General features: G+C 36.1%; 3 protein-coding genes across 4 annotated transcripts; 2 read left to right on the top strand and 1 right to left on the bottom strand.

Moving 5' to 3' along the window:
* The first annotated feature begins 127415 nt into the window (after positions 1 to 127415).
* On the top strand, positions 127416 to 130368 carry LOC145668105 (uncharacterized). The gene is made up of 2 exons (XM_081735632.1): positions 127416 to 128121; positions 128155 to 130368. Exons 1-2 carry the CDS (start codon positions 127672 to 127674, stop codon positions 130168 to 130170), a joined length of 2466 nt encoding a protein of 821 aa, XP_081591758.1. The 5' UTR covers positions 127416 to 127671; the 3' UTR covers positions 130171 to 130368.
* Positions 130369 to 154827: 24459 nt separating this feature from the next.
* Positions 154828 to 215894, top strand: LOC145668103 (carnosine N-methyltransferase). Of its 2 annotated transcripts, none has more exons than XM_081735631.1 (8): positions 154828 to 154969; positions 170894 to 171071; positions 180384 to 180544; positions 192506 to 192646; positions 200498 to 200660; positions 202710 to 202818; positions 205804 to 205928; positions 211100 to 215894. In XM_081735631.1, the coding sequence occupies exons 1-8, from the start codon at positions 154896 to 154898 to the stop codon at positions 211244 to 211246; spliced, it is 1098 nt and encodes a 365-aa protein (XP_081591757.1). In that variant the 5' UTR covers positions 154828 to 154895; the 3' UTR covers positions 211247 to 215894. The 2 variants fall into 2 exon arrangements, with proteins under 2 accessions (XP_081591757.1, XP_081591756.1); XM_081735630.1 differs by having other exon boundaries at positions 170894 to 171092.
* Positions 215895 to 219253: 3359 nt separating this feature from the next.
* LOC145668102 (synaptic vesicle glycoprotein 2C-like) lies at positions 219254 to 501197 on the bottom strand. Its single transcript, XM_081735629.1, has 11 exons — positions 501040 to 501197; positions 291080 to 291305; positions 265390 to 265537; positions 257774 to 257954; positions 252303 to 252454; positions 248802 to 248971; positions 245756 to 245908; positions 239071 to 239159; positions 235015 to 235517; positions 230093 to 230252; positions 219254 to 223057 (listed from the first exon to the last, which is right to left on the bottom strand). The coding sequence occupies exons 2-11, from the start codon at positions 291290 to 291292 to the stop codon at positions 222877 to 222879; spliced, it is 1950 nt and encodes a 649-aa protein (XP_081591755.1). The 5' UTR covers positions 291293 to 291305; positions 501040 to 501197; the 3' UTR covers positions 219254 to 222876.
* Between the last annotated feature and the right edge of the window lie 75519 nt (positions 501198 to 576716).

Below are 576716 nucleotides of genomic sequence, written 5' to 3'. Positions count from 1 at the left end.
TGGTGAATTGGCAATGGCTTTCATGTTCTTGACGCTAATCCTTACATTTCCGACGCTTTGAACTCACGTTTACTGATTATGAGTGCATTTCTGGATATTTTTCGTGAAGTGTTTCAACACATGTGAATCACACTGTTTCATCTGTTGTGCTCTACCGACATTTCAGAAGTCTTTCTAGAGCATTTGAGTACAAATTCGCTATACTTAATACTCAGAACGTCACTGTTGGCCAGCATCCGTACCTGGTGATTATGCAACCACACACAACGGGCATGAAGGTGTCCGCCATTTTGCATTTGTTCCAGATATCGACTTAATACAAACGAATTATTGTTACCTGGTAGAAACCCTATCAATTCATATTCATTTAGACCAATTTTCATTTGACAGATTACCCGGGACTCCCTACGTTCCTTTGGGGAATCTCTTGCGCGTGCATGGTAGGATTGTGAAACATGCAAAATTCAATACAGCAGGTATCACTTCTTCAGTGAATTTTTACCCGCCCTTTTTACGTTGGATAGTTTCCGAATTATTGGCGTCCGAAAGTTATTTTCCCACGCTTTCGGCACCTTGTAGATACGAAACTATGTCCGATAGCCGAAAGTTCAAGAGAACTTTTTTTCTTGTCTCAGTGGCAGGAGTCACCTCCCAAGAGTTGTAACACTTATTTTGCAACACCCTATATATATATATATATATAGATAGATAGATAGATAGATAGATAGATAGATAGATAGATATAGATATAGATAAATAAATAAATAAATAAATAAATAGATAGATAGATAGATAGATAGATAGATAGATAGATAGATAGATAGATAGATAGATAGATAGATAGATAGATAGATAGATAGATAGATAGATAGATAGATAGATAGATAGATATAGATATGGATATATCATAATATTGTTCAAAGAAAGACACGTATAAATCGATAGGCCACGTTACGTTCAAGAAAATTACGTGTGCGATTCAGAAATTAATGCCTCCATGACCACTACTTGGTCAGTACTGATGTTTAAACCATAGAATGTCCCTAGTTTCATCTTCCTGTCTCTTCTCGTTCCAGAGTAATGAAGCATTCCATGGCATCCAGTAGTGACGTCAGATTAAAACAGCTTGCTTCATTGAATTTCTGACTGTGGAAGATTGTGGGCCGAGGAAATTTCATCGCCGGCGACGAATCGTGGATATACCACTACGATCCGGAAACGAAGCGTCAGTGGATGGAGTACCGCCACACGTCCTCTTCTCTTTCAAAAAAATTAAGTTATCCCATCTGCTGCTGGAAAAGTGTTGTTGATATTCTGCATCGTTCTGCTAGTCCAGATCTTGCTCCATGCGACTTTTGGCTCTTAACCAAATTTAAGGATTCAGGATCAACGCTACAGTTGTTACGCGGAGGTGGAAGCAGCAGTTCTTCTATGGTGTCCCCAGGAGCCTCCATAATTCTTCGCCGACGGCATTAAAAACCTTGTTTGGCGTTGGCGCAAGTGTGTTGCCCGTAATGGGGACTATGATGGAAATGATGCCACCATTTGTAGGTGACATAGGAAGCTTTGCACTGATACCTCTGCCGGTGTTATCTGACAAACACAAATAAAGGTATCACTTTACAGGCATTACTTTCTGTATCATCCTCGTACATGCATGAGCACAAATTCGCATGCGTAGTTTTTGAGAAAATTAACAATACAATATTTTTATGGTGTTAAAATATGTGCCGTTTGTTGTCAATAATAATTCATAATTTACATTTTTCTGGATATAGACCGTTTATTTATTTATGTATTTATAATCGCCAAGTCGTGTCGCTGTTCGGGCTGCCATTTATTTGTAATCGCCTGGTCGTGGTTCGTGGTTCTGTCCTCCGTTGCCCTACCAATGAGTATTTTCCGTAGGCCTGGACTTACCTGGGTAAGACGTTGAAGGACATTTCCAAAAGGATTATAGAATTGTTCCCAAATTGCTCGTCGGTTTCAATGATAAGATGAGCATTAGACGCGGAAAAGTTCGAATGTCTCGTCTCGAAAACCTCACGGACAATCACACGGTCGTCCAGACCACAACGCACTAAACATCACTCACACACACAACGAAAACACACTAGGTTAAACGACACTGTACTTATTTATTAGAATACTATTAAAAAGAAAAATAAACAAGAGAAACGATCACAACACTTAACACTGATATGTATAATTATTTCCATTATTAAAATCACACTTCTTCACTATACGGTAGCCCTTTATCACTTTGATATATATAATATCCCACGTAGTAATATGGTTGCTGCTCCAAACAGTCCTGAAGAGTCGACACGAGTCTTCAACAAAATTACATAGTCTCCAAAGTGGAATGCTAATGTTGGAGGGCGCGTCTATAACTTTACGCACAAGGTATATGAACCTGGGACTTATTGATTGGGGCTAGCCGCAAGAAAACGTCCTTCACCGGCTAATAGTTTGTGCCCCTTAGCACAAATATTATACTTGATGCTCGACACAACATGCGTGGTTGCTGCTTCGAAACGTGGAGTAACACTCTCCGAACTTAAAGGTTAGAGATACGAGCTGCATTGGTGCATTAATCAATGTTGACAGTTCATTCTTAAAAACACTCAGGTTAAATCACCTGTATGTACATGCAAATAGAACATAAAAAAGAGTTGACGTTAATATTAGTCCAGTAACCACGACGCACAAGACATTGCGATAACTTGATTGTGGGAACACTCAGATAACGAGCTGCTAAAGCGATGTGGCTGGTGCCATTCAGTCGCTTCTGCACCTGGTCTACTCTGATCTGCTTTAATCTACTGCAATATTTCCATAAACGATTAAAGAAAGCACTTAATTCAGTTCTAAATAACTGTAGAATATATACTGTGCATATATATTAATAAGTCAGGGAGAAACACTGAGAAGGTTCGTCGCTTACTGAAATGTTCTCACCACAAAGCAATATATATATGAAAAAATGATGAATATTTCTTTGTTCGATTGCGCGGGAAAGAAGCAATTCCCACCGAAGAAAGAACTTATTTGCGTCGCAGAATAAAGTATAAATCGAAAAATAATCACAGTCTTTACAAAATATACAGAGCGTCCACAAAAATACTTCTATAACCTGGTGACGGTTATATACTATACATATAAAAGTACACATTGTTGATGTCTTCTAACGGCAACACACATACCCCTAATAGTAACGCATATACAAATAATAGTAGCCCCTAAAACTCGACACTCGATAACCTAGCAGTTCGGATAACTCAGCACGTCCCGGCAGGGCGAAAAATACCGCTTGCAGACACGTTCAAGGACATTGTCCGCGTGCGTGTGTTCCCTTTTCTCGCGTCACACTTCCATTCTGCCAGCACGTGTCTTGCGCCCGCGCGCTCTCAACCGTTCAGTCTACTTGCAATAGTCTGTGTGATGAAGCAGCAAAACGCAGAGTGCAATGCGGAAAACAACAGGAGATTACACATTTCATTTCTTTAAAGTAGCTAGTTAATGCAGTCAGCTAGTTAATTTTCATTATACATAGGTTTATGGCTTCATAAAATATTTTTCTGATGTCTGTCGTATCCACTGTACAGTGTGTATTCATTAATTTTCATTTTCATGTCTAGTAAAGGCCCTATGTTTTCATAAAGTACGTACTTTTCGTTTGTTTAAGGGTAATTGGACAGTTTATTCTCTGTTGTATTCTGAAGCAATCAATACATACAAGTACAGTGCTGTATTTTCTGAGGAAACACTCGTATTTATTTGTTTAAACCACATTCGCAATAACTCGGCATTTTCACAAACTTGGCCACCCTTCGGTCTACATTAGATCGAGTTTTCTGGACTCTATTGTACAGAGTTTGTCCGAAAACTAATTAGAGTGGGTCAAGGTAACAAAATTTATTAATTCGATTGGTACAACTTGTTAAAATTCTTCGAAGTAGTCTCCCTGGCTATAGACACATCGCTGCCAGCTCGAGTACGCTTCCTGGAAATCAGCTTCCGACAACCACTTCACAACACCCGTTCTCGCTGCTTTGATGACCAACACATCGTCAAAACGACAATCTTTCAAGCTTCTTTGAGCTTGGTAAATAGAAAAAAGTGGCATGGGCACATGTCGGGACTGTACTGTAGCTGTGGTAACATTCTAATAAATGCCGATTCCAGCCAGTAATAACGTCACAACAGACGCGGCGTATCTCGGAGCATTATCGAGATGGAATTTCCTTCATTTGGAAGTTTCTGGTCGAAGTCTGATTCACTGTCTCATAGGCGTTTGAGGACTTCCACGTAGTAAATCGGGTTAACACTCTTCCCTTGACACAGGAATTCTTTGTACTACCCCTTTCTTGTTAAAGAAGGCAGTGGCCATTGTCTTGAATCTGGACTTGAATCCTGGCCTTTTTGGGACGTGGGAACTCCTTGATGTGCCACTTTGAACTTTTACACTTGCTTTCCAATTAAGGGGTGATGTTATAAATTTTAAAATAATTTATTCTAATATTGAAATTGGACTCCCCCGAAAGTCTTTGGAGCCCAGAAATAAATTCCTACGTACGTCCATGGTTGAGATAATTGGTAAAGTTGTAATGAAATTTACAATCTTCATTGTAGTGATAAATAGAGGTACTTATAATTTTCCTTATAAGTCTTCAGATTCCATGAAGGAATGAACCAATTTGAAATATGTTGGGGGTCACCCCCAACGAAGAAGAAAACTCAACTCTTAACAGAAGGTGTTGCAATATATTTTAGAACATATTCTCAACCTACGATGATATACGGTGGTGTACACTGGTAGGTCGTGAAAGTATGACACTAAGAGGAAATACACGATATAGATAACCAAATGTTTGACATATTCAAAATTGAAGAATGTTTTGGTTGTTTCATTAATAAAATTGCTTTCATTTCTTTTTTCTTCAAGTATTTTTCTATGCGGTTGTAATAATTATGGAAATTTATTAAAATAATCGAAAGTCCGGTAAACTGAGAGCACACGTATTTGCAGATATTTAGATGACAAATGAACTAAGTCAGATTAATATTGGCAAAGAAATTTCCGGTCTGAATCCAGTATCCAGATTACATAATTTGGTCGCCATTTTTTCGAACCTAAACAAAACCAAGCCCAAATTCAAAGTAAAATATGTGGTCACCAATGGCGACCTCGCGACCGGAATTTCCGCGCACTTCTGTTATTGGACGTGTGTGCCATACTGCATATATGGGCAACTCCAAAAGTGAATTACCACTTGCAATTCTACTTTTCCTGCAATAGTAGGCAACCCAAACAACTTGGACATTGTTTTGGTTGAGAATTACAAAGGCGTTGGACCAAACCTCAATTTTATTACAAAAATATCAGTGTGGTAAACTGCAAATAAGAGAAAATAAATTGTTAAGAATAATGGTTTTCTTATCGTGAGGGCAATGGATGACATAAAAAGTTACCAAATGATCGTACTTCAGTAGTTTAAACAAGACGAATGGTAAGAAATAGGCATAAGAGAAAAGCACTTTCTCTCCTCTCCGCCAAAAAAATAACCTCGCAAGAGCAGAAAAAGGCTACGTAAAGTAAAGGTTTAATAAAAAGAGCCTAACAGCACAAAAACAAACATCCGCATGAAACGGAAAGAGAGGTAAACACAGAATAAGGGACACCAGTGGTGTAGCACACTTGAGGGCCTCCCATGCAAGATAAAGAGAGGGAACCCTAGTTGTAAACTTAATTGTTACAATAATAATAATAATAATAATAATAATAATTATTATTATTATTATTATTATTATTATTATTATTATTATTATTATTATTATTATTATTATTATTAAAAACTCTTTTTCTTTTCAAAATCTCTGACTCTGCCTAAGAGCATGTGTGCATATAGCGGTCATGTGTGCAGTTTTTATCAGTGAGTGATACCAAAGGTCAAAAAGGATGGAAATCTCTGAGAAACAGGATCAAAAACTTCCCTATGATAAATTATAGGTCAAAGTTCGAAACACTTGCTTTTGACATGTGCTTTTTTGTTTCTTTTGTTTCGGGAACTGAAAAGTTCTGGCGGCTAAGAAAGTACAGTATATAAATATTGCAAATTTTCAAGTCAATTTATTTACATTGCAATTGTGGTAATAAAGAAGTTGTCATTAGAAGACATTATTGTGAAAATTAAGTTTTATTTCGTGATATTGTAAAAATTAAGTTTTATTCCTTCATTCATCGCAATTCTTATGGACTCCCTATATCTCGTTCCCCCGAATATCGATATCGAAAATTTAGAATGCTGATATATTGATGTCGATATATTTCCGATATCTAATTTTGATATATGTCAATATCAATATCAACGATATCGATATGTCGACATATCGCACAGGCCTTGATCCGAGAACATACTACAATAAGCAGTCAAAATCTAAATATGTTCTTCCATTTCTGTACCCAAGATTGAGGGGAAATGGGGTGAACCGGAACAACAATTGTAACACCAACAAATTTGTTAAAATAAAAGTTGTTATACTTCCTTACACACCCATATATACCCTGCGGGTATCCTATTTTCATTCCTCACAGCCTTTGTTCATCCCGGTATGAGGACTATCCTATCATGGACATTAGGATATCCCTTGCTTGTGTTGGTCACTGTTAGTTTAGGAAGCGGAATATCTGAAAAGCAAACTAGAGTCTTTTCGTAACAAGTTATAAATTATATAATTTAGTCAAAAACATTATCTTGTTAATAGAAAAGTATTACTGTAATTTATCTTTTACTTTTGTTTCTGATGTTATAACAAATTAGCGACAGTACACATACTGTACATAGTGTAGCAATAGAAAAAATACCCTATAATTTTTTTACAACTAAGCTAACCGGAAGATGAAATTCCTGTGATATTAAAATGGATGTTCTACAAAATAATCATAATCCATCGTCCTTATTTCAATCAGTACTTTTGCCACACTCTGAGCTACAAGACTAATAGAACTAGAAATTAGAGATTCCATTCCTATTTTCTCTCACACTAAAAGACTTCTACATTTTGCTGAGATTGACATATTTTTTAAATATAAATTCCCTATCCCGGACTAAAATTCTAGGTACGGGGGTTTCGAGGTAATCGGTACTCGAAAGTGTAACTCTCAAATCTCAGTAGTTTGTTAAAAGAGGTTTTACATTTCATGTTGTTATTTCTCTGTTACAAAAACACTTCTTGTAGCCTCTATTCATGGTGAATTACTGAATTTATACATTTAAAATTATTGAAAAATGAATAATTATTTTTAAACATAAAAATTCATAACAGTTAAGAAGAACGCGTTATACATACACAAAATATAGGAAGGTAATGAAAATCTTGTTTATTTGTTGTCACGTACAAACTGAATGTAAGTAATAAATGTTTATTCACTCATATTCTTGTGCAGTATTACTGATACTGCTTTCTGGAGATGGGCATAGGCAAGTTGGAGCGAGTTTTATTTGAAATGTGACTCGAATCGAAAAATTTTCTCCAACTGAAGTCGAGTCCACTGAAAACGAAGCAAATTCTGTGTGTAAGTATTCTGGAAGAATGTGAGGCACAAGAGTACGAAGGATCATACAGGACGTTAATGCTAACTGCACTTCAATTATGATTTCTATACCATTAATAATAATAATAATAATATGAAGAACAAGAACAATAAGAGAATTGAGAATTTTTCCTTTCTTTCAGTTGTTTTAAACTTCGTTGCTGTCTCTTTCATATATCGGGCCGCGGTGGCTCAGTGGTAAAACATTCACCTCTAAAATATGTAGTCCCTGGTTCGATCCCAGCTCGAACCAAGTTAATTTTGTGGTGGACAAACACCGTGTGCTTGGGTTTTCTCGGTGTTCTCCCGTTTCCTCCCACTTTCTTCATTCCACCCTTTCATTCATTTCTCATAATCACCATTTCCTTTAACCTAACCAGCATAACCATGGGACGTAAAACTCAAAGATTTCATTTCATTTTCTTTCATATATCCTCCTTTATTTTTTCTTTGCTGGGGGGCCGCGGTGGCTCAGTGGTAGAGCGTTCACCTCTGGTGCTAGGGGTCTCGGGTTCAAACCCTGCTCCCGCCAAGTGAACTTTGTGGTGGACAAACACCATGTGCGTGGGTTTTCTCGGGGTTCTCCCGTTTCCTCCCACTTTCTTCATTCCACCATTTCATTCATTACTCATTATCACCGTCTCCTTTAGCCTAACCGGCATAACCGTGGGACGTAAAACTCAAAATTTCATTTCATTTTTTTTCTTTGCTATTATAACACCGCGTATAAAGATGAAAAATAGGCTGCTTTTTTCTACGAATACTAAAAAGTGCAGTATTTGTTTACTGGTTGGCTGGTGAACTCGGTGGTAGAAAAGTTTAGGAGACAAAGATATCATTTATGAGGTTCCTGGCTTGAGTTCCGGAGAAGCACGTTTTCCGGCTTGAGCCAAAAATGGTTAAAACTTATCGTGCGCCGACCAAACACGTCCAAAATTTATCGGCCCGGGTTGGACTTCGGCTTGGGCTGAAACATTTGACCATGACCGTCTCTACCTTGATAGTAAGTAAATACTAATATTCATGCACACAAGACAATTTTTGACGAGGCTGTCTTCTCATAAAAAAAATGTTATCCTCTCGTTATCGAAACAAGTTGAAATGCTAAAATTGTCTCCTCTTGTGAACATTAAAGCTGTTCAACATTACTGCTTACGTTTCTCATAGCTTTCGTTTTCCAAATAATCAGGCGATTACTAATTTCAAAATCAGTGAAAACGAGCTGCACGGATGAGTTAAATATCAAACTCGATTCGACTCCAAACTTAACCTAAAAAACAATGAATTGGCTCGCAACTCGAATCGGGTAAATTACCTCTAACTCGACTCGTGCTGATCCTTACTGGATTATCCTTTTGGCTCGAGGACGCAGTCCAGCAACAAAACAGCCGTCTTTAAAGAGCGACATCCTAATCTTGAGCCGGTGACAGACAGTGCTGTACGAAAACTAATCCGCAAATTCAGTGCAACGGGAAATGACAATTTACCTCGGTCAGGACGACCACGAAATGCAACTGATCCAGACACATCAGCAGCTGTGTTGAGTGTATTGGTGAAAAGTCCTATGAAGAGTGTGCGATGTTTATCAAGTGATCATAATGTTAGAGTCAAAAGTGTTCAAAGAATAGACCTTTTAAAAAGAAAAAAGTGGCACCCTTAAAATTACAGTTGAATCAAAAACTGTCACAGGATGATTCTGATATATCAGAGAGTTTTGTGAGTAGGCGTTGGCCCAGATAGCTCTTGACTTTAGTCTTCATAACGTTGTTTTTGTGATGAGGCAAATTTCTATGTAACAGGTCAGGTTAACAACTAAAATGTCCGGTACTGGGCTAATACAAATCTTAATTGGATAGATGCATCAGAGATGCAAGGTGCAGTTAAGGTAATGGTGTGGTGTGGAATATGGCACGAAAAACTTATTTGACCTGTTTTCATTGATGGAACCTTGAATGCTGCACAATATGGAGATATGCTTGAAAACACTCCTATGCCACTTTTGTTGAACGAGGAAGGGTGATTTCATCAATATTGGCAATAAGATGGGGCACCGACGCATTGTGGTAATAACGTAATCGACGGCTGAATGAACATTTTCCCGTTTGCTGGATAGATCGGCAAGATCCCCCGACCTAACTCAGTTGGATTTCTATCTTTGGGGGCACTTTAAAGCTATTGTATACCAGTGTAAAATTAATGACATTGGCTACCTGAAAAGGAGAAACGTTACGGCCTGTGAACAAATATCACCAACTATTCTTCGTAGAGTGCACAAGCACTGGTCTCAGGGTTAAGGATATACATAGAACAGAACGGTCGACATGCTGAACATGTCATGTGATTGTATTTGTCTTTTGTGTGTTAGCTCCTTCCTTTCCTGGTTATTAAGGAATACTAATGTGAAATATTACAAAGCTTGTTTTTAACTTTATCCTTTCGAAACTTCACACAGCACATTTCACAGCATTTCTCACTTAACATATCCTAAATCTATTCACAATTTCAAAGCTGTTCCAAGTTTTGGAAAAATAGCCTTACCGTTAAGTTTCTCTTTAAACGAGGATGTTGTTTAATATGTCACACAACTATGTTGTTATTTAAAATAAACAAATTGATTCCAGGATGGCGGCCTACAAAGATGGCGGACGACAATCTTAAACATGTCATGCTTCGCCCCTCCCACCAGCATTGATCGACTTCGGACTTCATTGACAGTTTCTCAAATATTTAGCCCAGTCCAGATGTTGTATTTCACTTAACAAAATATTATCTTTCGATTACTTCGGACATTTTGACGTTTTCCAATATGGCGAACGAAGAAGTTGTAGGATTTTAGTATGTTATTTATATAATTTTTACCAACATCTATGTCAAATTTTAACTTGTTAATAATTACTTCCTAAGTTGAATAAAATTGTAAATAAGTTTGACGGCAAATTTCGGAATTTTAGAATTTAGAGCTAAATATTTCTAAAAGTATGCGTTTATGAAAAGTTGTTCCTGTGAAAAAAAATGTGCTATCTATGTTCTATAAAACGACACTAAGTTTATCTCTTTGTATTCAACCATAGTGAAGATATTTCTATTTTTGTCTGGGTATTGTTCATTTGGCACTTTCCGGCGACCATTTTCTAATATGGCGGCGAAGGTCACGTGGGATTTCAGGGGACTTTTAGTATGTTGTTTAGAATATCATTCCCAACATCTGTGTCAATTTTCAGCTTGTTACTAATTTGTTTCTTTCTTCATTAAAATTTGAGCTTCATTTACTGCACTAAATAAGTCAATGATAAAAAATGTCATGAGCGATCAGTACGAGACTGTATATCTACTTTTGGGTCACCCTCTAGTTCCTAGAGTGATTCGAAATCCACTTAAGTGGCGGGTTGCGCTGTTCATACGATCAAGTTTCCGACGGAGATAAAGCGACGTAATCAATCACTATTACAGTGGTAGAGTGGTAGACCACTAGCCTCTGGTAAAAAGGATCCCTGGTTCGATCCCAGGACATGCAAATTGGTTGTAGATAACATCGTGTTCGTGAGTTCTTCCTTTCGTTTCATATTCTCATTCAACCAATTATTTCGGGCAGCGGTGGCTCAATGAGCGGTGTTCAGCTCTGGTGCATGCGGGCTCTAGTTCGATCCCAGATCGCGCCAAGTGAACTTTGTGGTGGACAAACATCGTGCGCGTGCGTTTTCTGGGTTCCCACTTTTTTCATTCAACTATTTCATTCAATTATCATCATCAACGTCTCCTTTAGCCTAGCTGGCATAAACGTGGGACGTAAAACTTAAATACTTCAATTTCATTTTCAACCTTCTTTTTCTTACTCATTTCCTTTCATCAATCATCCGTGTCCTTAGTCTACAGGGCACAAACGTGGGACCTTCAACTAAAAATTTAATTTTCTTTTCCTTTCATGAACATTTTCTATGCGAACTCCACATATTATTATTTATTTACAGAGTTGTTAAAAGCTATCGATAAATGAAAGCGAATTTAAAGTAAAAACGTTGACAATACAAGGTTGTTAATTATACATCCAACATTTTTCTTTCATCTTATAAAACGAACACTTTGATTATATACCAACTTATACATAGTCCAACAGAAAGTATACATTAGAGGAAGCACCAGATACCAGTTTTAGCGAAATAGCTGGCAAACTAAATAACCAAATACTTTAATTGGAAACACGTTTATAGCCAATATCACATGAGACTATGGTGTCAATAATTAAGAAAATGAGTAACTCTGCAAATGAAACAGACTTAAGATGTACAAAAATTCGAAAAGAAAAATACTTGGAAGCCCTGACCGCCCCAATCTCCATGCAATGTGGGAAGAACTGATCCTCTAAACAAAGTTGAGGTTTGAATTCAGGATATGTTCTTGCCTAGGGTTTTATATTTAAGGCGGCCAGCTCCTTCCCTAGGTTACCCACAATGCACTTCCGACTGTTGTATCCCAGAGGTTATGAGAGCTTTTGCCGGGCTTATCGTTTCTGTTGAATACCCCTAAGATAAGGTGTTAAAAGGGGAACGAAGGTCACTGCTAATATTGACTGATTCATTCCTCAGCCAAATGAGGATAATGATCAACTGTTAATTATTCAAATATATTTCTCTTTGCATATAAGTCCCTAGACTAAAACTGAAAGTATTAAAGACAAGGATGTAAATTCAAATAATATATACCTACTTTTCACCAAGTTTTCTTCTGGTTGTAGGTCTACATCCTGTAAAATTACTTAAACGCATAATCTTCCATTCCATATTCTAATTGGCTTCAGCAGGAGTTAGAAATTCCTCATTCTCTGTAGATACTCAAACTTAAGCAAATCGGAACATGAAATTCCTGTGATGTTAAAGTGGAATGTTACACAAAATAATCATAATTCATTGTTCTTATTTCTATCAGTAATTTTCGCATAGACTCAGAACTACAAGACTAATAGAACTAGAAATGAGATATTTAATTCCTTTTTTCTCTTACTTGTTAGACTAAAAGACTTCTGCATTTTGCTGAGATTGTCATTTTTAAAAAAATATAATTCCTATATCCCGGGCAACTTCTGGCTACCAGGATTTCGAGGTAATCAGTATCCGAAAATGTAAAGTTTGTCGGCTCTCAAATCTCGACAGTTTGTTAAAAGAGATTTCACATTTCATGTTATTTCTTCGCTACAAAAACACTTCTGATTTACTCTATTCATGGTGAATTACCAAACTTCTACACTCCGCATAAAAAAACGACAGCTAACACATTGCAGCTATGCTATCCAATATACACCTTATTATCCCATAATCGTGTTTGGTAGAGAGACCTCCTGTCTCTTTTTCTTTCCTTTCTCCCACATTAAAATCAGTAACAACATGAGCACAATTGTAATTTCAAACTATACCTGTATTACTGTCAATAAAGTGAAAAGATAAAAATGAGACAAAACGAGGTTCATAACTTGATGTAGAGAGAAACTTAAACATATCTTAATGAAAAATTTTAAAAAAATAAATGTGTTAGAGGTACGGAAGTGAGACAGAGAGAGAAAAGGTGATAGAAGAAGAAAAAGAAAAGGGAGCACAGATAAAAACATTGGATTTAAACGTAATAAGAAAAGAACCTAACATTATAAACTTCCGTTTTCAGAAATCCAACACTAATATAGAAATAATGTTTATTTCTTTTATATATTTTTCAGAACTATTCGAATATGTAGAGAATGCTTGAAAAATTCATTAAGGTACTTTCAAAATGAATACCGAACTTGGTGATCAAATTAAATGCTCACTTTTCAGTGAAACTGTAGAGTTCCGAGACACATCTATGACCATGCCGAAAGTTTAGCACACACCCTGTCTTTCCGCGTGATTCGGTTACAAATTCGGTAGTGTTGATTAAACGTACTGATAACACAGGCCTACAGAAAAAAAATTTCTTGGTGCCTAAAATTTTAGAGCTGATTTTAACTATGTGTGGGGCGCTGAATCCAATAATGTAAGCAGTTTTTTTCTATCAGCTCTACTTTGGTAGATACAGGCTACTGTACCAGTAGTGTTATTTACGTTACAATGTATGTGGAAGAAATATTACAATCCAAAATAAATATGTAAATTATAAATGATGTAACCACTATTTCTGCATGCTTCTTGCAATAGTATACAAAATAAGCAAAAGAAATACAAATATTCTCGTAATAACAAGTTTGAATATGATCTTATAAACTCTGCAACTCAAATAAATCCTACTGTGCTCTATAGAGATTTCTATTTGGAAGAACGGCGCTCTTTTCTCATTAGTGCTGCTATCTGTCGGTACTAAACGGAAACTAGTCATATAGTAGTTCCAGGAACGTCCACTAGATTGCATTGGTATTCTACTTGGCTAGTGGATCGTAGTTGTTGTCTTGCAGGTGGAGTGACATGTTGGAACATGTGAGTTTTGTTCTGAAATCATAACTTGTATCGCGTATACTAAGGCTTTATATTTAACATCCGTGTTAGTGGCCTGAACATAAAATGAGTTCAAGTCGAAGAAGTTGTGTTAACCATCCTGATGTGTTTTGCTACATATGTGGTGAGTACACATTTAAAGACAATAGAAAACATATCAGTGACTTTGTAAAAAAAAGCATATCATGCATATTTTGGTGTACGCCTAGGGGACCAAGATAAAACGTGGGCTCCACATATTGTGTGTAAAATGTGTACTGAACACTTGCGACAGTGGACAACTGGAAAAAGAAAAAGTCTTAAGTTTGGTGTTCCAATGGTTTGGAGGGAACCCACAAACCATGTTGATGACTGTTATTTCTGCCTGGTAAATGTTACGGGTATGAATAGAAATAACCGGAACAAGTGGACATATCCTGATCTGCCTTCAGCAAGACGTCCAGTTGTTCATTCCGATGAAATACCAATCCCAACGTTTCACCACTTGCCAGAGCTTTGTGAGACTGAAAACGAACGTAGTGAACATTCTTGTGACATGGATGATGGAAGTGACAGTGATTATGAGGGAATGTCAACAATTCCTCAACAGTTTAATCAAGATGAGCTAAATGATCTAGTTAGGGACCTTAATCTTTCAAAAGAATCGTCTGAATTACTTGCTTCCAGATTGAAGGAGAAAAACGTACTAGAACAAGGAACTAAAATCACATTCTACCGAACAAGGGAAAAGGAGTTTTTACCATTTTTCACTGAAGACACAAATCTCGTATTCTGTCACGATGTTAGAGGTCTCCTAGAACACATGGGTCTTCCAGAATACAATCCAGATGATTGGCGCCTGTTTATTGATAGCTTCAAGCGAAGTTTAAAATGCGTCCTTCTACACAATGGCAATAAATATGGCTCAATTCCAATCGCTCATTCAACACGACTGAAAGAAGAATATGAAGCAATTGCTTTGGTTATGGAAAAAATTAAATATCAGGACCATCAGTGGGTGATTTGTGTGGATTTAAAGATGGTGAACTTTCTTCTTGGACAGCAAAGTGGCTACACAAAATATCCTTGTTTTCTATGTCTGTGGGATAGCAGAGACAAAGCAAACCATTGGTCAAAAAAAGAGTGGCCGCAGAGAGATGACATGGTTGTTGGTAAGAAAAATATTATTAACATGCCTATTGTTGAGTGTGACAAAATCATTTTGCCACCTCTACATCTCAAGCTCGGTTTGATGAAGCAGTTTGTAAAGGCGCTAAATAAGGACGGGCCATGCTTTGCTTACATGGGAAACAAGCTACCTCAGATCAGCACAGAAAAATTAAAAGCTGGAATATTTGATGGTCCCCAAATATGACAACTCATGAAAGATCCGGCTTTCGTGGAGTCCATGAATGAGACTGAACGTAGAGCTTGGACCTCATTTGTAGAAGTTATCAAGAATTTCCTTGGCAATAATAAAGCTGATAACTATGTTGAGCTAGTGAACCAGATGCTTAATGCATTCCAAAAACTTGGATGTAATATGAGTATCAAAATTCATTACCTGCACAGCCATTTGGACCGTTTCCCAGACAACGTAGGCAGTCTGAGTGAAGAACAAGGTGAAAGATTTCACCAAGATATTAAAACAATGGAGGACCGCTACCAAGGAAGATGGGATGCCCATATGATGGCAGATTACTGCTGGAACCTAAAAAGAGACTGTGCAAAGAAACATTCAAGGATGTCACGAAAACGAAGCTTCCGAAGTGTTGAATAGATCGTTTTGAACAAATTATTTGATTTTTTATTCATAAAAACTATTATAAAATGTAGTTACAGAGTTATTATGTACTTGATGTTTGTGTTTATATGGTTTTCATTATTTTCAAACTGTTCCAAATAACAGATTTAAATGTCATAGTTTTCTTTTCACTTACAGTAAAACAGCACCTATGCAATTTTCAACGTTGTAGCAGGTCAGTCTTGCAATTCCTATATCTCAAAAACTAAAGCTGTTAGGGGAAAACTAACGCCATATTTGGATTCAGCGTCCCAATTCTACTCCAAATCAGCTAAGAAACACCCGGCACCAAAACCACTGTAAGCCAGTGTAATAAACGCCCTAAAATACATTATAATAAACCTAGTAGGTAGCGTCTAAGTGTAAAAAAGGTACTTGTTCAGAAAGATTCACAAAAGCCTCGGACAAGGACTGATAACTGGCACAACCTCAGCAAAAGAAAATGGACATGAGAATTGTAACATGGAATATCAGAAGTCTATAAGGCAGGCACATTAAAATCCGTAACGAGTGAGTTAGAGAAATACAGGATGGACCTAGTAGGAGTTCTGGAAGTTAGGTGGAAAGAAAATGGCACTGTGAATTTCGGAAATTTTATATTCTTTTACGGGGAAGGAAATAAAAATTACAAATTTGGAACAGGGTTTTTCGATCACAGAAGAATATTACCAGCAATTAAGAGAGTTGAATTTGTTACTGAGAGACTATCTTTTATTACTCTTAAGGGTGGTGGTGTGATATTATTGTTTTAAATGTACATGCCCCAACAGAAGATAAGAATGACGATATAAAAGACAGGTTTTACGAAGAAGTGGAACGGATATTTGACCAACTCCCCGGATACCATATGAAAATTCTATTGGGAGATTTCAATACGAAGGTAGGACGAGAGGATATTTTCAAACCGATTATAGGGAACGAAAGTCTCCATAAGGAAAGTAATGACAACGGTGTTAGACTCGTGAACTTTGCAACATCCAAAAACCTAATCGTGAAGAGTACAACATTCCCACATCGCGACATTCATAAATACACTTGGACATCACCAGACGAGAAAACACAATCAAATTGATCATGTTGTAGTAGATAGAAGAAAGCAATCTAGCATAATTGATGTCCGGTCGTTCAGAGGGGCTGATTGTGACACTGATCACTGTGAATTCAAGATTCGCCTACACTTTCTCCTGAGTTAACTCTGTAAATTCCATTGCCTGAGGTTATTAGGCGAATCTTGAATAGGGGAAAGTTGAAGTCACCATAAAATCATCGAAAATGACCGATATCAGAGAGCGCTTTAGTAGTAGTAAAAAGTCACTGACTAACGGAACATATTAATATTTTGTCTTAATTTAACTCAGTGAAGCGGGTGATTGTGCTAGTATATAGCCCTATTATAAGCATCAAATATCATCGAAATTATATATATAGTAAAAGTGGGGCAAACGGACACGTCCTAACATTTCGGTGTATTATCGGAATACGAAAGTAGCAACACTGAAGTGAGTGTAGTTGGCGATTGGGGTTTGTGTTGATAGTTTGTGTCCACAAATCCATTTGAAGTCAGAACAGTTGCAGATAGGGAAACATCAAGTGTCCATCTATTATATCAGGTACGACACATGAATCACTATTTATAATAATTGTGAGATCTACCGTAAGCCTCTAAGGTATTACAAGTACGCGTAGAACCGTTAGAATCAGGTATAGTGTGCCATGGAACACGCCACGCTGCAACCTAGTCGCAGGATAGCATACGCCATCTTTGGATAAAAATTGGTGTTTCATTGGAAATCTGTATGTTGGGGCAGACGGACAGTGTCGTGGGGGCAAACGGATAATGATATTTACAGTTATTTTGAGAGACTGTGATAAGCAATTAAGTCCAGAAAAATAGCAAAACAAACCCATCGGTAATTGACACAGACTTTCATTTTCCTTTTAGTCATGGTTCGGCACCGGTAAAGGACAACAAACAGATGCCAGTGGAACGTCGAGTCTATATCATCTGCAGTTAACGCTGTTAAGGAAAGTGCAATGCCACTGTCAACAGCAGCAAGCAAGGCCAGCTTTAAGCCGATTGGACCGATTGCTCCCTCGAGTGCCGTTTATTCTACTGTCCAGTCTAATCTGCTCTCCAGTGCCGTTTTAACAGCATATTAGGCCGCAGAGCAAACAAGTGTGTTGTGGTCCCTATGACTAAATTTTGCTCCTACTACATGTAATTAATACATGCCATTCTGCTTGCGGGGCCTCCGCCCAAGTAACTGTGGTACCATTAAGATGGCTCTGCTACTCTAGGTTGTCAAGTACACACAACCACATATTGCAGTACAGGTACATCCATGGACTCCACCAGGGAGGGTATGGACTCTCCCTAACAAGTAAATGAATAGTTTGTATGAAGTTTCTGGATGATTCGCTCTTTGTTGTATCGTTTTGCTATGGCAAATAATTGCAGGCATCGTTCAGCAACAACACACAAATGGCTGATGCTGACTGGATTAGAGGTGTTCTGCCACGTCATAGACGTCTGAGTGTACGAGCGGCTGAAGGCTTGTGATATGCTAGGGGAAAACTTAACCAGAGAGAAGGCTCAAAAATTTTGCTCAAACAGGCACCAACAGGTCGTGCCGCGGGGGGACGGGCGGGGCGACGGCCCCGGGCGACGAAGTAAGGGGGCGAAAAATTCGGGAGACAAAAAAGATAGGAAAAATTGCTTGGAATATATGTATGGGGGCGCCGTCGTATACTCTCGTCCCGGGCGCTGACTTTCCACGGCACGGCCCTGGGCACCAACCAATGAAAAGCATGTGGAGTCTGATGCAAATGGGTCTCATTGGATGGAGAAAAGCTACAGAGCAAGATGAAGGTGATGTACACTCATGTCCAAAATTATTGTCGCATATCTATAACTGTCTTCTTTTAAGCATATAATTGGATAATGACTTTGCAGGGTACTTTTAATACTGATACTATGTGCATAATCGGGAAATGTATATTTGTGGTAAATTTCATAGAAAAAGAATTATAAATACGAAAATTATGACGAGTAAAATAAAATGTTGCAAAATGTACAAGAAAATTTTGTTTTCGTTGTACTGTTCTTATTTACTGCTCTTTGGACTTGAAATATGCCACCTGTATGTCTTTGCCGATTATACACATACTACCGTCATAAGAAATACCTGGAGAATTCGTTATCAAATTATATTCGTAAGACAATATATTTATAGATATGCGACAATAATTTTGGACATGAGTGTACATCTACCAAGAGGAGAAGCAAGTTGCAGTTCCGCTTCACCAGAAAGCATAAGCTTTTCGCGCCTAAGTCCATCGACTACTACAACGTCATTAGGAGAGCACAGCAACAGGAAAAATGCTGGATCAAGAATACTTCCCAGTCCTGGTGTCATGGATGAGCTTCGACATAAACTTGCAAATAAATCCTCCAATTCAATAGCTAAGAATAATTTGCTACCAACGGTATCTAAAAAGAGTGGAGTATCCAACCCACCAACAAAACGACAATTCGATCTGCGAATTGTTTGTTTGAATGTAGCAAGGTATACAGGAGAGGAAAAATTGAGTTCAGCGTTTGAGATGTCATTTTTGGTTTCAGATTTCATGTGTTTCAAATAGAGATGAGCAGTACTTTGTGTGTGTGCGTTGTGATGATGATTCTGATGAAAGATGTGCACAGTGTCTGTTTGCCTCTTTGTAGTGTCCTTATGCCCCACTGTCGGGGGCATATGGACATTTTGGTATTGTTTTTTCTTTCGACTTTTTCGTGAATTAAATGTAACTACTGCTTTTCGTTTACAACTTTTCCTATTATGTAACAACTTTTCCTATTATGTAAAACGTCTGTAGTTTCCAATTCCATATGTATCTATCTTCCAAATATAAGATGTATAAAAATCTACAGCCATATTTCATGAGCATGTCCGTTTGCCCCACTTTTCCCCTATATATACAATCGGTATTTTTTTCTTCCGAACTCCGTGAAGATCGTTCCCATGTAGTTCCCTCCTCGTTCCACTTTTGCATTCAATGATTGTTATGCCATACATTCAAAGCTTTAACGTAAAAAATCGTTCTTCAACAAGATTCGTACAATGAACATTATTTTTCGCGCCGGACTTCGCCTTCCCGGGTACTGTGAACCGGGAAGACTCCAACGTTCGCTGTTCGCGGACACTACCGTATGGACCCGGAGATTTCATTCACACATCACGCACACACATAGGTTCCAATTCCCGCAAAACATTAATGGCAATGTTTAACCTTACCGCATAACACTCGTCAAACATCATCATCTGTTTCACGGGATATCACTTCACTTCATAAACGCGCGAAGATGCCATATAACAACATGTTCCCGCCAATCTCACAATTCCTCGCAACGATCAACTCGTCTTACAAGGGAAGAAATGCAAGTCAGACTTTATATAGCGTGTCGGCTTCAAATAAATTTCAAAGGTAACTAATTTAAATATTAATTTTGATTGCATAGCATTCTAAGAGAAAGCCATGGTTTCAAATCGTTCAATAAATTATTTTTTCTCATTGTATTTCTCCTATTAGTAATAGTTGTAGTGTTAATGTGTTGTGTCGATCATGAACATTCGATCATTATGAACGAATCATAGCGTGAATCAAATGAATTATGATTCTTTTCACAAATGAATCGATTCTCCCAATGAATCATTTGTACTTCACTGAATTGTTTGATGTGATCGAAATGAATTGAGAATCACAAACTGCCAGCTTGTGTGAGACAATTGGTGAGGTTGCTTCTGCAAATGCGCTTGCAGTTCACGGGGAGTAAAAAAGAAAGAAAACCATACGCGCACCTTTTCTTCCTGCTTTTGTAGATGCGTGCGTTTTTTCTTTCTGCGTGGTACGGTTGTTTCCTAGGAAGAAAAGAAGCCGCGTTGTTAGATTACTTTCAGAATAAACTTTCTTGTTGCTTCTTTCTTGTCGTGAAGTACTGGCAGTGTTGCTTAATTAGATGTAATACGATTTCGTAATTAATATCAACGTACTCTTGATGACCATTTATCCATTTTATTAAGATTCTGGATAAAATTATTTTCATCACTTTCAACTACAGTAGCCAAAAAGGTCAATTTTAATGTTTTATAGTTAACTCAAAGTACTATATTATATTCAATGTAAATACAGTACTTACACAGAAAAAGTGCACTGTAAATTATTTGTACTGTATATAATTGATTTTAAAAATGTATATGTAGAAAGACGAATAAAGGTTCTTTCTGGGGAAACAGTGTATAGCATCTTTCACTAAAAACACTTGTCCACATGGGACGAAGCTTAGTGGTACCTACTTTTCTTTTTACTTCTATTGAAACATACATGAAGACAAAAATAGTTTTTTGAGCTTCCATGTGAGCAAGATGTGGGAGACCCGGGATCGATTCCCGGCGGAAGCTCATGTTCGGATTTCATGTTAATCAGTAGGTCCACGCCTCATGTAGCCTCGCTGCTAAACCGGACATTAAACTGAAAATCAACTCAACTGAAATTTAACTAACGGTTTTCTGTTAAGAATGTAGACAAACACTGATGATTCCAGGGGTGGCTGGGGAGAAAATCTTCCGGGCTAAGAAGCTTCCCCCGGGGCATTTCTCAGATTGGGTTCAACTGGGGTTGCCAGTATTTTTACAAATATATGTTCATCTCTTGTTTATTGATGTGGCGGTTCAGTGGTAAAACATTCACTTTTTTGGATGGGGTCCCTGGCTTTCTCCTATTTTCGCCAAATGGAATTTATGGTGGACAAACACCATATGTGTGCGTTTTCTCGGGGTTTTCTTGTTTTCGCTCACTTCATTTCACCATTTCATTCATTCTCATCATTATCGTTTCCTTTAGTCTACACGATGATAATCATGAAACGTAAAACTTTAAAATTTCATTTCATTTTGCGTTTATTCAATGTCTCCCCGAGCTAAATCTTTTAAAATTATCACAATAGTATTAAATATATGTTCATGTGTAAACTCCCTCTTTTTCTCTACCTCGAAGATCAGTATCTTTTCCAGTCAAGAATAAAATAGAACATATTTTAGAATATAATAGAATAAAATAGAAATATTTCAGTTCCATGTTTATGTTCATTAGCCTAAGGAAAACAAATGATTAAGGCAAGTAAATGACGATGGAAGAATAGTTGGAATGAGAGTGTGGAAGGAAAGGAGAGTACCCGATAAAATTCACGGACATGATGATGTACACCACTTAGCAATGGATCAAACTTACTTAGCAATGGATCAAACCAGGGACCCTGCGCAAAGGAGGCAAGAGTTTTATCAGTGAGCCACGGTGATCCCTAGGATAGAATAGAATGGACTGCGAGATAACAATTTACTTTAATTAATCACCCACATCTTATTTACCCTACAGGGTATAACTCTGACTTACAGCAACAAAAGAAATCCATTAACATGATGTGTACTTTACAAAGTTTATGACCTGGGCAAATAATACCCATTAGAAATGAAAATAACACTACAGACTCATTGTCAGTGGCGTATTTACGATTTTGTTTCGGGAGGGGCTTTGCTAACTTTCGGGGGGGGGCTTTGCCTGGAAATGTGAAAATTCTGCAAGATATTTCATTTACTTTACTATATTAAGTAAGATTTCGGGGGGGCTTAAGCCCGGAAGGCATCCCCCTAAATACGCCACTGCTCATTGTATAATGCTTTCTGTATTGAAAACCAAAAGCATGAATGGCGCCTATACAGAGCTCTATATTTTTCTTCATATTAATATGTACGACAATAAGAAGTTGAAAATAAATTGTGATAACTGCTCATATCCCGCGAAAATCTTACGGAGTATATTTCAACAAAATATTTCCTCGAAAAACTGAAGTTGGCAGAAAAACGTGGAGATTGCAGCACTTTTAGTGTTTGTCTCAAGCTCTAATATGAAAGCAGGATGCAAAAATAACAATGGGAATAGAGCAACAGCATATTATTGAAACTTCATAATTGCACTGAAGATTATGAGTTCCCGAGCCACTCCACTCACCCCAATGCAACGCTGTTCGTGTCATGTGGCAAAGATGATTTACGAGATTGCATTTTCTCACAAGGAATTTATGAAGTTGCGCAGAAAAGATGTACAGTAGCCCAAGCGATTCATATGATCGAATAGTTCCCACTCAATTCATATGATCGAATAATTCATTTGCGCGGAAACTTAACTGATTCAATGAACGAATCATCCCAACCAATTCACTTGCGCAAAAGGAATGCGCGGACGACCAATTCATATGAACGAATTAAATGATCGAATCATTTTAGTGAATCAAAGTAAATGAATCGATTCTCCGAAATGAATCGTTTTGCCCATCACTAAATAGTTGTATTCTTCTTCTTCTTCTTCTATTTCCCATTAGATACTCTTAATACATAGGCCGTCCACATATTACGTAACGCTATTTGTGACCAATTTTTACCCCCTCTCTCCCTTCTCACATTAAGTAACGCAAGGCCGAATCCCTCCCTCTTTTGTTATGTAACACTTTTTGATTTTCTTTTCTCGCCGGTTTCCTTATTTTTGGGATTTATTACAACAAAAAGCTATTTTTAATGGTAATACTCTTTATTGCATAATGCCTGTATTCTGAATATATTTGTAGTGTTTTTTCCCAACAAATCAAAGTAATAGAAAATGGTACTACCGTAATAATATTTTAACTCCATAAGGTTGTTTCTTAAACAGTCTAAATTCTTCGAAACTGCATACTGTCTAGTGATGAGCAAATGGAAGACCAAGACCAAGACTCGGGTTGTCTTGGTCTTGCACATCCAGTCTTGGTCTTGGTCTTGCACGCCTTGCTTTTAAGAAATCTTATGCTTTTTTACTCTGTATATAAAAGATAATAAATTCTACAATGCGCCAATGGTAACGGAAATACAATGTATGTTTCTAAATGTAATATGGTTTACCTTCGTGTAAATATGATGATAGTGTAGAACATAGGCGATGATTTTTATTCAATGGGTGCCCACACACTACTTGTGAGATAAATCACAATGTTACGTAATCTTTTTTTTAACAGATCCAATACTCCACTTGTTCCCAAACTTGGGAGGCTTCCCTATGAGACGCATGAAAGAAAATCATGATGACAGAGAATACTGAAATAACATGAATTGCAAAATTATTTTTTACACTCTAAAGGTGTCAGTTTTTTCTTTTCAACCATGATTAGCTTATCTTTGTATTGAACAAACTTCCAAGTAAATATTGAGATTTTGGTTTATTGATTCCAATATGTACTCTATGGGGCACAAAACATGGACACTACGCAAACGCGATGAAAAAAATTGGAGGTTTTCGAAATGTAGGAATGGAGAAATAAAGGAAAGAATTAGCTGGATTAAACGGAAAAGAATGAGAAGGTGTTAGAAATAGTAGCAGTAGGGAAAAAAGTTTTAGATGTAATTAAGAGGTTGATTGATTGATTTTGAGTTTTACGTCCCGTTCAGCAGCGAGGCTATATGAGACGTGGACTTACTGATTAACGTGGAATCCGAACCACAGGAGCTCACGCCGGGAATCAAACCCGGGTCTCCCGCGCCAAAGACGCGTACGCTAACCGCTTAGCAACAGAGGAACTCGTAATTAAGAGGAGGGAAAGGAACTGGTTGGGACGTTGAGTGAGCAGAAACCGTATTATGAGGGATGTGCAGAGGGTACAGTGGAAGAAAAGAGAGCTAGGGGCGAAGGAGACTGTAGTTGAAGAAAGGTATCAACCCTTTCACTACCAGTGTCCCCTGGAGGTGGCACAATATTAACGCTCATCTATATGGTTGTGCCTTCAGGTGGATATATAAGAAATATTTTAACACGATACAAGCATCTTAGAGACCATCACAATCTGGTAGCGTTGTGTTGAACTCAAAATATCTCAGAAGTGTAGAATAGTGAAAGGGTTAAAACAAAATCGCTACGTCAAGACGAAGAGACTAGCTGACAAGTAAACCTTACGTTTGGGTGAATCGAGTTGCTGACTGAGACACATATGAAAAAGTAGTACTAAATGTGGTTAGTATTTCAGTGAAGTTGTAGGTGCGAAGCTCCAGGGGTTTAGGAGATACAGCTACCAGAACATCACATGGAAGTACAGAATAGTCTTCATACAGTTGGAGGTAAAAGCTCTGTAAGACCTATCGCAACGACAAAAGGTGAATAACAAATATATGGGTATATATTAGGACTAGGGGAAGTCATATAGTAAGGGTATACCTGACGGCGGCCATCTTCAAATCCGCCATTTTGAATTAAAGTTAAGTTTTTAAAATAGGAATAGGGTCATGTGATACATGATTTAAGGCGCAAATTTAATCAGAAGAACAATGGTCACGTTAATTTTGAGTTACGCACAATTGGTAAAATGTTACAGGGAAATTAAATATTGTTGCAGCATATCGTCGGCGGCAATTCAAAACCTGCTATGTGCATTTTGCAGGAGAAGCGAAAAACAGTATCCTGGTTAGCTTTTTGGCTTTATAAAAGTGATGTTATAAGTAATATTTGATGCTGCACGTAACTTGATACCTTTTCAAGTAACTTGAGAAGGTACCAGTTACGTGCAGCATCAAATATTACTTATAACATCACTTTTATAAAGCCAAAAAGCTAACCAGGATACTGTTTTTCGCTTCTCCTGCAAAATGCACATAGCAGGTTTTGAATTGCCGCCGACGATATGTATTAGTCCTTTACCCCACCTTGTAAATTTTGTTTTAATAATAATAATTAAATAAAAAGCAGGTGTATATATATTAGGTCTATGGTAAGAGTTGCCTTGATGGTGGCCATGTTCAAATCCGACATTTTGAAGCAGACAAAATTTTTAAACAAAACGCATAACAGTGATACCTTATTAATAGCAAATTTTACCATAACTCCAACGGTATAACCATTTTTGCTTTATCATTAACCAGCACAAAATTAAATGGATCGCTTCTTACGACTACTGACGGAATTGTTAACGACAGATGTGTCAAGTGTAACTCGATTGCCTTTGTCAAGTGTGCTCACTATGAGCAGAGCATTTGTGCAAGTGATGCACTCTTTTCTGAACTACATATTGATTGTACTAATTGAGGACTTTACTGGAAGAAAGACCCAAGTTCAATTATGAATCAATTCCTCTTTGGTCATTTTTCCTTAAATTAGCAACCTGTGAATGCGATAACAAATGCTGGTTCATGATAAAGCAAAAATGGTTATACCGTTGGAGTTATGGTAAAATTTGCTATTAATAAGGTGTCAATGTTATGCGTTTTGTTTAAAACTTTTGTCTGCTTCAAAATGGCGGATTTGAACATGGCCGCCATCAAGGCAACTCTTACCATAGACCTAATATTTATCCATCTGCTTTTTATTTAATTATTATTATTAAAACAAAATTTACAAGGTGGGGTAAAGGACAAATACATATGCTGCAACAATATTTAATTTCCCTGTAACTTTTTACCAATTGTGCGTAACTCAAAATTAACGTGACCATTGTTCTTCTGATTAAATTTGCGCCTTAAATCATGTATCACATGACCCTGTTCCTATTTTAAAAACTTAACCTTAATTCAAAATGACGGATTTCAAGATGGCCGCCATCAGGTATACCCTCACTATATGACTTCCTCCTAGTCCTAATATGTACCCATATATTTGTTATTTACCTTTTTTCGTTACAAGAGGTCTTACAGAGCTTTTACCTCCAACTGTATGAAGACTATTCTGTACTTCCATGTGATGTTCTGGTAGCTGTATCTCCTAAACCCCTGGAGCTTCGCACCTATAACTTCACTGAAATACTGACCACATTTAGTACTACATTTTCATATGTGTCTCAGTCAGCAACTCGATTCACCCAAACGTAAGGTTTACTTGTGAGAACCACCCTATATTGAAGCTTCTCAGTTGCAGCAAGCGACCTGCCAATAATAGCAGAATAGCTACAATGATGATGATGATATATTTAGCAATATTGGGCGAAAAAGAGAGAGAAAAATGAAAATAATAATGATTGTAATCAAGCCTCTTAATATTTTAGAATAATTTGAGTGAAAACTGAAAACGACTCAACTGTCTATGTCTTTTGTGTAAACTCAATTTATGCAAATACTTTTGACCTATATTAGAAATACAAAATAACGACATTAAGCTCCAAGTTATTTGAAATAACTATACAAAATCACTTTCACTTGTGAATATGGTAATGGTGATAATGAACGAACGAAACGGGAAAACTCCGAGAGAACCCACGCACACGGCGTTTGTTCACAGAGAAAGCTGACGTGGCGCAAGCTGGGATCGAACCAGGAACACCATGCACCAGAGGTGAACGCTCTACCACTGAGCCACCGCGGCCATAGCATGTTTTAGTTCACTTTTCGCTTATCCGCTTCTTATGGACACAATTAGTCTTCGTATTTTTGCATAGTTTGCACAACCCATAGGGATGCTCTCCACTTTCCGCAACAACTTCGAAGTACGCATGAAATTTACTATTTGCACTCGTCACTTGCGTTTTTGAATTTGCAAATTTCGTCTTACGCTTTACGAAAGTTTCATGTATAGTACTATCATTGCTACTATCATCTACTATCACTTATTGACACATCTGTTAAGTCATTGTCACTCATTATTTTAGAACACAATCTTGGAATCCAAGATGTTAATTAAAAAATCAATGCACTTGTTTCGAATCTAAAGAGGATTCAATACTGAATGAGAAAGCTTGTTCAAATTTACATTCAGTTCCTTACTGGACATTTGTGGCGTTTTGTCAGCAGACTGCCTGAAGCAACTAAAGGGTGAAAAACAAACCCCTATTTTGCTATATTTGTCCCAGGAAGTGCCGACAAACTTTACCAGCTCGAAGGTCGAAGGTTTAAGTTTTCTCCAGGTAACACACCTGTAGAATAGTGTCTGATTTTCCGATAAATAATCCTCAGTGTTTAAAAACGCAGCAATGCATCGTAATCTAACATCAATGACACATTTCTTAGATTAGAATGACACATGTGTGGCTTGAAAACCGCAAACAACCGATTCAGAAAACGACATACTGTAGCTATACGGATCGCATAATCTACTGGGAACACATTCACTACAGGGCATTTTTACTGAAGCCAAAAAATTCGAATGAAAGATGTAATGATTTTTCTCCTTTTTTACATTCTATAACAAAAATTTCTAGTAGTTCATATACTTGTGCAAGACTCTTGCGCAAGAGTCTTGGTCTTGGTTTTGCATCGGAATTCCTGGTCTTGGTCTTGGCCTTGCATGCAAGACTGTTGCAAAAACTGCCAGACCAAGACGATTACGCTCATTACTAAAACTATCGTTTTCCCAAGGAGATCGCACCCATTCTTTTAGGTCACCGATGATTTGCAAGGAGGAAGTACTGCAGGTGAAACAGGATCCAAAGAACTGACATCAAGATCTACTTCCGACATCCAAATGCTTCTTGTATTTGAAGTGCACCAGGGTCGATGATGCACAGAAATTCTCTTCCTTTTTGATCAGAGATTCGAAGTGGCTGCACATGTGAACGAACAGGGACATATCATTTGTGAACAAGCTTTCAAGCATTTTCTCTAGATTTCGGACTTCAGTTTAGCCTTTTAAAAATTCTTCTTGTCCTAAATCAGTGCCAGAATGCGAATGAAATAGATTTCTACAGAAATATTCAAATCGAAAATGGAAAAAAAATCAGTGCGAGATGAATATCCGATGAATTAGGATTTCAATATCTTATTTTGCTCTACAAATCGTGGATCATTCCGTCGCGGAAAATATTATTTCACAAAACAAGTTTCTTCTGTTTCACACACAAAACCCTTTAGAAGAATATTGTAGGTAAAGATTCAAATCTAAAGTTTTCAATAATATTTTAAGAAATATCGATACGAGTGGGAATGTAAGAGCATTTTCAAGTGGTAGTTACGATCACTAACACCTAACTCCATAAAAAGCGTGTGACCTAAATGCAACGCTGCGATAGCCACAAAACGAAGTTTTAGTGCACGGTTCGTCACTAGTTATGCTGGTGTTGGTGTCTAGTAGCATCTTCGAAACCCTTCTGCATGATTCAGTTCATACAGGCAATATGTTCGCAATTTCTCAAAACAATAGAAATGTTTATTTATTTATAAGAAAGAAAAGAACAGAATGAAATTTTTTATTTAAAAGTTTACATACAAACTTAAGAATAAAAATAAAAATGACAGCAAAACAACTTACGTTTCGTAACGAAGACGTAAATACCCTCCTCCTTCTTGTGACACTTAGTAACGCAAGACCGAATCCCCTCCCCTCTTTGACGTAATATGTGAACGACCCCATATTTAATTCCTTGAATTAATTTATAAATAATATTGGCATATTATTCTTGCACACAGGTTACTACTTATTTCTACTAATATTACACTCTTCTTGCATTCAGGCAATCCTTCCAGCTTTTTGCTATTCCTCCCAAAAATTGAAATGAAAGTACGCTATACTGCCGGCATCCTTTTGTTCTTATTGTTTACATACATACATGTCATACAACGCTTTCAATGGTCTAGACACAATACTAAAACCCTACCCTACTTAAATAAAGAAGTAATAAAACGGGTTGGTGGTACTCTTTGCAGACATTTTGGAAAGTTACTACTGAAGTTGGAAATTATTGTGGCTTAACAGGTGAACATTTATTTTACAGATCGTTTTGCCTTAAGTTCTTGCACATTCATATTCAAAAGCTGAGGTAGAGAGTGTATTAAGGCAAGTGCACATTGCAAATTAAACCTGCGTAACAGAGTGCAAATTCGTATATTAAATGGCATCTTCTGTTCTAAGACTTCTAGGTACAAATTGCCTTTCATACGAACTACCCAAATGTGTTATTAGTGTTATTGGTACAAGCACTTGTTACAATAGAAGCGGAATTATGAAAGAGGAAGCCTTCTGTAGTGTTGCTGCTAATAGATAAACAGAGATATTGGAAATTTTAGATGACAACTGGCTGGTAAGTAAAACTAGTTGTAGGTATTTTTGTAAATTCATTTTTAACTCAGTAAAATGAAATTATCACGAAATTTAAATAAAAACGTATACAGGTATTGTCTAATAACGAAAAGATAGTTAATGTAATATAAGTAACATGTGAATCTATCGATTACGGTTTTAGTTATACCTTTCTCTAGCGTAGATAGGGCTATCAAGCTGATCCCAGGTCTGCTATACATACACTATACCAGGGCAGTCAAAAAGTTCCCGGAATTTTGTTGCAGCTCTCTAATGCTCACAATGTAAATACGCATTTACTAATTCGCCTTCAAAGGAGACCTTCGGAACACACACGACTTATTCCAGCGATCCTGCGATTGCTGGAAACGCCGACAAAAGTCATCTGTTGGTATCTTCGAAGTACAGGCGTCGCATTGCTTTTGATCTCTTCTACGATGGCGAAACAGAAAAGTCTCATTCTTAGCTTTGGGAAGAGACATGCAGCCGATGGTGCTCAACCAGGCTATCGAAGTCTCTAAAGCAGATTTTCCCCAATTTGCACATGCATCTTATGTTTGCGCCAGAGATGGAGTGGGTCAAGTTTTCTGGGTGGGTCAGTGGGTCGTGGGTCAACAGCATGTGACCCACTGTGACCCACCACCCACCGTGAACCACTGCGACCCACCGCCCACCGTGACCCACTGTGACCCACCACCCACCGTGACCCACTGCGACCCACCACCCACCATGACCCACTGCCACCCACCACCCACCATGACCCACTGCGATCCACCAAATCAGTATAATCTACCGACCCTTTCTGCTCACTGCATTGTAGACAGTATCTTCTGAGGACTGGTAAATTTGTCTCCGTTTTACTTTCAAGACCTTCACTTCCCTTTCTTTTCCACTTGTTTCTGTCTGAGGTGAGTATATCTAACCAAGTGAAAAAAGAACTTCACGCACTTTTGGATATTGATATCTTTAATAGTAATAATAGCAATACGACTTACACTACTACTTGGCTTTCGAGACCTGTGAGTTTTTAGAGCTAACTACTGGAAAAAATACATTTTTGAATCACTGTAATATATAAATTATTATATTAAAAAAATGAATGTAACTATGTGTGCCTGATCATCACGGTCCAATTGCAAAGTCAAATGAAATTACTTTTGGTATATAGTTAGGCCTTATTGCTTTTATTATAATGCATAATATCCTAAGGAGGTAGTGAGGATCCGAATTTTTGAGAAAAAAAAATGAGTATCTCGCAAGCCGTTAAACTAACGGAGATGAAATTCAGTGTATTAACTCTTTATTGAAAATAAACAGTGTGTGTCCTAGCATTTTTTTAAATTCTCCTTTATGGGGGGGGGGACACTTTCTATACATGGAAAATTTGTAGTGAGTTGGTTTGTAAAAATGATCGAAAACGATCGATGTTATTTAAGAAAAAAATTAGAAACAAAAAAACAGTGCTTGGCTTCATATATTCATTGCTTTCTGCTATAATAATTGCTGAAGCTAATGCTTATTATATGGAGCGCTTACAGCACAGTGCAATCAACCCATAAAGTTGTGAGAAAAATAGGCATAAAATTTGTACTGTAATCTTAATTACATGGAAATTTGAAGTTTGGATTGTACGCATAATTGTGTGGAAAATTTTATACTTTTTCTCCCTTTACGTTGGTCTACTTACTTTGATTTGTAACTTTGAAATTTCATCCTTTTTCCCATTGAGAAGTATTGATACTTCAACAAGGAAATAATTATACTATGATAATTTAACTGAAATTCATCGTAATTTGGCACATGGCAAACAGTAGTGTGGTAATTGAAGTTGTAGAAGGAGGGAAATTCCCATTCAACTCTGAACACTTTCCAGAAACCTCGTTCCCTTTCGCTTTCTAGACGGGGGAGGGAACTTGGTAATGGTATCAAACCTTCATGTGTAATTACAAAAATTAAATTTATAAACAAATAAGAAATCATCAGTTTATCAGGCTTTAATTGATAATTTATTCACAAGATTCCCTATCAAAGGCGTGGTAGATGAAGTTTCTGTTCTACATGGGTCGACATTGCCAACTAACATAGTTGATATGGAAAAGATGTTGTATGGTGATAGAGAGATGATACTTCTTGCTGAGTATTTCAAACCTGACCAAGAAAAATCGTTATCAGACTTAAGTCTAACAAGTAGATTGTCGATGAGAAGTTGCAGAAATCGGGTAGAAATATTATTAATTTCCACGACAGAATGCGAACGGGGATTTCCCCTTATGAATTTACAGATGACTAATATTAGAAATAGATTAAGTGCTCAAAGATTGTCTAACTTGTTGCTCATCAATGTTAATGGCCCACCGCTAGACAAGCTCAAAGTAGACGAGCTAGTTATTTCTTGGCTGAAGGATGGACATCATTCCACTGCGGATGATTTACCGCCAAAAAGTTACCAACAGGAAATAAATCCGATTTCAGATTTGTTTTAGGGTGGAAAATTACGAGTTACGAAAAATGTATACTTGTATTACTAATGGCTTATTTGTTATTCAACTTTGTACCTAATTTTTAGTAAGTCTCTTCTTTGCTTTAGGTAAACTACTTTGAATAAATATTCATAATAATTGCAATTATGCATATCTGTAACTTAAATTTAACGTGGTGTTTTAGTGATTACACAAATTACAATCATGAGCATACTTTATGGAGATGCTCTCACAGATGGTACCCGAGCACCTTTATACCCTATGAACAACTGATTTTTCAAGTCTTTTGTGAGAAAAATACTGTGAATTGAGAAACCATAACCTTTTCCATATTGTACATGGGTATTTTCCTGCGAATAGGAGTTTCTTGTGGAACGCGCTCAGAAATTAACACTTGGAAGAATACTCTCTCAGTACAGGTATATTTTAGGCACACACTAATTTCCCCCCACCTCGAACTGTTTCAATTTCCTCACTGACAAACACTTTACCATTTTATATCGTAAAGGTCAGATCCACTGTTATTGTAACAGAGTGGTGCTTGAGCGATTGACTAGAAATTCAAACTCCGATTAGTGACAATTTCACAGTCTTGTTTTATTACATGTGTAAACTCTTTAGTCAGTTCAGGAAAGGCCGTGGATCGTGTTCAGAGTTGATGACGATGGATTTTGGTGAGTCAGAGTAGATCAAAGTGGATGAGAGTGGTTCATGGTGGGTCAGAGTGGTTCACCGTGGGTGGTGGGTCATGGTGGGTCACGGTGGTCGTGGGTCAGAGTGGGTCATGGTGGGTGGTGGGTCAGTGGGTCGTGGGTCACGGTGGTTGGTGGGTCAAGTTTTCATTGACCCACGCCAACTCTGGTTTGCGCATCGTTCGATTTGTGAAATTGCACTAACTGATCACCACAGACCGCACACTCTTCCGTTCAGCCACACTATTCGTGCGCTGCCTATTATGACGTGTTGACAAAAGTCAAATCCATAATTAGGCAACATAAGATTGCACAAGATTCATTCTGGTTACATCGCAAATGCCAAAACTATAACAACATTCCCGGAGGTTTTTGACTTCCCCTCGTATATATATATATATGGGCGTAAATAAGGCCCCCCCAGAGCCCGCATTGCAGGGGGGCTCAAGCCATAAGGGGGCCCAAATCGTGAAGTGAGACGTAGAGAAGGGGCCCCACTCCATGCTGTCTGCGGGTAGGCCCCCAAGCCTTTATTTACACCACTATATATATATATATATATATATATATATATATATATATATATATATATATATATATATATATATGTGTGTGTGTGTGTGTGTGTGTGTGTGTGTGTGTGCAATAGTAGTAAACCTGACCTAGTTGAAAAACATGTTAAGTCTTATAAATTACAACTTCAACTTTATAACAATGTTCATAGACAACGTACTTCATGAAAAATTCAGGAATAATTCTTCCGCCAGTTTTCACTCAAAATTGGAGTAAAACCTCTCGTTTAGCGACTTTTTGTATCAACTTTTTGGGAACACTGACAAACCAGCTTCAGCTAATTGCTTTCCCACCAAGTAGATCGAGTTAAAATACTATAGAACTTCTGTCGGTGTTCATCTTTGTCCTTTAGCCCATTGATTTATATAGGTAATGTGGTTTGGGGTGGGGAGAGGCGTACCCACAGGTGGTCTACCGGGTCCAGACCCCACAAAACTTCCAAACTCAACATATATTTGTACACTTTCTCCATACTTTTTTTTAACAGAGAAATGATTGCTGTAACGTGAACATTTCATCTTACACTTCATCTGTACTCTTCCTCTTATAAAAACAATCTAGTTCTATCATTTTGTTTGAAAATATAGATGAAAGTATTTTACAATTTCTTATCATGTTTTCGGGTGCAGAATAATACCCGTTAAATACTATTTAGACGTAGTGGCTTGCAGTGTTGGACCCTTCATTCTAAAGCGTGGACTCCTCCCAACAAAAATTTCTGAGCACAATTTAAAATAACTCCTTTTATAATTATTATAACTGGTATAATAATTATATATATAAACGTTATTGATAGGTTCGAAGTGCTCCCTTGGAATGTCCTGTAACCTAAAATAACTTGGATTCCTAGGGTTAATTACAGAGCTGGATTCAGGGGCGGATCCAGGACGGACTTCTGGGGGGAGCGGTTGGTTGTAATACTGCTACTTAGAGCTATTTTTAAGAGCTCCAAACTCTGGGATGGGTTTTATTTATATATAAAATTTAAAAAGTTTCCTGTTCTGGGGGGCGATCGCCCCGATCGACCCCCCCCTGGATCCGCCCCTGGCTTGATTAACCCATCCGGAGGCCCGGGGCTAGGAAAAAAATGTGGTCCCTGCTCACTTCGCATAATACATTTCTGTGAAAGTGCAATAGCAAAGTTAAGTGACTATGTTTCACATTTTTGGTCATATTTTATCTTATGATGAATAGATATTGTATTTTGTATGATTCTTTTTAGACAGCTAGTTGAGATTTTGATCAGAGTGGAGGCCCGGGGCTACAGCCCCCTATGCTCCCCTCTTAATCCGGCCCTTGTTAATTAACAGTATCACTAGTTTTTCTTTCGAAAAATTATTGCGTTATACAAAACGGAAGCTATCCTATGACGACATGACTCATACCAATGCTTGAAATTCATCTTTAATGACTTTTTCACATTCATTAGTTTATGATTTCTCAAATGTTGGAAAATAATTGCTTTAGTATGGGAGGGAGAGAAATAGTATGAAGGCCATCTGCTTGCTCTGTTTCGCTTAAAAGACGGAAATGTCGTGAGGATCTGCCGTTTAGGAATATCCTTGATGTAATTACTTTCTCATTCCATTATTACGTAACAAAGAAATGTGTGATGAATTTAAAAAGCCTACTTAAGGAAAAGAACGTTTCTCTTAATCGTATAAAAGCGACAAAAAATGAGCATCCTTCCCTAATGATAACGCACTGTGAAAATAAAATCAAGGAAACAACAGAATAACTTTGGTAACTAGCAACCGTGACTTCCATTCACGGAAGAAATATATTTTTGCTTTTATCATATGTTCCTAGTTACAATTATTATTATTCTTCCTTTTGTAAAGCATAACGTGCTACTATTATGACACAGCCAGTAATCGAACCCAAGATCACATTTTCCGTAAGTCAGTGTGTGTAGTTTAGATTACTAAGAATTTGTATTACGTGATGATAAATCTTAGATAATTCTCAATTTCTTCGTCCAATTCCCAAAAGATTAGTAATATTTAAGTGTCACAATCTACAAAACCTTCTAAGCTAGCGTTTCTCAAACCGTGGTCCGCGGACAAATGATAAAGAATAGTGCGATAAAGATTATACAAACTCTAATATGTTACAGAAGTGTATTATTATAAAACACTATTGATAGCTTTCCACTATTAAAATAATACAGTAGGACCGCGATAACTCGAAGCTGAGGGGAATAGATAAAAATTCGAGGTTTTCGAGTAATCAAGGTTCGAGTTATCAAGATGGCCACAACAAGAATTCGAGATACCGAGGTTTCACTTTCCTCATGAAAAGTGAATATACAAGGTGTGTTCACAGAGTTTCAAGACCGGTCTCAGAATAACAAATGTATTACACATTTTTGTACAGCGAACTAAAAGTCTTCGTAATATCACCCTTGGGCATCAACACATCGCTGCCAGCGTGTTTCCAATCACGCATAGGCTCCCTGAAGGTCTTCGCGCACAAGGCTATGAAGGAACCTCGTCGAAGCCGCTTGGACGGCTGGAATCGTGCCGAATCGCTTCCCTTTCAGGTCTTTCTTAATTTGATGAAACAAAAAGAGTCGCTGGGAGCGAGATCGGGGCTATAGGGTAGATGCAGCAGTGTTGCCATATTGAACTGCTACAGAACTTCGGCAGCGGCGAGCGACGTGTGAGGGCGCATTATCGTGCTGAAGAACCCAATCGGCTTTGATGTCTGGGCGGACTTGTGGACGCGATCCTTCAAGCGGCGGAGCACTCCAGCGTAAAACGGACCAGTGACACTCTATCCAGCAGAAACAAACTCTTTGTATATCAATCCTTTAGCATCGAAGAAACCAATGAAAATACTTTTCATGTGTAACTTGCTCATGCGAGTTTTCTTGGGCTTGAAAATGAGGAGGGTGTCACTCCGCACTTTGTCGTTTCGTTTCTGGATCGTACTCGTAGACCTAGGTCTCACCACCAGTAACAACTTTATCAAAAAAAAAAAAAAAAAAATGGGGATTGTATTGAGAACGTTCAAGCATTTCTCGCAAACAGCCAGTCGCTGTGCCTTCTCTTCATCCGTCAGAACTGTGGGAACAAGTTTGATACACACTTTTCTCATTTTGAAATTTTCTGTCACTAACTTGAACACCGTAGTCGGACCCGATCCCAGTTCATTGGCAATCTAACACTAAGACGACGATCAGTATTTAGGAGTTCACGCGCTTCCACAAGATTTTCCTCAGTTCGGCTTGTTGCAGGTCTCCCGGGACGGTCATCGTCTTCAACGTTCTCGTAGCCCTATTTGAACCTCTTGTGCCACATTAAAACCATTGCACGTTGACATGACGTCTTCTTTGTAGGCCTCTTGAATCATACGAAAAGTCTCTGTAGCTGGTTTGTTCAGTTTCGCACAGAATTTTGCAGCATAAGACTGCTCCAAATGCCGCTGCAGTTTCCACTCAGTCAGGTTTCGACGGGAATCAGTAACATGCACTCACACCACTAGCGATATACTCACTTTCGCGTCTCGGAGGCAACTGACGCTCGTGCGGTCTGTTAGCTGACACACCCACTACCGCACCCTGTCGACAAAACGGGTCTGCGCGCTCGCCCCTACTCAGGTAACACTCAGTCTTGAAACTGTGAACGCACCCTGCATAACCTCTATAACTCGAAGTTTTAATCATTCAATCTCTGTAACTTGAAGTTGTGAAAGTTCTTTAAATTAAATAAGATAACTAGTAAAAATAAAATTCTAGATACGAGTAAATACAATTACAATAAACATTAGCAACAATAACAGGATTAGCAACAACGACAATTACATAAAAGTATAGAGTTACAGCTTCGAGTTATCGAGATAACATCAAGAGAAGTTCGTCTTATAAGGTAAACTTCAACTCGCGACTTACCGAAGATTTTAAAAATATGATTATGAAACCCTTAAAATTCGACTTACCGAGGTTGTAATTATCACACATTCGAGTTACAGAGGTTATTTTAACATTGAGTGTTATGTAGAGTTCAAGGGAATGTGAAAAAATTCAAGCTATCAAGGAATTCGAGTTATCGAGGTCCAATTGTAATAATAATATTTATTTCCTTTTATCAATATCCATGTAAAATTATGGGAATTAAGTAACATATAGGTATACTGAAAAAATGATGTATGCTCAAAACACTTTTTTTTTAGGTGATGAATTTATTTTCGAAGATACAAGAATAGGGTGTTTCGTATGACATTCCGACCAATAAAAGTGATCCCCATTTGAAAAACGTTTGACAAACATGCTTTAACCTATGATCTGATTGCAAACTACAAATTCTTCCGCCTGGCTCACGAAATGATGGAGCATACAAATAAATCTTCCATGTCCTGGATTATTTTACCAACAGCAACACTAGTAAGGAAGTGGCATAAACAGAGAATCTTTGGAGCATTTGGAGTTTATTTACAATTATTAATACAACAAACATAATTTAAGTACTATGTAGATGAGGCATTTCTAACTGGTCGGTCTATGACGTACGATCGGAAAAGAACAGAACAAATGAGGGCAAGGGAATGGAATTAAACGACTATTGGGCAGTGTATGAGTACACGTGAATGTACGAATATCGTATTTTAAGAACCATCGACTATGCAAGTAATGTTCTTCTTTGCTTGTCAACACTATATTTTAGTAACGCCAAGTTTCTTGTCTGTGCCTTATTGTGGTTTTTGTGTATGGTTTTCTGAGAATGGGAGTAGCAAATTTTGACCCCTCAGAGCATCCAGTTAAAATTGACTATTGTAGGTTCATAAATTTGGCCCATATCATCGGAACCAGCGAATACGAATCCAATGTATTCAGGATTACTTATAACAGAATGTGAATAGAAAAGGATGTATTTGCTACTCTCAACCCACCTTTTAAAATCTTAATATATATAAAGGTAACCAAGAAAGTTCTGCCGCATTTCCTGGAGGTCTGTGTTCAATTGGCCATCACACCGTGAGTTGAATGCGAATGGAGATAAGGCGAAGGTCAGTTGTTGGTGTGAGTATGTCCAACAAACTACCTGGTTGTGGTAGTTCACCGTGAACTTGCATAAGGACACAGTGAACATGGAACCTCCACAGAGCGTCATAAGGTCGTGTATGCTGTACGAGTTCAAACTGGGATCTAATGCCGCTGCAATGGGACGGAAGATATGACAGGCCTTTGATTAGAGTGTCGTGACTACGCGGACAGTGCAGCGGTGGTTTAACAAGTTTAAGGACGGTGACGAAACAATCCAGGACACACCACCTGCCAGAAGACCAACACATGTCCAAAATGAAGATATTCAGGCAGCAATTGAGGTGAACAGTGGTCAGACATATAAGGAACTGGAACTACGATTCAGTGTGTGTGAAGAAACCATTCGGCAGCACCTCCACCAACTTGGGAAGCACTACAAGTTGGGGAGATGGGTCCCACATGGTTTGACTCTGGGCCAGAAGGCAACGCGAGCAGACACCTATGTTTCTTTGCTGCCTCGTCTGAGGAAAGAGCCATTTCTGGACAGAGTGTTGATATGTGATGAGAAGTTCGTCCTGTACAAAGCTGGTCCGGCGCCGTCATCATTGGTTAGCTGCCCATAAACCGGTTCTCAAACAGCCGAAACCAGCACTGCACCAGAAGTTCCTCCTGTGTGTTTGGTGGACTGCTCGCGGCATCGTGTATCGGGAACTGCTACCAGCTGGTCAGAGCATCAATGCAACTGTGTACTGTCAGCAGTTGAGCCGTGTTCAAGAAAAACTCAAAACCCTGGAGCCAGCACTTCTGAAGCGCAAAGGGGTCCTTCTGTTACAGGACAACGCTAAACCCCACGTAGCTAGGACGACCCGGGACACCATTCTATACCTTGGATGGGAAACTATTGCACCCATCATACTCCCCGGACATTGAACCGTCTGATTATCATGTGTTCCATTCCTTGGACTATCACCTTAGAGGACGCCAGCTCAAATCCCTAGTAGAGGTGCAAAAGGGTCTTGAAACCTTCTTCGCTTCAAGGCCCACCAAATTCTACCGCGATGGAATCCATGGCCTTCCAAAACGTTGGCAGAAGGTCGTCGATGCTGGTGGGGACTATTTGATCTTCCAAGTACGTCTTAGGTGACATATCAATGTTCGGTGGTGGTGCGTGAAAAAACGACAGAACTTTCTTGGTTACCTTTATAATTTACAGACAATGAAGAATATTAAAAATTTTAGAAACTGATCCTGATAGTATCTGTAAAATGTAACCACGCTACGGGATGATAGGCTTGTTGCTCGCATTACTCAGTAAAGTATTACACCATCAGCCATGATGTTAGACCTTCTAAAATTCAGCGTTTACAGTTGTTCCTCTTGGAACGAACTCTGATCGCAATATGCTGTCACTATCGGAAAAAAAAACAATGAGCCTGACTTTGATATTCGATTTTGACTGATGTGCCTTTTTAGTTCAAGGAAATTCGATGGTTTTTCATTGGGAACTTTGAATTTTCGTCCCAGTGTCTGCCCATAGACTCAACTTTCATCTCAAGTTGCAATTTTGGACATGAAGTCCGGACCTGAATAAATACAATCATTCAACTCCGTGCAAAATGACACAATTTTTCTTCTCTTCACTCAAAAGTGTGGGAACAGATTTTGCACTCACTCGTCTCATTTGCAAAGTACCGGTTAAAACGCTTTCCATGGATAAGTACAAGATGTTAAGTTCTTCGGTAAGCTCTCGAATAGTTATTCGCCTGTTGAACAAACAATTTTTGCCACTTTTTGCACGTTTTCTTCTGTTTTTCATGTTAATGTACATCCCGAACGTTGCTCGTCTCCTACCGACTCATTTCCGCTTTTAAATCGTTCATACCACTTGCAAACAGAGTTACAGCATTATCGCCATACACCAATTTCAACATTTCATGAGTTTCTTAGTTTTTTTAGTTTGTTTTTTTCAACTTGAAAGAAGTTAATGTTTACACGTTGCTCGAAATTCATGATGCGCAATAGACACGGTAAACACAACCTTACTCTAGCGGCTCTAGACGCTTACTGACAAGTCAGAACATGCTCCACGGTCTTCAGATAAATTGTTCGTCTTCACATAGGATTTTTCTGCTTTGATATCATTCTACAATTGTAGCCTCCTTCTCTTTTCAGTCACCGTGTTCTCTAGTACGGTTCTCGACCCAGCTAATTCTCTCCATTCTTCTCCAGATCAACATTTCAAAAGCTTCCAGTCGTTTTCCATCATTCATAATTCTAGTCGTTTTCCATAATGTTTGTGTTTCTCCCCCGTACAGTTCAATACTCCGGGTCTGGTTTTATTTTCGAATCAGTGGGTAAAACTGGAACAGATAAGGATAAATACGAGACAGTGAAAGGTCTATCATATCCTAGTCTGTCATTTCCAGATACTGTTTCCTAAGTATTACAATATTGGCCAAATATTTAAGACAAGTAAAATCAGAAAATTTGAATTTCTGTGACAATAATTGTAGGACAATAGGATAATTGATTGAATCTGTTATTTTGTAAAGATATATCAGTAAGTGTACACAATTTTATATTGCAGTGCTTAAGGGATCCGGGGTTTTGGGGGTATTTTTTAGACTTTCAGTCAAGCAGCTACTGCATCGTCACTATTTATCCTAGGATCATGGTTCATACCTCATTCTCTTCAGAATGGAGCTAGCTTTCAAATGGTACCACTTTCATGCTCATACCATATACCAGGAGAGGGAAAATTGATGTCAAAGGGAAAATTTCGAGGGAATTTTTTTCACACTTTGGGCCCCTCTGGAACGGCCCTGTGTGAACGTAGAGATCTCAAAAAAAAACTGATAAATAGTACTTGGTATACTGAATGCGTGTGCCAAATTTCAAGTTTCTATCTTGAATACTAAGGGCAGGAGAAATTTTATCAAGAATCCCCACAATGCCCCAAATTACCACAAAACACCATGATCTCAGGTAAAAAAAAAAAAAATAAAAAAATCCTGAGACATCTCTATTTACCCTAGGACTATAATCCGCCAATCATTCTCTTCAGAATAGCCCTTTCAGGCGGTACCATTCACGTGTTTCTATCGTGTATCTAAGGCGGGAAAATCCTGAAAAAAGGGATTTTTTGGTCTAAATATCCCTTTTTTCAACTTTTAGCCCCCCTGGAACCCCCCTGTTTTAACGCAGAGATCTGAAAAATCTGATAAATACTACTAGGTGGGCTGAATGATTATGCACAATTCCAATTTTCCAGGTGCAAAAGTAAGCCCGCCAAAAAAATATATACCGACAATGTCCCATATTCCCGTATAAAGAGGGGTATTTTGTAAACATTCCCTGAGACATCCCTAATTACCCTAGGATCATGGTTTGCACATCATTCTCTTCAGAATAGAACTACCTTTCAGGCGTTATCTCTTACATGTCTCCATCATGTATCTAAGGCGGGAAAATCCCGTGAAAGGAATTTTTTGGTAAAAATATCCCTTTTTTCAACTTTTAGCCTTTCTGTACCCCCTTGTTTTAACACAGAAATATGAAAAACATCTGTTAAATACTACTCGGTGGACTGAATGTTTGTGCACAATTTCAATCTTCTAGGTGCAAAAATAAGCCCGCAAAAAATATATATATACCGACAATGTCCAAAATTCCCCTATACAGAAGTATATTTTGATAAAAATTCCCTGACACTTCCCTAACTACCCTAGGGTCATGTTTCGCCCATCATTCTCTTCAGAATAGAACTGCCTTTCAGGCGGTACCATTCACATGTCTCCATCACGTATCTAAGGCGGGAAATCCTGAAGAAAGGGATTTTTTGGTAAAAATATCCCTTTTTTCAACTTTTTGTCCCTCTGGATCCCCCCTGTTTTAACGCAGAAATCTGAAAAGAAAAATCTGGTAAATAGTACTCGGTGGACTGAATGTTTGTGCAAAATTTCAATCTTCTATGTGCAAAAATAAGCCCGCCAAAAATAATGAACATAGGCGAAAAAGAAAACACATAAATGAAAATATATATTTTAGAATTATGACGTCATCACCTCCTATGTCTCGACGCAGGAAGATGTGAAACCATACGTAAGGTCTTCTACAATGCCTCTGGACTTGAAATACCAACAAACAAACAAACAAAAAAAACGGACGAAAAAGCTCAAATAGGAGAGTTATAACGCAATGTACCATGAAACACCCTTATGGTACAAATTGTACCATAAGTACCCCAAAGGGTTAATGTTGCACCCAGCTAGCTCCATGGTTAATTGTGAAGCAGATGTAGACAACCTTTAATCTAGTGGCTCCCAACCTTTTTGGACTGAGAACATACTTTACTGAACAAGCACGACATAGCGACACACTTGTTTGATTTTTTATTAAACAATAATATAAGTTACAATAGTGTGTAAGACTAAGTTTCTATGAAGCAGTGACCATTGTTGCTGCCGCTAGAGACGTTGACTGGTACACTTTGTCTCAAAATTGATTTTAACTAATTACTAGAGCAAAAAGCATAACAGCAATTTACACATATGGTTGGTACTTTGAACATGGTTGTGGTTGTCTAAGGGTCCAGAAGAAACTAATTTTAAAAGCATAATTTTAGAAAATAAAGCATAATTTAAAATATATACAGCACAATTCTTTAAAAAAAAATCCCTTTAACTACAAGTTTAACATACTGTATTAATATTTTTTTAAAAAAACAATATTTACAATGCAAAATGATTGAGAACATAACAATGCAACAATGAAAAGTTTATTTTTATTTCTGGAAACTTTTTTGGTGTAATCCTTTGATGTGGAAAAAAGAAAAAAGAAGAAAATTTCCGCCAACAATGAATAGTACACAAGAACTCCACACTGTATTGTTAAGTGTAGCTCTTGAACTTAAGCAATTTCTGTACTTTTTGGTGACATCTTTTACTTTCCCTTTCTGTATATATGCGCCTCTAAGGCGCACACAAAGGATAAAAAAAAAAAAAAAACTGTCTCGAGTAAAGCATCTCTTTACAGTGCATTAAGTAAAAAGTTCATTAAATATGAAAGGAACTGGTTGTACAAAATATTAATAAATAGGTCAAGATATTTAGAATATTTAATGTATAATAAATATTATACATTATACATGATTAATGTAAAACAATGATTGAAATTAATAATAAAGCATAATTTGGAAAAAAATAAAGCATAATTAAACAAAAAATAAAGCATAATGTGGGTTGCTCTACTAATTACTAAATGTTTCATGATTTTTACGTATTTTGCGACAGAATTTATGAGGCTGCGAGGGACACATCAATTGGGAATCACTGGCTTAGTCAATCGTAGACAAGTCAATCACTGGCTTAGTCAAGGTGGGTAACAGATATGAATTGTGCTCTGTCTTATCAATCTAATCAAGTACTTAAGCTATGAAGTGTTCTAGGGTCAAACTCGGCACTAAATTTGCAATTGCATAATCACTATATGTTACTTCACATGTGTAAGATGTCGTTGGAGTTTTTCGTAGTGTAGTAAACTGTTTTGTATATTTGATCCATGTAAAGAGATAGTTCTACGTCAGTTGTTAAGTTCCATATAACAGGAAAAAAAAATATATATTTCTTCGACAAAACTAGCACAAATTGAGAATCTTTTACAAACTTTCAGCGTGATCCAAGTCCTAATTACCAGCAAACTAAACATTACAAAATCTGTTTCCCTGATTAGGAACAAGCTTTAGAAAAGCCGTTCTCAGAAACGACTCAGACGAACTTATTTATATTTCATAAATAATTATTTTATTAACCACTTTACAATATAGCATAACTTATTTGTCTTGAAAAAATCCACAAGGGGTAGTTTATTCTTGGGAATGAGTTCTGCGGACGATTTTCTTTCTTTCTTTTTTTTTTTTTTTAAATGCAATTTTGCTCATATTTCATTAAAAACGTGAGAATGTGGCATAGCTTATTTGCTGTGAAAAAATTTTTAAAAGGTATTTTATTTTGGGGGAGAGTTTTTTCGGAGGATTTTCTCAAAACTCTTCCGACGATTTTGTTCCTATTTCGTAATTAAATCTTTTATTAATATCTTGACAATATGGCATAACTCTTGTCCTGAAAATAGTCACACAAGGTAGTTTATTCTAAAAGCTTTTCTTTCTTTCTTTTTTTTTAAAAAAAATGCAGAAACATAACTTGGTTCGTATTTCATAAATAAACGCTGCAACATAACAAGATTTAATTTAAAAATTGGAGCGAGAAAGTTTAGTGTGGTAGTCCGAATCTTTTATTATTTTTAATTTCATGTTGTTATCCACCTTCTTGCTCTGAAAATTAGGAACAGTATCCAGTCAACATCGCTATTATCTCAACTATCTTATTTTTAATTGCTAATGGAACGTAGAAATCACATATTAATTTATATCACAATACTTACCTCAAAGTATTCCTATGGCCACCAAAATTCTTCATATCATCAATTCGGGGTGCACATCCTCAGGATGGTTTTAAAGCTTGTCACGTTACGTAGCTGATGGATCAAATGCAATGATGTACTTTAGCCTATCTAAGATGTCAGGGTCATCTTGAAGGATCACTATTGCCAATGTATACTTGTGTCCAGATCAGAGAATTCTGTGATTATTTGAATCGACAAATTTTGTACAGACGCACATGATGTATTTTCATAGCAATAAAAATATTTTTTAAAATGTGTTTAGTAATTTATCTGTGCTACTAAAGCGTTTAACAGTCTTATCCCAGTCTTTGTCGAGATTTCCTTTATCAATGTTACGAGTCGGAGATCTTTAACTATAATGTAATAAGCCTCGAATACATTTCTTTCAATTTGAGAAGTTAAGGAGTTGTCCTGAACAGTGATGTTTTGATTTTTGAAGAATTGGATAGTCTTGTAATAGCTTCTTTATCCTTCATAGATTCCTTAACTCTGATATTAATATGTCTATTTGTTATGCCTAAATACGATTCTTAACATATCGTGGAACGTTAACTTAAAAAAAAAAAAAAAAAAAAAAAATCCTTTACATGCACGGAATAAGCAATATATCTCTTGTACTGATTCTGGCTTCTTTCCAAATTTAACGATGGTTTTAGACATATTTTCAAATTGTATTTTTAAGCAGTTCTTTTTACCAATCTAGAAGTCAAATTTTAAGGTGTACTTCCGTAAGAATCAAAAAGAACACCTAAACAACATGTTTTTGTTACATTATATTCTACGTATACAGCTGAATGTTTGTCGGCTTCCATGTTTGTACCGTACTCAAATCCATATTGTTTATTCGCATAGTTCTAGTGATAAATTTTTCGCGAAATCAGGCTTTCAAATCATTAGTGTAAAAGTCAACGCATGGTGTGCGTGCTTGAAATATTGGTGATCATTTGAAAAATTTTGGTCGACACAGGAACGCTCAGTTTAATATTATGACGTAGTAGCCTCATGAATACTTTCAGGTTAGTATTGTGGCATAGCTTATTTTTCTTGTTAGTGGTCTCTTTGCTGAAGTTCTTTAATAAAAGATACCACATTTTATACTGATTTTCGTAATCTAAATTCAATTTAAAATTCTTCAGTTAATATAAGAATTGTTTTAAAAGACATCCCTTTCCATTGATATTCCTTGATCTGTGTAAAAGTTTCAACTGCTCAATGCTATATTTCTCTTTTGTTCATGGGCCTCTCTGGCAGGTAAGAATTAGGGGGAACGACTAATCAAAGAATGTTTATAGATCACACTAGATTAACGTCAGAATTCTGGGTTAAATGGGAAGCTACTTGAGCTAGCGGGATCGGATTTTTACCTGTACCAGTACAATTAATCACAATATATTCTTCCATCACTGGTATGTCACTTACTACATATTCCTCTTTAGTAGTGTGAATGTAGTATGATCCTTGGGGAATTTCGTCTTGATATAGGAATTGTACTATGAATATTGTCCAATAATTTTATATTTCTCTACCATCCTTTTTTCACCTTTCATCTTATCTTCTACTACGTTACTCAAAGTACAATTTTTTTCTCCAATAATGTCCCAACATTTTATCATTATTATTTCGTATTATATATTTATTTTTACCCCTATTATTCCTAATGTCCCTTATTAGCAAGATAGCCAAACAAAAGATTACCGTGCCAATAACATATAAATTTCGGAGAATTGAAGTATAATATTTTTTTTCTCGTCTTTTCGTATTTTCCACGTTCCTGCTCCGTACAATGCAAAACCCAGCATTCAACTCCCCTTCGTAATTCTTCATTCAATGACTTATGTAGAGTGCTTCTCATCATTATCACCACATTCTTCATTATCATATTTCATCACTTTTCACATTGCTTTTTATTTTCCGTTTACATTTAGTAGCTTCGTTAATAATATGAGATATGAAATGAACCCGTTATTATTAAAGTCTCTTGAACTCCCTAATATTGAAAAATAGGAACCTATTCTACTTTCTCTGCTGAGACTTATATAATTGTCACAGCCTCAATCATCCCAGCCAATAATGCTTTAACCCTTTTCGTATTTATCTTCATCTGAAAGCAGTTTCACAGTTTATCTTTTCTGATGTTAACGTTAATTTTCGATTCGAATTCCGCAACAGCAGCCTTATTATCTGAAAAGCAAATATACATGTATTTATTCCTTCTAATTTCTATCAAATCAACTTGTTCCCCAATCAAATTCTTCTTCGCTAGTCTTCTGAATAGTATATAATGAAAAGCAAATTTATTTTTCGAATACGTCTTTCTACTTCGTTATCCTATATCATTTCTTGTATCCCAACTTTGTATGATTGGTTCAAATGTAAGTTTCTTCCCAGTCTCATCTTTCATTCCATCCCAAGCACCTTTCAGATTACCCAATTCAAGCAGCTAAAAGCATTTTATAAATTAATAATGTTTACACTTCCTTCTTTCTATCTAAAAATCTTTCACCTACTTTATTTAATGGAAACTAATTATATATTTTTGCTGTCTCCTCGAAATCAAAATCGTTCAGCTTTTTTAATTCTTCATCCATATAATCTTTAATATTCCAAATTGAATTTTTGCAGCGTGCGATGTAATACTAAGACACTTTTGTAACAACATTTTAGATCTGTTAGTATACAGTACATCATCCGATTTGGACCACATACTGTATGTGTAGTGCAGTGGTGTATCCTGAAAATTTATTCATGTTTAGAGCAGCATGTATAATATCCTTACATTATTTCTCACTATATTCCATATTTCTGAGCATCTTAACTGAATTCTTACACAAGAACTGTATTCACAGTGTATACGCTAATTATAACTTAGTTTATGTTAGGCCCGGTCATAAATAGACAAACGGTCGCGATGGCTTAGTGGTAAAGTACTCCTCTTGTTTGAGGGTGGCTGGTTCGATCTCGCCCACCGAGTGGGCTTTGTGCTGGACCAGCACTGTGTGTGTGTGGAGGGGGGAGGGGTTCAGAGTTTTCCTGTTTACTTTCACTTTTTTCATTCCATCATTTAGTTTATCATCAGCTTCACCGTCTCCTTTAGCCTTGATGCATAGTCGTTGAACTTTGAACATAAAAATAAAAAAATAAAATGGAATACTGTTTGTTTACTGGTATACACAATAAAATAGTAATTAACTTACCATAAACTGTGAAGTCAGTTTCCTCTTCCTCTTTCATAAATCACTTGTAATTATTTGAGCACGAACTCCACTCTCCTGGTCTTTTTTTTTTTTTTTTTTTTTCGTAAATTGCGTAATGACACGATCATAAAATTCGAAGCGTATATCTTGCCTCAATTTATACAGTGTTTGTTTTTCGATGGAGATCAAACCTAAAGAGTTGAGTCTTCCCTGTCCTTGTGTGGATCGACAATAAGTCTTGATTCTTTTTACGGAGAAGAAGAAACGCTCTTCCGAAGCTGTCGTGGATGGTATAGTTGTTATTAATGTCACTAATTTGTATATTTCTGGCATAGCCCAAACTAAGTCTCTTTCATTCATTATCTTCACCAGTTCGTGGCAAGATTTGCCCTCAAAAATAGAATCATGGGATAAATAGAAGACAGTTAATTCGTTCTTCAAGTCCACTGGATCAAAAAAAAAAAAAATAAATAAATAAATAAATAAAATAAAATAAAATAAAATAAAATAAAAAAAATAAAAAAAAAATGCTCCATAGCTTTGAAGTAAGCTGGTGTGAAGTTTGTCACGAAAGGCTTATTTTGTATTCATGAAATTTAGCATTGTCAAGAAGAGAGAAGAAAAGGAAGTCTTCAAAATTGGAAAATCTCTCATTAATTTGAGTAGTGACATTATCCAAAACTTCACAGAAGAGAATTTTGTAACTTGTTTCAATTGAATCATATTTTGATCGCTTGTTCAGAAAAACTCGTCATCAGAATCACGATATATCCATAGATTTTCCTACCCCCCGATTACGAGGAACATAGATAATTTCAGTTAACACCCTCCTAATACACCTCAAAACTATCACTACAATACTGTCAAAGATAATTCACTGTTCCAGTCAGATGCACTGTATAGAATTTGTATTACTAAGGAAAAGCGTAAGGTGCATATCAACGCAGCGAGTGGCTCCTTCTAGGTGCGCCGTTGAGCAAGGGAGGCAATGCCTGCGAAGCAACCTGAGGCAACATCAGCTTCCTCCTAACTTACATTGCCTTGCTTCGCTTTCTCAACCACGTCCACGCTCCAAGAAGGACCCAAGCACGGCAAGCTGCTTTGTTCTGCCGATGCACAGCTTTATGGTTACAGAATTAGCGACACTCGCAAGATATTTCCGCTCTTATTACTGTCCTTATTTCTGTTTCTATTATATATATATATATTCTGATTTAGCGTAGATAATGGAGAGTATTCTTTTGTCTGTGTTATTTAGCAAGGAACATTATTAAAACTTATTTAACATTGGCGTGTTTTGACTGATTTAACATTTATCGTAATTCGGTGCTGATGTTGCCGATCTTAGTGACTAGTCGCTAAATCTAGTGGATTCCGAGAGGCAGATAGCGACAAAATTGGTGAATTCTTCCAGTGCTTTGCTTTTTAAAAATGTCATACTACTGAGCGATTGTCAAAAAATCGATGAATGAAACGAACGCGAATCATTATGTGAATGTCACTTTGCATAATTCGGATATAATCTGTGTTGTTCATGACGTCATCACTTGGCCGTACCACGTGAGGCAAACTAGGGCTTCCCTTGTGGTGCGGGTGATTATTACAGATTCGTTTCCCAAACAGAAGAACGAACTAGCATAGTGACGGGTGAACTTTCTTAGAAGAGGACCAACGAGAAAGAGAAAAGAATCTTAATCGGCCCAATATAATTTTCTAAAATAAGAATGGCACATTTGACAATTCTTGTAATACTAAGCTGTATTAGCAAATGAAGTTTTTGTAATCTGGTTCGCACTGGGATGCAGTGATTCTCTGAAGTGAAGTTAAATATTCATGTATCGATTTGTTCTAATGCAATTTTATCGAAGAAACCCCATTCTTTTTTTCATTCGTAAGATTAGACATCATGTCGTGGAACGAAGAGAACTTTTCAGGAAGTCTCATCTCGCCCGGAAGCCTAGTTTATCCATCACTGAATTAGGCATTTCGAATTTTCACTATGTCTAAAAGTAGATGATATTTTCAATCTGACAGCAAAAGTGATCAAGTCTGAACAAGAAACTGGTGTTGTTTCCGTCAGTGATGTTGACAAAGCTGAAATTCTGCGTGTTTCTGAGAAATACAGAGACAGTTGTGGAAAATGTTAGAGTGAGATTTAACGACGATTCTCAGGTTTTGGACACGTTTCAGAAAAGTTTGAAAGAGAAAAAGAGAAGCCAGACTTCAAGAAACTGTCTTCTCTACTGAAAGTGTCGGAAGAACTTTCTTTTGAGTGTACCTAGGTAGAATGGAAAAGAGGTTGCCAGACGATATTTCTAGTGGCGATTTTTGTGTAGTTTAACTTATAATGACTCAAGTGTTGCGAGGAAGATACTCTTTCTGCCCATTGGAACAGCTTCTGTGGAGAGATCTTTCTCGACAACGAACAAAATGTTCTGCTCTTGAAAGAGCTAGACTCTCCCCTGAACATGTGTGTGCTCTTATGAAAGTGTCCATCGAGGGTTCCAAGATTCCAGATGCAAGGGAAAATGATGAAGAAAGTGTTCGCCTATTTAACGATTTCATTGAGAGAACTCACAACTGCTGACTTTAGAAACCAAGGAGAAATCACTAGATGTACATGGTGACACATACTACAAGTGTGGTAACTTATGTGAAATGAAAAGTCGTTTATTTCAACCTCAAATTATGTATGATTAAACTGCAAGCGAACAGGGAGATTAGTGTTTGGATTGCTAGCTGCCTTTTGCAAATAAAGTGGAGTTCCTTGTATATTTGGTATTAATATGTGTTTTATAGACTTATGTGTGCATATGAGGGGTAGCTGAAAACCTAATTCTGCTTTCAGAAGTCGTGAGCAAGGGCACCCGAAGAAAATTCTCTAGAGGGGGGCTCAAACACCTGGTTGCTATATTACGTTTGGTATATTTTATTTGTATTAAGAAAATTTTACGAAATTTAATACATTTTCGCGTGAGCTAGGGTGTCCTCGGGCCCGACCCTGTCCTCCCCTTCGGGCGCCCGTAATCGTGAGTGCTAGTTTTTTTTTTTTTTTTAATTTAATAGTTGCAATAGTTTAACGGTGAGTAAACATATTATTAATATGGCTCGAGAAGTAAGCTACGCAAGTAGCGAGCAGGTTTTAGGTTACATTCATTTAACTTTGTGTATTAGCTCTTTAATACATTTTAACATTAAATAAGTATAAATATTAAGTGTATATATGGTAAAAGATATATAGTAGAAGCCTGATATACAGAAATCGGGACATTCCCTGAAATCAAAATCCTGGGAAAATCCCTGGATGTACCACAGTCCAAACTTTCTCAAAATCATACTGTCTAGACTTCAATAAAGTATCTTTGATATCTTTCACTTTAGAAAAACAGTACGCTATATCTATATTCTTGTTTTGTAAATTGTTAAAAATAACATCAGTTTGAGAAAAGATACTAGCAAAACTTCAAAAAGAAAAATTGTTTTAAGTTTTTTTCAGAAATACAAGAAACCCTTAAGCCTGTACCAAAGTGTCAGGACCCCATTCAGTGCTATGATCAGGATCAACGATATGCTCAAAGGAAAGAAGAAGAGTTTCTTTGTTCTCGAACGGTATTAACAAGTCTTGAAGTAAAATTCCATCGTGTGGGAGCAACTTTGGGCAATTTTCTTTGAAGGAAAGAGAGCAAAAGTTCTGTTCTTTATGCATAATTGAACATCTGTGAAACCTAAAAATTTCTCCTTGACGTGTCCTGAATTATTTACGTAGCGCAGTACAGTTGAAAGTTGTGATTTGTTTATAATATCTGAACACTCATTAAGAAGAATAGCTACGTAGGGAGCACTAGTAACTTCCTCTTTGACAGCACAAATCATGACATCTGTTACAGCATCAATCAGATCATTTTGAATAGATGGAGAAGTGCCACGAAAAGTCGTAGAATGATTTAGATGTTCGTCCAGTGAGTGGCCATATTTTTTTAAAAAAATTAACACTTCGATATAATTCCCTTTATTCACGGAATTGTCTGACTCATCATACCCACAGAAAGCAAGCTCTTGTTTACCCAAATAGCACACATCATCAATCAATGTCTAAAGAATTTCGCTTTTTTTTTTTTTTTTTTTTTTTTTAATTTCGTTGTATTTTATAACCTGAAAAGATTTTTAAGAATCTAAAGATAATTCGATTCGGGTATCACCAAAAGTGCACAACGTAAAGCTACATGCTATATGATATTTTTTATTTTTCGTGTTTATTTAGAAAATGAGTCAACGCACTCATACTACTAAAACATTCTATAGATCAAATTCAATACTGACAAGAAGGCATGGCCAGCAAAAGCGTTTGTTTAATTTAGGACAGCCTATTAACCATTTGTGTTTATCATAATTAGAAACACTAAAGTGTCTCGTGTACTCACGGTTACGATCTTTGCACAACATATATAAACCAGGCAACTCAGGAATTGGCCTTCCACGTTCCTTGATAGTTAGCTTTTCTGGGAAAGAAAATGGACTACACGACTTTATCAGCAAATGCTCTACGACACAATCACAATCCACGATACACTTTGAAGATTCACACTTTTCTTCAGGACAAACAGGCCTACTTGAATTCAACATTATTGATTGTACAAAAAAATTAAATAAATAAATAAAAATAAAAAACGCTCACTATCCTACTGCGCAATCAACACTAAAGCTTATAAACGCTACTCTACTGTAGTTTGTTGTTGTTTTTTCTTCGTTTAGCGCCTTGACTCTTCCGCCCCCACCTATTCTATTTTGGAAGAAGCAAATGTCCAAGAGGGAACCCAGAGTAGTACGTATAAGCCTAGTAACAATACACGAGTGAGTGATTTGTCGTACGAAAAACAATTTGGTTCTCGTAGTTTTCTTATTTCTTTCTTTCATTTATTTTATAGTTTAATTGTGTATTTCGCAGCTTTCAAGATAGGTATTACAAAAACCTAAGCTTAATAAATACAATAAAATGTGCTAAATACTTACAATTATTTACTCTGCATAGAGGGAAATAGCAGATTTTTCGTCATCTGCTGGTGACTACAAATGTGTTCATGAGATGTAGTGACTAACTACTAAAACCGCTTCCCCCCTTCGCAAGGATTATAGCAGAAGACTTAGTTGGTCGCAAGATTCAGCGGTAACCTTCGCCACTGATTTCAGGCGTAGCCATATGTGTGTGGGTGTTGTTTCCCATGTTGCTTAGTCAGATGCATGTTGGGCTTTACAAGTAGATCGTTGCTCGCTCCTTCCTCCGGTAAACTAAACAGATTCTTGTATTCACTAGGAGCTGCTGGTGTTTCAATCTCGTACTGTGCGCAGTGAAGAAAGCCACGAGACATTTTTATTTGTCTCGTACTTGGAGTGAGCAAAAATTAAAACAATAACTTTTGCTTCGATTGTTTGTTTACCGCCAGTAAACGCGGTAACACCAAGAAAACGCCACGGGTATAGTGGGCATGGTGACCTTAGTTTGAAAGTCTAGCACACTCGTAATCGTAATGAAAGCTGATCATGGTGTCTGTAGAGGATATGCTGCTGATGGTATGAAGTCTGTCGGACAACAAGACAAATGTAGTTAAGTGTGAATCGTTCCCTGGACGAAATCAGCGAACGTCTATTGTATAAATAAGTGTCTTCGAGCGTAGCTATATACTGAGGTAGCGAGAGGTCGGATGGTCGTGAATTGCTAGTCTCACGTCAGTGGTCCATCGGTAGTGTACACGATGGGAGTCAAAGGATTCCCATAGCCAACATGCCCTCTTCAGTATCTCCATGGCGTATCGAAGTGTTCGTGGAAAGTGCAATCATTTGGGCTTACCTAACGGGCAGAACGGCGATAGCCAGTGCAATCAGAGCCATGGTTCTCCACAGGTTCTCCACATACTAAACCACAGTAAGAGCACGGACGATAAACAATTGATTGTTTGAAGATTGATCTTCCAACCTGTGTTACTTTCGCACGATTCCACATCTGATACCTGACCATCGCCATGAATGTTTTCCATGGTACCGAGTGGCAAGATGAATGGAGGGTGATTGCATTCAGCAACGGGAGATAGCATTTGAGAGTAAAACTTTGTAGCGACTTTGCACGTGAGAGTACAAATCCAACGTGTTCTCATTAGTCATATAGAACCCACACTTCACTTTCTGGTATTTGATAAGATAGGGGGAAATAAGGTACATATTCCGGTCATCTCTGATCTCCATTCAGTGAATATTTAATTTGTGTCATGCCTTCGTGATGTCAACCCTTTCCTCCGATCTTGTTCGGACACCTTCTGGGACCCTATCTTCCAGCAGCGTATAGCGTGTTCTCATACCGCCAGGTGAATCATGCATGCTCTCCCAGCATACACATTCTACTCTAGCCTGCTAGGTCTTCGCAATTACGCGTTATTGAGCACGTGTGAGGCATGATGCGACAGCATCTGATCACCAGTTGGCTATGGAAACGACGATCTCCTAAGGCAGAGAGGCATCTGATCTGTTATGCGTCCGAAATATTGTATGGTCATTTGGAGTTAAACATTCTATTAAGACGAGCACTGTAACATTTTGGGATCAGCAATTGGAAGCAATACAACCTACTATCCACTTATTGTGTTGCTACTTTAGGCCAGATCCATGAATTTTTACTGTGTGCTCTTAAATGTGATTGCGCCAGTATAGTTATTTAGTCTTCATATATTTTTATTTGATTACTTAACTAATGAAGTCTTAAAGAAGTCTCATGATGGCTCTCGTCATTTGATTACGAATTACGAATATTGCTTCAGCTATATTCTTAAAAGAAAGAAAGGAACACAATACATATATTATCTACTTTTCATTCTTCACAGCTCCTTCATGGCTAAGCGGTTAGCGTAGGCGCTTTCGGCGTGGGAGACCCGGGTTCGATTCCTGGCGGGAGCTCATGTGGTTCGGATTCCACGTTAATCGGTAGGCCCCCATCTTATATAGCGTCGCTTCTGAAAGGGACGTTAAACTCAAAATCAATTCAACTTTTCATTCTTCAGTTCGCTAATATCACTCAATTTGTCTCTCAGTATCGCAAGTTCTTTGAGATTTTCGATTACTAAGTTCCCGTTTTGAAAGCCCAAAATTCAGTTTATTCTTTTTGTCATACAACTCAATGTATTCTTTCCATTATCTCAAGACACATTTCGCGTGTTAAAAATTTATTTCCATCCTTAGTTCATATATTGTAGTAATTTTTTCCTGCTACCTTTCTATTTTCATTGAATATGCCTCTGTATACATTATTCAAATTTCTCTATCTTTCTTTCTTGTCACCTTTACGACTATTATATTTTTCCATCTTTGTCTATTTCCTTTCTTAATTCGCATTTAACTTCTACATATTATTTTACATTTTTCAGTATAGCTTTTTTCCATACTTTTCTTTCAGTAGTTTTCCAAAGCTTTTTCTATAATCTATGTTTCTTAGCTGTGTTAGCTTCTTTATACTGTACCTTAACTCGCACAATTCAAAATGCTCCTACAATCAAGTAGTCCCTATATTTATTTACTCTCAGCTCTGTCCCGTATACTTCTCTTCGAAATTTCAAACAAAACTAATTACTTTAACACTTGGACTTTTCAATATCTAGCTTATTGACTCCTACTTTCCTTCCTAGACAGATTTTTCAGTGCGATTCCACCTATCAAAACAAGATTGTGATCTCACAACATTTGCTTTTTCTCTCTATTTCCTCAGCATTGGCGTTCAACATCTTTATCTTGACACAATTATATGCTTTAATACTATCCATTAATTGTAGTCTTTCTCTGCCTCTCTTGTTTTTCTTCCATGATGCCACGACACTCAGAAGATAATTCCTTCTCAGAAGACAAGCTTCATATGAGTATGTAGGCCTATTCAATGTGTTACGTACTTCTACTTTATAGTACATATAACATTTATGTGTACCTCCTATTTCTTTAGTTCTTTCATATAAGGATTCAGCCTTAATTCACTTCCTCATGTACACAATATTTTTTTGGAGGTCGTGTTCCCCATATCCTCCCCGCCAGAGACGCCAAAGCTTCTGTTCAATGCTATTAATGAAAGCGAGTAAATTGTGGAAGTAGAATGTCGGAGGGAATAGAACAACTTCGAGAAAATTAAGTGAGCATTCAACCACTGAACCATCATGGGCCCATACTTTCTCTGCTTCAAAATGTTTCGAGATTCCAGATATGTTATTGTTGTTTTCTCAAGCTTCAAACATGTTTTATTTCTCTTCTCTCAATATAAATTTTGTCTTGTCGTAACTTATCGCACTCTCACACAACTTCATAGACTCCTGAGAATGTGGTAGACTCCGTACATAATAGCTTCTACATTTCTGTTATATTTTTCCATATTTCTTGCAGATTAGGAGGAGGAGAAGAGAAATCAAAGTTATGTTACTGTTAGATCCAAGATTTCTTCCAGAAACTTTTGTCCCGGGGTCAAAATCTAAATGCAAGGGTGTTGTACTGAGACACTATTTGCTAAAGGACGTGCTCTGGACGAGTGACATGTAGTCGCAATTTATCTTAAATAGAGAAGGGAGAACGGGAAAGTATGAGAGGAAGAGACATTACATCTGCGAAAGATGAGTCTTAACTTGTTCGTTTCCAAGAACATGCTGACAGTTCTACTCAGTTATTTGTTTCAAGTCGGATTCCTAACGTAAGTTCTTATAATAGATCCTAATTGTTTTACCTAGTCACTGTCAAAAGTCTCAGCACGCTACTGATTTTTCAGATTTTTCCAGACAAAATACACTGTACGCATACAAACCCCCTGCTTGTTGGATCTGATTTGCGAAATAAACATCACTGTTCACATAATGAAACGAAAATACACTGTTCTGTTCCCATTGAGTAAATTTATTGTGGACGTTTACTTTTATCGAAGTGTCAGTTCTCAGCCTTGACAAGAGCTTAATAATGCCAAGTATTTGTTTCATACATTTATCCAACTTTTGTGACTTCAACAGCTTTGATGAGCTTTTCAGTGACATTCAGTATTCACTGGCATGTGTTCACCGACTGTCATGTGAAGTTAATCCCACAAGAGCTCGATAGGTGACAAATTCTGAGACTGTAGCGGCTATTTCACTGAGTGACCACTTTTGTCATTATGTGAGCCTCTTCTTTGCTTTGCATATAATTACTGCATAACTTGGAAGAATGTTTGGAATTGTTATCCTGTTGTAGTGCAAAGTTATGGTCCAAAATCCGCGATACTAATGCAATTGTATGTCTTACTCAAATGTTGTGATACACATATCTGTCAATTATTCTGTTGATCTGATTTAAATCGCCAACTGGATTGCCTATAAAACATCCCCACATAATGACATTACTCTTTCCATGTTTTACTGTAGGAATTGCACAGTCGGGATGAAATCACTTTTCTTTTGAAGGGCTACGCACAAACATCTGTCGCTGGGAACCGAAAAGTTGAAATTTAAATTATTCGTCGGTGCAGAGTATCCTCTTCCATTGTTCATCAGTCCAGTTTTTAGCCTAAGAGTATAATTTTGCAATATTTCCTGCTCGAAGGAGTGGTTTCTTTGCTGCAACCACCTTCCAAGACCATAAATCTGCAGGCTTCGGACCACCGTCCCATTTAATATTGATTAGAACGGCTCTTTTGTAGTTCTGTAGCTACTTCCGGAGAGGTTAGTCGTCTTTTCCGTTTGTTTGTAGTTCTAATTAACGTGCCCTTACGAGAAATTATTTCTGGATGACTAGTTTATTTCTGTGCAATATTTACACCAGTTTCTGTCTGTCTTTCAAGTCAGATGCATTGCCCGACTGATATCTGCAACCATTGAGTGATTTTCCGCAGAGAATACTCTTTTCTTTCAAAACAACTGCTTGAGTACGTGATTCGACACTTAGTTCATAGGTTTTCTTCCGCTTTTTATAGTACTTTCATGTTCTTCATACTAATTTACTAATTCATGCGAATGAAAGCAGCACGATAGCATGGCACACATTTGCACCCAACTTTAGCTCGACTCGATTGAATAGCACATACACAAATGTTGTAACAAACAGACAACTAGTGATAAGGATTCGTACAAACACCACCAGAAGTTGGTGGAACGATGCATCACTAAACAAGACGTGATGTTAGATGTCTGTTTGCTACTTATTTACTTACTGCAAAACGGTTTTCTTCAAAAAATGTCTCATTTCCTATACTTACATGAACAACTTGTTTGTTTTACAAAACAATACCAATAAACAGGAATTTGTATAAACACAATGTTTTCTAATTGGAAAATACTGAAAAATAAGAAGTGTGCTCAGCTTTTTTGACAATGACTGTACGTCTAAGTAACACACTTTTAATAAATTATTTTTATAACTTTTTCCCCCCTAACCTTACACGAGCTATTGAATTTCAATTGCTGGTCTCTACTGATAAAATTAAGTTTCCGGAAGGAGCTCAGGTGGGTTGGATTCCACTTAAGCTGTACGTTGAACTTGTAAATTTGGAGTTTCTCACTACTCAAATAATCTAATAATACATTATAGCAAACAAGCAAATTGTCTGTATATAGGTAATATTTTGTATATGACTGCAGGAAAGTAATACAGCAATTTTCAATTGCGACGGAATCACACTTGTGTCAGGAGAAAAATTACTATAATAATTCATAGAAAAGCAGAGTTTATTACACTTTTTTCCAATGATAAGTTTATTATAGCACGCTTTACAGAAAAGTTTAATATTTATATCTTTCAAAAAAGTAACAATAACTATCTTTTGTTATTTGAATCTTGCAGTTGACGTTTCATAAGCAATATAACTTAATAATAAAAAATATAAAGTAACTTAGCATTAGCTACGGAAAAACAAGTTAGTGTGCCAAAAGTTCAAAATTGCTAAAATAAAGTATAACTAGAGAACTTTCTTTGTTGTGACAGTAAATTTTTGATGGGACTATGTTCAATCGATTTGTTTTACCAGTAGCGTAAGCAAGGAGGCGATATTTCAGGGATTTAACTTCCCCATAGAAGAAGATATTGTGCAACAATAAACATTTATCGTATTAAGATGTGTACACAATCACCAAAAAGTATATTAACTTGGGAACATGAATCCCCCTTTGACGAACTTCTGCATACGCCACTGTGTCTTACTATGAAAGTCTTTTGAAAGAAGTACTTTCAATCTATGCAGGTACGGATCTACTAAGGACAGGGTTAACTCTAATTCCTTTATGAGTACGTATGAGTGTGTTTATATATATATATATATATATATATATATATATATATATATATATATATATATATATATAGTGTTTTTATCTTATAAGACACCAGAATTCAGACAGAAACAATCTGTCGCACGGACGACAAATAAAAGTAAATAATAAGCGCTTTAGTTGGCGCTTCATAAAACATGATGAGAAAAAAAAAAGTCATGTCCATCACCACACTGACTTTCAGGCTCTTGGAAACCAACGTGGCACTGGGTGTCATTTACCCACCACTTTGTCCTTCCCCCTCCTGTCTGATGAAGAGTTAGCGAAAGAACTTTATGTGTATCCGTATCATGAGTTTGTCTGATTTCTGTTAACAGTTAATCTATTTAAAAGTAACCTACTCCTTGAAAATTAACTTCTGTTCTGTATAATCTTAATTTAAGTAATAGTAAATATGTACATAAGAAAAAAGTCAGGAACATTTCACTGGACTTGAAGAAGAAATCAGTGACATCACATCATTAAAATTCCATTTCATTTCAAACAAATAGAAAAATAATATCCCCTATAAATCAGTTGTAGGAAAATGTTTCGGCTATCACGTTGGTCTTAGTAAGCTTGCTGAAACCTGTTACAAGTCTTTCATTTTTTATTATTTTTTTTTAAGTGTCGGTCAGCATGTTCTGCTTAAAACTTATTTTGGATTTTTTTTTTTCATTCGAAATTCAAATACGGCATTATTTTTTGGGAATCTACTGCACTACTAAACTTCATATTCGCTTTACAAGAGAGTTTTAAGATACGAGGGAAATAAACCTCGAACTTCTTATAAGCCTATACGGTGGCTCAGTGGTAGAACACTCATCTGTGGTGCGTGGGGTCTCTGATTCGATCCCCGGCTAAGTAAGTTTGTGGTGGACAACATCGTGTCCGTGTGTTTTCTCGAGATACTTCGCTTCCTCACACATTCTCATTCTAACAATTCTTCCATCATCATTTACTTGCCTAAATCATTGTCTCCCTTAACCTGAAGGACATAATTGTGGGACGTTAAAGACTTCATTTCATTCTTGTAAGCTTATATTTAAATTTTATATATATTAAATTAAAAATTATTAAGCCTATAAGCCTATATTAAAAATTTAAAAACAGGCAGTAATTTACACTTTTTTTTTTCGAAAATTCTGCACTTGATCGACCCTAAGCCTTTACTTTATAGCCAAAAATTTAAAATAAACTAGTTCTTCATTCACGAATTTTGTAACCGAAAAAGCAATAAGTGGCCACTCATGGTAGTACTGCACTTTAGTGCATCAATCTTTCAACTAGGTTCGTTCAGAGTAAACTAGCAAATGCCTCCACGTGTTATTATGGGCAATATTAGGCGTTCTTCCTCCTGCACTTTTATATAGAATACGTCGCAACACGAAATTCGAAGACCTAATATGGCCATCTTAGTAAATCACCCCAATCCCTTTCAAAATTCTAGAAACACTGAATCACGTGTCTAATTAATTTAAATGAGTATTAGAAATACCAAAAATCATATCTCCAACCTCAAGAGATTCCGAGATATGGACATCACATTATAATAATTGTAATCTCTAGGGGCACGAGATTTTCGCACTAAGAATTTGAAAATTTCGTGTTTTGTCGCATTTTCTAAATGAAGTTTCGGATTTTGTACCTCTTGTGGAAAATATATTCCCTGAAATTTTTACAATTATTCCTTTTATTCATAAATCACTACAGAAATAAACCATTAATTTCTTAAAAGAAATACACTGAATATAACACTTGACATTGTAAATTTCACTTATAGATAGATTTTTTTTTTTAAATCAAACTAAAGGAATCCCAGGTACTAAACTTACTATAAGCAGGAAACTTTTGCTGTCTTCTGAAAACAATAGGCACAAGTTACATTTACGCATTAAACATAAGCATGTTACATGTTTCCATACTTTCCTCCTTTATTGTTGTACGTTTTTTACTTATCACCACGCTCCTCCCCATCCAGCTGCGATGGGGATAGCTAACGCGCAACACGTTCTCTATAGCCGTATCAGAATCACCCAAAATGCACCGTTCATGCTACGTTGTGTCAGCGGAAAATCGAAGTTTACAAATTAATGAAAACATATATTTTTTAAATTTCGCGTATTGTTAGAAATTTCGCGCAAAACTGTCTATTTCGCGTTTTATCGCTCAACGAAAACCAATGAAAATACACATAGAATATTAGAAAACGTCAAGAAACCGAAAATTACTTAATAGTGAGGCATTTCGTTTTATCGCGCATTGCAAAAAAACTTGTGCCTCTAGTAATCTCTCCTCTTTCTCTTCCTACCTCAATTTCTCCCTCCTGCTCACCGTTGGTACGAGCGGTCCCGGGTTCGATTCGCGGTGAGGACACTCGGTCGAAAAGTGTAACAGCTTTTTCAGGCAAGCCATCTTGAGTGAGGTTTTCCCTGGATTTTCCTCATTCGCACCAGGCAAATGCCGGGATGACATCCTAACATACAGGACTCAGACCGCTTTACCCTCCCCGGATAATGTGCTCGCTGAGGGACGCCATCTCTCATATGCGACAGGATTAAGACCATAGATGGTGGTAATACACAGAAATATGATTAAATAAAACTAAATCTTTCCTTCTAGGTCAAATATATATTTAAAAAACGCTTAAATATGTGTCTATTTTAAATGAGAAATCCAAATACCAAATTTCACATCTTTAACCTTAAGAAATTCCGAGATATTATAATAGTTGTAATTCCAACGTATTTCCTTCCCTTCTAAGTAGATGCCAAAAACCGCTGAAACACGTCTTATTTTATATGATAAATCCATATGCCAAATTTAATATTTCTAAAACTTAACAGATTCAGAGATATGGACATTTTAATATAATAATTGCTATTCTATTCTCTCCTGCCTCATCAAATTTCCAAAAATCGTTCCCTAGTGGTTACAAATTATATGCACTATCCAAATTTGAAGTTTCTAGCTTAAGCAGTTAGGCCCCGGGATTCATCACTTAGATACTCACTTAGAATTTATTTTATACATACTCGTATACAGAGATTCAAGATAGTATTTGGTGTCCACGACTTATAAGTACGGTTTTCTACAGATAAGAGTGATACCGGTAAAATGAGCCCACGAATCAACGTAAATATTCGTTAACATCACGTACCGAGGAAGACAAAAATTCCTTGAAACGTATGCTTTTCTTTTATTTATTTTATTAAATCATTGGGTACGCATTCTCTCAGTTTCTGGTTATTTCTTGCCTTCTACTTTTCTTCTGGCTATATTATCCAGTTTGCATAGCAGAAAGTTATGATGTAAGAGAATGTCCGCCCGGGAAAATACTTTCGCATTTCTTAAACTATTCCAAACACTTTCTGGATTATAACATAATCTATTTAACATTTTCGATCATCTACTGGGAATTATCATGTATTTTCTTGCGCTTTAAGACCAAGTTTCTCGAAATAAAGAGTGTATTCTGTCTGGGAAAGTGATTAATCCGTCTTTTTCTTTGTCATTTCTTTCCTTTAAATCACATTTCCCTACAGCACTACCTCCTTTCCTTTCCCATTCCCCATTACAATTATGCATTCACTCTTCTTCTCTCTGTTACTTTCTTCTTTATCCAATTCATGCAGTGTATATAGGTACTTCACGGATATCCATATCAGTAGCAGATACTCTTTCTTTTCCTGAAGCCCTATAAGGACATGGGCTTAGAAGTAAATGCAGAGAAAACTAAATACATGGAAGTTCGTCGGGATCTAATACCGCAAATTATGGATGCGTTAAAATATCAAGTAATACTTTTGATAAAGCGGATACTTTTAAATATCTAGAATCAATACTAACAGATGAAAACTATATTCAAGAAGAAATTAAATGTCGACTAAAAGCAGGGAATTCGTGTCATTATTCAAAATCTCTTGTTGTTGCGAATTCTGTCGAGGTATCTGAAGCTTAAAATATATAAAAAAGATAATCATGCCTGTTGTTCTGCATGGTTGCGAAACATGGTCGCTTACTCTGAGGGAAGAACAAAGACTGAAAGTATTTAAGAATAAAATCCTGAGACATTAGGAACGGGAATGGCGGAAACTTCATAACGAGGAACTCCATAATTTATACGGTTTACCAATATTGTTAGGGTCATTAAATCTAGGAGGCTCAGGTGGGCAGATCATGTAGCAAGGATGGAAGAAAGTAGGAACGCTTTCGAAGTCTTAACTGGAAAACGACCATTAGGAAATCCTATGCGTAGATGGGAGGACAGTATTAAGATGGATCTCTTAGAAATAGAAATACAAAGTAGAAAATGGATCCAGTTGGCTAAGGACAGAAGTCAATAGAGATCATTTGTGAACGCGGTATTGAACCTTCGGATTCCATAGGCCATAGAGTTAGTTAGCTAGTTTTCCTGAAGCCCTATCAACAAACAAGTAGTAGTATCATAGTGTATAATACGTGAAGGAGTTTAGCTTGTTACAAGTGTACACAACGTAAAAAATTGAAGTTTGACTTTTGCATTATTCTTTACCCTCCATTCCTCACTACAAACTTTAATAAGATGAATTAATTAATAAAAAATTGGTTACTTACCAATATATCCTCCCGTGGGGAAAATCAAATATTCTCCAGACGTATCAGAACAAGCTAGTTCCGTGTTCAGTGGTATAGTAACAAGGTCAAAACAGATAAGAAAAATAAGGTATGGGAACAGGAATACATACCACCAAATGAACGTAAGGGGGAAAATGGTTTCTAAAAAGAATGAGCGGGGCACAATGAAAAAAAGGAAGAGTTGAGCTTGAAACAAGTGTAGTGTCTATGCTAAGTCGCTGTTGTCAGAACCAAAATACACACAAAAGGTATATTGCCAGATTTTATCAATGTTACCAGAATCCAGATTTAAGGCTGGTTTATATTTTTGAATAAAGAATGATTCTTTAATTTTTTTTTTTTTTTTTTTTTTTTTCATTACATTAACCTGTTTTATATTGCTTTAGGTGAAGTAACAATCCCGATATATCCTCTTCTTGTGACTTTTTTTTTGATTGTATAAAGCGTTCATAAATTTGTGTGTTAATATTGTGCTTGGCTTGACCTATATATGAAGTCACATTCATAATGAGTACGATAACGGTGGATCAACAAAATAACTTTTAAAACCGCTGAGACGCTTTTCTAAACTTTTTGGAGGGATCCTGGCAGTAGATATATCATACTTTGCAAGAATACGTTGTTGAATTTTTGTCGATAATTGTGGAAAGCAAGGAATTCCTAACCAAGTTTTTATTTGTTTTGCAAGTTTTTTTTTTTTTTTTTTTTTTAAGGAACTTCATCTATCTCCGTTTTGATTAAACCATTTTGATGTAAAACCTATATTTCATCATTGAGATCATTTGGACAATCACAAAGTAATACAAAAGAAATTCTTCCGAATTTGGCATCGTACAGTGGTGGATAGGCTGACTGTTATGTATTTAGCCTAAGTAGGGCCCGAAGTGGGTTTTCGACATACTTTTGTTATAAAATTATTGTGCGATCGGGTAATCAGTAAGTCTATAAAAGGCAGGGCAGACAGTTATCCTATTCCCGCAGAAGAGTAAACTTCAACCTAGGATGCTGGTTATTGAACCGTTCAAATATTTGATTCAGGAATTAGATTTCTGGTCTGCCGGCATTTAAGGCCATTTAGCCCGTCATATATATGAGGGATGACGTTTCTCTGCGAGCACACTATCCGATGAAAGGGAAGGAAGAAAGGATTGGAGAACGCAGGAAGCGCCCTGGGACCATTATGTTAGGTACCATCCCGGCATTTGCCTGGTTGGAATGAGGGAAACCCAGGAAAAACCTCACTCAAGATGGCTGGCCTGAAAAGCCTTTACATTTTATCGACCGAGTATCCCCACCGGGAATCGAATCCGGGACCGCTCACACCGAAGACGAGAGCGTTTTGAAATATTTGAATCATCCCCTCATGCGCCTACATAATTTTAATGGTATAGGTTAATCAAAGTGGCGCTACATATTGCAAAAATACTATAGTTATCGAATGTGTAGTGAATTGTCAGAAGTTATCCCCTGCTCAGACGAAGACTAGCGCACTATATCTTGTGGATGTGGGTGAGAGAACGCGTCAGAAATACGTATTAAAATTTAAATGTCACTTCAAGAAACAACCATACCGTGACAAAATCACTGATGAAATTTTTTTTAGTACATTCCTTATAATTTGGAGGTGTCACAGTCCGGAACAAATACTACCGAAAATCACTTCACACCCTTTCGATAAAATGAAAGAGGTCTTCAAAATATGAAAACAAAAGTATACATTACCAGAATGCTGGACGCAGCTCCACAGATGAATATATATATATACAGCTCTGGTTCTTCTAACAAACTCATGCATCAATCAAAAATCCTTCTACTGGAAGTTGGATTACTGGGAACTTCAGACGGTGCATCCGGATGACAACAAATCCACTTTCAAGTTTGTACAGCCGATCTTGACAATATACATGTGTTTCGGCATCATACCAACTTATAGAGAAACCGCTCCAGTTAATGAAGATTTGATCCCATACCTCAGGTGTGCTTACTAGTCATAACAAATATATATATATATATATATATATATATATATATATATATATATATATATATATATATATATATATATATATATATATATATATATATATATATATACAAAAAAAAAAAAAAAACTAAACAAGCTTGCAGATCCTTAAAAGACATCGAACTGCTACTACCACAATGGCGGCAATTATCCCGTAATACTAGATGTATGAAATGTCAAATCAAGGTCCGTTTTTGGCCCCCTTTAGCATCGTCTGACTCTACGACTGCAGAATAATTTAGGAAATTTGGTATGTAGGGAAAATGTAATAACCTGCACTGACTTATATAGTTCACTTCTACCAATTAGACTTATTTCACGTTGATGCTGTGAAATGCTTTGCATTATATTACTTGATTGTATATTCACTAACTATACTATGGAAATGAAATAAAGTGAGTTTTACGACCCACGGTTATGCCGGCTAGACTAAAGGAGACGCTGATGAGAAATGAATGAAATGATGGAATGAAGAAAGTGGGAAGAAACGGGAAAACCCACATACATGGTGTTTGTCCACCATAAAGTAACCATACTATGAACATATAAGGTATTACTCCATATGAAGGTGTATAATTTCAGTGGCTTGACTTTTCGACGAACAATTTTCACAACTGGCACTTCCAAGCCAGCAGGCAATGAACTAATTTCACAACCTGCCGAAAGTAATGAGTCTGGAAGTTGAAAATTGGTCAGGAAATATGAATACAAAAATTTAATAATGAATTTGAATACAAAGTAGATTAAATATTAATCAAGTCAATAAAAAAAGAAAATTTTGAAATGCTATCAATATAAATAATTGAATTTATGTTGTTTTTTTTAAAATTACATATTTTATGCAAAATAAAATTATTGAAACGAATTTTGGAAATTTGGATATTTAACATACAAAATTATTCAAATTAGAAAACATGATTAAAGCTTAACAAAAGATATATAGGACGTCCCAAAATATTGATACCTCGAGGAATGAGAAAATGAATTACTTTGATTGATTTGAAAACCTATGTATTCTTTTGCTTGACTGGCCCATGAATTGAATTGGTTGACAGCAGTTGAAAATGATAGTGAATAACCTTTTATCTCCAAATTAAATGTAAGTTTCCTTCTTGTTTTCTTCTTTGGTCAATTTCACTAACATTCACAGATAATACACGGGATAAAAATAATAGTAACCTTATTGTATTCGTAGAAGCTAAAATAGTCTCCAATATTTATGATACATAGGCGAGAATTCATTTTCAAGGATCACAGAGACTTAAAACAATACACAAGAAGATATTCACATGCTTTTAGCTTCAATATTAGTGGACATTTTAATTTTCTATGGAAAATAAGTATTTTTACGTCGTAGTTCTTCTCTGAACAACTATTATGTGAGGACCTCACAATATATTCGTTGCCCCGTAATATTATGTAATGTATAAAACAATGCACTTAACACAACTATTGACCGAACACAAATAAGTTATCTTACAGATATACGTATTTGTAGGTATTAGTATCTACTGACATAACTCTTGACTTGGTCTTGTGCCTAAATGAAATTTATGAGGTTGAGGTTGACTCATATATTTGGAGTGAACTTGTAATCATAAAAAAGAAAAACACATTTTAAAATAAGTAAACCCAAAATAAAAATCTCATAGTTCTGATCGATAAAAGTAACAAATTAGTAGCCAGATAAGAATATGCGATGTCCTACAAAATATAACAGGTAAAGAATAAAGTCACAGTTACGCCATACTGTTATGAGGTGCCTGGAAATTTGTCCTGTTGACGTATCTGACCATTTTCACAGCTCTTTCCTACGTGAACAAGATAAATGCTTTTTCTTTTATATCAGAATATCAGCCTAACGTCAATTAAACAGAGTCCAGATCAAATCTAGAGCTGGTATTTCATCTACAGCCTGTCTCGAACCCATCTCAATGAAGTCCAACTTCTACTTTTTATATTGAAAAACAAAGTTATCAAAATATGCCTCCTTTGGTTCATTATTGCGTTGAAATCTTCCTTCTGGAAATGGTCGTAATAACACTAATAATAATTCCATTTGTAAAAAGAGTCAACGCTTGGATAAATTTCTCATTGTGTTTCTTATACCAATTTGTCGATACTGAGTACAATGAAGCTATTTCAAAACATATCTGTTCATGTAGTAGAAAACTGACGTCAAAGCTGGGATCTCTGAAGTACCGCTTGTACCAATAGGAAAAGCACTCACAATTGGATTACATTTGTAACTACACTTTATTACACTAATTTCAGGACCCTGAATCAGTAATACTGATTTTACATTTATTCGTCCAGGGACACGAGAAAAATTACTTCAAAGTTCAGATCTTAGAAGTACCGCTTATGCCAATAATAAACTGCCCATGCCTGAATACATTTCTAATTGCATTTTTTTTATTATAATAAACTGAGAATGCTGAATCCAATGGAAGTATTTTCATACACACGCGTCATTAGGTACTTAGAAAAGTGATCTCAAATTTGGGATACAAACAAACTTATTTCTATTATAAAATATTACAATATTAACAAATATAAACTTTGAGGCTATTATTCTCGTAATCGCATGGACAGATACGTTTAAAAATAATTAAACCGGATTGAAAAGCCCCAGTTTAAGCGTACATATACTTCTAATTCCGTCCAATTCTGGACCTATTCTTCCGTCTACGTTTGAAATTGTTTTCAGTATGCAACTTATTTTTCAAAAAATATAAAAATTCAATAAAAGAACATTACAGAGGAAATTTCTTGTCTTATACAAACGAACGATAAACGATAAATTGGTATAGGTTTCAAAATGAAATAAAATGGTATATGTAATTTTAGATCTTACCATCAGGAGTCGTTCACATATTATGTAACGCGGCAACTGAGTAGGGGTTCGGCCTTATGTTACGAAGTGTGACAAGGGGGATTTTTTTTCTATCGCCGCATTGCATTTACGGCACATGAAGCTTTTATGGAGTTAGTTGTTAGGGATTGCAAGATTGCAACTGCTTAAAAACGCCTTCGCATTCCCGCTCGTATCGCTATTTGAGAATAAGATTCAAAACTTTTGATTTGAATCATCACTTACTCTATTATTTTATGGAGCTTCGCATGTGAAATAGAAGAAACTCTTTTTCGTGAAACATTTCCGCGATGGAACGATCCACGGTTTGCAGAGCAAATAAGATATTAAACACCGAATTTATCGGATATTCATCTTGTACTGAATTTTGTACTTCTTGGATTTGAATTTTTCTGGAGAAATCGAGTTTAATCGCATTGTGACACTAATTCAGGACAAGAAGGATTTGAAAACGAGATGCACTTGATCCTTCACGTGTACAGCCACGTCAAAATCTGTAGTCAACGACGAAGAGGACTTCTTTGTATCGTCGACACTGGCGAACTTCAAATACCAGAAACATTTAGATCGATGACAGTTCTTTAGATCTTGTTTCACCTGTACCTTCCAGCACTACTTCATCGGTAACCTAAAAGAATGGTTGCGATCTCCTCGGGAAAACGACAATACGAATATCGAAGAATTAAGACTGATTAATTAAACTACCTCATGAGATTAAAGTATTATTACGGTAATACCATTTTCTAATATTTTGATTTGTTGACGAAAAACACAACAAATTTATATAAAAAGTTATGCCATTAAAATTAGTTTTTTATTGTAACAGCCATAAAACAAGCAAAATTTATATATATATATATATATATATATATATATATATATATATATATATATATATATATATATATATATATATATATATATATATATATATATATATATAAGCGTTACGTGACAAGAGGGTCGTGGAAGGTGTTCGGCCTGGGAGGGGGTAAAATTGGTCAAAAATAACCTTACGTAATATGAGAACGGCCCCTTATGATCAACAAGCTAAAATAGATAGATGATCAATGAAAACGAATTATTGTGAAAGAGCTGATATAATGAGGATATAGGAAGAAACTGAGGACTTGAGACCACAAATTCAGATGGTGTGGGAACGAACTTGGGACCTCTACCATCAAAAGAACTCCACAACTGAATCATTGTGTCTCCTGGGTACACATTTCACATTTACATGTTCATTAATAAAATATATGATTCAGAATGATGCATCCTTTTATGCGACCTTGATTCTAAATTTTGTTCTCGTGCTCACACACTTTTTGTACCATTTCGACAAATTTTCGATTGGCTATAGTTCCGGAATGACGTAGTTGTGCCTCACTTGGTAAATAACCTTTTTTTTTTTTTTTCATGTTCTCCTATGAGGAATCAATTCACCAAGATTGTGGATGTTGCTTACGGTTGTGTATATATAAGGTTGAAGTAAGATAAACAAATTACAAAGAAAAGTATATTCATGTACTAAAACTACAGATATGCTTGTTACATCATTACAGAACAAAAAAGTACCATATAAAAATATTTTTATCACTGGAAAGATTATTCTGTGCTTTATCACAGATGCATTATGAAAGATGTATTAAACAATACATATCACAAATATATCACTGCCTTTTTTAAGTATTCAAATAGTCAACAAAAGCGAATTAAACATACAAGAGCATACAATGTCATAGAGAGAAATACAATAGGTAAACATCATATAAAATTAAACATCCATTACAATTAAAAAGAGAGAAAAATAACTGTCATTCACAACTTTGTCTTTGATGTTCTATATTCACTGGCTCATTTCTTTTATGGTTAAAGATTCATAAAGAATCCAACACTAAACTCATTATATGGTTTTTCAAAATATACATTTCTCAAATTCTACGAAAATCAGACCGTCGTCCTGTTCTCTCTTTTCCATTACCTCTCACCAGCGGCACTTATTTCTTCATTTACAATCATATCATAGTAACTATCTTATACGAGACTTGACCTAAAATCCAAGATGTGAAACAAGAGCTTCGTAATGCTATATTACACGCCTGATAATATTTGTGCAGAATGCAGGATTGCTAAATACAGGGTGATTCTTTTAAAAGTCACGCATTTCATTTGGGTCTAGAATTTCTAACTGAAGCCCGATTTTCATGCGGTTTGTGGCAGATGATCACGGAAGCATGTGAGATTTATGGGACCATGTTTACTGGTTTAAATTCATCCGGGGTAATATCAATTATGCCTCAAGAAAAACAGCAAATTTGCGCCAGTGTACCTTACAACTGGAATGAAGTGCGGTGTGGTGTGGAAATTTGAGTTTTCTTCGTTAGAGGGCAACCTCGCGAGGGCCAATAAGAAACAGAAAACTGAGTCGTCGTATTGGGAACTGTGCTGTACAATTCTGTGCTACTGTGTGGGTATGATCATTGCACAGTGAGAATAGTGTACTCTTTAGAACAACATAAATTTATCGTTAAAACTTCGGAGAACGGAATCTGTTGTTGCTATGCAAAGGGCATTCCGAAACAAATTTGCCTCACATTCTTCCCCAGACAGGAACAAATGTGGTAGCTAGTGAATAAATTGGAAGAAACAGAATCGTTCCTGAGTGAGACAGGAAAGCATCGGATCCCGCAGGCAGGTGGCGAAAGATGTCAGTTGTCGACTCCTGAGGTCACCCAAGAAATCTCTCCGTCGTTTGTGGCAAGAAACCAGCTATAGCTATTCAACATGTGATTTATGGGCGTTACCACGAACACTTAATTTGTATTCTCACTAATACTTAATTTGTTTTCAGCAGTTTCGCTTCGAAAATCCAAAACCTCATTCTAATTCAAGGGCTCGGGGCAACAAGTGGACAAGACACACTTTTGTGAAAATCCTTTTATTAGTTTAAATGGTGTGTTGTAAGTATATCTACATTTTTAAAAATATATTTCGTCAGATTCCGACACGATAGTGCTGCCATCGTGTCGGAATCTGACAAAATATATTTTTTTAAAATGTAGATATACTTACAACACACCATTTAAACTAATAAAAGGATTTTCACAAAAGCGTGGCTTGTCCACTTGTTGCCCCGAGCCCTTGAATTGTAAGGTACGCCGGCGAAAATTTGCTGTTTTACTTGAGGCGTGGTCGATATTATCCCGGATGAATTTAAACAAGTAAACATAGTCCCATAAATCTCCCATCCTTCCTTAATCATTTGCCACAAACCGCATAAAAATCGGACTTCACTTAGAAATTCTAAACCCAAATGAAATCCGTGAGTTTTAAAAAATCACCCTGTAATTTCATTGTTTACATGTGATGTCAAAAATTAAATCTTCATGTTCTATGGTTATGCCGGCTAGGCTAAAGGAGACTGTGATGAGAAATGAATGAAGAAATTGAGAGAAGCCCGAGAAAACCCATACACACGGTGTTTGTCCATCACAAAACTCACTTGGCACGAGCTGGAATCGAACCAAGGATCCCTTGCACCAGAGGTGAACACTCTACCACTGAAAATATGTGATATCAGAAACATGGCAGTATTGAAGGAGGCACTGCACTGTTTTTTAGTAAAATTTTTCTTGCATATGGGAAAGTTTTTCTCAAGAAATCAAAAAAAGGATCCGTAGAATCCAATCAAATTCATGTGAGAGCACTCGTGTACCTACTTTAAGTGATTCTGTATTGAATCTGTAAAATTAATTAACACTGGATCAAACGTTAAACTAGATTGCTGGTAACTTAATTGTCCTGTTTAAAAAAAAAAAAAAGAAAGAAAAAAGAATATCCAAAACACAATAACGTATACGGAGTTTTCCTTCAGTACAGAATTTCAATGCTTTATATAAGTTTTTAAGTGTCGAACTAAATTACTTTGAGTAACAACTTTTCTGGCATTTCAAGGTTTCTTTTCAAATCACAACAATCGTATACAATGACAAATCAAAACAAAGAACGAGGCTCAGTGGTAGAGCGTTCACCTCCGGTGCTTGGGGTCACTGGTTCGATCCCAGCTCGCGCCGTGTGGACTTTGTGGTGGACAAACACCGTGCTCGTGGGTTTTCTCGGGGTTCTCCCGTTTCCTCCCACTTTCTTCATTCCACCATTTCATTCATTTCTCATAATCACCGTCTCCTTTAGCCTAACCGGCATAACTGTGGGACGTAAAACTCAAAGATTTCATTTTATTTTTTTCAAAGCAAGGAACGGGACTGCCGAGAAACCTACTGGTTTTTACTGTTCTTATATGCTGGTAACCATGTAATATCAAAAAAGCGGTTTTCTACCCTCCCAGCACCACCTTCCCCCAATAACACCACATATCCACAACAGCAGTGACACTATGGAACAAATTGGTTAATTTATCAGATACGTAGTACGTAGATATAAACTCTCTAATGAATTTTGGGTAGTTTTTGAAGGTCATTGATCCATATTGACATATAGCGCTAACCCCCAAGGATTTGCCGGAGCTTCTTGAAGACATTCAGTCATTTTACCTATTCAATTAGGCCATGAGTGGAGATTTAATAATCTACAGGGTGTCTCAAATCAATATATACACTCTTTAAAACATTATCTCACTAACCGAAACAGATAGGTATAAAAGTTTTGTGATGTTGTGTACCTTAAAGATGAAATTTTCTTTTCAATGAAGATTACCTTCCCAAGCATGGGGTGCCAGCTCATCTTTATCTCGATATGAAGAATTTTCTGGATTCTGCTACATAGAGAGGACGAAAAAGAAATGCTGTAGAGTAGGTGGAGTTCTAGAACACTGGTCCCCTTCTCCATTGAGTTGTAAAAAGATAGAAAACAACGTTCCCCGCGGGGCTTCTAACCCGTCTTCACTTGGTATCTTTCGTTCGGCAATACTGTGTGAATTAAGTACACTAACTGAACTGTGGTACAGACAGATACCAACCTGGCTACTAACCTATATGGGGGACCTGCGATCTAGAACCTTTCCTGCAGAGCACCCACCTTCACCTTTGGATTTCACCCGTTTAGACTGCTTTCTTTAAGAAACAGTGTACACTGAAAAACCGGAATCACTGAAAGATTTGAGAATAAACTGAGAAGACATCTGATGATATGACATTACAAACAATACTAAAAAAGTGCTTTAGTTTCCACTACTTTGTTTCTGTTAAGCACTTCTCTTAACCTTTGTCTATTTGATCTCTTGTAGTACGTAGGCCCAAAGTGCTGTTGTGGATTTTAACTATAATGCGTTTTTTTTTCTTTTTAAAGGAGCAGTTCGTCTTAGAAATGCATTTTTTACAATTTATTTCCATTTGTAGAGTTTAAAATTCTAAAAGGAATGGTGTTTGTTTGATCGCGATACGTTCAGTCGTTAGTGAGTAACAGAGGAAGAAAGATTTTGTGATGACGTCATTGGTGGTCAAGGAGCGAGAGCAGGCTTACATACTACACAGTGTCAAGCATTTCGTTTGTGAGAGGTGGCACGTTGTAAGTGTGGTATCCTTTTCCAGAACTGATTGCAAAGACTTACAAATATCATCTGCATGTAGAAAATGATATCTGATGGTGGGCTGTACAAACGTTTTTATAATATTATAAAACGTATCCTATAAGGCATAAGTTCAGCGTTTCAAAAAAAAAAAAAAAAAAAAAAAAAAAAAAAAAGTAAATAGATGGTGGACAAAATTGCTGCAACACCTAAGTACCTTTTCTTTAATCATTCCTCCGATTCCCAAACATAAGTATGTTCATTTTCACGTTTTGTTGCAATTTTTAACGCTGACCCTATAATTTTGTGCTTCAAGGTATGTACAGGAGCGCAACATATGAGGCAAAAATGAAATAACATCTGTAAAGTTTGCTAGAATACGAAAAACACTTCACCGGTTAAATCTGTTTTATTCGCATAGCTGTCCGCGGAACAACTCTAATCACCCGTTTCATCATCATTGTCACATGATACAGAGAAATTAAACGATGAATCAATGTCTTGAGGAACAGTCATCGTCACTAAGTCCTTCTACAAGCCGGTATATTTCACTCCCTAATTCACATTGTATAGCTTATTTCTAAAGCAGTATCTTCAAAATTATGAGTGATACCGTCTCTATTACCCTTTAATGCCTCGTCTTGACTACAACCGTCAATTGCGTCTTGTACGACATTTGTACGTTGGTAACTGGACATAGATCGGTGCTTGTTCAATGGCTCGGATTTTAAACCTTTCAATAATATACTTGGAACAGCATTCTTTCTTCAGTTTGCGTGTAAATAATTCTCCTGGCATTAGCCAGAAGTGGATCTAGACGGTAAAACGCAGGGGGGGGGGGGGGACAGTCAGAACCCAGACTATGATAGGTATATCATGTTTACTAAAACCTTTCAAAAATACCTAAATAATAGCTTAAATCAATTTTGTCACTCAAAAACTGGGGGCCTCGGCCCCCGGCCCCAGCATAGATCCGCCGCTGGCATTAACTTTTCTTTCAGTAAACTTGACTTCTCGAAGACAGGCTCTTCAAGATGTTTGGAACACGAGTGATTTTATTTGGTACATTTTTTTTTTCATTGATTTTCTTGAGCCATAATTTATATCGATCTGGTGATTTCTCACGACTTGGAAACGTGTATAAAAAAAAAAAAAAAAACTTTATGTCCTCAGCTTTAATTGCATAAGAATTACAACCGAAAATACAGTAGGTGTTAGGCATTTCTACTTCTCTTCACAGACACAGCACGCGCTGTACTAACACGTGTTTTCTACTTCAGACTAGTGTTTCTTTCAGAAAAAAATTCCGGGGGGGGGACGTATTCGAAGAGGCATATTATTTTTACACAGTACTATTATATTTATTATAGACGTATTATTTTAGTCTCCTCCGGGGGAATCTCTCAGAGCTCCGGGAGACAGTGCCACCCTAAAAACATGTCTGGAAGAAGCACTGTTTCGCACAACAAACGCAATTACTGCTCTCTCTCTACTCTTTTTTATACTAATGCTGTAGGAAAAACAACTAATTAAAACGTCCCTCAAGAATTCAACACAGAGCAAGACTGCTAACAAATCCAAAACACAATCTATTAAGTCCAATGCACTATTAAAAGTTTATCAGCTGCGTACAAGGGAGTGGTTGCTGACTCACATTGAGTTTCTCGCGTATCCCACCTATGACGTCAGCATTTACGATTCATCAAAAACAAATGCCTGTAGAAGCTGAACGAGACGGCCTATCAAGATATAAAAAAATACGGGTCTCTTATTTTTTGTTACTCTTTCTATTGCACCAAACTTGTTTTTAACTCGAACTGCTCCTTTAATTTTATTTTTACCTACGCACAGAAATGCCAACTATTCTTCTATCATAAAAGTATCATTCTGAAAACTATTTATTCTAATGTTTGCATTGTCTACTTTCGACTAAAAAGACGGATAAGAAACCTAAGTTACTACCCTCTGGAGAATCTAATAGAAATTATCCCATGATGCCTATACATTCCAAGGAACATATCGACGGTGTTAAGGTAAAAGATCGTAACCCTCAAAAAATTGAAAATGTGGATTTTTCTTAATCAGCTCACTACAGGTCAGGCCATAGGTAAGAAAAATATTATAAGCTTGTGTGTATTATTAAGGCAAATAAACCACTTTTTATACTTGTGTCTTGCAAGGATGTAAATGGAAGTTAGAGGTTGGTTTTTTGTTCTCCTGAAAAAAGGGTTACGACGTTTTACCTTAACACCGTGGATATTATTTTCTCTTACTACCGTAGTTGCTGAGGTTTTTCTGAACTAACTGAAAATTGAGTAATTGAGTTGAGTTGATTCTCAGTTTAACGTCCCTTTCAGCAGCGAGGCTACATGAGACGGGACCTACTGATTAACGTGGAATCCGAACCCCATGAGCTCCCGCTGGGAATCGAACCCAGGCCTCCCATGCCAAAGGCGCGTACGCTAACTGCTTCGCCACGGAGGAGCTCTAAAACTGAGTAATTATCAATAACTAATTAATTTTGGATATATTTACGTAGACAGTTGAAAATGACACAAATTTTACTCCCATAACATCCACTCCAATAGAATAGCCCGCAAATACGATACTGAATGACCCATATATTAATGAAGTTAAGAATATCATTCATAAATATGAAACAAACAAAACATCTCAACGTTTGCATACTTTAACATACAATCCTTAAAAACGAGAAACTGGAACATCTAAATTTTTACAAGCCTTAACATACAATCACTAAAACAAAGAAACTGGAACATCTAAATGTTTACGAGTCGTAATATACAATCATTAAAACATAAACTGGAACATTTAAATGTTAGCGAATTTCAATATACAGGCATTAAAAGAAGAAAGAAAAATCTGAAACATAAAAACGTTTGCGAACGTTTACATATACCAATTAGAAAACTACAATGCAACATCTAAATGTACGCGAACTTTCAGAAACGCTACTTAAAAAACGTACTAGAACATGTAAATGAGAACACAGTTACTAAAAAAATGAACATCTGAATCTTTACGAACTTCCATACACAGTCATTAAGATAAAAAGCTCTAACATCTAAATGATTAACTTACAGGAATTAAAAAAGCTGGAACATTTAGTTTATTTCAGATGCTCTATATCACTTTTCATACATGTCAGCAAAGAAAGACACTAATTTTTGTCTTTCAAATTTTCCTTGTAAGACAATCATATAATATTACTTTATAGGTTAAAGTAGAGAACTCCTAAATGAAAGATGGGTGCAATTTCTTTCAACATGATTGTATCCATACTTATATATTTGTACGCAGATTATTCATCCATCTCTTTATACTCATTATCTCAGCCAATTACTATAGTAAACGGCAAGAAAATACTCGCTGAAAACTTTGGTCCCTTTTACCTTTTGCTCCAAATTCAGCTGGCATTGTTGCCACCTACACTCTCCAGGATTATAACATTTTCCTTTGCTGCTCAGTAACAACTGTATAGGCAAGCTACTGCTGTCCTACAAGTCTTACATTGTATTGTCACCGACTATAAAAATACCGTATAGATACAATTCATATGAAAGTATATGTAAATTTGGATCTAACAACCCATATTTTATGTATTATTAGTACAAAAAAGGCAAAATATATATACAACACTAAAGAATATAGGTTCAGTCAAATGAAGAGGTCCAATTGTAAATATACAGACAACGTGAAGAGGGAGAGGTTAGTCCTGTTTGTTGTTTATATCCACATATGTATAGGATGCACAAGCACGGGCGTAATGTGGCACGTTTGCAGAGGTTGGTTACTTATCAATGTTCCCTTCTCTCCCCCAGGTAAGAAGTGGCACCGTATGACACAGCAATGAAGGTGCCAGTGTTCAACGTTACCAAGGAAGAACAGTAGAGTTTGATACGCTTTCTTTGTGCGGAAGTTATCCATCCAGTGAACATAAGCAGGAGAATGCAGGGTGTGTTTCAGACAAAACAGTGCGAAAGTGGTTTCAGGGAGACACTGATGATGCGTGACCCGGTCAGATGACAAATCGTATTCCTCATAAGACACTTACTGCTATTGATAATTGCATTCAAACTGATAGACGGCTCTCTTTGGATGCCATTACTCTTCAAGTACAGGTGTCTCATGCCAGTGTGCATGACAATGTGCGCAATAGACTTGGTTACCGGAAGGTTTGTGCTCAATGATCCTCAAGTGTTTTTCGAAGGAACAATGACACTACAGAATGGGAATATCACTGATGCGATATCAGAACGAGGACGACGATTTCTTTGGAAGGATCATTGCCGGAGATGAATCCATATGCCGCTTTTTCAACCGGAATCCAAACGCAAGGGTATGCAGTGGAAGCATACTGGGTCGCCTAAACCAAAGAAAATCTGTTCCACATCATCAGCTGCTAAGGTCATGGTGACTGTGTTCATCGACGAGCAGGGGCTTCTGTTACTGAAGTTCCTTCCCAAAGGAGAGACAATACACGCCAACAAATACTGCGATATTGTCCGTCGGTTGCGGCTAGCAACCAAGAACAAACGAAAGGGTAACCTCACAAAGGATATTATTTTATTGCACAACAATGCCCGGCCTCATGTTGCCAAACAAACACAGGATCTTTTGGCATCGCGAAAGTGCTAGACCACCCCGTGTATAGTTCTGACTTGAGTCCCTGTGATTTCCATGTTTTTGGGCCACTCAAGAAACACCTCAAGGGGCACCACTATGAATCGGATGAAGAGGTGCAGCAAGCTGTGACACAGTTGGTTCCCTACTGAATCCAACGAGTTCTTCCAGGGCATTCATAATGTCGTGTCAAGTTTGGGTAAGTTCCTCAACAGCAATGGTCATTATATAAAGCTCTATCTAATAATAAAGTCTGTACATGCAAATGGATCTTTCATTTGACTGCACCTCATATATCATATCTATAGAATGTTGTAACATGTTGAACCTGTCGTTAATGAGAAGTTCAGTAATTATGAACGATATTCATAATATTTTGTACATGTACTCTTGTACCTACTTCGTCTAATATTTCATGTGCTATTCACTGTACTGTTTCGGTGTCCTCTGACACCTTCGTCAGCACATACGGCAAGTCACTGGCAATCCATTTAGCTTCTCAGAATTTTCCCCCATTGCATATTTTTTCAACTTGATAACGTAAATTCCTTGCACAAGATCCCTCAAGAAGAAATTTGAAAAAGCGACAAGGATTGCTTGTAAGTTACAAGATCTGTTCAGGAAGATGTCAGAGAACACCGAAACAGTACAGTTATAGTGCATTAAATATCAGAATGTCAGGAAATATAGTGAATGAAGCATTCAAAATGTCATATTTCATCCTTTAGGGACTACTTTCACCCTATGAAATCACTATAATTGTTAAGGAAATTTATTTTCCTTTACATTAAGAGCATCTCGAAATATGAATACACCTACGAGGGCATATAGAAAACGCCATAGGCTAGGTAACGCTTAAAGAAAACATGGAAAAAGAACAAGACCAGCGTTCTGCACAAGTTTAATATAACTAAGAGCATATATTTCAAAGGAGAAAATTAAATGACTATTCCAGAGGGTGATGTTCTATTGTACTCGGACAAATCTAATATAATCTAATCTAACCTAACCTAATTTAGCACATTTCAGTACTCTTTTTGTATGGCATTTAGTATCTCCACAAAAGGTGTGCAACACACATACCATGCATTTTATGACATATAAAGTGGTTTTCCACTATCCTCGTTTACGCGTATACCCACGGCCACTGACGCGCCTGCTCTCTACGGATGCATTCTCTCGCTTACGCTCGAGCCCCTTCCCTACAAGAAAGGAAAGTAATGCAAAATAGCATACAGGCTTAATTTTGGCGCACCAGTCCAAATAGTTGTTGAAAAAATACAATCCTTTTACTAATTTCCTTTCTATTGTCTCTTAAAAAATTTGCGGTAGGCGACATGAGAATATCTCACTTGACGTAAATAGATTTCAAGGACGCTACCACAAGTATTTGTTGAAAAATTACAATTCTCTTACGATTTGCATACAAATATAGCTTCTGAGTGCGTGATATAAAAACTACACTGCAAGAAACACAAATCTGTGCAAGATGATGACTAAAAGCACTAACGCTACCAAACCGGGTCAGGGCAGGGCGCGTCAGCGACGGTGGTCATACTTACACGCACGGGTAGTGAAAAGAAGTGGGTTTTGGCAATGGCACGGATTTCAATAGCACTTGTAAACAAAATACAGCTCCTGTACACTGTTCAGAAATACACTGCCGGTGGAAATATAACATCTAATGAATTATCTTTTGCATGCACTCACTTATTTTATCCGTCGTAAAACACTTATAATGATTTTACACTAGTAACCCTAAAATACAGCTGCATTACTTTGTATTTAATTCTGTCGTCTGCAGAAAATTATTCCTTATAAATCTGCCTTTTCATGCAAATTATTTAATTTTACCTGTAAATCTTCCAAAATATGGTGCGCCAGAACTACACCAGCCCTAAAATAGTTCTCTAAAGATTAAGTTCCGTAGTGGTTAGTGCACCTGAACGAAGCCATGGACGTATGTTGAATTCCTGAATTTAGTCACTCATTTCGACTCTCTGAAACCTTATATAATTTCATCTACCGATTGTCATGCGTTTATCTAAGAGCCATTTTCCTTTTACTTACTACATTGTTAAAACACAAGAATATCAAGAAATAGATTATTCTCATAAACAAAATTTTGTAACATTTTATATGGCAGCTCGACATAACCAAACGGATCATAACTATCATCTTGCACAGGTCTATCACATAGTACACTGAACTCCTGAGAACGATTCGTGTTCTTGCTCTGCTTAGCAATAACTTTCACTTTTACTCGCTTATTAAATGGCCACTCGAGAAGAACATCAAATTCTCCCTGCATTATACGAATACTCACAGCTAATCCTTCATATACTTTCTCCCGTGTAAGAGAGACCAGTTTTGGAAAACCAGAAAGAACTACTTGCAATTTATACCCATACTCGGTGGTATAAAATTCCGGACTTACCATTTCCTCTCCACGACCAATAAGTGCTTTTAATTCTGTATAGTCTGCTATTCTCCACCTGTATGGGCAAACTAACTTGCGTAGGTTATGATTAGCATCTGTTCTTAGTTTGTGAACTTCACATTGTAATACGTTGTTAGTGTCAATTAACTCATTAAGTTTGATTTGAAACTCGTCCAAATGAGTTTCCACTTCCTGCACGTTTTTCACGATATCATCTATTTTACACTTATCTTTACTGGTCATATCTAAAATGTTACTAATTGTGTCCCTCATCAAATCCATATGTCCACTGATATCCTTTTTCAAATGATTGCGTAAATCGGAAGGGAAACCTTCGAACTTGCACAATACTTTACTATAACTGCAACCACCAAATAATTTAGAGCACTGCTCATCTTCATGTTTTGTTATATCTTGGCGAAGAATCTTAACACCACATCCTTTCATGCAATCTACTGGAAATTTTACGCACTCCGTGTGATGTTGATCCAACTCCTGGACATGAAATTCTTCCGAACAGTAGTCACAATTAACTATTCTTTTCGGGCATTCTTTGTCTACATGTTTCTGTAACTCTCTTCTTGGCATTTCTTTGCCACAACTGAGCCCACATGATACTGAGACTGCATCACAAATATCTAAATGCAAATCCTCTCCATCCGCTGTGATATTACAATTACAGTGTTTACACTGTATAACGCGCTTCCAACAAGTCTTTTTCAAATGGTAGTGTAAATAAAGCCTTTGAACTTTTGTCTCACATTTTTCACAACTAACCAAACTAAAATCACAGTCCTGTTCATGCAATCCTTTTTCTTCTTCTGGCACCGTTCGACTACAATAAAAACAAATATCTGTCTCAACTTTAATTTCTGGCAGTAAAATTCTACTTACTTTTGAGTTGCTTTTTTCGCACTCATGTTTGCGTTTTCTCCCTGATGGATGCAGGGCTGGATTTACCTTGGTCTTAATAGTTGTGGAACATGCACTCAGATTTTCGATGTTACACTCGAACTCTGTGTGATAATCTATCATGTAACGTGGAACCTTCTCGCCGCAACCCTTTGGACATATTATCAAGGCATTCTGGCAAGTATTTTCAATGGCAGTGTCAAGCGATGAGTTTTGAGCGCTCGTTTCAGGTGACGCACTACACTCTGCAATAGAATCCGAAGTTTCCATACTATCTATTTCTGATTTACCGCCACTTTGTTCGTTCTACGTGTCGTAACGCACAGCAAATTACGTCTAATACACCAACTTTACAAACACTGGTATCAATAGATGTGGTACTTCTTATAAAAGTTTCCTTTAATATACTTAAGAATACCACACACAGCACACAGTTCCTAAATGCTGACAAACCTCGTCTTCATTCAGAACTTAACACGTAAGACCTGCCTTTTAATAAATTAACATAAGCGAATAAACTTATAGCCTTGCAGTAAAACTACATTATCAAACCATGGTATAAAAATTCATACCATCCCGGTATAGCATACCATCTGTAAAACAAGTGAGCATGAGCAAGGTATATAATTCTCAATGTTGCCAGGCTCTCACTGGCAAAAATCCTACCAATGAATGTCAAATATTGCTCATATGTGAAAAATATCCCTATAGTTAGTATCGAAAAAAGTGTCCTAGGCAAGGCCCAACTACGTTTGAGGACAAGCTTGGGGCACACCAGGTCTGGACCTTATCCCCCAAAATTTCCTGATTATCTTTAAACAATATACTTGTTTTGTCTGCACCAGGAATGCACTCACGTGTGGTGAACACGGTGCGTGCATTCATAAGATGTGTTCAATCCAATTGATTTTCCCATGAAGCGACCTCTTCTCTTCTACTTGTTTTAAGACATCTTAGTTTGTTACTCTCTCGGTTCATTTTAACTTCTCCATCTCTCTCCAACACCTCATTCCGAAACTAAATATTTGTTCTCTCACTTCAGCAATGTCCAACTCTCTCAACCATACAGTCTAATACACCATATATAGAGCTTGACTAGCTTTTTCCTTAGTCCAATATTAAGCCTCCTAGTTAAGAGCGATCTTTCCTTGTTGAATGATTTTTTTAGCTATTGAAATACTTGACCTTATTTCTCTGGTTTAGTAAGCGTCTCTCGTCTAAATAATTACAAGATATTTCAAATGATGTACCGCTTTGTTCTACCCTGACACGTAAGTACGCGTACCAACAAGATTTTCTCATGACTTTCTACTCTAGACATTGATTACCATTCCATGATTCCAATTATCGTAAACGAAATCGCAACTTCAGGTAATTTCCTAAACTAATCTCCATTATTTTTGAATTTTATTGAATAACTTGAAGAGAACGAAGAATATAAAATGAAGAAAGAGGACCAAGTAGATCTACAAAACAATATTATATGAACTAACAATTGTTTACAAGACCTTTCGTATAATGTATAAATTCTGGTGTGCAACAATTATGACGTCATAAACTAAGAACCCAATTTATGGTCTATTGGAAACGGTTACTACTTTATTTAGTACTAATACACAATAACACACTGAGCAAGGCTATGTGATAATATGTAAAAAAAAAAAAAAAAAAAAAAACAGTATCACGCAACAGTTTAAACACAATAACTGTGTCTTCATCAGACTTCCACTCCTTCTGGCTGCTTGGGAGTTGGTCATCACTTATATAATCTCCGGAGATCAACTTTTAATTAGGCTCCGCCCCTTCATTAAAAAGTAACACTTGTGTAGCTTTCACTTTCACTTTTTAGCTGCACACGTGTCCAATTAAAAGTGATACTGTTTTTTTTTTTTTTTTTTTTTTTTTTTTTTTTTTTTTTTTTTTTTTTTTTTTACATATTATCACATAGCCTTGCTCAGTGTGCTATTGTGTATTAGTACAAAATGGAAACAAGGCCTGATAGAATAGTTACTTTATTTACTAGCAGTGGATGAGGAATGGGATTTCTCAACCACCCCATTTTAAAGTTATATATATATAAATTGCATAAAAATATTTTACAAAAAATTGCACCAAAATTTCTATTATTAATAAGATTGTTTAAATTTTGAATGATTATAAGATTTTCTGATTATTTTTCTATATAAAAATCTTCAATGTGTTATTTTGAACAAATGACGATATATTGCTCTCGATGTAAGAGCAACGATTGTATTCATAAGTGCATGGAACTTTATGACATATCTATATATTAAAATGCTAGTTTTACATGTTTGTCTCCAATCCTTGCGACAACGAGCTCTCGAAAACCACAAGTACTAGATACCTCCCGTTTTCATTGGTCGATTCCAAATTTTGTGCAGATTGTCCAGTTCTAATCGAATATTTAAAAACATGGCCGTTATTTCTTTATTACATTTTTAGAGGTACACTGGAAGTGTTGAAATTGTAAAAAAAAAAAAAATCCTATCCTGCGAGTATTACATACAGGGGTTGCATGTCTCTCAGGCGTTTGTTTTGAGGGGATATGATAATAAAAAACGAAGGATAACCATTCTCTAGTCTAAGATGAATCTTTATTATTTTGGGGCCGCGGTGGCTCAGTGGTAGAGCGTTCACCTCTGGTGCTTGGGGTCCCGGGTTCGATTCCAGCCCCCGCCAAGTGAACCTTGTGGTGGACAAACACCGTATGTATGGGGTTTCCTCGGGATTCTCTCCTTTTCTTCCACTTTCTTCATTCCACCATTTCATTTATTACTCATCGTCACCGTCTCCTTTAGCCTAACCGGCATAACCGTGGGACGTAAAACTCAAAGATTTAATTTCATTTTTCATTTCTTTATTACTTGGAGTGTTTTAACCAATGAGTACCACATATCACTGATATTATAATTAATTGTGTATGTAATATATTTGCTTATTACATACTGCATGCAAGAAGAAAGAAAATACTGATCATACATGTATTAGAAACTCCAACAGGAAGTGGGCTCAAATCCTGCAAACGGTGCGAGATATAGAAAAAAATAATGAAAAAATCTCCCCTATATGTGGTACCCCTTGCCGACTTTTATCAAGATGGCACTTGTGTTTGTAAAGCGACATGCACAGATGTTGTGAGAAATGACAAGGAGATTGCTCATATGTGAATGGTGGGCTGTGTGGAGATCGCAGGTTCAGCTAATAATCCAGGGGCGGCTTTAGGATTTCAATTTTGGGTAGGCCCGCTCCCTCGCTTATGGGTACATATACAATTTGATTGATTAATGACAGTAGGAAATTACTTTTACAACAGCGGTTGATGCTATTTAAGAAATAATTATGTACCATTGATACAAATAGTGGAAAATATATTTAATCTTTATTGTATCTTCTAGCGTTTATATATTTTTCAAAAATTGTGGGTAGGCCCATGCCTACCCAGCCTACCCGGCAAAGCCGCCACTGTAATAATCATAAAAAAATTACATCTGCAACTACATTACTACTTTCCACTATTTACATTCATTCATAAATATAGTCATACTAGTACCGAAACAGAAATCACTGTAACGTTCTCTTTTAGTTCGCGTTACAAATTATTTACAAGTTTTGCAATAATATGATGAGGCAGGGACGTACGCAGGGGGGGACCTGGGGTCCGCCCCCCCCCCTCCCGAAATTTCGACTTTTTAAAATTTAGCCTAATTTTAGGGGCAAATTCCTGGGTACGCTAGTGTGATGAGGGTTTATTTTTACTATATTTTGTTTATTTATTTACTAAAAAGTGTATCATAATATATTTTATTTCATTTTAATTCCTACTTATTTATCTTATAGTGAACCCATGATAATGTATTTATGCCATCTTCTAACATACATCGTTTACATCTACATAGGCTAGTGCTAATTTATAACTCCAAACTTTATGCTTATAACTTCTACTTAAACACGTTTGTTGTAATATTCTTTCTGATTAAACAAACAACCTTTATATTCCTCAAAAGTTAAATCAATATTTATAACATTCTTCTTAATTTCTTTTGTTTTTTTTATAATATCCTTCTTTGTGAAATTTGCTTTTTAAAGTTCGGATCACTCAAATCAACCTGTGGCGCATTTACAGACTACATTTTTATAAACTATTTCTTCTAATATAGTTTTTCTTTTAATTCATCTTTCATTTTATCGAGAACCTTGTTACTAATCTTTGGTATATTGTATTTGTTCTTTCCACTTTATCACTTGCATCGAAATAATTCATAAAAATTCGTACTTTCATAAAAGATTTTCATTTGAATATGATTGGGAAGTCCATCCGTGTCTGTATAACATATTTCTGCATTGTATTTATATATCGCTTTCATTATATTGTAATGGAAGTCGTACATTAAACTTTTTGATAGATCTAATATAGACATTCTCATAGATTGGTTTGTTGAACAATGCCTGTATTTGTTCATTTGCATAGGTACTAAGTTTTCTGTGTGCAATTTTGTTTTATAGTTTGATTTCATTACAAGCTTTTCATATTTCCTTTCATCACTTACTAGTTTAATTTTAATTATTTTTATAATACTTTCCAGTGTCTTTCCAAACGCTGAGTTATTCATTAACTTATAAGAATCTTTCTCAAAATCATTTGTTGTTTTTGTTCTCATCTGTGTGTCTAGGTCGATATAATTCTTTAACCAATCTGATTATTTAAATTCTATTATTGGTGTATCCTCTTTAATTTAAATCCAAGTGAAAGACACTGTTTCAAGTTTGATAGTGAATCAAATATTTCTCTTTATCATTATCATATAGAGTTGTTAAAATTTTTAAGTATTTTGATTCAGGCAGTTGCACGCTTAGTAGTGCTAATGAAAAGTCTTTATGTTGACCATGTAATTCTTTCAGATACTCTAAATCAACATCTAATAAATATTCTGTTTTTAAATTATCAGAATTCTATTAACATCTAATTTGAATTTTCTTTATTTAACTATTTAAATTATATAAGGTAAGTATTCACTCATGATCCATCCATATGAGTAGATTATTCGCATTAAAATATATTAGATATTAGTCCTAATTTTTTCATAATTTTCCATTTATACATTGTTTGCTCTAACATACGTCTTCGTACATTATATAATTCCTTCTCTTATTTCTTTTCCAACCATTAACACCGCATCATAATCATTTAACACTTCTAATTCTATATCTGTCAATTTTTACATTGCATCCCAAGCTAAACCTAGAGCGGTCATATATAAGGCTGGATCAAGCTAAAAGATTTAATATATATTTCTGTATAGTTTTCGAATACATCTGTTAATAACACATCCGATTACAAATATAAGGCATGATGTTCACCAAGATACTTAAGAATGAACTTTCAAATGGTTTTAACATGTTATAGCACTAATTTCAGTGTTATTAAGCTTGTTGAAGAATGCTTCTTTTGGTGGTAATTCTAAACTTATCCCAATAATTACATAGAATCGTATGGATAAACACATTTTCTTATTTATTGTTTAAATTGCTTTTGATCAGGATAGAAGTGTTACGTATCAATCAATTGTCCTGTTGTTAAGTGTGATGATAATTTGTGTAAACTACACTCCATAAATTGAAATACACCGGTGTAGTTCTATAAATTATCATTTCATAGTTTCTACATTTTCATTGGATGATATATATATTGTTCTTTGCTATTATATATTCGATGTATATTTTTCTTTGTTACAGACATGATCTTTTAAAAGCTAGTCTGAATCATATTCTGTCACGTTATGTACTATGACTGATTCAACTTCGAAACTTTTAAATTTAGATTACTACAAAGAGGAGCAATAAACTCTTCTGTTATATGACCATGATGTTTAACTATATGATTTTTCAATTTGATTTTCTTTACAATAAGAACAGCATTTAGATTTGCTGGTCTGTTCTTATTCTTGTATTAAAGGTAATTCATTATTTTCTCTATACTGATATTTGTTTGGCTTTTTTTCTTCACCATTTTTATGAATTTATTAGCTGCATGTTACCTTTATATATGAAAGGATTTGTTTCAGTTCCATTGCTTTTACAATATAACAACAGACTCTGTATGCTGTTTATATTTTGTCTATATGACTCTTCTGTATAACACTCTCTGCAACTCATAATCTTGTGTCATAAACATTGAAAATCAGCATAAATTGCAAGGCTGTGTGGAGTTTTAATCATATTGATAATTCTTAAATTTAACGTATGTATCTTTTGCCATTGCAATTTTTACTGACTCATTTAATAAATAATCTTGCTCATGTATTTCTAATTCATTTTATGAGAAAGTATGAAAAACATCTAGTACGGGTATTTTTTTCATGTTTGTTTAATTGAGAAAACACTAATGTATTTAATTTTTTATTCAACAATAATGTATTTTAACTCCTTTCTATTTCTGTGTCTTATGAATAACAAACTAACATATTTTCTCTTCTGTTTTGCGTATGATATAAATGCAATACTCTTTATATATATACAGTGTGCGAATTAGATAATTTTTATTGGGGGGGGGATAAAATTAGCCCAACAGGGCGTAAAGTCTGAAGCTGCAAAAATTCAAAATGAAACAATAATGCCTTACCCCCTACACACCACATAAATATGATATGACTCTGTAAAGGGATTTATTAATTCAATAAATCTACTGACAATAACTATGTATGCACACACTACACCTAACCTTTCTGAACGTGTTTAAATGTTATACTCACTCTTCTGCCCGAAGCTCTGTAACGTTTATTTACTTAATAATTCGGCCCGACCGATAAACATGATCACAAGCATAATGTTAATTTTCCCGCTCGTATTGAAATTTTCCACTTTGCGTTATTACACACAGCTTTGCGAAAAAAACCTACTTCAGTATTATGTAAACCACTAAAATTATCAATTAAACTGGACTTACTAAAAAATACGTATTATCCTATCATACGAGAAATGGATTGTTGCTGATCCCGATTTCTGACGTCAAGGTGAAATCGGAGACCAAATATTTAAAAACTCAATTCAAATTTCCAGCTTACGCTTCTACTTTCCGCTAATGCTGAGCTCTCCATTTTTTTTCAAATATCGTTACGTGACGGAGCTCAGGAAGCCGACACAGAGAATTCCTGAGCCTCACAGAGACACAGAGGAAGCAGACACCTTATTGTTAAGTTACAGTTGAGTTGATTCACTATGTATTACGTTGTCAAATGAAGTATAAACATTACATTGAAATTTTCCAGACAGCATTATTAGTGTGGACAGCAAACTGTACAGCGAAAAGAAAGGTGGAAAGTGAAGGGTTAACTTTAAAGTAGTAGTTCGATTTATAAACAAGTTTGGTGCAATAGGAAGAGTTTAAAAAAATAATAATAATAACACACACGCATTTTCAAAAAATATCTTGATAGGCCGTCTGCTTCAGCTTCTACAGCCATTTGTTTTGATGAATCACAAATGCTGACGTCACCCTTGTACAAGCGAGGAGCTCAATGTGAGTCAGCAAGCAGCTGATAAACCTTGAATAGTGCAGTGGATTTAATAGATTGTTTCGGATTCGTTAGCAGTCTTAATTAATTTGTGTTGAATTCTTGAGGGACGTTTTTGTTAGTTGTTTTTTTTCTACAGCATTAGTATAAAAATAGAGAGTGTGTTGTGCGAAGCAGTGTTTCTTCCAGACATGTTTTTCTGGGGGTTACTGCTTCCCAGACCTCTGAGAGTACCCCCCGGAAAACCAAAATAATACGTCTATAATATAATCTATATTATAAAATTGGAAAGTGACTATGTTTGTGACTCTTAATCTCTTGAACCACCCGACAGATCTCGATCAAATTTTCAACGTAGATGAGGTTCTGGGCTGGAAGTGTTTTTAGCTATTTACTTTGACGATAGAACTTAGGGGAGGGGGAGGAGGGGGCATAGAAATAAACAAATAAATAAATAAAACTTAATAACTCTTGAACCAAAAGACCGACTTTGATCAAAATTTCAATGTAGGTGAGGTTTGGGACTGGGATGATTTTTCTCATTTGTCTTTGAGGTGGAGGGGGAAATATACAAAAATCAAATTAATATAAAAATAAAAGTGACTGTTTGTGAATTAATAACTCTTGAACCACCTGATCGATCTCAATCAAATTTTCAACATATATGAAGTTCAAACCTGGGAAGTTTTTATCATTTCATTTTGACAGTAGATCTTAGGGGAGGGGGAGAAGGGGAAATATGTCAAAATGAATAAAACTTAATAACTCTTGAACCACTCAACCGATCTCGATCAAACTTTCAACATGGATAAGGTTCGGGCCTGGGATGTTTTCTTCATTTCACTTTTACAGTGCAATGAAGGGGAGGGGGAGAGATATATATGTCAAAAAAGTAAAAATAAAAGTTACTGTTTTTCTAACTTCACGCTTAAACCACCCGACAGATCTTAACCAAATTTTCAACGTAGATGAGGTTCAGATATGAGGTGGGGGAGGGGGAAGGGACAGATATATAAAATTAATAAAACATAATAACTCTTGAACCACCCGACCGATCTTGATCAAACTTTCAACATAGATAAAGGTCTGGCGTAGGATGTTCTATTCATTTCACTTTTACAGTGCAACGAAGGGGAGGGGGAGAGATATATGTAAGAATAAGTAAAAATAAAAGTAACTGTCTGTGATTTCATCACGCTTAAACCACCCGACCAATCTTTTTAAAAAATCAACATAGATGAGGTTCGGACCTGAGGTGTTTTTTATCATATCACTTTAACGGTAGAACTTAGGGGAGGGGAGGGGAGAAATCTATAAAAATAAATTAAACTTTTAAACCACTAGATCGATCTTGATCAAACTTTCAACATAGGTAGGGTTTAGGCCTGGCATGTTTTCGTTATTTCACTTTTACAGTGCAATCTAGGGGAGGGGAAGGGAGGAGATGTATAAAAATCAATTTATATAAGACTGAAAGTGTCTATTTTTGTAACTTAATAACTCTTGAACTACCCAACCGATCTCAATCAAAGTTTTAAGATACATAACATGACGTTCGGATCTGAAAACATGTTTGCAATTTCACTTTAACGGTAGATCCTAGGGGAGGGGAGAGAAGGGGGACGTATAAATAAAAACTAATAAAACCTAATAACTTTTGAACCACCCAACCAATCTCGATCAAATTTTCAACATATATGAGGGTCGGGCCTTGGAAGTTTTTTATCGTTTCACTTTGACGAGCCTACGTAGAGGGGAAGGAGGACATATAGTAAAAAATAAAATAAAAATGACTTTAGGCTATTCAGTTTGACGATGTAACGTAGGAGAGGGGGAGGGGGAGAGAAATTTCAAGATGATCAAAAATGACCGACATTAGTGTTTAATCCATAGTTTTCGGGGTCTATGAGAGAAATAGTGACACTTCTGATGCTGTTTTGAATCCAAGTTCAGCCCTGATAGTTGGGGAGATGGAGGATACAACGTAGGGGAGGGGCATAAACATTTAAAAATGATAGAAAATGACTAATATTGGTGTCGAATCCATAGTTTTAGGAGTAGCTGAGAATGACAGTGACGATTCTGATGCCGTGTGTCGCAGCAAGGAGGGGGAAGGGGAGCTATATATAATAATGATCAAAAATGACCAATATTAGTGTCTAATCCATAGTTTTCGGGATCATTCAGATAAATAGTGACATTTACGATTCGGCTTAAATCTAAAATCAGCCCCGCCACTTGGGGGAGGGAAAGGAAGAGATTTATAAAAATGATTGAATATGGCCAATATCAGTTTCAAATTTATAGTTTTCTGGGTCCCTTAGATGAACAGTGGTACTTTCGATCCCGTTTAAATCCAAATTCAAACCCACACTTTGGGGGAGGGAGAGGAAAAGATATTTAAAAATCATCGAAAATCAGCCTAATATTAGTGCTGAATCCACATTTTTTGAGGTCGCTGAGATGAACGGTGACACTTCCGATGCCATGGCCCGCAACATGGAGGTAGGGGAAATATATATGTGTATATATAAATGGTCAAAAATGAGAGATACTACTATTGAATCTATAGTTCTTCCGGTCGCCGAAATGAACAGATGTGAACACTTCTGATGCTGTTTAAGTCCATTTTCAGCCCTGACACTTGGGGGATGAGGAGGGATGACATTCATTAAAATGATCCGAAATGAGCAACATCAGTGTGCATTTAAATTATTTATTTCAACCCAGCGAAGGGGGTAATATACGCTAGCCCTCCGAATACTAAGTGTGCCCCCCCCGGAACATTTTTTTTCTGAAAGAAACATTGGTGTGAAGTAGAAACCACGTGTCAGTACAGCGCGTGCTGTCTGTGAAGTGAGGTAGAAATGCCTAACATGTGTTGTGTTGTCCGTTGTAAACTTAATTCTCGAGCGATTGAAACTAAGGGGCATAAAGTATCTTTTTTTTTTTTTTTTAACGTTTCCAAGTCGTGAGAAATCACCAGATCGATATAAATTGTGGCTCAAGAAAATCAATAAGAAAAAAGTGTGCCAAATAAAAACACTCGTGTTTGTTCCTAACATCTTGAAGAGTCCGACTTCGAGCACTCACTCATGTTTACTGAATGTAAAGCTAATGCCAGGAGAATCATTTACACGCAAACTGAGAAAGATTGCTGTTCCAAGTATATTATTGAAAGCTTTAGAATTCAAGCCGTTGAAGAAGCGCCGATGTATGTCCAATTACCAACGTAAAAAAATCGTACAAGGTGCGATTGACCATTGTAGTCAAGACGAGGCTTTAGGTAATAGCGATGGTCTCACTCATAATTCTAAAGGTACAGGTTTAGAAATAAATGTAAATACAACTGCTATACAACGTGAATTGGGGAGTGAAATATACAGCTTATAGAAGGAATCAGTGACCATGACAGTGCTCCTCAGAACATTGATTCATCGTTTAATTTATCTGTATCAAGCGACAATGATGATGAAACGGGGGACGAGAGTTGTTCCGCGGAGAGCGATGCGAATAAAACAAATTTAACCGGTATTTTTTGAATTCTGGCAAACTTTGCAGTGACCCTTCTGATGTTAATCCATAGTTTTCGGGGTCTATGAGAAAAACAGTGACACTTCTGATGCTGTTTTGAAACAAATTTCAGCCCTGATAGTTGGGGAGGGGGAGGGTACAACGTAGGGGAGGGGATAAACATTTAAAAATGATAGAAAATGACTAATATTAGTGTCGAATTATTTCATTTCTGCCACGTATGACGTGCTCCTGTACATATCTTGAAGCACAAAAGTATAGGGTCATCATTAAAAATTGCAACAAAACGTGAAAATGAACATACTATGTGTGGGAACCGGAACCATGATTAAAGAAATACTTACGTGTTGGTATTGGTTGGTGGTGGTATTGGTGGTTGGTATCTCATTTAAATGGTATTGGTTTCGAAATTTTAGTACCTTTTGTAAAACGATTAACTTAAGCTTTGTGGGAAAAACTACGTTTTATAATATATATAAAAAAAAAAAAAAAAAAACTTTTGTGCAGCCCACCATCAGATATTATTATTTTCTACATGCATATGACATTTCTAAGTCTTTACAATCAGTCTTGGAAAAGGAAATCGCACTTTAGAACGTGCCACCGTACCATTCACAAAGGAAGTGCTTGGCACTATGTGTATGGAGGATTGCTCTCTCAGCTTGACCACGGATGACGTAATCACAAAGTCATTTTACCTCTGTTACTCGTTAACGGCTGTACGTATCGCGATCAAACACCATTTCTTTTAGAATTTTCAACTTTACTAATGGAAATGATTTGTAAAAAATGCATTTCTAAGTCGAAGTGCTCCTTTAAGAAGCCGCTTTAGTTGAAGTGCTTATAGAGACGCAGACAGTGAATGATACAGAGAATCAGTCGTAGTAGCAACTGCTGAAACAAATCTTATGCGCTTACTCACCTTCACTAAAGTTTCTGCTCACTACGGACGCATCCTCAGCATATACGTTAACATCTAACCAGGAGAGAATATATAACTCAGATTTTGAGTACAGTTTCAAAAAGTTCATTTCCGTAAACTCCAAAATGCAGTGATGTTCAGGCAATAATAGTCCGCTTAAGTTCTAAGTTCACTTATTTTATTTATTGGATATTATGAATCATACCCGTATCCACGGGGGTTTTAGGGGACCGGCCTTCCTTCAATTTTTTGCTGCCCTAAAAATTTCACGATAGGCTTGCAAATGAACTAGATATATAATATGGTTGGATCGGGGCCCCCTAACTTCTACCGCCCCACCTACATTTTTGGGCTGGCTACCGCTCTGTTATGAATACTGTGCAAACTTGCAAATAAAAATGAAATATAACAAAAATTAAAACAAGATGATAATCGATACAAATGTAGAGGATGAATATGACATGTCCGACTTTCGCCAAGTATGGTGGAAGAACTATTTGTTTACTTCTTCTTGACCAACCGCTAAGAGCACTTATAAATCCATATGTGACTTTTTTATGCGCAATTAGTACATTCAAATTCATGAACGATGACGAATTGAAGGGTACGAGGATACGGCTGCAAGTAAGAACTGTAGTCATAATAATATAGTTCAACTAAATAACAGTGAAAATAGTGGGGAAATTAGTAACTAGGAATGCAATGGATATACCCGATTGCAATGAAATGAGCTGAGCGAGCTTAAACTACGTAATCAGGAAGCGTTTTTCGGTGATTTTTCCTCGATGGTACATCGGATTTTTGATTTCGACCTATGTTGTCACTCAGCACGACATACTCTATCAGCGTGCTAAGTTTGGTTGAGATCGGCCAAACGGTCTAGGAGGAAGCGTTTTTCGGTGATTATTTCTCGATGGTACATCGGATTTTTGATTTCGACCTATGTTGTCACTCAGCACGACATACTCTATCAGCGTTCTAAGTTTGGTTGAGATCGGCCAAACGGTCTAGGAGGAAGCGTTTTTCGGTGATTATTTCTCGATGGTACATCGGATTTTTGATTTCGACCTATGTTGTCACTCAGCACGACATACTCTATCAGCGTGCTAAGTTTGGTTGAGATCGGCCAAACGGTCTAGGAGGAGTTCGCGGACAACCAAACGGCTAACCCGAGTATAAGAGCTTCGCTTCGCTCAGCTCAATGACCAAAACTGATTAGTGTACATCGTTCATTTCGAAATACCGATTGCAGATTAATACAAGAAATGACAAAAATCAGGGAAATTTAGCGTTATACTAAGCATGGTGGGGGGGAACCGAGCATCCCCGGTGGGAATACTTCAGTTGATTTCTTTGGGGGAACAAAATGTGATTGAGGGGAAAAATCCATCCCCTCATCCTCCCGGTAATTCGCACCCGATATATATATATATATATCAAGTCTTTCTCATTTTCTGTAATGTCATTCAATAGTAAAGGAAAATCAATGTTTTATTTTTAATTCTAAATTTAATAGATGTTCAGCGTTTGTTAGTACTCGTTTGGAATGGGATTTTACAGGATATAATGCCCTAAATATAATATAAAGATAAGATAAGATAAGATATGCTGTCATTAAACAACATTTGTTGCAATAGACATTGTCAAAGATAACACACACACACACACACACACACACACACATATATATATATATATATATATATATATATATATATATATATATATAAAAGTTTTATCACACTATCAGGCAAGTTTTTTCTATGTATCATTGTTCTTGATAACAGATTTTTCAAATTCAGAGATACTATATACAGAATTGTTTATAAGGAAGGATTTACAAGAGTTTTTGAAGTTGTCGTGAGGCATTGTGCGTACATTTTGTGGTAATACATTAAATAATTTCATACTTGTATACTTATAACTCTTTTGAGTAGTGGTTAACGTAACTTATTAAGACCGTCTTTATGTCTATTATTGTAGGAATGAACATCACTTCGGTGATTAAAATTATCCAAATTTTCTTTAATATACATGAGACATCGATAAATAAAAAAGGCACTGTCATAATTTGAAATTCCTTAAACACTTCCTTGCATGATGCTGTTTTAGGCAATCCCCTAATTATTCTTACTGCTTTTTTGCCTTTTGAAGACATTCTGTGCACCAGAAGAATTACCCCAGATTCCATACTCCAAATGTGAATGAAAAAAAGCATTGTACGATGTTATAAGAGATTTCTTACTAATTACAGTTTTTAATTTACGCAATAAAAACAATACTCTGGATAATTTTGTACATAAATTTTCTGTATGTTCATTCCAGTTTAACTTTGAATCGACGTACATTCCTAAGTTTTACAGATTTGCGTGTATCTGAATGACTCGTAGAATTACTAAGATTAATGTACATAGTTTCTGTTTTATCCTGATTTACTGTAAATCCGTTACATTTAAACCATATAGAAGACAACTCTAACATTTCGCTATTCCTACTTTGAACATCAATTATATTTTTGTCTGAATTTACAACAGTAATATCGTCAGCATATAAAACACAACTGTTGGGCAAAAAACTTGGAAAATCATTTATATATACAAGAAAAAGAAATTGGCCCAATACACTACCTTGTGGAACACCATTTGTTACACACATGAAATTTGACTTTTCGTTTCCAATGCGAACAGCTTATTTTCTATTACTAAGATACGATGCAATTAAAGATAATTGCAAGCCAGTAATACCATAATAGTGTAACTTCGCAATTAATATATTATGTGACACGGTATCGAACGCCTTTCTCAAATCTAATTATGTAACCCCAACATGAAGATTGTTCTCCAAATTATCTAACACTTCTGATACTATATTTTCCACGGCTTTAGTCATGGAACACCCAGGTCTAAATCCAAATTGCATATTATGAAATAATTTATTTTCCTCAAAATATCTTGACAATTGATGCTTAATACATTGCTCAAAAACCTTATATATTATTGGTACCAAAGATATTGGGCGATAGTTATTAAGCTCAAGTTTTATCATTTTTCTTGTAAATCGGTACTGTAACAGTTAATTTAAGGCACTCCGGAAATTCACCTTCGAGAAGTACGCAATTGAATAAATAGGTCAAAGGTTCAACTATTATGTCTCTTCTTAAGCATGTTGTTAGAAAAACCATATATATTTGGTCTAGGAATTAATTCGTGCGGTTGGTACGCACACATTGAAGCTGTAGTACAAACACAAAATACATAAATACCTTAAGAAAAATATTGTCCATCGCTAGCCACCACTTTCGCCCATCTGTCAGGCAATGTACGGATTCCGTGGCGAAAGAAGTCCTCATCCTTGGAAGCGATCCAGTCAGAGACCCATGTTTCGATATCTTCTGAAGAAGTAAACCGCTGTCCAATCAAATCGTTGTTCATGCAATCGAACAAGTAGTAGTCCGAAGGAGCAACGTCTGGTGAATACGGCGGGTGGGGTAAAACTTACCATCCGACATTTTCTAAATAGGTTTTGACCGGTTTTGCGACATGTGGGCGAGCGTTATCATGTTGAACAATAAGTTTATCATGTCTGTTCTCCCATTCTGGCCAGAGCTTGCTTCAAACGCATTAATTGTCGTCGATAACGTTCTCCATTCATAGTTTCACCCGGTTGCAGCAGCTCATAGTACACCACACCTTTCATATCCCACCATATGCACAGCATAACCTTTGCACAGTGAATATCTCGTTTTGGTTGTGATGGACCTGGTTCACCTGGTTTCACCCAGGCCTTTTTTCGTTTAGGGTTCTCGTAATGGATTCACTTCTCATCACCCGTAATAATTCGATGCAGAAACCCCTTTCTGCTCTGTCGTTGTAGCAGCAATTCGCAAATGGTTTTTCGTCTTTCAACGTCTCTGTCTTTCAATTCATGTGGAACCCAATTTGACATCTTTTGAATCATTCCCATGGCTTTCAAGCGTTTGGAGACTGTTGTTTGATCAACGCCTAATGCTGCTGCAAGTTGTTCCTGCGTTTGACACGAATCCTGCTCGAGCAATGCTGTCAATTCTTCGTCTTGAAATTTTTTTGGCTGTCCAGCTCGCTCTTGGTCTGCCAAGCCGAAATCACCACTTCTAAACCGTGCAAACCACTTCTGACACGTTCGCTCAGCTAGAGCATGGTCACCATACACTTCCACCAAAATACGATGACTTTCAGTCGCACTTTTCTGCATGTTAAAGTAATGCAGCAGGACACCCCGCAAAAACACTTTATCAGGCACAAATTGCGCCATGTTCACTTAACTACAAACTGGTGTTGTTGACGCTTTAATTAACTGCCCTATACTACGAACGATACGCGATGACAGGGGTTTACAACACATGTGTGGATACACGGAACTGTGGGACGCTCCGTTCGTTGCGCCATCTCTTGTCCACCCGCACGAATTAATTCCTAGACCAAATATATATATATATATATATATATATATATATATATATATATATATATATATATATATATATATATATATATATATATATATATATATATATATATGTATTTTCACTATTCGAACCTTTTAATTTGTTGACCACTGACAGTACAGTTCCAATATTTATAGGGGTCCATAGAAAATGAGTACTAGGTTGCTTAATATTTGTCTGTGTCAATAAGCAAGCGAAATCTACTTGTGAACTAATGTCATTTTGTACCTACCAGTTAGTTGTTTGCATTATTTACAAAATATTCATTGAATTTATTTGGGGATATCTTTATCGAGTCTTCAACAACCTGTTTCCCTAGCTCTTAATAATAGACCAGGCCGCAGAGCATTTATTTTTTGAATTATTTATGAAATTCTCATTCGCAGCAGTTTTCGCCAGCTTAATTTCTTTTCTGTACAATTTTCTTGATATTTTATATTTCTCTTTGTCACTGGCTGACCTTGTCGCATTAGCTATGTTATAAAGAGCCATTACTTTATTCCGGAGCAGTTGAAGGCGAGGTGTAAACCATTTGGGATTTCCTCTGGTCAATTTGTTAACGCGCTTGTAGGAAGTAGTTCTTTCTTTTACAGGACAACATTTATCTAGATATTTAGTCAAAGTCCACATGAAATTATGAAAGATTTCAAAAATATTTGTACCGTTTAAAACTACGTTTTCTCAGTTAGTTCCCCTTAGATTACTTCGTAATGTTTGTATGTTAGCTTCCCCCATTATTCTAAACTTTTTAGTTCTAACATAGTTAGAATCCATGCATACTGTCACAGGAATCAGAAGCCACAAATCTTCATGATCAGATAGCAAAGGCTGTATGATACCACACGTCATTCTGGTCCAAGGTATATAAAATAACAGGTAGCCGCAGTTCGCGATTAGCGTTCTGATTGGCTCCCTGTCCGTGACGTCATGTGGAGGTATCGGTGAAGATTTTTTTCGCTTGCCTGCTTGTTACACTTCGCGCTTTATTCGTAAAACTGGATTCAAAACATAATTATGATATTCCTTGTCTTTCCAAATACAAATAATGAGTTATTTCTACTCACAGATGAGACAATATAATGTAATAAATATATAAATACCGTCAATAATGATTAATTATCTATACAAATAAAAATGAATATAATGTTTACTCGCTAATTCATTCTAGAGCTTTGGATCGATTTTTATAATTTTTAGCACCGTACGTGAGTTGACCTGGCCCTTATTACGTTGATTAAAGGGCGAATCCTAAAGGGAAAAAGGGGTTCAAAATTTGTACCTAAAATTCAGTATCTCACGAACCTATCAAGTTAGAAAGATGAAACTCGGTATATAAACTCCTCATTAAGCTTAAAGAAAAACATGTCCCATTGTTTTTGAAAATTTCCGCTTTAAGGGGTTGAGGGGGCATTTTCTATTCATTGTAACAATGTTTGATTGCTAACTTCTCCTCGATCAACTTTAACGATTTTTGGTACTTTAATGCAGCCAAGCCTAACTTAGGATCTTATCATTTTTTCGCTCGGGATGAGAGGAGATAGGCGGGATGTGACAAATAATCAAAAAAAGCCGAAATTGGTGTCTAGTCCATAATTTTCAGGGTCACTGAAATGAATAGTGACCATTCCGATACCGTTTAAAACCAAATTCATACTCTTTGGGCGTGGAGAAGGGGTGGCATTATGGATTTTTGTCGTTGCACTTTCATTGAAACGTGAATTCTAAGGGTGGAAGGAGTTCAAATACTTTCCATAAAACAATACTCTCAATAAGAACATTTGAGGTAGTAAAATACATAAAGCAAACATTATTAAAAATTTCAGAGATTCCGGATATGTAATAACAAATTAGGTTAGGTTGTGTTATGATAGGTTAGGTTACGTTAGACATCTAATCTACCCTAGCCTAATATAATCGAATCTAATCTAACCTAATTTGATTAGGTTATGTTAAGTTAGGTCAGGTTAGAAATCTAACCTAACCCGTTGTATTTAGTGTGTATTAACCAAATTGTCAGAAATCATGACTGCAAACTACTTCCTTTACATTACTAATATGTGTTTATTACTCAATATAACATATTTTACATTATGTATTACAGGTTATAAATTGCACAGATATCTATAGAGTGGTATACATACAAAAGACAACCACCTTCACAGGGGAAAATTTGCAGTTATTTGTCCTACACTTTGCCCTTCGATTTATCGAATGTAGTTTTTGTGGCTTAGTCCCCCTCTCTCGGCCAGCCCTTCAATTATAAGAATATGGTAAGAGTGCACTTTGATCAGAACAAATGATTTTGTCACACGATGTAGCATTCGAGATGGAATAAAATCAATGTGATTTGTACGTGACAGGTACGGGTCGGGTAAACAAGATTAGATTAGGTTAGATTAGGTAAAGTTAGGTTAGGTTCGGTTCGTAATAGGTTCCTACGAATGTTCTGCTCAAAGTGCACTTTGCTAGAATAATGTTTCAGATACTTAACAAAACTTACGAATATCATTTAAACTAAAGAATATATGAGAGATACATTTATATTCTCGTTGGTACCCCCTTCCACTTCGCTTTACGTACATAAACTCCTTAAACTTCAGGCCCTCAGAAACAAATGTCATAAAAGTAAAATTAATTATTGTTGTTACACACCTGTTTTTCAACTTGACTAGTGTCTAATTTATTTTTCCCCATGCCAGTTTGGTATCAATAATGAAGAAACAGCGTTAGATCTTAAACACTACTTTTGCAGGAGACTTAGAAGTTCGTTTTTTCAAACTCTTTGATAATCCTCTGGTGAAAAGTGAGCAGAACATATTCATGTTTTATCCACATTAAAAGTGTTCTTTCGCTTACAGCGGGAAATCAATCTTCTTCGAAGTTCACCATTTTTAGGGAATCGATGGAACATTATTTCATTTGCATTGCTTCCTATGTTATAAGAATGAGCTACTGCACAAGTAAAATGACTTTTCCCCATCTTGAAACAGTAGTGTTATTGTTTATGCAGAATTTTACTTATTTTGAAGAATACCGCGATACCTCCACGTGACGTCATCGACTGCAAAGTATCCTGGGAAAAATGAGGGCAGAAAAGCTATCCCGAGAGTCCCCTGATTCTGGTCTTATCTTCGTTAGTAAGTACATTATCTAAGCATGCAGATTTTCTAGTTGGTTGATCATTAACGTAATAATAGTTGTGAGATCTGAGGATATCACAGAATAGACTTCGTACCGGCGAATTAGTTAGAACGTCAATGTTCACGTCACCAATAAAGAATACTTTGTAGTTTTTGTATTTAAGATAAATGTTTAACTCTTCCCAATTAGCAATGAAAATATTGATATCTGAGTTTGGGGTTCGGTATATGGAAACAATTAATACTTTTATGATTTTTAGTAATAACCCAACTACTTCAAAACTTAATTCAATACAAAAACATTCTAAATTCAAAAAATGTGTATTCAATATTAAACGTATTTTTCAAATATACAGGGTGGTTCAGTAATGTTGGACAGCCCTGAATAAATCGAAAACCAGAAAAGATATTAGCAAGAGTTTGGTGGATCCAGATACTTGTGGAAGGGGACGTCTTTTGAGGTACCAGACAATGTTACCAGGTCAACAGTGTTGCCAGCTCAGTACAAAGTTGTATTTTTTTAAATGGAACATATAGAAGTTTATGCAATCAAAAGAATTAGTACAGAATGTGAAAACCAACAAGCGAAACCGCACCTGTCAGTGTTGCCAAATAACGAAGTTATAAAGCTTCAAAGATCAAGAAATTAAAGTGTCCGTAGAGCAAAATTAGCAAAAAGGCAAGAAAAATAATACTACGGAATGAAAAGGAGTAACCGAAAGAGTAAACCAAAGAACGCACAGCATCCAGTGAGTAACAGGGTTGCCACAGCAAAGGGGGAAAAATTGAAAATTTTGCCGTTGCTATAGGAGGAAAAGTGCCCATATGACATAATGCTGGAAACACCATACAAAGTTCATGTAAGATTCAGGAATCCTAATAGCGTTTGTTCGAAATCAATATCTCTAACCGTTTCCGAGATACACCAAAGGTGTGCGGAGTTTGCAACACTGCATAATAATTCCCTCGCTTTCCAAACTACAGGAACGAGTAATGAAAATGATACGCCCAACAAAATGTAAGAACTACACGGATCTAATCGTCAAATCAATTATGCAGTGTTGCAAACCCCGCACACCTTTGGTGTATCTCGAAAACGGTTAGAGATATCGCTTTCGAACAAACGCTATTAGGATTCCTGAATCTTACATAGACTTTCTGTGGTGTTTCCAACATTATGTCATATGGGCACTTTTCCTCCTATAGAAACTGCAAAATTTTCAATTTTTTCCCCCTTTACTGTGGCAACCCTGTTACTTACTGGATGCTGTGCGTTCTTTGGTTTACTCTTTCGGTTACTCCTTTTCATTCCGTAGTATTATTTTTCTTGCCTTTTTGCTAGTTTTGCTCTACGGACACTTTAATTTCTTGATCTTTGAAGCTTTATAACTTCGTTATTTGGCAACACTGACAGGTGCGGTTTCGCTTGTTGGTATTCACATTCTGTACTAATTATTTTGATGGCATAAACTTCTATATGTTCCATTTAAAAAATACAACTTTGTACTGAGCTGGCAACACTGTTGACCTGGTAACATTGTGTGGTACCTCACAAGACGTCCCCCTTCCACAAGTATATGGATCCACCACACTCTTGCCAATATCTATTCTGGTTTCCGATTTATTCAGGGCTGTCCAACATTACTGAACCACCCTGTATATACATACACCACCATGGAGTATTGAATCTCTACAGAATATAGTGAGTAACCTATATCCTGTTGGAACATACAAATGTATTTCTTCATTTGCAGGCCAGTGTTCATTGATGCATAAGATATCACAGGGAAATAAATGTATCTAAGAAAATTTCAAGTTCAACCAACTTGTTTCTTATTGATTGTAAATTTAGGTGGTATTAGTATATTCTGCACAGCTGTGTTAGTATCATAGTTCTTAGAAAAGCTATTATTATTATTTCTTGCCTCTATTATACCACTTATATCACTAAAATGAAGAGAAGTCATTAGACTTGAAGTTTTCACCCGGCCCCATGCAATTTTATTCATGGAGTCGGGTGAATTTGGTTTTCCTTTGCTTCCCATGGCATTGCTATTGCTTTCTTACTTTCAAATTTACTAGCTACGTCCTTATCAACTATTTCGCAGATCTTGGTACTTAATTCATTCTTACCCTTTTGATTGAGATGCATACCGTGCTGAGTGTACATTTCTGTACCTAACTTACTGATATCCACCATTACAACATTCTTAAAGTGATTGCACATTGTTTTTAATTTTAAGTTAGTGCTTTGTACAGCTTAATTAACATACGAGTCTTCAGTAAGATCATGGCGATAAGGGATATTTACCACAATTATTTTACAGTTATTCAACATAGAGAGTTGTTTTGCAATTCTACTAACAGCCTCACTACCTTCATTCTTGGCCACATCATTTGTTCCACTTAATATTACTACATAATCACCTTCCTTATTTACAATGTTGGGATTAATACCAGACAACTCATCAACGCTTTTAGCTCCAGGCTTGATATTTCCTTGCACTGCCAACTTATGTTTAGAATTACTATTCACTTTTTCGGACAGTCCACGACCGTGACTATCACCATATATGTACACTTGCGCGTCTGTCTTAGGTTTTCTTCTTGTATTAGTTTTATTGTTTGTAACTTTTGGCACGTTTGGTTGCATAAAGTTTTTCCCTTGTGCATGAGTATCCTTGCACTATTCTTCTTTTGTGAGTTTCCTACCGGTTTTTCATTTGAATTCACGTCTTCTTCACTTCCGATGTTTTTGAACACACTGTATCTGTTTTTGCATACAACTGTTTTACCTGATACCACATTAGAATATTTGGGTCTGGGCCTACTGTGATTTATTTTTATCCACTGGTTGGAGATGTTTTGAGTTTCAACAAATGATTATACTGACTTCTCTTTTTGTTGCAATACTTCATTTTCTGATTTTAGTGTTCTCATGTCCTCCTGTAACACATTTATTATTTGTAAAACGCTGTCAATGTTTTCATTAACATCACAATGGTTTATGCTTACCATGTTTGACTGCATGTTTTCCCCTTGCACTTGCACTTCATTGCTATTAATCACGTTGCCTTGTTGCTGTTTTTTAAGATCATCAACCATACTGCTTAGTGACTTCACATCACTAAACAAATTATGTATGTATTCTTTTAGGGACGAAACTTCTTGTTCTTTCTCGTTGCAGCTAGAACACTTTTCTTTTACTATTTCATCTTCCACTATGGCGAGGTCATTAACCATGATATTTTGTTTCTTTGTTTTGGGTCTGTTCTGACGTATTTCTAACTCTCACAACACACGATTCACATAACTCACGTATATTTTCATTGTTCTTACAACTTTTTTTTTTACATAAAGTTGTAGCTTTATTTACTATTTCCGCACTAACTGGAACACCGATACTACCGTGATACGCCATATTGGAACGAACAATAAATAAAATAAAAAGTTTATTTGTGTGTCTCAATATCTGTGTGCGGTTAAGATAAGACGAGCGGACAGAGAGTTACCAAATTTTCCGGGAACATGTAAAAGTAGCAGAAAATTGCACATATTAGTGTCTAATTAATAGTTTTCGCGGTCGCTGTGATCAATGGCTGATACTCCGATCGCATTAACTTCCAAATTCACTCCATTCGGCTGCGGGCCGGGGATCACTGGCGGAAACAGAAACGTAAAAATAATACAAAATGATCAATATTAGTGTCAAATTCATAGTTTTTGCGGTTGCTGAGATCAATGGTGACACTACCATTAGCGGTGACTTTCAAATTCAGCTGCCATTATATGTGGGTTGGAGGTAACTTGCGGGGGGTTACCGAGACATGTAATACTAATCGAAAATGACTGATATTAATGTCAAATCCATAGTTTTGGAGGTAGCTGAGGTGAATGGTGATATTCTCATAGGCGTTGACTTCCAAATACTGCTCCATCGGCTGAAGGCTAATTTTATTTATATTAGATGAACCATGTTCACTATTAAAGTCATCACAATGAAAACACATCTATGATGTCGGATATACATTCACAAATAGATCCAATTTCAGAAATGTTTCTTAATTGTTATTTCGTTGTTCAGTTTGTTTATATATATATATATATATATATATATATATATATATATATATATATATATATATATATATATATATATATATATATATATATATATATATATATTATCTGAGCCGTGTGAAGAACGGGCATAACAGCTAGTATTGAATATAAGAAACATTTTTCATCTTTGTTTTGTATATTGATAACAGCTTTTTTGTTTATAATTTTATTTGATGTTTCTAAATATGGTTATCCTCCTATAGCTGTATATTTGTTAAATGCTAACTCTAAGAAGTGAATATTTAAGAATCCATCCAGATTTTCTAGCTTGAGACTCATCCATTTTAGTTCGTAAGCTCACGTTTGCTATTGTTTGTGAGTGTAACTTTATTTAAATATGTTGATTCAAGAATTTTTCATTATGTGTGGTAAAGTAGAAATATTGAATATATCTGTTTTTCTTATATTTACAATTGTTGTAATAATAACTTTGAGTTAATTGTGTTTCTTTTAGCTTATTTGCGTTCTGCTTATTATTGCTTTGCAAGTTGCTTTTGTAAAAATCTTCTAGAGGATCAGATAATACATGTCTTGATATGTGCTATATGTAAATCTCCATGTTTCTAGCCTTCATTTAAATGCATTAACGCGAATTCGCACATTTATTGGTCATGTTTCAGTTTGTGTTTTAGGTTCATCAAAATTTTCTTTTGTAAATGTGATTAACTTTTTCCTATGTTTTGTCTGGTTTTGGTAATTCTTGTGCTGTCTTACGTTTGGAGAATACATCTTGTTTAAATGGAAATAATTGTCTAAGTTTTAATCTGTCTGTTCGTTTTCATGTTGTTTAAGAGGTCAATCATTTCAGCTATTCTTAGTCGGGAATAACCTTTTAGCCCCTTTTCTTTATATACTTTTTAATTCAACTACAATATGTTTACTTAAACTTCTGATAACCTTGTTTTCTACTTTGATTATTTGATCTGATTTTATTTTTACCCCTTTCTTAACATTATTACTAAATACATTGGGCCTTATGCAGAGTCGTTCTGACGCGTGATTAGTGCAATACTAAAAAGTTCGACTAACATATGTCGAATGCAGCAGTCAGGCCTTTAGTATGACGCTAATCATACGTCAAAACGACTCTGCATAAAGCCCATTATCTCTTATTTATTATATAGAAAATCTTCGAACAAGTCATGCATTTCATTTTCTACTATAATAGTTAATATCCGCAAGGCTTCGAAAATCGTTAACACGTTCTACGTTCTATTAGCAACACAGCTTTAATGTGATTAACCCATCGAAGTCACAAATTTGTCATTAAAAACTATTCATATTTTCCTTATATATAAAAGTCTACAACAGCGTTTCCCAACCTTTTTCAACTTGCGGCACACTACAGTGTAACTTGAATTCTCGCGGCACATTCATATATATATATATATATATATATATATATATATATATATATATATATATATATATATATATATATATATATATTATAATTTAATAATTTTAAAATAGTAAACAATTGCGATGAAATATAAAACTCGGGTTTTTTAAAAATCCACTTTCTCTTTTGAAAACTGTATCCAACCTTTCACTAACAAGGAAGATCACTAAATAACGAACGAATAAACAAGTCTCTTGTACTTTTAAAGACAAATGTAGGTAATTTTTAAGCATGTTTGCTTTGTCAAAAGGATTGAATGTTATTTTAAAATTTCAAGTTACGAAATAAACTGCAACAACAATGAAGCAATAATGGTCATGACAATGATAACAAATACTTTTCTCAACATTAAAAATGTACAGAAAAGTAACACAGTATGAAACTTTTCTAGATTCATAGTAGAAGTTCATAGTAATGTGAAATACAAATATACATTTTTCCCTATGTCTTGCAATTTGATTGATATAGAATTAATAATTTTGTTTCAATTTCGCCGCGGCACACCGGTTGGGAAACGCTGGTCTACAACATCATAACTATTATATATTCACTTTCAGCATCCCAATTTAACTGTGGTTAAAAATTTTCCACTTAATTCTTGTTCTTTTTCTATTAATTCTATCTCTTTTAACAGTACTTAAACAGTAACAGTAACAGTACAGTATCATTTCGTTTTCTTTTAACAGTACTTTTCTCTCTTTCAATTCTGCTAAGTAGTAAAAGACCTTCATGAATTAGTTTAAGTCGATCATGTATTAAATCACAATGTCTATACATATTTATTATATAAAAAATCGTCGTCTGCAAATTTTAATTTTACAATAATTTTTTTTTAAGAATTTCAATTTTATAGAATAATCAAACGTATTAAATAAACTAACTAACGGTCTGCACAAAATAACTTACTCGTTTCTTATTTTTCCTTCTGTAACGCGCGCTCATCCAAGAAGTTACCACTGATTTCAAGTTCATTATTACTTTCGTTATTGCCTTCATCATCAGACAGATTTATTTTAATTATACTCTATTCCCTACTCTTATATATATATATATATATATATATATATATATATATATATATATATATATATATATATATATATATATATATATATATATATCAATTATCATTTCTCCTTAACCATCTAACCAAACATCATTTACAAAGTACATAATCACATATTGTTTTAACTTTCTTGTTTATTCCATTCCCTTACAAAGAGAACACTTTGAGTTGTTTAGTTGTTCTTTATAAAATCCTCTTCTTAGTTTACGTTTAAATTCTAAAGACATATTTTGATTCTTAAAAATATTCGTTGCCAATATACTTTATACTAGATCTGGGGGCGCGCTATGTCCGTGGTAGAGCGTTCACTTCCAGTGCTTGGGGTCCTTGGAGCGATCCCAGCTCGCGCCGTGTAGACGTTGTAGTGAACAAACACCGTGCTCCGGGGTTTTCTCGGGATTCTCCCGTTTCCTCCCACTTTCTTCATTCCACCATTTCATTAATTTCTCATCATCACCGTCTCCTATAGCCTAACCGGCATAACCGTTGGACGTAAAACTGAAATATTTCATTTTTATCATAGATCTCAAAAATAAATTCCTCTGAAGATTTGCTTGTGAGATATACAAAACGAATATGTATATCTATATAAATGAAAGTGACCGTATTTGTGACTTAATAACTCTTGAATCAACCGACCAATCTCGATCAAATTTTCAACGTAGGTGAGATTCGAGACAGGGATGATTTTTATCTCTTCATTTTGAAGGTGCAACTTAGGAAGAGGAGGGGACACACACACACACACACACACACACACACACATATATATATATATATATATATATATATATATATATATATATATATATATATATATATATATATATTGTATATATATGTCCACGAGCTTTCACGTCGAAAATGGCCTGAAACAAGGAGATGCGTTGTCGCCATTATTATTTAACTTCGTTCTGGAATATGCTATAAGAAAAATCAAAGATAGCAACCAGGGCCTAGAGTTGAACGGTATTCGCCAGGTTATGGCATATGCTGATTATGTAAATGTAATAGGTGATGATAGGAGAACAATAGAAAGAAATGCAGAGATCTTATTAAACGCTTGCTGGGACATGTGTTTAGAAGTAAATGCAGAGAAAACTAAATACATGGAAGTGCGTTGGGACCGGAATACGGCAAATTATGAATTCGTTAAAATATTAAATAATAATTTTGATAAAGTGGATAGTTTCAAATATCTAGGATCAATATTAACAGAGGAAAATCATATTCACGGAGAAATTAAATGTCGACTAAAAGCAGGGAATTCGTGTTACTATTCGGTTCAAAATCTCTTGTCGTCGCGAATTCTGTCGAGGAATTTGAACCTTAAAATATACAAAACGGTAATCATGCCTGTTGTTTTGTATGGTTGCGAAACATGGTCACTTACTCTGAGGGAAGAACATAGACTGAAAGTATTTGAGAACAAGATCCTGAGACGAATATTCGGACCCAAGAGGAACGGGAATGGGGAATGGCGGAAACTTCATAACGAGGAACTACATAACTTATATGGTTTACCCAACATTGTTAGGGTCGTGAAGTCTAGGAGGCTTAGGTGGGCGGGTCATGTAGCTAGAATGGAAGAAAGTAGAAACGCTTTCAAAGTCTTGACTGGAAGACCAATCGGAAAACGGCCATTAGGAAGACCTAGGCGCAGATGGGAGGACAATATTAAAATGGATCTCGCAGAGATTGGAATACAAAGTAGAAACTGAATACGCTATAAGGAAAATCAAAGATAGCAACCAGGGTGGTACGTAACTCCACCGACAAACTTTGGAAGATGATTCCTTATATGAAATGAAAAAAAAAAGTTCTAATAAACATGGGACGAAAAACGTCTCCTTTCAGAGTTATGAGCCGCCGAAAATTCGAAAATTCACGTTTCGAAACGCTCTGCCTTAGAAACTACAGGACTGATCCCAGGCGGTTTAAGGAATTACAAAGGAACTAGTATGCGCTCTACCTAAATATCCATGTTCTACCGTGGTCCGTTATCGGCGAAACGAACTGTAAAAAGGAAGTTGCGGTATAGGGATACTCCTTTAAGTACTAATGGCGCGTTTGTTTCGCCGATAACGGAGGATGTTAAAACATGGATATTTAGATAGATCGCATACTAGTTCCTGTGTAATTCCTTAAACTGCTTGGGATAAGTCCTATAGTTTCTAAGGCAGGGCGTTTCGAAACATGATTTTTCGAATTTTCGGCGGTTCATAACTCTGAAAGGAGACGTTTTTCGACCTATGTTTATCAGAACTTTTTCTTTCATTTCATATAAGGAATCACCTCCCAAAGTTTGTCGGTGGAGTTACCTACCACCACCCTGTATATGGCCGATATTAGTGTTGAATCCATAGTTTTCGGGGTCGCCGAGGTGAACAGTGACACTTCCGATGCAGTTTAAATCCAAATTTAACCAACAATGGTAACATCTAAAGCTTTTATTTTCACCGAGCGAAGCAGATAACCGTTGCTAGCTCCCTTATGAAGTTCTCTGAAAGTTTTTGACAAACTAAATACAACTTTCTTACAAGGCTGTCTATATTCTTTATTATAAATTGACTAGAAATGTTACAGTTTCGGAAGTATATTACTTCCTTCTTCAGACTACTACTCCAACTGAAATCATAAATAACATTACATCATTTATCTCTACCAATCATTAATTACTTTTCATTAAAATTCAATATATATGTCCATTGTTGTGACAATTTTAAATTCTTAACAGACATAATACATTGTTAACAAATCTTTATATTTTTATAACATATATTAACTAAAGTAAATACTAATTAACTACCTAAATATTGAAATTTTCTACCTGAAGATTATAGACAGCTTTGTAAGAAAGTTGTATTTAGTTTGTGTTTAAGATGGACACAAGGCCTTTTTATCATAAGTTTTTGACGTAATGAAAGATCTCTCCATTTCGCTTTGTCTTTGAATTTCCTTTTAAAATTTTCTGAAACTGTTTGATTTATTGAAATATTTCTCCATTCTACTTTGCTTTCGGACTCCCTTATAAAGTCATAAGAAATTCGGTGACTCGGTGGTAGAGCACTTTTGGTGCGTGAGATTGTTGGTTTGATCCCCGGCAAGTAAGGTTGTGGCTGGTAGACAACATCGTGTCCGTGAAGTCTCTCGATGTACTTGCGTTTCCTCCCACACTTCATCCCACGAATTCTTCAGGCCGCGGTGGCTCAGTGGTAGAGCGTTCACCTCTGGTGCATGGGATTCTTGATTCGATCTCAGTTCGCGCCAAGTGAGCTTCGTGGGTTTTCTCGGGGTTCTCCCGTTTCCTTCCACCTTCTCCATTCCACTATTTTATCCATTACTTATCATTACCGTCTCCTATAGCCTAGCCGGCATTAACGTGGGACGTAAAACTTTAAGATTTCATTTTCATTTTTTCCCACGAATTCTTTCATCATTCACTGTCCTTAATAGCCTAACGAGCATAATCGTGGACGTTAAACTGGAAGATTTCATTTCAAAAGTATTTTGAAAGTGTTATTTTGCTCTTACCATGCGCACCGACTACGGTGCTTCGGGGCTCCAGCACCCACATAAATAATCTTGTGAATGCGCCGCACGCACAAGATTTTTAGTTTGGAGCCGGGTTTGAACCCGTTTCTCTTGAGTTTAAGTGAGCCGTATTATCGACTGTTATCCCAAGTTATCCTTATAGTACCGGTATATTTTACTTTATCACAGTACAGCACTTGATGACAGTTTTCATAAAAGATTTTAACTAAAAATAAATGAATCAAATATCGAGACACGTCCCGGCATTAATATGCACTCACATAAATTTTGGAAAGTCGGCGCAGTTGGCTCTTACCACAGAAGTTTGGTAAGGGATGTCTGTACGGATGAAATTCAATTTAAGTAAAATCTCTCGTAAATTAAGTTAAGCCCCTGTTAGAATTTTAATACAATAATTGGAAACCACCTACAGCTGCATTACGACTGAATTTCGTTTTGTTCCGTTGCTATAAGGATTTTTGTTTGAATGATGGTTACTAATGCCTATGGTAAATGTTCAATAAGACCTATATTAAAACACCTAAGTTTCATGGCTATTGAACATGAAATATTGAAAAATATAAACTTAGATGCTGTAATACATAACTTAATCACATCAATGTAACAATGCTCTTGCTATCGGGAAGCATGCGTCTAAGAAAGAGTGAATTTTTATTGTATTCATTTTGAGTATCGTCTTCACATTCACATATAGAAATACTTAAGACAATAAACATCTGGTAGGGTCAGTGATGCCAATTTAGCCTATTTTTGGCTAAATCTAGCCTATTTGAAGAGGTATTTAGCCATAGATACAAATCTACGAAATGTTTATGGCCTTAAATATAGCTTAACTAATGGAAGAGAGTTTCATAAAATAGCTTACTTTATGAAACTCTCTTCCATTTCTTGCATTTTTATTAACCGTTAAATTAATTCTGAAAATACTTTTTATTTAAAAATAAAGTGTAATTTTTAAAAATTAACCTGTCATATAAACGTATTAACTGATTTCTCTATAGTCAGTTTCTAAGTGGTCACTTTCTTCATCCCGTCTGCAATTTAATAGTAGAGTATTGTGGATGGTATCATTTTGTTCACTATAAGGTAGGGGATAAGAAAAGTGATGGTGGACATGTCAGATCCGCGACTGAAATGGGGTGGGGGAAATGATGAGTCATAGTAGTAATGGCCCCACTTGATCGCGTTTTGCCGCCCCTGGATTCTGGCGCCCGGGCGCCCAGGTCAATAACCTAGTGGTACTTAGGACCACCCCCTCTAGATTTTGGCAGCGGTACCTTGGCCCACCCCCTTAATTTTGGTAGGGGTACATAGGACCACCCCATTATTACCTTATATGATTATATGGACATGTATAGGGGTCCATCTATTTCTTAACATGTAGATACATTGGTGCATCTGTTGAAAAATTTGAAGGAGTACATTGACCCCCACCTTAAATTTTGGAAATTGTCAAATGTAAACATTTAATATAGTACTAGTATAAATTTGGGTGGTCCATTTTTGTTCCCTTTTAGGGATAAAAAATGTTAAAAATTCAAATTTCGGAGGTTATTGACCCCTTTGATGTGGTTTAATTACCTTATATGAGCATATGAATGTGTTCAGGGGTTTATTTTCTTTTATAAGGAGTGAGAATATCGATGCTTTCATCTTAAAATTTGGTAGAGGTACATTGGCTCACCCTTAAAGTTAGGAAATTGCCCAATTTGGTATAATAATATAGGTTCTTAATATATACCATTATAAATTTCGTTTCCTTTCATGGGTAAAAATTACCAGAAATTAGTATGACCACGTGTTCGATTATTGACTCAATTTATTCCCTTTGATAAGGATTTAGCACGTTATATGGGTATGTATAGAGGTTTATTACCTTTATATTTTATGTTCCCTTTTAAATTTTGTTGGGGTACATAGAACCATTCCTTAAATTTAGGAATTATCAAATAACAAAATTCGGTAAACATTTTCTAGGACCCTTTGAAAAATGTTGGTGTCCCTCTTATCGCCAAATATTCAAATTTCGAAGGTAATTGACCGGCTTTATCATTGAATGAGTACAGGATTTACACTTTTTTCATAAGACACAGGTGTATTTGTGTACCAATCTTAAATTTTAGGGGCGGTACATTTCTTATTGTCATATCAATAATTGGTAGTTGTTCTTAGAATTGGGTGGTATCTCATTCTTTGGGTAAATCATTGTCAAATATTAGTATGATCACGTGGTCAGTTATTGACCTATGATGGGATTAGGAGACCATGACTTTGGTACATTGAAACTTTGTAGGATAATTTGAGAATTGTCAAAATGAAATTACGTCATTAGTTTTGATTATTCCCGCATATGGACCAAACATAAACGTAAGCAATACGATGTACCACGTGATTGACCATGATGAGGTAGTGTACAGGGATTCATTTCCTTTGTTGTGGTACTTCTTAAGTTTGAGTACACACTTCTAAAAACAGTTGATTCTGCTAAAGTAAAAAATTGACGGACATTATTGACCTTATTGAACATATAATGATATGGTCAATTTTAAGACAGATATATCGAGAGAGGTATTCTTTAAATTTGGGAATTGTGATAAACAGAATTTTAACATAAGGCGCGAAATATCAAACAATACTTTGAACTTTAGTCACAGCTCATAGTCTAAGATCATTGGTGGTAGTTGATTTGCCCTTGAGCTTTAGAAATCTAATAGCTAACCTTATTGAATCTTATTACTCATAGTCTAAAGGCAATACATGCTACAACACTGAAATTTAGTCACAAGGTGATGTAATCTGACACTGGCAAAGTTATTGTTGATGCAATTTGATTGAATGATTACTATCTTTCGAGCAATCTGATTGGTTGATCACTATCTTTCACGCAATCTGATTGGTTGATGATTTTCAAATCTTTGCTGCATTCAGTTTTAAGTTTTGTTTAACATTTATCGATTACTGTTTAAAAATTTTGGTTTCGTTCAACATTGTGCACTCACTGATAAATATGATCAAAACCGTTTATTTGTTAATCGAATAGTTAAAAACCGGATAAATTTTGACGGTTAACCGTGAAACGTAAAATTATTTGTTTGAAAATTTTTTGTTTGAAATTTTTATGAAAGTTTTTTCATTTCAAAATTTTTGTTTGAAATTTTTTTGTTAAATTTTTTCGTTTCGAAATTTTGTTTGAAATTTTTTTGTTTCAAACTTTTTCATTCCAAAATTTTGTTTGAAAAAATTTTGTTCGCATTTTTTATTTAAAATTTTTGTTTGAAATTTTTGTTTGGAAAATTTTGGTTTCAAACTTCTAAGTTTGTGCACTCATTGGTAAAGAAACGTTTCGCAACTGTTTAGAACAAAAACCTCTGACAACATTGTTTATCATGATGCAATAGTACACGTCAGAACATGGGGTTGTACTTGAAGTAAAAAAAACACAAATCATTGAAATGGATCATTTTATTACACTGCACTGATTAATCACATACATCCATACCAGATAAAGGATCTGGATATTGTCGATACAATGTATTTTGAACTTCTTGTACTAGTTTGTCTTTAGCGTACAATTTTAATTCCAACTGAAGTCTTCTAAGGTCTATTGCAATGTCAATTGGTGGAAACCTAATGTCCATTTGATTACAAATAAACTGTTTGTCAATACAGGTATGCACCCACGAACGATGTTGACAACCATCACAACATCTAGATATATGTTGTACAATATGCATGACACATTTCTCAAAATAGTACTTTTTCAGGAATATACTTTTTTTTTGCACACTTCCACTGCATGCTTAACACACTGAAATATATTGATGAATTTGTTCCATTCGTTTGCGTTAGATGCACCATGTTGCGGGCTTCATGCAATGTACTCTTTTTACGTAACAGCACCATCTTCTTCTCGAGGACTGTACGTAGCACAACTTCATGATTTGAGCCTAATGATTTGACTATGGTCACATTTAGCTCATCATGAAAATGATCATTCATTTGGTCGATTCGTGAACATAATATTTTCCAGTCTTCAAAGTTCAGTTGCACACCAAATTGTTCTGCTGTTCTGCTTTGTCCAATCGAATCACAGGTTCAAACGTTGTAGCACAGATACCAACCATGACATGTTTTGTTTTAAATATATTTATCGGATAATAGCTTGCGAAGAGGAATTCTTTATCGTTAGAAGTACACATCTTTCCTGCTGAAACTCACTTGCTCGAATGATTTCATGGGCTGACACGGTATTTGCTGATTTCATAGAGTTATTGCTGACGTCATTGGAAAGAAATGTGCTAACCAAACCAAATTCATAGATGGCATTCTATGATTAAAGATTTCAGCATACAGCTACGGCTGACGTCATTGAAAAGGAATGTGCTGACGTTTGAATTCACAATTTCATCACAATTGCTGACGAAAGCAAATTCACAGATTCGGCTGTGTACTAAACTCAAATTGATGACTCCGTCCAACGAACCTTTAATAGCATAAGGATACAGATCCAGTGTTTAAGAAACGTAATAGTTCTTCTTGTTTTGAAGCTTCCATGGGTAAATATCTTGCCGGTAAAATAATACCCATATTATTTTCAAGCTTCACTACGATTCTTAATCCCAACTTTGTAGGGATCATTTGGATAGCTAAGATTCTATATGGTATATTCTGTTGTAAATCAGTAATCTTGGTAAATGATTTCATCACATCACGTGAGTTTAGAAACTGCAGACAAGTAACCATGATGACGTTATGAAGAATACTATCTCGAACGATGATGCAAAACTGATGGCGTTGCATTACCATGTTCTGACGTGTACTATTGCATCATGATAAACAATGTTGCCAGAGGATTTTGTTCTAAACAGTTACAAAAGGGTTCTCTACCAATGAGTGCACAAACTTAAAAATTTAAAACCAAAATCTTCTAAACAAAAATTTCAAACAAAAAATTTTCAAACAAAAATTTTTAAACAAAAAAATTCGAACAAAATTTTTTAAGCTAAAAATTTGGAAACGAAAAATTTCAAACAAAAAATTTTTCAAACAAAATTTTGAAACGAAAAAAATTCATAAAAATTTCAAACAAAAAAATTTCAAACAAATAATTTTACGTTTCACGGTTAACAGTCAAACTTTATCCGGTTTCTAACTATTCGATTAACAAATAAACGGTTTTGATCATATTTATCAGTGAGTGCAAAACGTTGAACGAAACCAAAATTTTTAAACAGTAATCGATAAATGTTAAACAAAACTTAAAACTGAATGCAGCAAAGATTTGAAAATCATCAACCAATCAGATTACGTGAAAGATAGTGATCAACCGATCAGATTGCTCGAAAGATAGTGATCATCCAATCAAATTGCATCAACAATAACTTTGCCAGTGTCAGATTACATCACCTTGTGACCAGGGACGTAGTGTCCATTAAGGCTATAAGGCTTAGCCTATCTATTTATTTATACATTAGCCTGAAATGTTGCTTTTGGACATTGATACAATTAATTTTATTAAAATGGATTTATTTTATGATATACTATTTAAACATCACGCCAGAATAAATTGAAGCTTCTGCAAGAACGCATTGCAGGCTATGGGCTGCTGGCCTTCCTCCTTTCTCATGTAATCTTGAGAATGGGGCAGTGCCAATCGCTTTCCCGTCAACCTCAGCAGACGAAAACCATGAGCAATACACAAATTCAACACGAAACAACGAAAGTGGACGAATGCTGACGAAGGGCTAGCCTTTCGGGTGTTTGGGGAAACAAAAGAGACAGGACGCGGTCTTGTAAGAAAGTATAAAACAGAGAGACTATGAAAAATTTAGAGGCTCGCATTCAGTCACAAGTTCTGATAAAGAAAAAAAGAGAAAGAGAATAAAAATCATATTGTGAATAGTACTAATACATCAGGGGGCTTATTACGTTATCGCAGCGTAAAATTTGCATTTTAGTTGGCCATAATTGACATAGCAGGTATAATTGTTGTATTTTTTGCGTTCGTTGCGACCAGCAAGTTTTGCGAAGATTGATATTGAATGAGGCCTCAGATGAGGTATAGTTTCTTTTTTTTGTACTTTCAATCTAAAAAAGAGTTTTTTCTGTAAAAAAAAAAATCAATTGACTGTGAGCTGCAGCACTACTGTTTTCCATTAGTGTTGTTGTGGGTGATGAGCTTATGTTTGTGTTTATGGTTTGGGGAATTTAAAATGAAGATAGCCCTATATCCGTTTTTATTTGTTTCTTTGAAATAGTAATACAGTGTGTGTGTGATATGCGAGTATCGCATATGTGAGGAAACCGTATGTGTAAAGGAAATATGAAGCAGAACCGGTGTTATATATTTTTGCATTATATGAACAATATATTGAATGAATTAGCATTTTTCTATCAAGCATTACAGCCAGGTCCGTGGTCAGAACACTAAGACGTGATCGTTTAAATACGGGCGTGATAGTTTTTTTGGGGGAGCAACTTGAATTCATTATACTCATATATACATACAACAAACATTTGCAAGTTTCAGCGGAATGGGCCGTTTCTAGCCACCCTCTAACTACGAATCTAATTTCAGCCTACCCATTTCAAAACTTCACGCTACGTTATTACTTGAGACTAAATTTCAATGTTGTAGCATGTATTGCCTTCAGACTATGAGTCATAAGATTCAATAAGGTTAGCTATTAGATTTCTAAAGCTCAAGGGCAAATCAACTACCACCAATGATCTTAAACTATGAGCTGTGACTAAAGTTCAAAGTATTGTTTCATATTTCGCACCTTATGTTAAAATTCTGTTTATCACAATTCCCAAATTTAAAGAATGCCTCTCTCGATATACCTGTCTGAAAATTGACCATATCATTATATGTTCAATAAGGTCAATAATGTCCGTCAATTTTTTACCTTAGCAGAATCAACTGTTTTCTAGAAGAGTGTACTCAAACTTAAGAAGTACCACAACAAAGGAAATGAATCCCTGTACACTACCTCATCATGGTCAATCACGTGGTACATCGTATTGCTTACGTTTATATTTGGTCCATATGCGGGAATAATCAAACCTAATGACGTAATTTCATTTTGACAATTCTCAAATTATCCTACAAAGTTTCAATGTACCAAAGTCATGGTCTCCTAATCCCATCATAGGTCAATAACTGACCACGTGATCATACTAATATTTGACAATGATTTACCCAAAGAATGAGATACCACCCAATTCTAAGAACAACTACCAATTATTGATATGACAATAAGAAATGTACCGCCCCTAAAATTTAAGATTGGTACACAAATACACCTGTGTCTTATGAAAAAAGTGTAAATCCTGTACTCATTCAATGATAAAGCCGGTCAATTACCTTCGAAATTTGAATATTTGGCGATAAGAGGGACACCAACATTTTTCAAAGGGTCCTAGAAAATGTTTACCGAATTTTGTTATTTGATAATTCCTAAATTTAAGGAATGGTTCTATGTACCCCAACAAAATTTAAAAGGGAACATAAAATATACAGGTAATAAACCTCTATACATACCCATATAACGTGCTAAATCCTTATCAAAGGGGATAAATTAAGTCAATAACCGAACACGTGGTCATACTGTAACGTTCCTCTTTGAGCGTTACATTTTCTCAAAGAGAATATTTGCGGAAATGTTCAAGCAGCTCTCAGCTAATATTATTTCTTTTTATTTTCTCAATTCTCGACTCTCATGAAGGATTCAAGATGGTCGACAATTGGACTAGTGCGTGTAGATGTAGTATGCTACTTTCCTTTATACGTCTATGGTTTGCGTTGAGCGGCTTTTGAGAGTAGCTCGGATCGTTTGAAATAATTTAAATTTTTGTGTTTCATGTAAAACGGGAGGATTATTATGAATCTGCATATATAAATGCCCGTTTATATAATTTTTATTCTCCTTTAGTTATATTTGTTTTATTATAAAATCTGTTATTTCCATTCTACGCTCTGATGCGTAGTATGGAATGACCAATCCGGAAGTGAGAGGGCTGCGGAGAGCCCCCTCTGGTTCACCTTTTCTTTGTACTACGAACTGCGAACATGGCCGTGGTGAGGTGAAAAGCACGATTGTCCATATTTTCGGATATTAATTTACAGTGAATTATGCAGTGAGTGGCCGTTCTTTAATATAAATATTTAAAGAAGCTGTTTAGTCGAACGGTATGCTAGGCTAGCGGGTATAAACAAGAATCACAAGAGAACTTACTCAAATATTCGACCTGTGCGTTTTGGAATATGGCTGGGATTGGTTAGATATTTCCTAACTGTTAATGTGATGAAAGCTGAAGTTCAGAAATCCCTTTTGTGCTGTCTCCGAGACTGAACTCGATTGATGTATGGCCTCCTTCTCTTGACGTTGTAAATTTCCGTCCACCCTTACTGCGTTTTCTTGGCAAGGGACTTCGTCCTATATTACTTGTTGTCAGCTCAGCCTGCCTCTCCGGAATTTAATGTGTCTAACTGTGGTCGCTGTTGTGAGGATGAACATTGCAGCAGCTTTGCAGTGATTGTTTGTCTACCTGGTGGAGATAGCAGTGGAACGTATGCTTTGCTGTTAACCAAGGAGGGGTCGTCGTGTGATCAATCCACGCCGAGGTTATGGCTGTACACATGGTGAGATGTTGGAGGAGTCGTCAGGACCGGTCGCCACCCTGGAGTGCTGTTTCACAGTGTTTCCTCAGTGTCCCTATTCGTAAAGTGAAACCACGGTCGGGTGAGCTTTGGTAACTGTCTACTAGGTAAATATGTCTATTTCTTTTATTCCGTCTTGTGAAGAAACTGGTATCATCCGGGAAGTTGCGGAAGAAATTGTCCACCGTTTATAGTTGTCCAAATTATTTAAAATATAACATCTAACGTCGTATTAATGTCTTCGTGTGTTCATTATCTTACTACAGGGCATTTATTCCGAAGTTGGGCGTCCGCTTTCACCACGTTTTATCGCTGTTATCTCCTTTCCACATTTTCTGCAATTCGTTCTTAGGTTCATTAGTCCGTGCTCTTCACAAACTTTTAAAAGATTTTGCTAATTATCGACGTATTGCTTCACAAATGTTAAAACTGTTAGTTCATTGCCCTTGTACATTCGCCATGTTGATAACATAAATGCTCGTTACTTTCCCACAATGCAACTGTTGGGTTACCTTGCGCCAAGTAGTTCCCTCCGCTCGCCGTATAGTCCCATGTTTATAACTCCTTATATATAACAAATAAACAGATTTTTCGAGACCCTTTTGTATTATCAAGCACACAAACGACTAAATTATCCATATCTTTCCTGTAAATTTTAAAAACTTTCATGGAAACGGACGCCCAACTTTGGAACTTAACCCTACTACAGATTACTTATGAACAAACAATAATATACGTTCAATAATTCTCAGTTTTCTTGGTGTATATATATATATATATATATATATATATATATATATATATATATATATATATATATATATTATCCGAGTCAGTTTATAATGTCCATAATATTGTCCGAAATGAGTTTTGTCCGTAACATGTCCGAGTAAACGAGAGTGAGTCTCTATCCAGTAAGTTGAATCATACGCCAGCGGGGTAGTCTGATATCAAAGCCGTTTCTCTCTTGCTCTGAATAAAAATCATCTCTTAGAGTTGTCTAGATGTATAATATATTACTCGCTGCCATCTAGCACATGTATGTGAGCAACAGGTATTCCGTATTGTCTATTCTCTCAGGTATTCTATTTGATAAATTAAGGATTGATTAGCGATGGCTAGTTTACGTCTGTCTAGCAGCGGGCATTCCGTATTGTTCATCAATAACTATATACGTAAGTATATCTATATAATTTACAATCTAAGCATTAAGTCGCCGCACCCCAAGTTTGCATTCTCGAGTTGTCCTGTTACATTTGATTGTGATGTTGCTCACTAGATCAGTGAGGCACGTTAAGACGGTGGGTGTACGATACCACTCGTACTTCAATGCGGGAGTGTCAGAAGTCGAGTCTAATTTCATTGGCTGGTTTTGTGTTCCCCATAATGTGCTACAGAGTTTAATGTTATTACCGCCGCTGCTAATAGTAAATGTCGAGGGAAATGCCCTCTTAGCAGTTGGATGCGGGTGAAGTGGAGAAGTTATGTACTAAAAGGGGGAAGGTTAATCGACGCAGCCGTAGGTCTCTCTCTTTGCAAGGAGATGGTTACGAGTGGTAATGTAATTGGTAAATTTCCTTTGGTGAAGTAGCCTACCAAGGACTTTGTGCTATTGTCTAGAAATGTAAACAACTCTCTTACTGTTAGTACAGTGTGGCTTAATTTATATTGTTATTTACCCTTGAGTTGTGTTGGCGTTAAAGGTTTGAGAAACTTAAACGGAATACAAAGATTTTTTTTCCTGAATCTAGCTATCCACGATCATAAATGTCAATGAGAGTCTTTTGTTATGCGTTTATTACAAGGAAAGTTAAATAAACAGAGATGCAAGATATATGGTGTTATCTTAAATGATTTTTTTCTTTTTTCTTTCTTTTCCTCGTCTTTTCCTTAGCATTGACAACGCAAGTAGTGTACAAGAATCTGGAGTAAGTAGCGTTGTGTTTACTGGTCTATAAATTATAGTGTAAGAAGGAATAACGGCGACCCAATGTTTTTTTTTCTTTTTCTTCCTTCGTTTCCTTAATGTCAGCTACGGATACAAATTCAAGGTAATATAAGACACAAGGTAGCGCTTTTCAGGTTTGGTTCCCATAGCCAAAATTCTAATTATTGGAAAAGGTGACGCCGCAAGTTTGGCTATCCAGCCATGGAATCCAACTAGCGTAACCAGCGCTCTTCAATACTAATTTCTGGTAATTTTTACCCATGAAAGGAAACGAAATTTATAATGGTATATATTAAGAACCTATAATATTATACCAAATTGGGCAATTTCCTAACTTTAAGGGTGAGCCAATGTACCTCTACCAAATTTTAAGATGAAAGCATCGATATTCTCACTCCTTATAAAAGAAAATAAACCCCTGAACACATTCATATGCTTATATAAGGTAATTAAACCACATCAAAGGGGTCAATAACCTCCGAAATTTGAACTTTTAACATTTTTTATCCGTAAAAGGGAACAAAAATGGACCACCCAAATTTATACTAGTACTATATTAAATGTTTACATTTGGCAATTTCCAAAATTTAAGGTGGGGGCCAATGTACTCCTTCAAATTTTTCAACAGATGCACCAATGTATCTATATCTTAAGAAAGAGGTGGACTCCTATACATGCCCATATAATCATATAAGATAAGAAGACCTCATCAAATGAAATATAATGGGTCAATAACCTCCGAAATTTGATTTTTGGTAGTTCTTTATCCATGAAAGGGAACGAGGTGGACCATCCAAATTTATAGTGATACATATTGATATTCTATACTATAATACCAAATGCTTATATTAAACAATTTCCAAAATTTAATGGGTGGGCCAAGGTAGCCCTCCCAAATTTTAAAAGGGTGCATTAATATACCTATGTCTTATGTAAGATAATTGACCCTTATACACAGTGGCGGCGATTGGACGTTAAAAGTGGAGGGGCAAGACATTATCTGAAAATTTGTGTATCAGTCTTAGTTTTCCTGGTTGTTTCTAACACTTTGATGGAAGAAATGTTGCATAACTAATAGGATACTATCTTTTTCAGTTGAAATACTGTATATTGTATTTCATGTTTTATTAACCCTTAAAATGATAAGCCTTTTTTTGTAACACAAAATGATGAGGTGAGTCCTTTGGACTCAACTTGTTTTTCTTCACTATTTTGAATTTTAGGCATATTTTTACCTAATAAACCTTCCACATGCATCAGGGCTGCTCGTTTATTCGTCGATGATAGTAAACAAGGGGATCATATATTGAAGGCGGCATCTATAATGCTTTATAGTAAACTACTGAAATTGATTTATTTAACGAGATGAGTCCAATGGACCCACCTTATCATTTTAAGGGAGAGCAACAAAAAAAGGTATTAGCTCTTCCTACTCAAACAACGAAATGTAAGAAGAAATTTGATTTCTTGTTCATGGACATCTTAAAACTCTGTCTGGAAAATTGTGTGATCAGATTATTAAATAACAAATTTGCAAAACAAATAAATAGAAAGGTTAATATTAATCATAGTAATGAATAACGAGGCTTGTTTTGTAGAAGTTACATTGAAACTGGGGTTAATGAACAACTTAATTTTTAATTCCACACATGCTATTAAATGTGTGTTATTACTCTTAGAGAATAAAAGACAGTGAATACTACAAGCATATGCTACATTTAAAGAAATATTTACTTTTGCAAATTCCCGAAACATGTTCGTTGCCATTAGTAGCAGTTTTCACTTTTTGGGACCACATCAAAGCACAATACTTAGAATCACTCCACAGTCAACACCCTCTATAATGAAAGCCTACGAACTGATTTTGTGACGTCACTAATCGAAGTCATAGATTTTCAATGTTGTGCTATTTGAAACAAGGGCAGGATACTGAAATGTACTGCACTTATTTTGATTAAACGTGATAAAATCGGATATGAACAACAAAAATTTGTTGGATACATATATGTGTGAAACTCTATATTAAAGTTTCTTCAAGTTATTTTCGTAAAAATATAATTTTAAGAAGAAAAATCTGAAGTAAGTATTTGGTATTAAAAGGTAACGATTTATTGTTTACAAAGTGGTGTTACGATTATATTTCTAAGATTGTGTAATGATTAAATATACATTTGAAGGGAATTAGTGAATGATGGAAATGAGTACCCTTTATTTAAGTATATAAGAAAAATGTTTACTTAGAAAGGCCTGATTAATGTTGAACAAAGTTGTTCATGAAGGCGGAGATCGTGTTCCCAATTATTTTATTTATGACATTGAAGATTTACGTATATTTTTAGCATATATAAATAGGTGCAGTGTTTATTGCATATAACTATTTTTCTCACCTTTAAAGCAAACACAACAAATATTAAAATGGAATATGTTATCTACCCTTGCACTAATAAGCGGTCATTGTGTAATAAATGGTATTTATGTCTTGTTTTTTAATATGCCGTGAAGTAAAGGATTTCACTTTCCTTTTCTTAATTTAATTGAATGTCTAAAGTATAATGCACTCGTATATTCTTAGCACATTTCCAAATAATATCGTCAGATTTGCGTGCAACATAATGTACCATAGAAACGATCGTAGGTATTTCTACAGATCATACGTCCTAGCATCCAGTGAAAAAAATTAAGGCTTATGGCATTACTGCTGTATCTCTGAACCACACGAAAATCGAAAGAAGAAAGTGAATATTATGTTTCCTCCAAAATAGTAGGTAGTCACAGTTGCTTAGTAGTGATGATTGTTTGAAATACAGTGTGGATGTATGGCATAAAACACCAATTTGTGCTAGGTGGTCACTAAAGCCAAACGAATACTATTTAACCGAGTCAGGGCAGGAGCGCAGCAGGGCCCAGGCGGTAGCGGGGGGTTCGTCCGTAGAGAGCAGGCGCGTTATCGGCGGTGGGTATAAGTATAAACGAGAATACTGAAAAGTACTTTATATGTCATAGAATGCATAGCTTATGTGTTTCACAACTTTGGGGGAGATATTAAATGCCACCCAAAAAGTACAAAAATATACTAAATTAGGTTTGGTTACATGTTTCTCTTTTCACTAGTTTCAATTCGTTAGGAAAGATTGTTCACCTGCTTAATAGGCCATGCCTTCCAGACAATTTCAACGACTGGCACTCCTTATTTTTGTACAACTCGATAAAAATCAAACATAATAAGTGAAAATCTTGTCATGTACGCACCATTGCCACACTACCTTTCCCATAAATCATAGCAAGTGTACCTCTCCGCCAAATAGTCCCTTCTACCTCCACTTATAAAGACAACTAACAACAACAAGTATTTTGTGACCTTCAACTATTCCCCTCGCTTGACTTTCACTCACTCCTCATCACAAACCAAAATAAATTCTCCAATACATCTGGTAAACTTTCTAAAATTCGTCCGGTGATTCGGCATTTAACCAAACCCTATTTTCAAGTAGTAAGAACAGTAGTAATAGTAGCTTAGGTTAGATTGGATTCAGCGTAGTCACATTTTATGGGTGCATACTGACATTCGTGAAAAATAAGCCTTCAGTACCAAACATTTCTTATTGGTATAGTCTCAGCAACTGTTCCTGAGAGGCTGTACCGTACAGCATTTTACGGGGTGCAGACTGACATTCATATAATAAAGAACATTACACAGACTTTAACAAACCTACACGAGGTTTACGTTCATCTTGAAAGGACCATCCACTGGGTCAACTTTTAGTTAAATAATCGCAGCGGGTATTGACCCTCAAAAGTTGTGCGATTGGGGAAGAGTGGAGCAGACTATTTGTAGGTGACCCATGATCACTTGTGACATGCATCGAACTTTGTTTTTCTTGTTTATTCGCTTCTTTAAGACATTATCGTGCAGTATGGCCATATAAATACTTAACGTCCAAGTAATGTACCATAAAAAAGATCGGGTTAAGTGTTACAGAGGGGTCCAGAAATAGATAAAAATTTACAGGAGAAACTTCAGAGCTCAAGTAGTATTCTTGAAGCTGCGATGAACAAGAATACTATATAAGCTACTTTTTTACAAAAAAAAAAAAAAGTCATATAAAATAAATAAATAAAATAAAAATGTAAAAATAAAAAAAATAAAATAATGATGATGATACTGATATTGTGTTTCTGTATGACGTTCACTTTCCTTAAGACTATGATTGCGTGAATGTGTCACTGATTGCTGAACGCGAACCCACCGGGCCCAGACGGGCAAGCTGTCAACACTCACTGACCCATCCACTACACCAATCATCTCCGGAAAGTAGAACTCAAATCGTCCCAAAATGTGAAGATTTCTAAGCCTCCCTCATTCTCACTCGCAGTCCAGCATCCCGATCCGCAGGTCATAGCCTTAAGGAAAGTGAACGTCATACAGAAACACAATATCAGTATCATCATCATTATTTTATTTTTTTTATTTTTACATTTTTATTTTATTTATTTATTTTATATGACTTTTTTTTTTTTTGTAAAATTGGCGTTCCACAGCCAGGATCTGTTATTTCAATCTTTCGCGAGTGCTAAGTGAATCGTATTGAAAGAGCAGTGTAATGTAATGGGGACTGTTGTGACAAACGACTCCTTGAACGATGTGTAGTCACTCTTGAGTTTGTATATGTGTAACTTGGGGAAAACAATTTATATGAAATGGAGATGTCTGCTGGTAGCAGGTCAAGTACTGAATCCCGTAGCCCGGATGAATATGTGTGTTGTAGTGAGGAAATACAGGGCTTCAGTGTGTATTGTGACGGTTGTTCTGGATGGGTGCATGCACAGTGCTATGATATAACCGACGAGCAGGTAGAAGAATTGAATAAGTGTAGTGAGCCCTGGTTTTGTAAAACGTGTGTGGCCAAACAGCTGACTGTGCAATCGCTTTCCAAGTCACAGGAAAGTGGAAGTGAACGGAACACCGCGACGCACGACACGGGAGAGAAACTCTTACACAACGGTGGAGAGAGTGTCGGAACTGCAGGTTCCCCTGCATCCGTGACAGACCTTGCGAAAATGTTAGAACGTTTTAGTCAAACTTTAACTTTAACTTTGGACCAAAAATTTGAAAAGGTTGACAGTATTATGGACCAAAAATTTGAAAAGGTTGACAGTATTATGGACCAAAAATTTGAAAAGGTTGACAGTATTATGAACCAAAGATTTGAAAAGGTAGATAATAATTTGTACGCGATGAATCAAAAATTTGATATGTTAAAGTCGGAAATGGAGCAAATTGTAAATGAAAGAGTCGAAAATGTAAACAAGGACGTATCGGACCTCCGTAACGAAGTTCGCGATTTATACACTTCGGTGGGGGAATTTCATGATACGATAACAACGCGGGTGGACACCGTTGAGGAGAATCTCCGGTTGTCAGTAGAAAAGCAAAATCGCAGATGTGATCAGCTCGCTAAAGAACTATCGCATCTCGAGTCGAGCACCCGGAAATCTTATGACGTACTCGAGGCTAAGATCCAAACTTTGGTGAAGGATCAGGAGCAAAGTAAACCAGGTCGTGCCGGTCGCAAGCGGTCACGTGACTTTGTTGGTTGTGACGGGGTTGACTCTGACGGAACAGACTCTGACACCCGAGTGGATGTACCAGTCTCTTCGGTTGGGGAGACTCGTACTGTCCCAACGGTGACAGTCTCTGTCTGTCAGCCGACCAGAGTTCACACTAAGAATGTCTGGCCGTTTGACTTAAATTCACATTCGTTGGTTACGAACAATTCCAGTCCCGCCTGTGGGGATATCGTGAGTGGTCAGGTTGCCTCTAGGGCTTTAAATCCTTTATTGACGTGGTCTCAGGCTTCGGTCTCGACTTCCAATGTATGTAGCTTAAGTCATGTAGTGTCCAGTACTGTTGCAGATAGGACTCCTTCGTTTGTTGGAATTCCGGAGGGAGTATGTAGTCACGCAGTGGTATCGATGCCAAGCAACTTACCTTTTGGACCAAATTATACTTCTTATTCGAATTTTGGACAAAATCATAATAATGCAAAGAGCCCTGTGATTGGCTGCAACTCTCCCCTGAATTCCAGCAGATATGAGGGATGTTCTGGAAATAGGGCGTTAAATTTAAGGCTGTCGGAGCTAAATCACTTACCAAACTTCACTGGAGAATATGGTTTGGCCAGGTCTTTTCTTGAAAGTTTAGAACAGGCGTTTAAGATAATCTCTGCGTCGGAATACGAACGCATGGTTTTGGTACCGTGTTGTTTGTCGGCTGGGGCCAAGACTTGGTACCAAACGGTCTGCAAAGACATCAGCAGTTATGCGGACTTTGTGCGTCTATTTAAGGAACACTACTTCTCGGCCAGGATGGAACGCCTGCAGAAGAAATTCATACAAGGAATGAAATTTGACCGGTCCAAGTATAACCGGCTAACTGACTTTGCCTGGAAGGTCATAGCCGAATACTATGCGGTGGCACAACATCCAGATGAGACAGAACTCATTGAAATAGTCCTAGATTGTCTGCCAGCTGGAGATGCTAGATTGTTGCGAGCCGTGGAGCCCAAGAATATCCAGCATCTGATTGTTAAGATAGCCGAAATAGAAGGTCATCCGGAACCTATGGAACCAGTAACAGATAAGAAATTTAAGCGTCTGCACATTCGGCAGGCCAAGATTGGGAAAAAGACCGAAAAGAACGGAAAGGCGCAACAGACTAAAGACACTTCGTCGCAGACGGAGGAGGACGAAGTAAAGAAGAATGGTGATGCCAAGAAAAATGGAAATGGCAATCAATTCTTGGGGAACCGAGGTCGAAGAAGAAATTTTCAGGCTAGAAGACCCTGGCACAACAACAACCGAAGGCAAAACTGGGGGAACGGAAACCAGAATGTTCCATATGTTTCCAATCCTAACTACCAATCGGGAGCAATGAACTTTGGATGTCATCGAGGTGCATCCCAACAGTGCGCGCCGAGTTCGAACCACATACCGGGAGCACAAGCCTATCCGGGATACATGCCGAATTTGCCTCCTGGAGGAGGAGTGGCAACTCCCACATCCACTCCTTCCCCAGCGGTGAACATGGCTATGTCCACTGGTTGGCCTTCACCGTATACGACGTTCATGCCGCCGATGGCGCAGTCATCTGAAGCGAATGGGAATAGTTCGGGAAATGCATGTCGCAGCCCTCATTAGGGGAGAGTGTGGACTGCGATATGAATTCCTCAACTCCCCAAAAAGAAGAAAGTCCGATAACGGAACATCAAAATTTTTGTTTGGCATCAACCTGTCCAGTAGTCAATTTCGAACCTCAAAATTCAAAATTAGATGTTTTGGTAACTTCCGGAATTCGGGGAAACAAATCGGGCACGCCTCTGTTCTCGGTTCGTTTCGTGATAGACAAGAGGGAGTGTGACTCCAGTGCGGAAAGGAGTGTTCTCTTATCCTATCCCTCACCCACTCTAACTTGTTCGGTAGGAGAGTTATCTTTGGTCTGTATCCTAGATTCTGGAGCGGATACGAATTTGCTCTCGGGAGATGCTTGGAGGCGAATAAAAGAGATCTATCCCTCTGCCAAACTTCGACCGAAAACTAATATCTCTTTAAAAGGTTTTGCAGGAGACGAATCATTCCAAGTTAAAGGTTTCCAGATCTTAAACTTCACTATCCAAGGTTGTGTGTTTGAAGTCCCAGTCTATGTTGTCCAGAAATTAAAAGCACACTGTATTTTAGGATTTCCGTTTTTCGTTCGGTATAACCTTTCTTTAAATTGTAAGTCTAAAGAAATTTTGCTTCAGTCAGACTCGGGACAGACCATCTCTATTGACATGGAACAGCAGCATTGTTGCCAGGTTACTGTCGCCGAATTAACTTCAGATAAAGAGGACGACTCTTTGTTTCAGCCATCGGTCACGAAGGAGGAACTTCGGAACTTTGTTTCTCAGAGAACCGATCTCGATTCGGATTCTCAGGAGAGGTTATTTTCTTTATTAGTTCGATTCAGGTGTCTCTTCACAGAGAATCCCCGTATCATAAAGGTCGAGCCGTATAGAATACAGCTTTCCGACGACCTCCCGGTGGTAGGAAAGTTGTATCCTGTACCCATTCATCTTCAAAAAGAGTTTGAGGAGGTCTTAGATAAGTGGGTAAAACTTGGGATTATCGTGGAAGGTCCTTCACCATACAGATGCCCTGTACATATTGTGCGTAAGGCGTCTGGAGAGCTAAGGCCCGTGATTGATTTGCGTGGTATCAATGAGCGTGTGATTGCACCAAAGATTCAGGTCGAGCCGATCTCCGATCTAATCGCGCGAGTCAGTGGTGCAACCATTTTCACCTCGTTGGACTGTACGCAATCATATCATAGTGTCCCGATCCATCCAGACTCTTACAAATATGTTAGTTTTGTTTACAAAGGACGTCAGTATCAAATGACTCGTTTAACAATGGGTTTGAAATCATCACCAGCGGTTTTCCAGTCTGTCATGCACACCTTTTTTGGATTAGAAACCTTCAAAAATTTTCTTATAGTTTACCTGGACGACGTACTTTGTTTTTCATCTTCCATAGACGAACATTTCCAGCATTTAGAAAAGGTCTTCAACACTCTTCGTTCGGCTAACCTTTCTCTCAATTTTCGAAAATGCAACTTCTTCAAATTCGAAATTCCTTTTCTTGGTCATCTTGTTTCAGGATCTTCTGTAAAAATAAATCCTAAAAGTAATGAGGCCATCCGTCACTTTCCCCTTCCACGAACTAAGAAGGCTCTACGGAGATTTCTTGGTCTCGTGGGATGGCGAAAGCGACATTTTCAAAACTTCGCAGGTTTAACTGCTCCATTTTACGATCTTCTTAAGAAGGACCGGAAGATAGAATACTCTTCGGAGTTGTTAGAAAAGTTCAATCACCTAAAAGAACTTCTAAGTAGTCCTCCTGCTCTTGCTCAACCGGATTTCAATTTGGATTTTCATCTGTTCAGTGATGCCTCTGCGGAGTCATTGGCTGGCTACGTGGCTCAATTTCCCCCGGGACAGGATGACCCGGAGGTTATTGCGTACGCGAGTCGGCGAATAAAACCGCATGAGGCCTCCTTGTCAGTTTTCCAGTTAGAATTGGCAGCTGTTCTTTTCCTCTGCGAGAAGTTCTCCTACTTCATTTTGGGTCGACGGACTACGGTCCACTGTGACAATGCTGCAGTCACATATGCTTTTAGTTTGAGAAATCTCGATGCTCGAACTACTCGTCTTCTGCTCAAACTGCAACGTTTCGATCTGCAGTTTGTTCACATCAAAGGCTCTGACAATGAAATCGCTGATCTATTGAGCCGTTATCCTCCAGAAATTCCTGAGGCAGAAGAGGATCATTTTATAAATTTTTTGACCGCGGAGGACGCTGACCTCTTGGATGTCGCGGAACTGAGACGCGAACAGCGGAAAGATCCGTATTGTAGAAAGCTACACGCCATTTGGAAGGATTCTCGAGACAATGACAGGATACGTGTGGAGAATCATTTAGTTTATATTAGAAATTCTCAAAATTCTGTTTGGCTGCTGGTCATTCCTGCCAGCTTGGTGGAAAATATTGTTTCGGCGATTCACAACAAAGGCCATTTTGGTGTGAAGCGATGTTTGTCGTTCGCTAAGGCCATGTTTCACTGGAAAAGTATGCGTGCGACTTTTACTAAGTATATTCAAGAATGCCTTCCTTGTGCACGAACTAAGTACTCGTACAGGGTGATCAGAAAGGAACCCTGCCATGTTGAGGCCTCTGCTTCCTTCGAGAAACAATGCCTCGACCTGGTCGGGCCCCTTCCTAGGAGTCAGGGTTATAAGTATATCTTGTCTATCCTGGACGTCTACAGTCGCTTCGTGTGTTTCTTCCCCCTTAGGACGGCTCACACGAGGGAGATTGTGGCTGTCCTCGAGAAGAGATATTACTATCAACTACCTTATCCTAAGTATTTGGTGAGTGACCAAGGTCCGCAATTCTTGTCGCGCGTCTGGCGAGAATTTTGTCAAAAACATCGAATCAAGCACATACTTACCACGCCATACCATCCTTCCTCCCATGGCATTATCGAACGCAGACATCGTGACCTCCACCGCATTCTCCGCCTCTATTGTAGCGAGAATCAATCCAAATGGAGTACCTTTCTAAAAGCCGCCCAAGATTTGTGTAACCATTCCTGGTGTGATGCACTTGGATGCACACCGGCAGAGCGTTTCCTATGCTACTCTGCGTCCAAGAGCTTCAAGGAGAATTTTATCTGGCCAAAAGAGTCACTTCCTGTCAGTGAAGACAAGAAACTCGTCATATCTAGTCCAGCGACGGTGCCCAAGAAAGAACGTAAACAGCAGAAACATCAGGATACCATTACTGAAGGCTCATTGGTAATGGTTAAAACACATCACGTGTCATCGATACCAAAGAAAATATTTGCCAAGTTTATGGATACCTATGTGGGACCATACATTGTTTCCGCTATAACTAGAAATTCAGCGAGATTACAAAGTTTAAAAGGAGAAAATATTGGCACGCAGAGTTTCGATAATCTCAAATTATTTCGATGCTCTGAAGAAAAGAAGAGAGAGCTGTTGGGAGGTTGAACAGAAACAAAACATAGTCGAGAAAAAAAAGGAAAGAGAATCGTAGGTTAAATTTTGATTAAGGTAATTTTTGTTTGTTTTGAGTCTATTTTTGTGTCCAATTTTCTTTTCGTTCGTTTAGTGTAGTTATAAATTCTTTGTTAGGATTAAGGTCTCTGAAAAATTTTCCAAACATTTCCTATATTGATTGCATTGCATTAGTGTATTTTATGAATAAAATGTTAGGTTAGAGAAAAAAAAAGGAGCTTAACTTAGGACTTCTAAGTTAGTTTTTTTTTTTCCGAAGCTCCCGGAGGATGTTACCTTATACATCGTATAATGTAACATGGCCCGGAAGTTTTGGGCAACCAGTGTATATATGAATTTAATATTTATTAAAATTTTATTTTTAATATATAATTAATCAATGACTTGATTTGAAGTAGACCGCAAAAATTTGCGTTAAGTTCCTTGAACTAATGATTTTAGTATATTTAGAGGGAAATATATAGTAATATCTTTACATTGAATAATTATTCGTATATTTAGCTAAAATATAATATTATTTTAGGAAATAAGGTAATTTCTGGTCGTATTTAGTCCTTTCCAGTCAATTTTCTTTCATATTTTTGGCTTTGGGGATCTTCGAAAGAATTCAAAATTTTTATTTCAAAAATCTTCTTTAAAATTTTTCATTTGTAAAGTCAGCCATAGTAGCTTCTTGGAGCATCCCTTTGTTTAATCTAAATTATCTGTGATTGGATCTTCCGCAATCACAGGTGTGGTTGAGATTTTTCGGCTTCTTTGATCTTGATAGATACACCTATCATCGTATAGTTACGTCACAATGAACCTCCAATTAGGGATCTTCTTCCCATTGTCATTGTCTTTACCGGAAGCAGTGTTAAGTTATGGACGTACGATAATCTCCGTCCATAGGAAAAACGTGAAAGAGAATTAGTTAAAGGTTTCGACACAAAATAATTGATACCTTTGATATCTGTGGACATAATATGGAAGGCAGTGAGTAGGTTGCTGTGCTCAACGGACATAGGATTTTCTGCAGTGAGAGCAAATCTTTCACGTCAGAACCGAAAGTGGTTTGGGGGAAAAGCCATCTTCACTGTCGACTCATGGATGTCAGATCCGATGATTTGATTTTTTGTGCACCGAGGTAGGCTCTCCATCCTCGAGAGCTGGTGTAAAATAACAACAACCTTCAGACGTGGGAGAGAAGTATTCTATATTTTTCCCATGGAATCCAAGTAAGTTATAGAAGATAGCATCAAAATTTTCTGTTGTTTTGGCCACGTGAGAACATGCTAAATTTCTAACCTTTTTCGGATTGGAGTAAGTGTTATGTTATTGGCGTGGTGATGTCCACCAATATGATGTGCTAAACGCTGCGTAGTTTTCCCTAAGTTATACAATGTACAAAATCTACGATGTGACATAAAATACTCGTTCAATGGAGGGGGGGTAATTTTTTTTTTTTTTTGGAGTTTCAGTGTGGATGTTTGTTACCAACAGTCCAAGAAATGTGTGTACTCTCGAGAACATACATTTCACCCCCAAAATTATATTTTGAATATGTAATCTCATATATTCTTTTTTTTTTAATTTATTATTTTTCCGTACTGCTATATTACCTAATTAAATCCATTCTCTGGTTTGTGCTCACCTTCACTGTAGTTTGAATATGATGAGACAAAATGTATACAAAGTTTCGGCTCACATTGATAATAAGGGTGCTTGCAACTATCGGCAATGGGAGATGCTCGTCAGCAATAACACGTTCGTTGTGTATTTTGAATTCCTTTTACCAGAAACCAGAAATTCGAATTTTTAAGCACATAGTTTAAGACTTTTTTTTTTAATTTTAACAATATACTAAAGTAGAGCTGAATGGTCGACGTCCCATACGTCCTCGGTAAGAGGCAGGGTGTGTGCTATATTATTAATCTGTTGAATAAAGTGATTTTATATGTTTAGTTTAAGTTAGTTAGATAGTTAGGCTAGGGACTACGTTAAGTGTACTTTCTTTTCAGGTAGATGTATCTAGTGTATGTATTATCTCAAAGGAAAATGTTTTGTTGTGGGAATCAAAGTGGATGAGGTCTGAGCTCATACAAGGGAGGTCACCTTGTCGGTATAAATCCTCCGCGCTGACCCCACCTCCACAACGGTATCTGAAGAGAGAATACTAAGAAAAGAAAGTAAAGCATGTAGCACACAGCCGTAATAAGTGATACCTGTGTAGTACAAGGCTCATGTGGTGATGGTAGTAAATGTCCTTATTTTCAAAATGTTTTTTTTTTTGACTAAACCAATCGTATGTAGAATTGTTCATGATATGTGAAGAGAGTATGTAATGCAATGATGGACTTACCCATTCAGCTATGTCAAGAATTTTCCTCAATTTCCAACCTTTGCGATTTTTTTTTTTTTAAATGTATTCTCCTGTTATTTCTTATCATACAGAAAGTTAGTGTAATAAAGTGTGCGAGTCGAAACAAAATCTTTCATTGTCCAGTGCAAAGCTAATTATTTTAAAACTATGTCGTAAAGTAACTTCAATAGTATTGTTGGTACTCAGAAAGTAAAGTGTTTAAAGCAGTACGTAACGAAAGTAAATATAGCGTCTTGAAAACTCACAGAATCGATTTCACTTAGTGTGACCGGGGTTGGAATCACAGACCTGCCAGGAAATTTCACTTCGTTAATAAGATCAACTAAATTCACTTTGGCATTCATTTTTTTTTCCGAAATTCCATCCCGTTGCGCGATTTAGATTTGATTCGAGAATTTTTTTTTTTTTATCTGGGTTAGTAAACACAAACATTTAGATTTTCGAAGCATTCACCGTCAGTTTCACTCTTGGGTCAGTGTCTTGTTCTGTCGGGTTGTGGTTTGTAACCTTATCTCTTGATGGGATGCAGGCTATGACCTGCGGATCGGGATGCTGGACTGCGAGTGAGAATGAGGGAGGCTTAGAAATCTTCACATTTTGGGACGATTTGAGTTCTACTTTCCGGAGATGATTGGTGTAGTGGATGGGTCAGTGAGTGTTGACAGCTTGCCCGTCTGGGCCCGGTGGGTTCGCGTTCAGCAATCAGTGACACATTCACGCAATCATAGTCTTAAGGAAAGTGAACGTCATACAGAAACACAATATCAGTATCATCATCATTATTTTATTTTTTTTATTTTTACATTTTTATTTTATTTATTTATTTTATATGACTTTTTTTTTTTTTGTAAAAACTTAATATTTTAAAACGTGATGTTAATGAGATCATTTCCACATTACGGATGGATACATTAGTATTCATTATGTACTGGGGCAAATAGTTCAGATTGGTGGGTACTTGTTACGGGTGTGAATTGTGGATTAGGTAAAGGAGACAATGTTTGTAGCACGACGTGGATTACTGAAGCAAGGAAAAACGTGTGGAAGTTGTAGGAGAGACCTGGAGATAAAGAAAGTCCGAAAATCGTGTAAACGGTTAGGCAAGTGAAATATGTTCCACTTCGCTTTATTTCACATACAGTCCTTAGAACCGTCTTTGGTGGAGAAGCCATAGTTATTGTACAAAGAGTCAGTGCCTTTGTGATGTCACTGTCGTTCTGTTGCTGGTCTAATACGTATAATGAAATATCCTTAAAATTGTCATAGTGGGTGCGCCAGTTAACAATGAACGTACACCTCGTAGAGATCTGTTATAGAGAATGTAAGCGTGCTATCATAAAATTGGATATTATGCTACTAATACTTCGTTCTGCAATATATTAGCCCTGGTGTACCATACGGAAAGTTCTTAAAAAGAAGACGAAGTAGACTCTTTTGGGTTTCCACTAGAAGCATGGATTGAATGTATTTCGCCCTGGGACTAGGCGAAGCTTGTGGGTACTCGCAGGGGTTCCTTCATACAGAGCAGGCACAAACTGACGGTGGGTATACGCAAAAACTCTTGTTTTTGCGGAAAACACGATTCAACCTGTCCTAACTGGTCACTATAGGCAAGAATTGAGGGCAATTAGAATTGGATTAGGCAGGGCAAAATCGGTGTGCAACGGGCTGGGAGGTTGGCCATGTAGCAGCTACGTGCAAAGTTCAAGTTACTTGGAGAAATGTTTTTCTTGGTTGTAGGAATAACATGACAGTTTAAGATAAGGAATATTTAAAAAAAAAATCTTAGTGCAGGTCAAAATGTATTAAAAATGTCATAATAACCTACCTGGGGAGCGAGGACTTAGTGCTAAGTAAAACTTTTTCATATAGAAATTTATACTTCGTCAGTTACACTTTTTAGACTTTTGTAAGTTACTATTAATGTAGTTTAATAATGTACGTACTTAATCTACAGAATGTTTAGTATGCGTTTCATTCTTCTTCCAGGAAAACATCACACCAACTATCAGTTACCGGGATGACTTACGAAAGACGTGACTTAATAAATGAGAATGTAACAAATTTGAAGAAAGCAGGGACGATAACAGCTGTTTTGGACTAAAATAAAATGTGATAGAAGTTCATGAAAATTGACATAATACTACATGACAATATGTATACTGTATAGTAGTTACTGATTTTTAACGTATAATTATAGGTACTTTATATTGGTGTATGTTTTTCTATCTAAATTACAGCAAGCCATTTCATATGTACGTGCACAATACTTAATAAACTATGCCTCAATTTAGAAAGTTGTGATTAAAACAAATGCCTTAGTTTTCCACATATTCCTTTCTTTTAGTTTACTTGCTTTAATGTAGTGTTCCATAAGTTTCCGTACTTACGAGAAATAAATATTTTTCGCTGAGAAACTATTTTTATATGTTAAATATGCTCTACATAACTAAAACATTTCCAAACACATTTCGATGTATGTTCTCCAGTACTGGAGAACACGTATAACCACAACTAGAATTATGCTTGTAAGGTCGTTGGTAATGCATTCATAGAGATAACTTATGTTTTGTATCTTTTCCTGACACAGATTGCCTTCAAATGTTCTCAAAGATAAAAATCATGTGTGGTGGAATATGGAAGGTTAAATTTACAGAACCTCGCCAATCTATCCAAGCAGCTGTAGAAATAACATGACAGTTTAAGATCAGGAATATTTCTGGAGACTGCTGATCATACGAAAGAAAAATTATTAACAAATATTTTCCATAAATGTGGAAATTTACGGAACACCATCTGAATTTCTTGCACCGTTGTAACAAACATCTTCGAATACCAATTATAATCACCATCACCTGAATTGGTGGATGACGTCAGTCGGAAATATCACAGTTCTCTGTTGCTATATCTTCACAAAAAATGTAATCATTCGTAATTGATGATGTTCATATTTATGGACAATTCATCAGTGATTCATCAGTCACGAACGATTCATCAGTGACTTGGCAACACGCTCTGCAAGCTTATTGGCTGACGCCGCCTGCCAGTTCGGCTGACACGGACTATAGGTACTATATCGGGTGAAAATTTACCTAGGAACCATTTTTTTTTTTAGTTTTTTATTTCTCCGAACATTTGTGAAAAGCTGGTTTTCCAATTCGGTCGCAATGGTTTAGGAGAAAATTGCAGGAGAGAACTGGATGACTTTTTTTTAATCATTTTTGTATATAATTGTGATTTCAAGTTATTCGCAGTTATAAAATCACTAGTCTGTGCTCAACTGTTCTCTTGCTATAGCTTTTCCTAAACCCTCCAGAGATTAAATTTCATTGTGCTAGAAACTTTCGATGAATCTGTTTCATTATTAATATTTCGCACATGCCGGTGGGCTTTAGAATCATCTCGTTTCAAAAACTCATTGTTGTCCTATCTAAGTTGTTTGTCAGATTAAGCCCTGTAAAAGAAATACTCTTTTCCCCCAAAATATCTGTGGATGAAACTCTTCTATTCTTCTTTCTGTCATTAGAAATAGTACTTTTCGCAGTCACTCTTTCTTTGTAAGGGACATTTCATGCTTTTCCTTACGTACTTTGGCACTGGGCACTTTGGAAGTTCCTAGCAGTTTCTCCTTTTACAATATCTACGTACATTCTTCTAATTAAGTATTATTTTATTCACTAGTGGGTTTCCTTATTATGGAAAATTCGTCGTTCTTGGAATTTTTTTTTTGAAAGCAAATTCTACAGCATAGCTAATTAACAGTCTCATCGTTTGCCTTTTTATGTCTCAAGTTAACGTTTAATATAAGGTACGTTCCGTATGTACCTGTTCTAACAAGCAATTGGATTTATTTTTTCTTGAAGCTTGACTAAGTCCAAATACAAATTTTAATGATCCATAACTGGGTTGTTGGCAAGGAAGGGAATGTCAGCGACATAAAAAAAACTTAAGATAACATAAATTTTTCACTTGCAACCAGTGATGTAGTGGTAACATAAGTAGTACAGGGCTATCCCATTACTTTAGTGTTTCGTCATAATAGGTATATCCGTGTCCCTAACGCGCCTGTTTGAAGCCGTATTCATTGCACGGTATTTCATAAATTGAATAAACTTCATCGTTGAACATATGCAATACGTCAAGAATGTTTTTTTTAATTACACATGCAACACAAGTTCATTCTTTATTGATCTATCCGAAAAGTTTCCGTATTTTCCTCTTCTTCTCGTCCTTGCTTCACACGTATAGTTCATTCTTGACACAATGCAGCCAGCAGATTGATTATTTCTCTGAAATAGTGCCAGCCTTATCTTGATAAGAGATGCCACCAGCAGAGGTAGAGGAAGGCTTAAGCGCCGACGCAATTGAAATATTGGGGGGAGGGGGCTCAACTACTATAAATAGATTATATAGGGAATTGTTGATTAGCCGACATTATTAAGCAGGCTGCAGGGGTGAGCTCCCAGGTTCCGGCACCTATGAAGGGAGATAGAATACGTGGTAGAGAGAATCTGTAGTGCATTGTCTCTAGCATATTATCGAGTGAATAGACGGTACGAGGCTTTGTTGCATTACTCGCAATACTGAACCTTGACTGTGCCACCGTGTTCTCTGGTCAAGGCATGGATGATCTACTTGCCAGTTGTAATCATAACAGATATATTTTTTTTATTGGTCAATGACTTTTAGGTATGTGCTTAAAGAAGACTTCTAAAGGAATCAATAGTCGTAACAAAAATAACCATGACATTCCCGTGGGTTGCAAAAATGTACCGTGGTGGCGCCCTAGCACAACTACACCACGGCTTGCGACTCATTCCTTCTCTCATATCTGCTTTGCAAATTTAACTGGCTTTCTAGACGTACTGGGTGTTCTAAGACAGGGTTTCTCAACCTGAGGGTCGTGAAGGAAGACGAAAGATGTAAGTAATTAGTATCTAAAAGCGGAAAATATTTTAGAGGATATTTTGATAACACATACTCCTACTTGCATGCTTATTGTCGAATACTGCCAGGAATATTAAGAAAAGTTCCTCTTACAAACACAAACTGGAAATAAATTACCGAGGTCAGTGGCAATCTGTGGTAAGAGAGGATGATCGTGATATAAAATAGGTTGAGAGCCTGCTCTAGGGATGCGATTCTCTACCTTGGGATGCATGAGCCTGCTTTTCTACTCACCTGGCGACCCCTGTGTATTGACTGTACACAATAAGAAAACTCGTATATTTTTCTCTACAAAATTTAGTCACATTTCACTGTTAATATAGACACTTCTAGTGTTAGGTAGAATGACCTTCAATTTGGTAGACCATGAAGATTTTTTTTATTATTACGGAGATCATCCTTGATTTACAGGATAGCTAAGCAACTGCCTCATCACTTGCTTTTTTATGATTTACATTTACGGTTAGTAACAGGCTTGTTCCATATGTGTTTCTTCTAAAATGTTTTTTTAATTTGCAAGTCCAAATACCAAGTTTAATGGCCCATTATTTTTTTTTAAAAAAAGACTGTACATCAAACTATTTTATACCTGCACCAAATATATCAAGGTTTACACCATGCCACATTTAATCCACATCGGTTGAACTAGTGCGACATATGGGCGGGTTAAAATTAGTGGTGTATCATACACACATACAGAAATCATATCCAAATAAATCAATCTGTTAACAGAAAACGTGAAGTAAGCCAGAGCTTTATTCAACTATGACAGTGGAGTTTCCAGTGATGAAGGGATACAACTGTTATATTATTTCTAGAAGGCAAAGAAAATTAAACCCACCACTAAATTTAACCCGTTCATATAATGTCATTTGTGTTTGATTTCTCTTAGAAAAATTATTATTATTATTATTATTTACAAAAATCGTCACCGACTTCAAAACGCACTGAAAAACAGAAAATAATAATGAAGAAATAGTAGTATATTAAAAGTTTTGAAGCCTGTTCCAAGCCAAGCACAATAGGGTCTAATACAAAATTATGGGAATATGATGAAGCTCTATTTGCGTGGCTTGGCACAGACTTCAAAACTTCTAATATAGTACTATTTCTGTTTCATCATCATTATTTTCTGCTTCTCAGTGCATTTTGAAGTCATGAAGATTTTTTGTGAAAAAGTTACTACTTTTTATTTTCAGTGCTTTCTGCCATTGAAGAGTTTCATGGTCTTACTCCAAAGATTACCATTTAGTCCCAGCGACTTTACACCAGACTATCAAGAAAGCATACTTATTTTTAACCAAAAAAAATCATTAAAATCGGTGCATACCGTCCCTCTCGAGACAAAAGGGCGTATCTCATTTCCTTAACTTTTCCAGGAGTTTAAACTTTTCTAATTATTTATTCTATCGTCTTCTTTTAAAATTTCGTTGGATATCATTCGTGTCAGATATGTAACTTACGAGATCAAAAAAATTAAATTTTGACAGAACAAGATAAAATTAAGTTATGATAACATCTTTAAACTTGTATTCTGGAAAAGTTGAAAAATGAGATACGCCCCTTTGTCTCGAGAGGGACGATATATACCAAAGTTATGCCTGACGATAAGCACAGTGAAGTCGATTAATCAGAATATTAACACGCACCCGTTGAGATATTTCATCGTCAAGCTCGGAAGACTTTCATCAGACAGCAATGCAAATTCTAGGGACCTTCCAGAAAGTAGAGATTTATAGGGGGCAAACGGGAAACTACACTCTTAAAATCATCAGAATCGGTGCACGTATGTCGAACTTATGCGTGAACATATCCACATTATATATGTAAGCAACATATCGAAATTTCAGATATTCAATAGTCTAATTGTTAGTACACAACTAACCAGAATTGAAAATGTTTATGAACAGAGCTGAATATTCTTATCAGTTTCCTCGGTGTTAGCGCGCTCACTTCTGGTGCATGGGTCACTGGTTAGATCACAGTTCATTTTGTGGTAATCTACCTATTTACCATTTCCCTTAGCTTTCGAGCATAATTGTGAAACTTAACGAACAAGCAAACAAAAAAATCCTCCAACTGTACAGACAAATGTTAATTTTTTAGCGAAAATGGTATAAAAAGTTTTCATTAGAAGTCACAATTTTGGAAATTACGGTTTAATTTTGAAGTGGGTACAATAAGGTTGAAGGGGGGGCGCGGTGGCTCAGTGGTAGAGCGTTCACCTCTGGTGCTTGGGGTCCCGGGTTCGATCCCAGCCCCCGCCAAGTGAACTTTGTGGTGGACAAACACCGTGCTCGTGGGTTTTCTCGGGGTTCTCCCGTTTCCTCCCACTTTCTTCATTCCACCATTTCACTCATCTCTCATAATCACCGTCTCCTTTAGCCTAACCGGCATAACCGTGGGACGTAAAACTCAAAGGTTTCATTTCATTTTTTTTCAATAAGGTTGAAGGACATACATAGTTGTCGGTAACAATCTTCTATACAGACTGCATATAAAAATAACGCGGAATAAGATGCAATATTATCAAGTGTATTAAAGCACCTGGGATTTGCCGGTATTACCTAGATGAATGGTAACTACAGAAAATAATTTTTAACAAGAAATTTCAATAATACTGACTCAAGGGAACATTTTTGTACAACTGGAGAGATTGGAGAGTACCGATAAAAGTAACGAGTTATACAAGCAGCACAGTTTCCAAAACATGATGGTGACGGCACGAGATCGTTGAAACAGAGTCGTTATACAATCTTAAAATTTGAATACTTCAGTGGATACACTATTGTTTCATTCAGTCGGAATAAAGTCCACTGTAAGTAGGAAAGTCACGTCTTATTAACAATTAGATGCCATACATGGAAAAGAAAGTTTACATTTGTAAATTATGAAACCTTGAAATGACATAACTATTGCTATTAATAAAATAAGTTATCTTTTTATAATTACAATTTATTCAGGCAAACAAAACTAGATGCATCGAAATATTTACAATAATAGTAAAAACAACATAGCATTCTTAAATTTGAAAATATTAAGGTAAAAAGTCGTAAGCCTCACTTCCAACTTTTTTTTCAGGAGAGCAAAAAATAACCTCTAAATTCCATTTAAATCTTTCCAAGACACAATTCAAAATTCAAAATTATGAATAGATGTGCTTAAAATTCGGCAAGTAAATCACAAGCACGTAATTTCAGAAGTTATCATTTGTACATGTGCATGTAAAAAATGCAATGAAAACTTTATTTACGCTGGTGTAGTACTCTCACTTTATATTTATTTGGATTGTATTTTTTCAGAACATGCCTGATGGAGGTGATATTACACTGCAAAAACTGTTATACATGGTTATTAATATAGGATGTCCTTTGATCATATTTTATTACATAATTATTTCATATAATATGTATATACAAGATAAAAATACTTTGTTGTTCTCTGAGGGTGTGAATTCTTTTCGTTGAATTAGGGATAACCATTTCCCTTTAGATTCTTCGTCAGGTGGAAATGAATAAACGTTCACTTTTGGACCACCTGGGAAGTTCCCCTTGCAAAGGAGTACGCAACATCTATTTGGCATAGTTAACACCTGAAAAAAGTAATAACGAACACTTTATAAACATTAAAGATGCCTCATGCTTTTTACACATAGTTTGATCTGATAATATAATAACTTAAAAGTGGATACTCTTCAAATTTAAAAGTATTCATAGGTTTACTACCAGGGAAATATCCACTCGTCCATCCATCTTTTCCAAAGACACGAACGTAAACAAACGCTTAGAATTGCTATTAAATTCTGGATAACAAAAACAATGGTGGGAACATCTAATCGTGCGGAAGATTGGAAATCTTTAATAACCAAACTTTCACTGAGCATGGGAGAAAAGTTAAATCATTTATGTGTTGATGTTGACTATTAGCATTCCTTTTCAACACGGAAACTATTTGAAACGCGAGACTACAATTTCAGGTAGACCCCGAATCACTGTGATGTGTTCCAATATCATAGCTCTCCTACCGGGAATTCAACCCAGACTAAGGCGCGCGTATGTGCACCGGGGCCAGCCGGGAGCACATCCTTGATATATGGAATAAACCCCACCAATAAATATATTATAACCTTAAGATTCACCTGGTATCCAAATTGGCAAAAAGTATAACGAAAGTTAAAGACTAAGGGGCACCGATACTAAGGAGCGTCAAGTTATACGAGTGAGGGTTAATTTATAGTAACACTATACAGAAACAACCACATGCATTACATATACAAAGGAGAGCCCATTTTACCTTCAAACAGCAACAGCGTCAGCTATTATTAATGTAATGCTCAAGAATGAAATTAAGGATTCTGAGACGACGCTAGAACATCAAATCTGAATTCCGTTATATATTTAAAACGACAATAACCTAACAATTTGTTTCATTAAGTCACTATCATAAGAAGACTGCTGTACTAACTGCATGCTTTCACTTCATATCTTCTTAACGTGCTAACAAGTTATAGGCTCCACCTTGCAGTATGGTAGAAAAACTTTTTCGTATCAATGATATTAAAAAGCACTTTGTTCTAATAATTATTTCAGTTTCTCTGACCTATTTCAGGATAGATAGTTAATGCAGAACTCTTCACTTTCACTCTGTACAATACTCTTCGTTCCAGTCGTAATATTCTCATCCATAAATCTAATATTAAACGGTGTCAAATAAAGAAATTGCAGTTCTCTATTAATAATGAAACTATAGTTAGTGTCCTTAATATTTTGTTTTCAGTTGTTTGTATAAAGACATTTCGGCAATATCAGGCAGTAGTAGTAAATTGGGTTTGCTTAGGTTAGGCTAAGTTCTGTTCTGTTATATAATCGTGGTCACTAATGCATCGCCGAAGGCACTGCAGTAGGTATGCCATCTACGGAACTTTATTCCATATACTTTAAGATTTGTAGATATCCATTAAAAACTTCAATAATCTATGTCGTTTTAAAATTATTCACATTTCGCTTTAAACTTATGAATAACTGATAACAATACATTCTCTTTCATATCAATTGCATGAAAACTTGTTAAATTAGTAAGTTTCTCCAGTAAAGTTTGCTAATTTTGCCGCCTTTCTGCAACAGTTAGCCGCTGGAATATAAGTGTATAGCACTAAAATACGGTATCCAACGTTAACTTAACCTACTACTATTTGCAAGAAGGTACTACTCTTGTAGCGGAGGCTGAGCAACCGGAGTGCTATCTGTGTGAAACCATGACAATTGTCATTGAAACTCATATTACTGCCAAAATATATTTGGTTTCACAACCCTCACTTACGTGTATACCCACCGTCACTGACGCGCCTGCCACCTTCGGACGCAGCCCGTCGTTACATCTTGGGTCCTAGTTGCGCTCTGCCGTGACGGTTATATAGCATTCGTGTTTTTGTGGCCACCTAGCACATGATGGTTCGTGTTTCCTTGCATATAATTTTTATGTACTGTATCCGGACGCCATTTATATGCAAATCGTAAAAGAATTGTAATTTTTCAACAATGGCTCCCTTGAATTCCAACTACGCCAAGTGAGATATTTTCATGTCACCCAGTACAATTCATTTAGGAGACAATAAAAAGCAAATCTGAGAAGGAATTATAATTTTTCAGCAATTATTTCGAGTGATGCGCCAAAAGTAAACCTGCACGGTATTGTTTATTAGTATGATTAACTCTTGTCACATGGGGAAAGAGCATGTCACCCGCTTCAATGTGTATTAAACACAAGAACATGGAGGAAATGTCTGTTTAAATGAAATGTGCAAAATTCCACACAAATTAATGTGTACTATTATCGAAAAAAATAGTGCAAGGCTGGACATGTGTTCCCTGGAGCGCCTAGCGCTACAAGAACTGGGACTCACAGTTTTCTTACATTAAATTAGATTATAGGCCTACTAAGAACATTCTTTGTGGTTTTCTGCACTCTTAAACATAAATGAATATGTGTAAGACTAATTATTTCAAACATTTTCACTCAATGAACTTCACCTCGGTGTTATGGAGAGGAAGATAAGTTCCTATTTCCCTCCAATCTTTTAATACACATAGGGGTTTACTAGAAAATAGTCTTATAATCAACAAGAAGCTACACATTTATTCTGATTATTTTAAGCAAGCACGGTACGAAAACCGTGAATTTTAATAGTTTACGCTGTACTTCTTAATCCACACTTAAGTAACATTGATAAGTCTCATTTTGAGGTAAAATTTATAGTGAATTTATTGTTGATTCGATTGTTTTCAACTGAAAACTCTTAAATAACGTGTGAAGTACATTTATACATTGCTTTAAAGTCTCTGGACATTAAATGAACTATCTTACGAATAAAAACGTGTCTTACCTTCAGCTCCTTTGTATCCTTCTTCTTTCTAACATCGAAGACATTATGACTTCGATTAGTGACGTCACAAAATCAGTTCGTAGGCTTTCATTATAAGAGGGTGTTGCCACAGTCTAGTTATACAAAATAATCCTAAAACCTAGAATTATGTTGAATTCGCTAAATTAATTGTATATATACGTGCACTCGTACACCCCTTAAACACACCAGTTCACTCGTATATTACACTGCAAAACAATGGAAAAGTAGAAAGTTGTTTCATATTACTCGCTTTTTAATCAATATTCCTTACTATTAGAAAGAAGAAAATACATTTTAGGAACTGTTAATTTTTGTGCAATTGAGGAATAACTTGTGAAAAACTTTTTTTTTTTTTTTTTTTTTTTTTGCTTGCAAAATGTTCTCTCAATTAGTTTCAAAGCGGCTGACTAACATATCGAGCCTTTGAAAGAAGAAGTGAAAGTATGCTGGAATTGTTATGCTCCAATAGGTTAATTTTTGAGTTATTTTCGGTGGCAATTAAAATCCAATTCCTGTATAGCTTTCTCAATTCCATGGGAAGACAACTAATACGTACTCACGCAACAGTAAATATTATATGGCACCATTTTTTTTTCCATGAACCAGTAATACATAGAAAACTTTACATTTCCAAATGAAACTATATACCTTAATGGGTTACTTCAAAAAAGTGGGGGGGCAACTGCCCCCCCCTAATCGCCGCCTATGCTTATACATACCCATATAATCATACAAGGTAATAGGATCTCATCAAAGGGGATAACTTAGGTCAAAACCAAACACGTGGTCGTACTAATTTTCGACAATCTTTCACCCATGAAAGGGAACGAGGTGGACCATCCGAATTTATCATGATACATATTGAGGTCCTGTACTATAATACCAAATGCTTAAATCGGAGAATTTCCAAAATTTAAGGGATGGGCCAATGTACCCCTCCCAAAAATTTAAAGGGGTGCATCAATATATCCATATCTTATGAAAACGAATGGACCCCTATATACGCCCATATAACTATATAAGGTAAATAAACCTCATCAAAGGGCATAAATTAGGTCAAAATCCCCCGAAAATTGAATTTTTGGCAATTTTTTACTCATGAAAGGGAAAGAGATGGACCACCTAAATTTATAATAATCTATGTTATGGTCCTATATAATAATACTAAGTGTTTAAATTGGGCAATTTCTAAAATTTAAGGGGTGAGCCAATGTACCAATCCAAATAATTAAAGGGGTGCTTCAATGTAATCATGTCTTATGAAAGGGAATGGACCCCTGTATACGCCCATATAACTATATAAGGTAATAAGACCTCATCAAAGGGGATAAATTAGGTCAAATCCTCCGAAATTTAAATGTTTGGCAATTTTTTACCCATAAAAGGGAACGAGATGGACACCCAATACTGATAGAGGTACATACCGTGGTCCTAGGCTACCGTACAAAATTTTTAAATTTGGCAATTTCCGAAATTTAAGGGGGGTGGTTCTATGTACCCCTGCCAAAATTAAGAGGGTGAGCCAAGGTACCGCTGCCAAAATCTAGAGGGGATGGTCCTAAGTACCCCTAGGTCATTGACCTGGACGCCTGGGCGCCAGAATCCGGGGGCGGAAAAACGCGATCAAATGGGGCCTTTACTACTGTCATCGTTCGTTTAACCCCTTATAACTTCGCTCCTAATCATTCGATTCTAATTTTATTTTTTAAAGAAAGGCCTAAGTACGTTCTACACACTGTGTTATTAGCATGTTTTACGTAAATATAGCCGTTTTTTTAAAGGGGGATTTTTTATAAGAAATAATTTCATTTGACAAATAATCAGTTTTGCATTATTTATTTATACCAAATAGCTAAATTTATAAAAGGAGAATGAAATACGAATAAATTTTAATTTTCAAAATCGTTGTTATATAAAAAAAGTAAGGAAAAGAATAATACACAAAATCTAGTATTTCACCCAGTAGAAACAATTAAAATTGTTTAATTATCATTACACCTTTCCTATAATTTATTATATTATGTGATCTATATTAAAATTAATTCTGTAGATGTTCAAAAGTATTTTAGAAATATGTTTTAATTATCATGGAATAAGTACTCCAGTCATGTTTTTCTTACTATATTTATTTACTGAAAAATAAAGGATACTCTTCTTCTGGTATGAATCTATACGTTGGTCATCGGGACACTTCCAGAATCCGAAGTTGTCCTTCTTACTTCAATCTTCATAACATCAATTCTTCTTAATATTTTAATATACACTACCCTACACTATGACAGCACATTCAGAACGCATCAAGAAAAAGAAAAAAACAAGGAATGGTTAAAAGGGGGGACAAAGGAAACACGCAAACACTTCCTGATTTCCGTTCCTGTGGCATATATCCGGATGCGCATTTGTACCTTACGGGGAAGTCCTCGTAAAATTAACCTGCACGCATGAAAGCAACTTAAGCAACTTCTACCTTAAGAAGTAACTCCTGAAATATTACGTGTGTATTCCGTAATAAATAATTGCATATTTTATAATAGGATAACATGTAATCATTTCCAGGGTACTTCAGTTTTCGAGCATATTATCATTCTGTACACAATTATTTTCTTATTATCACAGATTAATAACAGTACAAAACGTTTTATTAAAGCAAGAAAAATCATATATATATAATTTAATGGACTCTTCTTTCTTAATCTACACCCGATATTCTTGTATATTAAATTCTCAAATTAATCCTTATACCTATCATTGTCTCAAAATTTAACAATGTCTTCAAAGTCGTGTTTATTATCAACAAAAATACTAACAATATCTTCCAGCCCAGATATTTGTTTATTATTATAAGCACACCTTGAACCACAGACAAAGGATATATCCTTTGTCTGTGCTTTGAACATCAGATAATTATGGAAAAGAGTAATAAAAAGATATTCATTCAACAACTGCCGCTCTGTCTCACGACACCATCATAGTTGTTTTGTATTTTCCTGCACTCATTTCTAGCGCTGATTGGCTATTGAAAGCTCTTGAATTGGATTGTTTAGAACAGGACCGAAACGAAATCTTTTGAACGAAACTATTGAATTCAAGAGAAAAATGACGTCAGTGCTGACGTCTTTCTCATCAAATTGTCTTGAATGGTCTTGGATCAACAAGCTTTCTTGGATCGTGTACAAGCAGTCACCCTTCCTCTGGCAGTGGCAGAGCAATTCTTGTGCAAGTGTATAGCGATGCTATTACTGCACGCCGTTGATTTTATGTGGTATCCAACGCGCTGCTTTTTGTGAAATCCAAGAATGTCGTACGGAATATGTAGCACTGTTTTGCGGTACACACCTACCTTCGTGGCTAACTCTCACGCAGTTCATTGTCGTTCTGCATGCAGCAGGGAGGCAAGAAGCTAAATTGTGTTCCCGTTCGTCGGAGATCGTGTAGAACGGGTGTGACCTTGAACGGCGTCCCTGCCTTCACGAAACACTTTCACCATCGTATCATGAACTCTGCATTACCACGTGCTTCCTAAAGTTCTTGTAAACACGTGTAGTGTGTCCACATGCCACTTCAATCTTGATCCACGCACGCTGTTTTTTTTTTTTTTTTTGAAACATATAGCGCTTGCACTTTCCTCCTCTACTTTACGGCACAGCTGTTTTTAATGAATAATACCCAGCCCTGAAACACACCCCTCTAAAATGAGAAGGATCGCCAGTACTTTCTATCCCACCTATATAATTGCGGTGTTTACCCGGTATGTGAGGTAATTGATGACGTACTTGAATTTAAGACGAAGCGAATTCAAATATAGAAAGCCAGAAATAATGGGTTATGAACCAATGCGCTGACCATTCACAGTACCAGTTGAATGTTAGATATCAGTTTGTAGTGGCAATTTGTTTCAAGTATTCTTCAAATTAAGCTTCTTAAAACGGACAAAAAAGGTAGCTGCTTCTTAGTAGCTATATATTTCTTAATTTAACTTAACCTGTATGGTTTGTCACTTCTAAAGAAAGTATCATGGAGGCCACGGTAGCTCAGTGGTAGAATTCTTACCTCTGATGCTAGGAGTTACCCGATGGTTCATTTTCAGACAATCTAAGTTTGCAGTGGAAAACATCGTGTCTGTGGAAAGTATTTCAAACCACTCTTTGCAAAGTTTTGCAGGCTGCAATGCAACACAAAAGCTGGAACAAACAATGGCAGAGTACTATATCGATCGTTGCAAACTAAATCCGTATTTTGCGTTGCGTTTACGCGAATCTGTACAAAATATAATAATGTAGGTTCTCTCGAGTTGACGGGTGAACTACGATACAAATAGTCTACAATGGAAAAATGAGTCTGCACGTACAGTGTTTCTTTCACAAAAAAATGTTCCGTAGGCACACTTAGTATTCGGAGAGGCATATATTATTTTCAAACGGTACTATTCTATTTATTATAATATTATAGACGTATTGGGCCTTATACAATGTCGTTCTGACGCGTGATTAGTGACATATTAAAGAGTTCCACTAACATATATTTCCTACAGTAGTCATGCTTTCAGTATGACGCTAATCATACGTCAAAACGACACTGCAAAAGGCGTATTATGTTGATGTTATCCGGGGGAGGGCACACTCAGAGTTCCGAGGGCAATATCCCCCAAAAATATGTCTGGAAGAAATACTGTGTACATAGTTATTAATTTATGCCGCCTTATGCAGAGTCATTTTGACGTATGATTAGCGCAATGCTAAAGACCTGACTAATGCAGCAAACATATGTTAGTCGAACTCTTTAGTATGGCACTAATAACCCTTCAAAACGTCTCTGCATAAGGCCCATGGTTATTAGTATTATGCCGGTTTATGCAGAGTCGTTTTGACGTATGATTAGAGTCATACTAAAGGACTGACTACTGCAGGAAACATACGTTAGTCGAGCTCCTTAGTAGGGCTCTAATCATGCGTCAAAACGACTCTGCATAAGGCCCATGATTTCTTATTAGGCTAACTCTTCTGTGAGCAATGATCGATTACAGCAATATATTACCCACGTCACACTGCTGATAGCAAGATATATTGTCCAATTATGGTAGTTGCCCGAGTGTTCTGTTTTCTAATTTTCTAAATCTGATCTCTTAATGTTAATTACCGGTGTATACCCGAGTACATATTGCATTTCAAATATTGATGGAAAATATTCAAGCTTTGTGGAAATCCCAATTTTACCTTTTGTTCTAATACTGCTTGTAGACGATCCAAGAAAGCTTGAACAAGAGTCTTGTTCAAGACTATTCAAGACTATTTGATGAAAAAGACGTCAGCACTGACGTCATTTTTGTCTTGAATTCAATAGTTTCGTTCAAGTAATTTCGTTGCGGTCCTGTTCTAAACAATCCAATTCAAGAACGTTCAATAGCCAATCAGCGCTCGAGTTGAGTGCAGGAAAAAACGAAAGAACTATAATGGCGTCGTGACAAAACCATTTGTCTTTTCATTACTCTCTTCCATATCTGATGTTCAAAGTGTGCTTATAATAATAAACGGAGTCTAATATCTGCGCTGGAAGATATTGTTAGTATTTTTGTTGATAATATACATGATTTATGTAGTTACAGTGCTTGCATGCCCATAACAATTGTTAAATTTTGTGGCAATGGTATAAGTATTAATTTGAGAATTTAATATACAAGAATGTCGGGTGTAAATTAAGAAAGAAGAGTCCATCAAATAAAAAACATATATCTGACTTTTCTTGCTTTAGTCAGACGTTTAATACTGTTATTAATCTGGGATAATTAAAAAAAAATAATTACGTACAGATTGTTTATATGCTCGGAAACTGAAGTACAGTGGAAATGATTACATGTTATCCTATTATAAGATTGCAGTTATTTTATTGCGGAATTCACACGTAGCATTTCAGAAGTTGTTTCTTAAGATAGGATTTGATTTCATGCGTGCAGGTTAATTTTACGGGGACTTTCCCGTGAGGTACAAATGCGCATCCAGACATATGCTACATATACGAAAGGGAAAAAAAAACAAAACACACACACACTAAAATCGAGAATGCTATTTAACAGAACCAGCGCAGGAACACAGAAAGGGGCCCCGCGGGAGTACGACCGTAGGGAGCAGGCACGTCATTGACGGAGGTTATGTATACTACAGGAAACATAAGAATAAGAATTGTGCAACAAACCCTTCACATCCTATTAACTCATTTGAACTTAACTATAGCCATTGTAATGATTTAATACTGGTAACATTAAACTTCTAAACATAAAATACTTGTTTCCTATATTATACAGACATGTTCCGACAGTGGAAATTATGGTATTATCTCAAACAGTCCTCTTTCATTCGCACTCACACATTTTAACAGTAAAATTACTATTTGTTTGACGGGCTAATTTGCGTCTAAATTGATCTCAACGCATATCTTGCGTTATATTACGATCCGCCCAAATTTTGCCTTGATTCATATGAAATGACATTCATGGATTATTATTATTATTATTATTATTATTATTATTATTATTATTAGACCTATTATTATTATTCCCATGAAATAAATGTTCATTTTAGTTTAAACACAAAATGGAGTCCCATTCCGGATTCTCTTTGCTGTTTTGGTTTCTTGTTGGTAATTTCGAACATGCTGCCATCTGGTGAAACCTGTCAAAAGGCGCAAAATAAATAGTTGATCTGTGACAGTGTTGCCAATTTGGGGGAAAAGTAGCTAAATCTGGGGGATTCGCCTTCCAGGATAGCGACAAAAAATAATTTTTCCGATTAGCGACTTTTTTGGTGATTTTAGAATGACGATTTGGCGACTTACCTACAAATCTAGCAACTTTTGTGCTGCGAACAACTTGTCCTAAAATAAGCACTATTAGCTCGAATCAGTTCAGATATGTTTATTCCTTTTGCTTATTTGAATCAGTGCAGGTGTTGACGAGCTGGGAAAGTGCATAACATTTATCTCTATATTCCCATTTTGATTGCTGTTATCTTTAACCTACTCATGGGGACCAATCCCAGAGTTTAATGTCCTTTAGTTTACAGAGCTTTCTTTAGAGGCACAAATAATACATTGCCGATAGCAAACAGATTATATGTAGAAGCGAGGGTAGAAGTGAAGTGTGTAAGATTTTTTCCTAGACCTTTAATTTTGTTCGTTTTTCTAAACTCATTTTTGATTTCGCTGAAGGAAAATTGATCATAAAGTTAAAAATGTATAAAAGTGAAATAATTATTAGTTATACATATCTTTCATATATGTTCTTGTAGCGTAGATAGTACTATGGTTTGAATTGATCACATATCTTATATATATATATATATATATATATATATATATATATATATATATATATATATATATATATATATATATATATATATATATTAAAGAGGCAAAATTCCACGAAAATTTTTTTAGCGACTTTTCACCCAAAATTGGAGTCATTTCATCTCCTATTTAGCGACTTTTTGTATTAACTTGTTGGCAACACTGATCTGTGAGTTGATGGCGGAGTTGTAGTAGTCGGAGCAGTTTGAGTAGAATTGAAATATTTTTTTGGAAAATGGGTAATCCAACTGACGATGAAGAAGAGAGACAGCATTTTTTTAGAATTGTTAGAGCGTTCAAATACTACAGGTATTCACTAGAACTTTCCGTATTGTACGCAGAAAATTATCTGACTAGGTTTAATATGTATTACAGAAAATGATGAAACAAAGCGAAAAATCAACAGTAATATTCATTTTCCTAGTGAACAAATCTGTTAATAACTTATAAGGATAAAATTATGTACTCTAGAAAACTTTCCCAATGTAATATCATACTTGTAATTCTGGAACCTTTTAATAAGCTATTATATGATTAAAGTAGCCTTGATGTAAGTTAATTTGAAGTTTTATGACTAAACGATAACAGCACACTCCGCTCCGCTTTATAAACCCTTCCGTTTACTTTAGGTCGGGTAAGATATTGAATTACAGTGAAAATAAACTTAAAAAGAAATTATCTGGTTATAAATATGATTTACCGTAGATGACTAAAACAAACAAGACATAGCACAAACTCAGCGGAATTATTACGTAATCCACCATATACATGTGTAAATTTAACGTCCTACTTTCATTCTCCGAGGCTAAACGGGATATCTCCGAGAAAACCTGTGCACACACTGTTTGTCCATCCACCATAATTGAAGTACTGCCCTCAACTACATACCGTAACGAGACCTGTAAACTTTGATGTAAATTCCCTTAGCCTCCGCCAGTTTATGAAACAAAGGCTAATTTGTGCTTTTTGTGACATATACACGTGGGTATACGTTCCGTTTCGGGTTGGGGGATGGTAAATTACGCTAATTTCAGGTTACCTTCGGGTTAAGTTGCGTTTAACCAATACTTAACATTATTATTGATACACCCTTACCTACGTTGCCGGTAATCACCAATAGTCGCTACAGCCTTTCGCATATTAGCATAGTAATAGTATACATGAGAACCCCCTGATCTGCGTTTCTTCTTTCATTTCCATACAGTGTATTTTTATTCCATTGATCTCATAAGTTACACAGGAATCAGTTACCTTTATGTCAGGGTTTATCGCCAAACCACCAAAGCATATTGTTAATACTACCAAAGTCGCACGTACCATCAGTGTACTCGCGTATCAGGTTGAGAAACCAACTCAGGAGAGCTCCATTACAGGGTGCAGATTCACTTTAGTTAGGCTTACCCAAGCTTTACCATATAGTATACATGAAGTGAAGCTGCATCAGTTCCCGAAGGAGCAGGACGCTCATACTTTTAGGGATTATTCATTGAGTATGTACGAACTTACAAAGGGGGTAACAAAGCGACTTTTATTTACTTATCGACTGATACGAAAATAAAAAAGAACGTAGCTGTACTAGTGCCCTTGTACTTTATCTACGACTATTTGTATGTGTGTGTGTGTGGGGGGGGGGGGATTTAACGCTTATCGCATGTCTTGTGCACATGGATACTACTTACTATTGCACTACGTAGGAAAATTTATGGTATTTCTTGTAGAAGTGGTAATAGAATACAGAAGAAACGCAGATCAGGGGGTTCTCATGTATACTATTACCCTTATTTAATCGAGACTCGGCAGGGTCTGCCCGGAAATGCGTCCGTAGGTGGCAGAGACGTTCGAAGACGATGGGTATACGCAAGCTAAGTGGAGAAACACTTCATATGGCATCTCCTATTTAGGATGTCTTTTGTTCATACTTTTTTAGTAACATGGTATTTTACTGTTGTAGTCCTCTGTAGTTTCATTTGCTGTATTGTACTGTTAAAGCTGAAAGAAATATATGCCATTGCCCTGTATTTGGACATAATTGTATACGCAGCTTTCCGACGTTACAGTTTGTATAGCTACCTTCCATTTAACGTAAGTTTCAGACTTTTGCTCGTTCTCACCAGAGATATTAAAGTGTAAACATTGGCAAATTTCCGTTTGTTACTATATTTGATGCTTTATAAAATCATCACTATTCGTTTGTACGATGTCCTATTTCGTCTAACTGCACCTGCTTGCTTATGACTTTTTGACATTAATTGAGGCATATGAAGTTTTAATACTGCATTAAAAGTCACTTCATAACCTTTCCACTGGTGTTTGAATCATATCTGAACCCCTTTTCATTTCTGAGATATTGTATTTGACGTTAATTTCGATTTTGTTAAGATGTGCCACACGCCGTGTTGTAAAAATGGTCGCCATGGGCACAGGAATAAAATTCAATATTTGTAATCGTACCGTTGTGCTTAAGAAACATGTACCAATATACATGCAAGTTATTAGAATTTTCAAAAGGGATCACCGTGGAGTGACTCTGGGCTAAGTCCGTTAAGGACCGCCGCGATTACTTCTGACATGTTAAGCCGAACAGAATCTAAAGTAACCGGTGCGGTCCTATCTTATGAACACGCATATTTTTAAAATTTACGAATAAAATGTGTTTTGTTATTTCAGGACACTATTGTGTATGTATAAAAATATATCGGGTTCTTACATGTAACATCCAGAGAGTGATTCCATTTCAAATCGTCTATGGTGGTCCACACGACTGTGTCAGATTCAGTTTATTTTTTAAAATGAGAAACTACATATAAAATTATTAGACCCGTATTTTTTCTTTTTGCTGAAAAAAAAAATTCCTTGTATATACAGTCTTCTAAAGTGGCTGCGCTCCTCTCGGATTCCTTGAAAAACATGTCAAAAGTTTTATTGTAGAGAAACGAATGTACTTAGTAACATAATCGCAATAGTAGGAAGAGTATAAAGTAGTGTGTTTCAGTAGAAGGAAAAAAATTCGTCTATTGGTCCAATAGGAATCGGGTAATTCACTCGCAATGTTGCCAACTTCGAACATTTTTATTTCTGTCCTTATGAGCCATATCAGCTGTCTGCTTCGAGCATCGAAATGCACTCGATAAGGTCTCTCAAAAATATGATTATTACATCCTACGTTATAGTATGATGAAAAACTGTAAATTTCGTTAAGTTTTCTCAAAAACCCCAGCATTTAAATTTTTTTTTTTTTTTTTTTTTTTTTTTTTTTTTTTTTTTTTTTTTTTTACAAGTATTGGAGAAGTACCTAAGGATTTAATATCCTTAACCGTTCATGCGGCTGCAGCCCCTAACATTCGCAATTAATTACTGAAATTTCGATTTTTGTACTTGGAATGTAAATATTTCCTATGGGCATTTAGGTCCTATATACAAAGCGATTTGAAAGGCAGTACGAAAATTTTGAGAGTTGAATCCTGACATCAAATCAAGTAGAAAAGTTCCTATAAACATGAGTCGAATTCCGCTTCGTTTTCGAGTTAGAGGGTTTCCAACTTGGGACCCAAAATTGGCTCGCAACAATGGAAAATAAAACATATTTCGCGCTAAATCAGAAATTGTACGTTAAAGTTACGATGAAATTCAGAAAGTTGATTTGTATCAAAATGATGATTTTTACATGCTTAAGGGCGATGTAGTTCGGGTGGCAGTGTTGCCAACTTGGTAGAACTTTTGTTTCCAAATGACATTGCGTGGTTTTTATTTGATATTTGTTATTCATTAATGGTTGTAAACATCACATGAAGCACAATTTTCCCCACATCATCATAGTTTTTGAAAACTTACACGTATTTCATTAAAACGTTTTTATCTCGTGGGTTATTGATACTTTGCAACATTGAATGTGAATTTCACTTGGTTTACCATCATTAGTAAAACGAAAATGTCGAATAAAAACTATGTCTGTAAGTTGTCACAATAATAATAGTAAAATTTCTTTTTTAAATTATTGCAGAACCTCTTCCAACTCTATGCATCAAGTTCGAACTTGCTCAAGAAGCCAAGTGATATCTGCTCGGCTAGTTGTAACGTGTTCAGGAAGTTCTGCTGCAACCACGAAGCAGTTTGTTTGTGATTCGGTGTCGTGTACATCGTCCTAGTGTTCTCTGGAAGCATGAAAATTGTTTTCACTGGTAACATGACAGTGTAGTGCACGAATTACACTGTTTGTGTGAATAATAGTGGAGAAGTCCTATTATATTAAGGACCGTATTAAATGTGTTGATTATGCTAAAAGGTATAAGAGAATTGTGTACAGAAGGAATTCTCGACAAAAATTTTATCTTGCGGTAAAATATATGGATTGCGTACAGCGTGTCTGCCCAAACGTAGTATTAGGGGAGGATTATTTGTGTAAAGACTGTGAAGAACGTGAATATGTGTGTGATATTGATGACCACGGATGAAAGTGTAAAGATGAAATTATGCACTAGCAAGATGAAGAATTCTTTTCTCTGAATGTAGATTTGGAAACTTAACCAGACAGTTAACGTACTAAACATGAATATGTCGCCATTAAAAAGGCCGTCATCTGTGAAACCTAGACTTCGGCGAAGAATTCATATCTCAAAATTTTTCATATTACCTTTCAAATCGCCTTGTGTACAGGACACAATCATCCTCCCCTAATAATACGTTTGGACAGACATGCTGTACGCAATCCATATATTTTACAGCATAATTAAATTTTTTTTCGGGAATTCTTTCTGTACACATACCTCTTATGCCTATTAACATTATCAACACATCTAATACGGTCCTTACTGAGGACTTCTTCATTGTTATTCACACAAACACTGCAATTAGTGCACTACGATGTCATGTTACCAGTGATAACAATTTTCATGCTTCCAGAGAAGACTAGGACGATGTTCACGACTGCGAATGACGTAACAAACTGTTTCGTGGTTGGAGAAGAACGTTCTTGAGCAAATTCGAACTTGATGCTTAGAGTTACGAGAGGTTCTGCAATAATAAAAAAAAAGAAATTTTCTTCTGCTATTATTATTATTATTATTATTATTATTATTATTATTATTATTATTATATATTATTATTATTATTATTATTATTATTATTATTATTATTATTATTATTATTATTATTATTACAACTTACGCAGACGTAATTTTTATTCGAAATTTTGGTTTTACTAATGATGATAAACATCAAGTGAAATTCACACTCAATGTTGCAAACTATCAATAACCTTAGTGTCATAACGAGATAAAACCTTAGTGTCATTTGGAAACAAAAATTCTACTACCAAGTTGATAACACTGCCAACCGAATTGCACCGCTCTTACGCACGTAAAAATCATCATATTGATACAAATCAACTTTCTGAATTTCATCATAACTTTAACGTATATGAGGGTGGGTCAATTAAGTCTTCGGCCTGATGCCCTTAGAAATAAGATCCAGCCTCGGAAATTTAATATGTTGTGTTGTAATCTTTAGTAGGCTTACACGTAAAATCTCAAGTATCTTAACTCACTTTCCTTTCTAATTACAAGTGTGTGAGTGAACCGTTTTGTGCCATTTGCTGAAAATGGAGCCTTGGAGTACCGTGCAGTGATAAAGTTACTACTGAAAAAACAACTTAACACAAAGCAAATCCATGAAGAATTGGCGAGTACGTTCCATGATTCTCCTCCATCATATTAAACTGTAAACAGATGGTGTCACTAATTCAAACTTGGCAGAGACTCATGTATGGACGCGCCACGTACTGGTCGCCCATGCCCAGTGACGAATGAAGAAAACGTAAACAAGATAAATGATATTGTTATGGCTGATCGAAGAGTGACTATACGCCAAATCGTAGAGGACACTAAGATATCATATGATACAGTGCAGCCAATATTGGTCGATGTTCTACACATGAAAAAAAATACCTTCTCGATGGGTGCCAAGAATGTTGTTCATAGATCAGAAAGAGGCAGCCAGTGGTTTGTTCCCAAGAACTTTTGGCCAGATAAAGCGTAATCTGGAAAAGTTTTACAAGCAATTTGTAACCATGGATAAGATTTGGGTGCATCATTTCGATCCGGAGACGAAACGGCAATCTGTGGAGTGGAAACCCATGGTTCCCCATGCACCCGTAAATTCAGCGTCGTACCCAGCGCCGGGAAGATAATGGCATCAGTATTCTGGGATGCTGAAGGAATTTTATTCATTGACTATTTGGCACATGGACAGATCATCACAGATGACTATTACGTCAACTTAATCCGAAGTTTGCGTGAAACCATCAAGCAGAAACGAAGAGGAAAGTTGTCAGGCAAAGTGCTCTTCCATCAGGACAATGCTGCGGTCCACAAGTCAACAGTTGCAATGGTAGCCATTCATGATGCTGGCTTCAAATTGATCGAGCACCCACCCTATTCACCAGACCTGGCCCAAATGATTTTTTTTACTTATTTCTGAATTTGAAGGAGCAACTACGGGGAAAGAGATTTGACAGTGCTAACGATGTTATATGTGCGGTAGAGGAGTATTTTGACAACCTCGACGAAAGTTTCTTTTTGAAGGGTATGCAAATATTGGAACATCGATTGGCCAAGCGTATTGAGGTCCAGGAAGACTACATTGAGGGAAAAAAAAAAGTGAAGATCTTATATTTTTTCTTTCTACTCTAGGCCGAAAACTTATTATTGATCCTCCCTCGTAGTTTCTGATTTAACGCGAAAATATATATTTTATTTTCCATTGTAGGGAGCCGATTTTGGGCTCCGAGTTGGAAAGCCTGTAACTCGAAAACGAAGCGGAATTCGACTTATGTTTATAGGAACTTTCCTACTTGATTTGATGTTAGGATTCAACTTTCAAAATTTTCATACTGCCTTTCAAATCGCCTTGTGTACAGGACCTAAATGCCCATAGGAAATATTTACATTCCAAATACAAAAATCGAAATTTCAGTAATTAATTGCGAACGTTAGGGGCTGCAGCCTCATGAACGGTTAAGGATATTAAACACTTAGGTACTTCTCCAATAGTTGTTAAAAAAAAAAAAATCAGATTTTTAAATGATGGGGTTTTTGAGAAAATGGCAGCCAAACATGGCGTCTTAATGAAATTTTCAATTTTTCTTCATACTATAGCGTAGGATGTAATAATCACAAACATAAGTCCTTTACATTTTTGAGGGACCTTATCGAGTAGATTTCGATGCTAGAAGCTGACATTTTATAAGGTTCATGAGGACAGAAATAAAAATGTTTGAAGTTGGCAACATTGCGAGTGAATTACACGATTCCTATTTGACCAACAGACGAATTTTTCCCTTCCACCGAAACACACTACTTTATATTCTTCCTATTATTGCGATTATGTTACTAAATACATTTGTTTCTCTACAATGAAACTTTTAATTTGATATGTTTTTCAGTTTTACGAGCAATCCGAGAGGAGGGCAGCCATTCCAGAAGGCTGTACATCGAAGGAATTTTTTTTTTTTTTTTTGGTAACAAAAAGAAAAAAATACGGATCTAATAATATTGTATGTAGATCCCATATAAAGCAAATGAATGAAATCTGAGACTGATGGGGACCAATTTTCTTTTGCCTGGACAATTTGGAATGGAATCGGCCCATAATAAGGTAGAAACGAAATTCAAAGTGTATGCTCTTTGCCACGTAGTGCTCCATAAGGAAGCCATGATCAAATCCTGGATATAAATATCAGAAAAGTGGAATTCCGTGGCTATAAATGTTATCTGTACATCTTCATGTTCACTTGAATTCGGTATTCTGTAACATCGGAATGTACGTGTGGTAAACGGTACAAATCAGTCTTGTCCTAATGTGAGATACGGATTTGATTCTGAAAACTTTCGCTCTTGGATAGGTGCATTAGTTTGTACAGCTTCCGTGAACACTTGATTCATGTGATATTTTTTTTCACGAAAGTCATAACAAATCTTGAATGTTCATAATCTGGTTTGTGTATGCTCTTTGAAGACTATTTTTTGACGTTTCTTGTTTGGTTGTGCCCCGTACACCGTCGCACAGGCCTTTGTCGTGAGCAGACGCAAAACAAAACAAAACAAAAAAAAAAAAAAAAAAAAGAAAAGAAAAAAAAGAAAAGATAAGAAAAAACCCGAAGTCACTTTCGTGATGACAGATTTTTAGTAGATTCTTTTAGTTCTCGTACTGGATACCTGCCACTTCACTGAAACAAATCATTTTTTTACCGATGGCGAAATCTTCTTCAGATAATTTATCATTTGCATCTGAAATGTATACACAGCAATAGTATCGTGTTGTAAATAATATACAAAAGGATTTAAGTCGCTTGAAAATTTACCCAATAATAACTTTGTATCCCATCTTGAATTACGAGCATGTAATTTTTTTTAGAACTACCCAATACGTGCAATAAGTATCATCGAGGTTGGCTTTATATTCTTTTAAATACGCAGACCAAGCTTTTGATATATAGTGATGCTGTTTGAGTATTAGTATGTAGATATCAGTCAATAAAATTAAAACTGAAAGTCCAGTCCAAGCAAATGTTGGAAGCTACGTAGGTAGTTGATAAATTTTGCCAATTTCTATCAATATATTTAAACAACCCTGGCTTCTTTATAAAACAACATTCAGGCAAGTAGAAATATACATTTGGTTTCATTTCGTATGTTTAGGCTAAACATGCTTATGTAATATCAAGGTTATCAAAAAAGACTTTCGCTTAAAGTAACATCTGAACCGCTACTTTGTTTACACTTGAAAGAAGGATTGTGGTTCGGCCGAGAATTGAACATAGGAGCCTTGATTAAAAGGAGATAAAACTAATGCAGATGGTTTGATATGTGGAAACGTCACCATGCAGTTCTCACGATTTAAAGCTGTTTTTTTAACCAACCAACTGTGCTTTCAGTAAATTCACTAAAACTCAAAACTATGTTTATTAAGCTGGACCTGTCTGTAGTCACCCACTGTTTAACATTGAGGGTTTAATCCATTTCAGTATTAAGATGATATCAATAATTTCTACCCCAGAGCAGCTAGAACACATCTATTATACACTTGTACCTACGTAGATCACATGTTGTCGGTTCTAACAAGCCTTGGAAGTCAACATTTAGTTCTTCTAACTTAAGCTTGACATTGTGATGGTAAACACACACACAGAAACTGTGTGGATATCCACAGACCCAGCAAGGACACACCATTTATGTCTCAAGGCACTGGAGAAGAAACTTATTTGTATTGTTGAGCACATAGTCTTGAAATGAATGTACAGTTCTTTTAAGTTATACAAAGTTCAGTCGTTTATGTCTGCTTTCCTTCACTCCATTCACTTTCGCTGTTTTTTTGAAAGCAAAAATTTATGCTATTCTCATCGAACTGGTAGAAATCTTGAGCGGCTTTTTTAATTTCCGTATTTAACTGCTTTTGTCCTTTCTTCTTAAAAACTGGAAGAACACTGTATCTTAGTTAGCTTCCTACCGAATCACACAAGATATTTCGAAATCTGCAGTTCCTCGCCGGCAAGCTTTCCAGCATTAAACTAATAATTTTAACTTCATTGGTAGCACGCGGATGTTTAATCTTCAGTTTTTCAGTAAGGGCATCATATTTTTTGTACAAAGGATTAGCACAGTTCTGTTTTCCATCATGATTTCATTTTCTGAATATGACTACTACAATTTTCTTTGCAGTGTGTTTGTTATTCTCTTACACTTTTTACGTAATGCACCCTGTTATTTTACAGCACTGAGTCTTTTTCTTTTTAATACTTCTGACATACTTACTATAGAACACACCTCATCTACTACTTATAGGTTAGGTTGTGCAGGTACATACCCTTGGTCACTTCCTGTTCCATATTTACATCAGAACCAACAAATTAGGCTTTGTAGCAGGTTGAACAAGTGACGTGCTAAGAATAAGTTCCACCAGTTGGTTTTTCTTACTTTTAAGATGATCACGCGTTATTTCCACACAACTTTTTTTTTTTTTTTTCAATTCTTCCGATCTTTGTCGTATTGAAAAGGATCGCCGACACTTTTGTCCAAAATGACGATATTTGGCAAGAAACTTCTTTTCGTGATACGTACAAAGTTTTTTCCTATTCTTAATTGTAAAAGCTGTTGACCAGCCTTTCTTAATTCACTCATTAGAGTTAAACGTCTGCTCACTTTCCCATAAGTTTTCTTATGACAGTCCTCTTGAATACACTGTCCAACACAGCACAACTCTGAACTGACGTCTTGCTGCGAGCTGGTTTCAGCGTTAGCGAGCTGGTTCAAACTTGCCTGATAGTGTTGCTTCATGAAAATGCGTGCAGTGCGATGTCATGATCAGAGTTGCAATGTCATGCACGTTATTAGACTAATTATACGTGGTTATTAGTACTTGTTTTTCATCCATGCTTTGTTAGTAATGGGTGTATATATATATATATATATATATATAGTATATTTTAGTTCCATTTATATGTACTGTACGTGTTACAGCTGAAAGAAATTCATGGCATTGCCCTGTATCTTGATATAATTTTATACTTTCCGACGTTGCAGTTTGTATCAAGGTAGAAAAAAATCATTTTTTTAAAAAAAAAAATCATTTTTGTTGATTTTTTTATTTAAATCTATTTTTTTTTATTTAAATCAAATCTTTCTCCTCGTAAATTACAAGTCGCGAACTGAAGAAAAAGCATTAGGAATTAGTATTAAATGCTAATTATGCCATTTAAGTGAAAGTATTAGGGTTGAATTTTGAATTAATCCCCAATTGTTAACCTATATCAATTCCAAAATAATGTTTCTTAACCCTTTTAAATTATGGCATTTTTTTAAAGGTAAATTATAGACTTTTAGTCAAGCAGCTATATCATCATCCCTGTTTATCCTAGGATCATGGTTCATACCTCATTCTCTTCAGAATAGAACAACCTTTGAAACGGTAACATTCACATTTCCCTGTGATGTCCCTGAAGCAGGCAATTTTGAGAGAAAATGGGATTTTTTTTTTTTTATTTATTTATTTTGATCCCCTCTGGACTCCCTTGTGTTAATACACATATCTCAAAATCAACTGGAAAATACTAAGGGATGTACTAAATGTGTGTATAAAATTTCAAGCTGTCTTGAATAGTAAGGGCGGGGAAAATATTTAACAATGAGCTAAGAACATCCCCACAATGCCCCAGATAACCCGCATGTAATGTAAACATTTCCTCAGACATCCCTATTTATCCTAGGGTCGTGATTTGTACATTATTCTCTTCATATAAAAAAAGATTTTCAATCGTACCGTTCAAATCTCCATCGTGTATCTGGGGCGGAAAAATCACGGAAAAAGGGATTTTCTGTTAAAAATATCCTCTTTTACTTTGTACCCCTCTGGACCAACCCCCTGTTTTAAGGTAGAGATCTGAAACAGTGAAAAATACTAAGGGGTGCATTGAATAAATGTGCAAAATTTCAATCTTCTAGGTGCAAAAGTAAGCCCGCGAAAAATAATATCCTCCAAATACCCCAGATTACCGTGTAAAACAGGATCTCAGGTAACAGTTTCCTGAAACATCCCTATTTATCCTAGGATCATGGTTTGTACATCATTTTCTTCAGAATAGAACAGCCTTTCAAACGGTACAATTCATATATCTCCATCTGAATCTCGAAAAACGCTGTTTTGTTAAAAATATATATATATATTTATTTTTACATTTTCCCCTCTGTACCCCCTGTTTTCACGCAGAGATCTGAAAACATCTAAAAATACTAAGGGGTGCACTGAAGGAGTGTGCAAAATTTCAGTCTTTTGAATGCAAAATGTAAGCCCGCCAAAAAATAAGAATAATAGGCATAACAAAAAATATCTTTTTAAATTTATGATGTTATCACACACTGTGTCTCGACGCAGAAAGGCGTGAAAGCATATGTAACATGTTCTAGAATGCCTCCAGTCTTGAAAAAAAAAAACGTAATAAAAAGGTTTATTGATACTTTTTTAATCGAATGATGAAGATTCGATTTTTAATAGAATAAAAATAGGTAATATAATTTAAAAGGTTAAGTATTAAGGAAAAAGTATAGCAACGTTTATCAAAATGACACTTTTTTTCATAAAAGTTACTGATATTTGGTATGGGCGTATTTTTTAAAAAAATTGGAACTGCTTGAGGCACGGAATACATAAATTTCGCCTAAAGTTATATATATATATATATATATATATATATATATATATATATATATATATATATATATATATATATATATTAAAATCGGCTGGAGGATAGGATCCCTCTAAATACGCCCTATTATATGGAAACAAACAAGCAGACGCGCACACGAAAGAATTTTCGTCTTAAATGTCGATGGTGGAATAGTTAACAATTTAAAGACGCAAACCAATTGTTACGAAGAGAAGAAAGCAGGATTGCTCCGTTACCCGTTCAAAACGGGATTTTCCGTATTCATCCTCTGCATGACACTTGTTTTCATACTATGCTGTACATTTGAGTCTCATTGTATTATGATTATTAACTTCCGTAACCGAAATAACAGAACAGAAACGGGATTTTACTTATTTTCACCCCGTTTATGACCATATTTGTTGTCTTATAAGATCATCATTATTCATTCTACTATCTCCTATTTCATCCAGTTGTAGATTGTGTGGAGACAAATAGAATTGGACATTTTTGGCTCGACTCCTTCCTAGAATTTTCGAGGCCTGAAAATGGTGATTTGGCTAATACTCACTTATGACTGTGTTATTCTATTAATTTTTCAAAGTTTTACTTGGCTACGAGATGTGATTGAAACAGCTTTGTGTGTGTGCGTGCGTCAATAAATATACCGCTGACGAAGGTGGAGTTTGCTATTAAAAAAAAAGTATTAAAAATATTTAAACACATTCTTGAGTTTGTTTTTTCTTTTCTTTTCTTTTCTTTTATTTGTTTAACAATCACCAGATACAGCTCAGAGGCCATTTTATACTGGATATCTAACAACAAGAACAATGGAAAAGATTTGGGAAGGTGTCGGCCAGAGCCTATTTAGTAAGTACCATCCCGGCATTTGCCTGGTATGAGGGAGGAAAACCCCAGTCAGAATTATCGGCAGCGGGAATCGAACCACGACCTCCCGAATGCGAAGCCAACGCTCTACCACTTGAACTACTTCGCTTTAACTTAATAGTTAAAATTTGCACAAGTTCATTCGCTTCTGTACTTTGGACACGATATTATTTTGAACTACCATTTCCAGTTTGGTTGCTCAGAAGTGGTATAAAATGAAAATTTCAAATAAAACTTAATTTTCAAGTGTGAATAGTTATGTTACTGATAGATGCGATTATTAAAATTAAAATCTTACTTTTGTATGCAATCCAGTGTTTTTATTTAGTGATTGCTATCCGTGAAGCGCACTTCATAACTGTGTATCAGCTTTGCTTAGTAATTTCCGAATAGAAGTCCAAGTAGGATTATTTTGCATTCGAAAAAAGAAAAAAAAGTTTTCAATATTACAGCAAGCAAGACAATAAAAACTAACACCGAGAAGACCACAAAACGCTCAACATGTCCTGGAAATTTGCACTATATATACAGTCTGTTACAAAATAACTGCACCACCTACGAAAAATCTATACATTTTGTGAATGTTTATATATATTATGAAAGATATTAATAGGAATGGTTTCAAATTATTTCTCATACATCGTTTGGTGTTTTGTCTACTGCATATATAGAGACAAAAAATTCAAATACAATATATTACATAATACTATGCTACAAATTGTCATTATTACAAAAAATGTGAATATAATTGTTTTCATGTACTTTGTATGAACGCATGTTAACATCTCATTAATGAACAAGAATTGAATGCGAGCTTTTTTGAACAGTTTTGTTAAGTATATAAAAGCCATAACTGTGTATATACCTCATTCAGTGCTTTGTATGTTTCCCATATGCAGCTTTCAATGATGCCAACCTACTTGGCATGCTGTATACAAGAGATTGGCACAAGGATTCGTCTAACTCATGGAACCACACTTGCACCAGAGCTTCAATAAGCTCCTTCCTTGTTTGAAAGCACTTCCCTGAAAGCTTGCGGGACATGATATGCCATAAATTTTCAATAGGATTCATGTCTGGAGAGTTACGTGGCCACCACAACCTTTGGATATGCATGTCTGCAAACCACTTCTTAACCACAGCAGCTCTGTGACACGGCGCATTATCATCTTGAAATATGAAGTAATCTAAGTTTTTGCCTGAGAAATGATCCCTTGCTGTTGATAGAAGTTTACGGTTTAAAATGTCCATGTAATACTGTGCGTTAACTGACCTGTTGCAAATTTCTAATCTTCCGACACCTTTCGACGTGAAACAGCCCCACACCATTACACTCTCACCAAACTTCTTTGTCGGTGATATACAGTCGCTATTAAGTTCTTCACCACTTCTCATCCATAGGCGGACGCCACTGTCATTCCCAAGCACCCTAAACTTTTTCTCATCGGAGAAAATCACATGTTCCCATTCTTCAACACCCCACGCTTCGTACATGGTAAGAAAGTGTTTCCTGGCTCTTACGTGATTTCTGTTAAGTATCGGCTTCTTTCTAGGTGTTTTCTTCCTAACTCCTTGTTCTTTTAGCCGTCTGACAACTGTCACGTAGCTTACGCTAACACCTGTATCATCGGACACAGTTTGAGCAATTTGTCGTGAAGATGATGCTCTGTTTGTCAGAGCTAGGCTCTTTATTTTTCTGTCTACACGAGGACTTGTTTTTCGCCTTCGACCACATTTGTCTCTCAAAGAGGACTTGTTATACATTGTTTGCTTTTTAATAACTCTACCAACCGTTGTATGATGCAGTTCAAGTTGTTTTGCAATTTGACGTTGCGAAATGCCACGATAGTTCAACGCCAATATCTTCCCTTGTTTACGAGGGGATGTGTCATTCAGTATTTTACCCATTTTTAGTATGTAATCACACTAACTATTGAGGAACAATCACAAAGCACTAAATATCATATACAAATTATAAACAACAATCCACAAGCCCAAAAGGTCAGGTATGGAAGAAATTTTCATTAACAACGATCAGCGGATTACCATTCACTTGCGCATACATGAGGCAGCCATTTGCATAGTGAATGCACTGCCACCTGTTGAGCAAAGATCACACAAAATCCATGAGTAGTAATAAACAAAAACACATCAAAATGCAATGGCTAACAAGTGTATGATACGTTAAGCCCCTTTAGAGATAAAATTAATTAACAATTTTCTAAGGAAAATTAAAACCTTGAAATTTTAGCAGGTGGTGCAGTTATTTTGTAACAGACTGTATATATGTTTTAGATACAGACATATGTCCGTTTTACACTGAAACCAGGTAACAAATATGTTGGCTGCTACTACCCACTGCATAAGATAAACTTCATGGAAGCTTTGCCACCCACACGCTTTGACATGCGAAAATTACGTTTAAGTAGAATGTCATCGGTGAGGAAGAATTCTATTAAAGAAACTGTTTTAAATTATTTTAAAAGTAGAACGCAGCAAATATTCATCAATACATACAATCCTAGGTGATGAGTGGTATACAAAACACCAGTACTCACAAATAAACTTAATAGCTGTTAGAAATATAATGCAGTGGTCACATTTTAATAAGTACCCTTATAGAGAAATTAGAATATAATTATTATTTCAAAAATCCTTTTACTGGTGAGTGAAGTATACTTTGAGGTTTCTTTTTGTTCTAAAACATCATGCAATAATCATAGATGTCCTACTAGAAATGAAACCGAAAAAAAAAAAAAAATGAACTTCATAAAATAGTGGACAATAGTAAGAAGGGGAAATGTATGTATTCCAGTCTGCAGTTTTACGTGCGTATTGATAAGATTATAGTTAAAAACAGTAGAACATATTATTTTCTCGACCAGTAGATTGAACTTCATGAATAACTTTCTTCATGAAGGTACTTATAAGGGGTTGGTATCCGTTTTTAATTTTTGAATGTTATTTGTGTATTTCTGTATAATGGATTAAATGTTTAGCTAGCTGATAGTTGTCTGTGAGAGAGAATGTGGGTATTATTTAACATGTTGCTAGATTTGTTGATGTGTGGGCTATATTTCGTAAGGCATCCCATACATATCGCTGTATAAAATCCCACTGTATTCATCTTACGCATTTTGTTCTTTTAGGTCTCATTCTTTGCAACGATTGTCGAACACGGAAATGTTCCTGTGCACCCTGCCTCCACATCACCAGAAACTGCTAGAGAAGTATAAAGAGCACCTGGCACAGATAAAGGCGTGTATTAACAATAACGATGAAATTATCAAACTTATCACGAAAGATGTAACTTTTCTTTTTGAGAACGTACGTCATAGTCCAGAATCTGTAAGTAGTCGTTGTCTAAGATTTTACTAACCATTAGATGAGAAACCGTCAGACACGATCCTCGTCCTGAACCCGTCAGATTTATTTTCACTTAATAACATTTTCCTTTGGATTTCACTATCGCTCTTGTCATTTGTTTGTAGCAAGATTCCTTCGTATTGCACGGCTCGTGACATAAACATCTTTACCGCCTTGCAGCCATTGCTTTTCCTAACATTGTCCCATGTATTTTGTAAATGTTTTGTTATTGTACGTGGTAGAGTAGTTAAAGTAATGTTCAGCACTAGATATATGTTTTTAGTTTGAATCACACTAAATGTTAGAAGGAGTAAATCAAAGTACATAATTTGCTTCTAACAGCCGTGTGCACCAACGAAGTTCAACTGTTGAACGAGTTCAACTGTTGTCATAACCAACCTCGGTGAAAATGTCCGTTGCACCAACAATGTTCAAGGTTAAGTCTCGGTCAAATGGTGGATAAACTTGGTTTTAGCTTGAACGGCCGAATTTGGGGTTTTGAACTTGGTTGATCCAAGTCAGTCTGTTTACATTCAATAATGTCTTCGTATTTTTGTACTGATGAATACTTTTCTCGTAATCGGAAAAATTTTTTTGCTCGTGGTTTCATTGTTTTTTTTCCGTCACAATTACGATCACTGAAATTAGACTATTTACAACTCTATGTACACGATCTCGAAAGTCGAAAAGACTGGCACGCGGTATGCTTTCTTCATTTGTTATTTTGTTAAACGAAGATTAGAGACAATGACAACCAATCAGAGTCGATTTTACAAATTGACCGAAGTGTACTTAAACGAGATATACTGAACTTGGACTTTCAGTGGTGCAACAAGAGACCTGGAACCACGTTTAAACTTGAAAGTGTAATGTTGAATGCGTTTGAGTGAACGTTGTTTAAACTTCGTTGGTGCACACGGCTATAAATGTATCTCTATAGTATGGGTAACATCATTCACTGCTGATAATGTTGTTTTTGTTTCTCTTGTAAAAATCGCGTAAGTTCTGTTTCTTCTTTTGGGATTTTGTAAGAAATTAGTTCACATGTCTAATCTAATTGACTCGAGCCCTTTTTTTTTTTTTTTTTTTTTCGCGTTTCTTATTATGTTGTTTCTCGATTTGTTATTTACACATGGTACAGTGAAACCTCTTTGCAAATGATCTATTCTTGTGTTATCACCTGTAACCTGGCCTGATGTTAATTCTACCGTTCTTAATTCTTTGTATTTAATCTCTCAGCAAAAGATAAATACCAGTAGATTCTAAACTGCATTTTAGATGAGAAATACTTTCGGACACTTTTAAACAGAAAGTCATACAAACAATGCTCACTATTTTTGGATCAAAAGATCTAATGTATTTCAATCAAACATTTTCTTGTAGACCTTATATCTGGAGAGCTACATATAGTGTAGCCAAACCCAAACTATCACTTAACTCAGTGTAATATGTTTATTTCGTAGAAAATACAAAAACTGGATTTAGGGACCTTTAAAAATTTTGTAGCCCCTGATCCAAAAACTAATTATTGACCAAGATTCGCAATCTTTATTTATTTATTTATTTATTTATTTATTTATTATCATTCCTAAAATTCTTGTTATATTCGATAATTGTCGTCTAGGAAGCTACTGATGCATGTAGCAATACCGACCACAGATTTGTTGAATTTGCCAACACCGCTAAGCGTAGATAACATTATTTCTTTCCCTCGTTTAAGAAGTATATGGAGGTTTCTTGAATAAAGTTTTTCTTGGAAAATCTAAGTGCAGTCTAATTTTCAAAACGCACTCCTCATACAATTACGTGTTATAATTGTAGTAGTGTCTCGTAATTTACTAATGGAGCATATATAGCACATTCTAAAATTATAATCAAACTAAGTAACCTGCGTATTCCTATGGCGACTAAATTTCTCCAAATGTCAATATTTCGAGTAGATTCCTCTGCTACCCTTCATCAGAATTGCAAAAACAGGCTTGCATCATTCTGTGTAATAAGTTGATCACATGCCTGATGCTGTATGTCCAGTAGAAATATTGGAATATGTTAAACTGATAGAAATCAGTACGTAGTTACAATACCGAAACCGAGATGCACTTCTTCAACACTAAGATATCTATTTAATACTGTGAAATGAACTTCCTAATCTTTCATTAGCTAATTACAGGTATTCCTTAAACATAATTCGTTCTTTATAATGATTCTACAACATTTGAAAGTCAAAACCTACAAAGTATAGTTACCGTTACGGAGTTGCTTTAACAAACTCAAGCACAGTTGAAGTCTTAGAAATGCTGTTCGACACTGAAATTATATCTACTTATACACTAAAATGCACTTTCCTAGTCTCGCTATTTGCAGATATTTCTAAATCGAATTTTTCTCATTAAGAGGTTCTCTTCAAAACTAGTCTTTCCATAGTACAGTCGCCAACAAAACTTGGTATCCATGTACATAATTTCATTCTTCAGTATATTCGGAATGTAAGTCATTTTGTTCAATGTATGATGTATTAAAAAAAAAAGAAAAAGAAGTAAAATAAAGTGTTAAGAACACTGAGAAGATAACACAGATTAATAATCAATTGTGTCATTCTTTCCGTTTAGTTTCAAGACTATGGAAGTTGTATGTAATGTATGTAGAAACTTGATTTGTATTTTTGCTAAGATCAGTAGTCTTTACATAACTGTCAATCAATAAAACTACTGCATACTATAGTATTTTACATATAACATGCTTCGCTTTTGTGTGTGTTCTTGTATGTAATAATGTAGTGCACTAGTTCTCGTAGGGGTTTCACAGCTAAACTATGCACTGTAATTTTCTTCCGGTTTTTCCACCTTGGACATCCTAGCAAGATTGAGATCATCGAATACCAATTATAACTCGAATTGTATAATCTCAGTAAAGGTGAAACATTGATCATTTTATTGCGTAATATTTGAATGTGATATTATATTTGTTTAAACTGTTACATTTTGCTGTTGGTTGGTTACATTTAAAGTTTAGCGTCGTATTCAGCACCAAAGCTATATGAGACGTAGACCTACAGTTTAAGATAAAATGTGAACCACTGTAATCAATTGTCGAAGTGAGGCGGTATGCGGTGGTATGCCATACCGCCTCTGGTTTTTCAGTGATCAAGACATACCGTCACTGGAAAGTGGATGCTAATACACCATTAATAAATCCATTTTTATATACAGTAATTAACGAATAGCTTTACATGTCAAAGATTTTATTTATTATGTAGAAATAATTTCTAAGTTGTCAATACCAACATTTTGTTTTCTTTTCCCTACTTTTTGTTTTTAAAATGGTGTCTACAACGAAATCTGTCTTGCTCCTACACAAGGTCTCGTGTTAGTTGTTGCATGCAGCTGCTACCTAAGAGTCTGTGTAGGAAGAAATCACGTGTAGGGATTTTTAGAACAGTACATGATTTAGCCAAACTTGATAGACCTTTTCAGACTTGTCTTCGTGGATAGATACTCAGAAAGCTAATAGTGTCGCGGAAAACCATTTACAAATTGTTAATATACCGGTAAAAAACTCGATTTTAGAGCATTTTCGTGTATAATTCTCTATTTTTACTTTTTATTTCTAAGAAAGTTGTGGCGGGGAGAAATCCTCCTGTGCTCCCCCACCCGTGACTACGGAAAAGTTCTCCCATGATTTTGAGTCATTGTGTAAATAGAAATGCGATTTTTTAGGCAACATACCCTCACTGTATTTCAACCCGGTATGTCGAGTCAAAATCGTAATAAAACATACCACCTCTGCTTTTTTTTTCCCACTTCGAACACTGACTGTTATGCATTCATATTTCAAGGTTCTCCCACCGAATATCGAACCTTGGGACCCAGTGTACCGAAACTACGCGCACAGGCTATTACACCATCGAGGAGTGTTCTTGTTTGCTGTTGTGTAGGATATTTTTTTCGTTTCTCTATTATGTCGTCTTTAGGTTCAATGTGATCAGTGAACTCAGGATATCTCTGTTTCAACATTTAGTGGGAACCATATAGGGAGAGAATGCATACAGTATACTTCCAGTCATCCGGACTCCATTCATTCGGATCGATATATAGGGGGGAAAAACCTACATTTAAAAAAAAAAAAAAAATACCAACTGTGTGTGTTCGTTCCTAAAATAATTATTTCCTTGAAATTTTTATCTAAACTAACGTCAAAATTTGTGTATTATTGAAATTTTCGAAATCTATATTGGGATATTATATCAAGTCGGTATTTCACCAATTTCTAGTAGGCGCTTTTTAATCTGGTACCGATCGAGCTGCTTGTGTGTAGATTCGGGCATTTGTTGAAGACTGCCAGGTTGCGGCAGTGTGCTGCCTGCCTTTTTAAATAGCTCAGTATTTATCATGACTGTCACTTTCCGTTTCAGAACAGTGTTCCCTGTTTTCTAGCGGGTTACATATTACGTTTGCACATGTTTTAATAATTTGTGTTTTTATTTAGTGTTTTTTTTTTTTTTTTTTTTTTTTTTTGTATTCCTGCCGGGGAAATCGCTAATTCAGTACGGCCCAAATGTGCCTGATTAAATAGCATCTACTGTACTATTTTTCTGTAATCACATTCGAAAACATATCCGAAGAAATCTTTTGCATTTTAGAAATTGTAACTTTACGTTTAAGTGAAAGCAATAGTGTTGAATATTGAACTTTTTTTTTTTTTTTTTAAATTAAACCAAAGCGATTTTATGGAAATTTTTATTTCAGAACATAATCTGTTCTTATTATTATTATCATCGTCCCAGTTATCCGTGTTGCGTCCAGAACTCATCAGTTCGGATAATTGGAATTCTATTGTAGTTCTAGATCCTTCGCAGTCGGTATTATTTGCATGTAATTAAAGAAACTTCAAAGAAGAAATAAAGAATACAAAACTAGAGCAACAATTTGTGTCGATCTTAAGACACATTAGAAAATAATTTCAAAATCTTCTTTTAACATTTTGAACGCCTTGTAGTTTTGAGTGATAAATTCCTGTGGTGAATGTTGTTAATTCTGTATGATTTACAGATTTCTTTTATGAAGGACAGAGATCCGTATTCTTCATATTTGGCTGAGAGAAAAAGGCATGTACTTGATTTGTAGTGGGGCCCCTGACCCTCACGTTTTCTCGGCCTACGACCTCGCACCTCTTAAATCCACAATTCTACCAAATTTCAAGTTTTTTTTTCTTTTTCTATTTCAACTATCTAAAAGATAAGATTTTGTATCCCAAGAAAACGCCATTTAAATAACATGGGAATTTCTTCATCCCCCTTTAGACCCCTAAAAATTTAAAAATACTCACTTTTGGCAATTTTCCTGTAGGTTAGTCCCGGAAGTCTACAATCATGCGAAATTTCATCATTCTAATCCTGCCGGAAGTGACTAAACATTTTGGGGTGTAGAAGATGTCCCGTATAAATAACATGGGAAAGATTTTTCAGTTTCCCATAAAACCATTCTATATTCGGAAATTTTTATTTTTAGAGATTTACTTAGTTAACGAAAACGTATAAGCATACAGAATTTCAACTTTTTATTCCAATTCCAAGTACGTAAAATATGATATTATAGGTTTAAAAAAAAAAATAAATAACATGGGGAATTTCTTCATCTCCCCTTTATACTCCCTAAAAATTAAAAATATTCACTTTTGGCAATTTTTCTGTCGGTTAGTTTCAAAAGGCTACAATTATGTTAAATTTAATCATTGTAACCCTACAGGAAGGGCCCAATAATTTGGGGGTGTAAAAGATGTCCTGTATAAATAACGGGAAAGATTTTTCAGTTCTCCATAAAACCACTCTACAGTTGGAAATTTTTACTTTTACTTATTTACTTAGTTAACGCTACCGATTTGAACAAAACAGCGAACAGTGGAAAAAGTGGTTCTTTCGTGGACAACGTATCTCTATACTAAACATTGGACTAAGAGTATTAATGCTGACTCTGGAAAAGCTGTGGCTAAGCGGATAGCGTACGCGCCTTTGGCGTGGGAGACCCGGGTTCGATTCCCGGCGGGAGCTCATGTGGTTCGGATTCCACGTTAATCAGTAGGTCCACGTCTCATATAGCCTCGCTGCTGAAAGGGACGCTAAACTAAAAAAATCAATCAAAAATCAATCTGGAAAAGCTATGGGCAGAGAACGCAAAAAATTTCAGCTCAAACTGAATGTAAAAATCAAATTGTTACACCTCTTTTCTCTAGAATTGTAAATAATTTGAAACTCACTATTCATATACGTGATGTTAGTAGAAATGAAGTTGTTTGCTGGGACGGTATAAGGCAAGACTTACAGTCCAAGGTTAGAATTACCATTAGGGGTCATTCCATGTCAAGTGGACCAATTTTGGAAAAAGTTTTCACTCCTCCATCTCGGATTTGTTTCAAATTTTGCACAAATGTTACCTGACACCAACAATGAAGAATGGTCAAATATGAGTTGATAATCTATATTGGTTGTGGTAGTGGGGTGTTTTCAAAATAGCTCCTGTCTCAGCAACAACGAGTAGCAAACGTCTTCTCCCATTTTGAAGTGCTTGTCATTTTGAACTGGAAGCTCTGACACCTTCAAAATTTGTTTCCTAGGAAACCTTTTAGAGTAGATGAAGGTCAGTTGCTTACAAATTCCCTTGGGGATTCAGAATTTGTTCAATAAATTAACAAAATTGACTAAAATGTTTAATGTATGCCATGTTTAGACCCCCATAAAGTTGTATGAAGTCAAGTCAGTAGGTTGGTATTTGAAAGAGAGAAACCATAACATACGTACTTTAGAATATATAACACATTTAGCCTTTAGTGCATATGATTTAAGGGATATGTGGCCTTAGAAATGGGAAAAAATGAAAGTAGCCAAAAATGGGCCTTTTTGGTACCTAAAAATGGCCATGTTACCAACCTTGCACCAACTTGTAACCATAACCAGTGCAAAGAGCATGTCTCGATACAATTAGGATTGAATTTTGGTGTTCGTGCTTTGCTGGGTGCTTGGTTTACAGCCAGTTTTACTAGTATGTGTTTGAAATATATTTTATTCATTAGCCTGCGTTGGTCCATGGTGGCAAAGTCACTACCAATCTCCCAAAAGTACTGATATATGTTAATCTAGATATTACCAAACTTCCTTAGATACCGCATTTGTAGTGTGATGGCCCTGCAGATGGGTGAATGGGGTTGAATAGTAGTCTGTTGACTCCCTCCTGTGGAGCTGTTTTATTATTATCACAGCCGTTGAATGTGATCTTTGATGAAACAATTGCCAGAAATACCTCGTGACCCGCTGCTGTGAAAATGGAATAAGGAAAATTGTCATTGTCGGTCACTATACATGAGAAAGACACGACATCCCTGGCTGAGAGTGGTGAGGCAGCTCGCTATGTGACATTCGGTTTGGAAAGTCAACACTCAATAAAGGATTTAAAAATTAACGATTTGGTTCATACAATGGAGAAATTAGTAACCCCATCGCCAAGTGATTACGTCTAATGGCTGTGCAGGTGCAGCCACAGGCCCACTCTCACCCGCCAATAATGTCATGTTAACTGTCTCTATGAGTGTAGCACACTATTCAACTCATGTTGAAAAATGTGGAACATGTTTTCTATCTTAGATATGGTTTCTGCTGGTAAGCAAAAATATCTTCCCATAGCACTTGGTATTGGAGCAGACACAGTCATCCTTCTGCTCTGGAACCGAACAAATGTCTGTCTGTAAGGGCCAATGAAACTCTTTCATTGGTCCATGAGGATGCATAAAGTTAATTTGTGCATCATATTCTTCCTCACTGACTACACTTATGTTCCCAGTCCACCAGTGGTTATCATAGATACACACCACGTATTGACTTGGCTTTAGTTTCAACTTACGTTTGTCAATCGAACTGTAGAATCCAATATTTGCTATAAATGAATTTGTATCTCTGGCAACTCTAGAAACTTACTGGAACAAAGTGATGGTTATCTCTAGTTTCAGCATCGGTGTGATCTTGTACAAATCTCTGTATCTGGTTCTCTCTTTCAGCTTCTACTTCATCAAGAGAAACAAAAAAGAAATTTATTCCATGAATTTCTTTCTGGCAAAATGCAAACAGATCAGTGGGTGTCAAAATTTGGTTGTTAATTGGTCTTTTTCGAACAGGCACGAGTTGCTAATCTCTTAACTGTACCTCCGATACCATTACACACTGATTTGCCATGGCTTGTTGCACAGAAATTCCATTCTGCTGTTATTCTACCAAAATCTTCCTTGTGGTGACCGCGTCCCTCAGTTTTGCCGAGTCGGCGAGCACACTATTCACGGAAAGTATTTTCTAAAATATAAAATTGCATTTTTTTCTTCAAGTAGACTATAAGCATAATCCATACATTAATTTGTTACGTAATTATCTAAAGCTAAGGAAAGTTTTTTATTCATTCAGTGCATTCAGAACTTTATAAAGGTTTTATGGTGAATGTTGTTGTATATCTTAGCGTGAAAGCATTCAATTCGCCCAAGGAAAGTCCAAAATCTGATAAAAATCACTTTCAATCTGATCATCTTGGTTGTCTTGTACTGATAATATATTAACAAAAAGCTCAAAAACCCAGGTGGGTTTTAAGTTTTTTTCCTTCTTTCTTCAGGTGGCTCCAAGCAGAAAAAACCGGTGGTTTTTTTTTCGGGCTGGGCCCACTTGGGCAAACCCTGGAGAAAACGTTTGCTACTCGTTGTTACTGAGACAGGAGCCATTTTGAAAACGCCCTACTATCACAACCAATGCAGATCATCAACTCATATTTGACCATTCTTCATTGTTGGTGTCGGGCAACCTTTGTGCAAAATTTGAAACAAATCCGAGATGATGAAGTGGAGACCATTGGTCCACTTGACATGGAATGACCCTTAAAGGATTGTCAGTTAGGTTACATTCCAGTTGGAAAGGAAGTTTTATATATCATTTACAGATACGTGGTACATTGCCAGACAGAAATATAAATTGATCACGTACGAGTAACAGATTATGCACTAATTGAATAGTTTTCAAGGTTGTGTATTGACTCATAAAACCAATTTCAGATTATTATTTATTTATTTTTCACCTATCCACGATTTAGTGTATACACATGAATTTGCGGCTGATTAGTTTGTACTACTTCAAATTCATTGATCTCAATATTTGAAACAGGATGATCAGGGTGTAAACTGCCGTTCTTTCTAACGTTGTTACTCATGTAATGTATATTAACAAGTAAGTATTGAATATTTTCTTTTCAGAATAAGAATAATACTCGTCCGAACGCAGCTGATATGGAGAAAGTACAAGCTACTTTGAAACAGTTCGTTCGAGATTGGAGTGAAGAAGGTGCAGAGGAGAGACAAACATGTTATCAACCAATCATAAAAGAAATTGAAGCTCATTTCTCTCCTGATATGTGGTAAGTGCATTAGAACATCTGTGCATCAAATGGTTTATTAAGAAGTTTGGTTCTCAAATTTTACTGAAAAAAAAAAGTCATGTGCAAGATTAATTTTTATCGATATAGTAACTAGGTTTGTCGATTCGATAGTTTAGCTTTGGAATATACTCAACAATGGTTAAAGATAACTATTTAATGTTTAGAAAATTTATGAAATACTCAAGATTTTGGGAACATGTTTACAGACTAATTATTTATCTTCAAATACTACATGTATAAGCCCCACTGCTTCCGTTATAAACTGATGTAATCATGAACCATTTTGACAGTAAAGTTTTGAAAAAGAACATTTTATGAAAAACTGATGACACTTTATATTATACAGGTCGGTTGAACAATTGCTGGTACTTTTACAAGAAGTTAATCAGATTCACTCAAAAATTAAATTTACAGTTAGGTATGAAAAATATAGTAATTTGGTCTTCATTGCTTTGACGTTCAGCTGATTTAATAGTAAATTTGTTGCTAAAATTCCCGATGGGAGAGCACAAAAATTTAATTTCACAGTTTTTCATTTTCATCAGACATCTGTCCTTTAGCCTAAAGGTCTTATAATGGGAAAAAGAAAAAAGTTTTATTTTATTGCTAAACAGTGTAGGAAATCAACTACTTTCAATGTTTATGTACATAACAAATCTCCTTCCTGCTACAAAATTAAGTCGTAATTTCTGGTTTAGTTTCTTTGTAAGGATATTTAGATAAATATCAACCAAGAAGAATATAAATAATAAACTAGAGATTATATTTGAATTAGGAAAAGAAAAAGCGTGGATGCTCTAAGAACACTTTGGATAAATTAATAAGGAAGTGAGTTTTCGATTAACCATAACTCAACTAATAACATTGCAGTGAAGTGCAAAATTAAGTGGATCTTCTTTCCATATTGGCCTGAATTGTCACTTTGAATAAAGTTGCGAAGAAATTTTGGCTTCAGGCCAGTTGCAAGTCACCTATAAAAAATGAAAAGTATTATTCGGATTACAAAAATTATTTTGTTAACACTGTACAGGCTGGGTTCCTTCAGGCTATTTGTCTGTGTGACAGTTTTTACATTGAAATGGCTAAGAGGAATATAGGAACTAGAAATAAAGAATATATAGAAGATTCTTAACAAAACATCTTAACCAAACACAACTTCAAATTTGAGCAAAATTATTAGGAAAATGTCGGCACAGGTTAAAAAAAAAAAAAAAAAAATTCAAGTTACATTGCATAAGGAGCAAACATTGTAATGTTTGAAAGAACGCAACCATACAAGAATCGGGATAAAAAAAGTTTTAAACAGCTTCATTGAAAAGTACCAGTCTCAGTAATTTTAATTTGAATAAGTGACGCAGTTTTGTGGTTACGCCTAGAGGCTACAAGTAGAAGCAGTCTATTGCGGGGGGGGGGGGGGGGGGAGTGGCATCTGAAGTGAAATGAAACCTTTCAGATTTTAAATAATGTATGTAATTAGTTGTGTCTTATATCTAATTATCTAACGTCCATAAGCTTTGAGCTACTGTATATAGGTGGTGGTTTTAGTGTTCTTATGGAAAAAGAACTAAAGTAAATAACTTGTAAAAATTTTTAGAAACCAACGTTACTTAATTAGGGTCTGACAGATTCGTCGCTGAAATAATACCCGGAAAGTAGTCATCAGATTAGGAATACCAGGTCTCATAAAGAAATTAGTGGTTGTTAATGTACACCAGGTATGTCAAGTAGGCTAAATAATCATTAGTGTACAATTTCGGGTCATAAAAAAATTCATACTTTAATGATATATTTGAAAAGTAGAAGTAACAAAAGGAAATCGGGATAGTAGATAAATACCTATTCTGCCGTGGTAAGCGAAAAGGCCTTAACTCCATTTCACATACTTTCGAGAAAATAAGCAAAACGCGTTTTGGCTTAGGCTGTACGTTCACATTTGTTGTATTTCAGTAAAACTTTATTAAATATATTTTCACGATCTAAAATTTGTGTGGTAATACAGTTAAATATTTTTGCTTATGAATTGCCACTTAAGGTCTTTTTGCTTACTTTCAGTTACAGTTTTGAGTATAAGGTAAACACTCATAACGTCATTAACCCCAAACTATTGGTCAAACCACGTCCATTTCACTTTAGATAGATGCAGAATTGTACTACGAACATTCCCATACCAATATGTCGATTTTCGAAAAATGTGGTGTGAAGGTCCTTTCGCTTAGGACGGCAATATTGTTTCTCTCCCGACATATGGCACCTTTTTCCCACAATCTTTTTTCGGATTTCCGGAGACATCCTGGTTGCACTAATGGTTTTCAGAACAGAGGTTCAGATAAATGTCTTTCAACCTGAATCACACCGCATATTTGTTCTTTTTTCATTAAGTTGAGAGAAGTTGTTCACATTGATACGTACTGCTGAATATAGAAATCACGAACGAAGTAAATTTGTCGGTTTCTGGGAACGATACAGGAAAAAACTAATGTAGAAAATATATATATTGTTGCTATTTTTCGGGGGGTGAACCGAGGATCATATAAAAATAAGGCAAGGGCCACGAATATGACATATCTGTTGTACACTATATATTCGGACAACTTGAAGCGTACGTTGATATATTATGTTGTATGAAACATCTCGGAACAGCAGGTAAATAATATGTGCAGCAAATTTTTTATTTATTTATTTATTTATTTATTCAACTATTAGCTAAGTTTTACTACATTATATTGTGGTGTGTATTTGGTGCAGTAAGTATTAATTTGAGAATTAGTCTTTGAAAATCTTCTGGGAAGTGCTGAAAAACCACGGGAACCGTGTATTTAGTACTATTTAGCAAGGTCAAGAAACCCAGATCTTAAAGTGCAGTATTTTAAAATCATTATAACTGTAGAAGAATTAACTAATGTCAATCTTCTTTAGAGAGTATGTTAACACGTTCAGAATTTTAACAGTCATCTCACTTCCTTTAGATTCTAATTCATAAAACATCAGCATAAGTTGGCAACCTTCTCTTCCCAAGCAAAAGAACGTACAGCGTGTCCCTGCCATTTCGCAGCGTGCTGCACGGCCACTTGACGAGTGATAAGCATCAATTGATAAGTGTTATCTTCACTGCTCTTCCCCGGTGAGTCCATTCCTTTATATTTCCTTGATGTTTTAATTATTTTACTCTTCCTTTTTTTTATCCTCCTTAAACAAAGCTTCACGAAAAGGCCGAAAGCTCGGAAGGGCAAACATTATTTTGAGGAATCAGAATCTAAAATAGGTGAGATGTTAGTAACAGTCTATTTCCGAGGAGCGTCCAATAAGTTACCTACCTAGACAGGAAGGAATGCATATAGGCTCACCTGATCATTTTTCGATGTAGTCCCAATGGAGGTCTATGCACCGTCGCTACTTTGCACCGTGGGTAGCGAAGAAATCACAGAGAAAAAATAGTCTTTTTCATGGCCTGCATACCACTGGGAAATAGTGACCCCGTGTAGCGTACTTGCTAGAGCTCTCGCCTTCGGTGCGAGCGGTCCTGGGTTCGATTCCCAGTGGGGGCACTCGGTCGAAAAAGTGTAAAACGCTTTTTCAGGCCAGCCACTCTGAATGAGGTTTTCCTGGGTTTTCCTCATTCACACCAGGCAAATGCCAGGGTGGTACCTAACATATAAGTCCCAGGTCGCTTACTTCCTTCCCTTTCCCCGGGTAATGTGCTTGCCGAGGGGCGTTATCCCTGAAAATTTGACGGGCTAAATGACCATAGATGCCGAAAGCTCAGAAATCTAAATCCTAAAATCCTAAACCACTGGGAAACAGCCTGTTGTCCGACGTAAAACATTGTCCCCACAGGTGTTTCTTCAGGTCTCGGAAGAGGAAATAATCACTAGGGCCATGTCCAGGCTTTAGGGAGGAAGACTCAGCACTTGGAAACCACAGTCAGCAATGACAGCCTGAACCTTCCGGGTCGTGTGCACAAACATTCGCTACGCGGCGTAACACAAACACTGTTCACTGCCATTGCCACTGCGTTGCTCCGACTGACATCAAATTGCGAAGCGGGGTTCCCCACAGTGTCAAAAGTCATTATACCCCGCCTCTCCCTTCCTATTTAGGTAGATAACTTATTGGATACCCCTCGTATAAGATCTTACAGTAATCTATAATTCTGCAGTACAAAGCCTTGTAAAGCATCCACGATAATATTTTCAAGAATAAAGTTTTAGATTATTTACTAATCGCTTGAAAATCAAAGGAGACTGCGATTGTTCAATCCTATTAGTATCTGTGTTACTGTTAGAAATATGCCGCTTAACGTTTTTTTTCCACATCCAAAATACATAAATAACTTATGTCATCAGCAGGAAAAAACTATTACTGTTAATAACGAATGACATGCCTTTTAGCGTGTTTTTTGTCTATTTTTTTGGAAAACTACGGATTACAATTTACCCTGAAACATTTCATTTTGTTTAGTTTGATATGATCTTTTGATTGACGTGTCTTGTCTTTGGGCAGCATTTTAATTAAACAAATATTAAACTTTAAAGAGGTAATAATAATTTTGTGCTTTATCTTATTAACCACATTATGTACTGTCTATCGTGCTAGTGATCAGGAAATCTCACATATCGATTGTTGTCAATCTAGTTAGCATTACACTCAAAACTACGTACATGTGTATTACGACCGAAACGATATAACGAATTATTTTGGCTATGGACCATAATTAATCTAGGCGTTTTCGATCTCTTCAGAGACAGAATTTTTCTTAAAATCACGCGACCAATGAAGGAAAAGTAGGTACAAACGTAATTTAGATTTAATAGCAGAAAATGTTAATAAGTAAATTGTATGATCTATTATTTTATGAAGAAAATGTTCCCATTAGCATCCAAATTGTGTTCATACGTTAATCGCTGCGTAGGACCCTGGGACCTACATGTCTACCTGTGTTGTGTCGTATCACTTCCTTAGGAGACCATTGGTCGATCTTAGTGAGTCTTTTCCATTAGAATAGACTGACGTGGCCCCAAGAAGAGTTTTCGGCTTACGGTCCAGTAATATTGCATTTTTTTTAATTTGTAATTTCAGTTTTTTCTATTATTTTTTATTGTAATCGTCAATGGTCTTAGGGGAAAGACTACAAGATTCACCGCAGCATTAACGAATTAAAGCAACTTTATTCCTATTTCTAGATTACGGATTGGAGTGGGCAACACGTTGAGTGGCAAGTCATCATAGGTAGCCTGCGGTGGGCTATATCGATCATTGTTGTTGTTTCATTATTCTCTTTAGCGGGCTAGTGAACAGATGACTTTGTCTAAAACATTTCTAGTGGATTAATTAGTAGTTACATCCAGAGTGTGAGATCTATTTTATTCGCGAATCCTCTGGAACGGCTTTTAGATGTCAACATTGATAACACATCTTTAAAGTTCGAAGACGAAAGACTATGCTGTGGCTAGGCGAAAAGTCATACAGGTCAATTGTGCTACAAGCAATAGAGCTGATTTCGCTACAGTGTACAGATACGGTGTATTCCTTTGCTGCTAATGTTTTGGCAGCGAATTCGTCCTAGTTTTGTAGAGTGTCTTCATGGAGGCGTGAAGAAAAATCAAAGTCTTACCACTATCACAGTCAATAGGAAGAGGAATAATTATGATATTTAACATAGATAGTCAGAAGTATTTTTTTTTCTTACTTGAAATATGAGTAAAGTGAGCCAAATTTGCTTTCTCAGAGCGCCAAGAAACCATACCACTATAATATAGATTACTTACCTTAATAAATAGACTGCCAGTGATTTCTAAAATAAAAAAATGTCCTTCAAACTTAAAAAGATTGACCACTCCTGCAACACAGGGAACTGGTTTGACATCCACAATCAATAATCATCATTTATACGTCGGATTTGCGAATCAAGTCGCCGCTCTGATTTTATCCTGAAACACTAATTATGGGATGGTATGTTTAAGATGTTCACTACCAAATGCACTAATTAAAGAAAGCTAACGGAACCGGAAATTAATAGACTCCCAAATGAAAGTCAAATCAAACATATTAAAACAATCAAAAATTGGATTCTCTTGGAGCCGAAAAAGGGTCTAGATTCTTTTCCTTCAAGACAATAACTAAGGCAGAAAATAGCCTGTATAAACTAAAACATACTTAGGTTCGACCTCTGCGTCTTCTTTAGCTTCAAATTTAAATGCAAACAAAAATTGATGAGAATTGATTAATCAATACATGACTGAACGACGACGAATTTCATTCACACCTTCTTGAAAATTATAATCTTACCTCATGTAATTTTTGTACAAACACATCATTATTTTTACTAGGGATAGCCGGATCTGGCCGGATCCGAATCTCGGATCTGGGTTCGGATCTCGGATCTGGATCCGAAATCCGGATCTCAGATCTTGATTCTTATCCAAACCCACATCCCACCCAAATTGTGATAAACTTGAATATCAAAAATTCGCCGAAAGTAATTTCACTAAGTCCTGACAGTGAATAAGAAAACAGAAAATTAAGACGAATATTGACAAGTCTATTTGTCTCCTTCATTCTACACTAAAGATCAAATGCTTGCCTTACTAAAAAATAACCTGATTTGATCCGGATGAGAGTTTGAATGTCGAATCTAGGCCCACCTGGTTGCAGGACCGAGATGAAATACACACATATTTATATTTGAAACCGGAATACAAAACTCGAATATTTAAAATTCCTCAAGACACCTATTTCATTGACAGTTAAGAAAACATAAACAAACATAAACAGTTAAGACAAGTATTGACTAGTTTTTACGTATATTTATCTTGCTCAGTCTGCTCAAAATATCAAATATACCTTACAATTAGAATTAATAATTATTTAGTAAATCACAATATAAACACCGAGAATAAAAGATAAATATTTGAGATCTGGAAACCGAAACAAGTGCTAGTACCAAGATCGTAGCCGTTTATACCTAGGTAATGCGAGCGGAAGGCTTTGCACTAATTCCTCATGTACTTTGGGAACACGAGAAACTAAAAACAGATAAATATTCTTTTTCAGGGGCAAGTCGCACTTTAACATGACTTTTCATGAGTGTTGTGTTCAAATATGAAAACTAATGGCGACGTGTTTGAAATAAATGCCTTTTCTTTTTTAGCAATAAAGTTATGTACTTTCATATTGAATAAAAATTAGCAAAACACATTTCACTGATTAGAGTGCTGGTTCTTATGGAAGCTTTTACACTGAACCGAAGATTTCCTTATGTGGGCACCGGCTTGCTGAAAGACGTGGTTTATCAGGAGGTCGGCCAAGATTCTTTTGGACTTAGCCTGTAGACTGCATCTGGTCTCAATTATTTCCATATAACAAGACTAACCATATATAAAGTTGGTTCGAAATGATTTAAAATATCACTAATTGACCTTAAGGGATAATCGCGATTTAAATATTCGTAAATCAGAAGAGATGTAAAAGTCAAGCGTTAAAATAAATCCGATAATTCCTAATGCAACCTAATGATAGCAATAAAAGTCCTTATGTAACATTTTCAAAGCTAAGATTAACAGTTATGTTCTTGAAGAGGGCTTATGGCAACATAGAATATTAAAAATCCAATTATCATAAGTAGTACCTCTGACAGACCCGCATTTCACATCACCATCGCCCTTCATCCTGACAAGTGGGCAATTCACTTACCCACAGTGACTTTCCAGGCATTCCAGTGACATCAATATCTCAGTTTGGGTTTGGGATCATGCTTCGGTGAACCTTGACTATCACTATCAGCAGCTATTAGAGAATCAGAACTTATTTCTGTATTAGATAATGTGGGTAACTATAGCTTTTCGTCTATAGAAGACGGAGAGCGTGCCTTCGGTGCCCGTGGTCATGGGTTCAATTTCCGGAGAGGCACTCAACAATTTCGATGTTGACCCAGCATCGTGAGGACAATTGGGGAGTTATCTTAAGAAAGAGGTAGCGGACTCCAGTCTAGAAAGCCATCATTAGGGACTTCGGGTGTCGATGCGTTGACTACACATCCCCACTTTGAACGTAAGCCCGCTGGTAGGAACCAAAGGACTGTCGTGCCAAGAATTTAGTTTGTTTTAATTATTATACAGTAAATGCCTTCTTTATTATGAAATGTTATCCAACATTTTCTTTTCAACTAGTTTGCGAAACGCAGAGCTAGCTACTTGTTTTCTTTTTAATTCATATTCATAGTTAGCACAACTAATCACTAAGGAAAAACAATCTTTTCAATAAAATTCGCCTCGCGTCTTTCGTAGCTCTAAGTTTAGTTATATATATATATATTTTAAGTTGAAGGGCGGTTATCATTTTCCCCTTGCTTTCCTTATTTTTTTTTTCTAGTTTTACCTATGTTTTTTTGCACGGAAATTGCGCCTATACGCACGTGCTTAGTGTGTTCGTTTACAAAAGCGGTCCATTTTCCTGCCACTATAAAAAGTAAGAGTGCACTGTATCAGAGAAATATTAATTGACGTATGTAAGTGAATACGTCTGTGATGGTCATAATTACTGTTTTTGCATCGTACATAGTTTCCTCATCCTCATTAATCTCTTCACCCCCGCTTCCTGAATTCCAGTTCTAGTATTCTTTCTTGATGGGGGACTGATGTCTCATGTAGGCTTATTAACTATAACATCAGCGATAAAGTAAGTACGGTTTAATTTGCACTAATTTTAAAACATTACGTTAATTAAATAATAATAATAATAATACGGAGCGAGCTCAGGCTACTTGTTACGATTCTTGCTTCGCAATTGGATAATACCGGGTTCGAATTCGGAGACCAGCCATCCTGACTGAGGATTTTCCAGGGTTGTTCCTCTGTTATACTGGGCAAATGCTAGGTTAGTACCTTGATCTAAGGCTCTGGAGATCTTCCTTTCATTTCTTTTCCAATGTTTTCATCTGTTGATTACTACAGTGTAAAGTAGTGTATTATTACAGAGGATGTATCTGGTAGCTTATAGTAAAAAACAATAACGACGTAATATATCTTCACGAAACGTGTGAGTTAATTTAACTATAGCCTTACAGTCCCAATAGATAGCTAAAGTTTTAATATCAATTTCCTGACTTTTAAATACTATTTTCATATTGTTTCAGCTTTCAATTTTCTCATGTATGTTCCCACCGAGAATTGAACCTGAGATCACATGAACAAATGCGAATATGTTAAATATTTTTGAACACTTTAATATATAAAACACAAAACGCTTCAATGATACGATGCATGGATATGTTTTGGTTACGTCCTGCAATGTATGATTAAAGAAACCTGGAGGGTGAAGAAAAAATAACAGAAATCTCTTTCATATTTACTCCTTCAACAAACTCCCGACCTCAGAAGGGCAAGCCATAAGTTAGGTAATAAAGTCATATAACGAACACAACCATATCGCTCTCCTGAAATTCTCGTGTGTATGTTTAAAAATCTACTGTTGTTCCACGCCAACCAGTCTATATTTTTTGTTGTATATACCTTCGAAGTGAAAGATATTCATTATTACATTTGTTGATGATTGGACTCTAGTGGGTCAGAAACTACTATTAATAAAGAGTTTGTTTTGTCTAGTATTCCTGCGATTAGAAGGGCCTTATATAAAAGATATTTCATTTGTATATGAGAAAAGAAGAAAGTTTATTTTCTAAGAATAAAATAAATATTTTCAATGTGAAGCTAACATTAAGTTTCGAAGAGGAGCTAAACAGAAGAATTTGTTACCATTTACATCAGTTTTCAGACAGTTCACTATACTCTGAAATGGGAAGAAATCAAACTTGAAAACATTTTACTAAAGAGACTTCGACAGAAAGTGCAACATGTAAATATTGCAAGGTTAAAATAAAATAAAGGACAAAGGTAGCACAAACGTGTTATGGAAACATTTAAAAGCACAGCAACCTACTATATCAGTGAATCCGAAAAAAGTTTTAACGAATTTTAGATATTCAATTTTATCATCAGAATTTCAGATGTAGGTTTGGATACGAATCAAGATCTGAGATTCAAATTTCGGATCCAGATCCGAGATCCAAATTTCGGATCCAGATCCGGGATATTCGGATCCGAAAATTTTTGGCCATCCGTAATTTTTACCACGTATATAACAATAGATACTGTGGCCGGCTTTGAAGAAAACGTAACACTTTGCCCTGTCAGCTTTTATTAGGCAGCCTGAGAAACACATCTCATTAGTACTTCGGTTCTTTTCAAATAATAATATTTCACATAATACATATATGGTACGATATATATTATTGTATTGTCATTATAAAATTCTTCAATTTTAAAATTCACAGAAATCTACGTTGCTTTAACTCATAACTATGTTTCCCTTTTCGTTAGTTTAGCTGCGTAGTTCTTTGTGCGCTTTCTGTAATTTACGCTACTTCGTGTCTCCTTATTTGGGCATAAAAATAAATGATGATTTGTTAAAACAATGTTCTGTGACTCTACTGTTGGGTGAGAGTTGGAGAACAGCAACATTTCTACTTCTTACGAATTAGCAGCAGGACTAAACAAACAGGGATCACAATTCAGGAAAAGATCGGTTTACAATCCAATCTCGAACGCTGCTCACTTTAATTGTATTCATATAATCATTATAAACTAGTTGATCACATGACATACAAAGAGTGAAAAAAGTGAATGACTGGACCGAACTCGAACCCAGGAACTTCGGCGTGCCGTGCAGATGCTAACCACTACACCACCTAGTCCGCTTCCTGCAACAGTCATACACTCTCTCACTCGTGAAGTCGGTGCTCTTTACTTAGATCACATAGCTTGTACCACAACCTAGCTGTTGCGCTTCGACAATCCAGTGTCCATATTCAAAACATCTTTTTACGGTTGTATCATCATAATAATACAACCGGGAAATGTGTTCTAAATATGGACATTGATTGTTCAACAGGGTGTCTACTGATACTGAAAATATACTGATAATTTGTTAACAATACTTTTTTGTAATTATTTTAATATTTTTAGAAACAATTTTGTATTCATTGACATTGTAAATTTTTCCAAAGAAAGAGTTGTATACATTTTGTAATGAGACATTTAAAGCAATGGGTGGAGTGGAAAGCTGTGAGTTTAGTTGGGAGGCCCTTTAAAAAACGTTTAAAAAAATCATTTGTATTTCAAAAAAATCAAGGCTAAGTAAATTTATTAAAAATAAAATATTTTTTAGTGGTAAAACAATTACTGTACAAACTTGAAATCATCAAGAGAGTGGTTATTCCTAAAGATTTTTTTTTTTTTTTTTAAATCATTGTATTAGGTATTGGAATTTTGCTGATAGTTATACTGAATATACTGGAATTTTGAAAATGAAACTCAGCAAACACCCTGTTAAAGTACAACACTAGGTTGTGGTACAAGCCATGTGATCTAAGTAAAGAGCAGTGACTTCACGACTGAGAGAGTGTATGACTGTTGCAGGAAGCGGACTAGGTAGTGTAGTGGTTAGCATCTGCACGGTACGCCCAAGTTCCTGGATTCGAGTTCGGTGCAGTCATTCACTTTTTTCACTCTTTGTATGTGATTGAATTCACATTTACAGCGGGGTTTGTTAAAAAAGAAAAAATAAATAAATAAATAAATAAATCCAGTCGTCTCTTCTTTTCATTTATATATAATGAGTTTATCACATCTTCACATAGTCATTATAATGTTCCATTGATGAGAAAAAGAGTAAAGTATTCTGTTTTAATTTGATTGCCAGTAGTGCAGAATTCAGTTTGGAGTGAAGAAATACTCATTACTTCTTTCTACAATTTTTAAATGGGTGGATATTGATGTAGTTCAGAAGAAAGACATTTTCTTTTGTTAGTGATAGTTGTTAATATTCTGTTGATACATTGTAGCATAGAATTAAAGAATATTCTTTTCTTTTCTTTTGTTTACACAGTGTTCCACAGAATATTAAAGTCCTTGTACCTGGAGCTGGTCTTGGGAGGTTGGCTTACGAAATAGCGAAACGAGGCTACAGCTGCCAAGGCAATGAGTTCAGTTTATTCATGCTGTTCGCTTCCAATTTTGTCCTGAATAGGTAACTTTTTAAAAGAACTGTATTTAAATAACAAACAGAAATCCATTAGATTTTAAAGTATTAATGCATGATTCGTGTACAGGAATTCTTAGAATGTCTCTTCAATTTCGTTACTTTTTTATTATTTGGTATAATTTTGAGGTTTCGTTTGTGAAACTTACGAAATTAAATTGAAAAATAGACTGTATGCATTAAGTAATTGCCTGAACTGTACTGTAAGTAGCTCAAATTAGAGTATTATAAAATTTAATTAAGGCTACGAAGCTTTCTTCCCCATAGTGCTTTTCACATTAAATTATTGTGTGTTATTAGAATGTGAATATCGATTGAAACAGGTATCTTGAAAGTTTTTGTAAAACCAGTTATTGTCGTTTACGGACGAGTTCAGTTCTAATAATGTAATGTCTGAATATTAAGATGGACTAATTGTCGGTAAATATTTGAGAGTAGGCTATATCCTAAAAGGAAGAAGTGTGTTAATACTAATTAAACGTCAAAGAAGAATATCTGTTCAGGGTAATAAGTAATAGTCCAGCCATTATACGATCAACAATAGAAGGTTACAAAAAAAAAAAAAAAAAAAAAAAAAAAAAGAGAGATCGTAGAAACATTCTATATAGCTTTGTAATTCAAATTATATAAATTCCGAAAAAATAAAAGTTATGGTCAAGCTACCATCTTGGAAAGTTGCTGAACTCCGAGCGTTTTTGAAGGAAGTCTCAAGTGAAGCTAATCAGCAGCCTCTACAATTAAGAATAGGAAAAGAAGAGATCGAAAGTGTGCACACGAAAAGAAGTTTCTTGCCAAATATCATCTTTTTGGACAAGTGTGTTCCGATCCTCTTCAACACCACAAAAATAGGAAGAGAGAAGGCAAAAAGGCTTCAGAAAGGAGGAAATAACGCGTGATCATTTAAAAGGAAGAAAAACCAATTGGTGAAACTTATGGCTAACAAGTCTCTTTGTCCAACGTGCTACAAAGCAATATTTGTACAGATGTAGATAATATGGAACCAGAGAATGACCAAAATTTTGTATGTGCAGAATGTAACCTAAAGGAAGTAGATGAGGTGTGTTCTATATTAGGTATGTCACCAATACGAAAACTAAGAGGACTTGCTGGAAAACGGAAGGGTGCATTAAGTAAAAAGTGTAAAATAATAATAAATACATTGCAAAGAAACTTGAAACAATCGTCTTCAGAAAGTATGATTGTGGATGGAAGACATAATTGTTCTAACCCTTCATGCAAAGAATAGAATGTCCTTATTGAAAAACTGAAGAGTAAGTGCGTGCTACCAATGAAGAAAAAGTTAAAATTTTTAGTTTAATGGTGGAAAGTTGGCCGAAGTCTAAAGTTTGCCAGGAACTACACTAACCAAGAAACATGGTGTTCTTCCAGATCTTGAGAAGAAAGGACCAAGCAGTTAATTACCGAAGTGATGACCATTGAAGGTTTCTATCAGCTCGATGCAAATAACAATTTTTGTTGGAAAAATGACTGCATTTGAGTGAGGAAAAAAAAAAAAAAAAAGTAGACACGAAGACTGAATTTATATGATTAGGAAGAACTGTATATTTATTTCAAAACTATGTGCCCAACGATACAAATATGTTCCTCCAAATTCTTCGCCTTGAAACCTAAATGGTATGTCCTTTCTTGGTCCTCAGATATCCACACAGTTTGTGTGTGTGTGTTTACCTTCACAATGTCAAGCTTGTGTTAGAAGTACATCTAAACGTTGACTTCCAAGACTTGTTAGAATTGATGACATGTGATACACGTAGGTACGAGTATATAATAGATGTGTGTTCTAGCTGCTCTGGTGTAGAAATTATTGATATCATCTTAATACTGAAATGGATTAAACTCTCAATGTTAAACAGTGGGCGAGTACAGACAGGTCCACCTTAACAACCATAGATTTGAGCTCCAGTGAATTCACTGAAAGTCTCATACAGATATTGGTAGCTCTCAAACAGCAACACTATATATCAAAAGCTCAGTCTGCATATTTAAAGAAATGTAAAGCCAACCTCAATGATACTTATTGCATAAAGTGGCTGATTTTGCAGAAGATTCTATGTTCGTAATTCAATATGAGATACAAAGTTAACATTGGGTAAATTCTCAAGTAACTTTACATCCTTTTGTGCATTATTAGATGTTACATGGTACAGTATTCTGTCACAGTGTGTATATTATAAGTGATCATTTACAACAGGATACTATTGATGTGTGTACATTTCGGATGCAACTCATAAACTACTGAAAATTTTGCTATCCATCAAAATTTATTACAGTAATGAAGCAGCTGCCTAGTACAAAAACCAAAAGAATCTACTAAACCTCTGTCATTGCGAATGTGACTTTGTTGGCCGCGTTTAAATTCCGCAAACCAATTAAAAATGGTTGCGCGTGGAGGGGCAGAAATCCACGAAACATTTTTCTAAATGATCATGGCACTGCTCTTGCGTTAAACTGTACTTAAAATTGTAAAAGATCATTACACAAAATCATGTAGTTCAAGCTCTGTTGTTACCAAGTATCCTACACTTTCAGCCGTCTAATTTTCAAACAAACTTGCAGCTTTGCAGTTTTACTTTTCACCACTAGAGGGCATACGCTTTTAAACATGATACGTTTTAGTACGACAATGCTGTTTCAATGTTAGTATCTAAAAACTTTCAGCATATCCCTCGTATATACAAGTATAGCAGCTCCCTTTTCCAAAGGTGAAGTTCTTCAGAACTTTAGAAAACACTTCACTCCGGTCATACCCCAATTTAATTATATAAGTAATTGTTGAAAATCATATTTTTATAGTTGTTTTGAGAATAAATTTTAGTTACTAAGAACATTTTTTAAAAAAAATCAGAGCGTCAAGGAGAGTAAATTCTGCAAATTTGTTTTCATTTGGACAATTTTTATGGGGAATGCCCCAGTCTTAGTGTATATGTAAATAGATAGGTGTATTATTATTATTATTATTATTATTATTATTATTATTATTATTATTATTATTATTTGTAAGATAAAGAACTATTGATCCTGTAACTTTGATTCTAAACGTCCCAATCGACTCCTAGATCAAGGAGTCGAATCATGGCGTTACATGGGTGAGTATGGTCTCCCTGCTCTCTCAACTAACGAAACAAAAATTGAAAAATTATGTTATTTTTCAGAGCTTCGTGGAGAGTAAATTCTGCAAGTTTTGTTTCATTATAACAAATTTTACAGAGTATTGCCCGTGTGACTTTTTGTATATATAAATAGATAAGTTATTTTTTATTTTTACTTTTTTGCTTTTAATCATAGGCTAAAAGAGCTATGGATACTGCTAATTTGGCTCTAATCGCCGTAGTCCTTTTAGGCTAGACCAAAGAGCCGAGAACCTAACCAAAACCCATCATCACCAATCGGAAAGTGGTGTCCAAAAGAGATACGCCAGTCTCACACTCTCTTTTGTACACAAACGAGATGTTTGTTGCATAAACTGCACAACCGACACACTAACGATTGAGACCGTTTTGGCGCAAATCAGCGTTGGTGGGAAGGCTGCCACCTAAACTAAATATGCCAATATCTCACACTTCCTGTTGTGCATGAGTGAAACCACTTTGAGGCTAATTGGTGAGGTTGGGGATCTGCCGTTTAGACAACCCCCCAAAATCGATTTTTGAGTTCCTTAAAATTGATTTGTACACAAACGTCAGTTTTTAGTGCACAGACGTGCTCAAACTAGTCGATGTTTGAGACTATTTTTGTGAAATTGTGAAGTGGTGGGGCTATCTAAACTAACTAACTTTATTCAGGTGTTGGGGAAGAAAGCCACAGTTATTCGAAAAGCAATTGTATTCCGAGAAACTGAAGAAAGATGAAAATAGAAATCATCAGACAAGATATCGGCAAAATGCTATGACATATCAACTTATTCTACGAGAGCTAACCGGGCCAAGAGACAGAAGAAATTGGCTGCCATCATCGGCTTGTCACCCGAAATCGTTTCTGTCTCCTCTCCAAATAGAATTAGAGGGGGGAGGGGCACGGTGTCTCAGTGGTAGAGCGGTTACTTCTGGTTCGTGGGGTCCCTGGTAATATCCCCGCCAAAATTAAGTTTGTGATGGACAACACCGTGTCCGTGGGTTTTCTCGAGGTACTCCCGTTTTCTGTCACGATCTTATTCCAGCAGTTCTTCCATCATCATTCACTTCTCTTAATCATCAGTCTCCCTTAGGATAAAGGGCATAATCATGAAATGTTAAACTGAAAAATGTCATTTCAATTAATATTAACAGTGCATTTTCATTGAAGAGAAAGGTGGTCATTTTAAAAAAAATAAAGGACCCCGCAGAGAGCTTATGGAAATCCGGTTTCTGTTAAATTGGTTGGTATTGCAGTATGTTGTGTATTTTGGTTCCCTGATGAAAAGTCTCAATGGGCACAAAGCCCAGAAACCACGCGTTTTTGTGAGATATCTGCTGATTATTATCGTCACTTAATGGCATACGCTCCCTCGTAAACTGAAAATAATAATTAGATCGACATTTTATCTATGAAGTACGAACGAGTCTCACTAGGGTATATTAGGGTTTTTTGGGTCGCTGATTTCGAATTCGAGGTCGGTTAACCTCCTATCACGTCAGATTCAAGGTCATTTGAAGGTCACGTTACAAAACGGAAAGGAAACGTTACAAAAATCTGAACAAAAAGTACGTAAATGTTTTTTGAGTCGCTTGAGCTGGTTATGTCATTTTCTTGATCCTACAAGGTAATTTCAAGGTCAAACTTGAAAAACCGTCGAAGAAATCTAAAAACAAAATCATAGATAAGTGTTAAGGGTAGTTGATTCCGAATCCGAGGTCGATGCTAATCGATTTTACCATAAATATTGTCCATTTAGGTTTCCGGTTAGTCATTTGCAGTGTCTTCTATAATAAAAATTTGTTCTGCATCTCACATTCATCATTCTTAAACTTGAACCTCCAGTATTTCACCTTCATTTCCATCGTTGTTGTTCACATTACGATTACCACCATTTTGGTTGCATTTCAGTAGAGCTCGACTAGGGTATTTGATTTGTTGTTGATGTCGAGCCCATTCTAAAAACCATAGGACACTGGATAAATGTGCACAACAACCTAATGTCCTAACACCGGACTTACAAGTGAAATAATAGCCTAATGTCGGACTATCTTCTACTTCAATGGCCTGCAATTCGTCATTATTCACTGCAAAGTGTATCCAAAGCCAATATCGAGTAACGTTTCTAAATCTTGAAAAGATTCTTAAACGTAACAATCCTGTCTCAAATCTATTTCTATCAAATTGAAAATTTTTTAGTAATTTCATGGTCTAATACGAAGGTGCTAGCTAGTTCATTCTGATAAACAGTCAACGTAATTCGATTAAGAAAAGCAAAATTAAATTGAGGGAATTCTGGCATATCGGCTTGAGTGATTTCTTGCCATATAGCATTTCGCCTCGCCAATTTCACTGCTTCTATTCTAGCCTGCGTGGCATTAACATCATCGATACGATCTCGAATTTGCTGTGCTAATTGTACAGTCTTATCCAGCATCAATAAACGACCACCATATTTATTTATTAGGGCACCAACAATCAAATAAAATTACTTCAAATGTAAAACTTACTCCTGGGGTAATCGCATCCAGTAAGCGATATTTTTCAGTTATTATTTTCAGTTTATGAGGGATAGTGTGCCTTTAAGTGACGATAATAATCAGTGGATATCTCAAAAACGTGGGGTTTTCGGGCTTCGTGCCCATCTCAAAAACGTGGACCTTTCATCAGGGGACCAAAATACACAACATACTGCAATAACAGCCGATTTAACGGAAACCGGATTTCCATAAGCTCTGTGCGGGTCCTTTCCCCTGATGTGTATTAACTTGACAAAATTAACAAAATTTATTCAGTAACAGTTCTTTGATTAATTGCTTATCTTGGTATTAACCAACCTTTTATTTAGCTCTCACAACATTCTTCATTATGGGGCCGCGGTGGCTCAGTGGTAGAGCGTTCACCTCTGGTGCTAGGGGTCTCGGGTTCAAACCCTGCTCCCGCCAAGTGAACTTTGTGGTGGACAAACACCGTGTGCGTGGGTTTTCTCGGGGTTCTCCCGTTTCCTCCCACTTCCTTCATTCCACCATTTCATTCATTACTCATCATCACCGTCTCCTTTAGCCTAACCGGCATAACCGTGGGACGTAAAACTCAAAAATTTCATTTCATTTTTCAACATTCTTCATTAATGATCCTTTATCTTATTAAATGTCATGGGTCAGGGAAGAGAGAAAAGAAATCTCTATGAACCCTGTTTAAAATTTGTCCTGATGTCGATTGTAAGACTGCATATAAGTTAAACAGCACTCGAAAACATAACACAGGTGTGCAGCCAACCATGAAACAGTGAATAAGCCTGAATTTAGTTACTAAATCTTTGAAAATCGAGAAAAATTTTAAATTAATAATAATAATAATAATAATAATAATAATAAAAAAACTTACCAGAATCCGCGCCGGATGGTTTTAATTCTTGTTGTGTGTTCAGTAAAGGTTATTTTTATAAACTTTCTGACCGTGAAATTTAAAAATTTTGGACGGTAAAAACCGTGAAAAGACATGAGTTCAATTATTTAGTTTGAGAGGGAACCCTGTAACAGTTGTAGTACTGCTTCGTAATAAGGTAGCTAAATATTTAATACATAATTTAAATTTTCATACGTTTTGAGAATCGTCGGTAAGGTAAAGAAATGTGTAATCATCCAAGTTTAAGGTTTGTCAAACATCTTCAGAAAGTTCCTATTAGAAATAAGCAAAATTTTTCCAAAGTAGCATAAAGTTATTGTTAAGTATTCGTAAAAATCTTCTGCACAAGCTTTTCACAGAAATAAGACTTTCGAAAGATGATTTTAGTGCAGGATAGTTAAGCTATATTTATACTTTCGTTCCTAGATTTATATAACACATTCTAGCTTCCTGTCAAATTAATGCGTTTCAAAAAGATGTTTTGGGTAATAGAAAAACAATAGTCAAGCGAAATACATACAAATGAATCTGTAAATATTCAGTTTTAACATGAATACAACATTTATTAATATTGTTGGGTGAAATTGCTACAAAATTACCGTCCAAGACTCGATCCATCGTCTAGGGAGCACGGTGGCACAATGGTAGAGCGGTTAACTCTGGTGCGTGGGGTCCCTGGTTTGATCCCCGGCCAAGTAAGTTTGTGGTGGATAACATCGTGTTCATGGGTTTTCTCGTGGTATTCCCGTTTCCTCCCACATTCTTATCCCACCGATTCATCCCTCATCATTCGCTTGCCTTAACTGTTTTTCTCCCTTAACCTAAAGGGACGTTAAACTAAAAGATTTCATTTCATTTCACTTTTTCAGTCCATCGTCTGTTTCCATTAATAAGTAACCCCGAGTGTTGCTCGGGCTTAGGATCGAAAATGTTCACAAGTTTTCGTTCTCATTATTGTTTACCGTGCCCACGAAACAGTGCAAGACAAAATTCGAAGAAGGGAGATAAATTGCTCAGAACTGCTGAAGATGATGTCAGGAAACACCGAAATAAGAAGCGATGAATAAGAGAATAGTTTAAAAATTATTAGATGTATATTTGTAAATAAAAGCTTCAATACTTGCAGTTTCGTTAAAATTATAGTTTCGAATGCAGGTTTCTTTTTTTTTATAAACAAAGAGAAATTTGGATTAATGGTGCAATCAATTGAAATACTCTCTTTTTACTTTTGTTTTCCGTTACAGATATAGAAGTGCCAAAATGTAGCTACTTTACTTATTTGTGTATTTTTCATTACAGATGTAGAGGTGTCAAAATGTACCGAGTGCACCCGTGGGTGCATCAGTATGTAAACAACATGCACGCCGAGGACCAAACAAAAGCCATCTATTTTCCAGATGTTGATCCTTCGGTTCTTCCTACTAATACTCAGTTCTCAATGGCAGCTGGAGACTTCTTAGAGGTATAGTGCAAAGGAAAAATCTTGATATATTTTGTTTTCTTCAGAAAGAATTCAGTGGTTTAGTACCAATTTGGTTTTATCACATATGTATAAATACTAGGTGAAAACATCAGAAAATCAGTCTTAAAATTAGCTCTATACAAACTAGTACAGTTAATTATGAGCTATGCTTGATCATTAATAGTAACAACTAGTTAAGCTGAAACCAAATTTAATGAACTCATAGTGGAATCTAAAAGTTTGACGAACATCGTCCGTTGAGTTTCGTATTCGACTTATTACAGGTTACTTGGTCATATGAGTTTATACGTCAATATAGTAATCTAATCACGACACAGAGAAGTCCCGTGTTTCTTTAAGAATTATTGTAAAAGTTTTAAGTACTAGTACTCGTATTACTTCTATTAGTTAAGACAGAAATTCGTGGAAATCATGAAAACATCATTTTAAACAGAATTCGCTGATATAAAATGAAATTATTTTATCTTCAGTAGCATGTTTTATTCCTTTCCGGAATCATTGTAATATTAGCAATATTTCGTTCTGTAATTTTTTGCCAACTTCTGGGCAAATGCAGTTGCGAACAGCAGGCGAGTGCAAGATACCCTACATTTTATTATCCATCTCGTCGTAAATTTCTCACATCCAAACACACACACTAAGTAAAGACTGCAATACTAAGTCGTGTGTCCAATATAATTTCCCTATTGCCGGATATCATTTTCTTTTGCTTCTATAGTGCCATCACTAGTCTGTTCGTACTTTGGTCAACTTCACCAGTGATAAGTACATCGGGGAAGTTTTAGACGTCAAGCGAGGTAATAATCTTCGTCAGACAGCTCCCGATGCCATATTTCAGCAGGACATTACTAAGTTATATGTATTCTGGAATTTGCAAGTTTCCGTCGAGCGTACGCTGTTTTTCTGGCCTGCACGATTACCTGACATTGTAGCCCATCAAACATATATGGGATATTTTGGTCGGCACGTTTCTTCAGCAGGCATTGTCGATGTCTTGTGGACTCGCATACAAAGAATGTCGCAGCGATTCCTCAAGAACACATCCAATGCCTCTTTGATTCGATGTTATGAGATGTAGAGGCTTCACACAATATTAATTTATCAAAGTTAAAGATGTACAGTTCTGAGATAGTAATCATGTAACAAATCTATTATAATTTTCGGAAACAGCACTGTAATTTGAATCTGTAAAAACGTGAGCTTTTGGACATACGAGCATGAAGAAACTTCCAAGATTAATATTGACTGATACCAGCTCTTTAGCGTTAAACCTTATTATGGCTGTGTTAGATATATTTTATATATATATATGGTTCATACACTACCTGTAAAACCTGGAAATCTCAGGGAAATTGATTTTGGAAGAAAAAATCCTAGATAATTCAGGGAAATCGATCATATCTAGTGTTTTTTTTTAAACCTGGAAACATCAGGGAAATTGAGTTTATTATTTTTGTATATTTTGAATGTGTTCAAGTATAGAACAAAGTTTTGGATATTTTAAATTTTATTTATTTTAATTATTTATTTTCTTGTGACTCAATATTTAATTGCAATCGTTCATTGGGGAGAAGGGTGGCCATTCTTAATTCTTAAAATTTATGTGTTCTCTTACTGTTAGTTTATTCCACTATACCTGGAAAACCTGGAAAATTCAGGGAAATTGAGTTCAGTATTTTTCTATGAACCCTATATATATATATATATATATATAAAATTGCCAGAGTGAGTGTAATCTAAAATCTTAAGAAAACTTTACAGAAACATTAAAGGCGGGTGCATATATATTTTAAATAAGAAAATCGGACACTTAATAGTGTAGAATAAAAATGTTGATAGTGTTTTATGTAACAAATTTAATTTAGTATTAGTTGTGTTGATGTTTTTTTTTATTAGCTTAGTATTTTATTCTAATTTTAACTTGATAAATTTTTCGTCGGTCAGTGGGAGAAACTTAAATTTAGATTGTATATGTCACTTTCTGTAATTTATTTTGCGTTACGTTTCAGTTAGAATTTTGTGTTTCAGGTGTATACAGAATCTAATGAATGGGACTGTATTGCCACATGTTTTTTCATCGATTGTGCCAACAACATAGTTGCCTTTATTGAAACTATATATAATATCCTAAAGCCAGGTAAGATTTTTCGTATTGTAGTCTACTAAATTTCTGAAAACCAATGCGTACGCGAAATCCCAGATGTATGGTTAGAGGAATATATTTATTTATTTAAATTTAATGATGTGGAGAAAATAATCAAATATCAGTTTGTCGTCCATCCAATCAGAGATGTCAAAGAGAATTACACATGTACGACGGTAAGTCAAAAATTATTTATAATGTAGTTATAACTTTTCTTACATTGTTCATACTGACTTCTGTTCTTGTTTATTTTATTGTTATGCTGTTGTGGTCATGCTATAAAAGTTTGAACCCAATTCCTCCAGTTGTCTTCCTTTTGTTGCAGATAGATCATGGCCGCTCCATTAGAAGTTTGCACCGAAGAGGGAGAAGCAATGAATCAAAGACGATGTGCCACTTCATCAATAGTCACTCGTCTGTCTAACAGAACCATATCACGTGCACGCCATTTGTGTCCGTAGATGGTCGACCGGCTCCTTCCTCGTGCGTAACACTTGTGCGACCATTATTGACTTTTTCATCCATTCGTAGACACTCCGTTGCGGCAAGACACTGTTCCGCATGTATTGTGCTGGAAGTCTTTAATGGAGTGCGGCCCCTGATACACCTTCCGACCACTACTTGTTATTCCTCTTTGGTGCAAACTTCTAATGGACTAGCCATGATCTATCGGCAACAAAAGAAAGGCAAATGGAGGAATTGGGATAAAACTTTCTTAGCATGACCACAACAGCATAGCAATAAAATAAACGAGGACAGAGGTCAGTATGAACAATGTAAGAAAAGTTATAGCTACATTGTGGATATTTTTTGACTTACCCTCGTATATACTGTTTGCAGTATACATGGTTATTATAAATGATGGACCCATTTTTAAAGATGTGTATTTATTAAAGTATAAATCCAAAATGAACAATCTTTATACCAATGGTAAATGGAACTTTCAAAGTTTTTTTTGCAATACATTATAAATGTTCAGTGTGTTAATCGTCTGCTGCACGGCAAACATCTATGCGGTAGCTGAACTCGTCCCACATACAAGCAAAATTATCTACTGTTACTGAATGCACGGTAGCTGTGATACGGTCCCGCAGGATCGTCCAGAGTTATTGGTAGGGGTGGGACATAAACAGCTTCCTTAACATAACCCCATAAGAAGTAGTCACATGGGGTGAGATCAGGAGATTCGGTGGCCAGAAATATTGAGCCACGGTACCATCTCACTCACAACTGAGAGGGAAACGAATGGCGGCCTATTGCCGCGCGAACTCTACCGGCCGCTTCGGGAACCATCATTGCTCACCGAAACTTTAAACCTTTCTCTTTCCATTGTTATAAAGATCGTTCATTTTGCATTTGTACTTTAATTACTACTAATTTTTAAAAATGGGTCCATCATTTATAATAACCCTGTATTATTTTTTCACTTACATCGGATATAAGATTCGGTTACCTTGCTTATGAAAGCGTTTACTTCAAATTATATTAATGCATATGAATAATGGAATTATAAAAATGCATCGTAACTTTATATCGCAATATTAGCCACACACAGAGTAATAACACAATATTATATGATGATTGTAATGGTGTGGTTGGTAAGAAAAAAAAAGGGAAAAAACTCTGTCTCCATGTACAAGTAATTGGTCTTTCCTTTTGCTCTCAGCGCTGGTCTAGTGGCTAGCACGTGCAACTTTTCTGTGTGTGGTCCTTGGTTCGCTTCCTGCTGAGAGAGCATTAACAATTTGAATGCATTACGGAGCTTTGGACGTCTCATAGAGCTTCGGTTGCTGAAAGGGACGCTAAACTTAAACAAACGAAGACACAGTGCAAGTGAGCACGTGCATAAGCTGTTCGTTGCACTACTGATGCAGTGACAGTGAAAGATCTTGTAGAACATGTGTGTGTGAAATTTTGCTACAAACTTGACAAAACATTTACAGACATTTCAGTTGCTTTTCAATTCATTCAGTCTCCTCGTCCCCCCCCCCCCAAAAAAAAACGGTCAAAGTTCAAGGTGGTGATAGTTGTATATTCTGATTGGAAAGGGATTGTCCATCATGAATTTGTATCACGTAATCAGATGGTAAACAAACAATTGTACCAGGATATTCTAGCGCGGTTAAGGGATGTTGTGCACAGCAAGAGGCCTGAATTGTGGAAAAACCAGACTTAGATGATGCACCGTTCCAATGCGCCTACTCACGTTTCGCTCTTCATGCGTAGTTATCTGGGAAAATATCAAGACTTCCGTTGTGCTCCTTCCATCCTGTTCTCCGGACCTAGCCCCAGCACACTTTTTCCTGTTTCCCAAACTTAAGATCACTTTGGAATGACGTCGTTTACAAACCATAGAGAAGTTCCTGGACAATGCGACAAGAGACCTGTGCACAATCCCAAAACGTTCGTTTCAGAAAACTTTCCAGAAATGGAGGAAACGTTGGAAATGATGTGTTACCAGTACAAGGGACTACTTTGATTGGGACAGTGCTTAAAATGTAAAGTGAATAATACAGATTTTATAGGAAAAGTTCGGTCTTTTTTGAACTCGCCTCGTATGTGTATGTTCTTTACCAATATGTTTTAGAGAGATCACTGAGAAGATATGTTTAGTTAAATCAGGGCTTTCCTTCTTTACCCTTACATTCTTCAGAAAATACAAGAAAATAACAATAGCATAGTGTTGACGTAATAGTAACTAGTTTTCCTAAAATACTGTGAAATAGTGATCATTTTCGAACTATTGCTTATTGATGTGAAATTCTTTTCAAGTTATTATGCCTTTAGAAAATGGACAAATATAATTTTAACAGTGATGAGCAATATATCAAAAACACTGGTCATTCTATAATATTTTGTAATTACATTACATTATAAAACCATGAGTAATTTTCTGTCTTTTTGAAAAAAAAAATGAAGTAACCAACTAATATTTCTAAGGAGATTGGATCAATAAATACTATATGTATATATTTTCAGGTGGCCTTTGGATTAACTTGGGACCTTTGCTATATCACTATGCTGACATTCCAGGAGAACAGTCAATAGAACCGAGCTATGAAGTAGTTCGGGAAATTATCAAAGGAATGGGATTTCAAATGGAGGTAAACGAAGGAATTTTGTTGTAAAAATAAATAAATAATTAATTGACCACACTCTGTGAATGCACCTTGAATTTTGAGGTCGTGTCGGGTCAGAAAATATGCCTAGAAAGTGACATATGTATTTCTGTTTGTGCAGGGATTTGATAAAAATATCTTAGAAGTGTGTCAATATTTTCCTTTTCTTTCGTATTTATGTTGCATGTTGTATTTCAATCGAAGTTAGTTTCTTCTTCTTGAAGAACTAGTCCTGACTGACTAATTAACGCCTAGGCTAAATTACTTAAGCTAGAAACTTGAAATTTGGAGAGTTCATAGGTTTTTTGACGTAAGGTACCAATAAGGAAGGATTTTTGGAAATTCGATGCAGAAATGGGGGATGGAATTATTATAATCCGTTAATGTTAGAGACATGAAATTTGGCATTTGAATGTGTGTATTTCAGTGTTTTTTTGATTTTTGACCCTGAAGGGAATCAAAAGGAATGGTGGTTGCAAACGATATCCAAATCTTGAAATCCCTTAACACGCTGACCGCCATGTGCATTACCGGTGATTCACAGTGGGTGTAGTTTGCGGAGCCACGTGAATCATATGATTCACAGGCTTTGTATCCTTGTTTTTGAAGCCGTTTGAATCACCAGTGATGCGCAAGCACATACAGATGGTGATCAGAAAAATGGAAACACCTGTAGTTGGCAACACGTCAGATGTATGGGTTGGCAGTGGTGTCGTGGCGCCCGCAGCGCCGGACCGCTGGTGGTGGTGTGTTAGGTCGGTCTCCATACTACGTCAGGCGCATTGGAACAGCAGTGTCCAGTGGCTGGACCAGACGGAGGTAGTGTAAAATGAGAGACCTCTCAGATTTTTAAAGAGGGCAAATTGTTGGTGCGCGGTTATGTGGAGCGAGTGTGACGGCAGTGGCTACTGTGTTAGGTGTGTCGCGTGGGACAGTGTCGAAGGTGATGACGACCTACACAACACACGGGAAAACCACATTGGGGAAGCGGAACAGTGGGCGGAAGAAAATCATGAGTAACAGGTCACGCCGGGTATTAAAGCGCATTGTCACGCAGAACCGTCGTGCCACTGCGAAGCAAGTGACGGAGGAACTCAATCTGCACCTCCCCCACCCTGTTTCGACAATCAATGTCCGCCGCGAATTACATGACATGAATTTACGGGGTCGTGTTGCACGGGCCAAACCGCTCATAAGGGACCATAACGCTTTCGCACGCCGCAAATGGTGCCGCGACCATGCAACTTGAACCGTTGAGAACTGGAAACGTGTGATATGGTCGGATGAGTCATCCTTCACCCTATTCCCAACCACGGACCGTGTTTGTGTGTGGAGAACGCCCAAAGAAGCTTATGATCTGCAGTGTCTCCGCCCAACTGTGAAACATGGCGGCGGCTCGGTAATGCTGTGGGCCGCCATATCATGGTTTTCATTGGGTCCTGTGGTCACACTTAGCGAACGAATCACTGCCAACGATTATGTCGCAATTTTAGGAGGACCACTTACATCCTATGGTCCGGATGTTGTTCCCGGACAATGACGCCATCTTCCAGGATGATAATGCACCCATTCACACAGCTGGCGTTGTTGCAGCGTGGTTTGAGGAACATCGGAATGAAGTTCAACACCTTCCCTGGCCCGCCCAATCTCCAGATCTCAGCATAATTGAACATCAGTGGTCCGTCTTGGAAACACGACTCCGGCGACAATTTCCACCTCCATCCTCTCTCACAGAACTGGCCGATGCCCTGCACGAGGAATGGTGTAAAATTCCACTTGCTACCATTCACGACCTCTATGCCTCCATCCTACGTCGCATCAAGGTTGTTCTGAAGGCGAAAGGTGGCCCGACACCATATTAATCTGGTAAGTTGCAATTTCGTTCAGGTGTTTCTGATCACCATCTGTAAGTTTTAAATGGTGAAATAAATTCTCCGGCCTCAGAAAGATGCTTGGCATTCTTGATTTCCGACTTCTGATAGTTTTTTCCCAGAAATCATTTGATCATTTTGATATATATTTTCCTCCAATAAAAGTGGCCTCACGATGCACCTTATCCGATTTCGCTCTGGCAGTCAACGTGTTAAGTTTAGGGACATGGAATTCGGTATTTAGATTTTTAGTTTAAAGTAATTTAGCATTTGTTTTAGCAATTCTTGATGTTTGACGTAGAAGGGGAAAAAAAAGCGTTGGAAAGAGAAAGGGGTGGGGTTGCAGTTAATTTTAATAAGGTGTCCGGATCTCGAAATCCTTTAAGTTCCGAATCATGAAATTCGGTGTTTAGACTTTTCAATTGAAACATACGTGTAATCTAGAAGGGAAGAAGAAGGAATGGTAGTTGCAGTTATTATAATTGGATGTCCATATGTTGAGATCCTTAATGTTAGAGTCATGAAATTTGGCATTTGTACTTTTCATTTAAAATTACTAAGCATGTATTTCAGCGTTTTTTGATAACGTAGAATGTAAGAGAATTCACCAAGGTAATTCACCAAGATGCCCATACGAGGTGTTCGAATTTCTTGTGAAACTTCAAGTTCTAGACGAATTCTGTATGAAAGACGCAGCAGGAGGAACGCAGAAATATTGCCCGCAGTAACACTTGGGAGTATTTGTTAATTGTATTTATATGTCTGGAACCAGTGTGAATTTTTAATTTCAAAGATTGTAATTTTCGAGATTTCTATTAGGCTTAGAGACTTATTCATGAATAACCGTTGGTCAGCCTAACGTAGGTTGCTGTCGCCATTTTGCTTTGTACACCAGAGATTGATATCTCTTAACACCAGTAGCTCCTTGATCACTAAATAATACTAAATCAAACCGAAAATTTGTTTTACCATTGGGGATCGAATCTGGGATCAGGCGCTAATCATATAGTCCAACAGGATCACTATTTTATTTCCAGAATTCATTTAAATTTGTAAATTATTTTATAAAATAACTTGATATGTATCAATTTAATTTACTCACACTTTAGTTACTGGCAAAATTTATTAAAAGATCAGTAGTAAACGATATCGTTATTAGTACTGCATTATAAAATAACACAGGTCTACATTTATTATTATTATTATTATTTTTTGTTTGATTTCATGAAAGTGGCTTATCTATGATTTTGGGTGTGCTGAAACCGAAAATGAAGTCCGTTTTTCTCCATCACGTACATTTTAGTTACACAAGTTACACACAGCCCGTGGTAGAAAACGCTACCGGTAGAGAGCGCCTCTGTGTGCGGCCAGTGAAGCAAGCACTGATAGATACGAGGAGTCGACGCGAGATATGTGCAACTTTATTGTGCAAGAGTCGGTTGAAGTAGAAGCACTGTTACGGAGATTATTTGGTGTTTCTATTCCGAAATGGACACAATCGAAGCAGCCGAAGAAGGACAGAAGCAGAAGAGACACAAGAGAAAGCAAAATTGTGAACTCTGGCAAAGGATTTTTTGAAGGAGCCCTCACCTTGAGGGCCCTAAAATGGTGGGAAAACTGTGCGAAAAAACGTTTGTTTTCAGCTTTATTTCTTGTTGACAATGTTGCCATCACTTTCAGGCCCCGAAAAAAATATATGTTGTACCTAAGGGTGTAACAAATTTTTAACCAAAAATTCAGGGACGTCTCTCCCCCAAAAAATTTTTCTACAATTTTTTGAAATTTTCAACACGCAAGAAAATAAACAAAATACGCATCGATGGTTTTGAAAAAAAAATGCATATTTACATCCAGATACTATCTACAGTCTGTGAAACTTCCAAAATGTTTCTACCACCCCACCAAAATTTTAAAAAATATTCAATTTTGAGCATGTATGATACGATAATCCGGTAAGGGTAGGGGATATTTTTTTGAGGTAGTTTTCGGTTAAGGGTAACCTTTCGAGTCAATAGCAACCCAATTTGGATCAAGGGGCCGCAGTGGCTCAGTGGTAGAGCGTTCACCTCTGGTGCATGGGGCCCCGGGTTCAAACCCTGCTCCCGCCAAGTGAACTTTGTGGTGGACAAACACCGTGTGCGTGGGTTTTCTCGGGGTTCTCCCGTTTCCTCCCACTTTCTTCATTCCAGCATTTCACTCATTTCTCATAATCACTGTCTCCTTTAGCCTAACCGGCATAACCGTGGGACGTAAAACTCAAAGATTTCATTTCATGTCATTTCATTTCATTTCCAATTTGGATCAAGGGCCGATTTCACTATCTTACTAGGAAATACTTTTTGAGATCACTTTCCTAGGCACCCTATATATGTTTTTGACATTTTATGAATACAAAATAAAAAATAAATAAATAAAATAATATAGAAATTGCCCCTTTTACCTCTTAAAAGAGAATTTTCGAAACTATGTCCAACTATTTTGTAGTGGTTTGGCATAAATTTTAAATTCCTCCCCTCTCAGAATAATCATTTTAATCAAAGTGACAGATATCTTCCAAAATCTATTTCAAACGGTTCAACAGTAGTATTTTGCAGTGAAGTGATTTCAGAGCACAGATATACCTCTTATTGGCTTATAGTATTATAGATCACATACAAAAATAACGCAAAATAATGTCTTCTTATCTTGTGATTTAACACGACATATGTCTTTGTTAATTCGTTTCGAAATATGGTAAAAAGAGGACGCGAATAAAGAGGAGTGTTAATGATACTGGTACTGATTCTTGGTTAAAATTTAACAGGATAGATCTCATAATTGTGTTGGGACTTGTAAAAGTTGGCAATTGCAAATTTGCAAGCCATTTTTATTGTAGAGTGACGTGTTACAATAAGGTTCGAGCACAGATACTTCTTTTTGGCTCAGAGTCATATTCTATGTATAAAAATAACTCAGAATAAGAAGCAATATTATCAAGTGTGTTAATCCGACTTTGGCATTGGTCGGTATTTTCGGAGTTAACGGGAAAAAGTGGGACAAAAATTTTACTAACACCGGCTCAAGGGAACACTAGTTTTTTCTGTAGTTGAAGGAATACTTGTATGTAGCTCTACAAGCAGAATAATTCCTTCCTTAAAAAAGAAACACTCACGATGAAGATAACAAGGGGTCATTGAAACGTAGCGTCGATTAGCCGTTTAAACGTGCACGTTTCGGTGAGTACAATTTAAACTTAGATTAAACATACATCCAGCAGTATCGATATATTTTCTTTTTTCTTCACAGAAAGAAGAAACCCATGTGAAGACAACGTATGCTCAGAATCCGACGTCCATGTTGAAATATCAATACGACAGTGTGTTCTTTGTGTGCCGGAAGCCATGCTCCGAGGAGAATAGTGATGAGAGTCCTAGTCAGACGGGCGGGCGGTAATAGCACCAACAGTAGCGTCGATTTTAAAACGAGTGTACTGAAAACTGTGAATAGATAAAATATTTCTGAACTCTTATAGATTATGGCTCACTGTTACTCGTATTTAATATATCTTATATATGTATATTCCCTGCTAAGAAATTCAGTAATGCAGAGAAATTTATAATCAAGACCTTTACGTTACAAGTGTTGGGAACAGCGATAACGTTGTAGAATGGGAATTAATCATGGAAACAAAGATGAATGAATCTCATTAAATTATGAAGCAAATGAGTTTTGATAATTATCATATGAAGAATAGATGTTATACTCCTCTCTCTCTCTCTCGCTATGTATTTTTATTTTAAATCTTGTCTTATGTTGGTTCACTGTTCATGTAAAATGTTCATATACTGGCGTTTTTAATCAGAATTATGACTAATATTTAAGTTAGAGATGAAATAAATAAAAGTATTTAGTTTATAAGCAACTATAATCTAAATGAATACAAATTACTTTGTATACTGTTGAAAATTAGAGTTAATATAATTCCAATTGTGGGCGAAATCTTTGTCAATAACAGTTTTGTAAAATCATCTTAGAGTGAAGTAATCCTAGAAGATTGTGACACTCATAATTAAAATTCAATTTTTATGAACGGAAGTAAGTGAAAAACAGTGCTAAGTGTGGAAAGTAACAGGTGGTTATTAAATCCTTTCAAATCTGCTAGGATTACTTCACTCTAATATAATTTAGCAATGAAATTAATGTAACTAAGCGAATTGTTAGAGAGTCCAGCGAGGATTGAATTTATATTAACTCAAATTTTTAACAGGGTACAGAGGTAAAGTAATCAAGTTTTATTCATTCATGTAATATGTATCCGTATAGCTTCCATTAGTAACTATCCTGTAAGATCACAGAAGATTGTTAAAAGTTCTTTTATACTGCCTTAAAAAATTAAATAAAAGTCAGGATCCCTTCATTCTTTTTTAAAAGTTGAAAAGAAAAGTTGCTATTATGTATTGTCCTGTTCTCTTCCCTCTCATGCTTCGTCATTGTTAATTCACTCTTTTAATATTACCGAAATAGATAACCGCATGTTATCTTCATTCCAAAGATATTCTTATTGTGATAGGCTTAGTAATAAATTCGTAAACAAAGATTGATTACACATATAATATTCCGCACTTAAAACAGTTCGATGGTTCACATTAAGAACATTAGGAAATACTGTAATAATCAAATACCTTACTAATACTATAAACTAGTGTTGTAAAGTTTTTGCATTCTATTCTTCCGGGAACATTGTCATTATCCATTTAAAGGCAGTTTTCTTTTTAACAATTATTACAAAAAACAAATATTAAATGAAAACTATTTCTGAGATAAATAGACACACAAGTTTCAGTTTTTCATATATTTACTTTTTAATTCTTATTCATGTATTAATATTTTATTTTGCTTTTGGTTAAGATCCATTAACTTGTAAAGTTGGTATACACCCGCTTTAGAATTCTTTGTTCTAACTATACATTATATATATATACGATATGGATGAGCCCAATTATGGTAATGGCATTTAATTGATTTATTTTACATTGAGCCCACCTTCCCCCCTCCCCTCTTTTTTTTGTGTGTGATGAAATTTTGATCCATGCGAATTGAAAATCGAAAGACTGCAGTGATCTCGCTAGGTCATGCGTCAGTAGATGTAATACATACATTTTGAAGGTCTCAAATAAAATTTCATATGATGAATTTACATTTTTCATAACTATACATGCATAACAATATACTTTACATAGAATTACTTTCTGTTAACCCTCATGCAAGGAACTTTAAAAGTGGAACCATTTACATTTGTTTTAGAGGGTTTGTATAACTTCAAACTTAGTTCAAATCTATTACCTCATCTGCGAGTGGACTGAGAGACACGAAACAGAAACCGTTGGTCTTTGTTTTATTTTAGAAAAAAAAAATATTAAAAAAATGCGTTAAACATTTTCATGTAAACCCAATACGGTTAATTGCTTTTCAGAAAAATTTTCATCATGCTTGTTCAATGTTAGTACATACCTATGTTCCGTAAAACCAAAACTTTGAAATTACAATGAATGTTAATTCGTTTAAAAACAAAGTGCTAAAGACAAAACAAAACAACAAAAATCTTCACTAAAGCCATAGATTTGAATTGAGATAAAACGAAATTGATACACTAGAAATAAGAAGGTACATCCCTAAGTTAAAGGGGCCCAATTTTCGCCTTCCTAAAGATAATTTTACTTCTTTATTTATTACGTAAATTCTGCAAGCGGTGCATGGTTAATTTGCAGGAGATAATTTGTAAAGCTGTCTTGAATGTTTCTTCTGCATAGAATAAAAAAGATTATTTAATTGATTTCTCATATTGTGTAACACTTCTTTTTAAAGAAAGAAGGGGGATTCGACAAATAGGTCCGTTCTTCAAGATTGCATGTATTTGGTCTTAAAACATGCATAATAGTAAATACTTACTACTATTATAAACGATTTATCGATTATTTGTATTGATATAATAATAGTACTGCTGTTCCCTAGTTTGACTATTAACAACATCGATGCTAATCTTTACGACAGTATATGAAACCATTTAAAGTATAGTTCGACTAGTTGCTCATAAATGCTTAGGATGCATATTGATTAATTAAAATTGAAGAAATCTTAATCTTGGAATTAGATAACTAGTGTTGTTTCGGTATCCGATTGCACCTTTTTCAATGGCTTCTGTGCGCTGCTAGATCGACGATATGTGCGGGAATTCCTGTCTTTATAGTAGAACATAGTTTTGAGAACTAGATTTGTTTATTTACGCTTACTTTTGACTGCAGCAAAACGGCACATAAGCTTGATACGGACCTCGTATATGAGAGGTAGGGGCGATTCACTCATTAACATATCATAAATTAACGTTCTAACAGTATAATCGACAGGTATCACTCATGACAGATAGCTAACAAGTCGTGACTTCCATTTACTGTTTCCGTACTATAGTGTGTTTAGTAACAACCCATTGATATTCTTCATATGGCTTACAGTTTTATGAATAAGTTGGTTGCGAACTTGTGTGTCCGATGTATTTATTATGTATAAGGTTAATAAATGTACTTTTTTTTTTTTGCCTGACATTGAACTTTTACAGGTGCAGTAAAAATAGTCTTACCATTTATTTATGAATGGACACATGAAACTAGTTCTCTTCTTTACTGGATTTTTTTTCTTTAAAAGAGAGAGAGGAGTTAAAATACATAATTTAAAAAATGAAATGCGGGAAAGGTCGTCATCTTTGCTATTATTTATCCCGTTCTTTGAAAAGACTTCATTGTTGAAATATTTATAGTGCAGCCATCTATCTCATCTAGACATAACAGTACATTCAGTACGTGTGTACATTATTCAGAATAGTTATAGAATTCCGGAAGTTAAAATTTTAATATCCAATTATGTAATGTGCTCAAAATAATAAAGTAATCTGAAAAATGTCCCCCATCCTAATAAATTGCATTCTGTATTTGGTTGTATTTTAAGCGTTTTTTCATATAAAATCATGGGAAAACTTCGTAATGGCGAGTTGACAAATATATACCATATCTTACACACGTACTAATTCAGAAATATGTTACCATATGTAAATCTCAGAAATGCCAAAATAGTACAAAAGTACGTTGAAGTCGAGAGTCACATATTTTCCAAATTACTATCTTGTTTGTAAACAGCACTATGTTTTCGCTGTAAAAGATTTTTTTTTCTCGTAAGGACTAATGTAGTTGTACTTTTTTTTTTAAATGAGTTTTTCTACAATGACTGATAGCATTTAATAACCTGCCTTATGGAGAAACAAACTCATAATGTATTTCGTGTATAGGAAGTGGAAGCAATGTGAACCAGCTACTGTGACACGCTGCCACCCATTTCGCGTTCAAGTACTTGTTGTTGATGAGGAAACTGGAGAAGATTCATGCTGAGAAGCTGAGTAAATTATATAATTTTGGATACTATCAAAATTTGACATCGATAGCTGAAATTTTTAACAACTTCCAAAAAGGAAATTCATTTTTAAGTGACGTGAGGAATTCACCAAAGCCTTGGCGATGATGCATTTTTCCAACATTACGGGTTCTAAATATTAATGCAATCCAATCCAACCCGACGTTACAACCCCACGAACCATTCGTATAATTGGAAGTACTAAAATATGAATTGTAATTTTAAGAGTTACATAGAGTAGTTTCCAATTAGCTTGAACATGTTTCAACTTCCAGATGAAGTTCTTATGAACTTCTCGTAATATAACATTCGTGTAACCAAGTGTTGAGAAATCGCATAATTGTGAGTAATATATAGATAGCAGCCTTAGTGTGTGAGCTGCTTCCGTTGACCTGAGTAAGTAGTAGCGTTTCACAGCAGCAGAACTATTGATTCTACTTCGTTTGGGTTTTGAAATATGACACGAAATGTTTTTTTTTCTGAAATGTCAAGAATGATGTTGAAGACTGACTGAAGTCTTATTATTTTCCGTTCTTTGTGAAGAACGTTTACAAATTGAATTATGTTAAAGATTTTTTTAAGAATCCTAATCTGAAATAGGTGATGAATGAAAATAGTCAATAAATAAAATTATGCACAAATACTTAGATAATTCAAATATTTATTTTGTATTATTGGCTCCCTTCCCCTCCCTTGAGAGAAATTTACTTCTTCAGATTCGAAAGTAGGTTGCCTCAAACAAGTTTTCTTTTGCCAATAACTTCTGAATGAAAGAAGAAATAGTTTCCTAAGCAGTTTTCTGCCCTTGAACAGGTCTTTACAAATTCATGTTCGAAGTTGCAGAATCAAGCTGAGAGGCTTTCAAATAATAAACTGCACAAGTATTAGTGTGAAAAGTTACTCAGATGATGTCAACATTTCTGGAGGAGCCCGCACCTGGTGAGCTCATGTCATTAGTGAAAAGAGTTCTCTATGACTTCATTTTGTTATGTTGTAAGTATATATTTATATACATATGTACTCTTCCATTCTGAAAAATTATATTTCATCCGCCAAATTTGCGCTTGTTTTTGGCTATTGCGAAAGACCATGTCAATTCTCTTGTTTATTTTAAGTGCTACCCATTATGCCAGGAATTTTCAACTTGCATCCACTCGTCCGACCCAAATATTTACCATCGGGGTTCAACTCTTCAAAATATACTCTTTAGTTTTTCATATTTTTTTGTGAATTTGATGATGTAATGCAGACTTGAAAAATATAAATTTCATTCCTCACAAGCAACTCTCTGCTAGCCCTGTGGCTAGTAAGCTTTGATGCACGTAGTTCCAGGTTCGATTTCTGGTGGGAGAATATTGAACGCATTACAATGATATAAATTCCATTCCCTAAGCTGGTCTATGTCTGACATAGCCTCGGTGCTGAAGAGGGTAGGTAAACTACTTCTGCAAGGAATAACATTAACTGCAGAGGTAAGTTTTTAATATACTGCATTATATATCCCCCCATCAAAAAAATCAGACTAGTTTCCATATTGCTAATTTTAAATAGAATTACATAATTGTACCTACTTTGACTATATAAGCTTAGGCGTATTTGTATCAGTTGAAATCAAAGATGGATGTGCTGTGGCTCAGTGGTAAAGCCATCACGTCTGGCGTGAGCGGATCATAATTCTATCTCAATCCATGAGAGTTTGCGGTGGACAACTCACTATAAGACTTCGGACCACTTACCTGGCTAGGAAATTCATTCTACACCACTGATGATCGATGTGATGGGCTTGGGCCCGAACGATTGCCCAACAACATAGTTTCCACCGTATTAAACTCTTGTGCAAAATGGGAAGGTTTCGCCTTACCGCTTTGGCAACATTTTGACGGAGACTGTATCAAGCAAATGTCTATTTGAGTAGTTTATTGGTGAGGAGTTGGGATATTTCACAAGGGATGAACGAAAACGGGATCTCTCGAATTTCCATCTCTTCTGTCTTCCTTGTGTAGTAAGCCTGGAATGATAAGTGGTATAGCTGAAAGCCTTGTCCATGTGGAACCTTACATTTGTAGTCTCGTCAGCGTACAAGTGGAGAATGTGTACATCATGCAGAAAGTTTAACAATCTCCTGGAAGAAAGCTGCTTTCACTTTAGTGTTGGAAGGCGCTTCGACGAGTGGCTATAATACCCTGTCGCCACAGGAAATCCCCTGGAATATTTTTCCTTGTACTGCAGCACAAAATCAAAACGGCTCTTGTAGTCAATTTGACGGTAAAAAATGCATCGAACTCTGTGATTTCATCTACATAGAGCCATCTCTCATTCAGGATACCATTTTCATTTGGTTCGTGGATGGCATCTCATACAATTTTCTGGTGTTTGTAAACCTCTCGTGTATGTGGCGCTCAATGAGGCGATATCCGCGTGCTTTACAACGCGCTTCGAATAATCTTCCCACTGATGTTGGAAAGTCTGTTTTGTGGGACCTTGAACAAAGAGTTGAGAAAAAGACTCATAAAATGCTTCGTGTGTAGTGTTGTGCTGTATGGGGCGGAAACGTGGACATTGCGTAAGGGTGACGAAAATCGACTGGAAGCCTTCGAAATGTGGGTGTGGAGAAGAATGGAAACAGTTAGTTGGGTCGAGCGGAAAACGAATGAGAGAGTGTTAGAAATGGTGGGTGAGAAAAGAACACTTTTAGATATTGTTAGGAAGAGGAAGAGAAACTGGTTGGGACATTGCCTAAGAAGAGATTGCATCATGAGGGACGTCCTAGAGGGTATGGTGGCGGGAAAGAGAGGGAGGGGGCGAAGGAGACTACAATTAATGGATGATATTAAAACAGAAAGATCATACGCGAAGACGAAAAGGTTAGCGGAGGACCGTGGAGCATGGAAGCTTCTCAGCTGCGGCAAGTGACCTGCCAATAAAGGCAGAATACCTATGATGATGATGATGTTGGAAACTATACCTTTTCAGATACTGTGTCTATGGTCAAACTTCTCTGCGTTGAGGAGGTTGTTGTTTCTACTCTCCTAATAGTCCACACTGTATTGGATGTCCGAACGGGCTGAGGACTGTGTTCTCACGTTTTCCAGCCTACTACATACCGTACGAGCCTGTTTGGCACGTTGTTAGGTGATAAGACTCACACCAGCTTTGCTAAGGATTAAACGAGTAATGGTGACGTACTACAGTGGGCTGGAACATACCGAGTTGGTTTGGAAATCATCTTGTCTTGGTAGATGGATGTTTATTAATGGCGTGTCGTATGGCCTTAGATTCTATTATCCTACGGCGGCTTGACCTTGGCTAATGTCCGACATTTTTAAGACCTGCACGAACTTCTGGAACCAACGAGATGCTGTGCTGTGATTTACTGCACCTTCCACTCTCGCGTGACCAAGTATTTTGAGTTGTTAATGCCCGAGTTCGAACTCATACAGTAACAGTTCACATATCGGTCGTTGTTAAGCACTCATCGTCACCGCTACTAAAGCCTGACTGAAGACACTGACAGAGTGTTAAATAGTTTGGTTGCCACACTATCACGCTGACAAATTTGATCTTATACTTAGTGTCGATCACGGCGTTTCCACGTGCCTGCTGCTTGGATTGTGGAAATATTGCAATACTTTTGACTAACCTTTGTAGGAAACTTAACATGGTCGTATATAGAACAAGGAACTTTATTTTTAAAAAATACAACTGGTATTACTTTTTCTTTGCGGTGATTTTCGTTGTCATTATTGTTTGTGATATACAAAAAGATGTTAATTTTATTATTTCCTTTCCACATGAAACAAAATATTTTCTTACACTGTCAAAAATGCGATACATAAATTAAAAATTACCACACAAATTTGAATTTGTTTAGCAATTTGCTACGCAAGAGCCAAAATCTAAAATCATACTTGACCTAGTGCTTGAACCCATCCTGTTGATAAAATTCTGCGTACGCCACTGTATATTCCCACTTGAAATAAAACTCAAACATGTAAAATTCTTCCAGATCATTTTATTTCTTTATATCTTTAAAATATTTACATAAACAATTGTATGGCATACAAGATACAGCTAATAAATAGTCTTTTATATAAATTACGAATAATGGCATTTTTTTTACAGCTGCATACAATATTTATACAAGGTTTATTTCTTCCAGAAAAAAGCGACCAAAAGTCACAAATATATATTTATATATATATGTATAGTTTCAAAACCTTCAATGATATGCATATGATTGTTGTTAAATAAATATTCATATGTCTTGCTGAATGGCCTCTCGTAGGTAACAAAGCCAATGATAAACATACCGGTACCAAGTAATTGACTAGCATCTATTTAATAATTTACTTTATAGAAACACTCATGCCTATACAAAATCTCTTAACTGTTGTCACATAACCATCGTTGTGCTTTGATTCTTCAATTTTGGAACTGTTTGCATTTTCATCACAGGTTTTACTACCTATTGTGAGGACAGTATTTGTGAGCTTACTGTAAACTATTTCAGTTAAATGTTTACAAATTTATGATTATGATATAGTACACCATTATTAGTACTGTGAAATACAAAAATATATTGATTTTCCAAGCGATATGACTTAACAAATATAAAGCTTGCATGTTAATCAAGGATGTAGTGAAAGTGTATATTCCTAAGAAAAAAATTCATCTTCATCTCTTCGTGTTCTACTGACTTTAGCATATATTTAATTACTTTGGTCTTTGAAGTTCGAAATATTGTATTCCCTGCGAAGTTATCCTGTAGCCTCATTGCCAGTGCGCTTACTTTCGTATCGGTGACATTAATATCAAACCTGCTGGGAGTATAGCTTCTATTAGGATAAAAATCCGAGCAGTTGTTCTGACACCATTGTACTAAAATAAGTTTTTTTTTTTTTTTCACCTTGTCATTGGAAAAGGACTTGAAGTCACATTTTATCCACGCTTATTAAAATATGGTTTGCAATGCATTATCTAGAACAACACAGGATTGTTTTATCTAAAAAAAATAAATAAATAAAAAAGCTGTCAACGTACAGTTATGTCAGTTAAAATGTGACAATGAAAGGATGAATAAGCTTACTTTAAAATGAAGTTTAATGTAACTCACACTCAGAGTTAAAATGTGAGCTAAGTTTACGCTCAAACTCTCATTCTCTACTCATGCTCACCTTTTCTGAGGTACGTTCTCCTTAAATTCACTTATATCAAAAGTTAATACGTAGTTAGGAATTTATACATCTGTATCACACATGTTATCTGCGTGGTCCACATACGAGAAATAAAACAGCAATGATGAAAGAACAAAACGAATCAACAGAGATTGATAAAGCCACACAGTCATTTCTCAGATGTGAATTAGCTCACACGAGAACTCAATAAAAGTGAGTGCAGGGTAGAGGTCTGCACGGGCCGGAATTTTTAGCCCGGCCCGGCCTGTGAATTTATAATATGAGGACCAACCCGAGTCTGAAATATTTTTAGCATTTAGGCCCGAGCTTGTATGATAAATCAAATGAACCCGAATTACAAAATTGTATTTTTATTTACAGTAATTAGAGGTTTAATTTTGCAGTTGTGATTTAAAAGTTCTCCAGAAAGAACGGTCCAATAAAATCGTTTTACAGTATATTTACAAAGTTAGGACCGAAAAGGCCCGAGAAATTTGGTTGTATATTTAAAAATTTACGGGCCGGGCCCGAAGTGATATATGTTTTGTAGGCCCGAGTCCAGCTCGCGGGCTGGGTCGAGCTTAAGCCCTCGGGCTCGGCCCGAGCCCGCGCAGACCTCTAGCGCAGGTGTACCAAACTCAGATAATGTATGTGACAATATATATATATATATATATATATATATATATATATATATATATTAGGTTTTGTTTCTGCATATTCGTGGTACTTTTGTGAATATGTTTTCTTGGTCGTTATACATACACAATGATAATACAAAAACATGATTTCTGTACAAAATACAAGGTGTCTTATAATGCTTGATGCTACCGAGGAGTCTTGGATAATGCAGAAGCAATATTTGAATTAGGGACTGTTTAACTTGGTCTCACAATACAATTACTCATACTTTATACTTTGAACGAATTTATCATTATATATCCTCCGTCTTGAACAAAATTTGATACACTTTAAATTGCAGAACATTTGTGTTCTGACTGATCTACTAATTCCTACGCTGCACAAATACTTTTTTATTCCACAATATGAAGAACGCGGAATTAGTTTTCGTGTTTCAAATGTCATGTCAGTTAAGTAGTACCAATATGTATATCATTTTAAATTATTTTTGGGCATTAGACTAGAATGCAGTAAGGTTTATATTTCTTCGAAACATCACACTTACATTACACACAACCAAGCAGATTTACAGCTAATTTAAATTTTAATTTTTCTCTTTTCGATGAAACATCGGTATAATACATCCACACACATTCACACGTGTACATATATACACACAAACAACGATGACAAAAACAGTGTGGTCAATTAAAATATCACTGTCCGTGGTTTGGTGATGTGTATGATAAAGTTTCATCTTTCTTTGGAATGTTTTTCTGTTTTTTCTTAACCCGTTCCACTATCAGACTCTTGGTAGTCTTCGTTTAGAATATATTTTAGCAACTGAAGAAATCGTTTCGTATATGACATAATTATCGAACGATTCCTTGGTTTATTTTTGAATTTTACAATAACCTTGGATATTACTTATTTTCAACCTCCAAACTTATTAAATGGCTTCAGGTAGTCGCAAAAGCATACAAGAATAGCTATCCAAAATCATTTGAAAGGAAATAACCGAATCAAGTTAAGTATTAAAGTCGCTTTTGACATGTGCACATTTCGATTTTCATTTTACCATTTCTTTTCCAACGTAAAACAGTAGGTTTTACAAAAGTAGTCAAAAGATTTTGCTCTATTAGTAAGGGAGCAATGTTCGACTGTCTTACATGTAACATGTAAGTGAATTCTCGCAGTATTTTAGGGTGTATTTTTCAATACGATCTCTATCATGACTGTAATTAACATTATGTGAACATTTTCTATAACCTATTGGATTCAAATCAAGGATACATAAATTTGCAAATTATGGTCTGTGATACACGTTACAAATACTTTATCCTTAGTCATGGCACAGATCTCAGATATGTAAACAGATTCTTGAAAACAATTGCGTCTTATATCGTTTTAAATTAATCAGTTGTGATGGACATTTAACTTGAATCTAACTGGTGTTCATGTTATGTAATGTATATACAGAAAGATAGAAAATCGACAATACTGCGATCAAATAAGTTTTGTATTTAAAAAAAATAGAAAAAATGTGTCCTTAATTTTGTACTGATATGATATTCAATGTGTTCATTAGAGAAGCAAAGGAATTCCTTTTACATTAAAAAAAAAAAAAGTAATGATTAACGAAGGACTTAGATAATACTTATCATTGTGCACATAGCTTCCTCGGCTATTCCTTTGTTCATAATGGGTCATCATCAGATTGTGAAACTTGGACTGACCGACTGGATGCCATCCTTGTGCGAGACTAAGGATTGCTTGAGGGACAACCATCCCCGTTTCAGACGCTGAATCCTTAAGTAGTAACTTTTGTTTTCACACGAGAATATTCCGTGTTTCTGGTAACCTGACAGATACAATCCCTCCAATGAGGAGAACTGCAGCTGTTGTCAACATAGGGATGGCTCTGCTCACGCCTATAAAGCTGCCGAAAGATATGTTGCCGAGAATTCCTCCCAAGCGACACGTAGCACTGAGGAAACCATAGCCAGTGGTCCTTAAATGATAGAGAAGACAACTCAAAGGTTATATGTGTAACAAGACAATATTGTTATTTTCATTCATACATCAATTTACTTGTACTAGATTTCTAAAGTAGTAACTATAAACTCTTACCTCGCACTACGAACTTTATTCTTGTTTAACAATGAGCTCCTCTGTGGCTAAGCGGTTAGCGTACGCGCCTTTGGCGTGGGAGAGCCGGATTCGATTCCCGGCGGGAGCTCATGTGGTTTGGATTCCACGTTAATCAATAGGTCCCGTCTCATATAGCCTCGCTGCTGAAAGGGACGTTAAACTCAAAATCAACTCAACTCAACTTGTTTAACAATGGTTCCGTGTATAGTAACAATGGTAACTATGAGAATGGTTTCTGGAATATTCGGGGCCTGTTTTCTATTTACAGGACAAGAAACATTATTTTGAATAGAATTATAAAGGTAGTTTTAGCCTAGCACATACTATTAGACAAATAGAATCTTAAATAAGAACAGAGTTTGCTGTGTAAGCCAAGTTTATTTTAGAAAAATGTACCTTAGAGTATATTGTAGTAATTATATAATAATAATAACTATCTAACTTAAAAACTTATCTAATATTTTAATTCTTGCTATAAAAGAATTAGAACAATTATTTAAATTTTGGTTCGTTAGTTTGAAACGACAAAAGGTCTGTTTTACCGATATGACTTCCCCTAAAAGCCACTCGTGATAACCGGCTTTTGCGTGTTGGTTGATTATTCGTCTTAACCTTGGAGTAAGTATAGCTTGTTTACATCCTAAACGTTGAGTCAATAGTTTTGTCTTTGCAAGCATATCATTTATCTATATTAAGTATTTTAAAGATTATAATCACTACTTGCTTGAAATAATTTCATAAAGTATTTTATATCTATAATTATCCACATTATTAATAGTAATTTAGATTAGTTTTATATACTTTAAGTTCATATGTATAGGTTTACTTATAAGCTTCCAGAGCGGTAGCTCATAACAGAAATATGAATAATAGCTCAACAGCATGCTCCGAAATACCGGTTCTTACAAAGATATTACATATCAATTCGTACCACTGTTCTAATAGTGAACTGATGTGTAATCTTTCATGAAATTTGATAGAAAAATATAACTAAAAAAGCTTAGTACTCACCTCAGACCAAAATATTTCTCAAAGAAGCTCTTTCGAAAATTACGATTTCCATCAGCAGCTTAATAGTTTGAAAGTACTGTAAATTTAAATATGAAAAAAAAAAAAAACGGATGGGTAAAATTAAGCTTATCATGTTCACATGGATGGGTGAACAACATTGTATTAACTTCCGTTTGACGAGCTTTTTACTTCATATTTTTTATTCCTTTTTTAACGTTGTTTTCATCCATCCATGTTTAAATTTACTTTTCGAACTATTAAGCTGATTATGGAAATCTTAATTTCCGAAAGTGCTTCTTAGAGGAATACTTTTGTCTCCGGTGACTAATGAGCTTTTTTACTTGTATTTTTTTTTCTAAATATAATCACCGCTCGGAATACACTGATATACAAATTATTTGTTTCCTCTGGATGTTCTAAAACTTATTACCTGTATCGTATTATGATTACTAACAAGTGATAAATCCAAATTAATGTATTCGTTCGTTTTCTTACTCTCCTCTCTTCCAAGAAGTATTTTGAAAAATAATATTACATTACTTATTTCCGAGTAACTTTCGACTGAAGAAGTTACATATATGTTTCTTGTGTCGAGAAATTGCTTTTGTATATTTATATATACAGGGTGTTAATGAACTATACCGACAAACTGTAAGAGGTGATTCCTCACATCAATATAAGAGAAAAAGTTCATATGAACCTATGGCGAAAAGTGCATAGTTTCAGAGCTAGGGCTGTCCAAAATCGCGAAGAAAAAAAAAATCAACAGGATCTATTTCGAATTCCAGACACTGTAGATGGTGGTCCTTATCAGCGTAAAGGAAGTCACGCATACGCAATCCAAAACTGCATATTTCGTTAATTTTCAGTGGGTGTACAGAGTATTCCATACAGGGTGAAATTCCCAGACATGCTATCAACCGAATTTTGAGATATGCTCTGACTTTATGATTGGTCCAAAGTAGGCAAACGATAAGCCTTGATAGCAGGCACGATGTCGGAAGTGTTCAGGATCGTCACCAGCACGATTTCTCGTGCTCGGGAAAACGCATGCTGCAATATTTTCTTTCATGCTTATAAGTGAAGAAAATGTGAAATATTCCGTGACGAAATACATCGCATCACACATTATTCCGAACACACACAAAAAAAAGAAGAAGAAGAAGGAGGAAAAACATGGAGCTGCCGGTTCCAAACACTTCTGACTTTCCTCCGAAGCATTGGATGTCTATTGTTGTGAAGGCTTACCTTCTGCCTACTTTGGACATGGGCGGCGATTCGGGGGGGCAAAGGGGGGCAGTTGGCCCCCCACTTTTTTGAAATTACCCATTAATGTATATAGTTTCATTTGGAAATATAAAGTTTTGTAGGTATTATTGGTTCATTGAATAAAAATGGTGCCATAAAATATTTTGTCGTTCCATGAGTACGTATTGGTTGTCTTCCCGTGGAATTAAGAAAGCTACAGGAATTGCGTTTGAACTGACACTAAAAATGGCCCCAAATTTAACCTTTTGGAGCGCCACAATTCGAGTGTACTTTCATTTCTTCTTGCAAGGGCTCGATATGTTAGTCAGCCGCTCTGGAACTAATTGAGATAACATTTTACATGAAAAGAAGTCCTTCACAAGATATTCTTTAATTGTACAAAAATCGACAATTCCTAAAATGTATTTTCTTCTTTCTAATAATACGGAATATTTTGATTTGATTTTTTTCAGTTTAACATCCCGTTCAGCAGCGAAGTTATATGAGACGTGGAGTTAATGATCAACGTGGAGTCCAAACCACGTGAGCTCCCCCGAATCCCCGGAATCGAGTCCGGATCTCCCACGTCAAAGGCGTGTACGCTAACAGCTTAGCCACGAAGGAGCTCAGTGAGGAATATTAATTTTGCAGTGTAATATACGAGTTTAGGGGTGTACATATACAGTTTTGTATATACAATTAAATTTAGTGAATTCAGCATAATTTTAGGTTTTAGGATTATTTTGTATAACTGAAATGTGGAGTGACTAAGTATTGCTGAGTTTTGATATATTCCAAGAAAGTGAAAACTGTACTTAATGGCAGCGAACATGTTTCGGGAAGCTGCAGAAGTATTTCTTTAAATGTCGTAGCATATGCTTATAGTATTCACTGTCATTCTAAGAGTAATAACACATATAATAGCATTCGTGGAATTAAAAATATAAGTTGTTCATTAATTTCCAGTTTCAATATAACTTTTGCAAAACAAGCCTCATTATTCATTACTATGATTATTTGATTAATATTATCCTTTCTGTTTATTTGTTTTGCAAATTTGTTATTAAATAGGCCCCTAATCTGATCACACAATTTTCCAGACAGATATTTATGAGCAAGGAATCAATTTTCTTCTTACACCTTCGTTGTTTAAGAGTACAAAGGGCTAGTATCTACTTGCGTTGCTCTTGTCAATTTACTTAATAAAATATGAAACAAGATATATGGTATTTTAACTGAAAAAGGCAGTATCCTAATAGTTATACAACCTTTCGTCAAACAAAGTGTTACAAGCAACCAGGAAAACTAACACTGATATCAAATATTCAGATCATGTCTTGCCCCCCCACTTTTACCGTCCAACCGCCGCCACTGACTTTGGACCCTCCTTGAAATCATGGTGTATTTGAAAACTCTATTTACAGCATATCAGAGAATTACGCCCTGTAGGGAATACCATGTATACCTATTGAAAATTGACGACATATGCACTTTTGAATTGTGTATGCGTGGTTTCCTTTACGCTGATAAGAACTACCATCCAGAATTCGAAATAGGGCCTGTTGAAATTTGGCTTTTTCAAGATTTTGGACAGCCCTAGCTCTGAAATTATGCACTTTTCGCCATAGGTCCATATCAACTTTTTCTCTTATTTTGATGTGATGAATCACCTCTTACAGTTTGTCGGTATAGTTCATTAACACCCTATATATACCGTAAGACGGGGTTACTTTGCACATCAGGGGTTACTTTTAACAAAATACGAATAGAGTTTCACAGTCCTCTGTCGGTAAAACCATGAACTGTAAAGAGTAAGTTTGAACTGCCACCGTAAGATAGAACATCTAGCTGTATTTTGGCTATGATGTTGGCGGTTAACGTCAGTTCTAATTACCGGGAGGTTTAGTTGTTCTAGAGGTATGGAAAGCAATCATTGTAAAGGCCGACAAAATTTGAAAGATATCACGTACAAGAATTTCCGTCAAAGTTAAATCAGTTTCGTAGAATACTACTGTGTATAATCTTTGATGCAATAGTTGAAATTGAAATGTGAAACGTTTTAAAGTCATAAAAAATGTAAAACTGGGAGAAGACGGTTTCAGCCTCTACTCGGGGTTACTTTGCACAGGTTCAAAATATCACTTAGATAAAAAATTATTACTACTGGAACCTCCTGCATTCTAAATTTAGGTAAATTTCCTATTTAGGTAAATGCCGGAATGAATTTCTTGTTGGAAAATAAATTATGAACACTGGCGGATTCAGAAAAATAGTTTGAGAGGGGCTTCACTCACAAAGGCTTCGCTTTTTTAGAGATCACTAGACTTTTTTTTGGAGGGGGGGGGGGGACTTGAAGCTTATACGCATAGAGTTTTTAAAATAGAAATCATGCAATTTGGGTGGGCTTCAGCCTGAAAGTCCCAAACCCTGTAAATCTTCCACTGATTACGATTGGGATGATATTCTTGGACATAAGGAATAACCAAGGCAAATCAGTTCACGGGGATTTTTTTCTGTTCCTAAGTTGGCGTTTTTGTGGGACATATTTCAGAGCTATTATATGTTTAAAATACAGTGTTCTAAATCATTACGTTTGTGAGTTACTTGCCATTTTCTTTAAAAGTCCATAAGTCTTGTGCAAAGACCCCGTCTTACGGTATGTTTGATTTTAGATGAACTACTTTAAATTCGTTATCGACGCTACTGTTTTATTAATATTACGTGTATTTAAAACTTATAGACATAAGCCTATTAGTTCCATATTAGTAGGTTAATTATAATTAAAATAATAAACATTTACTTTCACCTTGAGCAGGGGTAAAAATGAGGGAGAACGCGGGCGGATGCCGTCTTCCCACTACCAGAAAATATATGTGGCGTCCCCCATTTCCTAAAAAATTACAATGGGCACGGAAACGGCGTGATGTCTTGCGTCCCCCTACCTTTTCAGATCCGCTTTTACCCTTGACCTTGAGATAGGGTTATATTAAAATCCCTATACCAATAAATAATTAAAAATATATATTAATATGGTGTTTGCAGAACACATTATGGGAATTAAGAGAATCTATTAATCACCTCTCCGCTGCACAGTGGTCTCAATTATCATAAACGTGGCCAAAAGTCGAAAATGTAATTTACATTTTCTAATATTCAGTATATAAGGGTGAATTTGCTATTGATTTAAAAAAAAAAAGAAAAAAAAGAAAAATGTTGGATCCAATAAGGCGAACTTAAAATGAAAATAAGAAATATAGTGTTGAAGTTTTCGAAGGTCACTGATTTTGAATTTTCAATAAATTAATAATTAAATAATTCCATTAGTATTTTCTATTTATTATTTTCATGTATTATTATTATTATTATTATTCATTTTCTCACATCAACCAAAAAAACCTCGCCTTAAGGAGAATTTATCGACCGTCGCACAAAATTTTGGATAAAACAAAATGGAGCAACTATTTTTTTGTTTTATATTGGTGAAAAACGGTTAAAACAGACTGACAAAATAGTTTGAGCGTTGAATCTCGTGAGATTTTTGACTTCTGCATATTTTAATGTTGGCCGCAAACAACGAAAAAATTGTAAATGCTCCAACGACCTAATAATAATTAAATGTTACTTATTAAATGGTGCACTTTACTATGGTTCTATTTTATTCTATTGAATGTTCTATTTTATTCTATTGAATGTTCTATTTGATTCTATTGACTATTAAATGTTGATTTTATTTGAAAAAAAAAAAAAAATAACTACAAACACAGGGAGATGAAAATTGCGTTCACTTGCGTTCTGAGCGAGAACCCAATGTGACGAGTTTGACGGTCAGATTGAAATAGATTTCGGGAGCCAGGCATGTGTATCTGGCCCTCAAAAACGGTTGTTTCTAACGGTAAAAGTATCAACCAAACAATTTAGGGTCTTAAAATATTCTAAATTGAATCTTCGATTGGGGTAAAGAGGGTGGGACGTTTTCGGTAGTCGGAGTCACTGTGCTTTGGAAAATAAAACTAACTTTCGATTATATTCGGTGAGCTCTCTCACCTTCTTTGAATGTTGAGAACGACTTCCTTTTCTTTTAGTTCGATGCCCTAATTTTTGTTTCAGAAGCAGAGCGTTTTTTTTTTCCTGAATATTTCTTTTCTGAAGCTCCATTAAAAATAGGAGACCCCCACTAAATGAGGAGAGAGACGCTATCAACTTTCAAATTTCCAGTCTGAGAGGTAATAGAGTTCTGCAGTGGAGAGTGAAGTAACAAATTCTCTTCTCATAACAATAATAGCTTGTTTTCCCGTGAATTAAAAAATAAGTATATGGTCTGCCTATATTAGACTAAAGAATACATACTTGACTCCCAAACAGACTGTTAGAAACTTTGCATATGTTTAATATTTAATCTGTATAATGTATGTAATTTGTACACTAGACATGACAAATGTACTTAATTTTATACTCAGGTAAACTGTGACATTTTTATACCTTCCTTATGCACCTGTATGATGCAATTGTTTGATGAACGCGAGTAATCGCGAGTAATGAATAAGTAAATACTCAACTGAGAAAGTAAGTTAATTGATTACAAGGAAAAGAAAATTACTAAAATATTTAATGTTAAATTAGCATTCATATTACAAACCTTAAATGCGTTGGATATGACTCAGTGGTAGCAATATCAATAGCGTTCCATCCGCAGATGAAGATAAAGTTGAAGACGGCTTCAAAAGCAATCACTGCAGTGTTCGTGTCCAGAAACCAGATAAAGAACGCTGCAAGACTAGATAGAAACATCGACATACCTGCAAAGAGATCAACACTTCAAATTTCAATCATAACACAAAATAACACATAGCACAAATATACAAATGTTCCATAAAATAGATGGCTACAAAGCACGGAACGATTTGGCGTTACCTCATTATATAGAAATCATACGTCACTAATTAGACGACGTAATTTCCTGACACTGGAGTGGAAGGGAGAGTGGGCACTATTGTTAAACTTACCTAAACCAGCCAAGATTTTTGTATATTAGAAATTTAGAGATGTATGTTCTGAAAATTCAAGATTTGAATCACCTGCACGAGTAAGAATCACAGCAAGACTAAAATGAGATTTCATACGCCCTCAAACATTGTTAAGAAGTCAAAGAAATATTTTGAAAGTTTGGGAAAGTGTTGAAAAATGGTGGCGTGCATGTGCATTACCCGTTGTATATTAAGGCAATTCGCTCATCAGTTTTCTCGTTGATACTAGCCTCTATAGCGATTCTGTGCAGATTTTTAAGTTCCTCACAACATAATATTACAGTGTATCAATAATCATCAATAATAATTATATACACGCATGTAAATAAAAGGTACAAAAATTTCAATGGGAATTTTTTAAAAAAAGCACAAAGCTTGGAAGCACGTAACTGTGTACGAACAAAGAAAATGACAGAGTGAGCGGGTCCATAATAATGAAATATGCACAAAGTGCCTTTTCGTCCTAATAGCAAACAGCGTACCATTCAAGTGCGCGTTGGTTGTATTACTCCGTACTAGTGATGCACGGTTGACGTTGTAGTGGCTCAAAGATACTGTAGTATTTAGATTTTTCTCTGAAATGGAGAACCATTGATCAAATGGAGACAGGTTAGACACAGGCAAAAGTATCAAGAATTCTAAAAATAGGGGAAAAATGTACCTCGCTTATGGAATTATTCCAACGGATAGGTAGTGTTTTGAAGATGCAAGTGCAGAAAACTACAAGAAGACCATCATGTAGTCCTAACTACCAGACACCACTCTCCTTTACATTATGTCAACTGATTTTTGAGTTCACTGCGGCCACAGGGTAAACTCTGTCAAAAACTACTTTATCTTGGAGAATTCACAAAATATTTTTCCTTGCAAGGTCTTCAGTCTGTGTGTTACAAACACCAGCGCAAAGACGACCGCGTCTGGAGCGGCATCGTCAATATCGTGACTGAACTCACGCTCACGCTAAGCTATGATTCGACTTACAAACAGATTTCCGACATGTACTCAATTGGAGAGAGACAAACGTAAGATAATATCGCCAAACATATAGGCAAGGAATTATTATTATGGTGGTGATGTAATTGTGTGTGGCGGAATGATAGTCGATGCTAGCACGACCTTAGACTGGTTTTGTGATCATTAAAGGTATCGGTAAAGATTCGGAAGCAATATGTTGTACATGTGGTGAAGGAGATGGATGCCTAATGAAAGTGGTTGATTATGAAGTAATTGGTGAAATGGACGAAAACGGGAAAATCTAGAACAAGATGTTGTACACAATAAACTCGCATGCTCTGGGATCCAACAAGGTACCATTCTCATTCTTGTATAAAGGTAACCAAGAATGTTCTGTCGCTTATTGTGGAGGTCTGTGTTCAATTGGCCCTCACACCGTCAACTTGCGTAAGGACAGAGTGTACATGGGACCCCCACAGAGCGTCATAGGGGAGTGTGTGCTGTACAAGTTCAAACTGGGATCAAACGGTGCTGTAGCGGGGCGAAAGATATTCCAGGTCTTTGGTGAGGGTGTCGTGACTACGCAGACAGTGCTGTGGTGGTTTAATAGGTTTAAAGATGGTGACGAAATACTCGAAGACGCACAACGTGCCGGAAGACCAACACATGTACAAAATGAAGATCTTCAGGCAGCAATTGAGGCGAACAGTGGCCAGACATGTGAGGAATTGGGACTACAATTCAGTGTGAGTAGAGAAACTATTCGGCAGCACCTTCATCAACTTGAGAAACACTACAAGTTGGGTCGATGGCTCCCACATGATTTGACTCCAGGCCAAAAGGCAACACGAGCGGACACCTGTGTTTCTTTGCTTTCTCGTCTGAGAAGGCGCTATTTCCGGACAGGATGTTGACATGTGATGAGAAGTGGGTCCTTTACGAAGCTTCACGGCACCGTCATCATTGGTTAGCATCCCACGAACCGGTTCCAAAACAGCTGAAATCAGTCTACACCAGAAGAAGGCCATCCTATCAAGGGCGCCGATTTCTCTAAATTTGGGGGGACATTCAGATGCAGAAGGTATATATATGAAGATTTTAAGACAAATTGCACTCAAATTATTCCAAATATTGTATATTCATAAATACAATAAGGGGCACATGAGCTTTGGGGGCAAGAATGGAAAGAATTAGTTGGGTCGAGCGGAAAACCTCGGCCCCCCAGGATCGGCGCCCTTGCCTCCTATGTATTTGGTGGACTGCTCGCGGCATCGTGCATCGGGAACTGCTACCAGCTGGTCAGAGCATCAATGCAATTGTGTACTGTCAGCAGTTGATCCGTGTTCAAGAAAAATTCAAAACCCTGGAGCCAGCACTTCTGAATCGCAAAGGAATCCTCCTGTTACAGAACAACGCTAAGCCCCACGTAACTAAGCCCCGCGGGGAGGATGACCTGTGACACCATTCTACGCCTTGGATGGGAAACACCATTCTACGCCTTGGATGGGAAACACCGTTCCATCCGCCATACTCCCCGGACATTGCACTGTCCGATTATCACCTGTTCCATTTCTTGGACAGTCACCTTAGAGGATGCCAGTCCAAATCCCTAGAAGAGGTGCAAAATGCACTTGATACCTTCTTCACTTCACGGCCCACCAAGTTCTATCGCGATGGAATCCATGGCCATCCAGAACGTTGGAAGGTCGTCGATGCTGATGGGGACTATATTTGATCTTCCAGGTACGTTTTAGGTGACATATCAATGTTCGAAGGTGGTGGGTGAAAATGCGACAGAACTTTCTTGGTTACCTTTATAATACAGTTAAAACAAACATCATTATGAAGTCCCTATATGGCGGATGTACGGTTTCTAAAATGGGTTCGTTGCAATTGATCACTACTAGGCAATGCTGTGATAATGAACTTGTTCAAAATATTTTTGGATTAATCATGTTCAGATTTCTTATAGGATACATTAATAGTGTACCGATAAAAAATGAGCAGAAATCTGTTGTTTTCCTTTTGTATTAAAATAAATTTAAATGCATTTACCAGTGTCCTCAATACGCATTACAAGAGCTTATCACCTATACTGTACGAATGTCTTAATGAATAGAGCAAGCACAAAATATAAGAACTATATAGTAATGCTATACATAAAGTTGCTATTATTTAAAAAGTACTTGAACGATAACAAATATGAATAAATGGACGGGCCACCGCACTGAACTTTCTCGCTCCCATTTCTTAAATACAGGGTGTATCAAAAGGAGCTTTACAACTTTGAATACTCATATTTATTTATTTATCTTACAGACATGGTTTGGTGTCATTTTGTAGCAAAATACGGGAGCCCGAAACATCCTTCTACCCGAGTGCTCAACACGTGTGTGTCACGTGGGGTTCGCTGTGGAAACATTCCGCTCCTCATAGTGCACACCATGACTCACACGAACGGCAATTTTGCGAAACGACCAGGCCTTTCTCAGTCTCACTATATGGCAAAGCTCGAAGTAACTTAAGCGTTCAATTGTGTCGTTCTGGCATTGCAGACAGACTGTGACCCACACACACAACGGATTCTCACATACAACTACACTTGTCGTGTTATCCAACAGTTTTCAAACTGCTTATCAACATCTCCTCTACAGACACTACAATTAGCCTGCCCTCTGCTGTGGCCGGTGTGCTCCAACCTTCAAACTAGGATTAGCAGGCCCTGTAGATGTGTACATATAGGCGCGAATCCAGAGTTTGGTGAAGAGGGCTAAACACATTCATATGCCAATTTATCCCTATAAATCGGCGTTTCAACGTGTATATACGCAGGCTGTTAATGAACTATACCGTCAAACTTTAAGACATGATTCCTCATCAAAGTGAGAAAAAAACGTGCATGTAGGGATATGGGAAAAGTGCATAGTTTCGGAACTAGAGCCGTCCGAAATGTGAAAAATTACATCACAAGCACATTGCTGTCAAGGCTCAATTTTTGTCTACGTTAAATCTGTGCATATCTGCGAATTCTATTGGGAACATGTATATGATTCATGTTCTGTGGGAAATCCCTTGGCCCCCATCGCACACTGCTAAGATATGCATTTTTTGGATGGTGTAAATTCCTTCACGTCGATATAGACTCCTATTCTATGGTTTCTCGTGTTCGAAATAACGGGTGTTCCAGTTTATTTTTTCCACTCTTTTTGGACGGTCTTTGCTTTGAAACTTTGCACATTTCTCTCCATAGGTCTATGTAAACATTTTTTTCTCTTTTTGATATGAGCAATCACTTTTTAAAGTTTGTTGGCATAATCCATTAACACTCTATATCTATAAGAATAGGTTAATATGTTATTAAATTATTAAATCGTTGTGCCTTTTAACTCACCTTTAGTATATTAAATACTGTGTTTGAAAAATAATGCTATACATGGTTTAATTTCAAAGCACTAATATAAAATTGTGTAGCTATGTTATTAGTACAGATAAGAAGGATAATAACGTGCACTTTATAACGTACATCATTTACAGAAGTAACACTAATGCTATTTTATAAAATGATATTTAATAATATTACCTATGATTTTGACTCGTCCTAGTCTGTCCATGATGAAAGCGGAAACAAAGGCACCTGGCAGAATGGCCAGTTGGCCAACCATATTTTCGTGGAATACTTCTTCCAGATGCACGTTAAAGTCAAAGTCTAATTGGCATGCTCCAGCCACACTTAAGAAAGTATTATTAACAAGATGGCACCTCTGGAATCTAAAGTCATACAGATCTGTGTCTATAAACTTGGTATCAGTCACTTCGGACTCGATGAAGTAAGTACGACTAGATTTTATATTTTCAAACATAGATCCTTGGATAGTGCAATTTTCAAAAGTAACGTGGTTGAGAATTATATGTTGGAAGTTACAGTCGATGAACTGAGTTTGGATATATCGAATGTTCTCGATGCTTTTATTAAATTCATGGCCCACATACTCTTTTCTTGTTATATTCTTGGCATCTCGTCTATACTCTTCGTCCTTTAACAGTTTGATGTATTCCGGAAACCAGATGGTCAGGCCGTAATACCTACAAAGATAAAAAAAAATTAACTTTTCTCTCTGTGATTGTAAATGAACAGCTAGGAAACAAGTTCTTGTTGTATTATGAATTACCTTGGATTTTTATTATTAATTGTTACCTCAATAAACAAAGTCTAAGAAATTTAAAAAAAGATTAATATTTATTTAGAGTGTAGTATTTTTTGTAATATTACGGCCTTGCGGGCTATAAAATGACCACTTCCACAGACAGGGTGGCTACAATGTCCCGTTACCCATTGATAAATGCTAATGTAAGATCTATTGTTTCAGATTGTGTAAACGATGGCTGATCGTCCTTCAAACGTTCGACACAATAACAAAACACGCAAAGCGATCTTTATCGACAAGTGTGCAATTTACAGGAGTTCTCGCGCACACAATGTGGTCTTTTGGTCCAAGAACAATCCATACTTTTATGAAGAGTTGGAACAGAATTCCCCCCATGTGATGATATGGGCAGGCATGGACAACAGATGCGTGTTTGGGCCGTTCGTTTTCGACGGCGATACTTTGACATGTTGCAGAACTGGTTTGTTCCTCTCTTGGAGAAGCACGGAATCAAAGAGACAAGTTGTTTTCAGTATGATGGGGCACCTGCCCATTATGCCCTTACCGTACGCGAATATCTTACGGAAGCCTTTCCTTGCCGTTGGATTGGTCGTGTTAGTCCAGATCGGCCCGCACCACGAAGCCCAGACCTCATCACTTGTGATAATGTACTATGGAGGTTCATAAAGAGCATCGTTGCACAAACCGTTACGATACCACTGCCGAACTGATAGAAGCTGTGAGACATACTTTTACTGAAGTTACACCTCCAATGCTCCACCAAATGTCGCACAGAACCTGGCAGCGTATTATCCTTAGTCATGAGAATGACGGTCGACAGACCGATCCTTTGGACATTTAAAGTTTTCTATCTCAATAAAACTTCTCAAAAAACCTTGTTGTTCATGTCATTCAGTTCTTTCCGTGTAGTTATTTACGTACGTTTAGTGTTTTATGTTACTTATTTTCAGAAGTAACGGGACTTTGTGGCCACCCTGTAGCATGATTTTCAATTTCATTAACTGCCGTCCGTCTTTTATACACAAGATAATATCAACATTGTTCTCTAAAAGAAACAAGATATGTAGATGTGTTGAAAGAAAGCAGAAAATAATTTTCCCAATCACGATATAAAGCCACTTTTGCAAGAATTACATTTGTTTTAATAGATTAGCAAGTACTAAAATATTGCATTGTATTGTATTGTATTTAAACTCAAGGACATAAGCAAGATTATATTCATGAAAGGAGAACCATATATTAAACTAGTTCGTGGATTCAGGCAAAATAATTATATTAATAACAAAAAGATAAACTATATAAAATACGGTTCATTCTTAGGACTAATCACATCGCATCATATTTTGGGGTAATAACAACAAAAGTAACTTTGTTATAACAAAACAAGTAGAATTTGCTGTCGATGGCTGTTTGAAGATCGTGGTACTTTACGATTATAAAATTTATATTTGTTTCATGTAATAGTATATACAAAACTGAACTTTGATTTCATATTAAGTAAAGATGTACATTCTTATAACACACGTAGAAGAGGTGATTTCCACATTGATCAACTTGAAGCAACATATATCAAAAAGGTATATAACATATACAGGTAAGAAATTATACAATATATTATTTGCTGAAAAAGAGGGAAATTTTTAAATTCCAGAAAAGCAGTTTTTACTTTTTTAAATACTCTTGATGAGCTTTGTAATTTTGACTGTAGTAACATGTAGTTATGCTTACAACTTGACAAATTCTCAAGATCACGTATTTGATCTAAGAAGCAATGAATTAATTATTATGTACTCTACATTTATTCCCTAATTTGCGCTAAGTGTATAGCCATAATATTTGAAACAACTGTCTCTGAAAGTATTTTATTTTCGTAACACGAACACGAAACATTTCCTTATATAGATAAAATAAACTTTCAATTGAATAGCATGAAATCTCGTACACTGGCTGGCTCAAGACACAGGCGGGAGATTTTTATGCTGATGGAATTTCTAAGCTAGTGCAAAGATATGATAAGTGCTTGAATGCTTATGAAAACCATGTTGAAAAATAGAGCAAAAAATAGTTTTCAGATATATATAACAAATTCTTCTTATTTACTTTGGTTTCTTTTTTTAACCTATCAGATGTTAACTTCCGAACGACCCTCGTATTTTTCGTAGCTTCATTATACAATTAAGTTACATGGGCAGATTTCAATGGAAAATTTCCAATTAATCTAGAATAAAACGTCCGCAAATAAAGACATAATTAAAACTTTGTGATTAATTTTGGTAGTTTTAATAATCTTGCTATTTCTTAATTAACTACAAATATATGAACCTATTAATTAATTAAAGGTATTTTATATTGCAAAAAACTCTATAAAATGTTAATCCACTGATTCAAACTATCTTTTGTTTTAGTAACTGGACTTTAGAATTAATAATTATGAATAAAATCATCGTATTACACCTTTCATTCGTATATTTCAAATATGCTCGTTTTGTGCTATCTTCTCGTGCAATAACAGTCTAAAAAGAATTCAAATTAATATTCGCAGGGAAGAAAAATAAGTCTAATCTACAAGAAAAAAATAAAACTAGAAATACATAAGAAATGTTATGTTATAATGAAATGTTATAATTAAAGAAATTAAGACTAACCTTGTGTTTCATTTGTTACTTTTCGTTTTTTGCCCCATATTTTTATTTTTATTTACTACTGAAAGCTTTTACCATGGATGAATTTCCTAATAAAATAATCTTGAATTTCCTCTTGTTTTACATTCCAGTTCTATTCGTCTTTATACCAGTAAACAACAGTTCAGATCATAATCCTACTTGTAGATATTGAGATATCGATAAGAGCAAACCGTGTGAAAGTAACACTTAAGAACAACTACCATCAGCCGCTGTCCGCTCATTTTGAATTCTGTAATTTCAATGTTGTCAAGTTCCGAATTTCAAATATTTCCAGGAAACGTTATCACATTCTTATGGAGGTATCTCATGGGATTTAAAAATATGTAGTGATTAAAACCTATAAATTAATAATAAAAAAGTACGTGCCTAATAAGCTTTATAAAATCACATATTTGAGTAATTTCTCTAGTAGTGGATCTTAAGTTACTTTTACACGGTTTGCTCGAGTCAATATCTTAATATTTACAAGTCTAGACATGTGAGTTGATTTCCTGCTTACTGGCATGAAGAAATAAACATAAAATGTATCACAAGAGGAAATTCAAGATTTTTTTCTTAGGAAATTCGCCCCTGCAAAAAGCTTTCAACAATAAACGAAAGCGTAATATGGGGCAAGAAAACGAGAAAAAAAGGATGGTCTTTATTTCTTTAATGATATAAGTGCGTAAAATATGAAATCTAGAACATACTAAGTTAGTTTGGTCTAAAAATGAAAAATCAGATCTAATAAATGTGTCCATACAAATAAGCAACAAGATTTACATACATTGGATGTTCCACACTTACCCAAAAGCAGCAGTAAACCAAAGAATAAGTAAAACCAAGGTAACCCTGAGGTATGGGGGAATGAAGAGTTGCAGAAATGAGTACCAGAACTAAAACAAAACGGAAGAGTATACACGATAAATACATGAAAGACAAGTACATTAAATGTTTACTATTTGTAATAATAATAATAATATTAATATTAATAATATTTTTTACAAACAAAAATATTATAAAATAAAAAGAAATATGATGATGATACCGATGTTTTTCTGTATGATGTTCCCTTTCCTTAAGACTATGGTTGCGTGAATGTGTCATCGACTGGTGACCGCGAACCCACCGGGCCCAGGTGGGCAAGCTATCAACACTCAGTGACCCATCCACTAAACCAATCATCCCCGGAAAATCGAACTCAAATTTGACCCAAAATGTGAAGATTTCCAAGCCTCCCTCATTCTCACTCACAGCCCGGTGTCCAGATCTGCAGCTCACCAGCCGCATCCCATCGCGAGATAGGTTGCGTACCATCAAACTACCGATACAACACATCGACCCAAGAGTGAAACTGACAATGAGTGCTTCGGAGATCTTAATGTTGGTATTTACTAACCCAGACAAAAGAAAGAAAAAAAAATCTTGAACTGGATTTTGAATAGCGCAACGGAATTGAATTTTGTACACTGAATGCCTAAACTGAATTTAGTTAGTTCTAACGAAATGAATTTCTGTCAGGTCTGCTATTTCAACCCCGGTCACACTAAGTGAAATCAATTTCGTAGGTTTTAAAGCGATAAATTTTTGATTTTTATACACTGTTTATGTACTGCTTTCAAAATTTTGTATACCACATACTAACAATACACAACTGGGTTTAATTTACTACTTAATACTAAATAATGAGCTTTGCACTTGAAAAGAAAAGATTTTGTTTCGGCTCGTACATTTTATTTGTACTAAATTTCTGTGTAACAAGAAGATAAATAAACACAAGAAAAAAAATGTTGCAATGTTTGGTAACTGGGAATGAAATTTTTAACCCATCTGAATGAGAAAATTGAAGTACAAAATTGAATTAAGTAACATTCTACCTTCTTCCCATCTCGTTTACTTTACACGCACTCAATTTCTATTGAACGTTAGGCAACTCTGCATATGACATCTACAAATTATTCACAATGAAGACAATCACACAATAAATACCCTATACTACATATATGCATATACATCACATTTCACTTTTGTGTGCTATATACTAACATTTTGAATTATTGTACTATTCTCGGTCGTACTAATGTTGTGCTCTCCAAGTGGGGCCAGCATAGAGGATTTATACACACCTCTTTACACAATCTTAGGCCTGTCCACATTTTTTCTTTCTACAACAACTCATAGCGACTCGGAGAAAATACGCACACAAGGAAAATATTCAATAAAATGTACTTAACCTAAAATCCCTAAACCTAACTATCTAACCTACCTAACACATATTAAAATCACTTACATAGATGAATTTTGTTTAGTATATAGCCTGCACAGCTTTTGTTAAGAACGTATTGAAACGAATCCAGTTAAGTTCATATTTTCTAATTAAAATAGCCAAAAGTTACCAAATATGCTCTCTGAAATCTAAACTTTTGTTTTCTCACGATGGGAATTCAGAATACAAAACGAATATTTCACCATTGACAAACATCTCCCATTACCAATATCCGTATATTGCACCCTTGTCATTAATGGGAGCCGAAAATTCATGTAAACATTAGTCTCATCATATCCAACCCAAAGTAAATCTGAGCCTAGAAAAACAGTGAATAGATTTTCCTTCTAATAGCGAGCAGTACGTGAAATTTAGAGGTTTATACATCTAACGTATATAATTTGGGGGAAAGGTATGTGCCCGGAAGGTACACACATTTTATGGTCGGTTATGACAATCATCAAAACACTGAAACTTAAGGAAAGGAAACCTCCCCATTGAACGAGCAGTGCTACTCACATCATGAATCTATATATGAAATAACTCAGAGAAAACGACACGGAGTTTAGCACATCATGTTAAGCATCACAACACTAATAGAGAAACACATCTTCAAGTCAGAACGATAAAATTTAGCAGGTTAGGTTTTTCCGAAATAGAAATTTGAATGCACCAATTAGCCACTTACTTGGTCAATTCCATGGCATAAAACTATACCTTAAGTTTTATTGATTGTCCAGTTGCAGACTTTACCAAATTTTCTTCATCCACTTGCCTGTCGACAAGTTCCTTGGATGTCTCAAAACAATCAAAACTGGGCCAGTACGGTTCCATGCTTTCTTCACGAAAAATCAATGTGCTAATCTGACGAAAGCAGTTTGCTCTCTCCGAACCACTGCACTGTGAGCAAGTCAAACTATTTCCTATTGCGCCGCAGTTTTCAGGAGTTCATACTCCTAAAATGGTCCACTGACAGCTAATTAAACTGAAATAAATTGCAGTTACTTTCTGTAGACAAGACGCACTGCACGTCTGCTCATGGCGGCTCCACTAACGAAAAGAACAAAGATAACTGGGAGAAGATTCTCAATTGGATTCTTTACAATGACGTAATGATAGGATGATCTAAGATCAAAAGGACCGAAACTCTTCACGACAGCAGAGATTGGAGATGCTCCAATCACAGACAATTTAGATTAAACAAAGAGATGCATCATGAAGCTATTATGGCTGACTTTACAATTGTGAAATTTTAAAGAAGATTTATGAAATAAAAATTTTGATGATCCCCTGAGCCAAAATATCCATGAAAATACACTGGAAAGGATTCAAAACGACCAGATATGACATTATTTTCTAAAATAACACTAGATTTTGGCTAAATATATGAATATTATACAATATAGATATATATAACCATATATTTTCATCTAAATACACTTAAAATCATTATTTAAGTAGAGTTTACGCAAAATTTGCGATCTACATGAAAATTGGGCAAACAACTAATTATATTTCCAAAAGTTCAATAAACATAAAATTCCTACATATATATATACTGGTTGCTCAAAACTTTCGGGCCATGTATAAGGTAACATAATAATAATAATAATAATAATAATAATAATAATAATAATAATAATAATAATAATAATAATAATAATAATAATAATAATAATAATAATAAACTAAAAAGGCTGTAAAGGGGATCAGGCAAAACGTATATTTATGAATGAATGAGTTACGTAAAGGATTAATAATATATCATCTGTATATTTATGCAACCCGTAACTCTTAAATGTTTTGACAGTTGCATAATTACGTTACGTGAAACGTAATTATTGAATGTATGTGATATCAATAGCCAGCGTTAAAGACAGCGTTACGCCGTGAAGATGTTAACCCATTGACTCCATTAACGAACTTGGCCGAAAATAATCCTTTTAGTTACTTAATTCAAAGAATTCATTTCAAAAATTCGCTTTCGTTCAAAAGTTGTGGAGTAACGGACGGACGGACGTACTAACATTACAATCTTATAAAGCCCAGCAATGTAATAATAATAATAATAATAATAATAATAATAATAATAATAATAATAATAATAATAATAATAATAATAATAATAATAATAATAATAATAAGTTGCGCGAAACGTAATTACTGTATATCATAATAACAGTAAATGAAATGAGACTATCTAACTGAGATAAAACTGCTATTTAAAATAATTATTACTGTATGTACATAAACCTATTGCTCTACTTATGTGACTTGTGAAAGACATGACTGTACCTCCATGATTTTAAAAGAAAAACTAATAAAATTATTTATTACCAGGAGAAATATAATACATTTTGTTTGTTTGAAGTTTAATGCGCCATATTTTAGAACCGAGGATATATGAGATATCGATTCACTCCTTCATGCAGGATCCAATCTGCATTTACTCTCACTAAGAATTATATCCTTGTCTCGAGAAAAGTAATTGAAATGATTTTTAGTTTGAAATTGGTAACTAGAATATTTGATAGATTATAAACAAGTTTTCTTCATTTTCCCCGTTAATTAGTTAAGATAAAAGTTTGCACTTCTGTATTTACTCCTGCAAACTAACTAAGATTTCTGTTGAACAAAATTTACATACTCTATTCATATTGTAAACAATATTAGAAACAAAAGAATGCCACTGGCTCTATCCTAAGACAAGCCAATCCAGTCGGGACTGGTGAAGGCTACTTCCCTAAGATCTTATTTTATGATATCTTATCAAATTATTTTAATCCTATTCAAAGCTTTTACAAATGTATTAATGTCTTTCCAAACAGAAAACATAATTAGACATTTTAAAAAAAAAGTACATTATAAGCACCTTCATAAAATAAATCATTGTCTCCTGTAGCCTAAAGCGGACAGCCAAATGGTTCTTGGGATGTTAAACTTATAAGAAATTTAAAAATAAAAAAATCATCAGACATCCTTTCGGAGAGGAAGGAAAGGAAAGAAAATAAAGAAGTAGGTGCAAATTGTTCAATTGGACAATTAAGTTGGAATGTATGGTCATTCATATGTGTTACCAGGTTGAAATTTTATAAAATTTCACAACCGTCTACTCTGTTTACAAACTATACTTACTTTCAGCATGGTAATACTATCACCTGATCCTACATTCCAATAAGGCACCCATCTGAACGTATAACAGACTACTCTGTCCTTAAGTTATTCCTTTCTCCTTTTTCTTTGCCTTCGTATGTGATGACATATTTAGCGAAAGAAATTATAGTGTACTCTTTTTAGAGTGTGACTATGTTTTTACTATTTTTTAGTAATTAATTTGCTTTCTATTTCTGCTCCAGGTTTTCTGTATTCTAACTTGATACAATATAGAGACTTCACAATGCATATAGTCACGGTGCAAAGAAACACCACTACCAAATTTTGAAAGGCAATTTCTAGCAACAAAAGAAAGTAAAAAAGATCTAGTACATACGGCCAAAAAGTGTATTTTTTGTGAAATATAAGCTACCGAAATTTCGAAAAATCAATTTTTAAAACACTCTAAATCCCAGTTTAAGCTATTCAAAACAATTACAATGAAACTTTAGTTTTATCTTAATATCCATACTTGCGAATCGTGATATATCTTACGGAACAGATTTGCGAAGAATATAAGCTGAGTAACTGCTGTAAATGCTTCCCATACTCTAAAATGCTTTATCTAGGTATGATATAGTTTGCATACATGGATATTTAGATAAAACTTAAACAAGATTTATTATAATTCCTCGAATTACTTGAACTAGTTTCCATAGTTTTCTAACTAAGATGTTTCAAACACTAAACCGAATTTTAGAATTTTTGGCAGAGATGCAATTGGATTATTAAGGGTGATCGGTGAAAGGTTTATAGAAAAAGGGAAACATATGTATAATGTATTTATTGATATAGAAAAGGTTTTTGACCGCGTGAATTGGGAATTGTTGTTGGGCGTTCTAAAGAAGATTTTGTTGGAATGGAAAGATCGAAGACTTATAAAGAACTTATATATGAACCAACAAGTAAGTGTTAGGATAGGGGAGGAACTGACAAAGGAAAATGCAATTGGAAGGGGAGTTTGACAAGGATGCTGCCTCTTGCTAACACTATTTAATGTCTATCTAGAAGAGATAGTGAAAAAGAGCCTACATGATGATGACGGCATTTCGGTAGGAGGTAGAATGATTAGATGTATAAGATTGCAGACGATATGGCGCTTGTTGCAGAATCTGAAAAGAAAATCAATAAAATGTTAGAAAACCTGAGGAAGGGCTTTGAAGAATATGGGATGAAAATAAATGTTAAAAAGCAAAAGCCATGGTGATTGGAACGAAGCGGTCTGTGTCAAATATAAAAGTGGGAGGGGAGAAAATAGAACAAGTGAATAGTTTTCGATATCTGGGTAGTATTCTTAGTGATATGAAGTGTGAGTGTGAAATACAAGGAAGAATAGGAATGGCGAAAGAAGCCTTTAGGAGGAAGAAAAGTGGGGGATATTGAATAAAGAGCTGAGAAAAAGACTCATAAAATGCTTCGTGTGCAGTGTTGTTCTGTATGGGGCGGAAACATGGACATTACGTAAAAGTGATGAAAAACGACTGGAAGCCTTCGAAATGTGGGTGTGGAGAAGAATGAAAAGAATTAGTTGGGGCGAGCGGAAAACGAATGAGAGGGTGTTAGAAATGGTAGGGGAGGAAAGAACACTTTTAGATATCATTGAAAAGAGGAAGAGAAACTGGTTGGGACAATGCCTGAGAAGAAATTGTATCATGAGAGACGTGCTAGAGGGTATGGTGGCGGGAAAGAGAGGGAGGGGGCGAAGAAGACTACAATTAATAGACAATATAAAAACAGAAAGATCATACGTGAAGACGAAGGGTTAGCGGAAGACCGTGGAGCATGGAAACTTCTCAGCTGCGGCAAATGATCTGCCAATAAGGCCAGAATATCTATGATGATGAAGGCTTCTGTATAATTTCTTGAACCACTTAAGCTATGTCGCACAGATTTCAGCGCTTCAATAATTGAGTTCACAATTTTTTTAGCAAATTTGTAGCTTTGAAAGTGGCATTTCTTGAATTGGATTTATTTCAATTGTTTGTTTTATTTGGAATATGGAACCATCTCACAGTATTTGCTAGTGTAGCTACCTGCATCTTAGAAAAAAAAGTTCAAATAGTGTATACATACCGTTTCAAGGCTGTAGCTCATATCTGCTAGAATGGATTTTCCAGGGGACGGAGGGGGCAACCCCCTTGCTACTGGCCTCTTGCTCGGAAGCTCTAATTCTGATAACTGGTACTGCGCCGATGGGTTGTTTAAATTATTCACTTTATAAATACGCTGCAAAAGAAAACAAGTAGTTAACATTCACAAATTATAAATATTTTTTAACATGTAAATAAACTATTTTCCATCTTACTAGTTTTTTTTTTAAAAAATCGATTAATTATAATTTTATTGTTTATTACTGTTTGTATTTATTGTTATTGCAACATAAAAGTTATTTTTATTATACAAAATAAAGTCATCATCTTCTTACTCTCATTAATAATTTCTATTGAGCATATTTGTTTTTGATTATGTTACAAAAATTTTCTAAAATCATATTAAAAGTGCAATTAGCATCTGTTGTTATGATATCAATCAGTTGTTTATGTTGTACAAGAGAAGAAACACCTCCTCCAGTTCCCGGGCGGCAAGATGCCAAGAACTGACGAAACGTTACCACGTTAGACTGAAATAGATATACGCTGGATTAAGAAAGATGTTGAACGAACATCTTCAGAAACGGTAGAAACGCGTCTACCTATCTCTCTGATAAAATCCAGGCTTCTAGAACCCCATGCCCTACTGGTCTCGAAGACTATTGAAGCAAAAATAAATTACAAATGATATTTTGTCATTTTAGAAAAATAACCATGACAAAAGGTTTGCAAATTCTGATGAAGTGCCAGGATACAAGGACGTACAAGGGAGGGCCTTGGAGGTCCTCACACCCTCTTTCCACCTGCCCACCCGAAATCTCGACTTTTCTATAAGTTCAGTCAAATTTTAGGGGGATTTTACAAATTTTAATATAATTTATTCTCATATTGAATTTGGACTCCCAAAACTTTGAACCCCTCCCAAAATAAACTTCTGCAAACACATGCCTCCCACAATAAACTGATCGTCTACTCATATTCGTTGATCTGAATTGAGTTTTCGTATTTTGCATCCTTATACAATGACAGGTTATGGAAGGATCGAAGTTATCATTAACATGGGTTCTGAACCGAACCCAATGCATTTTGAGGGTGCACAGATCATTATGCAAGGTCAACTCTCACAGTATATGCTCTTCCTCATCATATTATATAGACTCCACGAGAGCTGTATTACAGGAGCACACCACTGGCTCCGGTTACTCACATTTTTTTCATGAAGTTTATTAAATGTAACTCAATAACAAGTTAGTGAAGAATAAGTAATTTGTTTTCCCAATAATTATGTAAAGCACTTATTTCTGGCTAAATTCCTGTAATTTGAGAATATTGGCATATTTCTGATTTTCTTTTCTTAACTGTTCAGATTTGGGCATAGTTTTGACTAGGGATGGACAAAATTTTTCGGAATCTGGATTTCGGAAAATGTATTTTCCGGAATCGAAAATTTCACTTTCCGGATTTAGGAAAAGTTCCGGAATTCAGAAAAAATCCAGATTTAGGAAAAATTCCCGAATTCGGAAAAATCCGGAATTTAGAAAATTCCGGGATTCAGAAAAAATCCGGATTTAGCCATCCCTAGTTTTGACTCTATTACTGAAATTTACCCAACTCCGAAAGCTAATGTTATCCACGTAGGAAATATTAAACTTAAGTTTAAAATATTTATTATACAACCAGGACGCCTCAGTTTGTCAGTCACATTCCTAACTTGTAGTTCACTGTTAACTTATTTTCCAAAATCCATATAATTTGAACCCAACTCAACTAATAAGAAAGCGAAGTATATACGTTTATGATATAGAAGAAATTCAATATACTCCTAATAATTTACCGAACTCTTTTAAATAAATAATAAATACACGGCAAGTTACAATTTGGGACATCCTAGACTTTTAAGAATAAAACAAAAACAATGGGGGCATTCTCAATCATATCTATATAAATGAAAATGAAACAATGTTCGTCCTCTAATACTCTCTATACCGGGAATAAAAGACTTTTTCTGCCTGAAAATCTGAAAATCTATCTCACTCAATTGTCAGACGTATGGAGCAACTTACATATAATACGAAATATAAAATACTTTTTTTTTTCTCTCGCCATCACCATCAACCCAAATGACATTGCGTGTTCATTGTACAGGCTCATTTTTCCAAATATCTAACAAAACCTTATCATAGATGTAAAAATAAATGGAGCATCTTACAAGCAATTTGAAGGATAAAAGGGTTATCAGTTGTTGAGGCAATCGTATTTTGTGCAATATACAGGGTGAACCTGAAAGATGTGCACAAACTCCAGGAGGTGATTCGTGACATAAAAAGACAAAAATCCTCTTGCATATTATAGAATTCCGCGTCGTATACGAGCGACAGTGGTGTCAACTTGGAATCGAAACTCGAATCCTGACAATTGAAACAAAACAGAAAGATGTGTACATACTTCGGGAGGTGAATCGTAACGTCAAAAGAAGGCAAAAAGTCCTTTTGCATGTTGTCAAATTCCGCATCATGTACGCTGTGCACATCTTTTTATTCCGTTCCATTTGTCAAGATTCAATTTTCGATTCCAAGTTGGCACCCCTGTAACTCTTATACGACGCGGAATTCGACAATATGCACGAGGACTTTTTTTTGTCTTCTTTTGATGTCAGGAATCACCTCCCGGTGTTTGTACACATATTTCACCCTGTATAATGTAAATCCCCCTCATCCCCGCAAGAAAGCTATTTTCTTATAAAAATGAGTTCAAACATACAATTCAAACAACAGCCGTGTAAGTATAAACAAATATTTAATATATTTTTGTTTGACTGGAAGTTGTGTCAATTTTGTCCCCTTCTCTTGCAACGCTTGAAGTAATTGCAATGTCGTCTATCATACGTACTCATGTTCATTTGATTTTCTTAGGAGAAAATAGAATAGTAATAGTATTTTTTCTAACGCTCCTATACTATGCAAATGTCCTCATAAATTCATTAACAAATATTAAAAAGTCACATTTATTACAGTAAATAACCTTTATACCTGGTAGACCATCATGGCTTCAACTTCCCTTCCCGACTCGAGGAGATATCTGGGCGACTCTGGCATAAAGACAAGCCCGACGACAGCGGCCAATGACGGCAGCGAACAGACCAACAGGAACTGGTGCCACGCGCTGAAGTGTTCTTTGTCCTCTTGAATAACACTCAAACCTTCGAACCACAATAAAGAGGTCAATTAATCTCGGGACACACATTTCATAAAAAGTAATAAAATAAAGAATAAGATTCTACTTTACATAGTGTACTTAAATTACGTAAATTTTTATCGTAAATTAGTGTTGTTAAATCTTCATAGCAGTAGTGTTTACTAGAACGCTGTTTGATCAGGAATGTAGGTATAGTAATAGTAAGTATTAGTAGTATTTTTATTTCGTCCACTTATCATGCTAGTGTGATAACGAACATGTCAAAATTTACAAAATCATGAAGCTTTGTAAATAAATAAATAAATGAGTGTAATTTTCGGCAATCTTGATTAATAATGTTTAATACTATTTTCTCATATATATATAATTTACAAGTATTTACAGTTTTAAGACTGCCAGATAAAATATATAAAAGGATAATCATCCTTGTCGTTCTGTATGGTTACAAAACATGGTTGCTTACTTTGAGAGAAGAACAGACTGAAAGTATTTTAGAACAAGATTCTAAGACCAATATTCGAACTCAAGGGGAACGGGAATGGGGAGTGTCGGAAACTTCATAACAAGGATTTACATAATTTATATCGTTAACCAAACATTGTTAGGTTCATCAAATCTAGAAGGCTAAGGTGGGCAGGTCATCTAGCCAGAATAGAAGAAAGTAGGAATTCTTTGAAAGTTTTAACTGGAAATCCAATCGGAAAACGACCTAGGTGCAGATGGGAGGACAATATTAAGTTGGATCTCGCAGAAATAGGAATATAAAGTAGAAACTGGATCCAAAAGATAGAATTCAATGGACAGCTTTTGTGGCATTGAACCTCCGGGTTCTATGGGTAGGGTGACAATAACATTTTCGGCTGAAAACGGGACAGGTTTCGGTTTTTAAAAATTACGAGAAATGAGAAACAGGTCAGTGCGTAAATTAGTTCCTGTTTATCTTAGCCATATCTAATACATTATACTGTAAGAAGATAATATTGGCGTTAACAGAAATTTGGCGTTAAAAAAATTCGCATTTAAATTTCCTCTACCTACATACAATTACTTATAATGACTATATTTTAGTGACGTAAGAATGGGCATGAAAATTGGCTATAAAATGTCTAGAAGTGAAAAAGAATGTGTCTAGGATTGCTACTGATGCTGAATTAGCAACCCTGGACTTTTAAGCATACTTTTTTTTTCATTTCTTCTTCTCTTGTTTTTAACACGTACTCCCTCTTGATGTAATAGAAGAAGAAATAAGAAAATAAGATTATAAGAAAAGGGAAAAAGGAGAAGGTGTTGAAGGTCCTGAAACTGATTTGGAAGAACAGTATGTACATGATTGGTGAAAAATTGGTGAGAATAAAAGAGGAGCTAAGCATAGGTTCGAGACTGAGTCCGGTACTAGCAGACATTGTAATGAACAGGTGGGGACAGAAAGTAAAAGAAGAAGGAGGAGAAAATCTTATAATGTTTTGTAGATATGTAGATGGTTGCCTTGGAATATGGAAAAGAACTAAAAGTTGGAAAAATTCGAAACGAGATGGTACAGAAAAGAATGCGATGACGGGATATACTGCCACAAAAGGAGTGACGTAGACAGGGGAACTAAGAAGAATTTTATACAGAACATGAAAAAGAGAATAGAAACGATAGATAGCAACGAAGAAAGAAGGTAAGAAGACAGAAATACTGTGCCAATTATTAAAGGGAAACGGGTACAGAAGAGAAGATTTAGAAGAAAGAAAGAGAGAAAGAAAAGAGGAAGAAACAGAGAAAGAAGGAAAAGGATGGTTTGGCATTGAAAGTTTAGGAGAGAAAACGGAGATTCTGAAGAACCTGTTAAGAAAGGAAGGGATTAAAAATTACAGGAAAGGAGGAAAGAGTTTAATAGACTTAGTGAGAGAGAAAAGAAAGAAGAAAGAAAAGGAAATAAGATCAGAAGAGGAAGGAGTAGTGTACCAGGTTAATTGTAAAGGGTGCGATATGAAGTACATAGGGGAAGCAGGAAAGAGATTAGAACAAAGAATAAAACATAAGAATGATGCTAGACTAAAAAGAGAGAACTACGCAATATGTAAACACATTAAAGAAACAGGACATGAGATAGTTGGGAAGGAATAAAAGGATTAGAAAGGGAGAAAAGGAGTATGATAAGAAAATGGAAAGAAGCCCAGTGGATTAAGAAATACGGGAAGGAGAAGTTGATGAATTGGTCTAGTGGACTTGTAATACATGAATTATGGGAAAAGATGATAGACAAAATGGAAAGAAAGAATTAAAAGGATTAACACGCGCTGTTGGAGCAGGTGTACTATGGAGAACAGCAGGTAGGCAATAGCGAATAGAAAGTGTAAGTGTCAAACACCTAATTGAGAGTTTCATAACAGGTGCGCAAGAAGAGAAAGTGACTACAGTAATTAAAAATTTACTTTTTGAGCCAATTAAAAGTTTACGTTTACAGTAATTAAAAATTTACTTTTTAGAGCCAATTAAAAGTTTATGTTTTAAGAGAAAGTGGGCGTGTCTTGCATCCATATTGTATATAAACCGTCAAAATTAGATATTTCTCTTATAATGTGTCTGAGCAAGGCTATGTTACATAGCCAAAACTGTAACACAAATATATAATTTTAAAATATATATACTGCTTTGGTCAGTTGGAGTTTTATTAGTAATCTCGAATTTTCCAAAGCTACAAGGAATAATTTACAAGTTAGTTTTCCTGTTAAAATTTTAATAATGCTATAAAAAGGGACATATGTTTTATCACTCAATTTGAATTTCGTTACCAATTGATGGTCATAATTTCATATTTGGTGCTTTCTAATTCACATTCTGTTACATTTAGTGGTCTGGTAATATTTAACAAACAAAGAACAGGAAGAAACATCAAGCAACTTAGCAAAGAAACTGCTCATCTTAATTTTAGTTTGTTAGAGGTTCTTCTACTGCTAGTAATTGTAACTTTTTCTTCTGTTATTAGGTATTAGCTCTTACCTTTTCCTTTTTGTATCCTAGTTAGGGTCCCGTAGAAGTTGACACGATAATTATCGAAACGTAAACCCAGGGTTCGAATCAACGAAGAGATGAGGAGGATTTCCTCCTCTCGTTAAAGAAGAATTCCTCCCCTGCCAGGAAATTTTTTTCCCATTTCATTATATATAAATATCTTACATCACTGTGTAAAAAATAAACTTTGATATATATATATATCTGGAAAAGTTTCCTCCCTTATAAAAAAGCTTGATTCGAACCCTGTGTACGCCTACAATATACTGTAGAACTGTGTTCAAATAAATTTCAATGTGAGATTCATCTTATATTTTAATTATGACACTACTAACCTGTTCGTGGGACGATGGCCCAAGCCATGAGAGCGACGAAGATTCCACCAATAGACCAAAAGATTAGTAACCAACTCATGTAGCGGCCTCTGTCAGACTTAGCCAGGAACTCACAGAAGTAGGCGAATACAATGGGCAACGAACCGCCAATTCTTGAATAATACACAAAGAAAGTGTTAAGAAAACCTTATTTCTTGCCATACTGAGCAGTTATAAGAACTGGAACTGGAAACCTTATCAAAATTAGAATATGAAAGGAATAGTATATATATATATATATATATATATATTCTTCCTCGTTTACATTTATTATTATTATTATTATATTTTAATTGACAATATCCTGTACTACTCAAACATGTACTTAAGAAATAAACTAATTATAAGAAACAATATAGGATTAGAAAATGGTGTTTATAAGAATAGCTTTCATTTTTGGAATATCTTTAAAAATTCTGAGGTTGAACACGTCTCACAACATATATACTACAATGTTACATTGAAATTGTTGAAGTATTTAAGAAAGTATTTTATGAAAGTAAGAACACAGATTCAAGTCAAGATGTAATGTGTCCGAATATTAGTAGTAATAATATCCCAATTGGTAATCCTACCATCACTGAATTAGATGTAATTGAAACCATTAAAAAAATTAAACCAAACACCATCTCACGTGCGGACAACATTCCATATTATATAATATAAGTATGTGCAAATGCACTAGCAGCTAGTTCAGCAAATATATTTATTACTTCATTACGTGATGGTATATTCCCTTTAATATGGAAGCAGGTATATGTTGTCCCAGTATATAAATCAGGCGGAAAACAAAATACAAGTTCAAGTCAATTGCTCTAGTCAGTGGATTTTCAAAGATATTCGAGATGATTATACATAAGCATTTATATTTTAATGTAAAAAGTATTTTAAGTGAATCACAACGTGGTTTCTATAAGGGCAGATCAATTGTAACTAATTTAATTTATTATACGTATTTTGCATACTACTCAATTAATAAGCTACAGGTCGATGTAATATACATAGACATTTCAAAAGCTTTTGATTCTATAAATCATAAGTAGTTTGTTAACAAGTTATCAAAAATTGGTCTGTCTCCCTTGTACATTCATTAGCTCGAAAGCTCTTTAACATGTAGAGTTAAAAATGGGGCTATACATTCTAGTGGAAAATGGGATACCACAAGGGTCACCCTTAGGACCGCTTTTACATTCTCTGTTTATAAATGTTCTTCCAGATAAAAGCAAGTATTCAAATATATTTTTGTACGCCGATGATATAAAATTGTTTAGAACAGTTAATAACGTATATGATAACTAGTTGCTAGATCAAGACTTGAATATAGTAAAAGCATGGTGTGGAAATAACTTGCTAAAAATAAATACTGAAAAAAAGTACACAAATAAAACATAGTACTTTGTTAGTAAATATGAGGTTAATCATGTGACAATTAAGAAAACAGAGATTACTAAGGATCTGGCAAACACATTCGACATACAGTTAAAATTTTATCAACGTGTAAGTTCTATTATACACGAAGCAAGAACAATAGGTTTTATTTTCAAACAGTAGTACATATGAGCATTGAAACAAATACTAGGGATTAGAAAGCCTAACTAGCAGAAAGAGCTTTTGATAAAGTTTTTAGAGGAAAAAGATAATATATATTGTAGTGAATACTGTTTACGTAACATTGGCTTCAAAGCGCCAAATCATAGTATTAGAGGTGGTGCAGTGCAACTTTAGTTCCTGTGCAATGGAAATGTAAACTTTTAAGAAGGTTGACTAATTCTTTTGATAGATAAATTTTATGCCAATTATATTAAATAAAGTTGTATAATTTACGAGATTTGATGGAACCTTTTAGTGTGAAAAATCTAGCTTCATTCTGCAATATGTAATTTTAATACGATAAGTTTAATTTTTTCTTTGTCTGTTAGCTTTTAATTAATCTGAATGTTTTAGCATAGTCATAGCAACAAGGAATTTATTTGACTCTCATTTTTTTAAACACCGTGTACGTAGGTTTCCTCGGGGTTCTCCAGTTTCCTCCCACTTTCTTCATTCCACCATTGTATTCATTATTCATCATCACCGTCTCCTTTAGCCTAACCAGCATAAGTGTGGGACGTAAAACTCAAAGATTTCATTTCATTTTTTTCCCATTTTTAAAATTTTATTTAAATTTGTGGAATTAGTTCTCTCTGTCTTTTCTTTTCGTATTGTTGTATGTTTTCTAGTGCCATACGAAGTGCTGTATTTTTGCTCGACGCTGTTCACGGCACTAAGGTTATTATTATTATTATTATTATTATTATTATTATTATTATTATTATTATTATTATTATTATTATTATTATTATTATTATTATTATTATTATTCCATCATAGAAAAATTGCTGTAGACTTACTAAATTTTTAATATTATTTCTTCACCAATAATTTCAACATATTTTAAGATATAAATCATCAAATTCCACATACCTTTCAAATATGAGATTTTTTTTCTCTTGCTTATAAAGAAAATTTTATCCTCCGCTTTCCATAATATTTCAAGGAATACAATAAGAAATCGAAGAAACTCTTTTTGCCACGTTTGCGCAAAGGATCAGCTTTGAAACGAAAGCCGTCCTTCTACAGTTAGAATTAATTAGTTTGCAGATTAAAGGTGCACTTGGCCGAAAAATAAAAGAATTTCCTGTCGACGGCTGTTTAAAAATATCTTGGTATTTTACCACTATATATATATATGTTTATATATAATATATATATAATATGCAACATTATGTGCACAACACTTAACTGTGTGAAACCTTTGAGTCAAATAAAGATACATATATTTATAATACGAGTAGAAGAAATTATTCTTACATTGCTCAACATAGGAGTAATATGTATCAAAAAGGTAAAACATATACGGGTAAGAAATTACACAACATGTTAATGAAAAGGGAGAATAATATGGTGAAATTCAAGAAATTACTTACAAGGTAACTCCTTAACAACTCTTGATGAGTTTTATAATTTTCACTATACGAACATGTAATTATACTTGCTAATTGGCAAATCCAATATCACGTATAATGCAATAAATTGAGTCGAATCAAATTAATTGTAAAAAGTTAAATTTACATATGCAATATTATGATCATTACAATAATAGATCTAATTATGTCCTGAAAGAAGTATGGCAATACCCCGATCGCAATAACTTGATGGCTGAGGCGTTAAAATAACTGAACTTTTAAGCTTATAACAAGTTGACACAACAGCTCTTTAAAAAATTATATCTTACAACCTTGAGCTAATGTGTATGTTGTGTTTATATTCCTGCTTTTCATTTATGTAGTATGTTCTTTACACCATACCTTTATTTATTTACTATTTCCGTTCACTGGATAGGCATCCCGTATCCAGACTTGTAATTCATCCGTTAAAAAAATAACTATTAATCAATTATTTTTTTTGTTAATTTTTAATTTAATCAATTAAAATTTTAGGGATTAATTTTAAATTGTTAATCGTTAAATAAATTAATAACAATTAAAACTTTAATCATTATATTTTCTTAGAAACATATGAAATGAGTTTTCTGCTACAGAATAACTTTCACAACTTTACAACAATTCTCGTTACACAATAGTGAAAATTTTAAATTTTAAATTTTAATGAATTCAATTTGAAGTCAAGTAATTCTAATCGTCATTTTACTTTTTAATTTAATAAATTATTTATAATAGCCTTAATTTTTATTTTAACCCGTTAAATTTGTAATTAAGTTTTCCAACTGTGCCAATTATATATAATCGGCAATATAAGGCTTACTAGTAAAACATAGAAAATTAAGTAATTAAAATAATTATATAGAATATTTTAAATAATGTATCAGATTCTTCATAAAAGTATTACGATAAACAAAGGAGATGGGTGTTAGCCTCTTACACTAAGCCTCTTTTTCATGTAAGTGAATGTTAATTTTGTAAGAAGGTAATTCCCTATCAAGTTAGTGTCAGAGCAAGTAAAATTCTAGGCGACCATAAAATAATATTTGAAAACTGATTCAAAACAGGAAACTCTATGTCAGTTGCAATTACAAGTAAAAGAAAGATCCAACTATTTTATTTCTAGAGATTTATATCAGGTTAGCAAGAAAGTTCGTAGAATTTCCGTTACTCATCAAACACGGCCCACAAAAGTCTTAAACACCCATTTTATTCTTCGAAATAATCACCATTGGCTTTAATGAGACCTTTTTTTTTTTTTTTTAATCCGTTTTTCTGTGGTAGTCTTTGTGATATCGTCGTGTTTTCGGAACTGCTGTTCCTGCAAGTGGTTATCCATGGACATTCTGTAAAAACAGGTAAAAGTCCGATGGGGCGACATCTGGGGAATAGCGTGGATGAGGTACAACTTCCCAGCTTAGTGTTTTGATCACCTCTGTGGTCGCTTTTACCGTATGAAGTTTGACAAGATCATGGAGGAGAAAAACTTCATTTCTGTTCACTAGTGCTGGCTGCTTCTGGAGCAGTGCAGCCGAAACTCTTTGCAATTGTGACGAGTAGACCTAGGCTGTTATGGTTTTTCCGTAGACTATGCCAGCGCTAGTTCACCAAACACATAGCATGCCTTCTTTTGGTGAATGTCCAGTTTAGAGGCCAATGAGACCGAACCAGAGGTCGACCAACGATGTTTCCTCTTCCTATTATCATACATAATCCACTTTCGTTACATGTCAAGATTTGGTCCAGTAACGAGGCTTTATTATGGCGCGACAGCAACAACAAGCAGATGCTCAACCGTTAGAGCTTGTTTCCCTCGGACAGAACATGAGGAACCCACTTGCTTAGATTCCATGTTATCCCAAGGTTATGAAGATGTGATGAAACGGTTTCGTCAGATACTCCAAACCTGTGTGCAAGCTTCTTGCAGGTTTGATGAGGATACTGCTTGAATTCCTCCTTCAGCTGGACTTTGTCGAGGGTGGATGGGCAATCGACACGAGGCGTGTCTTCAAGGCTCTCGTTTCCAGAAGAAAAGCGGCTGAACCACTTTTGAGCAGTCCGTACTCACTGACATCTTTCCAAACGCGGAGCATATTATTCTTTTTCCTTCCTAATTTGTACTCCTAAAGCAAAATAAGCCTCCCTTTCCAACGACATGTTCTTTCGCAGATTGCGCTTCCTACAACACCGGTAAGGAAACGTGCGATGCACTGACTACTCTCTACTGAATAAGGTTTGAAAGAAATGTAAACATCTGACGTCATCAGAATCACTTTGATCACACTAACTGTTCTCAAAAACCGCACGAACTCTCTTGGTTACCTGATACCTAAGATACTATATGAAACAGAAAGCGTTAACCTTAATCTATGTATTAACATATTTCATTGAATGAAATATTCTTCATATCAAGAACGAATAAATATCGTCAATGCAGAAGTGAATGCTTACCCTACACCACTGCAGAACCTGGCAGTCATAAAGGTGCCATACGTTGGCATAAATGCTGCGATTACACTGAACACAGCGTTGACACTTAGCGCAGAAAGAAGAGTTCTCCGTCTGCCCATGCGGTCAGCCAAGTTGCCCCACACAACGCCTCCTACCATCATGCCCATGAAGGTAATCGCACCTAAATGAAGAAAAAAAATATAGAAATCATTAAAACAGATGAAACTTGAATTTATAGAGGTGTTCCACAAAGCGATTAACAATTTTAATGATACAAAAGAAAAAGAAACTAAATCTTTAATATTAGACGATTATGCCTTTTACGCTAAAAGACATGGATGAATAATGAAAGTGAATGATTATGAAATAATTGGTGGAATGATAATGTAGAAGGCAACGGAAAAATTTCATGGAAACCCACGAACACAATGTCGTGCACCACAAAAACACATGGATTGGAATTGTACTACGGGCTTCTTGCAATAATAAATAGAATAGTACCGTTTAAAAATAATATGTGCCCCTCCGAATACTAAGTGTGCCCCCCAAAACATTTTATTTTTCTGAAAGTCACACTGGTCGTTATTACTGATTTCCTATGAAGGAGTCAATTATCAACACTCAAAATTCTACATCCTTACCAAGTATCGTACACGGGACCACAATGATCAAAGCCAAGACGTACTAACCATTCGTGACCACCATCTCTTGCTTTCTTTCTCTTTGAAATAAATTTTTAATCAAAACACTTCTTCATGAATGGAAAAATTCAATTTTTCTCCAAATCTAGGAAGAGAATACGGGAATAAGGGTATCAATAGAAAAAAGGACGAAGTGGGAGGAAGCAGGAATATGAAGATTGCAGATGCACTCTGCTTCACCTGAATAGAAGAATTGAAAATCAATTCTTAGTCGGTGGCGTTTCTATCACGCTATCTTCTGGGCGTGTCTCGCCTCTGAAACGACTGAGACTTTATTTACTGTTTGTCGCAGATGTAAAGTTATGTACTTATTCGCCGTTCAAAAGAAGGTCGAAAATGAACACCTAAATATTATGCAATCACGTGTAAATTGAAGTTACTCTAGTTACTTCTGAAGTCAGTCTACTGGTGAAGCAGAATTATAGGTTATACACATTAAGTTGCTTGCATAACTAAGCATGTAAACTTAATTCATTTCATGGTAGAGGAAAGTGGGTGAATGAATACCGCGCATCAAAGTTTCTCTATGATATCGCATATTTGTAATGGCGAGTGACAGGTAGCGAACAAGGAGTGAAACAATACAACATGTAACAGTTGGCTGTGCGCGCCATAATAACTGCGTAGTACATGTTAAAAGGCAAAGTGAGAAGGTGCTTATAATTTGAGCAGAGACATTAAAACGTTGTGTGTTGGATGTGTTTTGAAGAAGAACGAAATTATGTTGCTAACGTACGTAGGATACTATGTTCTTTTAAAATATAAAACAACTACACGACAATATTAGCATGTTCTAATTTTTTTTTTGAGGGGGGGAAGTGGATATGGGGTAATAGCGCGCAATGAATTTCGTTAGTGTACAGTTTTTCCCCTCACTGTTTTTTTTAGGGGACAAAATATATTCAACATTTTCTTCCCCTCTTATTTTCGCGGATGCTGAGAAAGTACTTAAAGAAAACTAAACATAACAGCTGAACAGAAGAAGCATTCTGCAAGTAGACTTGACAATAATTTGTTAATGTTTGCAGTAGACCCTATTTCAAGTTTTACTTCAACTATTTCATTTCAAGTATAGTATTTCAAGTTTATTGTTTCTGTTTTCAGTATTTCAAGTTTGTACTACGTAGTAGATTATTAAATACATAAACATATGTTTGGTTTTTATGTTACATTGGATTATTTAATAGTAGAAAATTATCTGCGCGCTATTACTCTTGGGGGTGCTGAATACCGCGCATTTGCTTCAATCACTCCCAAAATGTCTGCGTAATTCGCGATTAAACTTTAAGTGCGCGGTATTCACCCACTTTCCTCTAACAACGATTTTCTTATCAGTAGTAAAGATTTACTTTTTGTATGTGATATCTATAGCTTCTGAACACCAACAGTATGTCTTCAATCATACGAGTAGCGCCTATATGGATATAACCAGGTCTGTACTAGAGACCTGCACGGGCCGGGCCTGTCCCGAGGCCCGTGGGCCGGGCTTGGGAGGGCCGACTCTGTAATTTCTTTGGGCCGGGCCGGGCTTGGGCGGGCCGACACTGTTCTTTCTTTAGGCCGGGCCGGGCTTGGGCTGGCCGACACTGATTTCTCTTTAGGTCGGGTTGGGCTGGGGCCGATCAATTGCAATTCTTTAATAATTATTGACTTTCGTTAAACGATAATCGGTATAAAGCCAAACGTTGAAGAAGTGTCTCCGTGAAAAATGTTACAAAGAAGGCAATAGCTATTTACAGTTTGTGTCGCTTAGCGGCTCCACTTTCACTATAGAGGATTGCAGGCATTATGCGGTTAATTGAGCTCTGACCTTGACCTTCACTGAACTCAAAATATAACAAGAAGGGGTGGGAATGTTTTGCCTGTCGCTAAACAATATTGCCATCTTCACTTTATGCTAAAAATCAATTAAGTTGGATTTTTGTTACAGGGAATGGAGTTTTTGTTCTCTCGATGACAGGAGGCAATGGTACCATTCGGGAGGCAAGCGTCAGGTTGTGAACCAGAGTTTAGAAAATGCTTCTGAGGATAGGTCAAATTTAGTACTAAATTTTGAGAAAGATTGGGGCTCGAGCTATTTTTTAAAAAAATTTATCGGGCCGGGGTCGGGCCAAAAACTTTTAAAATTTATCGGGCTCGGGCCGGGCTTGGGCCAAGAATTTTAAAAAACTTATCGGGCCGGGCCGGGCTCGGGCCGAAAATCTCCAAAACTTTTCGTGCCCGGGCTGGGCCGGGCCTAGATACGTTCGGGCTGGATTGGGCTCGGGCCGAAAAATTCGGCCCGTGCAGGCCTCTAGTCTGTACCCTAGCAAAACAGTGTCCGACCTAATTTTTTTATCCCTCCTAAAACAGAACTTTGTACAAAATATTTCAATTGAAGCAATACTAGACATGACATTCTTTCAACTTTTATTTACCAATTTAAATTCAATTCAGGGCATTTTACTCATTTCTGCGTTAAATTATATAGGGCTATATACTTCTTGCTGGATGCACCAAACATCTCCCTTTCGCCTTCTCTCATTCTAAGAATGTCAAACGCAAATAACCTACAGTAATAAGCATCGAAGTCGTGGGTTCACATGTACTTAAACAAAGTAGCTGAATCGAGGCATACTCAACATTCACTATAAGCATAGGGACAGAAATTGCAGAACCTGGAACCATAGTACCCTTTGCGGTCACCTTCAACGACCCCTGAGACTTTCAATTCTTTTCAGTAGTGGACCTAGAATGTAAAAACTGGGAGGAGGGGTTGAAAGAACCCAGACTATGATAGGTATATCGTGATTTTACAATTCATAATGAGTCCTGCAAAAGTTTCCAAAATAACTCTCTACCGATTGATATTATGACTAGGTTGGACGAACATTGTGGATTTCAAGTATTATTTTACGACTTACACATTGCATAACAAAAAAAAAAAAAAAAAAAAACTGCAACTAAAACTGTTATCTAATGTTTCAAAAATTTTCCGATAAAGAATAAAAGGCAACTATAAACTTTCAAAAATATATAAATAATAGTTCCAATTATTTTTGTCGCTCAAAAACTGGAGGACCTAGGTCGCTATAACTTTGTTACACATTCCATAAATAATAACTAAATAGTTTTGTGATGTTCCTTGATGTCGGTCGTTGTTCCTTCACCATTAATGTCTGCCCCGTCTAGGAAATCGGGATAGCTTCGGGGCTGGATATCACAGCCCCGCATGAATATTCTGCTTTTACTAATACTAGCGATAGATCACTTCTGCATATCAGAGATTAAGGTGTCCTGTGGTTTCTCGCTAACGCCCTTTTCTCGATATAAACGTACGGTACCTTCTTTAATCCTATCTATCAAATACAATATTCTCTCGCTCTTTTTCATTTTACTGAATCTACCTTTTGCCACGTCAATCAAATAAATTTTCTTCTCACAGAGTACATCTAAACATTTATTACCATTGCAGACGGTCATGTCTTATTTTTCAATAGTACAACACTTTTCAATTATGTAAATATACAGCATGCACTGGGACAAAGTTATACACACATGCAGGCATGTACACATGAATTTATTTCGGAAGGGGTCCAAATTCGATATGAGGATAAATTATATTAAAATCTGTAAAAATCACCGAAAGAAAATCAGACTAAATTTATAGAAAAATCTTGATTTGGAAGGGGAGTTCGAATCCTAGGACCCACTCCCTGCGTACGTCCCTGCAGAGATGTTATATCTAAACATACCGTAAGACGGGGTTACTTTGCACCAGAATTAAGGAATTTTAAAGGAAATAGCTGTAACTTACAAACGTAATAATTTAGAATGCTGTATATTAAGCATATAATAGCTAGATATATAAGAAAACATTTGTGTAATTGCATTTAGTAAACATTTAGTATGACCATAGTTATTAAAATATAAACCTTGGTGCATAGTAACCCCATAGGTGGGAATACTTTGTACAACATACAAAAAAAGTATTGAACATACTAGTGATTTCAACATACGAACATAATGTTTGTGTGCAATGTTTTCCCTTCAGAATTTATACATTTCACTTCCTAAACAAAACTGTATGCAGTCTTCAAAAATTGATATTAGAATGATGGTACTGCTACCAGTACTTAGTATGAACTATCGATATTTGTAAATAAAATTATGTATTTTCTGGTACCGGCACAGGAACCACATTCTGATAGTTTAGCATATGCCCCACAAAAATGTCAACTCAGGAACAGAAAAAAAGAGTGAACTCATTTGCCTTCATGTCCTAGAATATCATCTAAAATGTAATCAATGGAATATTTACGGGGTTTGGGACTTGCAAATTGCCCAAATTGCATGATTTCTTTCCTTTTAAATGTTACTCATTCCTATGCGTTTAGACTTCAAGTCACCAAAAGTCTAGTGATTTCTTATTATTATTTTTTTTTTTAAACTAAGCTTTTCTGAGTGAAATCCCCCTCAAACTAATTTTCTGGATCCGCCATTGTTTGTAATTTATTTTCCAATAAGAAATCCATTCCGGAATCCACCTAAATAGGAAATTTACCTAAAAGTAGAAGGCAGGAGGTACCAGCAGTAGTAATTTCCTATCTAAGGGGTTACTTTGGATCGGTGCAAAGTAACCCCGATTAGAGGCTGAAACCGCCTTCTTCCAGTTTTATCCTTTTTATGATTTTAAAACGTTTTACACTACAATTTCAACTATTGTTTCAGAGTCCCATTACACACAAATTGTATGAAAATAATTAAAATAATATAGAAAAATCTTCCTTTTTCAAAAAAAAAAAAAAAAAAAAAAAGTGACATGCAAGTGAATGGGATATTTTGGAAAACAACAAGAAATGAAAAACTTTTAAGAAAAACTGGTTTGTATAAATCTTATTCGTATAAAAGGACTAGGAAGATCTTGGCTGAAAACGTTTCCCTACAACAGTAGGAAGACAGACAACAAGATGGATGATTAAATAGAATAAAGGAGTTTCTATTTAAGTGTATTTGTATGTGTAAACACATGTTAGTGGTTTTATTTAAATATTGCATGTTATTATTAAGAAGATGTTGGGTTTCGCCTAGAACTTATACAACCCGGGCAGATCCTTCCGAAACCAAAACTTGTGGGTGCGCAACTGTTGTTAAACACACGTTATACTTCGCCTGGAACTTATGTAACCAGTACAATGTTGTGCCTGGAACTTATGCAACCTGAGACAGTTTTTTAGGGGGCCTCGCTTTAGGGTCTCGCCTAAGGCCTCCCGAAACCTAACACCGCCTCTGCACACAATAAATTCTACGAAACTGACTTAACTTTGACAGAAATTCTTGTAGGTGATATTTTTCAAATTTTGTCGGCCTTTACAGTGACTGCTTTCCATATTTCTAAAACAACAAACCCTCCGGGTAATTAGAGCTGAAGTTAACCGCCAATATTATAGCCAAAATACAGTTAGATGTTCTATTTTACGGCTTCAATTTACAGTTCATGGTTTTACCGAAAGTGGACTGTGCAACTCTTTTCATATTTTGTGCAAAGTAACCCCTGATATCTTACGATATCTTTGGATTATCTTCAAAAAATTTATGAAAGTTTCATTAAATAGTGAAGGGTAATCTTGAATATCGCCAAATATTTACGTATACGCATACGTCAAGGAAAGAACTTACTTCTTCTTGAGTCGGATATCAAATTTGATGTTTAATAATTCGTAACATTGAACACGATGAACAATTTTTAAGTTGGGTTTTCCGTAAACGTTACAATACATATGTTTCGGAAATGTTTTTACATTACTTATGCTGAGATTTGCATGCCAATAGATAATTTTATCAAGCGGATGTGCATAATTTTATCAAGTTGAAACAGAAAGTGGTAAAGAGATAGTTTCATGTTCATAACTAATATATTTATACAATTTACTTTTTATAAGGATGTTGCAAAACGTCTAACATTATTATAAATATTAATTAAAACCATTCTTTCCAGCAGTGACGGAGAGAGTCACGACTCACGAAATTCATGACCCGGAAGACCCGAGCAGTTAGACCGATGACCCACCAGACTCGGTGACCCAGACAGATTCATGACACGGAGTGATCCGATAGCATTCAGATAGACCCGTGACCCGCTATGATTTAGACACCCATGACACGGGGTCATCCGATATGATTCAGACAGACCCATGATACGGAGTGATCCGATATGATCCAAACAGACCAGGTATGATTTAAACACCCGTGACTTGGACAGACCCATAGCCTGGGCAGGGCAGACCCATAACTCAGAATGACCTGGTATATCCAGGAGACGTCGAAACATCATTATACACATGGAAAGTATGTGTAAGACGCTATGTAATTCTAACAAATACGATTCTCTCCTCTCTGTCTGTCTTCTTACTAAATCAATGGTTTTCTTTGTCGATTGTTTGCGACTGTGCGTGTCAAATCATTGCACTGAAAGATTACCGCAAAAGTTTATCGGAGTATAAACGCGTAATAATTACAGAAAAGATGTGTTCCTCTTGGATCGTCAAAGGATGCCGACAGTGCAAATCTGCCGATGCCGATTAGCTCAATTAATGTCGACAGTGCAAATCTGCCGATGCCGATTAGCTCAATTAATGTCGACCGTGCAAATCTGCTGATGCCGATTACCTCAATTAATGTCGACCATGCAGATCTGCCGATGCCGATTAGCTCAATTAGTGTTTTGTTAAATATTTTTGTATGGTCTATGTTCAAGAACCACTGTATTATTTTTCAGTGTACGAATTACCTTCATTAAGAAATGTCACACCAGGAATAAAACAAATGAATGTTCAAGCTCTAATGGTGAATATCATTAATATGAAAAATATGTATATGAAAAATCCCATATCAAATGAAGGATGTAAACGAAAAAGAAAGAAGAAGAATACGTACCTAGCCATCCTTTTTCTGGCTCGTTCATACAAAGTTCGACCTCGGCGCTGGGAAGGATGTAGGCGACAACGAAGATTTCCACAGTGTCTGCTGCAAGCCCAAGTCCTACCACCAATAGCAACAGCCATTGGAAATAGCCGAACCCCGCCTGAAAACAGAAAATTATTATCTTCAACATGCTGGATACAAAATATAGTACTCTCAGAAGAGAATATGGCAAATTTGAACGTATAAAAGTTCGGTAAACATTTTTTTTTGTCAGTGAAGTAGTCAAGGATTTTAGGGTTCGCAGCCACAGCTTCAACAACGGTAACCACTATATCGTGTATTTTCGCTAACACTATTTGAAAGGAAAATGTCTCTTAAAAATCACATTTTAAATATTGTTCATCTATTCTATTTCTACACAATTCTTTAAAATCTCTCTTACTCATTTAAAATTTCCACTTTTTGAGGTAAATTTTAGACTTTCAGTCAAATAGCTACTGCTTCCTTACTATTTATCGTAGGGTGATTGGGCATCCTTTCCAACGGTACCACTCGTTTGTCCGTATTACACACCAGAAACGGGAAAATCGGGAGTTTTCGAAAAAAAAAATCAAAATTTTCGCACCTCTCTGACCCGGGCGTGGTTTCACGTAGGAATCTGAATTTTTTTTAGAAATACGATATATATATATATATATATATATATATATATATATATATATATATATATTATATATTATATATTATATATAGTGCTTTTTTTCTGAAATATAGTTTAGAGGTACGGTTAGTTTAACTTTCCGGCTAATTTAACCTAACTTAACCTTTGCGCTTATAAACAATATTTTTCTATACGAAGGACGCATAACCAACTGCAAAACAGTTTCAACAAAAGTACAAGGAAATAACAAGTTCTCTTATGCTTATGTATTCTGTTCTTATCAGCCAAATTTGCAAATTCTACAATCCGAATCAGGGGCTGAGTCCTGGGGGATCCGGAGCCCTTCCCAAAATCCCATCTTTTCTGTGAATTTTAGGGGAGATTTTATGAAATTTATTAATATAACTTATACACATATTGAATTTGAAGCCACTCAAAAACTCTAGAACACTTTCCGAAATAAATCTCTGTGCACATGAGTGATCCGAATTATACGTATGGAGTGCATTTTATGGGTACGCATGTAATATATATGTATCAGGCTTGACAACTATAGAGGATAATTTAAACCTTAATTCTATATACGATAATGGCCTTGCGGTAATAGGTGAATATAGGATAAATTTAGAATACATTCTTCTTTTTCCAGTTTCTGAATGTGTCAATAGATTGTAGGTGTGTATTAAATAATTATAAAACACACACTAAAATTTCTAAGTCATTCCCACTAAAATAAAATCAATAGCAATTTTTGAATTGTCAAATGGCAACCCAGCGTCCTAAATTCAAGTAAGTTTACAAGGGGTGGAAATATTGATGTTCAGATTAGTGTTAGTAAAAATAAAATAAAAATGATGAGGACAGTGATGCCGATTTCGAGTTCGAAACTAAAGATTACTAGATATGTTTATAACAAATATTGCTGTTATTAGTAGTATTATACTGGTTTCTACAATTATCATGTTATATTAAATATTGTGCAGTCGCCCCTTGTTGGTCTGAAAGCTCAGATATTGCACTCACAAATAACGTAATCGGGGATGTCAGAACCGACAAGTTGCGCCCAGACGGGATCCAACCTGGGTTGCATTTAAATAAAATCTGACATGTACAAAAGAAACAGACTGTGATGTTAAAGGGGATGAAAAGGGGTAAGAAGGGAGTGACTTTTAGGATAGATTAATCTACTCGCACTTACTTGCAGGTCTGATCGTTGTCCTTCCGACGATTCCTCCAACGGGCCGACGTCCGTCCATCCCTCTGTTTGGCTGGCTGGTCGTTCAAGTAACCAAGGTTAAGGGTCGGCGAAACCCGGACTGAGAAACCAACTTTACGAAAACCGCAATTTTAGATAAGCTTAAAACTTCTTCTCAAAAAGCAATACATCGTCGTAGATGGCTATCTGGCGTTAGCCGAAACAAAGGTGCTCGATAGGACAGAGCAAGGCTATGTCAGTCGTGAATTCCAAAATGAAGCTCGCGGTCTACATTCTAACTCGTATCTCGCTCCAAGTCGACTGTCCCTTCCAATAGTCTTTCAATCGATTTTGTATGGCGTTCCTTCCGGGTTCATATCCTCGGTTATTCACTCTGATTTGCGTCTCGATGAAAAAGTGCGTGCTCGTAGATTAACCAAGGTAAGGTGATGATAGGAATGCGGACGGGGAAACAATCTGTTATTTTATTAATTGAGAAATTACAAACGTAAGAAGTAAATGACAGACAGCAAAGGCAAAAAAGTCGAAAGGTGATTTAACTTGAAATAAATGGTTATTCTTTTCACTGTAATGTTCTTTTAAAATAAAATGTCCCATTGTTCAAAATAAAATACTTGCCATGTGTCCAAATACACATACTATATATATATATATATATATATATATATATATATATATATATATATATATATATATATATATATTGAAATAAACGATAATTTTAAAGACGAAAACTGATAATTTTGTTCTCTGAGGTTGGCAGCTCTGATATGCACGTATAAAGAATTAAGAGGTTAAAATTGTTTAACTTATGGTGTAGAGAGGGCCGAAAGATCGCGGAAAGAACTAGTTTCATTTAATAGAAAATCATATATATATATATATATATATATATATATATATATATATATATATATATATATATATATATATATATATATATATATATATATATATATATGTGTGTGTGTGTGTGTGTGTGTGTGTGTGACATTGTACTACTGAATGAGTTTATGGGAGAGAAAAAGTTCTCGTACAACAATGTGTTGTCTTATATACTGTCCGTACCGTATATACGCACATATAGTCTATGAATTCCGAGAGAAGATAGAGCCAAATGAGCGAAGTGGGACATTAGTCAAGTGACACAATTTAATGGCGCTAGAGGCGTCTCGTATGTTGCAACGGAAGGCGTGTCACAGAGTGCTACTGAGAAACACAAGATTGGGCTTTCTTTGTTTAACGAAATTAAACGCCAGCAAGGGATCTGCTAAACTCATTTGTCTTTCCGACTTCTAAGAGTTCGCCGTACTGGCGACATAGTAAATATATATGTCCACTCTATTAATTAAATGAAATAAGAACTATTCACTGTTATTACGTCACTTTGTTTTTTTTCAATCTTCCTTAGCAATTAAATGAAAGTGTGAATTCCACAATATTTCTTCTATATCTTGTCTCTCTCAGTCCATCAAGGTATGAAATTTTATTCTTTACACCCTCCATTCCAAAAGAAACCGAACGTTAAAAAAAAAAAAAAAAAAAAAGCAATGTACATTTTGGAACAAATCATTTTTATTAATCAATGTATTCCCCTTCTGCATCGATACACATATTTGCACGCTCCAACAAGTTGTCAAACGACTTCTCCATGTCCTTTATTGGAATGGTCTTTAGGACGGCGGTCGTCGCCTTCTCAATGGCATCAATCGATGCGTGCCACTTTCCTTTCATCGCCAAATGCAGTTTCGGGAACAGATAGAAATCGCACGGAGCGAGATCTGGTGAATAGGGCGGATGATGCAACCGAATAATGTGATTTTTGACCAAAAATTCAGTTACAAGTCGCGAACGATGTGATGGTGCATTATCGTCCAAAAGAGTCCAACTGCCGATTTCGCGATATTCGGGCCGAATACGACGAATTCTTGCCAGCAAACGCTTCATGACGCCCAAGTAAAACTCTCCAGTGACTGTCTGGCCGGGCTGAACAAATTCTTTGTGGATAATTCCTTTTGAATCGTAAAAACAAATCAGCATCACCTTAACTTTTGACTTCATCAAGCGACTTTTTTTGGGTGTTCTTTCATCCGGCGCTCTCCATTCAGCACTTTGCCGCTTTGTTTCGGGCTCATATTCAAAACACCACGTCTCGTCACCAGTTACAATCGATTTCAAGAAGTTTCGATCCTGCCGAGCACTTTTAAGGATGTCTTTGCAATACGCAATTCGATCAACTTTTTGGTCTTCGGTGAGTTTGTGTGGTACAAACCGCGAATTAACCTTCTTAAGGCCCAAAACTTCGGTCAAAATGCGGTTGTTTGAGGAATGCCTAATTCCATTTCAATAACTTTCACCGACGATTTTTTTGTTATGTTTGATGAATTCACGCACTTTTTCGACGTTTTCTTCCGATAATCCGGTTCTGGGACGGCCTGATCTTTCGTCATCATCCAGCGTCTCTCTACCCGATTTGAATCGCCTGAACCACTCGTAAGCTTGCGTACGGGATAGACACTCATCACCATATGCATTTTGTAGCATTTGGTGCGTTTCACTAAAAGTTTTATCCAGTGTAACACAAAACTCAATTGCAGCTCGTTGTTTGAAACTCATTTTCCGACCGATGTACACAACACACTGACAGTTGAAACGCAATAACTTTGTTGCCGTGCATCCAAATGTCATGACATTTATACCAGTTGTCAATGAGGGACTACGCCATCTACCGGTAAAATTATTACAACAGATGGCACTAGTGGTACTATTTGTTTTCAAAAGTTCGGTTTCTTTTGGAATGGAGGGTGTATATCTGCATCTGAGGACACCGTAGCCTAGTGATTACAGCGTTGGTCCCGGGTTCGATTCCCGGAGCGTCGTGAGGCAAACTAGGGAGTCACGTGACGGTCACTAGCTCCAGAAAGCTTCTGATACAGCTGTTAGAGAAAGGCGATGAATCGCGCTTACCATTTGTTTGTTGCTAGTCTGAAATTAGTTCAGCCGGTCGCTAACAGATGGCGTTGGAGCAGTTCAGGCCCATAACGACTGTCATGCCAGTTGGTTAGTATATTCATAGCTAATTCTAACTATGGAATCATTCGCATAATTTCAACATATTCTACTAATATTAGGTTGGCCTGCTTTGATATCTGGTGGAAAAGTTACCTAAGCAACATAACACAGGAATGCATTAAGGTCATGCATCTAATGTCACAAACTCAGTACACGGCCAGCAAATAGATTAGGGTACCCAGGCACTCAGGGGCATGTTCGTATGAAAGTGTGTTATGCAGAAAACATAATTGTGATTGATTTTTCTTCGCGAATTCGAACTGGAATATCATAGGCGTGCCCACCAAAAAAAATCTGGGGGGGGGGGACACCACTCAACACTGTGGGCCAAATTTAAAGAAAGGCTGATGTCACTGCACCCCCCTTTAATTTTCAAAAAGTCACATAACATGAATTAAAGTGCCGCAATTTAGGATAGATAAATCCTATTAATGGTGATAACAGGTTCTATTCCAGCGACACAAAAAAATCCTATTTATGGTACTGTTGACGATATTTATTATAATTAATGGGATTTCCAGGGCGATGATATTAATTTGTAGGTTTCATGACAGTACAATTAACTTATGATTAGTGACTCAGCATATTATTCAAGTTCATATTTTCATTTATGATTTGTATTGTTTCCCATTTTGACACTGAAATTGGGTATTTAAGTGTCCTGTTAAAAAGCTCCAACCTCTGATAATATTTCTAGCCATATGAGCCCAAGAAACGTAGATCCTTCTTCAAAAAGCCGCAAAACCCCAGCTGCTGATCCAGAAGATGTGTTGACAATTCCGTCAGTCTTCATCTTTTCCAACGTAGAGAGAATTTCTTCATAATGTTAAACAACTCCCGTTATTAGACTAAGTCTACAAATTCACCCAGTAGGACACAAGGATTTAATGTTTAAAATGTTTAAGGCGAGACCACCAGCATTAGCCTGGATTAGAGCAGAAAATCGTGACCTCACTGAAAGTGACTGCGAAAACAGTACTCATAGTTCGTGCACCCACTTCAAAGAGTTTCTCACTACTTCTGACGCAAGGCAAGAAGTTTACATATAATAGATGGAACACTAATTCCAGAGCCATCACTCGTCCAAAGCCATCATAAACTTGTCCACTGAGTTGAGCAATGGAAAGCTGGAGTCTCACCATCTCATCCAGAATAACTGAAGCTATAAACTCACCAGTAGTTTTTTGATATACTGTAGAACACAAGAAAACTTTCTTGAGAACAAAGATCTTCATCAACTCACCTGGCACAAATACTTAATTGTTCTTCGCCAATCACATCACGGGAACCATCAGACACGATAGAGAACAGATCAGGGTTTTGAGATTTGATTTTGTTGTTTATATGAAAAGCAATTTATTGCCCCATGGTTTCGAGATTTCGTTCTGGATTTTAAGATCCGTGAAATTACATCTCTTCATGTTTTCCTTTAACCGGCTCTTCAATTGTGGAAAATCTTCAGAGCAAAGCCTCATCAACTGAAATAAATTCCTGAACCGGGAGTCATGTCCTCCAAATGCGAGTCCTTGTCTTGCAAGATACTTGAGATTACATTTTTTTTTCAGGAATTTCAGAAGACTACAATTTGTCTGTTTAGTTGGTTTTCTATTGGATTTTTTCTCTGTGTGTAGCGCAGTACAGCCAGTTTATGGCATTCTGAAGTTTTGTGTATACTTAATTTCTCTTTAGCCTTCTTCCAGTTGCAAAATCCTACAGTAGAGAAAGCGTCCTCCATGGTTTTAGTAAGAACTTTTTTAAAAACTTGTTTTTCAATATGTCCATACAGTAAAAACAGAAAATAACTTTAATTTTGTTTGGATCGACGTGCAGCCACGGTAGGAACCAAGTCGGCACAAATTTCAATGTTCGACTTTTCTGAGAGTGTTGTGGAAAATTTGTAGGTAACACTAAAGTCTAATTGGGCTTTGAAAGGTTCGAAGGATGGGGAGAATCTGAACCACTTGCTAGACGTGGAGTTCTATAGACACTGATGGTGATGGTGACCGATACAAGATTTGAATTTCCATTGTCAGTTTCAGGTTGCAGACTAATCCATCAGCGGAACTATCATTTTAATTAATTTTTCTCTTCTTTTCTTCAACAATGACACTGCTTTGGCCCACGTGCTGTCTTCTTTTCTTTTTCTTATGACTAGACTTCGGATTTTTGCATATTTGCATGTTTTATTCCTGATGTAATATTGGTATGCTCTTTAAACAGAAATTCGTTTCAGCTGTTTTGGGGCAAAATAGCAGAGTTTTATAGTGCATATATTTGCATATTTCGGAGGTTAGTGCATGTTTATGTCGTTATTGCATATAAATGCATATTTAAAGGAACGAACAAATTGATAATTTTTAACGTTTGACAACTTTCTTTATAAGTGGAATTTCAAGTTTCTAATATAAATAGACTCAAAATCTTTAAATGGTTCATTATTGTAGGTTTAGAATATCTTCCAAGGTCATGTGAAAGAAGAATAATTTATCCTACTAGCAATGATGCATGAATGTCAGCTGTTTGGAAGAAGATATAAATAACGATGTCAAATCACCTACAACAAAATTTCTACATTACTCATCTCGGCAGTTAAAGCTGCTACTGTTGTGTGTGTGTGTGTGGATTTAAAAGTGTGTGGTCGTGTGGCTGTATAGGAATACCAAAAGAAAAATCTGGGTCCATTTAGTTGTAGTGCGACATCTTCAAATTCGAATTTTAACTAACTCAGAATTTTGTCCACTTTTTGCCCATTTTTGTCCACCCAAGAAAAAATTTGGTACCATTCAAATTAACAGAGGAGGGTCATTCCAAAATTTCGGCCACTTCGATCACCTGTAGTGCAACATCTTAAAATTCGAGTTTTAACTTGCTCAGAATTTTGTTCAATTTTTGTCCATTTTTGTCCACCCAAGAAAAAAATTGTACTATTCAAATAAACGAGGGAGGAACATTTCCAATTTTCGGCCACTTCGATCACCTGTAGTGCGACATCTTCAAATTCAAATTTTAACTAGCTCAGAATTTTGTCCATTTTTGTCCATCCAACAAAGAAATTTGTACCATTTAAATAAACGAGAGAGGACCATTTCAAAATTTGTCCACATCAATTACATTTTGTCCAATTTTTGTCCACAAAAAAATTGTACCATTCAAATAAACGAGGGAGAGTCATTTTAATAAACTCGGCCATTTTGATCACCTCTAGCGCGACAGCTTTAAATTCGAATTTTAATTAGCTCAGAATTGTATCGAATTTTTGAACATTTTTGTACCACGAGGAATAAATTATGTACTATTGAAATAAACCAAGGAAGGTCATTTAAAAATTTCACACTTAGATCACCTGTAGTGAGACATTTTCAAATTCGAATTTCAAGTATCTTGGTGGTACAAAAACGTACAAAAAATAGGGAAAATTCTAAGGTAGTTAGAATTCGAATTTAAAGATATCACACTCCTGGTGATCGAAGTGGCCAAAATTTTGAACTGGTTCTCCTCTGTTAATTTGAATGGTACAAAATTTTTATGGTACAAAAATGTACGGAAATTGGATAAATTCTGAGCTAATTAAAATTCGAATTTGAAGATGTCGCACTGCAGGTAATCGAAGTGGTCAATTTTTGAAATGACCCTCTCTCGTTTATTTTCATGGTACAGATTGTTTTGTTGGTGGTACATGAATGCACAAAAACTGAACAAAATTTTTACCATTCAAATTGGTATTTGAAAATTACTATGTGAATTGCACTTCGTTCAAAAAGTCGAATGGTACAATTTGAACTGAATGGTACAAAATTTTTATGGTACAAAAATGTACGGAAATTGGATAAATTCTGAGCTAATTAAAATTCGAATTTAAAGATGTCGCACTACAGGTGATCGAAGTGGCAAAATTTGAAATGAACCTCCCCCGTTTATTTGAATTGTACATTTTTTCTGGGGTGGACAGAAGTGGACAAGAATTGGGTAAAATTCTGAGATAATTAAAATTCAAATTTGAAGATGTCGCACTACAGGTGATCGAAGTGACCAAATTTTGAAATCCCTCATTTGTTAATTTGAATGGTACAAAATTTGTTCTTGGGTGGACAAAAATGGACAAAAATTGGATAAAATTCTGAGCTACCTAAAAATCGCATTTGAAGATGCCCTATAGGTGATCGAAGTGGCCGAAATTTAGAAATGGCAAGGGATGCGCACGAGACGAGTCGAGACAGGATTTTCCTGACAAAATTCGAGTCGAGGCACGGCTCTTCCAATAGAGAAATATACATTTTTCGAGTCGAGACATCAATTTTACAGCACATTTTCGAGACGAGACAACCACAAATCTTGTATCGTGCGCATCCCTAAATGGTTCTCCTTTGAATGGTACAAATCGTTTTCTTGGGTGGACAAAAATTGGACAGAGATGTCGCACTACAACTAAATGGGCCCGAAAAATCTTCTGAAACAGTGGATTGAAGTTGAGAGACGTTAACAATTCAAGAAGAAAATATATGATGCAAAGTGTATGCTAAACAAGTCATATTTTCAAAGTAAGCAAGCTTGATTTCAGAAGAGGACATTTCTATTATTTTCGACAGCAAAGGCTCAAACGTCAGCAGTGCTCAATTGTTTCGCCTTCTTATATTTTCATAGCAGTTTCAAGCCTAATAAGGAGTTTATACAACTGTGAAACAACTCAGATGTGGCTTTTTTTAAATACTCGACAGAGTTCATCCTAAAGAAACCATTGAAGAATGTATTTCAGGAAGAAATGAACGACCCTTTGGAAATGAGCTCTAAATTAATTAAAATATTTGCTTTACAAAATCTCAAACTTGTCACAGCAGTTACTTTCTGAAATAAGGAGATAAGTTCCCAAGTTTCCCTTTAAGAAGTTTATGAGAATATTTAAATACAAGTTTGTGTTGCTTTGATACGCACCTCGGTTTCTCGAAACGTAACTCTTCTACTAAATCTTCTGTTATGTTTTCGGTAACTTTACCTTCTTCCTATTCATGCTCCATGTCTCGCTCAAATCACTTTATTCAATTTTAAAGTATCAATATTATACATTGCAAATTATTACCGTTTGAAACGGCCAATGTTACGCTAGAAGAAAATATTTTGGGATTTACACATAATTGGATACAAAAAGTAATTTCAAGTGGATTTATTTTCTTTTAAACAAGAACATAAGGTTTTTGAATACAGGTTTTTAATACAGCACGAACTGCCTTCAACAGGACCCTTATTAAACGGAAATTTATTGTAAATGGAAATATTTCACGGTCCCATGAATTTAAAGGTAAAAGAACATGGTTAAATTCTCTTGATTAGGCGGAACCTGTGTTGCGAAGAACAGATGTTAAAATATATTTTAATGGAAAGTTTAAATTCCGGAATGTAGCCGGAATTTTCAAGCATTTAGGAAATTTTTTGACATTTTGTAAAAGGTTAGATATATGAACTACGTTTTCTGTGAAGGTCTTCATTTACTTGTTGCAAGACCCGAAACCAGCCACAGAGGTTTGGGAGGGCATGAATATGTTAGGGGGGTCAAGTCATCAAAAATTCTATTACAAATATCTAAATTGTGCTTTTTGTATTGAGGTCTGGAGGGGCCACGAAAAGTTTAGGGGTGTCAGGCTCTCTTAGCTTCCCTCTAGTTGCGGGCTTGCTTGTTACCCTACATATTTAACCTTTAGTCCACCGCCATTAGGCACTAGATACCGTGCGACTTTTTGAACGAAGTGCAATTCACATAGTAATTTTCAAATACCAATAACTCGTTCTCTAGCTGGATTAGAGACATGGAACAAGGAGCATAATATACACAATAGTTCACAAGGAAGCCAACAGTAGAGGGAAAAGCGCTGAAAAGAACATAGCATCAACTTTTTGTCTTGGCCTTTGAAACTGTAGGTAGGCTTTTGTTGTTGTTGTTGTTGTTGTTTAGCGTAAGTTTTATGTGTATTATTTAAATATGAGTATTTTAATAATTTTATAAAAGAAAGATATAACTTGATTAGTGAACCGCCTTGCAGACGGCTGCCTGGTGAAAATAGTATTTGTATATTTATCCAAACTGGATTCAAAACATTCTTCATGAACATAGTCAAAGTGGTTCTCAGCCTCCTAGGATGTCTCTACTTCCGTCTTATTGTGTGTTATAGAAGAAAAATCTCGTCCAGTTCTTTACCAGGAGGTAATGTGCCTAAGATCGATGACACATTCCCGCGCTGGATGGCGATGCTGATACGTTGGAAAAGGAATGCAGTAGCTCGGGGGTCACCAGTTTTGATTGCTATTCGATGACCAACCTCATTAATGAAATTAGATCCTTCGTGACCCCAAGACCCACTAGTTTCTATTGCTACTTTTACAAACCAATATTTGTCCAATAAGTTTGAGTATTTTAGTCTTTTGTCTGATTCTCTGTGAGCGGCGACGAGACCTGCCTGAATTGAAGAATGGGGTAAGTTGGAAGGAGCAAACGTATCGGAACATGTGAAATCCCAGACTAGTGCCTTTCCATTTTTTCCACGGTACCAAAGTCATGCCATCAGGCCTTTTACCATCAGAGCGGCAACAACCATTTGGTTCTTTTATTGAAGGAACTCCTGCTGAAACGAGGGCTCTACAAATAATGTCGTTTACAATATGATGTCGAGATTGTCTTCCCGCACTTTTTTTACATGAAAGACCATGTAATCCTTTATTATCAACATATGCGTTGCAAGCAGGACAAAAGTGAGGCTCACAGATATTAGCACCTAAGCGCAGAGCTGTAGCAATACGAAAGCTCTCATTAGAAAGGTGTAGGCCGAGTGTGTGAGAAGGTAGGGCTTGAAGCCATAATTCGTAGCACAAATAAATACTGTAATTGAATACGCTAGGCCTATGTACACCATTTTATTTTATCTCGCTATATCCATTATATGTATGTACATTACTTATTTTTTAAAACATACATCTATCTTCGTTAACTTTAAAACCTTGAATGGAAATTTTTGAGTCGTGTTCAATTTCGCTAGGTAGGTTTTATTATATGCTTATGTCAGAAATGTTGTATGTACTTCTCTTCTCTGAGTATATTTATTCTTTATTGACAGATACTTGGTGCATTATTTTTTATTTGCAAATTTATATATATATATATATATATATATATATATATATATATATATATATATATATATATATATATATATATATATATATATATATATATATATATGTGTGTGTGTGTGTGTGTGTGTGTGTGTGTGTGTGTGTGTGGGTGGGTGGGTGGGTGGGTGGGTGGGTGTGGGTGTGGGTGTGTTATACAAGTATTTGTATATTTTAATTTCACATACAGACTGTGAGCTGTTTGAACGCGAAGAAACCAAATTTATTCAAGAAGCTGTGGACGCTTGCGGAGCTAAAATCATTAAAAGTGACCTTGCGTTATCAATACTCATTTCAGTTTGATTTCAAAGATCATAACGAGATTAGAAGAGCGATGATTAGGACTTTGTAGTGCATTTCAGCAGTTTGATTCAACAACGAAACAGACACCACCAAAACCAATCGGACAAGCATTTTTTCGAAACGCACAGTCAATAGATGCGAAAAATCCTGGCATAAAATTCTTGTATAAATTAAATAAAGTGTTCATGGGAACAACGACGCACGAGTTTCAGATGTATCGGCAAGTAACATTGCTTCTTTGAAATATTGTCTCTTAATCACCCGTGACACGGAAGGAACATTTTCCAAGTACAGTAATGTTTTGACTGATAAACAGTCTTGGGAAGTAACGTAATGCAAGTACCGCAACTTTTTAAGTAACGTTTCCTAGTAACGCGTTACATTTTTTCCAAAGTAACTGTAACGGTAACGCGTTACAAATTTTTAAGTAACGTACCTAGTTTGCATTCGGATAAATATCTACAATATATGTTTTTTTTTTTTTTTTTTTTTTTTTTTTTTTTTTTTTTTTTGAAACAAATGTTTCTTTCCTATAAGTGAATTTCTCAGAATGAAACAATCGAGCATGAATTACGTATGTCAGTGACACACAGAGAAACAGATAAGTTCGTAGTGTCACTTGCTGTTTTTGGAAGATGAGGACAGCCTTAGGGAAATCACGTGTACTGATTGCAAGCACCTGGAAGATTTTGTCATAGATTTTGACAGCTCCAAGTTAATATATTCAGTGAGTGAACTAGGAGTGCAATGATACTGGTAGTCTATTTTACTTTGATTGGTGTTGTTTTTATAAAGATGGAGAACAAAAATATTTTACCGTTCCAACATTTGAAAGAATATTTTTTTCTTAAGAGCTGAGAATGATGGTGGACAGAATTTAAAAGTAAAGTGCTTGAAGTGCCCCGGTGGAAAATATTTATTAACAACTAGGGTGCCATAATTAACGATATACAGTAAGGGGTTAATGTGAATAAACTGTGTTCTGATGAGCAGGTCTACTTTATTACTAGAAAGTAGTTTGCTGATGGTATGTAATATTGGAGTTCTTTCAGATCAGTTTGCTTATCCTAGAGGCCCTTTGATTATAGAGTTTGAAACTAGCTTTAAAAAGCATGTATCGATTTTAGAGTTACTGGCAAGTTTTGATTCACCCCCAGTTCATGTGTTCTCATATTGTTAGTTGTAGTGCAATTTTCTCTATATTCTGTATTTTTAATTTTATATAACAACATTGTTGTTGTTATATAATTAATTTAGCAGAATAATAATAAGCAACAATGTTTTCTAACGCATAGGGATGAGCACGAGACAAGCTAAAACTCGACTCGACTCGAATTCAAGTGAAGTTTCGAGTCAGGTCAAAGGTAATATTCTCGAGTCGAGTTCCGAGCCGATTCAGTTTTTCGCGTCGAGTTTCAAGTCCAGTCAAGTTTGATAAATGGCTCGTTCGTTTTAACCCGTCTTGAAATCATGGCCTGATTACACTGGAAAGCGAAAGCCATAAGAAATGTAAGCTAAACAATAATATGGATACTTTTAGTGTTGCTCACAAGAGGGAACACTGTTCGCATCTCATCTCGTCTCGAAAGCGAGACCACAAGAGATTTTTTTTATATAACAAGCTCAGCTCGGCTCGGCTCAACTGAGAAGATGGCTCTAACCGAGTCGGTTGGGTGAGCTATAGGCTCGGCTCACTTCTCGGTTGGGGTCGATAGTGAATGAGCTGTGAGTCGAGCTGGTCGAATTTTAAGAGAAAGTAAAGTAACTTGTAACGCGTTACATTTTTGCAAGTAACTTACCCAACACTGCTGATAAATGCAGGGTTTTGCCAGAAAACACGGAAAACTACATAGTTGTGTATTGTAGCATGAATGCATCATAGTTATACACCAAACATAGGTCATGTAATACACATTCTTTCTCTTTTTCCTCATTTAACTTTAGCTTTTGAATGGTGCATATTTACAAATTTTAGTGCATATTTGCATATTTTCAGTGCATATTTCCGTAATTTTTAGCGCATATTTGCATGCATATTTTGCCTTTTTTTAGTGCATATCGATCCGAAGTCTACTTATGACAAATTGATCCATTTCAAACAATATAACAACACTAAACAGAAACAAGGAATGAAAAACTTCATATCAACATTATATTCACAGTAATACACATAAACACAGCTGTCTAAATAACGTTACTATTGGAGAAAACACGTTGCAAAACATGTCCTTTCAAAAACAGTGCGCACAGCTCAGTTGACGAAGTTCAACAATACATTAGAAAGAACACGCAAAGAGACCTACGTTACCCGCAAACGAAGGAAAAGGTCTTTTTAGGCAGGTTTTGAGTTATATTTCCGAAGCTAAACAGTGTTGTAAGTCTTCCATCGATTGTCCAGGTTGGCGCAATAATGGTGGTATTTTTACACGAAGCCGATACAGCAAAAGTCGGTATATTAAATTAATAATAAAAAAAAAGAAATCATTCCACATTTTCTCTTTTCTCTTTGTAATGCTATAAGTGTAGAGGGAAAAGAATCTTTTTAGATACTTAGAAAGCGACATTTTTTCTTGCAGCTACCACTTTCTTGGAAGACTAAAGATAAAATCTCAAGGCAGAAATATTTGAAACTGAGCATGAAACTTTTGATAAGTACTAAGTGAAATTCGAAATATTTTTGCCTTGGAACCAGGTTGTAAATCTTTCACAAAGCGGTAGCTCTTCAAAATGAAAAGACACACTAAGAATTGCGTACTCTCAATTAAAATCTAGTATTTTCATAAAGATACACACACACACACAATTAATTATAATGTCAGTGATAGGCTATACGGTGTTCATTGGGCCAAACACTCCAAACAATAAAGATTCATCTTACACTGGAGAAATAGTTATGCTTCTTTTTTCATTATCATTTGACCATGAAACAATTGTCGGAAAGATATACTAACCTTGTATACAAATGTGCGGTGTTGGGATGTATAACTCGTTGAGATATGATACTTTACTTTTTAAATTTTCAATACTTCCGCGTACTACTCCTAAAAATGCAATAAAGAAATAACGTCAATTTAAAAAATATATTCAGTTATAACTCAACAATCTTCACAAAATTTGCAATCGATCAGTGAAACCGGCATCTTTCCAAAGCTTCTAGCTTCCGAGATATCATTGTTAAAAGAATTTGCCACAAACATATAAACTTTTCTTCACCACAAACATATAAACGTAGCATTTTAATATATAGATATTTCAAACTTTTCTTTTTGCTGCAAATTAATGTGTGTGTGCACGCTTTATGGTAGTTTTCGACGTAGCTAATACAGTGTCGCTACTTTCTGTACTTCATTTATATACCCTGGTAATTGTTACAGAATTTTCTTCAATGAAACTAATTCCTTTCAATTCCAGAAATTATTAATTGAATAAGTATTTGAGAACAGGATCCTGAGAAGAATATTCGGACCCAAGAGGAACGAGAATGGGGAATGGCGGAAGCTTCATAACGAGGAACTACATAGTTTATACGGTTTACCCAACATTGTTAGTGTCGTCAAGTCTAGGAGGCTTAGGTGGGCAGGTCATGTAGCTAGAATGGAAGAAAGTAGAAACGCTTTCAAAGTCTTGACTGGTAGACCCATAGGAAAACGACCATTAGGAAGACCTAGGCGCAGATGGGAGGACAATATTAAGATGGATCTCGCAGAAATAGGAATACAAAGTAGAAACTGGATGCAATTAGCTAAGGATAGAAGTCAGTGGAGAGCTTTTGTGAACGCGGCACTGAACCTCCGGGTTCCATAGGCCATAGAGTTAGTTAGTATAGTTTTTTTATTAATTGACAATCGACGTTCCCATTTTAGTATTTCATCATTTTTGCCGAGATGTTTAGGGAAGAATTCCTGCTATACGATTTTCTGGGGGGACATTCTCTCCTAGAAAATTTCTGGGGGGTCGCGTCCCCCTCATCACCCACGGCTGGTACGCCCATGGGAATATTCTGCACAGAAAGTTAAGAAAATCGCACTTGGCCCAGGTTGGTTTATCGAATTTCGTTCCGGTGATAACTTTATGAAGTAAGACCCCGTGGATACCGACCAAGATCTTGTTCGAATAAGTTCTTCAGGAACACCGTAGAACCTGACTCTCGAGAAAAATGTTGTCATTGCAGACGAGCTGGGTATACACCATACCACTGTCGTTTAGGGTTGCCAGACGTCTGGTTTTTGGACATAAAAATTGATGTCCGAACGCGCTTTTGTCCTCCTTTTCGAGTTTGGAGACTAATTAATAAAACAAGTCAACAAAGTTTCAAGGCTGTCAGAATAAAGGTAGAATAAATAAGTTATTAGTACCATGACTTAACAAACCAAATTTCTTCATTTGACTCCCCGCTGTCTGCTGTTAGAAAGCTAAAAATTGATGATCTTAACATGGATGAATTCTATGATGAATATTGTTTACTGAAGGAAATAATTTCGTCTGGAAATCTTCAGGAACTTGTATCTAATGAAGAAAAGTATGCACGAATTTTTAAGGAGTGTTCGTCGTAGCATCTTACATTTTCTATATATCGAATTGTAATGCAGAATGTGAAAGAATATTCTCAAGAATGAAATTACTTTGGACAGATGTTAGAAACAAGGTTAGTGTTGATACTGTAAAGGCTGAAATTCAAAACTGTCTGAATTAGATCAGTGATGATGATTCTGAAACATGTTTGTGTGCCACAATGTATAATAGGTTCTACATTGTGACAAGCCATTGATAGGAACAGCTCAAACGGACAAAGAGTATCATTAGTAAAGCCCGGAATTAATAGCAAAATGCCATAAGTGCCATTATTCCAATTTTCGTGATATTTTCAGGAAAAGTGCAATTTCACCTAGGGGTGTTCGATGAGGCTGAGGACCTATCGAACTTCGGGAGTGGAAATTTATCGAGTTGTCACCGGTTACTCGAAGCCGTTCGAGTATTTGAAATTATCGAAGTTTTGGTATTATCGAGATTTCGAGTATTATCGAAGTTTCGGGTATTATCGACATTTCGAGTATTATCGAAGTTTCGGGTATTATCGACATTTCGAGTATTAAAGAAGTTTCGGGTATTATCAAAAGTAGTGATAGAGAGTTCGGTTCCTTCACCTCTCCAATGATTCCTTCTTGCAGCCAAACTAGTCAAACAACTTTTTTTATATGATAAGTTATTGCAAAGTTGTATTTGTCAAAATCATACGTAAAATTATTTTTCTGCCTGCAATCGGCAAAGTGACTATTAGTAGACTAATGGTGTCTTGGGTTCCAATTCCATTCGGGTAATGCATGTTTTCTCTTCCTCTTTCTCTCTTCTGACAGACTACTTAAACCTTATGTAGATCTGTGGGGAAAAGTTTTTCCTTCACTACATTGCTAAGGAGAGAAGTTTTAAAATGAACACTCTGCATATATGTAATACATATTATATTTAACTATGATAACCTCGAATACATCGTTTCTTTCGAACACTCCGATAATCCCGAACTTTTCTAAATATTCAAGCGACTCGACAAATGCGATCATATTGACATATTTCTGTATTTGCTGCTTTCAAACAATTCGAAACTCTCGAACAGTTCGAGTGTCTCGAAGTTGTCTAATGTTTTTTACATTTCGAGTACCTCAAACACCTCGAGAGTCCCGAACACTTCGAGAGTCCCGAACATTTCGGGAGTCTCGAACATTTCGGGATTCTCGATCATCTCGAGAGTCTCGAACATTTCGGGAGTCTTGATCATTTCGAGAGTCTCGAACATTTCGAGAGTCTCAAATATTTCGGGAGTCTCGAAAGTTCGATAAAATTGAAATTCTTTATCGATGAAACGGTTTTGAAATTTTATCGAATTGTTATCGATTACGCGATTATCGGAACAGCCCTAATTTCACCAAGGATCTTATAAAATAGAGGATCTGCCCTTACAACAAAATCTTGAAGCCATACGTCACAGTTTCGCCACCCCTACTCTGCCCACTCCGCCCAATAGGATCGCAATGTTTTGAGCCAACAACCATGGCAGAAACGAAAGTAGCCAATCAGACTATGGCGGAAACGAGAGTAGCCAATCAGACGTGCCGATGCTCGGTTGTTTTTTAGCTTCATCGATTTAATTGGATGGCGATACACATGGGCAGATCCTCTATTTACAATATCCTTCAATTTCACAATTTAGAAGCAATTTGTTGCCATTGTCACAGGTTTTCTCTTCCACTACTCTTTATTTACTCATGAATGACAGCATATCACAGATCTGAGTCGCTCTTATCTGGCCAAGCGATCTCGGTGTCTAATAATAACTGGTCTATTCCCGTTGGAATATGACAAGTGGAGGGGCGGGGATGCTAGTGCGTATTCAGTTCTTGGAATTTTGAAGCAGTGTTCGGTTCTTGGAATGACAAACGAAGATGCTTACTTTCAAGAAGTAGCCAGGTGGGCAGTTATTGTGAATCTTAGGCGTGCGTGATACAAAACTGGTATTTATGTGCGTTTCAGTATTTCAAGATGCCGAAAGTTGGTCTTTCTAGGCAACAGAAGTTGGAAAAATTTGTGAGTGAGTTCGGGCGTACTGTGTTTTCAACAGACAGTTCTGTACTGTTTTGTAACGGTTTTCACTGAAAAGCGTTATTTTATAACACACCATATAAGCATATATGAGAGTAGGGATAGACCGTGTAGCCTAAATGTTGAAGTGGAAAATGAAGTAGGCGAGGATGATAAAGGATTTAGTATTCTTCGGGATGAGTTTGAAAAGGCTATATCCGAGATTAGGAATGGAAAGGTAACAGGAATAGATAACATACCAATTGAATTCATTAAAAATATAGGAGACAAGGGAAAGAAAGAATTGTGGCGACTATGCAATGAAATATATGAAACAGGAGAATGGCCAAGAGACTTTCTGAAAACGATCATGATACCGATGGCTAAGAAATCGAACCCAAAGAGATGTGAGGATTATAGAACTATTAGTCTCATATCTCATACAGCTAAAATTCTGCTCCGAATACTGAACAGAAGGTTATATGGAAGAACAAATAAAGATGTTGAGGAGGAGCAGTTCGGGTTCAGAAGAGGCAAGGGCACAAGAGATGCTATTGGATTATTAAGGGTGATCGGTGAAAGATTTATAGAAAAAGGGAAAGAGGTGTATGTTGTATTTATTGATCTAGAAAAGGCTTTTGACCGCGTGAATTGGGAATTGTTGTTGAGAGTTCTAACAAAGATAGGATTGGAATGGAAAGATAGAAGACTCATAAGAAACTTATACATGAACCAACAAGTAAGTGTTAGGATAGGGGAAGAACTGACGGAAGAGAGTGCAATTGGAAGGGGAGTTCGACAAGGATGCTGCCTCTCGCCAACACTATTTAATGTCTATCTAGAAGAGATAGTGAAAAAGAGCCTACATGATGATGATGGCATTTCGGTAGGAGGTAGAATGATTAGATGCATAAGATTTGCAGACGATATGGCCCTTGTTGCAGAATCTGAAAAGAAAATCAATAAAATGTTAGAAAAAATGAGAAGGGGCTTTGAAGAATATGGGATGAAAATAAATGTTAGAAAGACAAAAGCCATGGTGATTGGAACGAAGGGGTCTGTGTCAAATATAAAAGTAGGAGGGGAGAAAATAGAACAAGTGAATAGTTTTCGATACCTGGGTAGTGTTCTTAGTAATGACATGAAATGCGAACGTGAAATAAAAGCAAGGATAGGAATGGCGAAAGAAGCCTTTAAAAGAAAGAAAAGTCTGTTTTGTGGGACCTTGAACAAAGAGTTGAGAAAAAGACTCATAAAATGCTTCGTGTGGAGTGTTGTGCTGTATGGGGCGGAAACGTGGACATTGCGTAAGGGTGACGAAAATCGACTGGAAGCCTTCGAAATGTGGGTGTGGAGAAGAATGGAAAGAGTTAGTTTGGTCGAGCGGGAAACGAATGAGAGAGTGTTAGAAATGGTGGGTGAGAAAAGAACACTTTTAGATATTATTAGGAAGAGGAAGAGAAACTGGTTGGGACATTGCCTAAGAAGAGGTTGTATCATGAGGGACGTCCTAGAGGGTATGGTGGCGGGAAAGAGAGGGAGGGGGCGAAGGAGACTACAATTAATGGATGATATTAAAACAGAAAGATCATACGCGAAGACGAAAAGGTTAGCGGAGGACCGTGGAGCATGGAAGCTTCTCAGCTGCGGCAAGTGACCTGCCAATAAAGGCAGAATACCTATGATGATGATATAAGCACTGCAAATCACAATTATGCAAGGACACGCAAATCAGCTGATGAAAAGGTTCAAAATCTTGGAACAGTCACGAATCCGTCTTCGCGTACTAAGAGTTTTGCGAATGATCTGTGTGAAGCTCTAATTAACGCGGACATTCCTTTATGAAGTTAGAAAATGTTTCCTTTAGAAACTTTCTCGAGAAATACACAAAACAAAAAGTTCCAAGTGGATCATCTTTGAGAAACCCTTACGTTGATAACTCATACAGCAGAACTATTGACGATATCCGTAAAAGTGTTGCTGACAAAAATATGTGGATTTCAATTGTTGAAACTTGCGATATTCTAGAACGTTCCATTGCCAACGTTGTAATTGGAACTTTGGGAGGGGAAGAAGGCACACAAACATTTTTGATTGCATCAGAAGTTCTGGAAAAGGTAAATGGCACGGCAATTGCACAGGTTTTTTTTTTTTTTTTTTTTTTTTTTTTTTTTTACAAAATCGCTGAGTATTCTGCAGCCAGAATGTGTAAAATACGATAAGGTCCTTTTTTTCGTCACAGACAAAGCTGCATACATGAAAAGTGCAGCTGCATGTCACCTGTCTGACACACGCGCTACATAGAATTGCAGAGGAAGTTCGTTCTCATTTTCCTGACTTGACCTTCTTGTGTCAAATGTGAAAAAAGTATTTCTGAAAGCTCCCTCGCGAACAAGTGTGTTTCGTGAATTAGCCCCTGAACTTCCGCTTCCACCACAGCCTATCTTAACGAGATGGGGTACATGGATTACAGCCACAGCCTTCTATATATGTACTATATATGCAGCCTTCTAGGAACATATAAAAGGCTATGATTACAGCTGTTCTCTGAACAGTTGTTAATGCTAACAACTTTGAACCCTTCAAAAGAATCATTGATACTTTTGATGAGGATGATGCGTCTTCAATTAAGGTTGCTCAAAGTTTACTTAAGAAGAATTCCTTGAAAAACGACTTAGTCTTCATTGCAAAGTTACCAGATGCTATTGCCAAGCTTGAAAAAAAAAAGAAAGAAAGAAAAGAAAAGAAAGAAAGAAAGAACAGACTCTCGCTAGTTCTCTGAAAATCTTCAATGATACTCTCAACGATCTGAGTGTTGTACCTGGTGACAAGGGCGAGTACATTCGGCGTAAGTGTGATCATGTTGTAAGTGCTAATCCAGATTTGGGAAAATTGAAGGACATCGCTAATGTTGTGGAAAGTGATGCTGATACAACTGTTGACAGTGACATGGATCCTTCCCAAATTACATGTTTCAAGTATGCTCCAATGACATTTCTAGATATAGAAAGATCATTTTCACATCTAAAGCGAACTCTTTCTGATAGGAGACAAAGTCTTTCCTTTGAAAATCTTAAAAAGATGTAAAGAATTTCAGAGAATAAAAATATGAAAAACCTTTCGTAAGTGAAAATAAACTGCTAGTTTAGTGTAAAATGACTTCACTTTAGTATTTCTTGTGCTTTGAATGTTTGTGCTAATGTAACCGCGTGTGAATAAAATGTGGTACCGGTACTGTTTTCAAGTTATTGTTTCATTGTCGCTACTGAAGAATGGCGAATGAATTGTTAGATGTCGTCCTTTCACGGGTTGCGCAAGTTTCCAGAATTTTAAGTGCAAAATGAAACATTTTATTCGATTAGTAAACGAATTATAGCTTATTATAGCTTTTACATATTTTAGTATCTATTTTTCCCCCAAAGTTCGTCATTGCTTGTTTATTTTATTTTGCCATTTTCCCTGCCATTTTTGGGTGTTTATTTTGCAATTTTGCCAGCTATTTTCGGGCTTTCATTTCGCCATTAATTCCGGGCTTTAATCATTAGTATTGCTGCCTGCTAGTGTCATCATTATTTTGTAGTTGTACTTTTGTACTTTTTGTATTAGCTTACTTTAATAATGTATTAATTTCTATATTGTTTTCTTTTTCTTTAATATGTTTTGTTTGATATAACCTGGAAGCAAACTTAAGTTTAGGTAAAAGCAATTGTTTTAGTGATTTTTTTAAAAAAGTCAAAGTGTCCTCCTTCCTGATTTTACAAATCTAATTGCATGACCTGAGGACAATTTTCCGCCCCCTAGAGCGTGGCGCCCGCCGCCGCCGCCAAAATTTTGTACCCGGGTACCTAGGACCACCCCCTGGTAGGGGTACCTTGGCCCACCCTCTAATATTTGGCAGGGGTGCATAGGACCACCCCCTTAAATTTTGGAAATTTGCCAAATCTAAAGTTGGGTGTGGTAGCCTAGGACCATAGTACGTTCCTCTATCAGTATTGGGGTCCATCTTGTTCCGTTTTATGGGTAAAAAATTGCCAAAAAATCAAATTTCGGATGTTTTTGACCTTAATTTATCCCCTTTGATGAGGTCTTATTACCTTATATAGTTATATGGGAGTGGACAGGGGCAATTTCCTTTCATAAGACATGGGTACATTAATGCACCCCTTTAAAAATTTGGGAGGGGTACCATGACCCACCCCCTTAAATTTTGGAAATTGCTAAATTTAAACATTTGATAGAACCCTAATATATATCACTATAAATTTGGGTGGTCCACTTCGTTCCCTTTCATGGGTAAAAAATTGCCAAAATATAAACGTACGGTAAGCAATACGTTGTACCACGTGTTCGGTTTTTGGAGCAATTTATCCCCTTGGATGAGGTCCTGTTACCTTATATGGTTATATGATTTTGTACAGGGGTTCATTTTCTTACATAAGACATAGGTACATTGATGCACCCTTCTTAAAATTTGGGAAGTGTACCTTGGCTCACCTCTTAAATTTTGGAAATTGTCCAATTTAAGCATTTGGGATAATAGTGTAGGACCTCAATATGTATCACTATAAATTTGGATGGTTCACCTTGTTCTCTTTCATGGGTAAAAGGTTGCCAAAAATTCAAGTTTCGGAAGTTATTGACCTCCTTTGATGAGGTTTTATTACCTTATATTTTTGGATATTGCCCAATTTAAACATTTAATACAGTACTATAAAACCCTAATGTGTATCGCCATAAATTTGGGTGGTCCATTGCTTTCCTTTCATGAATATAAAATTTGACAAAAATTTAACTTTCGGAGGTTATTGACCCAATTTATTCTCTTTATATGAACATAGGATTGTGTTCAGGGGTCTATTTTCTTTTATAAGGCATAAGTACATTGATGCTTTCATCTTAAAATTTGGCAGAGGTACATTGTCCCCACCCCTTAAAGTTTAGAAATTGCCCAATTTGGTATAATAGTGCAGGGCCCTAACAAATATCATTATAAATTTCGTTCCCTTTCATGGGTAAAAATTGTCAAAAAAATATAAATTTTGGAAGTAATTGAACCTCTTTGATAAGGATGGATATGTACAGGGGTCATTTCCCTTATACTTTGATGTTCTCTTTTAAAGTTTGTTTGATGTACATAGGACCATTCCTTAAATAATAAAATTCGATAAACATTCTCTAGAACCATTTGTAAATGTTGGTCTCCCTCTTATGGCCAAATATTCAAATTTCGAAGGTTATTGATCTATTTTATCTTCTTTGATACGGTTTTATTACTTTTTTCATAAGACGCAGGTATATTTGTGCACCAATCTTAAATTTTGGAAGGGGTACATTTCTTATTGCCAAATCAATAATTGGTAATTGTTCTTAGAATTGGGTGGTATCCCATTCTTAGGGTAAATCATTGCCCAATGTTAGTATGATCACGTGGTCACTTATTGACCTATAATGGGATTATGGGTCCAGGACATTGGTACATTGATAGTTACTCTTAAACTTTGGGAGGATCACTTTGCTTAAATTTGAGAATTGTCAAAATGAAATTACATAATTGGTCTTGAATATTCCAGCCTATGGGCCAAAATATAAACGTAAGCAATAAGTTGTACCACGTGATTGACCTTGATGAAGTATGTGTATATGGTAGTGTACAGGGATTCATTTCCTTTTCAAAATCTGTTGTGGTACTTCTTAATTTGGGAGTTATCAAATAACACACTTCTAGACAAAAGTTGGTTCTGCTAAGGTAAACAATTGACAGAAGTTATTGACCTCATTGAACATATATGGTTAATTCTAAGACTTAGGTATATCGAGAAAGGTATATAGGACCATTCTTTAAATTTGGGAATTGTGATAACCAATATTTTAGCATGAAGCGCGAAGTTTGAATGTTCAATACCTGATTAATATGAAACAATACTTTGAACTTTAGTCACAGTTCATAGTCTGAGATCATTGGTGGTGGTTGATTTTACCTTGAGTTTTCAGAAATCTGATTTATCGATTACTCTTTAAAAATCTTGGTTTGAACATTTTTCGTTCAACATTTTGCACTCACTAATAAATATGATCAAAACCGTTTATTTGTTAAGCGAATAGCTAAAAACCGGATAAAGTTTGGCGGTTAACCGTGAAATTTGTGTTTGAAAATTTTTTTGATTCAAAATTTTGTTTGAATTTTTTCCTTTGAAATTTTTGTTTGAAAAATTTTGTTTGAATTTTTTTGTTTCAAAATTGTTTGACATTTTTGTTTGAAAAATTTTGTTTGAAAATTTTTTCGTTCAGTATTTTTATAGTTCATATATCATTTAAATTAGAGATGGAATGGAGGGTATAAAGATGAGTATACACAATATTCCTTTAAAACGGTTAAGCGAATAGCTATTATTAGTTCTGAATTATTGGGAAAAGGACAAAGTAGTTCTCAATTCTGAGTCCTTGGGAAACGGACAAATTCTTCATAATTCTGAGTTATTGGAAAACGGACAAAGAACTTTTCAATTCTGAGTTATTAGGAAAGGGACAAAGTATTTCTCAACTCTGACATTCATTCATGTACATATTCCCCGAAATATTCATATAGTATTGTCGAATCATATCATTTCATATAGTAATATGGTTTCATTACATATAGTATAGTAACAATGAAAATACTTATTTCATTTCTACTTATTAAATAATATATTAATCTACTTATATACCATTCACAATGTACTTACCTGATGAATGGCGTCCTCATGGAACTGCGAGAGGACGGAAATATCCGAGTCTACGTAGTCAACTTCGTCTACCCCTTCTTCATCACCACGTCCGATACCCTCATCGCCAGGACGTCCTAACATTGCGCCACCCTCCTCCGTGTATGACATGGCAGTCGGACCCTCACGGCGAACCAGGGAGTCCGACTCCGACACCTCGCCGTGACCCAGCATGCCCAACGCTCATCTACAATATAGAAAGATATAGGTAATTAAATAACCATTCTTTTACTAGAGCTTCATTTTTTATTGTTTCTACATGTTTTACGAATTAAATGTGCAGTGTTTAGAAGGCGTTGAAATGTGTTTATCGTTTAAGAGACCATTTCACGAGCGTTCAGTATTGTTGATCATAATGGATCATCCACTTAGTTTAATGAATCTATAAAATTTTAAAGAACTCAGTAATTAAACTATCGTGAAGGTATGTAACATTTGTCGATGAAACTGGTTGAAAAGTGAAGAGTAGAGAGTTTTCGTTGTGCAGCAAGTTTGCTCCTCCCCCCCCCCAAAAAAAAGTTTTTGCGTAATGTATTGTAGTTCTAATACCTGTACATCACCATGTTATTTCTTCTAGCCATTAAAAAATAGACATGGCACGTTGCATTAAAGGTAGTGAATAATCCTTTAAAAAAAGAGAGAAAGAGAGAGAGAGATTCTCAAAACGTACGAGTTTACATGAGATTCTCCTTGTATATCCTTCCAATTGCTTTGGCCATGTTTTTCGGCTTCCGAAAAGATGTATTTTCTTACATATATATTTCACTTTACTTCACTAACCGTAGCACTTGAAGAAGAAAATACATCTTTCTACGTTGTATTTCTAATAGTATTCCTACGTTGCGAGAAGGTTTTTTTTTTTTGTCTTTTTTTTTTACTTCTTCCTGAAGTAGAAGTATGGAAGTTTTAAACAATTCCATAGACATTCCCATCGAATATCCACCGTTTTTTTAAATGATTTTTATCAACATTTCCACAAAATTCTCTTTATATTAGCTACATCTTACGTTGAGAATTCCTTGTCTACAATAAAAGGGAGAAGTCCCTGAGGACAAATGAGATGGGAGAAAAAGAACCATCCTTAACCATATTGTCAATTTACTGAGATGCGGATGTGAGTTGCAATCGAGTTGTGGACTCATGAAAACACAAAAACAATAACAACACAATAACGTTTGCTTTCGTAATAATAGACTTAAAAGGTTTTTACTATGCTTCGTATAACTTGTCTTCATTCTTGTAACTTAATAACAAGCAATACAACAGACAATTTTATAAAGTTAGGCAGATAATAGCCACAAACTGGTATTAGATTGTTATTCTCAAGAAATTTCATATTGTGAAGTTAGGATTATTATGCTACACGATTAAGAAGCATGACTTCAAACCTAGTTTTCTGGTCAATATGAAAATACCTGCGAGCAACTCTAGTTGGTTCTTTGAATTTCATTGCTCGTTCATTCTCGAACGTTCTCGTTCATTACTAATGTTCGGTACAAACTCGTTCATTCTAAATTATTATTATTATTATTATTATTATTATTATTATTATTATTATTATTATTATTATTATTATTATTATTATTATTTCAATAATTCACTAAAATTTCGAAACACAGTGGGAAGCTTAAGGGAGTCCCTTTACTTTTCAGTAATTACAATAATTTAAGTAAATACTTCAATTTTATTTGTTCTTTTTGTCTTTGCATCTTTGTTCTCTGTTTTCTACAGCTTTATTTTTTAATAAAAACGAATAAAAATAATGCTAATTTGAAAATTATTATGCAAATAACCTTTATTAGTTGTACAGGTCTACGTACTTTCATAGAAAGTAACAAAAAGTGTACTACCTGACACTTATAATAACTATCCTTTCAATATCCGTTATTACTTTAGCATTACTTCTAGCTTCAAGTAACCTAATCTTTGGTCTTTCTAAATGTAAATAAACAAAAGTATTTGTATACTTCCACACAGGCCGGTAGCCAATCCAAAAATGTAGGGGGGCCCGTCTGAAGTTAGTGGGGGCCCGATCCAAAAATATTATAGTTCATCACCATATTATAGTTCATTTGCAAGCCTATCGTAAAAATTTTAGAGGGACCCGCAAAAATTTAGGGGGCCGGCCCCCCTAGACCCCTGGATACGGGCCTGCTTCCACAGTTCAAACGCCTGATTGGTTACTAACATAAAACTTCCATATGCTTCTAGAGGAGGCGGGAGATACATACTATTCAACAAGAATGGCTTACTTAGAAAATATGCGGCAGAAAATTGGCAGTGCTTTGTAAAAATTATTTTTTCTTCATTTTTTCTGAGCAGCTAATAATTAAATTCATCGAAACATTTAACAAAGCTGTCTTTCACTAGTTTTCGTGTTACTATAGCACTCGCAGAATCAAAAGGCAACCATTCTTCCTCAATTAAAACAGAACACAGTTGAGAAATTTGCAAATAATACCTTTACAGGTATTTCATTAAGTGTACTTCATCATAGTATTATTATGTAATTCGTATCTTGTTATTGCCTCTCATCACAGTGCTTTAGTTTCAAATCGTTGTTTAATCGTAAAATTATAGATCTATTGATGGCATATGTTGACTAAAAATATACGTGTGAATAACTCAGTAGCAAATCAGCTGTTTAGAGACACGTAGTTTTGTTTATGGCTGTTTACAAGCAGCGGCGCAAAACTGTCTTCAACACTGGGTGGGACGGATAAGACCGTTCACACACACACACACAAACACTATATACATACATATATATATACATACATACATATATAAATGGCCCGCAATGTTCAAAATATTTATGAAGTTCAGAAACAATGCTGTGGAGGATCAGGGAGCAGAGTTGTCTTCAACATTGGGATGCGGGCAGAATTGAAGCTATTCTGGGGGACATCAATTTCATCTCACTTTTCCTTCTGACAATCGGACACAAATCATCACATTTCTCCCCACACAAAACACATTTCAAATCAGATTATTGGGGGGGGGACAGTCCCCCAAGTTCCAAGATTGGAGGGAACATGTCCTCATCCCCCCGGAATTTGCGCCAGTGTTTACAAGTAAGGCGGAATAGATAACAGGATCTTGAAACTCCCTTCCTCCAAAAATGTTGGTTACGTTGATTCCTAATAGTATTTATCTAAGTGTAGTGTTTTCACAGAGAACTATTTGCCATTCATATCAAACTCCCAAGGCTGCATCAATAAACACAGTGATATTCTTCATAACATTGTCACTCAATATTAGTAAAAACCGAAAAAAATTAACCACTAACTGGCGTCGGTTACTGCAATTACAAGACTACACGAAGAAACCATTTCCCATAGTTTGTTGGCGTGTGATGATCTACGCAGCCCATTGCTAGATAGAATTCAGTTAGTTGTCAGCTGCTATACAGTTTAAAAATAAGTTAATGAGCGAAATATTTTTAATTGCTATACGTCCTTGTTTACCCATACAGAAGGTAAGGGTAGACTATGATTACGGTACAGAACGGATAAGGGAAAAAACAGAATAGGTGGCTGATTTTGGGTATCTACTGTAGTATTGTTAATGAAGGTATGAAAGTGAACCTGAAATAAAAGTAAGTGTAGGAATAGCGAAAGAAGTCTTTGAGAGGAGGAAAAAAGTTTATTTTCTAGGTCGATAAACAAAGAGTTAACGTCTTTGTCTGAAGTATTGTAGTGGAGTAGAAAGTAGGTAAAAGTGGCTAGAAGCTTTCGATGTAGAGAAGAATATTGAGAGTATTAGGTCGATCAAACGGAAAACCAACTAGGGGGAATTGTTAGAAACAGAGAATGAACAATATTATATTTAATTAAAAAGAGGAAAATAAATTATTTACGACATCGAGTTTCAGAGGAAATTCTATTCTACGAAGAGATGATACACACCATGCTGGAAGGAAAATTAATGAGAAGCAGGAAAACAATTGATGGATGATATTAAAGTAAATTAACCCCTATGACAATTTATGGTGCCAATAATGGCAGAATATTGACGATAACGGTAATGATTAGTAGTACATTAGTAGCCAAATCAAGATGTTAAGAGAGAAGGTAGGTAATATGGGTTTTGGTTATTTTTCCTTTATCTGCAGCTTTTGTCTACGCAAAATTTCACCTCCGATGAGATGTACAAGTACTAGATAACAGGATTAAAGGCCAATGTTTAGCACACAGGGTTCAAAAGTACGTAAAAATACAAAATTTACGGGAAAATTGGAAGATGCAAGTACTTAGTCCTAACATAACCGAACCAACTCTAACCTAACCTAACCTAAACTGAACTAACTTAAACTAATCTGAAGTAACCTAAACTAACCTAATATTAATAGAAATAAGCGAAATTATATTATTTTTTTCGAAAATTATGCCGGACCTCTACACTAATATAATCTAACATAAAGTAGCCTAACCTAACCGAAACTAACCTAATCTAACCTAAACTAACCTAACCTAACCTAAAGTGAACAGAAACTACCGAAATTGTGATTTTTTTAATAGAAGAAATAGCTTTTAACAAAAGAGAGACTGACCAAAGCTTAAAACCCACTTTATTTTAAATTATAATTTGTAACTGTTTCGGATATCTAGCATATCCTTCTTCAGATACAGAAAAGACATGAATAGTCTTACTAAGAAATAGCTGGATCCCTTCTGCTAAACATCGTCCGTATTAATTTTTTCCTTCAGATGTTCTACTTCTTGGATCAAAATTTTCTCTGCAAAAAGCTGATATGGCGAAAACAATAATTAAGCGACAGTACGCCAGTGGTAAGCTCGTAAATTATGACGTAACCCAGATAATACTAATGCTGGCCAGTCATATTAAAGGTAATTGTGCTTGAGAAGCATATTTCAATAGAATTTGAGTATAAATTATGCGATTGCTGAATAAAGCGTTAAGTAATTTGTAGAATGCCAGCGAGAAACAAAACAGACAGAAGACAAAGTACAGCTAAAATGCCCGACTCCCGAACGAAAACAGGCATGCTACATCCTTGTATATAACTATTTTATTACTTGAAGTTATCAGTTTTAAAATCAAATCGTATCTTGTATAATTTATACTGCATTATTTTTCAGAATTAATCGAAATTATGGGTTAAAAATGTGCATAGGTTTATGTGAGCAGGATTTCCGTGGAAGACAGTCTTTGATTGGATGTATCCGAAATTCATGAAGTTGGTTTAGTTTCGCATTCTGGAACCAAAATTATTCTACTGTGAGCATTGTTTCAGTTCAATCATATTCTATAATTCTTAATTAAAAAAGAATGAGAAACGAAAGAAACTTAACACAGAAAGAGATTATTATCTCAAATATTTGCTCGAGCACAGAATGTTCTTGTGTTCTGTTCACCGTGTGAAGAAAGAATGCCGGAGACATTTATCAACGCCATGTCAGCAGCGTCTGTAGCTTGAGTGACAGTTAATTACGAGAAGCCTCGCTGTTAACTCATAGCAATTAAACAGCCTTCCAACGGATTTTCTTTTTTATCTTGTGTTCAGTATCTCGGACAAAATTGCAGTATTGTCCATCTTCAAAGACAAAGATGTCACGTCATAAGCACTCTATTACCTGGGATTACGTTTTTCAACTTTCAACTTAATTCAGTAAATCAGAGGAAGATTAGAAAATCAGTTATTTTGTGACTTTTTTTTTTTTTTTTTTTGTCACACTATTATTTAGCGTCTGCAATTTAATCTTCCAATAAATACTAAGTATTGGGGAGCTTTGCTCTCAGTTTTTATTCAATTTTTACTATTTAAATTTCAATATTTTTGACAATTTTGTTATTTATTACAATTTTAATATACTGCTCTTCAATTTCAATATGTTCATGCGCCGCTTATCCTTCCTTATTACATTAACAGTGTAAAAAACAATTATAATTAAAACAGGCTAATTCGGCCAATTTGGCAAAAGCCATGACTTGTGTATAGCCCGCTCCCCCCAGTTCTTTGTCACCGGAACTGGAAGTGTCACTACTACTACTACTGCTACTGCTACTACTACTACTACTACTACTACTACTATTACTACTACTACTATTACTACTACTACTACTACTACTACTACTACTTATATCGAGAACAGAACCCAACCAACCCCTGCGGGGCTTCTAACCCGTTCCTACTACTACTACTATTGCTACTAATTACCACTACTACTACTACTACTATTGCCAGGGCCGGATTTCCCAATAGGCCCGGGCCTATGGGCCCAAGCTCCCAGGGGGCGCACGGCCGAGAGAAAAAAAATTAAAAAATATCTAGAAATAAAAATAAATAGCCATAACTTAACATATTTTTTGAATTGATTAAAAAGTTTTAGAGTTTTTTTTATTTATTTGCCCAATGGCTAAATTGAACAAAACCAAAGTTATTCACCAATCTTTTATTAATACATTAACGGTATTTTGTTAAGCCCAGAACCAAGTAAATTCCTCAAAAAACTCGCAATGATAAAATTACATCGTGGAGTGGTGTTTAAGCAATTAACATATAGGCCTGATATATATTTTTAAATAAAGGTTTTTAGGAAAATAACTTTAACCAGACTAGGGGCGGAAACATTATTGAGCCTAGGGGCGCCAAAATGCTAAATCCGGCCCTGACTATTGCTACTAACTACTACTACTGCTACTACTACTACTACTGCCGCTACTACTACTACTACTACTTTTACTAAAGCTTCCTTACCGCAAGATTTACATCTTAAATCTTTATAACATGCGATTGCGATTCATTATGAACTAGTATGAATCGTTAGAATCACTATGATTCGTTAAAAATCCCTGGGAGAGCGGGCTATACTCAATCCAAAGCGATCTTAATACATAATTTTATTTCAAACAATTTTCATTTAAAACAACATTAGTGAAACAGTCCACAGGGCTCTAAGGCCGGGACTTCCTTTATATGAATCTCCCGTAAGGGAGGTAACTGGAACTGGAACTGGAATTTAATCTTGCCAGAACGTTTCTCAATTATACATCTGAATATAAAAAACAAACTGAAATTTCGTTCAAATAAAGAACGTTAAAAATAAATTACAAAATATTATTAGAGTTAAAGAAACGTGAACTTGTGAACTTTTTTCTAGGACAATTAAATTATGTTGTATTATCAGGGTGTTAATCAAAGATTTATTTATGAAATGTAAAAGAAAGTTACTAGAGTCATTTCTGGAAAAAAAATTCTGGGAAAAAACTACTTTTATTTTAATCAGAACAGATATGTTATACATTGTGAGATTTTTAATCAAATATATATTTATGAAAGATAAACAAAATTATCTGAGTCAGTTTCGAAAAAAATCATCCGAAAACTACTCTCAGCCATGAATAAAATACCACTCGTAGAATTTTTGCAGAAAAATAGCATGCCATGCTACAGAGTTGTTAATTCAATATTGGAATATAAAATATAAAGAAAATCGTTATGGCCATTTTCGACTCTCTCTCTCTCTCTCTCTCTCTCTCTCTATATATATATATATATATATATATATATATATATATATATATATATATATATATAATTATTTTCATTCTTCAGAATTCTAATACAGAGAAGCTCTCCTAAACATTAAATTTAAAATTTTGATGATGATTCGTTGAACGATTTGATATCTCGGCGAATGAAACATTATATTTGAACGAACGAAAGGATATTCAAAATTATATTTTCGGTATATAGAGGCCGTGAAATGAGGGTATGGAGGGAAAGGAATATTTACGAACTTATTTTCTTGAATCATTCCAGATTTGATATTTTCTAACTCATGTATGATCAGTGTTTTTTTTTTCTCATACATAGAATGTAGTAAAATAGTATTATGTATACGAGTTCTAATGCCATTGATACGCGTATATGGAAGACAGTAGACATCACACTCCAACAATAGATGTTTATGTTAAAGTTGTATTTTTTTTCGTGCATCACTTTCACACCACAATTCTGTTTTGGTGCTTCACAGTGTTACCAACTGTCGTCTGCTGTTTGAAATGCTAGGTGTAAATTGGGTTGCATCTACCCAGGCGTGTGTGATAGCAGCAACAGTACTAAGCCCGACATAATGGAGATACTTTTGCTGCTGACTGTACAACTTCTATTCCCAGAATTTTTTCCTAATCTTATCTAGAAGTTAATTAGAATCTTTCGGCGTCACAAGAGAAATGTGTGATACAGGCCCATATTTATATATTGTGCACCCGTGTGCTCTAAATAATTTGGCAGCTCCCCCCTTCGCAAAAACTTATGTCTCAAATAAGGAAACAAGCCGTGATTTTGCGAACATACGAGATCTTGTTGAGTAACAGTTTAGGTATTACAAGTTACAAAAAGTTACAACGTAATTTTAAATGGCCTAATTCTCATAATGATGATTATGATGTAGTGTTAGATAGATGGATCATAATAGATAGAAACATGAAATTTTAATATGTTTTAAAGCTCTCAAAGAAATTATCCAAATGACCTCCTCCAGGTCCCTAGGTTACACCTGAGCTGAGATATGGGAATGCAAAGTCTCCATAAGAATAACATGGGGACTTTTTAAAAATAATCGAAAACGGCCAATATTAAAGTTGAATTCATAGATTTTGGGGTCGCTGAGATGAATAGTGTGGGGACATTTTAAAAATAATCGAAAACGGCCAATATTAAAGTTGAATTCATAGCTTTTGGGGTCGCTGAGATGAATAGTGATAGTTTTAATAAAACTCAACTTTAAGATCATACTTCACTCTCGAGGGAGGAGGAAAGATTTTAACCCTTTAACGCACCATTTTTTCGATCAAACTGTTTTTTTTTTTTTTTTTAAATTTGGAATAGTTTCTGTGCAGGTAACAAGGGATTTAAAAAAAAACAATTAATGCAAATAATATGTGGTCTATGGGATATTTTATGGTGTTTGCATATAGATTCTATGCAAAGTTGCGCGTTGACATCTGCAAAGTCCACTAAAACAGATAGAATCAATAAAACGCGATGAATGTCAGCGTACTTGCACTTTTGCACTCATTACACTTCTGTCTAACATAGAAAAAAAAATCAACAATTCAAAACATGCCCAGCTAAACGAGCAAAGAAAGCTCAAAGATGACAAAATGACAACTCCACGTGCAGTAAGTAATACAAAGAGCCCAACGCTGGCTTACTATGACATTTAGCGGGAAATTCAGAACTTCATTAATGAAAGGGTATTTTAGCTGATACACAAAACTGCTATTCTATGTTCGAACTGGAAACTACATCGTGCAATACAATTTCAAAGTAAACTTTGCATATATGCAAAGCTGCGCGCTAAAGGGTTAAAAGTAATCGGAAACGACAGATATTAGTGCTGCCGTTTTCGAGATCGTTGAGTTTGACGGTATCAGTTTTCATGATGTTAAAGTTCATCTTCACCCCTTGGGGTGGGATAGGAGAGGATGACTTTTAAAAATAATCAGATAAGCCAGCTAAACACATTAACATATTTTCTCGCGCTTGCACGGGACTCTGCGGGTTGCTAGTTTTAAATATTCGTTTATAGTGAATCTTTAAAAGATCCAAAATTTTGCCGTCACCTAAATTCTGCCGCCCTGTGCTCGAGTACAGAATAGGGATGGCCACAAAGTTCCGGTTCCGGCGGAACCGGTTCCGCGAGGAACCGGTTCTCGGAGATCCGGTTTTCAGAACCGGTTCCAGACCCGGATCCGAAAACCCGGTTCCAAAACCGGATCTTAGGAACCGGTTCCAGACTTGGATCCGAAAACCCGGTTTCAGAACCGGATCTTAGGAACCGGTTCCAGATCTGGATCTGAAAACCCGGTTCCAGAACCGGATATTAGGAACCGGTTCTAGACCTGGATCCGGAAGCCCCCAAAGACCCGTAAAGGAGGCACAAATTTCACCTTCAAAACACTGCAAAGAGGACCATGCGCTTGTGCCCTCCCCGCCCAGACTCTCTTGTGCCGCCAGAAAAAAATTTGGGGCCACCAGTGTTTTTTTTTAATTTTGGTCCACCAGTGGGTGTTTAGCCAAATAAGTTGGCCAGTTTGTCTGTTTAACCATTGAATTTGCCAGTTACCCAGTTTATTTAGCCAAATGAGACAAGCGGCCGCCGCCTGGGCGCCTGTCTGTCGCTTCCACCATTTCATCCAGCACACTGTTCACAGCCTTCCAGCAGCTCGGGTTTAGCGTAGGAATCGTCACAAAGTTTCGGTTCCAGATCTGGATCCGAAGTACCGGTTCTAGACCTGGATCCGAAGAACCGGTTCCATATCTGGATCCGAAGTACCGGTTCCATATCTGAATCCGAAGAACCGGTTCTAGACCTGGATCCGAAAAACCGGTTCCAGACCTAGATGCGAAAAACCGGTTCCGGAACCGGATCTTCTAGAACCGGATCCGTTCAGACCCGAAAACCGGTTCCAATAGGAACCGGTTCTGGCTATCCCTAGTACAGAATAGCACTTACCTAAATACGGGCCTGGTGTCCTGAAACATTGATAAATCCTATTCATTGTGTTCGTAGAATCAGTTTATGAATTTATAGTCTTCTTGCTATGACTCATGAAACACTAAAACAGCATTTGAGATCTTAGACTGGTCAACTAGTGTTGTCCACGAGGCTCGACAAATTTTTCTCCTCGGAAACGAGACAAGAATTGCCATATTTTTCGTTTCCAATTTGAAAAGGTGCCTGTCTCGTCTCATGGGCATCACTAATCCCACGATTACGCCCTTTAAACGAAACAAGACGGATGATTACTGAAACTGAATGATAATATGGGAGGAAACGGAAGAACCCGGAGAAAACTGACAGACATGATGTTATCCTTCATAAACTTAGTTAGTCAGGGATCGAACCAGAGACTCTCACACCAGAGGTGAGCGCTCTAGCAGTAATCCGCCATGCCTTCCAACTATTATCTCACATTACCCGTCATTTTAGTTGTAATTTTCCTGAAATTGTTTACAGTATGGATATTCGAGATAGAAATTTATTAAAAAAAAAAAATAAATAAAAAGGAAAGAAAAAATCATAACTGCATTTATTGATATGTGACTGGCGATTGGTCGGAAATAAATTATTATTTATTCACTGTCTTTCATTGCCAAGGAAATTAAGAGAGCAGTAAATTATTGATATTTTCTGTATATTAATAGATGCCATAAATCGGAAGTAGCTCTTGACGGGGGTTCCATATTTCTAGAGTATGTCAGCGTTACTTAAATAATGAAGGTTGCAAAGACGGCGTGGTTGATGGATGTTGTCTTCCGTTAATTAATTCTCTGGAAATTAGCTTCCATTCACTGGAGTCCTCTTCAGATGCTAAGATAACGAAGTTAATTGTGATGGAGTTGGGTGATGTAATAAACTGTAAATTTACGCTTTCATATTCACGGACCCATTTAAACTCCTACTTCTGAGGCGTAAAACACCCAATTCACATTTCACATATGCACATGTAAAATTGACATAAAGAAACATTTTTGTTTTTCTTTTTAAAACCTGTTTCAAACAAATGAAAAATAAAATAAAAAGATGCAGATTCATTGCATTAACTTCCTTGATTGGCTGTAAATTTTGTTGTGGCAGTCAATTTAGTCTCTAAACAGAATTCACCTACTTTGGCATTATGAATTTCAAGCAGTTTGAAACTACGTAAATTTGAATAGTTCGCATTTTACCCAGGTAAATCCCAAGCTCTTTGCTTTATCAAAAGTTAGTGGATTATGTTAGGTTTACCTGGGTAAATCCCGTACTACCCAGTCTTCGAGCTTTATCCGTACATGTATTTCTTTTAAATTTACACTTATTTGATGCTCGTACTGACAAAATATCCTACACCTTTATTCCGTAAATTACATTTGTTTCAATTCATATTCATTACAACGCCTTGATTTCGTTTCATACAAAGGAGCAAACTTCCGAAATATATCTTTACATTATAAGTAGTATGCGTCGTTGTTAGGAATGTGTGTACCACTGTTAGAAGAATGTGTGTCTTTGTTAAGACTGTGTATCATGTTAAGCGTATGAGTGTCACACTAAAACAGTTCTATTCGAGTACGAAGCCGTTCTTCGTATTCCAGTTCTTTGCGGGGGAGTATTGGTAGGGAGTCAAATTTTAGGCGCGTTTCAGGTTGTTCCTAAAAACGCCTTGCCGACATGCAACCCACATTACATAATTGTTATGCAGCCTTATATAACAGGAGCGGATAAATACCTTAGTCAATTGAAAGGTCGCTCATCTACATAAAAGTATATGATTATTTTCACTATTAGTCCAGCCCAATTCCCGTTTTAAAGAGGAAGGGGGCGTAAAAATAGTCGGTAATGAATATTAATGTCGAGTCCATAGTTTGCGGAATAGCTAAGCCGATTGGTGACAAATCCAATGTCAAGTCCAAGTTTAAGCAAGAAGGTGCATGCCAGTTGGTCTGGAAATCGACTGGGGCAATGCGAGTTTAAGCAAGAAGATGCATACCAGTTGGTCTAGGAATTGACGGTTGCAATGCGAGTTTAAGCAAGAAGATGCATGCCAGTTGGTCTAGGAATTGACGAGGGCAATGTGTGTTTAAGCAAGAAGATGCATGCCAGTTGGTCTAGGAATTGACGGGGGCAATGCGAGTTTAAGCAAGAAGATGCATGCCAGTTGGTCTGGAAATTGACGGGGGCAATGCGAGTTTAAGCAAGAAGATGCATGCCAGTTGGTCTGGGAATTGGCGGGGCAATGCGAGTTTAAGCAAGAAGGTGCATGCCAGTTGGTCTAGGAATTGACGGGAGAAATGGGAGTTTAAGCAAGAAGGTGCATGCTAGTTGGTCTAGGAATTGACGGGGGCAATGGAAATTTAAGCAAGAAGGTACATGCCAGTTGGTCTGGAAATTGACGGGGGCAATGCGAGTTTAAGCAAGAAGATGCATACCAGTTGGTCTAGGAATTGACGGGGGCAATGCGAGTTTAAGGAAGAAGATGCATGCCAGTTGGTCTAGGAATTGACGATTGCAATGCGAGTTTAAGCAAGAAGATGCATGCCAGTTGGTCTGGAAATTGACGGGGGCAATGCGAGTTTAAGCAAGAAGATGCATGCCAGTTGGTCTGGGAATCGACGGGGGCAATGGGAGTTTAAGCAAGAAGGTGCATGCCAGTTGGTGCGGGAATTGACGGGGGTAATGGGAGTTTAAGCAAGAAGGTGCATCCCAGTTGAGAACTGATGGAGGCAATGCGAGTTTAAGAAAGAAGGTGCATACTAGTTGATCTGGGAATTGACGGGGGCAACGCCACAGACATTACTCTCCGTTATTTATTTATTTCACTCATATATCTACTTCTAAATTTTTGCATAAACTTTTCCCTCTCCATACAAAGAACTAGCATTTCAGCTAATACTAATATACTGTAGTATAAAAGGATAAGGATATACCGTATATGTGTGTGTCATTCGATTTTCTCATAGAAAGAAGTCACGTAGAGCTACCAAATTTCGTGCACACACAAATCTTCACCACACCTAATCACGTACAAAATTCTTTGATTTCTTTATGTTCGACTCGAGGGGGGATTGGGAAAACACAATTTTAGATAAGAATTATCATAGTACATATGAGGTAGGCAACCCAATTTCATACGTAAATATCTACCATGGGTAGTTTATTCTTTAAGGTGAGCTTTTTTCCTGACATTTTTTTTTTAAAAATACGACTTATGCAATTTTGCTGGTATTAGATAAATAAATATTTCTTTAATAGCCCTTACAAATGGATATAAGTCATATCTTATGAAAAATCCAAAAGGAATAATTTAAGTTTGATTTTTTTCCATGAAGTTTCCCGAAAATGTCATAACTTAGTCCCTTATTACACACGAAAATGTTTCGTTAATAACTGCAGCATAATATGATTTAGTGTAATAAATAGGAGCGGGAAAATTTAGTGTGTTGGCCCGTACCTTTTGTTTATTTTTCTGAGAGTCGTATAAAAATTCAACTTATTTTTACTCCGTTTCTTAACTTCAAATAGGGTAATTGGAAAGCTATAATCTACTTTTTCCATATTGAAATTACTTTTTTCTTCTTTCAGAGAACAACGAAACAGTGCAAGACAAGAAATGAGGGCATGAATTCAGTAAACTTCCCTTATTTTGAAAAATATGTCAAAAAAAAAAAAAAAAAACATTATGCAACAAAATTCGAGAAACTCTCCTGAAATACCTTAAGTTTAACATTTCGGCGCTGATTCATTAAACGATATGATTTCAAGACAAATGAACACGTTAGAGTGAGACGGACGAAAGGGTATCCAAAATAACGTGTTTCGGTAGAGGGCATGAAATGTGTAAATCCGTTGAAATCTAGATTTTGATTTTTTTTTTTTTTCCCACGATCATCGTACTTCCTTCTCTCCTGCTTGACGTGAAAGTTTATCAGTCACACACGACTAAGTTTCCGGCGAATAACTTGGGGTTCCAGCTCTTGCAACGTATAAACATAGTTTCTGCACAAGTCACATTTTACGTCATAATGACTTAGGTTAAACATAATCTATGAACTGATGGGGGTTTGGAATGATCATTAATAACATTACTACTGATAATAAAGCAATAATAGAATTACAATAACAATTATCTCAACAATAAAATTTGAAGATAATTGACACGACAGAACTCGAACCCGGGTCTTGGGGCCGCGGTGGCTCAATGGTAGAGCGTTCACCTCTGGTGCATGGGGTCTTTGGTTCGATCCCAACTCGCGCCAAGTGAACTTTGTGGTGGACAAACACACTGTGCGTGAGTTTTCTCAGTGTTCTTCCTTTTCCTTCCATCATTGCATTCATTTCTCATCATCACCGTCTCTTTCAGCCTATCCGGCATAACTCTGGGACGTAAAACTATTCCTATTGTGTTGGTTTATTTCTGAAGAACAAAGAAATATTCAAACATTTATTTTGGCCAATGAGTCAGCCCGAGAATTTCCGTAGATTTTTGTTTTATCGAAAAAATTCCCTTTTTCCTAAATTTATCTACGAAATTTCCCTAAACTAGGAAATTCCCTCAAACTTCGAACACTGTACAACATTCTGTTTTAGAGGGAAAAAAATAACTTTAGTCAAGCCAGAGGTGGCTCGTGAGGGAAGTCACATTAAAGTTTTTTTTCTTTTTTTAAAAAAACGAAAGAATACTAGACTCGCGAACCAGCAATTTCTTACAAAGAACGATGCTCGATTATTAGTGAAAGTGCCGGATTATTGAATATATCTGAAATTGAATTTACCACACACAGTATAATACCTTATTAAATATTAGGTTACACACATTATCACAGAAAAATAGAAGAACTTAATTCTTGAGATTGTACGTAGATTATTACTCAGTATGAAACATGTTCCACATTTTCAATTGAAGTAATGGAGATGCTCGGCGGACGGCATGCATTATCACCCAACTGCTTTCGAAGCAACAATAAACGGAAGTTACATTACGTATTAGTACTGCATGTATTTATCCGCAGCTAAAGTATAATCAAATAGAATCGTTGATAGATTGTTGCAACCTTATGCGGCACACGCCAGATGTGGGACCGGATTGCTAAGGGATTAGCAAGTCTAGTGTAAAATAAAAAATTAAAAAAAAATCTTAATGTACTAATTGTTGTATACAAAACAATGAATACATTACATAGTCTTTATTTCCCAGGTTATAAGCTATACAGTTTTAAGTTTTACAAATGTGGCTTTCCTCACTAGCCGCCTCTGGGTCAGACATTTCCCGCTCTAGCCCTCTCTGGCTACGGGTCTGCTTACTAATATATAAAAGAACGAGTCTATCTGTCTGCCTGCATAGAAAGGGTACACCTAGAGTCCTCAAATTTTGTACACATAAAACACAGACAGATCTAATCGCGTTCAAAGCAATATTTTCCATTTTCGGCTCGAGGGTTGATGTGGGGGGTTACACGTTCTGGAGGCTCAAAACCTATAGGTACAGCATCTTAGAGCCCCTTCAAGTTAGACAACCGCACACTACTTGATTGTGTTGCAAGTTGCACATACTGATCAATCCTTGGTATGGTTGGACAGGGATTTCTGGTAGCATTATACAGAGGCGTCTAGTATCAAATTCCGCCACATCCATTTCGCTTAGTTTCGAGTAATCTCGCAAAAGTGCATTATACACACGTACAAAGTTCGATATTTGAACTAGTTTTTTAGTATGAAATAATAAGCTTTTAAACAAAATTCTGTTTCAATGGAATTCGTTTAGATCAAACATATAACAAGCGATACCGAATTCAATTTCGGTTTTAAATAATGGATTTGGCGGCTTTTGATAGTCTACTAGGCGCCTCATATGTAGGTATATGTGAAATCTTCCAAGATTGGGTTAAAGTTACGTCTTTCTACCCCTTTTAGTTCTTGACTGATCTCACCTCAAGTAATGGAGATAATTGGGAAACCTTGCAGATGTAGTCATCCAATAATAAAGTTGTGTTGGATTTCCACGTGGAGGCACTGCACGTGGTTCCCTAACTTACATATTTCGTTTCGAAGTGGAAACAAAAAAAGAGAGATCGTGTTAGTGAGTATTTCTTCTTATGACCTGCTGATTGTGGTCCCTACAGTTAAGACGAGGACTGTCAGTGAAAACAGGTCAAGCATGAGAAACCTATACAGCGTGATACAGGCCTCCATAGTTAATGAAAATGAAATCTTTAAGTTTTACGTCCCGCGGTTATGCTGGCTAGGCTAAAGAAGACGGTGATGATGAGAGATGAATGAAATGGTATGAAATGAAGAAAGTGGGACGAAACGGGGGAACACCGAGAAAACCCAGGCACGTGGTATTTGTTCACCACAAAGCTCACTTTGTATACTTTATGATTTTAAATTGGTAAAAGAAAAATGATAAGAGGATGTGAAAAATGAAAAATATATCTGGTATTCAATAGGGATGTGATAAATGAGCAGACAGAGGTTTAATCAACTGAGGAATGAGATGAATTCCTCCAGAATGAAAAAACGAATGATCTAAAAGTAAAAAACAAGATACACAAGGCAATCCGATAATGGCCGAACGTATGAGACATTGGAACCAATATTCAATTACAGTGAAGGACTCCTTTCTGAACATTTTCACCAGTAGGGAACTGATATAAAGAAAGCGATGGGTTGAATACGATATGAGCAGATACATTTATTTCTCTGTTGTCCGTTTCCAGACAAAATTAGATGAGAAGTTGGTTGTTTACGATACGACATTGTGCTGTCATTAACGTTGCCAATGTAACGAGAAATCTCTGGTTTCGAGTCAAGTACGTTTCTAAACTCGAGACGGGACGAGAAATTTACAAGTTTCATGGGCAACACTAATTTCCTTAAGAGTCTTCATCCCGGCGAAATTAAAATACCGCTAATTTTACAGTAATTATGTGATATCTTCAAATAGATAAAAGATAATTAAAATATGGAACAAGAGCGCCCTAGACAATATTATTTTACATGAGATACCGTTATCACGACTCACTTATCTGCTTTCGATTTCGAGTCAATTTGAAAATCGGCATTTATTTTCGCGTTTCTAAACAGCTGAAAACGGAAAGCCACTAGGTGACTTGTGATAACGGTACCTCACGCAAAATAATATTGTCTGGGGCGCTCTTGTACCATATTTTAATTATCTTTTATCTATTTGAAGATATCACATAATTACTGTAAAATTAGCGGTATTTTAATTTCGCCGGAATGAAGACTCTTAAGTCTTAGACCTCAACCACGGTTTAGAGATGCATGATTCATAGTATAAGAACTAAAAGTTGATAAAATGCTACGAACATAATGAAGAACGTTTATCAACGTTTAAAGACACTAACAAAACAAATTGGTGTAAATGTTGTTATTCTACACCCTTCGTGGTGCAAAAGGAAAATGAAATGAATTTTTGAGTTTTACGTCCCACAATTATGCCGGCGAGGCTAAGGGAGACGGTGATGTTGAGAAGTGAATGAAATGGTGGAATGAAGAAAGAGGGAGGAAACGGGAGAACCCGAGAAAACTCACACACACGGTGTTTGTCCACCACAAACTCCACTTGGCGCGAGCTGGGACCGAACCAGGGACCCCATGCATGAGAGGTGAATGCTCTACCACTGAGGCACAAAAGGATTCTAATAATTTCTAAATGGAATGAAGAGAAAAATCAGGGCACAAATTTCACACAAAAATTTACAGAACAAATTGAAACGAGTCGAGAAAAGCTTTTAGAAAATCGAGACAAAAGGAGAAAGAATTCTTTTGAGAATTGAGACGGGACGAAGAAACTATTTCTAGTCTCGTGACACAACCAAAACTCTGAATAGAAGAATATCCTGTCTCGCGCATTGCAATCTTGTGTCACCTGACGAGACGTTCAATTTAAAGAGTACTTGTAATAATTTGAAACGTGTGCATGAAAATTTGAAAACCTTTGTAACCAATTGTTATGACGTACATATATTTTATTTTGCTTCAGGGCAACGTCGAACCACACGTTACTAAGATCAGTTATGACACAATAAGATTTAATTGGGAAACGCTAAAGTATTTCCCATATTTCCCTGACATTTTACTTTCTGATTATTATTTATTCTACTCATTAATCAACAGTCTGTGGGGACGAGTTTCCGAACCCTCAACGCGCAGATTGACCAATGCGCTGGGCGAGTTCTTTGGTAAACGTTCGGCTGAGTTCTTCCATTATGAGATTCATAGTCTGTCTAGGTGCTGGAAAAAGATTATGGCTGTTGATCAAAACAAAAGGATGTCCCAAAGTAAGAAAAGTGATTTTTAAAACTTAATAGCTTTTATTTATTGTTTATTTCAGATTTGGGAAGTAGAAACTTAAAAGTTCTTTTTTTTTTTTTTATCAGATTTGAAAATTTTTAGGGATTGGAGAGATTCGTTATAGAAGAAAGACTTTCAATTGTGAAACATTATTTTCAGAACCAATGATCAATTACTGCGACAAAGAGGCCATCGGAGGCGTTTTAATGTAAGAATCGCGTCCTTGCTCCTTGGAGATTACTACGCAATCTGGTTACATATTTTCGACATTTCGATACTACATATTTTCTGATTACATATTCAGGATATAGTATTATATCGTTTACACGTTCCCACATTTGACTTTTTTCCGCTTTTCGTAACTATTGTTAAAGATTTCTTCAGTTTTCCTATATTCAAAAGAATATTTAAATCCATATTTTGACCTTTGTGAAATTTTAAATTCCCGCTATTTACACCGTGATAGCATGAATCTCTACCATGAAAGCAAGATCCATCACAGAGATATTAAAAGCAGCCATGACAAAGAAATCAACCATACCTTCCTGCTCCTTAATAAAGTGATTTGTGGTAATGCTCATGATAGGTGCGCTATCCAGATGCGCACAGGCGGAATTAATTGGTACACGTTGTGCCAATGAAAATTTTGAAGCCATATTTCTTTAAGCTAAAAATTGTACAATTGATCTTGAATTATACTGTGAAGGAGAATTTTATTTGAATAACATTCTAAAATAATTAATTGCCATAGCAAAAAGAAAATCATCTTGTTTTAATTGAAAGGACAAAATTGTGACGGGAGGAGTTAGCAGATAAAGACTGATTCGGCGTTAAAGACGTAAGAGGCCCGGGTCCGATTCCCGGAGAGAGCTCATGTGGTTCGGATTCCACTTTAATCAGTAGGTCCCGTCTCATATAGCTTTGCTGCTGAAAGGGCCGTTAAAATCAAAATCAACTCAACTCTATTTAGAAAGAAAGGTGCATAGGCTACCAAGTGAAATAACCTTCTATGTATTTAAGAAGAAAATTAGTTACGAAATCATTATATTTGGGGAACGGTCTCCCCTACCACATTTCTACTGGGTGAATGATAAATTTGCGCGGAAGTTCTTGGGAATTGAGCATCTCCGGCGCTATTTATCGGATTCCACCATACTAGTTCGTTTCTCAGTTCCGTTATTCTACATAAACTTGCCACAATCTCATTCCACTAATTCTACCATCTTTATTCAGCTGCCGTAATAAAATTACATGAGATCTTTGAGTGTAACGTCTAAAGGTTATCCATTAGGCTAAAGGAGACGATGATTAAAGCAAATACATGATAATGGAAAAATTGGTGGACTGAGAAATTAGGAGGAAACGAGAGTACACTGAGAAAACTTACAAGCACGATGTTGTCCACGACACACTTACTTTACCGGGAATCGAATAAGGGACCCCACGCACCAGAGGTAAGCGTTCTACCACTAAGCCACCGTGCCTCCCCCCATACTTGCCGTAATCATTCGTCTCCCTTAGCCTCAAGGGCATAACGTGGGATGTTAAACTGAAAAATTTCATTTCATTGTAAGTCTAGTGTGTGATCCTAATACAAAAATATTAAAAAAAGAAAAGAAATAGAAAGGGAGTCAATAGTTTCTACAAAATCTTATTGAATGAGTATATAAGTACTTCCAAATCTTTTCTTATAAGCTAGAAATTCGGATGCGTAGTTTCTGTGACGACCTAACTGTGGAGCACTGAAATTTCTCCACTACGATGACAATATTGAAAGTAACAACTATTTCTTTTAACAGAAATTTGTACCATATTAAACAGTCAACTTTTCAAAAGTTATCATATTGTTTGGTGCAACTGAAATAATTAAAAAAAAAAAAAAAAAAAAAAAAGCAGCATAATGATTAGTGCGCAAAGGTCCTACAATAATCAGTGAATTATGATATCAAAGTGCTTCCATGAATTTCCCAACCTTACGTGCCAATGTTCTTCACTCAAATATCAACCAATGACATTTAAGGACAGGTCACTGTTGTTAAAGTTCTAACACAAAATGAGGCTATTTGCTTTCGTAAAACATCCTGGTAAAAGACTATTAAATTTAAGTTGATGGAATTGGCAAGAGATTCAGCTAGTGAAGTTGTATCAAAAGTATATTAATTGTACGAGTACAACTGAAGTGTAAATATATAGACAATTATCGATTTAGAAATTAAACAAACATGTAAGTATTCATTAAATAATTGGTCTACAATACTTATTAACTTCTTTTGTTATACATAATAAAATATTCACAAAATATTAACATTTATTTTTGGTACCTTGTAACCGATTCCTCATTTGATATCCGATACAAAATGGTTCACTGTCATTTAATGTTTAGCTCCGCCATATTGAATTTTACGTGACATCATGTATTCAGTGGCACTTCTGCGACTATGAAGAACGCTAGAATCATTAAACTATTGTGAAGAACGAGGACACGGTGGCTTAGTGGTAAAGCGCTTACCTCTGGTGCGAGAGACCCCTTTTTCGATCCCAGGCTAAATTAGTTTGTCATCGTGTCCGTGGGTTTTCTCGGTGTTCTCCCGTTTCCTCTCACTTTCTCATTCCACCAATTCTCCCATCATCATTCACTTGCTTTAATCATCGTCTGCCTTAGCCTAAAGGATATACTGAAAGATTTCGTTTACTTTTTATTATGATAAAACATAAGGGGGTATTTTGTTGGCGGGAGATCAAAGTCTCTCTATATTCCCCTTGTTACTACAGAGAAGCTCTTCAATGGTTTTCAGTCATTGTGTAAATATTACCTATTTCATCCAGGAGTGCCGTTGTTTATTTGGGGGCGCTGATATAGTCAACAGTGAGTCATGCGCTGCCTGTCTCTGTATTGGCGAGTGTTGCTAACGCACAATATCGAAAACGAACTGAACAAAGCGTCACGTTCCAACACATGTTCCGAACATGTTATGAAACATGCTACATTTTGAAACTTTATAACACACTCCTAAAAGCATGAAACATAAAAAAAGTTCTAAGAATTTGTCTTGATGGTCTTTAGAAATCCTGCTGTAAGCACTTAGGCATCCTAATGCATCCCTTTGTTAATCTTGTTGTAAGAATAGCATAAAAACAAAATGTAGAATTGTAAAGGATTTATCCTCACTAGTGGCCTAGCTAAGTTCGTTCTAGAGGTGGCTAAGCCCCACATAGATCCAAGTCCAATCCCACGTAGAAAAATCAAAAGTTAAGAAAAAAGAACTCATGGAAATAATTGCAAAAGATTATTGAAGTTTTACCCAATACAAATTGCATACCGTTCGACAAATAATTTCATCTATACTAAAAACAGAAATGTAAAACCTTACACTTCATATTTCAGTCTTTATTTATTGCTAGTATGCTGGACCACGGATTAGGGTGCGAGACTGTCCCAACCTAGGTGACGGGGAAGTGGGGGGAATGTTTCTTCTCAAGTGAAATAAAGTAGAAATAACATTTTATGAAGTTTTTAATGGGCGAGATTCCTCCAACCCTCTCGTGGGTTTGTACCTTACCCGGGACCCACAACCCCCGTCTATATCCCAGTAGGCCCCTATCCTCCCGATATTCCTCGTCGTTCCTTTAATGGGTGGTGTTCCATACACTACACCACGGTGGGACCCTAGCCCCCTCTAGGCTTTAGTGCTAGCTACGCATCTGATCATCACAAAGCAAGAGACAGAGGGAAAGTGTTCAAAGAAGTGAACAGGTGAACATAGCTGAAATAGTAAAATAACTCGCGTACAGAAGCATTGCATATTTCCTAATGTGAAATGTATGTCCCAATGATCAGATCTGTTGCTAATTTTCTGCAGATTAGCGAAATAAACAACAATCTCTTGTAGGGGTGAATCCAGGGAGGGGGGGCAGAAGAGGACACTTTCTTATTTTATATATAAATAAAACCCATCCCAGAGTTTGAAGCTCTTAAAAGTAGCCCTAACTAGCAGTATTACAACCCACCGCCCCCCCCCCCCCCACAAGTCCGTCCGGGATCCGCCCCGGGAAATCAGACGTAAGCTTGACAACCCTGTAACGAGTGAGGTCTCGTATATCATGACCTGCAGAGGTCACGTGGTTGCACATAAGCACGTGGTTTATGAGAACTGTAATATCTGATCAACACCTTAGGGGACTGACTTCATCGAGGGAGTCGAGGGACTCGAGGGAGTCGAGGGAGTAAAAATAATTACTAGAGGGAGTAAAAATATTCACTCTAGGGAGTCGAGGGAGTAAAAATATTCACTCGAGGGAGTAAAAATATTCACTCTAGGGAGTCGAGGAGTAAAAATTTTCACTCGAGGGAGTCGAGGGAGTAAAAATATTTACTCGAGGAAGTAAAAATATTCACTCGAGGGAGTCGAGGGAGTAAAAATATTGAGTCAAGGGAGTAAAAATATTCACTCGAAAGAGTAAAAATATTCACTCTAGTGATTCGAGGGAGTAAAAATATTCACTCGAGGGAGTCGAGGAAGTAAAAATATACACTCGAGGGAGTCGAGGGAGTAAAAATATTCACTCGAAGGAGTCGAGGGACTAAAAATATTCACTCGAGGGAGACGAGGAAGTAAAAATATACACTCGAGGGAGTAAAAATATTCACTCGAGGGAGTCGAGGGAGTAAAAATATTCACTCGAAGGAGTCGAGGGAGTAAAAATATTCACTCGAGGGAGTCGAGGGAGTAAAAATATTCACTCGAAGGAGTCGAGGGAGTAAAAATATTCACTCGAGGAAGTCGAGGAAGTAAAAATATTCACTCGAGGGAGGCGAGGCAGTAAAAATATACACTCGAACGAGTCGAGGCATTAAAAATATATACACTCGAACGAGTCGAGGCAGTAAAAATATACACTCGAACTAGTAGAAAGAGTAAAAATATTCACTCGAGGGAGTCGACGGAGTAAAAATATCCACTCGAGGGAGTTGAGGGAGTAAAAATATTCACTCGAGGGAGTCCAGGGAGTTAAAATATTCACTCGAAAGAGTAAAAATATTCACTCTAGTGATTCGAGGGAGTAAAAATATTCACTCGAGAAGTCGAGGGAGTAAAAATATTCACTCGAGGGAGTCGAGGGAGTAAAAATATTAATTCGAAGAAGTAGAGGAAGTAAAAATATTCACTCGAGGGAGTCGAGGGAGTAAAAATATTCACTCGAGGGAGTAAATATATTCACTCGAGGGAGTCGACGGAGTAAAAATATTCACTCGAAGGAGTCGAGGGAGTAAAATTATTCACTCGAGGGAGTCGAGGGAGTAAAAATATTCACTCGAAGGAGTCGAGGGAGTAAAAATATACACTCGAGGGACTCGTGGGAGTAAAAATATTCACTCGAGGGAGTAAAAATATTCACTCTAGGGAGTCGAGGGAGTAAAAATTTTCACTCGAGGGAGTAAAAATATTCACTCGAGGGAGTAAAAATATTCACTCGAGGGAGTCGAGGGAGTAAAAATGTACACTCGAGGAAGTCGAGGGAGCAAAAATATTCACTCGAGGGAGTCGAGGGAATAAAAATATTCACTCGAGGGAGTCGAGGGAGTAAAAATATTCACTCGAGGGAGTAAAAATATTCACTCGAGGGACTCGTGGGAGTAAAAATATTCACTCGAGGGAGTCGAGGGAGTAAAAATATTCACTCGAAGAAGTAGAGGAAGTAAAAATATTCACTCCAGGGAGTCGAGGGAGTAACAATACTTACTCTAGGGAGTCGACGGAGTAAAAGTATTCACTCGAGGGTGTCGACGGAGTAAAAACATTCACTCGAAGGAGTCGAGGGAGTAAAAATTTTCACTCAAGGGAGTCGAGGGAGTAAAAATATTCGCTCGAGGGAGTCGAAGGAGTAAAAATATTCACTCTAGGGAGTCGAGGGAGTAAAAATTTTCACTCGAGGGAGTAAAAATATTCACTCGAGGGAGTCGAGGGAGTAAAAATATTCACTCGAGAGAGTCGAGGGAGTAAAAATATTCACTCGAGAGAGTCGAGGGAGTAAAAATTTTCACTCGAGAGAGTCGAGGGAGTAAAAATTTTCACTCTAGGGAGTCGAGGGAGTAAAAATTTTCACTCGAGGTAGCAGAGGGAGTAAAGATATACACTCGAGGGAGTAAAAATATTCACTCGAGGGAGTAAAAATATTCACTCGAGGGAGTCGAGGTAGTAAAAATATTCACTCTAAAGAGTAAAAATATTCATTCTAGGGATTCGAGGGAATAAACATTTTTACTCGAGGGAGTAAAAATATTCACTCGAGGGAGTAAAAATATTCACTCGAGGGAGTCGAGGAAGTAAAAATATTCACTCGAGGGAGTCGAGGGAGTAAAAATATTCACTCGAGGGAGTCGATGGAGTAAAAATATTCATTCGTGGGAGGCAAGGTAGTAAAAATATTCACTCGAGGGTGTTTCTAGAATGAATATTTTTACTCCCTCGACTGAATATTTTTACTTCCTCAACTCCCTCGAGTAAATATTTTTACTCCCTCGATTCCCTCGAGTGAATATTTTTACTCCCTCGACTCCCTCGACTCCCTCGAGTGAATATTTTTACTCCCTCGACTGCCTCGAGTGAATATTTTTACTCCCTCGGCTCCCTCGCGTGAATATTTTTACTCCCTCGAGTGAATATTTTTACTTCCTCAACTCCCACGAGTAAATATTTTTACTCCCTCGATTCCCTCGAGTGAATATTTTTACTCCCTCGACTCCCTCGAGTGAATATTTTTACTCCCACGAGTCCCTGGAGTGAATATTTTTACTCCCACGAGTCCCTGGAGTGAATATTTTTACTCCCTCGACTCCCTCGAGTGAATATTTTTACTCCCTCGACTCCCTCGATTTTACTCCCTCGACTCCCTCGAGTGAATATTTTTGCTCCCTCGACTCCCTCGAGTGAATATTTTTACTCCCTCGGCTGAATATTTTTACTTCCTGAACTCCCTCGAGTAAATATTTTTACTCCCTCGATTCCCTCGAGTCAATATTTTTACTCCCACGAGTCCCTGGAGTGAATATTTTTACTCCCTCGACTCCCTCGAGTGAATATTTTTACTCCCTCGACTCCCTCGAGTGAATATTTTTACTCCCTCGACTCCTTCGATTTTACTCCCTCGAGTGAATATTTTTACTCCCTTGAGTGAATATTTTTACTCCCTCGACTCCCTCGAGTGAATATTTTTACTCCCTCGACTCCCTCGTGTTAATATTTTTACTTTCTCGACTCCCTCGAGTGAATATTTTTACTCCCTCGACTCCCTCGGGTGAATATTTTTGCTCCCTCGACTCCCTCGAGTGAATATTTTTACTCCCTCTACTCATTCAAGTTTATATTTTTACTGCCTCGACTCGTTCGAGTGTATATTTTTACTGCCTCGCCTCCCTCGAGTGAATATTTTTACTTCCTCGACTCCCTCGAGTGAATATTTTTACTCCCTCGACTCCCTCGAGTGAATATTTTTACTCCCTCGACTCCTTCGAGTGAATATTTTTACTCCCTCGAGTAAATATTTTTACTCCCTCGACTCCCTAGAGTGAATATTTTTACTCCCTCGAGTGTATATTTTTACTGCCTCGCCTCCCTCGAGTGAATATTTTTACTTCCTCGACTCCCTCGAGTGAATATTTTTACTCCCTCGACTCCCTCGAGTGAATATTTTTACTCCCTCGACTCCTTCGAGTGAATATTTTTACTCCCTCGAGTAAATATTTTTACTCCCTCGACTCCCTCGAGTGAATATTTTTACTCCCTCGACTCCTTCGAGTGAATATTTTTACTCCCTCGAGTAAATATTTTTACTCCCTCGACTCCCTAGAGTGAATATTTTTACTCCCTCGAGTGAAAATTTTTATTCCCTCGAATCCCTCGAGTAAATTTTTTTACTCCCTCGACTCCCTCGAGTGAATATTTTTACTCCCTCGAGTGAATATTTTTAGTCCCTCGAGCGAATATTTTTACTCCCTCGACTCCCTCTAGTAATTATTTTTACTCCCTTGACTCCCTCGAGTCCCTCGACTCCCTCGATGAAGTCAGTCCCACACCTTAGTGTCCCGTGTTTTGTTTTCGCTCGGGCAAGGGAAAGAAATTAGAGGAAGAGTTATTGTGACGTGTACTCTATTTCCTTGTTTATGTTTCAGTGTTTTATGCACACTTTATTTATCTTGTTTATATGACTCCTATTGGCGTGTAGAATTTATCATATCGTGTGTCGAGGAAAACATGTCATAACCTTATCTTGGATGCAGAACGAAATAAATAAATTATTTTAGGAACCAGCTGGGTTTTCTTTTCTTTCATAACAAGTGTGATGCATTTTGCTCCTCATTCTCACTAAGCTAAAGAAAGAAGGATCACTTTGCTTCGAGGTTTTATCGTGAGCATTTTGTTCTTTCGCATTCAATGGAGTTACAGGTTTCTAGTTCATTGCGTTTGCAACCGTCTCGCCTATCGAAAGAGGAAATTGTTGAGATAACAAATGATTCGGACACTGATGCATACGAAATACAAGCAGATTATTTTTCTGACGAAATTTGTTATTGATAAGCGAATGGGAGAAGCGCTTTTGCCTCGAGTAAAGAAAGCAAAAAGACTCGTAATACAGATGAAGAATTAGGATGGACTGAAAATTTCCAACCATCTCATAAACCTGAATTTTGCAGAATTCCCGGTTTCAATCCCTCCCAAGTATTTACTGGTAGCCCTATCTATCTTTCTTTGATTTATTTTCTTTATTTCTTGACTATGATGCTAGCTATCGTAAATGAAACGAACAGGTACGAATCTTAATAAATTGCAAAGAACCGTCCCGAAGGTGCTTTGAAAAAATACTCTATATTTTCTCTTTGGAGAGACATCACTCTTCCCGAGTAGAATGTTATTTTATTAGCACCTATTCAGCATCCCGCTATCTAAACCTAGTTCCATTTGGATATTTTTATGTATGGTTTAAAAGAAATGATTTTATTCCACGTTACACGTATATTAGAATATCAGCAAAATGTTTTTTAAAAGTATGACGTCATCAGACTCACCCTCCTGTGCACAAGGCATTTAAATCTTGTTCTACATGACAAATGGTTATTCTTCTTTCAGGAGACCAAATTTCATCTTTCTATGTGCATAATTAAGATTTCAGTAATTTTTTTCTCTCAAAAAACCCCAGGACAAGGGGAAAATGAGGGCTGAAATTGTCCAGGATCGAAAGTGTTAATTCGAACACTGGCAGCAAGCCTCGGCTTGAGAGTTCTGTGACTATGACAGAGAAATAGAGAGAGAGAGAGAGAGAGAGCGGGAGATAGATAGATGGATAGAGATATAAATAGAGATAGGCTTAGAGAGGGAGGGAGAGTAGTTGAAGCAAACAATTCTTGTCACTCACATGCCCATACATATACTCCTACGCTAACTTAAACCATGCTTGTTTCCACAAAGAACGTACCATGTTTTCTGCAAAAACGTACTGAGTTTTCAACACTGCAGAATACTGAATCACGAGTGGGCTGTCACGTCTTAGCTGCGTTCTGTTTACATCTTAGTTCTGTGTTTTGCCACAATAAAAAACGGCAATCCTATCTGAAACGGGTGTAACGGTACCGCTCAGCGCCTAATATCAATTTGACTTTACGCACGCCGCGTGTACCTTATAATTAATTTTAACAGAAGAAAAAACTTTATAATTTAATAGAAAATAAATAAAATAACCTTTTCGGTGTATATAATTCACTTATTATAACTTGCCTAAAACAAAAGAGAAACAAAGAAACTGCAAATAAACTGAAAGTATATTTTTCATAACTACGTATCAGAAACCAGGTTCTTGAGTTTTGACGGGTAACCTCTATTCATGGAACTAAATAAATTAGTAATTAATTTAAAATTCTAAAAAAAAATATTTACTTCATAAAATGTATTCTTGTGAATAAATTAACGCAAACTATCGTTTGATTAAGTTATCTGTTTATTGGCTATCTCTTTCTCAAGTAGTCAAAAAAAAATAAAGAAATAACAAATTTTCAAATCTTTGCTCAGCATATTGCATAACGTATTACTTGGAAACTACACACTTGATCAATATGTCATTTTCATCTTTTTCTGATTTAAATTATATAGATTTACATCAATTAATAGCACAAAACTTTTTTTTTTAGGAAGTTGCATTTAAACATCTTGTATTTACAAGTGAATGGTTAAATTTCAGCAGATTGTATATTAATCTATAATGAGTCTTACTCCAGTTATTTTTTTATGTTAGTAAGTAGCCACAGATACAATCAAACAAAGCTGGTATCTTATGATAAGTAATATTTCATAAAACCTTTTATCTCAATAATGTTAGCAAGTATCCTCGGATGCAATGAAACAAATCTAGTATTTCATGATAGTTAATGATAGTTGATATTTAGTAATTCCATAGGAAGAAAAGAAAACCTTCTTACATAAAGACTACAATACCGTAGGAGTAACATATATCTACGTTCAACCATTCCTTCAATGCCCAACTGTAGCAGAGATGATGATGATGATGATCCAACGACAAATAATATTTTAAGCAACTCCGCCATCACGTGAACTTCTAGCACGTAACTGATGGGGATTCTCTTTTAATACATTTAACCTAACGTATACTTTGAAAACAATAATGAGAATGTTCCTCCATATTATTATGAAATAATGCATATTTACAGATGAAGTTGTGAAGATGAACCCATGCATCTCGCCGAGATTTAAAAAAAAAACAAGGAATGGACATCAATCCTCTTTAAGATTGACATTACTGTCTGAATTCAAATTTGTATTGATCAATGCTCCTATGGATACTTGGCTACTATTTTTTTTTTACATCTTAATTTATTCTACAATTCACATAGGTTAGTACTACACAAGAGAAAATATAATATACATAAAGCGAAATTTTTGCTAAAGATATATAAGACCAGTTTTTAATTAATTTGTCACTGCTGATTTCCTGAATATTGGAAAACAATACCGAAATGTCATGACTAAGGCAATTATCGTGACTACTTTCTACATGGAACTCGGAAATTTATTCATTTAATAACGTACAAACTTATTATTTTGAATTAGGTATCTTGCCAAACATATCTAATTTTCATTTATGCAAGAAAAGTGCATACTATTCTGATCATTTGGTGTTTTGTGGTCATTGTTGATTAATAGAGCGGGACGAAAGGCGGCACGAATTAATGATACATTATAGATCTCATTATATCATGCAGTCTTAATAAAATTACCATAGATATGAAAGCGAATCTTGAGAACCAAATTTTAACTAAGTAACGAGAATACTATAACAGCATTTATGCTTCGTATCATGCACTGCCGAAAACGTTCTAATTATTTGTTACCTGGATGAACCAACTTTTAAAGCAGTCTGTGCTTATAACCCACAACTGAATGGTTCCTTCTCACTAAATTTTATTTTCTGGAACATTTCAAAATTCTGAGCACCGCATTCATAGTATTTATTGCAATGTTTATTTTTTTCTACAAAGGTGCACTAAACACGTTAATCAGAATCCGCTTAAAAAAATAATTCGCGATAATTTTACACACCTGATATTCCAATGGTCATTTTATAAGATGAAAAATTTAAGACAGAACGTACCATTGTAATAACGATTTAATTATACAGACAATGAAGTATGAATTCTCAAAATATTGCCTTACAATTTTATAAAACAACACGCCACTTACATAATGTTTATTCGTCCGCGTTTCCTCTTTTCAGACGTTATCAATAACGTCTTCTTTTGTGGGCAGAATCTACGAAATGTAAGGCTTCCCACACGGTTTTTAAAAGCATGCGAAAGCACGTACAGAATGAAAATAGCCACACTTATACTAAAATTTAATTAAACAAATAACAAAATTTTCTTTTGAGGAATTATTTTATAAATATTAAAGCATATGGTATTTCTGAGGTTCCTAAAAATTATTTATACAATTGTAAAATATGCGTAGGCACAGATCAAGTAATTGTACACCGTTATGCAGTAAGTTAATTACACATCGAAAAGAAACGAGAACACGAAACAAACGAGAACACGAAAGCAACAAAACCTAGTAGAATAACAAACTAACAACTCACATGTTTATGCAAGCCTACTTTAATCATTTCTTCACCTTAAAATTATGCAACGCAAACCAAACTAGAAATTTAATGTAACGATAAATTATTCCGTTACATTTTTCCCCTGTGGCACAAAAAAAAAATCATATTTATGATTTTTTTTATTTAAAATCTTTCAATAAATCTCTGCGCTTTTCCGGCGAGCAATCAAATAATTTTACATTACAAAAATTTTGATTGGTTACTTCTCTTCCCTTTAAGTCTTTTAAGGAAACGTTGTTCTTGTTCACTTTTGTAACTATGTATGGTCCGATATATGTAAGCATATATTTATGAGTTAATTTCTTATGCGCATCTGAGAGATAATGGGTTCTGACCATTACTAAGTCTCCATTCTTTAATTGAATACCTGATTGTGTGTTCTTCTGAACTTTACGTTTTCTTTTCGTCAACAATCTCGGAACAACCTGTAAGAACTTGTTCTTGGTATCTATGTCTTTCAGCTCGTCCGGCCAAGGGAAATAAGATTTATAACGATCAGCTATAGAGTAAGAAATAAAAATCTCTGCAGGCGAACAGTCAAGACTAGAATTATATGAATAATTTAGTAGGTCTTGCGCGTATTTCACAACATTCTTCCATTTTGAATGACTATTATGACAACTTAGACGTATTATTCTGTTCAGCTCTCTATGCGATCTTTCGACAATTCCATTAGATTTTGGGTTATAGTGGCTAGTAGTTGTATGAACAATTTTCCGATCTTCACAATATTTCTTCCATTTGTGTGATAGAAACTGGGGACCTTTATCCGATATTATAAATTTCGGATATGGGAAAATGTGAAAGTATTCCTTTTCTAAAACTTTAATTATTTCGTTAGTTGAGGATGTTCTTAAAGGAAAATAGCAAACAAACCGGGTGAAAACATCGACGACAGATAGAATAAAATAACAGCCATAGCTGCAAGGTAATTTCCCTACTATATCTATGCACAATTTTTGGTGTGGGCTTTCTGCTTCAATGTGATATTCCTCGGAGGCAATTATCCTGTTTGAAAATTTCGTAGTAGCACAGAGTTCACAATCTTTTATATATCGCTTAAATGTATGTTTCTGTCGTCGCCAGTAGAAAAGTTTTCTTGCAAAATTTACACACTTACTGATTCCGAAATGGCCGTTATTATGAATAGTCTCGACTACTTTAGAAACTAGATTCTCGGGGATAACTAACAACCAATTCCCTGTTTTGTCATTTTTCATAAATAGAATATCTTGAACCAAATGAATAGATTTGCAATTGTTGGATGTGTCTAGCTTATTTCTTAACTTCAAACAATACGGGTCATGTAATTGCTGATCGCGGATTTCCTCTGGATCAAGCCCTATATCAGAAAATTTAGTTACAAGATTAACGTTGAATGTTTGCATATTTTCTAATGTTTCAGGTGTCGTTCTACTCAATATGTCCGCAATTTTGTTATCAGACCCTTTTATGTGTTCAAATGTAATATCAAAACGCTGTAGTTTTAACAATAATTTTGTAGTCCTAGGCTCTAAGTTTTTTAAGCTAAAGGCATACGTGACCGCTGTGTTGTCACAATGGACAATTATTTGTCTTCCTAATACATAATAGGAAAAATGTTCACACAGAAACAAAACGGCCAATAACTCTAATTGAAACACAGAATAAGTTAACTCATAAGGTTTTAATTTTCGACTGGCGTAACCTATGACTACAAGACTCTCATTACTTTCCTTCTCATATTGAGCTAAATAGCCAGCAATATTTTCTATGGACGCATCTGAAAAGATATGGAAAACCCTTTCGAAATTCGGTTGGCTTAAAGCTGGAGGTTCACTAAGCATTTGTCTTAAAGTAATGAAGAGATTAATATGTTCAGCGTCCATATGAAACTTTCTATCTTTCTTCAATAAATCATATAGAGGGGCTGTTAGTGCTGCGAAATTTGGCAAAAACTTTCTTCTCCACGAGAGGATCCCTAAAAATGAACGCAGTTTCTTCTTAGTATTTGGCAAAGGAAAGTTTCTAATTATCTCATTATGCTTGGGGTTAGGTTTAATTTCTGTCCCATTTACAACATGCCCAAGAAACAAAATTTCAAACTGAATGAATTGGCATTTTTTAAAATTTAGAGAAAAGTTCGCGGACTCAAATATTTTGAAAACCTGTTCTAAGTGTTGAAAGTGATCTTCGAGAGAGTCACTATAGCAGAGAAGGTCATCTAAGTACACAACTACGAATTTTCTTGTTGCTAAACCAAAATAAGAATTCATTACGTTCTGAAAAATTGCGGGAGAGGACTTGAGCCCCATTGGAAGAACTTTTAGCACATATTGACGGCCTAAATACACAAAGCTAGTACAGTTGTAAGACTCCGGGTGGAGTGGTATTCCGTAGTAACCCATGGTGGCATCCATGGAGCTGAAAATTTTAGCGTTCGAAATTCTAGTTAGAATCTCGTTGATTGGTTCTACTTGTATCTTCGGAGAGATGACCTTGTTGTTTAACAATCTTAAATCGATTACCGGACGCACTCCTCCAGATGCTTTACGGACGCAATGTATAGGATTTCTATATGCACTAGGTTTTTCCTCCGCAATTCCTAAACGAATCCATTTTCCCAATTCCTTTTCAAATTCCTGTTGTAAAGCTTGAGGAATTGGATACATCTTACCAACTACTGGTTCGGTATCTTTTAGTTGGATTCGATATGGCTCACAATTTACAGTACGTGGATATTCCCGAAATAGATGTTTATATTTTAGCAGCAACATTAGTAATCGATTCCTTGTATCGGGGTTTAAGTCGTTTCTAGAGTTTATGTACTCCCTTATTTCATTTTCCGCTATCTGATCATCATCCTGTAACTCTTGTTTATCCTTCTCCCTTTCATCTTGTTCCGTCGCTGATTCCACTTGAATTAATAGTACTTTCGGGTAGGCAATATCTACTGAAACTTGATTTTCGCTATTATCTTTTAAATATAATTTCTTATTTTCCCCATCTAAATGAACCCCAAACTTTGCGAAAAACGGTGAACCAAGAAGAAAATCCGATTTCATATCTTTAACAACGAATAAGGGTATATTAAACAAGTGATTCTGAATATTTATTGTCAGAGTTATGGAACCCTTAACAGAAAATTTGTCCTGTCCTGCGAAGGCGTTTAAATTTAAATTAGTAGTAGGTTTTAATTTTGCTGATGGGAAAACTTGTTGTATTTTCTTCCAAATATTGTAACTCAATAAGCTTACTTCTGCCCCTGTATCCAAAATACAGTTTACCGGTATCCCCCCTATGTCACATACTACTGAAGGCGAGGGAAAAACTTCAAAATTTTCACTCTCTTCTTCCTCATCATCTCTTAAGACAAAACGAGTATAGAGTTTAAATTGATCATTATCGAAACAGTGAAGGTTAGAAGTGAGATTCGAGTTCTGATTACAACTTTTATTCGGGGAGAGAAGTTCTTGAGAACAGTCGCCATTATCTCCCCTTAAGGGCGACTGCCCTGCAAGTTTTCCGATGCCGTATCATATTTAACCATTGTGACGGGACTTTGATAGTTAAGCCCAGGCGAGTTCGCTCCTACCGACGAATAAGGTGGATTTAAGGTAGAAGTTACTGTAGTAGCACCTGGAATTGAAATAGAAGGCGTTGTTGGATAAACAGTGACAGGTAGATATGGATTGAAATGTAATTTTGGCCCATATATTGGAGGAGGAACACAACTATTCGGAAATCCATTAAATACAGATATTGGAAGCTCCCTTTCTTTATTCCATGAGTTATCACGAAAACGTTGACAATTCTCGTTATTAGTGTTATTATAAAAACGACCTGCATTATTCCAATTTTGATTATTTATCCAAGGGCGCCGTCTATACCCCATATTACTATGAACTTTTGATAGCGTGTTAGACCGTGTTTCATTTTTTAGCCCGATTTTGTCAAACGGTTCTGTCTGAACGGCATTATCCGTCTTTTGTTTTTTAAATTTATCAAATTTTATTTGTCTGATATTTGGTCGTTTCCCAGAAAATCTATTGTTTGCCGAAAACTGCTTTCCCAGAGTGTTCGTCAGCTCACATTCAAGTTTGGCCAACTTTAAAGTTAATTCCTGTACAGTTTCTATTGATCCTAACTTTAAAATCTTCGCCTCTTCTGGAGGCAGGCACTCAATTATCAAATCTCTAAGTTCTTGTTCAGACGGAGAACTAACAACCAAATGATAATTATCCACTAAATGCCACACAAAATCTACTAAGGAAGGAAACTTTTCTTTATCATAGCGTAGTGTATATAATTTCCTCTTCTGTACCTGCTCAAGAGTTGGAGAAATGTATTGTTCCTTGAACAAGCTCACAAAATCATCGAATGATTTAATCTTATCTACTACATTTCTATACCACGATCTGGCTGATCTCTCTAGGCAACGAGAAACAATAAACAGTTTATCGCGGTCGCGAAGCGGAAACATTTCCATAGTTTGGAGTAAATCCTCAAGGAAAAATCTGGCAGCTCCTTGAGCCATCTGACCATTAAACCTTGGGAACTCCCTTAAGTTTCGTATATATGGATTGTAATGAGACCAACTATCGAATATCTCCGGAAGTGATCGACATTCTGAATTACCTACATTGTTTTTACTCTCACGATATTTATTATCTAAATCTATTTCTTCAACATCCGACTGACAATCCGACTCTCCACATTTGCATAGGCATTGCCTTCCGGCTACTCTTCTAACTTTTAGAACATTATTATTATTAGGAAGGGATTTGTACTTTGACTTACCAATAGATTTACTGTTTTCTCGACTTGTGTTTTGGAGACAATTAACTTCTTCACCTCCCGATTCACAGTCCGACTCATGGTTCTTAAACCTACACTGCCGTACCGTTACTTTCCGCATTCTCACAATATGACCGTCATCAATATTGTCCGAATTCTTCTTAGGATGATGGTGTACTACTCGGCGATTGACCTCCTGCCGTTCACTTGGAGATTTCTCTGTTTCTGCACTTAATAAAAACGGTTCCACTGAGGCAGAGTCTGTTACACCTTGTGCTTCTTCCGAAGTTACATGAGACTCTTCTGTGCACCGCGCGTTGTCAGTGACTCTCACCAATTGCGCTTGTTCAATTTCTGACTCAAAATTTTCATTCCTTTCAGAGTCTCCTACTCGGCATCTACCAATTCCGTGTTCACAACTACTTACAGCTTGAGTCAGAGTTTCTACCTTAGCCTCAAGTCGATCGATTTCGTTACGGATAACTACTAATTCCTTTGAATGTCGTTCCCCCCGTATCCGCGACTCATCGACTTTGCTATGGATTGTTTGGACTATCCGAGCACAACGGTTGGCACAATCTGATTCGCAACGATCAGGAAATTCCTCAATTTTGTTACTCAACTCCATTAAATTACTATCTACTGCAGCGTTTGCTTCCTTTAATTTCTCAATTTCCTGATCTATGTAAGTTCTGGTCTCTATATCTTTAGTCGCTACAGTAGAATTTACAGTATTAATATCTAATTTCAAAACATTAATCTCCTCAGTTAGTTTTTCTACCTTCTTGTCTACTTCTCCCGACAAAGAAACAATCTTTGCATTTACTTCTACAGTTATGTTTCCAATTTCGGTTTTTACACCTTGCAAATCATTTGCTACTAAACCTATATCAGTTTCTAATTTTTCTCGTACTTCACGTATATTATCTTTTAACCGGTTCTCTACTTCATTAATCTCCGATCTGAAATCTCCTATAATTTCCTGTCTAAGATCCACCAACATTTTTTTATTCTCTATTTGAATCTCATTTTTATAATCCACTATCATCTTTTTATTTTTACCTTCTAAGTCCACTAACATTTGTTTATTTTTATCTTCAATAATTTGTTTTAAAGCGTCCAGCATACCAATATCAATTGACATTGACGAAGATGTTTTCGGTGTTCTTTTAGCTTTGCCTCCTAGTTCCGTTATGTCGGCTTCACCACCAACTGCAATAAGGCTTGTGTTTTCTTCCAGTCCTTGTCCTATTGTTTCAGCCATCTCATCAGTGTTTGTCGATGCAATTAACGACATATCACTAACTTCTTGTGTATTACAATATGGACAAACCCATTTTTCATTTTCAGTTTCAAGCTGTTTAATGCTGTCGGCATCAAGTTTCAAACACCTTACATGATACCACTTGAGGCATAAATCACATTCAACCGATTCACATTTTAATTTCTTTCTTTTGCAACACCCATGTGAGTCTGGCTCGTGTCCTTCTACACTAAAGTTTATTAACATATTGTCTGTAGTATTTAATGCAGCATTCAAACGCCAATGTCCCGCATAAATCAATCAACAATGACCACAATTCTAACGAAGTTTCATTTACAATATCATAGCTGATCTTATTGCACTTTCTTCAGGATAAAGTACACAAATGATAACGTACAAACTTTTTCTTTTCAGAAGAGTTCCATTTAAGAAGTATATACCTTCAAACTCAGAATCCGACGCTAGGGTCGCCACTTGTAACGGTACCGCTCAGCGCCTAATATCAATTTGACTTTACGCACGCCGCGTGTACCTTATAATTAATTTTAACAGAAGAAAAAACTTTATAATTTAATAGAAAATAAATAAAATAACCTTTTCGGTGTATATAATTCACTTATTATAACTTGCCTAAAACAAAAGAGAAACAAAGAAACTGCAAATAAACTGAAAGTATATTTCTCATAACTACGTATCAGAAACCAGGTTCTTGAGTTTTGACGGGTAACCTCTATTCATGGAACTAAATAAATTAGTAATTAATTTAAAATTCTAAAAAAAAATATTTACTTCATAAAATGTATTCTTGTGAATAAATTAACGCAAACTATCGTTTGATTAAGTTATCTGTTTATTGGCTATCTCTTTCTCAAGTAGTCAAAAAAAAATAAAGAAATAACAAATTTTCAAATCTTTGCTCAGCATATTGCATAACGTATTACTTGGAAACTACACACTTGATCAATATGTCATTTTCATCTTTTTCTGATTTAAATTATATAGATTTACATCAATTAATAGCACAAAACTTTTTTTTTTAGGAAGTTGCATTTAAACATCTTGTATTTACAAGTGAATGGTTAAATTTCAGCAGATTGTATATTAATCTATAATGAGTCTTACTCCAGTTATTTTTTTATGTTAGTAAGTAGCCACAGATACAATCAAACAAAGCTGGTATCTTATGATAAGTAATATTTCATAAAACCTTTTATCTCAATAATGTTAGCAAGTATCCTCGGATGCAATGAAACAAATCTAGTATTTCATGATAGTTAATGATAGTTGATATTTAGTAATTCCATAGGAAGAAAAGAAAACCTTCTTACATAAAGACTACAATACCGTAGGAGTAACATATATCTACGTTCAACCATTCCTTCAATGCCCAACTGTAGCAGAGATGATGATGATGATGATCCAACGACAAATAATATTTTAAGCAACTCCGCCATCACGTGAACTTCTAGCACGTAACTGATGGGGATTCTCTTTTAATACATTTAACCTAACGTATACTTTGAAAACAATAATGAGAATGTTCCTCCATATTATTATGAAATAATGCATATTTACAGATGAAGTTGTGAAGATGAACCCATGCATCTCGCCGAGATTTAAAAAAAAAACAAGGAATGGACATCAATCCTCTTTAAGATTGACATTACTGTCTGAATTCAAATTTGTATTGATCAATGCTCCTATGGATACTTGGCTACTATTTTTTTTTTACATCTTAATTTATTCTACAATTCACATAGGTTAGTACTACACAAGAGAAAATATAATATACATAAAGCGAAATTTTTGCTAAAGATATATAAGACCAGTTTTTAATTAATTTGTCACTGCTGATTTCCTGAATATTGGAAAACAATACCGAAATGTCATGACTAAGGCAATTATCGTGACTACTTTCTACATGGAACTCGGAAATTTATTCATTTAATAACGTACAAACTTATTATTTTGAATTAGGTATCTTGCCAAACATATCTAATTTTCATTTATGCAAGAAAAGTGCATACTATTCTGATCATTTGGTGTTTTGTGGTCATTGTTGATTAATAGAGCGGGACGAAAGGCGGCACGAATTAATGATACATTATAGATCTCATTATATCATGCAGTCTTAATAAAATTACCATAGATATGAAAGCGAATCTTGAGAACCAAATTTTAACTAAGTAACGAGAATACTATAACAGCATTTATGCTTCGTATCATGCACTGCCGAAAACGTTCTAATTATTTGTTACCTGGATGAACCAACTTTTAAAGCAGTCTGTGCTTATAACCCACAACTGAATGGTTCCTTCTCACTAAATTTTATTTTCTGGAACATTTCAAAATTCTGAGCACCGCATTCATAGTATTTATTGCAATGTTTATTTTTTTCTACAAAGGTGCACTAAACACGTTAATCAGAATCCGCTTAAAAAAATAATTCGCGATAATTTTACACACCTGATATTCCAATGGTCATTTTATAAGATGAAAAATTTAAGACAGAACGTACCATTGTAATAACGATTTAATTATACAGACAATGAAGTATGAATTCTCAAAATATTGCCTTACAATTTTATAAAACAACACGCCACTTACATAATGTTTATTCGTCCGCGTTTCCTCTTTTCAGACGTTATCAATAACGTCTTCTTTTGTGGGCAGAATCTACGAAATGTAAGGCTTCCCACACGGTTTTTAAAAGCATGCGAAAGCACGTACAGAATGAAAATAGCCACACTTATACTAAAATTTAATTAAACAAATAACAAAATTTTCTTTTGAGGAATTATTTTATAAATATTAAAGCATATGGTATTTCTGAGGTTCCTAAAAATTATTTATACAATTGTAAAATATGCGTAGGCACAGATCAAGTAATTGTACACCGTTATGCAGTAAGTTAATTACACATCGAAAAGAAACGAGAACACGAAACAAACGAGAACACGAAAGCAACAAAACCTAGTAGAATAACAAACTAACAACTCACATGTTTATGCAAGCCTACTTTAATCATTTCTTCACCTTAAAATTATGCAACGCAAACCAAACTAGAAATTTAATGTAACGATAAATTATTCCGTTACACGGGTAGTAGAAATGCAATCTTTTAGGCAACATACTGTCACTACATTTCAACATTTAAATAGCCGATATGTCGAGTCAAAATAGTAATAAACATACAGTCTCTGCTTTTTTTTTTTTTTTGTCACTTGAAGCACTAATATCATATAACTGATATCATATAATATGTACCGAGAACTTTGAGAACAGGGGCGTCATTTCACACTTTGCTTGAGGGGGGCAAGAGCACCACTTACATAAGAATTTCACGTTTTGTACTAGCATATTAGTACACAATCTATTAAAGTATATGTATTCCTCAAACTCTTGGGGGGGGGCAAATGCCCCCTCCTGCCCCCCTAAATGACGCCCCTGTTTGAGAACCACTAGACTACAACTATATGTAAATATGTTCTAACAACTTCCCTCAGTTCTTGATCTTACTCTTTCAATAAAACCTCGAATATTAAAATTTGGGATTTCTGCAGTAAATGTAAGGTTTCAGTCAATAAAAAAGAAATACAAATTGAAAAGACCAAGTTTCAATATACTGTATTTTCTGAAACTTCTACGTACCTTCAAAGCGTCTACGTAATATTTTGGAACCATAGGATTGCGTTGAAGGAACACAACGCTTGATTGCACCGAATGCAAGCGATTCTCTTTTTTTGTTTGCAGAAGCACCACTTGAAGAAGTGGAAACCAAAGTTGTTTCCTATGAGAACACACATGCACACACATCGACACCAGAATACCCACACACAAGAGTCACATTCCCTTCCCACCTCTTCTGTTTGTGAATCCTCTTCTGTGCATACATCAGTCAAGCAAACTGAGCAACAGAAGAAAGAAAGAAAAAAAGGATTGACGTCACTTCAAAATACAAATAGAGGCCATCCAGTTTTCTTAACAAAGTTACACGATATCCACAACCCATAAAAGCAAGTTTGCATGAATGTAACTTATCCCCCAAGAAAACAAAGTTATTTGTTCTTTCCATACGTGTATACAAGTGACGTTGAAAGGAAATTCTGTGCGCAGTACGAAATTGAGGATTAAAATACAAAGAATGCGTTACAGGAATATATAGGGTGTTCGTAAAGATCGCTTGGGAGATGGTTGATTCTACTCATAGAAAAAAAAAATCAAGTAAACATTTCCTCCGAATAGTTTTGTTTCAGGGATACAGGATGCCAATTAGAGGTGAATACCACCTTACTACTAGCCACTGAAGTGAGGCGACATGATATCATCTTAGAGTTTTAATCTGCTTTATCCAAAAATGCATACCTAGCTCAGAATCGTTTAAAACGGGTGCAAGGAATTCCGCAAAGAAATATACGTAATCAGTCGGGCCCTCGGGGCCGCAGTGGCTCACAAGGGAACCTTCCGAAAATGATAGTTGCAGTGAAACATGTGGCCTATGCCAATTGAAAGAGCTGTAACAGAGATGTTCATTCCCAAAAAATTAGCTGCCCATAGCAATAGGTTCAGGAAATATAAGGGGTGGAAGTTCGGGAAACAGCAAGATTGGACAAGGGGAAAAAGTGCAAATTCCACAAAAAAGTGGGGGCACGGCAAAATACAATGGTGACAAGTGATGTATAGAAAGAGACTTGCCACAATAGGGAACAAATGAAGGCCACCAGTGGGGTTAACAGTGTTGCCAACTGCAATGAAAAGTACATGTTTTGCAAAGAGCACTATATGAAGTGAGTGCAATATTCAGTGTCAACCTGTCAGGTAGAACATAAAATATGGCGTATATAATCAGTGGTACAATCTAACAAAAGAAAATAGAAAAACAGAAGTACGAACAATACGTAAAAGACGGAGTTGGCCATAATGCGCCACATTTGATCACGAGATGTGCATATTAGAATGAACAAAACAAGTAGCACCGAATATGCAGGAAACCGACGTACCTAGAGTCGAAAAGAAAAACGAGTTCCAAAGTTGGCAACACTGGCCATGAGCATCCAGACAAGTCTAATATAGTTAGGCCACTCGCTTCACAAAAAGAAAATTCACTCGGAATGCATCAATGGTAGAGTGATTGAGGCAATGTCAAGTCGGGGAACATGAAATGGTTGGGTTGAGCCAACAACCGATAATAGAAGTAGTGAACATTATGTCATGGTTGGGTCGTATGTGGGAATATACAGGGTGTCCCACCAAACTTTGTGACCTGAAAGATTTGCGAAACGAACAAAAATGTGACGGATCCAGTTGTGCAGGAATGTACCAATGTCAGGGGGTGATAAAAGTCTGTGAGAAGCAAGTGTCCCCAGGATCCCCATCATAGGGCCCCAGGAGCCAACTTCAAATTTTTAAATGGCAACAGGGACCGAGTGGTACCTCTCTCGATAGATCATGGAATGTGAAACGACATCTATAGGAAACATTTGCTATATGAAGCATGTTTTTCAAAATGGCCGCCACAAATATATGTTGTGTCTGAACATGGCATCGAGCATTGTGATCTCAAATTGCTGCGAAGCGAAAAGAGATGTTGCAAATCCAATTGCACAAGAATGTACTCATGTCGAGGGCCAAGAACACTTTGTAAGAAGCAAGTCCCCCAGGGTCCCCATCATAAGGCTCGAGGGGTCAACCGCAACATTTCAAATGGGAACAGGGGGCGGATGATATTTCTCTGAATAGATACAACACCGCCTATAAGAAACATTTGCTATATGAAGCACGGGTTTCAAAATGGCCGCCAAAAATAGACGTTGTTCTTGTCACCGAGCAGATATTTTTGACGGCCATTTTGAAATCCCATATAGTAAATATTTCTGATATGCGTTGTTGCATATTCCATGATTTATCAAAAGAAATATAACTCGACCGATGGTGCTATTTGAAATTTTGAAGTTGACTCTTGGGACCCTATGATGGGGTACTTGGGGGCACTTGCGTCTCACAGAAGTTTGTCGCCCGCTGACATGGGTACATTCCTGAACAACTGGATGTGTCACTTTTTTTCGCTTTGAAACTATTTCAGTCGCAGAGTTAGGTGGGATACTCTGGATATATCATATAGGCGGTGATAGTACTGCAGATAGAACACAGAGCAGATCAAGCTTTGATTATGTTTGCTTTCTACAGGTGTGGATATGTGATAGAAAGACCACCAAAGGTTCCGACACCTCTAGAGTAGTGTTTCGAGACATTCACAGGCGATCATTGTACATGTGTGAGGGATTGGCAGTATTCCGCTGTGCTCACTGCAAATGTATCTTCTCTTTGGACCATTGTCTCATCGAACAATTGCACGTACAATGTGGACGAGCATGTACAAATGATGCGAAGGCTAATGCCTGTTGCCAGAATTTTCTTTTTGTGAAGCGAGTAGCCTAACTATATTAGAATTGTTTGGATTTTCATGGCCAGTGCTGCCAACTTTGGAACTCGTTTTTCTTTTCGACTCTAGGTACGTCGGTTTCCTGCATAATTGGTGCTTTCTTGTTTTGTTCATTCTAATATGCACAGCTCGTGATCAAATGTGGTGCATTATGGCCAACTTCGTCTTTTACGTATTTTTCATACTTCTGTTTTTTCTATTTTCTTTTGTTAGATTTTACCACTGATTATATACGCCATATTTTATGCTCTACATGACAGATTGACACTGAATATTGCACTCACTTCATATAGTGCTCTTTGCAAAACATGTACATTTCATTGCAGTTGGCAACACTGTTAACCCCACTGGTGGCCTTCATTTGTTCCCTATTGTGGCAAGTCTCTTTCTATACATCACTTGTCACTATTGTAATTTGCCGTGCCCCCACTTCTTTGCGGAATTTGCACTTTTTCCCCTTGTCCAATCTTGCTGTTTCCCGAACTTCCACCCCTTATATTTATTGAACCTATCGCTATGGGCAACTAATTTTTTGGGAATGAACATCTCTGTTACAGTTCTTTCAATTGGCATAAGTCACATGTTTCACTGCAACTATCATTTTCGGAAGGTTCCCTTGTCAGTGGTAGAGCGTTCACCTCTGATACATGGGATCCTTGGTTCGATCCCAGCTCGCGCCAAGTGAGTTTTGTGGTGGACAAACCGTGTACGTGGGTTTTCTCGGAGTTCTTCCGTTTCTTCCCACTTTCTTCATTCCACCATTTCATTCATTTCTCATCATTACCGTTTCATTTAGCCTACCCGGCATAACCATGGGTCGTAAAAATTAAAAGGTTTCATTTCATTTCATTTTGGACCTTCTTTCCCTAACGAAACATCCAAAAATTCTTCACTCCCTTTAAAAAAAAAGAGTGTTACTATAAAATATTTATATTTTTAAACATGGGCGTCTCTGGAGGGGGGACAAGGGGGATGCGTCCTGCGCCCAATATTTTGAAGTGCAAAATATTCAATATTTTATTTTAATTTAATTTGTTTTCTAATAGAATAACATATAAATAATAATAATAATAATAATAATAATAATAATAATAATAATAATAATAATAATAATAATAATAATAATAATAATAATAATAATAATAATAATAATAATTTGGAATATAATATTCAGGCTGTGAAACGATTATAACAGAGTTCTTGATGTATCTTAAGGGGGCCGTGAAAGTAAGCAGAAAGGTAACAAATGAAATCGAAGATAATAAACAGGTTGGGCTAGGTAGTATCATTTAAATCATTCTTTGACGTCCCCCAAAATTTTACGTCAGAGACGCCAGTGTTTTTAAATATAAATATCTATTTAAAAGCCGATGAGGCATAGTTTTAACTGAGTAAATTGGTGGTGGAGGCGGGGGAAGCGTCTTTCTGCAAAATTGGTGCGGACATTCAGCCCTTGTAGTCATGTCCTAAGTTTAATCTTTGTGGATTATAGGACCGAAGTCAACCAAATACATTACTTAGAACAACAATTTTGAGCCTGTAACACTAACACGATATTTGAAAATAACAAAAAGAAGTAAACAGTTGCGCATTTTGGAGCTTATGAAGAGGAATGTAAACTTGTTAGATCCAACATGTAATAGGTTGGTGTGTCGACAATATGTTAAGAGATATGCAAAATTTAGTCTTTTGTGGAAAACGAGTTCTATGTAAGTTGTCAGAGAGTGTGCGAGAAAACAAATATTTCCCAGACATCTCTCAGGTTTAATTACGAGAACCACTCTCATTTGTCACGTCACTTCCGCTTCTCCTGATGTAAAGTCACTACCAAGACTGCTATCATTAATTACATTTATCTGTGGGAAAGAACAACTTGCGCTAGGATTGTTTCTCTTCTGAATAATTTTTTAAAAAATGGTCATCCAGACACTAACTTCAATTTACACAAAGATATATCAAGACTATAAACTAAAATGAGATAATGATTTGTAATGTTTGTTCAGTGTAACAGAACTGCCTTATATGTTAGTACAGACTGTACTCACACGGGTATAGGAGCAAGAACTTCGCATACTTAAATAGTCTACAAGTGTACTTTAACTCAGATACATAAGTTAACGAAGCTTTTACAGAGCTCAAAGATTACGCGGGAAATGACAAACTGGCGTCCATATAATAAAGAATTTCACCTTAATAGAAATTTATTCTTTTATTAATATAGCATGTTAAGCAGAAGATTGATATTTTACCTATCTTAATGTATTTTCTACACAATGGCTTCGTCAATAGAAACACAAATGCATATTTCATAGTAACGCTTTCAAGGCTACTACAAATTACCTTTGGAAATACAGGGTGAGACAAAAGTCAAGCATCATCCTTTTATTCTTGAAATTGCTTGAGGGAAGATGAAACTTTCGATGTGGATAATTGGGATAGGAGCGCACCAGAAGGTGCTATTTGGTATCATGGTGGCCGTTTTGAAATCCGCCATTTTGAATTCAGGGCCAATATTTCAAATGCAAAGGAGCCATGCGACAAATGATTTTAGGCTAGAATTTCACCAGGAATACTAATCCGAAGTTAGTTTTCTTTAAACCGTAATGAAATGTTATGAAATAAACATTGTACCTAATGGCACCATTTGGTAGGCCTCAACTCAATTACCCACATCCAAAGTTTCGTCGTCTTTTATCTAATCGTTTCAAAAATTGAAGGGCAGTGCTGAACTTTTGAATCACCCTGTATAAATAAGAAGTAAAATCACCGATAAAACAAACATTTTAGAAAATAAGGCTTTTATAAAATGCACTGAAAAGAATAATATATTTTCTTTGGTGGGATAAAGTAAAGAAATAGGACTCTATAAGGACTTGGATAAAAAGAGTAAGCACCCATCGTGGCCCCTGTGTTAAAAGCACTGGGTGTCTTCCCTACAACTGAGAGTTAAAGTTTTTATGAATATTAGTGACATCATTTAAGTGTTAAATCACGCCCAATGCTTTCAGTCATAGTTCCATTTCTTTAATTGACTTCAGCATTTTTTCTTCTTTCTAGTTTGTTTTAGAAAAAAATGATCTTATTTTTTTCACGGTTGTTATTTACTTTGTAGTCTTTATTCAATATATTACAATATTTTCTTTACTTCTAAGTTGCTTTACCTGAAAATACTATATAATTTCCGGTGAAAGAACATTTGTGGAAGGCATTAACTTTCCCGTTAAATGTGACATGAAAATATCGAATCAGAACCGAACCAGTGTGTAATCAATATAAATAAATCTTAATTGACTAACGTTTCTTATGCATATATGCAATATAAATATATTTACAAGTAGCTGCAAAAATCCTTCGAATAGGTTCCTGGAGATGAAATCTATAGGGTGACCATAAAATTTTTAGCTGAAAACGGGACAGGTTCCGGGTTTTTAAAAATCATAAGAAATGAGAGACAAGTCAATGCGTAAATTAGTTGCTATTTACGTCATCAATACTTTGTACATTTATATTGTAATATAATAATATATATAAAAGAGAACGCACAAATCCTTTGTTCCCTCATCACGCTAATACGGCTGAACCAATTTCTTTCATTTTTGGGGGGTTATTAGGATTTGGACCCTAGATGGTTTTTATCATATCACTTTAATTTTTAATTACCAGTGTCTTGAGATAATTGACCATTCAAGTGTCCATAACGTACAAATCCTTTGTTAGTTCATCATAGGTAAAAATAAACGTATTTATATGCAACCCGCATGACCGTGTCACTCGGCGGGTTAACATAAATGACAGGCGATATAATGTTAACATTTACTGCAATCTACTATGGTTTTTATCATATCACTTGAAAGCGAAAAAGTAAAAATTATCTAAGTAACAAAGTTTATTGCGTTCCGGGGTGACCGCAGCGAAGCGGGGTGAACGCTGCTAGTAATATATATATAAGCTATAAAATACGAACAGCATTTAACTTACAATATAGTAGAACATGATGCTGTCTGCATTTGCTCCTTTGCCCTAGCTCGAATCCTTGATATTTACATTGGGTAAGAAGTTGACTCTCTGTACTGAAGAATACCACAAATGGCTATACAACTACTTGAAGTGAAAAAAGAAAACTGTGGCTAGAATTGGTACTGGTGCTGAATTAGCAACCCTGGACCCTACCATTGTTCTTATGAGCACCCTGGTATCCGAGCTCCCCCTTCCCTCTCTCTCTTTGTTACAGGACAGGATCAAGTAATTCGATACTTATATGAGAAAGAAAAAGACATGTTGAAGTTTGTTCAACAAACAGGCAACTGCTAAAACCTCTGCTGCCTTTCGAGCAGTACTGCGAACTATAGGGCATGTTTAATGTAGGGAATTTCAGTTCAATTCTTGTACCTCTGTGAAGAGAAAGTTACTAGGATTGTTATTTACTTCTTTCACTTGCATAAAACGGGACAAATACTACTTTTCTTTTTTTTTTCATCTACTGACGGGACGGCCGGGACACGCCCCTAAAACGGGACTGTCCCGGTCAAAACGGGGCGTATGGTCGTCCCAGATATCTATACTTTGGACACATTGCAAACATTGCTTCTCAATGTCTTTTACCGTTGTTACTCTATGATATCAATGCTGAAACCGGAAATGATTAATTTCCATCATTTTCGCTTTGATTAGAGGGTCAAGGAACCTATCCTTGGGAGACTGAATCGATTGAAAAAAAAAAAAAAAGCTTCTTGATGTCTTTAACTGTTTTTGCTCTATGGAAACCAGTATTGATACTAGAAGTAATAGTAAATTAAAACCACTTCTGGTTTCGGTAGTGTGTTGCGGGTGCTTACGATATGTTCCTTTGACACGCTAAATCGATTACAAAAAAGGAGCTTGTCTCTATTTATTACTATTTCAGTTCTATGACAATAAACGTTGAAACTGAAAATGGTTGATTTAATCCAATTCCGATTTGAATAAAAGGTTAACCAAGGAGATGGAACATATTATTGAGATCGATTGCAAAAAAACGACTACCCGATATCTGTTACCATTTTTGCTCTGATTCCTGTCTACAGACAGACGGAGAGACGGACAAAGCTGTTCTTTAAGATTTCCGACACGTATGCATAGCAGAGTTTGGAAGTCTAACAGCATTAAAATATTAAAAGCCACTTCATTCTAATGATCTTGACTAAATATCATATTGTATAATAAAAATCATAAACTAACACCGTTTGTATATTGATGCAGAGTTTGCATAGTAATGCGCTGAAACTACTTTTATTCTGAAATTACAATTCTATACATGAATAGAATTTCGGAGTAAAGAAAGTTAATTCCATAGTTCTATAGCAGCTATGAAGGTGACCTATTATTCTCCTCTAAATGAAGCGCAGCAAGGAAAGGTTCTAGTGGTGTGGCAGCGCCATGAAAAGTTCAACCCTGGTTCCAAATGTCAATGGGTTGGAAGAAAGGTGCTAAAGGTGTTGGGGAAATGGTTGTTCCAAAGACAGAAATCGAAATTCTGATAGTAGGTCTTTCTTATGTTTATCCTATAACTCTTTGGGCTTTGAATTCATATTAATCATTTACACTCACTGGCACACACACACACACACACTTACACATACACAGAAAAAAAAAACAGAAGGAATGGAGGGAATAAAATGAAACTTTACGGAATGTAAGGTTATATAACTTTATTGTAATAATTACAATATCAGATCAATCCGACAACGGGTTTGGTTGTATGAAAGTAATACGCGCTGCACGTCACTAAGTTGTAGCTACCCCTTGGGCATAAATACATCACAGATGACGAGAAGAAGCCTAGCAGAAGTAATGTGACGTAGGTATGGGTTCGCCCACTTTTCGCACGGGGTTTCAAATGACACTACGGAATAGCACACAAATAACTTTGCCCGGAGTGGCAGACGACATCTAAGTATAGACCACACCTCAAAAACCGAAAATGAACTTGACCGTGTCGTTGACCTTTCCCCGCTTCCCCTGTTTTAGGGTTCTTCTCGTCATCTGTGAGCTGTACATGCCCTGATGCGACTTGGAAGTGAGTCGTCGAATCATCGTATCGTTGTCTGAGGCAAGTCAATCCATAGCTGCTGTAAATGCGTCTTGAGATCTTACAGATCGATAGTGGCGCGGAGTTGGTGTTCAATCTGGTCCTAAATGTGTTCAATTGGTTAGAGATCAGGTGACCTTGCTGGCCAGGGAAGAACCTCAACACGGCACAGGCCGTCCATAGATACATGTGCTGTGTGTGGCTCAGCGCTGTTTTCTTGGAATATTGTACATGCATGCTCTCGGAGAAGGAATAACACATTCGGACATAAAATCTCATGCACTATCCAATGTGCCGTCAAGGTTTAGCGAACTACTATGAGAGGTGCTGAGCGCTCCTTCCACCTCTGAGCCACTGTATCCTATGTTTGTTTTACTGTGGAAAGAGGAATTTACCCAGATGAGATGTAGATCAAAGGAAGCTGTCAGTTGATTATGTGTAGTAGTAAAATATGGTAATCATAGACATTACCAGTAGTATAAAAAATGCCTAATTATTTGTAATTTTTGTTGGTGATTGCTGAGCGTTCTTATTAAAGTATTGAATACTAGGAATGCAATGGATATACCCGATTGCAATGAAATGAGCTGAGCGAGCTTAAACTACGTAATCAGTTTATTCTGACTTTTTCAACATCTACACATACTCTATCAGCGTGCTAAGTTTGGTTGAGATCGGCCAAACGGTCTAGGAGCAAGCGTTTTTCGGTGATTATTCCTCGATGGTACATCGGATTTTTTATTTCGACCTATGTTCTCACTCAGCACGACATACTCTATCAGCGTGCTAAGTTTGGTCGAGATCGGCCAAACGGTCTAGGAGGAAGCGTTTTTCGGTCATTATTCCTCGATGGTACATCGGATTTTTGATTTCGACCTATGTTGTCACTCAGCACGACATACTCTATCAGCGTGCTAAGTTTGGTTGAGATCGGCCAAACGGTCTAGGAGGAGTTCGCGGACAACCAAACGGCTAACCCGAGTATAAGAGCTTCGCTTCGCTCAGCTCAACTACTTTCATAATTCAGTCACAAATCATCAGACAAGATGACAACCGTAATTGTCTGTGCGAAACTATTGTGTGTGGATCATACTCTAACTGCAATATCAGGATGACGCCAGCTAAATACTATTGCGCAATCTTTTCGACTGTCTCAGGCACGTTTGGAACCAGAACCACGGCCGTGTAGGTTAGCGATTTTGCAGGATTAAAAATGTCAATATACTTTTTACTAAAGATAATTCACTTGAGATAAAATGCAAACGATTAAATCATGTATTTTGTGTGTTTACCCATACTGTGAGTTTTAGTTGCACTTGAAGAACTCGCGCTGCGATTGGATAACATTTTACATTACAATCTAGTGTAAGTACAGAATTGTAATATGCTATTAAGCAGACATGATATGTAACCAACTAGAAAGCCGGAAACACTGTACTGAAATGATAACTGGCAATTGCGATAAATACTGGACAAACTCAAAATAGGTCAGCAAACGATCTAATCCATCCGAAAAAAATGCAAACAGATCGATCGGTTCCGGAGTACATAATGTGCCGGATTAAAGAGCGGCTGTGAGAGGCCAGCAAGTGGTCGTTGAGCAGAATTATCATTCACGGCAATTCGTTACGTGATAGTGGTTCATCGGTGCTCCACACGATGGAAGATATAAAGTTCCTATAACAGACGTGACCAGGGGTGAAAGTGAGGGAGAACACGGGGGAACGTCGTTCCCCCACTTCTAAAATATATATGGCGTCCCTCCACTTCTTAAAAAATTACACTGGGCAAAGATAAGCACAGGGGACGGCGTGACGTTATGCGTCTTTACCCCTGGACGTGACCCTTCCATAGTTCACTGGTGCACTGAAGCGCCTCGACAGAAGATTACATCAGGAAGCCCTAATTAACAGGAGAGTGGCCCTATTGCAACCAGAATCAACGTCATCCTCTATGATTGTCCAGGAAATCTAAACAATATATTTCTGGAAGCATATCTACGTTCCCGCGTTCCTCGTATGATTACTTCTGACACTTGCTTATGAGATGACCTACAACATCTTCCATGGTGTCAGAAGAGACTGCGAATGCAGTGTGATGGTATTTAATGATAAGAATCGTTTCTCTCCTAAGTACAATGACTGCCAAATGCGTGTCCATAGACGTGGAGGTGAGTTGAAATCTAACGCGAATCCAAAAAAAATCATCATACAGGACCCATACCTGTTCTTTTGGTATAGGGGGAAGTAAGGTGGTCTTCGTTCAGAGAGTATGACTAGTTTATTATAGATAGGTGACGATGCCAGTCCTATCCTCCGACTTCAACTCGACACCTTGAGGGACCCTTAACGTTGTCAATCCTATCCTCCGACTTCAACTCGGCACCTTCAGGAACCAATGACATCAGTCCTATCTCCGTCTTGAACTGGGCACCTTGGGGGGACCCAATTACGCGGAAGGACAACGCGGAATAACTTCTGGAACAATAATTATGTTATATAGCCTAAATTTTGCAATCTCGTAATAAAATTGAACACACATGTTTAAGATGTACCACAACACAAAGTAGGGGATGTTACTTTAGTTTAAAAAGTGTAAAGAAATACCAAATGTAAAGTCTGTTGAATTCATCTCGATACAGACTGCAAAGATAATGCAGAATACATGTATGTTGTCTTATGAATACGCATGTTAGACATCTAAACCAGTTTTTTGTACTAGCAGAGCCGAAATGTAAACATATAAATTCAAGAAAATATAGTAGTATTATAAAAAAGGATATTACATAATTGCACTTTTAAAAAATGGTTCTATTGCATTCTTGTATTGACAGCTAATTCATCTGGAAACCTCAGACATAGTCTTCTGGAAAGAAAATACATTTTAAGACAGTAAACAAGAAGTCGCCATCAACTTTTCTAATGCGTATTAGAAGAGACGACTCCTGAAGGGATTTGCATTGTTACAACGATAAACGCGAAGTCTGTTATTATGTAAAATTTATCTTCCTTTCGTTGCTGCAAAAGTGATTGAACAACCCTTAAATTTTATCTACAACATTACATTCTCAGTGATGAAGACGCAGTCTTATCTCCACATCATTTTCACCAGAATACTAAACCATTATATTCATCCGCTGGGGACATTTTCTACTTTCGGATTCAAGTTGGTTTTATTATCAAAAAGAAATGAAAGGGGGAAAAAAGTTTCCACAGATTCGTGTTAAACGCCATCCGACAATTTCTGCTCCCAATAAACGCAGACTATACAGAAGGCGGTGTTTTTATTGCATTTTCAGCTTCATTACGTGTTAGTAAATAGCCGCTGGTTGCCATTAGAAGGCTCGTTGTCACCTGGGAAATGGCCAAGCTAGCTATTCCACCACAAAACATAAAATTGCTATCCTCGTTAGAAGCTCATTGCAAAATAGGAGAGAAGTAAACAGTCGACTATCGAGTGAAATATTTTGAATCAGACAAAAGTTTTAAACAAAACGCATAACATTGACACCTTATTAATAGCAAATTTTACCATAAATCCAACGGTATAACCATTTTGCTTTATCATTAACCAGCATTTGTTATCGCATAAACAAGTTGCTAATTTAAGGAAAAATGTCCAAAGTGGAATTGAGTCATAATTGAACTTGGGTCTTTCTTCCAGAAAAATACTCAATTAGTACAATCAATATGTAGTTCAGAAAAGAGTGCATGACTTGCACAAATGCTCTGCTCACAGTGAGCACACCTGACAAAGGCAAACGAGTTACACTTGACACATTCAAAATGGCGGATTTGAACATGGCCGCCATCAAGGCAACTCTTACCATAGATCTAATATTTATCCACCTGCTTTTTATTTAATTATTTTCATTAACTCAAAATTTACAAGGTGGGGTAAAGGACTAATACATATTTAATTTCCAATATTTAATTTCCCTGTAACTTTTTACCAATTGCGCGTAAATCAAAATTAACGTCACCATTGTTCTTCTGATTAAATTTGCGCCTTAAATCATGTATCACATGACCCTATTCCTATTTTAAAAACTTAACCTTAATTAAAAATGGCGGATTTCAAGATGGCCGCCGTCAGGTATACCCTTACTATATGACTTCCCCCTAGTCCTAATATGTACCCATATATTTGTTATTAACCTTTTGTCGTTACAAGAGGTCTTACAGAGCTTTTACCTCCAACTGTATGAAGACTATACTGTACTTCCATGTGATGTTCTGGTAGCTGTATCTCCTAAAATCCTGGAGCTTCGCACCTACAACTTCACTGAAATACTGACCACATTTAGTACTACTTTCTCATATGTGTCTCAGTCAGCAACTCGATTCACCCAAACGTAAGGTTTACTTGTGAGTAACAAAAAAGAAATCCCCTTGAACTTAGCGGGGCCGCGGTGGCTCAGTGGTAGAGCGTTCACCTCTGGTGCTTGGGGTCCCGGGTTCGATCCCAGCCCCCGCCAAGTGAACTTTGTGGTGGACAAACACCGTGTGCGTGGGTTTTCTCGGGGTTCTCCCGTTTCCTCCCACTTTCTTCATTCCACCATTTCATTCATTTCTCATAATCACCGTCTCCTTTAGCCTAACCGGCATAAACGTGGGACGTAAAACTCAGAGATTTCATTTCCCCTTGAACTTATTTCTCTTGGTTGCTCTTTGTGTCCAAGAATATAATCTCAACCGAAACCATTGGAAGATTTACGGGGTTTGGGGCTTTCAGGCTGAAGCCCACCCCAATTGCAGGATTTCTTTTATTTAAAAAAAAATAATGTTAGTAATTTATATGCGCATAAGCTTCAAGCCCCCCCAAAAGTCCAGCAATTTCTTTAAAAAAAAAACCTTTCTGAGTGAAGCCCATCTGAAACTATTTTTTTCTGTATCTGTCAACGTTCGTAATTTATTTTCCAACAAGAAATCAATTTCAGCATCTACCTAAATAGGAAATTTACCTGAAATTAGAAGGCAGGGGGTGCCACTAGTAATAATTTTCTAGGAATACAAACTTTGGTGTACAGTAACCCCATAGATGAGTATACTTTGCACCACGTACAAAAAATACGTCAAACATACGAAACATAATGTTTTTGTGCAATGTTTTCCCTTCAGTATTTATACATTTCACTTCCTACACAAAATTGCACGCAATCTACAAATATTGATATTAGAATTTGGTGCTGGTATCAGTACTTTCTATGAATTATCGATATTTATAAAGAAAAGTATGTATTTTCTAGTACCGGCACAGGAACCATATTCTGATAGTTTACCATATATCCCACAAGAATGTCAACTGAGGAACGAAAAGAAAATCCCCGTGAACTTATTTTCCTTGGTTGCTCTTTATGTCCAAGAATATAATCTCAACCGTAATCATTGGAAGATTTACGGGGTTTGGAGCTTTCAGGCTGAAGCCCACCCAAATAGTAGGATTTCTTTCTTTCTTTCTTTCTTTTTTTATTTACCAAAATTTAGGAGAAAGGAGATGCCAGTAGTAATAATTTCCTATCTAAGGGGTTATTTTGGGCCGGTGCAAAGTAACCCCCGAAGAGAGACTAAAACCACCTACTCCCAGCTTTATTTTTTCTATGTAAACTTCGAGTATTTCTTGCGAAGTTTGTCCGCCAAAATACATCTCCAGGAGGAAAATACAGAATATTGGACATTTACAAGTATAAAAATTACATATGTTAAACTTGTTGCAATCTATATTCTGAATTAAAGAAAATTAAATCTTTGAATTTTATACTGTGTATTGTGTAGGCTAGGGTACAGAAGACGGCGATGATGATAATGAACAAAGTGGTAGAATGAAAAAGTAATAGGAGGAAATGGGGCGATCCGAGAAAACTCACGCATACAGTGTTTGTCAACCACAAAACCCATTTGGCACGAGCTGGGATCGAACCAGATACCCCACTCACAAGAGATGAACCCTCTACTACTGAGTCACCGCGATCTAAATAAAGTTTTGATGTGGGTGTCGGACATTTTCGTCACCGGAAATTTCGCCACCGGAATTTTCGTCACGGTAATTTCATCACCGGTAATTTCGTCACCAAAATATTAGCATGTAGGTTATTTCGTCACCGGAAATTTTGACATAGTAATTTCGTCACCTGTAATTTTGTCACCAAAATATTAGAATGTAGGAAATTTTGTCCTGGTCATTTTTTCGCCTTTGTTGAATTAATAGAGACAAAGTAAACGACCAAAACAGCTAATCTTATCTTAATCAAATTTGGAAAACAATTCAGTTGTTGTTCGACTCTGGAAAATCGAAGTTTCGGATACAAACAATAATAACAAGAACAAACAATAATAAAAGAACAAACAATAATAAAAGAACATAATGCCAGCTTCAGCAAATGTTAATAGCACAGGCAAAATGGGCCGCTAATGGATTTATATATCACTATTTACAAATTTTAAATTTTTCAAAATTTCAGAACAGAAAATAGAAAAAAATATAACTTGTTATAATGCAATAAGTGTTTTACATGTTGATTTTCTACAAAATCTGCCGTTCTGCAAAATCTGAAAAAAACTCTTCTCGTTTTCTTTTTTGGTGGTTGACCCACAGCATCTTGATGCAGCACAGTTGAAACCATTTCTTCAACTTGTTGAATTAAGTACTATCAAAATAGTCCAGAAGTTCCAGCTCTTCCTCCGAAGCCTCTTGTATTCCTGATGCACATCTGCTGCGGGAAGAAATGCCAATCCTTTCTTTTTCTCGCATAATAGACGAAAATTTTCATTGCTCTTGTACCGTACTGGAATCCAATCTCTTGGACCTTTCTCCACGTTGAGCGAGTCAGGTGAAAAAGGCAATGCTGTACACGAGTTGAGTTTCCGAAAGTTGCTTTTACAGTCTGCATTTCCGCTATCTCGAAATCCATAACCATAGTTACAGGGTCCGAGTATTCACTAAATTCACTGCACCGATGCACCACCGCACGAAATAGTTCTTCATATGAATTTTGTGTCTTGCTCTGCATTAGGGCATACAGCTAGTAAAGGAAGTCTCACCTCAAATAACATAGGGCCTGCGTGATTTTTTTAAAGGAGCCATTGAAAAGTTTCCGTCCACCATCCATGTTTCACTTCTTAATAGTTCCATAAGGCTATATTTAAAGGAAACTGTTAGAAATATTTATATGTTTTTCTTCCTTTATATAAATTTGTTTTCTTCACATATATATCCAATAACAATTTGCCAATGTTTAATCAGAGTTAAAATAGCTCCTAAAAAAGATCACTCTTTACACATGACTCAGTTAACATGGAGGAAGGTCCAAGAGTTTGGGCTCTGAGAACGATACAAGAACGATGAAAATTTTCGTCTAGTTTGCGGGAAAATGAACGGATTGGCATACCTTCCCATATTTGTTTGCAATTTTCTGTTCTGAAATTTTGATATTGGCGAAACTTAATATTTGTAAATAGTGATATATAAACCCATTAGTTCCCCCACGTTGCCTTTGCTTTTAACATTTGCTGAAGCTGGCACTATTTTCTTGTACTGGTGCTTGCTCCTGCGTCGAGTACCCGAAACTTAAATTTTGCAGAGTTCAACACCAACAGAATTGTTTTCCAAGTTTGATTAAAATAACGTAAGCTGTTTAGGTCACTTACTTTGCCTCTACTTAGTTCAAGATGAAAAAATAACCGTGACAAAATTTCCTATATGATATGTATTTCTGTGATAGAATTACTGGAAACTTATATTTCTTATCTCAAATACGATATCTAAAATATGTAACTATTTAATAATAATAATAATAATAATAATAATAATAATAATAATAATAATAATAATAATAATAATAATAATAATAATAATTATTATTATTATTATTATTATTATTATTATTATTATTATTATTATTATTATTATTATTATTATTATTATTATTAAATAAATAGTTACGTATTTTAGATATCATATTTGAGATAAGAGATAATATTTTGGTGACAAAATTACCGGTGACGAAATTACCGTGACGAACTTTCCGGTGACAAAATTACCGCCGCCCGTCGGACATAAGCTGACCGGTAGTAGTCTTATATTACAGGGGCGGACAAAAGCTCACCGATAGTAAACATAAGCTCCCTTCACGGACTTTTAATAAAATTCACCGAATATTGAAATTTAGGCGTTAGCTACTTCCTAAGCGGAAAATGGAGCTACTATCTTATATCATTTATCAGGTGTAAAAAAGAAAAAAAAAACATTTGGGAGTTGCGTTGTATTAAACGTGGACAGACCTTGAGGAACTTGTAACAAAATACTCTGGATATTAAAATCTAGACATTGACTACAATTACAAATAGGCCTAATAATTCAGTAGAAAGCAGAGCTACTAATGTTGTATAGCAGTTATCAGATATCCGAATAAAATAGGAATATTGCAAGTTTAATGTATTAAGCATCAGCGACAGTAGGCGTAATTTTTGCCCTGGAAATTTTGGAACCAAATTTTTCTTATAGTCAGCCCCGTAGCCAAGGAAGGGAGACCCCCCCCTTCGAAACCAGAAATGGAAAAAAATAGGGAAGGATGAAAGAAAATGAAATGAGGAAAAGAAGGATCAGCGTAAAAAATAAACTACAGGAAGCTTTTGGTTACTCTTTCTTATGAGGAAATTTGTATTACTTGCAATACATGGTTGCGAGGTGAGCGATATATCCTGGATGAGTCAGGGAATTCGAAATTTCTAGAAAAGTTGCGGTATTCTCAGAATTTCTGCTACTAGTCAGGGAGATTTCAAGCTTCCGAAAGCATAGTGCTGTTGTGTAACAGCGTGGACCTTTTTTATCATAATTTTTCGTCATCGCACCCTTGCAACATCGAATATGATATTTCAAAAACAATTTTCTACAACTCCTTTAACCTGTCATTTGAAACAGACAGTAGTTGACGGAATAATAAAAACAAAAATATATGTGGAAAAAAAGTTCTGTAAACATTTGATTCTACAGAAAAAGGAACGCAGATATTGCAAAGTATTTTACAAGACATTATTGAGTATGTACTTTTTATAATAGTGAATATGTACTTTTTATAATAGTTGAGGTCATAATGAAAGGAAAATTGTTATATTTGAATAAACAGACGAAGGATGTAAATATTGTATAATCTTTTTCAATACTTTTTTTTTTTTTTTTACTCGAGATTTCTTCATAGTTTATTAAAATACTTACCAATATATCCTCACAAATCAATGTTAATAGTAAAGTAGTTTAGATTGATCGAGCTCCTGGGCCTTCAGAATTTCATGTCCCCCCTTCCCCGCTATGAAATCCTGGCTAAACAAACCAATATATGTTCCAGTAAAATTGTTTAGAATGATCGAGCCCCTGGTGTGATGACCACAGCATTTCATGTCACGGACCCCCCCTCCCTTCATGAAATCCTGGCTACGTGCCTGTTATAGGTCGGACAATTCATCACTGCATTAAAATATTTTCATGATTAGGCATGCATACTTACATAATAGAATTTGGTTACCTAACGGGATTCGTGATTGTGGTTTGTGACTTTTTTTTTTTTTTTTTTTTTTTTTTTTTTTTTTACGAATCTATCATATTCAGATGTAATTAGGGCTTGCTTCTTAGTGCTGTCGTCGTGTTTGCAGCCTAACACTCAAAGAAATCTCTTTCTAATTTACTAACAAAAAGGTTTTACTTTTGGTTAATAAGTTGTTGTTTTGTTCTTAATAAATAAAATAAGAAAGATTCATTTGATGAGCATTGGTCTGCAAGTATAATAACAGCCTTAAGACTTGAACTCTGCAACATTCTTAATATTTTATTCTGATGTCTAATAACTCCTATATGACGTTAGTAATATAGCCTACTTTCTATTGAGAAGGTAGGCCTACTAGTAGTCAAAGCTCAGATTTAAATATCTGGAACATTTTATTACAAGTTCCTCAAAGCCAACCCACGTTCAACACATTAAACCCTGCAACATCCTTATTATTTTATTCTGATATCTGACAACTGATATATAGCATTAATAGCTCTATTTTCTACTGAATTAGGTCTACTACTAGTCAAAATCTAGATTTTAATACCTCTTCATACCCATCATACGTTTTTCTAAAGGGGGAGAGCGGTAGCTCAGTGGTAGAGCTTTCACCTCTGGTTCTTGGATCCTGGGTTACATCTCAGTCCTCGCCAAGTAAACCTTGTGGTGGACAACTACCTTGTGCGTGGGTATCCTCGGGGTTCTCCCACTTTCTTCATTCTACCATTTCATTCGTTATTCATCCGTCTTCTTTAGTCTAACCGGCATAATCGTGGGACGTAAAACTTAAAAGATTTCATTTCATTTTTTTTATAAAGGAAAATGAAATATTTCTGAGTTGATTTCAGCCATAGTACAAAAAAAAAAAAAAAAACATAACAAGGAGAGACACTTTCACCAAAATTTCGTTTACCAATATTTCTGTGCTGCAAAATTTCCTGCACCGAAAGTTTCAGCATAGGGGAGGGGGGTTGGATTACTTTCTTCAGTAAAAGGAAATAGTACTCTTTTGTTTGTCCAAATTAGTTTTCAATTTATATTTTAATATTCAAAATCTACTTCATGTTAACATTCAAAATCTGGTTTTCATGTTTGTCATATTTTCTGTTTGCCATTTTTCAAGTGCTTTTTTAAAAATTTTATTCAGGTTTATTTTCCTTTCCAATTAAATTAGTTAATCTATAAATGTATTTAATTATCATTATTGTATTCTTTATTGCATTAATTATCTTATAATATTATAATATATTATTAGTGGTGAGCTTATGTCCGGAGAGCTTTTGTCCGCTTTTGCATTAACAAAGGTGAGCTTATGCCCGGTGAGCTAATGTCTGCGACCCTTTGATATTCTTTCTTGTCTTGGTGAACCCGAGCGCGAGCGATCCCAGTGCAAAATGGCCATTTATTATATATATACAAGTATATGAAATATAAATAATATTATACCGTAGATATAACGTATATCTACGTAATATAAATTTCAATCACTTGAATGAGAGTCATATTAACCCTTACTTATTGTTTATTTAGTACATGAAAGAAACTGTGAGTGCGAGGGAGTTGATACAGGGTGGCTGAGGGTGAGGAAGTCGATTGAGGGTGAGGGTGTATGAGGGTGAGGGAACCGATTGAGGGTGAGGGGAGCTGAGGGTGAGGAAGGCGATTGAGGGTGAGGGTGGCTGAGGGTGAGGAAGTCGATTGAGGATGAGGGTGTATGAGGGTGAGGGAACCGATTGAGGGTGAGGGGAGCTGAGGGTGAGGAAGGCGATTGAGGGTGAGGGTGGGTGAGGGAGTCGATTGAGGATGAGGGTGGGGAAATCGATTGAGGGTGAGGGTGGCTGAGGGTGTGTCTGAGAGAGACGATTGAGGGTGAGGGTGGCTGAGGGTGAGGCTAAGGGAGTCGATTGAGGGCGAGGGTGTCTGAGGGTGAGGGTAAGGGAGTCGATTGAGGGTGAGGGTGTCTGAGGGTGAGGGTGAGAGAGTCGATTGAGGGTGAGGGTGCGTGAGGGTGAAGGAGTCGACTGAGGGTGAGGGTGAAGGAGTCAACTGAGGGTGAGGGTGGCTGAGGGTGAGGGTGAGGGTAGCTGAGGGTGACTGTGAGGGAGCCAACTGACTGTGAGGGTGGGTGAGGGTGAGGTAGTCAACTGAGGGTGAGGGTGAGTGAGGGTTAGCAAAAATGCCCATCTCTGGTTCCTAGTGTACTTTAATCGTTGCTTCCTATTTTAAAAATATATGTATGAACAAGGCTTCATTTTGGTATAATCATTATCTGTGTATCGCTTCAGATTCAAAAGTTCTACTATTCCAAACTCCGAGTTGCATTGTATATTGGACACCCTGTAGTATTCAGTGCTGAATTAGTGTCGTCTGCAACACTTCTATGCAACGTGTCACTCTTATTCTTGCGTTAGTCGTTGGAGAGTAGCAGACCGTTAAACATGGCAGTTCCATTGTCGATCTGCACGCATTTTCGTCGATCCCAAGTGTTTCAGTATTCGCGCGCTACCCTACCAGCTGTTTTAAGTTGGTCATGTAAAATATACAGAAAAGTTTGGGCAAGTCTTTAATTTGCCCATTTGATGTCGAGAACAGAACCCAACCAACCCCTGTGGGGCTTCTAACTCGTTCCTACTACTATTTTTACTACTACTACTAGGCAATTACTACTTTTACTACTACTACTACTTATACTATGGATCCGTATAGTAAAACTACATTTTTATTTTAAAGAGGAAAGTGTTATGAAAATTTAAAAAAAAAAAAAAAACTTTCTTTTGGTCGGGTTTGAACGCACGCCAAATGCGACTTTCATCACTACCACGGTTACTAGCACGCTTGGCTACGAGAACCGACAGCAGCTGGAGTTCGCTTTCTGCTATATGTATGTCATGACTAGGGACCGGATTTTAAGGTGCAAACATGTGGTAGGAAAAAGGGAATAAAAAGTGCTGAAAAATCATTCAAAAGGATGCAAAAAGGGTGCTAATAGGAAAACTTTATTAAGTGCTATAGTATACAGTTACGTGAACATTCTTTATTCATTACACCAGCAAATATTGTTAAAACCTTGGCTTTAAACATTTGACATAAATTGCAAAATTGTTTTATTTAATCTCAAACGTGTACAATATTCAACATTCTTATAATAAAATTGTGGTTAAAACCAACTCATTGTTTAAAAAAACATTAATTTAGCAATACTGTGGCTTGAGAAACCGTTACATGCTGCTGGGTTTTCAGAACTGGTTATACTTAATTATGCACAACATTTCTATGTTTTCGAATGTTAGTTTCTGTCTCTTGGGGCTCAGGAGACCCTCATATGCGGAGAAACTTCGCTCGACATCAACGGAAACCAGTGGTGCATATCTTGTAAGTACATGGACGAGAAGTTCAGTTGACGTTGCAAAGGTTTCTATGTCCGGATTGTTTTGCAAATTCAGTTCAAATTTGTCCCTAGCAAATCCGTCAAGAATGCGTCTAAATTTACGGAATATTATGTGTAAACCAGATTGAAAATAAAACATATTGTTCTGTCCAATTACTTTTAAATAGTAAAAAAGGGACAATAAAGGTGCTGAAGGCTAAAAGAAGTGTATACAAAAGGGAAATTCTCTTAACTTAGCAAAAAAAAAAAAAAAGTGCAACATTCACGTAAAAGGCGCAACAAAGTGCGTTCACTTCAGTTCGTTTTATGCCCGAAAATACATATTTTGAACTTTGCTTGTTTAACAACTACATTTTTAGAAAAGGTGCTGCGCCTTAAAATCCGTTCTCTAGTCATGACTCTTTATGTCCTATCTGTATCGACCAATAAGATCAGAGGATACCTGAAACGCTTGGGATCCCCAAATATGCCTCGGAACTTTTTTTTTTTTTCACGCGCTATCTACGCAACTGTTTGAAGTTGGTCACAAGGAAACAGGTGAGGTTAGATTTTCATTGAAGTTTTACCACCCGAGTGTGACGTATTATCATGGGGTCAAGGTGGAACAAAACGAGCCCTGCGGAGCTTCTAACCCCCTTCGCTTGCCCAGCTATATTTCGTAATGTAAGTAAATTACTATTGATAGTTATTGTTAGTTATTTGTAACGTAAGTAAGTCAATATTGTTAGTTTATTCTCTATATTATGCTTAATATAAATTATTGTAAATCATTGTTAATAGAATTAAAAGCTTCTATTCTTGAACTCACTGTTATCGTTGCTAAGAGCTGGGAAATTCAGTGCGGTGAACAAGGATTTGAAGATTACACGTGTTGATCCTTTGCTCTTGATACAAAATGCTCTTTAAGCGCAAAAACAAGACATCTTGTGGAAAGTGGGAAAATACCTCTTTCCTTCAGAAATATGAGCAGAAGTTCCCCTTTATAGATGATCCATTGTCTACAATAAGTTGCGAGCGAAGGTGTCGAGAGTACCAGAGTCGTGATACCAATGGAAATCTTGTATATACATATAGATTTGATGAAGAGGTTGTAAGAACAGCTGTTATTTACACTTTACAAGGATTTGCTGTCTTTTGGTATTCTCTTGAAGAAAGGCGTCTGAAAGGACTGCTTCCTTACGTGAGTGTAAGAACTGATCTACGCCGGTTTAGAGAGATTCATAAGGACCCCTCACTTCAATTACAAGCATTAGAAGAATACCTGAATTCCCTCGACAGCGAAAGCAATGATTCATCAAATCTCTCTTGTAACCTTAATTCAGAAAAAGAGGAAGAACTTACTATATTTGATCTGCAAGAAGAGTTGTTTAAAGGTACCTGTATGCATACGCACAATTCTTGCACCACACTCGCATCTGATGATGATGCTCAAAGCGATTTATCTGATCATTACGTCCTTGAAGACATATCAGAGTCTGAGTTGGAGCGAATCTTTCTCAATGGCAGCACAGCTAGTTTAGCAGATTCAAAAACGCCAAAAAGATCTTGGTGGAAAAAGTTGTTGTGTTGCTGCTTCAACGGCGAACACGATGTTCGAAGTGAATTATCCGAGCATGACATCCTTCAGGACATATCAGAGTCCGAGTTGGAGCGAATCTTTCTCAACGACAGCACAGACGATTTACCGAAGTCAGAACCGCCAAAGAGACCTTGGTGGAAAAAATTGTGCTGCAGCTTCAACGGTAATTAAATAAAGGGAATTCTGCGATTATATTTAGGGCCTCTACTCAAACTACAGACGCCTACAACAGGGAACGCTTTTGGCTACATAACAGCAACGCCGACACTGAGGACGAGTTGATTTCCCTGATATTTCGAATCCTTATTGCACTTAAAACTGGTTTTGGAAATTAAAAAAGAAGAAGAAGAAAAATTTCAAATGTAGTTGCCGAGCCTTGGCACATAAAAGGAAGTTTGGAAGGAAAAATATATCTCAAACTAACCTACCTGATATCATTTCGGTTTACCTGCAATATTAAAATAATATGGTCTGCTCGGGAAGCTATTAACTAATGAAGTGGAGAATATCAGGCATCGTCTTTGAAATTATTGAATTAGGTTCATCAGGAATGAATTCAACTATTACTGACTTCATGAATTGGCAATCACACGTGGATGTTATGCATTGTATTATTTTTAGTTGTACTACTACTGTGTATGTGAAGGAGTATGTAAGCTTCTATTTCATTTATTGTATTTAAATATTATATTATATTGTGAATATATCGTTTAACAACCATTGTAAACGCTTGTGAGAGCCCAGGCAATGAAGAAGTAATCTAATTTTAAAACGTGAAGAAATGTTTTGAAGAGAATCTGAAGCAGAAGATGGGACGATGCTGATAAAAAAACGAACGTTGGCATGAATGAAAGGTGGAAACAGTATTCACAAATACTTTGAATAATTAATTGTTGTATTGCATTGTTTTATTAGGCATATTTTGGTGACAACTTAAAAAAAAAGAAACAAATTAGTTTCGTTTCCGTCGTATCATAATCTTACCTGGTAATACATACGAGAAATTTGTAATTATTTATTTTGGTTGAAAAAAGCTATTAAAAACCATACGTTGCCTTAACCTGACTTATTATTCATAATACTTTTAAAACTGTAAGAACAAGGGACATATACTTTACCAATTCACAGCATAACAGCGGTTCCCAACCTAGGGTTCTCAGTCTTAGTTTATAATGTGAACAGTGTATAATCATTAGAATTTGCTTAAGAGTTTTAAGGGCAAATGACAGACAAAAGTTTTGATATACCAAAAGCCCTCAACTTACTTAAATAGATCAATCTAGGGCTCTTTTTTCGAAGTCGAATTTTCGCAATAAACATTTTCGTAATCAAGTACGAAAAATAAGAAAAAATCGACAAATTATTCCAAATTAGTAGTAGTTCATGCCTCAGTCACTAGATGGCTTGCAAGATAGAATTTAGGAATTTAATACTACAGGGTGGTCCAAAAGTGTGGAAACACCTAAATAACATCCAAACCGTTCAGAATTGGGAAAAAAGGAAAAAGTGATGATAACAGACGGGGGGGGGAAATCTTTTGAGACATAATGGCACCATCGGCCGCGGTCTTGAAATCCGCCATCTTGAAATGGCAGGAACTTTTTATTTTAAATGAGAATCCTATCGTGTGAAACACCAAGTAGGACTGAAATTTTCCCAGGAAGCCAGTGTTGAAATGGTTTTGGCTCTACAATCAACCGTTGTAAAGTTTTAACCGAATTTCTTTTGTTTCAGGTGACGAACACGGAATGGCACTAACAAGGGATGAGCGGATAGATATCGTGTTGATCTCACAAGTAAACCTTACGTTTGGGTGAATCGAGTTGCTGACTGAGACACATATGAGAAATTAGTACTAAGTGTGGTCAGTATTTCAGTGAAGTTGTAGGTGCGAAGCTCCAGGTGTTTAGGAGATACAGCTACCAGAACATCACATGGAAGTACAGAATAGTCTTCATACAGTTGGAGGTAAAAGCCCTGTAAGACCTCTTGTAACGACAAAAGGTGAATAACAAACATATGGGTACATATTAGGACTAGGGGGAAGTCATATAGTAAGGGTATACCTGGCGGGGGCCATCTTGAAATCCGCCATTTTTAATTAAGGTTAAGTTTTTAAAATAGGAATAGGGTCATGTGATACATGATTTAAGGCGCAAATTTAATCAGAAGAACAACGGTGAAGTTAATTTTGATTTACGCGCAATTGGTAAAAAGTTACAGGGAAATAAAATGTTGTTGCAGCATATGTATTAGTCCTTATTTGCTATTAATAAGGTGTCAATGTTATGCGTTTTGTTTAAAACTTTTGTCTGATTCAAAATGGCGGATTTGAACATGGCCGCCATCAAGGCAACTCTTACCATAGACCTAATATTTATCCACCTGCTTTTTATTTAATTATTATCATTAATACAAAATTTACAAGGTGGGGTAAAGGACTAATACATATGCTGCAACAATATTTAATTTCCCTGTAACTTTTTACCAATTGCGCGTAAATCAAAATTAACGTCACCGTTGTTCTTCTGATTAAATTTGCGCCTTAAATCATGTATCACATGACCCTATTCCTATTTTAAAAACTTAACCTTAATTAAAAATGGCGGATTTCAAGATGGCCCCCGCCAGGTATACCCTTACTATATGACTTCCCCCTAGTCCTAATATGTACCCATATATTTGTTATTCACCTTTTGTCGTTACAAGAGGTCTTACAGGGCTTTTACCTCCAACTGTATGAAGACTATTCTGTACTTCCATGTGATGTTCTGGTAGCTGTATCTCCTAAACCTCTGGAGCTTCGCACCTACAACTTCACTGAAACACTGACCACATTTAGTACTACTTTCTCATATGTGTCTCAGTCAGCAACTCGATTCACCCAAACGTAAGGTTTACTTGTCAGATACCTATATCCTAACATTGTGTCTGTTAACACGGCCAGACAAGTGAAAAGTTGCCTCATCAGAGAAAACAATGGTCAATAGGAAATTATGGTCATAATCAATCCTGTCCAGAGTTTCAGTAGCAAATGCTGCTCTCTGTGGCTTATCGTTGGACTTAATTTCTTGCAACAATTGCACCTTATACGCGCGCAAACGTAATCGTTTTTGTACCACATCGTGCACTGTTGACTTTGGAATTGCCAATTGCCTGATTGCTGCGCGAATTGGCTTCCTCGGGCTACGTGAGAAACACTCTCTTACTGCTTCCACATTTTTTTTCTGACACACGCGATTTACCACCGCTGTGTTGCTTCACTACACTCCCCGTTGATAAAAATTGATCCTTCCACGGCTGGATATTGTTGCGTGATGGAGGATCCTTGTGGTAAACACACGTCGAAAGTTTCGTTGAACTTGAACAACACCTTTTGTCTCTGCAAACCACCACACGCACTGCGCCTTTTCGACTGCCGACGCCATTTCTGTTTATTGGCGATACTAGCGCCCTCATCGTTAGTTGTTCAAGTATAATTGTGGAACAAAACTTTTTGAGTATTTCTTCAACATGAATGTTTTTTTTTCTTCTGTATCTCTGACCATATTAAAAAACTATAACTATACACTTTTAAAAACCGTCAGTCCCATTCCGGACACCCTATATATATATATATATAAACTTTTGAACATAGCACTTGTTTCGAGCTCGGTTTTTACATGCTTTTCTCTAACTTCGAACTGTTCAACTGAGTCCTCAAACCGTCCAATTTTAATTTAACTAATTTCTCGACGTCATAATTGCAATGATGAAATTTTTTGCGCAGCGACAGTTGAGTCGTAATACAATATTCTATTGTTTCTTTTATACATTTCTACGGTATATATTTATTTTATTTACTTATTTGCATGTAACTAATAACTTCCTTGTGTTTATTCTTAATAGGTGTAATAAGAAAAATAATTAAATTTTTCCAATATATCATTAATTTTTTTAATATTACTATCTGGTATATATCCTACATTGTTATGCAACCAACATTACTCTGGAGTTGGCATACACGGCATAATGTAAAGGAGATCTTCGTAAATTACGTTTCAGAATCTGTAGACGATAGACTTCACGAACAATAAAGGTCCGCGGTGGATCAGTGGTAGAGCGTTCACCTCTGGTGCGTGGTGTAAATGGTTCGATCTCAGCTCGTTCCAAGTGAACTTTGTGGTGGAGAAACACCGTGTGGGGGAGTTCTCGGGTTTTTCCGTTTCCTCCCATCTTTTTATACAACAATTTCATTCATTTCTAGGGATGCGCACGAGACAAGATTTGAGAAATGTACTGTAAAAGTGATGTCTCGACTCGAAAAATGTATATTTTTCTATTAGAAGAGCTGTCTCGACTCGAATTTTGTCTGGAAAATTCTGTCTCGACTCGTCTCGTGCGTATCCCTATTCATTTCGCACTCTTAGCGTAACCGGCATAACCGTGGACGTAAAATTGAAAGATTTCGTTTTTCAAGTACGATAAATGAGATTCTTTTATGATTAAAGTGAAAAAATGTTTTCACTATAGACTATAAAAGCATTGCGTGGATTGATTATAATGTGTTCATGGTGTTCTTAGTCCCATGTTTTCATTTATCCCGAGCAAAAAGAAAGAAAAAAACAAAACTTTTTGTTTAAAATTTTGAATCTCTTCCTCAGGTAGATTCTTGTTTCGAACGACGCCGATTCTCGGCAAGAACGTAGGAAAGGAAACTCACAAACTTATAAACAAATTCAACGTCTACCATTATGCAAAGTTTACTCTTGATTGGGTGACTTCGGTTGTTTTTGTTTTTTCGAAAATATAACTCAAAATTTGCCTCCTCATAACTCGAGAACTGAAAGTTCACAGACGTTTCAATGTCTATCAACATGCCAAGATTGATCCCGATCGGATGGGTTTGGTGTTTGCTTTCTTGGTTTCGAAACTATGATTTAAAATTTGGCTCGGGATCCGAAAGTTTGTCCAACAATATTGCACACAATATAGGAGGGAGATATCAACCGCCATGCTTGGCTTGATGTCGATTGGTCTCGTAAGATATACGATGTCCTAAGAAAATCACAGTAAAAATTGATTTGATATGATTTTGAGTTAAGTATCCCTTTTAGCAGCGAGGCTATATGAGACGTGCATGTGCATCCAGAGCTTAATGTGGGATTTGAACTACATAAGTTCCCGCCGAGAATCGAACACAAGCCTCCCAAGCCAAAGGCGCTTATGCTAACCATTTAGTCACGAGGAAGCTTAATAGCTAAGTATTATCATTATACTGACATTAGACTCATAATGTGCTTCGTGTGGAATATTGTTGTGTATGGGTCAGAAACATGGACATTACGCAAAAAATATAAAAAAGTGACTGGAAGCTTTTGAAATTTGTGTGTGGAGAAGAATGGAAAGAATTAGCTGGATCGAGCGGAAAACGAATGAGAGGGTCTTAGAAATGATGGGGGAAAATAACAATTTCAGACATTATTAAGAAAAGGAAGAGATATTGGTTGGGGCATTGGCTAAGAAGGAACTGTATCATGAAGGACGTGCTAGAAGGTATGGTGGCAGGAAAGAGGGGGAGGGAGCGAAGGAGACTACAATTAATGGACGATATCAGAACAGAAAAATCTATGTGAAAACGAAGCGGTTAGTAGAAGACCGTGGAGTATGGAAACTCGTCAGTTGCGTCAAGTTGCTTGCCAATACTGCCAGAATACCTATGATGATAATGATACTCACATTGAAGAAATTTGAGTCGAAACAAAGAGTATACGTAAAAAGCAGTAATTTGAGAAGTGCAATATTGTTATATTGAATTATAATTATTATTTAGTTAGTTTAACGTTCCAGAATTACGCTTCAAGGCTATGGAAGACAGTAATGATGAGATGGATAACGATTGTAGAATGAAGAAAGAGGGAGGAAACGGGATATCGCATTTGGTGCGATCTGAGATCAAACCAAGGATTCACGTACTCCTAAGCATGAAACTCTGTGTTAAAGAAATAATTAAAATTGATCAAGGTGTAAATCATACGGTAAACCCGCCAGTACTCAGCAATTTCCCAGTAGTCGGGTAAAAGTATATTGAATCGTACCTTCTGAGCAAATGGATCGCAAACAAAAATCTAAAACAGGGTTCGTGTGGTCATAGTAATGTTGCATAACAACAAGTACGGAGTAAGTGGGTTACTACTGGATTTTAATATGTGGTGATGGGAAAACCACTAAGTGTGAATTTATAATTCAATCTCCCAATCAAAAATGTTACATATGTGACCTCGAATCTTATTCTTTCTAATCACTCTCTATGAAGGCATTATAATTAGAAACTGTAAAGTGCATATTAATAATTTAACAAAATAAAATTTACCCTTAAACAGCTGCCTAAAGGCACATTTACCCTACATGAAGTACAAAATGGGAATGAAATATAATATTCCCTGATTCGGATATTTACTGTACTATATATATAGAAGCAATAAACAAGGCATTTACTCTGTTACTAGAGAATCGGTTATGTATCCTATTTCGTTGGTACATTCTGCATTACTGGTGATATTCTGTAAAGAGGGAAAATAGTGTAGAGACTACGGACTATTACACAAGCTGAAGGGCGAATGCTCTTGTTGGTAATGATGATATAATGTTGCTATAAATAATGCAGCAGAAGGTAAAAGTTGTCTCGTGGCATTGAAGCATGCCATTTCTCTCAGCTCTAAGCAAGTCGAGGTGTAATGAACGACCAGAGAACTAAGCCTATATCCAAAGGAGACAGCCAGGCAAAAAGGTCTCCGTGGGTCGTGAATATTTGACGGCCTCTACCAAGTCGCGTCACGTAAAAGGAACAAACACTAAACGCTTCAACATTTCCTGAATTTCTGAACACGCTCCGACAGAGTAGCAAAAGTGCCTCTTTTGGCAATTCGGAAAAAGAATAAAAAACATCAAACCTAAAAGAGAGAGAGAGAGAAAGCATAAACTTATTAGAATATCAAAATATCCAAACGTTTGTGAAATAGATGCGAAGCACTGAATTTTCATGCTGATACAACGATGCCCATTAAACATTTACATATATTAATGCATAATCCGTTCCAAGAAACCAGACAGGAGGGAACTCGAACTTGTCATGAATAAAAGTAGAGAGTGTCTATGTATTATTCAACTGATTACGAAGCTCAATACAATGTAACACAGCTAAGATAATCGAAGGCACTTTTGCTTCCTCTCTAAAGATATCCGCAGAATACGTCTTCAAATTTGAACTGTTTGAGAAGGTTTTCTGGAAGTAATTCTATTTTCCTTTAGCATGCCATTTCATCAGTTACTTGAGCTTCACCCTTTTTTATTTATCATGCTCGTCTTTAACCAACTAAAGAAGTGGGGTGAGTTAACATTCCTAATACTAAATGAAATCCAACTGCTTCCTATAGAATGGAAGGGAGAAATTAGATAGCAGTGGGGAAAGATTTAGAGGTTTTGCCTGATACCTGACATTACATTGTTTGGCTTTATTGGAAATGCTGGTCTTACTTGAATTCACCATTAAAACATTGACAATAAAGTCAGAGACAAAATATTGTTTGGCTGGTAAACAAATTCAGGCTCATTCGGATCTCCACATCCTTCAGCTTGGTTACATGAAGGAGGTTTGTCCTCAAACACAAAAACAACATCTCTGGCAACTACCGAACTTCCTAGTATCTTCTGACAGTCTCCAAACTCCCGAGCCAAATGAATTTAGAACCTTTAATAATCCTCCGTAGCCTTCATGAATTCGGAATTTAAATTACCATTTCTACTGCTACCATCATCGTGTGACGTCTCTCACTACTGGGTCTTCGTCTTCTGGTGGTTGAACTCCTTCGTGTCTATATGGTTAGCGTACGCACCTCCTATGTAGGAGACTCGGGTTCGATTCCTGGTGGAAACTCATTTGGTTCGGATCCTACGTTAAGTTGTAAGTTCATATTTCATATAGCCCCGATGTTGAAAGGGACGCTAAACCAAAAATCAAAAATCTTCCTTATGATTATTTGTAAAGCGCTGACATATGAGGAAATAGAGCAAATCAGGAAAATGTTGAAGAATGGCAAAAAATTTAATATATATACTGTATAAAAGTACCAGTATCTATGGCCTTAAGCCCGTCACGTATGACGGATGATGTTCTTCGGCGAGCAAAGTATCCAGAGAAGGAAAATGCTAGGACCCATAACTGAGGTCACATCCCGGCATTTGCCTGGTGTGATTGAACAAAAACCAAGGAAAAACCTTATTCGGAATGGCTGGCCTGAAAAAAGTTATTAGACCTTTCCGACTGTTTCCAACCGGGAATCGAACCCAGAACCGCTCGCACCAAAGACAAGAGCGTTAGCAACTAAAAATTGCAAAATATAGAAGAGAAAAACCTTGATTATGATGGAGCTCCTTTGTGGCTAAACGGCTAGCGAACACGCCTTTGGCGTGGGAGACCCGGGATCAACTCCCGGCGGGGGCTCATGTGGTTCGGATTCCACGTTAATCAGTAGGTCCACGTTTCATATAGCCTCGCCGCTGAAAGGGACGTTAAACTTAAAAATCTTGAATATGATGGAAAGAGCAAACTTTTTGATTGGCATGTTGCAGTAAGTAAATTTCTGCTCTTTTATTGACTTTTGTTTCCTTATTACATTTAAACCAATCTATTAGACTGGGCGATAATTAAACACGATAACAGGAAAATTCTTGTTGTGTAAAAGATATGTCTGGCCTTCGGTTCATCATCAGGGCAGTACCTTATCAAGAACATCTACAATACTATCATCTTTCCCTTTAGTTTTGATCTACATACAAATACTACTGTTGGTTGGCCTTCATTGATTCCAAAATTGTAGTGTAGAACTCTTGTAGAGTACTATATTCAGCATTGTTTTATTATTATTATTATTATTATTATTATTATTATTATTATTATTATTATTATTATTATTATTATTATTATTATTATTATTATTATTATTATTAATGGGAAGGATTTCTGGCCATTTTGAGTTTTCTGTGGCATTATCTTCATTCATGCACGTACTTCTGGCGTTCTTGCGAAGTGTTGTTTGTAAACATCTTCGCTGCCGTATCACAATCGTGCTTTCCAGTTATTGAATTTTCTTCCTAAATATCGCATGTCTTGCCGGCACTTTTTTTTTTTTTTTCACAGAAACATTAAAATGTAGGTTACGATCTTTTAGAACTCCCTTGTACGTTGTTGTAATAGTGGCAAACAGATTTAAACGCCAGAAATTATCCTTTAAATATTATACTTATCGAAGGTCCGGGTGAACAACATTCCAGCAATCAATAAATACCGTGTTTTTTTAGAGAGAAAAAGTTCTATATGATTTATAATTATATTAGTTTATTCATTGAGAAGCTGATTATCAGCAACATAAACTCTCCTTCAGTCGTTTATTTGGCACATCGTCACTCATATTTCTAATGACGAGTTTAACTGATAAAGAAACTTTATATATATATATACAGGGTGGTAAGAAACTATTTGAATAAACTTCGGGAGCTGATTCCTGACACCGAAACAAGTAAAAAAAAAAAAAAAAACTCCTCTGGAATTTTGGTCAGTGAGGGGAAGTTTCGGCGATATATGGTGCCGAAAGCGTGCGAGAAATGAACTTCAAAGGGCTGTAATTCAAAAATAATGCAACGTAGAATACGACAATCGAAGTCATACTTGCTCGATTGAAAAATGTATGCTTCAAATCTCCGCAAGATGTATGAGGGATTCTCCAAAAAAACGTAGGGATTACTTGCAAGGGAATCTCTGCATTCCTTTGGGGAATCCCTCGCAGAGAACTTGCGGAGATTTGAAACATAGATTTTTCAATCGAGCAGGTATGACTTCGAGTGTCATGTTCTAAACCGCACTCTCTACGTTGAGTTGTTTTTTAATTACAGCCCTCTGAAGTTCATTTTTCCACGCTTTTGGAACCTTATGTTGCCGAAACTATCCCTTACTGACCAAAGTTCCACAGGACTGTTTAACTGGTTTCGGTGTCGGGAATCAGCTCCCGAAGTTTGTTCAAATAGTCTCTTACGATCCTGTATATATATATATATATATATATATATATATATATATATATATATATATATATATATATATATATATATATATATATATATATATATATATATATATATATATATACGTCATCAAAAATTTCGTGGGGACACGGTGGCTTAGTGGTAAAGCACTTACCTCTGCTGCGTGGGGTCCCTGGTTCAATTTCCGACCTAGTACGTTAGTGGTGAACAACATCGTGTCCGTGGGTTTTCTCGGGGTACTCCCGTTTCCTCCCATAATTTCATTCCATCATCAATCATTCATTTGCTTAATCATCCTTCTCCTTTCATCTAAACGGCATAAACGTGGGACGTTAAACTGAGATTTTTCATTTCATTTAATTGAACTAGTTTGTACGTTCGAAACTCTCCCATAGGTTATTAAATTTGGAACGTCATACACTAAAGGCATAAGCTTATACATGCTCTAGCTACAACATTAGGGAGAAAAGCTTGAAAATTTTAAGAGTATTATAGGCGTTTATAGTAGTGCTGTTCAAATTATTCGAACATTCGTTTTTCGAATGTTGTTTCTGTTATTCGAATATCCGAATATTTGTTTTCAATATTCGAATAATTATTTTCTATTTGAACACTTGTTACAATAATTATTCGTTATGTGAATAATGGATTCAGCGAACATCCCAATAGTGGATTCTTCGAATAACCCAATAATGAACTTTTGAAATATTCGTTATTCGTTATGTGAATAATAGTTCGAATAAACAACTTTGTTCGAATATTCGAATAACGAATATTTCAAAAGTCCATTATTGGGTTATTCGAAGAATCCACTATTGGGATGTTCGATGAATCCATTATTGGATATTCAGAGAATTCATTATTGGGATATTTGGAAAATCCAGTATTCGAATATTCGAACAATCCATTATTGGAGTATTCTAAGAATCCATTATTGGAATGTTCTAAGAATCCATTATTGGAATGTTCTAAGAATCTATTATTGGAATGTTCTAAGAATCCATTATTTTAATATTCGAAGAATCCATTATTGGAATATTCGAATAAACCATTATTGGAATATTCGAAGAATCCATTATTGGAATATTCGAAGAATCCATTATTGGAATATTCGAATAAACCATTATTGGAATATTCGAAGAATCCATTATTGGAATATTCGAAGAATCCATTGTTGGAATATTCGAAGAATCCATTATGGGAATATCCGAAGAATCCATTATGGGAATATCCGAAGAATCCATTATGGGAATATCCGAAGAATCCATTATGGGAATATCCGAAGAATCCATTATTGGAATACTTGTAGAATCCATTATTCGAATATTCGAAAAATCTATTATTGGAATATATATATATGTATATATATATGTGTGTGTGTGTGTGTAGATGGATGGATATATATATTTGTGTTGTATTATGGCGCTACACTTCCACTCTGCACCTATTGCCTCTGCTTTGGAGAAATCTTTGTGATGCCATACGCTGATAAATGCCTTATTTCTCTACATCTATATAGTAATGTTCTATTACTTTGTCACAAGTAATGCACGTAATTATTTCCTGAAGATTTTACTGCATTGTCTCTTCGCCCAATACATTGTCTTAATGGTTAGGTTAAGACAATACACAGGAATTTAATTTGTATAGAGCATTTACAATGAGACTGATGTCTTTTATTTTGAAATTTCTACTTCTTCTGGGGTACAAAGAAGATACTTTGTATTGTGTATCTTACTTTTCTCCCTACTACATCCAACTGAGTTGAAAATCTTCAAAGAAATGCTGAAAGTGGTATGCGGGTGCCGGGAAGCAATACACACTCAGAAAGGAAAGCTCTATACCTTAATGGAAGAAAGAGAGAGAGAAAAGTTCTTGGATTCATCCTGCACAAGATAGATTTCGTTAGCTATGTACACAGAAACATTTGTCATTCATTTAACGAATATCGCTTAGCTGTTTTAACAATAAAACAAAAACTTTCAAAGGGGTTCGTAGAAATAAAACTCAATCTAGATGTAAATAAATAAAGGAATGTTTTACATAGGAATATTTAACATAATCACAATTTTATCGTGCAGAGATGGGCTTTAAAAAGTACTGTAAATTTAACATTGTTTTCACGTCTTTCAAAATTAAAGTTGTCAAAATTTGAGTTTCTCAATGACGACAACTTATCTAGGAGTAATATTAGAAAACAGATTGGATTTTTTTTTTTAATTAACATATAAGAAAAGAAGGGTATTAAATGTTTCAACTATCAAAACACATTATCAATAATCAGCTATTAAAAAGAGGCATAAAGAACAAAATTTGTAAGTGCATAGTTAGATCAAATTTAACCTATGGATCACCACTTTTCGTATTACAAAATATAGAACTAAAAATAAAACCGAGACTTTAGCTAAAATTTACCAACACAAATCAAGAATGTATAACAGAAATATATACACATCAAGCCAATTACTTTCCCAAAATACGAGAATTCATTAAAAAATATTATTACAAAATTCGTAAATATAATAGTCAACTCAACAACTTTCAAAAGCTCATTTTAAACTATCGGCAGATGTTTATGTACTTTGTTGCCGTAAATTAGTAGCATATACTTGTATCATGCTTTTGTATTATAATTGTTTATAATAATTATTATTAAGTTATTAAATAATAGATTATACATCAATATGAGATCATAAATTGTCATAAAATATTGCAAAGATTTATGGTGATACTTACCTATGACCGGTTTCATTGCAAATAATTGAGTGGGATGTTTATCCGACCATTTTTGTCAATATTGCAAGCTCGTAATATTCCGAGATTATGTGTAATAGGTAGAAAATCGATGCATGAATACAGTAGATACGTTTAGCTAGGGAGTTTAATGCAGCATGTGAGTCGTAATGCATGACGTTGTGAAATTTTAAATGTATTTAAGAAAGTTGTTGTCAATACTGATTCAAGTTGTAAGCTGACGAAGAATGTTCTTACAAATTTCAATAAGAAAATCAGATTATACATTCCAAATAGTTCCAACTAGATGTTACAGAAGATTTTAATCTGTTGAAATGAAATGAAATCTTTAAGTTTTACGTCCCACGGTTATGCCGGCTAGGCTAAAGCAGACGGTAATGATGAGAGATGAATGAAATGGTGGAATAAAGAAAGTGGGAGGAAACGGAAGAACCCCGGGAAAACCCACGAGCATGGTGTTTGTTCACCACGAAGATTTCTTGTCGCGAGCTATCATCGAACCAAGGACCCCCTGCACCAGAGATGAACACTGTACCACTGAGCCATCGCGGCCCCGATTTTAACCTGTTTGGTGATTATTAGTTAAGATTTGAATTAAATATTACTGTTGCATACGTCCAACGCTCGAGTTTGGACGTATTTGCTGAAGTTCTTAGATCTCGTTACTTAGAAATGGATTATATTGTATGCGACTTTATATTTTCGTTCGTTGGATGATTAAGGCCTGTTTTAGTACTATTGATCTTAAAATACCACAGTCTACAGCGGTAAAGAATATGTCTATTTCATATTGTGGTTTATTATTGACTTTTTGCATTGACTTTCCATATGTTAATAGAGTAGTATCATCAGCGAATATGAAAGTGAAGTTGTCAGATGGTATCGTTAATATTCTGTTATATATATGTTATTATAGGGCCATCAAATCTAGGAGGCTCAGGTGGGCAGGTCATGCAACCAGGATGGAAGAAGGTAGGAACGCTTTCAAAGTCTTGACTGGAAGACCAATCGGAAAACTACATTACGAAGACCTAGACGTAGATGTGAGGACAATATTAAGATGGATCTCGCAGAAATAGAAATAGAAAGTAGAAACTGGATTCAGTTCGCTAAGGAAAGAAGTCAGTGGAGAGCTTTTGTGAACGCTACATTGAACCTTCGGGTTTCATACGCCATAGCGTTAGTTAATTAGTTAGTTATTTATGTTATTATGTATAATATAATAACGCTGAACCTTGGAAAACGTCCTGGAATTGTAAAATCGTGTGAGATGGGAAATATTCGATTGTGAAGAGAATACAAGCTGCTGATAGATTAAAGAAATTGGGTTGATAAATTACTCCACTATGTCTTATGGTATCAACTGTTTTCTGCACATCAAACGACAGCACGGGAATATTATATTTAGCTGATTAGTGATTAAAGTATTTGAAGTAAACTAGCTAGAATACTATATTGAGAGCAAAAATTCGTTTGAGATAATGGTAGAAATCATAACTATTCAGGAGAGTGCCAAGACGACGAACCTAGGGTAAATTATGTAGTTGAATTAGATGGTAAGATTATGGCTGTGTTTGGTCCTATTTGCTTGGTTGTGGTTTGCAAGATTTGTAGTTTTTCTGTAGATGTAGTTATGAACAGACAATGTTACATTTGATTAGGATGAATCTGGAATCTTTCATGAAACCTAGATGGATACGAGTGAAACGCTGAGATACTTTCCGTGTGCTTTCCATTTGTGGGTAACCGTCTAGCAAAACAGCTCAGAGCTTCCCTGTGGTTATATAGTAAGCCTTCTCGCCGTTAGCATGGATAGTCGATTTGATTACCGCTGAGAGCTCATGTGGTTCGAATTACACGTTAAATTGTAGTGTACATGCAAGGATGTCCATTTCCCCATTGTCCATAAGACGATCTTATTTATTTATTTTTTTTAAATCATTATCACCCAACTATAGCGCACCATCAAAAGCAGGGCCTAATTTTAGAATTAATCAATAATTTTAACCCAAATATCTCTGGGCACATCTTTGATTCAAATATGTTGCTCTTTTATACGCAAATATAGGCCTACGCTTTCAAATCGTTTTTTCTTATTTTTCTCTACTCTTAAGAATTTTAATAGTGCATTTGTATCACGCGCATTTTTGTGAGCATAGGTCTCAAAGCATCGGCGACAAAAAGCGACATTATACTCTGAACAACAACAACAAAGCTTGTTTCCACGTGAGCCCACATACAATTGATAGGCTAAGACAGGCTTTCCCAACAGGTGTGTTGCGCCGCACCATGTAGTGTAGTGACACGAAAATTTATAATTTAAAAATCCATTTTATGCCATCCAGAATTATAACTAGACTTTATACGATAGATTTATTTATTTACTTATTTATTATTTTTACCATGAACTTTTTAATAACTAATTCTATGGCCTATGGAACCCGGAGGTTCAATGCCGCGTTCACAAAAGTTCTCCACTGACTTCTATCCTTAGCCAACTGGATCCAGTTTCTACTCTGTATTCCAATCTCTGCGAGATCCATCTTAATATTGTCCTCCCATCTGCGCCTAGTCTTCCTAATGGTCGTTTTCCGATTGGTCTTCCAGTCAAGACTTTGAAAGCGTTTCTACTTTCTTCCATTCTAGCTACATGAGCTATCCACCTAAGCCTCCTAGACTTGACGACCCTAACAATGTTGGGTAAACCGTATAAATTATGTAGTTCCTCGTTATGAAGTTTCCGCCATTCCCCATTCCCGTTCTCTTGGGTCCGAATATTCGTCTCAGGATCTTGTTCTCAAATACTTTCAGTCTATGTTCTTCTCTCAGAGTAAGCGACCATGTTTCGCAACCCCACAGAACAACAGGCATGATTATAGTTTTGTATATTTTAAGCTTCAAATTCCTCGACAGAATTCGCGAAGAGAAGAAATTTTGAACCGAATAGTAACACGAATTCCCTGCTTTTAGTTGAACTTTTTAATAATAAGTTGAAATACATTTTGAGAAAGACCTTTCCAGCTAACGCCAGCAGCAATGCTCAACTCTAGCCCAACCTCATACGAGTCTGAAAAAATGTACCGTCAGTCAAACTATGTTGGGAAGTACTGAGTTAAGACTCTATCTTTTGAACAAAAAGAAAATCGAAAATAAATTGCATGTATTTGTTGGTTTTGAAGAACAATTGTGTCCCAGTGTTATCCTTCCCCACAACAAGTAATGCCGTATATAATGATAAGAATATGAATCAATTAATAATTAGGCCTAATAATTGAAAAAAAAAAGCGTCCATTATTGTCTTTACTCTTTTTAGGAATACTTATTCTAATTGCAAGCAGGAGTAAAAGTGAGTAGAAACGCGGGGGAACGTCGTCCTCCCACTTCCAGAAAATATATGTGACGTCCCCCACTTTCTAAAAAATACAATAGCCAAAGATAGGCACGGGGAGACGGCGTGACGCCATGCGTTCCCCTACCTTTTCAGATCCACTTTAACCTTTGATTGCAAGTACTAAATGCTTTTGTTTTTTAGTTTAACGTCCCACAATTATGCATCGAAGTTAAGGGTGACGGTTATGATGAGATGGATGAATTGTGGAATGGCCAAAGTGGGAGGAAACGGAAGAACCTCGAGAAAAGCCACGCACATGGTGTGTGTTCTCAACGAAGTCCAATTGGCTATTAAAAATATTTGTCTATGCGCGTACACATAAATATACTACTCCCTTCCGTGATAAGGACTACTGTATCCGCCACTGTATCTGTATTGATATATATTCATGATTGTTTCCGAACAATAATCATGTTGTGTATTGTGAGTGAACAGCACAAGTTTTCTCTGAGCAGATACTGTATATGACGACGAGTCAAACAGAGGGAGAAGAAAAATGTGTATTTTTAATAAGTCAATATTCGAGTTAGAAAGAAAAAAAAATACTGCAGGCATCCAAGCGAGCGAATAGACAAACAACCTTGAGCATAAAAAGCACGAACAGTTGCGCAAATGGTGTGTTTCATTACCTGTGCAGTGTACACTCGAGAAGCTATGCTATTGTAATTGGATGAATTTGTCTGTGTGAATGTGAAATTTTCACACGACCGCAGTCCTCTGTCGTTCTTGTTGAGGGTTACGTGGAATTAAAAAAAAAAAAAAAAAGCATCATCAGTCATCTTGTCAAGCAGACTGCACAGTTCTAACTTTTCTACAAATGTATTTTGCCTATGCCTCGCTGCACCGGCACCTAACATATGATAAATGGTGATCATCTATTTCGGAAAGCTAATTTTGTTTACTTTGCTCTGCACAAACAATGTGATCCATTGGCGTCTCTGGCATGTAAAATTTGGGGGACATCGAAGAAAGTGATTAAAATGGTGCTACCTAGCCCAACCTATTTATTATCTTCGATTCCATTTGTTACCTTTCTGCTTACTTTCACGGATCCCCTAAGATATATCAAGAACTCTGATATATATATATATATATATATATATATATTCCAAATAAATATGATTATTATTATTATTTATTTGTTATTCTGTCGTTAGTAAATAAATTAAATTAGAATGAAATATGAAATATTTTGTACTTCAAAATATTGGGGGGACGCGACCCCCTCGTCCACCCGCCAGAGACGCCTATGATGTGATCTATACTACTGTTTAGACTCATACTTTAGAGGGAGATATAACGAAAGAGAACAGTGGCGTACACAGAATGTCAACTAGACTCAAGCATGAAGTTTATATTACTTCAGGTAGAGACCTGCACGGGCCGAATGTTTCGGCCCGAGCCCAATCCAGCCCGAACGTACCTAGGCCCGGCCCAGCCCGGGCCCGAAAATTTTAGGAGATTTTCGGCCCGAGCCCGGCCCGGCCCGGTAAGTTTTTTAAAATTCTTGGCCCAAGCCCGGCCCGGGCCCGATAAATTTTAAAAGTTTTTGGCCCGACCCCGGCCCGATATTTTTTTTAAAAAAAATTAGCTCGAGCCCCAATCTTTCTCAAAATTTAGTACTAAATTTGACCTAACCTCAGAAACCTTCTCTAAACTTTGGTTTACAACCTAACGCTTGCCTCCCGAATGGTATCATTGACTCCTAGAACTTTGCCTGTCATCGAGAGAACAAAAACTCCATTCCCTGTAACAAAAATCCATTGTTTAGCGACAGGCAAAACATTTCCACCCCTTCTTATTATTTTGAGTTCAGTGAAGGTCAAGGTCAAGGTCAAAGCTCAATTTACCGCATAATGCCTGCAATCCTCTATAATGAAAGTGGAGCCGCTAAGCAACACAAACTGTAAATAGCTATTGCATTCTTTGTAACATTTTTCACGGACACACTTCTTCAACGTTTGGCTTTATTCCTATTATCGTTTAACGAAAGCCAATAATTATTAAAGAATTGCAATTGATCGGCCCCAGCCCAGCCTGACCTGAAGAGAAATTAGTGTCGGCCAGCCCAGGCCCGGCCCGGCCCAAAGAAATAGTGTCGGCCCGCCCAAGCCCGGCCCGGCCCAAAGAAATAACAGAGTCGGCCCGCCCAAGCCCGGCCCGTGCAGGTCTCTAACTTCAGGGTATCTCCATATTTCATTGCCTTACTCCTCACCACTTCATATACAAAATATTTGAGTACTATCAGACATTGGGAATGAGTGGGTTCAGATTCAGGAAATGCATGATCTTTCAATTCACATATCCTAACATTGGCGTCAGCAGTACATAAACTTTGGGGGAAACAGACTACCAGGGGAACTGTGGTACATGGAATACTCCTAGGAATGCGGAGGGTGTGGGGTCCTTCCGCCCTGAAAATTTAGAAAAAATAGTCTTCGTACTTTGTATTTTAAAGCATTTTTGGCTTAAAAAGCAAACAAAAACTTAATTTTTTTTGTATTTTATTTTTACCTTTGATAGTCTTTTTTTTTGGGGGGGAATGTGGTACTAAAAAAAACACATTTTACATTTTGTTTATTTATTCAAACGGTAAAATTCAACTTTGTTTTACAATTTTAGTTAAACTTAAATGATACCAAGTGTATGTCAAAAACAAAATAATGATAAAAGGTATTATGAGGTGAATATTCAGAAACAATAAAGTTTCGAAAACAGATTTTAGGCCAACAAGCCTCCAACTAATGTAAATGAGGCTCAACAATGTATAGCTAAAAATTAGTTAAAAATTGTGTTTTTGGCTAAACTAAATTCGCTTTGCTGCTCGCTATCTAAACAAAAACAGTTTGTTACTTTACACTGCCAAAAACTGGTTGCCTTTTTTCACAATTGAAAACAAACTTTTGTACCTCTTCTTTCGTATTCACTTTGTCAAATACTGTTTTGTGAACGTAGCAAACTGCTACATGGTTGAACCTTTTTTTTGGGTCATAGTTGAAATATTGGTGGGAACGAAAACCATTTCACAAATATTGGAGGAGACACGTCACAGGTGACCCCGGTAGGATTGACGCCCGTTTATTCTAATATAATAAATGTATATTTATCCACAGTATCTTGAAGAAAGAGTAGTTAATAGCCAAAAATATACCCTTTGCATATGCCACTAGAACATAATTAAGAGTTAGAAACATTCGTGATTACGAATTTGACAAATTTTCTGCTAAGAAGTGTTCATTAACAAATTAATTGAAATGTTATTTGTATTTAATATAATTTCAAAATCATCTACATCACGTAAAGCAAAGTTTAAAAGGGCGTCGGTCTAGTACGCCCAGAAATAAAGGTCTTCTGGCTGATCTGGCCGGACAAATCCATCCATAGGCTACAGAAGCAAGCTGTTTAGCTAGCAGAATGGATTGACGGAAATCGGAAATTGATTGATCACTAATTTGAAATTAACTATTTACAGTATAAAATTATTTTGTAAAATCAACATTTAAGACTTATGGGTTGCGTGAACATATTGGTAAAAAATTAAATATTGTACTCATTATAAAACCCAAGTTTACTCATTCAAAAATGTACGTCTCACATTATGCTCTTTTATGTCCTAACTAGAGCATTTTTGTCTCTATTTGTAAAGTTTGTCGTAAAAATGCTTTTCGAAAAAGTAAACAAAAGAAATCGGAATGAAATATCATAAACTGAATGTTAAAATGCTGACCAACGACCATTAAGAGATCATACTCTTGCATTGATTTTACTAAATACTATTTTGATGCGGGTATCTTAAAACACGTCAAAGTCAACCCACGTGTAGCGATGTAACATTCTAAAATGTTTTTCTGATATGTCTGGAGTGTATACCAAAATGAATGTTTCTAAATGTAGCTTTTCTGTAGAACATTCTTATACACGAGCAATAACCTACACATTTCATTCGTGTCTGGATTTGATTCAGGGCAGTATGACTACTGCATTTTACATTCATGACGTCATCAGTCCTATTCTCCGACATTCTATGAACACTTTGCCGGACCTTATCTTCCAGTAAGGTATTGTGCGTCCTCGTACTGCTAGAATATTATTCACAATCCAGCGTGCTACATTTAGTATACGCCTTCTATTTTTGCCTGCTAGATCTCTGGACCTTAACCCTAACGAACACGGGTGAGATATTGGAAGTCGGCGTTTAATTACCGGTCGGGCTTTGGTAACGACGATCTACTATATAGTGAGCATGGAAGCTCAGGCCGAGTATCTGTTCAAACAACTGTTTGTGTGGCTACACGTGTTTTCTTAAATGTGGATGTTATATATTTTTAAACACCCTGTACAATATATTCGGGACATTCCATGTGGTTATATTAAGATTACTGCCATTTAGTATTGCTCATGAGACGAGATGAGATAAGAAATAAAGTTTTCCCGTCGCGTCTCGTATTTTTCCACGAGGAATTCTTTCCCGTCTCGTTTTGTAAATTTATTTACAAGCCTTAGGGCCTGCTGTTTTCGTAATTTCATCTAGAAATTACCAGGAGGAGTCCACGAAGGGTAAAAACATTGAGTTGAGTTGAGTTGAGTTGATTTTGAGTTTAACGTCCCGTTCAGCAGCGAGGCTATATGAGACGTGGACCTACTGATTAACGTGGAATCCGAACCACATGAGCTCCCGCCGGGAATCGAACCCGGGGGTAAAAACATTGAAACTATATTTACCATTGAAGTATAATGTGTAATAACTTGCGTATCTTTAAACGTTGATAAATACTCTTCGTTATGTTCGTACAATCACTTTTCAATTTATATTATGAATCATGTTACTTTATTTAAACAGTTTTTATATTATGAGTCATGTAACTCTAAAACCACGTTTGACATTAAGACTTGGCATGATGAACATCCTGTGACAAATATCTTGACATTTTAGGTAAACGAACGAAACGGAAGCTCTGATGCGACGTTGCCAAGTGGCAAAGGGGTGTGGGCTATGGCTTAGCTAAGCAGACGAACTACAGCGCGATCAGGTGGCAGCAAATAGACTGAAGTAAATTGTACAAACTAAACGTGGCAATACCGCAGGCCTCTCATTTGTTAACAGCATTTAAAGGGAACTTGGAACGCCGCCTTCAAATGCCAAGATGTTTGTCACGCCGTTTAGTGTTGCTAACGAAATCTCCCGTTTCGTTCCGATTCTGGTCTTGGAAAAACGAGACGATATTTATCATATTTCTCATCTCGTCTTTCGTCTCGACCTTAAAAATGCATTTCTCGCCTCGTAGGTACCCTTACCTTACTACAAATACCTATCCTCATCTCTTGTCGTGTATCAACTTCGTGTCAGATCCGTTAATTCCTGGGGCGCGGTGGCTCAGTGGTAGAGCGTTCACCTCCGGTGCTTGGGGTCCCTGGTTCGATCCCAGCTCGCGCCGTGTGAACGTTGTGGTGGACAAACACCGTGCTCGTGGGTTTTCTCGAGGTTCTCCCGTTTCCTCCCACTTTCTTCATTCCATCATTTCACTCATTTCTCATTATCACCGTCTCCTTTAGCCTAACCGGCATAACCGTGGGACGTTAAAGATTTCATTTCATTTCCGTTAATTCCTACTAGATATTATAAATGCGTTCCCACCAGTGTATTATGCGGAAATCGTATATCCTGAAAAACGTACTCACGTTAAGTGGAGTGGGTTCCAAACAGATAAGTGTAATGTTTAAGGATGATCATCAAGGCCACCATGTTTTAAATGTTCTAAAAATGAAAGAATGATACTGAACTTATTAACTAGTTTACTAAATCGAATTTAGTACTTGCTAGATGCAGTGAAATTTTATTTATTTATTTTGTGAGAAAGAGAGGATGGCTCCTAGTTTTAAGGATGGAAGATGTTGGAAATGTAATCCAGCGACGTAACCATTCACTGGAAGATTAATCTTTCCTACAATGGTCTGAGTAACACTCTTAAAGAGAACTTCTGTAAATACACAGCTTTTGTTCAATCTCAAGAGCCAGTCAAGAAGTGATAAAAACGATGAGAACGAAAGTGCTTTCTCCGATGAAGTTTCCACATAAACAGACGTCGCTTCCCTTTAACTCTTGGCTTGCAATCACAGCTTGGGTTGCCACTAATCCAATTTATGATTTCTAGGACGCTCCGATGAGTATTCCAAAAAAGAAGGAGAAAACAAGTCGAACCAGAAGTGCTGAAAGAACTGGGGCATTATTTCCTTCTCCAACCGTCAAATATGTATACTTTTCTTTCAAACCTAATCAAACACACATACATTCTAGATCGTGTTGTTGTATTTGTAATCTACGGTAATCACCTACGAATTTCATGTCTACCACCCCCAACCCAACGCAACAAAACGATCAATATCCACCAACTATGACGTCACTTTGTTCGTTTGCTCACTGCCTTTCTCAATCTTTATGTCCTCGCTTCTTTATCGCTGGCTACCCGGAGTCGTTCAGACAGAGAAACACATCTTTTCTTAACCGGCATGGAACATTTTTTTAAATATAATAATAATAAAATCGGAGATGTGTTTTAAAAGGTAGATGAACAACCACAAAACATTGTTTTTCATATGTTTTCCGATGATAAACAAGTTATATATTAAAACGTTTTAAAGGCATTATATCACATTGAAATTTATCAAACGACGCTTTTTGTATGTATTACAGCATTTAAGCGGAAAAGTGGCTTCAATTGATAAAATCATTTACTACCTTGTTGCATTTCACTTACACCAAATTTCATAGCGCTATGTTTTAGTTTCATCCGGATCAACTGTAAAGAAGATAAGGTTATTTAATGAAGAGGGCGCTCACATCTTATCGAAGAATATTTTGTTCAATCTCAAAACAAATAATTTTCTGGTGGTGAACATCGCGTGTGACAGTTTTCTGGAAGTTCTTTCCTTTCCTCTTATTGCCTTCATTCCTCTGATTCCTTCAAATTAATTCAGTTATAGAGGCCGCTATATACCTTCCGTTCTCCTTTAGCCAATAGAGAACAATCGTGACCCATTACATTAATAACATAATAATAACAATAATTCATTTTCATTTCAGATGAACCGTGTCACTTGAGTCAGAAATAAAACGGCAAAGTTAAACACTACTACATGACAACATTGTACTGAAACGCAGTTTTTTTTTTTTTTTTTTTGTTTCTTTCTACGTTTGATGAAGTTTGTTTTACATCTCATGCTCAAAAGAAATTTCAACATTAATTTCGTATTTTAAAGTGGTCCACTTTTATCCTGTTAGTATGATAGCAAACAAAATATTTCTGTGATCCCCAACCATCTCTTCGATGGTCTGTGTCAAAACATTATCGGTCTTATGCATCGTTTTGACGTATGATTAGCGTCATACTAAACCCCTGACTACTGCAGGAAATATATGTTAGTCTAACTCTTTAGTGTGGCACTAATCACGGGTCAGAACGTCTCTGCATAAGGCTCTACATTTCTTTTGTGAGTCGGTAATTCTCATATCAGAGTAGCAACTTCAGCTGCCATGTTTATACTCCAATGGATGTGAGACTTTTGTTATAGAGAAGTTTGTCTGATCTTGAAGTTAGGCGATATTGTTATAGCAACTTATACTTGTCTCACTAATGCTCTGTTTCCTAGAGCAGTTACAGATACGAGGATAGAATTGTTGAGATTTTCTACATTTATTTCCAATACTCTTTCGAAATGAAAGGATATTCAGGGGTGTTGCGTTGTACCTTAGAGTAGATATATAGCTATAATAAAAGCAAGTGAACGAGGATGAAAGACGTCGGTATGGTGGAAAGAACTGGGAAACTCCGAGAAATACATAGACGCAATGTTCTCCACACAAGCTCTCAATGACTAGGATTAAATCAGAAACTCCATTCTTACAGTGCATTATATAAGAATCACTGAACTATTTTGTCTTCCCAAAGTCCCTTCATAGAATATGTATGTAAGTATGACCAGTGGCGTATTTACGATTTTATTTCGGCGGGGGGGGGGGCTTTGCTAACTTTCGGGGGAGCTTTGCCTGAAAATGTGAAAATTCTGCAAGATATTTGATATACTTTACTATAGTAAGATTTCGGGGGACTTAAGCCCGGAAGCCCCTCCTAAATACGCCACTGAGTACGACGTAACTTCTCGTAAATAGAACAAGTAAACAGAGCAACAAAATCACAACGTTAAATTGTGTTTTCTACCTAGCCTTTTTTATTAGAAATTCGCAACATACTTTTCATACTATTGTTTGTAATATTTACCATTTACGCAATTAAGTAGAGGCAGGTTCTTATACTTTTTTAAATATTATTACGCTGCCTGAATTTAGGTTCTACCCCATCTGTCTGACATGGTTAGGAACTACCACTAAATTAACATGTAGGAATAGGATGGCAGTTGCTTTGTACTGTAGTTCATAAGGATGTATAGAAACCTGGACATTAGGGTGCTAGAGTAAAGGTATAGGTTGGGAATTAGAATTAACGATTAGGGAAACGCCGCGCCGTTAGAAAGCGCTAGTAGCAAAGATGGCGACTAGTGAGCAGAAAGTTTGTGTTTTACATTTTACAAAGACTGAATGTATAGTTGCGGTGCAACGTGCTTTCCGTATTAAGCTCAACTGCAATCCACCAAGTGATAATAACATCCGTAGATAGTATCAGCAGTTTGGAAACACCGGCTGTCTGTGCAAAGGAAAGAGTATGGAACGACCAACAGTAACGGAAGAACGTGTTGAACGAGTGAGTCTTTCACGTGTAGCCCCAATAAATCAATTCGGAAGGCTAGTGTGAATTAGCAATTCCAGTGACGTCTGTGTGGAGAATTTTAAGGAGATTGAGGAATTTAAGAAAGAGGATTGAAGCAGCTGGTGGAACACACTGATCAAGGTTTAGGAAGAACTCGCCTATCGACTCGATGTATGTCGTGTGAAGAATGGTGCTCACATTAAACACTTATAGTAAAAACTACGTGAGTTGTTCCTTCATTTGATGTATTATCTATAATTGTACATTAAACGTAATTATATACCTCTATAATCGGAAACACACTTAATTGTTTGCATACTTCCACAAAACATACAAACACCAAATTTTGCATACTTGTTCGTCATGGGATGTGAGTAATGGGAAAATTCCGATATCACGATAAAGGCGACATTTTCCATGTAAATGAAGTGTCGAAATTTTTCGTCGTTTCGAAATGCTGGTTTTTAGAGTAGTTCCGCACACCATAGAAACGTCATATTTTGTGAGGCAGTGAAGCTGGGAACATAGTTTATGATAGAAAAAAGAGCATTAAAATTCGTTTTCGTTTCGCGGCGCAAATCGAGAAAATGTGAAATTTGTAATGGCTGTATGTAGGACGTTGAAATTTCGAGGTGATGTTTATTCTGATGCGTAGTTTGCGAATCCGCCCTTAAACTTGAAAAAAATAGTCATGTTCGGTGTAAGAAAGTGCTAGGTATGTTAAAAGGGGGCGTCTAATTCTACACAACTTGTAGTAATGGTGGAATCACGAAATTGCGTTCAAGTGTGTAGATTACAGCCCATGTGAGGGGAAAAATCCGACATGTTGGAAAAGTCGTCATCTTCGATTCAAAATGGCGTCTCAAAAATTTGTAACCATGAAAATTGTAAGTTGTGCTCTTGGTAGGTAAGCCAGGTTTCGCTATGTTATTAAGGACGTAGTTCAGTTTAAGTGAAGAAACAAATCATTGGAGAAGTCGCCATCTTGAATGCAAAATTGCCATATTTTTGAATTGCCTTCATTTGGACTCTTATGTGGTATATTGAGGAGAATAAAACAAACAGAATTTAACGTAGTAAGTTAGCTCCGCGGTAAAGTGTCTGCTTTCTGAGTAGCAGGTCTGGGTTCGATTCCCCGCCGAACCTTGTCTTATCTTACGTTTTTTTTCTTATCACGTTGCTTCGTTTTATCAAAATAGTTTCTGTTGGCATTGCGTGAACAAAATATTTTCGTCATTACAGACATAGACGAAAAGAATATATTTATACGCTAACTGTTGAGATGGTCTCGAAACTAGGCAGTATGTTCGTGTAAAGTTTCGAGACGATACTGAAGTATTTAAAATCAAACATATGTAGCTTTGGAAATGGAGCATCACCAGTGTCTCTATCGGAAGCAATGTTCGGGGGGGGAGTATTACCCCGGGGGCACTGCTGATAACATTCTATTTGTTATTGTATTATAAACGTATTATTTTGATCTCGCCAGGGGCCTTCTGAGGAGGCAGTGTCCCCCAAAAAGAGTCTGAAAGAAACATTGGGCATCATTTTCACGATATAGTGTCCATACAAGACAACAATACATTTTGTCTCGCGACAACAGTGTCTGCTTCAAACCGGAAACGATTGCAAAATATCTCTCTCCCCTTTTATGTTCCTCGTTAAAATACATGCGTATACCAAATTTGAAGTGAATACCACAAATGGAAAGTATAAAATATTAATTTTAAGGAAATACACACACACACACACACACACAGGGACGTACGCAGGGGGTGGGTCCTGGGGGTCCGGACCACCACCGAAATTCCAAGTTTTGAGTAAATTTAGCCTAATTTTTGGGACAAGTTTAGGAATTTCAATATAAAATACACTGATATTGAGTTTGGCCCTTCCCGAAATAAATTCCTGCGTACGCAACTGCGCACACACGCTCATACACGCACACACAAACACACAAATGGGCACCTTTGAAAATTGTCTCGTCGGCAGCGTACATAATTTTAATATATAATATACGTGGAAAATTGCCCCTTTCGATTTAATAGTTTTAGTTGCGGGTCCGGTTGGAATGAAATGCCGTATATAATAAAGTCAATCTTATTTTCAATCACCTATGCTATAAAAATAAACTTTCAAAGAAAGAAAAAGTGAGAGAAAAACTTGTTGGGGATCGAACCCAGGTCTTTTGCACAGTAGGCTCACGTCGTTCCCCTACACTACTCAATTCCTTAGATTTTTGATTTCCTACTTACTGCTCACATAGTACTGGTACGTAGCGGGCTCGCGTCCGTGGAATTATATACCTCTATAATCGGAAACACACTTAATTGTTCTCATACTTCCACAAAACATACAAACACCAAATTTTGCATACTTGTTCGTCATGGGATGTGAGTAATGGGAAAATTCCGATATCACGAAAAAGGCGACATTTACCATGTAAATGAAGTGTCGAAATTTTTCGTCGTTTTGAAATGCTGGTTTTTAGAGTAGTTCCGCACACCATAGAAACGTCATATTTTGTGAGGCAGTGAAGCTGGGAACATAATTTATGATAGAAAAAAGAGCATTAAAATTCGTTTTCGTTTCGCGGCGCAAATCGAGAAAATGTGAAATTTGTAATGGCTGTATGTAGGACGTTGAAATCTCGAGGTGATGTTTATTCTGATGCGTAGTTTGCGAATCCGCCCTTAAACTTGAAAAAAATAGTCATGTTCGGTGTAAGAAAGTGCTAGGTATGTTAAAAGGGGGCGTCTAATTCTACACAACTTGTAGTAATGGTGGAATCACGAAATTGCGTTCAAGTGTGTAGATTACAGCCCATGTGAGGGGAAAAATCCGACATGTTGGAAAAGTCGTCATCTTCGATTCAAAATGGCGGCTCAAAAATTTGTAACCATGAAAATTGTAAGTTGTGCTCTTGGTAGGTAAGCCAGGTTTCGCTATGTTATTAAGGACGTAGTTCAGTTTAAGTGAAGAAACAAATCATTGGAGAAGTCGCCATCTTGAATGCAAAATTGCTATATTTTTGAATTGCCTTCATTTGGACTCTTATGTGGTATATTGAGGAGAATAAAACAAACAGAATTCAACGTAGTAAGTTAGCTCCGCGGTAAAGTGTCTGCTTTCTGAGTAGCAGGTCTGGGTTCGATTCCCCGCCGAACCTTGTTTTATCTTACGTTTTTTTTTCTTATCACGTTGCTTCGTTTTATCAAAATAGTTTCTGTTGGCATTGCGTGAACAAAATATTTTCGTTATTACAGACATAGACGGAAAGAATATATTTATACGCTAACTGTTGAGATGGTCTCGAAACTAGGCAGTATGTTCGTGTAAAGTTTCGAGACGATACTGAAGTATTTAAAATCAAACATATGTAGCTTTGGAAATGGAGCATCACCAGTGTCTCTATCGGAAGCAATGTTCGGGGGGGGGGAGTATTACCCCGGGGGCACTGCTGATAACATTCTATTTGTTATTGTATTATAAACGTATTATTTTGATCTCGCCAGGGGCGCTCTGAGGAGGCAGTGTCCCCCAAAAAGCGTCTGAAAGAAACATTGGGCATCATTTTCACGATATAGTGTCCATACAAGACAACAATACATTTTGTCTCGCGACAACAGTGTCTGCTTCAAACCGGAAACGATTGCAAAATATCTCTCTCCCCTTTTATGTTCCTCGTTAAAATACATGCGTATACCAAATTGGAAGTGAATACCACAAATGGAAAGTATAAAATATTAATTTTAAGGAAATACACACACACACACCCACAGGGACGTACGCAGGGGGTGGGTCCTGGGGGTCCGGACCACCACCGAAATTCCAACTTTTGAGTAAATTTAGCCTAATTTTTGGGACAAGTTTAGGAATTTCAATATAAAATACACTGATATTGAGTTTGGCCCTTCCCGAAATAAATTCCTGCGTACGCAACTGCGCACACACGCTCATACACGCACACACAAACACACAAATGGGCACCTTTGAAAATTGTCTCGTCGGCAGCGTACATAATTTTAATATATAATATACGTGGAAAATTGCCCCTTTCGATTTAATAGTTTTAGTTGCGGGTCCGGTTGGAATGAAATGCCGTATATAATAAAGTCAATCTTATTTTCAATCACCTATGCTATAAAAATAAACTTTCAAAGAAAGAAAAAGTGAGAGAAAAACTTGTTGGGGATCGAACCCAGGTCTTTTGCACAGTAGGCTCACGTCGTTCCCCTATACCACTCAATTCCTTAGATTTTTGATTTCCTACTTACTGCTCACATAGTACTGGTACGTAGCGGGCTCGCGTCCGTGGAATTATATACCTCTATAATCGGAAACACACTTAATTGTTTGCATACTTCCACAAAACATACAAACACCAAATTTTGCATACTTGTTCGCCATGGGATGTGAGTAATGGGAAAATTCCGATATCACGAAAAAGGCGACATTTTCCATGTAAATGAAGTGTCGAAATTTTTCGTCGTTTCGAAATGCTGGTTTTTAGAGTAGTTCCGCACACCATAGAAACGTCATATTTTGTGAGGCAGTGAAGCTGGGAACATAGTTTATGATAGAAAAAAGAGCATTAAAATTCGTTTTCGTTTCGCGGCGCAAATCGAGAAAATGTGAAATTTGTAATGGCTGTATGTAGGACGTTGAAATTTCGAGGTGATGTTTATTCTGATGCGTAGTTTGCGAATCCGCCCTTAAACTTGAAAAAAATAGTCATGTTCGGTGTAAGAAAGTGCTAGGTATGTTAAAAGGGGGCGTCTAATTCTACACAACTTGTAGTAATGGTTGAATCACGAAATTGCGTTCAAGTGTGTAGATTACAGCCCATGTGAGGGGAAAAATCCGAACTGTTGGAAAAGTCGTTATCTTCGATTCAAAATGGCGGCTCAAAAATTTGTAACCATGAAAATTGTAAGTTGTGCTCTTGGTAGGTAAGCCAGGTTTCGCTATGTTATTAAGGACGTAGTTCAGTTTAAGTGAAGAAACAAATCATTGGAGAAGTCGCCATCTTGAATTCAAAATTGCCATATTTTTGAATTGCCTTCATTTGGCCTCTTATGTGCTATATTGAGAAGAATAGAACAACCAGAATTCAACGTAGTAAGTTAGCTCCGCGGTAAAGTGTCTGGTTTCTGAGTAGCAGGTCTGGGTTCGAATTCCCACCGACCTTGTTTTATCTTGCGTTTTTTTTTCTTATCACGTTGCTTTGTTTTATCAAAATAATTTCTGTTGGCATTGCGTGAACAAAATATTTTCGTTATTACAGACATAGACGGAAAGAATATATTTATGCGCTAACTGTTGAGATGGTCTCGAAACTAGGCAGTATGTTCGTGTAAAGTTTCGAGACGATACTGAAGTATTTAAAATCAAACATATGTAGCATTGAAAATGGAGCATCACCAGTGTCTCTATCGGTAGCAATGTTCGGGGGGGGAGTATTACCCCGGGGGCACTGCTGATAACATTCTATTTGTTATTGTATTATATACGTATTATTTTGATCTCGCCAGGGGCGCTCTGAGGAGGCAGTGTTCCCCAAAAAGAGTCTGAAAGAAACAATGGACATCCTTTTCACGATGTAGTGTCCATACAAGACAACAATACATTTTGTCTCGCGACAACAGTGTCTACTTCAAACCGGCAACGATTGCAAAATATCTCTCTCCCCTTTTATGTCCCTCGTTAAGATACCTGCGTATACCAAATTTGGAGTGAATACCACAAATGGAAAGTATAAGATATTAATTTTAAGAAAATACACACACATACAGAGACGTACACAGGGGGTGGTTCCTGGGGGTCCGGACCACCCCCGAAATTCCAACTTTTGTGTAAATGTAGCCTAATTTTTGGGACAAGTTTAGGAATTTCAATATAAAATACACAGATATTGAGTTTGGACCCCTCCCGAAATAAATTCCTGCGTACGCCACTGCACACACACGCTCATACACACACACAAATGGGCCCCTCTTGAAAATTGTCTCGTCGGCAGAGTACATATTTATAATATATAAGATACGTGGGAAAGTGCCCCTTTCGATTTAATAGTTTTAGTTGCGGGTCCGGTTGGAATGAAATGCCGTATATAATAAAGTCAATCTTATTTTCAATCACCTATGCTATAAAAATAAACTTTCAAAGAAAGAAAAAGTGACAGAAAAACTTGTTGGGATTCGAACGCAGGTCTCCCGCCTAGTAGGCTCATGTCGTTCCCCTACACTACTCAATTCCTTAGATTCTGGACTTCCTACCTACTGCTCACATAGTACTGGTACGAAGCGGGCCCGCGTCTGTGGAATTATATACCTCTATAATCGGAAACACACTTAATTGTTTGCATACTTCCACAAAACATACAAACACCAAATTTTGCATACTTGTTCGTCATGGGATGTGAGTAATGGGAAAATTCCGATATCACGAAAAAGGCGACATTTTCCATGTAAATGAAGTGTCGAAATTTTTCGTCGTTTTGAAATGCTGGTTTTTAGAGTAGTTCCGCACACCATAGAAACGTCATATTTTGTGAGGCAGTGAAGCTGGGAACATAGTTTATGATAGAAAAAAGAGCATTAAAATTCGTTTTCGTTTCGCGGCGCAAATCGAGAAAATGTGAAATTTGTAATGGCTGTATGTAGGACGTTGAAATTTCGAGGTGATGTTTATTCTGATGCGTAGTTTGCGAATCCGCCCTTAAACTTGAAAAAAATAGTCATGTTCGGTGTAAGAAAGTGCTAGGTATGTTAAAAGGGGGCGTCTAATTCTACACAACTTGTAGTAATGGTGGAATCACGAAATTGCGTTCAAGTGTGTAGATTACAGCCCATGTGAGGGGAAAAATCCGACATGTTGGAAAAGTCGTCATCTTCGATTCAAAATGGCGGCTCAAAAATTTGTAACCATGAAAATTGTAAGTTGTGCTCTTGGTAGGTAAGCCAGGTTTCGCTATGTTATTAAGGACGTAGTTCAGTTTAAGTGAAGAAACAAATCATTGGAGAAGTCGCCATCTTGAATGCAAAATTGCTATATTTTTGAATTGCCTTCATTTGGACTCTTATGTGGTATATTGAGGAGAATAAAACAAACAGAATTCAACGTAGTAAGTTAGCTCCGCGGTAAAGTGTCTGCTTTCTGAGTAGCAGGTCTGGGTTCGATTCCCCGCCGAACCTTGTTTTATCTTACGTTTTTTTTTCTTATCACTTTGCTTCGTTTTATCAAAATAGTTTCTGTTGGCATTGCGTGAACAAAATATTTTCGTCATTACAGACATAGACGAAAAGAATATATTTATACGCTAACTGTTGAGATGGTCTCGAAACTAGGCAGTATGTTCGTGTAAAGTTTCAAGACGATACTGAAGTATTTAAAATCAAACATATGTAGCTTTGGAAATGGAGCATCACCAGTGTCTCTATCGGAAGCAATGTTCGGGGGGGGAGTATTACCCCGTGGGCACTGCTGATAACATTCTATTTGTTATTGTATTATAAACGTATTATTTTGATCTCGCCAGGGGCGCTCTGAGGAGGCAGTGTCCCCCAAAAAGAGTCTGAAAGAAACATTGGGCATCATTTTCACGATATAGTGTCCATACAAGACAACAATACATTTTGTCTCGCGACAACAGTGTCTGCTTCAAACCGGAAACGATTGCAAAATATCTCTCTCCCCTTTTATGTTCCTCGTTAAAATACATGCGTATACCAAATTTGAAGTGAATACCACAAATGGAAAGTATAAAATATTAATTTTAAGGAAATACACACACACACACACACACACAGGGACGTACGCAGGGGGTGGGTCCTGGGGGTCCGGACCACCACCGAAATTCCAAGTTTTGAGTAAATTTAGCCTAATTTTTGGGACAAGTTTAGGAATTTCAATATAAAATACACTGATATTGAGTTTGGCCCTTCCCGAAATAAATTCCTGCGTACGCAACTGCGCACACACGCTCATACACGCACACACAAACACACAAATGGGCACCTTTGAAAATTGTCTCGTCGGCAGCGTACATAATTTTAATATATAATATACGTGGAAAATTGCCCCTTTCGATTTAATAGTTTTAGTTGCGGGTCCGGTTGGAATGAAATGCCGTATATAATAAAGTCAATCTTATTTTCAATCACCTATGCTATAAAAATAAACTTTCAAAGAAAGAAAAAGTGAGAGAAAAACTTGTTGGGGATCGAACCCAGGTCTTTTGCACAGTAGGCTCACGTCGTTCCCCTACACTACTCAATTCCTTAGATTTTTGATTTCCTACTTACTGCTCACATAGTACTGGTACGTAGCGGGCTCGCGTCCGTGGAATTATATACCTCTATAATCGGAAACACACTTAATTGTTCTCATACTTCCACAAAACATACAAACACCAAATTTTGCATACTTGTTCGTCATGGGATGTGAGTAATGGGAAAATTCCGATATCACGAAAAAGGCGACATTTTCCATGTAAATGAAGTGTCGAAATTTTTCGTCGTTTTGAAATGCTGGTTTTTAGAGTAGTTCCGCACACCATAGAAACGTCATATTTTGTGAGGCAGTGAAGCTGGGAACATAATTTATGATAGAAAAAAGAGCATTAAAATTCGTTTTCGTTTCGCGGCGCAAATCGAAAAAATGTGAAATTTGTAATGGCTGTATGTAGGACGTTGAAATTTCGAGGTGATGTTTATTCTGATGCGTAGTTTGCGAATCCGCCCTTAAACTTGAAAAAAATAGTCATGTTCGGTGTAAGAAAGTGCTAGGTATGTTAAAAGGGGGCGTCTAATTCTACACAACTTGTAGTAATGGTGGAATCACGAAATTGCGTTCAAGTGTGTAGAGTACAGCGCATGTGAGGGGAAAAATCCGACATGTTGGAAAAGCCGTCATCTTCGATTCAAAATGGCGGCTCAAAAATTTGTAACCATCAAAATTGTAAGATGTGCTCTTGGTAGGTAAGCCAGGTTTCGCTATGTTATTAAGGACGTAGTTCAGTTTAAGTGAAGAAACAAATCATTGGAGAAGTCGCCATCTTGAATTCAAAATTGCCATATTTTTGAATTGCCTTCATTTGGCCTCTTATGTGCTATATTGAGAAGAATAGAACAACCAGAATTCAACGTAGTAAGTTAGCTCCGCGGTAAAGTGTCTGGTTTCTGAGTAGCAGGTCTGGGTTCGAATTCCCACCGACCTTGTTTTATCTTGCGTTTTTTTTTCTTATCACGTTGCTTTGTTTTATCAAAATAATTTCTGTTGGCATTGCGTGAACAAAATATTTTCGTTATTACAGACATAGACGGAAAGAATATATTTATACGCTAACTGTTGAGATGGTCTCGAAACTAGGCAGTATGTTCGTGTAAAGTTTCGAGACGATACTGAAGTATTTAAAATCAAACATATGTAGCATTGAAAATGGAGCATCACCAGTGTCTCTATCGGTAGCAATGTTCGGGGGGGGAGTATTACCCCGGGGGCACTGCTGATAACATTCTATTTGTTATTGTATTATATACGTATTATTTTGATCTCGCCAGGGGCGCTCTGAGGAGGCAGTGTTCCCCAAAAAGAGTCTGAAAGAAACAATGGACATCCTTTTCACGATGTAGTGTCCATACAAGACAACAATACATTTTGTCTCGCGACAACAGTGTCTACTTCAAACCGGCAACGATTGCAAAATATCTCTCTCCCCTTTTATGTCCCTCGTTAAGATACCTGCGTATACCAAATTTGGAGTGAATACCACAAATGGAAAGTATAAGATATTAATTTTAAGAAAATACACACACATACAGAGACGTACACAGGGGGTGGTTCCTGGGGGTCCGGACCACCCCCGAAATTCCAACTTTTGTGTAAATGTAGCCTAATTTTTGGGACAAGTTTAGGAATTTCAATATAAAATACACAGATATTGAGTTTGGACCCCTCCCGAAATAAATTCCTGCGTACGCCACTGCACACACACGCTCATACACACACACAAATGGGCCCCTCTTGAAAATTGTCTCGTCGGCAGAGTACATATTTATAATATATAAGATACGTGGGAAAGTGCCCCTTTCGATTTAATAGTTTTAGTTGCGGGTCCGGTTGGAATGAAATGCCGTATATAATAAAGTCAATCTTATTTTCAATCACCTATGCTATAAAAATAAACTTTCAAAGAAAGAAAAAGTGACAGAAAAACTTGTTGGGATTCGAACGCAGGTCTCCCGCCTAGTAGGCTCATGTCGTTCCCCTACACTACTCAATTCCTTAGATTCTGGACTTCCTACCTACTGCTCACATAGTACTGGTACGAAGCGGGCCCGCGTCTGTGGAATTATATACCTCTATAATCGGAAACACACTTAATTGTTTGCATACTTCCACAAAACATACAAACACCAAATTTTGCATACTTGTTCGTCATGGGATGTGAGTAATGGGAAAATTCCGATATCACGAAAAAGGCGACATTTTCCATGTAAATGAAGTGTCGAAATTTTTCGTCGTTTTGAAATGCTGGTTTTTAGAGTAGTTCCGCACACCATAGAAACGTCATATTTTGTGAGGCAGTGAAGCTGGGAACATAGTTTATGATAGAAAAAAGAGCATTAAAATTCGTTTTCGTTTCGCGGCGCAAATCGAGAAAATGTGAAATTTGTAATGGCTGTATGTAGGACGTTGAAATTTCGAGGTGATGTTTATTCTGATGCGTAGTTTGCGAATCCGCCCTTAAACTTGAAAAAAATAGTCATGTTCGGTGTAAGAAAGTGCTAGGTATGTTAAAAGGGGGCGTCTAATTCTACACAACTTGTAGTAATGGTGGAATCACGAAATTGCGTTCAAGTGTGTAGATTACAGCCCATGTGAGGGGAAAAATCCGACATGTTGGAAAAGTCGTCATCTTCGATTCAAAATGGCGGCTCAAAAATTTGTAACCATGAAAATTGTAAGTTGTGCTCTTGGTAGGTAAGCCAGGTTTCGCTATGTTATTAAGGACGTAGTTCAGTTTAAGTGAAGAAACAAATCATTGGAGAAGTCGCCATCTTGAATGCAAAATTGCTATATTTTTGAATTGCCTTCATTTGGACTCTTATGTGGTATATTGAGGAGAATAAAACAAACAGAATTCAACGTAGTAAGTTAGCTCCGCGGTAAAGTGTCTGCTTTCTGAGTAGCAGGTCTGGGTTCGATTCCCCGCCGAACCTTGTTTTATCTTACGTTTTTTTTTCTTATCACTTTGCTTCGTTTTATCAAAATAGTTTCTGTTGGCATTGCGTGAACAAAATATTTTCGTCATTACAGACATAGACGAAAAGAATATATTTATACGCTAACTGTTGAGATGGTCTCGAAACTAGGCAGTATGTTCGTGTAAAGTTTCAAGACGATACTGAAGTATTTAAAATCAAACATATGTAGCTTTGGAAATGGAGCATCACCAGTGTCTCTATCGGAAGCAATGTTCGGGGGGGGAGTATTACCCCGTGGGCACTGCTGATAACATTCTATTTGTTATTGTATTATAAACGTATTATTTTGATCTCGCCAGGGGCGCTCTGAGGAGGCAGTGTCCCCCAAAAAGAGTCTGAAAGAAACATTGGGCATCATTTTCACGATATAGTGTCCATACAAGACAACAATACATTTTGTCTCGCGACAACAGTGTCTGCTTCAAACCGGAAACGATTGCAAAATATCTCTCTCCCCTTTTATGTTCCTCGTTAAAATACATGCGTATACCAAATTTGAAGTGAATACCACAAATGGAAAGTATAAAATATTAATTTTAAGGAAATACACACACACACACACACACAGGGACGTACGCAGGGGGTGGGTCCTGGGGGTCCGGACCACCACCGAAATTCCAAGTTTTGAGTAAATTTAGCCTAATTTTTGGGACAAGTTTAGGAATTTCAATATAAAATACACTGATATTGAGTTTGGCCCTTCCCGAAATAAATTCCTGCGTACGCAACTGCGCACACACGCTCATACACGCACACACAAACACACAAATGGGCACCTTTGAAAATTGTCTCGTCGGCAGCGTACATAATTTTAATATATAATATACGTGGAAAATTGCCCCTTTCGATTTAATAGTTTTAGTTGCGGGTCCGGTTGGAATGAAATGCCGTATATAATAAAGTCAATCTTATTTTCAATCACCTATGCTATAAAAATAAACTTTCAAAGAAAGAAAAAGTGAGAGAAAAACTTGTTGGGGATCGAACCCAGGTCTTTTGCACAGTAGGCTCACGTCGTTCCCCTACACTACTCAATTCCTTAGATTTTTGATTTCCTACTTACTGCTCACATAGTACTGGTACGTAGCGGGCTCGCGTCCGTGGAATTATATACCTCTATAATCGGAAACACACTTAATTGTTCTCATACTTCCACAAAACATACAAACACCAAATTTTGCATACTTGTTCGTCATGGGATGTGAGTAATGGGAAAATTCCGATATCACGAAAAAGGCGACATTTTCCATGTAAATGAAGTGTCGAAATTTTTCGTCGTTTTGAAATGCTGGTTTTTAGAGTAGTTCCGCACACCATAGAAACGTCATATTTTGTGAGGCAGTGAAGCTGGGAACATAATTTATGATAGAAAAAAGAGCATTAAAATTCGTTTTCGTTTCGCGGCGCAAATCGAAAAAATGTGAAATTTGTAATGGCTGTATGTAGGACGTTGAAATTTCGAGGTGATGTTTATTCTGATGCGTAGTTTGCGAATCCGCCCTTAAACTTGAAAAAAATAGTCATGTTCGGTGTAAGAAAGTGCTAGGTATGTTAAAAGGGGGCGTCTAATTCTACACAACTTGTAGTAATGGTGGAATCACGAAATTGCGTTCAAGTGTGTAGAGTACAGCGCATGTGAGGGGAAAAATCCGACATGTTGGAAAAGCCGTCATCTTCGATTCAAAATGGCGGCTCAAAAATTTGTAACCATCAAAATTGTAAGATGTGCTCTTGGTAGGTAAGCCAGGTTTCGCTATGTTATTAAGGACGTAGTTCAGTTTAAGTGAAGAAACAAATCATTGGAGAAGTCGCCATCTTGAATTCAAAATTGCCATATTTTTGAATTGCCTTCATTTGGCCTCTTATGTGCTATATTGAGAAGAATAGAACAACCAGAATTCAACGTAGTAAGTTAGCTCCGCGGTAAAGTGTCTGGTTTCTGAGTAGCAGGTCTGGGTTCGATTCCCCGCCGACCTTGTTTTATCTTGCGTTTTTTTTTCTTATCACGTTGCTTTGTTTTATCAAAATAATTTCTGTTGGCATTGCGTGAACAAAATATTTTCGTTATTACAGACAGACGGAAAGAATATATTTATACGCTAACTGTTGAGATGGTCTCGAAACTAGGCAGTATGTTCGTGTAAAGTTTCGAGACGATACTGAAGTATTTAAAATCAAACATATGTAGCATTGAAAATGGAGCATCACCAGTGTCTCTATCGGTAGCAATGTTCGGGGGGGGAGTATTACCCCGGGGGCACTGCTGATAACATTCTATTTGTTATTGTATTATATACGTATTATTTTGATCTCGCCAGGGGCGCTCTGAGGAGGCAGTGTTCCCCAAAAAGAGTCTGAAAGAAACAATGGACATCCTTTTCACGATGTAGTGTCCATACAAGACAACAATACATTTTGTCTCGCGACAACAGTGTCTACTTCAAACCGGCAACGATTGCAAAATATCTCTCTCCCCTTTTATGTCCCTCGTTAAGATACCTGCGTATACCAAATTTGGAGTGAATACCACAAATGGAAAGTATAAGATATTAATTTTAAGAAAATACACACACATACAGAGACGTACACAGGGGGTGGTTCCTGGGGGTCCGGACCACCCCCGAAATTCCAACTTTTGTGTAAATGTAGCCTAATTTTTGGGACAAGTTTAGGAATTTCAATATAAAATACACAGATATTGAGTTTGGACCCCTCCCGAAATAAATTCCTGCGTACGCCACTGCACACACACGCTCATACACACACACAAATGGGCCCCTCTTGAAAATTGTCTCGTCGGCAGAGTACATATTTATAATATATAAGATACGTGGGAAAGTGCCCCTTTCGATTTAATAGTTTTAGTTGCGGGTCCGGTTGGAATGAAATGCCATATATGATAGAGTGAAGCTTATTTTCAATCACCTATGCTATAAAAATAAACTTTCAAAGAAAGAAAAAGTGACAGAAAAACTTGTTGGGATTCGAACGCAGGTCTCCCGCCTAGTAGGCTCATGTCGTTCCCCTACACTACTCAATTCCTTAGATTCTGGACTTCCTACCTACTGCTCACATAGTACTGGTACGAAGCGGGCCCGCGTCTGTGGAATTATATACCTCTATAATCGGAAACACACTTAATTGTTTGCATACTTCCACAAAACATACAAACACCAAATTTTGCATACTTGTTCGTCATGGGATGTGAGTAATGGGAAAATTCCGATATCACGATAAAGGCGACATTTTCCATGTAAATGAAGTGTCGAAATTTTTCGTCGTTTCGAAATGCTGGTTTTTAGAGTAGTTCCGCACACCATAGAAACGTCATATTTTGTGAGGCAGTGAAGCTGGGAACATAGTTTATGATAGAAAAAAGAGCATTAAAATTCGTTTTCGTTTCGCGGCGCAAATCGAGAAAATGTGAAATTTGTAATGGCTGTATGTAGGACGTTGAAATTTCGAGGTGATGTTTATTCTGATGCGTAGTTTGCGAATCCGCCCTTAAACTTGAAAAAAATAGTCATGTTCGGTGTAAGAAAGTGCTAGGTATGTTAAAAGGGGGCGTCTAATTCTACACAACTTGTAGTAATGGTGGAATCACGAAATTGCGTTCAAGTGTGTAGATTACAGCCCATGTGAGGGGAAAAATCCGACATGTTGGAAAAGTCGTCATCTTCGATTCAAAATGGCGTCTCAAAAATTTGTAACCATGAAAATTGTAAGTTGTGCTCTTGGTAGGTAAGCCAGGTTTCGCTATGTTATTAAGGACGTAGTTCAGTTTAAGTGAAGAAACAAATCATTGGAGAAGTCGCCATCTTGAATGCAAAATTGCCATATTTTTGAATTGCCTTCATTTGGACTCTTATGTGGTATATTGAGGAGAATAAAACAAACAGAATTTAACGTAGTAAGTTAGCTCCGCGGTAAAGTGTCTGCTTTCTGAGTAGCAGGTCTGGGTTCGATTCCCCGCCGAACCTTGTTTTATCTTACGTTTTTTTTCTTATCACGTTGCTTCGTTTTATCAAAATAGTTTCTGTTGGCATTGCGTGAACAAAATATTTTCGTCATTACAGACATAGACGAAAAGAATATATTTATACGCTAACTGTTGAGATGGTCTCGAAACTAGGCAGTATGTTCGTGTAAAGTTTCGAGACGATACTGAAGTATTTAAAATCAAACATATGTAGCTTTGGAAATGGAGCATCACCAGTGTCTCTATCGGAAGCAATGTTCGGGGGGGGGAGTATTACCCCGGGGGCACTGCTGATAACATTCTATTTGTTATTGTATTATAAACGTATTATTTTGATCTCGCCAGGGGCCTTCTGAGGAGGCAGTGTCCCCCAAAAAGAGTCTGAAAGAAACATTGGGCATCATTTTCACGATATAGTGTCCATACAAGACAACAATACATTTTGTCTCGCGACAACAGTGTCTGCTTCAAACCGGAAACGATTGCAAAATATCTCTCTCCCCTTTTATGTTCCTCGTTAAAATACATGCGTATACCAAATTTGAAGTGAATACCACAAATGGAAAGTATAAAATATTAATTTTAAGGAAATACACACACACACACACACAGGGACGTACGCAGGGGGTGGGTCCTGGGGGTCCGGACCACCACCGAAATTCCAAGTTTTGAGTAAATTTAGCCTAATTTTTGGGACAAGTTTAGGAATTTCAATATAAAATACACTGATATTGAGTTTGGCCCTTCCCGAAATAAATTCCTGCGTACGCAACTGCGCACACACGCTCATACACGCACACACAAACACACAAATGGGCACCTTTGAAAATTGTCTCGTCGGCAGCGTACATAATTTTAATATATAAAATACGTGGAAAATTGCCCCTTTCGATTTAATAGTTTTAGTTGCGGGTCCGGTTGGAATGAAATGCCGTATATAATAAAGTCAATCTTATTTTCAATCACCTATGCTATAAAAATAAACTTTCAAAGAAAGAAAAAGTGAGAGAAAAACTTGTTGGGGATCGAACCCAGGTCTTTTGCACAGTAGGCTCACGTCGTTCCCCTACACTACTCAATTCCTTAGATTTTTGATTTCCTACTTACTGCTCACATAGTACTGGTACGTAGCGGGCTCGCGTCCGTGGAATTATATACCTCTATAATCGGAAACACACTTAATTGTTCTCATACTTCCACAAAACATACAAACACATAATTTTGCATACTTGTTCGTCATGGGATGTGAGTAATGGGAAAATTCCGATATCACGAAAAAGGCGACATTTTCCATGTAAATGAAGTGTCGAAATTTTTCGTCGTTTTGAAATGCTGGTTTTTAGAGTAGTTCCGCACACCATAGAAACGTCATATTTTGTGAGGCAGTGAAGCTGGGAACATAATTTATGATAGAAAAAAGAGCATTAAAATTCGTTTTCGTTTCGCGGCGCAAATCGAAAAAATGTGAAATTTGTAATGGCTGTATGTAGGACGTTGAAATTTCGAGGTGATGTTTATTCTGATGCGTAGTTTGCGAATCCGCCCTTAAACTTGAAAAAAATAGTCATGTTCGGTGTAAGAAAGTGCTAGGTATGTTAAAAGGGGGCGTCTAATTCTACACAACTTGTAGTAATGGTGGAATCACGAAATTGCGTTCAAGTGTGTAGATTACAGCCCATGTGAGGGGAAAAATCCGACATGTTGGAAAACTCGTCATCTTCGATTCAAAATGGCGGCTCAAAAATTTGTAACCATGAAAATTGTAAGTTGTGCTCTTGGTAGGTAAGCCAGGTTTCGCTATGTTATTAAGGACGTAGTTCAGTTTAAGTGAAGAAACAAATCATTGGAGAAGTCGCCATCTTGAATGCAAAATTGCTATATTTTTGAATTGCCTTCATTTGGACTCTTATGTGGTATATTGAGGAGAATAAAACAAACAGAATTCAACGTAGTAAGTTAGCTCCGCGGTAAAGTGTCTGCTTTCTGAGTAGCAGGTCTGGGTTCGATTCCCCGCCGAACCTTGTTTTATCTTACGTTTTTTTTCTTATCACGTTGCTTCGTTTTATCAAAATAGTTTCTGTTGGCATTGCGTGAACAAAATATTTTCGTCATTACAGACATAGACGAAAAGAATATATTTATACGCTAACTGTTGAGATGGTCTCGAAACTAGGCAGTATGTTCGTGTAAAGTTTCGAGACGATACTGAAGTATTTAAAATCAAACATATGTAGCTTTGGAAATGGAGCATCACCAGTGTCTCTATCGGAAGCAATGTTCGGGGGGGGAGTATTACCCCGGGGGCACTGCTGATAACATTCTATTTGTTATTGTATTATAAACGTATTATTTTGATCTCGCCAGGGGCGCTCTGAGGAGGCAGTGTCCCCCAAAAAGAGTCTGAAAGAAACATTGGGCATCATTTTCACGATATAGTGTCCATACAAGACAACAATACATTTTGTCTCGCGACAACAGTGTCTGCTTCAAACCGGAAACGATTGCAAAATATCTCTCTCCCCTTTTATGTTCCTCGTTAAAATACATGCGTATACCAAATTTGAAGTGAATACCACAAATGGAAAGTATAAAATATTAATTTTAAGGAAATACACACACACACACACACAGGGACGTACGCAGGGGGTGGGTCCTGGGGGTCCGGACCACCACCGAAATTCCAACTTTTGAGTAAATTTAGCCTAATTTTTGGGACAAGTTTAGGAATTTCAATATAAAATACACTGATATTGAGTTTGGCCCTTCCCGAAATAAATTCCTGCGTACGCAACTGCGCACACACGCTCATACACGCACACACAAACACACAAATGGGCACCTTTGAAAATTGTTTCGTCGGCAGCGTACATAATTTTAATATATAATATACGTGGAAAATTGCCCCTTTCGATTTAATAGTTTTAGTTGCGGGTCCGGTTGGAATGAAATGCCGTATATAATAAAGTCAATCTTATTTTCAATCACCTATGCTATAAAAATAAACTTTCAAAGAAAGAAAAAGTGAGAGAAAAACTTGTTGGGGATCGAACCCAGGTCTTTTGCACAGTAGGCTCACGTCGTTCCCCTATACCACTCAATTCCTTAGATTTTTGATTTCCTACTTACTGCTCACATAGTACTGGTACGTAGCGGGCTCGCGTCCGTGGAATTATATACCTCTATAATCGGAAACACACTTAATTGTTTGCATACTTCCACAAAACATACAAACACCAAATTTTGCATACTTGTTCGCCATGGGATGTGAGTAATGGGAAAATTCCGATATCACGATAAAGGCGACATTTTCCATGTAAATGAAGTGTCGAAATTTTTCGTCGTTTCGAAATGCTGGTTTTTAGAGTAGTTCCGCACACCATAGAAACGTCATATTTTGTGAGGCAGTGAAGCTGGGAACATAGTTTATGATAGAAAAAAGAGCATTAAAATTCGTTTTCGTTTCGCGGCGCAAATCTAGAAAATGTGAAATTTGTAATGGCTGTATGTAGGACGTTGAAATCTCGAGGTGATGTTTATTCTGATGCGTAGTTTGCGAATCCGCCCTTAAACTTGAAAAAAATAGTCATGTTCGGTGTAAGAAAGTGCTAGGTATGTTATAAGGGGGCGTCTAATTCTACACAACTTGTAGTAATGGTGGAATCACGAAATTGCGTTCAAGTGTGTAGATTACAGCCCATGTGAGGGGAAAAATCCGACATGTTGGAAAAGTCGTCATCTTCGATTCAAAATGGCGTCTCAAAAATTTGTAACCATGAAAATTGTAAGTTGTGCTCTTGGTAGGTAAGCCAGGTTTCGCTATGTTATTAAGGACGTAGTTCAGTTTAAGTGAAGAAACAAATCATTGGAGAAGTCGACATCTTGAATGCAAAATTGCCATATTTTTGAATTGCCTTCATTTGGACTCTTATGTGGTATATTGAGGAGAATAAAACAAACAGAATTTAACGTAGTAAATTAGCTCCGCGGTAAAGTGTCTGCTTTCTGAGTAGCAGGTCTGGGTTCGATTCCCCGCCGAACCTTGTTTTATCTTACGTTTTTTTTCTTATCACGTTGCTTCGTTTTATCAAAATAGTTTCTGTTGGCATTGCGTGAACAAAATATTTTCGTCATTACAGACATAGACGAAAAGAATATATTTATACGCTAACTGTTGAGATGGTCTCGAAACTAGGCAGTATGTTCGTGTAAAGTTTCGAGACGATACTGAAGTATTTAAAATCAAACATATGTAGCTTTGGAAATGGAGCATCACCAGTGTCTCTATCGGAAGCAATGTTCGGGGGGGGAGTATTACCCCGGGGGCACTGCTGATAACATTCTATTTGTTATTGTATTATAAACGTATTATTTTGATCTCGCCAGGGGCCTTCTGAGGAGGCAGTGTCCCCCAAAAAGAGTCTGAAAGAAACATTGGGCATCATTTTCACGATATAGTGTCCATACAAGACAACAATACATTTTGTCTCGCGACAACAGTGTCTGCTTCAAACCGGAAACGATTGCAAAATATCTCTCTCCCCTTTTATGTTCCTCGTTAAAATACATGCGTATACCAAATTTGAAGTGAATACCACAAATGGAAAGTATAAAATATTAATTTTAAGGAAATACACACACACACACACACAGGGACGTACGCAGGGGGTGGGTCCTGGGGGTCCGGACCACCACCGAAATTCCAAGTTTTGAGTAAATTTAGCCTAATTTTTGGGACAAGTTTAGGAATTTCAATATAAAATACACTGATATTGAGTTTGGCCCTTCCCGAAATAAATTCCTGCGTACGCAACTGCGCACACACGCTCATACACGCACACACAAACACACAAATGGGCACCTTTGAAAATTGTCTCGTCGGCAGCGTACATAATTTTAATATATAATATACGTGGAAAATTGCCCCTTTCGATTTAATAGTTTTAGTTGCGGGTCCGGTTGGAATGAAATGCCGTATATAATAAAGTCAATCTTATTTTCAATCACCTATGCTATAAAAATAAACTTTCAAAGAAAGAAAAAGTGAGAGAAAAACTTGTTGGGGATCGAACCCAGGTCTTTTGCACAGTAGGCTCACGTCGTTCCCCTATACCACTCAATTCCTTAGATTTTTGATTTCCTACTTACTGCTCACATAGTACTGGTACGTAGCGGGCTCGCGTCCGTGGAATTATATACCTCTATAATCGGAAACACACTTAATTGTTTGCATACTTCCACAAAACATACAAACACCAAATTTTGCATACTTGTTCGCCATGGGATGTGAGTAATGGGAAAATTCCGATATCACGATAAAGGCGACATTTTCCATGTAAATGAAGTGTCGAAATTTTTCGTCGTTTCGAAATGCTGGTTTTTAGAGTAGTTCCGCACACCATAGAAACGTCATATTTTGTGAGGCAGTGAAGCTGGGAACATAGTTTATGATAGAAAAAAGAGCATTAAAATTCGTTTTCGTTTCGCGGCGCAAATCTAGAAAATGTGAAATTTGTAATGGCTGTATGTAGGACGTTGAAATCTCGAGGTGATGTTTATTCTGATGCGTAGTTTGCGAATCCGCCCTTAAACTTGAAAAAAATAGTCATGTTCGGTGTAAGAAAGTGCTAGGTATGTTATAAGGGGGCGTCTAATTCTACACAACTTGTAGTAATGGTGGAATCACGAAATTGCGTTCAAGTGTGTAGATTACAGCCCATGTGAGGGGAAAAATCCGACATGTTGGAAAAGTCGTCATCTTCGATTCAAAATGGCGTCTCAAAAATTTGTAACCATGAAAATTGTAAGTTGTGCTCTTGGTAGGTAAGCCAGGTTTCGCTATGTTATTAAGGACGTAGTTCAGTTTAAGTGAAGAAACAAATCATTGGAGAAGTCGACATCTTGAATGCAAAATTGCCATATTTTTGAATTGCCTTCATTTGGACTCTTATGTGGTATATTGAGGAGAATAAAACAAACAGAATTTAACGTAGTAAATTAGCTCCGCGGTAAAGTGTCTGCTTTCTGAGTAGCAGGTCTGGGTTCGATTCCCCGCCGAACCTTGTTTTATCTTACGTTTTTTTTCTTATCACGTTGCTTCGTTTTATCAAAATAGTTTCTGTTGGCATTGCGTGAACAAAATATTTTCGTCATTACAGACATAGACGAAAAGAATATATTTATACGCTAACTGTTGAGATGGTCTCGAAACTAGGCAGTATGTTCGTGTAAAGTTTCGAGACGATACTGAAGTATTTAAAATCAAACATATGTAGCTTTGGAAATGGAGCATCACCAGTGTCTCTATCGGAAGCAATGTTCGGGGGGGGAGTATTACCCCGGGGGCACTGCTGATAACATTCTATTTGTTATTGTATTATAAACGTATTATTTTGATCTCGCCAGGGGCCTTCTGAGGAGGCAGTGTCCCCCAAAAAGAGTCTGAAAGAAACATTGGGCATCATTTTCACGATATAGTGTCCATACAAGACAACAATACATTTTGTCTCGCGACAACAGTGTCTGCTTCAAACCGGAAACGATTGCAAAATATCTCTCTCCCCTTTTATGTTCCTCGTTAAAATACATGCGTATACCAAATTTGAAGTGAATACCACAAATGGAAAGTATAAAATATTAATTTTAAGGAAATACACACACACACACACACAGGGACGTACGCAGGGGGTGGGTCCTGGGGGTCCGGACCACCACCGAAATTCCAAGTTTTGAGTAAATTTAGCCTAATTTTTGGGACAAGTTTAGGAATTTCAATATAAAATACACTGATATTGAGTTTGGCCCTTCCCGAAATAAATTCCTGCGTACGCAACTGCGCACACACGCTCATACACGCACACACAAACACACAAATGGGCACCTTTGAAAATTGTCTCGTCGGCAGCGTACATAATTTTAATATATAATATACGTGGAAAATTGCCCCTTTCGATTTAATAGTTTTAGTTGCGGGTCCGGTTGGAATGAAATGCCGTATATAATAAAGTCAATCTTATTTTCAATCACCTATGCTATAAAAATAAACTTTCAAAGAAAGAAAAAGTGAGAGAAAAACTTGTTGGGGATCGAACCCAGGTCTTTTGCACAGTAGGCTCACGTCGTTCCCCTACACTACTCAATTCCTTAGATTTTTGATTTCCTACTTACTGCTCACATAGTACTGGTACGTAGCGGGCTCGCGTCCGTGGAATTATATACCTCTATAATCGGAAACACACTTAATTGTTTGCATACTTCCACAAAACATACAAACACCAAATTTTGCATACTTGTTCGTCATGGGATGTGAGTAATGGGAAAATTCCGATATCACGAAAAAGGCGACATTTTCCATGTAAATGAAGTGTCGAAATTTTTCGTCGTTTCGAAATGCTGGTTTTTAGAGTAGTTCCGCACACCATAGAAACGTCATATTTTGTGAGGCAGTGAAGCTGGGAACATAGTTTATGATAGAAAAAAGAGCATTAAAATTCGTTTTCGTTTCGCGGCGCAAATCGAGAAAATGTGAAATTTGTAATGGCTGTATGTAGGACGTTGAAATTTCGAGGTGATGTTTATTCTGATGCGTAGTTTGCGAATCCGCCCTTAAACTTGAAAAAAATAGTCATGTTCGGTGTAAGAAAGTGCTAGGTATGTTATAAGGGGGCGTCTAATTCTACACAACTTGTAGTAATGGTTGAATCACGAAATTGCGTTCAAGTGTGTAGATTACAGCCCATGTGAGGGGAAAAATCCGAACTGTTGGAAAAGTCGTCATCTTCGATTCAAAATGGCGGCTCAAAAATTTGTAACCATGAAAATTGTAAGTTGTGCTCTTGGTAGGTAAGCCAGGTTTCGCTATGTTATTAAGGACGTAGTTCAGTTTAAGTGAAGAAACAAATCATTGGAGAAGTCGCCATCTTGAATGCAAAATTGCTATATTTTTGAATTGCCTTCATTTGGACTCTTATGTGGTATATTGAGGAGAATAAAACAAACAGAATTCAACGTAGTAAGTTAGCTCCGCGGTAAAGTGTCTGCTTTCTGAGTAGCAGGTCTGGGTTCGATTCCCCGCCGAACCTTGTTTTATCTTACGTTTTTTTTTCTTATCACTTTGCTTCGTTTTATCAAAATAGTTTCTGTTGGCATTGCGTGAACAAAATATTTTCGTCATTACAGACATAGACGAAAAGAATATATTTATACGCTAACTGTTGAGATGGTCTCGAAACTAGGCAGTATGTTCGTGTAAAGTTTCAAGACGATACTGAAGTATTTAAAATCAAACATATGTAGCTTTGGAAATGGAGCATCACCAGTGTCTCTATCGGAAGCAATGTTCGGGGGGGGAGTATTACCCCGGGGGCACTGCTGATAACATTCTATTTGTTATTGTATTATAAACGTATTATTTTGATCTCGCCAGGGGCGCTCTGAGGAGGCAGTGTCCCCCAAAAAGAGTCTGAAAGAAACATTGGGCATCATTTTCACGATATAGTGTCCATACAAGACAACAATACATTTTGTCTCGCGACAACAGTGTCTGCTTCAAACCGGAAACGATTGCAAAATATCTCTTTCCCCTTTTATGTTCCTCGTTAAAATACATGCGTATACCAAATTTGAAGTGAATACCACAAATGGAAAGTATAAAATATTAATTTTAAGGAAATACACACACACACACACACAGGGACGTACGCAGGGGGTGGGTCCTGGGGGTCCGGACCACCACCGAAATTCCAACTTTTGAGTAAATTTAGCCTAATTTTTGGGACAAGTTTAGGAATTTCAATATAAAATACACTGATATTGAGTTTGGCCCTTCCCGAAATAAATTCCTGCGTACGCAGCTGCGCACACACGCTCATACACGCACACACAAACACACAAATGGGCACCTTTGAAAATTGTCTCGTCGGCAGCGTACATAATTTTAATATATAATATACGTGGAAAATTGTCCCTTTCGATTTAATAGTTTTAGTTGCGGGTCCGGTTGGAATGAAATGCCGTATATAATAAAGTCAATCTTATTTTCAATCACCTATGCTATAAAAATAAACTTTCAAAGAAAGAAAAAGTGAGAGAAAAACTTGTTGGGGATCGAACCCAGGTCTTTTGCACAGTAGGCTCACGTCGTTCCCCTATACCACTCAATTCCTTACATTTTTGATTTTCTACTTACTGCTCACATAGTACTGGTACGTAGCGGGCTCGCGTCCGTGGAATTATATACCTCTATAATCGGAAACACACTTAATTGTTTGCGTACTTCCACAAAATATACAAACACCAAATTTTGCATACTTGTTCGTCATGGGATGTGAGTAATGGGAAAATTCCGATATCACGAAAAAGGCGACATTTTCCATGTAAATGAAGTGTCGAAATGTTTCGTTGTTTTGAAATGCTGGTTTTTAGAGTAGTTCCGCACACCATAGAAACGTCATATTTTGTCAGGCAGTGAAGCTAGGAACATAGTTTATGATAGAAAAAAGAGCATTAAAATTCGTTTTCGTTTCGCGGCGCAAATCGAAAAAATGTGAAATTTGTAATGGCTGTATCTAGGAGGTAGAAATTTCGAGGTGATGTTTATTCTGATGCGTAGTTTGCGAATCCGCCCTTAAACTTGAGAAAAATAGTCATGTTCGGTGTAAGAAAGTGCTAGGAATATTATAAGGGGGCGTCTAATTCTACACAATTTGTAGATATGGTGGAATCACGAAATTGCGTTCAAGTGTGTAGAGTACAGCGCATGTGAGGGGAAAATTCCGACATGTTGGAAAAGCCGTCATCTTCGATTCAAAATGGCGGCTCAAAAATTTGTAACCATCAAAATTGTAAGATGTGCTCTTGGTAGGTAAGCCAGGTTTCGCTATGTTATTAAGGACGTAGTTCAGTTTAAGTGAAGAAACAAATCATTGGAGAAGTCGCCATCTTGAATTCAAAATTGCCATATTTTTGAATTGCCTTCATTTGGCCTCTTATGTGCTATATTGAGAAGAATAGAACAACCAGAATTCAACGTAGTAAGTTAGCTCCGCGGTAAAGTGTCTGGTTTCTGAGTAGCAGGTCTGGGTTCGAATCCCCGCCGACCTTGTTTTATCTTGCGTTTTTTTTTTCTTATCACGTTGCTTTGTTTTATCAAAATAATTTCTGTTGGCATTGCGTGAACAAAATATTTTCGTTATTACAGACATAGACGGAAAGAATATATTTATACGCTAACTGTTGAGATGGTCTCGAAACTAGGCAGTATGTTCGTGTAAAGTTTCGAGACGATACTGAAGTATTTAAAATCAAACATATGTAGCATTGAAAATGGAGCATCACCAGTGTCTCTATCGGTAGCAATGTTCGGGGGGGGAGTATTACCCCGGGGGCACTGCTGATAACATTCTATTTGTTATTGTATTATATACGTATTATTTTGATCTCGCCAGGGGCGCTCTGAGGAGGCAGTGTTCCCCAAAAAGAGTCTGAAAGAAACAATGGACATCCTTTTCACGATGTAGTGTCCATACAAGACAACAATACATTTTGTCTCGCGACAACAGTGTCTACTTCAAACCGGCAACGATTGCAAAATATCTCTCTCCCCTTTTATGTCCCTCGTTAAGATACCTGCGTATACCAAATTTGGAGTGAATACCACAAATGGAAAGTATAAGATATTAATTTTAAGAAAATACACACACATACAGAGACGTACACAAGGGGTGGTTCCTGGGGGTCCGGACCACCCCCGAAATTCCAACTTTTGTGTAAATGTAGCCTAATTTTTGGGACAAGTTTAGGAATTTCAATATAAAATACACAGATATTGAGTTTGGACCCCTCCCGAAATAAATTCCTGCGTACGCCACTGCACACACACGCTCATACACACACACAAATGGGCCCCTCTTGAAAATTGTCTCGTCGGCAGCGTACATATTTATAATATATAAGATACGTGGGAAAGTGCCCCTTTCGATTTAATAGTTTTAGTTGCGGGTCCGGTTGGAATGAAATGCCATATATGATAGATTCAAGCTTCTTTTCAATCACCTATGCTATAAAAATAAACTTTCAAAGAAAGAAAAAGTGACAGAAAAACTTGTTGGGATTCGAACGCAGGTCTCCCGCCTAGTAGTCTCATGTCGTTCCCCTACACTACTCAATTCCTTAGATTCTGGACTTCCTACCTACTGCTCACATAGTACTGGTACGTAGCGGGCCCGCGTCTGTGGAATTATATACCTCTATAATCGGAAACACACTTAATTGTTTGCGTACTTCCACAAAATATACAAACACCAAATTTTGCATACTTGTTCGTCATGGGATGTGAGTAATGGGAAAATTCCGATATCACGAAAAAGGCGACATTTTCCATGTAAATGAAGTGTCGAAATGTTTCGTTGTTTTGAAATGCTGGTTTTTAGAGTAGTTCCGCACACCATAGAAACGTCATATTTTGTGAGGCAGTGAAGCTAGGTACATAGTTTATGATAGAAAAAAGAGCATTAAAATTCGTTTTCGTTTCGCGGCGCAAATCGAAAAAATGTGAAATTTGTAATGGCTGTATCTAGGAGGTAGAAATTTCGAGGTGATGTTTATTCTGATGCGTAGTTTGCGAATCCGCCCTTAAACTTGAGAAAAATAGTCATGTTCGGTGTAAGAAAGTGCTAGGAATATTATAAGGGGGCGTCTAATTCTACACAATTTGTAGATATGGTGGAATCACGAAATTGCGTTCAAGTGTGTAGAGTACAGCGCATGTGAGGGGAAAATTCCGACATGTTGGAAAAGCCGTCATCTTCGATTCAAAATGGCGGCTCAAAAATTTGTAACCATCAAAATTGTAAGATGTGCTCTTGGTAGGTAAGCCAGGTTTCGCTATGTTATTAAGGACGTAGTTCAGTTTAAGTGAAGAAACAAATCATTGGAGAAGTCGCCATCTTGAATTCAAAATTGCCATATTTTTGAATTGCCTTCATTTGGCCTCTTATGTGCTATATTGAGAAGAATAGAACAACCAGAATTCAACGTAGTAAGTTAGCTCCGCGGTAAAGTGTCTGCTTTCTGAGTAGCAGGTCTGGGTTCGAATCCCCGCCGACCTTGTTTTATCTTGCGTTTTTTTTTCTTATCACGTTGCTTTGTTTTATCAAAATAATTTCTGTTGGCATTGCGTGAACAAAATATTTTCGTTATTACAGACATAGACGGAAAGAATATATTTATACGCTAACTGTTGAGATGGTCTCGAAGCTAGGCAGTATGTTCGTGTAAAGTTTCGAGACGATACTGAAGTATTTAAAATCAAACATATGTAGCATTGAAAATGGAGCATCACCAGTGTCTCTATCGGTAGCAATGTTCGGGGGGGGGGGAGTATTACCCCGGGGGCACTGCTGATAACATTCTATTTGTTATTGTATTATATACGTATTATTTTGATCTCGCCAGGGGCGCTCTGAGGAGGCAGTGTTCCCCAAAAAGAGTCTGAAAGAAACAATGGACATCCTTTTCACGATGTAGTGTCCATACAAGACAACAATACATTTTGTCTCGCGACAACAGTGTCTACTTCAAACCGGCAACGATTGCAAAATATCTCTCTCCCCTTTTATGTCCCTCGTTAAGATACCTGCGTATACCAAATTTGGAGTGAATACCACAAATGGAAAGTATAAGATATTAATTTTAAGAAAATACACACACATACAGAGACGTACACAGGGGGTGGTTCCTGGGGGTCCGGACCACCCCCGAAATTCCAACTTTTGTGTAAATGTAGCCTAATTTTTGGGACAAGTTTAGGAATTTCAATATAAAATACACAGATATTGAGTTTGGACCCCTCCCGAAATAAATTCCTGCGTACGCCACTGCACACACACGCTCATACACACACACAAATGGGCCCCTCTTGAAAATTGTCTCGTCGGCAGAGTACATATTTATAATATATAAGATACGTGGGAAAGTGCCCCTTTCGATTTAATAGTTTTAGTTGCGGGTCCGGTTGGAATGAAATGCCATATATGATAGAGTGAAGCTTATTTTCAATCACCTATGCTATAAAAATAAACTTTCAAAGAAAGAAAAAGTGACAGAAAAACTTGTTGGGATTCGAACGCAGGTCTCCCGCCTAGTAGGCTCATGTCGTTCCCCTACACTACTCAATTCATTAGATTCTGGACTTCCTACCTACTGCTCACATAGTACTGGTACGAAGCGGGCCCGCGTCTGTGGAATTATATACCTCTATAATCGGAAACACACTTAATTGTTTGCATACTTCCACAAAACATACAAACACCAAATTTTGCATACTTGTTCGTCATGGGATGTGAGTAATGGGAAAATTCCGATATCACGATAAAGGCGACATTTTCCATGTAAATGAAGTGTCGAAATTTTTCGTCGTTTCGAAATGCTGGTTTTTAGAGTAGTTCCGCACACCATAGAAACGTCATATTTTGTGAGGCAGTGAAGCTGGGAACATAGTTTATGATAGAAAAAAGAGCATTAAAATTCGTTTTCGTTTCGCGGCGCAAATCGAGAAAATGTGAAATTTGTAATGGCTGTATGTAGGACGTTGAAATTTCGAGGTGATGTTTATTCTGATGCGTAGTTTGCGAATCCGCCCTTAAACTTGAGAAAAATAGTCATGTTCGGTGTAAGAAAGTGCTAGGAATATTATAAGGGGGCGTCTAATTCTACACAATTTGTAGATATGGTGGAATCACGAAATTGCGTTCAAGTGTGTAGAGTACAGCGCATGTGAGGGGAAAATTCCGACATGTTGGAAAAGCCGTCATCTTCGATTCAAAATGGCGGCTCAAAAATTTGTAACCATCAAAATTGTAAGATGTGCTCTTGGTAGGTAAGCCAGGTTTCGCTATGTTATTAAGGACGTAGTTCAGTTTAAGTGAAGAAACAAATCATTGGAGAAGTCGCCATCTTGAATTCAAAATTGCCATATTTTTGAATTGCCTTCATTTGGCCTCTTATGTGCTATATTGAGAAGAATAGAACAACCAGAATTCAACGTAGTAAGTTAGCTCCGCGGTAAAGTGTCTGCTTTCTGAGTAGCAGGTCTGGGTTCGAATCCCCGCCGACCTTGTTTTATCTTGCGTTTTTTTTTCTTATCACGTTGCTTCGTTTTATCAAAATAATTTCTGTTGGCATTGCGTGAACAAAATATTTTCGTTATTACAGACATAGACGGAAAGAATATATTTATACGCTAACTGTTGAGATGGTCTCGAAGCTAGGCAGTATGTTCGTGTAAAGTTTCGAGACGATACTGAAGTATTTAAAATCAAACATATGTAGCATTGAAAATGGAGCATCACCAGTGTCTCTATCGGTAGCAATGTTCGGGGGGGGAGTATTACCCCGGGGGCACTGCTGATAACATTCTATTTGTTATTGTATTATATACGTATTATTTTGATCTCGCCAGGGGCGCTCTGAGGAGGCAGTGTTCCCCAAAAAGAGTCTGAAAGAAACAATGGACATCCTTTTCACGATGTAGTGTCCATACAAGACAACAATACATTTTGTCTCGCGACAACAGTGTCTACTTCAAACCGGCAACGATTGCAAAATATCTCTCTCCCCTTTTATGTCCCTCGTTAAGATACCTGCGTATACCAAATTTGGAGTGAATACCACAAATGGAAAGTATAAGATATTAATTTTAAGAAAATACACACACATACAGAGACGTACACAGGGGGTGGTTCCTGGGGGTCCGGACCACCCCCGAAATTCCAACTTTTGTGTAAATGTAGCCTAATTTTTGGGACAAGTTTAGGAATTTCAATATAAAATACACAGATATTGAGTTTGGACCCCTCCCGAAATAAATTCCTGCGTACGCCACTGCACACACACGCTCATACACACACACAAATGGGCCCCTCTTGAAAATTGTCTCGTCGGCAGAGTACATATTTATAATATATAAGATACGTGGGAAAGTGCCCCTTTCGATTTAATAGTTTTAGTTGCGGGTCCGGTTGGAATGAAATGCCATATATGATAGAGTGAAGCTTATTTTCAATCACCTATGCTATAAAAATAAACTTTCAAAGAAAGAAAAAGTGACAGAAAAACTTGTTGGGATTCGAACGCAGGTCTCCCGCCTAGTAGGCTCATGTCGTTCCCCTACACTACTCAATTCATTAGATTCTGGACTTCCTACCTACTGCTCACATAGTACTGGTACGAAGCGGGCCCGCGTCTGTGGAATTATATACCTCTATAATCGGAAACACACTTAATTGTTTGCATACTTCCACAAAACATACAAACACCAAATTTTGCATACTTGTTCGTCATGGGATGTGAGTAATGGGAAAATTCCGATATCACGATAAAGGCGACATTTTCCATGTAAATGAAGTGTCGAAATTTTTCGTCGTTTCGAAATGCTGGTTTTTAGAGTAGTTCCGCACACCATAGAAACGTCATATTTTGTGAGGCAGTGAAGCTGGGAACATAGTTTATGATAGAAAAAAGAGCATTAAAATTCGTTTTCGTTTCGCGGCGCAAATCGAGAAAATGTGAAATTTGTAATGGCTGTATGTAGGACGTTGAAATTTCGAGGTGATGTTTATTCTGATGCGTAGTTTGCGAATCCGCCCTTAAACTTGAAAAAAATAGTCATGTTCGGTGTAAGAAAGTGCTAGGTATGTTATAAGGGGGCGTCTAATTCTACACAACTTGTAGTAATGGTGGAATCACGAAATTGCGTTCAAGTGTGTAGATTACAGCCCATGTGAGGGGAAAAATCCGACATGTTGGAAAAGTCGTCATCTTCGATTCAAAATGGCGTCTCAAAAATTTGTAACCATGAAAATTGTAAGTTGTGCTCTTGGTAGGTAAGCCAGGTTTCGCTATGTTATTAAGGACGTAGTTCAGTTTAAGTGAAGAAACAAATCATTGGAGAAGTCGCCATCTTGAATGCAAAATTGCCATATTTTTGAATTGCCTTCATTTGGACTCTTATGTGGTATATTGAGGAGAATAAAACAAACAGAATTTAACGTAGTAAGTTAGCTCCGCGGTAAAGTGTCTGCTTTCTGAGTAGCAGGTCTGGGTTCGATTCCCCGCCGAACCTTGTTTTATCTTACGTTTTTTTTCTTATCACGTTGCTTCGTTTTATCAAAATAGTTTCTGTTGGCATTGCGTGAACAAAATATTTTCGTCATTACAGACATAGACGAAAAGAATATATTTATACGCTAACTGTTGAGATGGTCTCGAAACTAGGCAGTATGTTCGTGTAAAGTTTCGAGACGATACTGAAGTATTTAAAATCAAACATATGTAGCTTTGGAAATGGAGCATCACCAGTGTCTCTATCGGAAGCAATGTTCGGGGGGGGGAGTATTACCCCGGGGGCACTGCTGATAACATTCTATTTGTTATTGTATTATAAACGTATTATTTTGATCTCGCCAGGGGCCTTCTGAGGAGGCAGTGTCCCCCAAAAAGAGTCTGAAAGAAACATTGGGCATCATTTTCACGATATAGTGTCCATACAAGACAACAATACATTTTGTCTCGCGACAACAGTGTCTGCTTCAAACCGGAAACGATTGCAAAATATCTCTCTCCCCTTTTATGTTCCTCGTTAAAATACATGCGTATACCAAATTTGAAGTGAATACCACAAATGGAAAGTATAAAATATTAATTTTAAGGAAATACACACACACACACACACAGGGACGTACGCAGGGGGTGGGTCCTGGGGGTCCGGACCACCACCGAAATTCCAAGTTTTGAGTAAATTTAGCCTAATTTTTGGGACAAGTTTAGGAATTTCAATATAAAATACACTGATATTGAGTTTGGCCCTTCCCGAAATAAATTCCTGCGTACGCAACTGCGCATACACGCTCATACACGCACACACAAACACACAAATGGGCACCTTTGAAAATTGTCTCGTCGGCAGCGTACATAATTTTAATATATAATATACGTGGAAAATTGCCCCTTTCGATTTAATAGTTTTAGTTGCGGGTCCGGTTGGAATGAAATGCCGTATATAATAAAGTCAATCTTATTTTCAATCACCTATGCTATAAAAATAAACTTTCAAAGAAAGAAAAAGTGAGAGAAAAACTTGTTGAGGATCGAACCCAGGTCTTTTGCACAGTAGGCTCACGTCGTTCCCCTACACTACTCAATTCCTTAGATTTTTGATTTCCTACTTACTGCTCACATAGTACTGGTACGTAGCGGGCTCGCGTCCGTGGAATTATATACCTCTATAATCGGAAACACACTTAATTGTTCTCATACTTCCACAAAACATACAAACACCAAATTTTGCATACTTGTTCGTCATGGGATGTGAGTAATGGGAAAATTCCGATATCACGAAAAAGGCGACATTTTCCATGTAAATGAAGTGTCGAAATTTTTCGTCGTTTTGAAATGCTGGTTTTTAGAGTAGTTCCGCACACCATAGAAACGTCATATTTTGTGAGGCAGTGAAGCTGGGAACATAATTTATGATAGAAAAAAGAGCATTAAAATTCGTTTTCGTTTCGCGGCGCAAATCGAAAAAATGTGAAATTTGTAATGGCTGTATGTAGGACGTTGAAATTTCGAGGTGATGTTTATTCTGATGCGTAGTTTGCGAATCCGCCCTTAAACTTGAAAAAAATAGTCATGTTCGGTGTAAGAAAGTGCTAGGTATGTTAAAAGGGGGCGTCTAATTCTACACAACTTGTAGTAATGGTGGAATCACGAAATTGCGTTCAAGTGTGTAGATTACAGCCCATGTGAGGGGAAAAATCCGACATGTTGGAAAAGTCGTCATCTTCGATTCAAAATGGCGGCTCAAAAATTTGTAACCATGAAAATTGTAAGTTGTGCTCTTGGTAGGTAAGCCAGGTTTCGCTATGTTATTAAGGACGTAGTTCAGTTTAAGTGAAGAAACAAATCATTGGAGAAGTCGCCATCTTGAATGCAAAATTGCTATATTTTTGAATTGCCTTCATTTGGACTCTTATGTGGTATATTGAGGAGAATAAAACAAACAGAATTCAACGTAGTAAGTTAGCTCCGCGATAAAGTGTCTGCTTTCTGCGTAGCAGGTCTGGGTTCGATTCCCCGCCGAACCTTGTTTTATCTTACGTTTTTTTTTCTTATCACGTTGCTTCGTTTTATCAAAATAATTTCTGTTGGCATTGCGTGAACAAAATATTTTCGTCATTACAGACATAGACGAAAAGAATATATTTATACGCTAACTGTTGAGATGGTCTCGAAACTAGGCAGTATGTTCGTGTAAAGTTTCGAGACGATACTGAAGTATTTAAAATCAAACATATGTAGCTTTGGAAATGGAGCATCACCAGTGTCTCTATCGGAAGCAATGTTCGGGGGGGGAGCATTACCCCGGGGGCACTGCTGATAACATTCTATTTGTTATTGTATTATAAACGTATTATTTTGATCTCGCCAGGGGCGCTCTGAGGAGGCAGTGTCCCCCAAAAAGAGTCTGAAAGAAACATTGGGCATCATTTTCACGATATAGTGTCCATACAAGACAACAATACATTTTGTCTCGCGACAACAGTGTCTGCTTCAAACCGGAAACGATTGCAAAATATCTCTCTCCCCTTTTATGTTCCTCGTTAAAATACATGCGTATACCAAATTTGAAGTGAATACCACAAATGGAAAGTATAAAATATTAATTTTAAGGAAATACACACACACACACACACAGGGACGTACGCAGGGGGTGGGTCCTGGGGGTCCGGACCACCACCGAAATTCCAACTTTTGAGTAAATTTAGCCTAATTTTTGGGACAAGTTTAGGAATTTCAATATAAAATACACTGATATTGAGTTTGGCCCTTCCCGAAATAAATTCCTGCGTACGCAGCTGCGCACACACGCTCATACACGCACACACAAACACACAAATGGGCACCTTTGAAAATTGTCTCGTCGGCAGCGTACATAATTTTAATATATAATATACGTGGAAAATTGTCCCTTTCGATTTAATAGTTTTAGTTGCGGGTCCGGTTGGAATGAAATGCCGTATATAATAAAGTCAATCTTATTTTCAATCACCTATGCTATAAAAATAAACTTTCAAAGAAAGAAAAAGTGAGAGAAAAACTTGTTGGGGATCGAACCCAGGTCTTTTGCACAGTAGGCTCACGTCGTTCCCCTATACCACTCAATTCCTTACATTTTTGATTTTCTACTTACTGCTCACATAGTACTGGTACGTAGCGGGCTCGCGTCCGTGGAATTACACCTCTAATATCGGAATATTAATCGTGTTATATATGTGTTTTTTAGGATGATTAAGGAAATGATCTCTTGTTATTTGATTGTAATAAGAAATTTGAAAGACACGATTCTAGTACAATGTTTTACTACAGTGTAGAAAGTGGTGTTGTTTAAGTTGCTATAAACAATTTTTTTAAAAGCCTCCAATAATATTCATATTTTAAATTACCTAGTAAATAAACGTCTTCATTGAAAGTATAAGAGTAAAGATACAGGACGACTGTATGTAATTGTCTAGTATAAATAATCATTTCAACAAGTCCTGCTGCCCAATAATTACTTTTGTACCAAAGGACAGCATTGTAATACAGTGTACTACGTTACTTTGCAAAAACTGATGTTCAATCAAATGTTATGAACTAATGTTTAAAAAGCCTTAACAAAATTCATATTTGTAAATTACGAACAAATTTAGTCTTCATAAAAATACAAGACGAGAGATACAGGTAGACTGCAAGAAATTGTCCAGTAAATATGAAATATTTCAAAAAGTCTTGCTGCAGGTAATATGTACTACTATGCCGAAGGGTTCTTTTATAAGGGACTTTTCTATATTACAGTGCAAAATAGTGTTTTCTCAAATGATACCAACAAATGTTTAAAAAGCCTCCAACAATAATCATATTTGTAAATCACCTACAAATTGTAGTCTTCATTGAAAATACATGAATAAATATACAGGGAGACTGCAAGAATTTGTGCAGTATATATGAAACTTTTCAAGAAATCTTGCTGAGGTAATATGTACAACTATGCCCAAGGTTTCCATTATAATCCACTGTACTACATTATAGTACAAAAGTAGTGTTCACTCGAATGCTATGAAAAAAATTTAATCAATCTACAACAATATTCATATTTGTAAATTATCTAGTAAATTGTAGTCTTCATTGTAAATACAAGAATAAATGTGCAGGAAGACTGAAATATTTTCCCACCCTTATATCACAGATATGAATTACTTTTCCTGCAGGTAATATGTACAATTAACTTCAAGGACACTATTATATTACATTGTACTAAATTACACTGCAAAACATAATATTAAAATATGCTACGAATAAATATTTGAAAAGTTGCAAAAATCACATTTGTAAACAGTGAGCGTTTTCGCAAAATGCAAGGTTTAATAGGTAGGCTATTGGAAGACAGTGTCCGCTGTTTATGTTTGAGAAAATAAATTCTGTTATTGTCTCTAACATGTATAGGTGTGCGCAAAGTGTACATAATAAGCCATGCACATGATTGCCAGAGTAGAAGTAGTAATAGAGTTCTTTCTAATAAATTGTGTGTTTGCTTTTCAAAGTTACATGGAAGAAATAATACCGGTTGAATTGAAGTATGTGTTGGTAACAGGTGTCTGCTGTAAAGGGAAGTGAATTCCTGAAGGAATAGTTTTCTAGAACATGATACCTCATGGCAAAGGCCTGACCGGGGGCCTGGGGGCGGAGCCCCCAGCGAGCTTCAGCGAGTAAATACTATAAACCCTTAAAACCTCGATACTCATTTTGAAACACACTGTAATATTTCTCCCATAGAAGGCTCTGATGTTCTCATTTCTTACTACTGAGGATCCAGATCGTTGAAAGAGGTATCTCAAGAAACAAGAAAATTAATTAATATAGTGCTATTTATCGCAACAAAGAATATGTCCAGTGACGATTACACAATATTTCAATCAGTGGAACTGTTTCGAATACGTACGTATGTATCACCAGACGAAGCATGTAGTTGCATTAAGAAATTATAGGTAAGTATGTGATTTATTTTAGTGTATAGAATTAATTTATGAATCAATATAGATAAAATGAAATGAGTTATTTAATATGATTTGAGCGCGTTTCCTTGATTATATTCAGGTTAAGGCGTTACTGTGTCACTGAAACGATTTTTTTTTTTTTTTTTTTTAAGTGTAGATTAATGATCTATTGTGACTTACCTAACACGATCTTTTGAAGATGTGCTGACACATTACTCAACACTTGTTCCGAACATGTGTTCATATAAAGAATAAACCTGATATGAAGCAGGTGCACATAAGAATTCATTTAATTCTAGTCTGCCACAATCAGTCTACTGACAAACAGGAATGTGTTAGTGAATTTAACTGTAATAATAGTAATAGTCTTTTAAAAATGCTTTATCACATACTATTTGCTTCCAGGATCACATAAACTGTTCTTCACATACAAGGAAGTAATTATTGTATTACTGTGTTTTCATTATTTTTTGTTTTCGAGCGACTATACGAAAAGTTGAAATGTAATCATTAAATTAATGTGGTATATCGTATACTTCAGTATACAACCCATTACATCCTTCCCTTCGTACTGTCTCACCAAGCACATTCATACTTACTGTATAACGTAGACTGTAGGCCGTAAAGGGAGGAATGTATCGTGTCCCTTTAGTAGAATATTCCGAATAGGATTCTTCATATACGTTATCATAGAACACTTTGGACTGCCAGTTAGTTTTAATCGTGTTTAGAAGAATAACCATGTTGTTGTGCAAGTTCTTAATTATATTCGTGGTAATGATATGGAGAAGAACGTGCTCTTAGGTTTTCTCTTATTTGTTTGCATTTCATTTTTAATTTTTATAAGTTGTTTATGGTTTTACTGTCACTTTTTAATGAACATTTGTTTTGTTTCAATTTCTTATAATTAATTTACAAATTTAATTTTTCAGTTTTTATTTCTTCATCTAAAACTTAGAACGCAATTTTGATTCGAATTTTTTACTTCCTGTTCTTTTAATTTCAGATACCATTTGCTTCTGATGAGGCAATCTGTCCGTCTATTAGAATATTAACTCACGGCTTATATTGTGAGTGAACAAATAAATCTTGTTGTTTATATTCTTATTAAATTTTCAATTAATCAAGCATGCTTAAAGATTCCATTTTATTTCCACTCGGGATTTGAGAAGTAATGCGTTTAACATAGTCCCAATGTTCCTAGAACCAAACTACTGAACACTCGAAGGCAAAAGATTTGCCATGATTGGCTGGATCTCACAGTTGCAGATTATTGGCAAGATATTAGGACCACTAGGTTATATGGAGAGCTGCATTGTATAAGTGAGATAGTCCAAATCATCTATCTTATTGGCATTAACAGAGATGAGTGTCTCGAAAACCAGTGATTTTTTTTTCTTATTGTATAATTTCTAAAATGAAATATTACGTTCAATATTCAATAATTATACCTACATAGACTAAACCAAAATGATAAACGAGGATTGAAGATTGAGATCTATGGCTGTCACGTATGAGAGATGACATCTCTCGGTGAACACACTATCCGGGGAAAGGGAAGGGAGGAAGCGGCCTGGAATTTATAAGTTAGGTACCATCCCAGCATTCGCCTGGTGTAAATTAGGAAAACACAGGAAAACCTCATTCAGAGTGGCTGGCCTGAAAAAGCTTTTTACACTTTTTCGACCAAGTGTCCCCACCAGGAATCGAACCCGGGACGCTCGCACCGAAGGCGACATCGTTAGTGACTACGCTACGCGGAGCCACCAAAACGATAAACGAGTATGAATAATAATTTATAATAGAGTTACTAATAAATATGTTGGGACAGGGGTTCATAAGATGTACTTCTCTGTTGTGAAGACCAACTTCATGCATTGATTACGTAAGTGTATGAAAGGACGATGGCATAAGGACAGATCATGGAAGCCGTACAATTTCTCCATTCTACGCTTTCTTCCTGGCCTTTTCGTTTAATGTCTTCCAAGTCTAGGAAGAGCTCTTTATATGTACCTTCATTATTTTGAACTGAATTAAGTACATATACGTAGTCGTATGTATTACAGTGATTTTCCTCGTTACAAACTTACTGTAAATTTAAAACGCATTTCGTAGTACCCAGTGTTATTTTATTACAAACAGTCTTCCCAATCGCAAATCTGAACAAATCTCACTTAACAACACTCACACACGTCAAAATGGTATCAATAAAAACGGAAAGTCAAAAGGTTTTCTTTTAAACATTTGGTTTCCATCACATTACATGGGCTGAATGTAAGCTCCCTTGTCACGCAACACACACTTAGCTTGTAGTTTATTTCTGGCCATATTCGTTGTAACATTGACCAATGAAGTAATGCAGTGGCTTGAGATGCGAACACGAAGATGCTGAATGGTAGTTGCTAAAGGTAGCCGATACACGACATTTTGACAAGACCCCAGAGAAAAAAAAAAATCACAGGTTGTAAGATCGGAGGAACGTGGAGGCCAGTAGTTAATTCTCGTAAGTCTCGTACTAGTCTTTCCAGTTTTTTTTAGACATTTGGCGTCGAGTTAATGCCATTTATTGGTTAATTAAAGGGGTGTCTGCTATTTATGAGTGTTTTTTATGATATTTATTGCATTGAAAATATGTGTTTATTGACAATTTATGGCTGTGAAAGTTAAAATTCGTAGAAAATACAATTTGACTGAAGGTTATCTTGAAAAAAATAAAACTTTATTGATGTGTTTGGTATGTTCTTTTATCATTTATTATTGAATTTTTTAATAGAACACCTGAATTTTCAGAAATGAAGCCTGAAGGTTTTTTAAGAGTTGATGCAAGGCCAAGTAAAGCTTTATTATTGCCCATATACGAATTCTTTGAAGATTTACCCATTTTGTTATAGGATATACTTGTGATTCTGTGTTGGTATTTATGAGGAGATCCTGTCCTTCAGCCGAAAGGAACCGTGAAAAAATTAGGATTCACCGTTAGATACAACCATCAGATTTAATTACAGAGTGACCTTCACATAGATACCAGAGTCCCCCTCAAAAAGATTTTTGGAACACAATTGTGCAATTTAGTTACTGTTAAAAAAGAAACTGTTAGGGATTATTGTCTACTTTTTAGAGAGCTTTGTGAAGATTGCATTCTAGGAATGTGAATGTCCTTCAAGAAATTTTTTACTCCCTTACAGAAAAAAAAAAGAAAATAAACCCAAACTTGACATTGAACTTGGAAAAGCTTTATGTATTGTTCCCCTTTTACGTAACAGTTAGGTTGTTACATGAATTTGTTTTCCTCAAGTTTTTGTAAAGATTGTATTGAAACGAAACATTTTTTTCTTTTATTGCCTGAACCCGCTGGAAAAGAAAGACGCGCCGGATTCTATGTTGCAACGCAAGGGTGGAAGGACGGAGGGGTGAACTGAGTTGCCCAAACTTGTTTTGGTGGGAAGATGGGTTTATAAAAATTGTTATTGTGAATGAATGAATATTATCACCTATGATTAAAAATGTATATGCATCATGTAATGTCCATGATGTATGACGAAATCATTTTTTGATTGTAAATATTGTGCCGTATGGTTATATCACTTAGGTTATCTTATATTAGTTTACTCTTATATACTTCATATCATAACAATTATATCATAACAATTCCCTTATGATAACTAAAATGTTGGAAAGAAGAAAGTGAGAGGAAAACTTACGAGCAAGATGTTTGCTCACTACAAATTTACTTGATTGGAAATCGAACCAAGATATCCCAAGCACTGAAGATGTGGATTGTAGCAGCAATGCACTAAATACTTAGAAATTGTTTAAATAATTGTGCGACCTAGGATTTTCCAGCTAACAGAGAACAAGACTTTTTTCACTGTGGTACTAGCCCTTAGAAAGTGAGAGGAATCTTTACTGAGATATTATTGATTGACACTTGTTTATGTTGAGTTTAGTAAAATGGTTTTGACGAGGAAATAAACCAAGAACCTCATATACTAGAGACCTCTTTACCACTGAGACTATATGAATTTATTAAGTTTATTGTCAGAGAATTATTCTGTTAGACTAATTTATATGAATCCATTTTTGGCGTAATATTCCCTTTATGAAAAATAAAATAGTGGAATGAGGAAGTGGGAGGAAACGGGGAACTTTAAGAAGACTTATGAACTTGATGGTGAATAAATCAATTTATAGAATATACTTTTTGTTATAAGAACACTAAAAAATGATATGGCCATGCTTGACATGAGAAAATCCAACAGCAGAGGTAGATGCTCTACCATTGAACTAGTTTGTACCATTATTAATTATATTAATTGGGTTCCGCATGAGCCGATTGGTACAGAATTTTTTATAACTAGATTTGAGTTGTGTTGATTTTAGATTAGTGTATCTTTTAGGAGCACAGCTATATGAGACATGGACTTTTGCAATTAACGTAGAATTCAGATTATATACCTTTGCCGGGAATTGAACCCGGTTTTTTACGCCAAAGGCATCCGTCAGGAATCGAGTTGAGTTGTGTTGATTTTAGATTAGTGTATCTTTTAGGAGCACAGCTATATGAGACATGGACTTTTGCAATTAACGTAGAATTCAGATTATATACCTTTGCCGGGAATTGAACCCGGTTTTTTACGCCAAAGGCATCCGTCAGGAATCGAGTTGAGTTAAGTTGATTTTTAGATTAGTGTATATTTTAGGAGTACAGCTATATGACACATGGACTTATTGATTAACGTAGAATCCAGACTATATACCTTTGCCGGGAATTGAACCCGGTTTTTACGCCAAAGGCGTCCGTCAGGAATTGAGTTGAGTTGATTTTTAGATTAGTGTATATTTTAGGAGTACAGCTATATGAGACATGGACTTATTGATTAACGTAGAATCCAGACTATATACCTCCGCCGGGAATCGAGTTGAGTTGAGTTTAACGTGCCGTTTAGCAGTGCAGCTATATGAGACATGGACTTAGTGATTAACGTAGAATCCGAACTATATACCTCCGCCGGGAATTGAACCCGGTTTTTACGCCAAAGGCGTCCGTCAGGAATTGAGTTGAGTTGATTTTTAGATTAGTGTATCTTTTAACAGCGCAGCTATATGAGACATGGACTTATTGATTAACGTAGACTCCGAACTATATACCTCCGCCGGGAATTGAGTTGACTTATTTTGATTTAGATTAGTGTGTATTTTAGGAGTACAGCTATATGAGACGTGAACCTACAGGTTTTAACGTGGAATCCGAGCCACATGACCTTTTGCCGGGAATTGAACCCGGTTTCCTACGCCAAAGGCTCCAGCCGGGAATTGAATTGGAAACGTTACACATACTAATAAAAATGAACTTAGGACCACATGTATTAAAGGCAAGCATGATGTAAGGAAAAATAAGTGTTGAATGCATGGACATGTATGTCATGTGTACAGTAAATGCAATACAATGCTTGTTATGAAATTGATTAAAAATACATACCTGGTGAGGTTCTTAGAACATAATTAATTGCCATACTTTAATGAACTTTAGTTACACATATACTAATTATATAATGAGAGAAAAAATACTCACAGAATCTATAAAACCCGATGGTAGACTATTGGGCGTCTTATTGCAGTTTGAAGACCAGGATTTCTTACCCTCGGAGTAAGAGGGAAGGTAAAATGCTTCTTTTTTCTTTTTCTTTTTTTAAATGTTGTTTTGCAACCATCCCGTTATTGCTATGAGGGGTTATCGTCCATATAGAATTCCAGAGAAAAAAAGTGGTTTACAATCTTTTTAGAGGATCCTTTTTTTTTATTATTGTTGTATGGAATTGTGAAAATTGGCGTGGGTTTCTTCTGATCAATATAAAAACTGAATTTTGAAGATTTTTTGTCATTTCAAGTTAGTTGGATAGAGTGTGACGCTGTTCTTGCTTCGAAGTTGTTTTTTTTATCGGCGCTACTTCATCTGTTCATATATTTGAAAAGGTAAGTGGACTTCTGTTTTCTTAAATATATTCAGATAAAAATTCATTTTCATTAATTGATTACAAGATATGAAACATTTTTTAATATTATTATTATTGGAAAATTATCTTAGAGTAATTTTTGTTGATTGTATGAATTCATTTAGAAATCATTAACTTCTTTTTGTTTCATATCACATTTATTTTATCAAAATACATGCAAGCTGACTTATAGTATCCTGAAAACATGGCATTTTGAGAAAGAATTGGATTTTTGTTCCTAATTTCTTAGACTTAGCTCATTGAAACGAAAAAATTTCTTCATTTTTTCGGAAAGGATTAATTTTATAATAAATATTCATTTGATTTTTTCTTAGCACTGATTATTTTTGTAATAGAAACAATTCAAATATAGTAATTCATTTTTTCTTTCTTTCTTTTTAGATTATACCATTTCCAGGAGTTTGAATCACGCTTCAGAAAGAATTACCAGGTAAGAAAATAATATATTTCTTATTATTATATAATAAGTAATGTTGAAGTCATACGACTATTTATTTTTCATGGAAGACCACAGAATGAAATCATTTATTAGTTGGTTATTAACCGTGTCTAGAATACATATTGCTTTTAAAGTTTAATTGAAAACAAACATTTATCATTATCATAGGTATTTTGCCTTTATTGATAGGGCACAGCTGAGAAGCTTCTATGCTCCACCGCTAACCTTTTTTGTTTTTGCGTGCGATCTTTTAGTTTTAATATCATCCATTAATTGTAGTCTTCTTCGCCCCCTCCCTCTTTTTACGGTTATTATACCCTCTAGGACATCACTCATGATAGATTCTTTTCTTAGGCAATGTCACAACCAATTTCTCTTCCTAATAATGTCTAAAAAAAATGTTCTTTTCTCACCCAACACTTCTAACATTCTGTTATTTCTTTTTCTGCTTTACCCAAATAATTCTTACCATTTTTCTCCACATCTACATTTTGAAGGTTTCCAGTTGATTTTTCCCCACTTAGGAAAGCGTAACAAGCATGAGGAAAACGTAAATTACAAACAGTAGACACCAAATACATGTTTTTTAGCTATGAAATGAAATCAGTGCAGAGCTTTTACGTATTAGTTGAATTGATATTTTATATTTGGACTGATCGGAAGACAAATGGTGTATTATTAAACCATGTTTTATATACGAACACATTTATAAAAATTATTGAGTTATCGAATTAATAGCCTTTTCACAACTAGACTATATGAGACGGGGACCTCAAGTGAAATGTATCTTTTTTCTCGTGAACCGCGTTAGGATTTTTTATGTTAACAACAAGTACAATAACTAAGTACAATTTTTGTGCAATAACTATGCTATATGAGACAGGTCCTAGTGATTAACATCGAATCTGAACTACATGGCTTTGCCGAGAATTGAACACCGCTCTTTCTCGGTAAAGGGATGCCCGATAACTAAGAAGATACAAGTAAATTTTATGAAATTTTATGGAATGTTTTACAGAAGATTAAGATCGAGTTTTGAATTATAGGTCGGAATTACATCTATTTTAACACGTTTGTACAATATTTTCCTTCAGTGAACGTACTATTTGTGGAAAGATTCAAAGTGATATTTGTTTGTGTGTATGTTGGACCAAGATTCGAGCATTTATTTGTTCTGAATGAAAGAAATCTTTATATTATTTTGTGAAAATGGTAGATGATAGATACTGTGTGTGATTACTAGGTTGTTTGAACAAAATAAATCATAATATTTAGTGAATTTATCAGAAATAGTAATAAATTATTCATGGTAGATTAATCGATTTTTCTTTTTATATTTGGTCTTCCTGTTGGTGTTTTTCCATATATTGACAGAATAATTTAATTAGATTGTTGAATAGAGTTGAACAGTATTCACCAGTTATGGCATATACTGATGATGTAAATTTAATAGGGGATGATAGGAGAACAGTAGAAAGAAATGCAGAGATCTTATGAAATGCTTGCAGGGACATGGCTTTAGAAATAAATGCAGAGAAAAGTACATACATTGAAGGGCGTTGGGACCGTAATACTGCATTTTATGGACGCGATAAAATATTAAATAATACTTTTGATAAAGTGGATAGTTTCAAATATTTAAGATCAGTATTAACAGAGGAAAAATCATATTCACGGAGAAATTAAATGTTGACTAAAACCAGGGAATTCATGCATTATTCGGTTCATACTGTCGAAGCTTAAAATATATAAAACGTTAATCATGCTTGTTGTTCTGTATGGTTGCAAAACATGCATACTTACTCTGAGGAAAGAACATAGACTAAAAGTATTTCAGTACAAGATCCTGAGACGAATATTCGGACCCAAGAGGAACGGGAATGGGCAATGGTGGAAACTTCATAACGTAATTTATTAGATTGTTTATTAAACATGATTAGGGTCGTCAAGTCTAGGAGGGCGTATGTTATGTAATATAATCGTAATAAAAGAGGAAAACGGCCATCAGGAAGACCTAGGCGCAAGTGGGAAGATGGATCTCGCAGAGATAGGAATACAAAGTAGAAACTGGATGCAATTATCTAAGGATAGAAGTCAGTGGAGAGCTTTTGTGAACGTGTTTTCGGGTTTCATAGGCCATAGAGTTAGTTAGTTAGTTAGTTACATGAATAAATAGATACTTATTAACTTAAGAATATTATTTCACACTTTTTCTAAAATAGAACTGATTGCTAAACAGATTTGGATTGCTTGTTGTTTTATAGTATGATATCGTATTCTTAATTTGATCGAATGATTTACGTATTTTTTCATAAGTAATTATTTCCCAAACATTTTAGTAATGTTATTGGAAAAATGGAATCTTTAGTTTCGCACAATTATATTAGATTAAATTATAATGAAAGTAAAAAGGTTTCCTCTGAGAAAATGTAGAAGCATGATGTTTGTGGAAGATCTAAACTGAGAACATAAATCAAGTAACCCTTGTATCAGAAACGAAAGCTTTACCATTGATTTTTTCGCGTTACCATGATTCATATTATTATTATTAAGTTAGTATTCTAGTTTGAAATATAAACAGTGGTTAAATCCCTTTACAGAAGACAAGATTTCCTGATCTTTTTTTTATCATCAAAGAATATGTTATACCGTTACGTCTTATGACATGTACACAATTCAATGAAAGGGTATCTTAACATATGTTGCCTTGTCTTGTCTGAAAAAAGAAAAGCTTTCATGCTTTTTCGATTGAATGATTTGACAGTATATATCATAGAAAAGTGTATATTTCATTACATGTAGGTATAGAAAAGAATTCCGAAATTAGAATATAGAGTTGGACATCTAAACTTATTGTCCCCTTGAGGGATGGCATCTCTCGGAGAGAGAATAATCCGTGAAGAAAAATGTCTGTATAATCCCTACATGTTAGGCTACCCAATATGTTTTACTGTACTGTTGTATAATCCCTACATGTTAGGGTACCCAATATGATTTAGTGTACTGTTGTATAATCCCTACATGTTAGGCAACCCAATATGATTCACTGTACTGTTGGGTTATCTAATCTGAACGATAACTGAGTTTTACGTCTGATGGTTATACCGCTAAGCTAAAGGAAACTGTGATTTGTTGAACCATCACTTTACAAAAAGAAACCACATAAAATTATATAGAACCCCAACAAAAGCTAGGCACACGGTGTTTGACCACCACAATTTATAAAAATAATTCCAAACTTAATGTTGTTATGAAAATGTTGAAATAATTCGCAGACGCTAGGATTAAACCGGGACCACAAGCACCAGAGGTGAACGCTGTATCACTGAATCACCAAACCCCCTCAAAAATTATTTGAATTCACTAAATTTTAATTATTATTCTAAGCTAGGATAAAACACTTGAAAATAACCTGTGGGATAAGGAAAAATGTGCTTCTTTTTTCGTAACGAAATAATTTGATTGTACTGTCCAACTGACTTGATTATTTTCTTAAGGTATAAATATATGTAAATTAACGCATATTTTATTCCAAAGACCGTTAAGAATGATACGTTAGATAATTAAAGGAACGGTCCGTACGATACCTTCATATTACAAGACCGATATATGAAATTAAACTTACATAAACTTTTAATTTATAGAACGGAAGTTTAGTCTTGAAAATTTGTTGAGTTAAAAGATCAAAAAATTAATAGTATTAGAGAGCATGGTATTGCTAAAAAATGATAGGATATAAGAAAGAAAGGAAAAGTATCGTTTCATTATCATAATAGAGAAATCTGCATGATTTATAGGATAAATAATTGTCCAAACATAATTAAAGTCAAATATTTTGATATGTAAATTTATTAATATTTGAACAAATAGTAAAAAAATTCCGTTTCTTTATCATTTCAGATTATGGATTCCGAAATAACTTGTGAGCATACTACATGTGCTGTTCAATATTGTGAACAGAAGATTAAATTGAGGGGAATTAAACAGTTTTATTTTTTATCGGACATTTGTCCGAACAATAAAAAGAATTTAAAATCGCATTCATGCAGTGCCTGTGTGAATTCAATGTTTTTGGACATTTACACCAAAGTAAAAAAGAGACAAGAAATTCTAGGCTTACCTTGGGGTTTGGAAGGGAAATGGAAAAGAAGAAGAGAAATAATGCGAACTATAGAAGAGCAGGAGAAGAGCAGGAAAAACATGGAAGAGCAGGAGAAGAGCAAGAAAAAGAAAGAAGAGGTGGTAGATAATATTGAAGTCATTTTAGGGATATAATACACAATGAAAAGACAAAAGTAAAAATCTGTACATAGAATTTATCATATTGTAAATAGTAAAAATAAAGTGACATCTAATTTAAATCTAATTATATTGAAAATTTGATGGTTTTATTTCAAGAAAATGTGATTCGTTCTTTTCCCATTTTAATATGAGTTATTTTAAAATATTGTTTTCAGCAAAAAAGATTTTTAAGACATGAACCTGCAACTTATTATCTGATTTCAATCAGCTCAATTTGAATTGTTTTTTTTATTTTGTAAAATTTCAAAGCTATTTGAGACATGGATCTACAGAATAAGTTGATATCCGAACCATATAAACAAGTTGAACTTACATTTATCTTTGTCAAATGTGGATATGAAGAAGATCTATTATTATTATTATTATTATTATTATTATTATTATTATTATTTTATTTAACATTTATGGTCTTTAGGCTAAACTAGACTATTGATTAAGGAAACTGAATGACAGAAAAAATTAATTTTGTGCTCTCTTGCCAAATATCGAAGCCAGAACCACGTGTACCAAAGGCACATACACTAGCTACTTGACCAATTATTATTATTATTATTATTATTATTATTATTATTATTATTATTATTATTATATTGATTTGTAATCATATGAGACTTGTACGGTTATTGAACCTGCTAAGATGACTAGAAATTTAATGGAAGAACAAATCCTGAAATTGGTGGTGAGTAAATTAACTGAAAAATATTCTTTGTTTACATTTGCTAACATGGAAAGATTCAGAAACGTTTCCCCATTCATAATTTTAAGGCGAAGATCACTTCACACACTCATAACCACTTGAGAAAACAAGTTTTAGTTGAATACGGTAACCTCTCGTTTCCTCCTCTACCTTCACCGCCCCTTGAGCGGGGTTTTACTGTTTGGGTATTTTTCTAAGAAAAGAGGGTCTGGTTTTGGGACCTTGGATTCTTTCGAAGAAAGCGAAAGTGGTGGGAATAGCCTTCTAAGTATAAAATACTAGTAGGAAGGAATGAAGGAATTCTGAATGACTGTAAGATTTGAAGGTTATCTTTTGCTATATGAATTGTCTGCGCTTTCCAATGTATTTTTGTTCTTATAATATCATAGCAGAAAATTCTAACAGGGTCTTTCAGATTTATGTTGCTATTAGAAATGAAGAATAAAAATATTTAGTTGAACTTGAAATATACGAATCACACGGTATCCTGTAAGACTTATGGCATTATTGAAAAATCTTATGTGATTCTTTCGTTTTGAGATTGATTTGCGAAAATTGGAATCGAATAGGATTAAGATTACAATTTAGATTTTGGTCTTTTAGCATCTAAGACCATTTAGCCCTTCATGTTTTGAGAGATGACGTCCCTTGGCGAGCACACAATCCGTGAAGGGAAGGAAGGAATAAAGGATTTGGGGAGGAAGAAAGTGGTTTGGGACTTATAAGTTAGGTATCACCAAGGCATTTAACTGTTGTGGATGAGGAAAATCCAAGAAAAATTCATTCAAGATGGATGGTCTTAAAAGTACTGTACACTTTTTTTTTTGACCGAGTGTCCCCCCACCGGGACTGCTTGCATCAAACTGGAATCGAATCATTGTGTCCAACTACATGAATATTTCATGTCAGTCTATTTTTCTCTTTCTATATTAATTAAGTAAAAATATGGTCGTTATTCCATATGTTTGAGCAATAAATATTCTTTGGATCGGTATAGAATTTTAGTTAAAGTATCATGGAGAAGTCCATTGAAATGAATTAGTGCTATAGCTTGTGATTCATTAAATTTTATAGAGAATCATGTGTTGGTTTTTGAAAAATATTATCTTCAATGAAACAGTCCAAAGCAAATGATTGATCAATGATTAAATTACTTACATTATGACATTCTTTGTAAAAATATGCATCTTTTATTGTCATTTAAAAATGTGGCTGTAAAGAAGAATGATGATTTCTGAAACAACACAAAATCTTTTAATGGTGCTTGTAGAACGAAAAAAGTTGAGAAAATTTGACACCTTGAGAGAGTGTATAATATTACAGATAAAACACAATTTGAATAAAAAGTATTAGTTAGGATTGAAACTGATGAGTTTGAGTATTGAAACTGATGAGTTTGAAGGATAATGTTCTTTAGGGAGCACACAATCCGGGAAACGATCTGAAAACTATAAGTAAGGTACCATCCCGGCATTTGCTTCAAATGATTAAATGAAGAAGAAAAAACCTGGAAAACTTCATTCAAGCTTTTACAAATTTTGACAGAGCAAAACCGTAAGCGGGGGTGCAACATAAGCAAAAACGTTAACGAATATACTATGTGGATTACTGTAGTATTAATTCAAGAAATATACCAAGTAGCTTAGCAATTCTTTAGGAATAAAATACCGAAAAAACTTATTATTTATACATTCCGTTTACCAGACATTGTTAGGGTCATAATAAAAAGAGGAAACAACCGTTAGGAAGACCTAGGGAAGATGTATCTTGCAGAAATAGGCATACAAAGTAAAACCAGTTGGGTATGGATAGAAATCATTCAAGAGCTTTTGTGATTGATGCAATGAATTTTGGGGGGAATGGGTTGTATTATTCGGGTTAAAAGATAATGAGTAAGAACATATAGAAGTAAAATACACTTCCACTGAGTGACTGTTATAAAAAATTAAATGAGTAAGGTACTTTGTAGCATAAGAAATCAGTCTATCACTGACTTAATTTGATGGAAAGACCTCAAGTATCATAAGGAAACATTGTACCACTAATCCGCCATGGGTATTAAAAATGAACACGTTGAAGATTAATGAGGAAGTCTCAAGTTATATAAGGAATCATGTAATATAAGGAATCAAGTAATATAAGGAATCAGTTTATTACTAAATCAGTACATTCAAACTCAATCAGGGACCTCAATTAGTACAAGGAGGTACTGTATCACTGAGTCATCATGTATCATAAGTAAGCATTCTACCACTATTTCTTCATGAAGGAGATTAAATGAGGTTTTCTCCATAAGAAAACAGTGTATCACTGAAGTCTACATGGTGAAAAGAACACATGTACCATAAGGAAACAGTATAGTCCTAAATCAATCTAATGAAAAGACCAGAAGAAGTAGATGCAATCTAAAAACATGAAACTTGACTTATTATTCACTTCAAAATCTCTTGGTGAAGAATGTTAAGCTTAAAATCATGTATATAACTTAACATATATAAGAAATAGGTACTCATGTCCTATACCCAAAAAAAGATTTTGAAGGAAGACTTAGTCAGTAGATGTGAAAGCAATATTAAAATAGATATCGCGGCTAAAATATGAATTAGTATAGAAGAATTGTGATGTTCCAGATTTCATATCGCATAGTTAAAATCTATGTGTTATATTGTGTTATAGAATGTGTTTATTTACATTATATTTATCAACTGTAGTGAGAAATAAAGTCTTTGGTATTACAGCAAAGCCGTAATCAGTTCAAAATCTAAGGAACATATTATAGTTCATTTACAAGATTACCGTAAAATTTTTAGGGGATCTTCCTTGGATACAAACTTGTGTTATACAAAAGAGAAGGCAAACGTCATGGGTATTACAAATAATTATATTCAAAATTACGAATACGCTTAGCAAGTTTACGATATTTCCATTCTACAGTAAGACTAAAAGTACTTTCTTAGTTTTTAATCAGAAATACTCAAGCTTGCAGATAGTCCGTAAAATACATAGATAGAGTAAAAACAAGCTACAGATACTCAAAACAAGCATATACTCTATAAAGATAGAGTAAAAACAAGCTACAGATACTCAAAACAAACAGATATGCCATAAAATACATAGAGAGAGTAAAAAAACAAGCTACAGATACTCAAAACATGCAGATACGTCATCAAATACATAGATAGAGAAAAACACATACAGACGATACGTGCAAAAGAGAGAAAGAGAGAGATAAAGAGAGGGACGTGTAGATACTTAAAAACAATCAGAAAGGATGTCAACAAACAAGCTACAGATACTCAAAACAATCAGATACGTCATAAATACATAGAAAGAGTAAAAACAAGCTACAGAGACTCAAAACAAGCATATACTCTATAAAGATAGAGTAAAAACAAGCTACAGATACTCAAAACAAGCAGATACTCCATAAAATACATAGATAGAGTAAAAACAAGCTACAGATACTCAAAAACAAGTATATACACCATAAATACATAGATAGAGTAAAAACACATACAGAGGATACGCCATAAAATACAGAGAGAGAGAGAGAGAGAGAGAGAGAGAGAGAGAGAGCTACATTAACAGTGAAATTTGTTTCGGGAACCGGGTAAGAATCATTTGTACTGCACGTGCAGTGCAAAAATGATCACAAATTTATTTCATGAGAAAATGCAACTTAATATGGGAATATTTTATATTAAATATCTTTTCTACACACAAGATAAAATTTCACGACATGTCCAAACTTACGCCATGCGTAGCTTCTTCTATTTTGTATTCCATAGTTAATCAATTAATTAATATGAGTGAGATAAAACATACTAATAGTATATTACATCAATAGTAATCTGAACCTTTATTATAATGCTTTGAGAGCAAAAATGGTCTATAGATAGTCTAAAAATAGTCTTCCGTTGCAAGTGCTGCTATCGGTTGAAGGAATTCCACTCGCTTTCTTTTGCTTAGCAACAGCTAAACTCTTATTGGCTCAACGCGTAGGTGTGTGAGGGTGTAAGCGTTAGTCTGCATTTTTTGCCACGGCTCAAGACATTTTGGCAGCACAATAGTAATTATTGAAACAAAGTGATAAACATATACAGTACGAGCAAAATGATTAAAGAATCCAAAGTTGAAATTTTCTTTTCAGTATAAACAAGCAAAAGTAAATGTATATAACATAATACTTAAAGAATATAGGGTCATATTTTATAAAAATATAACTAGTAAAAAATAAACATATTTCAATGAACAAATTATATCCTGTTAATTCCTATATTTACAATGAAGTCACTAATATGAATTAAAAATATTAATTTCAAAATTAAAAATGAGTCAAGTGAGTAGTATTATGTTCAAATGTGGTCATACTTAAAAAATAGATCAAGTGAGTAGAGTTGGCACAAAATGTTGTCATATCAATGGAATTATAAGACAATAAGGGGAATCATACAGTAATATTTTGCACATTACATATTCTAATGTTTGTAAGTAAGATTGGAAACATCAGTGTAAACATATACGGATTACAGGTGTTAGATATATAGATGTGTGTAAGACAAGTAAATATTGCGATTTATTACTTAACAACCACATAATAATGTAAATCCATTTCCCGCATATGCGTTTATATTTTTGGCGCGGCTATAAACGTAAAACTGTACACATCGGCTCCGCGTGCGCTCGGTGTGGGTATAATCGTAAAACCGTACTAACCGGTACCGCGTGCGTCCGGCGAGGGTATTAACGTAAAACCGTACTCGCCCGGCCCCGCGTGCATCATTCGCGTATAACAACGCGCGTAAATTTCTCATGGCTGTGCCATGCCATGACACGCTAGTGCCATGCATCCGATTAGCAAACAAATAATAATTAGTATTGCAAACTTTTTACATAAATGATACATTATCAGTATCAAATACATACTGTATATTAAAGACTATCTTCTCTTAATGTCATGCTCTGTGCATAGAAACATAGATGCTGATTAATGTTTAGTAAATGTAGTAAATGTCAAATGTGAAGGAATGCTAAGTGACACAGTATTGTATATAAATACATACTGAATAGTAAAAGCATTGGGTGTCAACAAAAATGTCTAATATGTTATACTCACTATAAAATTGTATAAGAAAAAAATAGCATTCACAATATACACTTCTTATAATGTTAAAAAATAAAAACATCGGGGTCCCTACATAATACATGCATTGACATGCAGTGAGTGGTATGCCTGATGCCTACCATATAGTTCACTTTGATTTTATTTATGTGTAGCAAATAGGATTGGTAGGTATATATGAAGTCAACCATTTCATATTCATACATTTTTAAACCCTACCTAATAAAGCATATCACGCAAAGCAAACATACAAGATATCATTTAGTATTGGCATGAACGATTTATATTAGTATCTACTAAAGTATAGGAGATCTGTGAGTATAATAAAGTATTAGTACATCGTTGTACATATACACCCTAGCAGTTTGTATGAGCCTTAACGCTTCATTTCTTGCGCCATACATATATTTGTACCTTTTATATTTTATATTTAAGTATAGTAAATATGCATATTGCTATGCATATATGTTGGATAGTAAACATCACGTCAAACATATTTTTATTTCCTTTCCGTTATATATCATAAACTATACAATACATAAATAAATAAGATGAAAATATGCGTGTTGTTTATACTATACAAATTAATATCTACCTTATAATGTATATCAAATCATAAAATATGACTTTTCTTATTAATGTAAATGTTTTAGGGGCAAGTCGCAATAAATGAAAACGGTAAGTATCGTTGTCAGTTACCGATAAACTAAACTGAAAATTTCCCCGCTAAAATTATAATACCTATAAAAATCCTTTTGAATATTTCTTAATGTAACACTAACATTTTTTTTCAAAGCAAACTTTCTTATATTAAGCAATACTTTTTTCTTTAAGTAATATTTTTCAGTCAGTAGGTATATCGTTGCTTATATTTTTGTTCTCTTGTTTGTGTTTGCCACGTAATTTTAATTGGCATACTTCTTGTAGGAACAATACTGTTGGGAAAATATTATTTTTTCTTTCGTATCTTTTTAATGAATCGCTTTCTACGAAAACTCCTTATTTATTTAACCTCTCGTAATAAATTACTCGAACACTTCGTGTGAGCATACTAAAGATGATCGAAAATACTAATTATTTATTGATTCGTATGCCAAAGCATACTCAGTAGAACAGCTACGGTGTGAACTTCTTAATAATTTGTTTCTGTTATATATGTTGTTGTTGTTAGTTATACGCTTGAAAAAACTTTTATTTCATAAAATTAATATTTGATTATCGTTTAAGTTACAAATTATAATAATTATTAATTCAACATGTGATAAACACGAGATTCTAACGCGTATGGATACAAAATTTTTCTTAATGCAATTGCGTACGAAATTACAAACTAAATGCGTCTGGGTACGAGATTTCAAACTAAATGCACCTGGGTGCGAGATTACAAATTAAATGCGTCTGGGTACGAGATTTCAAACTAAATGCACCTGGGGGCGAGATTACAAATTAAATGTAGCTGGGTACGAGATTACAAAGTGAATGCACCTGGGTGCGAGATTACAAACTAAATGTGGGTGGGGATGAAAGTACAAATTGAATGTATCTGAATAAAAAAATTATATAGTAAGCGTATCTGTATATAAATTATAAACTAAATGAAACTTACTGCAAAATTAAAATTAAGTGTACGAGATTACAAAGTAAGTACATCTGTGCACTAAATTACATAGTAACTGAGTTTGCATATAAAAATTATAAACTAAATGATTTTAAAGAAATCAACAACGCTAAAATATTTTTATTCATATAATATTTATTTTTTCCATATAAGATAAAGTGATTACATATATATCAAATAAAAAAATGTAATAAAGTATCATATATATATATATAAAGTATCATATATTATAAAAAATTAAAATAACTTTTTTAATTACTATTCATTATATATATATATATATATATATATATATATATATATATATATATATATATATATTATGAATAGTAATTAAAAAAAGTTATTTTAATTTTGAATTTGTGTAAATGTCATTGATAATAGATATTTTTTTTTCTGTCTGAAATTGTAATATATATTTCCAATATATAACTTTTACTTCATTTAGTTATTTCACTAACAAAGAAATGAATTAAAAATTATAAGTGAAATCTTTTTCCAAGAGAAATTCTAAAATTACATTGATGTAGTTTTTCTTTGATAAAATATTAAATAAAGCGTAATCAAATGTCCAATCGTCAATTTCACTCTCATGATACGAAGAAAAGACTTTGTACAGTTCATCAAACGTATCTGATTGCACCATAACACGCCATGCATTATAACACAACATTTCACGGTCTAAAACAATGCATTCATGTTCATCTATAATACGGCTGTTTTGATAGCACCCGTAGCACAGAAGTTTATATTCCGGTTTCCATCTTGATATACATTCCAGCACACACAGTTCATTCACAGAAAGAAAAGTACATTCATACGTACATAATTTATTTTGCAAACACATCTCTGTCTTTCTTTAAAAACAGTTCAACTAAATCACAAATATATGAATCTGAAAACGTAACTGATTCATATGCTAAATTAAATCTATTTAAAAGTTTTTTTCTATAATTCTTATCCGAAAAACTAAAGTGTTTCTGTATGTAAAGTTCAAACACTATGTCACGAGTTTTCTTCTGAATTAAAAATTCCCACACAGTTTCTTTCAAACTATTATTAACAAACATTTATGTAGTTTTTCGTCTGGTATTCTTATTGAACAAGGAAAGCACAGTAATGGTTCACTCAGCTGATAATTCTGAAAAAGTTCTTTCACACACAAATCACTTATTTTAAAACGATTGCACTTACAATTCACATTGTCTAATTCTTCAATTTCAATATATGTATTAGGAAACACTTTTTCAAAATGGATTTCATCATCATATCGATAAAATCTTCTAAACGAATCTTCTATTTCCTGCGTAGGATATAGTATTTTCACTTTATCTTGTTCTTCTTCAGGAATATCTGGATCCCATGGGTGTTGATAAATAATTTTCTGATGCTTTTCACACTCAATCTGTCTCTCTCTTGGAGAGATATACTCAAAAACAGATACTCGCTTACTACACATCTTCACGAATACTGTTAACTTAAGTAATGTTCCTATGTACACAATCACAACTCTGCACATGCGCACAAACTTTTAACGAATGCGCATGCGCACAAACTTTAATCGATTGCGCATGCGTCCTACGACGTTCAAATTATTTACTTGTATTCTTGTACACTCCGTGTAAAACATCTTTATGTAAAAATATGTCTTGGAAAATCTGAATCAGACATTACCACATGAAATAAAATGCTTTCATAAAGATTATTAAAAATGCATTGTGTAAGAATATGGTCTTTCTTACTATGGATATTGTGTAAATCCATATAGATTTTCATAATTTCTTTGCATGTATCTTCTTTTAATAAAATACTACAAGCTTCCAAGTCCAACACTTTGCTTTTCAACATACACATATGTCTAATGTCATTTTTGAATAAATAATTATAATAACATGCTCCACAAAGTAACACTTTGTTCGGTACCCATTTAATTATTGCTAATTTAATACAATTAATATCAATACTTGATTTATCACACTCGCAATTCATTCTTGCACAAACACGGTTCTTAACACCACAAAAAAAGTACGTGTTCTAACAAGAAAATATTCTCAACAACTAAAACAAAGTATCAAAATGTTTGTTCTTTCTCTTTAACTACTGCACTCTAGCGGAAAAAATCTTAAGTTATAAAACAGTGTTACTAACTCTATATAAACTCTACACAAAATAATTTTTAACTATGTAAAACTCATATAAATCTTAATGTATTTTTTTCATGTTTCCTTTCCTATCTTTTACGTATCGTTTTCTGTGCTATTTTAATTGGTATGCTTCTTGTAGAAGTTTTACGAACAATAGTCTTGGAAAAATGTTTCGATCACTTCGTGTAAGCGTACTAAAAAGTTCGAAATATTAATTATTTATTGATTCGTATGCCAAAGCATACTCGGTAGAACAGCTACGCTGTGAAGCTGTAAATAAAGTATTTGCTTTTGCAACTTGTATTTTGATGTATCGATTTCAGTGAAATCTCATAAAGAGAAACTGCGTTTCGAAAATATAAAAAAATGTGTGAAAGTTATAAAAATAGTTGTTAAAATGTTTCGAACACTTCGTGTGAGAGTACTAAAAGTTCAAACATATATAAAAAGGAGTAAACGTTTTAAAAATAGTTGATAAAATGATTCAAACACTTTGTGTGAGCGTATTAAAATGTTTTGAAGTATTAATTATTTATTCTTTCGTGTTATGTATTATAACACTCGCAAAGTTTTTAATTATACATTTCTTCAAATATGTTCTTGTCTGCAACAATATTTAATTCCAAATAATTTTATTCTTTAAATGTTTTCTTAAGATGAATTAAACTAAAATGAAAAATTAATATAATACAAATATATGAAATAAAACTATGTATCAAATAATATAAGAAAATAAATATAAAGATAAGTATTAAACATGTATTAGTTTCCAACATTTCTTCTTAAAATATTTGATAATAACATTGCCTGACATCAAGTGTTGTAAATAATATTTTGTATAAACTTCACACACACACACACACAAATTAATTTCTTCCGTAATACAAATATAGTTACTAGTAATTTAAAGTTTCTTCTTCTTCTTCTTTTATGAAATATTTGCAAACGTTAAATGTTTAAACGCGTTTTTTCAAAAACACCAAAATTTTACTTATGTGCATAAAATATTCGTTTTTATTCAGCACTTTTACTTTTATCTTTATCAAGAAGAATATCCACAAGATCACTTAAAAACACTTCACTTTTCAATAATTTAAAGTATGTCTTATAAAACGATTCTCTTGTTAGCAAACCGATAAAATGTGATTTCGCATACGTATAAAATATATTTTCTTCCACATCTATGTTTTCCATAATATCCTTTACTCGTGATTTCATAACGTTTTCATCCAAAAATAAACATTCATGTTCCATTTCATTAAAATATCCATAACTACAAGCAGCACATAGCAAAATATCTTTTGTTTTCCACTCATGTATTGCTTTCTTTATACAGTTCGTGTCTACTTTATTTACACTACATTTACATCTTATGTCCTTCTCCGAAAATATTTCAGTATCATCCATATATGATAATATCATCTTATAAATTTTTAAATTAATTTTCAAACACTCAAAAACAATTTCACGTAACTGTATTAAACTTTCCATAGTTATTTTACTTTTTATGTGAACAATGTTTAAATAATGCTATTCAAACAGCAAACTAAATAATTTTTATAACACCCAAACTAAATCGTTCGTGTATCTTCGTAAAAGATCAAGAAAGTTCTGCTACTTTTAACATCGTTAGAAAAACTTCGGCAATCTTCGGTAATCTTCGTATAAATTCTTGGAATTACATAAAATTCTTGGAATTAGGTAAAATTCTTGGAATTAATTAAAATTCTATGAAATACACGGTCATTTACCTTTTAATCACTTTTCCAGAAATCTCCAAACATTCTTCATTATGCCTACGTGACTAATCAAGGTCAAACGACATTCCTGAATACAATAGAAAAATTTAAACGCACACCTGTGTTCTACCTCTCCCCAAACAAACAAACAGGCTATTCTTAGAAATTCCAAAACAATCTTCTGCCTACGTGACTAATCACGGTCAAACGACATTCCTGAATACAATAGAAAACTTTTAACGCACACCTGTGTTCTACCCCTCCCCCAAACAAGCAGGCTTTTCTTAGAAATTCCAAAACAATCTTCTGCCTACGTGACTAATCACGGTCAAACGACATTCCTGAATACAATAGAAAACTTTTAACGCACACCTGTGTTCTACCCCTCCCCCAAACAAACAGGCTTTTCTTAGAAATTCCAAAACAAACTTGTGCCTACGTAGCTATTCAAGGTCAAACGACATTCCTGAATACAATAGAAAAACTTTTAACGCACACCTGTGTTCTACCTCTTCCCCAAACAAACAAAAGCTTTTCTTCGAAATTCCAAAACAAACATGTGCCTACGTGACTAATCAAGGTCGAACGACATTCCTGAATACAATAAAAAACTTTGAACGTACATCTGTATATACTCAAGGATAATAGAAATTCCTGTCAGCAATATAAAATAATATAAACAATCAATAAAATATAATAAAAATAAAACATCTATTGTTCAAGTATATGGTCAAGGATAAACAACATTCATATCAAACAATAAACCTATTGTAAACAGTAACATTGTCTCACCCCACCCCCCGTCATAAAACTGGAAAGACTAGTACGAGACTTACGAGAATTAACTACTGAGGCCAACCCAAACGTTCATTATCCTTTTTACCACCACGCCAATCCATCTGTTTGGTAGTCACCTATTGAGTTCGCGTCTCACATCCGAGTGTAAATAGGGTGTTGGTAAATGCAATTATGTTGATAATTGAAGCCGAGAATATCCTATTCCTGTTATGGAAGAAGCCATGTCCGTAATATCAGGAGGTACGAAATCTCCGTGTTCTCGTCGAAGAAAGGATCATAATCTTTTCATGGCTGATAGCACCAAAAAATCACCTTGGGATGAACATAATATCTACGATTTTCCAGACCCCAGATCTTGACGTTATCTTGTGGACTTTGCTTGACAGGTGGCTTCATCGCTGAACACAAATAATTCTGTGAAACCATCAGTTTCCATTTCGCAGAAAAACTGACTCTTGGTTTTGTCGTCCGTTTTCAGAACCTACAACAATTGCAAATTGCAAATGGTTAGGAAGGAACCGCAAACGTTTACGTAAAATTTTTTACATAGTTGGTTGCGGGGTACCTAATTCTCTGCTGGGTATGAAAGTGGATTTCTGGGGACTTTGTACGAAGCTTTCTCTCACACACTTCACAATTGCCTCGCTCAAGTGGAATACCGGTTGAGTTTCCCTTATACATGCATTTATTTGCTTTAAATTGAGTATACCCCTTACGGATACTGTGACCACTGATAGCATCTTTACCAAACATCCTTCTAAGATTACATTGCACAATTGATAACAGACTAGTGAAATTCAACATACACAATACCTTCCTGTCTTCATTAGCAGCCATTTTCTTCCCTATCGCCCTGGTGGCTAAATGGTAATTATGCGACAGCATTAACAGCTACTGAAATCTAGTAACAGCTGTTTTGAGTTTCCATTTCCGTTGATGCCACTTTCACGAGTTTAACAGCGTTGTTAAGCGAAATTTGTTCAGGTTTGTAATCGGGAAGTTCAGTTGTAGTAACACGGTGCTCTACTTCCCTCTGAAAATATCATAACCTTATGAAAGACAATCTCAATTTGTATTATTGTGCTAAATTTTCAATTGCTATGGCACAAGTAAAATGTTAGACAATTACGAATTCAGATATTAAAGGAATAACCTGGCAATAGCTAAACATATAATAGACAAGAAATTTGAAGAAATATATATTACAGCAATACCAATAAATTGTAGAATATTCCACATGTGTGATAGATTAAAACACCTTCTAGATCTAGATAAACTTGGGAGGTTGGGAACATTGAAAGTACAGATATTGGTCTTTTAGGGTGAACGTAGGAACCTGGCAACATAAAAAATAAAGATAACAATGATTGCGTACTATATATGTGTATGGCTCCGCTATGTATTACTTATAAATTTTGTGCTTAATTTAGTGAAAGTACAATCTCGTATTTCTTCCACATCAAAGAGCTTCCTGCTGGCTAAGTGGTTAACATATGTGCTTTTCGCGTGGGAGACCTGGGTTCGATTCCCAGCAGGAGCACATGTGGTTTGCATTCCATGTTAAGCTGTAGGTCCACATTTCATATAGTCTCGCTGCTGAAAGGGACGCTATACTAAAAAAAATAGCATCAAAATCTTCCACATCAAATCTGATTTTATTTAGTAGCGCCCGCGACAAGTCGGCATAGCCCTATCTCCTCGTTCATTTCTGAACTTTAATTTCTGAAGAATGGCTTGACCGATTTGGACCAAAATTACTCACAAAAAGGTACTTCAGCGCTCTTCCAAGTGTGATTGGGATCAGTTAAGGAGAAAAACTAAAACCAACAAATTTGTCAAAAAATTAACTGAAACAACAAAAGACTTGACACTAAAATGTTATATGATCCACGAAAATATTTAAATTACCTTTAAGTAATTAGAAGAAGAGTTTAATTGACGTTAAAAAATGTGGATGACTTTTGGGACTACGCCCAGTGTAACTTTAAAATCTACTATCTTTAATCGGCTTCTATAGGCCAAAATTAGCGCTTCTTCTTCTAAAATTACATGTTTAAATTTAATCTACTTGTATATTATTGTAGAACACTAACGTGTAGAATCTGAAACTTTATTTATTTTTTGCTTTTCAGTATACACAACAAAATTAAGAACAGAAACAAAATTAAATTTTAAAGAAACAAATACAAAGGTAGAGAAGTTTCATGGCATTAAGCATTACATGAAAACATTCGAAAAACTGAAGAAATAATCTTAAAGGATCGAGGGTGTTTCAGGGACAACATTTCTACCAAGACAAACTTAAGATACGGGAGTGTCGTTCTGCGAAAACCTTTTTTTTTGGGGGGGGGAGGTGATTGAAATGTAATTACCCTTTTCAGCACCGAGGTAACATAAAGTAAGAACAACTGTTTAATTTCTTAAACTTTCAAACTATTACTCAGGTTTGTATCTGAAACAAGTATCCCTACCGGGAATCAAACCAGGGGTCACGCGCACAGAAAGCAAGCACGTAGTTATCGTACTAAGCCATACAGTGACATGAAACAGGAAAATACGCTAATTTTAAGCTAAGAGAAAAATAATTAGAACTGGAAATGTTGGAAATATAATAATTACAACAAGGCTTGTTAGGATAGTAAAGATACAAACGAAAAATAAGATATACAAGAAATATATTGGACGCAAAGATATGGCATACTAAATACACTAAATTTTTATAGTACAAAGATCATGTCTTTACCATTGTCAAATGCAGAACAAGTTTTTGTATCACAGAATCGTAAAAATGCGGCGCTTGTATCTGAAACCACATTATGACTTGTTCTTTGGCCTCATCATCTTCGTCAAAGTGTTTCATTAGGTACACGAACACATCTTAGTTGTTGGGTGCGAGGTTGGTGCTGCGTGTAAACAACTCTCTGGTAACATTTCCTGAATGGGGTCGGGAGTTATCATGAACAAAGCGGATTTTATCATGAACAAAAAGGATTCCAAGTGACAACATGCCCTTCCGTTTATGTTGAAATAAACAGCTAAGACGTTTCAAAGTATATTTCGGCAATAATTGTTCTTCCAAGAGGCATGAATTTACACCAGTAGGATGCCGTGGCGACTTCATTCCTGGAAGGATTTTAACCGTGGTTCTCGCACAAGACTAAGCGCAGCACTGATGAATCACTCCGAATTCTTGTCGTAAGAATCAAGGTTCCCATCAGCGTTTGCCAATTTCGGTACATGTAAATGTGTTCGTCTCTTTACTTTCCTGACAAACCTATTAGCAGTGGCACCCTATATAATCCAATAGTAAACTTTCTTTCTCCAACGATGAATACATATTTTCTTTTGTAAATAAACCATTTAGTATATTCAAAATGCTATTTAACAAATCGATTCCCAAGGGAAACATAAAAGTTTAGGTATTAATTTACGTCATGAGAATAACTAAGGAGCTACATGAATTCGCTCTATGAGGACCTATATATCGAATTCCAGTCTAGAAGGCAAGAAGAAATACATCTCCCCACTAAAAGCCGCCTGGCCTCCCATAGCCCTTTATAACAGAGTGTAACGCCAGGAAGTTGGTTTATTAAACAAATTAATGGACAATTCAGGTCTTTTCTTACAACCAGGAAATCTGGGGACATTTCATGACATCATAAATGGTGGGCTGGAAATTTCGGAACTACACGAAAGTTCTTGTAAAGAACTGTTAGTTTATTTAATACAATGTCATAACATTAAATGATCTGACTTCCCATATTGCTAAATTGTTCAACACTAGCTGTAAACACTTGTCGTCGCCGAATTTTAATTCTGAATCCGAATAAGAAGAGAGGAAGAAGAGTCCTCTTAAAGGAATATCCCCACAACTATTTATAGGTATTTATCCTCTTCTGTAATTCTGCGTCAATATGAATAAGGAAGAGCAATACACTTATCCTGTCTTGTTATCTAAGTCCGCACAATTAATGTGTTGTGTTGGTTGCATACAGGCAAGGCGTTGCAACCTGTAGTTATAGATGTAGTACTTCAAATTTGGGTATTTAATACGCACAGTTTGGAAGTCTACTGTAGTTTCACACTATGAAAATAAAGATAATTGTCTATATATAGAATTTTGTAAAAGCAAACTAACATTAGAGGCATAATTTGACACCTTTTGACCTGAGGTCTTATTGCACCATGTGATGTATCAGTTGGCAAATTTAACATTTGCACAACCTGAGACGAATATCAAAGTTTTTACTACAGCTGAGAACAGTCGTACGGATTTAGATTTGGTTGCTGAATTGATACAATATTTTGTATCATGTTATCTGTTTATGGACTGAGAAAAGAGAGAAATTCTCGTAACATCAATAGGTTATATTTCTCTTTTACGATGCTCTATTTCCGTTTCAAACAGGAAACTCAAACTCTTTTCTTTCCTACTCTCGTATTACCCTTGTGAAAAAAAAAATCAAAGAAGAAATTACAACAAAACAATGTCCTTGATATTTTCCCAATAAATATAATATACTTCCTGTAGAGCTAATGATTTTTCAAGGGAGAACAAAAGCGTTCTATTTTTAAGTACTTTCATACCTTATGTAAAGAGAGGAAAACTTATCTGGTTTGTTTCTATGGAGAAATTTACATCAAGAAACTTATCAACGCTCCATATAAGAAAAACAAGGAAGTTCAATTTCCTTTTAATGATCCACCGTCAATTTCAGATCGATTTTCTTTTATGTAGCTCTCAAAGAAACTTAAATTGAACGCAGCTATATATTTATAACATTAGTTGAAATCCCCCGTTAGGAATCAAATAAATGGAAAATATTTAGAATACAGAGTGAGGAAACTTTACAAATTCTTAAGCCACCCCAAAAGATGTTTTTTTTTTTTATTTTTTCCTAAATGGGACTGTATTCGAAGTTTTGTCCCCTAGTGAAGTTGTTTTCTCTCACCCATTTCGTAGATTCACGTTATTTCAAGGAAACTGATAGCCAACCAAAAGAACAAGTAAGAAGTAATTAATATGATATTCAATTTATTTTACTGATATATGCCTTGCTCCACATGCAAAATCATAAGCAGTTTTACAACTTTACTGATTAGAAGAAATGATAAAAAAAAAGTGTTTTAAATATATCCTAGCTTGAAAACGGCGGGACATAAACTCAACCTGCTTATATATTGCAATATTTTGCTTGGTAGACTCCAATAAATGCCTAGGAACTCTTCACCGTTTTTATGATAAAAATAGAGTTTTATAAAATTTACAAAGTTTTTGTAAATAATACAAAGTTTAAAAGATCAATTTCCAATGAGGAGACAAACTCCAGCGCACGAAAAGTGGCTTTAGATTCAAAAGGCAAAATGTGCCCTAACTCAAAGGATATTTCCTTACTCATCGCAGTTTTAGGAGGTAGAGTAGTTAAGGATTACTCCTTTGTATTGCACCCTCCGAAGTAGCTAGTTATAGGAATACCCCTTTGTCCATGGTGGCTTCAGGTGTTGGGATTCAAGGAAATCTCTGTAACCCAAGGCGGTCTCGGGAATTGGTTTAGGAAAGTTAGCGATCAGCATTGGAACTGATACCTCTGTCCACTTGAGGTCCTCTTTTATGAATATCCTCTGGAAGGGAGGACCGTGAGGAGAGGGTCGGCAATCTTCGGTGTCCTTCCGAACCAACTTCGAATCTTCCTGGCATCCTTCTTTCATCGTCTGCTGGTGATTATGTTTTGAACACAATAACACGTGTTCCTGATTGAAGCATGTGTTTATAGTAGTTACCTACACGTGAGGGTATGGAACCTTACAATATAGATACGATGACGTGCTACTCTTCCCGTTGGTTTAATGGCCTAGCGCGCGCGCTTTTGGTTGATGTGATTTCAGGTTCCTTTCCCGGTGGGAAAGCATTGAAATTTGAATGCATTATTATGGTTCAATTCTTCCCAAAAGCTTAAACTGTAAGTTGATGTCTTATAATCTCGTTAACTCACAAGAAAACCGAGCACGCACTGACCAATATATACATAAACGTGTTCTTCTTAGAGATAACAAAGAGCATCAATCAAAAAGTTTGATTCATTCAGTGGCGACTCTTAAGAAATGTTACTACGAGACTCAGAGAATTAAATTGTTATCCCTCTAAACTGGAGAGGGAGGAAAAACTCTCTGGAATTATAGTGCTCGTGAGGAGTCGTGAAGCTTCACCTAGAATTACAATTCTACCACCCAACAGAACGCGAGAGTCTGACCCGGTCGCCATTCCCCATCCAAGAAATTGTGCCAGTGTCGTTAGTCGCGCTACACGGAGAACATCTTCTGAGAGTGGAATTTGTTAGATTGTTGTTGTTATTATTTTATATTTTTGTTACTATTACTGTTACCATTTCATTCGAATAATTGTTAGTGTTCGTGTTATACTTCTGTAAGTGCTGTCTTTTTTTTTTTTTTTCGTTCGTTTGCCATGTCCTTTAAGTTTGGAAGCGATGTTGGTGCACTTCTGGTATTTCATTTTTTTTTCTCAAGCGTACATTCGGAAGGTACACTCACGTCCAAAATGTTTGTCGCATATCTTTAACTGTCTTCTTGTGAGAATATAATTTGATAATGATTTTGCAGGGTACTTTTAATACTATTACTATGTGTATAATCGGGAAATGTAAATTTGTGATCAATTTCATAGGAAAAGAATTATAAATACGAAAATTAGAATAAGTGAAACAAAATGTTGCTAAATGGACAAGAAAAATTTCTTTTCGTTATATTGTTCTTATTTACTGCTCTTTTGACATGAAATTTACCACATACATGTTTTTGCCGATTATACACATACTAACATTATAAGAAATACCGGGTGAATTCGTTATCAAATTTAATTCCTACAGCATATTTATAGACATGCGACAATAATTTTGGACATGAGTGTACCTCCACGAATCGTCCCAAATTCTTCCGATGCATTACACGTGAGGGGAAGCACTTCTATGATTGGTGTAGAGTCCAGGATTCACGAGTCATTGCGGTCACTATAGTACATTAAGTGAGTTTTCTGTTCTTAGTTTATAGCAATAAAGGTCTGACTTTTAACGATGTGATTGCCCGATGTGTCTTTAAAAGCCGCCACTATAGACTCATTTGAAGTGCTTGTGTGATTTAAGGAATTTGAAAATTAGAAGTATCTATTTTCTATCATTCTTAAGTCACTACGAAAGATATCTTCTATACAGCTTACTTTATACTGTAGGGAAGGAAGCGATGTACGATCATTTTCTCCGCGTAAGGCAAGACTGGATCGACCCAACCAAACTGGTTCACATTCGATTCGATAGTAACAGGCAAGAGTAGTTGATCAGCAATCGATGCTCCGTGGAATGCCTTATGTTCTCACCACGTGTTTACTTTCAATTATGCAATTTATGTGCTCTCGTTCTCTTCAGTTAAACAATTCCGCAATATTAAAACTCATGGTGGATTGATTTAAATCAGCCTGATTTATATCACGATTTTAATCAAGATTTAAATCACTTGATTTTTTTAATAAAAATCGTTGATTTAAATCAAATTCCGAAATGAATTAATTTAAAGTGAAAGTAAGTAAAATCCCGTTTCTCTTCTGTTATTTCGATTATGGAAGATAATAATCATAATACAATGAGACTCAAATGTATGTAAGCACAGCATGAAAACGAATATCATGTAGGGAACGATCAGGGAAAATCCCGTTTGAACGGGTTACGGGTGAACCCTGCTTTCTTCTTTGTAACACAGGGTTTTAAAAAAATTTATATTCCAACGGAGAAATCACCATGGACATTTACGATGTAAACTCTTTTGTGTCCACGTCTATTTGTTTGTTTCCAGATAATAGGGACGTATTTAGAGGGGTCCGATCCCCTCTCCGAAACAAAAAATAAAAATTGATTTTAAAATTTTGGGCGAAATTTATGTACTAAATACATAGAAGTTCCTCGGGATCGTAATACGACAAATTTTGGATTCGTTAAAATATCGAATAATACTTTTGATAAAGTGGATACTTGACCCCATTACAGAACATGCCGCGATCTGCGATGTGATCGCAGAAAATTTGCCGCGCCTGTGCAGGAAAAATTGTCAGAGGAAATAAAATAGCCAAGAGAAAAGTATAAAAATGTGCCTGCTATGTACAGTGAAACCTCTATTAACGGACACCTTTGTAAAGCGGACACCTCTCATAACGGACATATTTTGTAATCCCCAAACACTGTAATGGAAAAAAAAAAACATGTTGACAAACCTCTCTAAAGCGGACACTCTCTAGTACGGACACGGACAGTTTTTTCTGTCTCTTATAGGTATTATTTACCTCCATATTACGGACACTTTCTCTAGAAGCAAGTTGAAAAGTACTGAAAAAATACATTTTCAGAAATGCATACATGTATCACCAAGGAAGCATTGTAATAACATTTTTCCTCGTCAACTGGCTGTTCAGAAACTCAGATGAAGCGTCTTTGTTTTACAACACCCTCATATCCTTTCCTTGCATTTCACTCACACCCAACTGTTTTAGAATCAAAAGTGATTGACAGTTGCCTGCCATTTGGGATGACACGTCATTCTATTGTTCCGCTGGAATCAAGCAGAAGACGTTTGATATTTTTTGTCCGCGTATTCGCATATTGTCTTAGTGCCTCTATTTGTAGACGGAAATCTTTTTAAGTCATTCTGCATCGAATAAGCAATAAGGTGTAAGTTGTTGTGAGCTTTCAAAATGCCACGAGAAGCGCTAATGTTAAAATCGAATTGATAGAATTGTCGAAGAATACTGAGGTGTGCGAAGGATAGCTGAAAATTTTTGTATCGGTAAAACACAAGCACCTGAGATAATATAAAACCAAGACAAGTTAATAAAGTTGTGGTGTGAAAATGACAATGAAAATAGTGTCTCATTGCTTTGAACAAAGTTGGTGTGCAAGTGAATGTTTTTATAGAGTGCGGAATGAAAAAAAAAATTCTGTGTTAGGGTCGAAACTAAAAGCTAAGAATTTGGAGGTAGCAACAGAAATGAATGTTTCAGATTTCAAGGTCTCGAACAAGTGGTTAGAGAAGTTTCGGATTAGACACAAAATATCCTTCAAAGCGATTTGTGGAGAATCCGCAGATGTCGCCATGGCCACAGTCATAGAACGGTTTGATAAATTACCTTCAATAGTTTGTAATTACATATCACCTTATTTACTAATTTACGTAAGAAAATATCGAAACCTCTCTAAGACGGACACCTCTCTATAGCGGACAATTTTTGATTCCCCACGGCTGCCCGCTTTAGAGAGGTTTCACTGTATATATGTCTTAAATGCTCGAACAACTCGCATTTGAACTGTTTTCCACGTCACATAAAGCATATTTTTAACAATCACAAGTGTTTCTTCTACTGGAACTGATCATCTTGATTTTTATTATTTTGAAATTCCTGCAGAAAATTTTTGACTTACAAAAGCTCATCGTATAAAGATAAAGAAAGTTCTGCCATCGGCCGTTATAATTTATACCGTTCACCAAACATTGTTAGGGTCATCAAAATTTGGAGGCTCAGGTGGGCAGGACATGTAGCGGAGAAGGGAAGAAAGTAGGAATGCTTTCAAAGTTTTAACTGGAAGTCCAATCGGAAAACGACCATTAGGAAGACCTAGGCGCAGATGGGAGGACAATATTAAGATGGATCTCGCAGAAATAAGAATACAAAACAGAAACTGGATTCAGTTGACTAAGGATAGAAGTCAGGAGAGCTTTTGTGAACATGGCATTGAACCTCCGGGTTCCATAGGTCATAGAGTGAGTGAGTTAATTTTAGGCGAAATTTATGTGCTTTATATGTATTTCATGCTGCTAGCTAGTTCCAATTGTTAAAAAATATGGCCCTGCCAAGTGTCAGTAACTTTCGTGAAAAGAAAAGTGTCATGTTGATGTACATTGCTGTACTTTTTTCCTTAATGCTTAAGTAACATTGTTTGGAATTGAAATAGGTTAATGATTGGGAATTAATTCAAAATTAAAACCCAATACTTTCACTTAAATGGCATAATTAACATTTAATACTAATTCCTAATGTTTTTTCTTCAGTTCGCGACCTATATTATACGAAGAAAAATATTTGATTTAAATCAAAAAAATCGATTTAAATCAAAAAAATCAACAAAAATGTTTTTTTTGAAAAAAATCATGATTTTTTTCCACCCTGTTAAAACTCTATTTAATGATTGCGCTTTTCGTGTAATTAAATAGAGATACTAGGTTTCTAGAATCACGGTACATAAATACAAATGTATGATTTATTGATTAAAATATTTGAATTCAGGTTGGTTTTAGTACTTACTTATTTTCATTTCTAGGCATACAGGCCTACAAATCCTAAGACTTAAAAAAAAAATAATAAAAAATAAAATAAAATAACATTGTGCGAGAAATTTTGGCTACTGCGAAATTTTGTCGAAAGATCTTTTGCGGTTCTTTCAATATACGGAAGTTTTCCCGATATTTTGTATTAACTTACGCAAGAAATACTGACGAAAACGAAAATTCAATTGTATCTGTTCATATTTCAGAAGAAGCTACAATCTTCTTGAAATGAAGCTAGTCATCCACTTAGCTTTGGGAAGAAAAGCGCCGTATTATCGTATCATATCATGTGTAGGTGGGATTAAGTAATACAAATGTAAAACTTCTTTGGCCAATAATCTTTATTCCAAGTTAAAGTACCTTGTACTTTAATTTCTTATATGTATGGTTGCAAGCACTGACGAGACTAAAGGAGGTAAGGGGTGACTGCCCTTCATACATGTAATAAAAGACAAAGTAATATAAAAGTGTTATTTTCAATATACAAAAAACAGCTGTTCCCCTTTAAAAAAAATCTCTCTGCTTCTGCGAAATTTAATTTTTCATAAAAGTATGTATCTATGCAAGTTATATGCTGCAGAAATGGAAATCTTAGAGCAGTGAATTATACTAATATAAATATATGTGAATAGCAGTAAAACTAATTATGTAATGCTTAGGAATCTGTCTAAGAACAGGCATGTTTCTTGATTCTCAAGTCATCTCTAGATAAGCAAGAGAGGGGCTACGGTGGCTCAGTGGTAGAGCGCTTACCTTTGGTGCGTGGGGTCCCTTGTTCGATCCCCGGCCACCGGACATCGTGTCCGCCGGAACTCCCATTTCCTCCCACATTCTCATTCCCCCAATTTTTCCATCACAATTAATTCACCTTTATTATCCCTCTCCCTTAGTCGAACGGCCATAAACGTGGGACGCTAAACTGAAAGATTTCATTGCATTTTCTCTTTCCGTCTCTTTCTGTGTGCGTGTGTATGCATATGTATCTTATCTTAATAAATAACCATTAGTATAACCAATATGCAGTATGTGCTTTGTAGTTTGTAAGTCCCTAAAAAAATAGGTAACATGGAATATTACACTTAGGCAGTAGATCCTGTCTTAACTAGGATTAATAGTACCTATATGCGTATATGGGAGAAGGGGTTAAGAGGTTTGTTTAATAATCTATTATAGCTTTGCATAATTAATGTCTTAAAGATTACAGTATTAACACTATGAGATTAATTCTAACTGCATATACGAGCATTAATCAGTAAAGCATAATCACTTAAAGCAATTAAATATATCGATTACAATCCATTTACACATTTCGTTAAGATGTGAGTGAATGAATTATAGCTTACATTTGCAAGTGAATCTTGTAAGTGGATCAAATTCTAATCATTAAGGAAGTATTTCTGGAAAATAATTTATATGAATTTTAATTATTGTTTATTAACTATGCGGTACGACAAGTCGTTAATTGCAGCTGGATTCAAATGGGAAAGTAACGGACATTCAGAGAAGAACCCCTTCTCTTCTGATTTTTCGAACAGCCTACACATATATGACTCCCTGTGTTAATTTAAGTATACATTTAATTAAAGTATGCCTCTTTATGATATAAGTCAATGTCGGTAACTTTGTAACAATTTCTTTCTCAGCACTTCTCTCCCGTATCAACTACTCTATCCTTTATTAGTAAAATAAATAGTGTCTAAATTCTCTACTTCTATATTTTCATTAATTCCTACTGTTTTCTCACTAGGGCCTACTTTTTCATGAACAATTAACAGAGAAACGAGAAAGAGAAAAACGGAAATGCATGTTGGAAACCATATTTTCCACTTAATGGCTTCTTCGCCTATTTGTTATATAATATTATATAACTCACTTCAAAGAATGGCAATTACAATCAATAACTTACAGATGACTCCCACTCTCTTTGCCCCTAAGTGCTTCTCCAGTTTGCATAACAGCCCAAGTACGTAAACGTGACAAGTTACTTTTGAGCACTAGATAGCACCTTACCATTTTATAACTTTCGAGTAATTGGTGACTAGCTCAAGTTCAATTACCGATGGTTCGGATTTCACGTTAAATTCGAGGTCCATGCTTCATATTAACATATGATGAAAATCAATATCGACTCGAAACCAATACTTCCCTTACGATGTCATTTCACGGATAAGCGAGTTTCAATGGAGAAAGAAGGCAAGAAATAAACATGTCTATTCAGTATTCAATTTATATTCCTAACCAAGATCCAAAATTGTTATTGCTGTATTTAAACTGTAATGCATTATTCTCATTTTCTGATTATTATAATCAGTGCCGGCTCTAGGCAATTTGCCGCCCCGCAATAGCATCATTTGCCGCCCCATTTCTCCAGAAAGAAGAAATCTTAAAAGCCAGGATTTTAAATATACTACCTCATCATAAACAACGAAAGGGAGGGAAATGTACTCGCACTCAGAACGGCCTAAACACCACAAATACAATATCGTTGTGTCTTTTTTTTCTTTTTGCTTTAAATAATAATCTATTATGTTAGTGAAAGATAAAGCGAACACATCTGCAGAGGAAAGATGGTAATCCTTTTTATTTTATAATTTCCCTTCAAGCAAAATGGTGAGAGTCACAATTTCACAGAACGAAGTTCTTTGTTGGAATATTAAAAGTTCTGAAACTTGAAACACATTTATCTGTGTAGAGAAGCCAGGAGTATTGATTATGTAATTCTTAACATTTTCCCAATAAGCCAAAACGGCTTGAGAAATTCATTCGTTCTATTGATCTTGGAGTTGGAAGACGGGGAAAACATGTTTTGTTTTACAAATACTTGTTTGCATTTGAAAATTCCAGACATTTTGTTTCCCTCACAGATAACATTATTTTATATAAAAAAAGATATTAGAAAGTAGCTGGAAAACAGAAGCGATTGATATTACTTAATAGTAATATCCTAATAAGAAATGGCAAACGCTTTTATCTGTGTGCAAACGCTAACAGATATCGCTACCTGTGCTATTGATTGTCTGTATCACGCTAATAGATAACGCTATTTGTGCTATCGCTTGCCTGTATCACGCTAACAAACATAGCTACCTGTGCTATTGATTGCCTGTATCATACTAATAGATATCGCTACCTGTGCTATAGATTGCCTATATTACGCTAACAGATATTCCTACCTGTGCTATCGAATGAAACACTTACCAACATAAGTTTGCAAAAGGATAAAAGACAATATGTACGTGAGTTTTCTCTGAGTTCTTCCGTTTGCTTCCACATTTCCATACCACCAATTATTTCATAATCTTTTAGTTTCTTTAATCACACACACACACACACACACACACAATATATATATATATATATATATATATATATATATTAGCTTACAGAGCATAATCGTCCTATGTAAAACTGCAAGATTTTTCGTTTTAAACAAATAGAATTACAAACGAGAGAAACGATTTTATTATTCAAGCAAAAAAGAAAAAAAAATAAATTCGCCAGTTTTTAGTGGAATAACATTAGTAAGCCTTAAATCATATTCTTATCAATAATTATAAGCCAGAATCTTCAATTTGCGTTTTACGTCCCGCGGATATGCTGGCTAGGCTAAAGGGGACGGTGATGATGAAAAATGAATGAAATGGTGGAATGAAGAAAGTGGAAGGAAACGGGAGAAACCCGAGGAAACCCACGCACGCGGCGTTTGTCCACCACAAGGTTCACATGGTGCGATCTGGGATCCAACCAGGGACCCCATACACCAGAGGTGAACGCTCTACCACTGAGCCACAGCTGCCCCCACAAAAGTGAAGATAGTACAGTATTATCAATATAGAAAGGAATCTCTACTATTAAATATTAGAAGTCTTCAAAATTTAAATGAGTTACTGATCCAGAATACTAGCATAGCAATTAAGTAAACAAATGAATTAGGGTTTATTAAGCATGCTATACACTATGAGATACATCCTAGGAAATCCTTACATTTCGTGCCATACACGTGAACTGTTTCACATCCTCCGAAGAGGTGCCAGGTCTCACAACGCATGCTCGGCCAGCAATGTTTTCAAGTGCCTTGCATGTCTGTTGTCACAGAGCATTGATTTTGTATTATATAAAAAATGTATGCTGCTCCGTTGCACTATTAAATGCGTAAATAGCATCTTTGCTGGCGGGGAGAAAACAAATGTGTCTTCACTTTCTCTGAACTGATGTCGCTTGAATCGAAATTTTACGAATTTTCTTACCGAAATAGAGCGTTATCTGAACAAGAGAAGTCTCATAGGATTGTTCAGAACATAGGAAATGACATGCGATCTTATGCCATATACGTTGAGATTTTGACTCTAGGAAAAATCGTAGGATATTTCCTAGGATTTATCTCATAGTGTATAGATGGCTTTATTAAACTTCCAAACTATGTTATGCATAAGCGGACGAAATTTTCATGGGGGGAGACAAAAGTTAGAGGACCATTTTTACATGTGTTTGCATAAACACGCAGAAAGTTTCGATCAATCCAGGATAATATATCTTTTTAAAAGTTGAAATCCTTTAATATTTGACATGAGATAAATGTCAGAACTTTTAGATCTTTTTCCTTTCTATCACAGTGGTTCAGATTATATAAAATATATTTCTTGTTTTGTAGTTACATTAACTAATTTATTGGAATCATATCGTAACTTCTGCTATTTTTTTCTTCCACTTCCTTTCTTCTTGAGAAACAATACATCAAGTTGAAGCTAGCATAGCAATTAAGTAGAAGCAAATTAATTAGAGTTTGTTATTAAACTTTCAAACTATGCTATGCATAAGCTGGTGAATGTTTTATTGGGGAGACAAAAGTCAGAGGATCGTCTTTACGTGTATTTATATACACACACAACGGACACAAAGGTACACTCATGTCCAAAATTATTGTCGCATGTCTACAAATATGTTGTTGTAGGAATATAATTTGATAACGAATTCACCCGGTATTTTTTTGTTAGTATGTGTATACTCAGCCAAGACATGTATGTGGAAAATTTCATGTCAAAAGAACAATAAAACGAAAATAAAACTTTCTTGTCCATTTAGCAACATTTTGTTTTACTCATTCTAATTTTCGTATTTATAATTCTTTTCCTATGAAATTTACCACAGATATACATTTCTCGATTATACACATAGTATCAATGTTAAAAGTACCTTGCAAAATCATTATCGTATTATATTCTTACAAGAAGACAGTTATAGATATGCGACAATCATTTTGGACATGAGTGTACATAGGCCCATATTTGTTCAATTTGGGAGAGGGTCCGAGAATATAGGAGTCAGAAACCTCGTATTCCTAAACTTTATATTATTTAAAGTGATATAGCCCCACCATCTAATTGTATAAGGACATGATTTTACAGCTAGTATATATTTTACAACTAAGGATGAATACTATATATATATAAGGTGAACTGTCATGTTTACATGTAAATATATTGACGTAAGTTAAGGATGAAAATAAAATAAATGTTTCTTTTTTTTAATATATTGAAAATGAAATTTTCCAGTTTAACGACCCTCGATTATGACCTTTATGCTAAGAGAGACGACGTTTAAGACAAGTGAATAATGATGGAATAACTGGAGGAATGAGAATGTGGGAGGAAACGCGAATACCCCGAGAAAATTCACAGATACGATGTTATTCACCACAAACTTACTTGGCCGGGAACCGAACCAGGGAGCCCACGCACAAGAGATAAGGGCTCAACCACTGAGCCACCTTGTCCACTCTTTCTTTTTAATATATTGAAGGCGTTTGGAAAACCTGCCACGTAACAGTGTCACAATTGTCAAAATTGAATTTGTGTTATCTAAGCAACTTATGAACCAATACCAGCACATTCAAAAGAGTTATGTACCTCTCTCATTAATGAATTTCATTTTAAAAAAATCAGAATATAAAACATGTGCTTGTAAAGCCTTTTGCAGTATGCTATGCTACAACGAGCTATGCCATTATTTCTATGTATAAAATAGTAAGCCGTGAGTGAGTGCCTGATTGATCAACGCTAAAGTCAAATCACTTAAGCTAGAAACTTAAAATTTTGACAGATGTGACGTGGGGAACCATTAAAGAAGGATTTTTAGATATTCGAGGGGAAAGCGGAGAAGTGGGTGGCAATTATTATATTAAAATGTCGATATTTTCATATCTCTAAAGGGTAGAGACATGGAATTTAGTGTATTGATTTCCCATTTAAAATAATTTGATCCGTGTTTTGCTGTTTTTTGATATTTCTACTTCAAGGGAAGAAAAATGTAGGACTTGAAATTGTTGAAATAAGATGACCATATCTCGAAATTCCTTAAGATTAGAAATTTGGTATTTAGGATTTTCATTTAAAATAATTAAATGTGTGTTTAAGCATTTAGATGTTTCCCTTCGAAGAGAAAAAAGAGATGGAAATTACAGTTGTTGTAATGAGATGGCCGTATCTCGATTTTCCTTAAGGTTAGACACATGAATTTTGATATTTAGGTTTTTAATTTAAAACAAGTGATTTCGTTTCACAATGTGAAACTAAAGACATCCAAATTCTGCAGATTCAACACTCAAACTTGAAGTAGTGCATCTATAAGTACTGATTGCAACAGAGTAATAGAATCACTGTTCCTCGGACGCTGAATGCATATCAAAAAGCTATTTCTCGCTCTCCCTTACTCTTTTTGTTCTATGGTGGTCAAGGTTGAAACCAAAATGGAAGCAAGTGAACGCTAATGGAAAAATTTATGGAATGAGAATGTGGAACACAGGAAGTAACGCACGGACATGACGATGTCCACCAGGAACTTACTTTGCCTAGAATCGGGCCTCCATGCACTAGAGCCCCGCCGAAAATTTGTCTTCAACATTGGGGGGAAGGGGTGCGGGTAATACCGTTCCCATATTTTTTTTTAAGCAATGTGCAAAATATTTATGAATTTGAAAAACAATGCTGTGGAGGATCAGGGGAACAGAGTTGTCTTCAACATTGGGAAGATTTAAGGCTTATTCTGGGGGGACATCAATTTCATCTCACTTCCCTTTTGTGGCAGTCGGACACAAATCATCACATTTCTTCCTAAAAAGCACATTTCAAATCGGATTATTGGGAAGGGGGCAGTTGCCCCAGTTCCAAGATTGGAGAGGACATGTCCCCCTCATCCCCCCGGGATTTGCGCCAGTGCACTAGAGGTCAGTGTTCTTCCACTGAGCCACCGTTTAGCTTTCCTAACCAAGTCGTGTAAATCAGAATTATAATCTATCAAAGATGACTCTGTTAGTGTTTGAGACCTTTTAGGAGTACCAAGAAGATCAGACAACTTTCCTATTCTAGCCTTTGTTCTTATCCTTCTAAGATATTCTCCTCACCAAATTTACACGGATCTTCAGAATTCTGAATTCTTTTAAGATAGCTAGGTGTAACCCGTCTTTTTAAAAACCGAATCTGAGGTTTCTTAAAAGGGGAGGGGACAAGGTGTGTCAGTGGTTTCAGTGTCCAATTCTTGTGCGAAGGCTCCTTGTCTCGACTCTCGACTACGCGCATTTGTGGTGGGCAATATTTTGTCTCTGCGTTCTCCCATTTCCTTCCATATTCTCATTCCAATGATAATTTTAAAATCATTCACTTTCATTAATCAAAAATCTAGTTTCGCCTAAAGGGATAATCGTGTTACATAAAGTTAGAAATTTAATTTAATTTAATTTATCACTATTCTTTAAAACTGTAAATAGCTTGTGAATTGTACAGTCATATTTCCACCTTTTAGATCTACAAGTAATATCTATTTGGTCCAAAGTTACTTATTATTTGAAGTCAAAGTTAGCAGTAGCGATATTCCTCGATAATTGTTACAGTCCATTTTATTTTCTTTCTTAAGTACAGGCATTCTTATACATCCTTTCTATTCTTTAGAAATTTCCTCTTGTTGCTATATTAAGGATATCGGTTCCTTCCGCCTTGAATAGTTTAGCTAAGAAAGAAGAAGCTCCCCCAGATTTGTGGATCTTTAACTTTTTAAAATGCTTTAATCTCTGTGAGATTAAGTCAACTCTCTTAGAATAACCGGGAACCTCTTGGAATTGAATCAAATCTCCCAACCTCTCGAACATAAAATACTTTCTTTATGTTTATATTTATGACTTTGTAAAAATCTGTTACAGCTTTGCTATTTTTCCCCTTTTCTGCCATCTTATATTTTATGTTGTTTTTCCTTTTTTTCTTGCACCTATAAGATTGGGTTTATCATTCACAGAAGTTTCGTGCTTGAAATAGTTGGATTTTGAAGCCATAATAACATAGTTACGATGTGATCAGAAGAGGACATTGGTTTGTAGTCTTGCCCAAGAGACAAGACAAGACGAGAAATAAGGTTTTCTTTGCAAAACAGAATAAATTGGAATCAATATCCATTAATTTTCAAAGACTAAGGAAAACGGTCAGTCAACATATTTCAGATTTACTCTTTCATCATCATCATCATCATAAAAAAATGTTAAGAGCGTCTCGTCTCGATTTTTTGTAAGTTTTTTTTCTCATTTCGTCTTTAAATTTCTTGTCTCACTTTGTAAATTTATGCCCTGATTTTCTTGTTAATTTCTTGTAGAAGTTATTAGAATCCTTCCGCCTCATGACAGGTCTCCGAAGAGTGTGATATAACAACATGAACACCATGTATTATTGAAATATATTGTGCAATTACTTGCATATCTTTAAATAATATTAATAAATGTTCTTCCTTATGTTCATTCATACAATCACGTTATCAATTTACTATGAATCGTGTAACACTAAGTGTTTGGGATCTAAGACTTGGTTAAACTAGAGTTGCTCATGAAACTCGAGAAATTTCTCGCTTTATCTCGCATTTGAAAATGCATTTCTCGTCTCGTTTTCATTGCTGAAATTTCTCGTCTCGTTTTCGTTGCTGAAATTTCTCGTCTTGTTTTCGTTGCTGAAATTTCTCGTCTCGTTTTCATTGCTGAAATTTCTCGTCTCGTTTTCATTACTGAAATTTCTCGTCTCGTTTTCATTACTGAAATTTCTCGTCTCGTTTTCGTTGCTGAAATTTCTCGTCTCGTTTTCATTGCTGAAATTTCTCGTCTCGTTTTCATTGCTGACATTTCTCGTCTCGTGAGCAACACTGTTGGTTGCCTTCGTTGGTAAGGCAAAAATGACAAATTTGATTTATTTTATAACTTAGACTTATGCTTGTGTTCGAAACACTTAAATTTCATCATATACATTCCGATGTTAGAAAATCATTGCACCACTGTCATTTTAACTTCAGATAATCTTCCTTTGCTGATGGCCAATCAAACATTTGTTCTCAATCTATCTTCCTGTTGAAATAGTATATTATAATGTTTATGTTGTACTTTCGTATAAGATCGCAAAGGCCTTTACAAATGATCACCATATCATAACATTATCATTGATGATGTGGAACAATCTATTGTTTGTCAAAACTTTGTCAAGCTTGACCTTCCGAACTGCTGGTAAGACATTATTCCTAATGATTAATCTCATCCCTAGGTTTTAAATATCGATTCCCTTCAGGGAAAAATGCTTAATGGCAATCTACCTTCCCTAGTACTTCTGTATAGTACATACAGAATAAACTTCGCTTCTCTTTACTTTAAATCGGATGAATTCTCTAGACTGTTTCCATAGACTTATATTCGATGTTAATAGTTTAATTTCTAATTTTTTTTCTGAATCTCCTATAATTGTCCCGCTCAGGAAATCCAATTGAGTGATTATTTACCTCGAGAATATGTTCTCGTTGCAGAATCAATGTAGAAGTTGCTCCTCTCTGATGTATAATATTCTCTTTTTCGGTGTAGGGGTGCGTCAGCTCTGTATGCAATTCCCAAGCTCAGGGCTTATTGGATATCCCAATCTACCGAACTTTGGAACATCTGCCGTCCGTAAGACCCTCCATAACACATGACACACAGTGTATAGAAATTTAATATAGACTATACCAGTGAAATAGTCCAGAATATGATTACATTAAAATCGATAATTTACATTATGAAATAAAAAAGTTTAAATTTTATAGAATTGAAGTTACATATCGAATACTGCAATATTGATAATTCTTCCAAGGAAGTTCAAACAATAAACTGACTTAAATGGTTTCAAAGAAATAAACAAAAAGAAATAACAACGAAATGGTTTAAACGATTAAAACTATTTCATCAGAACTTTACCAATCAGCTCACAGCACTACATCATGTGTTACTAAAAGAAGCAGTTGGATAGGCCTGTAGCCTAGAGATAGAGAGATTGAGGAAGCCAATGTTGGTTTAACAGCTTTTGTTTCTAAGGTTTCGTTAGACATTCCATCTCACTCTACTCCACTTGAAAATCTTGGAGAAAATCTCTGATGATTTGGATCGATATCCGTCTTCCATCTCCCGTTTCATTCTCTCTCGATTTCCTATTACGAGGAAAGTGCTCCTTTATTTCTCTGAAGACACGTACGAGAGAGTCAGAGACAATGGGCAACGATAACTTTCCTTTTGCATCAATGCTCTCGAGATAGCAAAGACTACATATTATCACTTCTGAAACACTACGACGTAAGGTTTTCTTTGTGACTTTAGTTCAATCTTGGAATTTCTCTTATTCCTACCTCCAGTATCTTCACACTTATCTCCACACAACATCGGTTGTACGATTACTCATTCAAGGAGAAATGTCCTCTTTTTCTGGTTCTAAACTGTGACATGTTAAGAATTGCAAGCTTAGTGTATCATCAATCAGTATGATGGCCTGCCATTATGGTATTAACAATTCATTACAAAAGTTTCTCTCGATCAAAAGGGGCGAGCTGAAACTTCGACTACCAAGATACACTTAGACTATCATCCGTCCTGCCTTCCACATTCACACACACACATGTATATTCACACAAAATCTAGTGTTTCACCTTAAGTATACAGAAAATTTCCAGTTATTTTGCTTACCTAAATCTGTCCATTTTTCCAGCGAAATTGTTTAATTACGGCATTGTATTAGTAGCATAATTCATAGTTTCATGTTTTTCATTAGTATACTCGTATATATCTATATCTATCTATCTATCTATCTATCTATATCTATATATCTATATCTATATCTATCTATATATATATATATATATATATATATATATATATATATATATATATATATATATATATATATATATGTGTGTGTGTGTGTGTGTGTGTAAAAAGATGCTTTAAAAATGTCTGATTCTTACATCTTAATTTTATAATGCAATAAATGTAATGATAATCAACATTTCTTAGTGATTTGTTTCTTGTTTTTTCTCTTTTTGTAAATGGGTTAAAGTAAGCTGCTATTGTTTATTTTCAAAAGGCATCAAGAGTTCCACAAATACTGAATTTCAATAAAAACTCACATACAGTACATTATTCACATAATGTTCTTCATAACATTAATCATACTATCAAAATGTTCGACAAACCTCTCCAAATTAATGGATCGACTTTACGAAAAAAATTAAGGGATGATTAAAGTTAATCCTCTTCCTAATAATGAATAAAAACAGTTAATTGGACACATTAAAATAGGAACTGAGCAAAGGCTCCTCAGCGGAGAAACTACAGAGGTGGAGTCCCAACAAAATTTTTGTACTGAAGTATAGTCGAGCTTCAGCGACAGATAAATTTGTTGGAATTGTTTCGTTGTGGGAGGACAGTCTTTTCAGAAAAAAAAATCTGGTCGGTTCAGAGCCTTTATGATTTATGTTACCGTGCGAAAAAGGTATGAAAAAACGGAAGCGCGAGGAAGTGCCAGTGAGCGGGAGACAGAAGGATCCAAATATTTCTAGTTCGTGAATACAATTAACTGACTTCAAGAAGGAGCAAAGATTTGCAATTCTTTCCCTACAAAGAAAAAAGGAAAAGATTTCTCTGATTTTCAATAGATCTATATATTTACTATTTGGTATTTTCGAAGTTTCTCGTCAACCCCTTTTTAGGACAAAAAAGGAGTATATATATAAAACTCAGGAGGCAATTGCCTCTCTGTACTCCAAATGGTGCCTTTGCATTGTTCCAGTGAACAATCCTGTAAACGGAATGATTTTGACACGAAAAAACAGCAACGTATGTAAGCAAAGTTACTATACCACGTTTCTTTAAAATATTACTATTACTTTCACCATGAAAATACGTAACGGATCAAATTTTACATTTGTTTCATTACAGAGATAAATAAACCCTGGCATCTCTTTTAGTAGCTCCATCAAGGAAAGTTTAACATTAGTTTTCAGAGGTTATTTGGATAATAGAAAACATTATATACTATCAAACTTAATTAGATTTCATTAGATTTAAATAATCAAATGAATTTTAATTTGATTCTTCTTTTATTTACTAGTTAAGATTATAAATCGTTAATTACTGTAATTAACTTTGTACAATACATTGAATAGTTAACATTTCCAGAAATATGTCTTATCAAAATTATAATTTAATATTTTAGAAGAAAAATGAATGAGATTGTGTGCCTTTGTTAATTAGATATGTCAAAAGTTTGTTGATTTTGAAAGAATAGAAATATGTTGTAAGTTTCAGTTTATTGTTTTAAAAGTAAGATTTCATATGCCAAAGCTTGTTGAATTTTAGAGAATGAAATAAATACGTTACAAGCTAATTCATTGATTTTTAAAAAAGAAATTAAAGCTAAAATAATCCAAAATATAATATAATTATTTCTCCTCAGGAAATTAGTTAATCTTGTTTATACTGATATTTATGTGTTTATAAGTAACATGGCTAAAACTATGTTTGAGTAAATAAAATTCAGGGTCCCCAACTGCTTGAACCTCACCTCATGATCCAACATAATTCTCTTGTTTATTTCTAAGTTTGCCTTATATAAAGTATTCGCAAGTCAATTAGTAAAATAGTATGCATTCATCTGAATCTTCGTACGATGACATCATTATTGTCTGTTGTTATATCAACACTTTTGGAGGATTAAAGCATTGGAAGTATTACATTTGACACTACCCAGGCAGATGCAAATATTAAGTCTTCACGGTTATGATATAGAAAGACTCTGCCTTGAAGATTATGAGTTCAAGTTAACTAGATGCCGAACCTTCTAGATTTGAATTTGGCATTCAAATTCTTGTTAACAAATCATGTCGATGGCTCAAGTCATAAATGTTGCCTGTGTCGTTATGCCAACAGATGTCTTTATATAAATGTGCGTACTTCTTCCCCATGTATTAGCTTTTTTTCTATTTAATCTACGTCATACACAGTTTCTTATAAAGACACATAATGTTATGGTGTTACAACACCGACATATGGGGAACTACACCAGGAGGACCTGGAAAAAAGACATTTTGAACCTTAAACTAAAATAAGTCTACCTAGGTACAGTGAGGCGTTGGATGGCCAAATGTTGTAACTCATTTTTTTTAAAAGTGAGATTAAGTCATTTCTGTAAATTTGAAACCATAACCTGTTGGATGGCAAAGTTGCGTATCTCAGAGTTAAAAGACCAGACCATAGGCCAAAAGGTGGCAGCACAAAGAACCGATTTTGTCCGCTTTTTCTATATCGATTCTAATAAAAGTCTCAACATCTCACAATGTCTCAAAACTGAGTTACATCCTTAGAGTTACAACACTTTGCCATCCAACGTCTAAGTTCTCCATCGTTTGAAGATGATGATGATGTAACTGTGATTTCTGCAAAATTCTCTCTCCGCTTCTATGAAAATCTATAAATTTGTAAAAATTTATAAATTGAATACTGTCTGTAACATTTACACTTGAAGATATGAGCGTAGAGAAGTTATAAAATCTCGAAACGTATAAATATATTTAGATTAACTTCAATCAATAGTAAAATATCTGTGAAACTTGTGACGTCTACTTTATTCTAAATACCTGTATCACTGTTGACAAAGTTAATACTTATAAAAAGCAGCTTTTAAATAAGATCGTAGTAAATTCATTTTTGATCAAAACTTTCTTTGATTCCGTTCTTGCAAATTCTTAAGTGAAGATCTCTGGTTCTCCATTACAATCAGATGATATATTAGCGCCAAACATTACGTTTAAATTTGATGTCGAATGGAACTTGTTAACTAATGTGTAACAACAACGTACGAAGTGTTAAAGAAAGGAATAATGAAGAAAAAATTGCAAACTAAGGGATAACCTTATTAAGGGATTGATAATGCATTGACCGTGATTATAACTTTTTTTTTTAAACCACCCGTTTCAGTTTTGATAAATTTATTGCATCGTTGCCATTCGGCGCTGCGCCTCCTGAGAACTTCTCCTGTTCATCAAAATATGTGGAACTCTAATTGGCAGTTGGACGTTATTCTCGAGGGGGGAAAATGTATTAATTAATGTGATATAAAGATTCCGATTTATGAACTGAAGAGTACATAATTAACTTCGGATTTACGTCCTTTGGGCTTGAGAGATTTGCAAAAGTGTTATATTTTAAAGTAGGTTATGTCCTAGTTTGCACACGTTAAGATTTTATTATTTTTTTTATAACACCGATTATATGTTTTCCTGATTTTATCATCTCAGGTTGAGCGATCTGTAATCAGCATTTCATTACTGTTCTAGCTTTCTAAACTAGAGTTCGCTACTTCTTGTTTCAACAGCTCCCATATCTCACAATGTTGAGTCAATATGGAAAAATAGTGTGTTCCGTATATATGTTGAACTTAGGATACTTGCAAGTCGACTGATTTATGGACCTTTATTTAACTCCTAAAGAAACTAGCCACCCTACCCCTGTTCTACTGATCTCCGTGGCCTCGCCTAATTGCGCTAGGGTATAACCTGCCTTCGGGAAAGTGCACTCAGAGTCAGACAAGACATGAAAAGTCATGATTATAGTTTATATAGCTTGATGCGTTTAATTTAAACTCAGAACTACAGAGAAGTGCGGGTCTCGGCTCTGACAGTAGGGATGTTGAGTACCTGTGCCATCTTTAATTTATTCCACTGATATATATGTGGAAGTATTTTTGTAGTTTCTTTGAAACAGAGGCGACTCGTGGGGGAAGTTATACACTAGTAAAAATTAAAATTTTGTCGCTCGAAAGTAAGGAAATAAAAGTAATCTAATGTAATAATTGCTGTACGACAACAATTAATTTTAATGATGAAACTAATGAATCTACTGAAATTTGCTGAACAACTGAAACTTTAATGTTGAATCTACTTGAAATGTTCGTTGTTTTGTGAAAATTAAATTCTGTGATCTGTTATTTTATAAAAGTTAACTACTAACTCATATCAAAAAGTCATTATTTGTTATTCTTTTACCTATTTTGTCCTATTGAGATCAATATTGAAACTAGTAGTAGTCACAGCCGTACCTAGAGATTTCGGCGCCCGGGCTGAAGTAGAATTTGGCACCCTTACACTCATCTCACTAAACTTTTATTTTTTATATACATATAAATTCCTTCCGATGGAGGCATTTCATGTGTCAATGGAATAAAAAAAATCACTGGTACTGATTAGTGTTTCATTCAAAAAGACGAAATTCGTTGGGTTAAGTTCTGACCCCTTAAGCCCCTGTTCTACAACTGCTTCAAGTTCGAAAATGTTATTATTCCCCTTGTTTATCTTCAATTTTAGTATTCCCGCGGAAATAACAGGTTGCATATGTCTTTTCATCCCTCTCATTTTCATACCTTTATTCTCACCGTCGTGATTAATCCGATTACGTAAAAGAGCGAGGTCCATCACCCAACAACCCAAACTCATCACCATCAAATATAAATGATGAGAAGTTGCCGAACATACATTTCAGACTTTAACCGTTTCTGATTTTGAAAACGCCCCTGGATACACTATAATTCATTACTCGGCAACTTTTATATCACATCGTTATTAGGAAATCATATATATAATAACCTTTTTAAAGTAATAACTGAAAACTTGTTATGACTCTTATTTAAACGATTGGGTTGCGAGCGAAGCGAACATACAAAATTAATTTGCCAACCGAACAATATTGATTTAACCTTTTAGAATTTTTGGTAATCTTCGTTACCATGGCGTAGTATTGTCTTTGACCGCATATTTAGGTTCAATAACAGGTATTTAAGAAGGTTTATTATTATTATTATTATTATTATTATTATTATTATTATTATTATTATTATTATTATTATTATTATTATTATTTAAGTTAAGGATGGACCAAAAACAACCTAGATGCGTTTTGGAACCGGGTGGTCAACTTGGCGGCGCCAATGGGGGCGAAGGGTCGTGACTTTCTTCTTCAGGCAAATTTCAAAGATTTTTCACGGCTTTAGTTTTCAAGATAGACTAAAACTTTGCATACGGATTGCGTGTACCTATGGGTATTTTTTTAAAATTTGAAATCCCTAAGTAAAACAGGGGCCGGGCCCGAAGGGGTGATTTTTTTAATCCGTTTTTTTCTGGTTTAGGTGTATGATGTGGACATGTGAATGGTACCGTTGGAAAGGGCTCGTTATACCGAAAAAAAAAATGGCGTTCGAACACCAAGTTGGTTGGTGTTTTGCAACGACCTAAAGTGAATCTGCATCAGGAAATACAAGAGCACACCTCAAAAGTGATTGCTGAAGGTACCGTACAGAACGTGAAAACAGAGACAAAGAAGTGTGTTTTTCATTAATTTCTGTGTGGATTCGTGACATTCTTAGAACCTCAAAAGTTTATACGTCAACGAACAACGAACAAATGGTTAAATAGGCTTAAGTTTAGAGTTGCCCCTCCAGTTTCCAACCTACAAAAATGCAGTTAAAACATTAAAAATTGTTAGGTTAGGCTAGGTTTTGTTAGGTTAGGTTAGTTTAAGTTAGGTTTGGTTAGTTTAGGTTCGGTTAGATTACCTGGTAAGACTTTAGTTAGACTAGAGCAGTGACCGGAACAGGTTCTCATATAAGCTTCAAGTATCACTTAAATTCAGTAATCCGTGGTTCTCATGAAAATTTAATAGATTTTCTTCATTACTCTTATATAATTCTGTAAAACTCAATGCAGAAATATCATATTCAACGCACCGATTCTCCATCCTATACGACTACCATGCTGTTCAGTTATCAAAACCTTCCGCGTCTTGCAAATAGTACCCAATTCTACATATCTTCTCTCGTATTAAACATAACTTTACTGCCAAACTTTGACCCTTAAACACCACATAAGAACGCCAAACCATTTCTTACCCCATTTCTCCTGTAAATTTTCTTAATTTTTATAAAAAACGGAGGGGCAACTCTAAACTTAACCCGTTAAATAAAATAACGTCTACAAGAATATTTCTGAGCACAGCGTTAAATGTAGTTTATATAATTCCTGTAAATCAGAGTTATCCCATTGATGAGTTTCACAAAGTATGAAGTATGTTACAGTTTATAAATAACCGGGAATGATCAATATATATATGTATATAGTCAAAGGCCATAATTCAAATATAAATGATGAGAAAATAATGATATTAGTAATATAGAAAAGAATAAATGTCTTCATTACAAGTAACTGAATTGGTGTATTTTATGTATTGTGAATTTGGTCATAATGTGTGCTTGCCTTTGATGATTCTTCGATTCATAATAATGCTGATTAATTCTTAAAACGTTGACTCTATATAGGCTGCTCTGAACTGATGGAATTATAAGCTAGAACCATTAATAATTACTAACGTGTGCTAGCTTATACAGCTCGTAGCTAATAAAATTTCATACCAGGTGGACTACGAAGAACTTATTATGCTCAATATTTAAGAATTCAATTTTTTTGTGTGTGGCAATCTTTCTTTTGGGAAGAGAAACATCCATTCTTATCATCAGCTAATTTAAGTCAGTATCATATAAAATAATAATGTCCAAGGAATGTACAATGATATAAATACGTATATAAATTTATTTATGTATATTTGTGTCTATCTTACTTCAATATATAAAGCATTATGTATACTTCCTAATATCCAGATACTTTATAAAGATCTTAATTCAAACAGTATAGTATAAATTCTTCATTGTGGTTATAAATTGATTAGTTGGTAATTATATTTTAAAATATGGCATTAAAGATCTAACTCGAACTTCGTGTAGAGTTCATACATGTACACAGTGAGTCACGGTTTTATTTCACATCGTACCATGCAATGTGACCAAATGAATCTTCTCGTTTACTTACTTCCTAAGTCAAAGAACTTGGATGTAAATGTAAATATGTCAACGTTTTGTCATAAACGTGGTGACAAACTTTTTATAATAGCATTAAAAGTAAGATGAAAGAATAAAGGTTAGGGAGAAAGTACAACAATAGATCGTTATCTGATTTTGGAGCGTTACAGAAATTTTGGCGATCCAGCCACGATCAAAATTTCTGTTACGCTCCAATATTTAACAAATTAAAAATCTTGGTAAACAAGCAAACAAGAATAATTGGAGGATAACATGGTGTTTTCCGACTGGCAAGACGTTGTGCATAAACAATTCAATCCAGAAGAACAAACTGTGAATGTTACGATTTACAGAGATATTTTAGCACGCTTACTGTAGATAATGCAACGGGTTCGTCTGGAAATGTTTTATTTGAGTAACTGGCTTTTGTTACATGACAATGCACCGTGTCACAGAGCCAGTGAAGTACAGACATTTTAGGTAAAAAAAAAGTGACATGTTTCAACCATCCGCCTCACTCATCTGACCTCGCCCCAGCAGACTATTTTCTGTTTTCAAAGGTCAACATGAAATGATGGGATGAAAACATGCTGACCCAACTTCGGACATCCAAAGAGCTGTGACGATGGAACTCAACACTGTCAGACAGGAGGACTTCCAGAAAGAAATCCAGAAACTATACAGCCTGTATACAACAAGGAGAGTCATATATTGAAGATTAGCAGCCAATCAAGATAATTCTCTTCTGCATTATTTTCTGATAATGTCAGTCTTAACATTTATTAAACACGCTATGTATTACCGTTTTCGTTCTGTGACTATCAACATTGAAACAAAAAAAAAAAAAAAAAGTTGATTTCTTCGACATCTGGTTTGAATAGAGGAGATGCAACTTATTCTTGGGACCCTGAATCGATTCCAGAAAACCCTTTCTCGATACCTCTTACCGTTTTTGCTATGCTACCTGACGGCCAACAGACGGATGGATAGACAAATGGATTCTCTATAAGACTTGCGATACTTATGCATAGCATAGTTTGGAAATAATAATCCCACTAAGAATATGTAGACAATCCAGTTGATAAAAATGGGATTCTGATTTGATTTTTAATTTTGCGTCCCTTTCAGTAGAGAGGCTATATGAAACATTAACCTACAGCTTAACGTGGGATGAGTACCACATGATCTCCCGCCAGGAATCAAACCCGGCACTCTCACGCCAAAACTGTGTACGCTAACCGCTCAGCCACGCGGGAGTTCAGGCTTGTATGCATAGACAGAAGGCTTCATGTAAGGAATACAAGACCAGATAACAAATATGAAACACTGTAGAAAACAAATCTTGAAAAACGTCAAAATGCAGATGATGTCAAAGATATTGAGAAATAACCCAACATATCACAAGTAGATGCACAATGATACCACAAACTGAATAGAAGGAAAGACACGACAGAGTGCCAACAATTAAGAAATAATAATAAAACAAAAAATGATACTTAGATGAAAGTATATTTGATTACCTTCATTAATTTTATCGTTCTGCTTATTTAGAATACTGAAAGAATTATGGGATTAGAATTTTCTAATGGTTGTGAACTACCGAGAACTTATGTCACAAGATGCCACTGCTTCTATAGGATACACTGAGGACATCAAAATAAAGGTATTTACAAAAATCCAGCTTGTTCAAAATGTATTCGAAGTTTTCCCCTCCCCTTTTTTTAAATTTTCCTGGGCTCGATCTGAAGTCTAGTCATAAAGGCTAGACATCACAGTAATAAGCAAAGAAAAAGAAGAAATATACTTAATATATACCTCAATTTCAAACATAAACATGCAGAAAGCACAGAGAAAAATAGAAAAAATACGAATAACTAGACCAAGCGATAAGAGGACAACGAAAGTGCGAAAAATAATACCAGATACCGAACTGAGTCACAAGAAGAATTGTTAAGCAACTGGATTTGAACAAAACGAATCTACAAGACATAGAAGAGTGTAATACTGGAGACACGTAAAATTGTAGTAAGAAACTCTACAAATCCCAGAATAAACAAAAAAGAAAGAGAAAGAAAAAAGAAACAGTATATTGAATGGCTGATATATTAGAATTATATCACCTGCTGAGATGAATGAATACAAAACAACAATAATAATAAGCTTATGTGTATTTCAATTTTTCTTCTTCAACGATTACCTTTGATGTATGAGTCCCCTGGTTCGATCCCCGGCCAAGTAAGTTTGTGGTGGACAACACCGTGTCCGTGGATTTCCCTCCAATTTCCTTCTACTTTCTCATTCCACAAATTCTTCCATCATCATCATCATCTGTTTTAATTATCTTCTCCCTTAGCCTAAAAGGCATAATTGAGGAACGTTAAACTCAAAGATTTTCAGTTTTTTCTTCTTAAAAAAGTAGTAGACTACGTTTCATTGCATCGCATTGCATTGTGCACTTTTCACCATATTTGCCAACGTGCACTTCAACCATTCTCTATAAAATTTACGCTTCAAAATTGTATGTCTGTATCATGAATAAATAATTGATAATAAAGCAAAAAATACTGAAGTGAATTACAATACGTGATTAAAGTGGAGTGTTGAAAGTAAAATACGTTATGTAATGGAAACAGTAATAACTGCTTCTGCTGTTCTTGCAGTAATCAAACCATCAAAACGCGAAAGACATCGAATACACTTTTATTGTTTTATTTTCAGATCTGACTAAAGTTTATCTTCCCCAGACACAGATAACAAACAAGTCTGATGTTATGACTCCGTCTAAATGTTATTTCAAACATTCCGTTGCAATGAATTGCAGAGCTTCCTGCAAACGATTGCACAGCAAATACTTCCCCAGTTCTTCATTTTAAAATGAGAAGACTGTTCAAGTGATATTGACAAGGTGTGTAAAGGTTAATTACATGAAAACAGAGTATAGTAATTAATATCATATCAATTTTAAATTTCAAGTTTTCTTTCCTTTTTATATATATATCTTTTCTTTATCTATTTCAATAGGCAAATTTTAACATATTAGGGCGACTTTACGGCGCTCTATTAATGATTTCGCCAGCCAGAGATGAGTATTTGTTATCACACATCAAAGTAAAAAGTATCACATTCCATTTAAATATTTAATTCTAGTATTCATTATTAACATAATTTATTATTGAAAATAATGATTTAAAAATCACAAATTTTAGAAACATAACCCCTTTTGATTTAAAATTTTACAATTATAAAACTATTTCATAACTTATTTTCTGTGCAAAGTCTTTTTACGAACTGATGCGATATTTGTTGTTATTTATTTGCCAAAATCATGTCAATTAGTGGATCCAGTGTTGTAGCAGCAAAGCATCTTAGGAATGGAGCGGCATGAAGGAACAATCTTTTTATTATTATTATTTCGTCTTATTTTACACAGACAACAAAGATTAGGATTAGGAATTAGATTTCTGGGCTTTTGGCATCTATGATCACATTAGTCTGTCACGTATGAGGGATGACGTCACTTGCCAATCACATTATCCGAGGAAAGGGAAGAAAGGAAGTAGCCTGGGACCCGTATGTTAGGTACAATACCGGTATTTGCTTGGTGTGAATGAAGAAAACCCAGGAAAAACTCATTCAGGATAGGTGGGCTAAAAAAGCTTTTATACCGAGTCTCCACCCGGAATCGAAACCGAGACCGCTCGCACCAAAGAGGATAGCATTAGCAACTACATTACGCGGGGTCACAGAGACAGAAAAGCAAGTTGATTCACATAAATACGTACTGGAAAACATCACTAACAATTTCAAAGTTCTGCTCAGAATGGGGTATTCCTCACTCTCAGATAATCAAAACTAGTTTAGGTAACTTGTTTTCGTACGTAGAATTGAAAGAGGTCGTTTCGTTGGAAACACTGAACAAGTGGCGGCTCTAGAGTTCTATAACGGGAAGTCACATCAGCAATTGCGGAGAAACAAGCTTTGCACACATATACATAGCTCGCAAAATTATTTCCTGCCTTTGGAGCCTCCAATGATGGTTTACTTTGAATGTATTCTTTAGATACTGATATTAGGTGCAAATGTTATAGGAAAAAATCCCTTTCTTATGACCATTTATCCAATATATGTCTTATATACAGAATTATCTTACTGAATTTTATATACTTTACTCAGCACAAATAATTTAAGCTATTCAAGAAGTAAAAGACATTTGATGTTACTAACCTATTTCTACTGAACTGAACAAAGAAATACCACTACTCAACCTATTTTTTCAATTGAATTTTTTCAATCGATTCAGAAATGAAGTGAAATTTTTAGTTTTAAATTCCATGGTACTGCTCTGTAGGCTAACTGTAATGTATGAATTAATGAATGTGAATTACGAAATACTTGGTGGAATGAAAATATCGGAGGAAATGACAGAATTCCGAGAAAATCCACGTACACGATATTGTCCACCACAGCTTGTGTGAGCGGGATCAACTCAGGGGCCCCTCGCATCAGAGATAAACCTTTTACCACTGAGCCACCTTCCTTCCCTTTCAATGGATTATGTAAAAATAATTCGGTTATGTACCCATTAACATACATACTTAAGAGTGTAACTTGAGTTGATTTTAACGGCCCGTTCAACAGCGAAGACTATATGAGATGTGGACCTACTAATTCTCGTGGAATCCGAACCACGTGAGCTCCCGCCGGGAATCAAATTTGGGCCTCCCACGCCAAAGGCTCGTACACCAACTACTTAGTCATGAAGGAGCTCAAGAGTGTAATTTGAAACGGATACAAACACTAGATAATAGTAAAAAAAAAAAAAAAGAGTTTCATTTATCTTAATATTGATTTACTTCTAAAATAGAAACGCAATAATGCATTGAAACAAGTTTGCATTGAATTTCGATCGTTTTTAAAGCAAATTAGTAATTCACCAAGACGTAGATTGAATGTTCAACGTTGAATCACATGTGTTCCTATTGAGAATCTAACCCATGTTGAAGGCGTGTTTGTGAATCATATATCCACAAGGAAGCTTCAAAATATGCATGAAGTTCCGCAAGTCTACCAGATTTACTGGACCCTTGACAATTTACCCTTCTCTACTTATGCTATAATTATCTATTTATTTGAATACAAATGTAACATTCACATATTTGTATGTGGCTACCCATGTTTCCTTTCGCAGTAACATTTGAGTGGTGAATCAACTTAAAATGGGTTCAATAATTTTCATTCATTCCTAAATGCTTGGAAAAAAGTTACGCAAACATTTTTACATCGGGTGTTATTAACCCTGAGATGTTATTTTCTTTCCTTCACATTAATTCTAATATAAATATCGCAAACAAACAATAATTCAAATTCTACTGTGGATTTCTCTCGTTCTTGATACGAGTTATTCTTTTGTGTATGTGTGTATGTGCGAGAAGCGGAACATATCCGTTCCACTTCCCTCGTGTTCAGCGCGTCAGCACAGCCGCAGAACATAGGCTGCCGAATTTCCTCTTCTTCTGTGGTCCTGCGTGCAGATTTTTTTATTCAGTCACGAAAGATGTGTGATTACATTGTACGTAATCATTCAGTAAGTGTAGCGTCTAAATGACTTTTCCTGTGAAGTAGGCTATCGCTAACAAAAGCCAAGTTAGAACACGTGAACAAAGAATTACATCAAGCGTCATGACTTACACTATCTTGTTAAATCTCTGAGACATCAATGAGGGTTGCAAACTACATTTTAAAATAACTAATTTTTTGTTCAGTCATTTCTTATTGATACATAGAAATAAACGTCCATGTTAACTGTTTTTCTTTGTATTAATTGGGAATGCACGTGAGTTTTTGACTACATTATAGCCGCTTGTGCAATGAACGTATGCAAACGACCAATGAGCATGGCATTGATGATGGTGAAAGCATTTAGTAAGTACAACAAATGGCAGCGATCGGTGAGCCTGTGGGGATCTCTCTGAGTTAACTGGACGTAGCATAACTGGGAATTGGGAATGAAATCCCCCTACTTGAGCAAGGTGATATCCAAAAATAAATATTTACTTCATCTATGTTAAGATTTGTATACAAACATATTTCACTTGGGAGGTTGAACTTCCTCTTCCCTTGACGAACTTTTGCATACGCCACTGACTTCAGAATCAGTTTCTCTTAATAGATGGCGTGGTTATTCTACATAATCAGTTTTTATGTTTATTTAAAAATACTCAATCTGCTCGAAAATTACGCATAAAATTCAGTTGAGTTTAATGATATTTACCGATTGGATAAACTGCATATCTCTTCTTTGAACTTTATTTATTTATTTTATAATATTGTAAGGTTTATAACATCTCTAATTTACATTTTAAACAAAATTAATTTAATTTATTATTAATCATAAAAAATAGTTGAGCCCATGTTAAAATCACACAGTGCTTTTCAGTTTGTTTTCTAAAAAACATTCCTAATTCATAATGGGACTAATTTAAACATTGCTAATTTAAACAATGTACTTAGTACAATATAATATTGTTGTACATATACTTTTCATTTCATGCTGTCATAGATACGATATGACATAAGACATGGCAATGGAAACAATCTGGTTTCTTTTCTGTCAACCCAAATAATTCTGCTGACCTTCCCACTATTTATTTATTTATTTATATATACCAAAGAGACACAACATATTGTTTGTCTGCTCGAGTAATACATCAAAGAAGAAATAGTCAGATTTTTTATTGGTTCCGTGATTTACCACGTTATCAACAAACATGTCACTCACAACGAAGGATTCTGCAGCGGGCGCCACTAAGATGACCCTGCATGAACGTTTTACTCAGTTGCGAGGAAAACGTAGTAAGGCAGCATCTACGTTTCCGGCAGACAAGAATATCTCCATGCCGCGCATGAAACGACAAAAGTTACCACCTCGTCCAAATCAGCAAGGAAACTACTATCCACCGGCGCCTCCAAGAGGAAGAAACAACTATTGGTGCGATGGAGGAGTGAATAATGGAAACTCAAAAAATGCTCCAAGAATGGTAGAGCAAAGAAATACAAGAAAGAACGTACCTCGACCACCTATTTTCAACCCTGATGGACAGTTTTGCAGACAATGGGCTGGCAGAGACCAAGGTCGAGATGAAAGAAATTTGCAGGGAAACTGGCGACGCAATTCTCCTCCTCCAAGATTCCGTGGTGAGGAAACACGAGCTTTTGCTTTTCCACCTCTACCACCACCGCAAGCGAACGGAAGAATAGGAGGAAGTATGTGGAGAGGAGCATGGAATAACGAGGACAACATTCGAGGAAGAATGGAAATGAGAAATTCGAATAATTCGTTCAGAAGAGGCGACGGAAAACCACGAAGAGATGACCCAGCTGAAGCCAAGGATCAAATAAGAATGAAGAAGAAGCCCCGTCTGACAAAGAAAGACGAAACATCATCACTCATGCCAGTGGATGAAAAGACCAGTTCATTTGGGTTGAACAAGGAAACTGATCAGCAGCAGATGATGATTCTGTAACTGCTTTTGCTTTGTTTTGGTTTACAGCAGTACCTCAAAATTTCGTATGACTGCATCTTTTGTCGCTTCTTCGACACTTTTCATTTATATCTTAAGTCAAAAAAATAAGTAAAATAATGTGCGGTGACGTTTTGATATAATTTTTTTTCCTTTGTAACGACGTTTCAACGAAGTAATAGAACTTATAAGTTGTTAAAAGATAAATTTCATTAATTTGATGTGGTAATGGTCGGAAATCAAGAAAATCTTTCTCCAAAATATATTTTTTTAAATTGTTTTGATTGCTATGTTGTAAGTTTAGCATTACGCTAAATAAAAATATAAATTTTTCAGCAATTGGTATTATTTAATAGCAAATAATACTCTAATTTTGATCTTTTTCTTTATTATTTATTTTACACAAGTTTATCGTATCTGATATAAAATTATATATTATTAATGATGCAAGCAAGAATAGTATGAAATAGAAGAAATACAAGTGTTGAAACAAGTTCACAAAAGACAGTGTAAAGGGACTGAGAGATGAAATTGGACATTATGCTATCTTCACACACACTCACTGTGCGATTAAGAAAAGCTGGCATCTGGACAGAATACATGGTGCGTTAGAGGCATTGTTGCCAAGCTCTGCAACAATAGAAACAACTGCTCAGGCAGGAAACAGAACGTTTAACAGGCCATAATTGTATAATCGTAAAAAAAAAAAAAAAAAAAAAAAAAATTGACAGTATGATTTCCAAATTACAGTAAAAATAATACTTGCAATTAGAGATGCAAAAAAAAAATCATGCTTTTCTGAGACGGAGGGGTTTCCGCATAAAAAGCCAGCTTCTTAAAGGAAAAACGGAAATTTTCGCTTTCTTCGACTTTATATGACTTTCTTGCCCCCCCCCTCCTCTAATGGATTCTACAAATTGGGAAAGCGCGTTTACCACATCTAACATTTGTGACTCCTATGATCACTCCGGAGGTGGGAAGTGTTGATTAGTTTTCAAACTGGCATTGCAGCTGCGCCAGCAAGTGTGCGTTATGCAACCAGCATATCCCAAACGTCGTTTTGGTTGCCTAACCATCTTAGCAAGTAATTGCAAGTTATACATCTTGATATATGTTTTGCTAGTTTCTTAAATGTAATCTAGCAGACAGGAAAAAATACTATAAACCAAGAAATAGATACATAAAAAACTTGGTTACATATCGTGTTCTGTTCGTTCTTGTTTAAAATAATCATTTCATCGTTAATCATTTCATCGTTTAAAATAATAAAATAAAACATTTCATCGTTAGCTTCAGAGAGTTCAATTTAGAAAATTGAAGCTATAAATGCCAGTTTAGGTATGGTGTTAGTTTAATGACCGATTGTTCATGGAATTCCTGCTTTCTTTACTGCTATATCGTGCATTTTTTTAAAATAAGAAATTTGTGGACTGCATTTTAAACGTTTACTCCCTGGAATTTAAGCAGCCTCAATACACGTTATACTGTACAGGGTGGCTCAAAATCAGGTATACACCCCTGCATTGATCAAGTATAACATTCTAGTTTATGGGTGTATTTGCTTTCGGCTCTTCCGAGCTTAAGATGTAAGTAAAATCACATTAAGAACAAATAATAAAGAAACTAAGTCTGCCTGATGGATAACAATAAGAAATGATATAAAATGCAATGAGCTGATCAATACGGTACTGTATACCTACTTTTAGGCCATCCTGTATATGGTTATAATGAAATATTAATTTTTATTCATAAATTTTAAATGATAGTTTTATTCCACGAAATCTAATACTTTTCAGAACAGTTACTGGTAACACTGTTAACATTTTAGTAAAAGATTTTTGTCGTTGAACGTTAATTTAATAGCTCGATAAACAATTCCCGGGAATTAGAACACATCCATTGATTTGCACTTCTGTTCTAGCGAGTGACAGATCAATTTTCTTTCATTCTTGAATATTTTCAGCATTTTCTCTTCGGAATACAGTAATTATTGTTATTTTTTCATTAGGATTGGAAAACCAACGTGTACTGTTGTTCTCTCTCCACTTAACTTCAAATGTTTAAAAAAAAAAAATCCCCAGGCAAAAAGAGAAGAATTTTTGTTTAAAAGAAAAACTTATTTTCTCAGCCCTTGCATCTCTACTTGCGGTGTTTAACAGAAAATTCAACCTTCCAACACCGGGAAGAACGCAATCAGTGCTTGCCTAGAAACAACGTGACAGAATACTGAAATGACTGCGAACAGCCCATCATTTTGTTTACAGCACATGCAGCTAGCTAGTAGTGATTTTATGGGGTGGCCCGTAGGCACAAATTTTCCTCTCCCGGGGCCATATATTCTACCGTACTCAATGTAGATTTCCAGTATTTTCGTAATATACCTTTCTTTCACCCTCAGTATTGAAATTCCCCCCGGAGAAAATGTGAAATATCATTACGTGCAACTGTTTGTCAGATGACAGCTTTCCGTAACCCCACAATAATATAATCAAGGTACACAATCAAGGGACATAAGGTTCTCAGCTTTTTCTTTTACCTGGCACCTCTTACGAAGCTCCTCTTGGTATATTACCACATCATGTTGTCTTCATGCGTATATTTCTGGGCTTGATTTGAGATGAAAATGCATTGAATAATAATTTATTATCACATCTCGTTTAGCCTACACGACACAATCTTCCAGTACATGTCCTCTCCCACTGAATAAAGAAAATCTGCAGATAATGACAGTCTTCTTACAATTAGGGAAACCAAAGCGTAAGGACAAATAGTTTTGTCACAATTAGCAAAAAACCTGGATAACGACAGATAGTCTTATCGAAATTAAAAACATTGGATAAGACTTATACGTAATCTTGTCAGAATTAGAGTCCATTCAATTCTCAAAACAGTCATCTTTAACGTTTGATGAGTATATTTCAATCTCTCGGCTACGACATGAACCGCATGTAAACACATTGGAGAAATGCAAAGAAGTTACGGCAATTCTATTGCTGGATAAAGAACATTTCATCACTTCAGGTATAACACAATAATTGTACAGTGTATGATTCACGTTTGTCTACTTCTAAGACTCTACGAGCCGACAAAACATGAAGACAAAATATAAAGGTAACCAAGAAAGTTCTGTCGCTTTTTGGAGGTCTGTGTTTCATTGTCCCTCACATCGTGAGTTGAATGCGAATGGAGATAAGGCGAAGGTCAGTTGTTGGTGTGGGTATATCCAACATACTACCTGGTTGTGGCAGTTCAGTTACAGCATGAACTTGCGTAAGGACAACATGGGAGCTCCACAGAGCGTCATAAGAGCGTGTATGCTGTACAAGTTCAAATTGGGATCAAACGCCGCTGCAGCGGGGCGGAAGATATGCCAGGTCTTTGGTGAAGTTGTGACTATGCGGATAGTGCAGCGGTGGTTTAACAAGTTTAAGGACGCTGATGAAACACTCGAAGACGCACCACGTGCCGGAAGACCAACACACGTACAGAATGAAGATCTCCAGGCAGCAATTGAGACGAACAGTGGCCAGGCATGTGAAGAACTGAGACTACAATTCAATGTGAGTGTAGAAACCATTCGGCAGCACATCCACCACTACAAGTTGGGTCGATGGGTCCCACATGATTTGACTCCGGGCCAGTAGGCAACGCGAGCAGACACCTGTATTTCTTTGGTATGTCGTCTGACAAAGGAGCCATTTCTGAACAGGGTGTTGACATGTAGTGAAAAGTGGGTCCTGTACGAAGCTCCACGACGCCATCATCATTGGTTAGCATCCCATGAACCAGTTCCAAAACAGCCGAAAAAAGCACTGCACCAAAGTTCTCTGTGTGTTTGGTGGACTACTCGCGGTATCGTGCATCGTGAACTGCTACCAGCTGGTCAGAGCATCAATGCAACTTTGTACTGTCAGCAGTTGAGCTGTGTTCAAATAAAGGTCAAAACTGGAGCCAGTACTTCTGAATCGCAAAGGGGTCCTCATGTTACAGGACAACGCTAAGCCCAACGTGGCTAGGATGACCCTGGACACCATTCTACGCCTTGAATGGGAAACACTATTGCATCCGCCATACTCCCCGGACTTTACACCGTCCGATTATCACCTGCTCCATTCCTTGGACAATCACCTTAGAGGACACCAGTTCAAATCCCTAGTAGAGGTGCAAAATGCACTTAATACCTTCTTCGCTTCACGGCCCACTAAATTCTACCTCGATGAAATCCATGGCCTTCCAGAACTTGACAGAAGGTCATCGATGCTGATGGGGACTATTTTTGATCTTCCAGGTACGTCGTAGGCAGAGCTGCAAGTTAGATTTTTTCTGGGGGGAAGGGGCAAGTATTAATACGCGTATTTGGACCCCTAGCAAAAGTTCTTTTTCTAATCCTTGGTTCCTTCTTTTCATCTTTCTCATATTCTTTATGGGCCCCGGAGCCTGTGGGGTCTCCCGCACGGCAAGGTCTGGGGAGACGTTAGTTGCGCTCCTGTGCCCGTTCCATACATGGCAAATTAATTAAGGGGCCAATATTGACAAATCTGAAAGCCCTACGAATAAATATTATTTCTAGGGCCTCTAATAGTAGACATTTCTTTACTGAAATGGACCAACAACTCATTTTTGTTTTATTTACTTTTGTGTGCTATTTTGTAGTGAACCTGTTTGATGCTTCATTTATAATTTCATGTTCATATTGTATATGGAGTCAAAAAAAAATTGCCTTAAAATCCCCCCCCCCTCGAAGGGCGGAAAGCTTCCCTGGGGGACAGTTGCCCCCTGCTCCCCCACAGTTATAGCCCTAGTCATAGATGACATATCGATGTTCGAAACTGGTAGGTGAAAAAGCGACATAACTTAATTGGTTACCTCATAGCATGTAGTGCATACCTGACAAACTGAAATAGTGTTGGGAGCGGGCCTTGGGTCATTTTGAAGATAGCGCATTAAGTTTATTGCCTTCTTAATTGTTGGTCTAGCAGTGCTGTCCGGACGAAATTAAACCACATAAGCATACTGCAATTTTGTTTCATCTTGAGTTAATGGACAAAATATCTAACCTTTTACGGGTATCTAAATGTGTGAATTGAATTAATTAGTTATCCTATCTGGCAAGCTCTAAAAAGGCAAAAGAACAGTAACTGATCAGGCAAAATAATCAGGCAATTACTGAAATTACTATTCTGTAGTATATACGCTGATAAATATCTTGCTTGTATATTTATGAGCTGAAGTTAGTTTCAAATAAAAAAAAAAAAAAAAACAGTAGCAGCTGACCATGAGAGAACTTTGTTAACTTTCCTCAAGCTGGTATTGAATTGAATTGAATTGAAAAAGGCTTTATTCAAGCGGGCGAGGTTCAGCATATTGCTGCTCTACCATTTAACCCTTGTCAAGGAAGTACGTTGATTTATACAAAAAAACATACAATCAATCGAGTACAAAAGATACGGTGATATACAACAAAAAATACAGGTATACATTAAGATGATAAAAAACAAAAGAAAAACGTGGTATTTTTAACCAAAAAAACACACGCACAAGTACTACAAGTGAAGAAAGAAAAAAAGAGCATACAAATACAAACATGAAAACAAACACAAACCGATCAATAACATAGAGACAAAATAAGTTACACAATGCAGGGGGAGAGTGATGAAATTTTTTTACAATGCATAACTATTTAATAAAGAATGTGTACCAAGTCAAGTCTGATTTCATTTACGTGGTTCAAGTGATAGAATACAAATCATGGGTACCTGAACTTAAATTTTGTTGACTGAGTAAATAAATTATAACATTTTCTCGAAGGTATTAAATGTTTTAGCTTCTTTTACTATATTTGGTAGAGCATTCCATGACCTTGGTGCTAATACTGAAAATGCCGCAGTGGTTTGCTTGAGTCTATGGTGTGAAATATCAAACGTATTTCTTTTGCGTGTTAAGTGAGTGTGAATAGTTGACCTAGCAGTGAGTTTCTTGTATAAATACGCGGGAAGTGTGTATAAATGAGAGAGCAATAATGCAAATGTCTTCTGGACATTGTCAGCACGCTATTGCTGTTCAGAATAGGCAAAATATGATCGAATTTTCGTACTTTGTAACAGAAGCGGATGAATGAATTTTGTTTGTACCTTTTGGATCAGAATGGCATTGCTTTTTGTTAGAAGTGGGACATACAACATCACAATAATCAAACAAAGACAGTATCAGCGTTTGTGTCAGGAGTAGCTTGGTATCTTTGGACAGACAGTTTCGTATTTTGAACAAGTTTCTTAGTATACCTAGAGCTTTTGAACACTGGGTAGAGACGTGATTATTCATAGAAAGCTTATCATCAATTTGTACTCCAAGACTTTTTACACAAGGTGAATAGCTAATGTTTCAGTACATTATTTGTAATTCTAATTTGCCAGAAACAATTTTATTGAGTTGATTAGCGGAACCTAGAAAAGTATAAGTACATTTTAAGGGATTAATAACAAGACCGTTATCAACACACCAGTTACTGATAGCATTAAGAGCTGGTAGTGCCATGAAAGAAAAAAGCTAGTTTTTAAATAGACTGTCTATTCCAGATTTACATTACAAAAATGTTTTGTGGAAAGGAACAAACTTTTCTCCGTGAATGTACATACGTATTACCCTCCTTCCATGCCGTTTCATTTTCTCTGTGTTCTGTCCTTTTTTTTTTTTTTTTTTTAAGCTTTTTGCAGCTTAACTTCACAATCTTTACTAGGACTCGGCAGTACTAAAACAGAGCGAATAAGCATGTTTCTGAATCACGAACTACTGTACTCTATGCAGGAAATAAAATGTATAAACGCGTCAAGAACGAATTTATAGTAAAATGATGTGCATATTTAAGCATCAACAACAGCAGGGATATATATATATATATAACACTTGCCACCTATCTCACTTTTAAAACCTGTACTCACTTGTAGAAGAGTTGCTCCAAAATCTTATTTCCTTCATATTTTCTTTTCTTTTTTATTTTATGTATTATTATTATTATTATTATTATTATTATTATTATTATTATTATCATTATTATTATTATTATTATTATTATTATTATTATTATTATTATTATTATTATTATTATTATTATTATTGCGAAGTTCTGTCCTAAATTTTGCGTCTACGGCTATAAGTTAGAAAGCCAGAATGTCTTTTAGAGAGACTTTCGTTCACTATCCAAAAAGTTAAAAAACGAAATGAAATCTTTAAGTTTTACGTGCCACGATTATGCCGGCTAGGCTAGAATAATGATTATGAGAAACGAAGGAAATGGTTGAACGAAGAAAGTGGGAGGAAACGGGAAAACTCCGAGAAAAACCCACGCACACGGTGTTTGTCCACCACAAAGTCCACTTGGAGCGAGCTGGGATCGAACCAAGGACCCCATGCACCAGAGGTGAACGCTCTACCACCGAGCCACCGCTCCAAAAAGTTAAGATAGCCAGTTACATATATGTTCGTGCATAAACTTAACTTCGTTATCCTACCAAGAGTATTGTATTGCCCGAACTAAATACGAGGAAGGATCAAATGAAAACCTTAAAAGTTTATTATAAATTTCAAATGTTATGCTATTGTTTTGAAAGTTGGCAATATTGTTTCTAAAAGCATTCTCTTTCCTCAGTAGGTGGCAGGAGAAGAGTCTAGTCAAACAAGCGCCAGCACAGAAGCAGTTTCAAGATGACCGCCCCACTGTCCACATGCACCGCATTAGAACAGCGTTCGGTGATCCGGTTTTTAAGTAGTGAAGGTGTGAAACCAATTGAAATTCATCGCAGGATGGCAGCAAAGTATGGTGATTCGTGTTTGTCCCTGCAGCAAGTATACGAGTGGTGTAGGAAGTTTAAAAGTGGCGTAACATCTGTGGAGGATGCTCCTCGACCGAGACAGGCTCACCGCGTAGTGACCAACAAAAACATTTCGTTAGCGGAGCTGCTTGTAAAGGAAAACAGGCGTATTTTGCGAAAAGAAATCGCCACAATCATGAATATTAGCTTTGGTTCAGCTCAACAAATTGTGCATAATATTCTTCATTTCAATAAGGTGTCAGCAAGATGGGTCCCACTTCATACTGCCCGTTTGACCGTTGAGACTATCGATGACATCAAATTTGAGTGTCTCATTCATCCACCCTATTCACCAGACCTTGCCCCCACTGGCTTTCATTTGTTTGGACCACTCAAAGAAGCGATGGGCGGCAAACATCTCAATAGTGTTGAAGAGGGGAAAAATGCAATGCACGAGTGGCTACAATCTCGATCAAAAGAATTCTTCCACCGAGGTATCAATGCACTTCCGAAACAGTGGAATACTTGCATTGAACGTCAAGGGGACTACGTTGAAAAATAAGAGGTGAAATTTCCTTTTCACTGTTACATTGTAACATTTATTGCACTTTTAAGATTTTCATTTGGTCCTTTCTCGTATATAAACAAATTCATATTTATTTGAAAAGTATATAAACAAACATGAATTTTTACACCAATCTCTTCGTAGCGATATCGTCATAACATATTTAAGCTGTTTCTTATGTGTCTAAATTTTACCTATAACAAGAACTTAACCTGTCTTTAACTGAAGATTATATTCCTTTTGAAAATCACGTATGATTAAAGAAAGATATGCCAGGAAAGATGGTGAGCTACAATAGATAAGAGATTGACATTCACATGACAAAGCTGAAACTACTTTCACAAAAACTGGTTGATTAGGAATTTAACGTCCTTTTCAATATATTGGGCTGTATGGAACGCGGATTGGCAGATTAACATGAGCCGAACCACACAAATTTCTACCGGGTTAAACCCGCATCTCCGGCGCAGATGGGAGTATGCTAACCATGTATAAGAAGCTACGTGGAAGCTATGTTGTAGAATGGTGATGAAACTATTTACAGATATGTAGAGGAATTACGGGCTAAGTTTTGCGTTAATTAAGGCGTTAACACAGGACTTGAGTTCTATTTCACCTTGAACATGAGTATTTATATTCCTGCATTTCTTTTATTATCATTACTTCTTTTATTATCGTGTATTTCTAAGCTTCTGCTTTAGCCTACAAAACATGATCGTGGAATATGAATCCAGTTATTGTACAGATTGTTTCACATACTGGCAAACCGCTAGACTTTCGCAAGTCTCGCTACCTTTACAAGCTACCCTATAAGCTTTACCTCTAGGGTTGCACGAAACAGTGACAGAACAAGTCATGAATTTCGTGACCCGTGAACCGGACTACCCAGAGACAGTTAAACCCATAACCAAATTACACCTGGACAGACTCACGATCCGGTGACCCAGAAGAAACATCGTCATACTCATGGAATGTATGCTTGAAGCTGCTAATGCAATTCTACCAAACAGAAAAATGGATTGAAATGAAATGAAATCTTTGAATTTTACGTCTCACGATTATGCCGGCTATGCTAAAGGAGACAGTGATTATGAGAAATGAATGAAATGGTAGAATGAAGAAAGTGGGAGAAAACGGAAAACCCCGAGAAAACCCACGCACACAGTGTTTGTCCACCACAAAGTTCACTTGGCTTGAGCGTGGATCGAACCACGGACCCCACGCACCAGAGGTGAACGCTCTACCACTGAGGCACCGCGGCCCTTCTACCAAACAGAATTCCCACCTCTGTCTTCTCATTAAATCTACAATTTTCTTTCTCAATTGTTATTTGCGTCTATCTCTCCCTCGGTGTGTGTGTGTGTGTGTGTGTCAAAGCATTGCACTGAAAGATAACTACAAGGGTTATCAGAATATAAACGCTTTAGAATCAAAGACAAGATACGCTACATGTTTCTTTCTTATCAGGGTTCGTCAAAGTTTAGTCGAGCATACCTATAGAACTTATAGTTAAGAATATACAGGGGTTGGACAAAAAATCTAAAACGTTTGCAAAAGTGTGAAAATCATACCTAGTATGGTGTGGGGCCTCCTTTTGACTCCAAACCAGCTTGGATCCGATGTGGAATGGACGTATACAGCTCCTGAATCGTGGTGTGTGGAATTTTGTACCATTGTTCCTCCAAAATATGCTCCAGTTTCTCAAGGGATGCTGGTGGAGGGTAATGAGACCGAACACGCCTCTCTAACTCAGACCACAATGGCTCAATGATGTTCAGATCTGGTGATTGTGGGACCCAGGGGAGGTGTGATAGCTTCTGGTCATGCTCCTCAAACCATGATTTCACCGTTTTTGCAGCGTGACAGGATGCCAAATTATCTTGGTAGATGCCATCACCATCAGGGAACAATATTTGGGCCATGGGTAGAACCTGGTCCCCAAAAATGGCCTCATACGCCTTAGCATTCATCATATCATGCAGGGCTATGATGGGACCTGCGGAAAACCACGATATCACTGCCCATACTGTAACAGAACCACCCCCATGCTTTAGAGTTGGGAGCAAACAGTCTGGATCATAGGCCTGCGACGGTGTTCTCCATACGTAAACACGACCGGTTGTTGGAAACAAGGTGAAGGTCGATTCATCGGACCATATTACGTATTTCCACTGCTCATGAGTCCACGCCTTGTGGTCCTTGCACCACTGGATACGCCTCTTAGCATTTACGGCTGTGACCAGGAGTTTGGTGATAGCGGCCCTGCCATGAATTTTCATTTTATGAAGTTCCCGACGCATTGTTTTTGAAGAAACCGGATTCTGTAGGCCTGAATTGAGTTCAGACGTAATTTTCATTGCAGTGGTCTTCTTTTTAGCTGCTACAATCCGTTTTAATGCCCTCCGGTCCCTATCTGACAGGATTGTCTTTCGACCACTGTTGTGCTTTGCAGACGTCGTTTGCCCATGAATTGTGTATTCCCTCGTGGCATTGGACACAGTGCCTTTCGATACCCCCACAATGTTCGCCACTGTTGCGACTGAAGCTCCAACCAGAGGGGCACCAACGATCATGCCTCTTTGGAAGTCTGTCAGGTCGCCCATTTTACCGCACCACTTTCACACCACGACACTCACAGGTGAGCTGGTTACTGCTTACGGAAGAGGAAGGTCCACATGACACATTGAAAACAAAATACAATCGGCAACCGCAACACGCATTGTACAGTGGAGGGCCAACCTTACTTGTCCTGCATAAAGTATTTTTAGATTTTTTTGTTTACCCTTGTATATATGTATATATAAAAAGTTGAGAATGCTCCAAGAGCATTGCCAGAACGAACTTAAAAAGAATTAACTTTTTCGAAATTTATATGAAATTGTATATTAAATTTTGTTGATTACCTAATGACGCAATAATTAATCAACTAATGATGGAATAATTACTGAATCAATAACGTATTGTTATTTAATCAATTTTGGTATTGATCAACACCAATATCATCTATGACATACGGTTCCCGAGATTTGCTCCTTAAATCTCCCGAATTTGGCAAATATCTCGGGAACGACAATAGTAACGCGAAAACTTCCATAACTTCCGTCAGATACTTTCTGATGCTTTACCGAATGGAGGGCTAAAAACTGAATCAACACCAATATGATTTCTCTATGACTTACGGTTCCAGAGATTTGACTCCTTAAATCTCCCGAAATTGGAACTTTTTTGGCAAATATCTCGGGAACGGTAAGAGCGACGAGAAAAGTTCTGTTACTTCTTTCGATCCTGTATCGAATGGAGGGCTCAAAATTGAAACACACACACACAAACATAGAGAATTCAGTAACGAACTTTTTAAGTTCATTGAAAACAAAGTTGTGCTTTATTGAAAATTTTCAGGGGGAAAAGGAAATTTGTCACACAACTTAAACAGTGTTTAAGAAACCGAAATACTGGATCACTGCCTCACTTGCTTGCGTTGAATTCACGACACAGGAAGCTGTGCTTCTCTATCTACCCCCAACGAAGTAATAGTTTAACCCTCTTTGTATAGCAATCTTATCCTTCGTTCTTTTGTTCCTCTGAACTAAACTCTAAACGCTAGATTAGATTCTATCATTAAAATACGGTTAAATCAATGGCTTATGAAGCATGTTCAATGTACAGAATGACGAAACTAATGAATACAGTCTAGTTCTATTGAAGATAATGAAAATGTTGCAACTTTCACAAAACAACAATCAACTCAAATTAACGTGAACTTTGAATAGTGGAAGCTGGTTTCTTGCGTCATGTAAACGAAGGAAACTTCTATTGGAAAACACTTTGCAGTCCTTTTTCTTATATGAGTTTCATAATATGATTAAATCCTGGTGCAACCTACTTTCCTTGTTAATCAATATTTTACCCAACTTCCCTACAAGAATTTCAAACTTTTTTTTTTCGTTAACTTTGTCTTCTTTCTTGCTCCTTGGGGAAATGTCAGAAGCAGTGAATTCCCCTGAGAAAAGTCATCAGTTTCCAATTACAATATCTGCCCTTTCTAATTTATTTCAAACCGAAATTAGAAACAAGGTTTGGCTAATTAGCAACTTCTTTCAATCGTAATTTGTATCCACAAAAAAATACTTATCTATAATTTCTATGAAACTTCGATTCGTAATAATAGAGTGTATAATTACTCTGATAGGCTATAATCGAAGCTCTGAGTTTGATTCCGGACGGAGACAAAATTTTCGTCTTTGCCTCAGCACCATGTGATAGACCAGCTAATTGAATTGGAAGATATTGAACTCCGGTCTAAAATCTTAAGAATACCAAAGATGATAGGATTTGTGCTGATAGACATACAGGGCATGTACAAACATATGAAAACACCTAAAAAATTGCACATTACCTTTATTAATAGCGAGTAGGACCAACTTTCGCACGCATAGCAGCCTGGATTCGACGGTAATGGAGAAATACTGGTTGCGTATAGTTGTCAAAGAGATGTTGTACCATTCTTCAGCCAAAGGAGCTGCAAGTTGTTGTAGAGACGACGGTGGAGGGTAGCGGGCTCGTACCTTAATCTCCAAAACTGATCTCAAGGACTCAATGATATTCAGGTCCGGCGATTGTTGAGGCCATGGCAGATGTGACATTTCATCTTCGTGCTCATCAAACAAGTCCTGGATGATGTGAGCTGTATGAATAGGGGATCTGTCATCTTGAAACACGGCATTACCATCTGGGAATAAAATTGCATAATGGGATGCAGTTGGTTTCTCAAAATGGTTACGTAGTCCTTGAAAGTGATATGTCCTTGCAGGGTGATGATGGGTGCGGCAAAATATTAGGATGTGGCTGCCCAAATAATAACTGAACCACCGCCGTGCTTCAATCTTGCAGACAATCTGTACCGTACACTTGTGCCGGTGTTCTCCACACGTAAACACGACCATCAGTTAGAAAATATGAAAAGGAAGACTCATTAGACAAGATGACAGTCTCACTGCTCCAATGTCCGGATTTTATGAGCGTTGCACCATTGTATCCGTATAGCAACATGGTCAATAGTCACGACTGGTTTGGAAGTTGAAGATCTGCTATAAATACCCTGCTTGTAGAGTTCTCTTCTGACTGTTTTGACGCTAATAAGGTTTATAAGCACTGTATTCTGCTCAGTTGTGACTTTTGGCGTCGTGGTGATCTGCTTGCTCACAATCCTACCCAATATACCTCTGTCACGCAACACACACTTGCGTCTACGCTAGTGCTTCGCTGATGCGATTTTTTCGGAACACTCGTAGGCACTCATGATCTCTTGATACATCAAACATTTCCGCTACTTTCGTTACGGAAGCTCCCACTATATGCGCACCCACAATTTGTTCTCTTTGAAACTCTTGTCAGCTCTGACATGATTCACGATAACCTGTACGTGGTCGCCTGTTCGATTGGTTAGGTTGTATACCTCATGGGATGTGCGGATGACCACAACAACGACACCTACTATTCAGAAGCAAATCGTGTTTGAAATGGCTTCCTCTTTTACACCAGGTGTTTCCATATTTTTGTCCATCTCCTGTAGGTGCAGACTACGTAGGTGCTCCGGGCCTCATGCACCCGTTGCGGGTATTTAATGGGTGCTGAGCATGTGGTAAATAATAAAAAGAAACTATAGTACAGAGGATCCCACGTTAAATTTTAGATATGGATGCACATGTGTTGAATAATAAGTTATCAATACCAATTTTATACTCTTGAGTTTTACGGCATAACGAGGATCCAGCGATATAACATTACAACTATAATAATGATCCATGAGTATAATTTTGTATAATTATTTCTTTAAAGAACTTGGTGTGTTTGATTTTGTTAATTTATGATTTAAAAAATCTAAAATGCTTTACGTAAATTACAAGACAATTGAATCCTTTTCTATCTTCACTCAAATTATCCTAAAATATTCTAAAGGTTTAACTGTAATCATTATTATTTCAATAATTTTCTGCTCCTTATTTCGGCCCATATTGCTAAACATGTTTGAAATTCACAAAACAAAATCTTAATGTTAAGGAATTTTGTTTAGGAAATTGTGCTAAAATAAATTATATATATAGGGTGTAAAAGAAATAGTGACTCACCTTGTCAGTGATCAGTACGTTTTTATTATAAACAAGAATGGCATGAAACAAAATTGAAAATTGTAGGCACGGAGGAATGATGTAAAAATCAAGTACTTTATAGTAGCCAATCCCTATTCTCCATTTGAAGGCCCACCTGGCGGCCATTAACATTGTTGCATGCCTGCATCGGAAGACACACATTTCTGCACGCATCTCGGCACATCTGAACGGGAATGTTGCTGAATTCGCAGGACGTTAAATCAGGAGAACAAAGCTAGGTTATTCTCACCAATACGCCCAATCCAACGATGTGGAAGAACATCGTTTAGGTAGTAACGAACTGGAATGTGCCAATGAGGGGGCGACAAACTCTACACAGTACAAATTTGGTGAGTTTGTAGTTCTTTTCTTATATCTTTCATATGTGCACGTGTAATACTTTTGAATATATAGCCTTTTCAAAACGAATGAATCATTTATGCTAACCCTGTATGTGAAATTGGGAAGAGTCTACGTAGTCTGCATGTAGTACAGTGTAGTGTAGTGGTGGTTTCAGATTCCCCCCTCCCCGGAAGCGGATATCAATCCATGAGGAATGAAAGTAGCAGTAGGAATAAGCGTGACCCAAATTAAGCACGACCGAAGATATGGCCCGTGGGGGAATTTCATTACTGGTAGTGGTTCTTTTCAGCACCAAGTGTATATGAGACGAGGTCCACAACGTAAGCTGGAATCCCAACCACTACTCGGGGTTTATCCAAGGCAACCCCTCTACTATGGAATGAACCTGGAGCTACGCGCACGGAAAGCAATGCGTTAGCCATTTAGTCATGACAGGAACAGATGAAGATGAGAATCAAGACGAGAATAGGGTTGCTAAGTCTGGAAAATAAAGTCACCGGCACCTTCTCAAAATTCCCTATGATATTAGCCTATGTGTGAAGTATCCCTGTACGGACCCATCCATGGAAAGGAAATGTACTACCGTGGACAAAAGTGCATTAGCATCTGTATTCTACATATCCTCAGTACATTCACTAATAAACTTGGTAGATACATTGTGCTAAGAATAAGAAACTGAAGTCGGTGTTGATAATTTTATTGTATTTACCAGTAACTGCCGCTTCTTTAAAACCATCGAAATAGATTAACAGAAGTACGAATACTAATTCTTACATGATGAATTTTGGATTTACAAAATGAAATTTACTTCAACCATAGTTGAAACTTATACTTCAACTACAGAAAATTGCTTTAAAAATTTCTAAGGAAGAAAGTTGGATGGTTAAGAAAAGTCATACGTAGCAGCTGGGGACGTGAAACTAAACAACGCAATAACATTGTACTAACGAAATACCGAAATACCTAAGAGTTATTTGCCAACAATCGATGAAGAATTTAAATTTATTCCTATATTTATGCCGGACACATGACAAATTATACACTTCTGTCTCTCTTGTTGAAAACGTAGTTTCACAATAAAATTAATTCTTATCAAATTTCTTATGTTAAATAAATGAGAAAAACTGCCACATATTTTTTTAAAGTATCACTTAATGTATAATACAACGGAAATTTGTATTTTTAAAGGCATTGTTGAAGAACTTCGATGTTTTGGCAACCCTAGACGAGAAAGGGTTACCGATAAGGAAAGCAACAGAATTTGGTAAAGCTCTTATTTAGAGACATGAAAAACGGAATCAAAATGGCATAGATAAAATGTCTATTCAGTAAGTAAGAAGTTGGGAGAAGAAGGAAAGGAAGTTAACTTTTGTATGTGCTATGAACTACATAAAACAGGAAATTGGCCAGAGATCTTTTTAACAATCAGCGATGATTTCGTTGAAAATGAGAAAATCCAACTAGACGTAAGGAATCTGTATAAAATAAAGTTTAATACGAATACCCATGGTGAACGTTGAAAAGGAGATTAAAACGAATTAGCACAACTGAAGATAAACAGTTTGGGTTTAGGAAGAAGAAAAACGCAAAAGAAACTAATTATTTACTAATGGTAAGACAAAATATCATGAAATTTTATTCATATAACCACAGGGCAAGGCGAAACAAAGTTTTATTGTAATATAAACCAGTAGCGTAGCGTGATATTCCGAAAGGGGGATGCCAAAGTTAGCCATTTGTACGATATAGTACTACTGCAAGTAGCAATACATAGCTATTCCGAATGGAAATATAGGGTTATACAAAATTTAGGAGGAAGCCCCCCTAATTGGAGGTCTAGTGGGGCATAGAGAAGCGAATGCGTGGATTACGTTAGAATTTAATAACAAATTGTCTCAGCTCCTTCTTGCCACTACCGTTGTGACGAGAAAACTAGGCCCCACTTTTGTATGAACATTGTTTCCAGTATCGTTCCCTTCATTTCTTTCTCGTGGGCGGCTTTTTTCTCCACATACCACACGTAAATCTCGTTCTTTCAATATATATATATATATATATATATATATATATATATATATATATATATCGCCCAGAAATTTGTCATCTTGGGTCCGGAACTCAGACGCCCGTTCGTGAATATGGGCCTGAGTGTATATATCATTTGAAGATGTAAATAGAGAGCACTTAAACCAACTCTGGGGGCCTGTTTCTGTATCCAGATACTGAAGTCAAGAGCGCAGATCTGTCTTCAACGTTCGTGGGATGGGTAAGACTGTTCCCATAATTCTTTCCTTTTTTTTAACGATGTTCAAAATATTTATGAAGTTGAAAAAAATGCTGTGGAGGATTAGGGGAGCAGAGTTGTCTATAACATCGGCAGGAGGGCACATTTTAAGGCTTATTGTGGGGGGAGGGGAGAAGAGACTTATATTACAGTAGATGAATCAGATTTCTGAGGTAAACCTGTTGTACTCGTATATTATATAAAAAATGATGTAGATGAAATAGTGGTATAGGCCTATATCATTATTACAACTCAGTGCCGTGAGCACATTCTGAAATTTGAATATATGCATAATAATAATTGACATGTTTTTACTTACGCATCCACAATGATCCACATTAAAATTTTAGGACATTTGTTTTATAACGATACAAATAATGACTTCCCCAAAACTATGAAAGAAAATCAATCAAGCCTATATTTGGCGCAACAATACTCTTATCTGAGCAAAATTATGATTACCACAATAGCATTATAGGAATTGTTACAGGAATTAAACAAATAGTTGAAAATAGACTACTAATAATTAATGACAATGAAATATTAAAGAATACGATTCTTTTTTAAAATTGAAACAAGTCAAAGGACATCAGTTTCCTTTGTGGCAATCGGATAGAAATCATCATCATCACAATCTCAAATCGGATTATTGGGGGGTGGGGCAAGATTGTAGGGAACATGTTCCCCTTATGTCCCCGAGATTTGTGCCAGTGACTGAAGGGCCCTGGCACAATCTTTGCGAGTGACGGGGAGTGGTAGCTCTCTTGTCCTACCAGATCGGTGACCGTAATTCTACAGAATGCTTTAAGTTTATGCCTGTGTCTGTGAGCTCCTTAACGATGAAGATTACAATTACGATGCATTTAGTTACGATTAAGGCATAACTATTTTAATACTATTATTTACATAACCGGCATGCTTCAAAAATGCGTTGAACTAACCATTTCCGTTTTATTCTATTTCCTGTATATTAGGGTTCGTACGTTCTGTTCAGAAACTATAGCTTAGTTCAAAATATATACAGTTGGAAATACTTGAATATGCCAGCGTATATCTAAAGCAAATGCTGGGTTGCAAGGGATGAGGAGGAGTGAGACGGGAAGTATTGCGCATGCGCATTCAACAGAAAGCAGACGAAAACCCCGATGCTTTCAGTAAGTCTGGAAGCCCGAGGAAAATAGCATACGACAGGAGGAAAGACAGAAAATGTGCATCTGAGCGACGCGCATGCGTAGGTTCCTCTTGTCAAAGTAAGTCGAGAGAGCGCGCCAGAAGATTGCAGTGGAAATAATTGTGATAATTACAAGCAAACAATTTATATATAATGAAATACGTACTTTTTCTTATTAACAGGGGATGCCGGGCGTACCGGCGTTCCCTTACACTACGCCGCTGATATAAACCATGTCGATGTCTATTGTAAACATAAAACAAAAGATGGTTGTGATTCTTTCTAAAAAGATTCCATGGAAAATGTGATTAGCGACTGCAATATGTCCAAAAATTTAATTTATACCTGTTTGCACGTAATGTGGATAAATCGCACGTAAGAAAAAGCGTGCCATTGCGCCCCTAAATGTTTCCGCTCTAAGCAGCCGCCTAGATTGTCTATATGGACGGGCTGGCCCTGGTCAACATCAATTCAGAAACAAAACAAGCGAGGAATGCTACTCAGTGAAACCTTTGTTCTATATGATGAAGCTCACAAGTAAACCTTACGTTTGGGTGAATCGAGTTGCTGACTGAGACACATATGAGAAAGTAGTACTAAATGTGGTCAGTATTTCAGTGAAGTTGTAGGTGCGAAGCTCCAGGGGTTTAGGAGATACAGCTACCAGAACATCACATGGAAGTACAGAATAGTCTTCATACTTTTGGAGGTAAAAGCTCTGTAAGACCTCTTGTAACGACAAAAGGTGAATAACAAATATATGGGTACATATTAGGACTAGGGGGAAGTCATATAGTAAGGGTATACCTGACGGCGGCCATCTTGAAATCCGCCATTTTGAATTAAGGTTAAGTTTTTAAAATAGGAATAGGGTCATGTGATACATGATTTAAGGCGCAAATTTAATCAGAAGAACAACGGTGACGTTAATTTTGATTTACGCGCAATTGGTAAAAAGTTACAGGGGAAATTAAATATTGTTGCAGCATATATATTAGTCCTTTACCCCACCTTGTAAATTTTGTGTTAATGATAATAATCAAATAAAAAGCAGGTGGATAAATATTAGATCTATGGTAAGAGTTGCCTTGATGGCGTCCATGTTCAGATCCGCCATTTTGAATCAGACAAAAGTTTTAAACAAAACGCATAACAGTGACACCTTATTAATAGCAAATTGTACCATAAATCCAACGGTATAACCATTTTTGCTTTATCATTAACCAGCACAAAATTAAATGGGAATAGCGTAATGCAATAGATGACTTCGGGCTAGAAGTTAATCAGAAATACAATGGTGGCGTTACAATGTTAGTTGTTTGATGCTGTACTTGCACGCCATTTCGTTGTTTTCTTGTATCCTGTTAAAGGACTAATACATATGCTGCAACAATATTTAATTTCCCCTGTAACGTTTTACCAATTGCGCGTAAATCAAAATTAACGTCACCGTTGTTCTTCTGATTAAATTTGCGCCTTAAATCATGTATCACATGACCCTATTCCTATTTTAAAAACTTAACCTTAATTCAAAATGGCGGATTTCAAGATGGCCGCCGTCAGGTATACCCTTACTATATGACTTCCCCCTAGTCCTAATATGTACCCATATATTTGTTATTCACCTTTTGTCGTTACAAGAGGTCTTACAGAGCTTTTACCTCCAAAAGTATGAAGACTATTCTGTACTTCCATGTGATGTTCTGGTAGCTGTATCTCCTAAATCCCTGGAGCTTCGCACCTACAACTTCACTGAAATACTGACCACATTTAGTACTACTTTCTCATATGTGTCTCAGTCAGCAACTCGATTCACCCAAACGTAAGGTTTACTTGTCAGCACGAGCTCCAATCATTTCTTGGTAAATTCGGACGCTCTGTGAAAAAGAATTGATGGGTGTTCTCGTCAGAAACTCCGACTACAAAACAATTGAACTAATAGGAAAATACCTTCAAGGGTTAGATTTTAACCTTCCAGAAAATATAAATAGTACACTTGTTCTGTCTATAAATATTGTCCAGTAACACTTGTTGATGTTGACAGGCCATTTTCTGGCTACAAACGTCACAAATTGACACTACAAAATATAGAGAAGGATCTCGTAATATACCTTAAGATTAATTATGTGAAGAATTAAATCCTTAAAAACGAATGCTTCCTTCTGTACACTGAAAACATGTATAAAAGTGTGATTCATATTATTTCGTGTACAAGTAAATACACTCTTGTGAAGAAAAACTAGAGATCGCGTTCTCATATCACTGTGTTCATTTTAATCTCATAATCTGTGTTTGTTTTAAGATGTTAGACCAGCGTTTCCCAACCTTTTCCAACTTACGGCCCACTACGGGTCTTACTTGAATTCTCGCGGCACACTTATACATATTATTTGTAAATATTAAACAGAGTGGTATTTTTCTGTGATTATTGATCTCCTTCTCACAGAGAAGAAAGCTCTATCACTGTTTTTTCCCCCGTGGTAAATCATTATGCTTATTTTTCATTATAATCTTAAAATAGAAAACAATTGCAATGGAATATTGGACTCAGGTTTTTAAAAATACGCTTTCTTTTTAAAAACTGTATCCAACCGTTTACTAAGAAGGAAGATCACTAAATAACGAAAAAAACAAACAAATCTCTTTTACTTTTAAAACACAAATGTACTGTAGTTAATTTGTCGAGAGCATTGAATGATATTTTAAATTTTCAAGTTACGAATTAGACTGCAACAATAAAGAAGCAATAATGCAACCATAACAATGATAACAGATACTTTTTTCCAACATTAGAAATGTACAGAACAGTAACTTGGTATGAAACTTAAAATTGTAGATTCATAGTAGAGGTTCATAGTAATGTGAAATACAAATATACATTTTTCCCTACGTTTTGCAATTTGATTGCTATAAAATTAATAATTTTGTTTCGATTCCTCGCGGCACACCAGCGGCCTATTCACGGCACACCGGTTGGGAAACACTGTGTTAGACGTATATGAACTATAAACACTGTTAAAATAAATTTTGAAGAAAAGTTTCTGAAAAGTAAAATACATTTTCTATGTTATATTTCACTTACAAAAGTTGTCACAACTTTTCTGCATATTCTCTTTTATTGCATTGTTCGTGCATTTAAGTATATATTATTATATTTGACAGCATAGTTGCATGCATATTTCATAAATTTTAAGCGCATAAAAATCCGATGTCAAGTCATTACACAACATACACCAATCATAAATATGGATTAAATGTTGTTATATGAGACCCTTTGTGGACATTCTGAAACACAAAAGGTTTGTAATAACTTCTAAAAGAAATTAAGAAGAAAATTAGGAGATTAGTTTTGTACATAAATTTACAAATACAAAACGAGAAGAAACGAAAAATAATTCTTCGACACGAGACAAAACTGCTACAAAAAATTACGAGACCAGACTAGACTTAGATAGATTTTCCTTTTTTAGTTTAGCGTTTCTTTCAGCAGCAAGACTATATGAAACGTGGACCTATAGCTTAACGCGGGATGCAAACCACGTGAGTTTCCGCCGGGAATCGAGCCCGGACCTACCACGCCAAAGGCACGCACGCTAATCGCTTAACCACGAGGAAGCTCAAGAGACCCAGGAGGGCTTTATTTTTTCATCTCGTCTCGTGGGTAACACTATTATTAACCAGCAGAGATAGAAGGCCCAGCAGTGGGAAACGCTAACTTAGCCAATTACCAACGTTGGCCCCATTGTAATACGCCATTTTACCAACCAATTTTTAGTCCTTACAAAAAAAAAAAAAAAAAAAAAAAAGTAGAATTACCATTCGGAGTGCGAGGTTGAAACTATTGGTTAAATGACGGGAAATAATTGGTTGGCAAACGACACTTAAAACTCCGTTGTGCCTCCTACGTATTTCTCAATTTCATTTTTTGCATTACGAACTCTAGCTATGTCGATTTATACGTACGCCCAACCAATTGTGCTACTAGGGTAAGAGAACTAATTCTTACGACAAAACAAGTTGTTTAGCGCACGGACGATTCTGAATTTGCAAAACGTGATCTACAAGTGCTGAAGAACACTCTTAAATCAATTATGTTCCTGTCTTAACTCCTTCGTATGGATGTGCAAGTGTGTAACATTATTTTACTCAAATAGTATTTTTGTTAAGTACAAGAAAGTTACGAAGACTATTATTATTATTATTATTATTATTATTATTATTATTACTATTATTATGGTAATATTTTGTTCAACATGAAATGATGGAGTAAACACTTAGCTGTTAACTAGAACATATTTTTAGCTGCTATCACGTATAACTGTTCTTTTTTTTTTTTTTTTTTTTTATTTCCCGCTTAGTCTGGCAGTGTATTCTTTCTTAAGCACAAAAAAGAAAATCAGTGGATATTGTAAACACATTTTAGAAATTCTGCCGACATTCCTGTCAAAATGTTTTTGAAGAAGTTAAAAGATCGTTTTTTTTCTCTAGGAATTCACCAGAAACATGGAGATTAATTTAATTGGTAATGATGAAACTGGTGGACCAGCTAGGAGTTAATAATCGCTAATTAACTACTTGAAAATCTTGAATTTTTCCAAATAAATTTTTGGGCATTTGTTCTAATTTAAAACTTAGAAACTACGTACACGTACTTTGTAATTCTTTCCAGGTAGCAACTGTTGCTTATCATTTTGCATTGTGTGTGTGTGTGTGTGTGTGTGTGTGTGTCGGGTGACGAAAAAAAATCTTCCTTACATCTACTAAAATTTAGTTTTATAAATACCAACTGTGCAATATTATATAATTATTTGTTAGGCTTATCCAACTGTCACAGACTTATGAAAAGTTACGTATGTTTGTAAATGGACAAAATGCAGACTTAAGGAAATTTGCTGTTTCATCTCCCTTCGTCTCGTTTACCCTCTACAGGTTCAAATGTTAGTACATATGTTGCATGACACTTAAGTCATATGCAGAAACACACTTCTTTATGTTCATGCAAATATTACAGGAACATTCTTAAAGTTTCCAGTAAATGATTATAATTATAATGTGCAGTGTAACAATTTTTCTTTTAAAAAAAAATCCCTACCTGTACGCTTTATAACACCGAGAAAACAATGTGCCAATAGGTTAAGGGCTCATAGCCCTTGACTACGCCACTAGATGGCTAAATAAATAGGAAATATGCATGTACAGTACAAGTAATTATTACAGCTACAAATATATATAATCACAACATATTTGCAACAAGTGTGGTCTGATAAATTTCGTTAAATATGAAAACTATTAAATCCTCGTTGGATCTCGCAGAGATTGGAATACAAAGTGGAAACTGGATGCAGTTAGCTAAGGATAGAAGTCAGTGGAGAGCTTTTGTGAACGCGGCATTGAACCTCCGGGTTCCATAGGCCATAGAGTTAGTTAGTTAGTTAGTTATTAAATCCTCGTTGATCCAATGGCAAGCACGCACGCCTTCGGTGCACGTGGCCGCGGGTCCGATTCCCGGTGGGAGGGCATTGAATGCATTACGGTCATTCGGATTCCACCTTAAAGTGTACACTAGTGGTTTTCAACCTTCTGTACTCACGGACCGGCAAATCATGGAGATATGTTAGTGGATGGCAAAATAGAAAATAACCATACACCTAAGCAAAAATAACTCGCGGGCCGATAGTTGGGAAACTACTGCACTACCGTCTCTTATAGCCTCGGTACTGAAAAGGACAGTAAACTTGAACAGACAATATTACATTAGTGTTGGTACATGTTTAGGGTTGCCAGACATCTCGGTTTTCCGGGACAGTCCCTGTTTTTAATGAAAGAATTAAATGTCCCGATAAAGGCTTTCGGGACGCCTGTTCGTCCCGGTTTTCGTTCTTCAGATCAACCTGCAAGAATTAGTATCTCACCTAAAAACGGAAGGTTTTCGGAAGATTTATGTAGCCAGTTAATTTTACTAAACAAACAAGGAATTTTAAAATCACCTATTCATTCTTTCGTCCTATGGGTTCTTTCGCTTCAAAAAAAAAAAAAAATAAATAAATAAAATAAAATAAAATAAAATAAAATAAAAAATGTTCAAGAGGGGCATACGTTATGGTAATAATTTCTCGAATATCATCACCTTCAATAGAAAAGAACGTTTTTTTCTCGGTGACGGGCTTTAACTGCTAGTTATTTTATACTTCAAATGAATTTTTTTCTTGCTAAATGCTAAATTTGTATTATTTTAGGGTAGTGGTTCTGACTCAAGCGGTGACGGAAAAAAGGAAAAAAATATCTCTTCAATCATAAATGGGAGAGTATGCCGTACTTTGTGCAATATTTAGGACCTGTTAAACACAATAAATCGGAATTCGAAATAAGGGACGTCAGGTAGCTCTTTCCTGTTACCTTTTCACATTCTTTATGCATCTCTTGTAAGGCTTCATTTGTGTTAGCTGCGTATAGAATGAACTGGAAAATTGTGATTAGTAACCTCGAAAAGACGGGTAATTAGTTGATTTTGATCAAATGAGTAGAAACTCTGACCTTATATATAGCCTCAGATTGGTGTCCCGGTTTTTCGTTTACAAAATCTGGCAACCCTATAAATGTTGATATATGAGAATCATTAAAATTCTGTTGATAAAGTTGTCATATGTATATCGTAAATATTAACACTCTGTGTTAAAATTTGTAACCGCTTACTGTACAAGAAAAAACTACGCTCATTGCTAATGAAAGCTTAAGCATCACTCAAAGAAATAAATAAATTCATCATTATTTAAATGACGAAAAGGGTCAATTATTATGAATACTAATAAATAAATATACATAAACCAAATTATTTCATAGTATTATTCCTTAACTATTCCTATAATGTAGTTTCAACTTCTTTATGTTGAAAAATGATAGTATCATATCCTTCAAGTTTTATAGTGTTGTATGGCTGTAGCTGATGAGCGCAGGATGAGATTGAGAGCAGTAATATATGCAGCGTGTGGCTTACTGTGTCACACAAATAATAACAGTTAAAGAATCTATATCCCGTGTTGTAGCACAACTTCGGAAGTGCTATGGACCAAAAACACTGGGTCCTCCGCCAGTGCTGATTTTACATGCACGCCGCGATCGTTATGCGTATGTAGCACTATACTGAAATCAGCTGACTGTGTCTTCCCCGAGCAGTATTCATAGGTGAAAAAAATGGAAACAAAAAGAAATATGTACTTACCTGGCTGCCCAGCGCTGTGTCAATGCCTTACGGTGTCTACCTGTAGGAACGCCGCAAGCTGCAGACGCCCCCGATCCAACCAACACACGCCGTTGCATTGATCCATAGATGGCAGCGCCTCTAGTGGCGTCAGGTTGAAACTTCAATTGTGAACATCGAAAAACATAAGCAGAAGCAGCATAATATTCATTAGCCAACAAATGGGTCAATTATGGTAATGGACCTAAACAGCCATTGAATGAAAAAACGAGCGTTTTGTACATAATGTTTATTCACTCTTCCGGTTTATGCACAATACGGCGAGAGATGTGTAGCTAAATCTACGTATTCAGCAATGACAACGAGACTACGGTCTTGTTAATAACACATGATTTCCCACAATCAACTCCCAGAACTGACGAACAATGGTTACGTTATGATGTGAAGAGAAACATTCTCTCAGGCTTTGCGATTGTGATTAGCTACAAAACACGGAGCTAATGCACTTGGAAGAGGTATTATTATTATTATTATTAATGGAGCCTCGGTGGCTCAATGTTGGATCGCTTATTTCTGGTGCGTGGGGTCCCTGATTCGATCCCACCTTGCGCAACTGCAATTTGTGGTGGACAAACACCGTGTGCGTGGGTTTTCTCGAGATTATCTCCCCTCACACACACACACGATCTGCCTGCTACCATTTTCATTCATTATCCTTATCATTTTTATTGTTATTCCAAATAGATACGGAAGTTACTTTTATCTATGACCTTTCCCGCGAAACTATGAGAGATTCGTGTTCGATCTGGGGTAAAGTTAATGATGTTCAAATCGAACGTTAAGCCCGTTCCGTATACTAGCCGTTCAGATATGTAGAGCGTTCATCACAGCGTATCAGAGGACAAAAATCACATATTTTTACTCAAATACAGTGAAAGCTCATTAACACCGAAAGTTTTCAACTAAAACAGGTCGTTTAGAGGGCTGTCTTTTAAAAGAGGATTCCATAATTTACTATGGATTTTCAAGGTAGAAATTAAACATCAAATATGAGGGGTTGCAATTGAAATATTGAGTCTATCGTGTGTTCTGTTGGGTTTTGTTTAGAAGAATTTTACATTAGGCAGGTGAAGCTAAGAGGGAATTCGTATGTTGAGGGATGGTATTACTCAAGTGGTGGTATGAGAAAACCACACTTTACCTTATTAACCAAAGGTGTACTGACTAAAGAATTATTTACTAGCCTTAGACCACAAATTTCTAAGGCTGTACTGACAATTATTAATTGAAAACATAAAAGAAAACAACTATATAATTGTCTTTGGGTCTTTGAGAAGCTCTCAAATTTACAGACTATTCAGATTTAGAAAAAAAGGTTCTAAGGATTTTATTTTATAAACTGTTATTAACAATTCTATAATATGATAGAAGTAGTTTTTTCTAGGAACAATTCACTAGGGGTGCGCACAAGTCGAAACATGTCTCGAATCTCAACTCGATTCGTGTTTCGATTCGATTCGACTCGAATTCGAGTCGAGACACACTTTGTAAAATTTGAGACGAGTCGACACAAACGTATTTCTCGACTCGATTTGAATGTCTTGAACATCTTCCTATAATTTTTAAAACGACAGGACTTGTCAGGTGTTCTAGGAGTGCTGTGGTGAGTGTTTTCAAAAAGTGGCGAAACCAAGTGGAAATGACGTCCAAACGTAGAGTGATTGGGCGCCCCTCACCTAATTACAGATGTCGGACGTCGTAGGCTGGGCAGACTGGTAAAACTGGACAGGTAGCGAACTGTGTCGGAACTAATATCAGATTTTAATGCTGGGCAAAGTACGAGTGTGTTTGAAGTAGTGTTGTAAAATTTCCGTAAATTTTGAACCTGTTGGTAAAGAAAACGTTTCTTTCGATTTCTATACGGAAAAATTGAAAAAAGTAAAAATGTTTGTATTAGGTTAATTTTACTAGTAATGGAATCTTTTTTTTTTTCGAACGCGTGAAAACTATAGGTTCAGAAATTTCAATATTGGGAATATTTAAAAAAGGCACTCGAAAATAAAACTATTCCAACTATTATCTACCTATTAAAATGCTATAATAGCAACAAAAGCGCTTATTTCTTATCTATATATTAAAATCCTACAATAGCAATTAAAAGCGACTTTTTTTTTTTTTACCGTTTACCCGGTTAAAGGGTTTTGCCCTTTCTTCGGGGGAGTGATGCATAAACATTTTGGATGCCATAATATTGTAGTGGGTCTAAGTGATTTGTCTTTATTCATTAATTATTAAATAATTCAAACATACAATCAACAGTAAAATAACAAAAATAACAAAAAATATGTGCCGTAAACGAGTATATAAGTGAAAAGAACACCAATAATATATGTGTATGAAGGCTAATAAACAGATAGAATGCAAGTAACGAATACAAAACATAATATATAAACTGAAAAGAATGATATGATGAAATAAAAATGAATGAATTGCACTAGACGACACATCGCTAGGTTTTGTTAGCAAACAAATGAAGTTATCTTCTACTCGTGGGGCCACTCAGGAACTGGTGAAGACAGGGGAGGCCCATATCGCTTGGTAATCACTGTGCGTATCATGGATAAACATGAGGTGATAGATGACGTGGATGATAAATGGCAAATACATTAGGATCTCTGTTGGTAGAATCCAACTGGCGGTGATAAAGTTAAAAGCGACTAGCTCCAACCTATAACTTTGGCTTTCAAATCTTTCATTTACGGTTATGTGTGATTTTACAAACATTTTGAGATGTTAACTTTAAATAAATTAGTTCTTTTTCATAAAGTTTGTTTTAAAATTATTGTTCAAAACCTTTGTATTTTAATAAGCCTTCTCTAAAATCAATGCACGTGAATTGTGCTTCCATCTTCCGAGATCTTTTCAACTATATGTTGTGGACGTTTATATGTTTGTGGTCAATCCTTTCGACAATGTGATCTCGGAAACTACAGGATCTAGAAAGATGACGTTTTCACTGATCGATTGGAAATTTTGCGTAGATTGTCCAGTTCTAATTGAATGTTTAAAAAACATAGTCATTATTTCTTTATATTACATTTTTAAGGGTACACTGAAAGCGTTGAAATTTAAACAAAAAATAAAGCATCATATCCTACGCATTATACATTCCAACACCAAATTGTTGTATATAGGGGTTGCATGTGACTCAGGTGTTTGTTTCATGGCCAAATAACAATGAAAAAGAAAGGATAACCTTTTCTCCAGTGAAAGATGAATCTTCATTTTCGGAGTGTTTTGCCCAATGAACACCATATATAACTGCCATTATAATTAATTTTGTATGTAATGTATTTGCTTATTACATACTGGATGCAAGAAGAAAGAAACCACTGGTCATGCATGAATCAGAAACTCCAACCGAAAGTAGGCTCACATCTTGTAAACGGGCGAGATATTGAGAAAGAAATAATCGATAAAATCTCCCCTTTATGATACGTCTTGCCATTTTTTTTAAAATCAAGACGTCTTTCACTTGTGTCTGTAAAGGGCCATTTACAGATGTTGTGAGGAATGAGAAGGATAGGAGGATATTTATGCTCATATGCGAATAATGAGCTGTGTATAAAGCACAGGTTCAGGTAGTTTTTATTTTATTTTTTAAAGCTAGCTCGTAAGCTAGCAAGCTCTTAGAGGGGTACACCCTCTTTTAGGAATGGAATGTAAAGGAAAGTGATTGGACTAGGATATTGGGAGAGGATCTAAGGGATGTCTGGTTACAGTTTCAGCCTTTATTTTACTTTATTTCGTCATTTTTTTACATCACAATATATATATTGTGATCTTTGCGATCATAAATATACTGACAGGTGGATTCACAGGTAATAATATAAACATATAAGAGAAAATCATAAAGAAAATACAATCGACAGAATGGAAATAGATTATGAAGCTATAAACATAACAAAGACGATAGAATATGGTAATTATAAGTAGATGCGATGATCATGAAGGATGAAGTGAAGTGCAAGCATGCCACAACACGAGGGAAAGGTTAGATCAACGAATGCTGTTATCTTCTGCCTAGGGGCGACGCTAGGCAGATGAAGACTTGGGAAGCCCTGTTAGTCACAAAGGGAGATCACTGTGAAGTATATGAAGGAAATATGTGTGAGAGATAAGCATGAATGCGATAGTCATCCAAAAGTTCTAGATCGAGATGATTAGGGGGTAATGTATAGTAATAAAGCGTGAAAAGGAGGTGCAAAGGGTATAGTAATAACATGGTCGGCATGGGTGAATTGAAAGGTAGTGCATAGTGTCGAAAAGTAGTGGATGGTGGCGAGAGTAGCGATCGAGAAAGTTACGGTGTAACGTTTCCAGGTGAAATTTAAGAACAGGAAATGTAATAAGAGTGTAAAGGTCACTGGTGGGGCTGGGTAATGAAATGCGATAGGCGATGTGTACGATGGTGATGCTGATATCCAGGCTAGAGAAGCATATTCCAAGGCTTTATATGTATTAAGGATAAGCTGGGAAGAGAGACCCCAAGTAGTTCCGGTTACTCTTTTGAGTAAATTAGGGGCCGCGGTGGCTCAGTGTTAGAGCGTTCACCTCTGGTCCTAGGGGTCTCGGGTTCAAACCCTGCTCCCGCCAAGTGAACTTTGTGGTGGACAAACACCGTGTGCGTGGGTTTTCTTGGGGTTCTCCCGTTTCCTCCCACTTTCTTCATTCCACCATTTCATTCATTACTCCTCATCACCGTCTCCTTTAGCCTAACCGGCATAACCGTGGGACGTAAAACTAAAGATTTCATTTCATTTTCTTTTGAGTAAATTAAGTCTATTATATGCTTTAGTTTTAACAGAGTTGAGGTGAGGTGTCCAATTGAGGTGATGGTCGAAAATGAGGCCAAGGTAAGTAGGGATGCGCACGAGTCGAGACATGTCTCGAATCTCGACTCGACTCGACTCGAACTCGAGTCGAGACACACTTTGTAAAATTCGAGACGAGTCAAGACAAACGTATTTCTCTACTCGAAATTTCGTGTCGAGACACGAGTCGAGTCGAGACAGCTCGTAAAAATCTCGACTCGACTCGAATGTCTCGAAAATCATTCCAGAATTTTTAATATTATTTTGAAGAAAGTACTCATTTTGAAATACTCGGCACGAGAATTTCGGAAACTGCAGGACTTGTCAGATGTTCGAGGAGTGTTGTGGTGAGTGTCTTCAACAAGTGGCGAAACCAAGGGAAAACGACGTCCAAACGTCGAGGTGTTGGGCGCCCCCACCTCAATACATATGTCGGACGTTGTAGGCTGAGCAGACGAGCATACAGGCACCGAACTGCGTCGGAACTAACATCAGAGTTTAATGCTGGGCAAAGTACAAGTGTGTCTGAACTAGTGTTATAAAATTTCCGGAAATTTTGAACCTGTTGGTATAAAACCATTTTTTTTTCGAATTCTTTCCGGAAAAATTAGAAACATTGAAAAAATATAAAAAAATATTTGTATTAGGTTAATTTTACTAGTAATGATATCCTTTATTTTTGAAACGCGTGAAAAATATGTTCAAAAATTTCAATATTGCGAACATTAAAAAATAGCACTCGAAAATAAAATTATTCCAATTATTATCTGTATTAAAATGCTAGCTTTACGCGTATATGTTTGTCCCCACAGAAAAGTTTATATGTTCGTCTCCAGTCCTTTTGACAATGAGATATTGAACCCACAAGTGCTAGAAACGTACCGTTTTCATTGGTCGATTCCAAATTTTGTATAAATTGTCCAGTTCTAATGAATATTTAAGAAAAAAGAAACGTGGCCATTAGTTCTTTATTAAATTTTTAGGGGTACACTGGAAGTACTGAAGTTTTTGAAAAAGTAAAGCTTCATACCCTACTAGTTATATATTCCAACATCACATAGTTGTATACAAGAGTTGTATATCTCTCAGGTGTTTGTTTCATGGTCAAATGATAAGAAAACGAAGGATAACCATTTCTCCAGTCTAAGATGAATCTTCATTGTTTGGAGAGTTTTTTTAATGAACTCCGTATGTAACTGACATAATTAATTGTATGTGTAATTTATTTACTTATTACATAATGCATGAAAAAAGAAAGAAAATACTGGTCATATATGAATTAGAAATTCCAATCACAAGTGGGCTCAAATCTTGCAAACAGTGCGAGATATTGAAAAAATAGTCGAAAAAAATTCCCCTTTATAATACCCCTTGCCGATTTTTATGAAGGCGTTCTTCTCTTGTATCTGTAAAGGGACATGTATAGATATGAGGAATGACAAGGAGATTCATGCTCATATGTGAATGATGCGCTGTTTAGAGAGCGCAGGTTCAGCTAATTGAAAATTAATAGTCTGCACTTATTTCTGTTATGTCCTTTATTCGTGGATGTGCATTAATTACATAAGTTACAGTTACAGTTACATACAGTTACATGCATTAATTACAGTTACATACAAGCCTACCAACATGAAGTGTTTTGTTGCAACAAATAGGTCTCTTGAATAAAACTGAGTTCTCAATATGCTCTTTGGTCTGGTGAAGTTTTGTTAATTTTAACCAAATTACTTCTTAACAGAAAGAGCAGTAGGCAAACTTCACTAATACTCATGCACTAAAACATATAATTACTATTATTTAATATTTTAATTTAGACACTTATATAAACTTATGTACAAAATCCTGTATGTAAACAAATACATGTTTTCTAGTAAGACAAATTATCTATTACAATCAAAATGAAAGTGACTATGTTTCTAGCTTAGTAACTCTTGAATCATCAGACCGACCTCGATAAAATTTTCAACATAGATGAGGTTCCGGATGGTTTTCATAATTTCACTTTGAAGGTGGAACTTGAGGCAAGGGGAGAGTGGAAAATGACATATTAGTGTCGAATCCACAATTTTCGGGGTCGCTGAAATGAACAATGACACTTCCGATGCCATTTAAATCAAAATTCAGCCCCACAACTTGGGCTGAGATATATTAAAATTATTGAAAATGACTGATATTAGTGTCGAATCGATAGTTTTCGGGGTCGCCAAGATGAACAGTGACACTTCCGAGTGTTTAAATCCAAATTCAGCCCCGCAACTTGGTGGAAGGGAGAATATATATATATACAGAGTGTTGATTAATTCGTGTGTCAATTTCATTTGTTCACTGTGCAAAAGTGGTATGAGGTAAAGCCGTGGAATTTAGTGTAACTTTAGACGAAGGACATAAGTTTTGTTTCGCCATAGAAGTATGTCACTTGTACTGAAGGTTGAAGAGATATAGGGTCAAAGATCAAATTTCGATTTTTTCCTTATGGGATTCCAATGTTAAATTCTAAAAGAGCCTGAAAAAACGTAAATCGAAGTGATAACAAAGAAAAAGCTGTATGGTATGATTCTATGTCGCAAGCTGACCAAATATGCGTTAATTAAGTGTCATGATCAGAGGTCACTGTCAGATTAAGGTCAAAAGTCACCTTGAGAACCCATTTGACATGATGATGTACGGACATTGCGTTCTTTTCAGTGTATTCAAGTTGGTTCTCAAGATGACCTGTGACCTTGATCTGACCGTGACCTCTGACCATGACACTTAATTGACGCATATTTGGTCAGCTTGCGACATAGAATCATACCATACAGCTTTTTCTTTGTTATCACTTCGATTTACGTTTTTTCAGGCTCTTTCAGAATTTAACATTGGAATCCCATAAGGAAAAAATCGAAATTTGATCTTTGACCCTATATCTCTTCAACCTTCAGTACAAGTGACATGCTTCTATGGCGAAACAAAACTTATGTCCTTCGTCTAAAGTTACACCAAATTCCACGGCTTTACCTCATACCACTTTTGCACAGTGAACAAATGAAATTGACATACGAATTAATCAACACTCTGTATATATATATATATATATATATATATATATATATATATATATATATATATATATATATATATATATATATATATATATATATATATTCTGTCGGTACGCAAAGATACGGCATACTGGCACCTTTTAATGGTAGCGGAATATTTCCTTTTCTGTCTTAAAAATGGATTGACAAGAAACATTAAAAAATACCAAGTACACGGAGAAAAAATTGTAGGTGGCGTACTTAAAAAGGTAGGTTACATCAGTAATTCCTGTAGTTTTTGGAGTTAACGTACAGTAGACGTATAACTGGAAACAAAGTTTTATAATATTTTCCGTATAAGTGTTCCATCTATACATACTTTCTGTATGAAACAATATAGGCGGTCAGGATCTTACATACAAATGGACGTGTATAACATATAGCTGATTATTGTAACATAAGTATATGCATGTGATATACGGAAAACCGTTAAATGTCAGACATCCTGCAACGGCATGATGTAACATCTAAGAGCAGTACCTATGTAGCATACGGTTACCGTATGCTCCGTACTGATTTCTGTAGTAAGCTAGAGTATTCCGTATATTTGTACAATATACCGCTGCCCGGAGAACGAATTTTTCTCAGTGTAGTAAATGTATAGGTTTATTGAAAATCATTTTTTGTTTGTTTGTTTGTTTTGTTTTCCTTTTTTCTTTCAAGAGAAAGAGCTGCGAATCTTTGTTCCTTCTTGGAGCCAGTTAATAATATTCATGGCTCTTTCCTTCGCTGATACGTCTTCGTGCTTCCCTTTGTTCATTCCTTTTTAGCACGGTAATATAAATCATAAAGGCTCTGAACCGACCAGATTTTTTTCTGAAAAGACTGATGTCTCACAACAAATTTGTCTGTCGCTAATTCAATGGCCATTAGAGATGGAAAGTTGAGATGGCAAAAGTGGACAGTGAGCAAAAGTCAGACTCTCTCTCTCTCTTTCACAAATGGGCATTCAGTAAATGGAAATGTGCATTCAAGATGCAGACATACTTGAAAATGTTCATTCTATTATCTATACAAGCCGGCTACGAGTCTTTCGTTTTGGCCACGGATGCAGTCCAATTACCCTTTCCTCCTAACAGAATATGTAGGCTACTGATGACCACATGTTATCGAAACTATCGTGCTATTGTTTCTTTGTATGGTTTGGCAGAAACTTCTTTGGATATCGAAGCCCGCGGACACGTTGAGAAAAGCAATTTATTAAACCAAGCTTTCTGTCTAAAATCTTAGTTAATTGCATTGAGAAGCAACTTCAACTCGTCGCGCTCTCGAGTTTGTGCCCAATTTCAGGTGGAAAAGATTCAACTTCCGACCACAGCGGCTCAAGAGATCCTGTGAATCTGAACATTTTGCAAGTGGCTTCGGTTTCGGGGACACTAAAACATCGTGGGATGAATTTTTAACAATGAAGTATCTTTCATTTAGTTGGTTGTGTGTTTTGTTGCGTGGTGTGGCAGACAAGAAAGCTGTAAAATTTTCGAATTATGAAAATTTTAATTGAACCTTAAACTTACGTATAATTGTGTAGTGTGTAGAGGAACGTCGAGTAGTTATCTCCAGATATGACAAAAAATATAGTCGCTATTATAAAATTTCCAAGGACCATGTGAGTACATTTCTTATCCTATGAACCATGTTTTAAAATATTATGCTGTCTTTTCGTAATTTACGTTGCTGTCTGGAATAGGCTATAAACTTAGATATTTCAATAGGGACGTACGCAGGGGGTGGAATTTGGGGGTCCGGACTCCGAAATCCTGTTTTTTGTGCAAATTAAATCTAATTCTAGGGGCAAGTTTTCAAATTTTAATATAATTTATCCTCAATTTGAACTTGAACCTTCCCCGAATATCTTTTACCTTTCCGAAATACATAGGGGGCGCGATGTCTCAGTAGTAGATCGTTCACCTCCGGTGCTTGGGGTCCCTGGTTCGATTCCAGTTAGCGCCGTGTAGACTTTGTGGTGGACAAACACCGCGCTCATGGGTTTTCTCGGGATTTTCCCGTTTCCTTCCACTTTCTTCATTCCACAATTTCATTCATTTCTCATTATCACCGTCTCCTTAACCTAACCAGTATATTCGTGGGACGTAAAAATAAAAGATTTCATTTCATTTTTCCTACCGAAAAAATTCGTGCGTACGTGCTTATAATTCAATTATCTTTTACGAAAATGCTGTTCTATTTAACTTGTAGGGTTTAAAGTCTGAACATTGGGAGCTAATTCTGCTATGTATTGTGCTCATTATTATTATTATTATTATTATTATTATTATTATTATTATTATTATTATTATTATTATTATTATTATTATTATTATTATTACCCTGAAAGGTATGCAACCAACTTTCAAACTTTTAACCATTGTGAAAGTGAGGTCCAGCGTACCGACATCTTTATTATTTAAAAAACTATATATACATATATACAGTGGCGGATCCAAGGGGGCTATAGGGGCCATAGCCCCTCCTTGACGCTCAGGTATACACTGGATAAAATGATCTTCAATCCTGCTTTACACTGGATAAAACGGCAAAATATGGTTAAGCCTCTCCGCCCCTGTGTATATATCTATATATATATACAGAGAGAGAGAGAGAGAATGAAAGATATAGATATATACCTGATCGAGTCCGTCGTGTTCCAAGAGAAGAACTCCTTTACACCTTTACTGCGGGACGGAGACAAGCTGGCGGCGCCTTAATTATGCCTGGGGAACATTCACGTGAGCATCCATGTGTCTACTGGAGCTGGAGCAAGGCACCATGACGGCCGAGGCGTATCGCACACTGCTTGGAGACTACGCACACCCCTTCATGCCGACCATGTTTCCCAAAGGTAATAGTATTTTTCGACAAGATAATGCACCATGTCACAAAGCCAGGAGTGTGATGGAGTGGTTCGAGGAGCGCAGGAGCGAGTTCCAAGTGATGTGCTGGTCCCCCAACTCGCCGGATCTGAACCCAATCGAACACACCTGGGATGTGATTGAACGTGACGTCAGGACACATCGCCCCCTCCCCGGAATTTACGGGAATTAGGTGACGTGTGTGTGCATATGTGGTGTCAACTCTCTCCAGCCACCTACCAAGAATCATTGCGTGCATGCCAAGACGTGTTGCTGTTGTTATCCGTGCCAAAGGTCGATATACCAGGGGTGGATAACTTAACGTAACTGTAACGTAACGAAAATAGTTCTCTGTAACAAAATTATTGGTTATTTAATGTAGGTAGGTACAAGGTATACCACCAATTTTTGTTACGACACCGTAACGTTATTCGAGCATGTAACGTTATCGTACCGTAACTAATTGAAGGAACAAATCTGTTTCGGGTATTCCTTTCACGCTTGGTGGGAGAAAATCAACAACTGGTACCAGCTGAATGAGATTCTTTCCTCTGCGGGTATCTAATGGAACGAAAATGTGTGGAACAGAAGCTATTTCGTTACAAATACTATTTGCCACATGAGTAACACAGTTGACCAGACAGGTTTGGTAAAGGTATTGTGTTCATCAGTTACAGATCTTATCAGATCTTTGGAGAGTTCCTCGGACATGGTATCTCTTGTATTGTTCTTCAGAGGGTCACATTGAATTTCGTTCTTCAGGTGGTGAAGCAGAACGAATATTTCACTTTCATATGTTGTTATTGCAAATATGAAGTAGAGACAGGGAGAAAAAAAGAGATCGATTTCTGTGAATATCATAGGAGGAAGTCAGTCACATACAAGGAAAAAGGCAGGTGGAAGGGGATAGCAGGGTCAGGGGGAAGCACAGAGTGAGACAAAAGTAGCAAAGGGGAGGGAAAATAGACAATCTCTTTCATTCTTCATCTTGCTTTGTTTTCATAGCGCTCTTAGCTGTCCACAACAAGAGTAGGATTAATTTATGTTAGAACTGTTCCATGAATGGTGGGCACAAGCCTGTGAAAATCATATTATTATTATTATTAAAACAAAGCCCACAAAATAGCTAGGAAATTGTGTGATGCATGGCCACGTCATTGGCTATCAATTTGCATTATTTTTGGAATATTTCACCGTTGTTTGCTGATTCTTAATCCAGGCACATCCCCAATTTGTTCACTATATTGAATCAAACTATATTATTATTATTATTATTATTATTATTATTATTATTATTATTATTATTATTATTATTATTATTATTATTATTATTATTATTATTATGTCTAGCGAGCATAGCCTAGTGGCTAGCGTTCTTCTTTCGCAAAAGGGAGATCCTAGGTTCAAAGCTTGTGGCCTGCTACTCTGACCGGTTTTACAAGCTTTTTTCGTTGTTCCACAAAGTGAATGTCGGGAGGTTATCTTTAAGGGGATGTTATACCTTTTGCCACTGGTTTCTCAGTCCCCATAAGATAACATGTAAACTTTATTTCATGAATATCTAACGAAATATGGTACGTAACAACTTAAAATTTTTCATACGTATACAGAAAAGCAATAGAAATGAAATGATTGTTTCAATTTCACGCTTAATGACGTAGATCAAGAGTAATGAACTTTTTAAAGTAACATTGTAATGGACTATATATTGAAGGTTGTGTTTTCCAATGTGATCTTCGCGAACAGATGTCCTGTTGACAGGCAGGTATTTCCCTCCCCCTCTGAAGTCCTTTTCCAATGGGTGTGGTAGAACGCCGCGGGGTGCCACCCTCATCCCATTTCTTTCCTCCGTTTCTGCAGAGCGGATAGATTTTCTGTAAATGTTACAAAGAAAGAATATTTGCTTTCAATACAATTTGAAATATTTGCTTCTTGCGATTTCATGCTGTATTATGTATACTGCGAAAGCAAAGATCAGGTAGAGAACGCCAATTTCTTCATTACTAGTAACTCTAGTTAGATAATTATAGCTAACCACTAATTTCATATTAGTACGTTCCAACTCTTTGTAATAACACTGCCTCAACAGTAGAAAATAGGGGAGAGTATATACTTTGAAGAGGAGGATCAACAATTTGATACAGATCATGGTTGAAATTTAGCTTTCCTTTGCAGCACTAAGTTTGTATGAGACGTTTGCATGGATACAAACTACAGAATTCCCTCTAGTAACTGGGATTTGAAATTCGTGACAGGTAGTTACTTTTACTTTCTGGCAACATTAGCTATTCAACACATATTTTTCTGGATGTAATAAAAAAAAAACAACTTTACTTCCAGCTAAATTCAACAGATTGAAACGATGGATTGAACCCGATGAACCAACTTTCCCGTGAATAAACATACATAGGTAACATTCTAAAAAAAATACAATAACCCTTCCCGTTCGTCTGTCTAGTGGCTAGCTCGCGCAACTTTGGGTCACAGATCTCGGGTTCGATACCCGGCGGAAGAGCCTTGAAATATCAACAGATCACTAAGGACTCGGATTCCACTGAAGGCTCATGTCTCTTATAACATCGGTACAGAAAGGGACAATAAACTCTAAACCCACCAAACCAACCAAGCTAATGAAGAACGGACATAGTAATGTCACTATAATTTAGACTACGTGAACGATTTTTTAAAGTTTTCATTATGGTAATAAATATAAGTGGAACTAGGGCCTCGAACATTTCTAGATCTTGTTACTCGAAAATAAGCAAATATAATATATACACATGATGTCAGGAAATAACTTCGGGATGTGAATCCTCGGACGAAAACATGAAAAAGCCTATAGACCAACCTTGGTGCACAGTTGCGTTATTTCAGATATATTGTCCACAGAAAATTGGTCGTAACGGTACAAGAAAGCAACAACTCGAGCAATATTTTGGAGTTTTCCGAAAACGCCTTAAAGTTTTGTTGTATTTGACAGCAACATAATATGATTTAACCTAAGAAATTTAAGCGAGAATGTTTTTAGTACGGTGACCCGTAACTTTCATTTTATGTTCTCGTGTAAGGATTAAATTCCTTAAGTAATTTGATGTCGTTTTCGAACACCCTGTGAACATACATAGCGAGACCTCGGGTCACGAACTTTATATCTATTCCACTGTAGGGATGGATACGAGTGAGTTTTCTTTGAAACTCGACTCGACTCTAAGCAGACATTTTTGAGCTCGGCTCGAAAAATTTCCTCCAACTCGACTCGAATTCAGGTCGAGTGTCGACTCCAGTCGAGTCGTGTGTAGTTTCAATTACTATTTTTAAGTATCCAACATAGATACTACTACTACTACTTTTATTATTATTATTATTATTATTATTATTATTATTATTATTATTATTATTATTATTATTATTATAACATCATATATAACCAAGAAAGTAGGCGGGGTGTACCTGTATACTAAAAACTAGTTGACTTCCGATCTCGGTCACCGAAAAGTCTTCAGGAGGCAAGGACATTGTTCACGAGGATCTGGGTTTGAGTTCCGGAGAAGAAAGTATTCAGGCTCGAGCCAAAAATTGTTAAAAGTTATAGGGCGCCGGTCAAACATGTTCAAAACTGCTCGGCTCGGGTCTAGGGTTGTCAGTGGCTGGAGCGGCTTGGTTCATAGCTCATTCACTATCGAGCCGAACCGAGAAGTGAGCCAAGCCAACAGCTCACCCAACCGAGCCAACTCGAGCAATCGGCTCAGTTGAGCCGAGTCGAACCGAGGCGATGAACTCGTTTCAACGGAGCTGGCTCGAGCCGATGGCTCATCTCAGCTGAGTTGGTGAATCATCTGAGCCGAGTCGATAGCTCATCCCAACCGAGCAAGCTCGGGCCAAAAGCTCAATTGTGCCAGCCGACGGCTCGTCTCAACCGAGATGGCTCAAGCCATTGGCTCAATTGGGCCGAGCCGATGGCTCATCTGATCCAAGCCGGCTCGAGTTGTTCGCTCAGTTGAACCGAGTGCCGAGCCGATTGACATCACCACTCGGGTTGGGCTTCTGCTTGAGTTCAAAAATTTGAACGTGCAGATCTCAGCTTTGATAGTAAGAGGTACAGTATATACTTATATTGATGCTCACGACACTTGAGGCTGTCTCGTTATAAAAAATAAAAAAATTATTGTCGTCTCGTTATCGAGACGAGACGAGATGCGAGTAGTGTTCCTTGTCGTGAGCAACACTAAAAGTATTTCACACTACTGCTTACATTTCTCATGGCTTTCGCTTTCCAGTCTAATCAGACCATTATTTCAAAACGAGTTAAAACGAGCTGAACGAGCGAGCCATTTAACAAACTCGACTCACTCGAAACTCGACGTCAAAAACAGTGACTCGGCTCGGAACTCCACTCGAGAAAATTACCTTTGACTCGACTCTAAACTTGACTCGAGTTTCGAGTCGAGTCGAGTGTTCGCTCGACTGGTGCTAAAATTATCCAAAGATCCAAAATTATTTTCCTATTGAAGTTCATAGAATTTGTATGTGTATGTTAAACAAACAATTGATTTAAACCAATAAAATAATATAAATGGTTCAGAACCAGAGTGAACTCAATTGATTTATATCTTTATTCACTTCTTATATTTATATGCAAATTAAATTAGGTCGCTAAATTTTTGACTCTTTAAACTAACTTGGAGGAATAAAGTATATCTTCTGTACTTTGTACTGATTTAACTTGTGCAGTTTTTTTCTCTTCTTGTAAAGCGATTCTTAAAATATTCACAAGTACAGTACATGCAATATCAGTACAATATATCTTTATCAGGTGTTCTCCGTGGATGAGTCTGTAGAATTGTCACTTTTGTAATCAGGCAGGGGTCCCAGGTTTGAGCCCAGCTAGAGGACAATTTCTCTCCGATTCAAACCGAGTAATGGTTTGTAACCCACTTTAAGCTGTAGGTCCCGTCCTTCATAACCCCCCTGTTACATAAGAACGGGCTAGAAAATACTTATTTCTATCCATATGTAATCTAAATAAATTAAAAGTTTTGTAGCCATGGCCCCTTCTTTAAAAAAAAATGAATAACTGCAACTTGAGGGTGCTAATTCGACTGATCTCGGTCTCAATCTTAAGAAGTGACCGCAAACCGGTCCAACTCGAGGTCAAAGGTCAACTAGCTGTTTTCGCTCAGAATCAAGACTTTCATTACAAAAATGTGTTTTATACTTCCCGCTTTATCCCAACTTAGGCTCTAGCCCAATCTATCTTATTCTCTTATCAATTTCTTAACTGTAACTGTATGAATCAAATAACCTCTCAGATGTTTAAGATTTTTTATCCCTTATTACAAATCTAAAGTAGGTTTTATTCATGCAAATAATCTTATGTATTAGCTTCCCTAACTCACTCCTTTGTTCAGACACGCTACTCGGTTTGGCTTATTCAATCTTGAACAGTAATGAATGGTCAGAATAGTAAATAATTTGTGCTCTACTGGTAAATCATTTGTAAAACTAGTTTACATATGACCTCGAGTTTGACTTATTTTATTATTTAAAAAATAGAGGCCACGATTATCCACAAGATAAAGAAAATGGTTCAAAAACAAGTAGCAGTGCCACGTGTACATCACGCAGAAGAGTTGAGTTGAGTTGATTTTGAGTTTATCGTCCCGTTCAGCAGCGAGGCTATATGAGACGTGGACCTACTGATTAACGTGGGATGCGAACCACATGAGCTCCCGCCGGGTATCGAACCCGGGTCTCCCGCGCCAAAGGCGCGTACGCTAACCGCTTAGCCACGAAGGAGCTCCATCACGCAGAAGAGTTTGGTATCTGTGGTACGATATTTTCACAATATTGAAACTGTAAATTGTAGTAGATTTCTACCACTTCCGGTTTTAGTAGAGAGATTAGACTAGAGACGAAATATATTCTTGGAACGCCTAATAAATTGTAGAAAACCGCTTCTTATCTATTACAGTTTTTATTCTATAGCCATCAAAGTTAAAATCGGTAGTAGTTGATTTCCACATCTTTTGGAAGACAGAATATAGTAGTTATTTTTAGAAAGCTGAATAGAAAGCAAAAACCCGCTTCATTCCTGTTCTATGGAGATCACTATTGAAACCGAGCTTTCAATTGAAGATCACAAGAAGAGATGAAAGGTACACCTGAGACGCTTGAGAGCTGCTCGATTGGAAGAAACCGTTTTCATCTATTTTTTACCGTTTTTGCTATATATAGATCAATATTTATTGAAAGCAGAAATTATAGTTGATTTGAACCATTGTAGGTTGTAGTAGAGTTAATAATGGAGTTAATAATATATTCTTACGAAGCAGAAAACCGGATCTCACTACATATTGCCGTTTTCGATCTATGGTGATCAAAGATCAAACCAGAAATGGTTTATTTAAATCACTTCCGGTTTGGATAGGTGGTTTTAATGACAAATAAAATTCCTTACTCTTGACTATATTTTGAGCAAATTTGGTGATGATCCATCAAGCAGTTCTTTAGTTTTTTCTTTTACTTTTTGTTTCTTTTTTTTTTCACACACGTGCGCACACAGGTATGGTAAATATATAAAGGAGTAGGTAAACCAAATTCTAGTTATTCAAAAAACAAACAAGGAAAACTTGGTTTTTGCCACCCCTGCATACAATTAATCCATTCTAACCACAGAAACGTTGCACTGTCTGTTTTCTATGATAAATAATATAAAATGAAATGAAACATATCCTTCCAGAAAACAAAAGATAGGTAAATAAGAAACATTTAGACTTTCTTCGTTGTATAGTTTTGAGTGGCAGAGAGGTGAAAGCTACTGCTTGGAAGAAGAATCCATCCGTTTCAAGGCATGGACGCCGATCCTGGGGGACCAAGGGGACCCGGGACCCCCCCCCAAAGCACATGTGGGCCCCCTTATTGTATTTAAGAATATATAATATTTGGAATAATTTGAATGCAATTTGTTTTAAAATCCTCATATATGCCTTCTCCATCTAAATGAGGCCCCCCATTTTACAGAGAAATCGGCGCCCTTGTATACAGGCGCGGATCCGAGGGAAGGCTATAGGAGCTATAGTCCCCCCTTAACGATCAGGTATACACTGGTTAAAATGGGCTTCAATTCTGCTTTACACTGGATAAAGCTGCAAGCTATGGTTTAGCCCCTCCCTTGTTCATATCCTGGAACCGCCACTGTATCTCTCTCTCTCTCTCTCTCTCTCTCTCTCTATATATATATATATATATATATATATATATATATATATATATATATATATATAGGGCCGGATTTAGGGACTGCAAAGGTGCACTTTCCCCCTTTGTTGTAAATATACACTATCCAAAATGAGAAGCAAGCAGTGAAAATATCAACACATTCCGAAACTTTTTGCCATCATGTATCTGTTTGGGGCTTAAAAGAAAGCAGAGCTTTGCAAAAGCATGATTTTCTGAAGGTTGAAGGAAAAGAATTCACCAAGCAAAATAATATAACTTTTGTCAAGCAAGTAAGAAAACATAAGGCAAGAGGAGAGAAGGACATTTTTGTCCTGCTTTCCACTTGCGTCCCTGTTTAAAATATTTCGGCCAGTAGTTACTGAAAAAGAAGATACAACGTACAATCCGCGGCAAAAAACCTGCAACATGAGGATTTAAGTTTAATGTGAAACTACGCCTAATAGCACAGGGAATGAACATAACGTCTAAGTGGAACGAATCACGCCAGGATAAACCTCGGCCTCCTCCCGTGCACACTTATTTTGGAGCAAAAGACTTCGTCATTTCACAATAAACTTATATGATCATGTTGCAGGTTTTTTGCCGCGGATTGTACAAGACAAGTCGAGTCGAGACTGTCGGCGACCGAGCCCAGACATAATATATAATGATCTTTATTCCTTAAGCGATACTTGGAAACCAAATTTGATTTAAATCTGACCAATAGTTACCGAGAAATAAAGTACAACATAAAAACAGAGCCGAACCGAACCTGTCCTTTGCCGAGTCGGCCACCAAGTATAGAGATGTTTATTCTTTGGATAATGGGCTATCTGCACATCAAATTTCGATGATATTTGGCCAGTAGTTACGGAGAAATAAAATAGAACATACAAGGCAAGCCGAGCCGAGCCTATCGCCGACCAAGCTCGGCCATCACATGTAGTGATCTTTATTCCTTAGATGATTGGGTACTTGTACATCTAATTTGGTTTAAATTTAGCTGGTAGTTACCGAGGAATAAAGTACTACATACACACATACTTAATTACATCTGGAGTAAAACTACAAGCTCCCTTATACTTACTAAGGAAACTAAAAAGAAAAGTTCTAACATTACAAATGGAACATACTTCATGTAAGCAGAATCCACTTTCAACATTACAACACTAATGGGGAGAGCTTGAGGCACTGCACTTTTGAGACACTTGAGAGCTATCCGAATGGAGAAAACTGCTTTCATCTACCGCTCTTGCTCTATGTAGACCAATATTTATTGAAACGAGAAATTATAGTTGAATGAACCACTTCCGGTTTTATTAGAGAGTTAATAATAGAGATTAAATATGTTCTTACGAAACTGAAACCCGGATCTTAATACGTATTACGTTTTTCGATCTATGATGATCAATAATCAAACCGGAAATGGTTTCTTTAAACCACTTTCGGTTTGAGAAGACTATTTTAATAACAAACTCACTTCCTAATTCTTGACTCTTTGTATTTTTACCAAATTTGGTGATGATCCATGAAATACTTTATTTATTTATTTATTTATTTATTTTTGTCACACACTAACACACGCGAATAAGGTAAATATATAATGGAGTTTTGATAAACCAAACTCTAGTTATTCAAAAAAAAAAAAAAAAAAAAAACAACGAAAACTTGATTTTTGTCATCCCTGCACACAATTAATCCGTTCTAGCCACAGAAACATCGCACTGTGCGCGTTTTTGTCATAAATATTATAAAATGAAAAGAAATATATCCTTCCAGAAAACAAAAGAAATAGGCAAATATATAAGAAACATTTAGACATTTTTGGTTTACATTTGTGAGTGGAAGAGATTAAAGCTACTGCTTCGAAGGAGAATCCATCCGTTTCAACCAACAAAAGATGTAGAAAAGCAATTGGAAAGACATTCCATACTGAGGTTTCAAAGATCATTATTAGAGACCGGATGTTTAGGCACTAAAAACCTGGAAAATAGGCAGGCAAATAGGCACTAAAAATTTAAAAAATAGGCAGTAAAATAGGCACTAAAATTTAACTCGAAATAATGAAGATAAATATTCAATACCATTAAAAATAGATTCAAGTCATAGATAATGTTCAAGGAATATAGAAATATACTTGTTTGTTATTAATTTCTTTAATTGTATATATAAAAACGAAGCTTGTTATGCATTCCATATATACTGGGTGAACCTGAAAGATGTGCACATACTTCGGGAGGTAATTCGTGACATGAAAAGAAGACAAAAAGTCCTTTTGCATGTTGTGGAATTCCGCGTCGTGAACGAGTGACAGGTGGGTCAACTTGGAATCGAAAATCGAATCCTGACAATTGGAACAGGACATAAAAGTGTGCACATACTTCGGGAGGTGATTCTTGACATTCAAGAGGACTTTTTGTCTTCTCTTCTTTTCATGTTATGAATCACCTCCTGAAGTATGTGCACATCTTTAAAGTTCATCTTGTATATATATATATATATATATATATATATATATATATATATATATATATATATATATATATATATATTGTAACGTACCACGTGAATGTGTTTATAAACAATAATACACGTATATATTTGTGGATTATTTGTTATATAAATTATTTATTTTCCCAATGAAGGGATATTTTGAAGAAAATGCATAGAATAGGCAATATTAGGCAGTAAAGATGGAATAGGCAAAATAGGCAAAATAAAATTGGCTTAAATCGAAACTATAATCCCCCATATAAACTTTAAAACCTTATTTTTGATCATATCTTTAATATTAAAGAATAGGCATTTTGCCTAACATCCGGTCTCTAATCATTATCTTTGTTCTACGAAGTATTTTGTTGACACGTGAATCATACCAACTTACGCCGAAAAAGCACATTCAGATAGTTGTGTCGTAAAGTTGTGGGAAATCAGTGGGAAATGGGAGGTGGGAGTGGAAAGAGAGACTGCTCAAGGCATAAATGATTATGAAACTGGAGGGGTAGACACGGGTTTCACTTTCAAATTGTCATAATACATCCCTCCTCAGCATTTGTTCTTCAAAGAATGTCATCCATAGTAATTCATGAGATTTGCAAGTGGTCTTTTGACTCTTTACCTGCAGTAACTCAATACGGAAGAATGCATTACAATTAATCCAAGTAATTAGGTGCAAAATTGTGACAGTCATCTGAATTGTATTACTCTTTGGCAACAAAATTACCAGTTCCTAAATGCAGTATTTTCTAAGATAATTATGAATTAAATTTTACATGTTATCTTATGAAGATTCTGAAGCCTCTGATGATGGGAAGACATCCCCTTAAGCTGTAGGTCATGTCTGACAGTGGCGTAGTCAGGGAGGATCACCCGGCTCAAGCCCCCCCCCCCCCATTAATATTGCGATGTTGAAAGTGGATTCCGCTTACATATAGTATGTTCTATTTGTGATCCTGATGTTAGGACTTTTCTTTTTAGTTCCCGGCGTAAGCTGACCGGATGTTGTACTTTTACTCCAGATGTACTGTAATTATGTGTGTGCATATGTAGTACTTTATTCCTCGGTAACTATCAGCTAAATTTAAACCAAACTTGATGCGAAAATACCCAATCATCTAAGGAATAAAGATCACTACATGTGATGGCCGAGCTCGGCCGGCGATAGGCTCGGCTCGGCTTGCCTTGTATGTTCTATTTTATTTCTCCGTAACTACTGGCTGAATATAATCGAAATATGGTGCGCAGATAGCCCATTGTCCAAAGAATAAAGATCGCTATACTTTACAAAGCGACAGGGCAAAGGACAGGTTCGCCTTTACAACAACAAAAAAACTACGAATATATTTTGTTAGATGGAAGGTGAAGGGGCTGAAGTATAATCTTGGGTGAAAGAATGTGTTCATTTGGCCCTGTACATTGTCAGTTATTCGCTTCAAACGCCATATTTCTTACCTTTTCATGCCAGTATATGTAATGACTTCTATATATTGATTTGCTATATATTACAGGCATGCCACGAAACCTGAAGTCTGAATCCAGCAACAAGATCATATAGTTTTTTTCTTTTTTCTTTTTCTTTTCTTTCTTTCTTTCTTTTTCTTTTTTCTTTCTTTCTTTTTTTTCTTGCAAGATATAATTTATGCAAATGTCTATCGCCAAACAAATATTCAGTCATCATTGGCGATCTGGCGATCGAAAATTCCAACCTGGCGACCAATTTGGTACATGGTTTTGTTTTATATTACTTAGGCACCAGAGAAGGGTTGGAAAAAATAGTTTTATTTTTTTTAAAAAAAAGAACAAAACGTGTTTAAAACATTAAAAAAATGTTCAAAACGTTTTAAACATGTTTTAAAACACAGACGAAATAAAAAAATGTCAAACATTTTGAACAGTTTAAAACACGATTTTTAACATGTTTCAAAATCATGTAATAACTTATTTCTTAGGACTTTTTACTCTTTACTAGCAACCGACCTTTTCATTTATTTTATCCTGATTAATAACACTGTGCTGGGTACAGAATATTTCAGTATAGATTAGTAATTCTCAACTTATTTCATATTCCAACCCCTTTTTATTACACCCTCTTGCCAGTGATTCTCATAAGTACTTTCTTGGTTGTAATTAGCTTTTTAGGTAGATTTTAAAATCTACCTACTGTGGAGATTTCACACAATCTATCAATATGCATGGTGAAACAAAAGTCCTCACCACCCTTGTGCGTTAAGAACGGGTTGAGGGAGAATGACGAAACTTTTAAGTGGTCTGACACATCAGATAGTGCTATCAAGCATCATGGCTGCCATTTTTGATTGGAATTCAAAATTTCAAATACAAATGGAGTCATGTTAGAAAAATACGTGTTTTAAGGCTAGAACTTTACCAGAAATACGCTTGTGCGGTTACTTTAGCCTTAAAACAAGTCATTTCGGAGTTACTGCTTCTGAAAATTTCCTAATTATGCTCTTAGGGGCTAAGATCGCGTTTCATGGAGGCGGGTGTGATTTTTAATTCCAAAAATTTGATTACTATTTCAGAACACTCATACTAATGAAATTATCTTAAAATAATAAATTTTCGAAAAGTAATGATAGTTTGAAGCACACTTCATGTTGTGCTAACTTTAGAATATTTTCTGCAAGCCTATGTAATTGGTTGTTTTTTAAGTCAATAATTCATTGAAGAAAAGTAATATATGAGGCGTTCAGAGCACTATGGATCCAAGTCCATTTTCAATAAGGTTCAGGTTTGCTCAGCAAATGAATTCTATTTCCAAACGTAATATTTTCGCAGTCAAGAGTCCGCAATAAGTATAACTAAAACCACGTTAAAGGCCGTGGGATAGTTTCATATGACAGCCGCTAGATAGGGGCGTCAATGGAGCAGGAGGGCATCCGCCCCCACCCCACCCTGAATTTCAGACTTTGGGGGCAGTAAGGCAGTTTTAAAAACCTTTCGATAAGCAAGATCCAACAAAATAAGTTTGAGGTCCTTACACCGAATAAATAAGGAGGAAATACAGATGATCGAAACTGGAAAGTTGTTCCAAATGATGTCGTTTTTTTCTTCCCGTAAAACTAATGTTAAGCGATTCCAAGTTGTACGGAGACTGACAAGGTACATTCGCGAAGTGTCCCCTCGGAATTCGTGTAACATCGATTCAAATGCAAAGTTCTCCGTGTACCAATGTGTATTGTACTAATTTAAGCGGCCCATACCGGTAATTTCCATATTTATGGGCTTTCATATATCCGGAATTCAATCATACACTACTATAACACTCGGACACAAAGTTGCTTTTAGTTTCTTTAGATTTCACTGGACATGAATATGGGCATATGCAGAACAAATTGAATCAAGTACTCCTTCTCTGACATATGTTACCCACCTTGGCCGCCATCTTGGATTTAACTTTCGGTTTTTCAAATGGCAATAGGTTCAAATGATACATCAAATTAATGTAAACTTTTCTCGGAATTTCATTGGTGTACTGAGTTTTATCGTAGCTTGTATATACCATTAAATGTCAAGCACTTCATATTGAACCAAATAAAAAAGTTGTGCAGGGCCCCGTGTGTATATGCAATCTTTTATGTGTTATCGTTGATGAAATATTCTCTGAACTTATATACATGCAGACACACAGATGTCAATACGGAAATGGTAGGTCTTCACCCAAATCTGGCCGTATCTGGATCTACATTAGGCATTTTGACAGTAATACAATACTTCCTTATTATAGTATAACATGGAAGTAATAACAATCACTCATGGAAATGTAATAAGATTATGACACCTATGTTGTAAGGAGTTTACCAGTTAGAAATTGTTTTGATTTGTCAACACCAAAAACGTAAGCGTAACTGATATTAACCTGCCATGTCTATTCGCAAAGTGGCTGGAGGGAATGAACATGTAATACCTTCCAAATGGTACAAGCTACGGTAAAATACATTACACCAGTGAATGTAAACGTAAATGTCCGATGTAACACTTGCACCTATTTCCATTTGAAAAACCAAAAGTAAAATCTAATATGGCAGATCTAAGATGGCGGCCGGGATGGGTAACATGTGTCAGAAGCAGTACTTGATCCAATTTGCTTTTCATATGCCCATATTCATGTCCAGTGAGTAACATCTAAAGAAACTAAAATGAATTTTGTGTCCGAGCGTTATGGTAGTGTATGATAGAATTCCGTGTATATGAAGGCCCATAAATATGCCAATTACCGGCATGGGCAGCTAAATTTAGTACAATACACATTAGACAGCAGAGAACTTTGTATTTAAATCAATTTTACACGAATCTCGAGGGGACACTTCACGAATGTACCTGGTGAAAACCAACATGTAGGCTACTATATCAACGAATGCCTGCGATATATTAATTTCAGAACCGCAATTTAGAACCGCAAGAACCCTATGTTTGTTTTCTGAATACAACATGAAAAAATTGTTTCCATGGTAATTCTTTTATTTACTTTTTAATATCAGTTCTACAAGTAGTACAACCTTCGACTATGATACTTTCTCGCAAGTTAACTTATAAGCATTTAAACAATACCATGAACATTAAAAATCAAAGGGAGAAAAAGAGACAAAATAAACTGTAGATTACCATATTGCCACGAGAAGTCAAAACATTCACATGAGAAGAAAATAGTCTTCTGAATGGGTAGCACTTTTTGACAATTTTCTTTCTCTGGCAGACCTTTTTTTTTTTTTTTTTTTTTTTTTTTACAAAAATAAGATAAAATAGAAATATGTTTAAAGGTGCAAAGGTGCACGTGCACCCCCTTCCTTGTAAATATACACTACCTAAAGTGAGAAGCTAGGAGTGAAAATAGCAACACTTTCCGAAATTTTCCTCTGTCATGTTTCGATTTGGGCTTAAATCAAAGGGAAGTGTTGCAAAATCGATAGTTTAAGTCAATTTTCTAAAAGTTCAACAAAAGGATTCACCGAGAACAGATACTTAGGATATCCAGGGCATTTCCTCATTCACACCACAGGTGCCTAAAGGCATTGAAAAAAATCCAATTCAATTCAAATGTAGACCTACTGGTAGTTATTGGTGCACCCCTCAGAAGATCCTTACTACCAAATATTGTGTGTTGGTCCCCCTTGATGAGTTTCTCGCTATGCCACTGATGTCTGATATGTATTTGATTTATAAACTAAATTGCTTGCAAGCAAATGAAATGTCCTTCCTGCTTCCCTGGGGGCCAGTATATGTGTAACTTTGGTGAATGTAGCTCCGGGTTCGATCCTTGTTGGGAAGTGAGCTCGAGCTTCAACCACATTGGTCAGTGCAATTCTGTTGTAAAATAAACATATATGGTGACTACCGGCAGTGAACTCCTTCATGCCTAAGCGCTTAGCGTACGCGCCTTTCGCCTGGAAGACCCGGGTTCGATTCCCGGCGTGAGCACATGTGGTTTCGATTCCATGTTAATCAGTAGGTCCCGTCTCATAAAGCCTCGCTGCCGAAAAGGACGTTAAACTCCAAATCAACTCAACTATCGGCAGTGTCATCACAAGAAGTAAAAATCTTATCAATAAGCTTACATTAAAAACTTCACTCTTTGATCATTTCTCTTTTTCCTCTTTTTAAATACAGAGCAATCAAAGTAATGCTATTCTCAAAGGACATGTACCTGAGGGCTTAAGGCAGCGTTTCCCAACCTTTTTCAACTTGCGGCACACTACAGGTGTAACTTGAATTCTCGCGGCACACCCATATATATAATTACCGTGGTATTTTAATGTGATTACTAATTTCCTTCTTACAGAGAAGAAAGCTCGATCACTGATTTTCCCCCGTGCTAAATCATTATACTTATTTTTTATTCTAATTTTAAAATAGAAAACAATAGCAATGAAATATAGGACTCGGGTTTTTAAAAATCCACTTTCTCTTTCGAAAACTGTATCTAACCTCTAACTAAAAGGGAAGATCACTAAATAACGAACAAATAAACAAATCTCCTCTACTTTTAAAACACAAATGTAGGTAATTTGTATGCATGCTTGCTTTGTTGAATTTATTAAATGATATGTTAAAATTTCAAGTTACGAAATAGTCTGCAACAATAAAGAAGTAATAATGGTCATGGCAATGATAAATACGTTTTTCAACATTAAAAATGTACAGAAAAGTAACACAGTATGAAATTTAAAATTGTAGATTTATAGTAGAGGTTCATAGTAATGTGAAATATAAATATACATTTTCCCCTGTCTTGCAATTTGGTTCGTATAGAATTAATAATTTGTTTCGATTTTTTCGCGGCACACCAGTGTGCCGCGGCACACCGGTTGGGAAACGCTGGCCTAAGGTGTTTACTGAATCTTAAGTATGAGGAAAAGGAAAACAGACTGAAAAACGTGGAATTTATTTACTAGTATAATGGAGATTCTTTTAACCCTTTCAGACCTGGTGGTCACATTTGTGTACATTAAGTTTTAAGCTTAATATAATTACTCTGGAGGATTCTAAATGGCTGAGTTTTTATGTCAGAATTCTTTGAACTTTTCTAAATCACTTTCCACTATTTCTGTGGTGTTTTAATCTGTTGTCAGGAAGCAATGCACATTTCTTGTAGACTACTTGCAGGAGCTATCACAATGGACAAAGCTCACCCACGTAGGCTTTTTTATTCTTGGCGAAACAAGCTATTTGCAATAAATTCTACTTTTGTTTTAGTGATGTATTTTGAGTTTCTCAACTAAATAGATCACAATGATGTGTTCGATTAATCCCATTTTTATTTTACATACGTATTTCAACCCTAATGTACGCAAAATGTTTCGTCCATAATTCTCTAAATATGACATCCGCAAACGAATTGACGGTTGTATTTCATTTGTTAAGTCATAAAGAATAATAATTCAAAATAACAATAACACCGGAGAGTAAACAAAAAATCAGGTCTGAAAGGGTTAAAGCCAACCTTAGACTCCCTGTCGCCAAGGATGTTTAAACGTTACTCAAGCGTAACTCCAAGACCATCAGAATTGAAGAAGATGAAATACAGGTACAAAAGGTAACCGATAAAGAAAAGAGAAACATAGAAATGGTACTCATCATAACAAAAATATGTCTACTTACACAAAAATGTTCTGCAGAATTTCAATACGTTTCATATCGCTAAAATCAAGGAACAAAACCCTTTGGGTTCGAGAGAGAACTGGTATTCAGTGGAACCAGTTTTATCTTAACAATCTCAAGCAGGTACGACATACGTGGGTATTTCGAGTAACGCTAATCCCTTGGTGACCGTAACTACAATACCAAAATGCAGAATGTTCCATTGAGTAACGTTACTCAGCGTAACATAATTCAGAGCGTACCATTTTAAAAGTTACACTGACCAATAACGTTATTAACTAGGTGCAGAAATGGGTTACAAAATAGTAACCGTAACAGATAACAAATTGTAAATATTGCACATTTCGTTAAGTTATCCACCCTTGCGATATACTGACAATTAGGTAGGTAGACATAATGGTCTGGCTGATGTGTGCGTACATTTTAACTCGTATATTTTGTCTCGACTCGAATTCGAGTCGAGTCAAGACAGAGACTGTCGAGTCGAGACACGAGTCGAGACAGAAACATATTTTCGAGTCGAGACACGAGTCGAGACATTTTCTCGAGACGAGTCGAGACAGGCTTAAATCTTGACTCGTGCGCATCCCTAAAGGTAAGTGACAGTTTTAGAAGGATGTATAGGCACATTATTGCCTTGTAATGAAAGAAGTGATGAATTCCGATGAACGTTTGTGCGTTTGCGAAGTGGGATGAAAACTACGGCTTGTGTTTTTCCGGCATTAATTGTTAAGTTCCATTTCCGGCACAAGTATGTAAAGTGATTGATAGCTTCCTGGAGTGCAAGATTGATTTGCGGAACGGTGCGACAAAGGGCTAGCGCTCATTTACAAGCTTGTCATCGGCTTATTGGAGCAGATGGACGTTTCTCAGTAGATCTGGAAAGTCGGCAACGAAAAGTAGATTAAAAAAGAGGCGATAAAGCAGATCCTGTACAACGCCAGATAACAGAAAAATGGGATATGAAAGCTAAGAATTTATGGCAACGTAAGTAAGACGGCAGACATGAAAATGATATATGAGCCGAATATAGGTCATAGGAAGCCGGAGTCTGACAAGCATGTAAATGACTGCTAAATGCCATACCTTATCAAACGATTTTCGAGATCAAAGAGAAGACAAGATGGCTGAATGATGTTATAATGGTTTGTCATTAATGTCGTGAGATGGAGCAATTGATTGTTAATAGAGTAACCAGGACGAAAACCAGCTTGATGGGTCGGGATGAGATGTCGATCGTTTAAATATGGATGTAATTGTTTAATGATGATCCTTTCAAAAATTTTACTGAATGTGGATGTTAACTGGATGGGTATGTAGGATGAGACGGCACCAGGAGATTTATTAGGTTTCGGAAACATAAGACATTTTGAAACTTTCCATTCAGTAGGGTAGAAACCAGTGCGTAGTATGAACGTAAATATAAGAACTAGAAGTTGGAGCAGTGCAGGTGGGCAGTCCTTGATATGTCGGTAAGTTATGCCATCAAAGCCGGGAGTATTATTTTTCTTACGCTGAACCAAAGTTGTTATTTCATCCGACTGGATGGGAACATTTAGGACGTGCGGTGGTAATGTATGGTTGGCGTCCGGCTGAAAGTACTGTGAATCCGTATTTACTTTGTCAACAGGATGTGAGCGGGAAGTAACCTGTGCAGGAGGTGTAAATGTGCTTTGAAGATGGTCTACAAAAGCGTTCGCTTTTTTCCAAATCCGAGTGTAATGGGTTGCCATCGACAAGGAAACGATAAGGAGTCTTGGGAAATTCCCCACACAAGGCGTTAAAACGCTTCCAATACACGGTTGGATGGCTTGTGTCGGCGGGATTATTGCAAGTTTTCACCTACTGCCTTTGCCGATATGCTATAAGGTAATTTCGAACAGTACTCTGTAGCTGATGGTGATGATGAAGTGCATCCGGGATTCGTGTACGGAGATATTCACGATAAGCGTGTCTTGATTGACGAATCAAAGGAAGATAATGCGGTGATAATTTTGGACGATATGGCATGGATTCTGTTTGGGGTATGTAGAGAGCAGAGAATCGTTGAATAGCAGAAGTAATATGATCAACTTGAGCGTGAAATTCATCTGAACTAGTTGGTGCTTGATAAGGTGCAAGAGCAGAAGAGAGGTAAGTACGGTAACGGGGCCAGTCGGCTTTATCACAGCGCGGTAAAAGACGAGGTGGTGGGAGGCTGGTGAGAAGCAAGACCTGTATGATAGGCGAGTTTTAACGGCGCATGGTCGCTACAAAGAAACCGAGAACAGTGACAGTGCAACGTGTGGTGAGTGTAGTAGAAGTAATTGCAATGTTCGGAGTGGGTTTGATATTGGCCGAGCGGGCGTTGGAAGATAGAAAAGAACGCCTGTCGTATGAGTCGTGATATGATCAGTAAAACGGTTTCGGTCTTGAGCGGAGCGACTATGGAAATTTATAACAGTCCGAATGATATAATGGTATTATGTAGCTGAGATATGAGAGAAGAAATTCAGAGGAATTTGGTTGCCTGGTCTGATGTATATTGTAACCAAAGTGATAGTTTTTTTTTTAAATACAAAGTAGTAATGACATGCCCTGGTAAATGTAAAAGAGGACATTGTTGCTGCCTGTATGGTATGTTGTGTCGGAAGCCTATAGCGGCTCCACCATTAGCTCGCAATGCCGGTAGTGGGTTATCACAGCGGAGTAAGATGTAATTAGGAAATTGGCAAGTCTTGGTGAGAAAGGTTTCGTTGAGAAGAAAAGCTGTAATGTGTTCTTCGAGTAAAAGGGTGTGGAAGATAACTTTGTTTTTGGGTAGAGATTGGATATTCAGGAACAAGAGAAACAAATGCATGAGAAGAAAAAGGTTAAACAGTTGTTTCGTAACATGCAGTATGAAACTGAACATAGTTATGGAGTGAGTAGCATAAAGGGAGACGTTGAAAGTTGATTTAGCGACAAGTGTAAGTTGTTGACGAATGTACTGACGATTGAAAGGATGGATATTCTGAAATGCAAGAGTAAGGAATTCCAGGAGTTTGCCTACAGTGACTGGATCATCGACATGTTTTTCAGTGTTGGTTGATGCTGACTGTGTGCGGAGTGGAGCAACTAATTCCGGATGTGATTCATCAGGCTTAGGTTTGCTTTTGCATTTATAGCTATAGGCGGGGTGCCTATCCTGACATGTTGGACATTGTTATGGAAGTTCCATATTTGGGCAAAGAAGCGTTTGATGTGGACCAGAACAGTAACAATAAAGAGTAGAAGTTTTACAGTCGGCCGTTGCGTGACTGTTCTACGTTTGGCATCGCTCACATCGAAGAGGTAAGGGTGCAAGCGAACGAGAGGGTTCTACCCTGTGTCGTCGCTTGTATATGAGAGCGCCTTGAGTGAGGAGAGTATCTATGGTGTCCTGACATGAAGTGAGAATTCTAACCATATAAGTTGGGCCAGTTTTATTACGAATACGGATGGCTTTGTTAAGAGTATGCCCTTCATACTGCAATTCTGCTTGGATTTCCTCGTCTGAGTATGTGGGATCAACTCCTAGAATCACGACAGAAAGCATTGGAGGTCGAATAGGTGGAGGTGGCTGTTTGCGTCGAGAAGTAAGAGAAATGACGGCGGTGTTACCGAAAATTTCGAAGGATGCCTTATTGTGTACTGTCGTGAGGAAATTTGGATCTGTGGACTTCAATATGTATCCGTTTCGCGTTTTGCCAACTTCCTGGAATGGAAGGCTGGGTAGATATTTCCTAAGTTGGAGAATAATGAACTTTTCATTTGAACATTTAGAATCGTATTTCTGCAATAGGAAGCAATAAACAGATGAAGACTGTGGATTTATTGAGATATTGGTGGTTGATGCTCGGCGTGATGATGTGGAATTTTCAGCGTCCATGTCTGATAAATCGGATTCGTTGGCAGTATGTTGTTTCTTAGCAGAAGGAGATTGTGCTTTGCTGCCATAGTTCGGCTGACTGAGTGGAGATCTAGATCGTTACCTGATTGAGGGATTTCACACTGTTGAGGTAGTTGAGCGCTCTAAGGCTCGGCGGCGTCTTTCGCTGTGCTCTCTTTGCCTTTCCACCATCGTGGAGCTAGAGAAGGGAGCTGCGAAAACAGGTGGTAAACCTCCGTGTCTGCATTGTAGAGGTGGACCGAAAGCTTTGCCAGAGTCCGCCCTGAGCAACACGAGGCCGTAATGGTGTGTGTTTGTGTTGAACTCCCTGATCAAACGATGAGATGAGATGATGCAAAGGTGAGACGACCCGTTCTTATAGCCGTCAAGGTTGGTTAAATTCATTTGCCAAACTCGTAGCACTGGACGCCCTTGGCTTGATCAGTCTGACGGACAGCGCTCAGAAGTAATGCAAGAGAAAGAATCCAGGATGTGCAACAGAAAGAAATCATATACAGTGGTGAAGCGTACTATGAGGCTCTGAGGCCGGCCCTACCCTATTTTCTACCGTATATTTTCTTTATCTTTGGTTTCGCATAAAATAAAGTCAACACTTCAAAATTTCGGTTTTTTCGCTAACAAAATAGTAGGTTGGAAATACTCGGAGTCTCTTCCGTCTGAGCCTCACCAGCTCGCTAGGCAGGTTTACGGGTTATTCTGCTCAGAGAGAGAAGCTATTATCGTTGGAAATTGCATGCATTATTGGGAAGTGGCGAAGGCTCGCTTCTGGGGGTTTAGTTTTAACGTTGGAGGCATCTTTCAATGGTAATATGTTATAAAATGATTTCCTTAACACAGAGTAAGAAGTTTCTGTGTAGAATTATGTATATCTATTAGTGATAGTTTGCTTAATTTAGGTATATACTCTCAGGAGTTATTCAGAGTAGCAGTTTTTTTTTATCAAATGGCGCCAGGTCCATCATAGCATGTAGAATATAAGTCTGATTCATTAAACATATGTATAAATTTACCAAACGCTACCGTACAGGATAAAATAATCAATATTTGTGTGTAATTTTAGTTGAGTTTTCCATTTCATAGAATCAGTGGGGTATTTACGAATTTGTTTCGGTGGGGAGGTTTGCTTGTTTCGAAGAAATTTGACAGCTAACTGTAAGAATTTACTTTCTTTTTCTACCCCTCCATTTTCAAAGATGTGGAAAATGAAAACAGCAATTTAGGAGGAAATTCCCCTCATCTTCCCCTGCAAATCCCAGGTAGAAGAAAGTATGAACTGTACTTCAAAATATTTGTAATGGAGCTAAATGGGAATATTCCACTAATGCATATTACGTGTTGTCATATAAATATTTGTTGAATAATAATAATAATAATACTTTTCGTCTACTTTTGCTTATATATTCATTCTTTCTTGTTAAAGAAAACAACATAAACCTATTATCTACACATGTACATAAAGTCAGCACTGAACAGTGTTAGAAATACAGCTAAGAAAATTCTTTAAAATAAATAGATTTGGTAGGTCTTTTTTGTTTCACTCAATAAGGAAAATAGAATTCTGACTGTAATTTTAAATATTTTATGATACATTAAATGTTACTTGTGTTATTAATTTGTCGGGCCTACCCTACTTGTGAGATTACGCTTCACCACTGATCATATAGCAGCTGTACTGACGTCTGGTACGCCACAGCTGATAGGACGCGGTGCTTGGGGCTCTGGTTCAATCTCAGCTCGCGCCGTGTGGACTTTGTGGTGAACAAAAGCGCTTTTTTACGGGTACGGGAATAGGGTAACATTGAAATCTTTATTCATCAAATTTTGTTTTATCATTATAAAATAAGTTCCTACTCCCAGCCATTAGAGGGTTACACCCTCTCTTTGGCATGGAGTTCAAAGGATCTCTAGTGATTTGAAGCTAGTGATATATGGGCAAAGTGCAGTAACCATGAACACAAAGATTAGTAAATGCAAAATAAATCCATAGATTATTTCTGAAAAAAAAATAACAGAAAAGTACAGATATATGTTTGAGGTGCTAGGATACTAATAGGAATTACGGTATATAGGAAATATAATAGAATAAAGAATAATGATGATTATGAAAATGAGTGAAGTGCTTACACGTCACAAACAGAGTTTGATTAGTGAGACAGATGCAAGGTTAAATCTTCTGTCCCGGGGCGGCTCAGGACTAATGAACACATTGGGAAGCCCTTGTTAGTGATGAGGATATCTGTGCTAAGATGGAAAGAGATTAGGAAGATGATGAATTATGACATATACTGCATATATTACCCTTTCAGTCGCAGGAAGATGTTCGTGTTTCACATACATAGATAAGAAGATATTTAATGGGGAGTGCTTGTATCGGTATGCTGCGTTGGTAAGTGCGTCAGTGTAAAGTATATCCAAGAAAAGCGGATGGCCTGTTGGGATGCGAGAGGTTATGTACCTAAGGCGAAGTGTGCGAGATGCTCGGTGATCTTTGGAAAGTCTATGTATTCATACGTGAGCCACGTCGGATATGGAAGTTTAATTCGATGCGCCAGTCGAATAGCATGTCGTTCCAGGATGCTAAGCTTTTCATAGAAAGAAACAGAAGCATTGCACCAAACGGTATGCCCAAAAGTAAGGATCGGATGGAGGAATGCTTTGTAAGTATGAAGTAATATATCGGCTTTTAGTCCCCAAGTTGTTCCTGTGAGGCGTCGCAAAAGATTTAATCTAAGATTGGCCTTGTCCGTTAATTTTTTCAAGCGAGCATTCCAGCTGAGCTTTGAATCGAAAACCACGCCTAGATAAGTAGCAGTGGTGGAAGGGCGTACAGGGTACCCATCAACACTTAGGTGCAAGAGAGTTGGGTTTCTATGGACTTTGGAACGACATTTAGGTGGTAGAAATACTAGAGCTTGTGTTTTCTCTGAGTTGATCATTAAGTGCCATTTCTTACACCACTTGATGAAATTATCGAGTGTTGCTTGTAAAGCAATGTTGAGCTGATGCACAGTTTTAAGGAGTGCAAGAAAAGCTGTATCGTCAGCATATTGAAAAATAAAGACGTTGCGTGGTACAGAAGGGATATCGGACGCATTAAGGATATATAATAAAGGGCTGAGAGCTGATCCTTGTGGTACACCAGTTGGAGGAAAAATCGGCCAAGAGAGACTGTACCAACTGTAACATAAGCAATGCGATTTGATATGAAGGAATATATGGACCTGAGATAGCACACGGGAAGTTTGAACGACTGCAATTTTTTAATGAGGCCATAATGCCAAAACCTTATCGAACGCCTTCTCTAAATCCATGAGAATAAGACATGATGGTAAGGTTTTGTTATATTGGTTAGTAATTATTGTTCCGAGACGAAGTAGCTGGTCATTTTTGGAAAATCCAGGGCGAAAGCCCGCCTGATGGATAGGTAACAGAGAAGTTGTGTCAAGATACTTATGGAGTCGACAAACGATATTTTTTTCCAGTAGCTTACTGAATACTGAGGTGAGCTGGATGGGCTTGTAAGAGGATACTGAATGTACAGGTGGAGTCTTTCCAATCTCAAGGGTAGAAACCAGTTTTAAGGATGAAATTGTATATTGTTACTAGGAGTAGCAGGATTGATGGCGGAGCTTCTTTGATATGTCGGTAAGATATCGAATCGATCCCAGGTGCTGTATTTCTTTTCCGTGCTAGTGCTGTATGGAGTTCATCGACTGTGATGGGTGAAGTAAAAGGATGGTCTGGGTCAATGTGCTCCGTGGAAGGTTGTAAGGAAGGAAGACAAGATATATCTGTCCATTCACAACGTTTGGAAGCAGCTGATGGTGTAGAAACGGCCTATAACTGGGTGGCAAATGCATTTGCTTTTTCTGCATCAGAATAGAGAGGAGTACCTACCTATGATAGGGTAGGTTATTGTAGTGCTTTTGCCAACAAGCTGATGAAACCGCTTCCAATAGCGAGAAGGATGAGCTTCCTCGGATAAGCTGTTACAAGTTTTTATCCAGTTTCTACGTTTATACGCAAGAAGATAGTTATGAACCGCTCTTTTCCATTGATGGTGTAGGCGTAAATATGAATCATTCCCAGTCCTATAATATTCTCGAAGATGTTTTCGAGCTTGCTGTATAAGTGGAATGTAGGTTAGTGGTAATTTCGGTCTGTGTGGGTGTACTTGCTCTGTTGGAATATGGTCCTGAGCACTAATTTGGATAGCTTTAGTGTCAGTTGTAACACAGGAAACTAACTCAGTCTCATTAGTTGGAGGCGTTTCACAATAAAGAATGCGTTCAAAGTCCTGCCGGAAAAGAGGCCAGTTAGCCTTATCATATCTCGGAACATGACGAGGTGCGATTTCATGGCGTGGTCGTTGCCCTCGAGTTAGAGTGAGTTTTACTGGATGATGATCGCTCTCAATCGAGTCCAAAACTCCTAGCTGACAGTCTGAAAGAAGATTCAGAGAAGTAATGACAACGTCAGGCGTGGTCTGACTGACAGGTCTAGTGTGCGATGGAAGGACATGTAGATGTAGATGAAGATGAAGATTGTTAGTTAAATACTGTTGAAAATCTGCTTTCTCACGATCACTTCTACTATGGATATTAATGTCCGCCATGATAATAATATTTCGATAATTATTGGCAATGTATCGGAAATATTCTAGCGGGATAGGTTGACGTGGACGAATATAAATCGTACTAAAATTTATGATTATAGATGGAAAGTATATGGAGTAAAGGAGATATTCCGGAAGAGTACTGAAAGCTGGCGGTTTGTACGATCTTACTGGATATTTTGGGGAAAAGCCTATTGCAACTCCGCCTTGCGCACGAGCTAGGTGATCATAATAGTCATGGCGTTGTAATTGATAGCCCGGAATGCGGGCTGGCATACTCGGTTTTAAAGCGGTTTCATTAAGTGCAAAGACATTGATATGTTCCTCCAACAACAGTGCTTCTAATAATAGTTTATGCTGTAAAAGGGATCGAATGCTAACAAATAAGAAAGTAATACCCATAATGAAGAATACTATGCGGATTGTATTAAACAGCAGTTTCCAGTGATCCAATGTGAAAATGAACATAATTGTTAGAATATATTGCATGGAGATTGATGTGAAATATTGATTTTGCGGCTGCGATAATGTGGTGAAGGATATTGGCTCGTTGAAAGGGAAAGATATTTTGAAGCACCAAACTGATGTAGCGAAGAAGATATTCGACTGTTATCGGTGGTAAGATGGATTGGTTAGGTTGAGTTGCTGTATCGGTCGTTTTTAGTGGTACTGTTAGTTCCGGGTGTTCTGATTTCGGTACTGGCTTCGCTTTGCAACGATAGCTACATGTAGGGTGATCCCCACTGCCACAGGTGTTACATTTAGGTGGTCCTCGTAAGTTGGCACAGGCTTTGGTCTCATGTAGCCCCGAACAATATCCGCAATTAGATTGATTAGAACAAGCTGCTGTAATAGGATCATTGTATATCTGACATTTTTCGTAGCGAATAGGTAATGGTACTTGTGTTTTAGATGGTTCTTCACGATGTATTTTATTGTAAATGGGTGCAACGAAACGTAACAGGTAATCAATAGTGTCCTGTTGCTTAGAAAGTACACGGACCATGTACGTCGGACCATTATTATTCCTAATACGAATGCATTTATCCGCTGATATCCCTTCTTGCTTTAATTCCTCTTGGATTTCTGCATCGGTAAGCTCTGGAGAGACACTTCTAATAATAACGACTGATAGAAATGGTGGTTTCCGAGGTGGTGGAGGTTGTTTCTGCAGCTTGTCCATCAGTTTTGTTAGTTTAGCGTTTTTGCCGAAGATCTTGTAGGAGGCTTTGTTGCGGATAGTAATTCCAAAACTCGGATCTTTAGATTTCAGTATGTAGCCGTTTTTAGTGGGAACAATTTGAACCAGAGTATCCCGTACCCGTGGAACATATTTCGTGATTTGCAGAAAAATCAGTTTGGGATTGGTGTACTTTGTGTCGTAGTCTGTAAGTATGAAATGATAAAGAGGATCGATATTCAACTGCATTGAGGATGTACCTTGAACCCCAGTAGCAATATTGTTATGCTGTGGAATGAGTTCTACATCCATTGACACCGTTGGAGACCGTGACCGTATGCGTTTCGCTGACTGTGTAGAAGAATTAGATGGATGTCTTTCTCTAGATACAGACGGTATTGGTTGACTTCTCCAATAAAAGTACCGAGTGCGGTTAGAAGGTGCAACGGGTGCCGTTTGTGCAGACTGTGTGCCTACGTTTGAAGAAACTATAGCGGGTAAGGCAATATGTTTACCGAGATTCGATTGTCCGTTAAGGTTGGTAGAGTCCGCCATCGTAATGAAGCTGCCGAGGGCCGAAGCCCAGATGATAAAAAAGATGAACAAGTTGATGAGATGAAGTTCAAAAAGCAAGTTTGCCCTTCGAAAGTGAAAACTTCCGTCGACCCTCTAAGTGGTGTGTGTGTGCTTTGCTCCCAAATGCGTATTGCAACACTTGACTCTCGCTAGCACACTAACTAGCACAAGAGAGGTTGGGCTCCTTGATTCAATATGAAAAGCGTTGTTTTAGCTAGCCGGGGCTAGACACCTGCTCGAGGGTTACGCCTCCATGGGGAAAAAGCAGTAAAGTAAAGGGGCAGGTGGAAAGGAATGGGAGATGGGCTAAGGGATATTCAATATTGTCATATAACTTTATTTCTAAATAAATTTATATATATTAGGACATTACGGTCTTTACGATCGTAATCACATGTAGAGGATAGGAAATTGCACAATGAATTATAGACATTAGTGAAAGTACTGTAGTTAGATTGCATAATAATGAGGAGATGAGTGAGATAGTGATGAGATGAGGTGCAGTGAGACGACACAACACATAGGATAGTGTTAATGGACAGATGTCGATTAGTCTTCTCGCTTGAGGGCTACTCCAAGCATTAATGATGGACGGTGGGAAGCCCTGTTAGTGACAAAGGAGTTACTGTGCAGAATATGAGGGTATGATATGCGATGGAGGGCGATCGATCAGAAATGGTCTGGTGAGTGGAAGATCTGGATGATTTTGTGGTAAGGAATAATGATACAGCGTGAAGAGAAGGGAGAGGGGGGAATGAGTGATGTTGTGAGCAGTATGAAAATTGGTGTGAGCATTGATGGTATCTAGGACTAGTGGGTGATGAGAAGAGAGGCGTTGCTGGAAGTATCTGAGGCGGAGTTTTTCTAAATGAAACCAAATGTGGGGAAAAGTCATGCGATCATAGAGCTCTGCAGTAGGACTGGGAAGATTGATTCTGTATGCAATTCTAAGTGCGTGACGTTCGAGAACTTTAAGTTTTCGATAATATGAGAGGGGTGCCGAGACCCAAGCAGGGTGTCCATAAGTAAGCACCGGCCGAAGAAACACTTTATAAGTGGTTAAAAGTAGCTCTACAGAAAGACCCCAAGTGGTGCCAGTAAGACGTTTTAAGAGGTTAAGTCTATTGTATGCCTTCTTGGTGATGTCCTGGAGATGAGCTTTCCATGTGAGATGCCTATCTAAGGTGAGTCCCAAGTATTTAACGCTGTTAGAGATTGTGAGACGGGTGTCGTGAACTGTGATCTGAAGTAAGTTTGCATTACGGTGAATTTTGGAGCGTTTCTTAGGAGGAAGAAGGACTATAGTTTGCGTTTTAGCGGCATTGATCTTTAGTCGCCATTTATCGCACCAGAGAACAAACGCGTCTATTGCTGGTTGTAAGGCTTTGTTGATTTGGTGGACAGTGTGGCCACTTGCCAGCAATGCTGTATCATCAGCGTATTGAAATAAGTGAACATGTTGAGGGAGTCTAGGCATGTCGGCTACATAAAGTAGATATAATAAGGGTGATAGTGAAGAGCCTTGAGGTACGCCTGAGTGCAGAAAGATGGGATAAGAGGACTGTTGGTTTATGTAAACATAAGCAAGGCGGCCGAACAAGAAATTATAAATAAAACGGATATATGCGATGGGAAGGCGAAAGTTGAGCAGTTTTGAAAGCAGACCCTGATGCCATACTTTATCAAATGCCTTCTCTAAATCAAAGAGTACCAGACAAGATGGCTTAGCGGTATTATACTGATTATGGATGTAGTTGAGGAGACGTAGAAGCTGATCGTTGATGCTGAACTGTGGGCGAAAGGCGGCTTGATGGTGTGGTAAGAGATGATAATGAGAAAGATGAACATGAAAGCGTTTGATAAGGATTTTCTCGAGAATTTTTGTTATAGACTGGACTGAGTTGTATCGGCCGGTAGGAAGAAACGTGAGCAGGAGGTTTATTGAGTTTAAGAAACATGAGAACTTTGGATGTTTTCCAGTGAGCGGGTACATAGCCGGTGCGGAGGATAAAGGTGTAAATGAGGGCGAGAAGATTGAGCAGAAGTGGTGGACTTTCTTTAACATGTCGATAGGAAATGTTGTCAATTCCAGGAGCAGTATTGCGTTTATGATTGATGACATGAGTGGTTTCTGTGATAGTGATGGGGGCAGTGAGTGCTTTATGAGTAGGTAGGGTGTGTGCTACGTTGGGTTGAAGATGTGGTGAATTGAAGTTGAAATGGTCTACAGGATGATGATGAAAATGCCGGGCGGATGGTAGAGGTGTGAAGATCTCCTGTAAGTAGGAAGCAAAAGCGTTAGCCTTTTTGCGGTCTGTGTGTAATTCCTGATTGAGACTGAGAATAGGATATGAGGTTTTAGTAAATTTACCAGCTAATGCGTTGAAACGTTTCCAATATTGCGAAGGGTGCTATGTGGTAGAAAGGGTATTGCAGGTTTTAATCCATTGTCGTAGTTTTTATGCTCGAAGGTAATTACATACTGTGCGCTGGAGGGCTCTATGTTGCTGAAGAGCTTCACGCTTGCCAGTGCGAATGTATTCCTTATAAAACTGACGGGAACGTTTTATCAGAGGAAGATAGTGAGGAGGGAGTTTAGGACGATGAGGTGAATATATGGTATGAGGCATGAATTGCACGGATGCAAGTTGTACATGAGTGGTGATAGAGGCGAGAGTGGAGTATAATTCATCTTCATTAGAAGGGGGAGTATTGCTGACAGGGCATTGGTTAAGTAGGTTCGGTAGTTGGACCAGTCCGCTTTATCATAGCGAGGGGTCAGTCATGGAGGCGACTGGTCAGAGATAGGAGGATTGGAAACCTTTAGAGTGAGTTTAATGGGCACATGGTCGCTACCGAGAGGATCGAGGATGTCTATGATGATGCGGTGGGAAAGTGATGAAGATGTGATAGCTATGTCAGCAGTAGTATTAGATTCGGGACGGGTTGGTTTTCGAAGTGGATGGATGATGCCTGTAGTGGATGTATTAATGAAATTGTGAAAAGATGCCTTATCTCTGTCTGATCGGCTATGTATGTTAATATCAGATAAGATCAGATAATGTCGGAAATGATTAGAAATATATTGGAAGAATGGTAGGGGAATTGGATGACCTGGTCGAACATAGATGGTTGCGACTGTGACACATAAGGATTTGTAATAAAGGGTTATGATTAGATGTTCAGGAATGTTGGCAAGAGATGGAGAATGGATACGGTACAGTATGTGAGAGGAAAATCCTATTGCTACGCCGCCATTGGCTCGTCTTGCAGGAAGGTTGTTATCGTGTCTAATTAGTTGATACCCAGGAAGTTTGCAACGCAGTTTGGGGGTGAGACGGGTTTCATTAAGAAGGAATGTGTTAACCTGTTCCTAATGTAGGAGGTGTTCAAAGATGAGTTTATGAGTTAAAAGTGATCGGATGTTGAGAAATAGAAATATAAGTGCCATAGTTAAGTCCATGATCAAGATGAAGTTAAACAGTTGTTGCGGGTGGAGATGCATGAAAGTGCACGTACTGGCCATTGTAGGTTGCGTGAAGATCGAGGTGAAAGATGTTGAGCTGCGTGCTGTACGTGTCGTAACATTAATTGGCGTGGAAAGGGATTAACATTTTGAAGAGTGAGGGTGACAAAGGCTAATAGTTGATGAATGGAAACAATGATCGGGTTCTGATGATGTCTCGACAGTTTGATTTTGAGCATCGTGAGTTCGCAGCGGTACCACAAGTTCTGGCTTGTCTTCTTCTGGAGCAGATTGAGATTTACACTTGTAGCTGTACGTCGGATGGGTGCGTTCATGGCAGGTGTTGCAAGTTGGAGCTTGTTGGAAATTCGGACAGCTTTTCGTAGGATGAGGTCCGGTACAATATCCACATTTGAGTTGATTGGTGCACGTTGTATTCCTGACAGCGTTCACATCTGAGAGGAAGTGGTCGTAGTGAGCGGGATGTTTCAACTCTATGTTTCTTCTTGAAAATGAAGGCACCATTATCCAGAAGGTCGTTGATCGTATCCTGGGAGTTGGTCAGAATTCGAACCATGTAGGTAGGTTCTTGATTGTTGCGAATCCGGATGCATTTTTTAAAGTTGTAGCCTTCTTCTCGTAGTTCAGCCTCTATTTCGTCGTCTGTTATAGACGGGTCAACTCCTCGTACCACGACGGACATGGTGGGTGGCTGACGTGGTGGCGCTGGTTGCTTGTAGCGGCTGCTGGTGAGAGAAGTTAAGGTTGCAGTTTTCCCAAAGATTTCAAAACTGTGCTTGTTTCTGATGGTTGTTGCGAAGTTAGCCAATTTTGATTTGATGATGAATCCATTTCTTGTTTCCACTATTTGTGTAATCTCTGAGCGTGGCCGATACTTCAGAAGTTGTTGGAGTAAAAGCTTTGAGTTCCTGTACTTTGGATCATAGTTTTGCAGTAGGAAGTTGTAGATAGGCTGCAGAGGAGGAAAATCTTCGTCGATGATAAGCCGGTCGGAATCAGCGTCAGAGCTTGAGATGCTATGTGCGTCGGTATGCTTCTTCTTGGATGGTGGTGAACTAGTGGATGGTGCGAGGTTGTGCCCGTGGATTGGAGAACGAGAACGCTCAGGACTTGAATCGGTGGACGTCTTATCCCGGTGATTTCTCCGCTTCTCGATCATCTTCAGAGGTGGTGGAGGAGGTTGTCCAGTATCCATGAAGCGATGAAGATAACCGATCTGAAGCAGGACCCACTAGTATGGGATGAAGATGAAAATGAAATGAAAATGAGGTTCAAAATATGCACTACTTGTGACTTCAGCTAGCTTCCACTTGGGAGAATCCCTCAATCTCTTGCAGCCTCTCGCCCGCAACTGTGTTCGGATCACCGTGCGTCCACACATATGCGATAAACACAGCCTGGACTTGGCAACAATGCCTCACTACAAGAGCTGCACTACGCCAGCTGGGAAAGTATGAACAAAAGCACGGTCACGGTCACAGTAATGTTGTAGTTTTGTATAGAGTATCGGGCCGGAGCCCCTGACTCGATGAGTAGGACTGTATAAAAAATATATAAAGATATGTTGATAGTTAGTTGGAAATTACTATTGTTTTGTGATGGATGGAAGTCTACATCTGCAACTGTCGCAGAGTAGCTGATTATGATTTCATTAGTACAAGCTCTGGAAAGGTATTAAAGACGTGACATGCGATGGACGTTCCGGAGAGTGGATTCAGTGCCGATGTTAGCTATGGCTGGATTAATATGTCTGGGTAAAGTACGCCAGAACTTATTGTGCAAATGCCGTAGAACTTCTCTAACAGTGGGTAGCTCTAAATCTTCCAGAATCTGACTGTTTCGTGTGTATCTGTCGTGAGCAGTGATTAAACGACCAGCTCGAGTTTGTACACTTTGGAGTGTTTGTATATGACTGGGTGAAGCATGTTGCCAGGCAGGGCATGCATAAGAGATTGCAGACAGGACTATCTTCTTGAAGATGTGAACTCGAACCTCATGGGAAAGTGAACTGCAGCGAAAGATGGGATATAACGCTGAAATTTTTCGTAAGGCCCTTTGTTTTATGTCCCTGATGTGAGCGGCGAACGTTAAACCGCGGTCTAAGGTTACACCCAAATATTTGGTGTGCATAGCGTGAGGAATACGAGCGTTCTCATAGGTTAAGTTTCGTGGAGCATGGATGTCTCTTACTGGGAATGACAGCACAGCTTTTGTCTGCATTGATTTTAATCCTCCAACGTCTTGCCCATTCCTGAAAACCGTTTAGTTGTCGTTGCATGTAGATGTAACACTGCTCAAATGAGCTACTGGTCGTGAAAAAGGCAGTATCATCAGCATATGTTGCAAAAAAGCAATGCGGTAAAGTCGGAAGATCTGCCGTGTATAGATTATATAAGAGCGGTGAAAGTACAGCGCTCTGTGGAACACCTGCTTTGATAGATCTAGATGTGGATTTGATACCGTTAACAGACACATGAAATTTTCTGCCAATGAGATATGAATGAAGTAAGAGTAGAAGACGATCCGGAAATCCTAGAGTGTATATCTTATATAATAGTCCTGATAACCAGACTTTATCAAAGGCTTTTGAGACATATAGGTAGACTCCAAGAGTGTGTTGTTTCCTGTTAAAAGCCGCTGTTAAGTGGTTCGCCACTCGTAAAAGTTGTGTAGTACTGCTATGTTGGGCACAAAACCCAAACTGATGGAAAGGTAGGAGGTCTCTATTAACTACATGTTGTTTCAGCCTCGAGAGTAACACACGTTCAAAGATTTTACTCAAGTGCGACAGAAGACTTATCGGTCTATAGTTTTCCGGGAGCAGTGGATTCTTTCCAGGTTTGGGGATGGGGATGACACGAGCTTCCTTCCAGGTCTTGGGGTAGTAACATAATTGAAATATGGCGTTAAATAAATAGGTTAAAAAGACCAGTAGTTTTCTAGTTGGATGTTTTAGGATATCAGATCGAATCCCATCGGGCCCAGATGCTGTCTTTCCTGGCAGACATTTTAGGTGTCTTTCTATTTCCTGAAACCTATGGTTTTAGGGTATACTTATAATCTCGGTTGATTATTTTGATTCAGATCATTACTGAATTTAATAAATAATAATTAATTGCGTGAATATATGAATTTGATATTGTAATTTTATGAAAAGTATAAATATTGTGCACTTATGTATTGAAGAATTTTTTTAAGAAATACGAAAAATATATTATTGTAATGTGGATATTTTTATGATAGGTGGCGCTTACACATACACTATCTGAAACTAGCTATGTTTAGAAGCTGATGTTACATGTTGGTACTTGTATGTCGCTCTTTTCCGGAAGCATGGCTTATTTGGCACTGATTGCGGGGACAGCATTTGATTGTAGGATATTTACTGCCCCTTGCAAGTTTCAAATATGTTCTTGTACACAATATTTCGGATTGATAATAGAGTTTGAATTGGAATTTCTCTTTATTACGATTTATTATTATTATTATTATTATTATTATTATTATTATTATTATTATTATTATTATTATTATTGTTATTGTTATTATTATTCGAATTATGAAAATATATATTATCTTACGTAAATAGGATTGGAACTTAGGGTCTCTGAATTACTACTCCGTCATGATGTTTAGTATTTGTCATGACATACATGGCTGGAGAGAGTGTTAGTTTTTGTCTGTTACAGGAAATTATTATAAATATGTAATTGCGATTTTTACTATATGAAACTGGATATAGAAATACCATTACTTAACATGTAGATGCAATCGTTTTTGTATTGCATGCTCTATTATTTAAATGTGAAATTACACGTTACAACTCATTGATATGTATAATACAGTTTAACATTTTTATTACTAATTGCGGAGAACATATGATTTTAGTTTACTCTGGGATTGTGTTATTTAGATTTTTTAATGTTTAGTGTGTGTGTGTGTATCCTAACAGTTATATAATCGGTAACAACGAACAAACAATTTGAAAATGAGTAGAAGACTTGCTTACCAACCTAATGCAGTGCTGTTTAGATTTCATGTTGCAGATGTATAAGAATAGACACTCTATATATAGAATGCATATATTAACTACGACTTATTAGGAATACAAGTTCAGACTACACTTTGTAGGTTTGAAATTACTACTCTTTTTAAGTAGCTGGTTACTAAGTTTTAAGAGCAAGGACAATTGATTTGTATACTAGTGACAGTATTACACTGGATTGGAGCTATCTATATAACTTTAATTAATTTGTATTGCAATTAGCAGATAGAAGTACCTTATATATAAATATTTGGTGATATCGACTCTTAACCATCTATAAATGGTATACTTATGAATGTCATTTAGATTTTTCTAACTGGAATCAACTTAAGTAACAGCATTAACTATTAACTCTTATGAACAATATTATGATCCATTTGGAGAGTTTTAATTTGTGAGTTGATATCAATGAAAATAGAGACTTATTATGTAATTGGAAATATAGGTTTTACTAAGAAATGGTATGATTATGAATTATTACGATTTTGAGAGGTATATTGTTATGTCTTGCTTTTATCATATGAACTACATGGTTTAGAATATCACGGATTGACTGATGGTTGTTGGAATATTATTATCTACTTAGAATAGATACGAGGCAACGCAACTAGTGACAAGTATTATCCTTTTGAACTACTAAACACATATTTGATAAACTGACATGTATTATTTTTATATTATAAATGGGTTGCAATTTTATTTAATGCTAGCTCAAGAGTACATTACTGACATGATTGTAATAGATACAAGGAGCAGTGCAACTAGTAAAAACTAAAATTTTATTTAAAGCTATTTAAGCGTGAGTATTATCCTCTTGAACTACTAAACACATATTTGATAAACTGACATGTATTATTTTTATTTTATAAATGGGTTGCAATTTTATTTAATGCCAGCTGAAGAGTACATTACTGACGTTATTCTAATAGATACCAGGAGCAGTGCAACTAGTAACAACTAATATTTTGTTTAAAGCTATTTAAGCATGATTGATAGAACACTATGTTTTGATTTCATATGTATTGCTTGGGTTACAATACCAAAATTTACAGCTGATTATTATATGATTTTGTTTTATTTCACTAGATGATAGGGCAGCGCAACTATTGACAACTATTACACTATTTGAACTATGAAAGAAATTACAGTTGGTTATGTTATGCTTTATAATAAGATATATTTGGTTTACATTTATGAATGTGTTTTTTTATTCCTCCATTAGGTATTTATTTATGTTAGATACGAGACAGCTCAATTAGCTACATTTATTATCTTATTTGATGTATTAGATATGTGAATGTCAGACTGATATGTTTTTCTTTTTATTATAAGATGTATTTGCTTTACATTGAATTTGGATATTTTGATTAGTACAATACTGAAATCTATTTATGTTAGATAGAAGGCAATACAACTAGCGACATCTACTAACTTATTTGAATTATGAAAATGTGTGAATGTTAGATTGACTTGTTTACTTTTTTATAAGATATATCAGGTTTACATTTAAGGATTGATATTTGATTAGTATAATACTATGATTCTTCATGTTAGATAGGAGGCAGCGCAACTAATTACGTCTGTTAACTTATTTGAATTATTAAATGCATGAATCTCAGATTGAACTGTCTTACTTCAAATATTCGTTTATTAAACAGTAAGGATCTTTAAAATGACTGCATAGTAACAAGGTATATAGTGTTGCTTTCAGTTTCTTGTGAAGATCAGTAATCTAGCAATCGCGGTGTGACGTTAGAAGATCCTTTCATGAACAATAAGTAGTATCAAATATACAGAAGACTCTAAGTTGATCGTGACTGATTTCCACAACAAAGTGAAAACAATACTATTATTACATTTCATTCATTAATAATAAATAGGTATTTACTTTGGTCAGTGTTTGCCAAATTTCATTGTTAGCACTATAAGGTTGTTAAGTGAAATCAATAGCCTGTTGATCGTGTTTATTGATTCCATGCAGTCAAAGTATGAGCGGTTTAAACTTAAAATTGTACATATTAAAACAAGAGTAATTGATTTGATAACATAATAATATGCCATAAGTATTGTTTGGTAAACTTATGCTTTTCATGGTGAAGGACAAATTATAAATATGCTGCTACTAACCTATGGTTTAATATACAGAGCTGTATTGACAAAAGATTTGAATACCTGTGGTAAATCAAAGAAATGTTTTATATAGATCAAAGAAAGAGTGTATGGTATCAGTAATGCTTATAATGATATCAGTATAAGCAACGAAACAAACAATTGTCAGAAAACGGATAACCTATTATTACATGGTTTAATGCAGTCATCATATACTATATATCTAGGACACTTAAAATCATTGGGGGCCACGGTGGCTCAGTGGAAGAGCGTTCACCTCTGGTGCTTGGGGTTCCGGGTTCGATCCCAGCCCCCGCCAAGTGAATTTTGTGGTGGACAAACACCGTGTGCGTGGGTTTTCTCGGGGTTCTCCCGTTTCCTCCCACTTTCTTCATTCCACCATTTCATTCATTACTCATCATCACCGTCTCCTTTAGCCTAACCGGCATAACCGTGGGACGTAAAACTTAAAGATTTCATTTCGTTTTCACTTAAAATCATTATTTTCACTTTCTGTTGAATTCTCTTAATAATATTAAGTTAATTTGAAACACCACATTACAGTATATAAAATATTTTATATCCACTTTATTCTTCAGATTTCTCTCCCTACAACAAGGATATGTTTTTCTTCATCTCTGATGTATCTTCGTAAGAAACTGTTCCATGTTGGTTAGATATATAAAATATTGTCTTCATTTCATAAAGTTCAAACTTTCTTTCCTATAAATTCTAATCGATGTGTCAACGCTAACGATGTGTATTTCTAATTGTATCTGAATTATGTTTAATTTATTGTAGTTTAACGTATTAATTAACTAAGCCTATGGTCTGTGGAACCTTGAGGTTCAGTGCCGTGTTCACAATAGAAAAAAAGCTCTCTGTCGCTCTGTCGATTTGCGTCTAGAGCCATCTAGATTCAGTTTATACTTTGTATTCTTATTTCTATGCGATCCGTCTTAATGTGGTCCTCCCACCTGTTCGCTGGTCTTCCTAATGATCGTTTTCAATTAAATTTTCAGTTAGAACTTTAAAAACGTTCGTACTTTCTTCCATTTTGAGTACATGATCTGAGCACCTGAGTCTCCTAGCTTGATAATCCTAACGCTGTTTGGTAAACAATATAAATTCCGCAGTTCATTATTATGAAATTTCTGCCCTTCCCCATTTTCCATTCTCTTGCATCCAGATATTCGTCTTAGGATCTTGTATAGGCTTGTGTAATGACTTTATCTATCTTTCAGTCTGTTTCTTACTGTGTATACTGTATGTATCTTTCTATACTTTCAGTCACAGTAAGTGCCTTTGTTTCGCTACCATACAAGACAATAATAATAATTATCGTTATATATATATATATATATATATATATATATATATATATATATATATATATATATATATATATATATATATATATATAGTATATTAAGCTTCAAATTCCTCTTGAAAATTCATGACAACCACATATTTTGAACTAAATAGAATCACGAATTTCCTAGTTCTAGTTTACATTTAATTTCCCTGAATATGCTTTTGGTCTGTTAATATTGGCAATAATATTTGAACCATGCCTTAGTTGAAAATATTATTTGATGTTTTAATGCATTATCATAATTTACAGTATTTCAATCCCAACCGAGTTCTATATATTTACTTTTCACTGCATTTACTTTAAGACCTATGTTCCTGGAGCATTTAATAAGTTCTCTGAATGCTTCTATCATATTCTTATCATCACGTAATGTATTTACAAGATCACAATGCATCATAACTTCACAAATACCCTTCAGCTCTAGCTCTGGTTATTGTTTTTAATTTTAATTAAAGTATACTCCAAACAAAATTAAATAATAACGGTAAGGATTCGACTCCTTGTTTCAATCCAATTTTCACGTAAAAGTTCTATTCAGAAAAAACTTACAGTTGCATCATCATGTCATAGCTTGTATGAATAACATCATTATGTTGTAGCTAATGTATGTACCATTAAAACATAATATAAGCAATATCCATACTAAAAAATGTATCAATATCTTCTGCCCGAAAGTATGTTGTGTCTGTTTAATCATTTTAATTGCTTAAGTTGTTGGATAGTAGCACAATAAAATAATATATCTGTTAGCTCTAGTGTAGAAGGTCCTTAATTCAATATCATAGGTAAAATATTTTGTGTTGAATAACATCGTGTCGGTAGTTTTCCCTGAAAGATTTTTCCTCCTGCATTCTCTTTCCCACATTTCTTTCGTCAACAAGCATTTGCATTACTCATTCGTCTCTCTTAATCGAAAGAATGCAATCATGGAAAATAAGTTAAAAGACTATATTTTTACTTAAGTCCATAGTAAAATGACATATGGTTCAATATCAAGCACGATAAAGTGTATAAAAGCTGAAATGTTATCTAAACGTGACCGAACAAATTTAAGACTACAGCTGTCTGATAAAAAATGTAGTGAATAAGCATTAATTCTATCCTAAGTATAACTGGTGTATATATGATTATTCCCTGTTGTATTATGATAAAGTAAAACAAAAAATAATCAAACAACCTATGTAATCTTAAGTTTGTACCATTATTTTGCGAAAAAATCAAAATGAAAAGACATTACGTATGTATCAAACTGTTGAAATCTAGTACAAAATGTCAAACAAACAAACATACACGATAACAAATAATTAATATTGTTCCAAAGAACACAAACATAAGTTATTTAATAATAAATGCAAAATATTCAGTATAATAAAATGATATATGCAATAAAAGCTGCTAGTAATTCTTCAATAAATAATAATTGAGCTTTTGCAAATATTTTCTGATAATGTATATACATGGTATATTTCTAATAAAAATGAAAATAACTATTTGTATTCCATACAAAATCGATAATATGCCAATGTTGTTGGTAACAAATCCCTACGTTTCGTCGTAGTATACAGTAATATGTGCGAAATTTGTAATTTAATGTGTAAGTAATAGCTTAACGTGTAAGAAGAAAAATAATTTGATTATCCTCTAATGCAATAATATAGATTAAAATACGAGAACAAGATTATAATAGCAAACAGGATATACTGTACTATCACATAAAGCACAATTTGCTTAAGTGAATTTTTCTTTCTACATAAAAAGATCTAAAAGCAATACTAAGAGTTGTAATTATAATAAATGTCTATTCTTCGTTCAGCGAACCTTCTGATCCTGATGTAAACATTGCAGAATGGTATTACTCCGCCAGTCATCGGATGATTGGTTATCGGGCAGCGCTTCGTTCGAGAAGCACGTGCTTGTACCACGCAATTTACAAAACAAGACACCACGAGAAATATTGTGATCTTGCAGACGAAACGATTAATTTCAAATATGGCTATTTTGCATTATAAAAGCAAGCAATAATTACTACATATTAAAGTTGGAATTTCTATTTGTTTCCCTACTCGCGATTTATGATGATTTGATTGTGGTTTTAAAAGTAAACAACAGCGATAAAATAAAAACACGTTAACATACCTATTGCGAATCTGACATGGGTTGAATCCCTTCTATATCCGTGTCCTCGCTCTCACTGCTACTTGTATCAGCAACATTTATAACCAAACGGTCAACAATAGTCACAGATCCCATCCAATTCGAAGAATTTTTCCTCCTCGTCTACGACGTGTTTAATACACTCTTGCCACTTATCAGCTGTTACCTGCTCCAAACCCTTTTGAACCAAGTTCTTAACTTCCTTGATTTTGTACGTGGTATTGTTACTTCTAACATAACCCTTGACCTGACTCTACACCAAATCAATCGGGTTAAAGAAACAATGGTAGAGAGGGAGTCTTAAAACAGTGTGGCCAGCGTTTTCTTCCATACTGTCAATAATATATTTATCATATTTTGATTTTACATTTGCTGTTTTTATCACCTGAATTAGCTCGTCTTTTATGTATGGTATGTCTTTATTTTCCATCCATTCAATGATATCGTTTTTGACCCACGATCTGTTTGGAATGCGCTCTGACTTTACACTGTGATATGACGCATTTTCCATGACAATAACACTGTTAAATTCGAGTTTCGGCGAAATGTTTCGAAACGAATTGCTAAACACATCACCTGTCATCTCATCAGGATAATCCCCCGTTTTGTCGGATTCAAAAAGCAAGATCTCTCCCTCCAAGAAACCGTCTTCACTTCCAATACGTAGGAGAATCAGGCGCTTCCCCTTTCCTATAGGATTTTTCAACCCGGTGCTCAAACCTGAAAGAAACGCTTGCTTTCTATCTTTTACATTTGAGTCAACCCACACTTTTGTTGTTGTATGACCTTCATTACCCAAGTCTCATCAAAGTAATATATATTTTTAACTTGTTGCCTGTAGGAACGAATTTACCTTAGGTATCCCCTACACCTGTGTATCATATCTTCACGATCAATGATTATTTGTTTCCGATTTCTGGGGACAAATTCGAACCCGATTTCACACAGTAGAGTATAAAAACTCGTTCTTTTGAAATTAGGTAAATCTGAATCCCTGTTTACAGCGGATAGCACTTTATTGATTGTCGGCGGTTCATTTTTACATAAAACTGATGAACTTTTCTACAATTAGCAGTTCTTACAAATACATCACACTGAACTTCCAATACTGGTTTCTTACATCTATGTTTCTTCCCGGGAGTTAATAGTATTTCTTTTTTAATCTCTCACTGCGAGCACCATTAGCACTAAACACAGACACACCAGTAAATTCTGCAGTTAATTTCACCATGTCTTTTATGGCTACCGTTGGATGTTTTCCACACAGCTTATGGAAAATATTGAGGACAATACGTTTTTCACCACTACGCAACGGTTTACCCTGTCGATGTTTTACATATTCCCCGCACGCGGATATATTGTAAACTGTAATTCGCGCAAAGGTGGAGCAAAGCCAAATTCTGCGCATGCGTATTCTCTTTTATTGCATTAATTCAATTTAATTCTTAGATACATTGTTACTTCTATTATTTAATTGTAAGGAAATTGTAATTCTGGAATTGAGCTTTATAAGAAACAAAAACATTTATAAAACAGCTTACTTCATATTAGACTATTTTCTTCTACCGCATGGATGTTGGTAGGCTCTGTAACCAATGAAATAAAGCCATCGCCACGTGTATTTGTTTACATGAGGTACTGAACTTTCCTTGAATAAACTTTAATGAACAAATTGGTTGGCATCATTTTATCAAATTCATTCAAATGTTACAACACAGTTAAACATTTGTCACTATACTGATCAAATACAATCAACAGACGTGACATAGAACATACCTTACAGAAAAATAAAACAAATCATCATAAAAGAAACAGTTCTGTGCAATTGTTAATGCTAATATACTCTCAAGGCTGTCATGTAAGGTATAAAATGTCAATAAATTTCTAATAATTGCATAATTCTTTCTATGTGCTAAAACTATGAAGAAATCCTACATTATGTTGATACTTTTGATTAAAATATGTTTATCAGAACATTCAAAAAATGATTAAAGCATTCATCCATTCCCAAACATTGTATTGGCAGGATTTTAAACTTTCAGATCAGTTAATACTGTAAATATCATAAGCTATAAGCAAATCGTATTGTAATTCATCAGTACTGAAAATACACTATAGTCTTCTGGATAATCAATCTGAAATAAAAGAATGTTTGATGACACTATTAAAATATCAATCGAAGTTCGAATATTAAACAAAAATACAAAAAAGTCTTCATGAGTTAGAATATAATATTTTCTCACCCATCGTATTCTCCTGATATATATATATCTCCACATAATGAACTCAAGTCTCATCGATATAGTATCACCAATTAGTTGTAAATAATCCTTATGATTCGTAAAACTTCCTGTATTTGAAAAAAACTTCTGCCTATAAAAATATATTGTTCTTCAGTACAAGAAAATTAGTCCATATTCCTAAAAGTTATCCTTAATGTTACGCTTACTGATATAAAAATATAAAATTTACAGTGTACTTGTTCAACTCTTCATCAATTCATGAATCAAACCAATACTTATTCAATATGTAAGCTACAAATATATAATTTCAATAATAATTCAAATAAGTTAATAGACGTCGTTAATTGCGCTGCCTCCTATCTAACATGAAGAATCATAGTATTATACTAATCAAATGTCAATCCTTAAATGTAAACCTGATATATCTTATAAAAAAGTAAACAAATCAATCTAACATTCACACATTTTCATAATTCAAATAAGTTAGTAGATGTCGCTAGTTGTATTGCCTTCTATCTAACATAAATAGATTTCAGTATTGTACTAATCAAAATATCCAAATTCAATGTAAAGCAAATACATCTTATAATAAAAAGAAAAACATATCAGTCTGACATTCACATATCTAATACATCAAATAAGATAATAAATGTAGCTAATTGAGCTGTCTCGTATCTAACATAAATAAATACCTAATGGAGGAATAAAAAAACACATTCATAAATGTAAACCAAATATATCTTATTATAAAGCATAACATAACCAACTGTAATTTCTTTCATAGTTCAAATAGTGTAATAGTTGTCAATAGTGGCGCTGCCCTATCATCTAGTGAAATAAAACAAAATCATATAATAATCAGCTGTAAATTTTGGTATTGTAACCCAAGCAATACATATGAAATCAAAACATAGTGGTTTGTCAATCATGCTTAAATAGTTTTAAACAAAATATTAGTTGTTACTAGTTGCACTGCTCCTGGTATCTATTAGAATAACGTCAGTAATGTACTCTTCAGCTGGCATTAAATAAAATTGCAACCCATTTATAAAATAAAAATAATACAGGTCAGTCTGTCAGTCATGTGTTTAGTAGTTCAAGAGGATAATACTTGTCACTAGTTGCGTTGCCTTGTATCTATTCTAAGTAGATAACAATATTCTAACAACCATAAGTCAATCCGTGATATTCTAAACCATGTAGTTCTTATTATAAAAGCAAGACATAACAATATATGTCTCAAAATCGTAATAATTCATAATCATACCATTTCTTAGTAAAACCTATATTTCCAATTACATAATAAGTCTCTATTTTCATTGATATCAACTCACAAATTAAAACTCTCCAAATGGATCATAATATTGGTCATAAGAGTTAATAGTTAATGCTGTTACTTAAGTTGATTCCAGTTAGAAAAATCTAAATGGCATTAATAATTATACCATTTATAGATGATTAAAAGAGTCGGTATCATCAAATATTTATAAATAAGGTACTTCTATCTACTAATTGCAATACAAATAAAAAATTAGTCATATAGATAGCATATCTCCAATCCAGTGTAATAGCTGTCACTAGTGTACAAATCAATTGTCCTTTCTCTTAAAACTTAGTAAGCAGCTACTCCTTAAAAAAGAGTAGTAATTTCAAACCTACAAAGTGTAGTCTGAACTTGTATTCCTAATAAGTCGTAGTTAAAGAATTAGTTATCAATAGTTCATATTTAACATTGTGTCATATTTCAAATATAAAATAAATTCTAATCGTATTGTAATATCTACAAAGAGTCAGGAAAAACCAATTTATCCTAAATGTATGCAATATGGGATACAATAAAGTAGTAAATCAGTCAAGGTATCATAACACATAATTAAAACTCTAAGCAATATAGTAGGCAAATATTATTCATTACTAAATCCGAGCATAATTCTCTGTCTTCAATCTTATTTCAGATATAGTTACCAATGCTGATGAAATATTTTCTAATAATTCATAATATGATATAACAAATTCATTTGTAGTTGTTCCTAGTATTGTTACATTAATATAATACAGTAAACAGCTTTCAAGTTTGAATAGTGCGATTATAATTCAACAAATTTAAATCAACCTCCGTAGATAAACCAAATAACATCAAACAAGGTTCTATCTTACAAACTGAAATTCTGAAATCTTAATACACCCAAGATTTTTCTAGAATCCGTGAATTCTTTTCCTAGAAACCTATAACCATATATCTATTATCCGAACAATAAAGTATCATTCATTTTCACCATCATACTGTAATATCGCGTAGTTAATCTTGTCTCTATACAAAAATAATCTTCTTAAGGACCTACTTAGCAAAATACAAGCTGTAGTCAACCAAATCTTCATATAATGGTTCTGCAGAATAATCTTTTAGCACACATATATAATACAAACTATGTCAAATTCTAATATTACCGTGCATTGTAAATTTAAATATATCTACACTATACAAAATATCAGTGTTTTGTGCATATACATCACATATCAATGTGTGGATCTCTGATTCCCAACTTCAATTAAACCTATGTCAAATACTCTATCAATAACGATTTATTCTAGCCTTATACAAAATCAATTCACATATACTCCATAAGAAAATGTTTTTACAGTAAACCACCATAATACATAACTTAAAATTTCAAGACAAAAACAATTCTTGCATACCATGATTCTGTCAGTGATTTAAATGTATATAAATCGAGTGAAATAAAAGCATATGGAATAAAATGTTGTGTAGCATAGGAATAAATAATCAGCCAGCACGTCCAAGTGTCAACCAAAAGGTTTGCAATTCGACTCCATTTGAGGGCGCAAGTTTAAATATCCTCACTATATTAATTTGAAAGTGTAATAATGCAGTCATCAACAAGCTTAAACTAAAACCTCTATATAAAAGACATCAACTAAGATCATCACCTAAATCAATAATCTTACTACTGTAATGAAATGTAAGTCTCGAGTCCACATAATATATAAATACTTCTGCAACACCATCTATAACAAAGTGGATTACTTTTACCTCTGCAATTTTGAAAAATTTTTCAAACAAAAGAATATCCTCTATTCTTACTTGAAGGGATCACACTGCCTAATCGGTAGCGCCAATACTCATGGTTTAATTCTGAACCATGTATCTTTGTAATTAACAAGCATCGTGCATGGGAAATTTTCTCAGAGTCCTCACTTTCCTTCCACATTCACATTCCACCATTTCATTAATTTCTTATCATCAGCATGTACTTCACTGTAGCAGCCACAATCGTAGGACGTTACACTTTAAAATATTAAGTGTTCGGCTGTAACCTATAGTGCATGGGATTCTTAGTGCAATTCCTAATGAAACTATCGGCAAAACTAATATTTCTGTAATCATATTTTTATTCAGGGTACAAATACCTATTTCATCTACAAGAACAATAATTATCATGAAATAAACGTTTATTCCGTTCATACGCAGTGACAAGATTTCCAAGTAATCACGAATATAGTTTCCCACTATAAAGAAAGAATTTTAGTTTCAGAGCATAATCCATACATCTGTTTGGTCTTCCATACGATAAAGTGAATATCACGCAATCAAAACAGCTTGAAACTAGTGTATGTTCTATTAAAATAGATGTGTGTTCCTACATTTTTCACACATCCTATAAGGTAGTGCTGATAGTTAATACAAAGTTTAATTAGTCAAATTGACGCTTAACTTGACATAATCTGTAATGTAGCCATTATTTTGAATACAAGTTGTATTAAATTAGTTATAAAAATATTAAATTCTGTTATTATATCTTAAATGCGGTAAATTAAAAAATGCTGCGATCTTTGTATACTAAATAGAAAAAGTAAGTATCTAACAAAACAAAAACTATATCTTTAAAAAAATCCGCCCTCCAAAATACATAAAATACGATTTCAGTTTCAAATATATGCATTCGATGTATGGAATGTCTATTCTTATACATTTGCAAGATGAAATCTAAACTGCACAGCATTAGGTTGGTAAGCAAGTCTTCTACGGATTTTCGAATTGTTTGTTCGTTGTTACCGATTATATAACTGTATACGAAACACACACACACACACACACTAAACATTAAAAAATCTAAATAACACAATCCCAGAGTAAACTAAAATCATATGCTCTCCGCAATTAGTAATCAAAATTATTAACTGTATTATACATATCAATTAGTTGTAACGTGTAATTTCATATTTAAATAATAGGGCATACAATAACAACGATTGCATCTACATGTTAAGTAATGGTATTTCTATATCCCGTTTCATATAGTAAAAAACGCAATTACATATTTATAATAACTTCCTGTAACACATAAAACTAACTCTCTCTAGAGCCACATATATTATGACAAATACTAAATATCATGACGGAGTAGTAATTCAGAGAGTCTAAGTTCCAATCCTATTTACGTAAGATAATACTTATTTTCATAATTCAAACAACAACAATAATAATGATAATAATAATAATAATAATAATAATAATAATAATAATAATAATAATAATAATAATAAATCGTAATAAGGAGAAATTCCAATTCAAACTCTATTATCAATCCGAAATATTGTATAAAAGAAAATAGTTCTAATTTGCAAGGAGCAGCAAATATCCTACAATCAAATGCTGTGCTTGCAATCAGTGTCAAATAAGCCATGCTTCCGGAAAAGAGTAACATACAAGCACCAGCATGCAACGCCAGCTTGTAAACATAGCTAGTTTCGGATAGTGTACGTGTAAGCGCCACGTATCAGAAAAATCCACATTAGAAAAATATATTTTTGGTATTTCTTATAAAAATCTTCAATACATAAGTGCACAATATTTATACTTTTCATAAAATTACAATATCAAATTCATATATTCACGCAATTAATTATTATTTATTAAATTCAATAATGATCTGAATCAAAATACTCAACCGAGGTTATATGTATACCCTAAAACCGTAGGTTTCAATTGCGGTATCGCAATATTTCTTCGCTTTCGGTTCGCGCAATAGAGAAGATTGCTAATATCAATAAACCAGCGGGCAAGAACAAAACACCAGGAAAATAGGCAGCACCAAAGTAGCGGGCGTGTCATCAAATGTAAGTGAAAAGGTATGAAATAACTTTCTTTTCTTACCTGAGCCAAAGTATAAAAGAGTCGACTAACAGAAAAATGTTATTAGCGCCTCGCAAATCCATAGTCTGTAAAAGCTAGTCGCAGCAAGCCTGGCAGGCGGTCATACAAAGCGTGCGAAAATCTATAAAGGAAAGCCGCGACGGGAAAAACAGTAATGGCGTCAGCAATAAGGTATTACCCACGTCATAAGGTAAATAAAAAATAAATAGTGCTTCCTAATGCTTAATAAAAAATAAACAGGTCTTTCTAATGCCTGATGAAAATGAACAGGGCTTTGTATGGACTGTTAAAAATGAACAGGACTTTCTATGGATTGCTAAAAACGATCAGGGCTTTCTATGGACTGTTAAAAAATGAGCAGGGCTTTCTGAGAAGGAATGAAAAACAAATTCATGCTTCTAAGGGATAATAAAAAATGAATCGTTTTTTTAAAATGAAAATCCAGGTGAATTAGGGTAAAATCAGGTCACTATCGGTCCACCAACAAAAACGCCACTTTAAGAACCTAAAAAAGTATCATAATTCCCTATATACCTCTATTGAAGTAACTTCGAACTGAATATTGTGAAACTGTCGTTAAATGCGTAGATAACACATTGAAAAATCTTGCTAAATTTGATTTTTCATATCATATTCATGATAAACAACATCAATACTGAGTTAAACATTTGGTATCTTGACGATGGAACTATAGCTGGTGACAAGGAAGATGTCCTGGAAGCTTTGACAAAGATTCATAATCAATCTCGCGAGATTGGATTAAATCTCAATTTCAGCAAGTGTGAAGTCGGTTTCTTGGGAGTCTCAAACGAACAGGCTAACACCCTGCACACCCTTCTCAACAAAGTCGCACCTGTAATTCAACTTATATCACCAGACAGAGCCTCCCTTTTAGGTGCAGCACTAAACACTGACACTCGACGCATCATGTTACTGGACAAAATATCCAAATTAGATTTCTTTTTCGCTCGCCTATCTAAGATTTCTGCACACTCGGCTGTCTATCTCTTACGGGCCTCATTAGCAATACCTAGACTGTTATATTTTCTTCGTACTTCTCCATTATGGCGAGAGACAGATCATCTGAATAAATACGATAATTCCATCCAACTTGGCCTATAATCTCTTCTCAACTGCTCTATTACGGATAGCTCATGGCTGCAGGCATCTCTCCCAGTGGATCATGGAGGTCTAGGTATTCGTCGAGGCCTTGATTTGGCCACTCCATCTTTCCTTTCCTCCATTCATAGCTCTATGCCATTGATCACTTCTCTTCTTCGACAGGATATTCATCAAGATTCTGAAGCAGAGATTAATGATCGTATCTCCCAGTGGACATCATGCGGCGGACTTGCTCTACCTGATCTTGATAAGAGAAGTTTACAATCTTCATGGGGCGCTTCTCTTATAAACTGCAGATTTTCTTCTCTTCTTCAGTCATCCACCAATCCTGAGGATAAGGCACGTCTTCTACCTACTTTATCCTCTGAAGCAGGTGCCTGGGTACAGGCTATTCCATCTCCATCCCTAGGACTGCATCTTCCCGACGAAAGTTTTCGAATCGCTTGTGCGTTACGTTTGGAAACAGATGTCTGCGAACAACACCGGTGCCTTGCTTGCAGAAGTTTAGTGGATAAGAAAGGTATACATGGCCTATCATGTCTCCACAGTGTTGGCAGATACTCTCGCCACTCCGATGTTAATGACCTCATCATGAGAGCCCTCATCTCTTCTGGAACGCCTTCCATGAGAGAGCCAATGGGGTGTAGTTGTTCTGACGGCAAGAGACCTGACGGAATGTCTTTGATGACCTGGAAACGAGAGAAGGCTTTAATATGGGATTTCACTTGTGCCGATACTCTAGCCCCCTCTAATCTTCCTACTTCTTCCATAAAAGCTGGGATGGTCGCAACTCGTAGAGAATCTGAAAAGAGACGAAAATATAACAACCTCTTAGATAAATACCACTTCGTCACCATCGCCATTAAAACTTGTGGGTCCTGGCAGTAGCGGATTTAGGGGGGGGGCTAACGGGCTGAAGCCCCCCCCCAAATCATGTTTCAAAAATTCAAAATAAGCAATGAAAGTACAAACGGCTGACAATGTAAACTTACGTACATATATTCCATTCAAGAATAATTATTTTTCCAAATATATTTCATTATTTTAACACGCAGTAAGATCCATTATATTTTCAAGGGCTACTTTAGACAAGGCTACGGGGTCCTATGTAGAGTTGTTCTGACGCATGATTAGTGCCATACTAAAGAGTTCGATTAACATATGTTTCCTGCAGTAGTCAGACTTTTAGTTTCACGCTAATCAACTTTAAAACGATTCTGCATAAGGCCCTACGGTGTCTACTTGCTACGTAACTGAGTACAGCCAGCCTCCGTAAAGAAGGAAGAAAACAATTACGCTTACCGTCCGTAGCACGCAGAGTTACATCGGAGTTCGGCAGTGGCTGTTATAGTGGGTGTCTCGTGTCTGGTAGTGCTCCGTGAGGAAGAAGGTTAAGTGGGCCCTGCTATACACTTACACTACACTTACACTTTCTGTTACATTTACACGTACACACATTCCCTTCTTTTTTACACGCTTTCTTTTTCATTTTATACCTCCCACTTACCCTTAATTTTTTGTCCTGTTCATCTTGGCTTTTCGCCCTCTTTCCCTGTCTGAACTTCTTTCCCGATTTTGACCTTTCCCTAACTTTGACTATTTTCCTGACTTGTGTCATTTCTTCCCGATTGTGTCCTGTATTTTATTCTATTTTGCTTTTGAATCATAAATCCTCTGTTTGAGGTACAAATTTGACCATTTAGCATTTGTAGCACATATGACTAGTGAGCTGGTGCACCTACCTATTTGACTGATAATAGTCATAAGACAAGACAAAACAAGAGTTACATTCCATTCCAATTTTTATAGTGTTTTACATAATTTTTTGTGTGTTCTACGCTTCTGCCTTCCTTTTTCAAAAACAAACTAGTGTGGATACAGAACTATCTGAAACAGGCCAATTCGTCCATTTTGGAACGGGCCATCTTTATACAATTATAATAACAACAAGAAGATTTAAGACAATTTTAGTGAAACAGTCAACTTGGCCTTAGTGCTGTGACTTTAATTTTAAAATCTCCCGCAAGGGAGATGCATAGATAGAGAGATAGAGTTACATTCCCGCCATTGGAAAGAATTATATGTTTTTGTTTGAGCTTTCTGTTCTTTAAGATGTCGAAGCGTAAACAAATTGACTTAAAATCATTTTTAATCAAGACCGAAAAAAAGAAAAAAGCAAGTGGTGAAGAAGAACGTTTAGGTAATGATTCTTCCAGTGCTTCATGTGAAACTATTCCAACTGGACTCACAGCTGCAGTGCAAGGTAAGATAAGCAGCTCTGACTTAAAACACGGTTCTGCAATGGACGACATTGGGAGTTTTGTAGGACAATGTGTAATTACAAATGAAGAAAAATACCACATTTTCACAAAAACATGGACACCAAATTCAAACTATCAATTTCCACTTGTCGTTGAGTCCGATCAGAATCGTAAATTCAATATAAACTGGTTAACCGATTTCCCTTGGTTGTCATATAGTAGAAAGAATGAAGGTGCTTACTGTAAGGTGTGTGTATTGTTTGGACCGGACGAAGCAGGAGAAAAACGAAAAACTCCTCTCGGGAATTTAGTGAAAACGCCGTTGAAAAAATATAAGCATGCGCTGGAAGTGTTTCGGGAACATGCAGGCAATGCTTATCACAAAAGTGCTATTGAAAAAAGTGTCAATTTTGTAAGAACTTTTGAAAACCCTGAACTTTCAATTGATGTATTGCTCAATGCTGAAGCCAAAAAAAGAATAACTGAAAACAGAAAGCGACTGATTCCCATTGTCAAAACCATAATGTTCTGTGGTCAGGAAAATATTCCTCTTCGTGGTCATCGTGATGACGGAATAATTGTACTTGACAAAGATACCAAAACAAATGAAGGTAAATTCAGGTCACTGCTATGATTTCGTGTTGATGCGGGGGACATAGAACTTGAAAATCACTTGAAAACAGCGCCAAAAAATGCCACATTTATTAGTAAGACTATCCAAAATGAATTAATCCAGTGTTGTGGTAATATCATTGCAAAAAAATCGCAAATGAAATACAAAAGTCGAAACTGTATTCTGTGATTGCCCATGAGACAACAGATGCCAGTTCTGCTGAACAATTGTCTGTGTGCATTCGTTATCTTGACACTGACTTATGTAAAGTGAAAGAAATGTTCTTAGGTTTTGTTCAAGTTAATGATATCACAGGTGAAGGTCTTGCAAAAAGTATTTTGAATAAATTTTCAGAACTAGGTTTAGATCTGTGTCACTTACGAGGGCAGTCATATGATGGTGGAGCCAACATGGCAGGATAGGTAAAAGGGGTACAGAATAGGATCCGGGAACTTAATCCGTTGGCAATATATATGCATTGTGCTTCTCACCAGTTAAATTTATCTTTAACACACGCTTGTTCTGAACCAAGTATTAGAAATATGATAGGTACAGTGACAGAAGTAGTAAACTTTGTGCGGGACTCAGCCCAACGAATAGAAACGATGGCAAATTCAATCATCAGTCAACATCCTGAAGAAAAGAGGCACAAACTTAAAACTTTGTGTGAAACTCGTTTTGTTGAACGCCATGATAGCATTATATTTTTTCTTCATGTGTTTGATTCTGTTGTTGCATTTTTAAATTGTGTAGATGAAAAAGTGCCATCGATAAAATCCGCTGGACTCCTGTCGTCTACTATGAGATTTGATTTTATTGTTGCACTTAACATTGTAGGCACAGTGCTTGGTCTTACTCTCTCACTTTCTCGCCAACTTTAGATTCCCTCTGTGGATCTTCACCAGTGTTACACAATGATAGATAATATTTTGCATCTGCTTAAGGAGTACCGTAATGACAATGAACATTATGATACTATTTTTAAAAAAGCAGAGGAAATAGCAAAGCAAAATGGTGTTGTAATAGCATGTCCTCGTACAGTTAAAAGACAGGTACACAGATCTAGTGTAGAAGCATCAAATCCTCAAGAGTTCTACAGAAGGAATGTTTACCTTCCATTTTTGGACCACCTTATAAATGAATTGTCTTCCAGATTCTCATCAGTTCAATCTGATATTCTCCCCCTTTTTAAACTGTTACCAGCCTTTGTGAAAGAAGTTAAAGAAAATGATGTGGTTGAATCTGCTCGCAAATACCTGGAAGATTTTGATGATTGTGAAGTTGCACTAAAAAGTGAAGTGGCTCTTTGGCGTGAGCATTGGAAAAATAAAAGCAATCCACCTAACAGTGCAATAGAAGTATACAGTGACCCACTTAGTGTTTTATCCCAATATAAAGAAACTTCTTCACTTGCTATGTGTTCTACCTGTTACAACATGTTCTGCTGAAAGGAGCTTCTTCACTTTGAAATTGGTTAAGTCATATCTGCGGACAACAATGAGTGAAGATAGACTAAATGGACTTGCTCTAATGAACATTCATAGAGAAAATGTTTCCATTATTGTTGAAGAAGTTATAGATCATTTTTCTCAATTGCATCCTCGACGAATGCAATTGTTATTCCAGTAAACCAGGTAAGATCAAATTAAACAGTATTGCATTAGGCTTAAATGTTGTTACTTCTTCATTCTATTTTGTATATTTGTTACAATGAGGTTGTACACCATGTTTGTAGTTCCTTATAATTATGGTTCCTTAATATAGCGTGTTTAGCACCATGTATAAATAATTTACGAAGGTTTTTCTTCAATCGAACTAACTCATGGTGAAATATACTTATCCAAGCCCCCCCAAAAAATATTTCCTGGATCCGCCACTGGGTCCTGGGGTCATGAAGGACTGAACTTTATTAAAGAAGTTGGACGCCAAATAACTCTCAACACAGGTGACACTCGAACTTCAGCCTTTCTTATACAAAGATTAAGTATGGCTGTGCAAAGAGGGAATGTAGCAGCGATGCTAGAAACGCTTCCACCGGGAAAGGCACTGGAAGAAATCTTCCGTCTGTAACCACCCTTTTCTCACCAAACTCACGCAATTTTTGCTAATTAATAATATATAAAATGTATTTTTGTAACCTATGTTGCAATTTTTATAATAATGAAGTAATTTTCATTTTCGGTTAAATGCGTTTCAAAATTCTGCCATTGAATCCTCACGCAGTGTTATCAGGCAGTTTTAGAACAGAGATCGTCTTAGCAAACCAGATATTCTCAGAGCATGATTTTAAACAGAGTACTCCAAGCATATGTGTATCCAATTGTTCTTTCAATATTTTTGCGTTTATTTTTAACAATACATATATTTGTTGTAATTTTTTTGTTGTAAATATCATTACATTCTACATTTTTAATTTATATTATGTAACAATATTCTTCATGTTGTAAGACGAAGAAATTGTATTCATGTTTTCAAAACATATTATAAATACTTTAGTAACATTTATTTGAAGTGATGCTTGCTAAAGTGTATATATTCCTGCTAATATTTGTTATTGTTTAGTGTCCTGTGTTTTGTGGTAATATGAATGTCAAAATGAATATGTATGCTTAAATAAGAGTCGAGTTCCCTCAACTACCGCATCTCACCTCAATATTCGTAAAATTATCCATGCATCTGATATACATATATAAATATATAATTATATGTACCAGAGGATTGGTCGGAATTCATATGCAATAAAGTTTATATGATATGGTTGATTACGTTGACAAAGAAGCTGTATTTTCATTTTAAAGTAGTAGTTTGCATATGTCTCTACTATATGTATATGTAATGGCTAGTACATATATATATATATATATATATATATATAGAGAGAGAGAGAGAGAGAGGAGAGTCAACTGATAATAGATTCCGCCTGGTATTGTGGAGTTCGTGGCTATGGTTGCCGAACGTGGTACAGTAAAATTATTGGCGTTAGAATCTCAGATAAAAGTCATTAGGTTGACTTGACTTTAAGGATTTCCACTGTATATGTAACAAAAGATTGATTAGCTACAAGAATACATCTAACGTCAACATATCATCCGTCATCCTGATATACAGTATATATACAATAGCTCTACATTGTATCTAATTAAAGACTTTGGGGCAAAAAAACAGGTGAAGTCCAAAAAATGAAAATGTAAAGCAGGTAGCTTCACAACGGTTTCCACTCATCCGATTTTCTTCAAACTTAGCACATATATATAGTAAGTAAACCGAAAATAAATCGACACGTATTTTTTTTTTTTTTGTTTCATTCGGAAAATAGGTTAAGGGTTTAATAGAGGAAAATCAAAAGCCCTCTTGATTAAAAGGGCAACATTAAAGAAACAAAACTCTGCCGATGCAAAAATGACTTCAAAGTAGGAAATATGGGTTTTGTCGTTTTTGCGAGAGATGGGTTTAAGAGGGCATTGGCTCCCTTCGAAATGACAAAGGACCCGCACAATCTTTATGAAAATTAGATTTCGGTGGAATTGCTTAAAATCGTGATATGTTGTAGATATTGTGTACCTGAGAGAAAAGTCTCAATCGGCACAATCAAAAATCACTGACCGTTTGGCCACTATAGGGCCACGTTTTTACATGACGGATAGGGATTTCAAGAAAATCGTAGACATTTACGTTGACGGCCCTAGAACCCCTTCTAATTGTCACAGGTACATGACCTATACCTCGTTTTAAGCTTATGGAACGCAGATTCCAACGTGCTAAGTTTTGTGCCCCTCATTCCAAACTTGTAGAAGAAGAAGACAATGAAAGGTTTGAAGAAAATGAGATATTTTGTTTTAGGAAATTTGTCAAAAGCTGGCAACACTGTTACTTGTACGCAAGAAAAATATTTTCACGTGTACTCCAGTCATTGGGTACAATCATGCAAAAAGTGAAGGGCGAAAGTTCAATACCAAGTGAGAAAAAGTTCCGAATATGTTTTCTATGAGAATCACCCTGTACATATTTTTAGAAATATTTTGGTCTACCCTGACGCCCCTAATTGGCCCAGAGATGTAATCCATACCTCATTTGAAAGCTTGTGAGACACAGATTTCAACGAGGTAACTTCTGTGCCCCTCGCCCAACCAGTAAAAGAAATTTAAAACAATTGAAATAAAAAAATACATTTCCCGAAGTTGGCAACACTGTTTTGTCGTTCGCAAGAATGGCCATGCACAGGGTATCATTAATTAGGATGTTTATTTATCTTTATTGATACCAACTTTATGCTTGTAGCTCCTTTGGAGGGAGTCTCCCTCCCCCAAATGCTGAGAGGGAGGGGAAACTTGTACATCCAACTTCTCCCCCTACCCTTCCGCTACTGGACTTCTGATATAGACGAAATGCACACCGTTGGAAAGTTTGATCCTTCCTAAAGAGATAGACACCTAAATCATCTCTTTAGGGTAATTAGGAGCGAAGTGATGGAGGCTTAAACTGCTGGCTCAACTCTTGAGTCGTTCGTCCTGTAAAAGTTAAATGAGCAGAAGGTAACGGTATTCTGGATTTCGGTGAAATTGCTTGAAACTGTTATATGTGCTGACCGTTTGGCCACTACGAGGCCACTTTTTTTAAAAAACAGTAGAAGGTAACTGTATTCTGAATTTCGGTGGAATTGCTTCAAGCCATAATATGTTGTTAATATTGGATCCTGAGAAAAGTTTCAATGGGCACAACCATCCATCACTCACCGTTTGACCACTTAAGGATCACGTTTTTTTACCAACAGCAGAAGGTAGTTCTGGATTTCGGTGCAATTGATTGAAATCGTGATATAGTGTAGATATTGTGATCCTGAGAAAACGTCTCAATGGACACAACCACAAATCACTGACCACTTGGCAACTACAGAATAATTTCTTAAAACAGCAGAAGGTAAGGATATTCTGGAATTTTGGTGAAATTGTATGAAGCCACGAGAAGTCCTATCCAACAACCTGGAAAAGGGATGGGGAGAGTAGCGTGTAACATCATTTAAGCATAGATAACATCCCGATATTCATCCTGTGGAACAAAGGAAAACCCTGGAAAACACTAGACAATTTTTCTCAGGATCATGACATCTACAACGTAGCACAGTTTCATTCATTTTCATACAGTGTGCGTGGGTTTTCTCGGTGTTCTCCCGTTTCCTCCCACTTTCTTCATTCCACCATTTCATTCATCACTCATCATCACCGTCTCCTTTAGCCTCGCCGCATAACCGTGGGACGTAAAACTCAAAGATTTCATTTCATTTCATTTCATTCATTTTCACAGTAATCAAAAATATCGTTTTTACCCGGCTGTTTTCAAAAATTTGAACCTGTAGTGGTCATACTGTCAACAATTGATGGTTGTGTCCAATACGACTTTCTCTCACGATGAGAAGATCTACAAATGTCCTCATTCTTACAGAAATCCAGTACATCGTTATACTTGGCTGTTTTCAAGAAAGTAACCCTGTGATGACCAAACGATTAGTGACATCTGGTTGTGTCCATTAAGACTTTTTCTCAGGATGTCAATATCTACAACATATCACTGTTTCTGTCATTTTGACCGAAATCCAGCATATCACTACCTTTCGCTCGGCTGCTTTCAAAAAAGTGGCCTCGTACTGACCAAATAGTCGGTAATTGGTGGTTTTGTCCATTAAGACGTTTTCTCAGGATCATAATATCTACAACATATCACAGTTTCAGTCATCTTAATCGAAATCGAGAATATTAGTATCTCCGGCTGCTTTCAAAAAAGTGGCCCTGTAGTGACCAAACGGTCAGTGATTGGTGGTTATGTCCATTAAGAATGCTTTTCAGGATCAAAATACCTACAATATATCAGGTTTCAGTCATTTTTACTGAAATCCAGAATATCGTTATCCTCGGCTGTTTTAAAAAAAGTGGCCATGTAGTGGCCAAACGGTCAGTGATTTTTGGTTGTGCCCATTGAGACTTTTTCTCAGGTACACAATATCTACAACATATCACGATTTTAAGCAATTCCACCGAAATCTAATTTCCGTAAAGATAGTGCGGATCCTTTGTCATTTCGAAGGGAGCCATTGCCGCCTTAAAATCTTTTCTCGCAAAAACGACAAAACTCGTATTTCGTACTTTGAAGTCATCTTTGCATCGGCAGAGTTTCGTTTCTTTAATGTGGCTCTTTTAATCAAGAGGGCCCATTTTTGAAAAGGGGGCCTTTGTCCCCCTTAACAAAAAATACGTGTCGATTTATTTTCGGTTTACTATATATGTGCCAAGTTTGAAGAAAATCGTTGTGAAGCTACCTCCTTTACATTTTCATTTTTTGGACAACCTATTTTTGCCCCAAAGTCCTCAATATATGTTAACATATATTTATATTGGGGCACATTAACTATACAACTTAATAACGATTTAAACTCGTTTTTTTTTTCTTTAACAGCAAACAATCCGATATTGCAATTATATGCATTATTTCCAATTGTTAAGTACAAAAAATGAAAAATTTCGTTAACAAGAAATTCATATAACATACAATGATAACTATAAATTGAAATATCATACGTTTATTTAAATAAAAAAGAAGTTCAAGAATTGTTACAAGATCAAATAACCTTCAATATTAATTACACATTAGAATACGCTTATGGGTATCAACATAATTTAAGACTTTATAAAAGTTAATAATCTCATTTTCAGAGGAGTTAAAGGATTTAAAGTAAATTTCCTGAGTATATGTAGTTATTTTTGGTAACTGTGAAAATAGGTTACTGACGCTGGGTCTACTCTGCTCAACGCCAGCCACTATCAAGTATTATTGTTAACCCTTAATGGCACTACCCTTTTCTTATCGTAGTTTGCACTTTCCGGGCCTGCGAGGCCACCACCACTGTAGTATGAACATGTGAACATAATTTAATGGAGATCGTTCGGAAAGTGTAAAAAAATTGATATTTATTTTATATAATGCATTCACTTTTACATACAGGAATATATATGTATGTAATATATTCCTCTATATTACATACATATATATTCCTGTACGAGAGGATATTTTCAAACCGATTATAGGGAACGAAAGTTTGCATAAGGAAAGTAATGACAACGGTGTTAGACTCGTAAACTTTGCAACATCCAAAAACCTAATCGTGAAGAGTACAAAATTCCCACATCGCGACGTTCATAAATACACTTGGACATCACCAGACGGAAAAACACATAATCAAATTGATCACGTTTTAGTAGATAGAAGAAGACAATCTAGCATAATTGACGTCCGGTCTTTTAGAGGGGCTGATTGTGACACTGATCACTACCTGGTAGCAGCGATAATACGGGAGAGATTATCGTTGAATAAAGGTAATACTCAATGTCCGAAAACGGAGAGATTTAATTTAAAGAAATTAGAAGAGAGCCAGGTAAGAGAGGAATACCAGATTGAAGTTTCGAATAGATTCTCGGTTTTAGAAGACTCGGAGTGCACTAGTGTTGAGGATACTTGGATTGAAATTAGAGATAGCATTAAAAGTTCAGCAATAGAAAAACTGGGACACGCGGAAATACGTAGGAACAAACCATGGTTCGACCAAGAATGCATTAAACTAGTAGAGAAGAGAAAACAGGCAAAATTACGGTGGCTACAAAATCCGAATGAAATAACTACACAAAATTTCGCAGATATCAGGCGGGAAACTTCCAAAACTTTTAGAACAAAGAAACGGGATTTTTTGAAAGCTAAAATTAAGGAACTTGAAGATAATAGTAAAAATAAAAATATTCGGGACATGTATAAGGGGATCAGCGAATTTAAGAAAGGCTATCAACCTCGTGCTTATATATTAAAGAAATCTGACGGAACAGTTCTCACTGATACGGATAGCCTCTTAAATAGATGGAAAGATTTCTTTGACGATTTGCTGAACACGCAGCCAAAAACTAATGTGCGTGGAGAAAAGGAGATACACACCGCAGAACCGTATATTCCAGAACCCAATCGAATAGAAGTGGAAGCCGCTATAAAGAAATTAAAGAAACACAAATCTCCGGGTATAGATGAAATTCCGGCTGAGTTAATTTTAGCTGGAGGCGAAAAATTGTGGAACAAGATACACAAACTCATTCTCCTTATCTGGAACAAGGAAGAATTGCCACAAGAGTGGAAAGAGTCAATCATTGTTCCAATTCACAAGAAAGGCGACAAAACTGACTGTAATAATTATCGAGGCATTTCTCTTCTGTCAACATCCTATAAAATCCTTTCAAATATTCTGTTAGCAAGATTGACCCCATACGCAGATGAAATTATTGGAGATTATCAGTGCGGATTTAGACGAAATCGATCAACTATCGACCAAATATTTACCATTCGCCAAATACTCGAAAAGAAGTGGGAATACAATACCCCGGTACATCAACTATTTATTGATTTTAGAAAGGCTTACGACTCGGTTAGGAGAGAAACATTATACAACGTCCTTACAGAGCTTGGAATACCGAGAAAGCTAATTAGATTAAGATATGTTTAAGTGAATCCCAAAGTAAAGTCCGGGTAGGAAAATTTTTGTCCATGAGCTTCCACGTCGAAAATGGCCTGAAACAAGGAGATGCGTTGTCGCCATTATTATTTAACTTTGTGCTGGAATACGCCATAAGGAAAATCAAAGATAGCAACCAGGGCCTAGAGTTGAACGGCATTCACCAGGTTATGGCATATGCTGATGATGTAAATTTAATAGGGGATGATAGGAGAACAGTAGAAATAAATGCAGAGATATTATTAAAAGCTTGCAGGGACATGGGTTTAGAAGTAAATGTAGAGAAAACTAAATACATGGAAGTGCGTCGGGACCGTAATACGGCAAATTGTGGAGGCGTTAAAATATTAAATAATACTTTTGATAAAGTGGATACTTTCAAATATTTAGGATCAATATTAACAGACGAAAATCATATTCACGAAGAAATTAAATGTCGACTAAAAGCAGGGAATTCGTGTTACTATTCGGTTCAAAATCTCTTGTCGTCGCGAATTCTGTCGAGGAATTTGAAGCTTAAAATATATAAAACGATAATCATGCCTGTTGTTCTGTATGGTTGCGAAACATGGTCGCTTACTCTGAGGGAAGAACATAGACTGAAAGTATTTGAGAACAGGATCCTGAGAAGAATATTCGGACCCAAGAGGAACGAGAATGGGGAATGGCGAAAGCTTCATAACGAGGAACTACATAGTTTATACGGTTTACCCAACATTGTTAGGGTCGTCAAGTCTAGGAGGCTTAGGTGGGCAGGTCATGTAGCTAGAATGGAAGAAAGTAGAAACGCTTTCAAAGTCTTGACTGGTAGACCCATAGGAAAACGACCATTAGGAAGACCTAGGCGCAGATGGGAGGATAACATTAAGATGGATCTCGCAGAGATAGGAATACAAAGTAGAAACTGGATGCAGTTAGCTAAGGATAGAAGTCAGTGGAGAGCTTTTGTGAACGCGGCACTGAACCTCCGGGTTCCATAGGCCATAGAGTTAGTTAGTTAGTTATATATTCCTGTATATATATATATTACATATTATATATATATATATATATATATATATATATATATATATATATATATATATATATATATATATATATATATATATATTTCGTAAATTACATAAATAGCACAATGTAATTTATAATAAACTAAACTTATTTCGAACATGAAAGGATGCAAATTTTCACGTTATATGTACGCTTTTTAGAAAACATATATAAAGTATAAGTTTATTGTAAAAATATATGTGAATTTGGTATTTGTGCTCACTGTTACCTTGAAATATTTCTATACATACTGCATATTACATACATTGCTCACACACAACGAACATATGCTCACTGCATACATTATTCTGACATTTGCAGCATACCACTATGGTTTTCCTGTCTCTAGAACTAGGGCACAAGTGACATCGTTTCCTTTTCTTTTCTTCAGGCCTTGGTGCCTTATCGGTTTCAATCTTGATACCACATTTTAACAAATTCTCTCTTACAGATCATTTCAAAGTAGATGATTCAGCTTTTCTCAACATTAGGGGTTTAATCAAATCATAAGCTAGCTCCTTGATGAAAATCCTTGCTTATGCTCCTTTTGGATATTCCAATTCGGATTATAATATTTGAAAACAAGATAAGAGTTTAATACTGCTACGTCTAACATATTCAAGAAAAAAGGCAAAGGCCATCTTCGCGTCTGTCTTTCGCACGAATATTCTCACATTTTTGATCCATCAAATCAACGTCTCCTTTATTTTTATTGTAGTAGTTGATGATTTCCGGCTTCCTTTTTTGGTGATTATCATCGATCGGTGATTTGGTGAATCATGATGCATGCTGCTGATGAGAATCACACTTTTGTTCTTTTTAGGAACATAACTGACCATTGTTACATCATTACAAAAAACAAATTCGCAAGAATAAACACTCCTTTTAATTAGGCCTCATGATGAGAGGGATGCTCCTGTTGTTAGTTCTAACTGTTCCAACCATTGTTATGTTTCTTGTGAGAAGGTATTCGGCTAAAGGAACGCTTCTGAAGTAATTGTCTAATGTTATGTTACGTCCTTGATATTGACTGAGGGAGGACACCAAACGCTTGACAACTTCTGCTGCTAGACCTTTTTGAACTGGTTCACCAATTTTTCAGCCAAATAGAAATATCCGTCAAAAGCATAGCCAGATTTAGCATCGCACATCCAAAACACTTTCATTCTATATTTTGCGGGCTTTTTAGGCATGTATTGAGTAAAAGGACATCTTCCTCTCAATGGAATCAACTGTTCGTCAATTGTTAGTGATTCGCTAGGAATAACAACTTTTTCACAGTTTCTTAAGAAGCAGTTCCACTAGTGATGAGCACAAGAGTCTTGGTCTTGCAGTTTTTGCAAGAGTCTTGCATGCAAGACCAAGACCAAGACCAAGACCAGGAATCCCGATGCAAGACCAAGACCAAGACCAAGGGTGCAAGACCAAGACCAAGACCAAGACCATACCTGCAAGACCAAGACCAAGACCAAGACTCTTGCGCAAGAGTCTTGCACAAGTACCGGCTCGGTGGTAGAGCAGTCACGTGTGGTTATATGTGCTCCTGGTTGGATTCTAGCTTGAACCATGGGAACTTTTTGGTGGGCAAACAACGTGTGCGTGGGTTTTCTCGGAATTTTGATGTTTCCTTTTACTTTCTTCATTCCATCATTTCATTCATTTCTCATCATTACCGTCTCCCTAAGCCTCGATGCATAATCGTGGGATGTTAAACTAGATATTTCGTTTCGTTTCAAAACATATTAGTGGTGTTTTTTCCAAAACTAAAGAGAAATGTAGTATTGAACACTGGTAATTCCGTACACCATAGGTATCGACTACATGGGTATGACCTTGGCTCCGAGACTCAAGCATCCGTTGGAAATTTTTAATGTCTGCTCATAAAATTAATATCTAAATAACATTTTCATGACATTGACAAAAACTTAGTATATGTGACCGCAAGTTTGATTTCATGGGCGGATGCTTATACGTTGAATACCGTCAAATGGGGTGAATAGAAACACATTTTTGTCTGTATGAGAATATAAGTCTGGTAATGTTAAAGATTTCGCGTATCAGATTATTCCAAAAGAAAGGTCTTAATATGCTAATGAATTTCAGTAAACGTCATATTAATTTATCAACTCCACTTTTCTTCACCTTGATTTTTCTTAATGTTTCTATTCACCCCCACCCATGGGGTGAATAGAAACAATTACTTTATTTTCACTGTTGTTTCTTTTATACTATTGGAAAGGTAAAAAAGAAATAGCGTATTTGTTGAAACGAACAATTTATTTGATACCTGCAAGATATTAGTTCAATAAGACCAGTATTACATAAGTTACAAACTTATAAAACAATACAATGTACAATATAGGTATAAACGACCATATAGTTTTGATGATATTTGAATAAGATTTAAACCACTGAAATCATCAGGGAAACTTATCATGAGTTGAGTTGATTTTGAGGTTTACGTCCCGTTCAGCAGCGAGGCTATATGAGACGTGGACCTACTGATTAACGTAGAATCAGAACTACATGAGCTCCCGCCGGGAATCGAACCCGGGTCTCCCACGCCAAAGGCGCGTATGCTAACCGCTTAGCCACGAAGGGGCCCGAAAGTTATCATATACTTAAAGCGTGCTGACGAACTCCTAATAAAACCCAACAGTTTCGTTCTGAAAATTTCATTGTTTATGTGCTCTCTTATAAAACACTCCCACATATGCATCATGTTCCTATTTTCGCACTTGGGTGCTGAATAGTCTCATCGAGTTTTAGCTTCTCATTTTACCACAGCAAAATCACCAGCTTTAGAAAACCATCATCTAGTTCGTGATCGTCTGGAATGTTGTCTTCTGGAGTGTTATCTTTCTCCTCTTCCGACAATACAAAGGTAGGTTGAGTTTCGTTGTGATTTGATGAAAATGTATCGTTTTCAGAAAACAAACCAAAACTCTTACCAGAAACATCTATTCGTACTATCTTCTTCCCTTATTTAATTTTTTCATCTTCTCTCATGCTCCTGAGAAGATCCATAAGGGAACGGTTTACAGTCTGAGATGACTTTTGCTGTTCTGCTTCTTCTCGTTCATTGTCTTTTTTTGGCAACATCCTCAGTATTTGGTCTCGACAAAGGGGAAAAATTCCACACTTTTCAAATCCAGCCCTGATATTTTCCTCCTTCAGTTTCACACTTTTTTTTTTTTTTAGAAGACTTGGAAATTTGTTCTTAGAGATGGTTGATACATTCCTATCAGGTCCTTTTTTCTGCTCCTCAAGAAATTTCGACTCCTTGAGGAATTTCAAGAATTTCCCAAGAAGTGTTTCTATTCACCCCACTAATTAAAAATCATAACAATAACCCAGTAAAGTTAAATTTTGATTAAAAATAATTTACAAAAGGAAAACTTTTACTATGAACGTCAGTAAATGAAACAACAAACTACAAAATAGGCATATGTTCAAATGCAACAAATATGAAAATGTCATACTTACCAAGAAAGTTTAAGGAGCGCTAAAATACCGTGTAAGATTTCAGTAACACATTAATGCTACTGCCGTCTACCTCAGTGTTCCCAACTCAGTAAAACATTTTGACTCTGCCCTGGCCACTTTA

The sequence above is a fragment of the Thermobia domestica genome, chromosome 13 (assembly GCF_964235325.1).
Source record: "Thermobia domestica chromosome 13, izTheDome1.hap1.1, whole genome shotgun sequence".
Classification (NCBI taxonomy): Eukaryota; Metazoa; Arthropoda; class Insecta; order Zygentoma; family Lepismatidae; genus Thermobia; species Thermobia domestica.
Note: the sequence above shows the minus strand (reverse complement) of the source record. Positions and strands in the feature narration are given on the sequence as shown.

Bases quoted from the DNA above. Each gene is read 5' to 3' on its own strand.
- LOC145668103 (XM_081735630.1), top strand. From the start codon at position 154,896: ATGGGTAATCCAACTGACGATGAAGAAGAGAGACAGCATTTTTTTAGA. The intron at 192,647-200,497 runs GTAACTTTTTAA...TTTTCATTACAG, and splicing joins TCCAATTTTGTCCTGAATAG to ATGTAGAGGTGTCAAAATGT. The intron at 205,929-211,099 runs GTAAACGAAGGA...TTTTCTTCACAG, and splicing joins GAATGGGATTTCAAATGGAG to AAAGAAGAAACCCATGTGAA.
- LOC145668105 (XM_081735632.1), top strand. From the start codon at position 127,672: ATGGAGATGTCTGCTGGTAGCAGGTCAAGTACTGAATCCCGTAGCCCG. The intron at 128,122-128,154 runs GTTGACAGTATT...AAATTTGAAAAG, and splicing joins TGGACCAAAAATTTGAAAAG to GTTGACAGTATTATGAACCA.
- LOC145668102 (XM_081735629.1), bottom strand. From the start codon at position 291,292: ATGCTGGGTCACGGCGAGGTGTCGGAGTCGGACTCCCTGGTTCGCCGT. The intron at 248,972-252,302 runs GTTAGTAGTGTC...TGTGGTTCGAAG, and splicing joins GGCCATCGTCCCACGAACAG to GTTTGAGTGTTATTCAAGAG. The intron at 235,518-239,070 runs GTAAGTGTGGAA...TTATCTTTGTAG, and splicing joins TGGTTTACTGCTGCTTTTGG to GTATTACGGCCTGACCATCT.